Consider the following 455,121-nt stretch of genomic DNA (forward strand, 5'->3'; position numbering starts at 1 on the left):
TCGAATCCCTTGTTTGTTAAATTGCACTTTGAGTAGTCCTACCCTTTCCTCCTTTAATTTAGAGGAGGAGCAGATAAGGTGTTCCAAGTCCTCAGTACCGTTCCCACATAGTATGCATGTGTTGGCACATTTCTCCCTCAGCCAGGGTGGGAGATACAAAATGGCTGGCAGCATTCCTAGCCAGTATTTAAAGAATTGTTCTTTAGTCTTCCTGGAATACCTCAAATTGAAGAATGCCTGAGACCCAAATGATTTGTATGCATGGATCCTGCGGGCAAAGGCAGCTTTGTCTTTGACAAGGGAGATTTTCTTGATTAAAACGGCGGTTGGAAACGTTTGGGAGACGGCACGGTATAGGCGGCAGTAGCGGTGGTCCTGGAAGCAACTCCCCCTGTGCGGCTCGACTCCCAATCCTATCTTTGGCTAGACTGCTCGGACTGCTCTGAATCGCCTGTCTCTGCTCTGAATACTCGCCAGTGACTGTCCTTAGTCCAGACGCTGGCCCATCAGGAGAGTCTGCCAAAGTTGGTTAGGGTTATGGGACTGATCCTCATATGTCACTGGAAGAGTACGCAACATAAGGAATACTGTTCTTTCTTCATATTTACGTGAATATGTTGTATACTAATCAATCTATATGAGAGCTAATGTGTTTCATCCTAAGTTAATCCTTTTATAGCTTTCTTATGCAGTTTTATTTTCAGGGTGTAGGTTCTGTGTTGCACCACACTGTACGTACTGTGTATCTTTTGGGTGATCAAATTTATGTAATTTACCATTATTGAGTTAATGTATTCTAGTTTTATATTTCCTTAGGGTTTGATAAGGGGAAGATGTGTTATGGGGATGTAATGGAATGTGGAACTTATGTTAGAATGTCGCCACGGACATTGGGACAGGGCATTCTGGTGAAGACGGTTAGTCGCCACTGGACGAGCTGCTGGAGCGGACATGTGCTGTCCACTGGATTAAACAACTTCACTCTTTAAAACACCCATTTTTGTGTTGTTCTACTCAACAAGGGCCTAAACCTGGATTAAAGAGAACAGTACCAGTAGGATTCTAGGAGGACAACGAGGAGCAAGAGAAGCAGGAAGAGAACCAGGCTCGGAAGCAGCAGGAACAGGAGGAAGCCGCCAGGACTAGGACCTAGACAAGGAGATTCGGGGCCACGTGGACCAGAGGCACTAGTTACAAGTTGAATGGTCTAGGATGAAAAGGAAAATGAGGACCAGGCAGACGATGTCAAGGGGAACGAAGTCAGGAAGGCTATGAGCACAAGGACTAGAAGCAGAAGGACAGTGACCTAAAGACAGATACAGAACAGAAGAACCAAAACCAAGAAGACCAGGACCTGGGGGACTAAGAGGTTAAGAAGTGGGACAGGGAGGAGGGTGGCAGGTAAGGCCAGGGGACCAGGACAAGAAGGAACAGGAAGACCAGAACTAGGAAAAGGATTGGGACTAAAAGGCACAAGAAGGGATACCAACACAGGGAGAATTAGGTCACGGTAAGCAGATTCATGACCTGAAGAGGTACCAGGATGAAACAGAAGAGGATGATGATCCGGATGGAGTCGGAGAGGACCAGAAACATAGGAAGAATGTTGTGATCTTGTTTACACAACACAACAAAGAACATGGGAAGGAGACTGATCAAAAGGAGCAGAAGGACCAGCAGAAAGAAGGAGGATGCCCGGATAGGGGACATGTAATTCCAGGCCCCACCTATAGCGACATGCTCTTATTTACTGAGGCCACACCTCTTCTAAAACGATTCTTAAACTAGTGTTCTTAAACAAAGTACCTTTTAGCGTCCCACGACATTTTCTGCCCAGAGGTATTCTAAAATAGTCTGTGATCAATTAAATGAACCACGACAGCTTTATTAAATGTTATTTTTTGCCACCTTTGTTTCAGTTTGTCAAAATGAATGCCAACAAAAATTGCATGCCATACGTATCGCAAAAATATGCATGAAAAAGCATAACTACGCCCTCTTTCTGATGTACCTAATTTATGACCTTAGAGATGTAGTGGGATAATATACAAATATAATCCAATAAATCCAAGGAGACTGGAATAACGTTGGAACCTGGGTTTATTCCATAAAGAAAGCCCACGACTGAGCACATCAAATCCAAGGCAGCATCTGACATCTCCTGTATACATTCTAGAATATGGTGATGTGAAGCAGATTGAACCAAAACAACCATTCATTAAAGGAAGGAACATAACATAGCTAATAATAACATGTATAAATTACCTTACTACAGGAGCGTAAACTTTTTTTCCATTTTCACCTCCGCACTGATTATACTACAGTGAAAATATATTCATTGAAATGTGGGGAACTGTTTGACTGCCTGTCAAAGCAGGATTTGGGGAACATTTCTGACAACAAAAAATTACGCTGTCATGCGGCTGTGACTTCTACTCTACAATCACATCTGCGTCTCTTGTCTCAATCCCTCTCTACGGCTTCCGTGTCGCAAGACTTGCAACTGGTTTTCACGTAGGGACGGCTCCAGTATCAGCGTAGCCACCGCCCCTCAACCCCACTTCTACACGTGTGCGCCGCCTGGCGTGTGGGTCCTTGCCCGGGCTGTCCCGAGCTATGCCGCGCTGTACTCCTATACCAGTTTTATCTTCCGTTCGCAAGTCCGAGCCCTTCCTTTATGTTTCAAGCCTTCGACAATCGTGCCAACGAACCATAACAAAAGAAACGCACATTTGTCTCCCCCACGGACCTTCTAACAGAAAGCTAATCTTCGGCTCAGGCACCGCGGCCGACAGCCCGTGTCGGAGGTCGCGTGCGTGGACCGGCTGACATGCCAACCCGGCAGCTGTGAGGCTGAAAGACTGAACGTTCATCTGTTAGTCTCTGAACACGCGTGCGCCACCGCAAAGGGAGACAGGCGAGGTGTATGTTCGCAACAAATCTGCCGCCTTCGCTGCCTTAACGAAGCCGACTTTGTCCCCCCCCCAGCCTCCTCCCAAGCCATCCCATTCAGCCTCTTGACAGTGACTGAGTCCCTGTACCCTTTTACTACTAAATAGTTCGCCACTCCCCCTGACGCTGGACTCCCTGCAGCAACAACGCACCAGCCAGTGCGATAGACTTACCATGGAGCATGATAGTATGATGGAGAACGATGTGCTGGAAGCACTCGAGGATCTTGGGTAAGTGTCACGCTCACCCCTGTAGCCAGAATGAGGTACTCTGCAGGCCTGTCATTCATAATATTCGAGTCTTGAAATGACACATTTTCACATAATTTCATGTGGTTGACTTACAGCTGTCAGATAATTTCCCTCTGTAAAAGAGTGAACGTTTTTGGGAAGTCGTACACCGCAAGCTACTACCGAGATGTGCTATGTTGACATACTAATGGCAGGTTGAAAGTGCGGTATACAACTGATGATTACAAGTATTGTTCACCACGGAGCTGCATAGTCTTAATAATCTAGTTGACAAACTGGTTGAATCACTTGCAAAATGAAAAGTAACCTGTTAACGACCTTTGCCAGCGTTGTGATTTCCTTCTTATCATGTTAAAGCAACCAGTGGTTATGCCAATAATTTTGACTTTTGTATAGCAGTAATATTTATACTGAGCTTCACTAATCCACAGCTTCTAAATAGTAACATTACCTAGCACAAATAATAGGTGCAGGGAGCAGGGTTTAGGCATAGGTTTAAAGACTTTGCAAATCAGACTTAAAAATATTCACAGCCATAAATCAGCAGCCATCAAGGAAATAAGCTAATCAACCTCTCATTTAGAGAAGTATAAATCTTAGAGATGAGTCCCCAGCTAGAGAGTTAGGAAAGGAAATCCTACACTACTCTAGGAACATGCATTAATATAAACACACAATATTCTATTTGCAACATTATTTACTTTTGTCTACTATGTCATCCAATAGAATTTTAGCAAACTCCTTGGAATAGGCAAACTTTCCTTTTTCTCAGACTGGTACAATAGTCTTTAGATATAAGACCTTGAAAAGTTATTTAAAATTTGCATTCTGTGGTCCAGATTGTTCTTCTCATGACTCATTCTTCCTGTTGCCCCGTCTCCTCCTGGTGAGAACCTCGCTATAACATGTCTAATACAAAACAAGTGCCTATTCACTAGCTAACTGAAGGCTTCTGGTAAATGACAGCCTCTGCAATAAAGAGATAACATCGTGCACAAGCTACTATTCAAAGTGGGAAATAGGCTTTCAACTGTTTATGCAGTATTTTTCTAACATGGCAAACAGTTAAGCTAACTTAAATCAGCACTGTTTATTTCACGTTTAGGCCTTTAATATTTAAGTGTGAGTACTTGCTGCAAAGTTTGCGTTTAGTGTATGTACTATTTAAAAGTAGGCGTTGCACGTTATTAATAAAATAAGTTTGCAAATAAAACTCGCGTCTTCAGTTCCCCCCCTCGGATGGTTGAGAAAACATCAAAATTCCTTTAAAAAAATGAATCTTTAGAGTGCACTCTCATTCTTATTATTTTTCACGGTTTGAGTTACCTTCAACTCCTTATGTTTTCTGTTCTTTTTCACTTGCAGTGTATTTCTTCTCTAATTTACCTTTCACTTTCTTTATTCTTCTTCCTTGTTATATAGCATCTAAATCCTTTATACAAACCAAATATGCATATTAAGCAAATACTAGTGATTAATATACGTCTCAATATAGCTCTAAAATGTTCTCCTCCCACCATTGTAAACCAATTGCCAACAACAGATGTTCCTTTGACTGAACCCTAATACACTATTGGCTAGTGGTTCCAATTCAGGTTTCAGGTCAGAAATGTTCTTTGCAAATTCTTTTATCTTTTTACTTTTGCCAGGAATGTAGTTAATGAAAACAACAAAGGGTGTTTACAATTAGTTATCCCAGTGTGTCTTTTTAGGTTTCGCCTCGCCGAAAGCTGCGCAGCAGATTTTCGCGCAGAGCGAAAACTTTTGAGAAGAGTATGGTGCCTTTGTCACGCCTCTCACTTCCATTGGCTAGCTCCATAAATGGAGGCTAGCCATTGGAAGTGAGATCTGTCCGTCATGGTCCGAGGCGATTCGTGGACGTTCCTGCGATGTTTTTCTCATCCTGCCCCTTTTATCACGTCATGCGGCGGTGGGCGGTGTTTAAGCTTCGCCGTGCCGTCTTGAACGAGCGTGTGCCAGTTCCTGCCCCCTTCCGCTGTCCGTGTGGCCCTTCCTGCCCCCCTCCCGCTATTCTTGTGCCCGTTCCCGCCCCCCCCTCCCGCTGTCCGTGTGCACGTTCCCGCCCCCCTCCCGCTGTCACGGCATTTCTGCTTGTTTTATCATGGTTGTGCAAATTACTGCTGTTTAAAGCTCTTCCTGCTTGCTGCTGCTTTTTCAGGTTACACTACTGCCCACCCCGGCCTGGCAGCGAGAAAGCAACGGTGTGTTTGAGCAGGTGATGGGGCAGAGTTACCGGACAGTTGTGCCGCCGTGTTTCGCAGTAACAACACGCCTTTTTTACCATTACCCAACTCAACCTCATGTATACTGCCCACCCCGGCCTGGCAGCGAGAAAGCAACGGTGTGTTTGAGCAGGTGATGGGGCAGAGTTACCGGACAGTTGTGCCGCCGTGTTTCGCAGTAACAGCACGCCTTTTTTACCATTACCCAACTCAACCTCATGTATTTCCCGAGCGTGCCAGTTCCCGCCCTCCTCCCGCTGTCCGTGTGGCCTTTCCTGCCCCCTCCCGCTGTTCTTGTGCACGTTCCCGCCCCCCCCTCCCGCTGTCCGTGTGCACGTTCCCGCCCCCCTCCCGCTGTCACGGCACCTCGGCTTGTTTTATCATGGTTGTGCAAATTACTGCTGTTTAAAGCTGTTTGTGCTTGCTGCTGCTTTTTCAGGTTACACTACTGCCCACCCCGGCCTGGCAGCGAGAAAGCATCGGTGTGTTTGAGCAGGTGATGGGGCAGAGTTACCGGAACAGTTGTGCCGCCGTGTTTCGCAGTAACAACACGCCTTTTTTTACCATTACCCAACTCAACCTCATGTATTTCCCGAGCGCAGCAGACGAGTCTGTCACTCCAGATGTTGTACCAGTGACTCACTGGTCGTCGTCATATCCGCAGCCGACGCATTGACCCAGTGAGCTACATTACTGGCACAGAATAATTTGTTTACGAAAGATTTCCAGGAAGTTGGGCGGCGAGGCACGCGGAGTGAAGGCAGACGTGCCGTGTGCTACTGTGAAGCGCTCTGACACCTTCGGGTAAAGTCCGCGCTATATAATAACGCACAAATAAATAAATAAATGTGTCAGCCTCCGCCGCCCACCCCTGCCAGGACAGACGCGCCCCCCTCCCGCGGTTTGCCTGACACTTCCGCCTCAGGTCAGGTGACGGGCCGGGGAGGCGGGCTAGGCAGTATTTGTCCTTCCTCGTGCAGTGACTGGGTATGCCGACGGAGAGCATGCCGAGGAGCACAAGGAGCGCTCGCTCTGTCAGCCGCAGCCCCCCCCCTCCTTTCTTAGGTGGCTTTGCTGACGTCTCTGCACATCTGGCTCCTCTTAGCAGCGGTTCGAGTCCAGAGAGAGTTTTCAGCTGAGCGTTGCACATACCTCCAGGCGGGGGGCACGCAGCGGTATTTTAAGGACAGCCTAGCCAAGGCCCACTGTCCTTGGGACAGGAGAGCCCCCCTCAGACATGCACTTGCTGTCCCGGAGAGCAGTCTGCGCCAATCCACCCGGGGTTTCCAAAAGGTATTTTTATCTTTGTGTTTTTCCGAATATATAGATTGTGACAGGGCCATGTGTGCCTTTTGGCATTGTAATTTTGTCATTTACAATGCCAATAGCTCTAACTTTTGAAAAGGTGAAACCGTTGCATTGTAAATGCTTGTTTCTAAACTGACTCCTCCTTTTGTAAAGTCATATTTTCCCCATTTGTTGTCTATCTAATTTTAATTTTGGACACACCATTTTCTTTTTGCATTCATCTTCTTTCTTTCAAACATTCCTTAAAAAATGTTCCTCTTTATTTGCATTCTGAAAAATGTGAGCTCTTGTTTCCTTCCTCTGACCTTCACATGCATTTCTTTTCTAAAGGCCTCATTCTATTGGTTAGATTCTTATTGTATGCTTTAACAGAGTATATAACTGTGGGAGATCTAAAGAAATACCAGACAATTTCCATATCTTTTGCTTGTGAATGAGAATTTATTCTTTTCTGAAGAGGAACGCTTGAAAAAAATCATGTCATATTAGGTAAAATAATATTCAAAATGCTCCTTCGTTTATGAAATAAACTAAGGCAAATGTTACAAGGAAATGCATATTAAAGTGGGATGTGAAAAGTCGCTGCTGCTGCTGCTGAAGAAGGTAAGTTTGCATAGACATAATGATCCTCAGTGTCAAAAGCTTGAGTATATTCCTTAACTAATCTAGAGTAAACACTAGTCGCCTACATATTCCTTCAGATGTGACTTGCAACGCTGGGTGCCGGAGCAGAGGCATTTTAGGGGAATACATCATTGGAGCCTCGAGTTTAGCAGCTATCTTTCTCCAAGCTATGACGGTGCAGTCCACTGTGGATGGGTCTCGTATCCGGTTCCCACTTGGCATAAACAAGTATGCTGAGGGTGCGGCGTTGTTCATGTATCCATCTTCTATTGCTAAATGTGGCATGCAGGGGGTGGTAGAACCAAAACACAGCAAAGTGCGCTTGCACGCAGTAATAGTAGTTTTCAAAATTAGGTACCTCAAACCCCCCCCCCCTCCCCGGGAGTAAGGTAGCATCAGCGTGGCAAGGCTGAGTCTCGCTTGCCTCACCCCCCCCCCGATCAGGTTAGTCACCTGTGTCGCTAATGTTTAAAAAAAAAAAAAACGCCCTGGGTGATATGGTATATTAACAAATAGGTAAAGAAATTTAGGCAAAAGCACCATTTTAACCAGTGATATGTTCCCAGCATGGAAAGAGGTAATGTGAGCCATAGAGTAATAGTATCAGTCACTTTGTCTATTGTGGTTCCATAGTTCTTACGCAACAACTCACCTTTGTCTCTAGTAACGTTTATTCCCAGGTATTTAACGCTGTCACACTTCCAGGCTAAAGGATAATCTAACTGATGCGGTTTAGTGAAGTCCGTCAAGGGAAATACTGCTGATTTGGCCCAGTTGATCTGTATGCCAGAGATGGCCCCGAAACTGGTCATTTCCCTAAGCACTGGATTTAGATTGTCACAGGTTTTTTTTTTATATATAATGTCATATCGTCCGCATAGAGCAATACCCAGACAAGATGGCCGCCTGGTAGGAGCTCCAGTGAAGAGCTCCCAGTGCTTGGGATCCCGTTTCGGGCTTTATCCCTGTTAGCACCCACCAGCACGACGGAACGGAAGCAGAAAAAGTAACTGGAATAGCTCCACAAGTAACTGGATTACCACAAGTAACTGTATCGCTGACCTGAATAGTACCACAAGTAACTGGATTACCACAAGTAACTGTATCGCTGACCTGATTGACGGAGGTTGGAGCCTGTGGAGCCCCGCGACCTGCCACTGGACACTCGCCTTCGGGCGCCCACATCGCGTCGCCGGGACTGGGCAGCTGGGGCTCCGGGAGCCTGCGCTGGTTGACGGAGGTTGGAGCCTGCAAAGCCCCGCGACCTGCCACTGGACATTCATCTTCGGACGCCCCCGTCGCTTCGCCGGGGCTGGGCGGCTGAGGCTCCGGGAGCCTGCTGAGCCTGCACCGCGGATTGGCCTGCGATCGGCCCGCACCACAGCAGAGGATTCGCAGCGGCATTGGGGGGGCTGAGGGAGGCCCCCCTCCCGCTCCACGGCAGAGACGCGGGCTGTTGCGCCGGTTGCTGCGACCGGCGGGATTGGCAGGGCAGAGCCGCCCGCACCACAGCAGAGAAGTCGCGGCGGCCCCGGAGGACTGGGAGGGCCCCCCCCGCCCGCTCCGCGGCGGAGACGCGGGCTGTTGCGCCGGTTGCTGCGACCAGCAAGGATCAGCAGTGAAGCAGAGCCGCCGGCCCCACAGCGGTGGAGTCGCGGCGACATCGGAGGGCTGAGAGAGGCCCCCCCCACGCCTGCTCCACTGCAGAGACGGGGGCTGTTGTACCGGCTGCTGCGACTAGCCCACACCTAAGACGTGGCCACGACAACGGAGCCCCCCCCTCCCCGTACGCTCCGCAGCACGGCTGTGTGGCACCGCTGCCCGGAGGTGCTGATGGAATGAGAGCTGAAAATAACGGGATCAGGCTCAACATGCACACGGTGCAGCTTGTACATAAGGTATTTATTTCACCCCACCCGCCTGTTCACATTTTAAACTATCTCCTTTGTTCAAAATGGCTGGGGCCATAAAACTGTAGCAATAAATCCCACCGATGCCTCCGATGTCCACGAGGCTCTTCTGCTTAACTCCTCCACACAAGACCACCAGAAGTAGAGATAAGCCTCCCTCCCAGCATGCTACGAGCTGTGCTTGCTCTAATTGAAAGTGAAATTGCCCTTCCCTGTGCTCAAAGTAATAGCAGCAGACAGAGGACTAATTTCTCTATCTCCCCTATCGGTTCGGCCATCTTAGACTGTCTATCCCTGGCGACCATCATGGACTAGTCATTCCTCACGATAAAATGTCTGCCTTTCTACAGTGGTATTATATGTATATCCTAGTTGTATCCTGCACATCTTACTTTTTCTGCACCTGTAATGCACCGATGCTACCTCATATATTTACAACATATGTTTACACGCAAGATTATGATAGGGTGTCTGCCTGTTACAGTGGTATTATATTTCTATACTCCTAATGATATCCGGCACACCCCACTTTTTCTTCACCTCTATGCACCAATTGCTACCTCATATATTTTGGCTGCTCACTAGTGTCACTTTTGGTCTCATATAATTTTTGGCTGCAATTGTATATTGCTACTGATTCACGTACCTCATTTATTTTTTGACTACTCACTATTGCTACATAACATATAACTCTTGTTGCAACTCTATTTTGTTACTGATTCAGGTACCTCATTTATTTTTACCACTCATTTTTGACTACTCACTGCTGTCACTTTTGATTCAGGTATTTTACTGTCTGCATCGGTATTTCATTTTATTATATCGTCAGCATTATACCTATATTTTATTCTGTACATATTTTATTCTGTATATGTTTGTAACCCACACAGACTTCACTTTTTATTCCTGTAATGCACCGACTAATTGCTCATATAGACCTGTTACATTTATGTAACCTGCTCCCACTTCAAGTTTTATTCCTGTATGCACCAATTACTACCTCATATACTTTGGCTGCTCATTAATGTCACTGTTGTTCCATGCAACTGGGTATTAGTGTATGAGTTTGTATTCTGCTCCCGTATATCATTATTGTGCACCCTACATCTGTGCAACCCGCACCCACTACAATTGTTATCCCTGTTTGCATTGACTACTACCGCATATGCTTTGGCTGCCCACTAGTGTCACTTCCATTCCATGCAACCGGCGATTACTGGGCACCCTCCCACACCTACCTACTCCGTCATCCAAACATGGAGCTCATAGGCAAGCACACATATAGAATCAACTACCCACCCACACGCACCAAAAAAGCCGCTAAACGCTTTAAACACAACTTACTGAGGTCCCACCCTGAAACTCCCTTTGCAGACACCTACTTCTCTCCGGTTAATGGTGCCGTAAACATTGATATCATCTTCCACACCACACGCAGAGCTCAATGGAGAAAAACGTTCCTCTCTTTATTCACCGTCTCCAACTCCAGGAAATCCGCTCATGGCCAAACACTCTCCATCACACCATCCCAACTCTTCCCGGGCAGAACCACCATCACTATCTATAACAACGGGATTATCCTAATCCAATCCACAGACAGGAACCTAGAACTACTAGACAATCTGTTCCCCACTTTCTTACAGCACATCTCCAATCCGCGGACCCCCACTCATAGCACTCTCAGCCCGATCACCCTTGACCTCACAGCCCCCAACCATAACCATTCTAACCTAGCTCAGTCCCTAAACGACACGCACCTCTCCTCTACCCCCGGCACCTCCGTCATCCACCCACCTACTGAAGCCACCTCACACTCCTCAATCACAGACTTAGATCTCTCGCCCACATTGACCAGCCGCACCCCCTCCACCCCCACCAACACCTTGACCTCCATTCATACCACTCCCATTCCTTTCACCCCTGACACCACAGCCCCCAACCACAACGCCTCTAACCTATCTCAGCCCCAAAACGACACGCACCTCTCCACTACCACCGGCACCTTAGTCATGCACCCATCTACTGTCGCTACCCCACACCCCTCAATCACAGACATAGATCTTTCCCCCACATACACCAACCGTACCCCCTCCCCCCTCCCACCAGCCCACATTCCCATTCTTTTCACCCATGACACCACAGCTCCCACCCACAATCCGCTAACCGAGTTCAGCACCAGACCGACACGCACACAGACAAACCCCACCCTTTATGCCCCCCCATTCTCAGCCCCCACTTCCACCCATTAACTAACCACACAGAACACGCCTCTATCAACTCAACTCCGCCTCCTCAAAAAAGAACCACATACAATCACACTCCCCCCCATTCTCACCCCCCATTACCCTACATGCGCCCCCATCACCACTAACATACGCCCATCCTCCACCATGCACTCTCCGCCTACCACCAATACCCTCTTCCATACCTCCAACCCCCCCCTATGTCATCCACCCCTAATCCTCCAATCCCCACCACCAACACACATCCCAGACTAGACTACGTTATGGCCTCCCTCCTCCAGCTCAAAGAAGACATTCACATCATCAAACAACTACTCTGCACGCATTCCAGTCACTCCTCACCCACTACCCTCCTCAAGCTCAAAGAAGACATTCACATCATCAAACAATTACTCTGCACACACTCCAGACACCCGCCTTCACCAGCACCACCCTTCCCAACAGGACCTCCACCCGGTCGGCTGACTCTCGCTATTTCATTCGCACTCAACGCCCCCCCGCACTGGACCTCAATCCCTTTTCGCAATCGTGAAAACAGTCCCCATCGCTCCTGCAACCCACTATCGGACCTCGACACAGTCCCCCTCCTCCGCTCCTACGACCCATCTCCCCTTAACAACATACCCACCACCCTCCGCGCCATTCCAACGATTCATCCAAACCCCCTTAGACCCCCCACACTAAACAACAGAATTTCTATCCTTAGTAACCTGAGAAAAGTCCCCCTCTCTCTAGAACCCCCTTCCACCCTCGACACACCCCGTCTCAAATGCACCCTCCTCAACTGCAGATCGGCCTCTAGGCACTCCTCTGCAATCGCTGATCTCATCTTATCACTGGACCTTGACCTAATCATCATGACTGAAACGTGGCTAACTGAATCTTCTACACCTATAATGGACATACTGGTTCCCCCCAACTACCACATCACTAGACTAGACAGGGTTGGTCAAAAAGGTGGTGGAATCGCATGTATACACAGGAGTAACCTCTCTGTCTTGAAAGTAACCTCTCCCTCCCTACCCTCCCCAACCTCCTGTGAATACATCTGCCTCGATATTATCAGTGAGGGCAAACCGATATGCACTCTTCACGGCATTTACCACTCACCAGGGGACAACCTTACCTTCTCGCAACAAATCATGGATTTGATCACAACCAATTCAGGGCGACAACTCACACAAATATACCTTGGTGACTTCAACCTCCACTGGAACGATCATAATGACGCGGTGGTAAATAGTCTTAAAAACTTCCTCGACGCCCTTGACCTCACCCAAATATGCAACAGCCCGACCCACGAGAAAGGCTCTATCATTGACCTTATCATCTCCAAAGAGGACTCTATCCAACTCGAATCTATCCAACCCTGTGACTGGTCAGATCATCATATTGTCACATTTTTCATCAATGAAAAAGTCAAATTTAACCCGGTTCAATCCGGCAAGCCCAAAGTCTGGAAAAGAGACCTAAAAAAACTCAACCCAAACTCTCTACCCCCCAACAGCTGCAACCTCTTACTTCCTCCTACTGGCGTTACGGATGTCCAATCCTTGACGGATCACTATCTCAACGTTATGACCTCTATAGTTAATGAAGCTGCACCTATGCAGCTGAAAAGAGCCTCCACAAAAATGTCCAATCCTTGGTACGATGGGAGTCTCAATGACGATAGACGGGCCATGCGAATGGCAGAGCGCACCTGGAGATCATCTCCCTCCGCACTGCACTTAAAAACGCTGAAGAAAAAGAGAAATGCCTACTTTAGGAAAATAAAACACTCAAAATCAGATTTCTTCAGCCGTCAGCTGGACCAAGCCAAAAATCGTCCGAGAAAGCTGTTTGAGCTAATCAGAACACAATCCAAGGAACAACACCAACCACTCAGCACTTTGGGCGAAGCACCCTCCTGTGAAGACTTCGCCTCTTTCTTTATCCAAAAAACCGACAACATAAAGAACGATCTCCTCATTGATGTAAGTCTCTACCCCAAACCACACTGCACAGCACCCACTGAACCAAAAAACAATGCCACATGGTCATCCTTTGTCACCTATTCGGAAGAAGAAATTGGTAGACTTCTCAGCACTGTGAAACCAGCCAATCACCTCACTGACCCCCTGCCTGCCAACGCTGTCAAAGACCTTACCCCGTCGCTCCTCCCACTCTGGACTAAAATTATCAACAGTTCACTTCAACAAGGGACCATCCCCGACTCCCTCAAAGTTGGACAAGTCACACCTCTACTAAAGAAACCCACAGCCGACCCCTCTGATCTAAATAATTATCGTCCCATTACCAATATTCCGACTCTTGCCAAATTGTTGGAAAAATGCGCACAAATACAATTGACTAAACACATTAATCAGTTTGATCTACTCAACCCTCATCAATCAGGTTTCAGAGCAAATCACAGTACAGAAACTGCTATGACTCACATAATTGATGACGCCCTTCAAATCCTAGATCAAAACGATACCTGCCTCCTCATCCTTCTTGATCTCTCTTCTGCATTCGACACGTCAAACATGAGAACTTACTCGATCTACTAAACACAAGAATGGGTATATCTGGAACTGTGCTCAAGTGGTTCACGTCCTTTCTACACAACAGATCGCAGAAATTCAAGAGTAACAACTTGATGTCTTCGCCAATACCTGTATCGCTAGGCGTCCCACAAGGATCCTCCCTATCCCTAACTTTGTTTAACCTAGTTATGGAACCTCTCACCACCTTGCTACAAGCATCCAATGTTCACTTCCACATGTACGCCGATGACACCCAACTTTATCTCAAATTACAATCACCCAAAGACATTATGCTCTTGAATTCAACGATCAGAAGCACCCAATCATGGCTGGCCGCTAATCATCTCAAACTCAATGCTCTCAAAACAGAGTTCCTCTTGACCTCACCTCCCGCGAAGATCACTACCGCTCAAATCTGGCTTAAAGACCTAACCGCACTCAATGTTCATCCCACCATCGTGGACTCAGCAAAATCTCTAGGCATAACACTTGACACCAACCTCAACATGCAGGAACACATCAACAAAGCAACTAAGGGTGCAAACTACCAGATCAATACCTTAAGGAAACTCAAACCCTTCCTTCCAGCCAAAGATTTCCAAACTGCGGTACAAGCACTAGTCATCCCTCGAATAGATTACGGCAGCATCGCCCTCTGCGGTCTCCCCCTAACTACTACGGCACCCATAAAAACTTCTCTAAACGCCGCAGCGAGACTCATCACTGGATCTAAAAAACACTCACACATTTCCCCTGACCTGAAAGCCCTGAACTGGCTGCCTTTTGAAGCCAGAATACGTCTGAAAATCGCCTGCATGACGCACAAGGCTGTCCACCTGAGCTCACCCGGATACATCGCCCAGAAGCTGACGATTTCTGGAGGCTCCAGAAACACTAGAGGCACAAACAATCTCTTGCTAAAGCCCCAAAGATTCCGTAAGGAAAAAACCTATAAACGCTCCTTCTCAGGAATGGTACCCAGGATCTGGAACTCACTCCCCCCTGAAACCAGGCTCATCTCCTCTACCATACTTTTAAAGAAAGAAGTAAAAGCTATCCTCATGGCTAAATACACTTGAATTATTACTGGGGATGATATTTACAGACACTGTACCATTCAGTTCTACTGATCTTTTTGCATTTTTGTATGACTCGTGTTATTGACCTACCTGAGTGTTTACGCTACCATGTATTTGTACTTGTATCTTTATTGATGTATCTGTCTGACTATGCTCCCGCATGTACCTTCCCCACCCCAATTGCTATTTACTCACAGGTTGTTCCTTTCGTCTGTAAAGCGCTCTGATATCTGCAAAGATCTTGTTCGCGCTATAAAAAACTTTCAAAACAAAATAAATAAATAAATGAGTTGTCTAGAAGGGTATACCAATGCTCTCCCCTTATGATGCTGTCTTATTTTTGAAGCTAGTAGTTCTATCGCCAAAGCCAGTGGTTCCCAAACTTTTTGTACTCACGGCTCCCTTGACCATTTGACTGCTGGCCGCTGCTCCCCATTACATTACTTTTCTTGGCGCAGGTGTGGGGCATGGGGGATGGAAGCCCGGCATAGGCAGTACTTCAATTTTAGTCCCTGAAAATAACTGGATTTATGGTATGGAGAATGGTGCGCGCAATGCAAGGATACGTCTACTGTCTATTTTTACAATATTTGTGTACCCTTGTGCCATCCAGTGATTGCATCTCTTTGTTGTTTGTACGTGCTAAGTCTGGAGCTGGACACATCCAGTCAAAACCAGCCTTGGTGCACCGTTTGGGAACCAGCTCATACCACACATTACCCATGTGAACAAATGGGCTATCAGTTCATGTGCAATGATCAACACTGCAGGTCAAAAATGGATTTCATGACTGTTTTGCAAAATGGAATCCGGTCCCATGTAAGGGACAAAGTGATAATAAACGTATAGACAAAAAAAAATACAGGACTTTACTCCCTTGCCTGCAAACTAAATGACCATGGTTCAATTAATATTGTTAAGTTGACATGTAAAAAGCATCCACAGTATTCCAAATAGAAGTCCGATAGCAAATATGGACACCGATTCCAGTATTACTGCTAGATCCATACTAATATTATAAAGAGAGAGCCCAAACCTTTGAGGCGGGTAATCTCAGTAACCACAGCACCAATCACAACACCCAATACAGCGTTGGAAAGGGCAGTTGCAGCAGAAGGACATAGGCTATGCAGACGCCCACCATATACATTTAAAAGGTAAAAGAACCGTGCCAGCAAAGTAGTCCCTTGAGGGCGTGTCTACGTTGTGCTGTGGGCGAGAGCTGGGGGCGTGACAAATGCTGGGGGCGTGTGGTATGTTCCGCCCTTCATGCCATGTCTCATATCCTGTGCTGGGGGCGTGGGCGTGTGCGGGGACCGAAATCACGAAAAAAAAAGCAAGCCTACATTCCAGCTACGGGTGTGCTTGCCCCGCGCTCCCAGTGCCTTGTACCTGTTTCACTATATGTAGGTCAGGCATGGCGCTATTCCCAAGGGCCGGAAGGAGCGCAAACGGGGGCCATTGTGCAGGAAATCTAATCTTGCCTTATCGTCCGGTGACGCCTGATGCGCACACTGGAGATTTACCACTTCTGTTGCTCACAGGCCTTGCGCGACGCACATCCGGAAACAAGGCCCGCCTCCACGGAAATAGCAAGAAAGGGTCTATCCCTCCCCGGTAAGTACATTGCTGGCACGGCGGGCCACATCTCCAGCAACATACTCATATTGTTTCACCACCCATTTGAAAAATGCACAGGTCTCTCTCATTGATGGCCAGCACCGACATACACTTTCAGACACACCTCCCGCCAGAAGTTCTATGGAGGGTGCTCACATATTAGGATTTAGGCATTTGTTATGGTCATTTTTATTGGGCAATTTTTCGTGTTCTGGGGGCGTGGCCAATGGGCGTGACAATCGGCCGGCAGCAATTCATACCCGGACAACGTCGGGATGGGCTGCTAGTATGACCTAACAACCTGCTAAGAACTCTACAACTCCTATGTAGGCTTTTGCATTGCTACTTAGAAAAGTGGAAGCAAGGATATATGTAGTATCACTGATGGAATTTCAAAATTCCAGTTTACAGGTATATATATATATATATATATATGGTGCAGAACAAATAACCCCATGCAATATGAAAACCATGGCGCCATAAAATATACCCAAGTAGAAAACACAAGCAACTGCAAAGTCAACAGACCTGGAGTTAAGGTGATAAAAGTTTTCATAAATTCTGTACGCATTAGCTGCGTGCTTCCATATTCTTTACTATTGAAATGGCAGGAGAACAGCAAAATTGATTTTCTTCTGCATATAATGCACATGGGATTTAAACTGAATATGACAAATTGTGCGATGATTCAAGGTACATTCCTGATGTAAACGAGCCCATCATGCACTCCGATATAAATACTTCACAGAAAGCAGAATGAATTCCCGTAGCCTCTGAGGAGCGGGTAAAACTCTGGGTGGCGTTAAAGTCCACTCTATTCAAATTCTTCAAAATAAAGCGAACATCAATAATTAAGTAGACAACTATCCCTTTTCCCCCATCTACAGACCCTGGAACTCTGCACAGCTGATTGAAAACGCTTCCTCGCCTCTATGTAATTGTTGTGGATTGCACGTGGCTTTGTACAGTGTAGTAAGAGACTTACCTGAGCAGGTTGAACAATGGCTACTTGATCTCCTAATGCTGTGGAATGGACTCTGCTCAGCAACTGTGGCGCGTGTATAAGAGTTCCACCCAGCCCAGGAATGCAGGGGGAACACCTATATATTTCAGGGTACCTATTAGATAGTCCCACTCCACCGAATCAAATGACCGCTAGGTTGTAGAGTTCACGCCCATAACCTGTGGATCCCACGTTTTTTCCCCCTGCACTCGCCATTCAGGCAGTGTAAATTCAGGCTTGTCAAAACTCTCGTCCTAATGATGATCTATGTATCTAGTTATAGATCGAAATGTCCTCGACTCTGTGTTAAAGCAAAGTGCAGTACTGTTTATTTCTAAAAAAGCTTGCCCCCACTATTTTGTATTGGCGATAAGCTCTTTTGTTTTGCCTTAAAAAAATGTTTGTATATTTGTGATTTTCTTTGTTTTTATCTAGATGGATACAGGTCTCTTTCCCACTCAATTACGCCTTGATTGATCACAAGTAATCACTTTTGACATTAAAAATTAAATGTCCGGCTGGACATCGTAACTCAATATAGCGCTGATTCTGGTCTATATTCATTGTTTTCTTACTTATATGTGTTTGAAGGTCCAATTGTTATCCATGCTCTCCTATGACACCTTTCTCATTCTCAATGAGACGTCCCAAATACTGGAGTTCTTTTTGACAGTATTGTATTTTACTCAAGGACAACCTGTGCCCGTTCTCCGTGAAATGATTTTATAGAGCAATTGTGTCCTATTTACAAGCTTCTTGCCTGCTTATGCGACAAACAGGTCATCCGTGTACTGCCCAATAACTGAATTGCAAGGCCCCTGCAGAGTCTCAAGATTCTTTTTCAAGATCTGATTAAAGATTTAAGGCTTCTCTGTATACCCTTGTGGAACTCGGCACCATGACAAAACTCTATCCCTAAATACGAATGAGAACAAGAATTGACTGTCCTCGTGCAGCTAACTAGAGAAAAAGGCCTGACAGAGATCCACAGCACAAACCATTCTGTAGTGCAGGGAACTTGAAATAGTATTGTTGCTGGATTCAGTATTTGCTTCTGAAGACCCATAATAGGCGAATTGCCAGGATTTCCAACAGTTCCCCTCAAAATAACTTGTTTTAGCATGTTTTCAATCACTGGAGTTTTTTCAACTGCTGTCTCTGGTATCAAATTATAAGGTTGTGTGGGAAAGATGTCAGTCATGTTCTCCAACATGCGGAACTATTGAAGTAGGTTCTGATTTTGGAATGGATTTGAATTTGCTCTTGATATTTGATTTGTTTTGAATCATATTTTATGGGGCCACTGGAGCTTGTGTGACGTGTAACATAGGGACTTATGATTGCTCTGGCATCTGCATTCATTGGATTGGAACTTGAACTGGAACATTTTGTATTTTCATTTGATTTACCCCTTTCATTTGCCCATCACCACGCATTCAATTTGGATTCTGTCTGCACTCTCTCTTCCAGTATCTGAGCCTGTTACAGGAGTGACAAGGAATTGATTTCTTGAGTGTTTTAATGTCTACTTCTAAATTTTGAATCAACCGGAACACCTTGATTTCTATCCTATGAGATATTTATTTCACCTTAAGTCATCTATCCTTCATTCTGAAAACAAACACCTTCCATTCTGCCAACATTTTCTACATGTGACTGATCCTGAAATCCTTCTGAGCTAGTTTAGTTTGCGCCAGCATAAACTTATCTTTAAGTCTCTTCTGCTTCATTTCTTTCTCATTACTACAGTTTTTTGCATACCTCAGAATCTCATCCAAAGGTTTTGTCTGCCAACGAATCTCATTCTGTTGTATGTGCATACTGATCTCTGTTTTTAACCCAAGAACCAACTTTGGCGCAACTCCCCATATCTCCACTTTTGGGGTTTTCTGGTCCGATATGCTGTTTAAACACCTGCAGTTTCCGTTCATAGTAAGCATGCACGCATTCTTCTGCTTCTTGAGCACTTCTATTGACTTTTAGCCAATCGATGTCCCACAAAAAGATAATCACCTCATCAAACGTTGTCCAGGGATGTGGAATTCCTATAAGCCGACGCCCAGGACATATTGTTTGGGGTCAAGGGCAACAAGTTTTCATGTGTATTTTGTCCTTGGGAAAAGTAGGTTGAACCCCCCTACAGCACAAGCCCTGCCAGTTTACAGTACCACATTATGGATCAGGGAAAGGCATTGCCTGCAGTTAAGGTAATATTTGGGTCCATGTGTTAATGCTGTTCAAACTTGTATTTATGGTACATTAATGCAAAGCCTTTATTATTAGGGTGAGCGCTCCAAGTAAATGTTGTTAGCTCAGACTACACTACTGACAGTGGTTTCAGTATAAAAATGTGTATATGTGTACACACGTTTTCAATGTTTAGCAATATGAGACCATGTATAATGCTCCCAGAATGCTCTCGGATTAGATGCAAATATTTGCAGAAGCTTGAAAGCAAGATTGATGATTCTTTGCTTTCAAAATAAAATGTTCACAAAAAAAGGCAAAACATTTCGCTAAACTACTGTGAAATTTTAGGTATCATTTCTTTGCACCATCATTTAGTAAAATGTGTTGTTGCTTGCTAGTATTTCAAAAAAATATTCATAATGGAAATTCAGTGCAACCAGTTTTAATAAGATTATAGGAAACAAAAATAAACAAGCACTGGTAAAGCCAGAAGGTCTGAAATTACTGGTAAGCCTTTTGGTTTTGTCAATACGTGACTTGTTTTGGCATGGTTTTTGTAAAACCTTATTGGTGTGGGAGATGCCAGGCCCTCACCATTATAACTAACATTGGCGAAAGCAAAAATTGTTTTGGTCCCAAAAAGCACACATTGCCACATTAGTTCCTCGCACTGAACAAAACTACTGTGTCGATATGCTCCTTATGAAAGAACAGAATGCTGTCACTCACAGTGAAGCTAGCCGATAGACAGAGAGAGTGAGAAATAATTCTAATAATTATAAAAGGTTATGGTTAACACCAGACCTAATTAGGGGCCCAATTATTAAATAAAAGTGTGCCCATGCCATTGCATTAAGTGCAGATATATGGATTTCGAGAATTCACATGAATTTTACAGAAGTAGGCCAAGACATAGTACTCCTAGAAAATATTTGTGAACTGTTTTTAGGCATGAGCAAATATGTAGGTATAGATGTGCTCATGCGAAAATCTGAGTGTTTGCAAGTTTATTTTCCCTCCAACCACTTGTTTCCCCCACCTTGGAAAAAGTTTCATGTTTGCCATTGTCAGGAGTGAATTCCCAACCTTTCTTGGTATGAACAAATATTAGACACGAGTTGGTGAAAACCCTTAAAACATGCAAGTTATTAGGTTTACACAGACTCAAAAGGGCATTCCAACCCTTGAACTGTTGCTTACCATTACCTTCAGCCCCAGTATGCAGAACTGCAGAAAAATGGCAACATGAGGGAATCACTAATATTCAAACCGTACAATGGAAAGAGCCCATGCCTAATCAGAGCTCTTATATAAGGAGATTGCTGCCATAATTTGTCGCCGTATTACAGGGCACAAAAGGGACAAGTAGATTTTGCTACTGGACAAGTAGATTAATGAAGCAACCTGCCCCATGGACAAGTAGATATTTTATTACATTCCCCATCCCTGGTTGTCATTACCACAGGTGAAGTTGCAAGAGTCTATATAACAGTAGACCTGAGAAGGAGAAAGTGGGAGCCAGTTTAAAACTAAAGATGAGCCCCTCCAGATTTCCAATTTCCTCAGTGGTGTGGAGGATGCCTCAAAATATTCACTAATAATAATGCATCAAAACCTCCCATTTTATTTCCTTCTCGGTTAGCGCATACGATGTGATCCAGGTGGGATGGCAAGCGCTAAGTTCAGTGCTAATGTTTCGTTTAGCCAGGTTTCAGTTAAAAATTGTAAGTCACAGGTATTGTCAGATAGTAGAAGCAAAATGTCTGGATGTGACCTACAATTAATAAGGCAAGCCATATAGACTGGCTGGGCCACAGAGTCAGATGGAGCAGAGGCTACTGGCAACTCCTGCAGAGTTCCGTGAGTATCCGGTTCGACTAAAATACAGGTCTCCAACCTTTTCTGTAAAGAGAGCTACTTGTGTTCGAAAATCCTCCTGAGCTACTTATTTTAGAGAAGGAGTTGGAACCACTTCAGTCAAGATTACATTAGTGGCGACCATATATATATGATTACTAGCAGTCCTCTTCTCTGTGCATCATGCATGGTTGCCAGCGGTAATGCGAAAAAAATGCTTTGTCAAAGTGGGATGTCTCCGCATGGGTAATAAATAACCACCATAAATGCAGTGCCCCTAGCACCAAGTTAATAATATTAGTAATAGACTCCACAACACTGTGATAATTTTATTTCTCAAATATCAGCATTAAATATACTTTGGAAATTCAAAAACAGATTCTCCAAACATCAGCTTATTAATTCTAAAAATACAGACATGTTAGTTTAATATACACACTTTTCAATGTTGGTGTGTGTATATTAATTTAACCAAGCAAAAGCGTAAAATTTAGTTCACTGAGCTGCATACAGGAGTGCTATTTAAAGATAGCTGGAGAGCTCCCAGTAGTTCATGAGCTACTCATTGTAGAAGCTTGAACTAAAGGATCCCCCGGTATGCCATTCAATATCAGGCCACAGGCGTCGCCGTCTCAACACTTGGAGATGACACATCCAGAATTTAAAGCTTTGGAGGGAGGAAGGTGCCACTTCTAAAGGACAATAGTACCTTTTTCGAATAAGACCTCACCTGATTGGGTGTGTGCGGGCACAGACAAGTTCTGGCACTGGGCGTGGACGGGCACAGATGGGCATGCCTTTAGCTTTCCTCCACGTGAAAAGTGAGCGAAATTGTCCCAACCGCTAGATCACTTACTGGCCAAAGATGCAATCACTGCGGTGGCGCATGGAGCAAGAGAAAAGGTGGCGCTTCTCTCTGGTTGAAAGATAGAAATATTACTCCCTCAAAAATGTGCTTCATGCAAGTTTTTACCCCCTGATAGTAAACACATTAAAAAGCATCCTTTCCCATATGACACAATTAAAAACAAGAAACCAGCAGATAACAGTCTCCGTAAAGGAAAGGGAAGATCACCACTTGGTTGGAATCTAGCAGAACTGTTTGTGACCGTTCTAGGACAAAGCATGAGGAGACCACACCGTCAGGCATGTAGGAGTGGAACCACTTAGAAAATAACTGTTCCAGGTGGGTCGCTTCCAATCTCTCAGTTGTAAGTGGTTTCGCTGGGATCCACCACCAGCATCCTCCAATTGTTTCTCTGGCTGAATCGCAACATTTCTGAGTTGAGCACAATCAGACTTCAGCGAACTTATTCCTCCACGGCCTCACTCTCTGTCATGCCGTCTGTCACTTTTTGTCGGTTGTGGCGCAGGAGAAAGCCATCTGCCCCCATCCCATCCATGCGCCCTTCTAGGACTTCCTGAGACTCACGTATGACCTGCAATGTGACCGAAGAGGACTGATCCACCCTATGGTGAGGTGGATCCTATGTCATTCTCTCGGCTGAGTTTGCACCCCCTGATGAGACTTGTATGGCAAATCTGTCTGTGGTCCCCTGTGAAGTCTTTGATGCCCCCCTTACCATCTTGCAGTGTGTGAAATGATATGTAGGTCTGTGAAAGGAGTTCAAAGGAGTCTCGACATGGCCTTCAGCTGCTTTGTCACGCCCCAGAGATTACTACTTTTGTTCAGCCATCCCTGCATGTAGATTTTGCCATTGGTCAGTTTTTTTCTCATTGTAATAATGAACCCACATTGTTGGAGAGAGGCTTGCCTTTGGGAGCCTTCTTATAATGTAATATAATATTTAATGTGATTTAGGAAGAAATGGGGTTGCTAGTTTTGGATGACTGACAAGATCTTTCTATGTTTGGAATCATAACGGTTCCAGCTTATTATCAAAGTTCCTATGCTGATTCCGTCACTAGACGTACCAGCCTGAAGTTTGTTTGTACGATCTTTTTTTTTAATACAAAGGAATTCATAAATGTATACTTTTGTTTCTTCGAGAAAGAAGGGGTTGTCTCCTAGGCTGCAATCATAGGTAGTAATTGATAAAGGAAGTGAGTTATTTTGTTTGCACAGATCTGTCCCACCATGGTAAAATCGTATATTACCATTTCTGGGTATTATCATTTATAAGTTGCCTTTACTGCAGCTCTTACAAACAATGTTTCTAGATATTTGAGTGGGCCAGTGTGCTATGAAAGGCCAGCGCCTCTGATCGTCCCCTTTAAAAAGGACACGTTAGGTTGTTTGCATTCTGACCTGGCTTTATGTAGTTAGGAACTATGATGAACTCGGCTAAGGATGAAAAGATGACCTGTATAGAGTTTTTTGTGTGATGGGATAAAAAAACAAGATCATGTTATCTCCAGAAACCTTATATTTGTTATTTATTATTAGGATGCCAGAAACCCCTTGGTTCAGACTCTACCAGCAGTGGTTAATTTCTAACAGAAAGATGGGAGGTAGAGAGCACAGGGAGATGAAAAGGCTATTTGCTTTAGTTGTTGCTGGTGCTTTGTAGAGCAAATATACTTCAATGACATATATTAATCATTGCCTCAAGAAAAGGTACAAACACCATTTTGATCTCTTTTATGATCAATGCTTTTTGTGTCAAAACTCTATTGGGAACAAGCATATTGAGGAAAGGCATTACATCGTATAATAAATCTCAACAGCCCCTTCGATATCTAAAGAAGACGCTGAAATGAATCTGAGTATATGGAGAGGAAAATGTTGTCCAGCCCGACCGTTTAGTGACTTAGTCCCATACCTTACGGGTGGTCTGGGTGGGAGCACTTCGGTAGGCATTCCAAGGTCTATCTTTCCTTGGCTTCCATAGTACATCCCACATCATACTTCCCACTATTGCCCTGTCCATTTGGAGCCATTGTTTGTCCAATTTCCTTATGGACAATTCTGCAATTACCAGACGTTGCACTGCTTTATAGTAAAGGCCAAAGCCATAAAAATGTCGTCGGCGAAAAGCAACATCTTGTGTTCCTCGCCCACAAATCTAATCCCCTGGATCTCTGGAGTTGCTCGGATGCGTGCTGCCAACAGGTCTATACTTAGAGCAAACAGCAGGGGGGGGCAATGGGCAACCTTGCCTCGTCCCCCTGTCAAAGGAAAATGGCGGGGAACTTACTCCATTAATCTGTACTCTTGATTGGGGCTGTGCATAGTTAGCTTTGATCATATTAATAAAGGGTCCCCTAAACGCAGAACTCTATAGTTTGCCAAAAAGAAAGGGCCAGTCAACCCATTAGAAAGCTTTTTCTGCGTCTAAACCCACCAGGATTGCCGGTATTTTGTGTTTTGAGACCTTTTCAATCAGATGTAGTGTCCTATGAACGTTGTCATGAGTTTGTCTGCCCATTTTAAAGCCTGATTGATCAAGTGAATTACGGCTGGTATCAAGCTCTTCAATCTGAATACCAAAATTGCAGTGTATAATTTGGCGTCCAAATTTAAAAGTGCAATCGGCCTTTAATAACCACTTGGATGCTAAGGGTATTTGCTCTTCTTCATGTAATTTCCATTGAAATCAATGGAAACTCCATGACGAGTTACCCTTGTCATTAGCACTGAAGGGGTTAAGAAGGGCAGCTATGTGGGTTCTTCCCCGCCTTCTGGATTTCCGTTGTCATGGCTTCCGCCATTGAAGCGGTCATCATTTGGCCCTTCGCTAGTGCATTAAAAAGGGTGGTCAGATTAGGAATGATCTCTGATCCAAATGTTCTGTTGAAGTGTGCCGGCGACCCATCCGGCCCTGGGGGTTTATGCAGCTTTAACGCAGCGATTACTTGTGTTACCTCTTCGTCAGTAATTGGGGCATTCAGCTGCTCGTTCCAGGCAGGTGAGACCTGGGGTAGAGCAATTGAGTCCAGATACTTTAGCTGGGCATTCAGCTCTGTGATTGGTGCCTGATATAGCTCCTTATAGAAGGTTCCAAATATGTTGGCTTTGCCCGCGCCTGTATAATCCATATGCCCTTCACCTTCGCAGACCCCTCCAATGTTTCCTTTTCCCTTTTTTCTCGGAGCTGCCTTGCCAAGTGGGACCCCACTTTATTTCCTTGAGCGTAAGAGATGCGATGCAAACACAGAAGAGTGTATTCCGCTCTATTGGTATAGATCGCATTGATTTTCCCCTTTAGTGCTCTTAACACCTTCAGCGCGGTGCGAATTTTCGCGCTGTGCTGAAGGTTCTAAGAAACTGGCGTGGCCGTGCCGAAACAGTTCCGTCTTAAGCACAGCCCAACCGGCGCGCATGACGGAACCGTTCCGTCACAAGCATCGAAGGGGTTAACTTGCGCTGAAGGGCCCATGTAGGTGTCTTTTTATGTTCCTTTTTTACTTCCCCCCCAGTTCTGCTGCCAGGGCTGCACGCTCCCTTGCCCTTTGCTTGTTCAATGCAACGTTGTTCAAGGGTGTAGTGGCTTGCAGCAAGTTCAGTTGAAAAAACGTCTTTAATTGCAGCACGCAGCTCATCACGAAGCATCCTATCCCTTGTTAAGGAGACGGGGAAAAAACACCTCGGCAGGCCCTGCGCCATGATCCCCCAGTTCAGACATACTGAGATAGGGCTGTTATCTGAGATAGTGATGGGATGAATCTTTGCAGCTTGTAGGAACCTTAAGACTCCTTGGCTAAGGACTACATAGTTTAGACAGGATTATGTTTAATGCACACTTGAGAGGAAAATATAGTCTCTTGCGTTGGGGTTTAGGGTCCCACATGCATCCCTGAGGACCCATATTCTTAAAGGCCTGTATTGCACCTTTGTAGAAGCTTCCCGTGGAGGATCTTTGGGGGTGTGTACTATCTACTTCAGAATGCCAGGTGAGATTGAAGCCCCCCCATGAGAACTATCTGGCCTTCAGCGAATCCGCCCATCATATTTAGCAGAGTGGTTATGAAGGCCAATTTGCCTGTATATATGCTGAAACAAATTTACAAACTCTCCCCCTCAATCTCCCCTTCACCATAATCACTCTTCCCTCTCTGTACATCTTTATGCGTTCCGGTTGGAATTTTGTGGCATTGTGGAACAATAACGCTACCCCTTTCTGTTTTGTTACAGCGGACAAACTATATATTAGGGGATAGCTTTTGTGTCATAGCCTGAGCTGCTTGGACCGCTTAAGATGTGTTTCTTGGAGTGCCACAGTATCAAATTTGTGGTCAACCATATACTTCCAGACTTTATGATGCTTGAGAGGGGAGTTAAGGCCTTTCACGTTCCACAATGCTATTGTAATTATCCTATCGCATGATCCCCTCCCTCCCCTCCCCCCCATCCCCCATTTAGGACGACCCCCCCAGCTTTATCGCCGCTTATGTCTTCCTTGGCATTTCAGATCCTCCGCCCATTTACCCATTTTCCTATGACCTGCCCCCACCTATTGCGCAAGTGTTGTCATGCCGGCCTCCTCCCTATGTAATTCCACCACCCTCCCATATCCATTAACCTCCCCCCTCAAAACCTTTGGAACATGCAGAAGAACTAAAACGTAGCTGTTGTGCCTGCGGACCCCCAGAAATGATTTCACTCAAGGATAAGGGCATGTTGGCCGGCATCTTTGCCTAGGCCCACCGCCCTGGCTGTCTCTTAATAATAATAATAAGTGTAGCATCTCCTTTCTTTTTCCTTTTTAAATTTGTGAGCAGTCGGGACTGTTGGATTCCATGGAGCCAAAGTCATTCCCCCCTGGTTTCACCGATCCATATCCCAGACCCCACAGTTTTCTGCCGACTTCGTATGCCAGCGAGGTCTCAGTCCTCTCCCTCCAAACAGTGACTATTGATGGTTGGTCGTCTCCTTCCTGCTTTAGGACTTTGACTGTCGTCCTTTGGGTAGTGTACGCCATTGAAAAGATTTATTGCGCTCTGCATCTTTCCTTTTCGAGAAAGTATGAGTGGGCGCCTCCTCCGGGTTTGGTAATCCCAGGACCTCCAGGCCTTCTTCCAGAACTGTGATATGTTGTGCCTTGTTATTGAGTTCAAAGGCCAGCCCGAATGGATAAGGCCAGCGATATTTGATGTTGTCTGATTGCAACTTTTCCGTTATTGGTCTGAATTGTTGTCTTCTTTGTAGAGTGGACTGTGCCAGATCTTTCAACAACGTGCAAGTGAAGCCCTGAAAGGATATTGAGTTTTTCTTCCTAGCCGCTTGTAGGTTGGCCTCCTTGACCTTGAATGAGTGCAGCTTGACCAGAATGTTGTGGGTACGTCTCCATTCTCCAGGGGATTAACGGCCCACTCGGTCGACCCTCTCTATTTTGATTTTCGGCTGGCGTGTCCCCAGGACCTCCGCAAATAGAACCTCGATGAAGGCCTCCAGGTCAGCTCCTTCCGCTCCTTCCTCCAGGTCTCTGATTCAAATATTGTCTCTCCATGACCTGTTATCCAGGTCCTTGTTTTTCAATATGGCCTGTTGCAGTTGTGTGTGGAGGTCTTGCACTTTGTCATGGGTGTCCGTTACTCACTTACCGTTATCCTGTGTTTGAACCTCCACCTCCAGTACTCTTGTGCCTACATCTTGTTGGATTGAGGTCATGTGCTCCGTTAGGTCGGCTTTGAGTTGCTCTGTTGAGGCCTTCATGTCCATCTTAAGTTCTGTGCGTAATTCGGCCTTTAATTCCCTCCGGGAGGCCATCAAATCTTCTTTAGTGAGCGCCTTGTTCGTATCAGAGTCTCTTTGGTCTGGAGATTGCTCCTTCTCCGCAGGGGCATAAAAACTAGAGACCTTGCTTGATGATTTTTTTAGTGGTATAGGTGCGGTCAGACCTCTCCCCGCATTCATTGGCAAGGTTCATCCCCTGGCCGTCGCGTGTCTCCGTCCTTCCACTACAGTACCGGGAACTCACCAGGGAAAGTGTGACTGTAGTTGCCCCTCGGGGTCAGTTGGCATCTGCTGGAGAAATTGCTCACAACCTCTCTGTCATAGGGGCTTTAGCTGATGTCGGCCATCTTAAGGCAAATCTCAAAGGTTGAGCCTGTGTTCATTTTAAATGGTCTGGACCCATGGGCCTGCACCTCCTTACTTTCAAAGTCTCGTCTGCTGGGTTGGGAATCAAAACCGACTCTTATTTTGGCCTTGTCACTGTTTCCGGTGATCGCGTGCAACGGTCGCCATTTTGAGGGCGGACGCGGACTGCGTTAGCTTCCTTGCTTTGAGTGTTTTCCTTCAGTTTGCTTTTGGTTCGTCCCTGCACCTCCGTGTAATCGGCAGGGTTTTCGAACGGCCCACTCACTTACCACTTCTGTTCTCGACTCCCTCAGTGCACTATGACGTATCACTGATGCATCTCTCGCCGCCTCCGTCAATTCGTGGATCTCCCGTGGTTGGTGCTAGCCGTTGCTTGCTCCGGCTTGCCCCCTCTCCCACCAATGGCACAGTAAGCCCCTAGTCGCCGCAGGTTTCCTGCGGGCTCTACTGGAGGCGAGGCGCGATCTGAGTCTATCTTCCTGTGGACTCGAGAGCCGGCGGTGCCATCTTGGAAATCTCCACCGCTCCCTGTCCTCATCGACCCACGCTGTAATCCCCCTCTATCGGACACCGATCTCGACCTTAGCCGGCTGTCCGTAGGGTAGGGACCGGGTCTTGGCTAGTGACTGCTACATCCACCCTCTGATTCGGTTCAAGACAGCAAAGTGGCTACGGAGCCGGTGTGGATCACATCCACCCGGCCATCTTTCCTGCTTTTAAGTTTGTTTTTTTTTTGTTTAAATTTCCTTGTTTGCATTTTTCCTTTAACAGTTACATTTTACATATGGATAGAATATAATACACGTGTAAATGAATGATTGCTCGTAGTAATTTCAGTGTGCTTTCATATTTTATTAGTGCTGGCATTTTAAGTCATTGGTAACTGAGCCAACATTTCAACCTTTGTTACTAAAATAGTTCAGTTAGCCAAATAGAAGTACACTAGTGTATTCTATCCTTACACTTCCGACGCACGCTAAGCCTTTCAGGCTTCACATGTTTTTGGTTTAGATTTCTTTTATTGAGTTTCAATACATAGAAATCAACATCAGATCTACATGCTCTATAGTCATCAGAGAACAACCCGGCCATGGAAGAATTGCAATTGACAAGAGATACAGTAATAACAAAGAAGAACCACCCTCTCCTCCCCCTGGGTGTCTAACGTGTATCTATGAGCCGGGAATGTCGGGTATAGATGAGTGCTCTAAGTAGTAGAAGTGCTCTGGGCCACGTGGTTAGGAGGGTCCGCGAGTCGTAAGAGCCTTGGGTACTTAGGACAGGTAAGCTTTGTGAGCTCTGATGTCAGCAGGGCGAGGAAAGGCTCCCACAGGTCATTGAAGAAGCACCAGGGTGTGTCAGTGAGAGAGATATCTTCTCCATCCCCAATATGGACCACAGTCGGTAGAGCCATCCCAGGTGGGTAAGAACTGTCTTAGTACTCCAGTGTGCCAGTATGTTTTGTACTGCTGCCCCCAGGGCTAACTCCATCTGCTTGCCCCTGCGAGATTTAAGGGGGAACGTGATAGCGTTGGGAAGGCCTAAGAGAACGTATGCCGGAAAGCGGGGAATTTGTGTGTCGAAGTGAGCGTCCACGTCGTCCAGGATCTGCCAGTATGCCCCTAGAGAGGGGCAGTCCCAAAGTAAAGGAGTGAGGGTACCTGGCGAGCCGCCGGCTCTCTAGCATTGGGAGCTGCGAGAGGGATTGCCCCTATGTAGGCGAACAGGGGTCAGGTACCAATAGGTGGCCACTTTTGTCGCTGTCTCAGTGGAGCTCACATTGCGAGGTGTGTGTCGGGCCCTATCGAAGATATCATGCCATTCTTTCTGTGTCAGGGCTCTGCCTAGCTCCCCCTCCCATCGTAGCTGGCCTGGGGTCTTCCCAGCATCTGGAGAGTGTTTAACAAATTTATATAGATCTGAGGTTAAGCGAGCATCGCTGTGGCGCGTGTGCAACCATTTCTGAAACGCAGTGAGGCGTCTCTTCGCGACCTCCCGCACGTCCCTACCCAGTACCCAATGTTGGACCTGAAGGTAACGATGCCGCTCTGTTTCGGCTATTCCCTGCTCTCTACGAAGATCAGGAAAAGATTGAGGTCCAGAGAGGCCTGGATGTCATGGACCCACAAGCCCCCTTTGTCAGGATCCCTATATGTAAGCCCCCTTCGGAGCTGAGCTCGCTGGTCTCACCAGATGAAGCATTCTATGTCCCTCTGCAGTGAACTTATGGTGCCTTTCGAGGGTACCAATGGGAGTGAATGGAACAAATAAAGAGCTGGGGAAGGATCACCATTTTTACCGCTGTAATGCGGCCTAGCCAGGATAGCGAATGTGGTCTCCATTTCCGGAGGGAATCTCGGACCTGCCGTAGGGTTGCCGCGTAATTCAACTCGTTGATGGCCTGTATTGTGGCTGAGACCTGCAGACCTAGGTAGAGGATCGAAGCCCGAGCCACTGGACCGGGTAGGATCGCTATAGGAGCCCCAGGGTTTCAGGCTGCAAGGAAAGATCTAAGGCTTGTGACTTGTGCACGTTAATTTTAAAGCCCGATGCAAGTGCGAACCTGTCTAGTTCAGCTAGAAATGCGGGCAGGGACTCCCGGGGATGTCCTAGCGTGGCCACCACGTCGTCGGCATATAGACAGAGTTTGTCCTCTGTCGCCCCGAAGCATATCCCTCGGATGCTAGGGTAATCTCGGATTCTTTGGGCCATGGGCTCCATGTACAGGGCGAACAGGAGCAGAGACAGGGGGCAGCCCTGCCTCGTCCCCCTGCATATAGGTAAGGTCGACAAGGCCATCTATCCGCACCGTGGCTATAGGATACTCGTAGCTGCCGAAAACCCAGCTGATAAAACGGCTAGGGAGACTGAAGTGTAGTAGGGCCCATGAACCCTTTCAAACGCCTTTTCGGCGAAGACCGAGAAGATCATGTGCTCTGCCGGGAAACGCTCAGATCTGTGTACCAGGTGCCGGAGCCCCTTGGTATTGTCGAAGCATTGACGTCCAGGAACAAACCCAGACTGATCCGGGTCGATTAGGTCAGGGAGGTGACGAGAAAGTCTTCGGGACAAAATGCCAGTGAAATTCTTTAAATCTACATTAAGTAGGGAGATAGGGCGAAAGGAACCACAGAGACTCCTGCCCTTTCCCGGCTTAGGTAGTACCGAAATCCACGCTTCCAACATAGATGAGGAGAGGGAAGCGCCCGGAGCGGCCCCAGTCGAGTTGTAGACCTGCACCAGCAGTGGGGCCAGGACCGCGCTGAACTTCTTATAGAAAACGGAGGGGAACCCATCTGGATCCAGAGATTTATGAGGTTTTAAGCGAGAAATAGCGGAAATAACCTCATCCAGCTGAATAGGAGCTTCCAGCTCCTCTGCCTGGTTTGGGAAAAGTTTAGCCATGGGCACTCCCTGCAGGTATTGCGCTGGGCTGTTTTTGGGCAGCACTTGTGCCGCATATAGGGTTTCGTAGAATTGCCGAAACGTATCCGCAATCTCATGGTCCAATTCATGTTCCCCCCGATGTTGGTCCAGGATCTTAGTGATACGGGGACGCCTGTTGTTGTGCCCTCAGCCTATTAGAAAGGAGCTTCCCGCACCTATCCCCCCCACATAGAATGTATGCTTGAGGCGCAGGGCAGAGTATTCAGCCCGATCGATATCCATCCCTGCTAATTGTGCCCTGGCTGCCTTTAGTTGCTTCCAAACCCTGGATGCCCGGTCCGCTGGTAAATGCGCTCTAGCTCACTAACTTCCCTAGATAGTCGCTCTCTTTTCTCCCTCCAATCCTTATTTTCGGCCGTCGCAATGCCCAGGAGTAAACGCCCCCCCACCCCCCTACCACCGCTTTCAGGGCTCCCCAAAGAGTCGTCGTGGAGATGGCGGGGGAATCTTTAAGGTCTAAGTAATCGGTAAAGCAAGTGTGAATTTGTTGTACTACAGAGGGGCGCTGCAACATCGTTTCGCGGAGGTGCCAAAACCTGCGAGAAAACAGGCACAAGGAGATTCTTACTGCTGACTGGTCATATAAAGGGCAGGGAAGGATTTCCACCTCTCGTTGGACCATTGGGTCAGAGGTGAGCAGGTAGTCAATCCTGGCATAGGTCTTATGGGGGTGTGAGTAAAAGGTATATTCCCGGGACCCCCGATGTTGCAGCCTCCAGACGTCAGTGAGTCCAGCTTCTGCAAGCAGTCGCCTCCCCTCCTCAGAAAGGGCCCCTGCCTGCCCCCATCTCTGTCCCGATCAGTCCACTGTGCCGTCAAAGGCCAAGTTAAAATCCCCCCCAGCAGTAAGGCCCTGTCCGGAAGATCAGTCAGCTCATGCACCACTGCCAGAATGAACCCTTCTTGGCTCTCGTTTGGGAACATATACTATGGCCACTGTAAGGGTATGTGTTCCCAAGGTGAAAGTATGTGCCAGAAGTCTGCCTTTGATCTCTGCCCGCTTGCTGCCCACCTGCCCAGGAAAGCTAGCATAGACCAGTATCGCTACTCCCGCAGTTTTGGTGGTGTGAGATGAAAAGAGCTGATGCGGGAAGGCCCTGGACCTCAATCTATTTATTTATTTATTTATTTTATTTTGAAAGTTTTTTATAGCGCGAACAAGATCTTTGCAGATATCAGAGCGCTTTACAGACGAAAGGAACAACCTGTGAGTAAATAGCAATTGGGGTGGGGAAGGTACATGCGGGAGCATAGTCAGACAGATACATCAATAAAGATACAAGTACAAATACATGGTAGCGTAAACACTCAGGTAGGTCAATAACACGAGTCATACAAAAATGCAAAAAGATCAGTAGAACTGAATGGTACAGTGTCTGTAAATATCATCCCCAGTAATAATTCAAGTGTATTTAGCCATGAGGATAGCTTTTACTTCTTTCTTTAAAAGTATGGTAGAGGAGATGAGCCTGGTTTCAGGGGGGAGTGAGTTCCAGATCCTGGGTACCATTCCTGAGAAGGAGCGTTTATAGGTTTTTTCCTTACGGAATCTTTGGGGCTTTAGCAAGAGATTGTTTGTGCCTCTAGTGTTTCTGGAGCCTCCAGAAATCGTCAGCTTCTGGGCGATGTATCCGGGTGAGCTCAGGTGGACAGCCTTGTGCGTCATGCAGGCGATTTTCAGATGTATTCTGGCTTCAAAAGGCAGCCAGTTCAGGGCTTTCAGGTCAGGGGAAATGTGTGAGTGTTTTTTAGATCCAGTGATGAGTCTCGCTGCGGCGTTTAGAGAAGCTCTTATGGGTGCCGTAGTAGTTAGGGGGAGACCGCAGAGGGCGATGCTGCCGTAATCTATTCGAGGGATGACTAGTGCTTGTACCGCAGTTTGGAAATCTTTGGCTGGAAGGAAGGGTTTGAGTTTCCTTAAGGTATTGAGCTGGTAGTTTGCACCCTTAGTTGCTTTGTTGATGTGTTCCTGCATGTTGAGGTTGGTGTCAAGTGTTATGCCTAGAGATTTTGCTGAGTCCACGATGGTGGGATGAACATTGAGTGCGGTTAGGTCTTTAAGCCAGATTTGAGCGGTAGTGATCTTCGCGGGAGGTGAGGTCAAGAGGAACTCTGTTTTGAGAGCATTGAGTTTGAGATGATTAGCGGCCAGCCATGATTGGGTGCTTCTGATCGTTGAATTCAAGAGCATAATGTCTTTGGGTGATTGTAATTTGAGATAAAGTTGTGTGTCATCGGCGTACATGTGGAAGTGAACATTGGATGCTTGTAGCAAGGTGGTGAGAGGTTCCATAACTAGGTTAAACAAAGTTAGGGATAGGGAGGATCCTTGTGGGACGCCTAGCGATACAGGTATTGGCGAAGACATCAAGTTGTTACTTTTGAATTTCTGCGATCTGTTGTGTAGAAAGGACGTGAACCACTTGAGCACAGTTCCAGATATACCCATTCTTGTGTTTAATAGATCGAGTAAGTTCTCATGTTTGACGGTGTCGAATGCAGAAGAGAGATCAAGAAGGATGAGGAGGCAGGTATCGTTTTGATCTAGGATTTGAAGGGCGTCATCAATTATGTGAGTCATAGCAGTTTCTGTACTGTGATTTGCTCTGAAACCTGATTGATGAGGGTTGAGTAGATCAAACTGATTAATGTGTTTAGTCAATTGTATTTGTGCGCATTTTTCCAACAATTTGGCAAGAGTCGGAATATTGGTAATGGGACGATAATTATTTAGATCAGAGGGGTCAGCTGTAGGTTTCTTTAGTAGAGGTGTGACTTGTCCAACTTTGAGGGTGTGTGTCAGTTAGAAGAAGGTACGTTTCTTGGAGCAGGCAGAGGTGAGCCCCCGAGTGCTCAAGGAAGGACAAGACTGCCCGTCGTTTAGTGAGATAACTAAGCCCCCTAACATTAAGGGACAGGATCTTAATGTCGGCCGTCATGAGAGGGGACCCCAAAGTGTGCTACCAGTGATTCCAAAGCCTGTAAATTGAACACTAGAGCACAAGGTACAACTACTATCAGCTCTTCATGCCTGGAGGTAGGAGAATAGAACCCAGGAACCCCTAACGAAGAACATACAAATAAAATCATTAGCAAGCAAAGTCTGCAGAAGTCCTGGGCGGTGCGCCCCATGGAGAGTCATGAGATGGATAGCAGGAGGACCTGCTGCCCCCACCCTGCACAGGGTTCGCCAGTTAAATCAATACAGATCCCAGATGAAGTACAGCTATATTACCAGAGTCGATCTAGGTCAGTCTGTGGCCACTGAGTCGCCCAATAAAGAGTTCAGCATCGCCGTGCGTTCTTTAGCTATTACCTCCGGGTCTGGGCGATGGTGCAGCGGGGACTTCCCAACATGTTGCAATCTTGTAGCGCTCTCATGGTGGTCGCTGGAGGCCTCTGTCTCCGGAGTGTCCCGGTCCCTGTCCGGTAGGCGGGGAAGCGCAGAGGCCTCTCGAAGAGACCACATCTGCCGGAGCCTACCCTCCCATTTGAAGATGAGCCAGAACGGTTGGCCCCAGGAATAAGAGCTGTCTTTGGAGCGCAGGAAAGCAATGACAGGTTGAAACTCCCTGCGCTTCTGCAAGGTTGAGGCTGCCAGATCTTGGTAGAGGAGAGGCCGACAAGAGCAGAAGTCTATGGGATGCTTGCCCTGCGCCTCCCTCAAGATGCGTTCTTTGAGTTGGAAATCGTGCACGCATGTCAGGATATCAGGAGGAGGGGCAGTCGCTGATCTTTTAGGGCCCACACGATGCGTCCGGTCCAGCTTGATCCATTGCTCCGGGGAGTCTCCCAAGATATGGTTAAACAGTTCCACAACGAAGGCTTCGATGTCCTGCCCCTCTAATCCCTGTGGCACCGTCCGGATCCGAATATTGTTTCGGATGGAACGGTTCTCGAGGTCCTCCGTGTGGGCCTTAATGTCCAACTGCTGGTCCTGGAGCCGCAGACCTTTCTGCTGGAGCAGCGCAACTTCCTCGTCTCTTGCCGGTGTTTGAGTCTCCAGGTCATCTTCTTTCTCACCCACTGAGTCAATGTTCCTGCGAATCTCCCAGGGCTCCGTGGTCAGATCTTTTTTCATGGCATGAAACTCGTTTGTGAGGGTGGCAAAGAGTGATTTGAGGACGCTACGGTTGACCGGCCCATCTTGATCGACTTGCCCATGTCTCATCGAGGGACCCTCCTGCGGCGGCAATGCTTCGGCCCCTCCGGCTCCAGGTTTAAGGCGATGATCCTTGACAGAGTGGTCCTTTCTGGATTTATTAGTGGCCATCTTAAGCAGAGGGGTTTTCCTCTCTGGCGATATACCAGGGGCAGGAGAGAAGGCAAAGAGCTCGGGGTCAGGGGTGACCGCCCTCCCAACCACCCAGGCCGATGCTGTCTCTAGCTGGGTCTCAAATGACTATAAAGGGTGGTGCGCTACGTAGGTCTTCACGCGTGGAGTCTAGGCTTAGCTCGGCCCCAGGGCCAGTCCACAGCATCGCCGCAGCTCTTTTCTTCCAGTCGTGCACTGAGGGTGCTATGGACGCCACCCTAGGGATCTCTGCCAGATCGCCGTGAGGTCGAGTGGTCCCTCTTCTCGGTGGTTACACCAGTGCTGACCTCCAGCGGGGTAACAAAAAAGCAATGTTCCTTCGGCAAATTATTTAGACTTGACTTCACAGTTAAAGAGTTGTCACTATAGTGAGCATGAATTTTGTATTGTTCAAGAGAAATACAAACAGTATATCAATTGCTTTTATTCGATCATATTCATCTCAAATCATAAGAATATGTATATACATCATATATCAATCCACTTTCGGCAACAAAACGGTATACTGTTTACTCCGTTTTTCAAAATATACAGTACCATATGACACTTTTGTAATGAATATGGACAGTATTCACATATCTTCCATATATACAATAATTTTGCACCAACTATATACAAAATTACAATTCAGTCAATGCTGATACTATTTACAATGAAGTGTCGTTGCGTCGACGTTTCGGTCTCATACAGTACAATATAGCGAGACCATCATCAGGACATGTGTTGCACCATGGACCTATAATAAAACAATGTACAGAGAATCATAACTGTCTGTAAATACTCTTGAAAACAAAGTCTAGATTGCCTGCCCACACCAAACCAAATGGTGAACATAGGAATAAATACATAAAAAGTGCAAACAAACTGTGCCAAGGGACTAAAATGTCCTATTTACAATTATATATATATAGATGGTGGCCATGTCCCAAAACGACATGCACCCACACCTGTAGTGCCACCGTGAAAAAGAACACACATCAGGAAAAATACTCACAAAAACCTGCACGCTTTCCCCCGTGATGTTGCGCAGGGAGGGCTCCACAGGGCAGTTAGCAGAGGCACCCCCGCCTATCGGGGGAGGAAGGCTCCGGGCAGGCCAGGCTCATGGTTGGGTCTCTGCCACTCCCAGACTACCTCGGTGCGCGCTGGGGACCAAGTCCATCCTGCTCCTACACCCCCCAAGGGCGGAGGAGGGTGGGAGGTCAGTGACGCTGCCGTCCGTTGAAGGCCGGGACCCCCAGCTGCTCAGGCGGGCTCACCGTCTCTGCCGCCAACCACGCAGGCTCGCCCACAGTCCACAGGCAATCGGCCACGCCGCCTCCGCCGTCTGCTTACTCGCGGGGACACATCTGCGTCTTCGACAGCCAGCAGGGTCCCCGCGTCTCTCCAGCGGGCAATCAGTGCTACTCTGGTCCGCTCGGCGGCAGGGGCAACACAGGCAAGCCCCTTCTGCAGCGTGGCCATGCTCACGCTCCGCCCACCTCAGCCGCCAGGAGGGCCACGGTCCGTGCGGCTCCGTCCGAGGCGCCGATCGTCTGCATGAGACAACAAAGCTGCTCCGCTTCCGGGAATCAGGCACAGCGCCGCTGTATCTGGCGTGGGCAGGATTTGAAGCGCTGCTCCGGGAACTGTGTTAGCTGCTGTATGGCTAGGGCCCAGGCCTGAGGTCGGAGCGACGGGTAGGATCGTCCTACATGGTCACCATCTTGGCCATGCCCCCTCAGCTGTTACGTTTTTTAAGGTTTTGGAGGGTTATTGACGTTGGCAGAAAATCTGGCGTTCCTTGTGGACAAATGATACAGTTCACATTCAAGCAGCAGCAGCTCCTCTGGTATGGGGAAGGAGTGCCCCCCCTGCCAGCATCAATTAAAAAAAAAATAAAAACGATAATAAACGCTTGTTTATTATAGTTTTATTTTGGCTGTTGGAGCCGAGGCTTGTTGTTGTGGCCAGAGATGACGGAGATGGTTTGGCTGGCCGTCTCAGGAGCTCTCTCCAACCCCTGCTGTGTTGCTCGGTTGGAGAGACCAGGCACAGGTTCTCCGTCTACCCGAGAGCGTAAATTCACGGCGTTCAGGCCAGCGTCCGGATTGGCCACAGGGGATTCTGGGAGTCTGTGCCTGCAGTGCATGGAGCCAGATTGGAGCATCGGAGCCAGATCGGAGCATGGATGCAGGTAAGTTATTATTATTTTTATTTTGTTGGCCATCCCCGGTTTTCCTCTCCCACTGCCCACCCACTTTGACCAAATAACGGGCAGTACTGCATTGAAGGAAGACATTAATGTGTAGTTCCTCCTCCTCAGGGTATCTTTGTTTTGTTTTGGAGCAGTATTATAGTGGCCTTTGTAGATTTACCTGTTATTTTGCCATTGTTTGTGGATTTTTTGAAAGAGCTTAGTAAGGGCCATTCTTAGCATACTATTTATATATTTTGTAAAGTCAATTTGCTAGAATATTGACCACGGACCTTATAGGGAGGCTATGTATTGATAGCATGGGTGATTGTTCTTTCAGAGATTAGCACAGTTATGGCATTTGCAAGATTCTTAGCAGTTTAATTCTGGTAATTGCCAATTTTTAACTAGGTAGAGGGATTACCTGAATTTAGGATAAAAGTATCTTAACAAGTTTAGCATATGTTAATGTCGCGCTATTTTTTTTCTGCACAACAGATTTTATTAGGTACATATACACACAGACCATCACATAATGCAGGGCTCGAAAAATCATTTAATTTTTACTAGACAGGCAGGTCTAGTAACCTACAAAATCTGCTCGACCTAATTGAAATGCACTTGACCTCTGTCTGTAAAAACCGATCAAATGTGAGAAGTTAACAAGATTTAAAGGCATTTTTTATTGCTCCTTTACTTTGTGAGTAATAAAGATGCCTTTAAATCTTGCTATCTTGTCGCATTTCCTCTGCTTTCAGATACAGAAGTCAAAATTCAGTTTATTTTCCTACTGCCAGAAAGGGCGAGTAGGACCTAAAAATAGCTTGCTCTAATTAAATCTGGCTCGCAAATGTGAGCAGGTAAGTGGATTTTTCGAGCCCTGTATGACTTCATTATCAACCTTTGCGGATAGAAAGAGAGAAATACAAAAAACAACGGAGTGCACATTATTACAGCTGTGCTCCCCACGTCCAGTCTGCCAAGGCCTTGAAGTCCCCCACGTACATGAATTATAAAGCAGTTCATAAGACCAGTTCATCTTATCGGAAGTCATTGTCTAGTTGTTTTTCCACTGAGGTTGGAGGCTCCAGGATCACACCTCGATAATCGGCCCAGCATTGCCAGATTTGAAGCTGTTTCTGAGGGCACACCTGTGCCTTGAATATCGGTATCTCTAAGCCCATACAAAAGTCCAAACCCCGGTTCCATATGCCCAGTAGTGGGGGAGATTCGGCCCTCCAAAGTCTACCTATGTCCTGCTTAGCCAGAGTAAGACCAAGAAACATGTAGCGTTTATATCTGTTACCCCAAGCCCTGCTAGTGGTGTGCAGAAGGATTAATTTCGGGGACATGGGAAGGATCCAGGCCAAGACCTTTTTCAAACATGCCACAACCCTCCTCCAGAACCCGGCGAGAACACTGCAAGCCCATACTCTGTGGAGAAAGGTACCTTCGCCGTTGCCACATTGTAGGCAAATGGGTGTGGCCTCGAGTCCCATTCACCCAATCCCGTGACTGGTATGGTAAGCAAAATTAAGGTATTTGATTTGGATAGGATAAGATGCCGGCGAGAGATAAACGCAGCCCCACGTGGGGCTCGGAAAGCATCTAAGGTGGTAGTGCTATTGGTGAATAGGGATTGATATATCTCAGTTATTTTATGATCTCCAAGATCTCCCATGAGAAGTTTACTCTCTAACCGCAAGATCCTTCATATAGGAGGTCAGGGCCTGGCCAAATTGTAAATACTTGCAGATTTGACTACTGGGCATGGAGAATTCATCCTGCAGCTCCTGGAACTATTTAAGGATAAGGCCGCTCAGGCCTACCCCTAATGAGTAAATGCTGATATTGTCTCATCCCTTAAACCCGGAGAGATTCGCCACTAGGGGAAGGTGTCTATTCTGCCACAACAGAGTCTCTCGTGTGAAGCGGCCCCACCACCCCATCCGACACAGCGATTGTCTCCATACCAAAATCCCCAACCTTGCTGCGGGCAGCAACGCCCGATACTCTGATCGGCTTAGGATGAAGGGAGGTATCTCCCATCATCCAGCACTTAACCGCGTAGGCTGGGTCATCCCTCCGGCAGTACCATCAATTGTTGAGCACCTGCAGATGTGAGGCCCTGTGGTAGGACTGGATGTCTGCAGGTGCTATGCTTCTACAGTAGGTGGACTTGGAAGAAGGTGCTTAGGGTCACCCGGGAAGCACAGCATCCTCCTAGAAACTGACCCAAGAGCGCAATAACCTGCCAGGACCGAGCTGTGGTGGTTCTGTAGTTGATGGAGAAGGAGGAGGGCAGACCATCTTGAAAATGGTGGATCAGCCATAAAGCGACGGGGGCAGATGCGACCATGATCTCACCTCCGTTTTCACTTGTTCCGTCAGTGGGGCCAAGTTGCAAACCCAAGAGAGGAGCTGAGTGCTGGACAAGAAGACACCCAATTCTTGCAGCCCATCAACTGCGATGGTCAAGTCAACCACCCACAAACCAGACCCGGAGGGCCGCTGCAACGGGATTGAATAGACTTACCGACATTCATTTATAATCCCGTTGTTTCCCCGAAGACTTGCATAATTCAAAGGATCCTGGGCCCGAATCAATGTGGGTCTGTGAGGAAGAACAAGATGCCATTGGTGTATAGCACAATGCGATCGGAGACCTCCCATGACCACTCAAAGCCCCGGACCAGAGCATCAATTCTAACCGAGGCAGCCAAATGCTCCATAGCCAGAGCGAATAGAAGTGGGGACAGCCCTGCTTAGTACCACATCTAACAGGGAACGGCGGAGAAACCGAACCCGCCACGCTGTAAGGTCTGTATATAACAGATGGATGTAAGAGAGGAAGCGAGGGCCCATATTAAGGCGTTGCAGGAGATCAAACCGATAAGTCCAACTGACTTAATTGAAGGCCTTGTCTATATCTGCTAACAATAGGCCGACCTGGCAATCTATGGCTGCTACTGCATTATGAGCCCGACCGATATGATGGAGCGTTGCATGGCGGGGCATGAAGCCTGCTTGGTCCTGGTGTACGAGGTCTGTCATATGTGGCATTAGCCTGTTGGCCAGAGCCTTGGCCTGCAACTTGGCCTCTATATTTAATAAGGAGATTGGGGGGTAAGAGGAGTGAAGTTCCGGAGGATATCCGGCTTGAGAAATACCACGATCTCAGCGTGTCTAATTCAGATTTTCTGAAGCATTGAAAAATCCTACAGGTGTGGCTTTGATAAGCGATTGCAATGTTTTTTTTTTACTTCTTGCAAGCATATTTGACGAAAGGTGAAAGACGAAAGAATAATGCCGCTACCTAAATGTGCCAGCCATAAACAGAGTGAGTTAAGCCGCTGCTGCTTTATGCTTAAGGGGTAACATATCTCATTCTGCAAATGTCTGTGACGTCATATGTTAGCAGAAAATGTGTCTTAAAGTAACGTGCCAGCCGCTGCTTTTTGCACAGCATTAAATGTATATGCAGTACACTGTTCTAGCAACGTTTTGAAGCTTTACGCTGTGCGCTGTTCAAGCACAGCACTGATGAGCTATGCAGTACTTTGTACCAGTTAATTGTGGATCCAAAATTGGCTTGTAGGAGACGCACACCTTGTTAATGTTTGTAGTCAATGTCTATATAGGTGAGTGGTGCCCTGGGAGTAACACCCCCTGTACCTGGGGTGAAGAATACTGTGAACTACACTGTTTCCCTTGAGACCAGCGTCCCTCCCGGGCACTCAGGACTGTTTCCTTGATTTGTTCAAATAAATTCAATAAGATTATCTTTCGTAGTTAATATCATTCCTTTTATTTTTTAAATAAGTTCATCACATTATTGTTGTCATAATGTTTTTAGGCAAATGGCCCTGTGGCCCAATGCATTTCGGGCATCGCCCTTCCTCAGGGGCCGTGTAAATTCCTGAAAGTAACCAAGTACAATTTTCAAAATCAAAATTCATCTCAAGTACATGTAGCACATACATTAAACTTGTAACATGCTTCTGTGACCATGCGTAAAGGTGAGTGCGGGAGATTCAGAGGTGTTCTATCAAGTATGTAGCATGTGAATTGGTGAAAAAATCGTGAGAAAATAACATTATGTGCTGTGGCACGCATCATAAAAAATGAATAAAACTGCACTGATTGTGTCATGCGGTGAAAACATTCTGAAAGGAACCGTTATGATGTAAATCGTGTGTTCGTGAAACCCATATTTAAAACGAAAGATCCATGCTTCGTTTGTTATATACCAATTCTAACCTGATTCGAGGAAATATCAACTTTCCTTCTACGGGTTGTAACGAGGCTGAAAGAAACAGTTAAAACTATATTCAATACTTGTGTTCGTCAAGTTGCTATGTTATTTGAACAAATCAAGGAAACAGTTCTGAGTTCCCGGGAGGGACGCTGGTCTCAAGGGAAGGGGCAGTTCACAGTACTTTGTACCAGCCCAGCAATTAACATCAATTCAGTGCACTTCACTACCAGAGCATTTGTCTATGCAATGTACTCGCAGTGTTAAAGATCTACACTGTACACAGTAGAAAAGACAAAAATACTGCTTTATGCAGTGACTGTTCTACAGAAGTACTTAAATGATATGCAGCACACTTTACTAGGGGTGCAGTGGCACACTATGCAGTGCAACGCAGATTTCTGCAGTAGACTGGACTAATGGGGAGCACTGCCTTTGCAGTGTATTGTAATAACTGTGCTAGCTTTGAGGGACCATACAATGCATTGTAGTATGACATTATCGGATATCCATAGTGCAGTGTAGTAGGACATTTAAGATGTATGCAACACACTATCCTAGTGGAGTCACTCGTCCACTAGGTTATTAAAAAAGAAGTAAACTCAACTTTAGGACATTTGGCCTGATGACCGATGCACCTGGATTTTTTTTAAAACATATTTTATTGAGTTTTCCAATTATGACACACATCAATAAGGTATACAGTCTTCATACATTTCCTGTCTCGTAATCATTAGTGTATGACATTATCTTTACACATCTATTACAGTATCGCCATTTCTAACAATTGTCATCATTTGTATCACTGTTTGCCTCCATAGATCTTGCATGGATTTGGGCCGTGCATGTAACAATAATATTTATTATTTATAACCATCACTCAACTCACCCCCCCACCCAATAATCCCCGGTCTCAGTCTGCCTGCGAAAATGTTTGTGAACCATCTTTGTTATAACATATTCTTAAGTAATGTATGCATAGTCCTACAACTTCTTCTTGATACACATTTGTTCGAGGTATGGGCGCCCCACATTACAACTTTTCATAGAACATTTAACCTTCTTGATCTATATCCGTTAATTTCAATTCCTCCAACATAGCCTCCCATTCCAGCGCTATTGGTGTTTTCCGTAGCCCTCTTATCTCCTCCTTGCGCAACGCTGCACCCTCCGCACAACTCCATCTTATCATTTCCATATGCCAGCTTGATGCAGCTGGGGGTTTACGTAACTTCAATCTCATGGTGAAGGTTCTGATAGCCAGTATTAGTGCACGGTCTATGAATCGGTATTGTACCTTATGTTTGGACAAATGTTTGTGTAAACCTAAGATACATTCCTCTATTGTATTATGGATTACGTGATGCGCAGCTGTCCCAGTTATTCTTCTAACCGTGTCACAGTATCCCCTTACTGTCGGGCACTCCCGTAGCATGTGAATTAGATCCGCCCCTTCTGTCAACACCTCGGGCATGAGTGTTGCGTCTGAGGAAACATTCTATCCAATCTATGCAGGGTCAGATAAGAGCAGTGTAATACCATAGTCTGAATAAATTTAAATTTTACATTTCTCGAGGCTTTCCTGGGATGTTCAATTACTGCAGACCATTCCTTGTCCGTCAGGTCTCTCTACCTGTGTCCTCCGCCCACACAGTCTTCAGAGTATCTAAGGAGACCCTGTATGGGAGCTAATACCAGTGTATAGCCAACGGATTAAGTGTCTACCCCTACCCATATAATGTACCATCTTGATCAGCTCATTACTGGGAGGTTCCCTCCTCTGTGGTGCCCAATGCGTTTTTATGTATTGAAGCAGTGCAGCATGTGTTAAATACAGGTGCGCTGGGGCTCCCGTTTCATTAATAAAGGTGTCATGATCAAGCAGTGGCTCGTTTCCGAATAGATCCGCCACCGTGTTAATACCTGCATCTAACCAGGGGGCTAATTTGCGGTTGGTAACCCTGCCGACCGCTAATGGGATACCTAACAATGGGATGTTGCCCACGTATGCAGGGGGTGCATTCATATACTGCAGTGCTACTTTCCATCACTTGAGCGCAGTGTTTAACAAAGGGGGAAGTTCCCTCTGGGGTTTATTACCAGGCAACAGCAGGGCCTGTAGCGCTCCATTATCAATGTCCGTGTAACCTATTTCCTGTAGAGTACGCCCCACCATCCAATATGACAACCATTGTAATTGACAGGCATAGTAATAGGCGCGGAAGTCCGGCACTCCCAGCCCCCCCCCTCCCATACGAGTACCCACTTGAAGTTTTTTTTCAAGCGTATACGTCTTCTACCCTTTCCCCATATAAGGTCTATAATCAAAGTATTCAATACTTTAAATGTGGCCTGTGACACTATCAATGGTAAATTTGTAAAATAATATAATAATTGTGGCAGAACAACCATTTTAGCTAGTGCTCCTCTTCCCAAAACGGACAATGGCAGCCCAGTCCAAAAGGTGACACTGGATCGTAAGGCTCTGATTGCTCTGTTTAGGTTGCCATCTAGCATATCCGCATGTGTTCTGTATATCTGGATGCCCAAATACTGCGGTCGGCGTTACCTGAAGCCTGGTATCCCCAAATTCTGCGTCTGACATCTGCATGTTCCGTGAAGAAGAATGCATGTGATTTTGTAGTGTTTAAGGCCAGGCCCGACAAGACTTCAAATTGTCGGCATATCTCAAACATTGGGGTCAAGGGCAAGCGGAGGTCGCGTATGTACATGATAATGCCGTTGGGGTAAGCCGAGAAGAGATGCATCGTGTTCCCTATCGGTATTCCCCAGTCCAGGAAATCCTGTCTCAGTTTGATTGCTAAGGGTTCCAGTGCCAGAATAAAGAGGAGAGGCGACAAAGGACATCCCTGCCCTGTCCCTTTATGTATGGTGTATTCTTCCGATATATGTCCCCCCGTTCTGGCGCGTGCCGTTCGGGCCTTGTATAGTAGGCGCAGCCAAGTTATGTATCCCTCCGGTATTCCAAATTTCGATAGTGCCTGAAACATATATTCCCAATTGATGGAGTCTAACGCTTGTCTGAGATCTAACGAGATACAGCCCGCATGAGGGTATTGTTTCGGTGCCTCTGTCATCAAATAATGTAGTTTCCTAATATTTAGCGATGTGCTACGCGCTGGTAAAAACCCAGTTTGATCTATGTGAACCAGTTTCGGCAGGCATGGCAGTAATCTGTTGGCCAGCACTTTACTCAATATTTTATATTCGGTGGACAATAACGATAGCGGCGATAGTTAGCCATGTCTCTGTGGTCTCTCCCTGGCTTTGGTAGTGATATGACAAGTGCTTGCGCTGTGGTGAGAGGTAGGGAACCTTTGTCCCATACTGTTTTCAACAGTTCCACTAATTGGGGTACTAGGGCCTCTGCATATGTGGCATAGAATTCGATGGGGAGTCCATCCATTCCAGGGGTTTTATTGCACAGAAGACCCTTCATAGCGACTTTGATCTCATGTTGCGTATTGAGTCCCGTTAGGTCTTTCTGAGCCGATGTCGGGAGTACTGGAAATGTTAAAGTGGATAGGAAAGCCTCTGTCTGTTCTCTTGTAGTGTAATCTGACGCACCGTACAGTGCTGCATAATATTTCCGGAAGGCAGCATTGATATCTTCCTGACTAGTTATCGTGGTTACACCTTCTGTGCTAATTTCGTGTATAACCACTGCAGGGGGGGTGGTGTCACAAATCAGTCTAGAAAGTAAAGCCCCTGCCTTATCTGCTTCAGCATGAACACGTCGTGTATATGCCCAATAGTCTATGACCCTCAGTGATTCTAAAAGCTCAGAGTGCCTAATTTGCGCCTCTTGTAATGGGCTCTTTGGCTCTTCATTAGTCACTGCCTCTTGCTGTAATCTGCCCATTCTCTCCTCTACCTTCATTAGGGACCTATGTAGTTCCTGTCTTGCGCCTACTGTCACACTAATCGCTTTCCCCCTTATGACTGCCTTAAAGGCATCGCACTCCATCAGTCTGCTTGTTGCCGTATTGCTATTTTCTGCAAAGTAACATTCTATAGTGCTTGAGAGATCATTGCGGAACACTGGGTCTTCCAACAACTGTGGCCATAAACGCCATGTATGGACCGGGGTAGGCACTCTGCCCCGTGTGACAACTATCTCCAGTGGGTTATGATCCCAGAATGTCTTGGGCAGATATGTGGATTGAAGCACTTGCATGGCTATTCTATCAGAACAAAATATCCTGTTGATTCTAGTGTGGAGATCCTGTATTGTGGAATAGAATGAGTATTCCCTTTGTGCAGGGTGTCGCATCCTCCTTACCTCACATAGCCCCCACCCTCCTGCCCACCTACCCAATGCCTCGACCTGTTTAAATACACAAGCTCCATGTAAGGGCAGGTGTGATTTGTCCAAGGACAGTTCCATTATTGCATTGCAGTCTCCTCCCACTATCCACGGGTACTTGTCCCATCCCGCCAGTGCCCCGCTCACTATGTCCCAATACTTATCTTGGTCAAAGTTAGGGGTGTATATTGTACCCAGCACCACCAGTTGTCCATCTAGCGTTCCCTTCACAAACACATATCTGCCCAATTTATCAATCCTCTGTTCTTGCGCTATGAACGGCACTCCATGCCGTATCCAAATTGTGGTCCCCCTCGATTAGTTAGAATCAGAGGTTGAGAAAATTTGACCCGGCCATTTCTTTCTGAGTTTCACCACCTCGCTTTCCACCATATGAGACTCCTGCAGGTATACTATCTGTGCCTTACGGCATTGTAGGTGCGTGTGGATCCTGTGACGTTTTTGTATTGTGCCCATACCTCTTATGTTCCATGTTATAATGGTGTATTTGCCCAGCGTATACATCGTATCATGTTCTGTGTCAAATAACATGGCAACATGGTTCCCAAGTAAGTTAGCGTATCTACAACTATATGCATGCTGAGGCCGTCCCACCCCCCAACATTCCCAATACTCGGTCTGGTCTCCAAACTATACCAGACCATAAAACATAACTTAACCAATAATAACATAATGGTCATGAAGAGAGCCCTCGCCATGTGGGGGACAACGCCAGCGCTCAGCATGCGGTTTATATGTTTTCACAGTAGTACTTTTAAGCTTCTACGGTACCCTGGGCCCTAATAATATTATGCCATCTACAACAAATCTGCCAGCATCGTAAATGAGGCAATCAGGGTTACATAAAGCAGTTCCAAAGGAAAAATGATACTTGCACGAGTCCAGTCAACCAAATAGGTCGGTAATCAGCTGCGGGGTGGCTGAACGAAACAGGGCCACACTGCCCTCCGAGTCTGAGTCATGTGTCACTTCTTCTTCTGATGAGGACTTAGTGTCCGGTCGTGGAGCATTCATGAAAGTGGACGCAGCAATAATCGCCTGTGACTTGTTCTGCTGTATCTGTTGCGAGGTAACATATGTACGCGCAGGGGTTCGGCGCGATCGTCCGCCTCTACGACCCGCTGAGACGCCAGCAGAGGACCGGCTCCTGTCCGTGGGTTGTGTGGTGATCTCTGCAGCGTTGGTTAGTTCCATCACTTCTAGCCAGTCTTCAACATCCCCAGGGCTTTAAAAAAAGTAAGATTTCTGCTTGTGTATTATTTTTAGTCGTACCGGGAAAAGTAGTGCATATTTCAGATTTAGATCCCTGAGTCTCAGTTTTACCGCCATAAATGAAGACCGCTGCCTCTGCACCAGCATCGTGTAATCAGGATACAATGAGATTCTCGCATTTTCAAAGTTTATCGGAGCTGATTCTCTAGCTTTTTGCAGAAGGGTGTCTCTATCTCGAAAGTTCAGTAGCTTGACTATGAGGGGCCACGGCGGGGCTCCCGGCTTCGGCCTTCCCGTAGGTATTCTATGCGCGCGCTCTATACAGTATTGCATGGAGAGGCCCTCCGTTGTGACGTGATCCCTAAACCACTGCTCCATATACAGTCATGCGTCGGACCCTGCACTTTTCTCTGGCATTCCAATCACTCGGATGTTGTTCCTTCGTGCCCTGCCCTCCGCATCCTCCACACGGTCAAGTAAGGTGGCAACCTGTGTCTGCAGTTGCTTCCCGTTGGTTTCAATCTGTTTCTGTCTCGGTACCACCTCAGCCAGCGTCGCCGCATTTTCCTTTACTTTATCCGCCATCTTGGCATGATCTGCCCGGAGCAAATTAAGGCCAGTGGTCAAGGTCCCAATCTGGAGCCTGATTGCTTTCCTGGAGTCTCGTACTTCCTGTAGTATAAGGTCCAATTTATCTGCCGGAGCAGTCACAGCAGTAGGCGGGATACAACCAGCAACAAGGGTGCTGTCCGCACGGTTCCTTACGTCTTGTACAGAATCTGCACAGCTTTGATCCTGTTGTTTCGTCCTGTCCTGCCCCATAGTCCTGTGTTAGTAGGGTGTTCGTTAGCGTCGTCAGTATCCCCCAAAGCAGACGTCCTTTATCTCACCAAGTTATGATGCTTCAAGCACTCCAGTCCCTTTCTCAGTCGGACACGCACACTCCTTGCGCAGTTTACAGTGCGTTATCCCTTGCGGAAGGTCTCAGGAGGGTCGCGGGAACATCGCCATCACCGTATCCTAGCTAGTTGTTCACACAAAACACCCCACCAGGTGCCATCGCCCTCAGTGGTATGGCTGTGTACAGGGCAGGTTCACCGCGTGTCAGCAGCTAGGGGCCCGAGCACGGAGAAGCACGTGGTCCAGTCTTTGTTGTCTATCCTGTGCTAAGTCTCTCGCCCCAGTGGTTCCAGAGTCATCGAATTGAACTGCCGTGCCAGTCCCGGTTCTGCTTGTGGGAACCCAGCGTCACACAGTGTAATTTCGGACTTCGGAGACTCAGGCAGTCCTCTCAGTCCCAGGTTTCGCACTAAGCCTCACGCCGCTCCCCTCCGCGATCTCCTTGCCACCTCTGCCCTATCTCCATGTTATCTCTACAATTGGCGCCCACGCTCTTCAGCGCCTCCTCTGATTGCCTTCACGTGAGTATTACTTGCAGTTCAAGGCCGCTACACGTCACTGTGCCCCTCGAGTGCCACTTCCTCCGTTGTAACACCTGGGGGGATCAAGACATGGATGCCGGGGACGCCCCCACTGAGAACTCTTCAGAGATAGTCAGGGTCCGAGTGCGTTGCTGGAGTCCATCGCAGCCGCCATCCTTGTCTGAGGGGCGGCCGCAGGCATTAAGGGGTGTTCCGCCGTTACAGTCGGGGGTCTAACTCCGCCGCCGGAGTCCGAGGTCTCCGCGGCTGCTGTCTGAGGTGCAATTGCGGGTGCAGGTGGGACACCGATGTTGGCACTGTCAGCGTGGTCTGGGGCTTGATTGTGTCATGGGAGCCAGAGTCACGCCGCAGCTGCTGTTCTAGTCATGCCGTTTAGAGGGTGGGAAGTGGTCGGTGGGTGCCTTAGTCTTCCATCGTCTCGGCCCGTTATTCCACTGTGTATGAGAGGGGGGTGGGGGAGGAAGGCCGCCCTACTGCCCTAGCCTTGCTTGCATTCAGTGCCCGCCACACAGGCCTGCCCTCCACTCTCCGTGCCGTTCGCGGGTTCGATGTTCGTGCCCCCACTGTTTTCCAGCGCTGGCTGTAGACAAACCTCCACACCGCAGCAGCCTGTATCTGCCTCAGGTCTCCAGTGGCCAGCGGCGATTCTCCAGACCTCTCTTTGCGGGTCCAAGATGGCGCCTCCCGATATCCGCAGTGTCAGGCTCGCACGTCGGATTCCCTGTTCTCGGCAGTTTACAGGTTCGCTAGTGGCATAGCGAGGTCTCATTACCTCTCCGGCGTTATCCTTTTGTACGGTCCTCTATATGTGGATATGGCGGATTTATGCCAGGATGTTAGTGGCCCAGGTCCGGAGCTCGTCTAAAAGACGACTGCCATGTTCGGCGGGTAGCGACCGATGCACCTGGATTACAATCAGATTGAATTTAAACACTTAAAGTTTGCTTCCTTGTACGTCTGATTTACGTGTGTGTATCTGTGGTAGTTTATCCAACGTGTAAATACCTACATGCAGCAAAATAAAGCTTTCACTCTGTCGATATTTCACCACCTCTTTGCCCATATCTCCTTGTGGAAGTGCATTTAATCTGCTTGGCATTCATGGGTGGATGACCCTTACATAATTGCACCGTAAATCTCCGATGCACTGCATGAATACTCGCACAATATTGCAAAATGAAACCCCAACGATCCGCCAGTCCTTGAAAACCAAATGTGTTTTAGGTTGAAATCTTTTTATTATGGAGCAAGAAAAGTGCAATAAGATCGGGCCACGCAAGACCCGGCAGGTCCAATGATAAAGGCATAAATATAAAAGCTCCATTTTACAAATATGTTCCCACCACCCACCCAAACAGAGAAAAAGAAAGGAGGATAAAGGAAGGAAATACAGAAAAAGAAAGCCACCCTCCACCCTCCCTAGGTTCATTGCTTCTGAATGGCGCAACATAGAACGGCTCGTCCTAAATAAGGTTGAGGTGACCCATGTATGGGGGTCCGGAGTAGTAAGGTGCAGAAGGCGTAGATACTTGGGGCAGTACAACTCGCTAAATTCTGGAGCTAGCAGGGCTAAAAAGGGTTGCCAAGGTCACTGAAGGAAGAACCCTTGCCAGCCAAAGTGAGAGCGATCTTTTCCATGCCCAGCATGTGCCACAAACGCTGGTACCATCCTGTGAGTGTGGGAACCCACTGAGTCTTCCAATGTATGAGTAGGTTCTGGGTGGCTGTGCCTAGGTCAATGGCTATCTGTTTCCCCCTTTTGGATTTCAGGTGGTAGGTGAGCGGATTTGACATTCCCAGCAGTATGTTTGCAGGGATCCTGCAGAGTGCTGTGTCCAAATGTTTATCAATCTCATCAAGAACATGCTACCAGTAGGTCTAGATGGGTGTGCAATCCCATAGGAGGTGAACCAATGTGCCCCTTTGTCTGCACCCCCTCCAACAGTCGGATCTATGTGTGGGGTCGGCCTGGTGAAGCCTCTCTGGGGTGTAGTACCAGTCGTATACAAGTTCGGTGAAATTTTCAGTCAGGCCTACATGTGTAGCTGTGTGATGTGCCCTATAACATGCACCTTCCCATTCCTGGGAGCTGAGGTCACGTCCCACGTCTCTCTCCCAACGTGCCCGCCCTGCGTGATGTGTGTGGGTGTATCTGGATTTCTTTTCGCTCGTAATGGGTGAGGAGCCGTGACACCTGCGCCCGGTTGTCTGGGTGCATGGCCCAGTGTCGGACCTGGAGATAGCGCATGCATTCCTATTAAGGGAGGCCATGGTCGGCTCGGAGTTGTGAAAAGGGAACTATCTCTTCTTTTTGGAATAATTGACCTAGAGCACGGCAACCCGCTTCTCTCCACAGCGGGAAGGCCTGTGAACCCACGCCGGGTTTAAAATCTGCGTTATCAAAAAGGGAGGTGAGCGGGAAGGGGAAAGTGGTGAGGGCATGCTGTATGTTAGTCCGATCCCAGACATTAAGGATGGAGTGCGTCACCTGAGAGGCATACAAGTTGGGTGGGCGATGGGGTTTCCGCAGGAAGGGAATCTTCATAAGAGATGTACCATCAACTGCCCGATCTTGAAAGAACCAGTGCTTCTCAGATTCTGCTCTGCTCCATTCGACCAGGTACCGGAGCTGGGACTCCGAAGCCTCCTTCGTGAGGCGGAAGGAAACTCACAAACCGCTTCATTCTCAGTTTACGTCCCTGCCAGATGAAGGTAGAGAGGTCAGACTGGACCTTTTGTAGCCATCCGGTAGGGGGTGGAAGGGGAAGGGTCTGGAAGAGGTACAGAATCTTGGAGAGGATTGTCATTTTAATGGCTGCAACTTGCCCCAACCATGATATTGGGTAGTGTTTCCATTTCTGCAACGCAGAGCGGATGTGTGCCTGCAAGAGGGAGTAATTAACTTTTCTCATAGCCTGCAGGGTCGGGGCCAACTGTACGCCCAGATAGGGGACAGTCTCATCGGACCATTATAGGGGGTGGTGGGCCCGAAGGTCCTCCTGCAATGCCGGCGGCAGAGACCGGTTTAGTGCCATGGATTTTGCCAGGTTGACTTTGAAAGCGGAGGCTCTCCCAAAAGCCTCTAGCTCCTCCCAAAAACTCCCTAAAGCGGTCGTGGGGTTCGTGAGGGTGGCCGGCACGTCATCTGCATAGAGGCATATTGTATGCGTGTCCCTTCCGAGGCGGATACCGGTAATTAGGGGATGGTCCCGGACCCTCTGAGCCAAGGGCTCCATGTAGAGTGCAAAGAGCAGGGGCGACAGAGGGCACCCCTGTCTAGTGTCTCTGCGGATACGGAATGGCGCAGATGTGTGGCCGTTAACGCAGACAGTGGCGGTGGGAGAGCGGTAACAAGCGGTGGAGAAGTGTGGCTCAATGGTTAGAGCGGCAGACCCTGATGCAGAGGTCTAGCCCGGGACCAGGGTTCAATTCCCCGCCTCGGCGGGTCTTGGGCTAAAAAATTCCACGGACCTGATAATTCTCGCCTCGGTGCCTATTCCAATCATTGAGTCCCACTCTGCAATTCTGGGCAATAGCTTGCTTAATCTCCACAACGGCCCCCACAACGCTAAGGATGCCTGGCCTCCACCTTGGGGGTGCCCAGGAGTGGACACCTCACAGGGAAAGCCAGGATGGGTTCCACAGCGGTATTCGTACAAGCGCCTTGAGACCCTTGCGGGTGAGTAGTGCGCTATACAAGTATCAATTTACATTTACAATTAAAGATGTGCATCCGCATTTTGTCCCCGATATCAGCGTGTATCAGTGCCTGTTCAAGATATGGCCAATGGACGCGGTCGAAGGCTTTCTCTGCATCTACCGTTAAGGGCATGTATTCTCCAGTAATAGGGAAGCCTTTTCTATCAGATGCGTGACTCGTTTGGTGTTATCGCTCGTTTGCCGCTGCGGTATGAATCCTGTCTGGTCAGGCTCTACCAGCCCCTGCATGTAAGGGCACAGCCGAGCTGCCAGGATCCCGGTATATAACTTAAGGTCAATATTTAGAAGCGAGATAGGCCGGTAGGATCCACAGGATGTTTTATCTTTCCCAGGCTTTGGGATAACTGCCACTGCTGCCTCCAGCATGGGCGCAGGGATCGCCCTGGACCTGTCAAAGGAGTTAAAATGTCAGGTGAGTAGGGGGGCAGCGTTGCGTAGAATTGCTTATAAAAGGCTGCGGTGTAACCACTGGGGTCAGGCGATTTACCCAGTTTCAAGCAGGCTGTGGCAGCTATGACTTCTTCCACCCTGATCTCTCTCTCTCTCTCTCTCTCTCTTCCCCCTCCCCCTCCCTCTATGTGGTCCACCTGGTCTGGCGTTAAGCTGGGAAGGCAAGCTTGAGCCAGGTACATATCAATGTCTGCCGTCTCTAAGGGCTGTTCATCATATAGCTGCTCGTAAAACTCGTGGAATGTCTCAGCAATGGCTGCGTCGTCCATACGTAGTATTCCTGAGTGATCTCTGATCTCCTGTACCCCTCTCGCTGACTAACTTCACTCAGCTTGTGCGCAAGCAGCTGCCCACACTAATCCCATCCCACATAAAATGAATGTCGCAAGCACATCGTAGCGTATTCTGCCCTGTCACGATCCAGGGCGACCAACTGCGCCCTGGCACGGGTAATTGTCTCCAAGCCCGTGGGGCACCGGTGCGTTGGTACATCTGCTTCAGTTTTCGCACTTTAAGGGTCAGCTCCTCCCTCTTCCGTTTACACTCTATATTGTCAGCAGTGGATATAGCTATTACTTCACCCCTAAGTACCGCCTTGAGGGCCTCCCACCTGGTAGAGAGGACTGTATCTTAGTTATCATTGTGTAGCAAGTAATCGTCTAACGCTCGCTATAGCCGTGTGACTGTGTCAGGCCGGTGTAAAAGGGCATTTCTGAATCGCCAGTGTCTGGTCGAGGACTGCGCCTGCAGGAAGTCTAAGGTGATCACCACTGGGGAGTGGTCGGACAGGGTCGCCACCAGTATATCAGCTGAGAGCGTGGTGTCTAGGATAGGCTTGGTACCCAGGAGGTAATCTAATCTAGCGTAAATTTCATGTGCGTTGGAGTAAAATGAAAATTCTCTTGTGCCAGGGTGGTAGTGTCACACAGGTCCGTGAGGCCTAGGTCATGTAATTTGGCGCGTTCAGTCGGGGAAAGGGCACCAACCTGACTAGTGTGCTGTGCAAAGCGGTCCATGTCATTATCGAACACCAAGTTAAGGTCACCCCCAATCAAAATATGGCGGTCCTGAGTGGCCGTTGCCTCTACCAGTGCCTCCTCTAAAAAATGTTCCTGGCCTTCATTGAGTGCGTACATAGACCCTACCGTGAAAGTGCGCCCCTCTGCGGTGAATTGGTATGTGAGGAGCATGCCACGTATTTCAGCCCTTTTTTGTGCCACCCTCCCTTGGAATCTCTTCGAAACTAATATGGCCACGCTGGCTTTCTTCGTGGGTCCGGAGGAGTAGAATGGGATTGGGAAAGAGCGAGACCGGAGCCTATGACAGTCCTTAGGGAGTACATGTGATTCCTGGAGGAGGCAGATATCCGCCACTGTGCTCTCTAGATAAGAGAGGAGTGCCCTCCGCTTGACAGGGTTATTAAGGCCCCTCACATTAAGAGTGAGGATTTTAACTGAGGAATGCGGCATTCAGACCAGGGAATGGAAAGGGCGCCACTCAGGAGTCCCTGCTTTGCCAGGACCCCGGGCGAGCCAAGAATTAGTTACACACATTAGCGGCCTTGCGACTAAGAGGCAGCAGCACCCTGTAAGCCAGAGGCAACTCCGTGATGGAAAGAGAGGAGAGAGTGTGAAGAGTGCAAAGAATAGAATGAGACCCCAAACATAAAAAATTAAAAATAAAAAGGAACCCCATAAGGTGCAACACGTGCCAGAAACTGTTCAGTGTTTAAACATTGTCATCCAAGGATGAACAGAGGAGAAGTCTGGTGGCCGATCGCGTGGCCATCATCAGCTCTTCTTCCTCCCCCCTTCACACCAGAGTGGCTTGTTGCTCCATCTTGATCACTGTAGGGTCCGGTCGTGATTCCCAGGAGTTTCCTGGCTTCATACAAAGAGCGGAGTTGGAACAGTTTGCCATCGTGTCGGAACACTAGCCGGAACGGGTGTCCCCAGGAGTAGGGGATGTTGCGTTGGCGGAGGACCTCTGTGATAGGCTGGAAGGTTCTGCGTTTCTCGAGTGCGATTGCTGCAAGATCTTGATAAAGGGTAGGCGTCTGGTTGCGAAAGGTGATTAGTTGTAGGGAGCGAGCTTTGCGCGAAATCTCTTCCTTAGTGTGGAAGTCCTGGACACAAAGCAATATGTCCGCGGTGGTGCTGTCGCCGCTCTGGGTGGACCCACCCTGTGCGCGCGGTCTAACTTCAACGGGGTGTCCAAGGCGTTGCCCAGGATGTGGTTGAAGAGTTCTCACATGTAGGCAAAAATATCCCCCGCTTCCTCGTTAGTGCCCACTCCTCGGATCCTGGCAGTGGGAGCGGTTCTCTAGATCCTCTAGGTGAGATTGCACATCCACCTGTTGTTCGTGAATACGGAGTACCTCCTGTTTTAGCGCCACCATTTCAGTGTCTCGGGAGTCACTCTTGTCTTCCAGGATCGCCGCTCTTTCCCCTATGTCGTCCGCGTCCTTGCGAACATGTCTTTCAGCAATTTCTTTTCTCTAGTAGCAGACTTATCCTTCCTACCCCTGCCCGATGACTTTGCCCAAATCTCTGCTGCTCTGCTGTGACGGCCGCAAGTGTGGTGGAACAGGGCCCCTTCGGCGTCGTATCTAGCGGGCCGGTAGATCAGACCTGCTCCCCAGATGCGCGGACCGTGAGGACTGGCAGGGGTCTTTGCCAGATGTTGTTGGAAGTGGCTACAGGCAACCAGAAGAGCTATTGAGGGCCGCCTAAGTGCGTGTGCTGTTATGGCCGGGAGGAGATTCACAATACAGGGGCATGAGTGGCAAAGCCATAGTCTCGTTGTGAGAGCGAGGCCTAGGTCGCACAAGGAGGTGGGCAGTGTCCGATCTGTATCAGGCAGCTAGCGGTCTTGCACCAAAGGGCTTTAAAGCTGTGCCGCTATGGCCTGGCAAGCAGGTACCTCCGAGGGAGCCCACCATGAAGAAGTCCCACCTTCAGTGGCCCCGGGGGCCGGCCTCAGCTGTGTCCCTCGGAGGTGCCCGGCCAGTTTCCAGCTGGGGTCACAGAGACGTGTGTTGATCGGCCTCGTGGCCTAGTCTAACCTGGGAGCTGCAAGGAGGCAGCACAGCTCACCAAGGTAGGCCGCTGACAAGGACTACAGGGCTGGAGGCCGAAGTGCCTCCTGATCGGTCATCCCACGCTGCACAGTCTCCACCTCGTTGCGGGGAATGCCTTGTGTCGCAGTCGTACAAGTGGGACGAGGTGTTGTCTAAGATGGCGCCCAGTGCGCAATCAAATCCGCTTTCACTTGCCACGTTGTGGTGAGGGCCAGCCGGTAGCAGGGGCTGGGCCCGGTTATTGACGCCAGTTGAGGGCCGAAAACCCAGGGATCAGCAAGGCTCTCTATGCTGTTTAGTGCGTCAGGCCCCGGGGGGTAGGGTACGGCAGGATGGGGGGGATATCGCCGAGACTCACCGCCCAGGCTCCGAAGGGTCTTCCCACAGGGCCGAAGCCCCGAGCGCCTCCCAATGCGCCGTTCCGCACGCCAGCAGCCCTGGAGCTCCCGTGGGGGTTAGCGATATCTCCGAGGCTCGCTGAAGGGCCCCCGTATATCTCTGGGCGTCACCTGGAGTCCCGCCGTCTAGTGCACGCTCTCCAAGGTCACGAACTGGCGTGGCGGGAGAGCTGCTGCTTCCTACAGGCGGCCTGGGCAAAGTGGAGTGCTCCTCCAGCTGAAGCTCAGGGCAGCGGTTTCGTCACCTGAGGCGTGCCGCCCGCTGTATACGCCACTCCCGGGGCCTAGGACAGGCCCGGGCCGGCAGACACGATCGTGGGAACCCGAGAATCACACGGTAGGTCGTCGGTTGTTCCTGGGTGCGGCAGGAGGCACGAAAGCGGTTTCCTGTGCTGATCAAGGCCTATGGCCAGTCCTAAAAGTCGGCAGGTGGAGAAGTGAAGACAAAACACGTCTCAGCTCTTCGCCATCTTGGCCACGCCCCCCAACCAAATGTGTTTTAACGCTCAAATTGCTGTCGCGCGTTTTTAATACAGAATGACAACTTCGATTTTATGAATGAAACCTGATACTTTAAAGAACAACCACAGAGCAGGATTAAAAATTCTGAAATACGCTGATTTATATTCTCCCTGCTTTTTAGGAAGAGGAGGGTCTGCTACCCCAAGTGAATAAAGGGTAATCCCCACAGAATGAATACTAAGGACACCCTGATGGAAGTCGACAACATCCTGCTGGACCCGCAGTTGGGGGATGGAGGCAGAGAGATAATTTTATATAAATGGTGTCACACCCTGAAGTACACTTTATACTTTGATTATAAAGTGTTTACACTTGAATATAGTACCTATCTGATCCTAATGCTCAGCTTCCCCCTCAGTAGAAGTGCCACCAAAGGATGTATATAGTTTATCAGTAGTTAAAGGTGCATCTTTTTTTAGCGTCTGGCTACACACAGTTGCAATGTCTTTTGCCCTGCTAATGAGTCCAGAACAGGGCTCAGCATGTCACAGGAAGATATACTGCTGTTTACTTTCCATTATGTCTGCAGTGAAAGGGCTAGTAATTGTCAAGCTTCTTAACATAACATACATGGCATTGTGCTGCCACCATGTGTCCACATTTTATATTACAGGAATTCAAACCAGAGGCATTGGCATGCTAATGGTGGTTAGGATGTACTTCGCGCATTCTCAGACAAAACCTAAAAACAATTCTGTCAGGAAAATCTTTTCTTAGCACAAAATAAGAAGCTTATAGCCGGCTTACCGCCCACCCATTGCTCACCATTACTTGGCTTTGAAATTAATCTGGTTTCCTTGCTTCTTATTCTGCGCTGCCTCTTGCTCGCCTCCTACTTTCTGCAGGGAATTCATTGTTTGCCCCTTGCATGGCCCAAGTGCAGCTTCCTGTCTGCTGCCAGTGTCCTTCCACTGACTGCAGACTCCTACAGGTACTTTTTCTTGTAAAACTTTTTTTTACATGCACTCTTATAAAGTGCATAGGTATCCAGTTGCTCTTTCATCCCACGGCCCATGCTCTTGCCCCACGCTCCTCCCCTCCCTCATGTTGCTTGCTCCCCCGCTTTCCTCACGATTTCCCTTGTATTGATGCCCTCCTACAGTTCCATCCCCCCTCATCTCTCCTATCCAACAAAAAAACAGTAAACAAAGCCTAATAGCTCTTGCAAACATAAGCGCTATTTGACTTCGCTGAATGTTTTTAGACATATTGCACTGGAGCACGGGCTGCAGTGCAACATGGCTTAAAGAAAACAAGCATTTACTACACAATAGGTCTTGCATTTCGGAGAGTTGGCGCAATTGGCGTTGTAAATGACAATGTCTTATACCCATGTGTTTTGGTTTGGAGTGGAGTGGACCTATGAACATGCATTTGAAATGCAATAGGTTTCGCATTTATGAAAGTTAGAGCTCTTGGTGTTGAAAATGACAGTGTTTTATACTTTTGTTTTTTTTGTATGCAGTGGAGTGATGATATTTGCATAGCGCTACGACCATTTGTATGACCTGGTGGTGGAGGAGAACCAGAAAATGGGAAATAAGTTATGAGGGTGGGGCGACCAGAGTAATATGCTGGCGGGAAAAAAAGTTACATCCTGGAAATAGCAAATACTCATAGGGAATGCAAGATTAATTAAAGCTTGTGAAATGTAAGCAGGAAAAACATAGTCACCTGAAAGCTTTCACACTTATTATTCAGAAATCGTTGAGTGTTTTTTCCTGAAAGGTAAAGACCATGACTACTGGGCCGGATGGGACTTGTTTCAATGTTCATTGCTTCTATCCTCACAAAACATAAGCAGTATGGTTTAAAAATACCACATCCTTGAATAGATAGCAGCAGTACACATTTTATAATCTAAAATAAGGAAAACTGCTGATAAGGATCACAATAAATGTTTTCCTCTTCACACATCAATCGGGTATTGCGGTGTATTCAGGAATGGTGCACTTCTGAACCTGAAGAAAATAATGTTGTTCAAAGAAAGAGGAGAAAACTAAAGTAGCGCTTCACTGACTAACTTTGAAGCATGCCACAAATTGTGGATAAGGGCTATTCGTTGGAAAACAATACTTCCTTCCTTGGAGTATCTAAAACAAATGCTATCTCAAAGTAATCACGGTTTAATACACTGTTTGGCTGAAGTTAATTGTCTGTCTTGGTCAATACCAGATTTTCATAAAATCCACATGTGATCCACATACTATAAATGTATGGGTAATCCACATTGGATAGATTTCTGCGGAATCTTAAATAGGAATCCTTTACCAATTCATCCTACAAATTTGCCATGGTTCCGTCCTGCGTGGATCAATATGGGGCTCCGCTCGAGTAAGGGCTCCGTAAGTGTATTTATGGAAATCCATCCATGCCTAAGCAGTCTGTGCACACTATTGACTTTTTTTATTAAATAATTGAAATCCAAGTTTCTATGGGACATTGAGTTATAAAAGTAACTGTCAGTAATAACAAGCATTTGCAATGCAATGGGTCTCCCATTTGCAAGAGTTTGAGCGCTTGGCACTGTAAATAACAATGCCTTTTTTTATGTTTTGTGAAAATCTGTAAGCATGTGTAAACAAGCACTTTGTACTTATAGTCTTTGCTTACGAGGAGCAAGGTGGGCAGTAAAAGAGGCGCAGTTAGTGCCAGCCTTGCTTCTTGTAAGCACCTACTATAAGTACAAAGTGCGTCTTTACACACAGCTTGTAGATTTTTAAAACACATAAATAAAAGGCATTGTCATTTACAATGTAAATAGCTCAGACTCTCAGAAATGCAAGACCAACTGCCAGGGCCGGACTGGCCATAGCAGGCACCGGGCAATCCCCCGGTGCGCCGCACGGGTGGGGGCCGGTATTGGGCCCCTGGGGGCCGTTTTTGTCACAGGGCCTGTACCAAAATTGGCTGAAAACCGGCCACGACAAAGAGCTCGGCGGCACCTCCAACCCTCCCCCCGGAGTGGGGAGGGGGTCCGGCTGAGCACTTTGCCAGGGCCGGTTGTGGTTCCCAGTCCGGCCCTGCCTACTGCCTTGCAAATGCTTGTTTGCTTAGGTATGTATCTGTTCATGTAGATGTCAAAAAGAACCACTTGAAATAAATATCCTGCTATTATGGAGAGGAATGCTGCAAAAAGGATCTACAGAAGGCCTTCTGGTACGTTGCTCCCCACGCTGCAACAGCACCACCTGATTGCCCGTGCCTCCCTGCTGTTGCCTCTGACGAGTGTTCGAGGCCCTCCTCCACCCGCAGGCTTCCACCTGCGCCTCATCCCTAGGTTTGCTCACTGGATTGTACTGTATTTTTTTTTTGGTTTTACTGTGATTTGTTCTTTCATTTTTATTCCTCTATTCCCTTTGTGCTTCTCTTATTTGCCTTCTGTATCCTTTGCCGTCCTCCCCCGTGATTTCATTTTCATTCCTTTTTAGGTCTTGCGCCTAGCGTTGCAGTGCGTAGCACTGATCGTGCAGCGAGAGCCTTCTTGTAGGGGGTTTAAAAACTAACCTATGAATCGCACACTCTTGTGCGTGTGCTTTTCCTTTTAGCCCATGCTATTGGCCTTTGAGTGCGTCTTTTTAACAAACACAGCACGCAATTGGCCAAAGGCGGGCGCATTGCTCCACTCATGGCCTATTGGTGTCAGTTACCGGCACCGCCGCCATGTGGTTTCAATTATTGTGCCCAGACAAGGGTGCGATAATTGAAACCACATGTCTCACTGTGGCGCGCGCGTGTGCACCACTCGCAGCCTTGTTTTCGATGTCATTGCCCTCCTACAAATTAATTAGCAAGGAGACATCACGTATACTAATTGGTTTTTGGCTGGTTTTGAGGAGGGTCTCTTCGGACAGACAGCAGGTGGCCACCTGACATCAATGTAACAAAAGCAGGGCATCATTAATACAGTTAGTTGTATAGTACACACCAGCCTAAAAGTATCCAAGAAAAGTGATACCTAATATCACTGTGCATTTAAGCAATGACTTCGGGATTGTGTTGTAAAACTCACCCCAATAGGCATCACAACGCCATCCTAACACAGTCTGTTTTCTCTTTTTACTAAAATCTTAACAGATCAGATTTTGTTTGGTTTAGATTTGCTAATTGTACAACCCAACCCCTGACCGTCTTTAAAGAGTCCGAGGCAGGGATGTTATTAGAGACAGTGTGCCCTGTGAAAAGACGGGCTGATGGAGAGATAAGGGACAGCTGCCCAGCCAAGTCTCTCTGGGGCCGCACACCTTTGATGTCTCCCCTCCCCTGCCAGATAAAGCAGGGCAGACCCAACTGTAAACTGCTTAGTAATGTCATCACTGCAAATCACTCCTGGCTCGAGGTGTCATGAGAAGCCAGCTCCACAAACGGTGAACCTGAGCAGGGTCACACACCTACACGCTGAGGGCTTAAAAGGTTAAAAACACTCCGCTCGTTTTGTCGTGTAAAGAAACTGCCGTGAATGCACCCAGGGCCGCTGATGTGAGGATGACGGACACCGGGCTGGAAACTCACACTAAACTTTTGATGGTTGAAGCAAACGCTGCACCCCACTAACGAACATTTTGCTAAAAGAGCATGCCATGTATGCCAGTTTTAGGAACATACGTGCTGCTACTTGAAATCTCGTGGAAGGAAACATCTGTGCTGCGTCACCGGCAAGTCTTTCACCACACAAATAAGTGGCATTGTTAGGTTTGGAGGGCCTGCAGAAAGGCGCATAATACACTGGCAAAAAATGCTTATAATTTATTTCCCTGTCAGTGCTTCGCTGATATCTGCGTGTTTTTAGGGCGGAATTAAAAACAAATAGTTTAAGAGACTGTGCTGGCAATACAAACCAAGGAAGCCAAGCTGCACTCTGCAAGGCAGGGTGGGGCACTTTTGTGTGCAGATAACAGCCCGGATCTCCCATGCCAACCCTTTCCCGTCATCAGCCTGCCCTTTCCAGCTGGACCCAAACAATGCTAAAAGAGAAACAAAGATGCCATGATTGCAGTACCTAAAAGGGCAATTAAGGATTCCTATTGCTATAAAATACAGGTTCAAGGAGTGTGGTTAGCTTCGGGAAATACAGAAGTAAGACACATAGTGAAATTCACTTTTAACTATGGTCATGTGAAAAGCAATTGTATTTATTAATTGCTCTCGCATTTTAGCAAAAGTGAGTTTCCTGTAATCAATGTGGTCTGAAACACTCACTATGACTATCGTTGCTTACTAAGGGTCATATTGCACATATGATCAAAGGTGCAACAGGTGTTTGCGCCCACTTTTATCACTGTCTGGGCACTTAGGTATTTCAACACTTGCTACAGTTCTGTAACATGGTTTGCAAGAGCACAAAATGTGTGCCAGAGTGGTCACAAGGGGGTATTTCCTTAATAGCAAGGTAGTGAGCCCCATACACATTATGGTATGCCTTTGCAACTATTTTTTCTGGGTGGAGTTAAAAACGTGCTGCAGATCACAAGAGATGTCCGCAGCAAGGATTTCACTTGCCGAGCCATCTTGTAAGCTATAGCATCTTACAACAAGCCCCCCTTCTCTCACAGTTCTGTGCACAAACCATGAAAATACCATCTCTCCACATGGTACAGATAGATACCACAAATATACACAACATATTACATAACAGTAATTTCTTTATCGCCACACTACATCCTTCTGTTACAGTGCTCTATGCCATCCACATCACTATAAACCCCTTTGTTCTAATTGTGTAACTGTGTCTCACCACATCCCTATCCTATGCTACACAACTCATGACCACTTCCCACTACATATCATACCACACCAACTCACCACATTGTGTCATGGGGAACAGGAGTTGGCCTTACGGCTAGGGCAGTCGACCTCGAATGTGGGGAACTGGTTTTGAGTCTCAGCAACGACGCTGAACATCCTTTGATTCTGGGCAAATCATTTAATCTCCCCGTGCCTAACTAAAACAAGCATTTGCAATGCAAAAGGTCTTGCATTTACACAAGTTTGAGCTATTGACATTGCAAATAACAATGCCTTTTATTTTTGTTTTCGTTTTTTTTAAAATAAATAAAAGGCATTGTCATTTATAATGTCAATAGCTTAAACTTGCGTAAATGCAAGACCTATTGCATTGCAAATGCTTGTTTCCCTTTGTGCTTTTCTCTGCGCCCTGTGCCCTCGATTTGCCTTGTGCACCCTTTGCCATCCTCCCCTGTTTTTTCCTGCCGCTGTGTCCCCTGCGGCCCCACCCCCCCTGCTTTGTACTGTACTACCTCTGTACCTTCTTTTACTTTCTGTTCCCCTGCGGCCCTGCCCCACTGCTCGCCCATTCGTCCACACCCTCCTCCCAGCTGCTGCTCCCTCCCACCTTCCCTTCTTATGGCGGGCGCGCGCAGTGGGCACGCCGTTGGCACGCCAAAGGCGCGACTAAGGCAAGCTCACCTGTGCCCGTCTGCGCCTGGACCACGCCCAGCGCCAGGACCCTTGGCCCCCGCGAACCACACAACACCCGTATCTGCTACGATGCCAGCACCTTCCAAGCACTCCACACCGGACGATCACACACCTGCTTCCTGGCCGCCCGAAGCTCACCCAAGGACCCTTCTCCTGCCAGAACTGCAGCTTCACCAGCATCCGAACCACCAAGCCATCCACCGTGAAGGAACGCAACCACCTCAGATGCATCCTTTTCAACACCCGCTCCGCCCGCAAACACGCTGTTGAACTCTGGGACCTGCACGACTCAACGTCCCCAGACTTCGCCTTCCTGACGGAAACCTGACAGAACCCCTCCTCGGCACCCAACCTCGCCATAGCCATTCTGGACGGATACAAGATCACCCGCAGGAACCGCTGCAACGGATTTGAAGGAGGAATCGCCATCGTCCACAGGAACACCCTCAGAGCCTCGACCAACACCGACGACACGCTCAGCACCGCCGAACACCTGCACTTCCAGCTCAACACCGATTCCAACACCACCCTCAGAGGAACCCTCATGTACAAACCCCCCGGACCCCGACCACAGTTCAGCGACTCCATCGTCGACTTCGTCAGTACTCACACCCTCGCCTCCACAGACTACATACTTCTTGGGGACCTGAACTTCCAACTCGAGAAACAACAACGACCACAGCTCCACCACCCTGATTGACAACCTCGGACTCAGACAACTCTTCATGCATAGGTCCAGTCAAGACTTGTTTTTTTTCCCAGGCAGTGAAAAATGAGAGAGACGGAGGACAGGTTCAAAGATGTGAAATGGTACAGTAGAGTCAGACCAATAGTAGGATGAAAAGGAATATGGCAGTGAAACACCACACAAAGACATATAGTTTTTATTACTGTATTGAGGTAGAAAGCTTGAAATTGAGAAAAGTGCAAAAATCAAAGTCCTAACCCTTAAATCCGCCTTAATAAACTTTGTCATGTTCCATATGTGATCAAATGTGGCATATCCCCTTTTATTACCAGTTCAATACTGACGTTTTATATGGAATTGTACCCTTGGCAGTGTTATTGTAGGATCATATTTTGGTCCCAGAAAAAAGATTGTGTGTCCTCTTCACACAACAACGCTGAATATTCTACCAAATGCAATGAAAGACTTTGTTGTCATGCTGCTGGATATCAATTAAGGAGATAAGAGAAGGAATTCGGTACGGCTGACCAAGCACAATGTGAGAGAACCTAAATGCCTACTGCATTTGTGAAATTACAACTTGGCACAGGTAACAAAACACCATAAAAATGTGCCGTTTGACAGGTGTTTTGCTGTTAGAATAAAAATAACAAATGGCAACATTTTGTAGTGAATGTCAGGCCGAGTAGCTGCTGACCGGGTGAGGCAGACAGATGACAGAGCATGGAACAAAGTTCAACGCTCGTAACGCGATGGGGAGCAAAGTTCAAGGAAGCCTGCGCAGAGCATGGTCAGACTACCGGAGGATGAAAGGATGAATATGACTCATTACAAAGCGTACTAATACCACCCGTGCCATTACAACGTGGGTAATACTACGCGTTGTAAATTACAACATGCCATTACATTGCATACTTAACCACGCATATACCTTTACCACGCATGCCATTACAACGCAAAGGCATGCGGTGTGGTAAAGGTATATGTGTGGTAAAAGTATGAAATGTAAGTGACACTACCCTGCCCTACCCTAATCCCTAATATCGTACCCCTGCACGATCCTCCCCCGACCCTGTGCTCTCCCTACATTAACACTACCCAGCACGACCCCTGACACTACCCTAAACACTAAAACACTACCCTGTACTACACACACACACACCCCGACACTACCCTAAACCCTAAAACACTACCCTGCTCTACACACACACACACACACCACGACACTACCCTAAAACCTAAAAAAGTAACCCCCACCCCAGGGCCAATCCGCCTTACCTCTCTCTCCTCGTGGTTCCTCTCGCCTGCTGAGGGGCGCTGCATGGTGTAAGTTGTTGTGAGGAAACGGAAGAGCCTCAGTTTCCTCACAACAAGGCGGATCGCCATTACATCGCATGCGTTCTAAAAGCGCATGCGATGTAAAATAAAATGCGTAGTAATGGCTACACGTTGTTACATCGTATGCGTTGTAATGCTTAAAATGTAATGGCTTGCGGGGAAACAGCCGCGTTGTAATGACTGTTTCCCCTACAGGACTGTTCCTGCTGCATTTTTGCTTCGCTGGCCACAAAAGAACAAACCTGAATCACACTATGATTACTATAGAAACACTTGGAAGTCATAGTGTGCACTAAAAAATGGCACTGCAATGCTGCATTAATAGCAGTGTGAGCGCTTTACTGGTGCTAATTAATAGCTGCTACTCTTCACTGTGGAAGAACAATGGTTTGTTTTAATGTGCGTCCCATAATTAGGATGTGGTCTGTCTCTTTTTCATTTGAAGGATGTGCCTCTCCTCCATAGTAGTTTTTATAGTGTTTGTAAGCACCGCAGGGGCATGGGCTAACGCTCATCCACGTCCGACATTGAAGAGTAGCATAAAAGAAAAGAATTGTATACCGGGTAAAGGGGGCAAAAAAAAACCCACACATGCACACAGGGAAAGATCACTGTGACGCACACGGCGGCTACCCGGCAGTACAGTGCAATAAACACTACAAAAACTACGACGGGCCTCCTGCAGCTGGTCGGGAGTAGAGAGTGGAAAGTGGTGAATTTAAAACAAGTAGTCCCCAAAGAACGTCATAAACAACTACAGCGTAAGGTAACTGTCGTTGGCCGGTGCTCCTGAACCAAAAAAAGGGAAGGGAAGTTTAGGAGCACCACCAATAAGGAGCCAGGAAAGGCGAGTGATGCAGGATTGACCCAATTGAAGCAGAAGGCGTGTTTACACTCTGTAAAGAGAGATTACAGAAGGTCTTGCAAACAGCCCATGCGCGCTGATGTTTGACCTAAAAACCAGATAAAAAGGGGCAAGTCTCAAAACGTCATATGTAAGCTCCGGGGTAATGAAATTCCTAGGTTAGATGCCAAACTGATGCAATGACGTGGCCAAGTGGTATCGCTCTACAAAGCATACAAATGACAAAGAAATACAGTGTTGACGGTGGTGCTCTGTTGATGGGTAGTTAAGGTCGCATTAATGAACTCATTTATTAACATTTGTGTTTTGCATTTTGTGTCCTTTCATATAAGTTAAGCAAACACAAGGAGATGGACGGTGCGCTGAAACTTTTCAGACACTCGCCCCCAGTCACAGATCTGGGTTGAATCCAACATCATTCTTTAGCTCACTTCGCCACCTCAGTTCAAACTCAGCTATATGCAAATCACTCTTGACCCTGTGATTCATGGGATCAGTCCAGCCTGAACTGCCAAGCCAGGTCTTCCCTGAACAGGAAACAAGCATCCTGGGACCGGTTTCTGGGTAACACCCTTCATCAGCCAGGCTAGCTTGAATCCAGTGGTAAAGTGAGCAAGGGACCCACGTCTGGGCATACCCTGGCAACTTAGGGCGAACAAAGCAAACACAAGGAGATGATGGACAGAGCTCTGAAACTTTTCAGACACTATCCCCCAGTCACAGTTCGGGCTGGACTGTTCCCATGAGGCACAGGGTCCAGACTGATTTGCATATAGCTGTTTCTGAACTGATGTGGCGAAGTGAGCTAAAGAACGATAATGGATTCAACCCAGATCTGTGACTGGGGGAGAGTGTCTGAAAAGTTTCAGCGCTCCGTCCATCATCTCCTTGTGTTTGCTTTGTTCGCCCTAAGTTGGCAGGGTATGCCTAGACGTGGGTCCCTTGCTCACTTTGCTGGAATCAAGTTAGCCTGGCCGATTAGGGCTGTTAGGCCGAAACCGGTCCCAGGATGCTTGTTTTTGGTCCATCAAAGACATAGCTTGGCAGCTCAGGCAGGACTGTTCCCATGAGGCATAGGGTCAAGACTGATTTGCATATAGCTGTGTCTGAACTGCGGTGGCGAAGTGAGATAAAGAACGCAGCCGTCTCCTACCCAGCTGGACATCGGATAAAGACATTCCACGTCCTGCTGCTGCTGCTGTTCTCTCCCGCTGCTTACTGCCTCGGTTCGAGTTGCCACTGATGAATCATAATGGGGCCAGCCTTGGCGCAGCTTTGTCTCCATCGGCTGCCTGCCAGTCCTCACTGCCGCCTCGCTGCCTCCCCATACTGGCTATCTACCTGGATGTGCTCTGCCTTGTCCCCGACACCTGAGACCCGAGAGAACTTTTTCCAGCTATGGGGGCGTGGGAGCCACGACTGGCAGATTGTCTACACCGATGCCCCAGTGCATCCAAGCCTGCACACCTCCTCTCCCTTCCTCCCTGCCTTTGTCTTTGGAACTATGTACCCCACCTTGACTTTTTTTTTTGCACTTTTATTCTCGCTCCCTGGGTCTCTTACATGGACTTTATGACTTTGTAACTTTTGCCCTGCCCGCCATTTTGCTGCTGTTCTCCGCTGATTCCTCCGGACCCAGACCCACCATCTTGTTGAAACTTTGTCCTTTACCCTTTTCCCTCGTTCCCCCCTGTGAGAAGTTGGCCTGATGTGCAGTGCTCACTATTCTAGTGATCACTATATATCAGTCCAAACAACCCTTATTGATGATTGGTTGTAAGTCAACCTTATAGACCAGCTATCCTAGTAGCATGGATACGAGCAGTCTAAGGCTAAGACTCTAGAGGGCGTGTTAAGCCAGCTGTTTTACCATCACATTACCCCTTGAACACCCAGTGAAAGGACACCACACAAGTGTTATGAAAATAAACAGTGTATTTATTAGAATCACAACAACCCTGTACTCTTTATGAGGACAGGGTGCTAGGCACACAACAAAACTCTTACGAAAATACTTAAGTTAGCACGTTATACACAAATGCCCGAGGGGCACGAAAAACCATATACTTTAAAAGTGGAATGCGAATTACTAGCAGGTAAGTAACAGTTCTAATAGGCTTTGGAATCGCTAGGACTGGACTAGGGAATCGTTAGATTACTACTAGGAGACCCAGGGGACTCGGGTGCAGAGTGTGCACTCTCACGCGGGATGCGGGACAAAGTCTATGGAGGCTAGTAAAGGCAAAGTTAGTGTTCACGGGCGAACCCGACCTGGTGGGAAGAAAACGACAGTGGATCCTGACCCTAGGATAGTGAGGCTATGCTGGGACACCGAAGTGCCGAAGTTACCTAGCCCAGGGGCTGCAGCTGCATAGGTCTGAAAAGACGTCGGGGATCTCGTTGCCGGACCAGGAGCCTGGAAGGAAGAAGTTGCTGGCAGGCGACCAGTGAAGAAAAGTTCGATGGATCCAAGCCTGGATCAAGGAAGAAGAAAACCTGAAAGCAGAGGGGACCAAGTTCTTGAATCACTAGCCAGTGATTAAGTGGGCACCAGGATGGCACCGGGCGAAGTCACCGCAGTCAGGTGAGTGGGCGCTGCTGGGCTCTGCAGTCTCTCGGACCAGGAGGCGTTGTCGGCGACCAGGATGGAGGTGCGAGCTGTCCCACGAAGGTTCTTGCTGTCGACGTCGCTGGACCCAGGATGGGGCAACAAGTCTTGGCAAATGCAAGGCCCACGCGGTGGACCTAAAATGGCGTCTTGAGTGGACCAGGAGGGTCCAGGGTACTTCTCCGATGGAGGGAAGCAAGGGCCAGTCTGGAGCAACCAGACCAGCAGCAGAAATGTCGTCGGGCGTCGTCAGGAAGGCCACAAGCCAGCGGGCTAGTAGCCAAACAACGCGGTGAGCAGCAAAAAGCAGAAGGGCCCCACGCAGATCGTGGAGATGCTGGGGGGCTGCTCTTCGGTGCTGGAGCTGCTCAGGGTGGGGGCTTCTCGGACCCCAAAGCACTCACCAGGAATTCACTCGGTGGGCTTGCTGGAAAGAAGTCGTGCAGTCTTGCAGATGGCCGGTCCCTTGAGGTCTCGTCGCACCCACGGTTCTCAGCTGGGCTGTAGAGGTGGGTAGAGGTCAGAGGTGCCAGGGAAGCCGGTTCTCGTCGAGCTGGGCAGTCGGATTCCGGAGGAAGGACTTGCAGCAGACCGCAGTGTTCTTAGATGGTGCCTGCGGATGCAGGGTGACTACTCCTTAGTCACAAGGGAGAAATCTTAGGAAGAAGTCTTGAGTTCCTTTCGCAGAAAGTAGTTTCAGGATTCAAAGATGATCTGATTTGGAAGGGGGCCAGTTCCTACCTTTATCCTGTAAAAGGGGGCTGGCACGCGACTAAGTCCTGCCCTATGGGTGGGACTAGGAGGGGGGTGGTTACACCCACTTCCTTGGCGGGCTTTTCCCCAGCATAGGGTCTGGAGTGACCCTGGAACTGGTTCCAGCCAGCCTATGCACAGTGAGCACCGGGGTGCCACGTGCAGTCACCTTCCTCTAAAGCCCTGCCTACCTACAATACACAAAACCCTGTCTGGGACGGTGCTGGCACCGCCCCTGGCAGGAAACCCTTTGTCCTTATCTCCTGCTCTGGGAGGACTCCCAGCAGCAGGAGGGCAGACTTGTGTCTCGGTGGCAGCATCCATTTTGTGGATGCTAAGGCTCTGTCTGACTTTTAACCGGGTTATAGGTTACATGCATGTCGTGTCCCTCTAGAAGGGTGGAATGCTAACCCCGTCGCCAGAATTGGCGAGGGGTTAGTATTCCAATTCGTATGACACCTTACTCGACATGTTTTGATAAAGCGATACCAGAGTTGGCACATAACCGCGAGGATTATAATGCACTTAAGAGTATATGGTATGCGATATCATGGAAACGGCTAAGGGATGGATCCCGAAAGCCGCAGACAGGCTCAGCTCATGCCAGAGCACCATCTCACACGATTCCAAGCACTCTGCCTTCAGGATTGTTAAGGCCTGCCATAGGAGTGACTGATAGGAGATCTGTGTGTCCATTTTAGGGTTAGATATAGGTATACTATATCTAAAGCAAAGGGTGAGTACACCACCTTGCCCCAGCTGTCGTGCAGCCAGTTGTGTCAGTTTTAGTTAGTCAATCCAGGGGTGGCACAATACATGCTTCAGCCCCTGGGAGACTTCTGGGTGCACCTCAGCCCTGGGTACAGGGACTTGGAGAGGGCCCAGTGCCAATTCAGTACCTAAGTACAATTTGGATAGAGAGAACAGCTAGGCTGTGGGTCTGATTAGCAGGCCCACAGCCAGGGAAAGTCGTAAACCAGTGCAGCAAAAAGCAAAAATCTGGGTGATCATAGGATTGCAGACCCTACTCTCCTACACCCCCCTTGACCATCCTCAAACGTTTCTCCTTCTTTCTGGTTTGCCTTTTCTCCATCCCCTCATATCCCAGCAACCACTCTCATAACACAACTTTTGTCCCCTCTACCTTCTCTCCCCTCTACCTTCTCTCCCCCCTTTTGATTTTCCCCCTTCCCCTGTTAATTTCTGTGCGACTGTCTTTTTGACTGTTCCTTGACTGTACTCTTGTCATTTCCATGTAATCATTATGTAACTTATTTAAACTCGTAATTTGCAACTCGCTGTGGTGTAACCTAATGTGAAGCGCCTACGGGTCTAGCCAGCGCTATATAAAACTCATTAAATAAATAAAACGATGATGGATTCAACCCAGATCTGTGACTGGGGGTGAGTGTCTGAAAAGTTTCAGAGCTCCATCCATCATCTCCTTGTGTTTGCTTTCATATAAATAAGCAACAAATGCACAGAGAAACGCATTTTGCCACAAAGATTTTGCACCCATATACAGCACGTGGCGCATGCAGCATGTTTACAATATGCCTGTGCATTCAGGAATAACAGAAGCTTTGCTTGACGGGCAGGGATGCGGGCTGTGGGCTTTATTAATTAAACTGCTCTGTAACCGCCGGCAGTTCTATCTGCTGTGCCTGGCTGTCACTGACCTATCAAATGTGCAATGTTTCAATTGTATGTAATACAATGGGCGTGGCCTTCCGGTTCTGGGAGGCGGCAGGCAGTCCAGGCGAGGTTAAGCTACATTTTTGTCCAACAGACTATTTTGGCTGCAGTCCTATCCTCTAACTGCTGATGCCTTGATCTTGCGGAAGACATTTGATCTCCTGCCGCATACTACATACACTCTTGAAGAAGTTAAGGAATGCAGAGCTCAGGCCCTCCACAGCTGAAGCGGGCAGGTCGATGTGGTTTCCAGACTCCCGACAACCACACAGCAGTGGTACACGGACTTTGTTAAACATCATTCTTGTGGTGCATACTTCTCTTATTCATGTGACTTTTATCAAGGGATAATTTTCTCAGAGTCAAGCTTTACATGACGTTAAGCATATTTTTATTGTTCCAGTTACAAATTCGAATTTTGTTTTCAAAGATTGCTTCAAAAGTTAAGAAATAGATAAAAACATATAGCTTAAGATGTTTAAAGCTAATGCGCAGTTACTGTGATTGTAACAAAAGTAACCAATTCGAAAAACAAATGGCGGTCAGATGCTTTTTTCTATTTATTTACTTTTGTTACAATGGCAGCACTCGTGCTTTAGCTTTAAACATCTTAAGCTAAAGCGCAGGTGCTGCAATTGCTTCAAAAGTAAAGAAATAGGTAAAAACATGTTGTCTATTTCTTTACTTTTGAAGCAATCGCGACACCCGCACTTTAGCTTAAGATGTTTCAAGCTAATGCGTGGGTGCTGCCATTTTAAAAAAAGTAAACACACTGGAAAAAAAGGCATGCGGCCGTGTTTGGCACTGCAAATAACAAAAAAAGTCCGTCCTCCATTATGCCACCCAAGACGTGTTGCGCTGGGTACATAAAAAAAAAAAAGTGGAGAGGGTGTCCTGCCCTGCAGCAGCAGGCAGGAGAAAGCCATGTAAGAAAATAGAGCTCCGAGGCCTTAATGAAAACGGACGGAGTACCAACACGTAACGGGGTGTGTCCTAAGGAGGGACTACTAAGCCTATCGACGAATGAAAAGTCACAACTTTTCACAAGGACAGTGACAGGAGCCAATTAAACAGATGGGCGGAGTTTCATGCCCGTATCCTGAATTCAGCATGTCTTAAGAGATAGCGCAAGTGCTGCCTAGGTGGGAACATAACACTATGACCTGGTTAACGGCGGGCACGCATGGCGTTTTTTTTCCTTTACTTTAACACATATTTCACAGCAGCCCGCGCTGCTTGCTCTGGCATTTACTCTCCCAGCCCATCAGTAGTACCTCTGGAAACAATGGTTTAAGAGACGAGCCTAGGTCAAGGAGAGTGACTCTAATCAAAGGGGTGTAAGGGGCTTACACTCAGAGATTAGATTTTAGATTAGATTTATTAGAACAATTCTACAATTACTAAAAATCATTGCAATCAAATCAAAGGACTGTTAAAAGACTAGTGGAAATGCACACATTTTAAAAACGAGCATTTGCTATGCAGTCGGTCTCACCTTTGGGACCTGATGTGAATTAACCTATGTAGCACATTATTGTGGGTACAGCAACATTTACTGTTGAAAAACCCACTTTCTGGGGTGTAGGGGATATACTATAAGGTGCAGCCAAATCACAGCCTTAATGCACAGAGCAGATGGCAGCAATGTGTAAGTAAAAACAGCGACAAGCACGTCCTAATGTTTAACTCTGTTTCACACAGGTCTTGAAGTGGAATGAAAGAAGTCAGATGTTTTTAAAAAGGGCAGTTAAAATGCCGAGCATGCACACATTGCTACCGGTGTCTCTCATGGTATCACGGAGCTGACAAAACAACTGCTTTAAAGACTAGCCTTGCGGAAAAACAATATTACAGACAGGAGGGATTCACCCACTGCGGAGTGTTTTATGTACTGGAGTACCGCCCACCAGCAGGTTAGCCCGGCCTGGCACTATAACTGGAAGGTGGATAACCGACCGCTGATTAAAGGAAGTAACAACGAGTGCAGTGTATGTTGGCACTGTGTATGCAGAGGGGGTAGATGCAGATATTCGCTAAAATAAACAGCATTGCCAATTCCTTACAATTCACAAGTGGATAAGCCTGCCACACTTAAGCAGCACGGGCAGTTCATCTCAATTTATATTCAGATTTGAGTCATGTGATCCAGACCCCACCAAAACATATGTGAATTCAGATCCTATGATCCATCACTGACCTATGACAGCTTCTCTCTACCTCGACTTGTGCTTTTATCTTCAGGTAGTTCTGGTCTTTCACTCAACAGCGCTTTGCATGCTTACATTTTTTGGCATCTACTTACAATATTACAATAGAAACTCCAAGTCCCAGAATGCAGGCTGCTGTTGGCTAAAACACCAGCGCTGATTGAACGCATCACATTTATTATGAAAGTCAACAGCAGCTGCGCAGTCACCCTGGAATCAAGGCACGTACAAGAGCTAGGTATTGCACTGTGGCTTGAACACTGCAGGGTGAGGCTGTGGCGTATGTGTGCTATAGTGTTTGCATAGACAAAGAAGAAGAAGAAGAAGTTGTAAAAAAACTCTTGACGTCACCATTATTGAGTGCAGAGATACATATAACTGTTTGAATTAGTGCTTAATTTGTCAGGTGCCCAAAGTTCACCACAGATGCCCGCAGCCAATTCAAGTAAACGTTGGCGCGCCAAATGCCAACGCTGATAGTCGCAAACCTACATAATGTCTCTAAACCATTATCCGACGATAGTCTTAGGCCACTTAATGTCTGTTTGATCCATTACCTAACGCTCATTTACCCTTTATCAAACTTTTGCAGGTTCCAGCATTCTCACTCTGTGGCGGGTTGTCCATGTTTGCCTTCCTCTGTCTTTCAGATCTGTTTGTTTTTTCCCCCCTCTCTTGCGCTCAGGAGGTACCTGATGAGGAAATTAGGTGCCAGTGCCACCTACCGGCTGAAATTAAGCACGGGTTAGAAGACTGCTCGCCTGTCTGTGCTTCCCTGCATTAGAAGCAGCACTGCAGCTTTGTATTTTACTTGTCTGCTCTAAACCATCGATCAGTATCATGGGCGTAGGAGACACTACATTTCTGGGGGGGGGACAGGGACAACCTTGTGGACTTTCCTGTGACCCTATACAAATCGCCCATTGTGCGAGACCGTACGCACGTTAAACGTATACAATCGCATAGTTATGAAGAGAAATATTGAGAAGTACAGGCAGGTAGTCACAGTCTGCAAGTATGCTTTATTTTTATTTACGTTCACAATAAAGACCAAGGGCCAGATGTAGGTAATTTAATTTTACCACTTCTTAAATACCGAATCATACCGATTTGGTATTTAAGAAGTGGTAAAATAGAAGCAGGGAGATGTAGGTACATCCAGATGTTTTTTTACCGATTCGGTAAAAATCGGTATTTACCGATTCGGTAAATACCGACCGGTAATGCCCATGAATTCCTATGGGCTTTGAAGCCCATAGGAATGAATGGGCATTACCGAATCGGTATTTACCGATTCGGTAAATACCGAATGTCACAAGGGTGCAGGGGGTGTCACTTTGACACCCTCTGGCACCCCCAAAAGAGGCTCGGGTGCCATGTGGCAGGCATACCTGCCCTAAGGGCAGGTCTGCCTGTCATATGGCATAGGTGTGCATGCACACATGTGCATGCACACCGGAATCGGTATTTTACCATCAACTTGAAGTTGATGGTAAAATACCGATTCTGTAAGGCTTGTGGGACTCAGAAGAGTCCCACCTACATCTCAAATTTGCCGATTCGGTAAAAATACCGATCGGTAAATTGACAGAATCGGTAAATTTACCGACCGGTAAATTTACCGATTCTGTGTACATATGCCCCCTACATCTCAAAATCCATTTACCGGTCGGTAACGGCCGAATTCGGCCGTTACCGACCGGTAAATGCCTACCTACATCTGGCCCTATATGTGAAAAAAAATGTGTATAAATCTTGCATCTTCATGCACCAAGAAAACAAAGGCGGGACAAAAAAAGGAATAATAAACTAAACGCTCTTAGCGACATTCCTACATCTCAAAATGCAATCGGACAAATTAGAAATTGTTTTTCTTGCTGCAGGAATCTGTTTTAAAATTATGAACTTTATTTTGAAAAGCCAAATAATTTCTTGCGCCGTTCATTGCAGAGAACAAATTCTTTAGCTATTCTATGCAGGTCAACTGAGTCCATCATCTCTTTATGTATGTTGTATTGTTTTAAAAAAAAAAAACCTTTTCTTCTGGGGAATTTTTTTTTTAGTGCAACTTGCTTCAAACAAATAATAGAAAGCCGCCTATTGGATAACTTGTGCTATTCTCCAATGAAGCGGCCTTGGGGTTCCGGTGATATTTACACCCCTCCACCTGGCCTCGATGCAACTGTAATGTTGTAACCTATGGGATTGGAGGGAGGGGGGGAGAGGTTATGCTTGTGCATGTCAGTGTGTGGATAGAGTCTATTAATCTCTTAAATCAATAGACCAAATTATATGTAAATGGCACCAGAAACTATGAATCGAATTTTATTGCACAACATCCAGCGACTGGTGTTCAGTATAGCGACTTCAGAAGGATGAAATGCTGAGTACATCAGCACATATATAACTTAGATGGCAGCAGTAAGTCTTTTGCCGTTTATTTTAAGCCCATAATACATGAGTGCGCACCCAGTTAAACAGCACTGAGATTGTGACATGATGAGAACATCTAAGCCGACACAGCTCCTCCTTTTAGCAGCGCACGGGTTGCATTGCATCATTGTGTTATGTTGTGTAATGTCATTGCTGGACAGCTCACTGGAGCCCCCATACACCCGCGAAAACCCCATTTCCACCTCTCCCCCCCACCCGCCTGCGCCCGTAATGCCGGCCGTGACTGCATATTTTTCTAAACTGCATCCCAAGGTCTGATTTAACAAGGCTAAAGATATCCTGAACTCTGAAGGTATTGTCTGCACCGAATATTTTGAAAGCAGGAATACTTAAACGGGCCCGGATTGATTATTGTGAAAATAATGGTGCTGCTGAACCGGAGGAGAGAGTTGAAGCGGCCGGTGTGCGCCTACAATATTTCACCAACCCAGGCATGTGACCACAAAGCCTGCACCAGCCTCAGTGCCCCAATGAGAGGTTGCACGCGGACGGTACTGCAATGTATGGAATTACCATCCTTTATTATGGTTGTCATTATTACTAGTGATAACTGGTAATTCCCCAAAGCCCACCCTTCCCTGCTACCCCTCGTCCCACCCACCCCCATCCCTTGCTAAACGTGTGTTGGAGAGGTGCTTGTAATGTGTGGAATTAATTATTGGCCAGGGATGATTACGGGACATTTTACGATTATCACAACTTTGTGTTAACTAATAATTTACACTTGTCGGACCACTGATTAATAAAATGCAATCGGGCCTAGAATGAATAATACATATGCAAACAAATGCTATTGACGTTCGTTTCTGCGTGTATATGCACGCATCTATGTGTGCATTTATATTTTTCGAAAGGGCTGTCATGGCTGCCCTGAAATTTGACCGATGGCAAAGGTTTTCGTGAGGCCTATTTGGAATGGGGGGGTCTGATGCAAACAGAGCACTTGCCCCTTTTCTGCTGTTAGCAAAATGATTGTAAGGATATTTACAATCATTGACCCTCTGAAATCCAAGGTCACAGCTTTTGACCCGTAGGTTGGGCACAGATGTGTGCAGACGGATAGGTACTTTTGGGCTACAGAAGGGCCCGAGGGATCCGCATCACCGAGAGAAGCGAGGCAGAGCTGAATAGAGAGACGTAGAGGACCAAGAGAAGGATCTTTGTAGATCAAAGGGCAAGCTGAGTTTGGAGACAGAATTCAAGAGGATGGAAAGGAGTGTGGGGTAGCTGCGTTCAGATAGAGAAATCACAAGGAGGTGTGAAGAGAACACAACTGGGCTCTGAGGAGGTGAAAAAAAAGGACTAGCGTGCTGGTGAGGGATCAGGCTTGTGGTACTTTGAAGAGAGTGCCATAAATCAATAGTGCGCTTTCCCTGCCAAATCTCTGTTTCGCCTACTCTATATGTAAAGGCAGGCCTCATGAATGCGTACTGAAAAGTATTTCTGTGCATCCTACCAAATTATTGCACTCCGGTTATTACATGAAGATGATTGTGTTTTGACTCTATCCAGCATTAAGCAGCCCGTGGGGAAAATGAGCAGTTATTTTTGCATGGTAATGTCATATGCACATTTTGTTATTCCCTTCAGCATTAGCAGGGCAAGTAGGTTTTGCTTGCTGTGCTCGCTTGCCATAGTGCACTCAGTCACAAATTGTACACCCCACACCACTTTTATATGTCACCAGGCGCCCCTGGCAATGCAGTGTAACAGCCCTTGCCCCTACTTACAAGTTAACCGAACGTCAGTCACTTCAATGAGATAGGTACTCATGCAGGAGGGACCTCACACTTCGTGGGAGCGTGCTGCTGCCTGCAGCCCTTCCGTCTTCAAGCCGTCAACAGACACGGGGCGAGGAGTCCGAGGACGAGGTCAGGTCAGCCAGCAAATCAACCAGAGCACTGGCTACTACAGGCAGCTGAGGTGAGAACTAAATAATTCCCGGCGCCTCAGGGGTGCTGCGCCACACAGAGTTCAAAAGGGCAGAGGCAGGGGGGCGAGTGGCCTCTGCCGTCACCTTATGCTGTGACTATCGGATCATTGGCGGCTCACAGACAGGTGACTGGAGAGGCGCCAGGTCAAGTGCAGGGCCATTAGGTCTCGCAGCACCTCTCGCACTTTTTTTCGCGCGCTAATGGCCTGCCAATCTCCCTCTCAGGAGGTAGGTGGGAAATTTGTTTGACCCCTCGTCCCCCCCACCCTTGTCCCCTGTGTCCCTCCCCACTCCAAAATCTGGGGGGGATATGTCCCCCGCGTCCCCCACAGTTCCTACGCCCATGATCAGTATTATTGAATGTAACGATGCATAAAAACAGTCCAAGCTTTTCAGTGATATTATTTTGCGCAATGGAACTTGCCGGGCTGCCTGCTGACACAATGGAAAAATTGAGACTGCACATAATGCAAAGAGCTGAATCGACTGTGGGTTGCAGTCAAAGGTTTACGACTTTACTTTGTGCACGATTAAAACTCATCCAAGCCTAAACACAAACGTGGAGTGCTGTGTGCCGCGCCACCACTAGGACAGAGTGCACCACGACAGTCGGATGCCGAGGTTAACTAGAAAAAGATAAATAAATAAACCAGATGGGAGAAGAGCGCTCCGCTGATGGTGAGCGCGGAGTGCGGTGCTTGCTCCTTGAGAGTGGCGTGTGCTGCCCATCAAATTTGGTTCCGTGGGGAGGGTTGCAACAGATTAGTGCACAACACAGCAGAAGTTATTCTCTAAATCATCCCTGTTTTGCTGCAGCTAGCTTAGAGACTCAAATACAACGAGGAATGAAAACAAGGAGGAGGGGCCATCACATGCAGTACAGTGTGATGGCCAAAGAAAACGTTCTCTACGTAAAATCACCAGGGATGGAACTAAACAGGCAAAGGAGGGGCATTTACACAAATGCACCAGTGACAAGCCTGCTTTTCTGAATGCCACAGAAAGGAACCAGTGGCAATCGGTGGGTTTGCCAGCCCCCACAGAAGAGATATAACATGATCAGAGCCTGACCTAAACAAGCATTGGCATTGCCAATAGGTCTCGCTTGTGGGACCTTATAAGTATTTCGTTTTGCAGCACAATATCCTTGTTGCACCAAGGATATTGTGCTGCAAAACTAAATACTTATAAGGTCCCACAAGCGAGACCTATTTGCAATGCCAATGCTTGTTTGGTGTTCCCGCTGTCTGAGGTGTAATTGAATCAACCCCAGTGATACCACGCCGCGTAATTTTACACAATTCTGTGTAAAAAGCGTAATGCAAAACGCCAGCTAGCAAGTGAATTACGTCGGCCTTTTTACATATTTCACCAGCGCCTTCTTTCGAAGTGTTGTTTTCCTATGCACTGTGCAGACTGCAGAGCACTTAATTTCTCCAAAGTGCCCTGAAGCCAGAGGTCACCCGCACCAGGCGCTGTCTGTCTGGGGCTCTGCTGGGCGGGCTCACCGAGACTCGTCAATTAGAGAAAAGCTCGCGCTGAGTTGAGTAACGTAAACATTTCTAGGCTTTCACGACAGCGTGTTGACAATCTTGTCATTTTAACTTAAACTGTGAAGATTTAGATCACAGAATTAAAGTAACAAAGTGAGGAAAATATGTGCCGATGTTTAATTTGTGTAGCACGAGTTAGTGCTCCGAAGTTTTGTAAAGTTGGAGACATCCGGCGGTATCTCGTGAGATCTCAAACTGGCACGGAGGTCGTGAGTCTGATAACACAAGCAAAAGCAAATGGTGGGGGCCTGAAGGAGGAGGGGGTGCGAGGGATGAGTGAGGATGGGGTAGCAGGGGAGGGAACACGGCCTGGGGGAAGCTGGCTGGGGAGGGGGAGGAGAAATCCAAGGAAGGCTGTGTGCGGGGAGAGAGGGGAGGAGAGAGGTTAGGTGCTGGAGCTGAAAGTATGGCCGATAGGAGGGAGGGAGGCTGATGCGCGTTCGTGTTTGATCACGTGATTCACGTGAACGTAAACAAAACGCCAGCGGAAAGCCCTTAGTTTGACGCTCACTTGCCCTGCTTACCTGGAAGGAGGATTCTAGCTCCACACGGAGGGTGCATAATCACCTGGGAAGGTCCGTTTGGGAACCAGCGCCGCTGGTGGGAGCTGTACCGCATTCGGCGGTCTGCCTGCATGCTCCCAGCGTGCGCTTGAACTTTAAATCACCACCTGCCTTCACCGGGGGACTGCGAGGACCAGCAGCCTCCACAACTACCAGCTGGTGCCTCTTCCCCCGGCGGCCGCGCCCCCTACCACTCAGCATTTACTGTTCGCGACACCCGCTCCGCGGGTGCCGCTCACTTGCCCTGCTTACCTGGAAGGAGGATTCTAGCTCCACACGGAGGGTGCATAATCACCTGGGAAGGTCCGTTTGGGAACCAGCGCCGCTCGTGGGAGCTGTACCGCATTCGGCGGTCTGCCTGCATGCTCCCAGCGTGCGCTTGAACTTTAAATCACCACCTGCCTTCACCGGGGGACTGCGAGGACCAGCAGCCTCCACAACTACCAGCTGGTGCCTCTTCCCCCGGCGGCCACGCCCCCCTGCCGGTTCCCTATTAAGTCTGTAAGCCAACCCGCAACGCGGGATGCGCGCGGGTCGAAGCGCGAGGCGAAGCCTGGGCCAAGGGCGGGCCCGTTTAAGCCCGTTCAAGACCGGCCAAGACTGGACTGGGCCACCCCATTTAAGTTTTCTTTCTATTTCATTTTCTCGTTGATATTGAGTTTACTGCCAACCAGATCCCTGTAGTTTGTTTTTAATACACATTAGATTTTCTGTACCTTTGCATTGCAACGATTTAGATTGCATTGCATTATGTCTCCGAGAACTACCAGGAATACTGTCAAGAAGCAGGCCCAAACTGCTGCTGAGGTCATTGGACCAATAGACCAATTCATCACTAAAGCCAATGAGGCTATAAACCAGGGTATCACCTTACTGGAACGGAGGGTCTCACAGGACCTGGCTATCGCCAGACGCTCTTCACTGGGCTTACTAGCTATTGCAAAAACTCCCCAGCGTCCTGTTGAGCTACCCCCTCTCTTGGCAGTTCACGCAGAGACGCACACTGTTCCCCGCACAGTGGACCTATCTGCGTTTCTAGATCTTTCCGAATACCCTCTTTCACTTGAAAAATCCCCAGCCATCTTTGCTACCTAAACAGACGCTGTACCTTCCCCAACTACAGCTAGGGGCGTACGCGAAGGAGCAGTCCCCAAAAAATCGAAGAAGCAGCAAATTAATAAATCTCACCATATTACTACTTCTCCCCCATAACTATCTCTGCAACTCCTTCTGTTTCTCACCCCCCCCCCCCACAAACTCCTCATTCTCCCACAACTCCTTACCAACTTCCTTCCCTGTCTTTCGTACATGCAGCGGATCCTAATACGGATAATTTGAACGGTAGTTGTGCCAGCTCTAGTAGCTATGACAGTGAAGGAGGTATGGAAAATGGCAATCTTACAACTAACATTTGTAGTAATGACAGTTTACTGCTTAGCAGAATTGGTGATCTACTTAAGTCCTATTTAGAACCTATAGAAAAGGCTCTGCTCTCGGTCCAGGCCCAACTAACCCAACTGTCCTTAGCCCTAAATTCAAACAAGAGTAACACGAAAGAGCCCAACTTGGCCCAAGGCAGGCCTACTATTCATACTACAAACGCGTTAAAGCCCGGTACCACTGTACCGAATACCAATATTAATAACCAAAAGGCCCCAGAGAAACCCAACCACAAACAACCATCAGCACTCACAACTAAGCCACAAGCACTTCCCAAACCTTCTAATCCCATATCGTCCCAGCCTTTAACCAATCCTAAGCCTCTATCATCTACCAAACTCATCCCACTTTCTGTCCCCCCCACCCCTGCCCTTCCTACCCCCGCCCCTACCCATCCCAAAACCTCTGTTGGTTTTAATACCATCCCGAATAATCGGAAGAGAAGGGGCCACCCTATCCATCTCCCACCCGAGGCAACCCCCTACGTAGTAATAATGACAGGCGTCCCGGAACTCCCCCCAAATCAGGACGAACCAGTTTGGTCTCTAAAAAACAAAGTAATTTACTGGTTGTCCAAAAATAGACCCCTACCAAACTTCTTGGACAACAGACTCACCACCGTACGCAGAGTGCCCTGGCTAGGTAATGAACCCCAAAATATCCAGGGTGACTGCGTCATAGTAAATTTCGCCGATCCTAACACAGTGGAGCATATTTGCTCCTGGGGAGATCATATCTCCACTGAAGGGATAGCCACTCATAATTTGTCATATTTCTACCCCCCAACCTCTCGACGCAATGTCGGTCCCCCGTGGTCTTGGACTAGGGTGGGGAATTGGGGTGGAAACAGAGATCGAGATCACTGGTCAGGTTATGGTTCTACTAATCCACTACCTGGGCACTCTACAAACTGGAGAGGTCCACCGCTATCCAACAGGTATGATTGCCTGGACATGGTAGACTGACCACCAACCCCATCCTCTAAAGAACATGGCACCAACGACGTACCTACTAACCCCAAATCTATCCCCAAGAAAATGCTGACGGTTAGTTTTACACTGCCATCCTTGTCTGGTACTCTCATTGAGCCCTGCACTCCTTCACGAACTTTGATTTCACACTCATCACCTTCCACTTATCAAGATCCCTGTCATATTCAGGCAATTCCTCTCGAGGATTTATCCCCGAGTCAACATCACATCATTCCACAACTCTGTGACCCAAACCGTTATTCCCCCCTTCCTGTCCCACCAGTTCAGTCCCAACCCTTACGTCCTTCTGACGATTCTCAGATCTCAAGTCCCACTCTTCCATCAACCTGGGATCTTCCAGTCCTATACTGGAATGTAGCAGGTCTTAGATCCAAGACCCACCTTCAGTCTTGGCTCGACTTGATCAATGAGCATAAGCTAATCTGCCTTCAGGAAACCTGGACATTAGACCCTATCCACATCCTGGGGTTTAAAACCTTCCATTTTTCTGCCATCCCGTCTGCTCATGGAAGACCCAAGGGTGGTTTAGCTATCTACATTTCTAACCAAATTCCTTATACGACCATGGAAGTCCCGTCAATATCTTCAATTTTCCAAATTCTTAAATTAGTTCCTGACAAAAGTTCTTGTTTCTATTTTATTAACATGTATAATAATTCCTCACCCGCTGACTGTGTAAAATCTCTGTTAGAAATTTCATCATATTTGCATGGCCAAAAAGTTAATAATCCGCAGATACAATGTCATGTTGTGTGGGGTGGGGATTTTAATGTTTACCTATGTAACAAATACAAAAAAGGTATCTGTGGGCTTCAAGACGAGCATGATGTCCCCCTGGCCCACTTTGCACATTGTACTACCGGGGCTGCTCTAAATAACTGTTTTTTTGCTCTTGAACTTGAATTTGCGAACGAATTAGTGAGTCCTCATGCTGAGTTTAAGCCGACCTTTCACGGTAGAGGTTTTTCTACTATTATTGATTTTTATATTGTGTTCCCAATCTTTAAATAATCGCTTAAGAAACTTTATAACTGGTACCGATCCCTCTAGTGATCACTACTCCAATAGCATCACCATAACATTAAATATTCCCTCCCCAGTTTGTTCAAAAACAAGTCTTTTAATGCAGCATTCCCTGGAGATGGGTAAAATCAATGGCTACACTGTAAAATGGTCAAAGATTAACCCCACAGAGGTCATTAGCGATATTATTCAAAAAACCCTTCCCTTAATTTACCACTGTTTGGAGGAGACATCATCTCCCCAGCTGATCCTCTCTAGCTTTGCCAAGATCTTAGAAACTATACGACAAGAGCTTACACGCCAACACAAGATCCACGACAAGGACTCCAGGGGGTGGTTCGATTCCCATTGCCGAAAAGCCCTTTGTGCACTAAAAAGTGCTCTACATAATCAAGTTAGGGACATGCCCCTAATAGCCTCTCTAAGAAGAAACTATAAGTTGGCTCAAAAAATCCGCAAACGGGAAATAAAAAACAACCTTTGGGCCCAATTGCACCGGAGCACATTAAACAAGGACACCACCTTGTTTTGGCGAACAGTTAGGGCCCCTTTTCTAGCTGATCCGACTGCCACTCGCCATCTAGATGTGGCAGTACCCGCCGAAAAATGGGTAGCCCATTACTCTCAGATTTTTGGGGACCCTACTCTAACAACCGAGAGTTCCAGATCTGGGGAGGCAGCCCCTATAAGCGATAATAATATCTATCCCATTGACCTCCACTTCGACCTTGTGGAGGTGACCGCTGCGTTGACTTCCTCTAAGACTGGTAAAGCCCCCGGCCCGATGGTGTGCCACTTGACATGTTTGTGAGTAATTTGGACTTATGGTCCCCAATCGTTACGCAGGTTATGTCCGCAGTCTCCCAGATTGGCCTTATTGATTCCTGGTCCTCTTCTGTCCTTCTACCCATATTCAAAAAGGGAGACCGCGATAACCCAGCCTGCTACAGACCCATTTCCCTCCTGGATTCTCTGGGCAAGGTCGCCGGAAGACTAATCTTGGAACGTCTTCGGGACTGGGCCTCGGAGAATAAGATCATAACCGACTTACAGTTCGGTTTCCAGGAGGGATTTGGTACTGTCGAACAGGCCTTAAATCTGACCCTGCTTATGGGCAAATACGCCTGGGCCAAAGGCGGGAATCTCTATCTGGTCTATGTGGACTTGAGTTCCGCATTTGACTGCGTAATTCATTCCAAGTTGTGGGAGATTTTGAGCAACCTGGGCGTAGATCCTGCACTCCTGAAATTTCTCCGAGAGCTATACACGGATGCAAAAGCATGTGTGAGATATGGCATCAATGGAGAGCTTTCGGAATCATTTGGTATAGCAAAAGGCGTTAGACAGGGGTGCGTCCTTGCTCCATTCTTATTTAACATCTATACAAACGGGTTGGAGCAAGCGATGCTGGTAGATAACAAAGACCTCCCCTGTATAAACACCCGGCCGATCCCTGCATTATTATATGCAGATGACTCTGTCATTCTGGCAAGGACGCCGAATCAGCTCCAGGTTCAACTGGACAAGTACTGCCAATACATGCTTTCTCTTGGACTTAAAGTAAATAAGTCCAAGACTTTTGTCATGTATACTGGCAAGAAAGCCCAGAAATGCAAACCTCTGTTTATAGATAAGACTAGGTTAGAAACTGCTAAAACATATCCATACCTAGGGATTCTTATTGATAATCATTTGTCCTGGAAACCTGCCACTTCCAGTAAGAAGCTGCAGTTCCAGCGTACAACATCGGCTCTGACTTCGTTTTCAAGGAAGTTGGGCAAGCCTGCCCCTGCCGTAATTTTGAAAATTTACCAAGCTAAATGTATGAGTGTGGCCACTTACGGTGCGGGGATATGGTGCCACACCCCCGTTAATGAGCTCCAAATAATCGAAAATGATTTTTTGAAATACATACTAGCCCTTCCCCGAAGCGCTTCTACCTACGGTATCCATATGGAGCTTGGTTGGGAGTATCTTACTGACATCATTAGATACCAACCGATTCTCCTTTGGCATCGTATTTGGACTCAGGAGCAATGTCTCCTTACTAGGTCATTAATAACTGATTGTCTTACGTTGACCTATTGGAAAAAGATTCCCTGGCTATTATATGTTTCTAGATTCTTGAGTGATCTGAATTGTTCAATATTTTTTACTGACCCGGTCTCACTAATGGCTATATCAAGAAAAACTTTGAAGAATATGTGTGTTGCCCATTTAAGAGACTTACGCATGTGTTCCGAAATTGGCAAACAATCAAATGTTCATTTAACGACGATACAATCCTCCTATGGCATCCAACCTTATCTGTCATTTTACCTGTCAAATTATGATAGATATGTTTTAACTAGGTTCCGATTTGATTTATTCTATCGTCTTGTTTCACTTCCTGAGCCTTCTGATTGGTCACGCGAATTAGCAAGCTGCCCCTGTGATGGATGTACCCGCCAGTCTACCTTGCATGTAACCTTTTTTTGCAACTTTTATGAGACTCCGCGTAAACGCTGGTTGGTCCCTCTTCTCCGACAATTAGGTCTGAGAAGATGCAGACCTGCTCTTTTGGCTCTTCAGTATCTAGATACCCCGTCTGCTGCAAAATCTGTAGCTTGCTTCCTTAAAGCATGCTTGAAAATTCATTCCCAACTATTGCTTACTGTGTCATAAGACTCTAATCAGTTCTATATGAACAACCTGTTATCTCATCTCTTTACATAGTGACACTGTATAGACGATTTTTTAATGATTTCCTAATGCATCGATTCATTGTGTCATGTATTCTCCTGCTAAAAATGTTTAAATTGAAACTTTTATAAATTGTTGTAACTATCTGTTTTTAATGCACTTTTATGATTGTAAATTCAATCGAAATAAAGTTTCTTTTGACTTTGACTGTGACGAGGATTTTGGCTACTTGAATTCTCGCTCCGCTCGATGCGCTTGCGCGCATCGATAGGTCGCGAGACCTAAAAATACTATTCCATAAATCATTTGTTGTTGGAGTAGTCGCAGTAGGTATAAATCTGATAAATCGTGATGTTAACCATGATGTGCAGAATCACATACAAATTGCATGGCTGTAATAGTTCGATATACCTGAAGGACATGGCACCAGTGCAGCCACAGGATAAACATCTAGTTGTATTGTGATAATAAATACTAAAAACCATCTTGACTACTGTGGAAGCATCTCCTGAGCAGTCATAACAGTGCGCCAGCTGATTAAGAAGTTATTAAAAAGGCAGTGAATACTGTAACTGGAATTAGCTACACATTTTTACTATTGATAAACGTTAAAATGAATACTTTTATTAACCACTTGGATGCTAAGCATCTGGTACCACTTCAATGTAATTTCCATTGAAATCAATGGAAACTCCATGACGAGTTACCCTTGTCATTAGCACTGAAGGGGTTAAGAAGTAGGCACACAGGCCATGTTGGTTTTGGAAAAGAGATCCCTGTTGGAGGTCGCTACCTTAAGTGCCTTAAGCCAGTGTGGTTAGAGATGCACACTTTGAGTATAGATTTAAAGAGCTTCTTAAGTGCATATCATATGGGCTTGTCGAATGATCCCCCGTGAGATAGGAGTGGCTTGACTAACTATGGGGTAAGTGCAGGGAGGCTTACCCCAGATTAAAGTACTGTAGATTCTCCCCCAGTGCCAATTTGTAGGATAGTTGAAATACCGGGCAACATGCATGATGAGTGAACTTGGACCCTCTTGCCACCTTACCCGTGGGATAATGGGGGACAAAGCTGCACAGTGCATATAGGAAAATAAAGTACTTCATGTTATTATTTGAGGTGCTACATCGCATGTCCAGTGCCCTCTTTCGGACTAAGCAGTGTGCCGGCCAACTAAGTTGATGAATGAGATCCCCTAAGTTCACGTGGGGTCAGAGTTACACAGTGACATGGTGGGGGGGGGTGAAGAACCCATAGCCCACGGAGCTGCCTGGAGGACTGAGAAAGCAATAAAAACAAGCATTGGCATAGCCAATAGGTCTTGCCTTTGGGACCTTATAAGTGTTTAGCCATGCAACACTTGATGTTGTTGCACAAAGGATATTGTGCTGGATAACTAAACACTTATAAGGTCCCAAAGGCGAGACCTATTGGCTATTCCAGTGCTTGTTAGGACTAGGGAGGGTGAAGAGTAGCAGATTAGGTAGTGTTGTCTATATCGGGAACACTGAAAGAGCATTCAGACTTATAACTATTTCACTGTCAGTTACAGATTAAAACGAAAGTATGGATTCTGGGTATTGGAAGTACATATTAGGTAGCTAAACGCTGGTTTTGAAGCCTGGTGCTTTTTATAGACTCACAAACATTGCAGAACTCTTTCTCTTAGTATCTGTTTCAGCCACCTACTTCAAAGATTTAAAACAACACGAAGAGTGTCATTTGAGCCATACATCTGCAAACACCATGATACGGGTTCATAAAGCTTGCCAAGAATCCATAAAAGGATACCTTGAAAGCATAAGTGGCTTTAGCACTGCGTAATAATATGCCACTACTGGGTACAATTAGGCATAGTAAATCATCACGAAAAGGCTGGCTCTTGGTCATTTGAGAACGTCAAACTTGCCAGGTTTTTTAGACATTAGTAAACTCCTCTTTAACCCTTGCCCACACCAAACGTTCCCAAGCTGTAACAGGTAGTGGTGAGCCATGCAATCCCCAAGATCTCCCACACAATTTCGATATCACTTGGAGGTGTTGAAATTACTAACAGGCTGATATTGAACTCTACATTAAAGCTCCAAATAACCACAGAGATCTAAATTAAGGGGAATGGGGCACTCGAAGGACATTCCACGGAGAGCACCCAATAACTAAGGTGCAAAGCACATAAAAGAGTGGGCGAAGGAGGACAGCGCCAACATGAGTGGCGTACAGAGCAGTGCATTATAGAAAGCAAACTTTATGGGAAACTAACTATATATACACAAAAACCTGGGTGTCTAATAAGAGACAACTATGTCTCTAAAAAACATATACTGTGTTGAGTTTACCAAATGCATAACTCAATTACAGAAAGTGTTTGAATAAGGTTTTGACAATCCGACGCATGTAACCACCTGCAAAAGTAGGTGAGATCCAAAATCCAGAGTTGGATTACCATCAAAATCTTGTTGGTGGTCTGATTTTTTCTCATCTGGTCATCCACAGGACTGAGCTGGTGTGTCTCCAGTTTAGCGAGACTACTTCCAGAACAGCCTGGTAGGACATGGGTCAAGCCCACAATCGCTCATGTGACCATGCGTAGGATCACCAAATAGAACAATAAGCAGTGCAAAGGTGAAAGTGTAAAAAGGTGAAATTAAAAGAGAATAGAAAAATCACAGTAAGAAAACTTTAATAGCTGTGAGTTCCTTTCCATTTAAAAACCAGAACAGCGCAAAATCACAGTATCAACAAATAACTGTTTAGGGGCCAACATGTTTCAGCCATACAGGGGAACACTCCCTAGGCTTTCGTCAGGGCCTCTGTTCTTATAAACTCTTGCTACTGCTTGTGCAATTCACAATCATAGTGAAAACAAAAACACAGTGACAACTATAAAGGATATGTTTTCTCATTCCTCCTTGTCAGCAGGTATGTAATTTACCTAGAAAGTGCAAGATGGTGTAAGTGCATCGGATATAAAACCATATAATGTAATTAGAAAAATTGAAAAGAGGACCAAATGGTTCCTTACTCACCCATCTCGACAGGGGAGAATACCTCACCTCACCTGGACCAAACTCAGAATAAGGGAGGCCACGCACTAAGAACAAGAAAAGGGAGTTCAAAAATAAAAAACCAGCTAAGAACCTGGGTTTTATTACTTATGTTGTCATCCCTATAGAGACTATGTTCTGTGCTCAATACTCTAGCAGCCAAAAAAGAGCCAGGCTCACCCACATGTAGTAGGACTGCCTAGACTGAATATGTAGTTAACTGTAATAATATGTACAAGGGCTTAACATTTATATATACAACAGAGGTTACACTTACCTCTCCGTCGTTGCCCCAGGCAAAGTCTGAGGTTGGGGGAGGCAACGAGTGGGAGGGGTGAGGTCATTCTTATAGGCACGTTCGACTTAGTGTACACCCATTAGTCTCCACCCATAGGCTCCCGTTAACTGAACGTGTGTCTACTCCATTCAAAAGTACTTAATGTCAGCGCGCCTGGGCATGGCAATATAAATAAACACTGGCATAACAATATAAATAAACACTTACAATCGCCAGGAAAGGTTTCTTCATTTAGCTCGCGTTCAGTGTTTTTGTATATATTCCGGTATACGCGGCGTTTCAGGAAGTGAGTCGCGTGTTCTCGCGAGATTTAGTTGGAACTACAAGGGGAGGAGATTGTAGTTCAAAGGAGAGGCTCCCGCGACCCTAGGACTTTGGACTTGAAAACCGATGGACAGTGTAGTTCCAAAGTAGGGTCAGAATTACGCGCTGATTAAACGAATATAACTTGCCTCAATAAAAAGAAATATTTTAGATATTGTAAAGCCCATGGGGCCCAATAATTGTACTGTTATAATTATTGAATTTAGTGTTTATAAAATTCATAGTTTACCAAACAATATTAGAAGCGCCACTTATGTGCTTTGTATGTACATGCAAGGGTGTATATTTTAACTGAATGTCTTATAATTCAAAATTATGAATACTAACCACTGTGTATGGTGGGGTCTGATGGAAGACAAATGTAAATTGGAAAGCTTGCCTCCATAGTACTCGGGAGATGTGCTTAGTGGAAAATCGTAGTTGTTTATCCGCATTTGTGTACAACCAGATACCTTGTGTGTGGAAAAAGGTTGTCTAATGTACTAACTTGTCAACCGACATTATAGCTGAAACAGATCTACTTGTAGGAGCCAGAACATGGATATATTGTAGAAATCATGTTGTTATCCACGGAATATGTTATCATAATGTAGTCCACGGAATTTCATCGTTCAAACCCCGGGAATCCGTGGATAATCGAAAAATCCATTTCTGTTCTCTTGTGAACAAGTATCTAGTAGAGTCTCCAATGTGTGACGGTATAAATGGCTTCTCCAACACTGTCCAAGAGAAATCAATTTCACTATGATTTAACTCTATCCAATGTTTGGTCAGTCTGGAAATGCTCTTTTTACAGCGAAAAGCGCTTTTGTGTTCCAACATTCTCGTCCGTACTTTCCTCGTGGTCATGCCCACGTATTGTTCCTGACATGGGCATGTGAGTAAGTAGATGAGATGGGAACTATTGCAATTGGTAAAGTTCTTGAGAATCCAGGGACGATCTGTGCCTATCTCAATTTGGGAAACTTTCTGAGTTTGGGGGCACACTGAGCAGTTGCCACAGGGATGGTGTCCAGCAACTGCTGCAGTGTTTCAGAGTGTGCCTACTGTTCTTCCAGGAGGGTCTCTGGGACGGGTATGTATCAAACGGTCCCTCAAATTAGTGGACCTTTTGAAGGCAAAAAGAGGAAATTGCATTTCCTCATTGCCAAAATTGAGAATTTTCCAATATTTTCTCACAATGCGTTGGAATTGGTTTGACTTTGTGTTGTAAGTGGTCACTAAAGTCAAACGGTCCAAGGGTGGTTTTCTAACAGGGACCTCCAACAAAGCATCGCGATGGTTGTTTGCTGCTCTTTTCCATGATTGTGCAATCAGTTTTTTTGGATAATGTCGTGCTTGAAGTTGTTTGGACAAGCCCTCAGCATGTTTCTGAAAACTGGTAGACGTTGAGCAGTTTCGCCGAACTCGTAGAAATTGCCCGTAGGGCAGGTTATCCCTAAGTGATTTGGGATGTTGGCTCTCGTAAAGGAGCAACGAGTTTCTGGCTAGAGGTTTCTTGTAAAGTTCGGTTTCGAGACCAGTAGGTGTAACATAGATTGACAGATCAAGGAAGGAAATCCTTTCTTTGCTTTTCTCCAAAGTAAATCTCAAAAAACGATTTTGAGTATTCAGCCACTGGTGGAACGATATGATCGACTCATCATCCCCTCGCCAGATGATGAGTATGTCATCAATATAACGCTTCCACCAGTGGATGTGTGGTCTGTAAGGGTTGTTTGGAGTCAGAACGCTTTCCTGCTCGAACACGTGGACGTACAGGTTCGCCAGGCTGGGAGCAAAAATGCTCCCCATGCTTGTACCGGACACCTGTAAATATGTAGTTCTTTCAAATTGGAAGAAATTGTCTTTCATGGCGATTTTGGCTAAAGCCATGATAAATGGAACTGGGGTTATTGAGTCCAGGTCCGCATCTTCCAGAATACGTCTAATGGTATCCAGAGTCTCATCTTGAGGGATGGAAGTGTAGAGAGACTCTACATCTAACGAGACCAAAAGATCACTCTGTACATTGAATTCAATATCCGGGATCACTCGTAGAATGTCCTTTGTATCTTTTAGGTAAGTTGGCATAGTCTGTACCAATGGTCTTAGAAAAAAGTCTACAAAAGCAGAGAGGGGCTCTAAAAGGGAACCTTGACCTGATATTATCGGCCTCCCTGGTGGTGGCCTCTGAGTCTTGTGTACTTTCGGCAAAGTGTAGAAATAAGGCATAGTTGGACTTTTCGTTTGTAAAAACTCTGCCTCATGTGCCGTAATCCAACCCTCACTTAGTGCTTCTTCAACTAGGATCTTGATCTCGTTTCTGAGTCTTTCAGTGGGATCAGAGCTCAAGGGGACATATGAGTTAGTGTTATTCAGTTGGCGAAGGGATAACCTGCCCTACGGGCAATTTCTACGAGTTCGGCGAAACTGCTCAACGTCTACCAGTTTTCAGAAACATGCTGAGGGCTTGTCCAAACAACTTCAAGCACGACATTATCCAAAAAAACTGATTGCACAATCATGGAAAAGAGCAGCAAACAACCATCGCGATGCTTTGTTGGAGGTCCCTGTTAGAAAACCACCCTTGGACCGTTTGACTTTAGTGACCACTTACAACACAAAGTCAAACCAATTCCAACGCATTGTGAGAAAAAATTGGAAAATTCTCAATTTTGGCAATGAGGAAATGCAATTTCCTCTTTTTGCCTTCAAAAGGTCCACTAATTTGAGGGACCGTTTGATACATACCCGTCCCAGAGACCCTCCTGGAAGAACAGTAGGCACACTCTGGAACACTGCAGCAGTTGCTGGACACCATCCCTGTGGCAACTGCTCAGTGTGCCCCCAAACTCAGAAAGTTTCCCAAATTGAGAAAGGCACAGATCGTCCCTGGATTCTCAAGAACTTTACCAATTGCAATAGTTCCCATCTCATCTACTTACTCACATGCCCATGTCAGGAACAATACGTGGGCATGACCACGAGGAAAGTACGGACGAGAATGTTGGAACACAAAAGCGCTTTTCGCTGTAAAAAGAGCATTTCCAGACTGACCAAACATTGGATAGAGTTAAATCATAGTGAAATTGATTTCTCTTGGACAGTGTTGGAGAAGCCATTTATACCGTCACACATTGGAGACTCTACTAGATACTTGTTCACAAGAGAACAGAAATGGATTTTTCGATTATCCACGGATTCCCGGGGTTTGAACGATGAAATTCCGTGGACTACATTATGATAACATATTCCGTGGATAACAACATGATTTCTACAATATATCCATGTTCTGGCTCCTACAAGTAGATCTGTTTCAGCTATAATGTCGGTTGACAAGTTAGTACATTAGACAACCTTTTTCCACACACAAGGTATCTGGTTGTACACAAATGCGGATAAACAACTACGATTTTCCACTAAGCACATCTCCCGAGTACTATGGAGGCAAGCTTTCCAATTTACATTTGTCTTCCATCAGACCCCACCATACACAGTGGTTAGTATTCATAATTTTGAATTATAAGGCATTCAGTTAAAATATACACCCTTGCATGTACATACAAAGCACATAAGTGGCGCTTCTAATATTGTTTGGTAAACTATGAATTTTATAAACACTAAATTCAATAATTATAACAGTACAATTATTGGGCCCCATGGGCTTTACAATATCTAAAATATTTCTTTTTATTGAGGCAAGTTATATTCGTTTAATCAGCGCGTAATTCTGACCCTACTTTGGAACTACACTGTCCATCGGTTTTCGAGTCCAAAGTCCTAGGGTCGCGGGAGCCTCTCCTTTGAACTACAATCTCCTCCCCTTGTAGTTCCAACTAAATCTCGCGAGAACACGCGACTCACTTCCTGAAACGCCGCGTATACCGGAATATATACAAAAACACTGAACGCGAGCTAAATGAAGAAACCTTTCCTGGCGATTGTAAGTGTTTATTTATATTGCTATGCCAGTGTTTATTTATATTGCCATGCCCAGGCGCGCTGACATTAAGTACTTTTGAATGGAGTAGACACACGTTCAGTTAACGGGAGCCTATGGGTGGAGACTAATGGGTGTACACTAAGTCGAACGTGCCTATAAGAATGACCTCACCCCTCCCACTCGTTGCCTCCCCCAACCTCAGACTTTGCCTGGGGCAACGACGGAGAGGTAAGTGTAACCTCTGTTGTATATATAAATGTTAAGCCCTTGTACATATTATTACAGTTAACTACATATTCAGTCTAGGCAGTCCTACTACATGTGGGTGAGCCTGGCTCTTTTTTGGCTGCTAGAGTATTGAGCACAGAACATAGTCTCTATAGGGATGACAACATAAGTAATAAAACCCAGGTTCTTAGCTGGTTTTTTATTTTTGAACTCCCTTTTCTTGTTCTTAGTGCGTGGCCTCCCTTATTCTGAGTTTGGTCCAGGTGAGGTGAGGTATTCTCCCCTGTCGAGATGGGTGAGTAAGGAACCATTTGGTCCTCTTTTCAATTTTTCTAATTACATTATATGGTTTTATATCCGATGCACTTACACCATCTTGCACTTTCTAGGTAAATTACATACCTGCTGACAAGGAGGAATGAGAAAACATATCCTTTATAGTTGTCACTGTGTTTTTGTTTTCACTATGATTGTGAATTGCACAAGCAGTAGCAAGAGTTTATAAGAACAGAGGCCCTGACGAAAGCCTAGGGAGTGTTCCCCTGTATGGCTGAAACATGTTGGCCCCTAAACAGTTATTTGTTGATACTGTGATTTTGCGCTGTTCTGGTTTTTAAATGGAAAGGAACTCACAGCTATTAAAGTTCTCTTACTGTGATTTTTCTATTCTCTTTTAATTTCACCTTTTTACACTTTCACCTTTGCACTGCTTATTGTTCTATTTGGTGATCCTACGCATGGTCACATGAGCGATTGTGGGCTTGACCCATGTCCTACCAGGCTGTTCTGGAAGTAGTCTCGCTAAACTGGAGACACACCAGCTCAGTCCTGTGGATGACCAGATGAGAAAAAATCAGACCACCAACAAGATTTTGATGGTAATCCAACTCTGGATTTTGGATCTCACCTACTTTTGCAGGTGGTTACATGCGTCGGATTGTCAAAACCTTATTCAAACACTTTCTGTAATTGAGTTATGCATTTGGTAAACTCAACACAGTATATGTTTTTTAGAGACATAGTTGTCTCTTATTAGACACCCAGGTTTTTGTGTATTTACAGACTGTATACTAGGGGAGAATAACCTGGGCAGGTCTATAATTTCCCCTGGACCCTCCAAACCCCGTTCTAGTTTTCAAACTAACTATATAGGAAGCATTTGAAGTGGCGGGCACAACCCTCCCCCTGCCCCCATCACACTGCACGCAGCGAACCTCACTATAGAGGTCGGATGGAAGTATTGTCTCCCCAGTACAGAAGTAGAAGTCGAGTGCACTGAAGGAGTCCCAGACAAAGCGGACAATGAAGGATTATACCAATCCACACAATTGTCACTCAATTTACGATGGAAACCATTGCTGGACACTCGGTGTACTGAGGGGCTAGTAATGTGGAGACGTGAAGGTAAGGTTCAGAGCCGGGGAAGGTGGTATTTGGATCAGGAATAGGAATGCTGATATCAGAGGCACATCTGCATATATGCCACCCATTCAGTCTGCCAATGGACAATACTCCCATACTACCAGCCCTTAGGATCCTGTGCCTTCTCCCAGATTAGCCCACCAGGCCACTGACTACCATATGCCCTTTTCATTTGCCTCTTCTATGTGTCGATCATCAGCCCTATGGTGCCCGCCCTCAGATCGCTGTGTTGGCCCCAGAGCCTTCCCACATCTATAGAAGATCTCAACTGCCCCACTGCAGACTTTTTTGAGTCCCCATGCAGATTTAAGTTATACTACCAATTCCTATACTGACTCTTGAAAGTCCCTTTGGAAAACAAAAAGGGTTGTATGTGAAAAGCTTGCAAAAGTCTCACCTACTGGCAATTCCTCTGACCAAATTGTAGGCTATCATCTTGACCCCAGTATACAATTACAGGAAGAGGCCAGTCACATGCGAATCAGCGTTGGCCCTTCAGTAAGAACAGTCCAGCCCTAACTGCGAAAGCCCCTCAGCCTGACATCAGAGCCTTTCAAGCATTCTATCAACCCTCTGACACCTCCTCCCCCATTTAAAGGTCAAGATCCTCTATCTGGCCCCTCTCTGCTGGGCTTTTGACTCCAGCAATAGCCCTCAGTGCTCTTCTGCTGAGTCTCGAGCACCTTTACCAGCCTTTGGTTTTATATGATGGGTTGATTACAGCATCCGCAAAGGGTTCATTCGTCAAAATGCAAAATGAGCATCTTTCTGCTAAGGTACCAGCATGTCTAGTAAAGAGCAGAAAAACTCCTAGCAAAGGGAATTGTTTTTAAGAGCTTTCCTAAAAGATTGGTAAGAAAATATAGTTTTTACATGGATAGGCCAATTCCAAAAAAGCATTTTTTGTTTTGGCTATAACTGTGGTGTAGTTTGACCAATCATGAAATTTTCCTGATAAAGTGTCAAGGTAGGTTTTGAGAGTCATGGAAAGTTTGGGGGTGATCCGTGCTGTGGGACCCGGCACAAAATAAGAATGCATTTGTAATCATTCCCAAAGGAACCTTATGCCACAGCTAGAGTCCGAACCGCTGTACGAACTTACACCAAATGTGGCAGTGATTTCGATGTAGATGTTGGTTCACTGAAGTGCCATTTGCTTATTTGGTGTAAATCCATTCAGTAGTTGTTGAGGAATTTTTTTATTTGAAAATTATAGTGATATATCTGGTCGCAAAGCCTTTGATAAATCTGCTTGTCCTGTAACAAAATCCACTTGTCCCTTTTATGCCATGTAATGCGGCAACAAATTATGGGAGCAATGTCCATATATAAGAGATCTGAAATAGCCTCTCTCTATATGCCAAGGCTCCTTCCATAGTAGGGTTTGTATAGTAGCAATTCCCTTATTGTTGGCACATTTCCGCAGATCTACGTGCATGGGCTGAAGGTAATGTAAAGCAACAGTTCCAGGGTTGGAATGCCTTTTGAGTCTGTGCAAACCTACTAACTTGCATGTTTTAAGGGTTTTCACCAAAATCTTTTCCCATACTGAGGAAGGTTGGATATTTACTGCTGACAATGGCAGACATAAAACATCTTCCAGGATTGGGAAAAAAGTGGTTGGAGGGAAAGTAAACTTGCAAACACGCAAATTTTCGCATTAGCAAATCTACACCTGCAGATTTGCTCATGCTAAAATGCAGTTCAGAAATATTTTCTAGGAGTACTATTACTTCTGTAAAGTTGTAAATTCGCGAAAGTCGTACATCCGCACTTAATCCAAGGACATGCAAAAACTAACAATCCATCCATTATGCTCTGAAAGTGGCAAAACAAGTCATGCATTGACAAAACTAAAAGACTGACCAACAATTTCAGACTTATTTGCTTTACCAATGCTTGTTTATTTTTATGTTTCCCATAATCTTATTAAAACTGGTTACACTGATTTTCCATTCTGAATATTTTTGGGAAATACTAGTGTACATCAACACATTTTACTAAATGATGCTGCAAAGAAATGGTACCTACATTTTTTTCAGTAGTTAAGCTAAATGTTTTTGCATTTTTTGTGAATATTTCAATTTGAAAGCAAAGAATCCTCAATCTTGCTTTCAAGCTTCTGCAAATATTTGCATCTAATCAGAGAGCATTCTAAGAGCATTATACATAGCCTCATATTGCTGAACATTGAAAACGTGTGTACACATTTTTATACTCTTAACCTCTGTCAGTTGTACAGCCTAAGCTTACAACATTTACTTAGGGCGCTCACCCTATTAATAAAGCCTTTGCATTAATGAACCATGAATACAAGTTTGAACACATGGACACAAATATTACCTTAACTGCAGGCAATGCCTTTCCCTGATCTATACTGTGGTACTGTAAACTGGCAGTCAAAGGGTTTGTACTGTACGGGGCTGGGCCTACTTGTCCCAAGGACAAAATACACAGGAAAACTTGTTGCCCTTGACCCCAAACAATATGTCCCGGGCGTCGGGCTATAGGAATTCCACATCCCTGGAGCTCATGCAGAGAAATGTGCAGCTCTGATGGGCTGCCAACACTTCACCCAGGAAGTGTTGGCAGCCATATTGGGATTCGGCTTCACCGAGTCCCACATAATGAAACTGGGGCAGGTTAGGAATAACCTTACTCCCAAGCCATGGTTTTGGGGTCCCCTGGGGCCCAGCCACGGCATTAAAGCATTTTTAAAAAAAAATAATTTTGCTGCGGAATCACGATATGCTGGTCAAAAGAAAGACGGAAAACTAATCGGCCCCTGAGCATTTTATACTTATCTGGCCGTATGATGTATAAGAATAGACTGTTTGACCATATGAACGGCTGCATAAATAGCCAGCAAAATAAGCACGTCCGTGTCACACTGGTCAGAGATTATCCTTAATATTTTGAGTAGCAGGGCAACAATAGTTTCTTTTTATATGAAGGACTAACCTGCATGCAAACCATGATGTAGGTTAAATGTGTAAGAATTTACTTTGATTTAGACGTAGTAATGTACTATATTCATCTAGGTGCAAACACATTTAATTCTGTGTCCTCTGCACTTATGTGATCACCACTTGCAGAGCCACAACATATCGTTGATAAAACGTCCACAGTAAGTTTCTGCTCCACACATTTGGATGTGTATATCAGTGCCACCAACTTGTGTGTATTCTTGGGATTACAATTGTAAACACGCTTTACAACACTGCCTTTCACACCTAATTTTTACTACATAGATAAGTACATATAGGTTTTTACCTTTTACCACACAGGTGTTTTTTTATTTTATTTTATTTTTAAATGTATGTATAATTGTTAATTATAGAAGGGTGGAAGCCACACTATATTTAGGATTCCGAGAGATAGGAATTCCTCAGATTTGTGATTGGTAATAACTTTGCCACTGTTTGACGAAGCTCCATGAAACTTTACAGACCTATTTCCTTTTCTACATTGGCTGATGATGCAAAATTTTAGTTAAGGGGGTGCAAAGAAAAAAAGGGAGGTGGGTGGTTCCAAAAATACGTTTTTGCACCAATGCAATTTCTATTTTCCGTAGACTTTTTAGACGGACGTAGAGGCAAAATGGCTGATTAGATTGTCATGAAATTTGGCTAGAATATGGATTATGGTGTGGAAAGGTCCTTTCTATTATTTGTTCAAATTTGATTCAGTAGATTATTTGATGATAAGTATCAAAAACCAATTGATATATTGGGCTGCGGTATACCATGGTAATTTTGCAGTATATCGTGGTACATGGTGATGACAAAACACAATATTATTGACTTATGACGGCCCTTACAAAATAAAAAGGCTCCCATATTTTATAGACCACATTTTGGCTATATTGTGGGATACTATTTGAGATATATCTTATTACTAATTTGTTAAGCTATTTGAAGAAATGGGGTTCCTTAACAAAGTCTTAGTAGTTTGGGAAAAATATGTTTATTGTGTATGTTAGAAAGAAACTCTCTAGGAAAAAAAAAGATATATATATAAGCACATACACACGCTCACCACGCACACACACAAAGCGCTCCTTCTCAGACCTGAGGAAGGTTGTGCGTGCGTCGGTGAAGCCACATTGGATATCCTGTGTGGCGTGTTGTGTCCTGAGAGTGTGTTATCCCCTGTGGGGGCGGACCGTTTGAGATATATATATATATATCTCAAAAATCTCCTAGAGTTACTTTCTTTTAAAATATACACAATAAAAATATTTTTCCCAAACTACTGAGACTTTAAGGTACCGCATTTCTTCAAATATATATATATTAGGATCGCAAAAATCTGGATTCCAAAAGATGCGTGTCACAAAGAAATAAAATATCGAAGAAAGAAGTGACACCACTCCACTGTATTTCCACTACAACGTTTCAGCTTCCGCCTTCCTCAGGTAGTACAGGAGGGTTTCCTCAGTGCTGCACAGATGACACTTCTGAATTTTCAACAAGCATCGGGAGTGAAGATTCCATTTGGAATGTGGAATCAATGCAGTCCTGAGATCACTTGAGATATGCAGTAATCAGGTGGTATTGTCAGTGATGTTCAGTCCGTCTGGATGCAGTGATTTTAACGGTACTTCCAGAAGTTTTCTGTGGAGTCCAGATGTTCTTCCTGTAAGACATGTTCTACAGGGAAAATCTTCAAATCTGATAGTAAATGATCCACAAGGTTAAAAGGATTGGCTACAGGCTTGTCAAGTTTCGTATTAATTATTGACGATTTGTGCTTTCTGAATAATGTACGGAACTCATTTACTGTTTGTCCTACATATTGATTTTTACAGCTTTGGCACTGAATCACATAAATAATCCATGGTGATACACGTGTAAGATGATGTCTTATTCCATAGGTCCTTCTCGTAACAGAACTAGTTACTAATGATGTTTGTAAAAGGCATTCACAAGTGAGTCATCTCTAACAAAAGGCTGCATTTTCCCAAAAGTCCAGTTGTTATCCCACAACAGGACTTGTTATAGGCCTGAAGTTTATCTTTGATGTCAGTGTCAATAGACTAACTGAAACTTTACCCTTCAAGTTACATGGAACTTGAATTGTGTAAGATCGGTGTAACTTGAGGGGTAAGGTTTCAGTTAGTTAGATGATCCTAATGTGCCCCTTGTAGCATCCTGCTTCTACACTTAAAAGAAAGCTGCCTTCTGTGTATCCTCTCTCACTGTTGTCCTGAAAGACTTCTGTACACTTTTTGCACCAAGCTCAGTAACTTTTACAGGAAGCTGTGTTGTGTTGTGTGTTTCCAAAACTGCCTCACTGATTTATGACCCTCGATCACTAAGCCTCTTGCTTTTTAAGAAATGTATGGCTTGTGGGCATGAAATACTATCTGGATTTATTTTCCCAAAGAGGACCACACAAACTGTACAAGCCACGTGAAAATCTAGAAATATCCCTGTTTCTCCATTTGCCTGAATTTTTTTCTTTTAATAATGCCTAGTGTCACTCTTTAGCACTACTGTACTTGTCCCCCTTTCATTCAATTCAATTCAATTCAATTCAATACAATATTGCTTTATTTCGATTTTGGTTGCAAATCATAAAAGCATACATTACAAAACATACATATATTCCTAAATAAATACAATCATATAACTGTTTACAATACACTTTAAAAAGACAATATTTACAAGATAAAATATTATTCGATTAGCAACCTGCAAGTTGAATTTTTTTTAAAATGTCTGAGCATTACTTATTATATCATTAAAAATTCAAGTTTCAGTATTTTGTGGTGAGCACTCTAGGGTCAAACGATGGCGGACAACACATTTAAGGAAGTTCGCCACTAGGAAAACCAACCGCTCATCCTGTAACAATTGTAGAAAAAGTAATGCTGGACGATATTGTTTAAGACCAGTACTCCTTAGTATGGGTATAAGCCATTTTTTCCTAAGGTTGTGATAAAATGTACAAAAAAATAAGATGTGAAGAGTGGATTGTGGCGAGAGACCGTCACAGGGACAAGGGGGAAGTGCTTTTGCCCAGTTGTTTCTAGTAGGAAATGTGACCAATCTATAAAAAGAGTTCATTCTGAACCTTACCAGCAGATGTCGTTCATAACTTGTGGTGTTATAAGTGAGGTATGGCTGTATTAAAGGTTCCGTTTGTATTAGCAGGGCATGAGCGACAGAGGGTTTTGTTATCTCACTCGTTAGTCTCAAAGCCTCTAGATGAGCCAAACATTTCTTTTTTAGAGCCTTTCTTGGTACCTCACGAATTATGGAGGGATTAGAGTAATATTGATCCCAACCCAAGTCATGAAAAAATCTCGCTACATATTGCAGCCACCTTGAGTTATTTGCGTCATCCATTTTTAAGCAATCGGAAAGAATAAGCTGGGTAAAGGTTGCCTTTTCTGAGGTCCAAATCCTATGCCACAATAACAGTGGTTCAAATTTTGCTAGGTCCGTAATATATGAAAGACCCAGCTCAATGTGACAGGCAAGACTACCTGAGCTACCAGGTACTCCTAATAGATATCTTAGAAAGGAGTTTTCTACCTGCTGAATACTATCAAGTGCGACGAAACCCCCTAAGACCCGCCCCATACAGAGCCACAGAAAGGCATTTGGCTTTGTAGATTTTTATCATTTCCAAAGGCGCTCTTTTTCCCAGCTTTCTGGCAAAATTAGTTAAGGCAGCTGTGGTTCTTAAAAAAAGCAATTTGCGTGTCTCCACAGCGGGTCTCCATGAAAGTTGATGGTCTATTGTTATGCCTAGATAAGAATATTTGTCAGTGGTCGCTATTTTTTCCTTGTTGAGGTAAATCCCCCTCATTTTGCTTTTGCGACTTGAACCCACCCTCATGACGAAGGTTTTACTGATATTTATTTTCAAATCCAGGCCCGCCATAAACCTTGAGTACCTGTCCAGATTCTTTTGTAGTTCAATGGGGGTGCGGGCTAATATTACTGTGTCATCCGCGTAAAGTAACGCAGGAATTGGGCGGTTTTCCACCATTGGGAGGTCTTGGGAATCCTTCAACATCTCACTTTCCAGCCTGTTCGTATACAAGGTGAAGAGGAAGGGGGCCAGGACGCATCCCTGCCTCACCCCTCTTTCTATAGGGAAGTCCTCCGTCAACTCACCTCCCATTCCATAGTGGACCTTGGCTGTGGCATTGGAATAGAGTTCTCTCAGGAACTTCACTTCGTTTGATGGTGCCCCCATATCGATCAGCAAGGACCAAAGTTTGGAATGGGAGACACAATCAAACGCAGATGATAAATCCACGTAGACCATATACAAATCTCCGCCTTTAATGGAAACATATTTATCAATAAGGAGGGAGAGATTTAGGGCCTGCTCTATAGTCCCTAGACCTTGACGAAACCCATATTGTAGGTCTGAAATAATTCTTCCTTCCTCCGCCCAATCTTGTAACAGTTCTAAAATGACTCGACCTGCCACTTTGCCAAGGGAGTCTAAGAGAGAGATTGGGCGGTAGCAGGAAACAGACCCCCTATCCCCTTTTTTGAATATGGGAACTAATACGGACCGTGACCAGGATTCCAATAAGCCAACTTTACAAGTTGCATTCAAGACTCTTGTGAGAAGGGGGGTCCATAGATCCATTTGGACTTTAAACAGATCAATTGGGACGCCATCAGGACCAGGCGCCTTCCCATTCTTACTAGCTTTCAGAGCCTGTGCGACTTCTAGCATTGTAAACTGCAGATCAATAGGATAAGGACTGGGTAGATCATTGGGTCTAGGATTCCCTATATTTTGGGAGTCCGATCTATATGAAAAGATCTTAGTAAAATGTTGAACCCAGTCTTTCTTTTCTATTGCTATCTCAATATTCGGGAGCCTGATGTTATCATTTAGAAAAGGGGATTTGACCACTTGCCAGAAAGCAGCTGAGTTCTTAAGACTGCAGCTTTTGTGCAGTTGGTCCCAAAGTTGGTTTTTAATTCCCTCTTCCTCGCTTTGAGTGCTAGATTGTATATATTCCGTAATGTTTTTACCTCTTGGGGAATCCTAACCGACTTCCTAAGGGCACTTTTTAAATTGGAGTAAGCTACCGTACATGCATGATTGAACCACCCTTTTTTCTGGCTGGGTTTTTGTTTAATTTCGACCCAAAGCGCCTCTTTTATTATTTTAAGAATTGCCTCAAAATTAATAATAATTTCTTGGTCAGATACGTCCATACTAAGACATTTTGTAAAATTTGGGAGAGCCCTTACTACCACTTGCTTTGTTATTTCTGCAGGGTCTATTTTTCCCCACTTCAAAGCATAGCCATTTATTCTACTTAAGGCCAAGTTGTTTTGCGTTAAAATGGAGCTATAACCGCTCCTTGAGTTTTGGGACAATGGCATGGAGACGCTAATTGGAGTGTGATCGCTCAATGGTATTTTATGCAGAGTGAACACTGCTTCTTCAGCCAGCATAGCACCATTTGAGACAAGAATATAATCTATAACTGAATAATGTCCCCTCCCATGAAATGTTGGAGCAAGTAGCAAATCCTCCTTATTGGCGTTATTTGCTATTACTAGATCTAGATCAAACAATATTTTGTTAAGGAGGTTGCCTAAGGTACAATGCCTAAAGTGTGTAATTGAATTACTAGCTTCATCTATTATACCACAAGTACCATTACCCTCAGAGATACATGGACCCAAGTTAAAATCCCCCCCCCCCCAAATAATTGTCACATCCTTCTCAGTCTTTCTCAAACAAGTTGATAGAGTGGATCGAATCAGTGTTCCCACATTTACTGCATCTAGAACTGTGAGGTTATTGTAAAAATTAACCACAAGGAAAATTTCCTTGTTAAGGCATATCCATAGAATCTGGAAATGTGGGTCTAATTTAATGGCTACAACTTTAGTCATATTAAGAAGGTTTGAGACGTAGATTGTTAAGCCCCCTTTCGCTCTGCCCGAAATAGATTGTTTGGCAGGCGAGAAATAGGTCTTATATCCCTCTATATGTATGACATCGCATGCCCACGTCTCCTGAAGTGCTAGAATGTCGAAATTTGGGATAAAATCTATCCACTTGTCATTAGTCACTTTTGCCCGCTGCCCTGCCACATTCCAGAAAAAGACAGAAATACGATGCTTGGTCTCTACCCCTTTATGTCCCCAATAACTGGATTTAGTGTATTGTCAATTCCTGAGTGGCAATTCTGTTTGGATTTGGAAGCTAGGGAAGGGAAATTTTGACCTGCAATCGTAATTGCAGGGACAATCGTTGTGTCTTTCATGCAGGCTGGCTTAGGGCACTGAATAGAAAAGATGTCATTTACGAATTGTTGGTTAATGATCATGGGGGGAACCTTTTGTGGACTAACAGAACTATTTTCAGAGCTAATTTCTACTGTCATCCTTTGATCAAGTCAATCAATTCCCTCCATATCTGATAGTGCAACATAACGGTTGTAAAGTGGAATTAGGTATTTGGAATATTGATAGAACGGATACCTAGGATGTTCTTCCAGATTCAGGGACGGTTGCCTTGGCCAGTCTGTCTGCCTTTGGATCGACAGGTCTTTATAATTTCCAATAGACTGGAAGAATGGTCGAGCTTTATATGCTAAGGGCCTAGGGTGACCTTCTAGGTCTAGAAGTGAATGTCCTAGCCAATCATTCTGATTTCGGAATGGAGGTTCTATGTGATTTACAGTAGACTGAAACAGTGATAGGACATTGGATACTGGTGCTGTTGGAATTCTAGGGTAGAAGTATGTAAGGTCACATGGATTTATGGTGTTACTAACATTGTGCGGAATCCAGTTAATAATGTGACCAACTGCTCTTTTATCTTTGAAATTTATTATTATTATGTCTCCCTTTATATCTTTTTTCCTATGTCCTATCCATGGAAGGCGTCTGACATACAAAATTTTCCCATTTAGATTTGGAGGGAGGGGACGGTTCTGTTTTAGCCAGTATATTACTTTATTCCGTAGTTGATATTCGGCTTCATTAATCCCTTCGTCCAAAGATGGTACTCCAGTTAGTACCACCACGAATGGGACTGCTTCCGGCGGCAACTCCACAATGAGCCTTTTCGATGGAATGTACCTCGAGAGCTCATTTACTTTTGGAGCGCCACGGGGAGGATTTGATTTCAAAGTTCCAAGCCCTCCTTGTCTTTCTGCTTCGTAGTTGTATTGGTTACTACTGGTTTGGGGGAAACTAATTTGGCAACTTTAGTTTTGGGTGGGTTCATGATTTTACTTGCATCTTTATTTGTATCTTTATTTGTATTCTTTGGGACTGGGACAGATTTCATGTGGAGCAGGTATAGGCTTTTTTAAATCTTTTGTGGCCTCTTTAATTTCCCCCATGACTTGCTCCAAAATTCCCAATTGTGAGTCTATTCTTTTCAGCCTCTCTACTATTGGTAGAATGAGGGATTTAATTAAATGTTCCATATTACTCATTAGGTCAGTGGAAGACGCATCTTTTGGTGGTATATGCGATGGTGTGGCTACTACAGAGGCTAGTAGTGGGTCATCCACTGTAGCTTTATTATTCCCAGAGCTAGTATTAGTAATTTTATTTTTAATTTTATTCTGGGCACTGCCTCTTTTTCGTCTTTTTTTCGGGGGGGGGCCCACAATCGAGGTTAATTTACTTATCTTTTTTTCCTTTTGATTAGATTTATTTTTCGGTGGTGTAATGTCTGACAATATTTCTACCTCAGGGATTAAATTAACAGAGAGTGATGAAACATTTAATATTGGAGAACTGATTACTGGGAGAGTAGAGGATCTCTCCTGAAAGATTAATGGAATGCTATCTATGGGGGATGCACCAAAACCCTCCTTTTTGCAAATAGGATTAGGAGTTGGGGAGACAGCCTGCGTCATCGCACCCATCGACGAACGTTTGTTCTTGATGAGCTCCACAGAGCGGCGTCTATCGGCCCGACGCTCAGCGAGCATTGCCTCCCTATCAGCATTATTACCAATCCTAAAAATATAATTATCTAGCGGACCTCGATTAGTTCCTCCTGGGGGAAATGATGTTTCTTCTTGAGTGACTGACATTGTACAAACAGAAAATTAACACAAAATTCAAAGTTATTGAGTAAGAGGACCAACTAGGCTACCGATAGAAATCTAACAATAACAATGAACAGAATAAAACAAGAGCAAGGTCAAACCGGACATTTATAACAAAAGATACAGAGTGATAGTTATACTAGAGGCATCTTACTTCAAGTTGTATGAAAGAAATCTCTATGCATCCTATGCGTCAAATCGCCAGCTGGGAAATGAAAGAGGGTGAGCCCAGCCCAGCCTCCCTCGTCCTCCGAGGGCCTAACAGGGCCCGCCCTTTGCCCGGCTTTCGCCCGGCGCTCCCGCGCAGCGGTAGACTGTAGTATATTTATATGGTGATCAGGCGGTAGTGGGCGGGTCTCGGTGTTGACGCTGGAGCAGGTGTTGTAATTCCAGCAGGGACTCCTGGAAGTTTGAGTCCCTGCTCTGCTGCTCAACCCGCCTTGCCACGCACACAAACCAGTGCACAAAGTCCCCAGACGGCGCAGCGGGCTAGGTATAGCGCTAGGGGAGTCCTTTCGGTGGCGCTAGGAAACGTGAAGCAGTTCTCACACAACAATGTCCCAAAGTCCGTGAAGCGATATAGGGCTTTTAACCTGTTTCGCGGTGGGGGGCGGGTCTCGGTGTTGACGCTGGGGCAGGTGTTGTAATTCCAGCAGGGACTCCTGGAAGTTTGAGTCCCTGCTCCGCTGCTCAACCCGCCTTGCCACGCACACAAACCAGTGCACAAAGTCCCCAGACGGCCCAGCGGCACCCGCGAAGCGGGTGCGGCTAGGTATAGCGCTAGGGCAGTCCTTTCGGTGGCGCTAGGAAACGTGAAGCAGTTCTCGCACAACAATGTACCCAAATTTGTCATTCAAATAGTATTGCATCTTATATTAACATTTTAAATTGCTTCGTGATAATTTACCTACACGTACATTAGAGTGTACTTGTCTGATCTATCTGCCTACATGAAAAGTTCACAATCGGGTGTCCCTCATCAGTATTACTGTAATGATGTTCTACCAGGTGCATAGCAGGTGTTTGTCACAAAACACTCCTTCACCAATAGGGAATTTAAATGCAGTTAAGTAACTTACCTTCTATTAAGCCTATGCATATAGCAGCCATTGAAAGTGCTGATTTTAGTGCCTAGGGGCCAGAAATACAGCAGTTTTAGTGATCTTAAAGGGAGAATCGGGCTGTTTGTGACCGCTAAAACGCCTTTTAGCATGTTCTAGCCCTATTGTGTGAGTTGGTAACCTGTTACCGACTCGCAAAATAGGGTTTGTGAGTCCGTATTAGGAAGGGGCATGCCAAGGGCATCCTTTCCTAATTGCGAATGGCAGGGGCATGTATTAATGTTTTGCTACCGAAATGCAGTCGCTGAATATTCATATTTTACTGGCTTCATGAAGGAGGTGGTTACCCATTCGCAAACAGGAAGGGGTCACCAAGGGACCCCTTCCCCTTAGTGAATGTGGGCACCAACATTTTCTAGGATCAGGCAGTGATCCCACGGGCCACTGCCTACTCTTAAATAATGAAAATGTAGCTTTTCATTTTCATTTTTTAAATGTATCTTTTTTTCCTTTAAGGAAAACGGCTGCCTTTCCATACAAAAAATAGCTTTATTTAAAAAGCAATCACAGGTATGGTGGTCTGCTGATCCAGCAGGCCACCATCCCTGTGATTACAGGCCATTCCCAATGGGTCGCAAAATGCGACCTGCTTCGTGACCATTAATGAGGCAGAACCTTGCGTCACATTTGGGAATTGCAAACAGTGTCTGAGACACTGTTATACATCACATTTTAAGACTTCCTAATTGCGAGTCGCAAAAAGTTGCAGTTAGGAAGTTGCAAAATGCTTATGACTTAAATCTGGCCCTAGAAGTTCACTTTACTGTGTAATCAAATAGAAGCTCTGGGTCGTAACCTGGGTGAGGGGTGCTCTTCAGAGTGCGATATGGGGGATCCCCAAGAACCAAGGTCATGTGCTAAACTGGACAGCAGTAGAATAGCATCATTCATCAGAAGGCCCCCACAAGCGCTCATTTTGTGGGATGTTAAGATGAGAATCAAATGGCACATAGCCATAATGATAAACACTCTTGCATGAATGGGAGGCATTTGGTACAAAGGAGAGATACAAAAATAGAAGAAAGCCGACATTCCCTGTGAACCCCTCTGCCTCACCCACTCCCCCAGAGCAAGGTTTTTGAAGTATGAATTGCTTAATCATTGACCTCAAGTGTTCCATTTAATGGTGTTTATGTATTCATACTAACGCACAGAAACCATCAACACACGTTTAGAGAAACCAACTCAACTGTATTTTATGTTATGCACTTTAATGTTAATTGTATGTACTGAGTAATTTGTGTTTCCCTCCAAAAGTTACAAAGGGCCCTTGCTGGAAGAAGGTGCCCTCTGTCAAGCCTCCTCGAGTGGTGCCACTTCACCAGAATACACAAAGGTCTGCGCCTGGCTGGTTTCCGAGCTCAAATTGTATTGCAAAATAGAGGAAAGTGTTCAAGCAACAAACAGTAAGTAATTATACACGCTTATTCATAAAGTAAGGAACAAATGCATGTTTGTAACTGACAAGGTTCACAGCATCATCATACAATGTACACTAAGTTCAGTCCAAGACAAAAAGATTATTTCTGGTTCTGGGGCTGAATGGAGATTATTGGTGTGCATGCTGGTTGTCATATCGCCTGACTACACATTACTTCTGTGAGCCAGAATCATGGCTGGAAGGGAAGTCGCTATTTCTTTTTCCTACTATGGATTTCATGAATAGTCTAAAAATACAGTTTAAAGAATGCTCATTAACAATGCATGTCACTCTAGGTTTCATATTTACGCAGTTTTATGCTTTGTTCCACTCTTTTTATATAATCGTAATACAGAAAATAAAATAAAAGAGATAATACGACAAGAAAATAGACAACATGACCGAATCAGCACTCCGAAACCTACACTATCAATAGTCATACAAGATGGTAGTCGTGACAGGTTTAGACCTATAGAGAGGGATGGGGCAGACGCCAGGAGTAAATATTCTTTTATTTAAGTACGTTTTTTTTTTTTAAATAATTTTTTATTTTAGTAAGTATGCTTTAATTGTGACCGCTGTGCATACATTTTGATTGGCCATATCTGGTTTGCCAAAGAATTTATCTTTAGGAATTTGTGGTATATATTTTTGAACATAGCTCCTTTTGAAGGAGGTAGAATTGTGAGTTGAGCTGTGAGCTGAATACCTCTCAGAAAGAAAAGAGAGAAAAAAACACTTGCGTGGTTGGAAGGAGACAGAAAAATAGAGAGGTCAGAAAACAACTCCTATTGCCAATATCAGGACTGGATTGCTAACAGATGTTGGTGCATGCCGTGTACTAGGTAGGTAGTGTTTTCTGTTTGTAGGTATTTCTGTAGTATTGTTACATCAAAGACCGTTTACCTGTAAATATATAGTTCTTGTCTCCGAATTTCTTGTACGAAACGTTCTGGAAATGAGACCGGCTTAGTGAGTTGGCTTCTTATCTTTACGTGTGGTATACTTATGCTCACCAGGAGTAGTGAGATAAGCTTTCAGTAATTTTCCAGTTGCATAGAAATGCACTTGAAGCAAAACCGAATCTTTGATGTTGGAGGATCAGAAAAGACGCTAAAGCAAGCCTATGCTGATAGTCGAATTCTAATAGTAAGCCCAAATATTTCCGGCTTAGTCGCCTACCACAGGGGCTTTACTTTGTCACATTAGAATACCATGCTTAAGAGGGTCCTGCCATAGCACTTGGCAGCTTTGTAGGTCGCGAGCTGTTCATGCGATCGGGCTGCCGGCAGTGCACAGGGGTTGGATTATGTGTGTGCAAGTCTCTGCCTTTATTTTTTGTTGGCTGAGACTGCGTACTTGAGATTGAGAGAGATCGCTCTACTACGTTCTCCCTGAGGTTGTTATATTTCAATAAAGCTGGTACTCCATACTTACCTGTTTCATGCAGAAGTATTTAAACAGCATATTTTGCGACAAGCTGCACAACCTCAGAACTTGTTTCCACGCTGCATTGATCCTGCTTGAGACTCTTTCCATCTTCTGCTGCTTGAGGAGTGCTTCATGTTTCCTCCTGCTATTGTAATCATCCCGAACGTCACAACAGTGATGTGCATGCCTGTATAAAATAGATTTATTACTACCATTACAAACTCAATATTTTAGTTTAAATAATCATCATGCTTATGAGCTGTTTTGTGAATTTACTTATTGGTTGTGGAACCAAATATATAGTTGTGGAATCATACAATCGCGCCTATTTGGAAAATCTTACAAGTGCATTTCTTACTGTGCAACACATTATTATTATTTTGTCATCATATCATGTCATCTTTGACACTATTTATTGGTAATTTTACAATTCGCTTTTGGAATACTTTATTTATTAAAAATGCAAGCTGTGGTTCTCCTCTTCCTTTTTTGGATTTACCTGGTGAACCAATTATCAAGTAGAAGGATTGGGACAGGTCATTTACTGTCTATCTTGGTGCTATTAGTGCACAACGCTATAGAACAGAAAGGAAAGAAATTGTTTAAGAGCACTTCCTACGAAAAGAAAGCCATTGTATTTTTTTAACATTTACCTGTGTGTACTCCTCTTGAAAGGAGAAGAGCTGGATGAATTTCAAGAAGCTGAAAAAAGATTAGAGAAGAGGTTTGATACACAAAAAAGCATTGTCATACACTGTTTACGGTTTTTTTTCTGAAGAAAAAAAACAGGAAGAGTCCGCGGAATTTTATGCCACAGCTTTAATAATTTTAACAGCAAACTGTGAGTTAGAAAACTTTTCTGAACAGCTCAAAAAAGACCTGTTGGTTGTCAGATGTCATAACAAGCCCATCCAAGAGAAACTACTTTCTTTTAAAATATTATCTCTTTCTGATGGGGTTGATGGTGCTTTTATGATTGATCATTCGCAGTCAGAAATGACAATCTTAAGGAAAAATGCTGATGAATCAGTACTAAATATAAAAAGCAAGCTGCCAAACGACGTCTTTATCTTTCAAATCTTAGTCAAAAGATAATATTTTACACAACAGATTTTGTGCATGTTTTTATTGCGTATCTCCACGTCATGCAGCTAATTTCAAACAGTGGCCTCCATTTAAGAGAAATTGTAATCCGTGTGGTGTTTAGGGCCATTTTGCTAAAGTGTGTATAAAAAAGAAAGGTCAAGTGAATGAAATAGAAGAATCTTCAGACAAAAATGAAATACTGACTAGTTTAAAAGATGTAGCGCTGAATGTTAATTCTATGGATCTTACATTTTGGGAGAATCCCACTGCTTATATAGTTGTGGGAGGGGGAAAAAAGTCAAGTTGGTAATGGATTCAAGAGCCAGGGTAACTAACCTCACTCATTATACATTTGATCAATTTCGGAAAGGTGAACTACTTGAAGATCCTGATATCAGGTGAACAATGTTCACCACAAAACTTTTTTCCCCGCAGGGAATTACAACGCGGTCATTACAACGTCCGCGTTTTAATTCCGCATACCATTACTCCGCAAGTCGGAACGACGAATTGTGGAGGGGGGAGAAGATGTTGGATTAAAAATCCAACACCTTCCCTAATGTCCGCCCAGACTGTTGTTGGAATAGTAAATTAGACTATTCCAAACATCCACCACTTCCTCTCCGCGTTGTTACGACTTGCGGGGTAATGGTATGCAGAATTACAACGCGGTCGTTGTAACAACCGCGTTGTAATTCCCTGCGGGGAAAAAGACTGCGGGATAACGAGGCATATTCCTGATCTCATGAATGAATCTTTTCAAGCTAAAACATCGACCTCATTGGTTGTTTTGTATCTACAATTAGTTACCAGAATATATGCTTCACTGTCTAAGTCTATGTTACAGGTTGTTAGAGGTTGTTCTTTTACCTGGCAAAAGCAAAAAGGTCATGTATTTTTCTGAGCTTGTGCATGAAATTCTGGGATGGCACAAAATAGGTTGTACATCAGACACTATAGCTTGTGTTCATCGTATCACTAATGAGGATGATTTTCATTTGCAGGTTCATTAAGGAGTATGATGTGTTATTTGAGGATAGTTCGGGATTATTAAGAGATTTTGAATTGCAGATTAAATTTAAAGAAGATGCTATACCTATTCAGCACAAATTGAGACGTGTCCCCTTAAGCATTAGGGATTATTTATCCAATGCCTTAAAGTAATTCTAAGTACAGCGTGTTATTGAACCCTTTGATAGCTCTACTTTGCTTCACCTTTTGTAATAGCTATTGAAATGTGCATGTGTTTTGACCTACGGCCATTAAACAAAAATATTTGGATTGCTGCCCACTCGCTGCCTACAATCGAAGATTTGATGGTAAATTTGAATGGTGCAAAAATATTTTACAAATTGGATTTAAGATCTACTTGCTATCAAAATGCTCTTCCGGAGTTATCCAAGTATCTCACAGCTTTTGTTACATAGAAGGGTGTTTTCCAGTTGAAAAGGATGTCTTTTAAATTGGCATCTGCCACTTTCAGAGCATAATGGATGGATTGTTAGTTTTTCAATCAAATGTATTAGTAGTACGTGAGAATCCCCATGAACATATTCACAGTTTGAGTGCAGGGTTTGAAAACTTAGTGGTGAAATTTGAAACATGACAAATGTAGTTTTGATCAAACCCAGCTAGAGTACTTGGGCCACATAGGTAGTGCAAATGAAATTATTTATAAACCTGGTTTGAACAAAGCCATTGAAGAGGCTCCAGAACCAAGCAAATAGAGAGCAGGTAATGTATTTCATTGGCTTATGTGCTAAAATTCTTCTAAATTTTGGATCTATTACTGAGCTACTTTAGAAAACAGTGCACTTTGCCTGCGATCCTCAACAAAAGGAGGCTTTTATTCACCTTAAATCGGTTTTGTTACAAGCACCTTTATTACAGCCATATGTTCCAGGTCTTACAGTATGTGTCACAGTAGATGCCAGCAACAGAGATTTGAAGTTCTAGTTACCCACAAATTTCTATACAGTTGCTTTTGTTACTAGAGTTTTGAAAGATTCTGAAAAACCGTGTTTGGTTATTGAATAAGAAATGTTAGCCTGCACGAGCTGTGCAAAAATGTAGGAAATTATAATGGAGAATACATTTCCAGCTTAGAACTGATCACAAGCCTTTGGCATACATTTTGAGCAGACCATCTCATAAATATGAGAAACTAACTGCAAGACTTACCATGACATTATTGGGATACAACTTTCTTGTGGTTCATGTGCCAGGCTGCACTAACAAAAGGACTGATTTCCTATCTTGTTTTTCAATTATAGAGGAAGATACAGAAACTGAAAATGATTTGGAAGAGTGTGTAATTGCTTCAGTCACTTTTGAAAATCAGTCTTGTATTTCCAAAACAGACTGGATTGCGGCACTCTATCTGATATCAATTGTTTAAAGCTACGAAATTTTACACTGACAGTTGACCTAAAGAAAGATATCTTTCAGGTGATTTGCAGATTTTTTCTGAAATGTCGTCTGTACTGTCTCTAATTTATGGTACTGTTCACAGGGGAGAGTGGTTAGTACCCCCTTGTTATTTAAGAAACAGTGTATTAGATGTAACTCATATAGAGCATTTGAACACAAAATATTATGTTAAACTTATTGGTGGCCAAAAATAGATTTTGATGTTAAGCAGAAAGCGAAAATGTGTGATTTCTCTCTCCCCTCTCTCCCTCACCCCACCACCCCCACATGAAGGTATTGCAAATGTTTTAATTCTAGATAATGGGCTAAAATTTACATCGGATGCCATAGTTACATTTCTTAAAGAAAATTGTATTGACCATAGACGTCCTAGTCTTTGTCACCGTAAAGGAAATAAACCTATTATTAGCACCATAAGGCTAACTTTATCCAAAAATCTACACCCTGTATTTTATATTTAAGACATGTTAAATTCCTATTATGCGAAACCCCTTTGCAAGCATTTAAAGGGCAAACTCCTTTCACTTTAGTAGAACCACATTGGGTTGAGAGAAATAAGTTATCTTACAATTGTCAATCCTGCAAAACAAAAGTTGAGGAGTTTGTAAATAAGACAGCAGACTAAATGTATTCCTGGTACAACTCAATGAAAAAGGAACATTTTACGAACTTTCAAATAGGTTACTTTGTAAGAATTAAGATTTCGAGTTTAGTCAGGAAAGATCATGTGAAATTCATCAATCCTAAAAGAATTATTGCAATTTGTGTAGAAGGAGGAAGGCAGTGGAATAAATCTTCACTTGCTCCGGTTAACTTTAACGATTTTGGTTAAATGTGAGAAAGAAAGTTTGATCAAAATAGCTCAGAATGTTTCTAGAACATGTTTCAGAACAAAACAAAAGTTAACTCCGATAAAACATAGGTATAGATCAAGTGAACGAACACAAACCACACCCTACTGGATGAAAGCTTATATTTAGATGTTTATTTTTTTCAATTTATTATCTGGGACAGTATCGGTTCTGAAATATTTTTAAATGTCTTTCTGCTTGCAATTTGTTAATTTATACAATTTCAACTTAGATACTGTTTTGTTGATATATCAGTGTTTCCATATTGTATAGCTACAAATTTATATTGTTAATTTTATAAATGCATTATGGTTATACAAAAGGGAGATGTGTTGTCGGGTGTGACAGCTCTGTGAGCTTTTAAGGTCCCAAGATGCTCTCAGGAGCGAGCCTGGCTGTGCGTGAGCTGGGGGTTTGAATTGTGTGCACGAGTCTCTGCCATTATTTTCTGTTGGCAGAGACTATGCACTTGCAATTGAGAGCAGTCGCTCCACTTCTCTCTCCCTGAGGTTATTGTTTCTAAATAAAGCTGGTTCTCCGCACTAACATGTTTCATGTGGAGGTAATTATACAGCAGGTCCATTTACAGCATAGCAATACCAATACGACCTGGAGATGGCAAGGTCTAACTGGAAATTTTTATGTGCTATCCAATGTGTTCAGTAACTCAACCTATACCCTCATAGAAGTTATAATTGTCAAGGATTCCCGGTCTCCGGCGGCGCAACGCGGTACTACCGTGCAGAACGGCAGAGAAGCCCGGAAGCAGCAGGCGGATCAGGAACTACCAGTACCAGCATGCCTAGCGCGATCAGCGCGTGTACCAGAAACGCCTATTTAAAGCGCACAGGAGCAAGGGACGGCGTGGGATATTGAGCCATTCGTGCCAGCCTGACCGCCACCGAAAAAGAAGCACGCCGCAAACAAGGCCTCTGTTTCTACTGCGGCAAGAAGGGCCACTACGTGCGAGAATGCCCACCTCCGGACATCCGCTCTTAAGGACGGCCACCAGAAATGCCTCCCCAGGCTGGCCACAGTAAATAGCGAACTACTGTCTTGCTGTGTGCGGAATTCCCCCACAACCTCTAGTCAACCTAGAAATAAACAATAAGTATAACGATACCCATTAGCCGCCCAGGTCCTTCAGCAGGGCTTAGGTCCAACCGTCCTCCGCATGAATACCGGTCCCGGTATTCCTCAGCGGAGGGCACTGTGCAGAGCAACGGCCGACAATGCCGTTCAAATTAGGCTAATGGGGTTGGCTCGGTCCACTGCGTGGGAGCGCCAGTTGCTACGGCCTTTTGCGCTGTTTGAACGCCCCTGGGAATGCCCAGCCGGGCACTCTACCGTAATGTCCTGTGAGCAAGGAAGGGAGCTTGAACGCCCCCGGAAATGCCCAGCCGGGCACTCTACCGTAAGGTCCTGTGAGCAAGGAAGGGAGCAGCCGCTCCACCTTCAGCTCTTGCAGACGGTTGGTTAGTATCCACTTGTCTTTCCGGTGTGGTGCACTGGTGTTGTTACGGCACCTACACCCTCCGGTTCCTCCCTGATACACCGGAATCAATAATCCCCAGCAGAGACGCGGCAACCACCTCCATGGTGTGCGTCTCTGCCCTATCCTGTCCCGGGTGCGTAGAAATCAACACTCTACCAAGACTCCTCAAGAGTGACAGTAAAACGAGCAGCCGCTCTGTCTTACCTCCGTCGCGGAACTGTAGCCTCCGAAACTCAGGTCCGGTGTCTTCCGCGAACAACGCTGGTCCGGCGCCTGGAAACAGCAAGGTCTCTACAGGAAACAAGGAGGCCGGCAAGGATCTCAATATCCCACGCCGTCCCTTGCTCCTGTGCGCTTTAAATAGGCGTTTCTGGTACGCGCGCTGATCGCGCTAGGCATGCTGGTACTGGTAGTTCCTGATCCACCTGATCCACCTGCTGCTTCCGGGCTTCTCTGCCGTTCTGCGCGGTAGTACCACGTTGCGCCGCCGGAGACCGGGAATCCTTGACAATAATAGAGGTTTTAGAAATGTGACGCGAGTATGTTAAACTAACTGATGTCTTCTCTGTTTGTTTTAAGGTTTAGATACTTAAGCCAGCCATTTTTACTTTGAGTAAAGTAGGTCCAGGTTGTTTAATGCTTTTTTATACTGCTGAGGCTATATTTTATCTTTCGGAGATCTATTTGTGAAAACTCAAACCCTATCCGTCACCCAGTTTAGAGCGAAATACAATTTGTCAGTGTTTAATTGTATAGCTCACTGAAACTGATGTGCAATTTTCATACTGAGTCTGTTCTACTCTGATCATGATTGGTTAAAAATACTAATCCGATCCCCAGCTGCTTTGTGCATTAAAACCAGACCTGGTTTGTGAGTATTTCATATGCCATGCTTCTGTGATTATGCATAAATGATTTTAGCCTGGAATATCAAGTGGTAAATCATGGTTTACCACTATACTGAGACCTAAATATTGAATTCAAAAATACGAGGGTGGTAAGTGCAAAAAGTTAAATATAGATTTACTATTTTTAACTCCATCCTGTTGTATCTGAATGATCTATATATACATATATATATATGTATATATATGTAAATATATATATATATATATATATATATATATATATATATATATATATATATATATATATATATATATATATATATATATATATATAATCAAGGTCGGTCCATCCGACTGAAACGCGTAATGACTTTGTAAGTGAGCAGCAATAAAAGATTCTCACGCCAAATCCAAGTGGAGTTCGCGCCTTCTTCATCGCCGTTGGGAGGTTGAGGAAGGAAATCCAGTTTGAATATATATATATATATATATATATATCTATCTAGAGAGATACAGAAGGGCACAGACTTCAAATTGCTGGTGCGAAACCAAAGGTTACAGGGCTGTTATAGCTAGGGAAAAAAAGTAAAAAAACTTTAGATATTCACTGAAAAAACCTAAGCTTACAGGGATGTTATAGTCCGGACATAGTCAGGACAGGACAAGATGGCTGATGGGAGAGGAGCTGACTAGGAGAGCTCTGCAAGCTAAGGGATCTCTTTATCTAAATAACCCTGAATTTGGCCCATCGAAACCCCCCCAACAAACTGAAACAAAGAAAACTACCCTAAGAGTAACAGGAACATTTTCTTACCGCTAAATCAACAGGGCAGACTGCAGGTGCCGGAGTTCAAAGGACAGCTCCATCCGGCGCGACGACAGAGCCTGGCGCCTAAGGACAAGGATATCGTTGCAACAACGAACGATCCCCACCGGCTTGCCATTGCAGGCTGTTGGTAGCTGAGGGTGATCCTCTCTCGGTTGCTGGCCCCTCCGATGGGCTCGAGTTAGTCAGTCAAAAGTACTTTATTTGGTTAATTAAAACCATAAAAGCATTCTATACACAAAATTTACATTTATAAAAAACTAATTAGCAGCAAAGATATTCCATTAATTGTAAACATTGGATAATCAAGGACAAAATCTAAAATGTAACATTATAAAAAAAAACTCAATTTGTTAAAATTAATTTTTGTAAGCTAGATCATAAAAATCACTAATTTTTTCCTCCTTATTCTAACTGCCGCAGTAAGAAAACTTGCTATACTCAAAATCTCCCAGACATTGGATAGCAGCTGTAAATATAAGTGTTGGTTTTACTTGTAAAAAGCCTTTGTCTTTTAAAATTGGGAGGATAAATCGCTTCAGAATATGCAAAAAGTGCTCACAACAGAAAATAAAGTGCAATGTGTCCTGGGCGGAAAAGTTATCGCATGAACATACACCCAGGTCCTCCAACCTTCTCCATCCCGGAGCTCGGGTCACCGGCTGACTCTGAAGCGCTCAAAGAGTACGGGATGCCTCCCCCCACACCAACGACTGGGGAGACTCACTAACAGAGCTGTATGCGGAACACTCAGGAGGTCGGGACACCCTCTTGGCTAGAGCAGAAGAGTCTTAAACGTCTTGAAATTCAATGCAGTCTCCCGAGCTTCCAGCGATTTGCAGGCACTGGAGCGGAGCACAAGAGACTTAAACGGAGCTGTCCTCGGAGCACTCAGGAGGTCAGGTCACCTTCTGAGAAAGAGCGGAGTAGTTTTAAACACTTTTGTAGTCATCGAGATCTCCAGAACGGCTCACGAATTACAGGCACCGGAGCGAAGCACAATGAAGCTCAGGAAGCTTCCCTGGCTGTAGAGGAGGAGCGCAGCAAGCGAGAACGAGCGCCGCGGAAGCAAGAACTCATGAAGGTGGCTCTAAGGTAATCGGAGAACGCCCAATGTAGTCCTGACCGCAACCCCCCCCTCCCTTATTTTCTTCAGCGCCAGCAATGTAAACAGAACAGCCCCTACCCCCCTCCCGCATATTCCTCAGCATAAGAGTACTATCCAGTACTGGCCAGTACTATCAAACTGCCCCTGGTCCTCCTTTTAACATCGGAGGTGATTGCCGGATCTGAGCAAGGAACAAAAGACAATAAGCCTCATATATTGCGATGATGTCAATGAGCTCAACTGAAACAATCTGAGCTTTCCTCCACCCATAGGTCTCTGCAGAAACGAGACTGGCACATATGTTGCCACTTTGCCTAGCCATCTCTAGGACTCACTTGCTCTACTCCTGACCGAAGGCAAGTAGATGCACTTCATCCTGATGGATATAATTCTAAGATAACCTCCCACGATTTAGAATTCCAGGTTAGGGAAAGATCTTAGTTTTACCTCTACAGAGCACACAAAATGGCTGCAACAGGTTAACAAAGACAAGCATTTGCAATGCAATAGGCCTCGCATTATGTTAAGTTTGAGCTATTGGCGTTTCAAATGATAATATTTGTTAGATTTATTTTTTGTTCAACCAGCAGAAGCATATGTAAGAAATTCCACAAAGCGAGGAAAGGGTGTAGTACCACAGGCTGTTACTAGGTGACCCTGTGGAGTTGTAAAGGGACCTTTATTAGCACATAAGGTAATGCACCCTTGCCTTGCTTGGTGGAATTTATTTTATTACCTATGCTACTGCTGGAGTATTTAAAAAAGTAAATAAATCTAACAAACATTTTGATTTGCAACATCAATAGCTCAAACTGTCACTAATATGTAAGACCTATTGAATTGCAAATGCTTGTTATTTCCTTCCTGTGAGCACGGCTTCCAGGGAGAAGAGGTAGATAAATAGAGGAGAGTGGCCAGTCCCAGTGGAAGATAAAAGATAGGAATGTGTGGGGAGTGAACAGGGGCGGCCGGGAAGGAGGGAGAGGAAGCGGAGCTGGCACTGTGGGGCTGGGATAGGGAGCAGCACAAAGCAGTGGACGTTAATCATTTATAGTGAGAGAAGGAGGGCTGATGGGGAGCTAGGGGGCTGATTTAATTTTGTAAGACAGACAGGGCGCCTGTCAGTGGCTTGATGATCAAGGCGCACTGTTGATTTTTCGAGTAAAGCCTGTTTGGGATAATTAGGTTAAGGGCTAGATTGGAGATAGATTAAGGCATGGTTTGGCTGTGGGGGCTGTTAGGTCCGTGGATTAGACTGGAAATGGGGTTGCATGGTTGGCGAGATTAGGACACAATTAGGTTGTAAAGGGAGTGTTGTTTCAAAATGGGGCTAAATACTGTTTACAAATACTCATACTTCCTTAAAATGGTGACATGGGGGAGTAATATTTATTTTTGGAAATAGCAGCAAGGGAAGAATGCTTGGGAAATGGGGTTATGGATGGATAGTCAGCTGACCCTTGGTCTGGTGGCAAACCATTGTTTTTAGAAGAATCTGCATTTTGCCATTAACTCGACCGACCGTGCAGAGGAATTAAATGGGTGTAGGAAGAAGATCAAAGTGCTGCTTTGGGTAAATGTGCAGTAGTGGTTAGGCGCTAGACAGGAGTGTTTATATAAAGGCCTGTGGGTGCATTGCTTACGTTTTGAAGACAGGCAGCGACTGACCTTGTGATCTCTGCGGTCGCTGGCTGACAGAACAGGGGTCAGTTCTAGGCTAAGGGAGCTGTGTCTATATTTTTTCAACAAGAGCCAAAATGAAGCTGGATTTTCAGCTGCTGGCTGTGCAGACCTCTTGTGACTAGTTAACTGGAATTTTTACAAATGTAGCTGCAAAGTTGAAGGCTAGATACCCCGTGCAAATTTGGTGAAACTCTAATCGTGAAGTGAAAGATGAAGTAACACCCCGTGTTGTCCTCACAGGCTTTGCGTGTGAAGGTAACCAGTGTTATAGTGGCATGCCCAGTACAGCAGCGAGAGTAAAGTCCAAGCGCCCACGTCCCACTTAATTTACACTACTAGCAGGGGAACATGCCTGTAGCAAACAGCGGCACTAATTCTGCTAGATCTAAGTGCCTCGTTTGACACTGTCGCCCAGCATACCCTGTTGCAGGCTTTAAAGAGAGGTGGTGTTATTGATAGGGCTCTGAAATGGATGGAATCTTTTCTGACCGAGCGGAGCTTTCAAGTTATGCAAGGGGCCCATTACTCCAGGAACATCAAGCTGATGCAGGGGGTGCCTCAGGGCTCAACCCTGAGTCCGACCTTGTACAATCTTTGTCGCCCCCCCTGGCAATAATTGAGGATACGTTTGGGATTAATGCCCTGTCCTACGATGATGACACTCAGCTTGTGGTCTCCCTGACTCGGGCTCGGTCCGATGCTGCCTTTAACTTCTTGTCGTGCCTGCAAGAACTGGCTGAGTGGATGGCAAGTAATTGTCTGAAGCTAAATGGTACCAAGACCGATGTACTGGTAATAGGGAAGGCTCCGTCAGTTTGGTCATCGGCATGGTGACCTCAGACGTTGGGCTCTACCCCGACACCGTGTGAACAAGCAAAGAACCTCGGCGTATGGCTGGACAATAAGCTGTCTTTTGATTACCACACCAGGCGGGTGACAGGGGCCTGTTTTGGCATCCTACGAGGTCTATCGAAGACCCTGGACACCCTTCCCATTGCATCTAGAAAGATCATGGTGCATGCCCTGGTGACTTCGCGCTTGGACTACTGCAATCTCCTGTATTTGGGTGCCACTGACAAGTGCATATGGAAATTGCAGGGTATCCAGAATGCAGCTGCAAGACTTGTTCTTATGTTACCTAGGAGAGCGTCTGCAAAGAAAGCGCTTGCCTCCTTGCACTGGCCTCCCATTAGGGAGAGAGTGAAGTTCAAGGCCATGTGTGTAAGCCACCGGATTTTACAGAAGAAGGGCCCTGTGTATTTGCACGACCTTCTTACGCCCTATGTACCTACTAGACTGCTTAGATCAAGTGGGAGAGGAATGGTGCATATCCCTAAGATTAGGAGATCTAGGATGGGTGGCCGCTCATTTCGATATGTAGCGGCCCAGTTGTGGAATACCCTTCCTCAGAATCTCCGGCTGGAGGAATCTGAATCCACCTTTCGGAAAGGTCTGAAGACCTATCTGTTTCCTGTAATTTAATCTAATGTCATCTGGCTATGTTAGATGTGGCTTTTGGGCTCTATGGCTGTTACCTTAGCGCGGGGACACAATGGGGCAGTGTAACCAGGCACTGTATAAATACAAATAACATAGCGAGTGTATCATATACCCTCCTGCAACGAAAGAACTGCCCTCGGCTGATGTTTGAATTATAAATTACAGCAATACTCAGAGTTCAGTGGGCACTGAAAGCCTGTGGGCCCCGGTGCCACTCTACCTGCTTCACTAGTGGCAGATATGCCTCTGGAAATACCTGGATATCAGCCGACCCTAGTTGCAACTTGGCCACCAGCAGAGCACCAGAGCGCAGCAGGGAGCAACGGACACAGCAGACTAAATTAATAACAAGCAATGGGAAGTGGCCTAAAATAAAAATAACAATTTTATGTTTAAAGTATTTTATTAGAAAGGTACAGTCGCATAGTAGAACAAACATACAGATATGCCCAATACGTAGCAGGAACAGTCCCATGAGTAGAGTGCAAATGTCCCAGCCCCGGGGGCTGCCTCAATATCCTGCCACTGGCATGGGAACGTGCAAAAAAGGGGAAAAAGAAGGAGCGTCGCCCCCACATCCTATACCTCTCTTTAAGTAAACAACACCCCCCAACAAACTTCCCCCCTCCCACCACCCTCCCTGTCCAGTGCTGCGTATCGTGGAAGTAAATTGCCATCCGCATCATCCATCCCGAATCCCTTAGCTCCTGAATGGCCCTGCTCCCCCCCCCCCCCCTCAATGGAACAGTGCTTCAAAACGGGGGCGTAAGCCTCAGCAGTCTCAGATACCTAGGGCATGTAATTTCCTTAAATTCAGTGGCCAATAGCGAGTGAAAGGGCTGCCACAGTTCCTCAAAACAGGTCACGTCTCCCGCCAGTGTGAGAGACAGCTTTTCCATCCCCAGAACATGCCACAATCTGTGCAGCCAACCTGTGTGTGATGGAATGGTAGGCGTGCGCCAGTGTATCAGTATGTTTTGGACTGCCGAACCCAGCATGATAGCAATCTGCCGTCCCCTCCTAGATTTCAGTGGGTACATCAAGCTATTCGGGAGACCCAGCAAGGCATACGCTGGAAATCGGGGCAATTCAATCTCAAAGCATGCATCAATCTCATCAATCACCGCCGACCAGTAGGCGTGCAGTACGGGGCAGTTCCAGAGGATGTGTGTCAATGTACCAACCCTCCCACATTCCCGCCAGCATTTGTCACTAAGGAGCCCGTTCATTTCATGCAATCGCTCAGGGGTGTGATACCAATATGTGGAAATCTTGGTAAAGGTTTCCGTGAGGCCCACGTGATAAGCTGAGTGTCGCGCCCTATACGAAATATGGTCCCACTCCGTAGGGCTAAGCGTCCTCCCCAGCTCCCTGTTCCAGCGCTCCCGACCAGGAATGTGGAAGTGGGAAGATGGGAGCTGGAGCATCCTGTACAGGTCAGTTATGAGTTTGGCGTCCGAGGTGCGGGTTATTAGCCACTTTTCATACGGCAGCAACTTCCTATCTGCGGACTCTCTAACGCTCGACTGCAGGGCCCAGTGTCTTACCTGCCAATAACGCATGCGCTCTGACTCGGCCATCTGATATTCATCTCTAAAGCTCTGGAAGGGAATGACCCCCTCCGTAGTGTACATGTGGAAAAGTGCCCTACATCCCCGGTCCCTCCAGTGTGAGAAGGCCCCCTGCTCTGTCCCCGGCGCGAAATCAGGATTGTCCACAATAGGTGTGAATGGCGAGGGAAAGGTGGTGAGATCGAAAGTGCGACAGGTAGAGTCCCACACTTTCAGCGGAACACGCGTGATATAAGACGCATAGAGATTCGGGGGGCGGTGTGGCCTGCCTAGGAACAGTATTTCCTGTAAAGGGCGCCCAGCCACAGCCTGGTCCTGGAAGAGCCAGTGTTTGTCGGACTCCCACCTACTCCACTCCACCAAGTAACGCAATTGGGACGCTTGGAAGTATTTGCGGAGGTCGGGGACTCCCAGCCCCCCAGCCTCCGGCGCCAGAGTCGTGAGGGCGCGGCGCATTCGGAGCTTACGGCCCTGCCACACAAAGCGGGACACTTCAGTTTGCATCCGTTGAATCCAACCCTTGGGGGGCTGTAGTGGTAGTGCTCGGAATAGGTACAAAATTTGGGGTAAAACGGTCATTTTGACCGCCGCAACCCTGCCCAGCCAAGAGATCGTCCCTTTGCTCCATCTACCAAGTTCCTCCCTCACCTTCACACCCATGGCCTCATAGTTAATGGAGACCATTGCCTGCAGTGTCGGGGCCAGTGCAATCCCCAGGTATTGCACCTGATCCCGTGACCAACGCAGGGGAAAGAGCCTCTGCAGGTCTTTTCTCGTCGCCGGAGACAGGGAAATGTCCAAGGCTGTGGATTTCTCCACATTCATCCGAAAGCCAGCTACGCTCTCAAAGGCCTTAAGTTCAGCCATACAAGCGGGCAGGGCGCGCCCCGGATTCTCCAACGTAAAAAGTACATCGTCCGCGTACAGGCTTACAGCATGGGAGAAGCCACCCATTCGTACCCCAGTGACGGCTACATTCTGCCGAACCCGCTGGGCGAAGGGCTCCATGTAGAGCGCGAAGAGGAGGGGGGAGAGCGGGCATCCCTGTCTTGTACCGCGTTCGATAGCAAACCTTCGGGATCCACAGCCATTCACCCGTACAGTTGCAGAAGGGAAGTTATAGCAGTTAAACACCATGTTCCGGAATTTCTCTCCCAATCCCAACCGCGCCATCACCCTTTCGAGGTAGGGCCAATGCACCCGGTCAAACGCCTTCTCGGCGTCAACCGAGAGCAGCATCCTCTCCCCGGGAATACGGGAGGCCTTTTCCAAGATGTGAGCTATTCTCTTAGTGTTATCCACAGTCTGCCTTCCGGGCACGAAGCCAGCCTGATCAGGGTCAATCAGGCCGGGAAGGTACTGTGCCAATCTCGTCGCCAGGATCCCCGTGTAGAGTTTCAGGTCCACGTTCAGTAGGGAGATTGGTCTATAGGAGCCGCACTGTGTCCTATCTTTCCCCGGTTTGGGAATTACCGATACCGTCGCCTGTAGGAGATCTGGAGGAATAGCCCCTGGGTCAGAGAAAGAGTTAAACAGCCTGGTCAAGATTGGGGCTAGCGTCGTGCAGAACGTCCTGTAGAAGAGGGCGGTATAACCATCCGGACCCGGGGCCTTCCCTAATTTAAGCCTAGAAATCGCTGCTATAACCTCCTCTACCCTAATCTCTCTCTCTAGGTAGTCTGCTTGCTCGGGGGTTAGGGAGGACAGTGATACAGAGTCAAGGTAATCTTCCGGGTTCCCCATTTGTGCGGCCTCAGCTGCATATAGGTCGGCATAGAATCGACGGAAGGCCTCGGCAATTTCAGCATCACCCGTAATCCCCTGTCCCGCGCTCCCCGCCAACTCCTTCACTTGGCGACTCTGGTGTGCTACTCTCAGTTTGGCCGCAAGGAGGCGGCCACAGCGGTCCCCTCCTGTGTAGTAAGCGTGTTTTAAGCGCAGCGCCGCGTATTCAGCCCTATCTAAGTCTAGTGAGGACAAGAGTTTCCTGGCCACCTTCAGCTGTTTCCAGACTCTCGGAGCCCCTGTGCGACGGTGTACGTGCTCAAGCTCCCTAACCCTCTGAGTGAGCTCGTCCCGCTTCATTTTCCTATCGCGGTTGTCTGCGGTCGAGATCGCAATGAATTCTCCCCGAATTACCGCCTTAAGAGGCCCCCATTGAGTCGATAGCGAGGTGTCAGGGTTAGAATTGTGTAGCTGAAAATCCCTAATAGAATCCACTATACTCTGCACTACCGCTTTTTTATGCAGAAGCGTGTCTCGGAGCCTCCAGATCCCCTTCCGGGGCGAGCCCGGCGGGAGAAGGAAGGTCCCCGAGACCGGTGCGTGGTCCGAAAGGGATAGGACTCCCATATCCGAGGCGGTAGCTAAGGCACGAGCCGGTCCAGAGACCAGTAGGTAATCTAGCCTGGCATACGTCTTGTGTGCGTGCGAGTAGTAGGAAAAGTCCCTGTCGGTTGGGTGGAGCTCGCGCCAGAGGTCGTGCAGGTCTGATTCAACTAGCTGCGCCTTCACCGCTTGCGAGAGTTCCCCAGTCTGCGGGTATCGCTGCGCTGATCTGTCTTTCGAGGAATCAGACTAAATTAATGTCCCCTCCCAGTATTATATACATGTCCGGTGACGCTGTGACATCCTCCAAAGCCTTGCGTAAAAATCTATCTTGCTGTTCGTTCGGGCCATAAACTGTGCCCACCGTGAATACCAGGGTGCCCAATTTAAATCTGTAGGCTAGAAGTCTCCCCTTTTGTTCCACTAGTTTGTGCAGCACCTCCCCCTTGAATGATTTGGACAAAAGAATGGCCACCCCCGCCGTTTTGGCCGTGTTGGAGGAGAAGAACTGTGTAGGGAAGTGGCGGGACCTCAACCTGTGACAGTCCCCGGCTAACAGGTGGGTTTCCTGGAGCAGACAGATGTCAGCCTGGGAGTTTTTCAATAACGAGAGGACAGCCCTCCTCTTCGTGGGATTATTCAGGCCCTTAACATTCAGGGTGACTATCTTTAACTCAGCCATGGACAGTCGGGACTACTGTTTCTATATGTGTGGACCATAGTGTGTGGCACCATGATGACTCCCAAGTGAGCATACGTTCCTAGTGGGATATTCGCAGACACCGAAGAAGCACTGGACAAGGCAAACCCCAACTCACCCCCATCAACTATCCCCTTCCCCAACCCCCAACACCCATTCCCCTCCCTCCCTCTCAAGCCACCCCCCAACTCCCCCCCCCTCTCCCGCACAACCCCTAGCATCAGAACCCCAGCCCTCCACCCCAAACTACCCAAAACTTCCTGAAATAGTCCCAGACAGGCCCTAACGGACCAGTTACCTTAGTGGACGTCCAGCCACACGTGTCCAACCTTCGCCCCCCCCCCCCTTCAGCCAGCTGTTGGAACAGTGCTGTAACGAACTCCCCCCGGAGCACGATTAAGCGGTCGATGCGACAACCACCGGATCTCCAAGTTCCTCGGACGCTGTCCGAACAGCAGCCTCACGTTCCGCTCTAATAGTCGGAGACCCTGGCCTCCGGGACCTCTCCGTCGTCCTTCTCCTGCGTGCAACCTGTTGCCAATCTCCCTCCGCTGTGCGCCGTCTTCTCGGTGTGCTGGGCTCTTCCCCTTCCGTGGTGATGCCCAGGATCTCGCAGGGGTCCTGTAGGTTCCGCAATTGGTGAGTCTTTCCCTGCCACTGAAAGATGATACGGAAGGGGTGCCCCCAGGAGTAAGGCGTGTCGTGTTGCTTGAGAAAATCCGTCACAATCTTAAATGATTTACGCTTCTGAAGCGTGAGGGTAGACAAGTCCTGATATAGCGCCACAGGGTGATCTCGGAAGGTGAGCGAGTGCGCTTTTCGTGCTTCTGCCATGATCCTTTCCTTCAGCGGGTAGTCCGGGAGGAACGCCAGGATGTCCGGGGGGGGGCCATTAGCCCTTCTGCGGGGTCCTACTCTGTGTGCTCTGTCAATTCTAATGAGGAAATCGTCCCCTTCTCCCAAGACCATGCGAAAGAGTTCCTGCAGGTACCTAACTATATCAGGGTTCTCTTCCGATGACGGCACACCCCGGACCCTAATGTTGTTTCTTCGTGACCTATTCTCCAAGTCTTCATTGTGCGATTGGAGATCCAAGTGCTGTTCCCTGAGAGTCAGTACTTCCTGCTGCAAAAGAGCGATCTCCTCATCCTGTCTGTGCGTGGAGTTCTCCACAGTGTCCACTCTCTCGCCCAAACCTTCCACTTCCCTGCGGACTTCTCTCACCTCACCTGCCACTTCCTGCTTCAAGGTTTGGAAGTCGTCCCTCAATGTGCTGAATAGAGACTCCAAAAAGGATCTGGTGACCGGGGGTTCCATCGCCGCACCCAAGTGCGAGCTCCCAGCTGCTCCAGGCGAAGAGGAGGTCTTGTCACCCTTGGACCGCTGTCTGTTGAGCATCTCTGGAAGCGTGCGGTCATTGCGTTTACCCCCTCGCTGACCAGTCATGATGTAAGCTCCTCCACCCGGCCTATCGCCCGTCTCAGCTCCTTAGCACGTCCACTCCCGTGCCCCTAGGGGTCCACCTCCAGGCCAGGGCGGGCGGCGGTCCACTGCAGCACCAGAAACCACGGGGAGATTCGCGCTCGCTATTCACAGGGGGTCACAGGCGCTGCGTTTCCGGGGCGAACAGCGGCTCAGGGGTTCCGGTGTCTTCACCGACGTCCAGCCGGTACTCGTGGCCAAAGGGCTCACCACGTCAGCCCGGTCGTGTTCCTGCGTCACCCCGTGGACGACTGTAGACGTGGCAAACGTCGAGAGGGGAGGCCAGAACCCCCACGTCACCCCCCTGTATCTGGGGGACGTGAGCTCCGTCCAGGGTGTGACCGCTGTTCCCCCACTCGCCTCAAATCTCTGCAGGCCTCGCTGGTGGCCTCATGCACAAGTGAGTCAGTGCCAGGGGCGTGGGGGCGCCACAAGTAGGCGAGGCGCTTGTGCCCATGCAGTCTCAATCTGGGCTCGATATGGCCGATCTTGCCGGAAGTAGCGCCCGGCTCCTCGCAAAGGTCGGGGAGGCCTCCAAGACGGGCGCTCGCGTAGGTCCTACCCCGGTCACGTCTGTACCTTGAGTAGGGAGATCACCCAGCACCGGCCGGAGGGACCGCTGTGTCCGGCGCCTCGTCCGCCTCGTTGCCAGGGAGGCCCCGCCTAGCAGCGGGGAGCAACCGCTCCTGCCAGCGCACTCACTTGTCAGTCCCAGGGCTGTCGTCCAGTCCGGGCGGGGATCTCCGGTCCCGGCGCGCCGCCATCTTGGGGCATAGAGGGGATAGCAGGGACGCCCCGGACACCGCGCCGCACCACACCGCTATAGGGGCCCCGAAGTCCGTTGCCCTCCAGGTGCTCCGTACTCTCCAGCTGGGAAGATCAGCGCCCCCTCGCCGTCCCGATGCTACTGATCCGGCGGGACCCAGGCGCGGCGCCGTCACCGGTCCGCAGCTCGTCACCGCGAACTCGGTGAGTTTTGCTCTGCGGGGCACCGGCGGCGGCGACCAGGCGGCGACCAGCCCCTGGACAGCACAGCTGCTCTGTATGGCTCTGGGGGGGAGTTCTAGCAGCAATCAGGGCTTAGGGCCTCGGATGGGGTCAGGAGCTCCGGCAAACACGTCTTCCTACCCCGCCATCTTGGCCACGCCCCAAAATAACAATTTTAAACGGGAGAATTATGTGAAGATTTTCCAAGAATACCCTGGAGTCACTTCGTTTGGATTGAAAAAGGGCAACAATTGGAGGACACTTTTGGAGCTGGGCTAAAAAAAAAAAAAAAGTCCAGTATCTATGGAGGAGAGCTATGTCTCCAGCTCTGGCTTACGTTTGAGGAAATATAAATTGTCGTTTTCGGCTAAGAGGTGTGAAGAGAAAAAAAAAAGAAAACAGAACGTACAAAGAGGTATTTCTACTTTTACACTAATGCTGCAGTTTAGTGTTAGCAGTACAGAACATGAAACCTAGCCTGGATTGTGGCTGCCTTGGGTTAGAATGTGGGCCACTGAAGAAAAAGGTATCAATACGGTCATTGTTATATACTGGGGACAGCAGGCAACACACAGAGGATGGCAAATGGTGATCACTTTCGCGGCCGCTTTGATGTTCTCAGTGGCCGCGCGGCTCACTGAGAACATCAAAGCGGCTGCGAAAGTGATCACGCAGGCTGACAAATGGTGCGTGCGCCCGGCGAACAAAGAAAAACCAAAGGTGGTGATGGACGGAGCGTTGACAATACAAACACTCACCCCCAGTCAACTGATCTGGGTTTAATCCATCACCGTTCTTTAGCTCACTCCGCCACCCCAGTTCAGACATGGCTATATGCAAATCAGTCTGACTCTGTGCCTCATGGGAACAGTCCAGCCCGAACTGCCAAGCCATGTCTTCCCTGGACCGGAATCAAGCTTCCCAGGACCGGTTTCTGGTATTACAGCCGTCTTCAGCCGGGCTTGCTTGACTCCAGTGGCAAAGTGAGCAAGGGACTCACGTCTGAGCATACCCTGCCAACTTAGGGCGAACAAAGAAAAACCAAAGGTGGTGATGGACGGAGCGTTGACAATACAAACACTCACCCCCAGTCAACTGATCTGGGTTTAATCCATCACCGTTCTTTAGCTCACTCCGCCACCCCAGTTCAGACATGGCTATATGCAAATCAGTCTGACCCTGTGCCTCATGGGAACAGTCCAGCCCGAACTGCCAAGCCATGTCTTCCCTGGACCGGAATCAAGCTTCCCAGGACCGGTTTCTGGCATTACAGCCGTCTTCAGCCGGGCTTGCTTGACTCCAGTGGCAAAGTGAGCAAGGGACTCACGTCTGAGCATACCCTGCCAACTTAGGGCGAACAAAGAAAAACCAAAGGTGGTGATGGACGGAGCGTTGACAATACAAACACTCACCCCCAGTCAACTGATCTGGGTTTAATCCATCACCGTTCTTTAGCTCACTCCGCCACCCCAGTTCAGACATGGCTATATGCAAATCAGTCTGACCCTGTGCCTCATGGGAACAGTCCAGCCCGAACTGCCAAGCCATGTCTTCCCTGGACCGGTATCAAGCTTCCCAGGACCGGTTTCTGGCATTACAGCCGTCTTCAGCCGGGCTTGCTTGACTCCAGTGGCAAAGTGAGCAAGGGACTCACGTCTGAGCATACCCTGCCAACTTAGGGCGAACAAAGAAAAACCAAAGGTGGTGATGGACGGAGCGTTGACAATACAAACACTCGCCCCCAGTCAACTGATCTGGGTTTAATCCATCACCGTTCTTTAGCTCACTCCGCCACCCCAGTTCAGACATGGCTATATGCAAATCAGTCTGACCCTGTGCCTCATGGGAACAGTCCAGCCCGAACTGCCAAGCCATGTCTTCCCTGGACCGGTATCAAGCTTCCCAGGACCGGTTTCTGGCATTACAGCCGTCTTCAGCCGGGCTTGCTTGACTCCAGTGGCAAAGTGAGCAAGGGACTCACGTCTGAGCATACCCTGCCAACTTAGGGCGAACAAAGAAAAACCAAAGGTGGTGATGGACGGAGCGTTGACAATACAAACACTCACCCCCAGTCAACTGATCTGGGTTTAATCCATCACCGTTCTTTAGCTCACTCCGCCACCCCAGTTCAGACATGGCTATATGCAAATGAGTCTGACCCTGTGCCTCATGGGAACAGTCCAGCCCGAACTGCCAAGCCATGTCTTCCCTGGACTAGAATCATGCTTCCCAGGACCGGTTTCTGGCATTACAGCAGTCTTCAGCCGGGCTTGCTTGACTCCAGTGGCAAAGTTAGCAAGGGACTCACGTCTGAGCATACCCTGCCAACTTAGGGCAAACAAAGAAAAACCAAAGGTGGTGATGGACGGAGCGTTGACAATACAAACACTCACCCCCACATGCACTGTACCCTATCCGCCTGCAGACTTTGGGAGCACTTTCAAAAGCCCCTTACTTAATATCTTGCCAGAGCATTGCTTACGCGATAGCTTAGGCGAGACCTAAAAAAGGACTACCTCCCATAAGATTATTTAACTAAAATAGAAAGAGGACTTCCTTACTAGATCTATAGATCACACAAAATGGCCGCAACAGGTTAACAAAGAAAAAGGACTGCCTCCCATAAGATTCTTTATCTGAAACAGAAAGAGGACTTCCTTGCTAGCTCTAAGCTAGTCAGTTAACGAAGCAAATACTAGAACATGGAGGGCCAGACGGAAAATGTTTAAAGACCAGCCAGATCTCAATCCCCCTACTCAATAGTATGTCAAAAATAAGAAAAAATCAGCGGTCTACTAGTCTATTGCTTTAAGCAGTACAGTCTAAGAGTGTGTACTACTAATATCAACAAAGCAGCCATCTTAGACAGACTTCTCTTTTTCACAACCTTGTCTCTTTTTCCCCCTAAAGGGCAGCATCCCTCACAACCTTGTTACACATCCCCCTAAAGAGCAGCATATTGCTTAGACATCTCCCCTTCTATTTATCCCAGATAATCAAGTTCCACCTACGCTTTAGAGCGCACCGGTAACTTCACCTACTCCATCACTTACCCCCCAAACCTATAAAAAAAAGCAGCTAAAGGCTTCAAACAGAACTTATTATAATCTCATCCTGAAACCCCAATCTCTGACCCATACTTCTCAATGAACAAAGGGCTCATTAAGAACGACATTATCTTCTACACTAAAAGAAGAGCTCAATGGAGAAAAGCCTTTCTCGGTCTCTTTACGGTCTCTCTTGTGAAGAAAACAGCGCACGGATTCACACTACCTATCCTACCCTCCCTATTCTTCAATGCAGCAGCCACCGTCAATAATGGTATCATCCTCATCCAATCAAACGACCGCAACCTCAACTTGATTGATCACGTTTTTCCACTCATCAAGGAGAGAGTCACTCTAACACACCCCTCCTCTCCATTCAATTGTTCCGATAACTTCAACTCCCATCCGGATCCCGAAGCTAGTCAGAATTCCCAGCAGTCCCCATCTGGACCGACATTAACTCTAGACCTCAAAGACACCCCACCTAATAACGCACTCCACCTTATAACCGCCTCACTCCATAACTCTACCAATACACTCACTATCCCTCTTCACCCTGCAATGCCTCCCTCATCACCATTACTCCCAACTCCTCCCAACAGCCCGTCAGCCCCAACTATACCCCCACAGATCCCAGCATAGCTGTCTCATAAACCCCTCACCCTGCTCTACCTCTCCCACCCTCCCCCTCTCCTGTACTCCCAGCACCTCCCTTCTGCCCGTCAGCCCCACCTATTCCCCCACTGACTCTGGCATAGCCGCCTCTCAGTCCCCTCCTCGTCCGTCCTCCTCACTCCCCCACCCCATTGACATTCACTCAGAAAGAGCTCTTTGCATTGCCCCCAACCTCGACTTCCCCTCAAATGACACTGAAGAGCCTACTACTCCGCCTACTCCCTCTGTCCACCCCTCCAATTAAGGGAAACTCTCATGCATGACCCCAGACTTGACCAAATATTATCAGCCCTTCAACAAGTCAAATCGGACATCTGAACCCTACACAACCTTATTTTACAACAAACCAAGCACACTCGCTATTTACAGGAATACAGTTCTTCCACACACTCTAAGACCTATAGTTGCACCCATCATCGTCTTGCAAGTTCCCAGACTCATAGGTCTCCACGTTGGAGGACTATTCCGCACCCTAATGCCATTTCCCGCCCAATCAGATTGTTAAACCCTGTATCGGATTTAGTATTAGGGGCCCTACTTTGCTCTTACGAGCTACCGCACCCTCCACATAGCACTGGACTTAGTTATCGCACATATAGACTCCCGAATACAATCTATTCCGATCAACACATACAGAGCCACCAGACACAACGCCAGAGCCATTGTGGAAAACGACCTCACTAGAATCCCCCTTACAACTGAACCCACCACAGTATCCATCAAGCTGAGTCTAAGCTGTATCCTCCTAAATTGCAGATCCGCTTCTAGACATGCAGCTGATATAGCTGACCTACTTATCACTAACGAACCTGACATTTTGATCCTGATGGAAACCTGGTTACATGAAACATCTACTCCCCATCATGGACATCCTGTTACCCCCTAACTATGACATCACCAGACGAGACAGAACGGACAGGCCAGGCGCTGGGATAACCTGCATACACCAGATCAGCCTAACAGTGACCAACTCCAATGCCCCCGCTTTATCCTCTTGCGAATACCTATGCTTAAACATCGCCAACATCAACAAGCTAATATGCTCTCAACACACTTTCTACCACCCTCTTGGAGATAACCTCACATTCATAGAACACTTCATGGACATTCTAGCGTCAAATGACAGCTAACAAAATAAGCACATTTTCTTGGGGGACTTCAACCTGCACTGGGTTGACCGGAACAACTCTGAGGTAAACAGCCTCAAAGCTATCCTCGCTGACCTTAATCTTGACCAAATATGTAACAGCCCTACACGCGACAAAGGCGCAACTCCCGACCTAATAATTGCTAAAGTTGACGCCACTCAGCTCGACTCGATCCTCCCCTGTGACTGGTCTGACCACCATGTCATTACATTCCAAGTCTTGGAAACTGTTAAACGACTCCCAACACAACCCCTAGAACTAAGATATTGAAGAGAAACCTGAATAACATAGCCTCTGACCTTGTAGCATCAGCTAATTCAAACCATCTTTGTCCCCCGGAAGACCTTGACGATGTACAGGAGCTGACCAATCACTACTTTCCCCCAATGAACAACCTACTAGACAAATTAGCCCCGCTTCAACTGAAAAGCACTTCTACAAAAGACTCAAAACCGTGGTATAATGGGAGACTAAATGAAGACAGACGCTCTCTTAGAGTTATTGAACGACGATGGCGAGCCGCCCCCTCAGCTGACCACCACAAGCTTCTTAGAATTTCCAGAAACGCTTGTTTTAGAAAGATCAGAAAATCTAAAACCATCTTCTTCAGGTCTCAACTAGACCTAGCCAAGAACCGTCCCAAAAAGCTATTCGATCTTATCAAAGCCCAGACCAAGAGACTACCAAGTCTCCCTAATGCTTTACCACTTTCTCTACCCAATTATGATGAATTTGCCTCCTTCTTCGCCTCTAAGACTGAATTTATTAAATCAGATCTACTCAAAGACTTCCTATCCGTCTCAGACTTGAAAAAGAACCCATCTCTGCCCCTGGCTGGTGTCCAAGCTAATGACCTCCTAAAATTTAAACTAAAAAACAACGCTACTTGGCCCCACTTCAACACTTACAGTGAACATACCATATTAATGACGCTAACCGCTCTGAAACCCTCCAATCATTTCATAGACCCGCTCCCAGCTAATTACCTAAAAGACTTCATTCCTCTGTTACTACCCCTCTGAACCAAGATCATAAATATGTCCCTCCTTCAAGGATCCATCCCAGGCATCCTGAAATCAGGCCAGGGTTCGCCTATCCTAAAGAAACCAACAGCTGACCCCTCGGGCCCAAATAACTATCGTCCGATTTCTAACATTCCTATGCTACCCAAACTCCTGGAAAAATGCGTTAACATACAACTGAACAGCCACATTGATCAATTCAACCTAATTAACCAATTCCAATCAGGCTTCAGAGCAGGTCACAGCACTGAATCAGCCATGACACATGTATTAGACGACGCTCTAAAAATCCTAGACCAAAACTAAGCCTGTCCACTAATCCTACTCGACCTGTCATCAGCCTTTGTAGTGTAGTTCCTATTATCCCAATAGGCTCTGCGCATTGGAATAATACCTTCAATAGTATAGGCCTAGACCAGACGTTAACTAGGTCTACTACTGTCGATATTAGACTTAAAGTTTTGGGTTTGCCAGCTAGCTCAGAGTTCACTAGAAACTTTCTCGAATAGGCAAGGAGGAGTTGAACCTCCCTGGATAGACAAGAAGGGATTTAGTTTCTGACAACCATAGAACATGACAACTTTGCTCTCCCCTAATCAAGAGTGTATCTCGAGAGTCGTGTGAACAAAAGGCAATTTATTTTACTCAGTCAGTACGTGCATTCTTAGTCTCATCAGATTGTAGAGAAAAGGAAGAGACGGGCGTGTTCAATAAAAGATGTTATTTATTGATCAGTCTCTTTTCTCATACAAGAGAAATGGATCGATATTATTGCAATACTTATGGTTAAGTAAAGTGCATACATTAAAAGCAGAAGTATAAAATAATACTGTAAAAACATTGATATGGTTTCTAAGCCATATGAAGGTTTAAAATGAATAAGATATATTACATACACATATACATTTGACTACTCGTACTCAACTGGTGTTTCTAACTACGCCTACCCCGTGTACCTGACCTAAGTCTAATGCGTGGGCGGGAATAGAAAGTTACAGTTTAAGTTAAGTTTGTTTTGCCAAGTGACTGACTAAAGAATTCTCTGTGAGGGGTTATTCAGTTCTGTACCTGGAATCTAGGATGGATGAGGGATGGTATCTCTCGTCTCTGGCCTCGATATTCCAGGCTGCCTGCGAGGGCTACCCGGAAGCGCGGAGCTGGATTTCTCGGCAGGAGAATAGACAGCTTCTCGTTCTCAGCGCGTCAGGAAGGCGGGGCTGCGCCAGCGGGGTCTGCTCTGCTCTGGGCTTCGGCAAGTCTGGCTGCTCCGATCTCGTCACCACCGCGTGTGTTTGCATAGGGCAATATCGGTAATATTTATACCTTTAAAGTGCCGAGATTGACGTAAGGATGGACATAGATACGTCAATAAGGATGTCATACGACCAGGTCGTTAGCACATTCTTTTGCTGAAGTTCTCGGTGAAATCAAAACAATGGCCGCAGGGTTTTTCCCAGGTTGTCATAGGTTTGATTTGTTTTGAGAACTCCGTATGCCTTATCAGGGGCTGGAGGAATATCGCTTGTCTAATTAGATGGCAAGCGTTATGACCTAATCAGATAACACGTTCCTGTGCCGTAGTGTGGCTTTATCAGATAACGGTTCCTGCATCATGGGGGTTTTCTGCCTCATGGGATGGCTGCTAGTTAACTTGTTAGTTTGTTAACCAGAATAGGGTCAGGAATAGGGGGGATCGATACAGAACCTATAGGAATACATCACACCCACTCCACGCTAACTATGGACATATTTACTAATCTATGCATAGTAAAACATACGGTAGAGTATCGTGTATACCTTACCACCCCAAAATACATAAATGCATTTTGATATTATCAAATATACGGAAAAAAAAGCATTTACATGTATTGTATGCACTCAAGCTGTGAAATAATGCTAAAGTAATCACGCATTTGTATACATTATTGCTAAATGGTACATGAGAATTTACACATGAAATGGCTCTTAATACAGAAAAAAGTTCGAGACCATTCCATCACAGAATAAAATAATTATGAACATACCAGCGGGCAGCTAATGTCTATAAGCTATCTAAAAAGTAGAAATCTTAGTTCTCTAAGAACAGTTCTTACTTTAAGCAGAAGATAGTGTCCCGAAAAATATGCAAAAATATTTTGGGGCTGCTGAAAAAATTGCTGTCCGTGAACTGGAGGGAAAAATGTTCATGGTATTTTGCTTTTCTAGTTGAAGGCCAAATTCAGGGAACGCCGTGTACGAGCTTGCTCAAAAGTCTCTATTTCTGCTCTGGTGAGAACATCATAACATTTAGACTCTCGAAAAAGTTGTCAACAGCTTCCTGGGAGAGTTCAACTAACTCGGAAATAGGTGTAACCATGCATTCGTGCGCATGATTGTCTCCATTGACATTCTGATTTGGATTGCTGACAGAAGGTCGTACCTGATCGATGCTGCTTTCATTTTGAACTTCACTACCCCTTAATCGTAGTGGTGAAGCTTCCACGAATGCCGTCATCAGGATTGGTAGCCGTTGAGGGCAGCACAAAGCATGAGCCTTTGTTGGACTCAACAATGTTTCTGCATCCATTGGCGCATCCGATTGTAGCGTCAGACAGGTGTCTAACACGCATTCTTCTCCGCATAGCAGGCACCTTAATACAGGTAAAACACATCGATGCCACATTGGTCGAAATGAAAGAAACCAAGTCATGTTCAGGTCTCTAAGCCGGGATAGTCCCAGGATTTTTGATATCCGGTCCCGGTATCCAATGGCTAGGATTGTTTCTTCCCTTGTCGCAGGTGTTTTGTCTGTGACATGGTTTGCCATAACGAAATATAAGGACCAAGAATAGGATTCCTGCAATTAGTCCTAAAATGAGGGGAAGTCCGCCAAAAATCGAATGGACGAAATCTGGAAAAATACCCAGTATGGCTTTGAATGGTGTTAATGCCATCGAAAATACTGTCTTAAATACTTTTGAGACTCCACTGGTATCAGAAATATTTAAGATTTCATTCAGGATTTCTGCGAAATGTATGGGGGAATTAGTCGATAACAATGAATGTATCTCTGCAGTCGTCCTTGCGACTAGGAGATCATACGTTTCTTTTGATGACGTGAGCCTTGTCGGCGTCTGAAGAAGCACTGTTTTCATTCTGCTTAAAGTATCTATTCGAATAGAAGTAATTTTCAAGTTGGGCCATGCCCTTGCCTCCCTGTCTGGAAAGGAGCTGGGGAACAATAAGCGTCCACAGCACTTGACCTTCGCAGTCGTAGTTAAGAGATAAGGAGTCCCGGGCATAAGACTACAGCATCTGCGGTCCACAATTAGAATGTAACTCCCATTATAGAGTCTTTGAAAGAATGGTTCTATCTCTGTAGCAGGTGTGCCTAGCTGGTGACATGAAAGGTTATTTGAGTTCCCTTCACAGGCTCCATGCAAACTAATTCCGTTACACAGAAGTGTACCGCTTAGTGACATCGCACAATTATTGCCACTAAGAAACACTTTCTGTCCTTTATTACTGACACATGCATGTGAATAGGGCAGGTTCCATGTTGTTTTAATGTACCCTTTTCCCAATTTTTCGTACATGCCAGCCTGTATATATTTTTGGCAGTATTGAAACCTGAAGGTTGATATTGGAATATTAATTATCCCATGTATTATCCATTCACTGACAGGTCGTTCTGACATTGTCACTGGTAATCTTTCGAGTTTCTCAATGCTCAGGATTGTATAATCAGCACCCTTCTGGGCCATACTGATTTGTTTATCAGTAAGGTTAAAGATATTGAAAAGTGACGTTGTGTTGATTAAACGCCAAGGCACATAGCCTGAACGCAGATTTTGTAACGTCCAGCCAAGCTGTACAATAGAACGCAATTGAGACTGACCGTGTTGTAACAACAGTAAGTCTTGCGATATTATGTCGATTGCTGAAGACACAATGCTGTCCAGAGAAAAAATTCTGGAGGACAGAGTCATTAACCCATTGTCCACTACAGAAAGTGATTTTTCCAAATTAATACGGTCAATTTCCCGTATCCTTTCTGCTGTCTCAATTTGAGTAACCTTCCAGGCCTCATTGTATGCTGCATATACAGAGGCTGCTATGAAACGCTTTTGACGCTGTTTGCGTGGTCCCATAGTGAAATCTGCCAGTGTGGAAGTTTGTAGCCATTGAAGGCATAATTTGCCCACACTGTAGGTGGTTATTATCCCTGGGTGATGTCTTTGGGGATATCTAGGGTCTGGCCTGGTCATTTTGAACCCCTGTGTTTTGTTCAGGAATCTGTCTTGACAGTTATTAGTATCTGTGGGCCAGATCAACCACTGTTTCCAATCTGGATGTGTTCTGTTTTGGTTTAATACATAGTTTATGTCTATCTCCTCATCTGTAGAGCTATTGCTGTTCATTGTTGGTTTTGGAATAGACGGTTTATTTAAGTCTTTGATTTTGGCTAAGCCAAGACAGGTAGTTTGTTGAACAGTGTCATTTAAAAATATAATTTGTTCTGGGATCATGCAGGCTCTAAACAAAGATTCTATACCCTGTACTTGCCATTCTTTTGTGCCCCAAACACTTTTCAATTCAACATTTTTGTCCCAATAATCAAAACCAAAAGTATTCATTTGTTCAAAGAATGAGTCTGAATATATCAATTTTGTGTTGGTTATCATGGTCTTTGTCCCTGTCTTATTTGACAATTTGAAATAAAATGTTTCAGCATTACTTATGTTAAAACCTGAAAAGTATGAATATTGGTCATAAACGGTTCTTGAGCTTCCTTTTGGAGGGGTTGCACAATGTTCCCATTGATTATAATTTAAAACATTTCTAGGTTGTGCAGATCTATGTAAAAAATGGTTACCATAGTGGTTGTAGCAATACATACTATCATAATTTGTAGAACCCTGCAAATAATCATGTTTGGTAAATTTAGCAGACATCACTAAGTCAGACATCATATTGTTTATACTTTCAAAGTCCCAATCATCAGCAAATGTGCTTGGTTTTACGAAGTCACTCAATGAGATTTTAATTTGGTGTGGATATTTCAGGATTTCAACCGGACCATAGATTTCGTAGTCAGTGTTGTCCCATGCTACCCCACCCGGTATAGGATTGGCTGTGAAGTTGACTGAAGAAAGTTCTCTTTTCTCGACGTGTGAAGATGTGTGTGGTTTGAGGATCAAGTTGATTTTCTGACTTGCTGTGTCCATTTTAGCATATTTTCCCTCAATGAAGCGTCCCAAAGTTAGTATCATGATGAGCCAAAGTATGAGGATAAATGCACCAAAACCCACCCAAAATTCAATCCATGGAGAAATCAGATATGTTTCTTTCAGTTGTTTCAAAAGTTCTTTAGCTTTATCTTTAAAGGTTTTTGATGATGGCTGTGTTTTTGATTCAGTGAAACCTTCGGAGGAATCATCGAAGTTTATGAAGTAGCCGGATGCAGTTCTGTCAATTGTTCCAATTGCTTCAGGATTACTGTTTCTTGCATAGTCGTTTGTTACTTCATTATAGGTTGGTGTGTCTCTGCTAAATGTTTTTATTTGGGTGTTCAGAGGTCTAAGTTCCATTGCATTGTTGCATAGTCCTTGTCGTTCTTCTGTAGGCGTTTCGAATGTGATTAGCCTCTTTGTTAGGACCTCGGTACTGGTAGCGAACCTTGGTGTTCTGCTACTTATGGGGAGTCCACTTGGCCTACTATTTGTTATCGGCCACATGATTGTGGTTTTACCAGTTCGATGGATACAACTCGGTTCTCCTTTTTACCAGCAAGCAGCGGTAGTACTACAGATCTTGTCCCGTTGACAGACAAGACAGGAACTGCTTTTCTGTAAGAAGGCCCAAATTCCTTCTTTACCGCGATCTTTTCTCTGACTAGATCCCCGACTTTTGGAATCCAGACAGGTCTTGCTGGGACAGGTGGTGGTTCTTCAGTGGTTGTTGGCTGCTGTTTCAAATTTATGTTGCTCAGGTCTTTTCTTGTTTCGTTTAAGTCCTGTAAAATAGCCAAACGATCTTTGATATCAAAGCTTTTTTCCTTTACCACTGAAGTCTGACTGTCAAGGTCAGAGATTAACATCCTAGTTCCAAATAATAATTCGTACGGACTGAATCCCTTCAGAGAATTTCTTGGCAGGTTATTTAGACTACGTTGGACACTTATTAGATGTTTGACCCACCCAGCTCCCGAACCTAATATCCTTTCCGTTATAGATTGCTTTATGCCTTGGTTTTTTCTTTACACCATCCCGTATCCCTCAGGAAGGAAGTGAGAAGATTCCCGCTGTGCTATGCTCATTTGGCCATGTTTCCCCTCAGGCTGGAGGGCTAGAGTGAAAACAATGGTCAAACGTAGCATGCTCTTAGCGTATATGCCATTTAGACTTGCAAATCTTTGTATAACAGTCCAGACGTCAGCCGAGGGCTGGTGATCTACATTATAAGTGGAAACTAGCCTGTATATGTTAATCGCAAGCCTTGCTTTTTACTGTTGATTTTTTCTGGAGTGAAACGACACGGTATTACACCGTTTCTCTCACCACTGCGATTCCTGTTGCAGTTGGGGCACTTTTTTACAAACATGGTGTGATGCAGGCTCCTGCCTGGCCACCAGTACCTTGATTGTAATTCTTCCAGAGAATCTTTTAGTTTGAGGTGTCTGAGACCCTCGCCCATATGTGCGTCTGCGATTAACAAGTTTCTCCTGTCCATGTTTGGAATCACTCTATCCCCCACTCCAGGGATTCGAGCAAAAGGGACGGAGTTTGCATCGATTATGTATGTATAATTGAGTGGATAGTTGATCGGTAGCGCTGAGCAGTCACCTTTTGATGACGTTTTTACTGCCAGCACTGTTTCACCGTCAATATACTTCACTGTACGCTTTTTTCGAACTACGGAAGCCAATTTAGTTGCTACCGCTATGGCTGTCTCAGCCAATGAATTCCCTGCAACGTGAACGCCATCACGCTGATGACTCAGTGAGTGTGTCACGTGAGTCTTTGGTAGTTCTTTTTGTAAAAGAGCTACTTGTTCCCAGAGCATTTTATGCTTGATTGTGCCACCTTTCGCATCCTTGAAACCATTCTGAAGCCAGATATGCAAGTATTCATTGTAAGATTGAACGCAATAATACGAATCGCACACTATGAGTGTGAGGAATTCTCGATCGGTATTTTCAAGCGCCATCTTGAACGCCAGTAGTTCAGCTCGCTGAGCTGTACAATCTCCTAGAGATTGTGTTTTAGTGATAGCTGGTTTAAATTTCCCTTCGTGCCAGCGACCTTTAACGATCGCGCACGCAGCACTGTAGGCTTGTTTACCCTCTACTGCGGGTTGTGCTGATCCGTCTGTGTATATTATACAGTCGTAATGTTCTAGAGGCAGAATTTCGGTCGGCGGAGGACATTCAAATTCATATTGGAGAAATTCTTGTGTTTTTAAGTTAGGATCAAATTCGTATGCCACGTCTGTTGCAGCAAGAGAAGTAGCCCATTGTATCCATCTCGGATGGAGCGCTTTAGCATTTGGAATGCTTGCCTTTGTTACCGCCTCTAGGGCTGGTATCGGTGTCACGATTATTATTCGTTTACCTTGTGCCAGGGCTCGTTCTTTTGCTATAGCTGTCTGTGTTGCAGTTAGAATTTTTTCCGTTGGGCTGAATTTCATTTCAGCCCTAGTGTACAAGTGTGACTTGAATGCAATTGGTACCTTTTCTCCCTCATTAGAGGTCAGGTATGTGAATCCGCATCTTCCTGGGATGACTCGAATCACAAGATTGCGTGTGTTATCACGTGTTTCTAATTTTGTTTTAATTAGCATGTCTGTTTGTAAGGATCTCAGAATTTCTGTGTGTATTTGAGTCCAATTGGTTCTTTTAAAATCTGGTTTTATTAGATCATAAAGGGGTTTGACCCTTTCTGCGTAATTTGCAATGTATGTTCTTCCGAAATTTAGGAAGCCTAGAATTGACTGTAGGTTTTTTAGTGTTCTAGGTGCTTGGAGTACGGCACATTTCTCTAGGAAATTGTCAGCCAGGCTTTTGCCTTCACTTGATAATTCATATCCTAAGAACAGGACTGTCAGATGGGCAATTCTGGATTTTTTAAAGTTGAATTTGTAACCCTCTGCTGCGAACCCAAGTATTATGGTGTTCACTCGCTTCAAGTGAGTCTCCAAGTCATCATCTGTTAAGTATATGTCGTCGACATACGATAATGCTTCGTCGTCATATGTTTGTAGTAATTCTGTTACTCTCGCTGAGAATACTCCCGGGCTGTTCTTGTACCCCTGGGCTAACCAACAGAATTGTTTTTGAGTGCCATTTATTGAGAATGCAGACAAATATCTGCTCTCTGGTGCTATGTTTTGACAAAAGAATCCATTAGAGATGTCTAATGTTGTTTTGTATTTTTTGCGCACTATGTTATTCATTAGTGCAGCACTATGCGAGTTTTGCACTGCAAAAGTTTTGCAACATGAGTTAAGGTGTCGGTAATCCAAAACTAGACGATATGAATTGTCTGGTTTGGAGACCGGAAACAAAGGGTTGTTCATTTGTGAGGTGCAAGTTTCAATCACCCCCTGGTATTCTAGCTGATCTAGGATTTCTTTTACCTGTTTTTTAGCTTCTTGCTTAATTGGGTACTGCCTCTGTGCAGTAGGTTGTGATTTTAACTGGATTTTGTGAGGAGGAGAGTCCTCATCCCATCCTACGTGATTTTTATATAAAGCAGGAGCTAGGGCTACTGCCCACTTTCTAGCAAGTGTGTATTTTTTATGAATTGGGATGTGATTTGAGAAGGCAGGCATAATTATTTCTTCGCCATGAGGGCAATCCCTGACAAACTCTGGTGGCCAGTCTTTTTCAGCTAGAAGGATGTCATAGCCCTTGGAGAGATTATCCCAAAATAGTCCCCTTATTTTTCTAGTCTTATCCCCCTCTATACGTAAAGTTATTTCATATATTTTGGGAGGTTTGCTAACTCTGGTGTCTGCAATTTCCACTTGAAGATATTCATTCGTGTCCACTGTCTCCAGATGATTCATAAGGACTTTGCGAGCTATGCTCACTTCTGCTGCGCTGTCTAGCATTGTCTGAGCCCATTCTCCGTTTTTCAGTTGTGTCCTCAGTATTCTCGGCATTGTTAACTACCTTGATACTGGCTACCTTCTTTTTTGGAAATTGTAATTTCTTTTTTAGCTGAGCAGGTTCCTTGTCTTTGGACTTGGCGTGCTCTTCTCTTTGTTCTGATCGTCCTCTTCTTTCCGATTTCTGCGAGGAAGTCTGAAAAGATTGAGAGGGACGTGTATCAATGTCTTGATATCTATCAGGCTTCTTTATATTATCCCTATTTCTAAGGTTATATCTTTTCCCAGAGGGGTCACTCTGGGGTGACCTGTGTCTTTGGTTCGGAGATTTTTCTCTTCGCCTAGGAGACCTTCCTCTGGACTGGAATTTCTTTTCTTTAGGATTGGATTGTTAGTTTCCATCCCAGCTCTTTTTTTGTGATGTTGAGTTATTATTAAAAAATATTTTTTCAGGACTTTCAATCAGTTGTGGTTTTACTGGTATTCCACCTAAACTATCTCTACCTAGTTCCTCATAGGATTTTTCTATGATTCTGGCAATTTCAGCTGGTTGGTCTGCTATATCTGTCTCTTTTAGCCTCTGGCGGATCGCCACGTTTGCTGGTTCTCCCTTTATGTTGGCTAATAATATAGCCGAGACCTGCTTGAAGTCTTTTAGTAATTTCATACCAAGAGTTAAAGCGGGTTCTGGACCATATTCGTCTTGAATTTGTTTTAGCACATCTGGTATTACCGAAATGGATGGAACACCGTGCGTTTTTGTGTAGATGGAAGCAAAGACTGTACCCCAAGTGTCACAGTCCTCAATGTGTGGTGCGATTCCCATTGGAAGACAGATAGTCAGAATCCTGTGTTTTTCTAACGGGGTCGTGTCTGGAAACACAGCCTCTATTTGGGTGATTTTTTGTGCTAACCAGAATGGTATTTGTTCCCGTTTAGCTGGTACTTTACCTAGGCAGGATTGTATGTTCTGTGGTGTAATTTTATTTGTGTTCCCCTGGTGAGGGGTCAGCTGTGGAATTTTAATTGCTGGCTGAATTGTTGAAGTCCGCATCACATATTGGACTAATTGTCTATGTATCTTTATTAATTGTTTTAGTTGTACTAAAAGATCTGCTGCAGGCATTCTTTCGAACTCTGGATGTGGTGTGTATCCGGCTAGGACCGGCCACGTTGCTCCTGGTCTACCTAAAGGACCGAGCCTGGTGATGTGATTATTGTGTTTTAGGGCGCCATTAAATAAGAGCAGGTGCTCTTGAAATTTAAGTGGTACTTCCACCTCCTCGAAAGGAGTATACTCTTCAGGAGGTTCCTCTGTTTTGTAATAGTGGAAGTACTTTGTTACAGCATTTGCTGCTGGAAAATGTATCCATGAATAGTATACCTCTGTTTGCCGATATTCGTGTGCCTCAATTACGAATATGACTGTACCACCTCTAAGTGTCAGTCCATTTTCTATAAGTTTTAAGGTTATAGATTTCCTTTTGATGACCGGGATGAGTATTATATCCTAGTCTGCTTCTTGCAGTGCAGTATCAGCTGCTGCGAGTTCAGTTGCTAATCTAACTGCCTCTATTTCATCATCACTGTCTACCATTTTACCGACAGGATGGTTACTTTGTTTGTTTGCAGATCAGGTTTCTTATCGAAACAAAGATTAGATGCACAATATTTTGGAACGGTTTATCCTTCAACGTTGACTAAACCAAGTACCATACATAGGAGTTTCCTCCTGCGAGGTTTGGCGGATATTACCTTTCACCCACTCCAGACGTCTTTGGAGTATTATGGGAAAAGGGGTCTGAGTGAGAAAGCACGACTGAGTTTCTCTAAATGTCTTACGTTAGTTTTATCGCCCTTCCAAACGCGTTGGGCGCCATGTAGTGTAGTTCCTATTATCCCAATAGGCTCTGCGCATTGGAATAATACCTTCAATAGTATAGGCCTAGACCAGACGTTAACTAGGTCTACTACTGTCGATATTAGACTTAAAGTTTTGGGTTTGCCAGCTAGCTCAGAGTTCACTAGAAACTTTCTCGAATAGGCAAGGAGGAGTTGAACCTCCCTGGATAGACAAGAAGGGATTTAGTTTCTGACAACCATAGAACATGACAACTTTGCTCTCCCCTAATCAAGAGTGTATCTCGAGAGTCGTGTGAACAAAAGGCAATTTATTTTACTCAGTCAGTACGTGCATTCTTAGTCTCATCAGATTGTAGAGAAAAGGAAGAGACGGGCGTGTTCAATAAAAGATGTTATTTATTGATCAGTCTCTTTTCTCATACAAGAGAAATGGATCGATATTATTGCAATACTTATGGTTAAGTAAAGTGCATACATTAAAAGCAGAAGTATAAAATAATACTGTAAAAACATTGATATGGTTTCTAAGCCATATGAAGGTTTAAAATGAATAAGATATATTACATACACATATACATTTGATTACTCGTACTCAACTGGTGTTTCTAACTACGCCTACCCCGTGTACCTGACCTAAGTCTAATGCGTGGGCGGGAATAGAAAGTTACAGTTTAAGTTAAGTTTGTTTTGCCAAGTGACTGACTAAAGAATTCTCTGTGAGGGGTTATTCAGTTCTGTACCTGGAATCTAGGATGGATGAGGGATGGTATCTCTCGTCTCTGGCCTCGATATTCCAGGCTGCCTGCGAGGGCTACCCGGAAGCGCCGGAGCTGGATTTCTCGGCAGGAGAATAGACAGCTTCTCGTTCTCAGCGCGTCAGGAAGGCGGGGCTGCGCCAGCGGGGTCTGCTCTGCTCTGGGCTTCGGCAAGTCTGGCTGCTCCGATCTCGTCACCACCGCGTGTGTTTGCATAGGGCAATATCGGTAATATTTATACCTTTAAGGTGCCGAGATTGACGTAAGGATGGACATAGATACGTCAATAAGGATGTCATACGACCAGGTCGTTAGCACATTCTTTTGCTGAAGTTCTCGGTGAAATCAAAACAATGGCCGCAGGGTTTTTCCCAGGTTGTCATAGGTTTGTTTTGTTTTGAGAACTCCGTATGCCTTATCAGGGGCTGGAGGAATATCGCTTGTCTAATTAGATGGCAAGCGTTATGACCTAATCAGATAACATGTTCCTGTGCCGTAGTGTGGCTTTATCAGATAACGGTTCCTGCATCATGGGGGTTTTCTGCCTCATGGGATGGCTGCTAGTTAACTTGTTAGTTTGTTAACCAGAATAGGGTCAGGAATAGGGGGATCGATACAGAACCTATAGGAATACATCACACCTTTGACACCGTCAAACACGGCAATCTGCTCCATCTCCTGAAACACAGAATGGGAATGTCTGGAACTGTATTTAACTGGTTCGCCTCTTTCCTCCAAAATAGATCCCAAAGATTCAAGGTCAACCAATCCCTGTCCAACCCCATACCACTCACTTTATTAGTTCCGCAAGGCTCCTCCCTCTCGCCCACCCTTTTCAATCTTTTTATGGAACCACTTGCCGATCTTCTCAGCCTCGCCAAGATTCACTTCCACATGTATGCAGACGACACCCAAATCTACAGCAAGATCCACTCACTTGATGACATCAAATCGCTCAACTCCACACTACTAAAAACCCAAATTTGGCTGGCCGAAAACCATTTGAAACTAAACTCCCTCAAAACTGAATTCCTCTTAATCTCTCCCCTAACAAAACTCCCACTGTCCTTGATTGGATGAAGCACTTACAGCCCTTAATGGCCAACCTCTCGTCGTTGACTCAGCGAAATCGCTAGGGGTAACGCTTTACAGTAACCTAACGATGCAGAAACATATCAGCACCTCCACAAAAGGAGCTAACTTCCACCTGAAGACCCTGCGAAAACTGAAACCCTTTCTGCCCGCCTACAATTTCAAACAAGCAGTTCAAGCCCTGGTAATCCCTCACATGGAATATGGGGCGGTAACCTTATGCGGCCTCCCAAGGTCATCGACAGCCCTGCTAAGAGCCACGATCAACTCAGCTGCGAGACTCATCACGGGTTCAAAGAGAAACTCTCACATATCCTCAGACTTGAGAGCCCTTAACTGGCTACCGTTTGAAGCCCGAATCCATCTGAAAATCGCTTGTATGACGTACAAGGCCCTCTACCACAACGCCCCACACTACCTAGCTCAGAAACTGGTGCTCTCTGTGGGCATCAGAGCCTCCAGGAGTGCCAAGACTCTTCCTCTAAAACCACAACGATTTGCCAAGAAAAAAACCTATATCCGATCCTTTTCTGGCATGGCTCCTTGCATCTGGAATGCTTTGCCCAGTGAAACAAGAATGAACCCCACCTCTGCCTCATTCAAAAAAGAAGTGAAAGCGATCCTCATGGCTAAATTCACGTGACATTTATAACTGTTTACTGTATTGTATTACGTGTGCTGTTTATACGCTCCATAGTCGACCTTCTGTTATCTTAGTCTTTACGATTATGAGCTTTGTATAACTTTTTCACATAGATCGTGGTATGTTACTTCTTGCTTTCCACATATGACTTGTAAAGCGCTCTGTTACTCGCAAGAGTCTTGTTCGCACTATATTAAACCTTCAAAATAAAATAAATAAAATATAGTTTAGGCTGACATATCTGAAAGAAACAGTTAGTTATAGATTTCTTACCTTTAGAATTGTCCACAGGTGTCTGACTGGATCCGGAAAGTTTTTCATCAGCAGTACCCCTGCGCGTCGGAAGGTGGCGTCGGTCGACTACATGTCCATCTTCGACGTCATGGTCGCGGGGATGACATCACGGTAGCTACGTAGATGCCGCCCTCGCGCGCTGACGTCGGTTCTTTCTTTTTCCGAGCCAACAAGTGCAGATCCGTAGAGAGCGGTACCCCAGTCACTTTTTGACTGACTTTTTTGCGACGTTTGTCGACTTTGTTTTTGAGTTTCAACCGACTCCTGGTGCACGAGGGATGCCCGGTTACAAGGCATGCGGTTCCTGTACCCGACTGATTTCGCTCTTCCAGTTCCCCTTGTCTACCAGCCGACGCAACGAAGGGTGCTGGTGCTGCCCCCTCCCTGCGGCTCCGCGTGCGGAGCTTTCAGGGTCGACGAGGCCTTCCCTCTCTTCCCAGGACCGGGAGCGACCCCTGTCCAGCTTCGTCAATTTTACGAAGCGATGCATGCCATCTTTGGGCAGCCCGACTCTGCTTGCGCACCTTGGGGCCCTGCGGACTTGGCTGGGGGCCCTAGGCCATCGACACCAGCGGCTTCGGCCTCAGCATTTTCAGGCCCCCCTTGGATCTAGGCCTGGATTCATATCGGCACCGGTCGACCTCGTTACACCTCCACCGGCGCTGATTCCACCGGCACCACGTCTGTAGCCTACGCCGGCTGGACACCCAGCCGGCATCGACCCCGGCTTCTGCCCCGAAGTGAACAGGGAGCCGGGCCGGCGTCGGCCGACACAGGATCCAGCGCCGATGGGTACTTTTGTCCCTGTGTTCCACCCTTTTTCAGCCAGATTGGCCGCCAGAGGAGTGTGAGGAAGACTGGGAGGGGTCTGGTGACCCTTTGACAGACCAGTTGGAGTACGATCCGGACAGGAGAGAGGAACTGGGGGATGCCAGTGTTCTGGATACCTCCACAGACCTAGGCATGTTTTCTCCTCCTACTGTGGCTAGAGAGGAGGGAGCGTCATACACAGTGGTGTTGCGTAGGGCGGCTGAGGCTCTCCACCTCGAGCTACCTAAGGTGGCAGTCAGGACTAACCTCCTGACGGAGGTTCTTCAATCGGCAGCGAGCTCTTCGGAGCCCCTGCTGCTGTTTAATGAAGCCCTCCCGGACATCCTTTTGGGCACCTGGTCCAGGCCAAACACAGGGGTTCCTGTGGACAGGATGATTACCGACACCACCGCCTGGCCCCAGGCGACCTCACTTTCCTCTTCCAACACTCCACCCCTGACAGCTTGGTGGTTCAAGCCTCCATTTCTAAAGGCGCCTTCCCTACCGCACCACCGGAAAGGGAATTAAAAAAGCTGGACCACCTTGGGAAGAAAATGTTTTCTTTTGCCAGCTTGGGACTGCGGTCCGTAAACACCGCATGTCTGTTGGGCCGTTACTCCCACTCTGTGTGACATACAGTGGCGCAATTGCTGCCTCAGTGCCCGGAGGAGGCCCGGGCCATACTCTCTTGTGCAGTTGCAGAGGGGAGAGACGCAGCGAAGTTTACAATCCACTGTGGGCTGGATACCGCAACGCACTTGGCAGGACGATTTCAACGTCGGTAACCCTTCAACACTACGCCTGGCTGCGTTCGACTGGTTTACACTACACCTGGCTACGTTCAACTGTTTTTTCCAGGGATGACCAACCCACCTTTATGGACATGCCCTTTGATGGCGACAAGGCAGACAACGCGCTAGAGTGCATTAAGGACTTTCGGGCTACAGCCAGGTCCTTGGGCATCTCCACCACCCGCCCTGCGCAGTCTGCCTTCGCCCCTTTCATGGCTTGGTAATGGGTGCCCCACTATGTCCTGCTCAGAGCCACAGGCCGGCCTAAGCTGTTCAGCCCCAGCGCTGCCGGGGATGTGGGAACCACTGGCGTGGTTCTGGGTGCCAGCGGGCGGGCCAGTCCACCACAGCCCTCTCTGCAGCAGCCTCCAAACTTTCCTAGTCCGACCTTTCAGGGCCACCAAACGCCAGTGGGCGGCAGGATCCGCCTTCACTTCCCTCACTGGTGCACCATCACGTTGGACAGGTGGGTCTTGCAAATTGTCCGAAGGGGCTACTCTCTCCCATTCGAGACTTCCCCTCCCTCCCCTCCATGCCACCTCAATACCATCGCATGTTGGAGGATCACCTGGCCCTTCTCCAACAGGAGGTTTTGGCCCTCATGGCCAAGGGTGCCATCCAGCGCGTTCCTGCCCCAGAAGTAGGTTGTGGTTGCTATTCTCACTACTTTCTGGTACCGAAGAAGGACAAAGGCCTGCTGTAGTATAGTTCCTATACCACTTCTAGGATCTGCGCATTGGAATAATATACGCTATAGTTTTTGCATAGGACTACGGTCAGTATGCTCCTATCGAGTATATTAAACTTAATTACTTTGTGTGCCAGCTAACTCAGAGGTCACTAGAAACTTCTCGAATGAACAAGAAGGGATTCGTTTCTGACAACCGCATAAACATGACAACTTTGTTTCCCTTAGAATCGGAACAGTCTCAGAATCGTGGAAACAATAGATGACAGTTTCTCTCAGTCAATCGTGCATGCTTAGTTTCTCCAGAGTTGCACAGAAATATATAGACGGGCATTTCAATAAAAAGGGTTTATTGAACAGTCTTATTTCTCGTGCAAGAGAGATGAGCTGTTGCGATCGCAAAACAGTATGCAAAATATAATAAGTATAGCGTAAGCAGTAAGAAGAAATAATACTGCAATAGCATGGTCTTTTAGCTATGACATATATTCATATAAACATACATAAATAACACAGGCTAAAATGTGAATAATCACCTGATGCTTCTAAATAGTACTACCTCAGTGTACCTAATCTAAGTGTAGTACGAGGTAAGAAGTAGGTGCTGTTTTCTATACTATAGTTTAGCTATAGTTTGTATTTGCCAGAAGTCCCTCTAGGTTCTAGTCTGCTCCGTACCTTAGAATGAGAGAGGTTGGAATCTCTTTCCGGGTCTCAATCCCTAACATCCCGCAAAGGGAATCAGAAACACTGGAGCTGGATTCTCTGCGAGGAGGATGACAGCTTCTGGTCAATGCGTCAGGCGGGGACTCGAATTCCTTCCGAACTTGCCGTATCGAGCTGTGTAGCTGAGCCGTGGTTTGCCATGGTAAGTGAAGGTATATTTATATCTGCAAGGTGCTTAGGAATGCTAGCATTGACGTAAAAGTCAGGCAGAGGAACTTCATGAATGAACCCATAAGGAAGGTTCATGCATAATAAATGAGTTCTTGAAGAAATCAATAATCCAAGCAGGGAATGTCCCATGGCTTAAGGGTCTGGTTTCTAAGAACTCGTTGTGACGTGGGATGGACGGATGTACTTGACCAAGCCTGTATTTGGATAGCATGGCTGATGCCTAAATAAGGACTGGGATTCTATGCCTAAATAAGGGCAATGTGAGTTGTGCCCATAAAAGGGCATGATTCGGAAAACCTATGTCCGGGTATCTAAATCGAAACACAACACTGTTTCCTATCTTGGATCTCAGCAATGTCAACCATTTCCTCTGGAAGGAGAAGTTCAAGATGTTGACTCTCACTCAGGTCTTGTCTGCCCTTGACCCAGGAGACTGGATGGTAGAGTTGGACTTGCAGGACGCTTATTCTCACATCCCAGTCCTGCCGACCATACAACGTTACCTGCGGTTCACGGTTGGCCACAAGCACTTTCAGTTTACCGTGCTCCCTTTTGGCCATACCAGCGCCCCGCGTGTGTTCACGAAAGTGATGGCGGTGGGTGCAGCTCATCAGCGCAGATTAGGGGTTCCAGTCTTCCCCTATCTCGACGACTGGCTGTTGAAGGCACGCTCGCCCCAGACTTTTGTTTTCTCCCTCCACACTATGGCCGACCTCCTGCCGCTGGGGTCCTCCATCAACGTGCCGAAGTCACACCTGACCCCCTCTCAGCAGCTCCTCTTCATCAGAGCGGTTTTGGACACAATGCAGTTTTGGGTTTATCCTCCTGAACAGCGAGTCCGGGATATTCGGGCTATGATTCCGATCTTTCAGCCCCTATCCTGGGTTTTGGTCAGGATGACCCTGAGGCTGCTGGACCTCATGGCCTCCTGTATCCTGATGGTCGATCATGCCAAGTTGCATATGCAGGCTCTGCAATGGGACCTGAAGTTCCAGTGGTTGCAGCATCAGGGGAATCTGTCCAATTGCATTCAGATCTCGGAGGGCACTGCCCGTCAATTGCAGTGGTGGCTCACGAACCAGGATTGGGCCAACAGCAGATCCCTCTCCCTTCCCCAACCAGAACACACATTGGTGATAGACGCATCTCTTCTGGGATGGGTCGGCCACATGGGAGAGGCAGAGATCAGAGGCCTCTGGTCTCCGGCAGAGTCCGGGCTCCACATCAACTTTCTGGAGCTTTGGGCGATTCGCCTTGCATTCAAAGCCTTCATTCTCTCTGTCTGGGGAAGAGTAGTGCAGGTGTTCCCGGACAAAACCACCGCCATGTGATGCTCTAACAAACAAGGCGGGGTGGGGTCGTGAACCCTATGTCAAGAGGGCCTATGCCTCTGGACATGGCTGGACTATCAGGGCATATACCTGGTGGGTCAACACCTAGCAGGTTCACTGAATGCCAGGGCGGGCAAACTCAGCCGCAGGTACATGATGGGCCCAAGTCATTCTTGTGGCTCCGGATTGGGCACGAAGAGTCTGGTATCTGGAGCTGCTCAACATGGCCATCGACCCTCTGATCAGACTTCCTCTTTTGGAGGATCGTCTGTCGCAGCAGCAGGGGACAGTCCTCCACCTGAACCTGTCCAGCCTCCATCTCCTTGGTTGGAGATTGAGTGGCGGCAGTTGACGTCGTTTGACCTGCCTCCAGAAGTCTGTGATGTGATCTTGGCAGCCAGGCGTCCCTCCACTAAGACGGTATACACCTGCAGATGGAATACATTTGTGGCATGGTGCACAGCAAAGGCTTTGGATCCCCTTTCTGAGGTTTTCTTGTTCCTCTTATGTTTGGCCCAGCAGGACTCTGCTCTGGGCACGCTTAAGGGCTATCTCTTGGCCATTTCAGCCTTCCCCTGGCTCCCTAATCAGCCTTCTCTTTTCAAGTCCCCTGTTGTAAATAGATTTCTTACGGGCATTACTCCTCTTTTTCCTCCTGTTCCCTTCATAATGCCCCAGTGGGACTTGAACTTGGTTCTAACATATCTTATGAGCGCTCCCTTTGAACCACTACATAACTGTCCTCAAAGACTTCTCACTTTGAAAACTGCTTGTCTGATGGCCATCACCTCTGTGCGCAGACTGAGTGAGCTGCAAGCTCTGTCTTTCATGCCTCCCTTTCTGGCTGTCCATCTGGACAAGGTCGTCCTTAGAACTAGACTTTCCTTCTTTCCTTCCACATTGGCCATACCATCACTTTGCCCCTCTTCTTTCCTCCTCCTCATCCATCGAAAGCGAGGCTCCACCGTCTGAATCCAAAACGTGCGCTTTCTTTCTACTTGGATCACACAAAACAATTCCGGGTGGACGACAAACTCTTTGTGGGTTACGTGGGCGCTAAGAAAGGTTGGGCCGTGCACAAACGGATCATCTCCAGATGGGTTGTTTTGTGCATTAAAGCCTGCTATTCTTTGGCTAAGAAGGAGCCTCCAGCGGGGCTGCGTGCCCATTCCACCAGGGCGACTGCAGCTACTACTGCTTTGGGACGAGGATTCCCCCTAAATGACATCTGTCAGGAAGCTACGTGGGCATCGCTGCACAAGTTTACGAGACACTACTGCCTGGACAGCCAAGTCCGGAGAGACTGCGTCTGTGGCCGTTCTGTTCTCCAGGACTTTCTGGTGTGAACTTGGTTCGCAGACCCAGCTCCGGGGTTGGTATTGCTGTGGTATCTATTCTAAGGTAAGGAATCTATAACTAACTGTTTCTTTCAGATGAACAAGTTACTTACCTCTGTAAATGATATATCTGTAAGAAACATAGGTTAGTTATAGATTCCTTACTGCTCCTCCCATCCTCGCCGTTCTTAGAACTAGGGTTAAGGACATCCTTTTAGTGCCCTAGTTTTGTGTACCAGTGGTCAGTGTCTTGCATGGCTCAGCTCTTCTGGCGTGGAAAGTTGTGTACAGAACTAACATCAGCGCGCGAGGCCGGCATCTATGTAGCTTACGCAACGTCATCCCGGCGATGCCGACGACGGATGCGGAGTCGACCAGCACCACCTTCTGACGTGCAGGGTACTGCTTACGTAAAACTTTCCGTATCCAGTCTGACACCTGGGGGTAGTTCTAAGGTAAGGAATCTATAACTAACCTATGTTTCTTACAGATATATCGTTACCGAAGGTAAGTAACTTGTTCTTCTCTAGTACAAAACCAGAGAAATTCAGCAGTTATAGTTAGCTGAGCTAACTACAACTCACACCCTGCAATGCAGTGCTTATGACTCACATATTACATCACTCATGACGTGGTCAGTGACATCTCAAATGACATTACTTTTGACATCATTCACAGAATCTCTGAAGCAGCCACTCAGACCCCCATGTAACCATTTATACACCCACTCCAACTTTCACACTACCATTAACACACCCATACCAGTACATACATACATACCCACACACTGATTCATAGGTCTACACACACATCCACTCACTCACCCATACAGGTACTCATACACCCAACCACTCACTAATACACACTAATACATATCCACTAGTAGTTGCAGCTAGTAGTTGCAGCGCGTACCTGCATGTTTGCCAGCTCCGGTGAAAGCACTGTTGTATTTTGTCATTTGCTGAATCGCTTTGTTTTTGACTTGGGAAATATTTTGTAATACTGGGGGTATAACGGACCGCCGAACTGACCTTCACTTTGCCTCTTTGCACAACCAGTCCCCGGTCCGCCACAGCTGATTGCTGATTGATGCGGAGGGACCTGGCTCCTCTCCCTATCTTCCCTCGCTTCCAGGGCTGACTCCTCTTAATTCAGGATGCCTGACCGTACGCGCGCTGCTGGCGCTCCTAAGGCAAGCCAGTCTGCGCCCGGCCGGGGCCAGGGGCCATAACCCCTGCCCCTCGCCCTTCTCAGCGGATTCAGTATGATACGGAAGAACTACGCAGCCTAGCAGGCCCTATAAGGAACATATGTAAACACTCCATCCCGCCCGCTAGCGACCCCCACAAATGTTCCCACTGCGGACTCTATCTGACAACAGACACTCATTCTTACACCATCAAAACTAGGAAATTCAAAATATTCCTACTCAACTGCAGATCTCTGCCTAAACATACGGCAGAAATCTCCTCCCTTCTGGAAGAAGAAATGCCTGAGGTACTGTTTCTCACTGAAACATGGCTTACTCCTAGTTCTGATCCTGACCTTGTTCAGGCTCTCCCCCTGGGCTATTCCAGACAGAGGTTAGACCGACCCACGGGGAAGGGGAGCGGGATAGCCATCATCTATAAACACGGTTTGACCTGTCGGATGACCGACAGCCCAGTGCCAGACTGTGAAAATGCTGTCTTCTCCATTGAATTTTCTCCAACCCTCACTTTCTCAGGCATATTAATCTATCGCCCCCCGGGTACTTCAGGGGTATTCTGCAATTCCTTACCCGATCTGGCAGCAAATCTGGCTAGTACATAGGCCAATTGCGCTCTACAGGGGGACTTCAACCTCCACTTTGATGACCCTCTACAGATGCCAGCAAACAAACTTACGGAGGATTTAGCAGCCTTTCAACTCGCACAAATAGTCAGCGAGCCCACTCACATAAGAGGGCATCTATTAGATCCCATCTTCTCAAATGTGGAGCACTTAAACTGAGAGAAACCCATCCCTGTCCCTTGGTCAGATCACCTTCTTATACCTTTCACCTGGGCACCGCCCCATATGGTCCCACATACAAAATCAATTTTTTCTACTAAACGTCCCTGGACCAAATTGTCAATTGAACATTGGACCACATATATAGGGGAAACCAGGCCGGTCCTCTTCAGATGTGGTCATAGCCTATAAAAACCTCAACAACTGGCTTAAAAACTCACTAGATGCGCTCATCCCCGTAAAAAGGACGCAAGCGAAGATAGGAAGTAACCGGATACCTTGGTACTCCGCCAAACTCCGGGGCCTAAGACAAACCAGCAAAAAGCTAGAGAGAGTGTGGAGAAAAAAATTCTCGATTGACTGGAAGTGGAAATTCAGAGAAAGCATTAACATATACAAAGCCGAAATCAAAATAGCCCAGGCAGCCAGCCTACTACGAAAATAAAATCCTAACCGCAATTAACCCTCCCCTGTGAGATCTTTGCTATCGCTAAAACTCTCTCTCGAGTTCCTCCTCCACCAGTCATCCCTGACTCCTCAGGTGAACGGTGCAATATTCTTGCGTAGTTCTTCTCCAATAAAATTGAAACTATCTTCACCTCTTTTCCCCCTATTAAAGACTGTACTTTGTCCCTCCGAACATGTAGTAATCAGCCCTCTCTGAACACCATTTCGATGATGGAAATGCCTGTGTTAGAAAGCCTCCTGACTCAGGTAAAAAGTGGATCGGCCAAAGATCCTGCCCCTCTAAAGACTCTGAGGCAGGTGGCAAGTGTTGTCTCCCCTGTCATCCTAGAAGTGATGAACACCTCACTCTCTTCTGGAGTGGTCCACCCCCCGTGGAAGGAAGCCATGGTAAAGGCTCTTTTATAAAAACCTAGCCTTGACCCTTCCAACCTAGGAAATTACAGCCCCTTATCCTTACTTCCAGGGGTCAGCAAAATCGCCGAAAAATATTTCAACACAATTTTAACCTCATTCCTCGAAACTCATTAACTCCTCCATCGGTCCCAGACAGGTTTCCGCCCCCTCCATGGAACAGAAACTGCCTTGATCTCCGTAGTGGAAGAGTCAAGAAAGATTGTGGACTCCGGAGGCACCTCTGTGGTCCTGCTTCTCGACATCAGTGCGGCCTTTGACACAGTAAACCATCACATTCTGGTCCACAGACTCAGAAAACTGGGTGTCAATGGAACTGCCCTATCATGGCTGCAGTCTTTCTTGAGCAATAGATCTTTCCAGGTCTTCGACAATGAGGTGATCTCTAAGCAAATGCCCCTCTGCTGCGGAGTACCCCAGGCATCCTCTCTGAGCCCCACCTTATTTAACGTTTACACATGCTCCCTGGCAGAGGCAGTCTCACCCTTCGGAATACACATATTCACCTATGCCGATGAAACGCAATTGGTGTTCGGGCTTAATAGAGCCGAAAGCTCCCCTCCCAGTCTACGTCCATGTTCGGAAGAAATCTCTAACTGGATGAATGAGTCCTTCCTGAAGTTGAACGGGGAAAAAAGTGAAATCATGATTCTAAGAAATCACTCTCCCTTCGATATAAATCCAATTTGGCCGACCTCTCTTGGCTCAGCCCCACCCCTAAGACCCAGTAAAAAAAGCCTGGGTGTTTGGATCGATCAACATCTTACATTTAAGGTACAAGCACGGAAGACGGCAGCAATGTGCTATGGCACCCTGAAAATGATTCGGAAGGTTCTCCCCATTCTTCTTTTTCAGGCTAGGAAAGTTATGGTCCAGGCCCTTGTTTTGTCTCGGCTAGACTATGCAAACGCCCTTTATTTGGGTGCCCCCGCGGCCGCCCTTTCCAAACTTCAGACAATACAAAACTGTGCAACAAGACTTCTATTAGGCATTCCCAAACATCATTTGGCCAAACCAGCCCTGAGATCTCTCCATTGGTTGCCAGTCAGGGAGAGTGTTAATTTCAAGGCCTTATGTATCATCCATAAGTCCCTAGCAGGAACAGACCCCGCCATTCTCCACAATACCATCTAGCCCTACTGGCCCCACAGAAGCCTTCGCTCGAAGAATACAAATCTGGTCACGGTCCCTAGGGTCAGGAAGACCAGAAGCGGGGGTCGCCAATTCTCATTTAACGTGGCCCGGCTCTGGAACTCCCTCCCTACGTGTAGAAACCAACCACCTAGCCTTTCGCAAACTGTTAAAAACTTCACTTTTCCCCATAACTGGTAAACTCCTCCCCACTACGGCTACTAGCGCTGGGATGCCTCCGGGTACCCATGCGCTCTATGAATGTCATTTCAATTTCAATTCAATTTCACTCATACACCCATACAAGCGCTCACTTACTGTCAGACACTCCTAGAGCTACTCACACACCTACTCTCACTCACATAGTCAATCACAATGCCACTTACTCAGAGTCCATTCAAAAGTCCAATCCCAACTTCAAGATTTGGTTCCACAGTTTTCCCCGATGGCATCATACTGCATGGATTTTGGAGTTGTAGTGAGTGCTGTAGAGCAGTCCATAACAGGCCTTCGCAATGTTGCACAGAATAATAAATGTTGATTTTTTTTTTTTTTTTCTGGACCTTCATAGTTTTTCTACATCAGCAGGCATTTTATTATTTTACAAAATTTCTTCTAATGTGTTGTAACACTACTTACAGATAACTTGCTGTGTAGACAAGTTAAACCGTCCCTCTACAAATAAATACACAGGTAACTTTTGCCAGTTATCATGATTTACTTTTTCACTTTATAGACATAAGACAACAGTCTGTGTTTAAATCTTCTAGTAAGATGACTGGAGGGACGTGTTAATGGCACCCAGAACAATCACAGCCTCGGAGAGGCTACGCTTACTTCAAATATACTACCTTCATGTCACCTACCTCACACCGCAGCGCCTACACCATGCAGGGCTCAGATCCGATTCATTGTGCCCCGAATGTGCCCTCGCTGCTCCCAACCACGAGCTGATTTCTACCATATGGTATGGCTTTGCTCTGTTGTTGCACATTTTTGGAAACTGGTGGTGGGGGAGCTCACTGAGGTCTTGGGTTGGGAGGTCCCTCTTAACCCACTACATGTTCTCTTATGAGTCACAAAGGGACTGGATGGCTCCAGGGTGGACAAACTCTTTCTAAACACAGCCCTGATGGTGGCCAAGAGAGACATTGTGGCGAAATGGCTGCAGCCGACCGCACCCACCTTGACACGATGGCGCAGGGGGGTGGACTGGTGCGCGGCGCAGGACAAACCCTTGTACGAGGTGAGAGGATGTCTGGAGAAATACCCCAAAATGTGGGGCAAATGGTTTGGGGCGCTGGTGGACTTCTCTCTCCTGGAGCAGTGGGGGACTGCTGCGGGTGTTACTCTATTCTTTATGCTCCACGCCTCTCCAGAATGTACTTGAAGCCGCCATAATGTTCTGTAACTGCAGGGCACTGATTTCTCTACTTGCTGCTGGTCTAACGTTGATCTGTGTGTATGTTTTGTAAATAAAATCAATAAAATTGTTTATCAAAAAACAAAAATCTTCTAGTAAGTGCATCAACAACATTTACAAACATAATCTGTTTTTTTTTAGACAGCACTGTTAAATTTTGTAATCTCTTCTTTAAAACTATCAACTGTAATATGTGTTTTGTTATGCAACTCCTCCCCTTAACAACTCTTCATTTTCCCTAGAGTCTTGCTTAGGACCAAAGAAACAAAACTGCACATCACTACAAACCTTTTCTACGTTTGCCACACTAGCATGCAAATGTGCTCTATTAATTTCTCCTAAACATAATGCAGGAGTTTTCACATAATACAGCCTTGTACCTAAAGTTTGCGTTGTTGAGTGGTATAACTTATTTTGAGTTTTAAACTTCGCCTTGGCAAGATGCGTAGGGCCTTTCTTAATACTTCAATGGATTGCTGTCTAATACTAGAAACACTTGCTCAAATCCATTTGTATTCAGTACCCTGACTATATCTTCCTTGTACCTCTTCTGCAATAACATCTTCTACATTTCTTGGTACCTTCACCTCTATTGCTATAGGACTACCAATCTTCATTTCATAACATTGTCCTCTTTAATCAATACCATGAACTAATTGGTTATCCTGGAGATATCTTGCTTCTCTGTACTAGAAGTATGTATTCATTCTCTACTAAAAACTGTACAACAGTTATTCCTATTCACTAATACTTTCTTCTGGTTCTGTCTCCTCGTGCATAACACTAATTTGTCAAGAGTCTTCATTCTATTTAGAATCAAAATGAAAAACTTCTTCAAAGCAAAGGCCTTATCAACTACTCTGCCGACTTGTTCTTTCAGTTTCACTGCATCTCTCCATTGTCTACACTTGCTTTAAAGCTCACTAAATTTAGAAGGCTGCAACTATGCAATCAATATAACATTTGCGCAGAACCTATGCAGCCATCTAAACACCCACTTCCAACACATGGAGTCATTGAAATACTGAGGCATACACGTGCACTAATGAGACACTCAGGCTCTTCTCATGCTCTCATGTAATTACGTAGAGAATACCATTGTAGTAAACCTATCACCTATATTGTCTAAAGACTATATATTCCTTAGTAAAACATGTAAATACATGGGTTTGTGGTTAAGTGCATCAATACTCCCTGGATGATTGAATGAGTGCATAGGTAGTGCCTAGGTGAATCCCTGAGGATACAAGAAGTGCCTAGATGATTCCATGCCTATGTCATAACTCCACAAGTCATTCCATATCAGCATACTTACTGCCTGCGTGTTTGCATGAGTATACCATTAGTATCTGTGTGTTTGGATGAGTGCATGAGTAGAGCCTGAATGATTCGATAAGTGTGGACTGGTGCTTCAATAATTCCATACATGCATAGATACTGGTTGAATGATTAAATGAGTGTAACTCTAGTACCTGGATAATTACAAGAGTGCATACTTAGTATATAGGTGCATGGATAGTGCATATGTGATTGTTTGAGCCTATGATATCATAGCAGCCAGTTTCAAACAACTTAACAAAACTACCATTCCCATTAGGCTCTGGGAATGGGAAGAAAAAGATCAACAACCAATGGGAGAACAGCAATCAGATCCAAACAGTCCGCATCAAAGTCCTTCAACAGTGTTCCCTCATCCTCTTTCTTCACTGCTCGCAGCCATCAGATAAGTGGCTCATTACTGTCAGCTCGTTTTAATTCTTTTTTTAGATTCCTGTGTATATTTTCAGGCTCTGGTGACTTTGTGTTGTTTGCTGCCCGTTTTTAGGTCTCGCCTAGACGAAAGCAAAAGCGAAGCTTTTGCTGTCTAGGGAGACTACTTATGTCGCCACTTTCCAGGGATTCCGGGGAATGTAGACAGCAGACTGTGACGAGCTTGTCCTCCTGGCGATTGTATCTCGTGAGCGCGCACGTCGCGTCACCGTCCCTGCTATTCCCATGCACAGAAAGGCTCCCGCACGCATGCGCACATACACACACTGCATACACACACACACACGCACCCCCCCTTTAACAGACACACGCGCAGACAGACACACGCACGCACAGACACACTACAACAGACACACGCGCACACCCCACCCCCACTCACCCCTCCTCCTCCGCAACACACTCACCTGTTCTGGCGGTGCTCGGCGTGCCTCTCGGGCGGCGGTTGCGCTTTGCGGGGCTCTCTCACCACATGAGAGCCCCGCCTTCTTCATGCGCCCGGCCGCTCTTCACCCGGTCCCCCATCTCGGGACCGGGCCGCGCTGCGATTGGCCGGCTGCCCAACCGCTTCCGGGTCGTCGCAGGCAGCGCGGCGGCCCGGCGGGAAGCAGGAACTTGTTTTTGTTTGCCTTGAAATCCTTCCTCTGCTCCCCGCATGACAGGCATTCCACCTGGGGCCCCAGGCGAATAGTTTCAAGCCTTTCAAAACCAACACCCATTGCTGGATCCTCGAGGCAAGTTACTCCTTGTTTCTGAGGCATTTTCACCGGACTGTCTACCGTCTAAGCAGCCCGCTGATCCCTTCCTGGGATCCCAGCTCGATATTCGGTATGTTTATTTCATTATGTTATCATTTGTAGGGCGCCAAACGGGTATAGTTAAGGGGTGCATAAATCATGCTTGCTATCTAGTCACGAAATGCTTGTGTTTAGCCCGTTTCTAAGCGCTACAAAGCAGTGGCAGATAAGGAAACCGCTGCTCCCCGAGATGAAGCGAGTTGCCCATGGTCACACAAAGCGCAGAGGAGAAAGTGAGACTATAATCATGGTGTCTTGACCTGTAGGCAGCAGCCTGACCAATAGGCCGCCTTCCCAGCTTTGTTGTGTGACTTTACATGCGTAAATGAAAGGAAATAGGTAAATTGCCATTTACTCAGCACTTTCAAACGTACCCAATGCGTAGTGTTTAAAGCACAGTATGAAGCATCCTCAGTTGTAAATATTGCTATAAAATACTTAGAATATATATTTCCGGTGCTCGGTTCGTTTTATTATAAAAAGAAGTCAAGTAGAAAAAACATCAGCAGTTCAACAGGAGATACAAAAAAACTTATCGGCCTAATTGTTGTTCTAACACTCACCGTAGACAAAGCATGTTTGTATTTCCAGTGAGAACGGGGACTGGAACAGGCGTCTGCAAGCACGGTCTTTGCAGTCGATGGGGACTTTTTATTCTGCAGTACATGAACGAAAACGTCACTTATGCATATGCCAGTGTGCGAAGCAATGGATCGAGTGGAGCCTTTTCATTACATTAATTGTGTAAAACGAGCTCCAATGTGTTGTATTGTATTGTAATTGCATTTATATAGCGCTTACTACCCCTGACGAGCCCTCTGTAAACCCCGCCATCATGCGCCGCCCACAGGCAAATAAATATATAAAAATTTAACAACTTCCAATACCGTCAACCACATCTCAAAAGACGCTCTCCCCTTTACACGCAAACAGCGACTTGTGTCCTGATTCAAGCGCCACAAAGACATGAACGCGGTGGGTCTGGTGGGAGGCGGAGGCTGTGCAGGCCACGTCAAGGGTGCACAACACATCTGAACTGTCACTGCTGCGTGTATGTGAGGGCTACACCGGCCATAACTTCATGTGTGTGAAACTCATGAGGTAGGAGTGCGTTAAGATTGTAAATGCGACATCTGGCTTCCTAGCTGGCATTTCTCAGCCTGCTCTTTATGCTTCAGTGACTGCTCGGGGTTCTTGCTTTTTCCTGCACCTATGCTCCTACAAGTTTCCACAAGCCCACTCCGAGAATAGAGAGAGACGGTAGTCGACTAATAGTGCAACAGGGTAATTCTGGATCTGCAATGCTGCGATATGGCCTTCGCGCCACTCTTTCTTTGCACTGAGTGATAGGGAAAAGTAAGGAATGCGCTGTAATTAACATTGTATTGCACATTCCTGTCTTTTACCTGCACTGGTGCACAATGTGCTGCATAGCACCAACTGCGTTGTAAGCAGGATTGTTTTTGTGCAGAGGGGGGCACCTTCCTGCTCAAAAACAACCACCTGCGGTATTTTCCTCTTTCTATGCGTGGTGCACAATGCAGCACACATAGAAAGAGGAAAAAACAAGGAGTAATAACAATATTTCTCCTGCTTACGCCTCACCTGTGCAGGCGTAGCATTTTGACGCATTCCCAGGTCTACCAGTCTTGGTAAATCTGGGAATGTGCCAAAATCATGTTCCCTCCACCCAAGGAAAGCCTCCCTTGGACAGACTTATACAACGCAGAGGTTTGTGCTGCATTGCGTCACTCCAGATTTATCACGCCACTCACGGCCACGCAAGATGGCCTTGCGTGCAGTGGTCTAAGTGGGCGTGATCAGCAGGGCACAGCGTGCCCATACTTCTTTAATTTCATAGAGTCCGTTCCCCCACTTTCTATTTTAAACATGTCTCCTGGACAGCAGAAATCGCCAGAGCCGATAGTTAAGGCTCTGCTTTTGGGCACGGGGGCGCGGGCAGAGAAGGAAAAGGACTCTGTCTTTTCCTTCGTGCCCAGAGAAGTCAAGGACAGTGTCCCGTTCTCCTGACATTAGCAGCTGCCCTCCCTCTCTTTCTTCCTGCTCTTCCATCTCTCTCTGTCTCTCTCCTCCTCATTTAGTGAAAACGAGATTTCAAGAAACAGGTATTACCTTCGCTTTCCTTCTTTCATTTATTTGCTCCCCTGAGAAATTGATCCAAAAAAAAAAACACTTTTGCTGGAAACGTCGTCTTTTTCTGACATTTTTCAATTTCCAAGTGCAGCCTGAGGGTTAAGAGAAATAAAACATGAAAAACATGAAAAATAACGAACTAAAGCTAGGCAGAGTGGTTGCAAGATGGCCAGATTGATTTATTCACACCTAAACACATTAGCACCACTTTACAGTGTTTGCCAGTGTAGCGCTACTTTTGTTTTCTCGTCTCTCTTTGAACAATATTGTTTTCCCTGGGTGGGAAAGTGCACCATTCATGGAGGTACTGAAATACCTGCTTGATGAGTGAAAATTTTGGAAAACAAAATGTGTAGAGCGGCTCCGTATTCACGAAGGTGGCCTTTTTAAACCATTCTGCTTACGTGTTGTATGGATATAAGCAATGGGCATTGAAGCTGGTCCCTTCTGGGCCCTGTAATCATGGCCTTAACTTTTCAGGCAAAAGCACTCACTGATTTCTGAATGAAGAGTGTAAAAAGAACAAGCATTGGCATAGCCAATAGGTCTCGCTTTTGAGACCTTATAAGTATTTAGCCATGCAACAGTTGATGTTGTTGCACCAAGGATATTGTGCTGCATAGCTAAGTACTTATAAGGTCCCAAAGGCGAGACCTATTGGCTATGCCAATGCTTGTTAATTAAAGTTGTTTTTCTCTTGGATAGTGGGAGTCCTTTGCTCTCCTTCATGATAGTTTACTGGGTGCGGCGGGGACTTCCCGCTGCTTAAGGGCGCTCGCACAAGCATAGCGCCTCGTCTGGCTCGGTCACCCAAGTCTGTTGTCTCTCACATCGGGAGAGTAGCCGTGCGCCAGAGCCGAGGAGCCTTACCGCCTGGAGAGTGATGCCCCTCCCCTGGGGGTCTGCACAGCCCGTGATGGCTCTAGTTATTGTTTGGCTTGACGCCCTTGCCGAGTCTGTATCTATTTCTGTGCCAGACGCCTCTCAGGTCTGTAGCGGTGTTGGGCACTGCACTGCCCTTGAGGATACGCTCCCAGGACATCAGGATCCTTGACTTCCTGTGATGTCATATTTGTGGGCAATGCAAACTGCCCTATCAACAGAGCGCCGCCGCTCTTTGCTAATTAAGGTCAACCCTAAACCGGGAGACCTGGCTGACTCTGAGGCAGAGGCAGTTGCTCAGGGGGGCCTCTTCGGAGAGCCATTCATTAAAGAACTGGGCAAGTTCGTACTTTCACTTCACTGGACAAAGTCCTGTCTACGATTAAAAGGGTCTTCCAACCCAGTGTTTTCCAAGGGTCCGGACGAGGCAGGGGCTGCCCGTCCAGCCGTGCTCAAGCACAAAATACCTCCAAAGGGCAAGGCTCCCAGCAAGGACAATATCAAGACCAGGGGTGATTCGCCAATTTCTACCCAAGAAGATATATCCAAGGCAGGGGCGGCAGAGGAGCCTCAACTACCTCTTCTTCTGGGGAGTGATCTCCCTCTTCCTCTCTCAGGGTGGGGGTCTGGCTGACATTCTTCTACCGGGCTTGAGAGTCCATTACCATTACAGAGGACGCTTGGGTTCTTCAAGCAATTGGGGGTTTCGGTATAGAGTTCCACGGCCCGCCCAGACAGGATTGCCTCCCTCGTCCCATTCAGTTCTCACTCTCCCAGGCGGGGTTGGTGAATGCAGAGGTTGGAGCTCTTCAGTCCAAAGTGGGTATCGCCCTCACAGCTACTCACCCACTGGAATTTATCAGCAAAATTATCTCGTTGACAAGTACGATGGAGGCCAGAGGCCAGTCATCAATCTTCGGGATTTCAATAAGTGGCTGGTATATCGCTATTTCAAAATGGATGGGATCCACCTTCCTCGGGACTTATTTGGCTATTCCCAATTTTCCACCTCACTGGTGTTTTCTGCAATTCCATTGGCTACATCAAACATTTGCCACTCTTCCCTCCGGTCTCTCCTCCACCTCTTGGTGCTTCATCGAGGTCCTCAGGCCTGTCTTGCCTCCGCCTCTTGGTGCTGCATCGAGGTCCTCAGGCCGGTCGTGGAGCACCTGTGGGCGCAGGGGATCCACCTTATTGTTTATCTAGACGATACTCCATTTAGCTGTGAGCAGACCGGGGCCAGGCTGGGAGGCGTGCGTAGACCCTTTGCATTCCGACTAGACAAACGAGCGCCGATAAGGCACCGCCCCAAAATTCCAGTTTTACCCCAGCAGTCATATCACTTTGTTCCGATAGAATACTTTTATCCCCTAGTTGTAACATGCAAAACACACATTTTATGCACGCGCACATCCTGGTTATGAAAATATGTCTACGCCTATATGTTAATAGGCGAAGTTTTATTTAACATTTGAATGACTAGAAAAGTTATCAGTCACTGATGTAAGTCCAGTACATCAAATATCGAATTCCAAACATTGCAAAATCTATAAAATGTCTTGCATCTCGTAGTAAAAATGCTAAATGTTTTTATGATGTGACTAGTGCTCAAATTGTCTTTTGATGTAACTTTTGTAAAGCGATCTGATACCCTCATCGTGTCTAGTCCGCGCTATATAAAACTATGAATAAATAAATATGCTATTAATGGGTCAATGCGGTCACAAAAAGTCCCTCCACTTGCAGCTGACAATCGATCTCTTACAGGGATTGGGTTTCGTCATAAACAAGAGCAAGTCTTTGCTGATTACCACCCAGAAGGCGATCTTTCTAGGCTTTACAATGGACATCGTTCTCTCCACCCTCAGTCTCCCGGCTTAGAAGATGTCGAAGATCCGCCATTAGCTGAGACGTACCTTAGCCAGATAGAGTCTATGGTAGATTGCTCGTCTAGTGGGCGTACTCTCCTCGTCTTTTCAGGCCATCTTTCCCGGGCCTCTCCACTACCGCGCTCTGCAGCGTTTAAAGATCGAACATTTGCGCAAGGGCCTCACTTATCCTCAGATGGTAGACCTGTCTCCTGAGGCATGCTCCGAGATCCAATGGTGGCTGGATCACATGGATTCGTGGAACGGCAGAGCGATTTTTAGTTCTGCACCGGACTTCTCCTAGAGTCAGACGAGAGCAGGTCAGGCTGGGGCGCTCGTTGTGGAGAGTTTTCCACTGGAGGGTTGTGGTCTCCAGCTGAACAGACCTTACATTTCAACTGCCTAGAACTGTTAGCGGGTTCTTTCGTGGTCCGTTGCTGGACCAAAGAGACTATACAGTTGTGCGTGCTCCACAAAATGGATATCGTTTCAGGTGTCTGGTATATAAATCATCTGGGAGGAACCAGATCCAGAGTTCTTTCTGACCTGGCCACCCAATTTTGGCAGTACTGTCTAGACCACCAGATTTCGGTGACAGCGGAATATCTGCCCAGCCGAGTGAATCGGTGGCAGACTTTCACTCGCGACATATCAAGGACTCCAGTCTCTGGAAGCTTCATCCGGATGTATTCTTATCCCTCAATGATCATTGGGGCCCATTCTCGATAGACCTGTTAGCCTCCAGACTGGATCACCATCTGCCAAGGTTCTTCAGCTGGCGACCGGATCCATTGGTAGCGGCCACGGATGCTTTTCTCCAGGAGTGGAGAAATGAAAGGATTTATGTCTTTCTCTCTTTTTGCGAAGATCACCTGGTTATCTGCCCAGTTAGGGCGTCAATGGGTAGAGATGGTTCTGGTCACTCCCATTTGGAAATCTCAAGTGCGGTTTCCGGTTCTACTGGAACTTTCTTGAGATTTTCCTGTCTGACTCCCTCTATCTCTAATGCTTTTTCTCAGTCCGGATCATAGTCCTCATCAAATGGTGCTGGACGGATCCCTAGCCCTCATGGCGTGGCTAGTTTCAGGAGACCATGTTCGGTCCCAGGCCTTTTGGACCAAGCTGAGAGTTGCTTATCAACGGCATGGGCCAACAGCACCAACAAACGTTTTAAGCACTTTGCATATGCATATGCATATTCTTGGATAAAAATTCTAGGTATTGGTCAGTCAGTACCTGTGGCACGACATTTAGAGATTTTAACCAGCATTAATTGGTTCAAGGAATGGAGGATTATTCCCTGATTGTTGGATAAAATTCTTTACACTAAGCAATTAAAATCTGTACACTAGATCACTTAAACATTTGATTGACCTAAAGAATAAGGACAACAAGAACCTCATTTGAATTAGGGTTTGGTTCAATTAATATAGTTAATTCTCCTATATGTTTGAATGTTGGGCAGATGTATGTTTTTAATGTTTTTATTGTCTTCCTGATTGTCCTTTTTACCTATTTCCAATATAATCAGTGATTTTTTTCTATATGTTAAATATGTTTGGATTAGAAAATTCCATATGTATTGTTTTTAACCATTAAATAATAAATCTTTTATAGAAATAAATAGCTGTTATAGATATATTTTAGGTTCTTGTTTTAGTGAAATTGGTTGGTCCTTGGAATGAATTACTGAAAGTTGACTTGTGAGATTACCCAAAGGGAAAGCTTTTTTGACTTCTCGTCGGTTTGGTGTACTCTAATTTATATCAAAGACAGAAATGGAAGTGGTCAAATCAATTTTGTCCACATATTGGCAAAGCCGGAAAACATGTTAATAAAACAATTTCTGCATTCCTCAGAGGCCATATCGTGGACTGTATCGATAACCATAATCTTCGTTTTGATATGCATGGAACTTATAGAAATGATGGAGTGGACTTTACAAATGAATGCAACAGGGTGTTTCTAAGTAACCTGAAATTGTGCATCCGGTCTTATGGATAGAAGCTAAATACACACAACCAACGCAACAGCTCTTGTCAGATCCACCCTACAACCCGAAATATTGTGACTTTTTTTTTCTAAAGGCTTTTTTTTCTTTAGATTTTGAGGATCTTCGCAACGACGATGCAGTCCCCGTGGACAGGTTGTGAAAACGGAAAACAAAATCAGACATTCAATGGCCACTAACACATCCAAAAATAATATGTAAAAAATCCATTCTGAACATTGCAATCTCATTATATAAGAGCTCTGATATAGCCTCTCTGATTATGCGAGGCTCATACCTTAGTAGGGTTTGAATATTAGCCATTCCCTAATGTTGCCATGTTTCACCAGATCTACATACAGGGGCTGAACGTAGTTGGAAGCAATAGTTCCAGGGTTGAAATGTCCTTTTGAGTCTCTGCAAACCTACTAACCTGCATGTTTTAAGGATTTTCACCAACTCTTCTCTAGTCTTTTCCCATACTGAGAAAGGTTGGAACTTTTCTCCTGACAATGGCTGATGTGAAACTTCTTCCAGGGTTGGGAAAAAAGTGTTTTGGAGGGAAAGTGAACTTGCAAACATTCAGATTTTTGCATGAGCAAATCTACACATGCATATTTGCTCATGCTAAAATGTAGTTCACAGATATTTCTTGGCCTACTTTTGTAAATGTTTGTACATTCACGAAAGTTGTACATCTGCACTTAATGCAAGGGCATATGCCAGGGGTGCACTTTTGAGACTTTATTTAATAATTGGACACCTAATTAGGTCTGGCGTTAACCATGACCTTTTATGATTATTAAAATTCTGTCTATTTCTCTCTCTAGCTCTGTCTTTTGGCTGGCTTCACTGTGAGTGACAGCATTCTGATCTTTCACAAGGAGCATTACACCACACAAAGTAGTTTTGTTCAATGCCATGAAATACTGTGGCAATGTGTGCTTTTTGAGGCCAAAAACTTGGTGTGTTATAATAGTGAGGGCCCAGTAGCTCCCACATTAATAAGGTTTTACAAAAACCATGCCAAAAATGTCACACATTGACAAAACCAAGAAGCTGACCATCAATTTTGACCTTCCGGCTTTGCCAATGCTTGTTTATTTATATGTTTCCCACAATCTTATTGAAACTGGTTTCTCTGATTTTACATTATGAATATCTTTGGGAAATGTTAGCATGCTTCATCACATTTTACTAAATGATGTTGCAAAGAAATGGTACTTTAAATTTTACAGTAGTTTAGCCAAATTATTTTTTCCTACTAGCATTTTTTTGTGAAGATTTATTTCGAAAGCAGTGACTCCTCAAGCTTGCTTTCAAGCTTCTTCAAATATTGCATCTAATCAGAGAGCATTCTCGGAGCATTACACTTAGCCTCATATTGCAAAACTTTGAAAACCTGTGTACATATTTTTATACTGGAACCACTGTCAGTAGTGCAGTCCGACGGCGGAGACATTGTCCATTTTGAGAAGGACACACAATTGCAATCTGTCCATTGTCCAGTACTGCACTGCAAACTACCCTGCCAGTAGTTCTAGGCAGTTTATGTGCAATCACTGTTCGTGTTTGGACCAGGATCCACCTGTGGAGAACTCCCCACACCTGGTACCCCAGCCGGAGCGGCTGGCATCGGACTCGATCACGATGTCTGGGGAGGAGCCGAAGATTGCTCTCCCGTTCCATCTGTGTTAGCCACCATACCATCTCCTCCTTCACTTCCGCCGTAAGCTGGACAGATTGCGAATAAGTCAATCCCCTCTTGAGGTGGTGTGCCTTAAGGCACTGCATTGCACGTTGGTGCATGGGACTGGGGAAAAATGGCCAGAATTTAGGATGAGAGGAGGCCCACCAGATGAGCAAGCTGACACAATGACGTCTGACTATGCTAAGGTTTGGTGCAGCTCGTGTTTGATCTTCGCCATTTTCCGGGCGGGAAGACTCAGGGTCAAGGAAACGGATTCTATTGCAAACCCCAAAAAAGTTGCGCACTGACCCGGGGCATGGAGGGATTTCTTCTCGTTTATGACAAATCCCAACCCTTGTAGCAGATTGACTGCCGTCTGTAAGTGACTAGCCAGCCTCCTGGGGCATTGGTCCAGGAACAGCATGTTGTGTAAGTAGACGATCATCCCAAAGCCTTGCGCCCTTAGTTATGTTATGTTATGTTAACTGAAGTTTGTATAGCGCGTAATCACCAGCAGGTCTCTTAGCGCTTTGAGAAGACCAAAGTCCACCAGCAATCGCCGATGAGCACTTGGCGGATTAATTAGACTGTGCTCAGAGCCTCCTTAAACAGAAGAGTCTTGAGTTGCTTCCTTAAAGGGAGGAGTGCAGATTCTTTATGAAGGTTCTCAGGCAGTAGATTCCAAAGTTGGGAAATTAAGACAGAGAAAGCTCTTCCACCTTTAGATGCGGTTTTGACCCGTGGTTAGGCCAAGAGGCCTGCCTTGGACAACCTTACGAGGACGTCCCAGCGCATAGTTCCCCAGGAGCTCCTTGATGTATGGCTTTGTGAGCGATGCAAAGGCCCTTGCACTTTGCTCTCTGTTTGATCGGGAGCCAGTGCAACTTACACAGCAAGTGGGTAGCATGAGCCCTTCTAGGGAGCCTGAAAATCAGCCTAGCTGCGTCATTCAAGGTCACCTGTAGCTTGCCGATGTATAAGGCATTGCCGAAGTCCAATCTCAACACGATCTTGGCAGACACGATCATCTGTAAAATGGCAGGTGAGAGAAGGGGGACAAGTTTACGCAACAGTCTCATTAAACCTGTAGAGGTGCCTACTACATAAGCTACTTGATTGGCCATAGAGCAATTGGCGTCAATGTTAATGCCCAATTTTTTTACAACAGGGGCTGGCGAAGGGGAGGTGCCAAGCTCCTGTGGCCAGAAGAGGTTGTTCCAGGGGTTATTTTAAGAGGAGATTACAGGGACCACAATTTTACCTGGGTTGACTTTTAGCGAGTTAGCTGTCATCCAGTTCACTGTGTATCTGAGGACGTTTGCACAAGAGTGTGGGCTTGAGGGGAATTCTCGATCTGGATAATAAGTTGGGTATCATGCGCATAGTTAAAGACTTGACAGTCCTTGCGGGCCAGAGCTGCCACCAGTGGCTGGAGATACATGTTAAAAAGGAGTAGGGACAGTGCTGAGCCCTGGGGGACGCCACATGTGAGGGATCCTCTGTTCGACACCCCTTACCCAGTTGGACCCTTTGGATCCGCCCTTACAGAAAGAACTCAAGCCACTGGTGTAAAAATCCATGAATGCCCAGGTCCGCAATCCAGGCAAGAAGCTGTGCGTGATTGACTGTGTTGAACGCCGCTGACAGATCTAACAGAATCAGGGCGCTCGTTTTTTTGTTATCGGCCATAACTCTAAGCTCGTCGACCACAGACAACATCTCCAGTTCAGTGCTATGGTGGGCCCTGAAGCAGGCCTGCCACACCTGAAGTAGCTGGTGTTGCTCCATTAAAAATGAAAGTACTTTGAAGACATGTTGCACCACCACTTTCGCCAGAAAAGCAAGCTGGGAAATGGGTCTATAGTTTTTAAAGTTGGCCGCATCTGCCCTTGGTTTCTTCAGCAGGGGAATAACCCTGGCCTCCTTCAGGCTGGAGGGCAAGTAACCTATCTCCAGTGAATGATAAAGTAGAGAAAGGATCTCCCTCTCTAGCCCGGGAAGAACCATTCGAAAAATCCTCGGAGGGCAGGGGTCTGTCTGCTGGGGAGCCTGAATTGACGCGATTCATCAGGTGTGACAGTGAGGCTAGGTCTAGATTAGGAAAGGAGGTGAGTTGCTGACCGGGTGTCCAGGGGGCTAGAATCCCGTCCAGGGGGGGGGGGGGGGGGCTGGTTGATTGGAGGGTTGTCAATCTCGCCTGGAATGTCCCTGACTTAAAGAAGAAAAAAGGCCTGCATTTGTTGCAGTCCGCCAGCTTGGGTGCAGGTTTCTGTTCTGACTTCTGGCTGAGTTCTTTTAAAATTGTAAACGTTTCTCTCTGTTTATATGTAGCGACTGTAATTCTTGCCTCATAGTATTCCGCCTTTCTGAATATAATGGCTTTTTTTATATAGGGCTAGCATGGTTTTATAACGTGCAAGCGTGACTGGGTGGTATGATTTGCGCCATTGCCTCTTGGATTGTCCTCATTAAACCAGGGGGCCCCCTTGCCCTGATCTCTGCCTCGTTCCTTCCGGGCAGGCGACACCTGATCTATGACCCCTCTTAAGGGCCTCACTCTCCTGGTCGAGCTTACCTTTCCTAAATTTCTTAGGGGAAGTGCGGAGCAATGTGCCTATTAGATTGTGTGACTCAATTTTGTTCCAGCTTCGCACCACTCTCCACCCTGGAGGTGGGTGCGACAGTTGTCTGGCCAGCGGAACCCAGCAACTAATTAGAGAGTGGTCTCACCAGGCGCTGGGACTGATGTCTATAAGGCTGGCCCGCGGTAGCGCTACCGAATTCTTGTTGTACCAGGGGAATTTGAACACAGCAGCTGGGGGGTACCTGTTATTTGCCAAATAGAAAAATCGTTTTTTTTAAACTGAAAGCTTTTTAAAATTGTCGTTATCACTTTGTTTCTGAACACACGTCCGAATTAAGACCCACTTCCTGACGGTCCCGCATTTCGTGGGCGAGCCGCCATCTTTGGGGAGGTCAGCACTCTAGTTGCTGAGCACTTTCCCTCCACCTCACCTTATAAAAGGAAATGCTCTCGCGACCGTGCAGCGCTATCGAATTCTTGTTGTAGCAGGAGAATTTGAACACAGCAGCTGGGGGGTACCTGTTATTTGCCAAATAGAAAATCGTTTTTTAAAACTGAAAGCTTTTTAAAATTGTTGTTATTACTTTGTTTCTGAGCACACGTCCGAATTAAGACCCACTTCCTGACGGTCCCACATTTCGTGGGTGAGCCGCCATATTTGGGGAGGTCAGCACTCTAGTTGCTGAGCACTTTCCCTTCACCTCAGCTTATAAAAGGAAATGCTCTCACGACTGCGTAGCGGACGCTCGCAGCGGGCGGGCCGGCGGCGCTACAAAGGCAAGCCCCTCTGCGCCTGTCCGCGGCCGGGTCGCGCCATGCGCCACACCCCCTGGTCCAATTTTAAGAATAACCTATGCCAAATCGATCTTGATGAATCTATATCTATATCTATACTAATATAATAAAGAGAGAGCCCAAACCTTTGAGGCGGGTAATCTCAGGAACCACAGCACCAATCACAACACCAATACAGCGTTGGAAAGGGCAGTTGCAGCAGAAGGACATAGGCTATGCAGACGCCCACCATATACATTTAAAAGGTAAAAGAACCGTGCCAGCAAAGTAGTCCCTTGTGGGCGTGTCTGCGTTGTGCTGTGGGCGTGTGCTGGGGCGTGACAAACGCTGGGGGCGTGTGGTATGTTCCGCCCTTCATGCCATGTCTCATGTCGTGTGCTAATCCCACCCTGCTCCCTTTAAATACCCCTGCACCACATAATCATAACCCACCCTTACTCCTTAAAATACCCCAACACCCTTAAACACTAACCCATCTTAACCCTATAAATACACCCTGTACCCCAAAACCCAAACATATCCCTAAACCCTAAAAATACCCCTGTACCCCAAAAGCCAAACCTAGCCCTGAACCCTAAAAATACAACTGTACCCTAAACCACTCCTGAACCCTAAAATACCCCTGTACCCCAAAACCCAAACCTAGCACTGAACCCTAAAAATACCCCTGTACCCCAAAACCCAAACCTAGCCCTGAACCCTAAAAATAACCCTGTACCCCAAAACCCAAACCTACTCCAAAACCCAAACCTAGCCCTGAACCCTAAAAATACCCCTGTACCCCAAAACCCAAACCTACCCCTGAACCCTAAAAATACCCCTATACCCCAAATCCCAAACCTAGCCCTGAACCCTAAAACTACCCCTGTACCCCATAACCCAAACCTATATCTGAACCCTTAAAATCCCCAAACACCCCAAAACATATACCTCAGTACCCCAAAACATATACCCCTATATCCATAATTACCTTATCCAAACATAAAAAAACAATGCTTTTACCATTCATGCATTTACAACGAATTTCGTTGTAAATGTATGCGTGGTAAAAGCATATAAAATGTAATGCCATGCGTTATAATGGCATTGCGGAGTCATGGTACTTTCGTAATGAAAGTATGCGGAGTGATGGTATGCGGAAAGAAAGTTGCGGAATAATGGGTGTTTACCCTCCCTGGTAAGTACATTGGTGGCACGGCGGCCCACATCTCCAGCAACATACTCCTATTTTTTCACCACCCATTTGAAAAATGCACAGGTCTCTCTCATTGATGGCCAGCACAGACATACACTTTTAGACACACCTCCAGCCACAAGTTCTAGAATTGCGAACTTTAGAGCTGGGGAGCTACGTTCGAATCTCGACATCAGCTCAACATCCTGTGATTCCAGGCAAATCGCTTTGTCTCCCCATGCCTACCACAAATTAAGTGTTCTTCTGTAATGTAAATTGTGCCCATGCCACATTGTCGAGTTCGTGCTATATAATATTGCAAGGAAAAATAAAGTAGGGAAACTCGAGTTCACACACTACTGAACGCGCACTCTTAAGTGCATCAGCAGTGCACTCTGGATCGGAGCGTTTCACAGGCCTGTCACAGATAAGAAATGCTATCAAAACGAAATCCTACAAAACAATATAATACTGGCCGGCAGCAATTTATACCCGGACAACGTCGGGACGGGCTGCTAGTCTACAATATACGACTAAGGGTTGTATGTCAGCCCATCTTTCTAGGAAATGACTCTCTAGCATTGGTTTGTCCTACCTGAAATCGTGCCTTAAAAAAAAGCCACTCTATACTTCCTTCCTCTGAAGAGGCATGCTTTACTCTGTTCGACACACGTTTCGGTAATAAGCGTACCTTAACAAGTGTCCTACTGAACACCAGATCAATTCCTAAACATAGGCATGAACTTGCTGATTTTATTGAGTTTCACTCCCCAGACATACTGTTTCTTACAGAGACTTGGACTCATCCCACCTCTGAACCAGACCTTAATGTCGCCATACCATCGGGTTATGATTTATATAGGATTGATAGGATAGGACAGAGAGGGGAGGGGTCGCTATTATCTATCGCTCACACATTAAAGCAATCTTCTCCGACATTCCCCATTTTAAAGAAGAGGCTATCTTGTTTAGTTTCAAAGCTACCAGTACTGATACCCTTAATGGACTCCTAGTATATAGACCACCGGGACCTAGAAATACGCTCATTGAATCCATCTTAACTGTTATGGAATCAATTATGGTACACTCTAATTTCACTGTGTTGGGATAAAATGGACACTAAGGAGCTAACAGGCCGATTTCGTGACCTAAGTCTAAAGCAAATAGTCAACGAGCAAACACATATAGGTAAACACACCCTGGATGGTGTTTTTACAAATCACCCACAGGCAAACTTTATTAAAACATTATCCTTAAATTGGATGGATCATAGTGCAGTCTTTTTTAAGTCCATACAATTGGTCTCCTAAATAGAAGCTTTGGCACAAACATACCAAAGACGTCACGTTTGTGGAAACAAATAAACCCTCTTGATTTTTTAGAATACTCTGCAATCACAGAACACTTTTCTGGACACTGATCCTGACCAAGCTGCAATACATCTCAATCGCTGGTTGGAACAGGCGGTGGTAAGCCTAGCACCTGAAACTAGTGCCAAAAATAAATTGTCCTCAGCCCCATGGTATAACATCAAGTTAAAAGACCTTAAAAAAATCTGCAGAGCCAAAGAAAGGCTCTGGAGAAAGGAATATTCAGAATCTGATAAAAAACATTATGGAAATGCCTTAGCAAAATACAAAGAAGCTATAAATGAGGCAAAATCTACTTATTTCACCGAGAAAATCATGGCTTCCAAAAATACCGCTCGAGAACTTTTTAAGACAGTCTCTAAACTATCCAAGCTTGGCAACACCAAACATTTTAAATCAACAAGTCAGTTTTGCAACAAACTTGCCAATTTCTTCCACGATAAAGTGGTTGGTTGAAGCTTTTATTCGATATGCAAGATATCTTGAAAGCGTACACAAATACAGCATTTTTAAGAAAACTAGAAAAGGACATTTTAAAAGCAGTATTAAATGTACAGTTAAAAAGGATAAAAAGACATGTGATGTCGAAATAAATTAATTAAAAAACCAATTAAACCACTAATGACAATCTCTTGCAGCGAATCAACCAAAAATGTTTTAAAAATTTGGCTACACCACAAACAATAGGAGTGGAAATGTCCGTCATAAGGATACGAAGAGCTACCAGATGACTACGCGTGCCCATATTGCGACACAGGGGTTTGAGCCAAAAGCCCCTGGGTTTAGCATAGTCCGGGCATTCAAACAATATGTGCGGTATAGACTCTATCCTCGTGGTGCAACGGGCGCAAAAGGGGGACTTGTGGACTCCCGATTTCCACTTAGACACCAGGGCACCAACTGGAAGGGAGCCCACTCTAAATTTAAAATAAAGTGCTCGGTCAGTTGCCAGGGTAATTAAGTCTAGATAAGGTTCGTAGACTACAACATCTTTAATTATTAAAAAGGCAGCTGTAGATTTACAGTGTCTAGAATTTATCACTAGCTGTTCCGCAACCCATTTCCAGTAAAGCCTTTTCAAAACATCTTTAGGTGGAGCCGTTCTTGATAACCAGCAGTCCCCAAGCCCAATAACCTCCAAAAGTTTTTTCGTGTCTCTCAACCACTTGATCTTTGTCCAACCGCCCAAGCTCATTATCTCTGCCAGCCCTTCAGCATATGATTTTAACTCTTCACCCCTCCAAATACGTGCCCATAGAAGGAGTGGGCGAAGCCGGGCTTGATCTTTGATATTCTTACACCCAGTGTCCAACAGCACAGGCACTGTAGGGGTGCTTGGAGGCAGGGCGATTAGAGATTTCAGGAGCTTGCTCTCTGATGTTACCAGGGTATCCAGGCAGCAATGCCCCCACAGTTCTGCTCCATATAGGGCTGATGTTACTCCCTTGGCCTTGTAGATGTCTATTGCTGGGGCAAGCGACCTCCTTGGTGAAGCCCGAAATTCCCTCAGGAGGGCCCCTCCTACTCTCTTGTGATTCAAGACCATTTTAGCAATATGGGGTGACCAATTCATGGTATCCGTAATCCGTATTCCGAGATAAAGTGGTAAAAGTATATGATGAATTCTCTACTAACATAAACGAGACTTGATTAACTGAATGCAAGTCGGACACATCAAACATACAAGTGTTCCTAAAATGTTTAGACTTCTTACACAAGAAAAAGTTGAAAAACTCATCATGTCAACTCATTCAGGCTCTCGTTTGGACCCTTGCCCAGCCATGGTCTTTCATATGGCCCCTGAAGTTATTGCTAATATCCTGACACCCCTTCTGAACAACATTCTAGATCAAGGACAGTTCCCGATGTATTGGAATAACTCTCTGATAAAACCTATTCTGAAAAAGCCAACTTTGGACCCCTCAAAAGTGGCTAACTATCGGCCTATTACTTCTTTACAATTCCCTTCAAAAGTTCTGGAAAGAGCACTAAATGGAGAACTGCTAACTTTTATAGAGTCAAACGATATACTAGACCAAGCACAGCATGGTTTCGGGCCACGACACAGGACTGACTCTGCATTGATTGCAGCCACTGAAAGCCTACGTGCGCAACTAGATCAGGGTGGGAAGGCAATATTAATATTGCTCGATTTATCCGCTGCGTTTGACATGGTGGATCATCATATACTTCTTCAGCGGTGGGCAGAAATAGGTATCACAGATAGGGTCGCAGATATTCTTCAATCCTATCTAACTGATAGACAACAAACAGTGACGTTAGATGAGGACAAATCTCCCTCTTTCTTTATACCATGTGGGGTACCTCAGGGTTCATCCACTCTCACCCACCCTCTTTAAAATATATGTAGCCCCACTGGCTAAGCTTATTCGTTCCTTTGGCTTTACAGCCATATGCTACACTGACGACACGCAAATTGTTGCCTCACTGACTGCTAAATCAGAGGACGTGGCAGTACGTTTTAATTCATGCATGAGCCATATCATCAACTGGATGCAAAGCAATTGTTTAAAATTGAACACCGGGAAGACGGAGGTAGTAACGTTTGGTAGGGACTCTTCACTCTGGAACTCAGATTGGTGGCCTGATACAGCGGGATCTTGCCTCCAACCCGTAAAAAAGGTAATAAACCTTGGAGTTCTAATTGTTGATCATCTTTCCCTATCAGACCAGGTCAACAGCATTACCTCTTCTTGTTTCTATACTTTGAAAATTCTTAGGAAAATCCTACCTTTCATTCCTCTGCCCCTCAGGATAAGTAAGGGTAGTTACAGCTCTGATTTTGTAAAAAATCGATTACTGTAACTCACTCTACCTTCGAGCCCAAAAAAATGTGACACATAAATTGCAGACTTTACAGAATGCAGCTGCACGACTACTACTGAACCTACCTAAATTCAGCTACATTTTTGGCTAGGATCCAATTTGTCTGTGTATTTTACATAAGGCATTGCACGGAAAGGGACCAGGACAGATTAGACAATATGTTGAGCGCTATACCCCACAGAGAGTTCTCCACTCGGCCTCGGCATCCTTGCTCATAGTTCCAAGAATAAAGACGCTGATGTGGGACGGTAGAAGCTTTCGTCATTTAGCCCCGAAGCTATGGAATTCTATGCCCCTGCATCATAGAACCCAAAACAATCTACTTCAGTTCAGGAGGGATCTTAAAACCTTGCTGTTTAGTTGTTCATAACTAGCTGTACTTCTCCTCACTCTGTATTCATGGTAGTAAGCGCTAAGACGCCACGGCATACACGCGCTCTATAAAAACCCTCATTTCATTTCATCGTAGTCCAAATGAGGTCCAGAATGTGACCCTTGTCATGAGTAGAAGAGTCAACCAGCTGGTGGAGCCCCATCAAGCTCATAACTACCTCAAATTGACTAGCAGGTTGCTCTCTCTGTACTTTATCCCAGTGGTAGTTAAAATCTCCTACCACTAGGAGTCGTTGGTACCAAGAGCCGAGATCGCAAACAATCTCCGATAATAACTCATTAAACGTAAGGGTTGATCACGGGGGTGGTACGCAACCACAAGTGTCAAGCAGGAGGATTTGGAAGAGATTTTTACCCCTAAAATGTCCGTGCTGTCAATGCTCTCTGCCAATAGCTTAGTGACCATTAATCGTTTATTATAGAAGGCTACACCTCCTCCTCTACTCTTCTCTTTTCTATTGTGCCATAGGACATCAAAGTCCCCAGGAAGGGCTGCTACAATATCTGGGGCTGAAGTGTCCCTAAGCCAAGTTTCTGTAACCGCCAGGATATCTATGTCTCCTGCCTGGAATAGCGAAAAAATATTCAGGCAGTGTATCTGTAGTGAGTGCGTGTTAAGAACAGCCACCTTAAGACCTAGCAGGTTATCAAGCATTGTAGATGTGTGTGGAGCTAGACGAGAGGGCATGGACCTACCACCTCCAATATTTCCCAGTAAGTTTTCAGCCCTCAACGTGGCTTCTAACCTTTTGTCCATCATATGGTTCCCAGCAGCTAAAGCCCGTAGCTCTTCCGCTGAGTTGGTAAATGAACGACCATGGGTCCTGGACGCGGATGGGCACAGACGGACTTGCCTTTAGGCGCCTTCGGCGTGCCACCAGCGCTTCCGCTGCGCATCAGCGCCATCAGCCTGCTTTGTAGCTTACGCTGACGAACTGGAGGGAGAACTAGAACGTCTCTCCTCCAATATGGTGGAGTAGTGTTGCACACCGGAAGTGAGTATTCCGGTGAGGAAGACCGTCAACTAGGAGCCTCCCCCTACTCAAACAGCAGTTAGCTGCTGCGGTGGACTGGGGAGGAAAAAAGCAGCGTGGAGCAAGCAGTAGGGGTAGGTGTTTCTATTATTAAAATGCCCCAAAGCAGTGTACCCAAAGTTTTAGCAATAAAATAAAAGTGGAATGCAGTAAAAGCAAGTAAAAGCGAAGCGCGTGCCCAACACAACTCAAAAACCTGGCTGTCCCATCGGAACTGCAGAAAGCACTGATGCGAAGGCAAGATCGGAACCGTCAGGTACGCGTCCAGGTCGAGGCAGACCATCCAATCGAGTGGCCTCAGCACACCCCTGAGGAGGTCGATACCCTTCATTTTGAAGAGACGATACACCACCCATTCGTTGAAAACTCTCAAATTTATAACTGGTCTTCGACCCCCGTCGACTTTGTCGACCGGGAAAATGTTGCTGAGAAAACCTCTGGGATGCTCTTCTGCGCAACAAATCGCCTCTTTCTGGATGAGGGCAGAGACCTCCTCACCTATGAGATCCAAGTCTCGCTGGGAAAAGGAAATGGGGCGCGGACAGGTCACCTGATGCGGACAGGTCACCTGATGCGGATCTCCAGATGGAAGCCCTGCACCATCTGTAGCACCCAGGTGTCGCTCGTGAGTGAAATCCAGGCTTGGACGAAGTGCCCTAAGCGCCCCCCCCCAACAGGGAGGTGCACTGAAGGAAGCATGCTCACCTTTTCCAGTATTGTTAGATTGGACTCGGTAGCCTCCACGGCCGCAGAACATTTGTCCTCTGGTGGGGTAGAAAGTGTTGTAACATGCTTTATTTTGATACTGCACCTCACTCCCGTGAGTATGTCCCCATGGCACAATCCTGGTCATATGACCTAAGTTCCAATTTTATGATTTTAATAAAGTTCATCCAGAATATTCAAAAGTAAACTCCATATGTTTGTTTATTGTGAACAAGTTTATTTTACTTATCCATCATTATTCACTTCTTCAGTTTGTGATTATATCTCATTTCTTAGTTCCAATGTATTTTGGGTTTTACCAACCCGTGTTCGATACATAACATGCTTAACCTTTAAAAATGCACATAACCAAATGGTTACCATTTTCTCGCTTAAAAGTTATAGATGCAACACACAAGTTTTTCTTCACCCGTAATACTAGTCCTGTGAGTGTTGAGATAATCTCCAAAACCTACCACCGATCATTTTTAAACCGCACACGGTCACTGATCTTTAACGATACCCTGTCGATATTTACGGAGCGTATTCAACCCTTATACGTTACCCCAGGAGCACATCCTTACAGGATTACCCTTCAGAAACTCTCACAAAAAACTCAGGCTGTAGCGCGTACCACTACACCTTATTATTTTGATACTGCCCACCCCCGAAGCCTTGTCCCCTGTCAGGGTTGGAGTAGGAAGACCTGCCCCCTGGAAAACTCGGGGGTTGAGACTCTTAGGATGTTGGACTGTGGCTTGTCCAGCGAGGTAAACGTTGCCACGAACTTGCCAAATTCTTTGACGAACAGGTCCCCGAATAAACCACCCTGGACCACTGCTCCAGCTTCTGAGGAAGCCAGCTCTCCTAACTTTGGGTCCACTTTTATAAAGAGGGAACAACGTCTCTTGGTCGAGAGCGCTCAATTTGTGTTCCCCAAAAATAAAATGTCGCGCTGCACCCAGCCTGAGAGCGCCACTGGGGAAATCAGTGATCCTGAGGCCTTAGCCTCCTCGGCCATATCAAGGATTTTAGTCATAGGACCCACTGCATCTAAGATATTGTCTTGGCAGGAACGCCAGGACCTATCAATACCATTCTTAGGGTCCTTCACAAACTTGGCCAGGAACGTTGCCATCTATGGGTCTATATCAGGAGTCCGGGCAACTTTCCCCTCTAAACTGGGATGGGGCACTCCGCCCGGAGGGGGTTGCAAGCTTCCTTTTCCTTGGTCTTGCCTAGACGGCTCTCGACATACTGGGCCACCTTGTCATCTGGGTTCCAATCCGCTGATCTAGGGTGGACAATGTCGTCTGGGTCTAACATGTCCGCGACACCCCCTGGGGCACAAGTGGTGGTGGCCGGGAGCTATGATCTAGAGGGACCTGCGTCCTCATCTGTGTCCCCAGTGTCCTGGGGGTCTGGGGAGGCATACGTGCTGTCAGCAGGGGCTGAGGGAACTAGCTGCAGGGGACCCTGTGGTAGGAAGGCCTGTTTTAAACGCACAAAAGCATTTGTGTCCAAGCATCTGCGTCCACCCCTGGCTTGCACTGCTTCTTTGAGGAGGGGTACCCGTCATCTTGAGGTACCTGGGGGATCTTGGGGGGAGCTGGCGCGGGAGTACCCCATTTGGCACATTACTTCGCTATCTGTGCTGAGAAGGGGCTGCTCCATGGCTTGATTTATTGCCCTGTAAATGGAGTCATCCACTGCCTGGTAAAAATCGTTGTCCCAAGGGAAGAAGGACATGGGGTCCTCCTTCTGAAACTGCTCTTGCTCAGATTGGATGACCGGTAGGTACAGAGACTGCAGGTAAACCCACTGCACGTAATAGGCAGTTCAGTGCTATGAGCAACAGGTTCAAACACACAGAGTGTGACAGGATTTGGCTGGGAGGGAGCCCAGGCATATATATGTGGCCAGAGGCGCACAATTCATGGGACAGAACACAGACACTGTTAGATCTGTCAGCCCTAGGGTTGTCTTCCCCTAAATTTTTTTCCCTTTCTGCCTCGTTATTGACCGCCATTTTTGCTGGACATAGAACTCTGGGCGCCTTACCGCTTCTAAACAGTGCTGAGGTGCAGGTGTTCTCTCTTAACAACATGGTTGCCACAGGCCCCTGCTACTGCGGCGAGACCACTGTCCTATCTGCGCACTAGTAGTTGGGATAAGGCTGGGACTTGATGCTACTTTAACCTTGACCGTCCAGCCTCTTGTCACCATAGACAGACACCTCAGAGTCTCCAGAGTCTTCTAAAACCTTCCAACCTCCCCAGGTTGCCGCCAGAACTTGCTGCCTTTTTGGAGGGTCACCTGACCTAGGGGTATAAAAGAAAAGGGTGGGAACCTGATGAGTTAGTAACACCACTGGACCTGGGGACCCTCCACTGGAGTGAAGACTGCTGAGCTAGGGGGATTGCTACACTACTGAGGCCGACTGATCCTAGGACCTGCTGCCCCAAGTTAGATGAGTTACCCTGCCTGCCTGCTGACCTTGCCCTGTGAGAGGGGAACCAGGGACACCAGCTCCAGTGTGCCTGCCCAGGACTGCCAGATACCCTTCCCCTACAACTAACACCTGAAATCCATTGCCCGCACTGTGACTGGGATGCGCTGTGTGCCTGACATCTGAACCCCCTGCATTTACACTGCAAGACTGCCCAAGGTAACTGACCTGGAGTCCGCTGCAGTGCTGTGGTTTTGTAGCGCCGTAGGGGTGAAGCGCTGTGTCCCCCAGATCCCCATCGCTGTCCCGGGCATCCAACTGCCTGGTGAGCTGCCGCGCAGTGAGAAAATCGCCTCGTGTGCCCGGGGTCCACAGGAGCTGTGGGAGCCAGTGCGGTGAGGAAGACGCCCTGTATCGCCTCGAAATCACCGCTGCGGACCCGAACTGCCACGTGAGATTACATTGCCTGGGAATACCCGCGGCGAGCCACAGCGCAGCCCGGGGAGCGCCGTGAGGAATCCCCAGCGGCGTCAGGCGAGCGCCATGCTGGGATTGGTGCTCCAGGGAAGCGTCCCCTGTCACCCGGGTCACCCGGGTCTCCCTGGTGAGGGATGAGGAAGACGCAGAGCCCGAGTTGGCCACCGGGTGGGAGCGTCCGCCTTCGCCCCGAGAGCAGAGAGTGAGAGACCGGAGGAGCTCCGGGCCCCCCACGCCCAGCGCCAGGTAACATCCCGGGTGGGAGGCGCTCCCTTGGGAGAAGTGGGGCTGCCAGGGACTGTAGAATGTGTGGAATAGCAGCCCGCGACCGTGTGCCTGCCAAGCGAGACTGAGGCCGATTAACTCTACACCTCCCGGCCCCAGGGGGTAGGAACTCGCCCTACGCAGGGACCCTTCTTAACTCCCCACGTGTAGAGGCTGTCGTTGTTTCCCCCAGGCCTGCACCGTTAAGAGGCTCAGTCATATTCACCGCAGAGACGGCCCCACGGGCTCCTGGGGCCTGCGTACCTTGTCAGCATAGCCAGACACGAGTATTATCCGTCTGGGCAAAGCCCCCCTCGGCTGAAGTGTCTTCTTTGACCCTGTACTGAATCTTTGCATAAGACCTATTACCTTTTCTGAATCTTTGCATGAGTACTGTTGCCTGCATTGAATACTCGCATAAGAAATGTTGCCTGTATTGAATATTCACATAAGAAATGTTGCCTGTGTTGAATATCTGCCTAAGAAATGTTGCCTGCATTGAATATTCTCATAAGAGTTGTTGCCTATATTGTACATCTCCATAAGAATTGTTGCCTGCATTGACCGAAGGATACCAAAAACCGTTTACCCTGCATACTGTGAGACTTGCGTTTTCAACCCTGACTAAAAGGAGGATAAAGATGCTTGTTCTCCTAAACAAAACTGGACTTGAAAAACTTGTCTGCCATAAATAGCCTACACTTGGTCGCTGATCCTGTCTAACGAGGCCACCTCACCAACATTAGTCCTTCTCTTCCTAGATATCTGGGGGAAAGTTGCTCCTGCTCTATTCAGGTCCATACAGGAGCGTATTGGTCTTTGGAAAGGGTCACCAATCTTAACAGCATCAAGTTCTACCTACTGTTGCCGATATATGTTCTATAGTGTTCTCTTATATGGGACACTTTGTTTTCCCTGAGGAAGTTCCCTTTATATGGGAATGAAACACGTTGGCTAGATTGTCTAAAACCCCAATGTTTTGTATGAGGAATATCTTGTGAATACAAAAGTTCTCTTTCTATCTACATTGGTCCAGTGGACTTATTGAAGCTGCGCACCCCCAATTTGTTACATGGTGTCTCTTTATTGTGTGTGCTTTACTGTGTCAGTGTGGGGGTGTGCTGCACAACTACTCTCACATAGCCTTGGGCGTGCCTACCTGGCGCCAAGCTACCGTGTTGGAGTCAGTGGTCTCTGGGACCTCACTTCTAACATATACTACAGCCCTCTGCTATGAATGGGCAGCCACCCGACACAGTGTCCCACACTGCACCACTAGGAGCCCTTACGACCCCTCTGGGTGTTCAGCACAAAAATACAGACCCCCAACTGGGGCTTAACAGCATGGGGAAACACAGACCCACTTCGGGTGGCAGGGGACAAGGCTGGACTCTCGGAAGGGCAGCGTTTATCAGCACTCCATCTTTAGTGTCTGATTCGAATCGCCCATAGAGAGGGCACAACGCCCCCAGGCGGCAGGAGAACCTCACCACACTTCTATCTGGGCAAAAGTTGCGTAAGGTACACTTATGCGTCAGGCGACGACAGGGAATCTGTGAAAAACAGATTACATTAGCAGCGTAGCACCAATCACCGCAAATAAGTACATTTCCAACCCCCAAACAGGAGAAAGCAGAAAAACTTTACTTGCTGCTGAGCAGTGAAGAAAGAGGAGGAATAAACAGATGAAAGGACGAACTTGGAACTGTAATGCAGACAGCGTGAAAAGACTTTATTTACCTCCTGTTCATGGGAAATGTAGTTTTGTTTGTTGTTTTTAAATGGCTGCTGTGTAAAACAAAGTGAAGGAAGAAGGCATAATCTGAGCCTCCGGTCCTGACATTGAATTTCCTTTTTGCCAGAAGATGCCCAGGAGGATCTTCAACCACAGAGAAGTTTTTAGCCTCAGATAGTACGGCGAACATCCTCTAGAAGCAGAGATACGGGGAACTGCAGTAGGCCAAATAGTGGCAAGTGAAAAGAAGCGCCTTAAAAGGGTACAGAACTCTCTGTCCGTAAAGACTCCTCCAGGGAGAGGAGGCTGACTATTTTTCTAACCATAAAATCGGGATGGCCAGTTGTCTATCTTCACAATTGTTTTCCATGAATAATTGCCCAACCTCCTGCCTCAGCGTCTATCTGGGACACTAACACGCCAAGACGGGATGAGCAAAAAAAGAGAAGCGTGAAACTTGCCTCATTCAAGACAAACAGCTGACACCGGTGAAGCACTGGAAAATGTCATGTGCTTTACACTCGCCAATTAGATTAATTCCAGGGTTCTAATGAACATATTCTCCCAGCCCGCCCATGAACCTGAGAGGCAGACAAATCAAATGTGTGTGTCTCCTTGAGAAATAAATAACTGGTGTTTGAAGAATCATGAAGACAGACCACTGACCATCCCTGACTTCTCCTTAGAAAATTGCAGTTGACTCCGAGGAAGATCTCATTGAACTGTTGTCCCACATAGAGATCAAAACACATAGGCATAGCTAAGTATTAAGTGCCACTTCTGTTGAACTTTTCAGATGTTGCTCTGCACAAAGCTACTAATGGACACTATAATCTTACCTGTGGAATTTTTTAATATACTTTACACATATTAGAGAGCCCTACAGTGCTATATTGACTGTGTAGGCTTCTTTTTCAAAAATGTGCAAAATATACTTATTTTTAGATATAGACCCCTCACCCACCTGGGTTACCCCAACCCCTTGGTGGCATGTTTCATCATTGGGTTTCTTCCCGTTCTGCTACGGAGCAGGGCGTGCTGCAACCAATGAGTTACATAGGAGCACTGAGTGATATCAAATGATATGTAAAATAAAAGGAGTAGGGGGGTTACTCAAGTTAACAGTACCTGGCTGATAGCTACTGTAAGTTTAATAACTGCTTCAGTCGGTATGATTATAATTTGGGAAAGCATAAGTGGAAAGTTCTTAGGAGTATTATAGCCCTAACTTCCTTCTAAAATCTGGTCAACATGTTTATGCCACCCTTCTGTGTGATTTTCATCAGGACCGCATTTTTTACTCCCTGGAACCACTTCTTCATATACTTATATGAACAGTGTACGGTGCATTCCAGCCACTCGCCATACATGCCAAAGATTACTTTTGTTATCAACTATTTTGTGTTATTGTTCCATTGGTAATGTAGAAACACTAAACACCTTAGCTGGGTAGCCTTTTCACCCCAGTGCTGTGCCATTTGTTTAGCTATTTCGGGTAGTTGGGCTTAGATAATAATAAGATAATTTTATTGCACAGTTAATAAAAACTCATAATTTAAGATGCACAGCTTTAAAAGAAGTATGTATCAAGGATAAAAAGTTAATTGGTGGAAATTAAAATTATGTAAAGATCATGTTACAATTTACATTTTTAATATTGTTCGTTAGAGCTGTGGACCCAAGGTTTTGTACTCCGAGGCACTGTCTGTCTGTTACTCCGTTTCCTCCTTTTGTGTCTGCTTAATTCTCTCCGACACGACGTCAAAGAATTTTGTAAATCGCCAGTTCATTTGGGTCTCCTGTGGGTTAAAACATAGTTTAACTGCCTGTCTGCAAGTTCTAATGCCCTTCTGGTTCCATATTACACGAAGTAAGGATCTCCTTTTGTCCATTAAGGTTGGGCAGATACATATTATATGGATTAGATCTTCAGGTCCTGCACTGCAGAGTCGGCAGGTTTTATCATCCCGATTCCTTTTCCATGGGGCCAAATGAGGGCGAATTGGTACTATACCGAGTCGCAGCTTTAGAAATTTTTCTTTGGTCTTCTGTTTGAATCCATGGTCCATGTACGCTTGGGTCTTTAATATTTTGTAATCGTTTAGGACTGTGCCCTTTTTGCTAGAGTTTCCTTGTCTTCTAATAGCGATGTTATTTTTGTAACCTTTGTTACTAGCTTTTTAAAACTTTTGTGATCTACTGGAGTATTCCAGAGGTTAGTCAGTTCAAGTCTTTCTAATGATTCCATCAAATACTTCCTTGCATAAGATCGTTCTCGTCGCTGCAGCTCGATCCAGAGGTGGGCACTTAAGGTGCCCTGCTCTGCGTTTCTGATCTTGTGCCAACATTTTATGAAGCTGCCCCTTCTTTCCACTGTCTGTTTTTGAACCCCGAACTCGAGACGGATTTGGGCAGGAGATAGGTAGCCGAAAGATGGTTCTATACGTTTTACTGATCACTTTGTCGAGGGTGAGTGCGTCTTTTCCGAGAGTTGACTCACTCCCGTATGTTAGCGTCGGTTGAAGGCGAGCTCTCAGTACTTGGAGAAGCGGGTCGAGCGTATAGTCTGGCAATATTTTCTTTAAGGGGATCATTGCGAGATAGGTCATGGTGCCTTTTCGATGTAATGTCTCTAATTGTGTTTTAGACGAGCCTCTGCTGTCTACTAGGACTCCCAGGTATTTGTAGCCCGCTACATGGTCCAGTTTGCGTCCGTTCAAGTACCAGCTATTTTTTCTGACCTTCTTATAATTCACAGCCATAGTTTTTGTTTTCTTTAGGTTGATTTTTAATCCATTGCGTTGGGAAAATGAGCTGGTGGTGTTGAGAAGATGCTGAAGGTACGACTTATTAGGACCAGGTCGTCGGCATAGAGGAGATTGGACAGCGTGATGTCTCCCAACCGTGGGGCATGCGATTTCGTGCTGTCCAGTTCCCCTGGAAGGTCTGCCTGAAAAAGAATAAACAAGGTAGGGGCTAGGACGCACCCTTGCTTCAATCCTTTGAAGGTGTTAATTCGCCTGGTGAGGTGCGTCCCGTCTCCCAGCTTAATCTTGACCCAGGTGTTGGTATGAAGTAAAATTAGCTGCTTCAGGAGGGGTTGCGGTATCCCCCATTTTTCAAGCTTTCGCCAAAGTTTGCCTCGGTCCACATGGTCGAAGGCTGAGCTGTAATCGATAAAACATAGAAACAGCGAGCTCTTTCCTGCTTTGGCCGCGTAGTTGGGCTTAGGGCTCAAAACCTTTTTTCAACATAAGATATCACGCCAAATTTGCGTCTTTTTTTCAAACAACCTGTGGATTTTAAAGGTACCCATGGTTTGTATATTCACGTGGAAGGCACCAAGATAATAGGCAAAATATAGTAACATTTTGAGTTTTTTTTTTTTTTAGCAAAGTAGGGAAAAAATGCTCCAGATAAAAGCGCCTGGTTTTTTCATTTTAAAAATGGCATCCACAAACAGTTTCATGTACTAAAGTCACCATCTTCCCAGCTTTCAGGAACATGCAGAGCTGAATAAAAAAATGTAGTTGTGCACCACAGTTTTGGCATTTTTCTAAGAGGTAGTCCTGTGTTTAAAATAACCGGTATCAGCGTTTGGACCTTACGAGGTCTGGGACGGGGGGGCAGTTCCTGGGTGCATGGCACCCCTGATAAATTGTACAAATCTTCCGCAGCTGGCCAAGGTGTGAGGTACTTTTTGTGAGAAACATTCTGCAGAGGTCTCATGGCAGGTGGTTACTTTTTCTCTCAGGATCCTCCTTTCAGTTTTTAAGGTCGGGCAACAGCACAGGAGGTGTAGCCATGATTCACGTTTGTAGTCACACGGTCGACATGTTTCTTCTGTATTTTGGTTTGCCCTAACCCCTGGCTGAAGTCCGTAATTGGTAGTGCCAGCAATCGCACGTACATAATAACTCTTCTGGTTTTGGGGTTAAGCTGGGCGGTAAGGTAGGGCTGAGGTTTGTTTACTAAATATGAGTCATTCAGCCGGTTGTAATGAGACCAGGTTCTGCTGGAACGAGTCTAGTTGGACTTGTTTATTGGTATGCGATTTCCAGGTGGCGTATAAAATGCAAGGGAGAGTGAGAGTTGGTTTGTTTATTTCAATGGAGGCCATGGCTCTCGCAAGCTCCTTATTCCATGGCGAGGCAGTTTTTTTTAATGTGTCTCTGAGGCAGATCTTTAAAAATTTCCTCAGAGATTTTAGGATTCGAATATATTTTAAAAAGTCGATCTCCAGGGTTAATGATTGTTTGACCAGCCCAAGCTCCAGTCTAAGTCTCGCCCTAGAAAGGTGTTTTGCGAGTTGATAATTATTTTTATGAGCCACACATTGAGCCAGCTGTAGGATTTCCGAACAAACGCCAGGAAACGCTTGATGCCTGTACGAGAGTGCGGGGAGAAGACTAGCTTGAGTGACCTTTCAGATACCTACTGCTGAGTGACTTTTTAACTTTGTGTTCAATTTTATTAAACCATATGTTATGGCAGTCAATTTGTTAGCTCTTTTTTATGGGCAGTGGGTCTTGCTGTTTCTGTGAACCAGACCCCCAAGTACTTGTATTTCTGCACTGAATTAATTATCCTGGAGCCTATGGTGCATTTAGTATGTTTTTTGTGCTTTTGCCTGCCTATTTTTATAATCTTGGTCTTATCTAAGTTGAAGATAAGATAATTAGATTGTCTGTATTCATGTAGACTGGTCAGAGCTTGCTGGAGGCCCACTTTGGTGTGATCCATGATGACTATGTCATCTGCGTACTGAAGAATGTGTAGAGATCAATTGCATGGGTGGGGGGGCGGGAAGGCAGCTGTTAATGAGAGCTTTTTCCAGGTCTGCCGTATATAGATTAAAAAGGAGGGGAGCAAGCACACAGCCTTGTTTAAGACCTCCGGTCGTACAGATTTTAGCTGAGAGAGATGTGGGGCCTGTAGTAGAGGACATTATGGCTGTTAGAAGTGAAGATGGAATGCCCCAATTTGCTAGTTTCTTCTACAGCAGTTGTCTGTCGACCTTGTCAGTGACTGCTGCTAGGTCGACAAAGCAGCAAAAGAGTGGAGGTTGGTCTGGCCGGGTGGCTTGGTGACAGAGGAAAGATAGAGCGATTATGTTGTTGGTTGTAGCAGCTCCGCCTCGGAAGCCCGTTTGAAAGAAAGGGTGCAACTCATTCTCTTCCGCCCAATTTTCCCGTTTTTCCAGGAGGATTCATGCATATGCTTTAGCTTCCAGATCTTACAGGGCTATTAAACGATAATTGCTTGGATTTAAACGGTCTCCTTTTTTTGTGAATCAGGCATAGTATTGAGCCCCTCCAATCTTCAGGTGTTTGACCTAGGGTGTATGCACTGTTGAATAGTGGGGTAAGTAGCGCTGCCCAGACCTCTGGAGCAGATCAAAAAATCTCACGCAGGGAGCCCATTTGGGCCCGGGTCCCCGCTGGACTTTATAGATTTTATTAGTTTTACAATTTCCTGCGGTTGAATCGGGGTTTGGTGGTCTTCTCCGTTCGATGAGACTGTGACCATGATAGCTGTGAGATTCTGTGCCAGGAACTGGGATCTCACGGGGTTCAACCACTCTGGTGCCAGGACCGCGTTAGATCTCAGGGGTCAGAGACATTTTAGGGTGTTCACATACTGCCAGATTTGAGCTAAGGATCATTCTTTGAACATTAAGAAGATCCTTTTTCATTCCTCCTCTTGCTGAGCATGTTTCATGGCCCAAATCGTTTTTCAGTGGGCATTCCGTGCTTCATTGACTGGAAGTAGATTTCTGTGTGTTGGGTAATGTTTGAGCATGCGGGTTTTCGTCTTCAAGTTCTTCCGCGTGAGGTTAATGCTCCGTTCTGACAAAGGTTTGTGTATATATCTTGGGAGACCCCTGTGGCCCTGAAGAAATGCTCCCAACTCTTTAGTCCTCCGTTCCCAGTTTATTAGGAGAGGATTCCCTGGATGATCATGTAGTAGAGAATTCACGTCGTCGAGCTATTTATCCACCCAGGGCAAGTGGTAAGGTTGCCACTTGATTTGCTTTACAATGTTCATTTGGTTCATCTACTATGGGGTAGCCTAGCTCCTGTCTTGTGTCAGCTATCTGGTGGTTTAAATTCAGATTTATTTCCAGCTGATTGTGATAGCTTCTGTGGGATTTAGATGTCAAAGCTCTGAAGATGATTAATTAAACCGCTGGACATGAAGTTGTAATAGATTGTAGAGATTTTCTTAAACGGAACAGGATCAGAACCATCCTACATGGCACTATACTAAAACAATACCTGAACAAAAACATGGCACCCAGGGGCTTATTGGTAACCAACGCGCCCCGCATCTTCCTGAAGGATGCCACCTTCCGCAAGGACTGGGCCTCCATAGTGTGGCACTGCACGCACGATTGGATAGTCCTCATACTAAAAACTGCCTTGAGACTATCCGAAGAAATTCAAGTGGAGATTCAATTAGGTGAGGGCCACATAAAAACTACAATCTCCGGCTATAAAAAGAAACTGGACGAGCTAAATAGGGAAATTAATGATTACAAGGATAATCTAACGCAGCAGAAAGTGCAAACATTTCAGAAGGATTTGAAAAGATTTTCCATGGTAAAAGCTTACCCCTACTCGGATTCGGAGTATGTGCCCCCGTCAAAGCCTGATGACAACTCGGACGCTTCAAGTAATGCCTCGAGCAATGCCTCCAATGCGAGCAGTAACTCAAGCACTGGAAGCACTAAACAAAGTGGAAGAGGACGTGGAAGGATGCAAGGCAACTGGCCATCCTTTAACCCAATGCCAATGCAAGGCTACCCAGGTCCTTACAACGATCCCCAGAATTCTCCAATGTATGGATGGCAGCTGCCATTTCAACAGCCCTTCTACCCACCCAATACCTACAGACCGCCTTTTTTAGTCAGAGGCCGAAGGGGAAGGGGCAGACGAAAAAACAGCAACTAGGGCAACCAGGTGCACTGGCGAACGGAAGACCCGAACACAGATCAATCACGGACCAAGACTCCACAGGCAGGGCCCAGCGGCCGGAGAACTTATTTACCAATTTATCCACAAGACCCCTTTCCAATGATGAGGAACAAGTTCTGAACAAAGGACTCGGGTTTGTACCAACTGCAAACCTGGACAAATTTAAGCTTCATTGCGAGCTTTCTTCCTTCTTTAGGAAACTCAAACTTAAAGCGTTTTTTGACAAGAGGAACGACACGGTTTCCGATGAGGATCCGAACGAAACTGGTCTACGAACTAAGTCAATCTTTATGCCACCACCACACACGATCCCAGTGGAGGTTACCACCTTCGAGCAAGCTGTTTTCAACTAGGTAGAGACACTAACCCCGAAGAAGACATTCATGAATCTGACTAGACAGGAGAGGATCGCCCTGGACCAACTCAGAGACTGTGATACCATCGTAGTCAAACCCGCGGATAAAGGCGGCGGGGTGGTGGTGCAAGACAAGTCAGCCTATCAAACTGAATGCCAAAGACTGCTGTCTGATGAGACAAACTACCGCAGACTACCGGTCGATCCTACAGAAGACCTACGTAGTGAGATAAAATCGCTTGTGGAATATGGAGAAGCAGAAGGATACATCTCTAAACAAGAGGCAGATTTTTTGTGCAACAGTGAAGGGAGAATACCATACTTTTACATGCTCCCGAAGATGCACAAGAATAAGATTCCCCCACCTGGGAGACCGATAGTCTCTGGTCTGGGTTCACTTTTGGAACCTCTCTCCCGTTTTTGCGACATCTTCTTAAAAAAACTGGTCCAGAAGACCAGTACATACCTCCAGGACACCAAAAGCCTGTTACAACTTCTGAATGATCTCACCATGGACGATGACACCATCCTGGTGAGTTTCGATATCGAGAGTCTATATACAAGCATTCCCCAAGATGCGACCTTGGAAGTACTGAAAAATGCTCTTGAGAAAGAGGAATGGACCTCCAGAACTCCGAGGAATTTCATACTAGAGTGCGCAAGGTTGGCCCTCAAAAGGAACTATTTTGAGTTCGAAGGAACAATATACCTCCAAACGGTAGGGACTTCGATGGGGAGTACATTTGCCCCCAGCGTGGCAGGGCTCTACGTCCACGATTTTGAGGAGAAGTACATACTCAATGACAGGAACCCCTACAGCTCAAACATCCTACTTTGGAAACGATACATTGACGATGTGTTGGCTATTTGGAAGGGACCAGAGGATTCGCTGGTCTCCTTCTTCAATTGGTTAAACACATGCGATGACAACCTCAAGTTCACGTATGTTAAAGACCACAGCACCATGGTGTTTCTGGATCTTGTAATCAAGAAAGAAAATGGAGTTTTCAAAACACTGACACACTACAAACCTACGGCGAAAAATAACTTGCTACGATTCGAAAGCTTCCACCCCAGACCCCCACGGGAGAACTTGCCCTACGGACAATTTTTGCGAATTCGCAGATATTGTAGTCAACTCGGTGATTACAAGAAACAGGCCAGTGACCTAACTCAAAAACTCAAAGACCGAGGTTATCCGGAAAGAATCTTGCGAAGAAGTCAGAAACGTGCTCGCAACCTGCCCAGGGATGCACTTCTGGAAAATGCAGAAAAAACGACCGAGGACGCTCCCCTTACCTGTGTCACGACATACAATACGATCTCTAATGATGTGACCAGGGTAATTAACAAACATTGGTCTATTCTGAACTCTGGTAAGATGAAATGGGAAAAACCCTTGTTCTCCTATAAGAAAGCGAGGAGCATCAAGGACACAGTAATAAACACCAGACCTATCAGAAAAGCAGCAGAAGGAGAATCAGTCCTGAACGCCTGGGGCTTACCGAAGGTGACGGGCCATTACAAATGTGGCAATTGTAGTGTGTGCCCTTTCACTACCAACACCAAGACACTACAGCCCGAACCAGGCAAGACCTGGACTATCCGAGGACACACAAACTGCAACAGCGAAAATGTGGTGTATAGGATAACCTGCCCCTGCAACCTACACTATGTAGGCATGACCAATAGAAAAGTGAAATTGCGAATCAGGGAGCACAGAAGCACCATCAGGTGCAAGAAGTCTATGACGAAGCTTACAGAACACTATCTGACGGCAGAGCACACGCCTGAAGACTTACAATGGACAATCATTGATGAGATTAGTCCTGGGAACAATCAAAACCAATTCCTTTTCGAGAGGAACAGAGATGGGTGTACAGGCTGGACACCCACAGGACTGGCCTGAACGATAACATTCCCTGGAACTCAGTCATGGGATGACAGTGGGCATCCTTGTGTATAAACATCACATGTATTAACACCTAAGAAATAGGCTAGTGGCAGCTGACAACATTGACCCTTTCGAACCTGCAGGCCATGAAGTACAGACCTTCACGGGCCACCCATCACTCAGAAGGGGAAGTAACCACCTCCTAAACCCATTTCCTGTACATCCCCTCCAGTGGCAATAGAAACATGAAACTCGAATCGAGTGCGGTCACACCCGTAAATACACGTGTTAGATACACCTATATGATGGGTGTGAATCATACAGGCATCATTAGGCCAAAAGGTTCTGCCCTCCCATTTGACTCTATCAGTCTTTTTCTCCCTACGTTCACCACTGTGCGTTTCTTAAGATTACTTTTTTTACCAGTTTACAATTAATTTGGTAGCGTATAGATAATGCATTCATATCTACCGCGTTCTGCTCCCTTCAAAAACGGGGCGGTCTGTGTCCATCAATATGCGAACATTTTAATGCTCACGGACACTCGATCGGTGTTTGGTTACCGTGGTAACCTCTCCCAAGCCTCGCTTACGCGAGACACTCCGGTGATTGGTACCTTGTCCCACGTGACAAAGGGCACGAACTCCGACGCTGACACAGGCAGCTAGGGACTTCCACGGGGCGTACCGAACAGGAACCAGGTAGGTTTCCAGTCCGATGAGCAGAAGCCACAAGTAAGTCGTACTTCAATGTTCCCACGGGACTTGACCAAAACACGGGCGATGACGCAACGACGCTCATTTCGGTATGTACCCGCTTGTGTGTTTTTCAATCCAGGTGACGTGAGCACAGCTCTTGGAACCCGGACGCCCATGAAGCGGCTTACACCGCTCTCTCAGTAAGCCTAATGTTTTACATAAATCTGGGCTTCACAGGGCTACATCTTTGGAATGGAATTCCTACCACTTGGATTCATAGATGTAGCGCCCTGGGTGTATGTGAGACATATTTAAATCCCACAGCATTTTGACTACCGCGGCCCAATTGTTTACCGCACAATCATTTTGCCCTCATTTTCCTCTAACAAAAAAAACCCCCAGGCGCCATGCCAGGCCCTTACCATGAGAGGCCCTGGGGAAACAACCACCTATGCACAGCCTGCTAAGAACCCAATTGCACCCCTCCCCCACCATATTTAGGTGTGTCCTGGTGCTATACTAGCAACTAGCATGGGTGAGCAGCTGAGCAGCTAATTCTGCTAACCACCTCTATACGCACAATATATGTTAAATGTACAACAAATGTTTGTTTGCTTGTCTGTGATCCCCCCCCCTTTTTTTCCCTCTACAGGTTTTTCTTCCAGATTGGGGAGAAGACTATATTTTGCAAAGGTCCACAAGTTTGTGGTTCCAAACAATTTTCACGTGATCGAGGGCAGGGCGCACCTTAGCGTGTGCGTACCACCCAGGTCACCCACACTGGTCCTGCCGAAAACCCACAATCGCAAGATGGTTGAAACATGTAGACCTAAATTTTAAAATCACATAGCACACGTTGCTATTTTTAAACACTACACGTCTTAGACACCGGAATCTACCTAATTAGACATAGGTGTCACATCTTTTTTATGGGGGCTCAATCACTCAGGAATAAAGTCTTGCAGTGAGAAGTATTGACCCCTTTTTAAACCACTTATCACCCTTAGAACTATTGCACATATAAAAAAGAGAATATACCCGCTCCACTGTAGTCGGGTGTCGAAGCACACCCTGTTGGCACTCGGCCTTCGGGGTAGAACCCCGATGATGAAGCATGTCACCAACCAGGTTGGTGAGTGAGGGGTCTTCTAAAAGGACATGCTTTGTCCTGCAAAAAGGTTGGGCACACTGTGCTTCACTGAGCCTTAAGCTCTAGGTACAGAGCCTTTCTCTGTTACGCCTCCAGGGGGTACTCCTCCATTTGTTGTTGAATACTTAAGAAGGGGACCGGGAGTTCCCACCTCACAGATTTGTTAAAAACCCTTACTCTCTCCTATTGTTGTGGAGTAATGCTTGGTAAACATGTGCAGCGAGGCCCACGTAGCTGCCTGACAAATGTCCTGCAAGGGAACGCCGCATCCCAAGGCAGTAGTGGCTGCCGTTGCCCTGGTAGAATGGGCACGCAGCCCCACAGGAGGCTCCTTCTTAGCCAACAAGTAACATGCTTTGATGCACAGAACGACCCACCGAGACATGGTCCGTTTGTGCGCGGCCGACCTTTTTTGATGCTTATGTAGCCAACAAAGAGCTGGTCTTCCACCTGTAACTGTTGTGTGCACTTAAGATAGAACAAGAGTGCACTTTTTGGGTCCAGACGGTGGAGCCTCTCTTCCTCTTTTGAAGGATGCGGAGGCGGAAATAAGGTGGCAAAGTGATGGTCTGCCCGATGTGGAAGGGCGTGACAACCTTTGGCAAGAAAGAAGGACGGGTCCTTAAAACCACCTTGTTCGGATGAACAGAAAGGAAAGGAGGTTTAGAAGAAAGAGCCTGGAGCTCACTCACTTTTCTGGCAGAGCTGATAGCGACCAGGAAAGCTGTCTTTAGAGTGAGAAGACATAAAGGACAGTTATGAAGGGGCTCAAAGGTAGCGCACATCAGATAGGTCAAGACAAGATTTAAGTCCCATTGAGGCATTGTGAAAGGCATGGGAGGAAACGTGTGTGTAATGCTCTGGAAGCCTTAGAAAGGCGGAGATGGCCGAAAGATAACCTTTGATAGTGCCCAGAGCAGAGCCCCGCTGGACCAAAGATAGTAGGAAAAGAAGGACCTCAGAAAGAGGGGCAGAAAAGAGATCCACAGCCTTTGTTGTGAACCATGGCACAAATTTGTTCCACCTGCAGGCGTATACAGTCTTAGTGGACGGACGCCTGGCTGCCAGAATGACATCACAGACTTCGGGAGGAAGATAGAACGCTGTCAAATGTCGACGCTCAATCTCCACGCATGGAGGTGGAGGCTGGACAGGTTCGGGTGGAGGACCGTCCCCTGCAGCTGCGACAGAAGATCCTCCCGAAGTGGCAGTCAGATCGGGAGATCCATGCTCATACTGAGTAGCTCGGGATACCAAACTCTTCGAGCCCAGTCCGGTGCCACAAGAATGACTTGGGCCCAGTCACGTCTGAATTTCTTCAGCACTCTGGGTAGAAGTGGTATAGGCGGAAAGGCGTACAATAGACCACAATTGCACTTTCGCCGAGCGAGTACCGCCTTGGAAATTCCAATACGCAGAACTGATGACCTTGCACGTTCTTTGCGGTGGCGAATAGACCTAACCAAGGCTCTCCCCACTGCAGAAAGAGACCTTGTACCACGTCCGAGTTCAGCCGCCATTCGTGATCCATCAAGCACCGATGGCTGAGTCTGTCCGCCCTGGCGTTCAGAGAACCTGCCAGGTGTTGAACCACCAGGGTAATGCCTTGATGTTCCAGCCATGTCCAGATGCACAGAGCCTCCTGACATAGGGTCCACGACCCCACCCGCCTTGTTTGTTGCAATAACATTTGGCAGTGGTGTTGTAGGTAAACACCTGCACTACACTTCCCCGGACAGAGGGAAGGAATGCATTCAGTACAAGTCGGATTGCCCCGAAGCTCCAGAAGGTTGATGTGGAGCCGGGACTCCACTGTAGAGCAGAGGCCTCTGATCTCCACCTCTTCCCATGTGGTGGCCCCATCTCAGGAGGGACGCATCCGTCACCACTGTGTGCTCCGGTTGGGGAAGGGAGAGGGATCTGCCATTGACCCAATCGCGATCATTAGACCTGAAGAGGGTTTTAATATTTTATTTGGACAGGTCTAAATCAATTAGGAAAGCTGATCAACTGTTCATCAATTACGGTTCGATCAGGACAGGTTTTCCAGCCTCTAAACGTTCCATCTCCAGATGGATAGTTTCATGCATCAAACTAGCTTATCAGCTTGCACAGAAGCCTCTTTGGTCTAGACCAAAAGCACATTCCACTAGGGGAAAAAGCAGCGATGCTGCATTCCTTAACAATGTACCGATTTCCGAGATCTGTAAAGCAGCCACTTGGAGATCTATACAAGGCACTATTGTCTTGTTTCTGATACCAGAGCAGACACCCAAGTAGGCCAGACCTCCTTGAGGAATCTGTTCCACAACTGATTTATTCTGCTTGTTGGTTTGGTCATTCGTTCTGATTTGCCCGCGGGTGGAGGATGGGTTTGCTATTCTGTTCAGTGCTTATGACTATTGATGAGGATCCCCTGGAAGAGAAGGATAAGCTACTTACCTGTGATCCTAGTTCTCTTCCAGGGGTATCCTCATCAAAGTCATAAGCAACCCACCCGCCTCCCCAGGCAAATTAGACTGTTGTGTTATTAAGATATATCTTTGTGGCCTGTCCTTTGGGTTACCGCAAAGAACAACTGACCTTACGGTCACCCCTGAGGCATGATGGGAAGCTAGGGGTCATGGCTGCCTTAAAGGCACAGTGCCAGATTTTTGTACAGTTGCTTTCATTTTCTATGCTATTGGTTTACAATGCAGCCTGTAGGCTAACAATGCTTGCTTTTTTTCAGTTTTCATGAGTTTTGCTCATTAAAGAGAGTTCAAGTGACACTTGCCCTCTTGTGGTCTATATATTCATTATGTGTTTACAAAAGCAGTGATTTATTATTGCATTGTTTAACCTCCTATATGTGGGCTGCATTGGTATGAGAAAAAATAATATATGTACATATATATTCACTGAAAAAAAACATAGGTTTCTGGGGCGTTATAGTTAGCTGGACATTTCACTCGTACAAAACCATTGAAATTCCCCCGTTATAGTTAGTTCAACTAACTATAACTTGCGCGCCCGCAATGCACTGCTGATGACGACACATATTACATCACTTACGACCTGGTCAGTGACATCACTCAAGACATCTATGATGACATCATCCAGTGAATGTGTGTCTGTCTGAAAATTAAATATTTTTTATATATGTATAGCTCAAGGTCAATTGAAGAATAAATGGGTAAATAAATGTCTAAATGGATAGTTTTTTAAATACAACTGATTGTATAACTAAGTGTATCTTAGTAAATACATGGGTTAGCGAGTAATGTTTAAATATGTAAATATCTGTATCAGTCTCTCACTTTGTGTATAATTGGCTGCATGGGTTGATGAGTAGCTACAGGAGTGTCTATATGGGTCATTAGTTGGTTTTTTGAGTATCAGTCTGAGTGTCTGTATGGTTCGGAGGGGGGTATTACTTCGCGCATAGATTCATGACTAAGTGACTCACTGTGTGTGTTTTTAAGACAGCATGTGTGCAGGACTGTATGGGTGGATGAGTGTGTGTATGTGTGTGTTAGTGAGTGAATGACTGTCTTCAGTAGTGTCTGTATGAGTAACTACATATGTTTTAAACTAGTGTATATGAGTATTGGTGTATATAAGTGAGTATATGTGAGATTGAGAGATTGGAAGAGTTCCTGTATAAATATGTGTTTCTATAAGTGATTGTTTAATAGAGTAAGTATGTGTACGTTTCTGTAGTAGTAAGTGTGGTAATGTGTATAACTGTATATATACCTAAATGGATATTTGATATTTTGTTTGCATGTGTGGCTATGTGTGTGAGTAACTATGGATGAGATTAAGTGTGTAACTGGATGTATAGGTGTATAAGTACATATCATGAGTGAGTATATGTATGAGCGACTGTATAGAACTATTGATGATTGAGTGGATGTGTGTGTAGATCTTGGAATTACTGAATAGGTTTTTTGTAACTGGTATTGGTATCTCCATTGTTTTAAAAATGTTAGTTTCTATTTTTAAGTGTGTGTATCAAGAGTTATATTAGGGTGAGAGGAGGTCTGCCACTCTATCACAAGGATGATCAGTGATGTAATCAGTGATGTCATGAGTGATGTCACTGACCATGTCATGAGTGATGTAATGTGTGACGTCATCAGCAGTGCATTGCGGGCGCGCAAGTTATAGTTACGGGGGAATTTCAATGATTTTGTACGAGTGAAATGTCCAGCTAACTATAATGCCCCTGAAACCTATGGTTTTTTCAGTGAATTTCAAAGATTTTTTAATTGCTAATTTGTAACTATAACGTACCTGAAACCTATGGTTTTTTCTGTTAATTTTAAAGTTATTTAAATGCTAGTACTAACTATGCCTACAGAGGTAGGACATGTAAAGAAAGAAGAAAAAACATACAGAAAGAAGAAAAAAAATGCTGAAAGAAGCAACAGAAGTCCTCAAAGACGAAGAAAAGTGCAGGAAGAAGGAAGGCCTGCAGAAAGAACAAACAGAGGAGCAGAAAGAGGCCTTGTTGCAAAATCATCCTGTACCCTCAACTTTTTCAGATGGGTACTGGTGGTAACTGACTCTGACTAACCAGTCCTAGAGCCAGTGCTATGCTAAAAGACACTTAGAATACAGTTAAAACACCTACATACACTCTGGAACACTATGTGTTGGGGTACCCCTGTTATTAGCATGACCTCCTAGTATATAATAGGGCAGGGGGATTAAAACTACCTCTTAAAACGTGCCACAGGGAGCGTTTGCACACTGGTGAAGGGGGGGGGGGGGGCTGAGCTGACATGTGCAAACACACCCTGTGGCCTTTTTAAGTTGGGAGATTAAGTCCTCTTGAATCCTGAGGGTTCCTAGGGTCCAACTAGCCCACTAAGTACCTCCAGTAAGCGCCAGAGAGCTGCGTTGCAGAGAGGTGTAAAAAGGGGTACGCCTGGACCACTTCTCTGCAACGCAGTGCAATGGCGCTTACTGAAAGCACCTGGGGTCTACTTAGCCCCCAGGGGCCCTCAGGATTGAAGGGGAATTATTTCCCCAACTTAAAACGCGCCACAGGGCGTGTTTTCACACGCCACCTCAGGCCCCGTCTCCTCCCTTCCCCACTGTGTAAACACGCCCTGTGTCCGTTTTAAGTTGGGAGATTAAGTCCCCTTGAATCCTGAAGGTCCCTAGGGTCAAACTAGCCCACTAGGTACCTCCAGTAAGCGCAGTTGCAGAGAGGTGTAAAAAGGGGTACGGCCTGGACCACCTCTCTGCAACGCAGCACAATGGTGCTTACTGGAAACACCTGGTAGGCTAGTTGGCCCCCTGGGGCTCTCAGAATTGCAGGGGAATTACTTCCCCAACTTAAAACAAGCCACAGGGTGTGTTTGCACACGTCACCTCAGGCCCCATCCCCTCCCTTCACCCCTGTGTTAACGCGCCCTGTGTCAGTTTTAAGTTGGGAGATTAAGTCCCCTTGAATCCTGAGGGTCCCTAGGATCAAACTAGCCCACTAAGTACCTCCAGTAAGCACCACAGAGCTGCTTTGCAGAGAGGTGTTAAAAGAGGGAACGCCTGGACCACTTATCTGCATCGCAGCGCAGTGGCGCTTTCTGGAAGCACCTGGTGGGCTAGTTAGAGAGGTGTAAGAAGGGACGTGGCCTCTAAACACCTCTCTGCAACGCAGCTCCCTGGCGCACACTGGAGGTACCTGGTGGGCTAGTTGTCCCTCAAGGACCCTCAGGATTGAAGAGGAATTAATTCCTCAACTTAAAACGTGCCACAGGGCGTTTGCACACATATCACCTCAGGCCCGCCCTCTCCCTTCTCCACTGGGCAAACACGCCCGTGGCGCATTTTAAGTTGGGGGATTAACTCCTCTTGAATACTGAGGGTTCCAGTGGTGCAAGGAGCCCACCAGCTACCGCCATTAAGTCCCACAGAGCTGCGTTGCAGAGAGGTGTAAAAAGGGGCGTGGCCTCCGAACACCTCTCTGCAACGCAGCGCCCTGGCGCATACTGGAGGTTCCTGGTGGTCTAGTTGGCCCCCAGGGATCCCCAGTATTCAAGGGGAATTCGTCCCCCATCTGCAAACGTGCCAGGGGGCGTGTTTGCATAGTGCTGCAGTGAGGGGGCGGGGTCTCCGCGATGCCGTTTTTTTGTTTTCAATTTTTTTTAAAGAAGAGGGGCTCTGTGGCCCCTCTTATTTTCCTATTTTTTTGGCCCATCCCCCAGGGCCTGACCCCCTTTTTTTAAAATAATTTGGAAGGGGGCCGCGTGGCCCCCCTCCCAAGGCCTTAATCAGCCCCGGTGCATGGCCTTTATTTATTTTTTTTATCTTTTGGAGGTGGCTGCGTTGCCCCCCTCCTCAGGCCACTTATGGACCCGGACACCCCATCCCCCGGGGCCAGCCTTTTTAAAAAACAAAATATATATATTTTTTTATTTTGGGGAGGGGGGCCGCGTGACCTCCCTCCCGGCCCACTTATGGCCCCAGGGACCCCGTCCCCCGGGGCCTGGCCTCTCGTTGGGGACGGCAGGGGGTCGCCAATCCTCCTCACGGTCCCAGCCGGCTCCCCGCCTCCTGCGGGAGCCGGCATTGCTTTTCCATATGGGGAGCTGCTAAGATGCAGCTCCCCGTGTGGAAAAGCAAATTGGTTTGCATTTTGAAAGAGAGAGCAGGTTTCCCTGCTCTCTCTTTCAAAATGCAAACCAAGCCTCGTGGCTCCCGCCTCGCCATAGCAAACTACAGTGTCCCGGGGTTGGGCACCCCGGGACACTGCAGGAGCCGACCCTGGTGGGTGGCGGTCCCCTGGGCCACGACAAGGCTCCAGGAGGGGGGCCACGCAGCCCCCCTCCCAACATTTTCAAAGCCCCCGGGGGTGGTGGTCCCCGGGGCATGGGGGTCCGTAACGGACCCTCAAATTTAAACTCTTAGTTCCCCCGGGAGGTGGCTGCGGGGGGCCATTAGCCCCACCGCCCGCATATATTCTAATGAAGCCCCGGAGGTGGCGGTCCCCTGGGCTGAGGGGGGCTGGGTGGCCCCTCTGAGACCCGTTCCCATAGCAACATTGCCCCCGGGACTTGGCTTATTATTAACGAAGCGCGGGAGCCCGCAATTCTTTTTTTTTTTTTATCGCCAGGATCTGCGCACCCCGCGCAGATTTTGCCGATATTCTTTTTTTTTTTTTTAAAAGGGAGGCGGGCCCCGGGGGTCCTTGTGGGACCCCCTAAGCAGGCCTAGGGGGTCAGGGTGTTTCTACCCTGCCCCCTTTTCGTGTTTTGGGTGTTTTGTTCTTAGGTTTTTTGTGCCTCGGTTCTACCGAGGCACAACAAGATGGCTGACAATACTTCCTGGTTTGGAGTGTTGACAGCCAATTAGCATACAGCTCGTCATGAATGATGTAACATGTGACATCATCAGCAGTGGATTGCGGGCGCGCGAGTTATAGTGAGTCCAACTAACTATAACGTGGGAATTTCAATGGTTTTGTATGAGTAAAATGTTCAGCTAACTATAACTGGGGTGAAACCTACGGTTTTTTCAGTGAATTTGAAAGGTTTTTTAAATGCTGATTCCTAACTATAACGATTGTGAAACCTATGTTTTTTTTAATGAATTTCAAAGGTTTTTTAAAAGCTAATTCCTAACTATAACGATTGTGAAACCTATGTTTTTTTCAGTGAATTTCATTGTTTTTTAAAAAGCAAATTCCTTTGTATATCGACTGGGTAACCTACGATTTTTTTTTTATTTATTAGCTGTTTTTTATAAGTATTAATTATATATTTTTTAAAATATATATTTGTTCAACGTATATTTTTTTCAAATAATTTTTTCCTGGTGTGCTCAGGGTGCGCGCACCGGTAAGCTTACCCGTATCATTTTGACTTGGGGCGCTCAGGGTGCGCGCACCGGTAAGCTCTCCCGAGAGCGCAGCGAGAGCGCTATTTCTGCTTTCGTAAAAAAAATATGTATGAAAAGTAAATAATAATGCAAGACATTCAGTACCATACTTCTAAAAGCAGTATTTTTGATTTACGAAATGAAAATGATTTTCCATTTCCGTAAAGCTACCAGAACGTCACTCAGGCGTGCCGCGTAAGCGCCCCCGGAAGCGCCTACGTTTGCGCCACGTAAGCGCCCCCGGAAGCGCTCCGGTGCGCGCATGTGACCTTAAAATAACACTTTTCATTGGTTGCTAACAGTTTTTTTTTTTACAAAGAATGAAATCCCCACCCATTTCCTTCACTTCTTTTTCACTTTTGTGACTGCAAGACCGGTCTTTTTGCTGCTTAATCATTGTTGAATTATCATGGCTGCCAGAGCATCGAGCAGCAATGATGACTCGGATGGATTCATTGATGAAGAGCCTCCTCAGCCTAGAGTTAAGGAGCATTTTATCTGGAAATTTTTTGACATTCCTGAGGGACGTAAGAAAGTAAATGCTCCAAAGGTGGAGTGTAAGATCTGCCATACTGTACTTTCCAGAGGAGACCCCACAAGGAAGTACAGTTTTGGTAATTCTACCATGATTCGCCACGTCGAGAGAAGGAATCCCCAGAACTATGCCCGGGAGAGTGTCAGGGCTCTGGCACGAGAGGCTCCAAGAGATGGTGCCTCTACTTCAACTGGAGAAGCAACTATATCGGTGAGGGGGCGACCAGAAGAGCTGAGCCCTAATATCCAGCCTGCTTTTATTGAAGCCACAATTAAATACAGACAATGTGATCAGCTACTTTGTTATGGGGAACTGGCCCCATGTGAAAGGATGCATTGCTGGAGTTGCGTCACTTTTGTGACACACTCCAGCAATGCATCACTTTTGCGCTTGCAGATACGTCAGAAATTCTGACGTATCTGTAACTCCTTGCGACATAATGCGTCATACATTAAATATGACACATGAGTAGAAGACTGAAGGCCTCATTTATGAGGCCATGCGTCACTTTTACGCCGCCGGTGCGTCACTTTTTGTGACGCACCAGTGCTGTAAAAAATGCACCTTGTTGAGTCATATTTACAAAGTGACGCATCTAGGTAGATGCGTCACTTTGTAAACCCCTGCGCCACATTATACCTGAGCCAGGTGTAATGTATGCAAAGGCGGCGTATTGACGCAAGGAGGGGTCATAGAAGTGAGGCAGTGAAATCTATGAGATTTCACTGCGTCACTTTTAGGATACCGTTGCGTCAAAATCTTGCGCCTGCCTCACAGCAGGCGTAAGACTGACGCAGGCCCTTTCACATGGGGCTGGCCCCATGTGAAAGGATGCTTTGCTGGAGTTGCGTCACTTTTGTGACACACTCCAGCAATGCATCACTTTTGCGCTTACAAATACGTCAGAAATACTGACGTATCTGCAACTCCTTGCGACATAATACGTCCTACATTAAATATGACGAATCAGGAATGTCGCAAGGAGAGCGCACTGAGAAGTGATGCATCGCTGCTTTCACGCAGCAATGCGTCATTTCTCATAAATGAGGCCCTGAGTGAGAGAGGAAAGAAACATAAGTGAGGAAGTGTGGCTGTGTTATAGGGAGTGAGTGTGATAGAAGAGGAGTGACAGACTAAGGGGTCAGAGAGAATGAGGCTAACAGAGAGAGAATGAGGTAAGAGGAGTGTAGAAGTAAGAGGACAGAGGGAGTAAGAGAAGGAATTAGTTAAGTGGAGTAAGGACAGTAAGGGAAGGGAAAACAGTGAAAGAGCAAAGGATGGGAAAAGAGAGGAAGAAAAGAATAATGGCATAGATTCTTTCTCATTTCAGACCCATATTCTCTTACCTAACCGATTAAAATTGTTCCCACATAAATTCAAAACCAAACTGCACATTTTAATTGGTTGTACATTTCAAGACTTTGAAACTCACATAACATTCACCCATCCCCCCAGTGCTCATTCACCAAGTAACCATGGTAACTCCCTCTTAAACCAGCACACAGTTCACAAGTTCATCATACTATGTTGCAAATAAATCCATCAAGGTTGTTTGACCTCTCAATCTACTAGCTAATGAAATGCAATGTTTCTTTAAATGACTTTTTCTCAACCATTTAAATGACTTCTTACAAAAAAAAAGCATGCAGCCTAATTTTCAGTGGAGATTTTTAAGAAAGCACCAATCATTTCTGGTTTATCAACTGCACTGATTCCCAAGCACTTTTTTTCATAATCAAACTGCCATTTCATTTCCACAATTCATCTGACTAGAAGCACATCTACCTTAAACATGCAAAAGGTCTGGTTTGTGGGTCATAGCTATGTCCACTGGAGTCAAAAATACGCAGCTAACAGAGGTTTTTACAACCTTGATTTACCAAATGTGGCCATTGTATGGATTGGACAGAGAGGATTGAGAAGTCACCAATTGATACCATTGGTAAAATCCTTTATGCATTTACCACACCCTGACCTTATAATTGTGCACTGTGGTGGCAATGACTTGGGCACTTTGACTGGGGTAGGTCTGGAAATGCTTTTAAAGGACATCTTTGGGCAATTGATGTCACTTTTTCCAAAATCTGCCTTGGTATTTTCTAATATATGCCAAAGGCAAAAATGGAACTGGTCCAACCAATTTTGTCCACAGATTGAAAAAGCAAGGAAACATGTAAATAAATCTGTTTCTGCTTACCTCAGAGACTATGGTATGGGTTCCATTTACCACAACAACTTGTGTTACAACATGCAAGACATCTATTGGAGAGATGGTGTGCATTTTACAGATGAGGGGAATAGAGTTTTCCTCTTGAATATAAGACTCTGCATTGGTACCTACTTGTAGGTACAAAAAACACCCACATAACACAACAGCTCTTTTCAGAGCTACCCTACCTCTAAGCACTCTAAATAATTTTTTTACTATAATTTTTTGCACTGTTTTTCCCTGTGGTACGCGTACCGGAGCGCGCACCTGGGAACGCACCCAGCGCTTACCCCGCGAAAATTTCAACAAAAAAAAAAGTTTTTTTGCCCTTCAGGGTCCTTCTAGGCCCCCCTCAGAAAACTTAGGGGGTCAGGGGGTGTCTACTCTGCCCCCTTTTAATTATTTCCCCCTTTCTTTTTCACCTCTTGTGTCTCAATTCTACCGAGACACAAGATGGCGGACTCTCCGGACTGTTTAGAATGTTGACAGACACCCGACAGCCAATCAGCTATCCGCTCGCGCACTCCCGTAGCGCGCCGGGTGTGCTCCCTGGTACGCGCACCTGTGAGCGCTCGGAGAGCGCATATAGATATATATGTGTTTTTGAAGTTAATTTTCAAAAAAACCACTGGAGCAATTTTCACCAAACATAGCAAAGGCACATCTGCGTACCAGTCCCTACAATTTTGCCAAGTTTGGCGTAATTCCGTTCAGCGGTTCGGGCTGTAGACTTGCCAGACCGTCCTATGGAAATTAACATGGGGAAAACATGTTTTGGGACCCCCTGTTTTTGTCAGCCCTCACTCCACGAATCCCCCCGAAACTTCCAGGGAAGGAGCGGAGCGGAGCTGGCCAAAATTTGGGAAAATTACACGCAAATTCCTCAACCGGCGCCAGAGTTATTCCCAATAGAATGTTGCGAATTTCCTATGGTAGCCAATCCTAACTATAACTACCTACTGGCGACCGCCAGTAGTGTGTGTGTATATATATATATATATATATATATGTGTGTGTATATATATATATATATATATATATATATATATATATATATATATATATCCTTGTCTCTTCTTACCACGGATGAAGTCACGGCACAGCAACAGGTCATTTCACAGATATTTTATTTACACACCATGTGCAAAATAACGTGCATCAAATAATGGCCTACGCGTTTCGGCTACTCCTAGCCTTCTACTGGACCATAGAGTCCTCGGGTCTAGACCTCATTTTTAAAGTGCTCAGTGTAAGTACCCTCTTCCCTTTCCTTGGTCATCTAGACCAACAACCCTGCACAGTTGTTTGCCGGCATACTAAAGCAGCCATTTTACATTTTAATATTCACGTAAAGTACTCTGTTTGTTCAAAACCAAATTATAATATATACATATTGACATTTCTACAATTTTACAATTTTTACATCCCATTTCTATTTACTATTATGGTTTTATGATAGTTAATGAATCCATTGTTATTCAACTCTATTCAGTAAAGTACTCATGTTAAATCCACAATCCCGGGCAAAATTATATTTCAACATACTTTCAAAGTCAAATTCTAGTTCCACTCGTATATATTTACACTATTTACATATTGATGATTACAGTCTGTTTAAATGTTCCATAATTATGTACATATTCCTTAGTTGCTAGTTTATATGGCTGTATTTGATTGGGTGAAGCAAATGAACATTCAAGATTTATGTAAAGTACATGGTTTTATATCCGCTTTGTTCATATCCTACACACCCATTCATTCTATGTTGTTCCATTATTGTCCGTTTCCTCTTTAACAAAGATTCATAGTAACTATATACAAACCCTGGGATGCTATAATATTTTGGTTTATGGGTTCTGGCTGATATGTTGTTTTCAATTTCAAATTTCCTCACTTCTATTTACATTATTTATACCATTCTTACACTTCTCTGCTTTGTGAAATAGATCTCTCATTTTCTCTACCATTTCCTCCTCTTGTTTTTACAGATGTACAAACAATTCGGCATCTAAATTATGTCCAAATGGGACCTCCGTTCCCATGCCTAATATCATTCTGGACTCCAGTTTTCGAAGTTGTAAAGTTCGATCTCCACCCCTCTCCGAGATTTTGGTTAATTTGATTCCTGAATATTTCAATAAGGCAGGGTTACTCTGATGGTGTTTGGCAAGATGTGTGGCCATCGGGTAGCTAGGGTCTTTGTTCTTAATTGCCCTTAGGTGTTGTAATATTCTTAATTTCAATTTGTTGATCGTGCTCCCGATATAGGATTTATCACAGGGGCATTGTAATCTGTAGACCACACATTTGGATTCACACGTGATGTGGTCCTTTATTTTCTCGATTTTGCCGTTTTGAAGTTTGTACTCCTTGATGTTCACGCCTTGCTCACAGGCTTTGCACTTGTAGCACTTCCAGAACCCAGGAGCTGTTAAACAAGTTTGTTTGTCAGGTTCTCTTAACTCAAGATGACTTTGTGTTAAGATATCTCTTAGAGATGAAGTTTTCCGGTAAGTAATGCTTGGAAAGGTTGTTAAGTTATTTTTCAAAGTTTCATCCAGGAGCAAGATTTTCCAATGTTTTTGCAATGCCCTTTTCATTTCATTACTTTAGTTGTCGAAATCAATGATTAATCTTGTCACTTCATTCTCATGATTACCTCCCATGTCTATGATGTTTTCAGACCTTTGATTTTTCGGTACAAGCAAATCCACTCTATTTTTCATTGTCATCCTTGATTTTGCAGAGGATATTACTTCTTCAGGGTATCCCCTCTCAAGAAATCGAAGACTCATTTTGTTTATTTCCTCCTCTAGATCCATTTGTTCAGAGCAATTTCTTTTTGCTCGTAGCATTTGGCCATATGGAATGCTCCATTTCAATTTCACAGGATGTCCACTATTCGCGTGGAGGATGCTGTTGCATGATGTTGCTTTCCTGTGACTCTTGGAGCAAAGTTTGTTGTTTTTTACGAATATCTCTACATCTAGAAAGATGAGACTTGTGGAACTAATGCTTGAGGTGAAGTGTAGATTAAAATCATTTACCTCCAGGGATTCAATAAATAGTTCTAGTGAGTTGTTGTCCCCTTCCCATATGATGAACAGGTCATCAATAAACGACACCAAAGTTTTATTCTGGATCCGTCTTTGTTTTCTTCACCACCTCTCTTTCCCAAGCCCCCATCAGGAGGTTCGCATAAGTGGGCGCAAATGATGTCCCCATTGCGGTCCCCTGCTTCTGGAGATACATTTTCCCCAAAAATAGGAAAGCATTGTGTGTTAAACAGTAGTGAAGCATATCCAATAGCATTGCTGTATGTTCCAAAAGGCTCACTGAGCGTGCTCCTAGCACATTCCTCACAGTTTTTACACCATCCTTGTGGCGTATTGAGGTGTAAAGACAGGCAACATCTATGGTTGCCATGAGGTAAGTTGGTTTCCATTCACTATCAGAGATCCGCTTTAGGAAATCCATTGTGTCCCTCAGAAAAGAAGGTAGTGCTGTCACATAGTTCATTAAAAATATGTCTATGAATCTTGATGTCGATTCTAGTAACAAACCTATTGAGCTCACAATTGGTCTTCCTGGAGGTCGTATGAGGGATTTATGAACTTTAGGTAAAAAGTATATCGTAGCAACAATTGGGTTCTCTGTTTTTAGATAGCAATACTCATCTAGATCGATTAGGCCCCTTTCTTTCCAACCTAATAACAAAGAGTGATATTCTTTAGTCCATTCTTCCATTTGATTTTTTGTTAGTTGTTCATAATGTTCTTGGTTGTCGAGTTGCCTATTAGCCTCCTCAATGTAAGTTGATACATCCTGTACCACTAGGTTGCCACCTTTATCAGATGATTTGATTATTATTGTTGCATCGTCTTTTAATTCGGACATGGCTATATATTCTTGTGGTGAAAGATTTAGTTTCTTCTTCAAACCTTGGCCGATTTATCCGCGATCTTGGTTATTTCTTCTACCATTAGTTCATGAAACAAATCCACCTTGTTGCCCGGTGGAAGTTGTGGACAGATTCTTGAGCTTCTTTTCAAACCACTGTCGCCTCCCAAATTTGTGGGTATTCCCAGTGTGTCACAGAACTCAATCTCCATTTGTGGTGATATTGTGTTATCTTTTTGACTTGCTGAAGGAGTTTCTTTAATTGATGTTAAAGTTATCATGGCTGGTAGGTCCTTTTGTGTGACAATGGACATTTTTTCTTTTGTCTTGAGGGCATGTGTTTTCCTAGGATCTTTTTCAGCAAAGTATTTTTTCAGTTTCACTTTGCGGCAAAATTTGTATAGGTCAATGCGTGCGTTTGGTACATTCATATTTTTCGTAGGGCAATATGAAAGGCCTCTGTTCCAAAGTTTTAGTTGTATGTCTAATAATTTGCTGCTTGATAAATTTATAACTATGATGTCAGATATCATCATTTTCTTCATTGCTACTTTAGCTTTCCTTTGCCTCTTCTTGGTTTGATTTCTTTTTCCACCCCTTCTGGTTTTTTGTTTGTCGGGGTTTTCTTTGGTGGTCTTTGTTCCCTTCCCCACGCATTGAGTCTGCCTCTCCCTCTCTGTCGCGTGACCATATGTGCCAACTGTATTTCCCCCCGAAAATCCAGTGGTGTACTGATAGATTCTCCTTCAATAGAGCTCACTTCAGAGCTATCCACCTCTTCTGTTGGTTCAGTGACTGTGTCAGTATTCTTGTCCATTGCCACATGACTCCTCATAGTGTCGTATTTACGCGCGAATGTGTATATTCGCCCATTCGTGTAATCCAACCTATCTCTAGTAAATTTGTTGGCCTTACGTTTTTCTACCTCCATTTCATGTTTGGTTACCTTTTTTTCCATATTCTCAATGATTTCCTTATTTCCTTCTGATGTGGGGATATCCGCGAGTTCAGTTTCTAATGCCGTTATTATGCTTGTGATCTTTTCAAGTTTTCTTTCGGCATGGATGATCAAGGTTCTCATCAACGTGAAGGAACATTAATTTGTATCGGTTTGCCATAGTTTAATTAGATCCCTATCTAGGTCATTCAGAGTTGGCATTATAAGGATTCTCAATCCTCGTGGAAGTCTTTTGTATTCGATATATTTTTCAAGAGTGGTCTTCTCCCACCATTTATTTATTTCTTGGATACGCTGTTGTTGCAACTCTCTTACTATGGTTAAAGCCGTTCTGTCCTTTACTGTTGCTCCCCCATTCTCTTTAGATCTCATAATTGTGATGGGTGGATTGTCATCATTTAATAACTCGCTCGCCCTCATTTGGCGATTTCTAGACTTGTCTGCCATTTTTTACTGGGCAGGGTTGGCTTTTAATGATTCTTATTGATGTTCTGTTCCTTTCGCCAGGTGTGTCCTTTATTTGGATTCTAGGATCGACAGCTCCTTTGTGTTTTTCAAGGTTCGCTGACTTCCCATGTGTCTGTTGCTCCTAGTGAACACTCTGTGTTCATTCGGCTCTTGAAATGCTGCTCTGTCCCTTTAAGGAATTTCAGATCTCTCAGAGGGTTACACTGTCGCCTCTCTCTCCAACTTCCTTTCCGGGTGATTTTGACTTGTTGGTTAAACCACACCGTACGTGCGTATGCCGGAGTATGGATTTAAAGTGCGCTGGGTTTTTCGCGGTAATTAATTATCACATTAATTGTTGTTTTCGTGAAACCGCTTTTATTCCCGCTGGCACCCCAGCTACTGTTCCCAACGGTTTGTTTACCGACGAGAGGTTGCCGTCTCACACAGCCTGAACGCCGCCTCCGCCGCGCTACAGAGCAAAGCGAAACCAAACACACCCGACCATATATAATATAATTCTTTATTATTTCCGGGGTCCCCGCACATGGACGGTAATATTCAGTGCTTATGACTTTGATGAGGATACCCCTGGAAGAGAACTAAGATTACAGGTAAGTAACTTATCCTTCCGTAAAAAAGCCCTTCAGTACACGTCGACCACACCCCCCTATGCATCCAGTATCCTGCTACTAGGGCTGCCAGTCATGGGTGGTAGAATTACAATGGCTAGGATACAGGAATGGATAGATATAGGGGTGGCGGAGGTGGGTTCATTCTTCGGAGACGGTATGCTACTAGATCATGACACATTTGTAAGGACCAAGGGTCTCCCGACCGTCTTTACCTGCTACATGCAATGCCGGCGCATTACATCATGACGACATGGGCACCCCAGCGTAGCGAACCTCCACGACATGACCTGGTCCATCTACTTTATTACATGAGGAGGTGTGGACACCTAGTGAAGTGGTTATATACCGGCATCCGGACACAGGCTTCCATAGGGCTTGCGGACCTCCGTGAGAAATGTGCAGAAACTGCAGATGTGGTAATCACAGGCAAGGCCTGGGAAAGCGTTTTAGAGCACCCTAAACGGGTCTCCCGAAATGCCAAGCTCAAGTTTATACAGTATATGGTTCTCCATATACTTTATAAACGCTTTGGCGTATTTGACCTTGAAGCGTATACATTGTATCTTCCCAGAGGTCCATAGCTACTGCTCGAGGTGCAGGGAAGAAGAAGCTGGCCTCGCACACATGTTGTGGACCTGCACTCACCTTAGGGAATATTGGGGACATATTCGTAACATCCTGGGAGAGATCACACATCTCACAATGACAGATAACATATTGGAGGGCCTCTTGGGTCTCTGCAAGCGCACCAAAGCTGAGAAGGTTCACTTGCAGTTTCTAGATCTAGCAATTATATTAGCGATCAGAGCTATTAAAATGAGGTGGAAGTCACCTAGGATCCCCTCTTTACATGTATGGAAGGAGGAGGTAATCAGGTGGGGTAGCGCGGAAAGCGCGGCGCTTCGACGAGAAGAGACGAGGGGGTTGAGGAAACGTCCCATCTCCATGTATTGGGACATTATGTTAGAAGACCTTTCACAATTGGATATCACCCGTCCCTGATTCTAATAGAAGTTTCCTACGACAACAATGATAACTGGAGAGGAGAGGAAGGAAGACCCATGGTGTACAGGCAATATAGGTTGGAATCTGTGACTCTCAAGGGAATGGTACGGAATAGATGAAGGCGCGCCGACAGATCAGGAAGGCGGAGGGATAGGGAGGGGGTAGTTTTTAATTTAGTTTGGGGAATGAAGCTATAAATACCATGCCAAGATACCTTAGAGACTTTCGTAATGTATGCATATGGTTCTGCATGTTACATTCATAGCATTATTATTTCCGTACTGTATAACTGATGGACATGAGGATAGCAATATGTATATACCATATGGAAACAGACGTGTCAACATTCCACCTAAAATGAAAAATGCCATGAACAGTTGTTCTATTGCAATGTGCTCTGAACTATGGCTCAATAAAGTTTGTTTAAAAAAAAGTAACTTATCCTTCCATGTAAAATGTTCATTCAAGATCGAGGTTAGGTTTTATTTTTACAAGAAAAACAAAGTACTTGGATTTACTCTATTGGGGAAATTGATTCATCTTATACAAATGCATTTCATGTATCTGCAATCTGTATCTGAATCTGATGTTTAAAGCATCCAGGGCTAATTTTTGAAGGCAGGGACTACTGTGCAAGTCTTACTCTAAGCAAAGTTGACCTATTTCTGTCATGAAATACGAAACTGCCATCCTTCTTGAAAACTGTATTACACTTTAGAAATACATTAGGAATACCACTTACTTAACTTTGAGTGTGCAAGTGATTAAATGTATTGGTGGAATGAACATAGATATCGCCCCATGTTTGTAGACTTCTGTTCTCACCCCAACCCACTAAAAGCCCTGCTCCTCTTGTCCAGGCCCAGAAGCAATACCTCACAGTCTTGCCTGTGGTCTAAAATTGAATTGCCAAGATGGGGCTGTTGCAGTGGAAGAGATCTCAACCAATATTATCCTCCGCCAACCACAACAGTGGTGGAGCCACCAGGCCTTGGAAATGCAAGCACATGGCAGAGAGCAACACACATCAGGTCCATCCACACGTTATCCTGTAACATCTCTCTCTACACGCAGGCGAAGCAGCCCTTCACCATCTCATGTATCCTCCCCATAGTGCCAATATCGGCCCGCACACCAACCCCCCAATAAACATGTTGCACAAAAATAAATAAACAGACAAGACAACTTGTTGTTGGGAAAAAGTAGCTGCAGGTTTATTAGCATAACTTATGCCAAAACATGGTGGGTTATCTTACAGACGATCCAAAGGCAAGCCGCCCCTCGCAGCTTGCCACCTGATAGGCCAAGTAGCCCGCGGCCTTGGCCAGACGGTGCTTAGCGGTTGTGGTGAGAGGATAGCCCCTCCCATATCCGGTGGACCATTGGTCCACCCTTTTGCTCACACCCCCCCACCCCCCTACAAGGGGGGGAGCGTTCAAGTGACCCCCGGTTGTCCAGGTTACCAACCGCCCATAGGATAACGGGGCGCCGTCGCACCCCAGGGTCCACCGCACAGATCTCCCGGGGATATTGGGCCTCAGCACCCTTTGTGCTTCTGCATAGGGTACTCCTGAGTGCCTTTCGCCTCTGGATCGTCCTGTGACTCCTCCTGCAACACAAATAACAAATATTACAAGCATAGCTCCCCCCCCGCCCCCTGAGATGTAGGGTAAGCGGCAGGGAGGGTAACATCGAGGGAAGAAGGACGACAAAGAGGCCGCCTAGAGGGAGGGGGAAGCCTAAATACCCCGACACCACCCGCCCCCCACCACCTGCCGAAAGTGACGCGCCTGCAGCTGGCTGCTAGCAGCTGGGACCTAAAAGGCTGGTGCGCTTGCCATCTTGTGGCACTACGGTGTCCGCCCTCTCGGGAGGGTCCCCTGCGGCGACGAGTCGGTCGGCCTGCATTCTCCACCGGGGCCCACACCAGCGTGGTGTTTCGCACACGTACTCGTCACGGACGGACAGAAAGCTACTGAATAGGCTGTTTATTGTGCACATGGGAGACATGTGCAGGCATAGTAATTAAGAATCTGTAAGTAACGTGCATTTAAAATGCTACAGTGGCCTGTTGTGATAAAATACAGAGCTTCACTGCAAAATTTTAGTTGCTTTTTTTTATGACCCTTTGGAGAGGGTGAAAGGAGCCGAAACCAGTATCTATGCCTGTGTTCGACAAGTAAACCTTCTGTTTTGAAAAGTCTGTTCCTGTTACTTAAATGAAAACAACAGATGGCCTATCACTTTTAGGGGGCTACACAGAAATAAAGAGGGGCCCGGCCCCTGTGCTCCCCAACCTGTGGCTTCCGCCCTGACTACATGGCCCTTTTTAATAAAAATAAGTATGCTGACATGTCATCTTCTATAATGCAATGTTAAAGATATCCTGAACAACCAACAGCCCGTATACAGGCATTCATGTTGGTGGGACCCACTTGCAAATGCTGGCCTTATCCCATGGAGGGGAAGCATTCACCTCTTACAGAAGTAGGCAGCCATGCAGGTAAGAGCGGTAGGGTAGTGAGGCCGGTGCGTAGGCATTTCGACGGACCATGACGAGGGAAAATTCAATAACATACGTTGAAATCACCTCTTTACCTGCCTTCCCCGCCTCTCTCCCCCCCCCCCCCCCCCCCCCACCCCCCACCACGGCATCACCACTCTTAGCTGCACAGGCCACGGCTGGAAGTGGGGTTGACTCATCCACTTCAAAATAATTGCCTATATGTTTAGCACAGAAGTCTGTGGTGGGCAGGGCTGCTGTTCTTTTAGGGGTCCCAAAGCCAGTCTGATATTTTGATTTCGGGACCCTTAAATAACAATCAAATCGTATGCTTTAAATAAAAAAGTATTCTTTGTTTTTCACCTTTTAATATTGTATAAAGACAGTGTTAAATCCCCATCCGTACCCCACCTGAGTAATCCATTAAAATGAAAATTTATAAAAATCATATTTTTTTCCCAAGGCCCAAATGAAGCAGACGGATTCCAACTGGAGGTGAGCGGGCTGCTATCGGAAATGAACTGTCCATATGTCTGCCTGACATCAGGTGATGTTACAAAGCGTCTTCTCATCAAAAGAAATTGTCTCTTATTGCTGAGTAAGTAATTAGCAATCTATTCAAATGTATAATTCTTTGATTTTTCTCCAATGTATTGTCATCTTTGTGAATATTGGTCGAAAGTTGCGTTTTGTTTTAAGGGATAATATTGGATAACAGAATCTATAGTTCTCTCACAAAAGAGTCGTCCCAGATTTATAGCAGTTGTCTTGCTGATACACTTTGCTGCAGTTAGTGTAGGCTTTCACATTGTCAATTCTTAGTGATTAGTATTCTTTGCTACTATAACCATGCTAGGTCCACTGGCTCTTAAATGACTGGAATTCTGATTCAAGGCCTGTTGTGTTTGACATACAAAAGTGACCATAAATGTACAGCCCTGTCTATTCTCAGTAACTTTTCCAAATACAAACGTAACACTGTGGTGTAACTAAGGCTTTCAACTTGATTCTGCCTTGTACAGAAGGAACTACTGTGGTTCGTGAACTCTGGCCACTCGAGGGATTTTTACTATTTGTCTACCTGCTTAAAACTTTAAAAGTGCCTTTCATACCGATTCGGTTACCTTCTCAAGCATTGTCTCATAGGGAGTCAGTCACCAAATAGTATTCTCTACTCTTCCCATCCTTTGAGCTGCTGTGCCTTTGTTACGCTTACCGGCAACCATTTGTCTTATTATCTGAAAATCTGTATTCTGAAGGCATCACTCAGTGCCATGTTGCTGTATTATTAATTTGAGTTGCCCATCGTAGGGCACACTTCGCACTACAGTCCCATTGGATTTGTTGTGTATGTTAGTGTAATCCTTGCTCCAAGTAATATATCTTTTTTTAATGAAATAGCAGGCATTAGTGTATTTTTATTGGTACTTAATGCCCATGTTCCACCCATCTTTACAGTTAGCTGTTCTTCCTGTCCTTTGTAAATGATGGCTTTTGATTCGCCAATAGGCTTAGTAGTTCCTCCTTAGTACCTCCCTCTCTCCTGTTGTTACCTCCCATAAGTACAGCCCCTCTTACATGAGAACTATTTACTTAATTAGTTTCTTGCTGAAGCAGGCACGACATGCTGTGCGAGTGCTTAGCAATGGCAGCGCTTCTTTTTCATCCAGTCCGACACAGCACTGCCTCTTTAAAGCAATGCTTTAGCGTGGCATCCACTTCCGGACGTTCTTTTTTTTTTTAAAGCAGCCGCTCTTAATCCTAAACAAAGGCGGCCACAGGACTCACCCAGCTCTATTTTTATATTTTTCAAATTTTTTTAAGCAGTGCGGCAGCGGCCACTAATCACCAACAAGAAAGGCCGGGCCATTTTTTCAGTGTTTACATTTGCTTTGCATTGTCTCCCTATATGATGTTTCATTTCTGTGGTACAAACATATGGGCAGCCATCTCCCTCAAAACAAGCGCTACACACCTGCCGCTTTATTTTTTTTTACTGTGGCAGCCTACCTTCAAGCTTTAAAGTCGGCTACTCTTGCTGTGCTCTCCCAGTTTGCTTTTAGCCCTCCCAGCGCAAATCTTGCATTTCTCTCCCCCCACCCTTTCTCTGCGAATCGAGTGAGGCACCATCCACTTCCTTATACGGAGGGGGAACGTTTAGAGCCTTTTCTTCAGGTCAATGGCCTGCAGTTGAAGAACACCATGGTATCCCAGAGGTAATACTGGAGGAGAGAAGGAAATACGATGGGAGAGGAGCAGTTATTTGAGGACTTTTGAAAGGTAGAATTCCAATCTTGCTTTGCTATTCGTTGCTCTTTATGGTTTTGTCACAACAAAATCCTTGCATGCAATATTTAAAACAAATATATTGATGAATGTTTTCATTAGCTATATCTTATGAATAATTGCCTAGCCATCAGAAAACCTGAAAATCCTAATGCTTTCCACCACACTAAAAAATTAACCAGACCAGTATTCACTGACTTTAAAAAGCTAAGCAGTGTACTTTATCCATACCGTTAAACTTTGGGCCGCATTAAGCCAAGCTCTCCGAATGTTACCCCATAGTAGTGCCAGTTCTTTACCTTCTCACTTTTTCTCTCTTAACTTACTCTAACTATCCTCTCTGCCTCTCCTTAACTGCTTTTCCATGGCTGGCTAGCTCGCTTCTCATCCCTCTGATGCCCTTTGCTGTCACAGCAACTGCACTGTGCTCCCATGTCACAGTGGTCGACATGCTAATGCAAACATACACCAGTTGTTTACTAATTGCATATGCAGAAGCCCCAGCGCCAATAAATATGACACCAATACATTGTATTTACATTGTATTAACCCAGTGTACACCAATGCAAGCAGTGCATTTTTAGCATCCTCCGTTTTCTGTGTGCACTGTCCAAAAATCTTTATGGCACATGTGGAACTGTGCTTTCCTATCACAGGAAACTCCCTTTTAGGTCGAGCATTCAAGACCTCTTGTATATATACTTATATGTGTAAGTACTTTGTGGGCTCTGGAGATCAGCCCTAGGACTTGTCTGCTTCCACGTAGGGACTTTTTTTTCTGTTTAACTGCCTCTATTCAACAGTCTTGTTAGAAAACGACCATCAGAGATCAGTAAAATACCAGAATTGCTTTATGCTTAGGTACTTTCTTTTTTAGGTTTCGCCCTGGCCGTAGCAACTGCGTAGCAGTTGCTCCGCCCAGGGCGAAATCTTATGTCCTACATATGGGGCTTTGGTCCCGCCTCTGTCTTCCATTGGCTAGCTCCATAAATGGAGGCTAGCCATTGGAAGAGATTGGCTGTCAATCACGCTTGCCCCGTGAAAACGCGATTAAGGGGCGTTTCCGTGTGTTTTTTTAAGTCCCGCCCTCTCCTCTTCCCATTGGAAGGGGAGAGCATGAAAAACACGCCCCCGAATCTGCCGGCCGGGACACCCCCGTGACGTCATTCCCCGGGCCGCGCTGTGATTGGCTGCCGGCCCGGGACCTGACTTGTTTCTTAAAAGCAGACACGACATCGATTGGAGCGGATTTTCTGCCCCTGTGTTTCAATGAGCCGTGGGACTCGGTTAGCATGTTTAATAACGTGTTTCTGCGGCGACACAATGCGGTGCCAGGTTCATTCTTGCCTGTTACTCGCTGGTGTTTTCATAGTATTTTTTTTTCTCGTTGCCTCATCCAGCCCGGCGGTAATCCACTTTCAAACCGGTGTGACAAGGCCACTCGTCAGCCCTGATTATGCTATCTGGAGCCGAGCCATGTTGACAGTGCCGGATGATGCACGCTGCAGCTATCTGTGAACTATTTTGCAGTTTCACGATCACAGATTGTATATGCATCTCTGGGGTATGCGTTTTTTCTCAAGCTTGTTAGGTGTATTGGTCGTACAGAGTAAAGATTGTAGGCATTATTTGAATTTATCAACTGTAAGGTGCTATTTAATTTTTTACAGCAGTAAATTAGAGTGATTTTTGTTTTACAGTTTTATACAGCGTGAACTACGCCAGAAGGGGGTCAGGGCGCTTTACATGAGCACCAGTTTCGTTACAGACGGACACGTTATTTTTAGGCACGGGAGATTATTTATTTATTAAGCTATTTGCCCAGGATCACAGAATGCTTAAGCCTCCCGCCAGACTCGAACCTGCTTCCCCAGCTTTAAGGCGGCCGCGTAGTCGTTAAGCCACACCCTCTGCTCGTGCGATCGACACCAGAACCATGTATTGCATTTGTACATTTGTAACAGATCTATTTGAGTAAATAACATTTTGCAAAACAAATGAAAATATTACAGACGGCATTGACCACTGACAGGCTGAAATACCAGTGACACAGATCACATTATATATGATAGGCCGACAAGTTAACACTAAAGGTGAGTCTACGCCATTTACGGTTAGGAAATTATCTGCGCGGGCAGCGGGCCATCACAAACGTGCAAGGAGTCGGTGAACTTGTGTTCCGTGCACGGTCAGCGGTCATGACAAATGTGCAAGGGGTCGGTGAACTTGTGTTCCGTGCACGTCAGCGGTCATGACAAACGTGCAAGGAGTCGGTGAACTTGTGTTCCGTGCGTGCACGGTCAGTGGTCATGACACACGTGCAAGGAGTCGGTGAACTTGTGTTTCCTTGGCGCGTGGATTGCTGGCCGCACCAGAGCACGTGCTGTTAGAAGATGTAAAACGTGCCGCGGGAGCTTGGAGTTGCCGCCACTCACTCACCTACTGTATATAATTATGAAAGCAAAAAAGTATTTTTTATAATCTCGTATGTGGATTTATGTACATTATTACCTTTAAAGAACTGGACTGGATTTCTTTACTAATTAATGCATTTACAATAAGGAGAGTGAGGGGTTAATTTATTTAGTAATTCATTAAGGACGGCGATTTTTAGCTGCCCTCAAGTGGGGACTGGATGATTGTTCCTTAAGGTTCGAGCACCTTAAAAATAACTGAAAAAACCTCTTTCTGTGATTTTACGGGATAAATAAGTATGGGACTGAACTTTTGCTACAGGCTAGGAGGGTGACCATGCGACCTGGACTTTCCGGGACACTCCGATTTTACACCGCAGATTTCAGCAAATGCGGCTGGTCATGGCCCGGCTAAAACAGTGGGAGGCACCTTTTATATGTTCCAAAGCTGGACTAGCAAGCAACTCTTATCAAAAAGCAATTCAATTTACAGGTAAGGTATTGGGCTTAGAAATTGCATTTCACTTCCTTAGTGCCTCCTTGTCTGTTTTTTAATCAGCGCTGCCGTTCTGTCACCCTCGACTGATGTAAAATGATAGTCATTCTAATGTTTTTGCAAAATAGCCCGGGTTTTTTTTTTTTTAAATCTGGTCACCCTACTACAGGCGCCAGTTGTAAACAGTTTTTTGCCACGCACGTGGCATCTTAGAGCTTAAAGTATGTATTAATCTGCAGAACCGCGGTGTTTAATCCCCTCTCCCTTTGTGATACACCGCGTTTACATTCGCAGAGGCTGTTCTGTTTATGTACCTCGCTTTTTCGAGTAGGTATGTAGTGCCTTCCCCGCGCGCCAGTCTGAGTTGATGCCATTTGCATTCTGGTACCTGTAGTTAAAAAAAAAAAAATACCGGTAACAAAGCGGAGAAAATCCTGACGAGACCGAGATTTATAACATAGAAAACAAATTGGCTAACTGCTCACACCTGCCTTCTGACTGCTTAAGAATTACATCACTGCTTTTGTTCTATCATTATTATTTCAATGTCTTGGCGTTTTTGCCTTTCTTTACGGGTCGAAGAGCGTTTTAGAACTCTTGACATTAGAGTAATTCAACTATTTTCCACATTTTAACTGTGCTTTGTGATACGCACACTATCAAATGCTAAAGTTTCTATTTTTGCCCCCCTCATACACCTCAAATCCAAATGTAATTTTTTTTTTGTTAGGTCTCGCATTTGCGAAAGATTAAGCTATTGACATTGTAAATGACAATGCCATTTATTTATCTGTTTTCAAAACCAACGCGTACATAAACAATTTGTCATTTGCAATGCCAATAGCTCTAACTTTGTCAAAGGCGAAACCGTTGCATTGTAAATGCTTGTTTTCTTTCTGGCATCGGCCTCTATTAAACTTTTTTGATAGAAAACAACCAGCAGAGGTCAGTAAAATACCAGAATCACTTTAGCATTCTCCAGATTCCAGTCCATAGAAATTGTCCTCCATGAGCACCAGTAGACAATAATATTTTTTTCAAATCTTGTATTTTCAGTGATATGACAACCGAAGGTCCTGATTTTATATTAAAATGTACTATACAATTTCCCTCTGAAATGCAATATTTATCTCCATGTGTTCCCATACCAGGCGTGTCGCGCAGTTTGGTGCTTACTTTCCCTCCATGTTAAAGAACAGTAGATTTTTCAGCACCCAGGCTAATGTGCCTCGTAGCCAAATACATATACGGTCCCAAAGGCGAGACTGATTGCATTACAAATACTTGTTATTGTGTGGAGTTTTCAAATATATAAAATAAACATTGCATTTACAACGCCAATAGCTTTGACTCTCACATATGCGAGACCTATTGCATTGCAAATGCTTGTCTGGAGTGTGAAGTCGTTTATACATTCCCTGAAGAACCAGAAAGATCCTATACTAAACCTGCTTCCTGTGTTTGGCGCACACTGGTCTACAAATTAGTTTATTATCTTGTCAAAACATGTGGTTTCCACCTTTTAAATTCATGCAGAAAGCCAGTTCTCAGCATCTTTCTTGAAAGATTGCTTTTCATGTAGCCATTTCTTCTGTACAGAGGCTTAGTGAGGTCCAGGTCTAATGACCCTTTGTAAAATTTCCTAAAAGGAATATAGTTTTAATAACCGCACCAACATTTATTCGTATTAGTGTATTTCCTTATAATTCAGAGTATTTCACTGTTTCACAACTCTATTATGGCTGACAGGAAGCTGTTGCAGCAAGGAATCCTCCATAGATTCTTAACTTTCTGGCCACCAAACCAAAAAGAAATAATACCTGCAACATAAATCAACTAAGAATTAAAATGTGAAACCAAAGAGGAAAAAATATGAAAGCAACATTCCTTTGTGTAGAAGAGTTGTGCTCTTCTCAAACTTTTTTATGTAGTGAGTTTAGTTCACTTTGTGACAGTCATCCACTCTCAGGCAGCTATTCGTTTGAATCGTTTTCCTTTTTGCAATTTATCAGAACATAACCTCGAAACTTCTTTGCCTTTCCACTCACTCTTTTTCTCTTTCAGTGGTGTCTTTCATTCTCTCATTTGAGGTTATTTCAAAGGCTCATTTTTACCGGTATGTTTCAGTTGTAAAACGAGCTGGTGTAAGTACTGCAGCTACTCTGATGTCAAGATGCCCATTGGGATGGGCATTCTAAGTAATTGAACTCCTTGACTCCCGATCATTACCTCTCCTCTTGCAGGTATTTCTTTAAACTGGACTAACGGCCACCCACCTAGGGCTTTTCTCCTGATCGTTTTCTGCTCTCCGCCAGCACAGAAGGGGTCTGTGAGCTTGTTTTTGGTTTCTTCAACACACACATTAGTTAAAAAAAAATCTCCAAGTTAAAGCATGTTTTGCATTTCCTGCCCAAGAGTGAAATCAGAACACCCTAATAGCAGAGTGTATTGGGAGGCATAGGCAGTCAGTCCCTTTCTGGGATCAAGCAATTGCAAGCTTATAGGGTGTCTCCTGTGATTACAGAAAGAGGTTCGGTCCATGTCGTGCATTTGGGACTCAATGTCTTTGTCAAATGGGAGGGTTTCTAAGTTCTGATCAATAGAACCCCATAGTTTATCTGTTTTTCCATGTGACCCTACTATCATGCAGCGGAACTCTGAATCCTAGGAATAGATTAGAAGATAGAGTACCACAATCTTCCCTGGCCAGGTTATTTGGTTTACTGTTTTCAACTGAACCTCGGTCGTTTGTATTCCCAGATGAAGACACTACAAAGGTCTTGTAGGAGCTTGATATCTCTGTTACGGAGAGATGGGAGGGCTAGGAATATATATACATAGAGAATGTTCAGTAGTTGCATCATTTTCAACGCTTCTGTTTGTTCCACCCAAGAAAACCTGCGTATTCCAGGATGTTAGTCTTACCTTAACTATCCTAATGAAGCCTGAATGGTGTCCGCAGAGCACAGAAGTAAATGTTTGATACCAGAAGCAGACTACTGGAAACAGTGCATGTCTGTAGCCTTCCCATCCAGCACTAGTTCCTCAGATTTCTATAGGTGAATGTGAAAGCCTTCTCTGGCCAGAAATACTTTGGGCATCAATAGCAGCTCTTTCTGAAAATGCTGTTTCCATTTATGATGTCAGCTGCAGTGGTTGTGAGCTTATGCGGATAATACTACATCGTAATTTCCGTAATTGAAGGATTATTTCTGATCTTCTGTAAGTAGAGCCCAAGTGAAAGTGCAAAACATAGAGGTGAAAGTGACAGCCATTTCCGGTGCCCCTCTGGATGTCTGTGCTCCTTGACGACCATTAACTCTTGTGCTCGATTTCTGATAACTGGCTAAACCCATTCTAGAATGTGGGTCCCAAACGTTAGGGACCTGATGGCATATACTGTGTAGCCCCAGTCTACCCAGGTAAATGCTTTCTCACTGCTTAAGTAGAGCAAGAGTACATCCCTGCTCTTTTACCTAACTTTATCAATGTTATGTAGGGCCTTTTTCAGTTCAGTTCAGTTCATGAACTTTATTTCGATTTTTGTTAAAAATCACAAAAGTTAAAACAACATAAACGTGGAGGCCATATAGAGCAATACAACATGTTTCTAAAGCAGGAAACTTATTAATTAGCTTGGTTTAGGAATTAGCAGCATAAATATTCTTGATAAAATAATAAATAAGTTAAAAAGACTCTAAAACACACCCATGGTAGGCGGCCTACATAGGGAGTCAGCCTTCGGCTTATATTTTATGGGGGGCATCATAACAGTACAATAAAATGCATAGTGCTATTTTGGGAAAACAGAGGTACAGGACAAGACATACACAATTACCTATGCCTCCTTTCAATCCATCGAATCACCCACACCCAGCCCAGGAACTTCGCTGTAGCAATCACAGTAGGGCCATCCACTGTTGTTTTGAGGATTCTAAAAGCCTCACTACTGGACCTAGTACCCAGGTTAGAACATATGGGTTTCAACCAACTACATCTGGGTTTACAGTAAGCTGGACAGGCAAAAAAGATCTGACCCAGTGTTTTAATCCTGTCCGGACAGAAGGGACAATTACTAGTGTTTGTATTGGTGTTACTCCATTTAGAGGTGAAAGCATTTATAGGTAATGTTCCCACCCTGAAATGGTGGAATAGTTTCCTATCTCGAGTCGATGTAATCAAATCCCAGTACCCCTCATATTTGGGTTCATGCTTGATGTCAAGAAAGACTTTAGACAGGGTGGGACTAGAAAAGACTGCAAAACATTTCATGTTAATCATGTTCCAATAGGCTGCCTTTAGCTCGTTTTTACTTGGAAATATACTTCCCGCTGGGGAGGTCCACAAACGGCTCATCCCCAACTCGCTGAGTATATTTTTGACACACCTAAACCACACAATTTTCCTATTTACATCTAGATCCCTGACTTCTAAAAGAGCCAGGAAATAATGTGAGAGCTCAGGAGTAACCCAAAGTCTCCTCCAGTATGCCACTGCCCTGTAGTGTGCCACATCCCTGATTGAATGACATCCCAAATACAGAAAGAGGGGTGCTAATGAGGTGGATTGGGGATGACAAATTAAGGACCTTAGGAATTTGTTCTGGGTCACCACTAGGGAATCCAGGATTGAGGCGCCAATTTTGGTGTTATAAATCAGTAATACAGGAGCTATGGGTTTGGTATATGAACGTTTGTGCTCCTTGAGCAAGCCCCTCGAAAGTTGAGCGTGTCTAACAGTAAGGCAGTCTATTTGTGGCTTCCAACTTTGTTTTCTGTCTATTGTTACCCCCAAATATGAAAAAATCTCTATTTGCTCCAGGGCCCCTTCCTTCATACTAACTTTGCTGATGACTTTTTGGGAGTTTTGTAGGACCATGTACTTTGTTTTATCAACATTGACAATGAGATCATGGTCCGCACAGAACTCCTCAAATCTTGTGAGGGCACGCTGAAGGCCCTGTCTCGTCTTGGATAGAATAAGAGTGTCATCGGTGAACATTAGTAGCGGGATCTTAGTCCCAGTTAAAGACGGAGCATCTGTGGGGAAGTCCTCAAAGTATTTCACTACCCCGTTAATGTACACTGAGAAGAGGGTGGGTGCTAAAACGCACCCCTGTCTCACCCCCTTCTCAACCGGAAACTTTTCTGTGGTGCTGCGCCCCGCGTCCCATCTAACCTGAGCATAATTGTCCGTATGTAATTTAATGACAAATGCCAAGATATCCAGCGCCATACCTAGCTTTAAGAGAGCACACCACATCTTGGGACGCGGGACCAAGTCAAATGCTGACTTGAGGTCCACGAAGGTTGCATAAATGGTGCCTCTCACCAAAGTTACAGTGAGCCAATAAATGAGAATAAACCTTAAAACCTGGTCCACCGTACTGGTACTTCGCCGAAACCCCGCCTGGAGGTCGGAGAGGATGTTACATTCCTCCATCCAAGCCTGGATTCTTCCAAGCACCACCCTTACCGACACCTTTTGAATACAGTCAATAAGGCTTACGGACCTATAATTTCCCGGTAACGAGCAATCCCCTTTTTTGAAAATAGTAAGTATTACTGCTCCTGCCCAAGTGCTTGGCATCGATGCTCCCTTAGCGATGGCGTTCACTAGGAGCTGAATATATAATGCCCAGGTGTCTAGATCTTGGAGGAACAGATCAGCAGGGATGCAGTCGGGCCAGGGAGCCCTGCCTTTGGGGACCAGGAGAAGGGCATGTTCCACTTCTTTCTTAGTTATCTGTAGGGTTGGGATGGGGGACGGCATCACGAAGGTGTCATGGGCATCTGAGTCGCGTGCAAACTGGCCTTTGTAGTGTAAGACCCACTGTTCTGGCTCAACATAATTCAAGGGAACTTTTCTTGGGTCCCCGCTCCCCCACTTCACCAAGTGCCAAAAGGCCGTCATATCTCTCCCAGTACATGCATTGAGAAGATCAGCCCAGTGATCTTCATCCCAGTCCCTTTTGGCCTGTAATTGCACTGCCTTGTACACTGACCTTTTCTCTCTTATGGATCCCCTATCTTTAGTCCTAATTGCTGCCGCTAGGGTTCAATAAATAACAAAGAGAGGGGCCTGTGCTGATAATTATTACTTAGGGCTAGGACTAGTCCTCCGCAGACAGAAAATTAATTCCAGAAAGGGTACTGCTGTTTAGTCGCAATTTTATTTTGTAAAAAATCAACAATTTATTATAAAATTTATCTTTACATTAGAGAAGAAAACATTAGAAAAAATCAAGAAGATAACGGACACATCAGGTTGTATTCAATTGGACACATCAAACATTCAAAACTTCAATCATGTCACATTCACAACACATTCGGCACATTCAGACTTAACTCTAACATACCACATATTACTAGTGCAAAAAGGGAGAAATATACAAAACTAGGTCTGCATCAATTAAACAAAAATTCAAAACAATTGTTAGAAAATGGTACAAAACCATGAATCTTTTACATTTTTAAACATTCATTACGATTTGATACAAATGGTAGTGTACAACAAATTGTACGGAGTATGCAAGTAGACGTTACTCCTATACACAAAAGCAGACCAGTGAGATATTAGGCCTACGCGTTTCAAATCCCCTTTAATTCGTCGGAGATTCTCATCAGGGCCTCAGGTAACACAAATATTGCTAAACAGAAATCCTATGTGGGTCCGGAAGGAGAAAACTTCTCTATGGTACAAAGCCGCTCTGTAAAAATAGGTGAACACAGGCGGCAAAGACGTAAATATGTCCAGATGGGCAATCTTAAAGTGAATGCCACAGTCGCGTGAACCATGAGATGGGACGTCGTCTTATACGATGAACGGAAGCATCGAAATCTTGGTATGGCAGCGTTTCGTGCTTGCTTAAATACACTCTGAGTTCTATGAGAAGCAGTCGAAAAATGAAAAGCTTCTGCCGGTTTTAAGCTGTAAGGAAGGGGTGGCAGCGTCAGCACATGCAGACTGGATCGCGTGTGCGGGAGGAGAGAATCACAAGGTTTCTTCTATGCGCTGGGGCCGGGCGTCGTCGAAAAGGGCACTGATCACTCGCGCAGGCGCATTCAGGGTTCAATAGGCAGTACGGCAGGAGGAGTTCTACCAAACGGCAGCCTTATGACATGGGGGTTTAATCAATTTTTTATTTTTGGTAATAAAAAAGCTTTTGAGTTCAGTAAAAAGATACTCATGGACCTGGACAGCTCTATGGATATGTACTTCCTGCGCAGCGTCAGCCTGGAGAGTGTCTATGGCGTTAGCTACCAACCTACTCATTTGGGTCATGTGCTCTGCTTTGTTGGCCACGTTAGCCCATTTGAGACGTTGTGTGTCGTTTGTCAATTGTGCCTCTACAAAGTCTACGCGTGGTGATGACTCTTCTCCACAATTTGGATGCAAGTGCCATAAAGAGAGTAACAAAGGGTTGTGATCACTTTCTGGTCGATCACAAACCATCATATCTAATAAATTGGGACAAAACTCCTTATTGATGATAAAATAGTTTATACGACTAGTACGTTGCCCACTGTTATATGTTAGAAAAATGTGGGGCTTTGTCCTGGACAAAACCGGGTAGGACAATATACTAATGTTTATAAACAAAGAAACCCGGTCACGATTGAATTCTACTGCTCTTTATTTAAAGCAGATTCTATACCCTAAATTTTAATTCTTGGGTATTGATAAATTATTTTATCATGCTAAGTTACATCACTTTATGCACATTTGAACATTTTGTCCGTGGTTTATACATTGCCGTACATATAAAAATTGATTTGTTTACATACAAATATATACACTCTTTTTACACAACACAATTGCACGTTTGACAAATTACAACATAATATTTACAAGACAAATTTCGAGAATTGTACTAGTACCCTAGTAATTAATTCATAACAGTCCTACATTAGTTGATTTTTCTATGCTCAAGGACTGGTCTCACAAGGGCATATTGTTTATGGGCACAACTTTATTAAGTGCATACACCATTGGAGTGTGCACCGTTATGTTCGTGACCCTTTGTGGATAGGGAGTTTGTGGAACAGCCGACGCGTTTCCAAACCCGTTTTCTTATTTATCGGGTTTTTCTTCAGGGCTTTTACTGGGTACCTTCTTGCAGCTTGTGCACATGGATTTGCTTTTTATTTCGAATTCCAGATGGGCGCCTATTTTGTTTTGTGTGTTTTTCTCTTGCTCGTAAATGTTGGAAACTGTATTTCTATTCAGTCAGTGGCACAGTTATTTACGGAGGTGGCGAGGTTTAGGGCTTCTAATGGCGTCACCTCACTTGACCTGTTTTCTGCCTGGCTGGGTGCGCTATGGGGTTATAATTTCCGGGATTTCCTCACTCGTTTGACCTGTCTCGCCCATTCCTGTTATATGTTGGCATCCCAATTTTGTCTGATCTGGGTCGCCCGTTGGCTGCTCTCACCCCGTGTTCCAGAGAAAATACTTTTAGTTGGAGTGCTGCACTAGACCACCTTTTTATTGCAGGAAGATCCAAAGGAGGGATCGACCACTGTTCGTCCTCCTCTATACTAAAATTCATGTCCTAGATGTCCAGAGGTTCGAAAGTACAATTAAAGTCGCCTGCTATTAATATATTGCTCTGCTCTCTTTGGTTTATTAAAAAAGCGTCAAGAAGTGCTACAGTATTTGAGGCCTTCCCTCCTTGCAAGCCCCTAGAATAAACATTGATGAGTAGAAGATCTGGGAAATTTCCCTGGTGTAACCTGATAATAAGAATGTCCCTAGAGTCAATATAGATCTCCTCTAACTTATGTTGGTGACACTGCCTAACCCAAGTTGTCAAGCCCCCTTTAGGTCTACCCCGCTGACCCTTTTCAGCTGATTTGAAGAAGTTTATATAGCCAGGACGAAATACCTGGTCCACGATCCATGTCTCTTGGAAAAATGAAATGTCTTGCTCCTCAATAAGTGAAGACAATTCAATTGAGGCGGTTTTGTTTACAAGCCCCGCGATATTCCAGGAAGCTAGTTTTGTGCTGGCAATGTCTTCATTGGGAACTATATTTCTTAATTGGCAACAAAGACGACACCTTGTCACAGAGGAAACAACCTCGATTATAATAGAATTGTCTATGGGTACCATACCACAATCAGATTCCCTGCTACTTCCAGACGAGCATTGATTTATGCTCAGTGTTAACCCATTTGTTGTGCGGGAAGGTAAAACATTGCTTGGGGTGAGGCCTAGTACTTGATCGCCCTCGCCTAAGTCTACCACTGGGGATAGGGTCTTTTCAGGTGATGCTAAACAACTCAGTCAATCTGTTTCTTCCAGATTTGAGAGAAACTCAAATCTGTTATAAATGGGTACATTATAATCCTATGATCCATGAGCATGAGATATAGCCCTATGATCGCCCTTTCCAGTTATTGAGGAAGGGACGTTTCGATAGAAGAACCCCAATGGTAGAATACTAATGCCTTCCCCACTCAATTGCCTTGTCCCGGCCCTATCTAGAATCGTTTTCACAATCAAAGGGGACCCAAAGTTCAACACCACACAATCACCTCTACTACTAGTTGTTGATTTCCCTATCCATGGATTTCTACGAATCATTTTAAATTCCTGGAATAAGTGGCTGCCCAGCCCTGTTTTGTTGTTTAGCAGGTGGGGGGCCTTATTCTTAAGTGATGCCCAATGTTCACCAGTGCCAGGTTGTAAAGGAGGCACGTTAGAGAGTATAATGGTGTATGGCGTAGCTTCTGGTGGTAGGTTAAGGGAATCATAGGGGCTAGCCAAACCACCCCGGGACATCCCTTTATATTTTCCCCCAGTTGGTTCCCTCATGGTGCCAGCCTTTGCTGTGGTGGCAAGCATACTGCGATTATTTACAAAGGGAGCATGCGCAACTGTATTTGTGCTGGCACCAACATCATTAGTAGATAAGTGTGTTGCAGAGACTGTTACCAAAGCGGATTCATCGGCGCCGCTATGGATTCCATTAGATGGCGTGGGTTTTAGAAAGGAAAGATGTAGCTCAATTTTAATCAATCTTGAGTTAATATCTGACAGCTTAGTTATTAAAGACTTGAGCATTGCTGCAAATCTTTCTTCAAATTTAACTAGGATGCGGTCTTTAGAGTCACAGGACACCTGTCGAGAACGGCCCTGAGCTCTATTGTCTGTTGGACTGGAAGTACTTTTATCTACGGCCACATGGGAGCAGCCTTTATTACTACGAGCCGCCCCTCTAGTTTTTGCAACTTTGCTGGCCTGGTGTGTAGTTAATGGCAGTGCACCTGCTTTCCTTTTCTTAGCTGTAACAGTAGCTGCACCCTCCCTCTCCTTTACCTGGACTGAACATTGCTGACGTGTAAGGAACTTAGCTGGAGGGGAACGAGTAGGGATGGGGATGCTAGCTATGGTGGATGGGTCATTTACTGGTGACTTAGGAGCCACTTGCGGCGTGCAATCAGCAGGTGGATCCGGGATTAACAGGGGACCAACTAGGGCAACTTCAGTGGAGGCTCGTCGGGGATCTAGAGAGAGTCCCCTCTGGGAGAGCTCAATTTCGTGAATAAGAACAGGCTCAGCTCGCATAAGAAATGCGTCAAGTGTTCCTACAACCCCTGGACCCCCGCCCCCTTGCGATTGTCCTTGCTCATGAATTAGTTGCTATCAAGGAAATACAATTGCTAAATCTAAAAAGTGTCAAGAAGACAACAGTTATAGTTAGAGTTCAAAAACCACTGACCAAGTCCTTGGAGACACTGGACGACCAATGAAAGGGAGGTGGCCGTGCCCTGCCTCCTCCTGGCTTCAACGGGCCCACCCTTGGCCCGGGCAGGCCTGTGCCGCGCTGCGCGAGGCCCAAAGCGTTTTTAAGCGCCTCCAGGTGCTTTGATATGACGCCGGTGGTGGGCGCCTACTGAGGATGCTGGGAATGGTAATCCTGGTCGGCCCGCGTCTATTGCGGCGGGAGGATCGTTACTGCAGGAGCGGCGTGGGCAACGTTGCTGTCCTCGCGGACTGATAACAGGTAGGCTCCGCAAAGAAGAGCAGCAGCAGTAATCCAAACAAAATCCCTTTTTAGGTTTCGCCCTGGGCGTTGCAACTGCGTAGCAGTTGCTCCGCCCACGGCAAAATCTCATGATCCTACATATGGGCTTTGGTTCCGCCTCTGTCTCCCATTGGCTAGCTCCATAAATGGAGGCTAGCCATTGGGAGACAGAGGCTGTCAATCACGCTTTCTCGAGAAAACGCGATTCGGGTGCGTTTCTCGGTCTTTTTTTAAGTCCCGCCCCTTTGTCCTGGGCCGCGCTGTCATTGGCTGCTGGCCCGGGACACCCCCGTGACGTCATTCCCCGGGCCGCGCTGTGATTGGCTGGCCGGGCCGGGACCTGACTTGTTTTCAGTGTCACATGTGGTCACATTGTACTAGTAATTATTATCATTTTACTATTTCTCATACCGCGTTAACTTGTTTTCGTGTTTTTCAGTACTATGGAATCGGTATTTGCAGAAAGCGAGGTTGCCACTGAAATGTAGTGACGGGCACCCTCATACATCGAAAATGAAGGGCCCCCCGGCGTTTAGCTGCCCGTGAGTGACACCGACCACGAGCTAGCTGTGGGTGTGCCTTATACTGTTCCACAAAACGGTGCCACCACCTATGTTCATCTGGAGGCGAAACCACGGCGCCAAAACTCATAAAGTCTTTCACGGGCTTCGAGTAATAAAGTTGCCACTCTTGGGCTCCGGCAGACAGACAGCAGCGCATCCAGCAGGTACCGCGCGCCGCCAGCAGCAGCCTCCGCTGCGTGTCGCGTGCAGGCGGAGCGGCTCTGCCTTAGCACTGCGGCAGCTCTCACTTGCTGCACATCTCAGCGTCGCGTCTCGCGGCGACGGCGCGCGCTGGGGATCGGGAGGTGAGCTGTGGAGCACCCAGCAGGCGTGGACCAGGGACCGCGTGCAGGCGCTGCCCGCCCCGCGCTGCTAGTCGTGGATGTAGCTGCTGCTTTCCCCGGGCTCAGGGAGACGCTTCCAGGAGCCTCCTTCTCTTTCTTAGCCCTGCCGGGCTGTGCCGAGCGGGCCCCGGGCAGCGAGAGGGCGCTGCCTCCTTCCTCCGCTCCTGCTTCGGAGCAGCGGCAGAGGGCGCCGGACCCGGCTCCTGCAGCAGGTAGGTCTGTGTGATTCTGCGACATCTCCATCCGACCCTGGGTGCAGCGGTGACGGCTGTGCCCCGCATCCTCCTTCGCAGCATCTCTGTGAGGGATCCCACCGAAGCAGCCCGCCGCGGCTTGCAGAAGCCCCCTCTGTCCATTCCACCCCGTGCACGGCCTGCCCCGTACGCAGGCAGCAGGAAAGTTTCATCCAGTGTGTCATTGAGGCAGGCTCTCATTTTGACAGCCGACCCCCCTGTTGGCACACACGTGCGTGGCAGGCTCCTGCGGTCCCAGTGCCAAGGCAAGGGGGCAGGGACTGCTGCTCACAGAAAACAAAAGCTCAGCGTGGGACACATGGCTTCCCATTTGGCGACTTGTGGGTCTTTCTGTCAGGGCTTGTGGAAGAAAGGCGCTTGTTTTAACTGACCACCTTTGGGAAGGTGTGCCAGCCTTGTGGCACTGAAATACGCGACCCACTGACTCCCCTCCCCCAACCACGTTGGTAAATATATGAGATGTAAAAGGAACACCACTATTAAAAATCAGGGGAATTGACTGACCGTTTATTCTAACGTTGTGGGAAAGGGGCGAAGAGGGTGTGAATTGCGACCCGGTAAGCACAGGAGTCTGTTTTGTACTATAATAACAATTCACAATACAAACCGAGTAATCTCCCGGTTAGTTCAGTTAATCACAATGTTTTGCAATATAATTGCCGTGAGAATTGCTTGAGAAGTTTGGTTGTACGGTAATGTGCCCGGTGAATGCCCCCCCCCCCCCTCCCACTCACCCCCATCACCCCAGACAAGCTCTTTGTTCTGAAGAAGAAAGAGAACCCAAACATGTCATCGCTCTCTGTCATCCCTCAAGGGGTACAGTGGTATTCCAGTAACCTTGAGACAGGCTGTATGTATAAAAACCTTGGTGTATTTAATCAAACTTAGGATGACAGGCTGAGACAAGAGCGGTCTCCTTAATGAATGAGTGCAACTTTGTTTTCTCCTCTACAAAGTAATGTTGCATGAAACCCGTGCATGGGGGACACTTATACAGCTTGTGATTGCAGCTAGTGTCTACTGCACGCCTGTCGTTCATCTCTCTTCCGGAGACAATCTCTGTGATTATGAGTTCTTTGGAGCGGGTGACTTTCACTATCAGGGCCAGTGATCTTTATAGTGTAAACCGGAACCATACACTTCACTCCAACGCCTCATGCTGCCTGTTTGACCCCCCACTGCGCCGCCTTCTGCTCTGTAGTAAGTCTGGGCTCCGCTTCCACCGTTCTACCTCCTCCAAGCATCTTGCACAAATCTATTCCTCACTTAACAGTGGCCACGGTTCAAGGGTGTTTATAGCCCATCTCGGACTCTTAGCAACGCTGTCAGTAACCAGACAGGAACCTGAACCAACTCCTTTTGGGAAGTCACACTGCCTTCCGTGCACCAGTGTTCCTGCTTTCAACAGAAAGTGGATGCAGACAGATGCTACAATGTAAAACACACTTGCTTTCCAAATTGTATGGAAATGTATATAAATATATACCTTGGCCATGGTCCTGATGGCTCTTCTCCTATTGTAAATCGAGATGTACTTTTTAGTTTGTCCTAAAACAGAGATTGCTACCTGTCAGGTTTCTGGGGTTGGTAAGTCACTGAAGTGGTCTATGTGGGCATTGGAAGGTGATCAACAGCAATCTTGGTGGGCAAGGACGTAAGTACGTTGGTTAATTGACAAATTGGAGCAACCTCTACTTTCTACATTCTGGTTCACCCCTAAAGACATTACTACCGTAAACCAGCTGTGGGGCAGGTGAAAGGAGGCAAAACTAGAAAAGTACTGTTTTTTTTAATCAGAGATAGTGGATGACCAGTCACTGTGCAGACAGATAACAAAAAGGCTAGCACTCTGTACTCTGAAAAGCGCAACCTTTTTTTTTTTACCAAGAAACTATCTTGGTTTTAATGTGATCGATCAGCTATTTTTGTATGCACCATTTTTTTTCTTCCTATGTTTTTTTCTGTTTTTGTTTTGGGTTTTCAATTAAATTAATTAATGGGACTAATGTAATGGGATGTATGTCATTACAACGCATCTTTCACTCTGCATGCTATTACGACGCAACTTTTACAACGCAAGTCGTTACAACGACTTCCGTTTGGGGTGCTGGATAGTGAATAGTTTAATTTATTATTCCAACTCCAGTCCCCGTAGATAGTAGGGAAGGTGTTGGATAGTAATTAAACTATTCCCTATCCTAGAGCGCCCTCCAGCGCAAGTCGTTGTAATGACTTGCATTGTAATAGTTGCGTCGTAATGGTAGTGCAGAGTAAAAGTTGCGTTGTAAAGGATGTTTCCCAATGTAATGTGGACAGCCACATATCCTATTTTCCTCTCCCCACTGATGGTGCTTTGGGTGACATATATGATTCCTCTCACTGCAAAGAAATACTTGCTGCCCTTAATTTACTCTATCATTTTAATTGCTGGGCTTGCCAATGGTATTTTAACACACATTTCCACCTAACTGTAACTTCACTTTAATCGTAGTTTTTTTCCGGCTAATTTATACAGTTTTGTTTAATGTAAAGTAAGGTATTACTATATATAAATATAAAATCACTTTCACTTTTGTTTTTTCCCAGTGAATTTTCTAGGGTTTTATTAACATAAAGTAAGATTTTATTATAATATTTATCTATCACATATCCCCTGTTGTGCACAGCCTTTGGCTGGGCACAGTGGGGAGTTGGGTCAGACCCCGCTGGTGCCAAACCCACACCACACACGGGATTCGCCCTTTGACTGTGTGCAGTGTGGTGGCAATGCCAATAGCTCTAACTTTTACAAAGGCGAAACCGTTGCATTGTAAATGCTTGTTCATATTGTTGCCCAAATGCTGCCCTCACATAAAGACAGCTTGATCTGTGCGTATTAAGGAAGGCAGCATTTCATTTAGTCTGTTAGCCCAGACTTTTGGTAAAATCTTGACATCAAGATTTAGAGCAGTATGAGGAACACAAAATTATTAAAACCTGATGTGCGCACAGTTGACGAGATTGTAAACATTTTTTGCTTTACTACCCCTTCTTAGAACCACATGTGTAATTGTATTGTATTGATATAGCGCTTACTACCCCTGACGAGGCGTCAAAGCACGCTACTCCGGGACCCATAGAGGATTAGTGTTGAATTAGTAAAGTGAAACATGTAAGTACATTTTAAGTGGTGGATAGGTTAGTCAGTTATTCGGATTTGGAATGATATCAGAAGGACAGAGGAGGAAAAAAGGTTTGTATTTATATAGCGGTTGTTACCCCTGATGGGGTGTTGAAGCACACTATTCAGGAATCCCATAAAGGATTAGTGGTGAATTAATATGGTGAAATATGAAAGTAATTTCAGTTGTGGATATTAGTCAGTTATTTGGAGTGAGAAGGATAGTGGAGGGATGAAAGGGGAAGAAAGGTTTGCATTCATATAGCACTTGTTACTCCTGATGGGTGTTGAAGCGCTTTTCTGGCGAGTAGCACGCACCACTCCGGAACCCATAAAGGATTAGTGTTGAATATTAGTATTGTAAAATATGAAGTAATTTGAGTAGTGGATATGTTATTCAGTTATTTGGGTAGAGGAGGGTAGGTGGCGGGATAGAAGAGGGAAAGAGGTTTGTATTTATATAGCGCTTGCTACCCCTGATGGGGTTTTGAAGCGCAAGTAGCACGCTACTCTGCCACCTCTAAGGATTAGTGTTGAATTAATATGATGAAACTTGAAAGTAATTTTAGTGGTGGATTGTTAGACCTGGCATCTTTGGCGTGGCTCCCCCTATCTTTTTGCCTCTACCTCCTGTATTTTTGATGCTGTGCTGGATTTCGTTTTTGCTAGTTAAGATGCTTTGGGCACTTTGCCACTGCGGTTCAGTGCCAAAGTGCAAGTGCTCCTTGTGTAAATTGTTATTGTGATTGGTATTCCATGATTGGCATATTTGTGTCACCAAGAAATCCCTAGTAGAGTGCAATGAGTGTGCCAGGGCTGGTGATAACAAATACTACTAGTGGGCCTGCAGCACTGGTTGTGCCACCCACATGAGTAGCCCTAAAACGGTGTCTCAGGCCTGCCACCGCAGTGCCTGTGTGCAGTCTGTGAACTGCCATGTCCTCCTGGTCAGTGTCCCCACTGACCAGGCCTAACCCTTCCCTTTCTGTACACATTGGTCACCCCTATGGAAGGCCCAAGGTACCCCCCTACAGGGTGCAGTGTATGTGAAAGGTAGAGCATGTACTTGTGCAGGTGACATGCTCTGGTAGTGAATTACAGCCATTTTCGTTTTTCACTATTGTAAGGCTATCTTGCCCCATAGGCTATCATGGGGAATGCTGGCTACAGTGGCTACCAGCATATCTTCCCATAGGAGCAAGATAGGACATAACAGTCTGGTATCCCTGAACTCAGAATTTGATAACACATCTTTTAGGAAAAGTTGTTTTTGAATCCTGTGTTTGAGAACAGCACTTTTAGAAAGTTGCTGTTCTCTTGTCTGACCTTTCTGTGTGCCTTGCCCTGTTTGTGAATTGCCTGTCTGGTTTGAGAGTGACAGAGTCTGGGAGCCCCCAGGAGGCTGACTGAGTCAGCCCTAGGCTGAATGACTGCATCTGCATCTTGAGTGGTGGGAGGGAATAGCACCTGGGCCTGAATAGGGCTGTGCCTGCCTTCCACAATGGTGGCTCCACCTCCTGCTGGGCGGCTGATGACCCTGTCCCTCTCCCTGAAAGGAAAGGAGAGGCCAGGAAAACAAAGTGCTCAAGGAACACCCAGAACTGGTTCAGACTGGGCTCAGAGACCTCCTGCACAAAGGGATCAAAGACCTTTAGCGGTATAAGTACAGAACCCCTGACTACAGAAAATTAGATCATCCTGGAATCAAGAAGGAACCTCTGCCAAGGACAAAGCTGAAACTGAAGAAGGAAGACTGTCCTGCTGTTGCTTTGCTGCCAAGGAGAGGGGAAGGACTTTTTCTTTTGGTGCTGTGTCCCCTTGCTTGAAGGAATCTCCAAGGGCCTGAGAAGAGCTGGCTCCCTGTTAAGAAGTCCCAGGAACAAAAGGACTTCACCCCCCAGCTTCCCTGAACTCTGCTGACGAGCTCTGTCCTTCCTAGAGTGCTTGGGCCAGTTGTGGTGCCTCTGGAAGTTGTACTTGTGTTGGGAAGCTGGAAACCAAGATTTTAAAGACTTTCTGCAAGTTTTATCGCATCGCTCGCTTACGGAGCGCATCCCCGTCAGTGCGAGGAAATTCCCGCCGCTACGAAGGCCGAGATCATCGCAGCGCCTGTTGCCGCTGCCAGAGTCGTTGCATCCTTCGTTTGCGGGACGCCCCAGACCGGTGCGGGAAGATTACCATCGCTGCGAGTGTCGTCGATGAGGCTGTCGTCGCTGGGTGAGATAGTCTCACCGCTTGCTTGCGGATCGCATCACGTCCCTGCGAGTGATGTCGCAGAGCCATCGCATTGAGAGGAAGATCACCGCTGGTCCGCGCATCGTCGCCCCGGAGATCGTCGCAGCCCCAAAGATCATCGCATTGTGCCTTTGCGAGCTTTTTCACTACGGAACCTCCGCACCGGAATCCATACAAGGTATCGCATCCCTCCCCATACAGACCGGAGTCACCGCAACACGCCCGCTACATCCAGCGGTCTCAGGAGTAACGCATCATTTGTTTTCCACCACACCAGCTTCTGTTTTGGAACTTTGTCGCATTTAAAGGTACTGTTGACTAAACGTGACGCAACTGTGAACTTTTCACGCAACTGTTGATTTTTTTATCGCAACTTTAAGAACGCTTTTGAAACCATATTCTTGAACTGTGTATGTTGGATTTTTGTCGTTTTGGTCTTGTGTAGTTTAGATTAAATACCTTTATTTTTCTAAACTGTTGTGGAGTCAGTTTGTGGTGTTTTCACTGTATTACTGTGAGTGTTGGTACAAATACTTTACACATTGCCTTTGATAAGCCTTGACTGCTCGTGCCAAGCTACCAAGGGGGTGAGCAGGGGTTATCTCAGAGGGTTTCCTCCTTACCCTGACTAGAAGCAAGGGTCCCTATTTGGACAGTGGTACCTACCTCTGCCAACTAGAGACCCCCATGTTCTAACATGGATACGTTAGTCAGTTATTTGGATTGAGAAGGGTTGGGGAGGGATAGAAAAGGGAAGAGGTTTGCATTTATATAGTGCTTGTATCCCTGACGGGGTGTTGAGACGCTCTCTTGGCGAGTAGCACACTACTCTGTAACCCATACAGGATTAGTGGTGAATTAGTATAGTTGAATATGAAATTTGAGAAGTGAACATGTTAGTCTGTTAATTTTAATTGAAAAGGATAGTGGAGGGACAAAAGAGGGAAGGATTTTTTAAAAACTTTTTTTAGGTCTTAGCAGTAGGAGGAGGCTTTTGGATGAGCAAAAATGAATTTTGGAGGGGAGGAGCCAGGGAAAAGTTTAGAAAGGTTTCTTTTAGGGGATCAGTATAGTAAAAGAGGTGTCAGATGATGTGAGGAGGGGTAGAGTAGGACAGAGTCTAGAAAGGGTTATTTTGGGGATCATAGTAGTGGTATGGGGTTTGGGATAAATGAGAGAGTGGATGTAGAGGATATATTGATAGATGTTTTTTTTTTTGTAAATATGTTTTTATTGCAGGAATCAAATAGAACCATATCATTGGCACCTGATACGCGAACAAATCAGTATTGGCAGTATTAATCAGAACGCTATACACGGCCATTCAGCCCACAACCCGGGGGTCGGGCGGCGTGTGCCAATTTTTTGCAGTGTTCATATCCACATTTTCGCCATGTAACTCAGGTGGTAAAAGGAATTATCGTCTGCTTTATTAAACACCCCCAACAAAGTCCCCACCCTCCCTTCGGTCAATTCCCTGCCCCAGAGTATTAAAGTGACATTCAGCACAGTGTATGATCCTAACTGTTGGTGGAAACGACAATCCCCCCCTCTCCCCCTAACCCCCACCCTCCACCCCTCTCGTCATCGGTAGGTAGTCTTGTGGTCGACTGACATGATATGTAAGCTGCAATTCTCTAGCTTGGGTACTTTCCAGGAATAGTCTGTCAGTGGGGACCAGGCTGTTCCTCATCCGCACTGTCTGAGTCAGTATGTGTAGTATGGTCTCGCAGAGCCTGCACTATCGCCTCCCAAGCCTGCGCCGCCTCTAGGGCCCGCTCATCCTGTCGCCGCCTCGCCTGCTGGAACCTTAATGTACTCTCACTTCCCGCCCACTTGAGAAGCTCATTACGCCATTTAGTGCCCGTTGGACCAACCCGCGCCTTCCAATGTCTAGTTAGTTCCCGTTTTGCCAAAAGTAATCCTAAATCTATAAATTTACTGGTGATTTTATTTTTAGAGGTGTGTGGAAACCAATGCAGAAGCCCCACAGCCACATCCATCTGCAACGACCTTCCCGTCACTGCGGTCAACGTGTCTTCTACCATCAACCAGTAGGAGGTCAGCACAGGGCAGGACCACAGCATGTGGAGAAGGTCCGCTCCGTCCATTCTACACCTCGGACAGGCTGCCACCTCCAGGTCGAAATATCTCTGTAGTTTCACCGGGGTTATATAAGCTCTATGTAAGATATAGAAGTGGACCAATTGGAATCGGGCGCTCCGCGTTCCCTTCCAGGTCCGCTGCAGTAGCTGGGACCACGTGGACTCAGGGATCTCCTTCCCTATATCAACCTCCCACCGGGCTTTGAGGGCCGCCAGGGGGGTCAACCGCTCATCCACCATTCTGGAGTATAAACAGGACACTGCTTTAATTGTCCCTGCAGACATCATGACATATTGGCATGTCATCGACAGCTGGGGTTCCTCGTGTCCAGTTCTCCAGTGCGCCTGGAGTGCTCTAGTAATAGCCGCATGAAGTAAAAAGTCGCCTCGGGGGACGTCGTAACGGTCCAGAAGCGCCTGAAAGGGCAGCAATGTTCCATCTTGGTAAAGGTCGCCTACAATCTGCACTCCCACTGCCTCCCAAACACCCAGTCGAGACCAGTCTCCGCCATGGGGCAACGCTGTAAGCATCCCCAGCGGGATTTCTGGGGCATAAGGACGTGGTTTGCCCGGACCTCGGTGCAGTCGGTTCCAGCATAACCGTATGGTTCGCTCCTCTTGTGTGAGGTCCTTCAACTCTAGCTTCTGTCGCAGCGCAATATACGATAGGACGTGCCTGGGTATTCCACAGCCTCTTGTTTCCTCCGGACCGCGAAACTCACGTGCCACCTCCTGTGTGTAATATTGTAGCTGGGCAGCCAAATAGTACGCCTCAAAATCAGGCGCTGCCAACCCTCCCTCTGCTCTCGGCCTCTTCAAGGTCTTAAGCGCCACTCTGCGGCGGCCCGAGCCCCATAGGAACGCCACTATTGTGGAGTCTAGGCCCCGAAAGATGGATCTGGGGATCCATACTGGTAGTGTCCGGAAGTAGTATAACAGGCGGGGTAGCGCCACCATCTTTAACAGTGCTATTCGCCCCGCTACTGAGAGAGGCAGGGTGGACCAAAAGGATATACTGCCTTTGAGCGCCCGGATGCCCCTGGATATGTTACCCTCCAATACGTCCACAGGGCGATGGTAAACATGCACCCCCAGGTATTTAAAACAAGCCGACTCCCATCTGATCTCCCTGTGTATGTCCGGCTGAGGGCTATCTCTGCAGACCGGAAACAAGCAGGTCTTAGTCCAATTCACCCGGAGTCCCGACAACTCCCCAAAGGTCGTGAGCACTGAATCCGCTCCAGTCAGGGCCGCTCCAGCGTCCTCGAGAAAAAGCAGCAGGTCATCAGCATATAGGGATATATACTGGTGACCCATCGGAGATTGCAACCCCCTGTAGTGGGCTCCCGTACGTATCGAGATAGCCAGCGGCTCCACCGCAAGGGCAAAGAGCAATGGGGATAATGAACAGCCCTGTCGTGTTCCCCGTTCCACTGGATATTGTTGGAAGATCAGCGGTCCCGATTTCACCCTAGCCACCGCCGAGGCGTACAACACCGCAGTCCATTTCAGTAATCCCTCCCCTAGTCCAAAGCGCTCAAGGACCCTATGGAGATAAACCCATTCTAGGCTGTCAAAGGCCTTCTCCAGGTCAACCGAGAGGATCATTGGATTGGGAGCGTCTGGATAATTTCCCTCCAGCAAACGAAAGAGCCGACGGATGTTCATCGTGGTGTTGCGCTTGGGGATAAAGCCCGCCTGGTCCGTATGAATTAGTGACCCCATGTGTCCCAGTAGCCGGGCGGCCAGTATGCTGCTCAAAATTTTATAATCGACCGTGAGCATTGAGGAGCGGCCTGTAAGATGCAGGTTCTGATCCCTCACGGTCTGGTTTAAGGAGAGGTATCACCAGGGCCTCTCGCATCGAACCCGGTAGGTGTCCTGTTGATTTCGCCTCATTATAAACCCGCAGGAGTTTGGGGGCTAGAAGATCGATGTATGTGGAATAAAACTCCACAGGTAGGCCGTCAAGGCCCGGCGTTTTATTACGCGCCATTTTCTTAATCGCGCATCTTATCTCAACCAGTTCCACGTCACGTCCTAGCTCTTTCGCCTGTTCCGACTCTAGGGTGGGAATCGGCAAGTCCCTCAGGAAGGAATCCGCCGGGGAAGTGTCCGGCGGTAGTCGACTGCGATACAGTTTCCTGTAATAACACCAGAAGCATGTAAGGATCTCAGGTTGAGTGTAAACCTCCTCATGCCCAGCAGTCCTCATCGCCACAATGGGCGAGGTACGTCTCGTGGGGTTAGCTAGCCAGGCCAGTAGTGCACTCGACTTGTCACCCTCCGCCAGCGATCTAGTCAAGTACAGCTTGTGGTCGTAGCTGAGCAATCGTTCAACCTCTACAGCAACCGCTTCTTTTGCCGCCAGGATCTGCTGTTGGAGTTCCGGACGGCCAGGACGGGCGATCTCCAATTCTCAGAGGTCTCGGTCAGCTCTGGCCAAGTCTTCCAGAAGCACGCGGCGTACTCCGACTTTTTGCGTTATACAATAGCCTCTAACCACTACCTTAAAGGCGTCCCATTCCGTAGCCCTCTCTGCAGTCGTACCCTCGTTAATCTCGAAGTATCCCGAGATCTTGTCCTCTAGGTCCCCGCGAAACACCTGGTCCTCCAGCAGCTCGGGTCGCAATTTCCAGGTGGGCACACAAGGGGCGCACCGAAGCCAGCATAGGGTGATCAACAATGGATTGTGGTCGGAGATTGTTCTCGCCAGATATTCCGATCGCATAGCCGAGGAAGCTACCTCCACCGATCCCAATAGACCGTCAAGTCGCACATGCAATTCGTGCATGCCAGAAAAGTGGGAGTAATCTCGAGTGTGGGGGTGGTGCGCTCGCCAAATGTCCGACAGTCCCCACTTCGCCTGCCAGTTTAACCTACCTTTAGCAACCCGATTCGCCGGGGAGTCTGGGAGGGGTGGATGAGATCTATCTAAGTCCACGTCGAGCACCGCATTAAAGTCACCCCCTATCAGGATGGGCCCCGAGAGGTACCGGGCCAAGGAGCCCGACAGCACATTTAGAAAGGCGAGCTGGTCCGTGTTCGGCGCGTAAATGCAGCAAATATTTAACTCCCTTCCCCCTAATTTCCCTGCCAATGCGACGTATCTCCCCTCTGGGTCTACGGTGTGGCTATCAACCTGCAGGGGTACCCCCGCCTTTATCCATATGAGCGCGCCTCTTGCATAAGCTGAGTATGTAGTACAGTACACCTGACCACGCCATCTACGCTGCAGCGCGAGTCCCTCAGTTTTGTTGAGATGTGTTTCCTGTAGCAGCGCGATCTGTACTCCCCTACGCACTAGGTAAGCGTGGACTTTGTGTCGTCTGGTCATAGTGTGCAAACCCCTCACATTCCAGGTGATACATTTCAGATTCGACAAGTCAGCCATAATCCCATGTCTCGTCTACCCGCCATACTGAACACATTGCAGCAATGAAGAAGCACCCATCGACCTCCACACCGATGACGAGTCCCCCCCTGAACAACAATAAAGCAACTTGCAAACATGAACCCCCTTCCATCCCCCCCAGAACAGGTACCAAAGAGTGCCCTCTAGTCCCCATCCAAACTATTCTTTCCAGAATCTCCCTCCCCGCTAACCTAACGGTGGTCACCGTAGGTGTGCCTTAAGGGCAACGTGGGGGCCGAGCGTCGACGCGGGGTCCCGCTGCTAGCCGCATCGCGGCCGAGCTCGATAGCATCAAGGCTCATAAGAAGAGTTCCTGCAACCCCTCCCTTAGTCAGCGATTAACCAATGCTCCCTCCATAAGTCCCATCAGCCACATGTGCCCGTCCTCTCCCCAAGCAACCCAACCGGAAGTGGCTCACCCTGAGGCATCATTGTTCGTCCAGCAGACCCTCTGTCGTCTCAGGCGTGACCTCCGGGACCTTCACACTGTCCGATTCAGATCCCTCAGTGTCCGAGCGATCACCGCTCTCTCCTGGCTCCGAAAGCACAGCTCCATGGTCGTCCTGGGGGCCAGACATGGAAGAGACCATCTCCAGCGCTCCCCGCCGCTCCGCTGCAGTCTCCAGTGTGGAGGGGCGAGCAGTCCTGCCCCTTCGGTGCCTGAACCTCTTGGGCTTCCTCTGTGTCATTTCCTCCATCGTGGGTTGAGAGGAAGTTCCGAAGCCATCTTTGCCCGCTCTGTATAATTCAAGCCAACTACACACCTCGTCCGGGGTTTCAAAGAACTTAGTGGAGTCGTCCACAATGATGCGGAGTCGCGCCGGGAATAGTAGGGAGTACTGGATGCCCTCGGCGCGCAGTTCCCGCTTGACGGCCAGGAAGGATGAGCGACGCCTCTGCGTCTCGTAGGTATAGTCCGGGAAAATGTTCACGCGGCTGTTGTCCACCTGATAAGGACCCTTCTGTCTGGCCGCTTGCAATATGAGGTCTCTGTCGCGAAAATGTAGCAGCCGCGCCACCACTGGGCGCGGCGGGCGGCCCTGCTGTGGCGGCTTGGTCGGCACTCTGTGTGCTCGTTCCAATGTGTAAAAGGGGGACAACCCCTCCTGCGCCACATCCGTTCGTAGCCAAGTTTCAAGGAACGTCACCATGTCCCCCCCTTCAATTTTTTCCGGAAGGCCAACTATCCGAATGTTATTTCTCCTGTTGCGCCCTTCCGCATCCTCCGCCCGCTTCTCCAGAGCTTCTATACGGGACATAGCGTCTTTCATCGTTGCGTCCAAGGTTTTTTGCGCTGGTATCAGGTGTCGCACCGACCCTTCGACCTCCTTCACTCTGTCGGAGAGCTTTCCATGATCCGCTCGGAGAAGGCCCAAGCCCGTCGCCACCTGAGCAATATCCTCCCGGAGGGCCGACCTGGTCTCCGTGATTGCCAGTAGGATTTTATCGAGTTGTTCCTGGATAAGGGGGCTCCCTTGTCCCTCCGCGTGAAGGCGCTCCTCGTTGTCCGGCGGCTCTGCGTCAGACGCAGCCTGGGTGCCTCCCTTGGGCCCTCTTGGTTTCCCCATGATGGTCAGGAGCACTGCACAGCCTCAGCGGGAGCGGGGACGGTCGACCCGGGGCCCACCGCCGTGCATCGCGGCCTTCAGGAACAGCTCACTCAGGTGCTCATTTCTCCGTGTCTCCTCGGCCCCCCTTAAGGTCAGCAGGGCCCCAAGGGACGATCAGGTCTGCCGTCCGAGCGCGGGCCAGTTCGGGGTCCAAGATGGCGGTCCGAGGGTCGTCGCATCAATAATCCTCTGTGCAAAGGGGTGCTCCCGGGTTCTGCAGCAATGGCAGCACCTCCCCAGCCGAACGTGGTGGAAGTTTTTCGAGGTCAGCGGGTCCCCCACCTCGCCTTGGGCCCCCACCCGAGAGTCACCACACCTATGCGGCAATGAAGCCAGACCGCAGGGTTCACCGGTGTTGGAGCGGCGGGCCCCTCTTCAAGGCACCCCTCCGCAGTGGTCGCGCCACTCGCCCCCCTTCCTCTGGCAATGCTCTCTATGCAATGGAGTCTCCTCAGGTCCCTCCAGGGCGCTCGTCACTCCCGCATCACTGCGCCAGTCCCCGCAGCACAATTCCGGTTGGGGGGGGGGGGGTTCGCTCCCCTCCTGCAGTACGCTCACCTCCCATCTGGGTGTCCGGGTCCCCGCCGCGGCCTCCGCCGCAGTGTCGGCTCGGCCGCGAGCAGGCTCCTCCGCCCCTCCCCCACTCCGGGCCGACAGCGTCTCCCGGTCACCGGTCGGTGGCAACTCCCTCGGTCGCCGGAAAGTCACCCCAGCAGGGGACGGGTCACCTGGGTCTCCTGGGGTCTCGGGCCGGCCGCCACTCACGGGTCTCGGTTCCTCTCAGCTCCGGGGCAGCAGAGAAGGAGCAGGCGCCATCTTGGGTTTCTCCTCGCGACCTCGCGTCCCTGTCGGCTACCTCAGTCCCGAGGTCGCCGTTGGCCTCGGCTTACAGGAGGGGGAGCCCAGGGCTCTGGGCGATGCGTTTCGGGGTGCAGGTGTCCTCAGGACCTTTCCCCAGACAGGATTAATGCGAGCTCAGCCACGGAGCAGAAACGCTAGGCGACCTCCGCCATCGGCGCTCAAGCCACGCCCCGAGGATATATTGATAGATGTATACGATGAGAGATAAGGTAGTGCATTGGAAAGAGTAGTAGAAAGAAGTTAGAGATGAGTCAGAAGGTTGGGCTAGAAGATATATTGAGAGAAGTATAGGCTCAGAAATAGGGTAGTACATTAGAAATGCTAAATTAGAAGAAGTGATAAATATATAGATTCATTAGTACATTGAAAGTATCTAGATACATAAAGGAGGTAAGTATATGTAGATTAAAGATATTGATAGAGGCACAGGATGAGAAATACTATAGTGCATTGGATATGCTTTTTCAGGAGAAAAGTAACAGACACACAGATCCAAGTACATGGAAGGTACATTTATGCACAATGGAAGTAAGTACATGTAGACCAAAGATGATTTTTATTTATTCATTTATTTTGATTTTTTTCTCTCAACAACATAATTATTCTACATGTTTATACAAAGCAATACACAAAGATAGGTACATATCTATAGTGAAAACAAATGCTTATATACAGCGGGATATGCTGTAAATTTCTGTTAGCGTATGGTGCTTATTTGGGGAAGAGCCAATTCTTGAGTAGTTTTCTGAAGATTAGTTGGTTGTCGGTGGACCTTATGTTTGGGGGTAAAGAGTTCCATAGTTTGGCTGCTTGAACAGAGAAGAAGTGCCACCCATGTTTATTTTCTTGCATCTTGGGATTTTGAGGTGAGATGCTCCTTTAGAGCGGAGGTTCGTTTGTTGAATGTGTTTGGTGATTTTATTCCTGATGAAGAGCGGTCCCATTCCATGTATTGCTTTGTGGGTGATACAAAGCAGCTTTAACTTGGATCTTCTGGCAACCGGTAACCAATGCAGGGCTTTCAAGGCAGGGGAGATGTGGTCTTGCGGTTTGATATGCAAGAGTAATGTCCTTGAAATGTAATTAGCCCAATCGCTATCTATGGCTTTAATTTGTCCCTTAACGTCATTAGTTTATACAATATCGTCCTTGAGGGAGTCGCTCCGTGCTGGTCTTCTACCTTTCAAAGTTCTTGTGTAAGTTTGGGTAACAAGGGCTCTCTCATCGCCTTTATGTGGGCTGCTACCTTGATGATGGTGCCTCGAAGCACTTTTTTCAGTGAATCTAAAAGCATCCTTTGCCCAATCTCTTAATGTGTTGTCATGGACTAAGTATTCTTTAAACTGGCTTCTGACTGTGTGGAGCGCCACTGGGTCCTCTAGCAGGAAGTCATTTAGCCCCCAGTTTCTCTTACTCTTCTTCCTTCCCCCTTAATCTGGCCAATTGAACGACCCAAATATCAGACAGTTATGGAAGAGCAGCTGAGGGCAATGATCCCCCAAATTGCGACATGCCCAATAGTCCCTGATCTACAAATAGGAACGGCTAACCTGGCATATGTCTGGTGTACTGCCAAATATTGTGAGTAGTTCATTCTGAGGCTGTATCTATGATGCCAAGCATTGTTCAGGCCGTCTTTTTCAGCCATTGCTTTCCATCCACAGACATTGATCCTTCCTGCTTCATACTGTGGGCTTGTGACTGGATTGTAATCAACCCCCGTAATTAGTAGTCTTGACCGAGAGTCTTTTATCTCCTCGATCGTCTATTACAAAACGTTTCTCGCCACTGATTGAAGGTTTACACAGTGCCCCCACTAGAGGGTGGCCATTCCACACATCAACCTTCTATTTTCAAGTCCCCTGTTGTAAATTCCTTCTTTAAGGGCATTACTCATCTTTTTCCTCCTATTCCCTTCGTAATGCTTTAGTGGGACTTGAACTTGGTTCTTATGTATCTTATGTGCTCTCCGTTTGAGCCACTACATAACTGTCCTCTCAGGCTTCTGACTTTAAAAACTGCCTTTCTGGTGGCCATCACCTCTAAGCGGAGGGTAAGTGAGCTCCAAGCTCTTTCTTCTAAACCTCCTTTTTTGGGCTGTTCATCCAGACAAGGTTCTCCTTCGAACTCGTCCTTCCTCCCTAAAGTGGTTACTTCTTTACACTTTGGACAGACCATCACTTTGCCCACCTTCTTTCCGCCTCCGCATCCTTCTAAATAGGAAGAGAGGCTCCACTGTCTGGATCCAAAACATGCGCTTTCATTTTATTTGGATCATACAATGCAATTCTGGGTGGATGACCAGCTCTTTGTTGGCTACGCGGGCTCCAAACAAGGGCGGGCCGTGCACAAACGGACCATTTCTAGATGGGTCGTTTTGTGCATCAAAGCTTGCTATTCCTTGGCGAAGAAGGAGCCTCCAGTGGGACTGCGCTCTCATTTCACCAGGGTGACGGCAGCTACCACTGCTTTGGGACGGGGAGTTCACAGAACACTACTGCCTGGACAGCCAAGTCCGGAGAGACGGCTTCTTTGGAAGGTCTGTTCTCCAGGACTTTCTGGTGAGAACTTAGTTCTCAGACCCACCTCCGGGGTTGGTATTGCTGGGGTATCTATTCTAAGGTAAGAAATCTTTAACTGTTTCTTTCAGATGAACAAGTTAATTACCTTCGGTAACGATATATCTGTAAGAGACATAGATTAGTTCTAGATTACTTACCGCCCCACCCATCCTCCCCATTCTGCAAACTGACTTCTAGGGTCAGGTAATCCCTTTCAGGACCCTAGTTTTGTGCACCAGTGGTCAGTGTCTTGAATGGTTTTGCGCTTTTGGCGTGGAATGTCGTGTAAAAGAACCGATGTCCGCGTGTGAGGGCGGCAGCTAAGTAGCTACCGTGACGTCATCCCGGCGACCATAACGCCAACGACGAATGCGTAGCCGACCGACGCTACCTTTCGACGCGCAGGGGTACTGCTGACAAAAAATTCTCTGGATCCAGTCTGACACCTGGGGGTAATTCTAAGGTAAGGAATCTATAACTAATCTATGTTTCTTACAGATATATCGTTACCTAAGGTAAGTAACTTGTTAATCTCTCTTACATTGGCAATACTGCGTACCCACGCAACAAAGAGGTTAAGTTCTATTCTCATGATAAACGTGAAGAACTTTTCTACAAATAGATGGATGGCAAACGTACAGGATGGAATTATTAGTGTGTTTGTGTAATGCATTGCTCCCTCCTAAGAATAACTTTAGTTATCAACCTAATGTTTTAGTTATAGTTTGTCTTGGGCATATTGAAAATGCTATAACGCTTAACATTATGTATATAATTTTTGAGTCTCATTTTCCTTCCTAGCATACCTCATCTCAGAACTGGAGTCTGCACGAATGTTGTGCGTAAATAACCCTCCAAAGAAATCTCAAGAATCACCAGGTAGCGAGGTTTTTCAGGAGTTAAAGGGCATTTGTATGTCTCTGGGTATGTCAAAGCCGCCTGCCAACATCACGATGTTCCAGTTCTTCACTGGGATTGAGAAAAAGGTATCAAAGTTCAATCTTTAAGTCGTCATATTCTTATTTGTCCTGGCCCTCTCAGTTATTAAACTATTGTGGTAGGCTGCTATCTGGTAGCAGGTCTAGAAATTACTTACAAGGCTGTTCAATCCACACCATCTGAACAACTCTTTATAGTATTTAGTTTGAATTTGCAGTTGTTTGTATTGTCTGTAAACGTAACAATCAAGAAGTATACAAAAGAAACTCCCAATTACTTTGACATTGACCAATCCACAACAACACAACAATAGAACAATCCAAAATAATAGACGCAGCACAATTCAGCAAACGTCCCTACATCAGAAACTTAACGCAGTTAACAGAACAAAGTACCACAACATAATACACTATACACCCCCCACCAAAATGACTGATCATATCAAACAGAACAACAATAGACCAAACTCTATCAACCATCACCACCAATTACCTGGACCGAAGGGGCGTTTAACATTCCAAACTCGATCTCTCTGTATACATTGTTGGCATTTTCACTACAAAGTATATGTTTTAACGTTACTTTGAAAGTTAGTGCACTTTGCCGGTACATGCAAGTAAGTCTTTTGCACCAACGTTTTCCAGGCTACCCTAAGCTCTGTCAATGCTGCTTCCTTAACAAATTTGCTGACTCAAACAAAGCAGGTGTAGATATTTGGGAGCAATTTCTATTACCACCAACGGAACTGCCACGTTATGTGGCTACTGCAGATATGCTGCTTCTTTCGCTGCACTGCTTTCGAAGCTAACTATCCATGGGGGTGTCCTCTGCCTTTCTTCACTGCTCTCAGATGCTTGATAAGCACTTTGAATGGACAGGATTGAAAAAAAGCATGCTCCGTGACAGAATGCTCAGAGTATCAACTTTTGCGCCTCCTGCATAGTGCGCCCTATCCCTCTCCCCCAATCCTCACCTTAGAAATCATGTCACTCTATCTGCAAAAAATAATGTGCATTTTAAGACGTTATTGTCAGACATCAGTTGAGAGGCGTTTAAGATCTTCATCACTGTTTGTCTCCAGTTTAGGACCCTAGTGGTTGTAATGGGTTGAGTAATAAAGCAGTTTTTTCTATAAATGGGGGAGAGTCGGACAGCACGTCCTTCACACCTGAAGCGCTCTCCATCTGTCTTCAACTGTCATGAACATTCTTTTATGGGATCTGCAAGCCTTCCACAGTGACATATGCACTTCATGACAACCTACTTAGAAACACCACAGTGGCCTGCCCAATTACCTTTTCATTTGTATTTTACAGATAATGGATTGATGCTTTACGAGTTTAGGGCTCAGGTATTGTCACCTTTAGGCTGCTGTCCACATAACGAAAGTCTACATTTCTAGATGACTGCACCACTGAAAAGAATATTCGAGACACGTATGTTGTACAAGCTTATTGTGTCCCTTATTCTCCTAGATAAAGGAGGCCCTATCCAAAGTGCCACCTAATCATTTGGGGAAACCTCTACTGAGCAAGCAACTGGGACCACGCCACTGGGTAAGAAACCACATCAAGTATTAAAAAATATGTTTACTGTAAATAGAAGAGGTTGAATTCCAATACATTAACTCATTAGTTCATGGTTTAGGGATGTCAAGCGTAGAACGAATGCAGATCCATAGCGTTAAGATTAAAGAAGCCTTAGAGTGGCATGCCATAAGCGCTGGTAGCTCCTTCACCTGATTGGTTATTCCAGTTTAAACTGGTGACTACAAAGTCTGAGTACACAACTCTGATTTGTTTTATCAGATTATTAGCTTATTTTTTCTGTTGATTTTGAGAACATTTCTTTCGCATTTCGTCCTTTGTTTGGCCTACTTGTGTTTTAATGAAATGGTGCTAATGCCTGTAATAGAATCTGATGTATTTCCCTGTTTCTGACAAAAGTCAACGTTGGATGTATTTTTGCAGTAAAATGTTTGCAGCATGTTTGCTGTATATTTTTATGCTTTGCAAACTCATGCATGCTTTCTAGTGTTGATTTCCAAATATTGCAATCTAGTTTTGGTTTCAGGCAAGTGCGGAATGGGTTATAATTATGTTCTCCGGCATTGGATCTTTCATTTCACATACTTGAATTATTTTTTTCTGTTGTCAGGCTGTAAAGGCCTACAAGTTAGGTTTAGCAACAAAACATTGTTAAAATTACCATAGAACTGTTTTTTCTTAGTAGAACATTTACGTCATTGAAATGCACCCAAGCTGTAACCAATCTAGTGAATGCCCCAAGCACTCTCCCTTCCAAGTCCACCATAGCGCTGACTTATCTGGAAGAAACAGTTATAGATTCCTTACCTTAGAATTACCCCTAGGAGTCCGACTAGATCCTGAAAGTTTTTCGTGAGCAGTATCCCTGCACGTCGGAACGTGGAGTCAGCGACTCTGCGTCTGTCGTTGGCGTCGTGGTTGCTGGTATGTTGTTGCCAAAGCTGCATAGACGCCCTCGCGCTGATGTCAGTTCTTTCTTTTTTTGTGCCAGCAAGCGCAGATCCGGAGAGATCTGCGCTTGCTGGCCAGAGAGAGTCACTCTTTTACTAACTTTTTTGCGACTTTTGTCGACTTCGTTTCGAGTCTAACATCGACTCCTGGTGCACGAGGGATGCCCGGTTTCAAGGCCTGGGGTTCCTGTACTCGAGTGATGTCGGTGACGGATCCGCACCCCGAGTGCCTTTACTGGCCGGAGCGTCGACTATGACCCCAAGTTGTGCTCCGGCTGCGAAACCATGGCCCGAAGTCTTTGCAGGAGCGGTCCCGAAAACCACTCGGCAGTCAGCTCTGTGGCGTTCGAGGTCCCTTGTTGCGTGGTAGGTCACAGGACCAATCGCAAAGCCATCATCACTCCTCCTCTAAGTCTTCGCACGCTGGGTCAGGTAAGTCCAAGCACAAGAAGTCGAAGAAACATCATCGCTCTTCGACTTCCCCTCGTCTGTCGGCGGACGCGATGAAGGGTGCGGGTGGTGTCCCTCACGCGGCTCTGCGTGCGGAATCTTCAGGGTCGACTCCAGCCATCCCTCCCTTCCAGAGACTTGGAGTGACCCCTGCCCAGTTTTGTCCGTTTTCTGAAGTGAGGCATGCCATCTTTGGGTAGCCCGACTCTGCCGGTGCGCTTTCAGGCCCCGCGGACTCGGCTGGGTGCCCTAGGACTTTGACGCCGACATCTCCAGCCTCGGAACCGCAGGGCCCCCTTGGATCCAGGCCTGGATCCTGATCGGTGCCGCTCGACCTAGTTACACCACCACTGGTGCCGATTCTACCGGCACCACGCCCGCAGCCCATGCCGGCTGGACCTCCAGCCGGCGTCGACCCCGGCTTCCACCCTGATGTGGATATGGAACTGGACCGGCGTAGACTGACGCCGAATCCGGAGCCAATGGGTACTTTTGTGCATGTATTCCACCCTCGCCATTTTCAGGCAGTGTGGCAGCCAGAGGAGGGTGAAGAAGACTGGGAGGGGTCTGGTGACCCTTTAACTGACCAGTTACAGTACGACCAGGACTGGTGAGAGGAACTGGGGGATGCCAGTGGTCTGGAAATCTCACCAGACCTTCTAATGTTGTCTCCTCCTACCGTGGCTATGGAGGAGGGAGCTTCTTACGCAGTGGTGCTGCGTAGGGCAGCCGAGGCCCTAAACCTCGAGCTACATACTGTGGCTGTCAGGACTAACCTCCTGACAGAGGTGCTTCAGCTGGCAGCGAGCTCTTCGGAGCCCCTGCTGCCGTTTCATGAAGCCCTCACGGACATCCCTTTGGGCACCTGGTCCGGGCCCAACACAGGGGCTCCTGTAGATAGGGTGGTTGCCCGATGCCACTGCCCGACCCCGGGGGACCCCACTTTCCTATCCCAACATCCCTCCCCCGAGAGCTTGGTGGTCCAAGCTTCTACGTCCCAAAGCGCATTCCCTAACACACCACCGGAAAGGGAATCCAAGAAGCTGGATCAGCTTGGGAAGAAGTTGTTTTCTTCCTCCAGCTTAGGGCTGCGGTCAGTGAGCACCGCATGCCTGTTGGGCTGTTATTCCCACTCCATGTGGGATTCGGTGGCACAAGTGCTGCCTCAGTGCCCGCGCTGTGGCCGAGGGGAAGAGATGCAGCAAAGTTCGCCATCCGCTGTGGGCTGGACACTGCCGACTCACTGGGTAGGATCATTTCAACCTCGGTTGCACTTCGCCGCCACACCCGGTTGTGAAAGACTAGCTTTTCTGGGGATGTCCAGAACTCTTTGATGGACATGCCCTTTGATGGTCGTCGCCTGTTCAGTGACAAGGCAGACAGTGCGCTAGAGCGCTTCAAGGACTCTGTCTATGGCCAGGTCCTTGGGCCTCTCCACCACACACCCTGCACGGTCTACCTTTCACCCCTTTAGGGTGCCCCAACACATACCTTTCAGAGCCACAGGCCAGCGGAAGCTGTTCAACCTCTGCGAGGCCAGGGAGCTCCTCTGTGTACCAACTAGCCTGTGGTAGGTCTCTTGCCGTTGGGTTGTGCTTGAGGGGAGCCAGGGTATCGGTGCATGCAGTGATCCAGATGTTGAGGTCCTTGATGGCTTTCGGCAAGTTGGTGGTGTGGCCAGGTCAGTGGGCTGATATGGAAGTCCACTCTTCTTCTGTGTGGCCAATTCATGGTTGCTGGCTTGTTGACTGTGATGATGATTGAGAATAAAATCTGAATGAGACCTATAGCCGCAGATTCCTTACCTTAGAACCTCCAAGGCGTCGGGCTGGATCCGGAAACTTTTGCTAGAGCAACACCCTTGTGCACCGGTAGGTGGCGTCTTTGACTCCGCGTGACGTCGTGTTCGCCGGAAGTGACATCCGTGTCACCTCTAAAGGTGCCACCACTGCACGCTGATGTTGGTTCTTTTCTTTCCGTGCCAGCTAGTGTAGATCCCAGAAAAGAGCTACCCTCTGTCACTTTTTGACAGGCTTTATTTTATTTTTATGTCGATTTTTGGTGTGTTGATTTTTCCGTTTATAAGATTTCTGGATACAAACCGTCCTGGACTGCCACCATTCCATGTCAGTGACTGATCCACACTTAATTGTTCTCTGGTGCCTGGAGCTTTTTGTCACTTTATTGGCCACAGAAGAGCTTTGAGCTGCGCCAGCTGAATCCCAGCCACAAGACCTCACAAGTTCAGCAACATCTGCGTGACCATGGGCACAGCTCCTTTCAACACCATAGATCAGGCAACCAGAGGTCCCAAATAGTCTTCTCCTCCCCCTGCAGCCTCTAAACCTTCCTAGTCCGGCTCTTCAGGCTCCAGGGTGGCGGTTGGTGTCAGTATTAGCCATCACCTCCACAACTGGCCAGACATCACGTCGGAAAAATGGGTTCTTCAGATAGTCCAAAAGGGCTACACCCTACCTTTTAAAACGACCTCTCCCTCCATGCCTCCGACTTACGACCGGCTGACTGAGGACCACCTGAACTTGCCTCAGGGGGAAGTCAGGGCTCTCTTGGTTGGGGGAGCCATATACAGGGTCCCGGTGCCAGAAGTAGGCTGTGGTTGCTATCCTGCTACTTTCTGGACCCGAAAAACATATTGGCCTTCGTCCTAGCCAAGATCTGTGAGCCCTCAACTACTTCCTCAAAAAGGAAAAGTTCAAGATGCTCACTCTGGCTCAGGTCTTATTTGCCCTAGACCCTGAAGACTGGATGGTGGCGTTACACGAGCAAGACACCTTTTTTCATATTTCTGTCCTGCTTGCTCATTGGTGTTACCTGCGGTTCTTGATGGACCTCGAGCACTTTCAGTTCACATTGCTCCTATTTGGCCTTACAAGCGCCCCTCGGATGTTCACTAAGGTGAAAGGCAGTGGTCGCAGCTCATTTACTCAGATCAGGGATGCCAGTCTTCCCATATCTCGACAACTGGCTGTTGAAGGCAAGCTAACCCCAGGCTGTCCTCTTTCACCTCCAGAATACAGCAAGCCTCCTGCTTTCTCTGGGGTTCATTATCTAAGTGCCGAAGTCACACCGGACTTCCTCTCACACGCTCCCTTTCATCAGAGCTGTTCAGGACACAGTGTAGTTTCGGCTCTATCCTGAATTCCGGTGAGATGACTCTGAGCCAGCTGGGCCTCATGGCCTCCTGCATCCTGCTTGTGACACATGCCACATGCCAGATGGCATATGCGGGCTCTGCAGTGGGACCTGAAGTTCCAGTGGGTGCAGTATTGGGGGAATCTCTCTGTCATGGCCCAGGATCTCAGAGAGAACTGCACAGGACCTGCAGTGGTGGCAGACCAACTGTGATTGGGTCAGAGGCAGACCCCTCTGTCTTCCCCAACCAGATCACACAGTAGTGACAGATGTGTTACTCCTGGGATGGGGCGGCCATCTGGGAGAGGTGATCAGAGGTCTCTGGTCTCTAGTGGAAACCAGAGTCCATATCAGCTTGCTGGGTGTTGAAAGCTTTTCTACCTTCCATCAAGGGGTAGCTGGTTCAGGTGTTCACAGACACCACCACTGCCATGTGGTACTGCTAAAAACAGGGCAGGGTGGACTTGTTGACCCTTTGTCAGGAGGCTCTCCGTCTCTGGACAGGGCTGGAACAGCAGGGCATATCCCTGGTGGTTCAACACCTTGCAGGTTCCCTGAATACCAGGGCGGGCGAGCTCAGCTGTCGATGCCTAGAGGATCACAAATGGCATCTCCATTCAGATGTGGCACAAGGTCTTTCAGTAGTAGGAAGAGCCTTGGTTGGATCTGTTTGCCTCCGCCGGGAATGCATAAAGTCAGCAGTTTTGTGCGCTGGCGTTTACTAATCGGCAATCGCTCAGAGACGCTTTTCATCTCGAGTGGAGCTCAGGCCTGCTAAAAGCCTTTCCGCCCATACCACTCCTGCCCAGAGTGCATGAAGGTCAGGAGCGACCTGTCCCCAGTCATTCATGTGGTATCCCGAGCTTCTGTAGATGAGCATCGATCCTCTTATCAGGCTACCCCTTCGGGAGGATCTTCTGTTTCCGCAGCAGGGAAGGGTCCTCCTCCACCTGAACCTGTCCACTATACGCCTTCTTGCGTGGAGCTTGAGCGGCGACAGTTGACAGCATTCGATCTTCCTCCCGATCGGTGATGGGATTTTGGCAGCCCGGCATCCCTCTACCTAGACTGTGTACGCCTGTCGATGGCTGAAAGTTGTGAACTGTTGAACAGAACAGTCTATTGATCTTCTTTCTGCTTCCCTCTCTCGGGTCCTTCTCTTTTTTTCTGACCCCTTACCCAGCAGGGCTCTTCTTTGGATACTCTTAAGGGTACCTTTCGGACTTGTCTGTTTTCTTGAGGCTGCCAGACCAATCCACTTTATTTAAATCTCCTATTGTAAATCCGATTCTAAAAGGGCTTGTACATTTGTTCCCATCTGCCCCATTCATCATGCCTCAGTGGGACCAAAATTTGGTTCTCACCTTCCTGATGTGTGCACCGTTTAAACCTCTGAACTACTGCCCCCTCTGGCTGATTTCCATCAATACAGCCTTTTGTAGGGGCAGTTGCTTCTGCCAGGAGGGTGAGGGATGTTCAGGCTCTGTCATCCAAGTCTCCTTACCTGACCATCTTTCCTGATGAGTTGGTGCTTCGTACTAGGTCCTCTTTCTTACTGAAAGTGGTAACACCATTCCACTTGGGACAGTCAGCCAGTCATCTTGCTCACTTTCTATGCTTCTCCGCACCCCTCTTAAAAGGTGGAGGCACTCCACCGTCTGGACCCAAAAAGAGCATTTTTGTTCTACTTTACCCGCACTAAAGAATTCCGGGTGGACAACCAATTCTTTGTGGGGTACATTGGATCGAAGAAAGGTTGTGCGGTGTAGAAGAGGACTATCTTGTGGTGGAACAGTCTGTGCATCATAATTTGCTACCCTGACTAAGAAGCAGCCTCCTGAAGGTTTAAGACCTTATTCCACTAGAGCTAAAGCTGCGGCCAATGCGTTGTAATGTAGTGTTCCAGTCCTTGACATTTGTCAGGCAGCAACGTGGGCATTACTGCACAAGTTCACCAAGCCCTACTGCCTGGGCAGTCAAGTCCGCAAGGACAGCCTTTTTGGCCGCCCTGTCTTGTCCTGGTCTAAACTTGTCTGCAGTCCCTCCCTCCCTCCGGGGAAAGTTTTGCTGGGGTATGTAGGAAAGTAGGGTCTGCTTCCTATGGTCACCCCCACTTTTTGCTGTGATTTTCTGTTTTTTCTACTTTAGTGTGGCTGTGGGCCTGCTAATCAGACCCACAGCCCAGCTGTTCTCTCTCTAAATTGATACCATGTACTTTAGGTACATACCAGATTGGGTATTGGGTCACCTTTGTGAGCCCCTGTATAGTATACCATAGGTACCCAGGGCATAGGTGCATCCAAGGCCTACCAGGGGCTGCAGCATGTATTATGCCACCCCTTGCTGGCCCTCCAAACTGACACCACAGGCTGATCACTCAGCTTGGGTGAGGTGGTGTAATCACCCCTTACTTAGATATAGTATACCTATATCTACCTTATATATAGAGTGCTTGGTTTTATGTGAGAGGGTGCCCTAGCATGAGCTGAGCCCCTCTGCATCTTTCGGAACCATCTCCTTATAGCTGTTCTATGATATAGCCATACCATACACTCTTAAGTGCATTATAATCCTCGAGGTTAATGCTAACTTTGGTTTGGCTTTATCAAAACATGTCGTGTAAGGTGTCAAACACTTTGGAATACAACCCCCCTCACCCCCCCTCCCACTCCAATTCTGGCAGCGGGGGTAGCATTCCACCCTTCTAGAGGGAAAAGACATGCATGTTTCTGCTTTACCCGGTTAAAGTTGAACAGAGCACCAGCATCACAAAATGGATGCTGCTGCCACAGACACAATTCTGACCCCCTGCTGCTGGACGAAACTCCGGCAGGGGAGGCCTGGACAATAGGTTTCTGCCTGTCTGGGGAGGTGCCAGCAGCACCTCCCCAGACAGGCAGATGTGTATCGGGACAGGGAGGGCTGCATCAGCAGATGATTTTTGAGACACTGCCTGGGACACACAAGGTGCTCCATGCATAGCCTGGTTCAAACCAGTTGCTGGGGCCCTCTAGCCCCAGCTCTGGCGCGAAACTGGACAAAGGGAAAGGGGTGTAACCACCCCCTTCCCAGGTACACCCATAGGAGGGACCTATGCAGGTAATCCAGCCCCTTAGCTTAGTATAAGTATAGGAGCTGGGTCCCCAGGACTTTAGATTATCCTTGAAAGAAACTTTGATACAGAACTCTTGGACCTTCGACATTCTATTCTGACTAGAAGACGGAAGACATCTCCCTTGTGGTCAAGGAGGGACCACCCTGTGCAAACAGGCACCACCAGTTACTTGCCGGTCTGCTTTGTCGACGCTCCCGCCAGAACCCGAAGACTCAGCGACACAGGAACTGGACTCTCAGACTTCTCTAACTCCGACCCACATCCACAGCAAAGCTGAGACCCGTGGCGGACACGAGAGACGTGGGACCGGAAACCCTGGATATCCTTCATTTTGCTAACAGCTCGACTACCAAGGTACCCTCGCAGTTGTGCATTGGAGTACGAGAAACCCCTGACCCGAGCGGCATCTGCACCGAAGCTCAGCCCTCCACACTCCACGAGTGCCGCGTGGGGCCCGCTCTTGCATTTCAGCTCGAATCGTCTTCCCGGTTCCATGCCCGTTGGCTAGTGAGCCCCCTGAAGACTTTCCTTTTGAACTAAACTGCTTTCCTGGTTGCTCCAGGCTTGCTCCAGATTCCCTTCAAGGAGAAGCGCCACAGACCTTGTTGGTCTGCAACATCGCCAATCTCGACATCCTGCATGGGTTGCGGTTGCCAAGGCTTGTTGGGTCCAATCCGGATACCGACACCGCAGTCAACTAGATCCTTCGTGGGACAGCTCGAATCCAGCGCCTGGTCATCGTCGATGCCTCCTGGACCTCGTGGCTGAAGAGACGAGCTCACCTTCTTCACCTTCAAGCACGCGACATCGCCTGGTTCCTTCATGGTTCCTTCCTGGTCACTGGCTAGTGACCCAGACTCTGTCCCCTCTGCTTTCAGGTTCTTCACCTCACCGATCCACCCTTGGATCCACCCGGACATTTTTCCTCTGGTCGCCTGCAGCACTTCTTTGCAGATCTCCATAGAAAACGACGACGAAACCCGACACCAAAAGGCACCTATGCACCTGGGTGAGGTAACACGACTACTCCGGTGCTCCCGTGGGTCTTGACTCTCGAAGTGTCCTAGTCTAAAGGAGTTTTATCGTAGTCCATCCGGAAGTGTCCTAAAACAGTAACTTTGTAACTTCTTCATTTCCCATTATAAGTCAATGGTATCTCGCGACTGTGTTTAGACACTGCACGCATCTCCCTTGGGCCTCCTACTTCCTAACCTTTGGTTGTTTAGTGTAGCCCCAGAGATTCTACAGGCCCTAGGCCTGCGGTCTAACTCTCACGTGGTTCTTATACCACTTCATCTGAAAGAGACACGTTCGTGATAGATTCCTTACCTTAGAATATCCCCAGGCGTCAGACTGGATCCGGAAAATTTTGCGTAGCAATACCCCTGCGCGCCGTCCGCGGCTCCGTGTCCGTCGTCGGCGTCGTTAGCGCCGGAATGATGTCGTCTGAGTACTTAGACGCCGCCCATGCGCGCTGACGTCAGTTCTTCTTTTTTCCACGCCAGCTAGCGCAGATCCGGAGACGCTCTACCCCTTAGTCATTTTTTGACTAAACTTTTTTGATCTTTTGATCATTTCTCTACTCGAGTCTTCGACTCCGACGGTGCCGGTAGGGATGCCCAGGTTTAAACCCTGTTCCAGGTGCGACCGACTGATGTCGGTTACCGACCCCCATCGCCGGTGCCTCAAGTGTTTAGGCCTCGACCACGACGACCGCACCTGCTCCGACTGCCGGGCCCTGACGTCTAAAGCTCGGCGGGTGCGGTCCCGGAAGCGACTTGCGCTCCGGCAGTCGGCCCGCGCCGCTCCAGGTCCCGGTCCCACAGTAGGTCGAGGGACCGGTAGCGGGGTTGGAGTCCTCGCAGCTCCGGGAGTGGACACCAGTCGTCAGGATCCAAGTCCTCGGGTAAGAGGCATGAGAGGTCGGAGAGACGTCATCGTTCCTCCGACCCACCCCGATGCTCGTGCGGTGCGGCCATGGGTTCGGGTGACACCACCCACGCGGCACCGACGGAGTCGCGGACGTCGCCGTCTGCCCCACACCTTCGGGTCCCTGGTCATGATGCGACGCCAGAGGAGGTCGAGCGGTACCTCATGGCCATGAGGTCCCTCCCTCCTCAGCCGGGTTCCGTGGCGCCTCCGGGCCCATCGGCCCCGGCTGGAGGGCCTAGCGGGTCGGGTGCTTCGGCTCCGACGCCGTCAGGTGCTTCGGCCCCGACGCCGTCGGGTGCTTCGGCCCGATGCCGCCGGCGAGTTCGGTCCCGGCGCCGCAGCCCCTCACTGGATCCGGATGCGGGTAGTCGCCGGTCGACCTCACCGGCGCCGACCCTGCGGGTGTCGCCCCTGGCGCCTACTATGGACGCCGTCCCCGATCCTACCCTCGGTCCGGTTCCGGCGCCGGGCTCTCAACGGCGTTTGGAGATTTCTATTTCCACGAACCGGCCCCGTCTGTTGACCCTGATCTGCAGGAGATGGTGACGAGGGTGATTGGGAGGGGTCTGTGGACCCTCTGGCACAGGAATGCCAGTCTCAACAGGACTGGACATATGAGCTTGGGGAGGCCAGTGGACTTGACACTTCGCCAGACACTGGATTTGTCTCCCCTCCCACCGTGGCTACGGAGGAGGGGGCTGCTTACAGTGTAGTGTTGACACGGGCGGCCAAGGCCTTACACCTTGAGCTCCCCGTCGTGGTCGTGAGGACTAACCTCCTCACTGAGGTCCTTAAACAGCAGGCAAGCTCCACTGAGCCTCAGCTGCCGTTTAATGAGGCCTTGTGTGACGTTCTTGTGGGCACTTGGTCCAAGCCCGCCACAGGTCCGCTTGTGGATAGGAAATTGGCCAGACGCTACCGTCCGGCTCCAGGCAACCCTTGCTTTTTGTCCACCCATCCCACCCCCGAGAGCCTGGTCATCCAGGCCTCCACTTCCCAGACCGCATTCCCGGCGGCACCGCCCGATCGGGAATCCAAGAGGTATGAACAATTCGGGAAGAAAGTGTTCTCGTCCCTGAGTTTGGGACTGCGGTCAGTCAATACCGCATGCCTCTTGGGCCGCTACACCCACACCCTGTGGGACACAGTCGCGGACGTGCTGCCACAATGTCCGGAGGAGGTCCGGGCAAAACTCGCCCAAGCCCTTGCGGAGGGACGAGATGCAGCGCGATATTCCATCCGGTGTGGGCTGGATACCACGGACTCACTGGGCAGGGCGATGGCAACGACGGTGGTGGTTCGACGCCACGCCTGATTGAGGTCCGCCAACTTTTCGGCCGATGTCCAGGCCACTCTTCTGGACATGCTGTTCGATGGCCGTCGCCTCTTTGGCGACAAGGCAGACCATGCGCTTGAGCGTTTTAAGGACTCCAGGCCAAGTCCTTGGGCCTCTCGGCCCCACGCCAGCAATCGGGTGCCTTTCGCTCCTTTTGTGGCCACGGAAGGGTCGCCCCCACACGTGCTGCCAGCCACACACCGCAGAATGTTCAACAGCGCGGTGGCGGCCGTGGAAACCGCCATGGCGGCGGTCGGGGACAACGGCGGGTCCAGTCCACACCTTCCCATCAGCACCTGCCTCAAAACCCTCCTAGTCTGTGCTTTCAGGCCCATGTGACGCCAGTGGGGGGTAGGGTTCGCCATCACCTCTTCCACTGGCGCACTGTCACGTCGGACAGGTGGGTGCTGCAAATCGTCCGAAGGGGCTACTACCTCCCCTTCGAGGCGACCCCTCCAGCCATGCCACCACAATTCCACCGCGTGTCGGGGGATCACTTGCAACTTCTGCAAGAGGAAGTCACGGCCCTCTTGGCCAAGGGGGCCATCGAGCCCGTTTTTGGGCCGGAAGTAGGGTGTGGTTGTTACTCCCACTACTTTCTGGTACCCAAGAAGGGCAATGGGGGCCTACGCCCTATCTTGGACCTACGGAACGTCAACGGCTTCCTCCGGAAGGAGAAGTTCAAGATGCTGACTTTGGCTCAGGTCTTAGCTGCCCTGGACCCTGGAGACTGGATGGTAGCGTTGCACTTGCAGGACGCTTATTTTCACATCCCCGTCCTGCCGGCCCACCAGCGTTACCTGCGGTTCACGGTGCTCCCCTTCGGCCTTACCAGCGCCCCACGGGTGTTCACGAAAGTGATGGCGGTGGTCGCAGCTCATCTGCGCAGGTTAGGGGTATCCGTTTTTCCCTACCTCGACGACTGGTTGTTGAAGGCGGGCTCGCCCCAGACAGTCGTCAGCCACCTCCAAACTACGGCCGACCTCCTGCACTTGCTGGGGTTCTCCATCAACGTGCTGAAGTCACACCTGTGTCCCTCTCAGAAGCTCCTCTTCATCGGGGCGGTTCTAGACTCGGCGCAGTTTCGGGTTTATCCTCCCGAACAGCGGGTTCGGGATATTCAGGCTCTGATTCCGATCTTTCAGCCTTTATCCCGAGTCTCGGTCAGGTTGACGCTGCGGCTTCTGGGGCTGATGGCCTCCTGCATCCTTCTGGTGCATCACGCCTGGTGGCGGATGCGGGCTCTGCAGTGGGACCTGAAGTTGCAGTGGGCCGAGCATCAGGGCAACTTGTCCGATCATGTCTTGCTCTCGGAGGGCACTGCAAGACAGTTGCAGTGGTGGCTCACGGACCGCGATTGGGTCAGTGGCAGATCCCTCTCCCTACCCCACCCGGAGCAAGTGGTTGTGACGGACGCGTCCCTCCTGGGCTGGGGGGGGCCACATGGGAGAGGCGGAGATCAAAGGCCTCTGGACTCCGGCGGATTCCCAGCTCCACATCAACCTTCCGGAGCTGCGGGCGATCCGACTTGCACTGAAGGCATTCCTCCCCTCTGTCCGGGGGAGTGTAGTGCAAGTGTTCACGGACAACACCACCGCCATGTGGTACTGCAACAAACAGGGCGGGGTGGGGTCGTGGACCCTGCGCCAGGAGGCTCTGCGCCTCTGGCAGTGGCTGGAACATCAGGGCGTGACCCTGGTGGATCAACACCTGGCAGGTTCTCTGAACGCCAGGGCGGACAAACTCAGCCATCGGTGCATGATCACGAATGGCGTCTGAACTCGGACGTGGCGCAAGGTCTCTTTCAGCAGTGGGGAGAGCCTTGGTTAGATCTATTCGCCACAGAAGAGAACGCGCAATGTCATCAGTTCTGCGCGTTGGAATTTCCAAGGCGGCATTCGCTCGGAGACGCTTTTCGTCGCGAGTGGAGTTGCGGTCTATTGTACGCCTTTTCGCCTATACCACTTCTGCCCAGAGTGCTGAAGATGATCAGGCGCGACCGGGCCCAGGTTATCCTTAAGGCTCCGGACTGGGCATGAAGATACTGGTATCCCGAGCTACTCAGCATGTCAGTCGATCCCCCGATTCGTCTGCCTCTTCGGGATGGCCTTCTGTCGCAGCAGCAGGGGACGGTCCTCCACCCGAACCTGTCCAGTCTCCACCTACAAGCTTGGAGATTGAGCGGCGACAGTTGAGGTCATTTGACTTGCCTCCTGAAGTCTGTAATGTCATTCTGGCAGCCAGGCGTCCCTCCACAAAGTCGGTATACGCCTGCAGGTGGAACAGATTTGTGGCATGGTGCACAGCAAAGGCTATGGATCCACTCTCTGCACCCCTTTCTGAGGTTCTCCTCTTCCTTCTTTCTCTTGCCCAGCAGGGCTCTGCTCTGGGCACTATCAAGGGGTACCTTTCTGCCCTTTCCGCCTTCTTACGGCTACCTGATCAGCCTTCCTTGTTCAAGTCCCCAATTGTAAATAGGTTTTTGAAGGGCATCACACACATGTTCCCTCCTGTTCCTTTCGTGATGCCCCAGTGGGACTTGAACCTTGTACTTACTTACCTGAGGTGCGCTCCCTTTGAGCCACTCCATAACTGTCCTCTCCGTCTTCTTACTTTGAAGACTGCTTTCCTGGTTGCCTTCACCTCTGCCAGGAGAGTGAGTGAGCTCCAGGCTCTTGCTTCTACTCCTCCTTTCCTCTATGTCCATCCGGACAAGGTTGTGTTGCGGACAAGACCCTCTTTCCTGCCCAAGGTTGTCACGGCCTTCCACATCGGGCAGTCCATTACCTTGCCCACCTTCTTTCCGCCTCCGCATCCCTCGAAAGAGGAAAAGAGGCTCCACCGTCTGGACCCAAAACGTGCGCTCTCTTCCTATCTGGATCGCACACGCCAGTTCCGGGTGGATGACCAACTCTGTTGGTTACGTGGGCACTAAGAAGGGAAAGGCGGTGCACAAGCGGACCATCTCTCGGTGGATCATCTTGTGTATCCAGGCGTGTTAATCCTTGGCTAAGAAGGAGCCCCCTGTTGGATTGAGGGCTCATTCCACTCGGGCCACGGCGACTACCACTGCCCTGGGCCGAGGAGTGCCCTTGCTGGACATTTGTCAGGCAGCTACGTGGGTCTCGCTGCACACGTTTGCAAGACACTATTGCCTGGACAGCCAAGTCCGGAGGGATGGCTTCTTTGGCCGTTCCGTCCTCCAGGACTTTCTGGTGTGATTATTGGTTCGCAGACCCACCACCGGGGTTGGTACTGCTGGGGTATCTATTCTAAGGTAAGGAATCTATCACTAACGTGTCTCTTTCAGATGCACAAGTTACTACTTGTGTAACGATATATCTGTAAGAGACATTAGTTAGTGATAGATTCCTTACCGACCCACCCATCCTCCCCGTTCTGCGAACCGATATCTAGGGTTAAGGTCATCCCCTTTCAGGGCCCTAGTTTCATGGCACCAGTGTTGGTTCTATCATGGCTCTGCGTATCTGGCGCGGAAAAGCTGTGTATCAGAACTGACGTCAGCGCGCATGGGCGGCGTCTAAGTACTCCGACGACGTCATTCCGGCGCTAACGACGCTGACGACGGACGCGGAGCCGCGGACGACGCCTGCCGGCGCCTGCCGGCGCGGGGGTATTGCTACGCAAAATTTTCCGGATCCAGTCTGATGCCTGGGGATATTCTAAGGTAAGGAATCTATCACTAACTAATGTCTCTTACAGATATATCGTTACACAAGTAGTAACTTGTGCTTTAGTATATGGTTTGTGAGGCCCCTAGGGCATAACTGTATTTGTGCAACTTATCGTATGCTAATTGAGTAACTTGTGATGTACTTTTACCTCTGACCTCATAAAGAGTGGAGAGGGTTTGTGTTTAGAATAAATACATATATATTTTGATATATACCTTGTGTGATGTCCTTTCATTTGGTATTCAAGGGATTATAATTGGTAAAACAGCTTGCTTTACATGCTCTCTGAAGTCATAGTCTAAGACTGCTGGTCCATGCTACCACTAGGATAGCTTGTCTATAAGGTTGACTTTACAACCACCATCAATAAGGGTCGATTAGACTGGTGCAAGGTGCCCACTAGAATAGTGGACATCATATGCCAGGCTAACTTCTCACAGGGTATTTATTCTAAGGTAAGGAATCTGCAGCTAAATGTCTTTATCAGATTTGTAAGTTACTTATCTTCTGTAACACCTGTTCTGGAAGAGACATAATCTAGCCGCATATTCTTCCCATCCTCCCTGCACTGCAAACCGTTTTTTTCGGTCAGGGCTGATCCCTTTCAGGGCCCTAGTTATTCTTTATGCACCACTGTCCGTGCACTTGATGGCTCCACGCTCCTGGCATGGAAGGTGGTGAAAAGTAACTGACGTCCGCGTGCTGAGGCGGTGCCTATATACGTGACGCGGTCTTCACTTCCAGCCCCAACAACGTCACTCGGAGCAAATGAGCATCACCTACCGCCGTGCAAGGGTTTTGCTCGAGCACAAGTTTCCGGATTCAGCCTGATGCCTGGGCTATTATACGGTAAGGATTCTGCGGCTAGATTGTCTCCACCAGGCAAGGAGTTATCGAAGTTAAGTAACTTGTCCAGTAAGACGAGAAGATGTCCGGCGGTGTGGTCGATCCGGTAGCGTACTGGGTGATGCAAGTTTTGCAAGGTTTTGTAGAAGGGCCTTGGAGTTTGGGTTGGTGCATTCTTTTAGGTGAAAGTTGTTTTTCAGTATTGGATCTTTCATAGATTCACATGTTTGAATCATTCCCTGACGTCGAACTGGGAGTCCCATGGTACTATAATAAAGCTGGATTTATCACTATCATAGGCTATAATGGCAATGGAAAACAAGTTTGCTTTATAGCCTATCCATGTCCTTGTTTTAAAAAAGGACCAAACTTGAACTATATCGAATCAGGCAGAAGCACCCTCTAGAACACTCCCAACAGAGGCTAAGACCCTCAGATTTTCTATTGCACGTCGTGTGAAGAAAGTCTACCTGGGCTCTGCTCAGTTTCTTTAGGTATTACCTCTTTTGGATCATCCAAGAATATATTTCTTGTTTCATTTCTCTCTGACCCGGACACTAGTCTGTCAGAGTATCAGAAAGCAAAGTAAAGGACCTACCCCTACCTTCTGGAATGCCCTCCCTCCCCCTCTAAGGCTGCCCCTTCCATACACCAGATTTAGATCCCTTCTTAAAACTTTGTTGTTTACTGATGCTTATAAATAGGCCTGTGGTCCACTTCCTTACTTCTTTCTTTGTTTCCTCAGTACCAGCGCCAAGAAACCTTCAGGTGTTAGCTGCGCTATAAAAAATCTTTTAACATAACATAACAGGACTGCAAAATATGTCTAACCTTTTTCTTAAAAACTTTCACGTTCATAAAGAACAGGTAATTGGAACTACAGAAACTTAAAACTGTCATTTCTGATGAGGACAGTGAGGATTCCTTTATCTCACAGGAGAGGTCAAAGGAAGAGGTTGCACCATGGGTCTCCAGATGGCCCACAGAAAAGCCATAAAAAAACTTACCACGAGTCTTCATAAGGCACTTTTGGAAAAAACTTCCTCAGAGGCATACCCTACTACTCCCTCTTCAGCCTTGACACTACATCAAAGAAATCCTCCTAACCTGACAATGAGACGTCGATGGCAAAACCTCAGTCAAAATTATTGTTCACAAAAATTACGATGACCACGTTGACAACCACAACCATGTCGATTATTACTGCCTCGCCTATGACGGCCTCACTTATGAATGGCCTCACTTATGAATTGCCTCACCTATCAGTTGCCTCACCTATGAATGGCCTCATCTACGATTTGTTATTGTGAGATTGACTTGTCTCTGACTGTCGTCTACGATGGCCTCACTTATCAGTCGTCTATGACTACGACGGTCGAATCTACGATAGCCTTGTCTATGACGGTTGTCTATAACGGCCTCATTTTCAACGACGGCCTTGTCTATGATACCTCGTCTATGGCAGCTTGGTCTACTGCTGCCTTGTCTACGGCAGCCTCGCACTTATGGCAGCCATCTATGGCATCCTCTGACGGCCTAGGCTACAAAGAAGGCGTCGTCAATGACAAACATTGTCGATGTCAGCCTAGTCGTCTGCGTCCTCCACGTCTACGACAATCTCAATGACCATACAAACAACCACGAAAGAACCAAAGTAGTCAACAAGAAAAAAAGACACATAATCCAGAATAACCTAATGTCAAGAACTAAGAGGACTAATATAAGCATGTCTACAAAAGACAACAATATATGGAGAGGCAATATGTGGATCAGTTTCACCACTTCGCTCCGCCTCCAACTTTAGTGCATTGGTCAGGTCTATGTAGCTCTAGTACTAGACCTACAGGGCATGTTACAGGAATTCTATCGCCTTATCGCACTCATTGACAACGAAGCAAAGTACTTTGCGGGAGTGTTGCTCAACTCACTCAGGGCATGGGCGGATGATAACTCTATAATTCCTCTGAATCAAACAGGCTTCACAACAAACACCAGTACCTCAGTCAATCTTATGACCCTTTCCTGCCTGATTGACCAAGCGAAGTTCTGTTCTTGCCCACTCTATTTGGGATTCATTGACTTCCAAGCGGCCTTCGACAATGTTATCAGAAGCAAACTCTGGCAGAAGTTGTCCAGACTCAATATTCCAGCGGACCTCCTAAGAGCAATACAACTTCTACACCAGGACACATGGGTCAGGATTAAGATCGGGGATGGCTCAAGATTGTCCCGCCCAATTCCGACGGAAAAAGGCCTCAAACAGGGGTGTGTCTTGGCTCCGACACTCTTTAATTTATTTCTAGCCGACCTTCCTGAAGTCCTTAACAAGGTCAACTCCCACGCCCCCAAACTATCTGGTCTGTCGTTGACAAACCTACTATATGCTGATGATGTGGTTTTGTTAAGCAAAACAAAGATCGGAATGCAAAGGCTCCTGGATGCTACCTCTGAATACTCAAATAACAACGAGCTTCGCATCAGCAACAGGAAGACGACAATCCTAGCAGTTCATCTAAGTAAAGCTAAGAAACTTTCTTGGACTTTGAACAATGAAAGCATCGTCGAATCAAACTGCCAGAGGTATCTTGGAGTTATTTTTAACAACAATGAAAAATACAAATCTCACCTAGAAGAACAGAAAAGGAAGGGTGTGGCACTTGCTTTTGCAATTGGATTAATTCAAAAGAAGCTACAAGGCCCAACTCTCGCACCCACACTACAGGTCGCCCAGGCTAAAATCATTCCTACCCTAACCTACGGCAGTGAAGCTTTAAAAGGATTGGACAGTGGCCAATTGGACACAATCATTACTAAGATCTACAGATCAGTGTTCAAATTACCATCCCATACATCACCGGCACAAATTAGGTTGGAACTAGGCATCTGCAAACAACAACTGGCCAGAGCCATGAATTTTCTAGTGTGCTGCCACAAACTGAGGCTATCAAAGGAGGGTAGTCTAGGGCACCATCTGTGGGCCAGTATTGACAACAACTCATGGCGAGCAGGTCATGACTACTGGTCAAAAGGTCTAACAACCCTGTGCCTAAACGACCTCTGGAATTTGCACACTAGTCAGAAGGAATTCAAAAGGCTAGCGAAAATTAGCACCAAACAACTATCAATAGTGGAAGACAAAGCCACCCTTGCAAAAAGAAGTCATGGGTGGATGACCCTTCATTCCTATGCCTCGTTAATTCCACAGCCGTACCTCACCATTTCTTTCAGTGCACGAACGAAACTAAGTTTCTTAAAATTGAGACTGGGAGTTATCAACCTGCTGATGCATTGGCCAAAATGGAAAAGAGAGCACGGACGAGATCTATGCCGACTTTGTGGGAATCACAAAGAAGACATTATACACATCATCTGTCTGTGCCCAAAACTGCTCACTGAGAGACGGGGCCTACTCAAACATCATTGGAATAGAAAAATGATCAGAAGCTGTAGAGCAGCAGTTCTGGCCTGCTTTGATCCTAGGAACACTAAATTAAACTGTGCCCTAGTAAGATTTATGGAGCGCACTGTAAAAAAACTAAGTGAGGTGCCCACAGGTTGCGACTCTCCATCGGCATAACGTCTGTTAAGCCTCACCTGTTACTGCTACCTTGACTGGTTTTTATGAACATGACATTTTAAATGAAATTCTGAAATCCCTTTTTTAAAAGTTTTGTATTTGCAATGGTTTTTTTAAATCACGCAATAAATAAATAAATAAAAAAATGTTACAGGAATTCTATATGTAAACCGAAAGGGGATAAGGGCTTTTAATACCCAAGTCCTGCATACGTGCCCTACTCAATATCTGTACACAAGAGGGTACGCAGTTCCTATTGGGGGGGTGGGAGAGACAGGGAGTGGAGGGGAGGGGGGGGAGGAAAGCCAGCGGGAGAAAGAACAATATTAATGAAGTGGAGTGCTCCAATAGGAGCAAGGGCCCTCACACACCCCGAGAGGTGTCATGCTTCATCATAGGGCAGCTCCTGGTTGGCCCGGTGCTGCAATGCCCAACGGGCCCCACTTGGGGGCTCTTTGCCGGAGATCTTTAATTATGTTAACCGTTTGGCCCCATTATGGGGAAGCAGTGGGGCAAAAAATGAGGTGAATAGAGTGGTGTAGTGATGTTTTAAAAATAGCTACAAGAGTCCAATATGTCCTTTATTCGCAGGACACTGGTGCTATTGCGAAAAATAGACTTCGAGAGTCCAGGCTGGCAAGAGAATTAAACTTGCTACAGCTCGAATTGTGAAGTGTGAAGGGATAGTGTTTGTTTAAAAGGTTGACATGTTTCACCCCTTGGTTCCCCTAATGGATGAGTGGCGTTTCTTTAGGACCGGGGTGCAGGGGGTACCTTAACTACTCTCTAATTCAGGGGGGCAGTCAGGATGTTCCTAAGTGTACTGTACCTATAATATCGGATTCCAAAGTAATTCGTGTAGGGGTATTAATGTCAAGTCAGATGGGAAACGTCCTTTTCAAGGACCTGGAAGAAGGGAAGAATGGGAAAGAAAGGCGAGGGTAAGGCAATTAAACTAAATCATACAGGGAAACCTGTAAACAGTTGCAGTGAGTTACCATGTGTTTGTCACACATGCGTAGTAGAACAATCGTGACACAAACAATTATCCACAAGTTGTCGTGGCCCACACCAGTCTGTGAACCCTATTATACATGAATGGGAAGAGGTGACATTAAAATTAAACAATAAAAATATGCTTAGTACAGTCCCAATGCTCGCTACTAGTGCTCACGACCAAGAAGCACAATGATATGGCCTGCACCGGTTGTAAACAAATCATTGTCACAGTGTAGCACCACTAATGACACCGGTACTCACCTATCGGTTCTGTAGCAGGTGTTTCTGCATGTGCTTCCACACCAACCAACGAAGGTAGAAGCCTGGAGGAAGGTAAAGGTCAGGTAATGGGTTTGGTCCTCTACTGGTAATTAAGTAAAGCCATCCCTCGTAATCTAGAGAGGCTCAAATTATAAGCTTGGTCACTATGTGGTGTATGAATAGTGGATATCTGAAGTCCAATGTTCTTATCATTAGCTTCATATTGGGTGTATTTTAGAAATGTGCGTACTGACTACTCCCTAGCATATACAGACATAATGTAAATACAGGCTGCAGGTGGGCACTTCATGTTAAGGAACTTGTTGGAATGTGCGTCCTTAATAACCCCTACAAAACAGACTGTGAATGTGGGGATAGATGGGTTGGTCGGGTATATGTGGAGGCCGAGGCATATGGTCCGGGCGCATCCCAATGGTGAAAAAACTGCCACAGGTAGAAAGCGGGAAGCGCTTTTGATATATGTCTTAGAACAAGGACTAGGTAAAGTCCTGTGGAACTGCGGGTAGCCGTCGGTCTCCCACAGAGTGTGTTGAAAATAACGCTGCACTGTAGTCTAGCAGGGCCAGATGAGTCCAGAGCGGGACCTGCGCTGGTGTCAACATGCTGGATTATTGTAAAGGGCGAGGTAGGGGCCCCAGGGCAGTGAAAGCCGGTGCCGGCTGCAACCTGGAAAGCCTAATAGTCGCAGGCTTATGGTTAGATCGACTCACCTCCAGTGCAGAGCTCCTCAGTGAGGACCTACCCACTTCTGGACGCCAGGGACGCTGATATCGTGGTGCCTGTGAAGTCGATTATAAATACCCAGTCTGTTTGTGCCGATAGGGAAACAGAGAAGAAAGACTAGTGTGCGACTGCCATTTTGGGCACCATCTTAGATGGATAAATTTGGAATGGGCCGAAAGATGAAAGAGGGACTGTCAGCCAGATACGGCGGCCATGTTGGAATGATTAAATTGTCTAAAAGGTGTTGAAATTATTTCTTATTGTTGTTGGTAATGCAGGTCCTTATGAAAATGTCAATTTGGCATTGAAGGTACTGGACCTATGCAAAGTCTATGATTTAGAGGATTATCCGGTGGCTCTATTGAGGTCCCAATTACACACTGTCCATAAGAGTATGAGAAAATGGAACGATGTTGGGCTATACGCGAAGTGGGTAGAAACTTACTGCTAACCGTCACTAGGTTACTTCTGACCACGGAATGTCATCATTTAACCCTGTGATGTCTGTTGACAAACGAAAGATCCAGAGTTGTTCTTTGTGGAACAAACCTTGTTGAGGAAGGATTCGAGAACTGTCCACTGGATTTCCTTGTGTGTATGGTTCATCTCAATATAGTGAGATAGCATCTTGGATGTGGACCTACCACACCTGATGTTGCTGCGGTGTTCAGTGATGCGGATATTAACTGCCCTAGTCGTCATCCCCAAATATCTTTTCTGACACGGGCAGGTGAAAAGATATATGCAATTGCAGGTATTGCAATTGGTGTGAACCCACTGGGTCACACGTGGTTGTGGCTCAATGTGACTTCTTTAGAAGGACAGGTGTAAGGGCAGACACTGCATGAGCAGGAATTCTACAAACACTTTCCCGAGCCTGCAAGGTCACATTGTGTCTGATCTGTCAGCACCCTTTGATGTTCCTGCCACTCCAGCAGTGATTCCAGTGTCAAATACTGTCATGCTTCTCGGGAATAACCCGTTCGCATCTGGGGATGATAGAGTGAAGGCCCACAACCTGTGGATTCACCACCAGAGGGTTTTTAGTGATTTCCATACTCTTAAGGAGTGGACAGCCAAATGCTTTCAACTTCCAATAGCAAACAAGCAATATTTTCTTTTTTTCTTTATGATTTTAAATAGAAAAGCTGTGAGACCTATTCCAATAGTTGATATATCCGGGAAGAATTACAATAATGGAAAACTCAGTCACTCTTAACCCTGCCTAACCAGCAAGGAGACGTTTTCAACTATGTTCTGTGTTACTGTACGGGCTGCCAATTCATGGCAACATGGGGCAGGTATAACCACCAGATGTACTCAAACATTGCCATATACATAGAATTTCTGCTTGGAGATAGAAAGGGCAGAAACAAAAAAGACTCTGCAGGGCAGCGAAACGTCCTCATCAGAAAACATAGTTTGTACTATAGCTATAGCTTCAATAGAATTCTCACAACTGGCAGGGTCAGTCGTCCTAAGAAGCTAAGGTTGGTTCAAGGCCACAGCATTTAGAACCTGCGTTGCAAAAATATCTAATATTTTTACCTTACCATGGCAACACTCTGTTTGTCAAGCACGTAGACGACGCCTTGCAAGCAGTCATGGCTGGCTCTCACACTGCAAGATCTTTTGGGCACATTACAATTTTGAAAGAAAAACCCTTTAGAGGGACATGCAAAAAAAACACTTATCTGTATTAAGGAGGATACCAGGGATATCAGACTTATCAACTCTCTCAGTAGCCCTTAGGCTAGCCTACCTATAGTGAAAACATTCTGGTGCTGCTTACGTCATCCTGTGGGAGAAACAATACCAAAATGTAGTAACCTATGGTGGAAAACTGCATTGAACCATTAATTCCTGGATCTCATCACATATGGTCAGACATTGGTGTTCACCCAGATGCCTCCCACCTCATCTCCATCTGCTACAATAGGGAGTGCTAGTCATGATAAACAAAGGCTCCATAGAGAAAGGCCCCCATTCTCAGCTAGGCTTCTATTCTCAGTTTTTCCTCATAGACACAGAAAGAGAGGAGTTGCGACCCATCATAGACTTCCAGAAATTAAACAAGCATTTCTGGGAATCAATCCTTTTATGTGGTCACCCTCGCTGACACCATGTGACGGCTCTGAATTTACAGGATTCATACTTCTTCATTCCCACCCATGCATCAAAGTTCTCCCATTAGGCTTTAAATCTGTTTCATGCATTTTTACCTACTGCCTAGCCCTTGGGGCAGCTTTTTTTCAGGAAAGACGGTCATAAGGCATTCCCCTACCTTGACAACTGGGTGATAAAAGAACCAGCAGCAGGCATTTCAAGCGTCCAAGGCCACAGAGGCTTGCCTAAAGTTGTTTCACCAACTAGGTGAATTAATGCAAATTATCAACTCCTCCAAGAATATACTGTTACTGGGCCGCAACAATAGATACTGTCCAAGACAAAGACTTTGTATCCCAAGACAAACAACAAAGGTTCTAGGAACTTGCTCACAAACTAAAAAAAAAAAATTTAAACAAAATTGTTCGCTCGTTCAGTTAGCTTCAAGGCATCATGGGTCAGCAATCAATATGATCCCTTTTGCACTCCTGAAAATGAGAGCCTTACAGAAACGGCTACTAAAAAAATAGATTCAAACAAAAGAATTGTTCAGAGGCCTGGTGTATTTCACACAGGTATAAGGGAAGCTCTAGTCTGGTGGTCCCAGACCTCCCACCTGTCAGAGTACCTCACGTACTTACTCAAATACGTCACTTAGTAGTGACTATGGATGCCTCCCTGGAGAGCTGGGGTGGTCATCGACAGAACCTGCAGTTTTAAGGAAAGTGGTCTCCATTCCCGAAAAGCATACATATCCATCACCTGAAGCTCCGAGCCATCTAGCTTAGTCTCCAAGCTTCCCTACCAATGATAGCAGGGTCTTCTGTGTTAGCTTGCATGGACAGTATCACCAGCAGCATGCAATACACGAACAAACAAAGTGGCACAAGATCACTGGCGCTTTCCAAGGAAGATAAGGAAATCTGGACCCAATTAACAACGCACAGAACAACTCTTCCGGCCAAACATGTACACGGGACTAGCAATCTCTTAGCTGAACTACTAAGCAGAATTGGAAACAGCCTCCAATAATGGGAGTTTGATCTGTCACCGCTAAATATGATCTTCTCGTTCTGGGGCAAACCAGCTCTAGATTTCTTTGCAAAAGACGAAAACCCAAATGGCAGTTTCATTCAAGTTGGCATCCACACCCAGGATCGTGGAGGAATGCTTTTCGACAGATGGTCTGGGATCTATGCCCACCTTTTTACCAGATACCTTTAATACCAAAGTTTCTCAGCAACAGGAAAGGGGAGCACTGTCGTCTCAGCCTGAAAGCCCCCAGGTGACCCACACAGCATTGTTTCACAGAGCTTCTCCTGATATCGAATACAACTACATTCACCTGCCAACATTCCATAAACATTTGATGATGAACTAAGGCCAGTTCCTTCATCCTGACCCGACCTCTTCTTATGCGCACAGCTCCTAAATTTCATTAATTGAAAGATCTTAGTATACCTCAGGGCTGCAGTTGTATTCTCTCCAAGGCAAGGCGAAAGCCACAATAAAGAAATGTAAACCAAAATGGGAACATTTCTGCCTATGTCACCAGTAAAACCTGCATCCTCTACTAGCATATATTGGCATATAACTACCCTATCTCCTCTCGCTATCCCAGTCACGGTTGGTACATGGTTCTGTTAGGGGGCGGCTTGCAGTAATAGCAAGATCTAGATGCTCCTCACATTTTCTGTTTCTGCACTAGCATCCTATATTTGCACTAATACTGTAAGATACACAAATACAGTAACTGCTTGCTATTCTGAATCAAGCATGTGAATCTATGAAAGATCCAATACTGGAGAAAAAAATAGGTTACTTACTTGCAACTGCAGTTCTCCACTATTGGTATATTTCATAGATTTACATGCGACCCACCCTCCTCCCTGGATAGCCTACACTTATAGCTCGGGATTCTTTATTCCCACTTGTGCTTGAAAATCTGAGGGGCTCAGCCTCCGGTGAGTCGTCTGAAGTAGCAAAAATAATCGATCGAGAGGTTCCATGCCTGCCGCCGCACTGCCTCCTGAACCTGTTTCCCCACACATCTAAATCGAGGGTCACTGACAAATTTCAGGATTTGACCTACATTCTGGCCATGCGCGAAATCACCAGCCGATAGAAAGCACTGGGGCGCCCTGTCTTCCAAGATGAAAACAGGAGACCTGGGTGAGCTGTGTGAGTAGGATCCTGCATAGAAATGCACAAAGCGGGATAGGCAAAGCCGAAAGGGCCACAGCCTGGTAAGCCCTGGTGGAGAGCATGTGACAAGCTGAAGTGGAATCATGCGAAACGACCCCTGTGGCACAATCCCGACAGGAGCCCAATACAACAAAACCTGAAACAGGACTTAGTGCAGATGCCACCAAAAACAAGTCGGTAGGACTTCGAGGGGATCAATAGTGACGGTTAGCAACAGGAGGGACGGGAATTAACACTCTAATAGAAAAGTGGCACCGCACACACTTACAACATAACCTTAATAGTGACCTGCAGTTGGGACATGGGAGGGGGGAGTGTTTGGGGGGTATTCATGGAGCAGATAAATGTTATACTGATGGGATGTAAGTCAATCTGAACACGTACATGTTAACCACTGGACAACAGCCTAGAGAAATGGCATTTGTGAGATTGTACACTTAACATAAAAAAGGTAATAAAATCTAGTTATAAAAAAAATACAGGTAAGCAACTTAGTTTAGTCTCCCAGGGGGATGAAGGTGCTGGCGGTGATGATGAGGGGTGCGATGAAGTCCGTGGTGTCACTGGCAAAATGAGTGCAGTACAAGGGTTCTGTCCAGGCAGAAGTTGGTTGTGGTGCATATATTGAACATGAAGTGTTCCTTGTAGGTGGTGCAGCTGATGGTATCTTTCAATATGATGGCGACTCCACTCCGGTCTTGTCTTGTATAGGCTTTCTTGACTGGCGATCTTGTAGCCGGTGGGGATGGCTATAGCAATGTCCGGTGCAGCGGTTTGGTTTAGTCATTTTTCCATTTGGAAGAGCAGGTCCAGAGTGGTTGTGCACTAGGTCCCATGTGGTTTGTCTGTTGAGTGAGCGTGTGTTGTGGAGCATACTTACAAGTCTGGCATGTTGTGTGGGTGGTGTTTGGTCTGTGCGAGGGTGAGCTGGTGGCTGGTTTGTGTGAGTGTGTGCAAGTGTGGTTTTGGAATCTGTTGGTGCAGGACTGGTGGATGTGAGAGAGTCCATAAGAACTTGCAGGAGGCGCATGTGAATGCTCCATCTGTGTTGCGTTTTTGTGGTGAAGTACGGCAATCAGTGGCTATGGTTGAGAGCATGAAGGAGCACAACAGGGTAGCAGTGGGTAAGAGGAGAGGGCATGTTCTAGGTGTGGGCAGGCACAGATGGGCTTTCCTCTGGCGTGTGCCGCTGCAGCCGTTAATAAGTAGGTCCTGGGAGGGAGGAGGAGTGCAAAGTGCCATGGGTTGGAAACAAGTGATTTCACTTATTGTGCAGATGTATGATGCACTGTCCAGTGTTGTCACTACCTGCATGGATGCGTGGTGGGAAATGAAGATCCCTTGCTTGGCTTCTCCTTTTAAAAACTTCCTGTTTGAATGGATCATGGGGAATCCAACGATGTTACTTCCTGTGTAGATGTGTGACGGCTCAATTTCACTGTCTTAGGGAAAGGTGGGGTGATCACCCCCAGGAAAGGAAAGTATAAAAAACAAATGGGACCCTGAGGAGGTCGCCCCCCTCCCCCTATATATACCGGATACCGAGTGGGGATTCCTGCTAGGCAGGACTCTTTTAGAGAAAGGCAACACTTGTTATTAGAGAATCTTCCCTATTCAGCAATACCTCTCCCATTATGGTGGACCCCGGGAGAAGAAATGGCCCTCTGTGTGCAGAGTAACTCACTTGCCGCTCTCCATGTACCATCCCTTAGTCTTGCGACGTCATCACGGCACACTGATCTAACTCATCTGAGTAGGAGGGGGCAGGGCTTGGCCTACCTAATAATTTAAAAGGGGGAAGTCTCCTGTGCGTCCCTTATGCTCTTACCCCTTGTAGACACATTTCTCAAGGGTTGCACTGGGGACATAGTGCTGCAGGTGGAAATGTATTAACAGGGTTAAGGTAAAGTCTGAATTCCTTCTGTCCCTGACACTAACTTTAACACTATCATGTGGGTATTTATGTATTACCTTTTATAAATTTTAATTATATATTTTTTTTAATAGGGGATTTTTTCATTTAAATGTAAGGTTAGCCTAATCTCACCCTAACCTCTGTTTATTAAGTTTGTATTTTTGTGTAAAGATGTTTGTTATGAACATGTGTGTTACTTTTACACTTATGCTAATTTTATCTCTGAGACGTATTTTTAAATAAGTATTTACATTATTGTATATATAATTTAATCAAATGGCTATCTTAGTACAATGGGGAATCCTTCCCCCTCGACCTCCTGATTTACTTAATAATTTTAATAATAAGGGAACACTTGGATTTTAATATTTCAGTAACGCGATACATTATTATTTTCTTTCATTTCAGGACATTCTTTTCTTAGGCATGGGGACTAGGTTTGAAGGTTTTATTAAATTAGCACAGTTAATTAAAACCATTGCTATAGAGTGTCATCATAGCGCAGTTACCACGTTAAAAGCAAAAACTAAAAAAAAATCAAGGTTTAAGTTCATATACATATAACTAAACAGACAATCTTGCAGTTACCATTATAATCACATAATAGGATTCCAAAGCCAAGAATAAAATAGATTAGTACAGGAATACTAGGACAGGGGGCGAAAAAAGTCTGTGATAAGTTTTTGTGGGGGAGGAACTGGAAGAGCAGGGGCCAAAGAGGGTAAAAAGAGATTGTCCAGGAGTCTCACATATTTCCCAGTCCTCACAAGCACTTGAGTGTCTAAGGAAGTAAAGCAAAGGGCCGATGCCTCCCAACATGTTCTGATGCCACATTCTAAATATAAGGGTTTTAAAAGAAGTCTTCTGGGAGCGTAAAGGACGGGACAACAGCACAGAACATGCAACCATGATTCGGACCTGTAGTTGCACAATCTGCAGGCCCCCTCCTCACTTGTTGGAGCCCATCGATTGAAGGCAGTGGAGCGCAGACCTAAGAGACGCATGAACATTATGTTCTTCCAGGCCACTGCATTCAGATTTTCCCGGAGGTAAGATTGAGGTACCCCAGGGAGGTATGAGATATTCAAAGGAAGCAGGATAGTTGATGTTTTTAGAACCTGGGTGTCCATCCGGTTGGAAATGTGTCTGACCTGCTTATTGATAACCTTTTTCCAGACTGTGTATGCAATAGCGTCTGCGGTTAGTAATGAGTTATCGATGTCCAGCCTTCTTATGGCCTTTATGATTTGACGATTCTAGGGATTCCCGGGGCTGGCAAGAGTTTCTTTTAACCGGGCTTTTAGGGTGTTGTCTGCGGCTTTTAGTGTCCTTATAAAGTATTTCAGGGTATCAGCCTCACAGAAAATAGATTGTCTTTGAAGGCCCAGCTCCAGTCGTAGTCTTGCCCTGTGGATGAAATTCAGAAGATGGAAGATTTTTTTATAAATGAAAACTTGGGCGTGGTCGAGACTGGCCGAGCATGCACCGGGGAAGGCCTGATGCCCATAGTTTAAGGCAGGGAGAAGAGTGGCTTTAATCACCTTCAGAATGGGTTCTGCAGAAGGACTACTCAGGGACTGGTTAAGTTGGATCAAAGAGTAAGTTATTGCTCCAGCTCTCTTTGTCAAGGCGGCTAGGTGAGCTGATGGTCTAGAGGACTCGCTAAACAGACCCCCAGGTAATTGTATTTTGACGTTGTTTTGATCTTTGCGGGCCCAATGTTCCACCTTAAACTTTTCTTGTACCTACAACATCCGAATATCAAAACCTTTATCTTTTCCTGGTTGATTTTTAGAGCGTTAGCAGTATTATATTTGTGGAGCGTGCTTAAAGCTCGTTGAAGGCCAGATTTTGCCTGGTCCATTATAACAATATCGTCGGCATATTGCAAAATGTGCAGGTTCTTTTTTGCGAGGCCCAGTTTTGGCGGAAGGAGATTGCTTTTCTCCAGGAATCTTCCCAGGTCAGAGGTGTAAAGGTTGAAAAAAAGGGGGGCAAGAACGCAACATTGCTTTGGGCCGTCTGAGGATGGAATTTTTGCTGAGACTGTCGTTGGGCCAGTTCTAACTCATACCCATGTGTTCTTATGCAAGGAGATAAGGGCTCCTAGCAGATTCTCAGGGATCCCCCACTTGTCTAATTTCCTCCATAAGGTGTTGCGAGACACTTTATCAAAGGCAGCGCTGTAGTCTATAAAGCAGCAATAAGGAGGGAGATGATTTTTTTGTGCTGCTTGTTGACTCAGGATCGCTAGAGTAGTGATGTTGTCTATTGTGGAGGCCGAGGATCGAAACCCACTTTAAAAGTATGGTAGAATGTTGTTTTCTACTACCCATTTTTCTAGTGACCTGAGAAGACACCAGGCATACACCTTGGCCTCAAGGTCTAATAGGGCAATGAGTCGATAATTAGCTGTAAGAGAGGGATCTCCTTTCTTAAATATTGGGCAAAAAATCGAGCCTGTCCTTGAGTCTGGTAACCGATAGGTAGTAAACGCGTTGTTTTATACGGGCACCAAAAGCTTAGCCCACTCTTCCAGCGCACATTTGAATACCACAGATGGAAGGCCATTGGGCCCGGGAGCGCTATCGTTTTTCATGGCTTTCAAATACTTGGAGACCTCGGCAGGAGTAGTTAGCTCCTGGGTTTATATCTGCGTAGTATCGACACAATCTCTAAATTCGCCCACCACAGGGTCCAGGGTGTCACAGCAGTATGTTGAATCACATGCTGGGCCCAATCTTCTTCATGGACCGCGTTCTCTCTGTTATTATTGGAGGAACGAAGCTTGTTTATGTGGTTCCAAAACTGGGTCAGGTTTTTTCCCTTTAACAGGGCAAATATTTTTAGCCACTCATTCTGTTCTTTTTGTCTCTTAGCTTCCCATGATGATTTTTTAAAGGTTCTGCGCAGTGAGGCCATATTGTTAGCAGAGCGCACAGTGTCTTTCGATTTGTGCAGGCGCACAGCCCTCCTTAGGGCTCTTCTTTGGATGGCTAACACCGGGTCAAAAGTCTGCTTCGGGCGAGGCCTGTGGGGTTCTGTGGTGAGCTTCAGGGCATGTTAGGAGGTCTCGTAATTTGACAATGGCGTTGTCCCACCAGTGATGGAAGTCTGTGGGGGCATTGTGCGTGAAATTTGGAGTTGTGCCCATGAGCCAGGGGCCCACCTTATCAGAACCCGAGGCGTCCCATTTAATTTGTCTGACTAGAGTATGGAGTTCGACCTGCATTGAATGCCCTACTTCAGTTATTTCGGCAGCGGCAGGCACTTGCAGGTCCATTGTTACAGTCAAAGGGTTATGGTCGCTCTCGGTGCGAAAGGGGATTTCCATCATGATTAATTTTTTCGCCAGAGATGGTGATAAAAAAATGTAGTCAATGGTCGAAAGATTCTTAAATGTTGGCGACAGATGGGCACCAGGATTCTGTTCCAATGTGATTTGCTTTGCAGAACGTAAGTTGTAAGTGGTTAAAAATGTGGTCAGGACTTCTTGCTCTTTAGTTTTAATGACTGAATGAGCGTTGGTAGCCAGGTCTCTGATGTTGAAATCCCTTAGTAACAGTACTTCTGCAGAGGCGAATTCCAATAAAAGTTCTTCCAGATGGTTGGCCAATAAGACTGTTGCCGTTGATTTTGATGTTTTAGCTATGTTGTGGTAACAGTTAATTAAGAGCAAGGGAAAGGCCTTGCTTGAGGTTGATATAGTTTGCCCTGCCGTTAAGTTCCGGTAGATGGGAGTAGCTGCGATCTTGCACCTATGTTTGATGAAAATGGAGAGGCCCCCAGATGGTCTCCCATAGGAATTGGGCTGGGAGGCTGATTGAAAGAGTTCATAATAGCCGTGGAGAGCCGATGGAGATAGAGACCAAGTCTCTTGAAAACAAATGATGTCACTTTTATTTAGAAATTCCACTGCTGATTTGGATGAGAAGATTGACTTTAACCCAGCCGCATTCCAAGAAAAAATGGTCAGTTTGGAGTCTGACCATTTAGCTTCCCAGTTAGGAAGAGTGCTGCTGGAAGCATGCGGTTGAAGGCTCTCGATGGGAGTACCCATAGCGGCTGTGAGTAGTGTGGGAGACAGGGCGACTGGATTTACAGCTCACCAGACGTTGATTGTTATTACATGAGATGTTTGAGGTTGTCCGCTTACGAAGCATCTGGAAGCCAGACATGGGTTGCACCCAGAGTCCCCTTCAGTACGCTGATGTACGGCCGCACTGGGTCATCCTGAAGAAGAACGTGGGGATATTTTTATTGTAGAGGAACCCACAGTTCTATGCCCCAGTCTTCAAAGAGGCTGGCTTCCCCAAAGATTGCATCCCTTAGGGATTTTCAAGACCACATTGTAACAGTTGCTTCCGAACCCCCTTTGCCTGGTATTGAAGCAAACTTGACCGATGTAAGAGCTGAAGAAGTGACCCCAGAAAGCTCCGGAACATGGTTGAATAAGCGGATGAGGTTGTTTCTATTGAGCATGTCGTGCGGGCCCTTGTGTACAAAGTTAGGAAAAAAAACAAGTTCTGCATCTTTTTCCGGGCTTTGGTATTTCTGTCCCCCAGGTATTTAAAGTAGAGGTGCGGGGGGCCTTGAGATGTTGGGGTCGAACTTCAGATGGATGATTGTTCTCCACCAGTTGGGTTTGCCGTCCCGAGACATGTATCAATTGGGACTGAGAAGGCCTCTGCATTTGTATATGGTGATCCCGAAGAGTTTTGGTTGGGTCACCTGACGAGTGACACAGAGAAGGGCCCGTCAGTACACCTTCTGTTGTAATTTGGAGGTCTACGTTGGTTTGTTTTGCATTTTTCGAGCATTTTTATGGGCTGTTCCATATGTTTGTGACGTCCCTTAGGGGCTGGGCTATGTTTTGACTGCCCAGACTTTGATCTTGAGAGGATGTCCCCTTGGTTTTTGTTGACATTATCCAGTATAGGGGTATCTTTCATAGATTCACATGCTTAGAATCATCCCAGCCGACGAGGTGGGAGTCTTGCGGTACAATAAAATATATACATCATATTAATAATAACATTACGCCATAGGCTACAGTAGATAGCAAAGTCACTACACTACCCTATCTTAGTCCTTTTGCAAAAAGAACCAAACTTGGAAACCAGCCAATCGGCCCCTCCTAGAACCTTCCCCACAGAGAGGCAAACCCTCAGATTTTCTACAGCACCTTGTGTGTTAGGGAGTCTCCCTGAGCTCTGCTCAGTTTTTTTCCTCAAGCTTTACTTCTTTGAAGAAATGTCTTATTCCAAAAAGAGTTTGTTTTTGGCCTGTTCTTCTTGTGGGAAGAAGAGGCTGCACTTTGAAGACCCTCATAAAGAGTGTCTTTATTGCCTCTACCCAGCACACTAGGCCAAGGACTGCAGGATCTGTAGAACCTTTCCTGCCAAGACCTTAAAGGATAGAGAAGGACGCCTGCTGGTTTGGTTGGAGAAGTTGAAGGCATCATCTGGAGTGGTTTCTGAAGGTGAAGGCAGTATTAGTCCTCAGGTGTCCACCCCCATTTCCAAGAAGAGGGATAGATCTGGAGATCCTCCTGAAAAGCTCCGTAAGACCTTGAAAACCTCCTCTTCTGAGGTGGGTCACTCTGCCTGAAAAAAAGAGAAATTCTCTTCTGAGGTGAAATCCAGAGATAAGGTTAAGGTTTCTCAGAAAACTACCTCAAAATCTCTTCAGGATCCTCCGTCGATGAGTAAAACGTCGTCGTCGTCGACGAGAAAATCACCACAGAAGGTGAGTGGATCTTCAGCGTCTAAGAAAAGTATACCGTCGACGAGATCCCCGTCGACTGCATCGGCGACGAGTGTCCCTGTGCCGTTGACGACCCACATCATGTCGACGCCGGCTTCGTCGTCGAAGTTACCGTCGACGATCTCACAATTTAGAGCTCAAAACATGCATAAATTTTAAAGGCGTAGGTTTTTTACGCTTCAGAGTGGCAAAAATATATGTCGATGTTGATTCATATTCTGCTGAAATGGCTGTAATAGACTGCATCGCCGACGTTGTAATCATAGTCGTCGTCGACGATGTGGTTGTTGACGTCATGGTTGAAGTTGTCGTCGACGGTGGACTCGGAGATGGAGGCAAGGAAAATTCTCACGGAGGGTGAGAGGGCCGCTTCCGAAATCATAGATATCTCTATGGATATTTCGTCTCTTGGATTCCGACAACTAGCAGGACCGGCTATACTTCGAAGACAGGGCTGGTTAAAGCCATGAATTTTCGCCCAGAGATCATGACGAAAATCCTGGACATGCCTTTTGATGGCGATCTCTTGTTCGGCAAGCATATTGACGATGCACTACAGGATATAAAAAAGGACACCGATACCGGAAGATCATTGGGTTCACTGTAATATCGGAATACGCCCTTTCGAGGAGCAAGAGGCAGAGGTTCCTATTCCTTTCGGGGAGGATACCAGAAATACCAGCAAGGGAACCAGGGTTGATATGGATACTCCTACCAGCAACAACAACAAGCCTACAGAAACCCTCCAACGGCCGCCTATAGGCAACAAGGCAAGAAGCGTCAACCCCAGGGCAGAGACTCTGCCCGAAAACAGTGACATTCCTATTGCACCTGCACCAGACATGCCTCAAACATACAAAATTCCTATTATTTCCCAACATTTCAGAAATTGGATGAAAATAACCAAAGACAAGTGGCCATTAGATGTCATAAAATTTGGACACACCTTGGAGTTCACCAAATGTCCCCCTCCTCATCCACCTCCAAAGAAAATCCACCACATCTTTCTCTACTCAGGAAGGAAGTAAAATCTATGTTGTCAAAAGGGGCGATAGAAAGAGTTCCTCACTCTCAAACAGGAAAGGGATTCTACTCTCGCTTTTTCCTGATAAAGAAAAAGTCTGGGGATTGGAGGCCGATCTTAGACTTACGAATGCTTAGCAAATACCTACAAAAGAAATCCTTTCGCATGGTGACACTTCAGGAAATTCTTCAGCTTCTGGACCATGCGGATTTCATGACAACCTTGGATCTCCAGGATGCATATTTTCATATCCCTATTCACCCCAAACATCGAAAATTTCTGAGATTCACTGTGGCAGGTGCACATTTCCAATTCAAAGTCCTTATATTTGGCTTGCGCTCCGCTCCAAGAGTCTTTACTAAATTTCTAGCTCCGGTAGCGGCTCATCTCAGGCTGCAAGGCATCCAACTATTCCCATATCTTGACGACTGGCTGATAAAGGCTCCATCCTTTCGCCAGGCTTCTCTTGCAACAAGACAAGGCATTCTTGTCCACAGACAGAATATCTCGCCTTCTCTCTCTGGCATCGGACCTCCTAAAAAGAAAGTCCGCTTCAGTGAGAATGATCAAATCTTTTCTGGGAATTTTGTCGTCAGCAATTCCGTTAGTGCCTCACGCTCGGCTAAAGATGAGGCCAATTCAAGAGGAGCTGGACAATCAGTGGCTCCAGATCTCAGGTTCTTTCGACGACATAGTTCAAGTAACTCCAGTTATGAAAGAAAAGGGATCACTTTTCAGCCTGCAGTTGCAGATTATATCATCACCACAGATGCTTCCCTGGAAGGTTGGGGTGCGAGTCTTCAAGATCTAAGCGTAAGAGGGAAGTGGCCCTCAGCAATGGCGAAAATGCACATCAACTTTCTGGAGCTTCGAGCAATTTCACTGGCCCTGCAGTCGTTTCTACCTCGTCTCCGAGGATCTACAGTTCTCATCAGAACCGACAACACCACTTGCATGCAGTACCTAAACAAGCAGGGTGGTACAAGGTCTCACATTCTGTCCCAGGAAGCTCAAGACATCTGAAAGTGGCTTCTCCGGCACAATATCACGATCAAAGTGGAACATCTTCCAGGGGTCCAAAATGCCTGGGCAGATTCCCTCAGCAGGGCAAAGAAATCGTGTCACAAATGGGAGCTGGATCAAACAATACTGGACAATGTCTTTCAAAAGTGGGGCAAGCCAAATCTGGATCTCTTTGTCACCAAACACAATCGGAAGTACCTTTTCTTCGCAAGTTGGGAACCGGAGAAGGGTTCCTGGGGGAACGCTTTTATGATGAGATGGACGGGAATTTTTGCCTATGCATTCCCTCCTGTTCCTCTGATCCAGAGGCTTCTACACAAGATGAAGAAGGAACTATGCTGCATGATTCTGATTGCACCGAAGTGGCCACGCCAGCACTAGTTCACAGAGCTTTTCCTTCTCTCCAAGTGCAGGCCATTCCGCCTTCCGATACTGCCGGATCTCCTAACAATGAGCAAAGGACAGATTCTGCATCCTTGCCCAGCTTAACTGCAACTCCATGCTTGGTTCCTGGACTCACAGATTTTAGGGATGTAGACTTACCTCAAGAATGCAGGGACATTCTGAATAAAGCAAGAGCCCCTTCTACATTGCGGACCTATGCCTTAAAATGGAAGAGATTTTGTTGCTGGTGTTATAACAACAGCTTGCATCCGCTGGAATGTCCTCCCGATAAGGTTCTGCCTTATCTGTTGTCGCTTTCAAAGTCTGGTCTAACGTTTGCATCGGTTAAGCTGCATTTAGCCGCTATTTCTACATACAGAAGATCTGGGATGGCATCACTTTGTTCCAATCGTCTCATTAAGCAGTTCCTGAAAGGACTTTTCAGAACTTTCCCACCAATTAGAGCTCCTCCTCCAGAATGGAGACTAAATCTGGTTCTACAGCAACTGATGAAACATCCTTTTCAACCCATTCATAAAGCGGCTATCAAGTATCTCTCATGGAAGACTGCTCTTCTGTTGGCACTCACCTCTTCCCGACGAGTGAGTGAAATACAGGCGTTTACTATAAGGCAACCATATTTGAAATTTGCTAATGATTATGTCCTCCTGCGGACGAATCCCACATTTATAATCAAGGTTCCTACTACCTTTCATCTCAATGAGCTGGTAATATTGCGAACATTCTTTCGTAATCCAACTTCAGCAGCGGAGAAGTCATTGCATACCTTGGATGTCAAAAGATGCTTGAAATTCTACATATCTCGGACTGTGTCCATCAGAAAATCTGATCAATTATTTCTCTCGTATGGTGGACCCAAGCCACGCTCAGCTGTATCAAAAGCTAATATCTCAAAGTGGATTGCATCCGCCATTCAATTCTGCCATTGCAAGGCAGGCCATCCATTGTTAATCAAGCCTAAAGCTCATTCTATCAGGGCTATATCCTCATCTACAGCATTATTTGCTGGTGTATCTTTGGACAAGATTTGCCGAGCTGCAACCTGGAAGAGTGTGCATACTTTCACTCGGCATTATTGCCTGGATCTGGCAACAGAAGCTGAGTCAGCAGTTGGACAAGCAGTACTACGAAACCTCTTTAGATAAGGTAAGCCTTATGGCAAAAAATGTGTTTCTGATATTAAGCAAAGTCTTTATTGTATACAATCATTCTTCTGTATGTGTTTGACTTACTCTTTCTCACAAAATAGGTTTGTTTATACATACATATATATTTTGCAATGGTTTGACATGGTATCTCTTGAACTTCTTGTTATACCCACCATCCACTATACCTATAAGTGTTATTTACTGCTAGCTACTCTGATTCTAAGCATGTGAATCTATGAAAGATACCCCAATACTGGATAAGAAAACAAGTTACTTACCTGTAACTTCAGTTATCTAGTATTGGTATCTTTCATAGATTCAGATGCGACCCTCCCTCCTCCCCGGAGAGGCTTACCTTATCGTTATGGCATACTTATTGTCACTTGTGCTTCGAAAATCTGAGGGTTTGCCTCTCTGTGGGGAAGGTTCTAGGAGGGGCTGATGCCTAATTGGCTGGTTTCCAAGTTTGGTTCTTTTTGCAAAAGGACTAAGATAGGCTAGTGTAGTGACTTTGCTATCTACTGTAGCCAATGGTGTAATGTTATTATTACTATGATGTATATATTTTATTGTACCGCGAGACTCCCACCTCGTCGGCGGGGAGGATTCTAAGCATGTGAATCTATGAAAGATCCCAATACTGGATAACTGAAGTTACAGGTAAGTAACTCGTTTTCATCCATGCATCGCTTTTGTAGAGTATAGTTCAGTGATTCCGGAGGCCAGGGGCGTTCCCTTAGGCACTTCCTGTGTTAATGGACGGAGATTATCGGTGGCATCATTATTGTCCATGAGAATCATTCTAGTCTCAGGGGTTTTCATTTTAGGTTTTGAGACCTGGTTAAAAATGGGGAAGTTGGCGAGCCCCTCGCTTCAGAAGCTGGCATACTAGATGCCCCTGACCCGTCAAGCCCCGATCTCCTTTTAGCAAGACGTTGTTTTTTGGATTGGTTTTTGTTTCTTTCTCTCCCTCCTAGACAGTGGTGGTTTCGTGGGAAGATTAGATGGCAAGTAGGCGATGTTTAAATGGGCTGTGTCAGTGAGATCAGACTGCGTAATCGCTGATGGATTAGGCGTTAGACCTATGATGTTAGTGGACTCCGAGCCAGCTTTGGGATCACTTAGGCCGGTCGCCAATGACAAGCAAGGCAAGAAAGGTGAATTTTTGAGGTCTAATTCCAAGGAAGGAGAGAGAATTCTTCTCGCTAATGATGGGGCATCCAGTGTTGTAATACACCAGGACTCTTCAGAGGAAAAAACAGTTTGAGTCTCTTGAGTGGATTTCTGATTCCCGTTTCTATTGCTGTTGAGCTTCACGCTGTCCAAAAGCGCGCCCAGAATTTCTGGAAAGGATGAGAGTTTGTTAATTAGTGGACAGCAGGAACAAGAGTTTGAAATATCGGGAGGCCCTACAGATCTTTCAAGAGAGCTTAGCCAGGTCAGACAGTGCTGAAGCCAAAGTTTGAATTAAGTCAATCTGTAGTTCCATTTTCTGAGATTGCCATAGCAGAGCTGTTGCAATTGAGTCTTGCTTTACGTGAAGGGACTTCAACGAGACCGAGAAAGGACTTATAGGTCCCGAGGGGGACGCTGGTGGGTCCTTGGCTTCTTGCACAGTGCTGAAGGAGTTGTAGTGAGGCCTGAAGCCCGGTGTGTGGGTCAGGGAATCCTCGATTCGGGCTTCTAGGGAAGCCAAAAATCGATCGGATACGTTTTTAGGTGACGGGGGACTTTCATACTTTAGGCTCTTCCTTAAAGATGAGGAGTTGCTGGGCTCAATTTGAAGTGCACCCGGGCTGCATCGTGGTGCGGGCTTCCATAATGAATAAGCTGCTGCCGGGTCTCTGCAGCTTTCTTGAAGATTTAAAGGGGCGGGTAAGTTGCTGCCATGGACTTGGGCTTGAACTTGTAGTTTAGCTACAGTAGTTGTTACAATAGATTTTGTAAAGTCTAAGCCAGGGTCTGATGCAGAAAGGTTTCCAGCGCCGGTGGGATGAACTCTTAATGGGTCAATAAGAGTGTCCTGGATCGTGATGACATCCTCCTGGAAAAGCCGGTGCGGCTGATGATTCTCATGTGAAACGTGAGCCTCAGGTGAGCATAAGTGAGGACTCTCAGAAAGTGATCTTTTGATATGACCAGGGCTGTGGGAAGAGAGCTGGTTGTGGTCCTGGGTTTCCGCATCGCACTGCTATGTCGGAGTAGGGGCAGAGCCGGTTTGAGGAGCAGGTTTACTGAAAAACTCACTAATCCGTGCTTGTGACAGTTGGCCACCTGGGTATGACCCTTTATCTTTGGGGTGACAGCGACTGTTGTAGAGCGCCCCCGGGGGAGACGTGGTACCCTTTCTGCGTGGCGTGGGAGTTTCCTAAGTGGCATAGTGACTTGCCCCTCCATGAAGCTCCCGCGGGGGATTGCTTACAAATTAGCGAGGTGGAGCTTGCGCTCTCTCTGTCAGCAACCCCTCTGCGCACTTTCCAGTGATTGCTTACGCCAGTGAGGGTGGGAAACTAGCTGTAGGTTGTAAGCAGCCCGTCTGTATAACGTGGTAGTGGTAGTGGAAGGGGCTTGACGCCACCGGAGGCGCTAGGGTCGATTATGCCGTTTTGCGAGGCTATCCTCTCTCCTCTTCGCCTCTTTGCTGATAGGTGAGCAGAGCTAGGTGAACTAGGCCACTCCTCACTCCTTGCTAGCCAGCAGTCTTCACATGGATGGGTTCAAAGGCAATGGAAGATACCCTTTTTCCCCTCGTTGCCACCCAACTTGTGCGTCTCTCGTGTGCTAAAGGCGGTGTGGAAGCGGTTATTCCCCTCTGATGGTGTCCGGTCCAGTCCAGTCCGGGTCTGCCAGGGGTCGTCCGTAGGAGCGGGGTTTTAATCCCTGCTCTGCACCACTCTACACCGCTCAACCTACACGCTGCGTGGGCGTGAGGGAGGAAGAGTAGATGGTGAGCGCGCCTGAGGGACTGAGAGCGGGGGAGCAGGAAGGACTGCCGCTCCCGCACTGATCTGCGCGGCTTGACCCTGCTCAGCCCTCCTCAGCTCGACCCCAGCAAACCCAGCAGCCCTACTGTGGTGGAGAGAGAAACTACAGGGACCACAATCCACCACAAGCAGAACCCATAACAGCCTGGAAAAGTCTATTGGGCTAGCTGACAAGAGTACACTTTAATATTCCCCGATGCAGCACTTCCTTCAGCATGTGTGGCCAGAAGATGCCTTGAAGACCAGATTGTCGCAGGTGAATACCCACTTTCAGGTACGCGCTGTTCAGTGCCTCTGAGCTCACTTTCGCATGTCTGCCCGGTTAACAGCTGAACATGAACAGCGGGAACGGACACTCCGGCATTCTGGGCGGCAGGCAGGCACTATGAGCGGCCCCAACCACGGGGCAGAACAACCAGCAACAGGCAACAGGCAGTTAAGCCGCGGGCCGCAAACAGCAGCGGCGGCGCAGCGGCGCACTCCGGAACTCTGGGTGGCAGACAGGCAATCCGGGTGGCCCCAGCCGCGGGACGAACCGCTGAGAATAGGCAGCCAAAACCGCAAACCGCAGCGGCGGCGGGAGCAACAACGGGAGCGGGAGCACAGCAGTCTGCTTGTAGGAGTAGAGAACGTGTCAAGTAGGACTGATCATGAGGACTAATCATGTAATTTCAGACTAATTTAATTCTAGATGCAATCTGTTTGTGGCAACATTTATTAAAATGCGTTTGGTACATGCCACAAAAGTGCACTAACAGAAGGTCCTTGCATTGATGCAGAATTACACCTACCAGGCATTCCCTAGACCAGGACAGCATAATCCTAGAAAACGTGTGCGAATTCCATTTTCACATGAGCAAATATTTGCTTATGGAAACATTTGATGAGTGATTACACATTCACTGTCCATACACCCCCTGTTTCCCCACCGTCGAAAAAGTTGCACTTCTGTCTTTGTCAGGAATACCTTTCCATCCTTTTCCCAGTGTGGGAAGAGATTTGAAAGGATTTAGTGGTTACCCTTAAACAGCTTATAGGTGTGTGCTGACTCAGAGGTCATTCCAACCCCAGAACTGCCTCTTTCCGCCATTGTCCAGTACCCTATAGCGTAGATTCGGGGGAATGTAGCAACATCTTGCTAAAATCGAAACCCTGATTAAAAACAACCACCATTGAGCAGTTGTGTTCACCAATCTGCGACAAGGCTGTCAAGGCTCACAGCGGTGTCATTGGTGCACAGTATCTTCCAACCACATACCTACTTAGTATAGCACACTGTCCGTGTGATGAGTGCTTCAGCACTCCATATAGACGTAGTAAGTTATATACAAATACTTCAGTACAGTACACTATCTCACATGCAAATAATGTTGTTTCATTCTGTAGTTTTACATCCTCCGATTACATACCATCTCAAAAAGCCTACTCGCACTATATTCCTAAAACCTGCATGGAAATTGACCTTGATTGAAAACTATTGATCGTTTTACTTTCCTTTCCCTTCCATCAAAGCCTCTCCTTACCTACCAACCTATGAATGCCTCTTCTCTCTGAACATAGCCTTCACTAGGTTGCATGGTTTTCTGCATGATTTTTCATTATTGTATCTCTTCATATTGACCACAGTTAATTTCATAGAGCACATCTTCTTTTACTTTGAAACCATTCCTCTTCCCAAACAATGGCTAATTTCCCCCCAGCTTATCCATCCATCTCGCCAGTCATTTTGCACAACCTCACCCTCAACTAATGATACCATCTATTACCCATTGGTTTAATCTACCATAAATAAACTGGAGCAAATGCATAGAATGGTTTCCTTGAGAGTACAAGATTAATCCCAGTAGCTAAAAATAACTACCATCCATTGGATTAATCACTAACTTTGTTTTCTTAATTAGAGTGCCACCCACCACTAAACTCTTTAATACCTCGTCCGGAGTATTCGGAGCTATATGAATGCAAATACAATAAAATGCAATATAATATGAGTCCTGACTTAATGAGAGAGGCTGTTGCGAGAGATGACAACACTTTCATAGTTTCTCACCTCACTTATTGTCACCTAAGTGGAGATGTCGATCTTTTAACTGTATATATAGATTTATGAACCATCCCGTGAACAGAACAATATTTTATAAAATTCTACACCTCTGGTTTTAAACAATTGCTTGATATAAGATACTATACTGAATGTGTGGTTGTAAGATGTAAACAAGCAGGATTGTGTAAGGCTCATTAGGCAAACCTTCATTCAGATTCTGACGTTTTCTCTCACTGCAAGGAGCGTGCCTGGCTTTCATAGAAATCCTCTTCTGTACTAGTTGGGCAGTAGTTCTGCTATGGTGATCTAAGTCAGAGTGCAGCAAAATAATATTTGTAGAAGTGTTTAATTAGTCACATAACAATTTTTGTAACTGGTTAACTTTTGTTCTTTCAGGAGAAAATTGAAGCAGTTAATCAGGCCATATCTAATGAATATGATGTGCGAAGGAAAATGTTAATAAAACGTTTGGATGTAACTGTGCAGTCATTTGGTTGGTCTGATAAAGCTAAGGTACGTCTCATTGAAAGTGAGCTTAAAATTCTTTTTGAAAGAGAGCTATTGCCTGAAAGTAATGTGTTAAACTTGATTGCATTCAACTTTTTTTTGTGCAAAGTATAAAACTTAGAATTATGTTTTGTAAGAATGTTCAACTACATTTTGTGTAAGAGAGCCATCCTTCATTAAGACATTAAGAAAGATATTGTTTTGTTTTCAAGAGAACTCTTCCTAATAACACTTTAGTGATATCGAGGACCTTGACATTTATCTGAGGCATATTTGGTGTCAAAGCTTGAGCAGCCCCAAGGATATGTTGTGTTATTCTTTTTTTTGTAAAAATAGTTAAAGGAGCTACTTACTGTGCTTAGTTTGTACATTATATTTAGAGGGATCAGCTAGTGGACACATTAGGTAGATAAAAGTTAGGTCATCAAAACACATGTAAGCAAGTTTATGCTTGCTACCAGGTGGCCTTTCATTGTTTATTTTTTTTAGAATGTGGATGGACATGTGTGCTATCTAGGATATAGAATGTGTGCCAGACTTTCTAGGAAACATGGGACTCTTTACCACCCCAATTCTCTAGAAATTGATCTAGAGGGAACCTTTATGACATGTCTAATTATTATTTGGTCCATGACTTTTGCCACGAAGAAATACAAGTTAATCATCCCTTTATTGGATTTTTTGTAACAGAAAATTACTGGCATGATCCTCTATTACTACTGTCAACCTAGGCACAGCCACAGAACTTTTCCCTTGCTGATTTTCCTCACCCATTCCTGGTCCATCATTCATACAGGAGCCCAGCAAGCTAGAGCCAGAGTGTGAATGCCATTCACAAGGATGTCTTGTTTTGCAGCACTAATGAGGCTTTCCTGAAATCTCTTAATTGAATTTTACATTAATTCTCTACTGTGATGCCCAGGTTACTGGCAGATGTCTGTGTGGTTGGGCCGCCCTGCTGTTCTTGGAAGTTGTGCCAATGAAGTGATTAAAAGAGAATTCTTTTTTACCTGTTGTTTGTTTTACTTAAGTTCTCTTGCATCCCCGCTCTTTAGAGCTAAATAAGGTTTCTATTTACCAACTATATTTTAGCCATTTTTCAAAGTAAAAGAAATCCTCTCCCATTTAACTGCAGTTCATATACACAATCGGAAGATCACCAAATGAACACCAATATGAACTTCTAACAGCAGTGTGACTTCTAACTAACTTGTTATTAGTCTGCAAAAAATGAAAGTAAACTGTTGGTGCAATGCATCTTGTTTTCCACTAAACAGATCAACAATATAGTTCATAAGCACAATCAGGTTAAGCGGCAGGCCAAAAACTGTAAGAAGTGTCTCTGTATATACTAGACCAAAGTAAGGTACAGTGTGCACAGAGTCCACAGTCCCTAGAGGTATGGCAAAGGCTAAGTTAAGATATAACCTTACTCTCTAAAGTGGTAGCTTGGTAAAGCAGTAAGGCAGTATCAGATGACAATGTAAAGCATTTGTTGTAAACACTCAGTCAGCAAATGGTCTCACACACTCGAGAACTGAACTCTAGGCCAATTGTTTTGTATATAAAAATATATAGTTACTTTATTTTCGAACCGCAGTAGGTATCATAAATACTTTCTCAGAATGAGATGTTGCAATTGAATACTTTCAAATAGCAATCGACTTTTCAATGCAAGTTACAGTTGTTGCAATATGCAACACAATTTGAAACATAAAATAACATTGAGCTCAATGGGAGTTTTTAAGTAATGCAATAAAATTACTTTACGTATGTTTTTCTAACTCCGGGCTGGATCCTGGATTCAGCCCTGGTGCATTTCCTTTAAACAGTTGCAAAAAATCGTTCTTGTTACCCAGGTGATTTTTAAGGAATATTTGTAAGTTTGGAAAATCGACACTTAGAAGAAATTCTGGCAAAACAGGCAGTGTTCCTATGGAGGAAAATTGAGTTAACAGTAAATCACTGTTATAATTACTTTTTAGGGTCAGTGCTGGGTTAAAAGATACAGCATTGGGATCTCTTCTGATAACAGGTGAGCAATTTGGAATTCGTTGATCGGCTGATTTTTAGTGAATATTTTAAAGTTGCAAAACTCGACACTTTGAAGAAATTCTGAGTGAATGCCAGCCAATGTTACCCTATGGAGAAAATCAAATCAAGTTATCAGTCTTTGGGTAAGCACTCGGCTGGCAGAGTTAAGGTTCTAGGGGTAGACTCAGGGGTCTCCCAGGGAGGGTCAGGTAAGTACAGTTGTTACACCCTCAGCAGCACAGGGGCAGCCGGGTGCAGACTGAGTAGGCCCAATGTTGTCCTATGGAGGATAGGGGGCCCTCGGTTGGTGGCTGCTAGCAGGCAGGCCACGCGGCTGTGGGAGCTGAGCTTCTGGTCTCTTACACAGGGCAAGTGGGGAAGTAGAGTAGGATAGTTGCTGCACTTCCAGGGACACTCGGACGGCTGAGTGCAGGGTGCTTTTGGGACTTTGGGCACCCAATGTTATTCAACGAGAGAACTGGAAGTTGAACAAAGGCTGCAGGCTCGAGGACGGAGATTCTTCAGGTGCGACCACCATTTCAAGAGGTAAGTTGGGATCTTGGAGGGTAGGTAGACACCCAGGAGTTGGGCACAGGGGGCCGAGGGGCACCGGGTGCAGGGGTGTCTTTTGGCGTTGGGAAATCTTACCCTCAGCTGGTCGCGGTTGGAGGGGTCCCTGGTTGGGAGGCTGCAGGCATCGTCAGGATCATCAAGGATCGCCTTGGGTGCTGGATTCTGGGTCACAGTCGCCGGGGGTAAGTCCTCTGGGTCTTTGTCCACTCAGGCACGGGCCGGGCTCGGCGGGTGCAGAATGTGCTGGTTTTGCGGTTCCTGGCTGGTTGTTGCTGTTTGAGCAGAACCACTACTCACGGAAGTACCAGTCTTTAGATGAGCAAGGCAGTCCGATCCTCTGGGGTTTTCGAGGTTACTGACCACAGGAGCAAGTTCAAGGATCAACAGGCCGGTAAGGCTGGGACCAAGTCAGTTGGTGTCGTCCTCTTGTTAGCAGCTGCACGGCAGGTCTTCTTTCTTCTTGTTGTTCTTCTTGTTTCAAAATTGGGACCTGAGTAAGGAAGGTTCAGGGTGCCCCTAATACTACATTTAGGGGCGTTACAGGTCGGGCAAGCGCAGGAACAAATGGATCCCTGTCCTAGGTGAGTATCCCAGAGTTGTGCTTCACCTCGCCTCTCCCACCTGAGGGGTGGGGTTGGCAGAGGCTGGCACACCCCCTTTCCTCATGTAGTGTTTCCCGCCTATCTTCCTGCCCGAGTGGGGGTTAGACCCGGTGGGGGCCAGTTGCTGAGTACAGAAAGTGACCTGGAGAAGCTCACAAAAGGCGGCATGCCTTTGAAGCTTCCCCTGCCCATCGTGGGGGAGGGGCTTGGCACCTCGTCTCAGGATGTGCATTGTTTCAGGCCCCAGAGAGCGACAAGCTCTCGACCCAGGGGTCCAGAAACATGTCTGGCGGTGGCAGCCTCGGTAGCCACTCAGTCAGGACACTGGGAGTTGGTTAGGTTTCAGGGGGCATCTCTACAGGGGCGCAGCTAGAGCTTGAGGCGCCCGGGGCTATCCCTCAGATTGCCGCCCCTTGGGGGGGGGGGGTGCTGGGGAAAAAGGACGGTGAGCACACTGGATACCACTCCCTCCTAGCTGTCCTGCCTGCAGATGCCTAGCACTCGCACAGTTTACCAGGGGGGGGAGGCTCTTTGTGAACTTGCCTTGCCACCTTCCACCAACCCCTGGCTAGACCTGCTCTTTATCTCTCACGGACGGAAGCACCAACATTAAATATGCCTGCTATGATCCCCCAGTGTGCAAAAGTAAGCAGTTCAAGAACACAAGCATGTTCTCTAGCAAAGCAGCAGACACTACTGCAGGTTCGGGCATAGGAGCTCCCTGGGAGTGCTCTAATGATGCCATTCTGCCCGGTAGCGCAGGTTAGTGGCCCGGGCCAGTGGCGGTTCGACATGTTTCTGGCAAATAGCTGGAATATCTTAAAATAAACAATTCTATGCCATATATGTTTTCAAATTAGACTTACAGCCTTCTGCATGACACACATTGGTACGCTCTGTCATAGCTTGGGGCAACTTACCGGACCCTGGCCAGGGTGGTTGGACGCTGAGCTTTAGAATTATCACTGCTAGTCAGTGTCTCAGAAAAGGTATTTTTTATATAATACCGCCTACATAGGTAGGCTATGTGTACCTCAGTCAGCCTCTTCTCCTGAGGCTTGTCCTAACCCCCCCCTCCCAATCATGCCTCATTGTACTGTAATGTTATGTGCTTAAAATAGCCATGCAACTTACCCTCAGCCACAGGTTAATAATAGCTGGTGGCGCCTTACTGTAATCAGCAAATTGATTTTTAGTAAATGGCTCAATGTGTCTTTTTTGATAAACATTACACTTTGCGGACAAATTGTGATCCCTAGCTATGTGTGCCATTCCATTTCTGGTGCTTTCCGGCTATTTTAACAGATCTGTTTTTGTAGTACCACATTTTCCATTTTCTTAATGCTGAATTTGTGAACGCTTTTTGTTTTTGAAAATGTGATCTTCTGACAGTTTATGAACTATATATATATTTTTTATAACTTTTTATTAGTACGTAAACAATTACTGTACATACAAAGAGCACTTATATTGTAACTTCAATCACATTTTTGGATCTAAATCTTATCCATCATATAACATATATCAATCTTAACTGACAGTGAACAAGTAGCCACATATTATCCATTCTACAAGCCTCGGTATGCTCCCCAAATCTTATCCCCTTTATTAGGGCACCCTGTGCTCTTATAAATCGTCAATTACGCTTGCGAGCACGAGTCTAAATTGCTTCACCATTCCTCCACTGTCAGGATGGCAGTCGCCCACCATTTCCAAAATTTCCATTAGAACCTAAAGGGTTTCTCCTGATAACAGTGGTAAATGATGATTGGCCAAGACATGTAAAGCAATGGTTGGCGCTGGCAGCAGCGGTGGCAAAGCCAAATGTGTCAAAGAAATGGCACCCCAGCGGAGAGGTCGCTACATTCTCTGGATGTACAAAGGTGCTTAAAATGTTACTTGAATCACACCAAACGATTCCGTAAATCCTCCCAATTGTTTATTGCTTTTGGCGGTCCTCAGAAGGGCCTCCCTCTTTCCAAACAAGGGATTGCAAGGTGGATTACGAGTGCCATTCTACATTGTCATAATTCATCTGGAAAGCCACTGACCAGCAGGGTTAGAGCACATTCCACAAGATCGGTGGCTTCTTCAACAGCACTCTTTGCGGGAGTGCACATCAAGGACATTTGCAGAGCTGCGACTTGGAGCAGCCTGCACACCTTTACAAAGCATTACTGCTTGGATTCCTTGCAACAGGAAGATACGGCTGTAGGCCAAGCGGTCCTGAGGAACCTCTTCCACGAATTGTTGAGCTTTCCTTTCTATCCCACCTTCCTTTTATTCTGCACATTTTTGTTCTCATGTGATAACGGCTATTGCAATGTTTATTTATGCCACAAAATGTGTTTATGGCTGACTGCTTGCTACTCTGATACAAAGCATGGGAATCTATGAAAGTTCCAATACTGGGGCAAGAAAACAAGTTACTTACCTGTAACTGTGGTTCCCCAGTATTGGTAACTTTCATAGATTCCCATGCGCCCACCCACCTTCCTGAGGAAAGCTCAGTCTTCTGCAGATATGGTGACTGTTACACAACGGCTACGAAAATCTGAGGCTCTGAGGTTCCTTTAGGAGGGTTCTATGTGGTGAGGCTCTTCTGATTGGCTGATGCCTAAGTTTGGTCTCTTTTACAAAAAGAGGCGGATATGCTACAAAAGGGGAATGAGACCTAGGCCTTTTTCTTTCTCTTTGTACCTACTGCTATGTTATTTTGTTACAGAGACTCCCATTCCGACGACAGGGAATGATACAAAGCATGGGAATCTATGAAAGTTACCAATACTGGGGAACCACAGTTACAGGTATGTAACTTGTTTTCATACTGCTCAACCAGGACTCAGTAATCTTAATAGCCCCAGACTGACCAAGTTGGGTGAGGTATGCAGACCTCATTTACCTCTCCATGTGCCCTCCACTCTGTTTCTGTTACAGGACAGACCTCTCACAGATGCAGGGACAGGCTCTACACCTCAAGAGCCTCCACCTACATGATTGGGGATTGAATATGGCAACCTTTCCCCTGAAGTGGTGTACATTATTTTATCTTCCAGAAAAAACTCGACCAAATCTGCTTGGCCTTACATATGGGCTATATTTGCTAGATGGTGCAAGGACAATTCCTTAGACCCTCTTTAAGCTCATCAATTCGATATTTTTTGTTAAGCTATTTCTTAAGCCTGGCAGAGCTGTGCAGTTGCCAGAGTTCAAAGTTATTTATCAGCCCTTACGGCTTTTACATGTTTGGCTCATCAACCATCTCTGTGTAAACCCCCCATTGTCTTGAGATTTATTTAGGGGCTTAAAACAAATTCCCTTCCCACTTCCTTTATTATGCCTCAATGGGATCTTAATTTAGTTCTTCATATCTCGTGTTCCCTGTTTGAACCTCTTCACAATTGTCCGTTACAACTATTAACATCTAAGACGATTTTCAAAGTGGCCTTCACGTCTGCAAGGTGGTTTAGTGAGCTTCAAGCCTTCAGCGTGGAACCTATATTAGTGTCCTCCTTTCATGACAAGTTAGTTTTGAAAACCAGGGCTGACTTCCTGGCAAACATGGTCACTCTTCCACTAAAGCCAATCCATAACTCTTTCCACGTTTTATCTTCCTCTTCATCCAACTAAATAGGAGTGAAGCCTTCATCATCTCAATCCCAAAGATCTGTTGGCTTCTACGTGAATAGAACACGTGAGCTCAGACTGATTGGCCATCTCTTTGTAGGCTACTTTGGAAAGATGTAAATGCGCAAGGCATTCCACAAGTTGGGTCTTTCCAGATGGACTATCCTGCGCATCAAGATCTGCTATGCCATGGCACGCAAGTAACCTCCAGAAGGTATTCTTCCTCATTAAACTATGCACAAATGTTTTACCCCAACCCTTGTTAGAGGATCCCCTGTGGCAGACATTTGCAGAGCAGCAGCCTGGTAGTTTCTTCTCACTTTTGTGAAAAATTACTGTTTGGATTGTGAAGTTTTTGGTACAAGCCGACATGCACCCACCTCCGGGTGTGGGATTGCTTGTTCGTTCTATTCAAAAAGTGAGGAGTCTGCAGACAGATGTATTCAACAGAAGAACAAGTTACTTACCTTCGGTAATGCTTTTCGTGGTGGATACAGTATCTAATTGCAGATTCCTCACTGACCCACCCTCCTCCCCATAGTATGCCAGGGTATACGAAAAGATCTTGATCATCAGATCATTTATATCTTTACTTCACTGAAAACTGCACCTTTACCTTTTGATTTTAGCTTAATCTGTTAGATTCGTAGGCATGTTAAAAAATAGATGGAAACTGATGTAATTTTACCACTGGGAGCGCTTTATGGCTCCAGTGACTTAACTTGGTGCCGGGTGCAAAGCCATGATTTAGCCAGCGCCCCCTACAAACCTATCTGGCTTGATTTCGACATCCTACCTCTTGACTTTGATAATATCAATAAGATATTATTTGGGAATAACTCTATATCAGAGTTCTTCAAACTAAGCCCCCGTGCCCCTTGGGGTCTGTGAATGTGTTCCTGGATGAGTCTGCAATTAAATGTAAATGTATATAACCTTGAATTGCAAAAAGTGTGTTACCAGGCTGACTTCATTTATAAGCAGCTGTTAAAGTCCATTAAAAAGTGTGAGGACAGTACTACTTAGTGGCATGTGGCAATGTCAGTGAGTGTGAAGACCGGGTCAAAGACATGGCTAAAAAGAAGAAAAAATTCAGCATTTTATTTTTTTGTTTTTATTTTTTCACCATCAGGTAACTGCATATACATAAAGGGCACACTTTAAATTAGAAACAAATGCTAGTTAAACTAATCAAAAGGAAATGTACTTTTACCTTATTAAACCTCAGTTGGGTAATGTGATCCCTGCAGATGTCTTTGTGTGTGACCAGAGTCCCAGAAATAATTCATATCTGATAGAGATGTCTAGCCACAGATTCCATACCTTGGAATTATCCCCAGACTAGATCGAGAATTTTTTTTTGAGCAGTACCCCTGTGCACCGGTAGGTGGCATCACAAATGCGGGAAGTGATGTGTGCGCTGCCTATATAGGTTTTAGGGGTGCCGCTCGAGTGTCAAACATTGTTCTAACTCTGTCCCTGGTGTCTGTAGCTCGCTACTGGAGTAGCTGGGAGCCAACGTATCATCTGGGGGCTGTTTGCTGCTGAATCCGGCCGCAGTGGAGGTGAGAGGCGCGGCGAGCGGGACTGCGAGGTCCAGCACTCCTTGCAACACCGCCAGCTGGTTCCTCTTCCCGCCGCGCCGCGCCCCCTCCCAGTGCCACGCCCCCCAGCTATACCTAGGAGCACCTGGGCACGCGCATCGCGGGACGCGCGCGGGGCGATCCCCGGGGCGAAGACCGGGCAAAGAGCGGGCCGTTCTAGGCCGTTAGAGGCCGGAAGAGACCGGACCGGCCCACCCCTCTAACGTTTCCCGCTCCTTTGCCCTCTTTTACTTACCCCACTATGGCGACTAGATCTTTACGGAGCAAGTCTGCCCAACAAGGCTTAAGTACTCTGGAATTTTTTTTCCCAAAAGCGAGTTCTCAAATTAGCATTTGTCACTCATCTACAGACTCTCACCTCCTGATGGGTCCCGAAAGCGTGTTTCTGGACCATGGGGAAACTCTCTCAACAGATGTTAGTACACCCATTCCCCCGGACGTTACCCATATGTTACTACTGGACAGTATTGATCAGACTATTGAGTCGGTCCTCCAGCAGCTAAGAACTCCCCTTACACAGAGGGATAGGAATTCCCCCCGCCCACCTGGGATTTCCGACCATTCTCCCATGTCGGATAATATGGGAATAGACATGCTCGAAGCGGGTCAGGCCGTGCTGCCTCTAGAGCCTGCAGACAGTGGGGTGGAACAACCTACAAAAAGGAAAAGGTCCAGGGAATTAAAGGGGGCAAAAAGGGCAAAAGTTGACATAGTTGAATCAACCCATGATGATAGCACAGACATTTCGCTTTCCCCTGACCTTATCGTAGCAGGGTCTAGGTCAGATCTCGGGGGCTCTTCAGCTCCTGTGTCACTACCATTGCCGTCGGGCCCATTTATCTTTGGTGGGGCAATTTCTAACAGCGCAGATACAATAATTAATTCACTTACAGCCATCATTAAAAATCTGCTAACCCCCATCTCAGCTAGATTGGACGCCATAGAGAATCGACTCCAGTCCCTGGGAAACAACCACATTGGGAAAAGTCCTGGGTCAGTTACAAATGTTTCTATAGCCACCGGGGATCCACCTGGGAATAGACCACTGTCTCCTGTAATGCCCAAGGCCCCTAATAGGGTATCGCTGAGCACAATCGGTGCGTCTGCTTCTCAGACGCGCCCTTTGTCATCTTCAGCGCCTAGGCCCCCTGTCCCGGCTCCTAGGAGATCCAAGCCGCCTCCTGCGCCGCAATCGGGGGGGGGGGGTAGCGGGTGCCACCAATGGCCCGACTGGTGGTATTGCTCCCCCGCCTGATAGGCGCAGGGTGGTTAACCTGCCCCCTGAAGCGGTTCCTTATACGGCAATTATGGTAGGAGTTCCTGAGTTAACTGGTGGTATAAGGGAGACCCAAGATTCTCTACGTAACAAGGTTATCAGTTGGCTTAGTATCAATAGGCCGCTGCCCCTGAACCTGAAAGGTGAGGTCTTGATGGTAAGGAGGATTCCATGGATTGGCCCCACTCTAAAGAATAGGGTAGGGGACTGTATCATTCTAAGCTTCAAAAGCCCACACGTCGCAAACTACATCTGCAACTGGCTTGTAAGGCCTGACAAGTCCAATATTGAGTTAGTACCCCTTTCATATTTCTACCCTAGTGACAGTAATACGGTGGTAGGGAGTAAGAAGGGGTGGACTAGAGTGGGCTTTGCTGTAGATGGCTCGCGCTATAGACCTAGGCATTATTTACCACCTGCCCAGACCAATTTTATACACCCTAATAGATTTTCCTGCTTGGATCAGGTCGATTGACCACAAGCCAGGGAAACTCCTTCTGGTCCTGAGAAGATGGTGTATGAGGTGGTGCAAAGTCTCGTGGGTCCGGGTACAGCCCCTGTGACTGATCTCACCCGGCATGATATCGCCAAAGAGCGAATGGCTGACACGGCTGATACGGCTGATAGTCTGGGACAACTGGGACCCTCACCTAATACCAGGTCTGCCCACATTCTGCAACCTGGGGTGGCGGATCTGGTCGGGCCTTCCGCCATCGCGGTTTGTAGCACTGGCCCCCTAGACACTAATTCACCCATGGCCTCCGTGCAACCATCTTCTGGAGGCCAAGGTAGCCTGCCACTTGACCAGGGGTTGAGAATTCTCTCCTGGAATGTGGCAGGAATTGCAAATAAGGTGGGTACACCGGAGTGGGATCAGCTAGTAGCTGACAGTGATATCCTCCTCTTTCAGGAAACATGGGCGAGGGATACCCAGTCTAGGAGAGGGTTCGAAATATTTGAAATCCCTGCCAAATGGAGTGGGAGGGGGAGGCCATCGGGTGGCTTGGCAATCTGGATTGCGAGTCACACTGGGTGCCAGGCGGAGCAGGTTCATACGTTTTCGCAGGACATTCAGTGTGTTCGGCTCACATGGCCCGGCAAACCATCGTGGGCCATTGTTAACGTCTACTCGCGACCAGTAGCCACGCCAAATGAATCACCAACCATAAACGATCTGTCCTCCTTTCTGGGCCAACTTCCGGGAGACCTCAAGGTGGTGCTTGGAGGAGACTTCAATTGCCACTTTGAACCTCTGGAGGGGCTACTGGATGGTGCCCTTACGGCCGAGGATGATTACTGGGGGGTGCCACCCTCGTCTTCTCCCCACCCCAAAGCCTGGTCCCCCCTAGCACTACAACTCATGTCTCTTACCCTGAATTGCGCACTGAGGGCCTGTAATGGTCGTACCTCTTCCGATACCCCCTCAGTGTGCACTTTCAACAGAAGGGGCCATGAGTCGAGGCTAGATTACATCATGGTGGACATTACACTCTGGCCAAAAGTCCTCGACTTTAGGGTGATAAATAGGGCAGATAGTGATCATAATGCCCTTTGTTTAAACATCCAGTGCCCTCTGCCCTCGGCGGCCGTATCCCCAGTAGATCGAGGGGAAGACATGGGGGAATTGCTCCTCACAACAAATAGGCGCCGGGTCAAGTGGGGGAAGCTGGTGAGCTCAGAAGAGGCCATTAACAAGCTGTATGAGCTGGCACTCCCAAGGTTCATGGAGGTGGACGCACTTCTGGATGAGCCAAGGATCCCAGAATATAATGAGAAACTGGGTAATATACACCAGGATCTAGTGAGGGATTTGGCTGAGGTATTTTACCCAGTGGTGCCAACTCGAAAGAAAAAGACCCATGTTCCCACCTGGTATACCTCCTCTTGCAGGGCAGCGAAATCTGAGCTTATTGCTGCAATAAAAGAGGGGTCCAATAAGGCCAAGGTACGTGACCTCAGGAAATGCTATAAATCAGTGATGGTGACTGCCAGGTCCGAGTGGGACTGGAACCACTGGCAGGATCTCCATGATGCCCTAAAAGCTAGGGATTCCCGGAAATTTTGGGCCCTTGTAAACAATGGGACAGGGGAGCTCAATAAAGCAATCGAACCTAATATTGCCCCCGCGGTCTGGGAGGCCTATTTTGGGGTACTGTACCAAGACACTGACTCCTGCCCTGACATAGTTCTGCAACCGCCCCTGGGCTCCCAGGTTTCTGGCATGAAATTTTCCTTGGGGGAAGTGGAAGTTGCCCTGGATCATTTACCATTGGGGAAGGCGCCAGGCCTGGATAGGTTACCCGGGGATCTTTTTAGGCATCACCCGGACATCTGGGGTCCATACCTTCTCATTCTTTTTAATGCCATCCTAGGAGGTATGGCGATCCCCGGGTCATGGCTGGGGGCAGAGATTGTACCAATCCACAAGAAGGGATCTACTCTCCTCCCCGCCAACTACAGGCCCATTAGCCTAATTGATGTGCCCCAAAAGCTTTTTGCGCGCCTCATTCTAAACCATCTCATAGACTGGGTGGAGGACAATGACATCATGAGCCCCCTTCAGGCTGGCTTCAGGAAGAACACGTCGACCATGGACCAAATTTTCCGCCTCCTTCTCCTATATTGGAAGACGGTTACGCTAGAGGGAGGACGGTTGTACATGGTCTTCGTGGACCTGAGGTCAGCCTTTGACCTCGTCCCCAGAGGCAAGCTATGGGAGGTTTTGCACAAGCTAGGAGTACCCCCCCACCTTCTTAGTATCATCATCAGGTTGCACGAGAACAACTTTGCACAAGTAAGGTGTGGGAGGGATGGAAAGCTCTCGGGCAAATTCCCGGTCCGCCGAGGCGTCAGACAGGGCTGTGTCCTGGCCCCGACCCTGTTCTGTCTGTACATCAACAGCGTCATTCAACATCTTGACGCTGTTAAAGACAATGACGCCCCGCTTCTGGCAGGCAGGAGGGTCCCGGCAATAATGTTTGCCGACGATACCCTCCTGCTTTCCAAATCCCCCATGGGGATCCAGAGGATTCTGGACGGTTTTGGCATTTTCTGTCGCCAGCATGGGTTGGAGGTGAACACGGGAAAAACTAAGTTCATGATCTTCAACCCCCCCACCAAAACTAGACCCAATCCTACACTGGGGGATACCACTCTTGAGAGGGTCTCGACCTTTATATATCTGGGGGTATCACTGCAAGAAAATTTATCATGGGACTCCCAGGTGGCAAGATCTAGGTTGAAACTTTCTCAGCTATCGGGCGCACTCTTGAAGGTGGCCAATAAGTCCACCTTTAAGCCTGTAAGCCCGGCCCTGGAAACTTACAGGTCCCAAGCGAAGGCAGCAGCCTCCTATGGCAGTGAGCTGTGGGGACACAAAGCAGGGAAGGTCATGGCAGGGGTGGAAAATTGTTTTCTGAGACACTTACTTGCTCTTCCGCAAGGCACGCCCCTCCTCCCCTTAAGATTCGACCTGGGCCTTCCCTCTATTGCTGAGGATCTTCTGTCGAAGCCTGTGAAGTTCTGGCATCGGATTTGGACCACCGAGGAACTGCATCACTATAGACAGGACCTTATTCATGTCATGAGGTTGAATGCCAACTACAAAATTCCCTGGCTGGCATTTATCAAGTCGGAACTGTTTAGCTTGAATCTGCCAGACTTATGGGATGACCCAGCTCAGGGCTGCCAAAGGATCTCGCGAAAAACCCTTGCCCAGCTGTATAAGAATAAATACCTTGCTGACATGCTTAATGCTCATGACAGTGGCACCTTGACGGGACGTTTTTTAGAATCCAAAAATTCCTACGTGTTTGAACCTTTTATGGATTTTATTTTTCCTCTCTTGGCGAGGAAATTGTTCCTGCAATGGAGGTTTGGTACACTCCCTACTAAAGTATTCACTTACAAATGGTCTGCAGGGGCCGACAAACTCTGTCCATGCTGTAAAGCCCACGACGAAGATGATCTGCACATGTTTTGCTGTCATGCTTACCGGAGCCCGAGGAGGCGCTGGATAGCACCCCTGTGTCGGAACTTGGGCTTTAGGAAGTACCCACAGGCTTACAGGGTCATGAAGACCAACACTCTGGGCCATATTGTGTTTGCGGTTTCCAAATTTTTAATGGCAGCATGGACAATAAGGAAGAAATTGTCCCCCTGACTTACATTACCTCGCATCGCGTACCCTATGCAGGCCCAGCAGGACCTTTTATTGTAAATACTGTGTTTTAAATTCATGTACTGCTTTTTACTGCATTTTTTATGGCCCTTGTGGCCGAAATAAAGAATTTTTGGAATATAGGTACCACTACAGCATGCTGGCATCCGTTATTTTCTCTCCGCACCAAGCAGTGCAGATCTGGAGAGGGTTAACCCCAGTCAATTTCTGACAGACTTTTTAAAGATGTTTCTGCTGTTGTGGCAAGATGTCAAATAGGAAGGCAGACTTCAAGCCCTGTGTCTGTCCCCAGCAGATGTCGGTGATGAACCTGCACCTTGTTTGCCCTGCTGCCTCGAGCATGACCACGACTCAAAGACCTGCATTGACTGCTGCGCCATGCACTCCAAACTCCTTCCTGCCTGACGTGTGCTGTTGCGATGTCCCGGGATGGGTCACAGAGCCCAAGATACTCATCACACTCCAAGTCGTCTTTAAAAAAGTCCCACAAGCGCAAGAAGAGTAAGAAGTCTAACCAGTCTTCGACTATGCCCCATCCATCTCAGTTGTCTGATGAGACGAGGGAGGGAGCGTCGTCATTTAAAGCCTAGGTCCACGGTTGAGCCTGGGCCAGCTCTGCACCTCCTCGAGTTTCGGGGAGCGGAGTGACCCCTGCCCAACTTTGCGAGTTCTATTATGCCTTGCACCTCATATTTAGGAATCCGGTTCCCGCCAGTGCACCTTCAGGCCCTGCAGGTTCGGGAAAGGACCCCACTGTTTCTAAACCAGTGGTTCTGCTCCCAGCTCGAGTTAGGGGCCCTGTTTCTCAATCCAGCGCCCCTACAAGTGGCTCCAACATGGACTCTTATGGAATATACGCTCCAGACCAGGACCCGTTATTAAGGAAGGACTGACCCACCGCCAGACTCGGTCAATATAGCCGCTGCCCGGAAGACACACACTGCCGCTGCCTCCTCATTGGTTCCCCCAGATAAAGACAGCAAGCAGATGGTCTCATTGCAAAGAAAGATGTGTGGCGCATCTGCTTCTTTTATGAAGGTTGCTAGCGCATCTATCGTGCTAGGGAGATATGACGGGTCTCTTAGGGGCTCTCTGTCCTGGTTTACAAAAAATCACCTAGGGATGACAGGCAGGACTTCCAAGAGATCCTACAGGAAGGGGGTCTTGTCTCCAACCAGGTAATTAGTGCAGCTGTGGAAGCATCCGACGGCTGCACATAGGTATTCTCCTGGAATCTGCACCAGAAGATCTTCATTGCTTCACGTTACAGGACGTTACTCACAGGCACAGCAGCGGACTCTTAACCTTACATTCACTGGAAATTCTCTCTTTGGGCTCACACAGAGGAAGAAATGTCCAAAATGAAGACAGAGCTAGATACACTCAAAGCCATGGGTCTTGATAAGCGGAAGAACTTCTGTTGAAGGTACTGGCCCCATGTTAGACCACCCTATCAACAGAGGGTTCTAGCCCCCTCATTGGGACCCGCAACACCACCAGCAACCTCGGTCTCATCCCCGCAGACCAGCTCGGGGAACAGGAGCTAATCCAGCATCCTCTTCCAAAACAGCAGCCAAACAGTGAGCTATCGTTCTTCCAATATCTTTTACCCACTCTCATGGGGGGTGGGTGGGGGTGTATCACGAGACACCTGGACGAGTGGCTATCCGTCACAAGCAGCAAATGGGTCTTGAATATTGAGCAAAATGGTTACTCACTACGGTTCAAGCCTTCTTCTCCTGCTGTCCCACCTTCAAAAACCTCATGTCACCAGCGAGCCCTCTTACCGAGCGAAGGCTCCAGTCTGCTTTGAAAGGAGGCCACAGAGGAGGTGTCAATATCCCAAAAGGGGCTAGGAATATACTCTTGATATTTCCTAATAAGGAAAAAAGGCCCAAACAGAGAATTCAGACCTATTCTGGACATATGACTCCCAAACAAGTTCATACACCTAGATGATTTCAGAATGCTTGCCCTTCACCAGATCTACTTCCAACTCCATCAGGGGGACTGGATGTGTTCCATCGATCTTCAGGATGCCTACTTTCACATCCCAATTGCCACAAAACACCGGACGTTTCTGCAATTCCAAGTGGCATCCTAACACTACCAGTACAAGGTGCTACTGCTCGGCTTGAAATCAGCGCCGGCACATTCTCGAAATGCATGGCCATCGTAGCAGCATCCTTAGAGGAGGAGAATATTTGTCTAACCATATTTAAACGACTGAGTTGTAAAAAGCTCCTCCCCAGATCAAACGAAAGGCATTATCAGATCTGCATAGAAAGCCTCCATTATCTAGGTCTCCAGATCAGTTTGAAGAAATCGACACTACCTGGGTGCAACTCTGGACACAAAAGTTATCTAAGCAAGCAAGGGGGTACTCATACTCACCCCCTGTTTCTGGAAGCGCAGGCCATCTGGAAGTAGCTAAAAGCCAAGAATATGACAATTTCATCTATTCAACTGCCAGGAGTACAGAACATTCAGGCGGACTCTCCCAGTTGCAATTCCGCCAAAACACTGGACTGGATTTTTCACGACGATGTCATGCATGACATTTTCCAAGAGTGGGGGCATCCGCAAATTGACATGTTTGTAGACAGAGCCTTCAAAAAATGTATGACTTCGCTTCCAGATTGTACTGACCAGGAACATAGGGGAATGCCCTTTTGATAAACTGGTCTGGGACATTTCTTTACTCATTTGCCCCCATTCCGCTGATTCCTGCAGTCATTAACGAACTGTACCGAGCCAGGACCAGAATAATCCTCACACCACCAGAATCGCCTCGCCAGTGTTGGTTCTCCTCCACTTATCAGAAAGACCACACAAAGTTTTGCCATGCAGACAGGATCTCCTCTACAACCTCGAAGATCTAATTTTCCACCCAAACCTTCCCTCGCTGAGCTTGACAGCATGGCCCCTGAATTCCTCCATTATGGACACTTAGACCTCTCGCAGGAATGCATGGACATTCGTAAGGAGTCCAAAAGACCATCAACCAGGCCCTCCAATGCGTTCAATTGGAAGAGGTTTTATATGTTGTGTGTTCAAAATTATCGTCATTCAGTTCTGGTGCAGTAGGATGTAACCTTACCTTATGTCCGCCACTAAGCTAAATCTGGGCTGCAATTCTCCTGTATTTAGGTACATCTTGCAGCTATTACTGCTTACATAGTCTTCTATACAGACTTCTTTCTTTCAAATGCCTGTGGTAAAGTTTTTTTTTAGAATGGTTGAAGAACATTTTCCCACCTGTATGTTCTCCTTCTCCTCCTTTGGAACTTAGGGGCCTATTATGATGGCGGACGAACTTGAGTCCGTCCGCCACCATAGAGCAGGAGGGAACCTCCGCATTGCCTGCGGAGTTCCCTCCTGTGCAATTAGGATGTGACCGCCACCCTGGCGGTCACATCCTCTATTTTTACCATTGCGGCGGGTGCGGCTTCAAGCTGCATCCGCCGCAATGGTAAAAATGCATACATTGCATTTGTATGCAGAAAGCGGCAGGCACCACGCGGTGCCTGCCGATTTCTGCATACAAATGCAGGGGGGTACCATAGGTACCCCCCATGTGCACCCCCCACCCCCCCTTCACCTAGGGGACCCGCAACGGGCCCCCGCAGTGAAGTTACACATGCTTTTCCACGGCGGAAAACCCGCCGCGGAAAAGCATTTTTTAAACCCCATCCTAATATGGCGGACGGTGTCTGAGAGACACCGCCACCATATTAGGGCTTTTCCGCCGCGGTTGTAAGCCAACCGCGGCGGAAAAGCTGCGGACGGAAACCAGGACCCACCAGCCATCCTAATGTGGCGGTGGGTCTTTGGTGGGTCCGCTGCGGTTTTTCCGCATCCTCCGGGCCGGCGGTGGCTTCCGCCGGCCCGGAGGATGCGGAAAAACCGCAATCATAATAGGCCCCTTAATGTGGTCCTTTCGAAACTCATGGGGCACGTTTTTTAACTTTATACATAAGGCATCTTTACAACACCTTACCTGGAAAGCTCCTTTTCTGTTCGCTATTACGTCAGCATGTACAGTCAGTGAAATTCAGTCTCTATGTGCTAAAGAGCCTCACACAGTTTTTCGTGCTAACTAGGTGGTCATGTGAACACATCCGTTTCCTTCCCAAGGTGATCTCTGATTTTACATTAACCAGACTATTTCACTCCCAACTTTCTTTCCTAATCCTTCTGCGCCAGCAGAAAGAGCTTTACATTTGTTAGATCTCAAAGGTGTCCTGAACGTTTACTTCGAAAAGACCAACGACATCAGGCAATCAGACCATCTATTTGTCAACTACGATCCAATGAGGACAGGCATAGCTTCTTCTAAACAGATCATCTTGAGCTGGATAGTCTCATGTGTAGTATTCTCCTACAAGTTGGCAAATAAACACTTACTTGACAGACCTAAGCCCCATTCTACAAGGGACAAGGTGGCAACAGCTGCTCTACTAAGAAATGTCCCCATCTCCGAAATATGCAAAGCTGCTACTTTGAGATTAGCGCATACTTTCACTAGGCATTACTGTCTAGACTCAGACACTGAGGAGGACACTCAAGTAGGACAGGCCTCTGTAAGGAATCTCTTTCAATAATTGTTACAGCTGCTTTAGTATATTCTCAATTTGTCCGCAGGTGTGTTGGATGAGCTTGCTATTCTGTTAATTGCTTATGACTATTGATGAGAGTCCCCTGGAAGTGAAAGATAAATTGCTTATCTGTAAATCTAGTTCTCTCTCTTTAGGGAAATCCTCATCAAAGTCATAAGCAACTGTCCTGCCGCCCCGGACGAAACTTACACGCAGCTCATACATCATTGGTTCTGGTCTTCATGTTACCATAGAAAAGACCTGACCTAACTGTCACCTTTGGGCATGATGGGATACAGGAGGCCCTGGAGGCCTTAAAGGCACAGTGCCAGTATTTACTGGTTATGCTTTTAAATGCAGCTTATTGTCTAACAATGCCTTTTTATTCCCTTGCAATTTCTTTTCAATAAATGCTGTGTTTACACTTAATGCTTTCTTTTTCCGATTTACAGAAATGCTTGAGAAGGGTGAGAGGTTTACTAAATAAAAACTCAATGTAAGTGGGGCATTTTTAGCCCTTACTATAGACTACATGCATACATATGTGTGTGCGTGTGTGTGTGTGTATATATGTGTATATATATATATATATATATATACAAAAACAGTTACACCTTGCATATATATATATATATATATATATATATCCATATCCAAATATGTTGGCCCCGGGGAGGGCTCTCGAGCGCTCTTAGGCGGTGCGTTTCAGGTGCAGCAGAGCCAAGCTGCTTCAAACATTGCTTCGTTCTCTGCGCGTACGCAGAGTCTTTTTCCAGCGCACTCCCAGCTTTGTAATCCTTCAAATAAGTGATAATCCAATTGCGGTTTTCAAAAGAATTTAATTTATTCGATTTATATGATTTTAAGGACCAAAACAGAACATCTGTCCATGCAATTCATATCATAGATCATATCTGGGAAGAAGGCGTAAAAATCATGAAGAATCCCTATTCAGTGCCGATAATCCTTCCTAGAATTGACAAAAAATACAAAGCCCCTGTCGATGCACCTGCATGCCTGGTAAGACAACCTGGACCGGATTTGGTAATTTCCCATGCTGCGCAGCGAAGATCACAGAATCCTTCAGTACCCATTACTGCGCCACTCGATAAGGAAGGAAGGCGCTTGGACAATTTCGGGAAAAGAGTCACCACTATGGCTGGCACATCAGTGTGTGCCACATATTCCCCAGCAATTCTAGGGAGATACCACCACCAAATGTGGTCTGATGTTGCGCCAAAACCCCAATTTGTTTTCCCGACAACAAAAAGCAAGAAGCAAGAAAGATTCTGCTTGAAGGGTAAAAGTCAGCATTGGAAATTATAGACATACCTATGGATTTGGCCTCTCTAGGTTTTAGGCAACTAGCTCAAGCAGCAGTTCTCCATCACCAAGGATGGCTCAAGTCTACCACCTTTCGTCCTGAGGTACAAAGTAAGATCTTAGAAATGCCGTTTGATGGGGACGCACTGTTTGGCAAACACATTGACAATGCCTTATAGGAAATAAAGAAAGACACGGATACAGCTCAAGCTTTAGGAATACGCTAGTATATGAAGACACCCTTTTGGGGGGCCCGTGGCAGATGATCTTATTTTCAAGGGAACTATCAGAAATTCCAGCCACAGACGTACCAATATAGATATGGCTATCAACACCAGCAGTCGTATAAAGCCCATCCAGCTGCCGCTAACTCCAGACAGCAAAACAGAAGAAAACAACCCCTCTGGCTAGGGACCATGCTAGAAAACAGTGACACCTCCCCAGCATCTGCAACAATTAGCTATGAACCAACCCCAATGCTGGAAATATTTCCTTACGTTTCGACCAATAGAGAAAAATCACTTCGGACAAGTGGGTCCTGTACATAGTAAAGTATGGTCATACCCTAGAATTCATGAAGATCCCACAGCCTCATCCACCTCTGAAGACGCTTCCACCTCATCTCAAACTTCTCAGAAAAGAAACCATGGTTATGCTCCAGAAAGGCGCTATAGAAGAATGTGCTTCACTCTCAGGTTAGAAAAGGTTTCTATTTCCGTTTCTTTCTGTTAAAAAAGAAGTTGGGAGAGTGGAGGCCAATTCTAGACATCGGAAAATTAAACATTAAAGCTTTTATTTTTGTTAAGATTCTCTCTCTCTTCTCCTTCTTCTCCGTCTCCTCCTCCTCCTTCTCCTTATCCTTCTCCTCTTTCTCTCCCTCTCTCCCAGTTTGCTTCACTGTGAGTGACAGCATTCTGCTCTTTCACAAGGGGCATATTGGCACACAGAATTGTTTTGTTCAATGCCAGGAACTACTGTGGCAATGTGTGGTTTTTGAGACCAGAAATATGTTTTGCTTTTGCAAATGTTTGATATAACAATGAGGGCCTGGCAGCTTCCACAACTATAACGTTTTACAAAAACCATGCCAAAACAACACACAAATTGACCAAACCAAAAGGCTGACCAACAATGTCACACCTATTGGCTTTGCCTATGTCTGTTTATTTTCATGTCTCCTATAATTTTGTTGAAACTGGTTACACTGATTTTCCATTATGAATATTTTGGGGGAAATACGGGCATGCATCAACTAATTTTACTGAATGATGCTTCACAGTAATGGTACCTACAATTTCACAGTAAGTTAGAAAAATGTTTTTGTCTTAGTTGCTTTATTTTAAAATAAACTTTGTATTTTGAAAGCAAAGAATCATCAATCTTGCTTTCAAGCTTTTGCATATATTTGCATATAATCAGAGAGGATTCTGGAAGCATTTTACATAGCCTCTTATTGTAAACTTTGCTAATGCTTGTACACATTTATATCCTGGAACCAAAGTCAGTAGTGCAGTCTAAACTTACATTTCCTTAGAGCGCTCACACTAATAATAAAGGCTTTGTATCCATACATCATAAGTACAAATTTGTAAAGCATTTACATAAGGACACAAATATTACCTTAACTGCGGAGAATGCTGTTCTCTGATCCTTAATGTGGTACTGTAATCTGGCAGCCAAAGGATTGTGCTGCAGTAGGTTGGACCTACTTTTCCTAAGGACAAAAAAACATGAACTTGTCATTTACCCCAAACAATATGTCCTGGCTGTCGGGCTATAGGAATTCCACACCCCCTACTGGTGTCTGTATTTTCTAACACTACAAGCATCTCTACTCTTCAAAGTCTCATGCATCATTTAAATTCCTACGTGGGCCCTGAAAAAATTCAATCCAGCTTACGATCCACAATAAATTATTATGTTCTGTTTTGTTCATGGTGATATGTTAATCCTTTTCTTCTGTCAAGTTGTAGGTTGTGTGTTCTGTTAGGCCTGTCGGTGCTTTCAGCACAGCTTGTTATGAATAGGATGCCTATTCTCAACACTATTCTGTAACATGTTATGGACATTGATTTGGAAAGGTAAATGTTAGAAATAGGGGTTTCTATTTGGCCGAGGTAGGTACCTTTGTCCAAATAGGGACCCTCTAGTCAGGGTAAGGGGGATACACTCCTACAATAACCCCTGCTCACCCCCTTGGTAGCTTGGCATGAGCAGACAGGCTTATCTCAGAGGCAGTGTCTAAAGCTTTTGTGAACACATATAGTAATACAGTGAAAACACTATAAACAGACACCACACCAGTATAGAAAAATAAGTAATCTTTATCTAAACCAAAACAAGACCAAACGACAAAAATCCACAACACAGTAATAAAAATGTGACTTTTAGATGGTAGAAATAGTTCAGTTCAAAGCACATTGCATATGCAGCACTTTTCTCACAAAGTACCTTGGAAGCGTCAAGCAAACAAACAAAACGGGCCGCAGGGAAGGTGATGCGTTGGTTCCTTACACTCAGGGAAGGTGATGTGTCGGTTCCTTGCTCCGGGGAAGGTAATGCGTCGGTTCCTTACTGCAGCGCAGGGGAGGTGATGCGTCGGTTCCTTACCGAAGAGGAGGTGATGCTTCAGTTTCTTACAGCATGGGGAGGTGATGCGTTGGTTTCTTACTGCGTCCCCCAACGATGCCACAAACTTGGCGCCTCGGTGCGATGATCCGGAACTATGCGTGAGCTCTTGCAGGTGCACCGCAGGCCATGCATCGAAATCGGTGCGATGGTGTCAAACTTCAAGATCATGCACTCAATGTGGCGTGCATCGATTCGTCAAGCCACAGGCAGGCGCGGCAACTATTTCTTCGGCAATGCGTCGAAAACAGGTGCAGATGCGTCTATCTTCTCAAAGTTACATTACTTATCCCAGTGGCAAACAGCCTCCAGAGGTCCAAAACAACAGCAGGCTCCTCTGAGCAGGTCAGAACTCCCAGCAAGGAAGCTCAGGGGAGCTGATGGTGAAGTCTTTGTATCCCTGAGACTTCAGAACAGTAGGTAAGCTAAATTCAAGCCCTTGGAGATCTTCTTCAAGCAGGGGACACAGCAAATAGCAAAGTCCTTTTCTCCTTTCCTTGGCAGCAAGTAGCCACTGCAGGCCAACCCCACACAGAAACAGCACAGGGTCAGTATTCCTCCTCAGCTTCTCTAGCTCTTCTCCTTGGCAGAGGTTCCTCTTGATTCCCAGTTCGGGGTTCTGGGCCCCAATATTTATACTACAAAATCTTTTGTTGTCAGATGGCAGAGAAGCCCGGCGGTTGGTAAAAAACAGTTATGTCCTCTCTGGTGCAGCTTCCTGGCAGGAGGTGGAGACAGCATTGGGAAAGGCAGATGAGGCCAATTCAGGTGAAACACAATCTCCTCCCCCTACTCAAAATGCAGCCCAGGTCTATTCAGCCCAACCCTGACTCATCAGGCTCTCTGGAACCACTGCTCCTCCCCAGCCCCTGTCATCCAACAACCAGACATGCAATACACAAACCTAGCAGAGGCACACTGGATGGCTCAGCAAGAAAATACCTACTTTCTAAAAGTAGTATTTTCAACAACAGAATTCTGAGTTCAGGCATATTAAACTATATTTGCCCACCTTGTTCCCAGGGGTAGTTATGTTTATAAGATGTTATAAACAAACTCTCCATAATATCCTATTGGAACAGGTAGCCTTGCAATAGTGAAAACAGAAATTTGCAGTAATTCACTATCAGGGCACGCTACAATCATCAGGGCATGTCCTACCTTTCACATACACTGCACCCTGTCCACAGGGGTACCTTGTGCCTACCTTAGAGGTGACTAACATGTAAGTAGCAGGGCGACATGGCAGTACCAGACTGCACACAGGCTCTTCAATGGCATTTACAGGCTGCTTATGTGGGTGGCACAATCAATGCGGCAGCCCACTAGCAGCATTTGAGTTACAGGCCCTGGTCACACACAGTGCACTGTACTAGGGACTGACTAGTAAATCAGAATAAGCCAATCATAGAAACACCAATCCACAACAACACTTTATAAAGGCAGCACTTGCACTTTGGCATTGAACAGCAGTGGCAAAGTGTCCAAAGCATGTAGACCAGCAGAATACAGTCCAAAACAGCAACAACACAGGAGGCAAAGGCAAAAAATGCAGTGGATGCCCATGCCAATGGCGCCAGGTCTAACAGTAAGTAGCTGCTGCTTTTCCTCTCCCATTTGTCTACGCACTGCTGCTGCTCTGTGGCTTGCAGAGAGATGATGGTGATGTATGGAAGGAGGGATAGTCTGTTCATCCCCATTCTGGCCAAGAGACATGAATCATTTGCGTACGATCAGACGCGGTTGGGCTTTCACTTGTGTAGCTACATGAAAAAGGGTTGAAGAAAAGTTAGAACTATAAGAAGGAATGAAGAATCTTGTGATGCATTACAAATCTGTATTATACCTGAAATGAGTTTGGTTGCATATATTATTTGCTCTCTTGTCATGCATGTGTTTTCATAAGAACCAAAATAGAAGTTTATGTGAGAACACAATTACATACATTTTCCTTTCTCAACAGAGCCAATCGGAAAAACTGGCGAAGGTGTATCAGCCAAAGAGGTCAGCCTTGTTTAACAAGTGTTCTATTTCTGTTGCCCACCTACTGGCAGCAAGGCACGATTTATCAAAAATTTTGAGAACCAGTAGTGGGTCTATCCGAGAAAAGTCTGCTTGTGCAATTAATAAGGTATGCATTCTTTGACCTTAGAGCCATGGTTTGTTTGCATTTAATGTTTTTGGAATACAGTTAGAGATAGATGTAGCTGACTTCAGAGAGATTTTACTGTCCATTGAGAAGAAAGGATAAGTAGTCTGGTCTCCACGTCTAGCAGTTGGGTGTTGTCATTCATGTATTAATAACCCCACATTACTCAGCCATTGGTGGATTGGCTCCATCTTTCATAGTGTGTTTATTTTTCTTCACAAACATTTTATGGAAACAGTATTTTATTATTCTTGCATAGGGACGAATGTCCTGTTTCTCTCATTACACCAGTCGCACCTCTCCACTCAGGCTGGAGGGACACGGAAGTGGGAACACGGCAGGTTTCGGGAATGCATTATTAGCCTTCAAGCCTTTACTGCACATAAGTTCATTTGATTTATTTGACTGATACAGAAAACAGTACCTTGGATAGTCGTTCATCAAGATTTATAGTTGCTTTTCCTACATATACCTGCTTAAAGTGCTATAAATCTTAACCTTAGCCTGTTTTCTAATCTTGGTTCAAACTATCTTCTCTGTGATCCTGTTCTTGTTAGGCTTTTAGTTGATGGTTGTCATAAGAACTATTGTGGACCTTCTCAACCTTACAGTCGACTGCTCATTGCGTACTATTGTTTATTTTTCTTGTCTTTCTAATTTCTTGCTTATTCATTGGCTATTCTTTTCCTCTTCTTGTGTTTGTCTCCTCCCTGAAGCATAGCTTCTGTACCATCCTTTTGATTTCCTTTTGACACATTCTGGGTACTACATTTTAATTTTGCTTTCACACTGAATGAGAGTGCATGCCTTTTCCTGCCCTCTCCCCTGTTGTACAGCATCGGCAAAGAACTTTGGGAAAGCCAGCAAGTGGAAAAGGCAAGATCAATTGGCTTTCCCAGTGCTGTGCATATTATTACTCTGTCTTATGTTGTATGTATTTGTATAGTGCACTACTCTCCCCAGAAGGTATTCTGGCACAGAAGCAAGAGCTATATGGACCAAGTCATAGTCTGAGCTAGGTGAAGGAGCCAGGTTTTCAGTTTCTTGCGGATTTCAAGAACTGAGGTGTATGCTCTGATGTGCAGATGAAGGTCTTTCCAGGCTTCAAGAGCGAGGTAGGAGAAGGCATAGCTGCCATACCTGGTTTAGCACACGGGGGTGGGGGGAGGGTGAAAGTATGGGTCCGGCTGAGATGGGGCTTCTGGTAGGTTTGTCGGAGCACAGTTGTTGAGGTTCACGTAGCCAATGTTGTGGAATGCTCTTTAGGCTTGCATAAAGAGTTTAAAGAGTGGTAATTGTGCTACCCAGGGTGAACAATAATGTACAGGCGTGGCTTGGCAGTCAAGATGACGACCACCTAACTCAAGAGCTCTGACCTGAGCCCAGCTATATCTCACACAATCCTACTGTTGCTGCCTCCATCTCAAGCTGGATGGCGGATCCTGATGTTCTGTGACACCGGGGGTACAGTCCAATGGTCCCCAAGACACACTACTTTCACCGTAAACTGACCAATTCCCTGATGCAGTGTGGGATTTGGGAGATGGCTGTACAGCCCTTAATTGAGCAAAGAGCCCGTGACCCACATCCTTAAGGAGCCTTACCTTGGACTGCGGGGTTCGAGAGAGGACCCGATGGTGTCCCAGGGCACAGGGTCCCAGGGACTCCAGCTTGGAGCATGGCAGCCTGTGGCGCTCACCAGCGCTGACAGTAAAGAGCTTGGCCCCAGTCATGGATGAACGAGAGACTTGCCGCTTACTGATGTGCCACGTCTGAGGGGAGGACTGGTCTAGTAATTCTCGCTACCTCCCAGCCTAGCTTGACCTAGTCATTGAGGCCTGAGGTGGAGAGGCAGGGGGATGCTGGGGAGTCAGTTGGGGCTGTCTCTTGCAGTGTTTCATTGTAGGAGGATCCTGGGGTCCGTGGCTGTGGGGCTGGCGCCTGCGGGGCCGTGCACAGTGGCAGATGCAGGCTGCTTGAATCCTCCTGCCTCACTCACAACATGTCTGAAGCGAGTGAAGAAACTCTGACACCTTCTGATGCCCCCTGTGGTTTCTCCAAGCTGGACAAAAAAGGAGCGGGTTATGGCTGGCGCTGCACGGGAAATGGGCTGCTCCTGTAGCCTGTGATCCCATGTTATAGTTGCTGGAACCTATACTCCCGGTGACCTGCTTGTAGTCCCATGGATCTGTGTGATCTCTCCTTGTGACCCCTGTGCCATGGGGAGAAACCCCATTTTGGCTGGAAGACCAGTGTTTTTAGGAGAGTTCAATTGTTAGCCCTCGGAGTGGAAACAGTAAAATGCTGGTTGCCTCTTCCCCACCTGACACCACTATTCAGGCAGGTGGCTCACCCCTTTGAGGGCACTGGTTTCACTGGGATTACCTGACAAGTGACTGTGTCGACTCCTACCAGACAAAGCCATGGTGAAAGACAAAGCACCGCCTGCATATCACCAGCCTAAAATTGGCAAAACTTATCAGGCCAGAACCCACATAGAGATAAGGTGAAGAAATGGGGCGACCCGTAACTGGGGTGAGGGTGCAGCTGCCATTAGTCCCAATTGATAATGCTAGGTGTGCTCTCGAGACCCGCATAGGCAAGGTGGAAGCAGGTGTATTATTTCTGCAATAGGACCTGCGTAATGCCGTAGTCCAAATTACTTAACCAGATGGCAGGATTGGAGAGCTTGAGGGTACGGTGAGATACCTGAAAAAAGAGGAGAACAGATCTCGCCATTACAATATCCACTTGGTGGGCTTTCAGGAGGGGTTAGAGGGCACTCAACTGGAACAAATCACTCCTCATTGTTTGTGCTCCTTCAGGGGGCGCAGCTTAAGAATTATCGCCATGCTTCATCATACAAAAGGCACACTGGACCGTGGCTCTATGCCAGAGGCTAGGATGGACCTTTAATTTTAGGGACCAAGATGTCATACTTTAGATGGCTAGAAAGAAGGGGCAACTCATCCATGACTCTATAGTAAATTAATAATCTTCCGTGACTGTACAAGGTGCTGAAGAGACTTGCCCAATTTTCAGGGTGTCAAAAGCTGAAGGCAATGCAGATGGACCTTCGCCTGATGTACCGGGCTAAACTCAGATGGCAGGCAATCTAAGGCCTTCTTTTTTAAAACACCAAAGGCGGCCTTGGATTGAGCAACTGAACAAAGAACAATCCACATGAATGGTTCACTTGGTCCTCGGGCAGCCACAACAGAGAACCCATCACAGTCAAGACCCAAGAAGCAATGGAGAAGATACCACTGGCAAATCCTGGATCTGTTACAGAGACTGATTCAGTTGAAGACACAATGGTAGCCAGCAGAGACTCTCTTGTAACTGTATGAATGACCCTCCGGGGTCTAGTGTTGGGTGATATGTGCTCACTCCATAGACTTTTATGACTCTAACCTGGCCCAGGCCTCAACTCTTTTGCCAGGGCAGTACTACATATACTTTTCATGGATGAGGTCTGTGCATGTTGACTGAGACGGGGTGAGGGCCTCACAGTAAGCAGTGAGGGCCTTTGCTTCATTACGATTGGACTCTGCACCATGGTGCCACGCCTTCCTTGGTGTTTCTCTTCTTAGTGTATTTTTATTATTTGAGTTCTAGTTCTCAAGGTATATTTTAGGGCATTAATACTATATGAATACACAGTCGATCTTGGCCTTTCTGGCAGGCACCTCATGTGAGCTACAGACCTGTAGCTTCTGTTTTCAGAGGTACGGGTGGGATGATTGGAATGCTATATTGATTACTATCGTTGGTTAATTATTAGTTTACGTTTTCTCCCTGGACAATGCCTAATTATGTCAGTATCTGCTCATCACCAAATTCCCACAGACGACAAGCTCAGATATATAATAGTTGAAGACTGATCGGTTTAGAACTCCAGTTCCCACTTGTCTCAATATTGTCACATGGAATGTTAAAAGCCTGTTAGATAAGCCTATATGGAGTGCTGTTCTTGAATATGCTAATCACTATGAAGCAGATGTTCCCCTTTTGCCGGAGACACCTTCTAAGGAACAATTGCCCCTTCTTAAGCATATTATAGCTTTTTCTAAAGGTTCTCGAGGAATGGCAGTCTTCCCTCAGACTAAACTCCTATTCATGTACACACATGTATGGCATGAATCCCACTGCAAATATGTGGTCATTACTGGGAAACTGTGGGTTTCTCCCTCCTCTATTGTTAATGTATATGCCACCCAATATCTTTCTACTTGAACACTTCACTGTCTGACCTCCTGACTGCCAGAGGGCCGACTAGGGATAGGTGAAGACTTTAATGGCGTCGTCGACTGAGAACTAGACCGATCTCAATCTCTTAGGGTAACTTCAACTGGCCCTACACTATTGGCACGCTTCATGGGGTCAGTGGGGTGTGGGATGTTGGCGCAGGGTCAATCCTGTGTGATATGTTATACCTTTTACTCTGGTTTGAAAAGCTCCTGCTCTAGGCAGGACTATGTCATGGTCCCTGAGGATGACACCAAACATCTGCTAGATATACAAACACTGGCATTGGGCCTTTCAGGGCACTCTCCTGTTAAACTGACGATGACGGGCATGAAATGATGCTGGATGAGTGGTTAGATGTTGGCCTAGTTGCTGACTGATCCAGATTTTAAGATGCGCCCATACTCGCGGCAATATTTTGAACAAAATACTTTATCATATGATTGAGGACTACTCTCTGGGAGGCTTATAAGGAATAAATGAGAGGCCGAAGCCTCCGCTTTTTGATGGGTAGACGTAAACCGTGAATACTAGAGATTCCCAGATTAGTGATAACACTATTGCGGCTGGAGGGTCAATGCCAGTCCACTCCTAAACTCTCATACGCAGTATTGCTTAGTGCAAAACTAGAATTGGACGACTGCTAATGGGAAATCATAGGTCGGCATGGCTATCTACTCAGAGCCAGGCTTATTGATGGAACAATGAATCATCAAAACTATTCCAATGACTATGTAAACCTAAAGAGTCCCCCAGACGCATTATCATGATTTGTCGTGCTGATGGCCAAATGTCAGTGGGCCTGCAAGTCATGGCAGAATTCCCCTTGCATTACTCCTCCTTCTGCCAGGCGCGACTCACCTGACCCCTCTACACTGACTCAATACAAGACTTTACAATCTACCCTCTCACCCGATCAGAGAGCCCAGCTGGACACGAAGATTACTGAGAAGCTGGCGGAAACCCTATACCAGCTTCAAGGAGCAAAGTCACCTGGTCCAAATAGATGTCCCGGTAAATTTTTCACATTCCATCCCCACAATCAAGGCAATGCTTGATGAAGTGTTGGAAATTGAGGTTCTGCCACATGATCTCTGAATGGCTGACAAGGTCATAATTCCTAAACCTGGGCCCCCCACGGTCCTGTGTGCATCTTATTGCCCTTTTAGGTCGAGCTGGAAAAGCATGCGAAGCATGCGTCCAAGCTCAACAACTTATGTTGCCGCCTTCTGGGAATGTGAGACACGAGTCAGCCACGTGCTTTTTGTGTCTCAGATTTGTCCATGTGAGCGCGCTTTTGCTGCTGGCTGCTTGCTGTGTGGGCGCGCTTTCGCTTTCGGTTAACGCGCTCAATTAGAAATGAAATGCTTACACTTTAGAGTCACCCAAGGGGGAAAGTTTGCGAGATGCTTTTTTAGTTATTTACAGCAAGTGAAGTGATCTTAATTTGTCTTTAAGCAGCCAGGTCTTGTGAAAGGCTTTCTCATTATTATTAAGTGAAAAGGCTTTCCGATTATTATTACACCCGCACACACACACACACGCATACACAGACACACTCGCACACACACAGACACGTTTGCACACACACACACACACACACACACACACACAGACACGCGTGCACACACGCACACACACAGACACGCGTGCACACACACACACACGCACACATCTTCCCCCCCACTCACCGGGCTCTTTCGACGTGTCCCTCTCTCTCCCTCGGCAGTACAAAAGGGGGTGGTGATGGACAGAGCATCTGAATCAATCAAACACTCACACCCAGTCAAAAGATCTGGGTTTAATCCATCACCATTCTTTAGCCCACTCTGCCACCCCAGTTCAGACATGGCTACATGCAAATCAGTTTGACCCTGTGCCTCATGGGAACAGTCCAGCCCGAACTGCCGAGCCATGCCTTCCCTGGACCGGAAACAAGCTTCCGAGGACCGGTTTCTGGCATTCCAGCCGTCTTCAGCCCGGCTTGCTTGAATCCAGTGGCAAAGTGAGCAAGGGACTCACGTCTGAGCATACCCTGCCACACTTATGGAGGCCAAAAGCAGTACAAAAGGGGGTGGTGATGGACGGAGCATCTGAAGCAATCAAACACTCACACCTAGTCAAAAGATCTGGGTTTAATCCATCACCGTTCTTTAGCCCACTCTGCCACCCCAGTTCAGACATGGCTATATGCAAATCAGTCTGACCCTGTGCCTCATGGGAACAGTCCAGCCCGAACTGCCAAGCCATGCCTTCCCTGGACCGGAAACAAGCTTCCGAGGACCGGTTTCTGGCATTCCAGCCGTCTTCAGCCCGGCTTGCTTGAATCCAGTGGCAAAGTGAGCAAGGGACTCACGTCTGAGCATACCCTGCCACACTTATGGCGGCCAAAAGCAGTACAAAAGGGGGTGGTGATGGACAGAGCATCTGAATCAATCAAACACTCACACCCAGTCAAAAGATCTGGGTTTAATCCATCACCGTTCTTTAGCCCACTCTGCCACCCCAGTTCAGACATGGCTATATGCAAATCAGTCTGACCCTGTGCCTCATGGGAACAGTCCAGCCCGAACTGCCAAGCCATGCCTTCCCTGGACCGGAAACAAGCTTCCGAGGACCAGTTTCTGGCATTCAAGCCGTCTTCAGCCCGGCTTGCTTGAATCCAGTGGCAAAGTGAGCAAGGGACTCACGTCTGAGCATACCCTGCCACACTTATGGCGGCCAAAAGAAGTACAAAAGGGGGTGGTGATGGACGGAGCATCTGAATCAATCAAACACTCACACCCAGTCAAAAGATCTGGGTTTAATCCATCACCGTTTTTTAGCCCACTCTGCCACCCGAGTTCAGACATGGCTATATGCAAATCAGTCTGACCCTGTGCCTCATGGGAACAGTCCAGCCCGAACTGCCAAGCCATGCCTTCCCTGGACCGGAAACAAGCTTCCGAGGACCGGTTTCTGGCATTCCAGCCGTCTTCAGCCCGGCTTGCTTGAATCCAGTGGCAAAGTGAGCAAGGGACTCACGTCTGAGCATACCCTGCCACGTTTATGGCGGCCAAAAGCAGTACAAAAGGGGGTGGTGATGGACGGAGCATCTGAATCAATCAAACACTCACACCCAGTCAAAAGATCTGGGTTTAATCCATCACCGTTCTTTAGCCCACTCTGCCACCCCAGTTCAGACATGGCTATATGCAAATCAGTCTGACCCTGTGCCTCATGGGAACAGTCCAGCCCGAACTGCCAAGCCATGCCTTCCCTGGACCGGAAACAAGCTTCCGAGGACCGGTTTCTGGCATTCCAGCCATCTTCAGCCCGGCTTGCTTGAATCCAGTGGCAAAGTGAGCAAGGGACTCACGTCTGAGCATACCCTGCCACACTTATGGCGGCCAAAAGCAGTACAAAAGGGGGTGGTGATAGACGGAGCATCTGAATCAATCAAACACTCACACCCAGTCAAAAGATCTGGGTTTAATCCATCACCGTTCTTTAGCCCACTCTGCCACCCCAGTTCAGACATGGCTATATGCAAATCAGTCTGACCCTGTGCCTCATGGGAACAGTCCAGCCCGAACTGCCAAGCCATGCCTTCCCTGGACCGGAAACAAGCTTCCGAGGACCGGTTTCTGGCATTCCAGCCGTCTTCAGCCCGGCTTGCTTGAATCCAGTGGCAAAGTGAGCAAGGGACTCATGTCTGAGCATACCCTGCCACACTTATGGCGGCCAAAAGCAGTACAAAAGGGGGTGGTGATGGACGGAGCATCTGAATCAATCAAACACTCACACCCAGTCAAAAGATCTGGGTTTAATCCATCACCGTTCTTTAGCCCACTCTGCCACCCCAGTTCAGACATGGCTATATGCAAATCAGTCTGACCCTGTGCCTCATGGGAACAGTCCAGCCCGAACTGCCAAGCCATGCCTTCCCTGGACCGGAAACAAGCTTCCGAGGACCGGTTTCTGGCATTCCAGCCGTCTTCAGCCCGGCTTGCTTGAATCCAGTGGCAAAGTGAGCAAGGGACTCACGTCTGAGCATACCCTGCCACACTTATCGCGGCCAAAAGCAGTACAAAAGGGGGTGGTGATGGACAGAGCATCTGAATCAATCAAACACTCACACCCAGTCAAAAGATCTGGGTTTAATCCATCACCGTTCTTTAGCCCACTCTGCCACCCCAGTTCAGACATGGCTATATGCAAATCAGTCTGACCCTGTGCCTCATGGGAACAGTCCAGCCCGAACTGCCAAGCCAAGCCTTCGCTGGACCGGAAACAAGCATCCGAGGACCGGTTTATGGCATTCCAGCCGTCTTCAGCCCGGCTTGCTTGAATCCAGTGGCAAAGTGAGCAAGGGACTCACGTCTGAGCATACCCTGCGACACTTATGGCGGCCAAAAGCAGTACAAAAGGGGGTGGTGATGGACGGAGCATCTGAATTGATCAAACACTCACACCGAGTCAAAAAATCTGGGTTTAATCCATCACCGTTCTTTAGCCCACTCTGCCACCCCAGTTCAGACATGGCTATATGCAAATCAGTCTGACCCTGTGCCTCATGGGAACAGTCCAGCCCGAACTGCCAAGCCATGCCTTCCCTGGACCGGAAACAAGCTTCCGAGGACCGGTTTCTGGCATTCCAGCCGTCTTCAGCCCGGCTTGCTTGAATCCAGTGGCAAAGTTAGCAAGGGACTCACGTCTGAGCATACCCTCCCACACTTATGGCGGCCAAAAGCAGTACAAAAGGGGGTGGTGATGGACGGAGCATCTGAATCGATCAAACACTCACACCCAGTCAAAAGATCTGGGTTTAATCCATCACCGTTCTTTAGCCCACTCTGCCACCCCAGTTCAGACATGGCTATATGCAAATCAGTCTGACCCTGTGCCTCATGGGAACAGTCCAGCCCGAACTGCCAAGCCAAGCCTTCCCTGGACCGGAAACAAGCTTCCGAGGACCGGTTTATGGCATTCCAGCCGTCTTCAGCCCGGCTTGCTTGAATCCAGTGGCAAAGTGAGCAAGGGACTCACGTCTGAGCATACCCTGCCACACTTATGGCGGCCAAAAGCAGTACAAAAGGGGGTGGTGATGGACGGAGCATCTGAATCGATCAAACACTCACACCGAGTCAAAAGATTTGGGTTTAATCCATCACCGTTCTTTAGCCCACTCTGCCACCCCAGTTCAGACATGGCTATATGCAAATCAGTCTGACCCTGTGCCTCATGGGAACAGTCCAGCCCGAACTGCCAAGCCATGCCTTCCGAGGACCGGTTTCTGGCATTCCAGCCGTCTTCAGCCCGGCTTGCTTGGATCCAGTGGCAACGTGAGCAAGGGACTCACGTCTGAGCATACCCTGCCACACTTATGGCGGCCAAAAGCGGTACAAAAGGGGGTAGTGATGGACGGAGCATCTGAACCAATCAAACACACACGCACACATCTTCCCCCCCACTCACCGGGCTCTTTCGACGTGTCCCTCTCTCCCTCGGCAGCAGGCGGGGCTCTCCACGAGCACGGGAACCCCGCTAGCTCACAGGCAAATCTTCCGGCTGGCTTCACAAACAGGAGCGCAGGGGCAGGCTCCAGTCTGCTTCCTGTTTGCGGCCCCGCCCCCGTCCCAACACAGGTTGCCTGGCTTCCTGTCTGCCATGGAAAACATTCGGATGCTATTCGACATAAAAGAGCAGTGAGTGATATTGTACTGAACACTTAGTTTATTCTCTAAATGGAATATGCAATCGTTCTTGTCTCCGTTTTCTTTCAACTCTGCGTTACCTTCTATCTCATTTTGGTTCGAGCTTTAATGCACATCCGGTCGGAAGCGTGCAAAGTGGATACTTTTATCGCTTCCTTTATTTTTTTAAAGGGATTCACTCTTTAAAATTCAGATCGTTTTTCATTTAAGATGTTTATTTACGCAAGCTTTCTAAAATGACGACTCAGCCCTTGATTCTAACGTGCTGCATTTAGTGGGGACATTGCATGTGACATAATCCATTCTACCAAACATTTAAATATCAGAATACATATTGTGTGTGGGATCGTGTACAACGGGCCTCTGCAGAGTATTGGAAGGTATTGGGACTGAATGAACTACCTTGCCGTTTTTTTCAGGTACACATTTTCAATGTGAGCTGACCTTCCCTCCACCAAACTCTAAGTCCACAACTTCAAAGCGAGCGCTGCATTAAAACCATCAAGTAATATTTTAGCTAGTGTGTGTCTGCAGCTGGATGAAATGCTAAGTTGGAGGTACTTAGTTTCTCTTATGCAAATAACACCACCCTTCCCACTATGCATCCGGAATTACTGGCTTGTAGCCAGGCGTTATTGTTAAACTCGTGCTGGGACAAAGCCATTCGCCGTCCATGCATTTTCAGTTTCAGGTTTTTATAAATGTATGCTAAGATCACTTTTCTAGTTGAAAGAGTGTAAAGTGATCTCCAGCTAACTGCGCTATTTATAGCCTTAGCATAGGAAAAAAAAATGCTGACATAGCCTTACACTGTTCACGGAAATGTGGTACCAAAGGAGAACCTGTCGTTTGCAATTGAGTATTTTAATACTAATACATGTTAGTCACGAAAATACAACACATATTGCATTACAAATGCTATAGGTGTCACATTTGCAAAAGTTATAACTATTGGTATTGTAAACGACGAAACTATTAATTTAGCTATTTTCAAAAACAAAACATAAATTAAAAAAGTGTCAATTACAATACCAATAGCTCAATCCTTTCTAATGCGAGACCTATTGCATTGCAAATGCTTGTTTACTTTGAGCATTCAAAACATTGTGTATTACATTTAGTGTATACTTCTATGTGTATGTACTTTGTGGGCTCTGAAGATCAGCCCTAGGACTTGTCTGCTTCCGCTTAGGGACTTTTTTTCTGTTCAACTGCCTCTCTTTAACTGTCTTGATAGAAAACAACCAGTAGAGTTCAGGAAAATACCAGAATGGCTTTCTACTGAGGGACTTTTTTTATTTTTCTTGCAACTGCCTCTATTTAACTTCCTTGATAGAAAACGACTAGCGAAGGTCAGTAAAATACCAGAATCACTTTAGAATTCTCTAGATTTCCAGTCCATAAAAATTGTCTTCCACGATCACCTGTCGACAATAATATTTTTTTCAAATCTTGTTTTTTCAGTGATATGACCACCGAAGGCCCTGATTTTATATTAAAAACAGAGCTTTGGACTAAACCATTTTGTGCTGAAAGGCAATATTTCTCTCCGTATGTTCCCATACCTGTCATGTCACGCAGTTTGGTGCTTACTTTCCTTCCACTTTAAAGACCAGTAGATGTTTCAGCACCCAGGCTAATGTGCAGCATAGCTAAATACATATAAGGTCCCAAAGGCGATACCGGTTGCAATGCAAATGCTTGTTAACGTAGAGGTGAAGCTGATCACCGAGGTCCTGGTAAATTGCTTGGTAATGATAGTTGACTCACTGATTCATAGGAATCAATGTGGATTTATGCTGAGACGATCCACCTGCCACAACATCTGCAGGTTTCCTATGCATTGAGTGATAGAATACATGGCCCCTTAGAACTCCTCATAGGGGACCTCAAATAGGCCTTTGTTTCAGTGGCCTGGGATTACCAATTCTCAAAACTTCAGAAGGCCAACTTTGGAAACCTATTTATACACTATTTCCACCTCCTATACACTGATCTGATTGGCAGCGCACCCAAACCAACGGACCATGCTCGCAACCTGGGCTTCATCCTAGACTCCTCCCTCTCGATGACCAGACAAGTCAACGCCGTCTCATTATCATGTTTAACATCCTACGCATGCTCCGAAAGATCTTCAGATGGATCCCCATCGAAAAAAGGAAGACGGTCACCCAAGCATTTGTCAACAGCCGACTGGACTACGGTAACACCCTCTACACCAGAACCACAGCCAAACTGCAGAAAAGACTTCAACGCATCCAGAACGCCTCCGCTCGACTCATCCTGGACATACCTCAACAAAGCCACATATCCGAACACATAAGAGACCTTCACTGGCTCCCCGTCAGCAAGAGAATCACGTTCCGTCTCCTCACCCACGCACACAAGGCCCTCCACGACCTAGGACCCAAATACCTCAACAATCGCCTAACCTTTTACACTCCCACCCGCCAACTGCGATCATCCAATCAAGGCCTCGCCACGATTCCACGCATCCGAAGAGCCACCATGGGAGGAAGATCCTTCTCCTACCTGGCGGCGAAGACCTCGAACTCCCTCCCCACCCACCTCCGTCTTACCCAGGACCACCTCTCCTTTAGAAAACAACTCAAAACCTGGCTGTTCGATCAATAGCAAACCCCTCCCCCTTAAGCGCCTTGAGACCCTCTGGGTGAGTAGCGCGCTATATAAATTTCTGATTGAATTGGATTGATCTGAAAGCCAGAGTTTTGCTCTGTTCACAGCTGTCTTCTGAGTTTTCCACAGGATGCGGGACTAGACAAGTGCTCCCTCTCACTTTACTGTGTGCAGTGGCCATCGTGGCCCTTGCAGGGTGGCTCTACGTAGATGCTCTGGGGAGGGGGTTCGAGTGGACGGAAGAAATGTCAGATAGTCTCACTAAATGCGGACGACCTTTTAATATTGTTAAGCAATCCACACAAATACTTCAAATTTTACGTAGCTTTGGTGAGTTCACCCATCTCGCTACCAGGGTAGCCAAATTAACAGCCTATCCAAAATGATCAGGATCAGATCTGTGCTGGGGCTCATCGCGGACATTGTCATGGAACAGATTTAAGTAGCCTGGAGTGTATATAATGGATGATGGAGGTGTGTCATTAGAACGTAACATTTTGAATCAGATCTCTAAACTGCAGAATGACATCTCATTTTAGTGTCCTCTTTCCTTATCTCCTATGGGTAGGGCTGCTGCTTTACCAATTGCAATACTATCTGTTAAAATTCCCCATTCTTTATTTAATCGAGTAGTGTTGCTGACTCAGGGATCCTAGTGAGGCAGCAGAACACCAAGAATAGCTATGAATAAGTGCATGTTAGTTATAGATTCCTTACCTTAGAATTACCCCAGGCGTCAGACTGGAGCCAGAAATTGTTTTAGTCAGCAGTACCTCTGCGCATCGGAAGGTGGCGTCGGTCGGCTCTGCGTCCATCGTTTGGGTCGTGGTCACCAGGATGACGTTGCAGCAGCTACTTAGATGCCACCCTGGCGCGCTGATGTCAGTTCTTTCTTTTTCGTGCCAGCAGCGCAGATCTGGGAAGAGCGGTACCTCCAGTCACTTTTTGACTGACTTTTTCTCGACTTCTTTTTCGAGTCTTCGACTCCTGGTGCACAAGGGATGCCCAGCTTCAAGCCATGCGGTTCCTGTGATCGGTGACTGATCCACACTGCGTGTGCCTCTTTTGCCTGGAGCTCGACCACGACCCCAAGTCGTGCTCCGACTGCCGGTCGATGGTGCCGAAGCCTTTGTGGGAGCGGTCCCGAAAGCTGCATTTGCAAGGGTAGGCTGCGCCGCACCGTTCGAGGTCCTGGTTGTATGGGAGGTCGAGGGACCAGTCGCAGAGCCACCACCGTTCCTCCCAGTCTTCAAAGTCTTCGCACTCGGAGTCGGGTAAGTCTGAGCATAAGAAGTAGTCGAAGAAGCATCGTCTCTCTTTGACATCACCTCGTCGGTCAGCCGACCCGACGAGGGAAGCGGGTGATGCCCCTCCCACGGCTCTGCGCGCAGAGCCTGAAGTGTCAACTGTGCGTTTCCCTACCTTTCCGGAACCCGGAGCAACACCCGCCCAGCTTCCTATGTTCTATGAGGCGATGCATGCCATCTTTGGGCAGCCTGATCCCGCCGGCATACCTTCGGGCCCGTGGATTCATTTGGGGGGCCTAGGCCTTCTCCGCCAACGGCGTCGGCGCCGCAGGCCTCCCTTGGATCCATATCTGGATCGGATTACGCCTCCACCGGTGCTGCTTCCTCTGGCACCACTACAGTGTTCGTTGCCATTCGGTCCACCGGCTGGCGTCGACCCTAGCCTCCATCCCGACGTGGACCTGGAGCCAGACAGGCGCAGAGAGGGATTTTTGTACCCTTGTTCACTTCTGGGTTCCCTTTTCGACCAGAATGGCACCCAGAGGAGGAGGACTGGGAGGGGTCAGGTGACCCTCTGAATGACCAGTTGAACAGTGAACTGGACTGGAGAGAGGAACTGGGGGATGCCAGTGGTTTGGACCCCTCGCCTGACCGTGGCATGTTGTCTCCTCCTACCATTGCTACGGAGGAGGGAGCATCGTACGCAGTGGTGTTGCATAGGGCGGCCAAGGCTCTCAACCTCGAGCTTCCTACGGTGGCGGTCATGACTAACCTCCTGACAGAGGTGCCTCAACCGGCTGCGACGTCTTCGGAGCCCTTGCTGCCATTTAATGAGGCACTCAAGGACTTCCGTTTGGGCACGTGGTCCAGGCCCAACACGGGTGCTCCCCTGGACAAGATCATTGCCCGACACCAGGCGACCCCACTTTCCTCTCCCAACACCTCATCCCGGAGAGCTTGGTAGTCCAAGCCTCCACTTCCAAGAGCGCATTCCCTCCCGCTCCACCGGAAAGGGAATCCAAGAAGCTGGACCATCTTGGAAAGAAAACATTATCTTCAGACTGTGGTCGGTAAACACTGCATGTCTCTTGGGCCGTATTCCCACTCGGTGCGGGATACGGTTGTGCAGGTGCTGCCTCAGTGTCCGGAGGAGGCCTGGGCAGTGCTCTCCCAGGCTGTCGCCGTCGGGAGAGATGCGGCGAAGTTTACCATCCGTTGTGGGTTGGACACCGTCGACTCTCTGGGCAGGACCATTTCAACGTCAGTAGCGCTTTGTCGCTATGCTTTGATGATATCGACTGGCTTTTCAGGGGATGTCCAGAACACCTTGATGAACAGACCCTTTGATGGCCGTCGCCTTTTTGGCGACATCAAACAAAGCTCTAGAGCGTTTCAAGGACTCACGGGCTACGGCATTATCCTTGGGCCTCTCCTCTCGCCCTGCGTAGTCTGCTTTTCGCCCCTTTCGTGGCTACGGAAGGGGTGCCCTGCTACCTCTCGCCCAGAGCCATAGGCCGCAGCAAGTTACCCAACCTTTGCACGGCCGGGACGTTGGAATAACCGTCATGGTTACGGGGGCCAGTCCACCAACCGCCCTCTTCAGCAGCCTCCAAACCTTCCTAGTCCGACCTTTCAGGCCCAGCAAACGCCAGTGAGCAGCAGGATTCCCCATTACCTCCCCCACTGGCGCACCATCACGTCGGACAGGTGGGTTTTGCTAATAGTCCGAAGAGGCTACTCCCTCCCCTTCGAGAGTACTCCTCCAGCCATCCCACGAGATACCACCACATGTCGGAGTATTACCTGGCTCTTCTCCAGCACGAAGTTTCGGCTCTCTTGGCCAAGGGAGCCATTGAGCGCATTCTTTTCCCAGAAGTAGGTCATGGTTGTTATTCCCACTACTTTATGGTCCCCAAGAAGGACAAGGGCCTGCGTCCCATCTTGGATCTCAGGGACGTCAACCGCTTCCTCCGGAAGGGGAAGTTCAAGATGTTTACACTTGCTCAGGTCTTGTCTGCCCTCGACCCGGAAGCCTGGATAGTAGCGTTGGACTTGCAGGACGCTTATTTTCACATCCCTGTCCTGCCGGCCAAACGGCGTTACCTACCGTTCACGGTGCTCGGGTGTTCATGAAAGTGATGGCATGGTCGCTACTCATCTGCGCAATCAGCGGTTTCAGTCTTCGCCTATCTCGACGATTGGCTGTTGAAGGCGGGCTCATCCCAGGCAGTCCTCTCCCACCTCCAGACTACGGCCTACCTCCTGCATTCGCTGGGGTTTTCCATCAATGTGCCGAAGTCACACCTGACTCGCTCTCAGAAGCTCCTCTTCATCGGAGTGGTTCTGAACACAACGCGGTTTCGGGTCTATCCTCGCGAACAGCGACTCTGGGATATTCGGGCTATTATTCCGGTTTTTCAGCCGAGTTTTGGTCAGTATGACCCTGAGGCTGCTGGGCCTCATGGCCTCCTGCATCCTGCTTGTCGATCATGGCAGGAGGCATATGCAGGTTCTGCAGTGGGACTGAAGTTCCAGTGGGTGCAGCATCAGGGGGATCTGTCCGATTGCGTCCAGATCTCGGAGGACACTGTACGTCAATTGCAGTGGTGGCTCACAAACCAGGATTGGGTCAAAAGCAGATCCCTCCTTCTCCAACCAGACCACACAGTGGTGACAGATGCTTCCCTTCTGGGATGGGGCAGCCACATGGGAGAGGCGGAGATCAGAGGCCTTTGGTCTCCGGCGGAGTCTGGGCTCCACATTAACCTTCTGGAGCTCCAGGCGATTCGTCTTGCACTGAAAGCATTCGTTCCCTCTGTCCGGGGAAGAGTAGTGCAGGTGTTCACTGACAACACCACAACCATGCGATACTGCAACAAACCGGGTGGGGTGGGGGTCGTGGACCCTATTTCAAGAGGTCCTCCGCCTCTGGACATGGCTGGAACATCAGGGCATAACCCTGGTGGTTCAACACCGGGCAAGTTCCCTGAACGCTAGGGCGGACAAACTCAGCCGCAGGTGCATGATGGATCACGAATGGCATCTTCACTCGGAGGTGGCGCAAGGTCTCTTTCTGTTGCAGCAACAAGGGACGGTCCTCTCCCTGAACCTGTCCAGCCTCCACCTCGTAGAGATTGAGCGGCGGCAGTTGATGTCATTAGACCTGCCTCCCGAAGTCTGCGATATAATTCTGGCAGCCAGGCGTCTCTCCACTAAGTCGTTATAAGCCTGCCGGTGGAACAAATTTGTGGCATGGTGCACAGCAAAGGCTGTGGATGCCCCCTTTCTGAGGTTCTTCTGTTTCTTTTTTCCTTGGCCCAGCAGGGCTCTGCTCTGGTCACTATCAAGGGCTCAATCAATCAATATAAACTTTATTCGGTTTTTGAAGTATAAAACCATAAAATGTGACAAAACATAAAAATAATTCTATGTTCAGGATAGCAGCACAATTTATCATCAATAGTCCCATGGTCGCCTGCAACATAATAACCATGAAACAGCGTAACACGACCATAAGGTATTATAAAATTGTAAAAGGTCAGCACCATTAAACAATTTAAAACGACAGTATACCATATATCCGATTGTTTGGTGACATCAATTTACAGTTCATAAATCAACATTTTCTTCTTTAAATCAATCAAAAAGTCCTGTTTAATAAGAATGAATAAAACGTAAAAATGGTCACCATAAGCTCAAAACCGTCAACACTTTTTAATCAAGACAAGCCCTGGACTTCACCACAGATTTCAGATAACCAACAACGAAGAAGATACAATCTCCCTTAAGCAGTTGTAGATACAGGAGAGTTGGGCGTGCCTGAGCAAAATTCAGCTTCTTTAAAATGGGGACTAAAAAAGACTTCCTTGGAACCTCATAAAATTTACAGAAAAACATCAAATGTAGCAGGTTCTGTGGAGACTAACCGTCACAGCCACAGGATACCAGCTGCTGGCCTCTACTGCACCTCCTGGGGAAGGTAAGCAGGAGGTGAAAGAAGTCCAATCGAAACCTTGTCAATAAAAAACGTTCATACACAGATAAAAGCCCCAGGAAATATGGCTCAGCTAATGGGGTCGTCTTAAGCATTACAAATTTACGAATGCTTGGTTTCTGCAGCTCCCGCTCTTCCCTTTCCAATTTTCTTAAACTGATAAAGGACTCCCTTATTATCCTCACATTCTTATTGGTTATTAAATCAGGATTAGTAAAAAGTTCAGCTCGTCACAGTTTTTCAAAGCTACTCTAAATGTATCTAAACCGAGGTATATTAATTGCATGGTCCAGGGACATACAATCCTTTAAAATCAAATGACAAAGTGTTATGCCCTCTTTTAACCATGTTTTTATCCAAAAAATCAAGGGTCTGAGTGCCAAAGTGTTGTTTAGATAAGATACCCCAAATTCCTTGTGTACTACCAGGTTGGGCGAGCCCTGGGGTACACCTAACATGCGCTTTAGAAAGGAACTCTGGGCTACCTGAAAAATATTTATAGCAAAATAGACCCACACTTCACTCCCATAGGCGGCTGTGACTACACTTCTTGGTTGGTAGATCTTCAACAGAGCAGATATAAGTCTACTGCCCAGTTTAGAGGCAAAATTAAAAACAGCTGTGTTCACCCGCGCCAGGTCCCCCTTCTTCCTTTAAGTAGACCCCATTTAAGTTGGTCGTCCAGGATAACCCTGAGATAGGAGAAAGCATTAGTTTGGGGTACCTTTACTGAACCTACCCAGAATTGAAAACTTTTTCGGGCGTATCCCTACTTCCATAATAAAAGATTTTGAGTTATTAATGGTTAGATCGCGTTCGACATAAAATCAGAAAAAGCGACGAGCAGAGATTGAAGTCCCCTAGCGGTCCTGGAAATAAGGACCACGTCGTCCACAAAAAGTAAAACAAGGAGGCCTCGACGGCCTGCGCGGGGGTACTCTACCCCGGTTGATAAAAGAGATTTATCTAGCTCATTAATGTAAAGATTAAACAAAAAAGCCGCCAAAATAAACCACTGGCGTACACCTCTTTTAATGTCAAAGTTCCGGGACGGAGCCCATTTGAAAATCTAACGTTAGCCTTAGTAGCCCGGAGAAGGTCAGCCAAAAAATAGACGACCAAAGCATCACCTCCAATGTCCTTCATGGACTGCCACGGTTGTGTCCTATTCACACGATCAAACGTGGAGGACAAGTCTATGAAGGCTATATAAATAGTGCCTAATCGTGCCACTGTGTACTTATTAAGTATCACATTAAGGTTGAGACATTGGGTGATGGTTGACCGGCCCGGGTGGAACTGATATTGAACCTGAGTATCTCATGTTCCTCTGTTCAGGCGGTCAATCTATCAAGTAGCACACAACCCAGTACCTTGACTACTGAGTTCAACAGCGAGATGGGCCTGTAACAGTGTGTACTACCTCCGTCACCCTTTTTAAAACCCGGCACAATTGCACTATCAAGTGCTATCTTTCGGCCTTCTCTGCCTTCCTTCAGCTTCCAGATCAGCCTTCCCTTTTCAAGTCCCCGGTTGTAAATAGTTTCTTGAAAGGCATAACTCATCTCTTTCCTCCTATTCCTTTCGTTATGCCTCAGTGGGACTTGAATCTAGTTTTAACTTGCTTAATGTGTGCTCCCTTTGAGCTGCTTCACAACTGTCCTTTGAGGCGCTTGACTCTCAAAACTGCGTTCCTGGTGGCCATCACCTCTGCCAGACGAGTGAGTCCGCTCCAGGTGCTTTCTTCTAAACCTCCTTTTCTCTTTGTACATCCGTACAAAGTTGTCCTCTGGGCTCGTCCATCCTTCCTGCCCAAGGTTGTCACTGCCTTCCACATCGGGAAGACCATTTCTTTGCCCACCTTCTTTCCGCCTCCTTCGAAAGAGGAAGAGCGGTTCTACCGTCAGGACCAAAAACGTGCGGTTTCCTTTTATTTGGATCGCACCAAACAGTTCCAGGTGGACGACAAGCTCTTTGTTGGGTACGCGGGCTCCAAGAAAGGTCGGGCCGTGCACAAGAGGACTATCTCCCAATGGGAGAAGGAGGCAAAGAAGGAGCCTCCAGTGGGGCTGCGCGCCAATTCTACCAGGGCAACAGCAGCGACTACTGCTTTGGGAAGTGGAGTTCCTCTGAATGACATTTGTCAGGCAGCTATGTGGGCTTCGTTGCACACCTTCACCAAACACTACTGTTTTGACAGTCAGGCCCGGAGAGACTGCTTCTTTGGCCGTTCTGTTCTCTAGGTCTTTCTGGTGTGATCTTGCTGTCACTCTCACTCTGCTGTCACTCTCACTCTGATGTCAATCTAACTCTGCTATCACTCTCACTCTGCTGTCACTCATGCAGTCACTCTCACTCTGCAGTCACTCTCACTCTGCAGTCACTCTCACTCTGCAGTCACTCTCACTCTGCAGTCACTCTCACTCTGCAGTCACTCTCACTCTGCAGTCACTCTCACTCTTCAGTCACTCTCACTATGCTGTCACTCTCACTCTGCTGTCACTCTCACTCTACTGTCACTCTCACTCTGCTGTGTGTGTAGGGTGAGCAGTGTGTGAGTGTGCAGGGTGAGCAGTGTGTGAGTGTGCAGGGTGAGCAGTGTGTGAGTGTGCGCAGTGTGTAGGGTGAACATTGTGTGAGTGTGAGCAGTGTGTGTGTGTGTGTGCAGGGTGAACATTGTGTAAGTGTGTAGGGTGAGCAGTGTGTGTGTGTGTGTGTGTGTGTGTGTGTGTAGGGGCAGTGTGTGAGTGTGCAAGGTACGAAAACTCGAACTAAGTCCACCACACACACATAACACCACACACATAACACCCTCTCACCACCACACTCTCACCACCACACTCTCACCACCACACTCTCACCACCACACTCTCACCACCACACACTCACCACCACACACTCACCACCACACACTCACCACCACACACTCACCACCACACACACAACCACACACAACTGCACACACACCACCAGCCGTCAGTGCACGCTTTCACCGGGCACAAACACCACCCGCCGTCAGTGAACGCTTTCACCGGCCACAAACACCCCAGCCGTCAGTGCACGCTTTCACCCGGCACAAACACCACCAGCCGTCAGTGCACGCTTTCACCCGGCACAAACACCACCAGCCGTCAGTGCACGCTTTCACCGGGCACAAACACCACCAGCTGTCAGTGTAGGCTTCCACCAGGCACACACCACCAGACGTCAGTGCACGCTTTCACCAAACACACACACACCACCAGCCATCAGTGCATGCTTTCACCATGCACACACACCACCAGCCGACAGTGCACGCTTTCACCAGGCACACACACCACCAGCCGTCAGTGCACGCTTTCACCAGGCACACACACCACCAGCCGTCTGTGCACGCTTTTACCAGGCACACACACCACCAGCCGTCAGTGCACGCTTCCACCAGGCACACACACCTCCAGCCGACACTGCACGCTTCCACCAGACACACACCACCAGCCATCAGTGCAAAATTTCTACAGGCACACACCACCAGCCGTCAGTGCAGGCTTCCACCAGGCACACACCACCAGACGTCAGTGCACGCTTTCACCAGGCACACACACCACCAGCCGTCAGTGCACGTTTTCACCAGGCACACACACCACCAGCCGTCAGTGCACGCTTTCACCAGGCACACACACCACCAGCCATCAGTGCACGCTTTCACCAGGCACACACACCACCAGCCGTCCCTGCACGCTTTCACCAGGCGCACACACCACCAGCCGTCAGTGCACGCTTTCACAAGGCACACACACCACCAGCCGTCAGTGCACGCTTTCACCAGGCACACACACCACCAGCCGTCTGTGCACGCTTTTACCAGGCACACACACCACCAGCTGCCAGTGCACGCTTCCACCAGGCACACACACACCTCCAGCCGGCAGTGCACGCTTCCACCAGGCACACACACCACCAGCCATCAGTGCAAAATGTATACAGGCACACACACCACCAGCCATCAGTGCACACATCAATTGTTAACGCATCCACAATTAACTATTGTAGCAATCGTAGTATGGTGCACTTTACTTTTAAACATATTCATCTAAAGCACAGCAGGCCACCATTGCTACAATTCCAATCCAACCCACATAATTCCACTACGCACCACATGCATACACTTCATAACACATGGCTAAAAGACATTGCCATTTACAATGCCATTAGCTCTAACTCAAATAAATCCGAGACCTATTGCATTTCTAATGCTTGTTTGTATTTTCATGTATGAGCCCTGGAAATGATCTGTATGTGCTGCCTTGTCTTTGCACACTTTTTAAATAGACTGATAAAGGGCACGGCTCATTGCCACTTTAATTTATCACCTAATGTAGCTATCCTGCTTATTTCCTTAGCAGTCTACCGTTGCTTTGTAGGTAGAAAGGGCTTTCAATATCTGTGTTTATCCTCAACAAAACCCCAGGGTTCCCTTTGTTGTTCTAACATTAAATTATGCAGGGAGATATTGTATACTAACAGATAACTAGCTTTCAACTGGGACACTCCGTATAGAGTAGCTGTGCGCTTTATAAGACTTCAATTCAAATTCAACTGTTGAGAATCATCTTACAACCCGGGATTTTGTACAGTGTCTTTGTTGTATATATGTTCACTACTTGAGCACAAAGTCGTCTGCACTATCTGTAAACTGTATATATTGTCCAAGATCCTATAAAGTATTTCAATGATCCACAAAATAAAAAAGTGTCATATGCTTATTTGATATTATTCAGTAAGAAATTAAATTACATTACATACCTTGAAGTCTCATGAGGGTTATTGTGATAAATGATGACCATTGTTGCATTCTAATTTGTTCATCCTGGATGTCGTGGGTAGATATAGTTTTCTTTGTAGTATTTACACACCCTGTGTATAGTGCTTGGGGCTGTGCTGTGTTGTAGGTGGAGGACCGAGTTTTCTGTCGCTGGATGCAGACAGACTTGCTTTTGTTATACTTTTCCTCACGGAAACATGGCTGACTCCGAACTCTGAGGCAGACATTGTCAACATGTTACCCCACGGCTATTTTATCCAGTTCCACAATAGAACCCAGGGTAAAGGAGGCGGTTTAGCGATAGTTTATAGGGACAATCTTACATGCCGGACACAAGAGGGAGGAATCGCGGATTGCGAAAGCATCCACTTTTTCCTTCAAATTACACCAAACAAATCCCTCTCTGGTATTTTTATATACCGCCCGCCCGGAAGCCTAGGAGATTTCATAGGCTCATTGCTAGAGACTACAATCACTTCTTGTACCGAGACATCCAACTTTATGCTACTAGGAGATCTCAATCTCCATTTTGATGATCGGACTAACAAAACTGCTAACAACCTAATATCAGAACTGAAGGCATTTGACCTCGATTTAAAAAACTCCGAGGCGACGCATGATAAAGGACATCTTTTAGATCCAATTTTTACCAATATCCCTAGAATAGAAATCTCACCCTCACTTCCATGGTCCGATCACTCTCTCATTCCGTTCACATGGCAAACCAACTCAGATACCCCTCAAGCTCAAGTATTTAGATCCCAGGAGAGAATATGGTCCAAACTCTCATTCGAGAACTGGACTCGGGAATTAATACAATCTGCCCCTCTCGCGGACCCTGACCCTGTAAAAGCAGACGCTAACTTTACCAGGTGGTTAACCACCACTCTTGACTCAGTAGCACCCAAGAAAAACTTAAAGAAAAAAAGCAAAATCTTAAAATCCCAATGGTACTCTCAAGAATTGAGGAACTTGAGAAAAATCTGCAAAACCCTGGAGCGGAAATGGAGGAAGGATTGGGACCCCCTCAACAAAGAGAAATACAAAATAGCCATGAGAACCTATAAATCCGCCCGGAAAATTTCCCAAGCCTCTTTCTTTGAAGAGAAAATTAAATCTGCCTCCAACTCGTCCCGGTAGACTTATAAAATAGTAAAGGAGTTACTTAAAATACCTGACCCCCCTTCAACACAAGAATTTACGGTCACCAGATGCAATCAAGTGGCAGCTTTCTTTGAGAGCAAAATAACAAATATTTTACAATGCCTCCCGCCTAAATCTGACAGCAATGCCCCTACGGCTTATACAACTATAGGCCCCACCCTGGACAGTTTCAACAAGATATCTAATGAAGACTTCCAGAAGGCCCTAACAGGCCTGAAAAGTGGATCCCCGAACGATCCAGCCCCTATTCACATCATTCAACAGGTGGGACCGACCATCTCCTATTTGGCCACTGACCTTATCAATGCCTCATTTAGCCAAGGAGTGGTTCCCCCCAATTGGAAACACGCAATAGTTTAAGCTTTGCAGAAAAAAACAGGATTGGACCCCCAAGATTTGTCTAACCTTCGACCAATCTCGCTTCTGCCAGGCTTGAGTAAGATTGCTGAGAAGGCCGTCAATCAACAACTTTTGGCCTTCCTAGAAACCAACAATCTTCTTCGCCCCTCACAAACAGGTTTCCGTCCGGGTCAGGGGACCGAAACCGCTCTTTTGACAGTAGTCGAAGAAGCTAGATGCATCTTGGATTCGGGAGGATCGGTTTTACTGATCCTCCTCGATCTAAGCGCTGCATTTGACACTGTTGATCACAGGACCCTGATCCAGCGACTCCTTAATTTAGGGGTGAGAGACACGGCATTATGCTGGCTCACATCCTTCCTAAAGGATAGAACCTTTCAGGTTTGTGAAGGAAGCGTGCGATCCAAGCCTCCCCCCTCCAGTGCGGGGTTCCTCAGGGCTCTTCATTGAGCCCTACACTATTTAACATTTATATGGCCCCCCTGGAGGATGTGGTCACCCCCTTTGGGATTAAAGCCGTCACATATGCTGACGACACCCAGATGGTCGTCTCATTCTCATTAGAAAGAGACAAACTTAGAAATCTGCATGACTGTCTTGCAGGAATCCACAACTGGATGTGTGACTCAAGACTTAAATTAAATGGCTCAAAAACAGAGCTCATGCCTCTGGGTCATCAATTAACATCTTTTCCCATCGCGATGTGGCCATCATGTCTAGGAGCCCTTCCACAACCCAAGACAGAACTCAAAAGCCTGGGGTTCTGGCTGGAGCAAGACCTCTCCCTGAAAACGCAGGCCAAAAAAACGGCTGGTACCTGTGTGGGCCTACTCTGCTCAGTTAGGAAGATTCTCCCCCTTCTCCCCTCTCAGTCCCAAAAATTGCTCATTCAAGGGCTCATCTTATCTAGATTAGATTACAGCAACGCTCTCTTTATGGCCGCCCCAGACTGACCAGCCACTGTCAACATCCTCCAGCGAACTCAAAACGCAGCAGCGAGGCTACTCACAGGCACCGCCCGAAGAGCATCAGCAAAACCAGCGCTCAGAGCACTCCATTGGTTGCCGATCCGTGAAAGGATCAAATTTAAGGCCCTGTGTATCACGCACAGATCACTGCAGGGTAAAGGGCCCCCTATGCTGAGGACTATGCTCTACCCCTACAAACCCACCAGGTCCCTGCGCTCATCTCAAGGCAACTTGGCCACTGTGCACAGAGTCAAGAAGGCCCGTACGGGAGGGCCACCTTTTTCCACAATAACTCATTATCCACCTCCCTCACCTTCCGCTTCTCCTCAGTTCTCCATTGCACTCTCAGCGCTGGGACGCTCCCGGGCAGCCATGCGCTTTATAAATCCTTTTACTTACTTACTTACTTACTTTTATTGTCTGCGTTTTAGCCACTGTTAAGTAGGTCCATCTGGTGGGAGGGAAGCCGAGGAGGTGAGTGGGGCTGGGGCGATTTGACAGCAAGCAGAAGAGCTCGGGAAGAAAAGGCAGGAAGGTCACGGTGGGGATTGTGTGGGGGAGGTCTGGGGGGTACGCAAATAGAGTTGAAACAATAGGAAAGAAGAGAGGGAGGTGGAGGAAAAAAAGAGGAAAGGGACAAAAGGAGGAGAAAACGAGACAAAAGGAGGAGAAATGGGGCAAAAACTACAGAGAGTGGAAGAGAAGTCAAGAGGGGCAAGCAAAGGTTGACAGAGTGAAAAGCAGTGGAAAAAGACAAGAGTGGCTAAAGGATACAAAAGAGAGGGTGAAAGCTTGAGTTTCGGAACACGTTGCAAAGACGCACTTAGAGGGTGAGGGAAAGAAAGTGGAGAAAAGCAGATGATCAAGGACTGCAGCCTCAGCAGCACAAGAGTGGGGTCCCGGCTTGGCCAGAGAACAGGTCATGCGGGGGTGGTGGGGGCATGCAGGGCCAACCTTAATATTTTATCCAGCATGCATATAAAATGATAACCTGGTGAGCCAGTTTGATTACCTATCCTGAAAATTGGCCTAATTATTGCTTCTTGTCATGTTTACTCTCCCTAAAAATGAATGCAATTGAGCTGCTCACTACATGGAATTCTGATTCTGTACCAAGTCAGGTAAAAAATTTCCCACGCTCAACCTGCTGCTCAATTTCATAGTCACTCACTGTTTCTTTTTTTTTTTTTTGTCCTCATTACGCAACTGATTTTAAAGTAGGAGAATCTCAGAGTCGCTTTTTCTTACTCCGCCCAGAATGTGTCCTTTCGGATACCCAGACCATGTCTTTCTGGTGTTTCAGAAAAAGTGCACCCCTTACTTCCATACATTTAAGAAAAAGAGGTCTTCGTTCCCCGGATCTGAGATAAGCTAGCCATGATGGCTACTTCGAAGCACCATCAGTTCCATTTTGTTGCGGCGGCGTAATCATTGGACATATGTTAGGATGAAAAAACACAAAGTCTCACGATCCCACTTCATCACCTACCCCTAGTCACCCCTTATTAAAGTCTTCCCATATATCCCAAAATGTAAACTTTTTCGAACTCACACTCTTTCTTCTGTCTAATTTGTACACCCTTAAAACTGACGCTAGCCATTCATTTCGAGAGGGGGCTACCGGGCTTACCCATTTAATACAAAGCTCCCTCCTAGCCAACAGGATTAGAATAAAAACTAGATTTTCCTCAGCTTTCGATAGAGCATTCATAACCGGCTTACAAGAGACCCCAAAAACAACCAAATCCATACTCACAATTAGTTGCTTTCCTAGGGCTCGTTCTAATGTCATACCAACGTCTTTCCAGAAACCTTCGAGGCTGGGGCACTGCCAGAACATGTGCAAGTCATCAGCTTTAATCATACCACATTTCGGACAGCTTCTCAGTGCATCTCCACTCAGTTTAGAAAGCCTCTTCGGGGTCCAATATGCTCTGTGTGTGGTGAATAAATGATTTCTTTTGAGAGCAGCAGAAGATACAATAGACCAGCATTTGCTCATAGATACTTGCCATGTAATATTTAGATCCAGCGTCGGCAGATCTTTACCCCAGATGCTCTCCGGAATCCGAAAGTCGTTTTCTCCTGCTATTATTAAGGCCCAGTACCAGTAGGATATTTCTTTCTTGAATTGGTTTGTCTCCAGGAATTTGACTTCCAGTTCGAGGTTTCCTTTTCTAGTTTCTTTTAAAGAGTTCGACCAGCTCAACATCTGATAGTACTTAAATTTAGAGAGTGTGTAATTTGTCCGTCGTGACAGAATTTCCCATTCGAGAAGTTTATTTTGAAAAAGAAGTTGGCCCCATTCTATTATGCCTGCCTGTTTAAGTGGACCAGCAAGTCTATCCTTAAGACAATCTGGTGTAGTTGGCGAGTCCCAGATTGGGGCCTTCTCACTATATAGGGGGATGCCCAGGGTACACCTAACACCATACCATAATTTAGATGCTGATTTTAAAGTCTTCAGTTTTATCTTTTTGAAACATTTTGGGTGACCAAATTTATAAAGGAAGTGACTTGTATTGTTTGTTATGCTTTGGAAGTACTGTGGGTAAGTTTCAAAGTGGCCCAACAGTATCCTAACATATTTGAATTGAAATGCCCAACAGTATTCTAATAGGTCCGGGCTAGCTATACCTCCCTGCTCTTCTTTCCTTCTTAGCTTATGCCAGGCTATCCTCGGTCTTTTTGCTGACCAAATAAACGTGGATATTTTCCCCTGAATTTTTTTTATTGCCTCTTTTTTAAATTCTAAAGGAATTGCGCTAAAAATAAAAGTGAATTTTGGCAAAATTGTCATTTTTATTATATTAGATCTTCCTAGGAATGTAAGCGGGAGACTACTCCAGACCTTCAGGAGTTTACTAACTTCTGTTTCTACTCTCTGTAGATTAGTTTGTGGAATCTTGTCAATATCTTTTACTAAGTCTATTCCTAGATAGTCACTCACTGTTTCACATTTATAGGAGACAAGGAATTTAGTAGCACTTCATCCAGTACATGAATGAAAACATTTTCTATCTCATAACATTTTTTAGCAAAACTATTGTTTTTTCTGTAGTTGTTTGCGTAGCAGTGCCTAGAAAGACTAGTAGAACGTTAGAATTTAATTATGTCGTCCAATTGGATGAGGAGTGGGTGTTATATTCCATAGAGGTACCCCAATATAGGCTCAGGTAACATCCTAACTCTTCACCTATATTCTCCCATACATTACGCACATAACGGATCTTGGGGACTGACCTTTTACCTAGACACGACACTGCACACAGAACGCAGGATTTTTCCTAGTAAAAGCCTCATACATTATGCATGAGGATTCTTGGAAACTCAGCAGGACTACCTTCTCCTGCATAATAATTATGTATAAAGCTAATTCCGGACGTTATCCTAAGTCCAACAATGGCACAGCAAGGTAGAACCTCTGGGTAGATCTTTGGGTATATAAACATCACATCTTGCTGAGATAGGCAGAGGATAACTAGGACTTCCATGCCTACGCACTGACGCGAGACGCTGAGGCTCCTGCATGCAGATACTCCAGCTCGCAGTGGCCTAACATCCCTTGCAGGGTGTCCAATTCAAAACCAAGACGGGGTTCCACAGTCTCTCACTTCAGGTAATGGGATTGACTTTATCCTAGAGGGATTCTTGGCTTAACACCTACACACATGCCAGGTACACTTAGGTACATCTAGTTAGATTGCATCGTAGGAGTACACATTTTACTGTCATGTATTTTATATACCTGCCTGTATTCATGGTTTTAGCGTAGTGGTAGAAATCTACCATCATTTTACTTTCCTAGTGCTTCTAATCATTTATATCTGTTTCTGTCTAGTGGTTGTTTCATCACAACTATTTTACACTAGAATGGCGACTGTTCCATAAATGTTCATTTAAAAATGTCCATATTGTTTATTTTGTGTATCTCTCTGAAACGAGGTAAAAACGAGTGACTGAGCGAACAGTATTGCTCTGTTTCCATGGCCCTGAGAGATCAGGGCTGTCATGTTCGAGAGTTGCGAAGAACTATTCTTTCCTTGGTAAGAGGTGTTTCTAGTGGCTCTGTGAGCTAAGCTGTTATACAGGTTAACCTATCCGGTAGGGTTGTCTAGAATCATTCCAGCCCCAATCCTACAGTGTATGTTGTCTAAACGTGCAGATCCTCTATAGGTTTTTATAGGAACTACACGACATGGAACCCTATGGATAGTGGCCCACCAGGAATTTGGGATCATACATTCTTACAATAGTTCCAAATTTGCTTTAGGCACAGTAGTATTTCTTTTTCTAGCGTTGCTTGAAGATGCATATCTCTGTTGTGTAAACACTCAGATCGTTCTCATTCTTGCTTTATTGATAAACCCACAATTTTGCGTGCAGCGTCTTTATTTCTTAACAGAACGGAATCTGCGCACCTGTTTTCCCTATTGAACACGCTTGAAACAAAGCCGTTTTTCCTCTTGACCATGGGGGAAGTTAACCATTTTTGTTAACCTTTTGAACAGTTACACATTCAGAAGTGCAAATCAAGGCTAATTGGAATATCATGACACCACGGTTGGTGTTAGAGTAATTGCTGCAAATAAGTGTGTACAGTGACGTTTTATATGAAAGCGCTAGCTGACTTTGCCAAGATTGCCTATTAGGACAGCTTCTATGATGCATACCAATATAGCTGACCAACCTGTCAAAAAAAGTGTGAATAACTTAGAGAAAGTCTAAAACAGCATAATCAGTCAGAACAGTAATTGGGGGGCGGGCGTGGTCTGGCCACGAAGAAAAATGGCCACCTGAAGACAGAGCTCCGCCACGGGACGGACCTTGAACGGAGGTGGCGCTCTCTTCAGTGTGACCAGGAATACAACATTGATGTTTTTCAAGACATCATACGTTATAGGTGCAGTCGGCTCGAGTTTCGATTAAAAATTAGCTACTTTTGTGCTATTTCTGAAGAAATGAAGTTGTGAGGCAATCCGCACTTCACAGGCCCCGAGAGATACTGGAAGCCTCGGACCTCGCGCATAACTGCCGCCCAGTGAGAGCTCATCAAAGATAGTGTACGGCGGACTCCTTATACGTGCTCCGCAACAGGGAGGAATCCATTTATAACACCGACATAAAGTAAGGCAAGCTTTCCTCACTTCTTCATACTTCCGGTATATTTTGAGTCTGTAAAAATTTAAACTTAGGTAACCAGTGTATGCAGGGCTGGTCACACAACAGAGACCACAGTTTTTATTAAACCGCCTGCCTCTGTGCCTATGTTGTGTATCTATTTACCGCATCCCTACTGATAAATATTCATCCTCATAATGAGTTATGAGTTTGTGAGCATCTTGTTATGGAGTGCACTTTTACGTGTTTAATTTACTCTTGAAGAGCCGAGGTTAACCTATGATGTTTTTATGTACCACAGCTCCCAAGAAAAAGAAAAAACACTTCTTATAACCAGCACTTTAAAGAAATACTGATTTATGTGCATATTGTTCTGGAGGTGCACCTTCACATGTATCATTTCCTCTTGGAGAGCTGAGGCTGACAGATATCTTGCGCTTTTCTTCAGTCACATTTCTTCCATTCCTTGTAAAGAAATTAACCTTTCACGACGCTGCATTACCAATAATATTCATGTTATCACCGGGTGTTCTCATCTTTCATGAGCTTAATTGACAACACACCGGCTACAATCCTTTAAAGACAGTGTTTTGTTTGCCTATTACAACCGCCTTGACTGACTGCCTCAGTACACAATCTACAAATAGAGCAACTGCCAACACATTTTTCCAAGCAAAATAAATATTTCAAAACAGCGGATGTACAGAATAACTGAATATGTTTCATCGCTAAAATAACGGTCAAAATACAAGTTTATTTTTACATAACGGCATAGCCAAAAAACAGCAAAACTATAATACCATTCTAAATTGAGACTTACTCTACAACTGTTAATACAATATCAGCGCGCCTTACCTAACGCGTCTCCCAAGGCCGTCTCACGCTCCTCAGGAAGCCGCGCCTCCTCTGCTGACGGAGAACATGTACGTGTTCTTGTTTTAGCTGCGCCTTCTTTACTCGCCTGGAGCCGCACCCTCTACAGGCATCTTGCTTGAGGGAAATTATGTTTAAGGTTTCAAATCGCGCAGACTGACTAGCATTGATGGGAGTGCGCCTTTATTTCTGACAGGGCCAGTTCTCCCTGTAATGTTGTCATAGCGCCTTTGCCACCTTTTTGTCAGTCAGGAAATGTGTCTTATGCCCTCGCATGCACAGTAAATCTCTTGCATGCTGAAGTCACTATTGCATAAGCTGAACTATAATTCAGGTTCTGTTTTCGTCGGTATATGCGCGCCCAGTCAGCTGATTCTCCTCACCAATGTCGAAGCTGTTCCTACGTACTCTTTGATCATTCTACACATTTGTGCCTTATTCTTACATGAATAACGTCTCCTCAATGTCACAGCCTTTTGTACCACCAAATTAATGCAACAAGAAAGGTTAACCCTTTTTAACATTTTGCATAAATGACTCTTTTTACTGTATTTACATATGACAAGCTTAGTTTGCGCTGCTAATCTACATGCTGTTTTGCTAATCTCTGCTTTAATTGTCAACTGTGCGACTATTTTACAATTGCTTCACATCACGCTACAACATCTATTCGTTACTGCTAAACGTCTATGAAGTGCAACATACAAATGTCTAATAATAAGAACGGCAGTAAAATCCCTAAACAACCACTCTCCACGGAAGTTTGAAAACAACCTACTGCTATGCCAACGAAAGGGAATACGTCCTCCTCAATGAATTTGCCTCCAGCTTCGCCTTCTCATAGTGAACAGGCATTAACGGACACCATGTAACGTATATTGCACATTTCTGGGGTCAAACGTCGTCTGAAAGGTATGGATATCACAATTACATCTTTGGCGGAAGAGACTAAGTCAATTAGAGCAGACATCACAAACTTTCATACCAGAATTGAAATCCTGGACTCTAAAATAGTGGTAATGGAACATCGCCTTGACTCAGTTCAAAACACAGACCAAGATCTTCTCTTTCTGCACAGCAAAATCATTGACTTAGAAAATCGCAGTAGATGAGATAACGTCCGCTTCTTTGGATTTCCGGAAAATATTGAAGGCCAAACAACCAAAATATTTCTTTGTGATATCCTCCCAAAAATGACTGGCATCTCCTTCACTCCACCTCTTGAAATCCAACAGGCTTCCAGAATTGGCCCTCCATGCAATGATCCTGCAGCGCGTCCGAGGCCGATTGTTGCCTGTTTTCTTCATCATGAGCAAACTCGACAATTACTGACTGCAGCTCGCTCACAAGGCTCCTTTTTCTTTAAGGGTCATACCATTCACATAGCAGCTGATTTTTCTAAGGAAACGAATGAACGATGAAAGGCATTTCTCTCAATGCGACCTCAGCTACGTCAGTTAGACATCAAGTATGTTTTTTTTAACCTGCACGCTTCCGTATTACTTGAAATGGAGAATTCAAGGACTTCTATGATCCAGAACTTCTATAGAAATTTCTAGATGGTATCAAACCTCAGGTCATGGAAACTCAGCCCTCACATCATGACCAGTCCCAACCATCTTCTTCCTTTTCCTTGCAACTGCCGGTGCACAGTCAATGAGCCTCTAGTGACTCTAGGCAACGGGGTAGAGATTTGAATAGAGCCAATCGATCTGTCTCTACACTTACAAAAGAACCGCAGAGAGACGAATCTAGATCACCTCTTAAAACTCCTTCAGATGCAGACTGAACAATTCATTGTTATTGAATTACCTATTTATATGCTTAGATATAGCTATTACTATGGGCTAGATGTAGGTAAATCTAATTTACCGATTCTAAAATACCGAATTTTACCGATTCGGTAAATTAGATGTAGGTAATAATTCGGTATTTTTTACCGATTCGGTAAGATTCGGTAATTACCGACTCGGTATTTACCGATTTGGTATTTGCCATTGATTCCTAAGGGATCCTAAAAACCCGATTGTATCAGCTATGCATAGTTCTTGGCAGAGGGGTCATCGCATATTAAGTTCAAATCCGCAAATTCATATTAAAGCTCCCATGTGGAATAACTCAGCCATTCGTATCAATGGTCATACTTTATCATGGCCTTTATTGCAAGAAGCTGGTATTTATTGCCCAGATCAACTTCTCCATGATGGAGATTTTAAAACTTTCTCCCAACTTTGTGAGGGGTTCAATCTTCCCATACAACATTCCTCTAAATACATTCAACTTCAACAATGTCTGAAGAAACACTTGGGATCCCCCTTTGGTTGCTTCTGGTTTCTCCAATATTATCTTATCTGCAAATATGGGGGAAGTTTAAGGGTGTGACCTCTGGTGTTTATAAAACCTTTTTGCTACCTCTTTTTTGGCAACCTCTTTCTCATACTCTTCGGACTAAATGGCAATCCCGCTTATCTATTTTATATACGATAACTGAATGGGATCACATTCTGGAGAGGTTGCACAAAGGTGTTCATGAAGCGTGACTTAAATTCTACCACTTTAAATTTCTTCATGATTGGCACTGGTCATCGTTTAAACTACATAAAGCGGGTTTACTATCGCATACCAATTGCTGGAGATGCTTCAATCCTGGTTGTGATATAGTCCATATCATTTGCGAATGTCCACACACCAGGTCCTTTTGGACCTTCGTTGGCAAAACTCCAAAATCTACAATGGCATTAATGTTACCACTTACACCTGCTACCATTACTTTACATGACTTCAGTGGTTTTCCAAAATGTTCTAAGCCACAGATTTGTCTTCTCCACACTGCATTGGCTACAGCCAAAATGTGCATTTTGCGCCATTGGAAGTCTCCATCTGTTCCTTCTCAGGAAGAATGGTTGGTGGCAATGAAGCAGACTGCCTTACATGATCGCACAATCTACAATCTTCAGGATCAAATTGAAATTTTTCTTAAAACGTAGTCTCCCTTTTTGGAAACAAATGGATGACGATCCTAACCCAATTCTCTCTTCTAATGTAAATAACTTACCTACTTAATTTACTATCCCATATTTTTCTCCTATACTATTTCATTTTCCTCACCCTGTATCTTTCCATTCCCCTGTTACTCTGGCGCTGTTTTGCTTTTTTTTTTTTTTTAGCAGAGTTTTATATAGCTCGAACTAGAACCGAACCGAATCAGTTATCAGAGCGCTTTATTTACCCTCTCTTCTTTTCTATGCTTTTTACTTTTCATATCCTCTTTTCACCCTCCTCTGAGCTTGTGTAGCTTCATTCTTTCAATTTTGTTATATCTGTTAAGCCATTCTTTTTACCTACTTATAAGATATATTCATACGTTTTTATATTGTCATTTACTATAACAGATTATAGAATATGTACTATTAATCTCTTTTCTTGTCTCTATTAATATGTAAACATTTAATACTTTATCTATTTATTTATTCATTTTTCACTATTTTACAAATAATGATTTCTTAATTATCTAATTTACATTATTTTTTCCGTTTTCATTTCTCATCATATTCTTAGTTTCTATTTGTCACGGTTCTAATATTTTATGAAATCGATATATACTATGTATTTTATTGTATAATTCAATAAAAATTTTCAACACAAAAAAAAGAACAGTAATTGGTTCACAGCATTTACTGTTACTCCCAAATAACCTTGTTCTAGTTGCTCCTTGGCACAAGTGATAGTTTGTGCGTATTCTAAATATTTCGAGGTCTTGGTGCAGTATTTTGTCACCGCAGAATATGACTTGATGACAAAGCTACACAAGACCATGATCACTTTCTATACTGAGATGGAGAGGCTGGACTGTGAGGGAGTATGCCCTAGCTAGAGCTATCTTTCTTCTCCATCATGGATTTTTCTCTTGCCTCACAAGTTGGCATAATTAAATACCAAGTATTAAAAATACACTGTGGGGAGAACGCTGTGGTGTAAATTGCTTGCTAACAAAATGGTAAAGCGTAGGTTCTCCAAAGAAAGCCATCATACAAAGAAAATTACCATCAAAACTGAATTAATTAGACCCCTTTAGGAAACTTTACTATTTGTTGGTCTATATGCTGTTCTTGAATTCGTCTTTCCTCTGGATTCTTTTGTCAGAAACAGGTCAAGAGTTTTGGTGCTTTGTGTATTTTTTGAGTAAAGCCTTTTTGTGTGATTCACTCCGGCATTACACAGAGAGCTCTTAATGGATTTTAAGTTTTTTCTACCGGGACCTTAAATTTGAGGTACTATGAGGGCCAACCTGGGTATAAAATGAGCCCTTGAGGCGACGTATCAGTGTGCCATTAAAGGCTTAAAACTGGACTTCACCTGCATGTATGAGCCTTTTCACCAGATTTCATCTGACTTCTCCTGCAGAGCTAACATGGGGCTTCCTTCCCGGAGATGCCATACATGGCCTTACACCAGGTTTTGCCCAAGTTGCACATGGGAGTTCACCACTGGACTAGCTGTAGGACCACTGCTGTGCCTAATACTGAAGCATAGTCTGTGGAATTGTTTATTCCTTCCCTCACGTGCATCCTACAATGGTCCTGCCTCTGGGCTTGCCTGGGGTACTCTCACCATCTACTCTGATCCATACATGCAGTTCTACCAATTTAAGTGCTAGGCTATTGCATTTGCTGCACTTCTAACACAGATCTATTTAATCCTGCAATCCTATAGATTTTTATAAAGCTGGCAAGGAAGCAGGTTACCCACGAGCAGGAAAAACAAGCAAATTGTGGTGTTTACTTTCCTTCCCATCTGTAGTTGGCTCGTGGCTATTAGCCCGGTGCGAGCCTTCTAGGGGAATGGGGGAATGTGGCAGCATTCTTCACTGTGAGCCTGAGGAAGAGGAGCTGGAAGAGAGAGTTGAAATAACTTACTCTGCTTGTTGTCTCATCTTTAAGCAAGCCTGCCCCGTCCCAGGGGCTGTCAACCACTGGACATTCCCAGCAACCGATTAGCTGCTGTTAAAGTGCACCCAGCCAATGGAAATCTGTGGGTTAGCAATGTTTTCCTCCTTCTCCATGGTCCTGTGATTATTTACTTTGTGGTCCTAATTAATCTGACTGCTCGTGCTCCTGCGTAGGACTTGGTTACCCATGTGATCTGTAACGACCAGGTCTCCGTGCACTTGTCAGAGGGCTGTTGTGTATTTAGTGGCATTTAAAATGTAGACAGTCCTCAGATAAGTAGTGCTAAGTAATAAAGTTTTTCACTCTTGCGAGTTTCCTTTTTCACTTTAGGGCCAGAGGATCTGACAATGGCAGAGGTGAGTGAAGTATATGGGTCTTCTGGAGATTTTATTGCGGCAAGAAAAGGACGGAAGGGCAAGGTGAAAAGGATGGGTGTGGCGGCAAGAGGCTTGTAATGAAAAGAGAGGCAGATGGGGAGAGAAGGATCACAAAGGGAGGCAAATTATTTAAAGTGGACCATGGTAACTGTTGACAGAAATTTGTCTTTTGCCAAGTACTGTCATGTGAATTAAGTTCCAATGAAGACGTCACAAGTGCAGAGTTTTGATTGCCATTTTTTTAGTAACATGATCATTATGATCGTTCTAAAACCTGAAAAATTAAATATGTTCGGTGATTAACTTATCAAGTTCTGCGGCGGGGATTCCAATGTAGAATCTGGGGCCCCCACTACTGGCTGGTCCTCAAGGTTCCTCTGTTTGGGAACTGTTTTAATGCATTTCACCTCAGGGGCGGATTCTAGTGAGGGTTGTTTAGCAAGTGCTGTATCTTCTGAGTCGCCTATATCAAAATTTGTTGATAGAGATACACCAGTCTTTCTATGTAAGCAATGGCTTTGCACCTCCAAGTAAGGGTTTCCTTACAGGTGTCTGTGATATTTCCAATATGTCCATATTGAGAGAGAATAGTCTTTTGGCTAGTTTGATTTCCTTATCGATGACCCTTACTGCCTGCTTAATGAAACCATCAAAATGGAATTTTGGGAAGTATTCAGCTTAGTTGCTCCCAACCTTCGCTTTTTCATTATATTAAAATAGAACAGCTATGGTGGTGCAAAGAAAAATAATGGGAGGCTCAAGGTCACTGATCCAGAGCTTCAAAAGACCAAGATAATAAAAGTCAAACAAAAGTCAAAGACCAAATCAAAGGCACAGTCAAAGCAATTTGCAAACCTATTTCAGCTTGGAATTTACTGCACCTTATGTATGATAAACAAGCTGAAACCCATCTTGTCCCATATATAACTACTTGGCTACAAGCTTACAGCTCAACTTAGTGCATCCACTCGTGCCACCACCTTTAACAATTCCCCCGCAGAGCCACACTTGCCCTGCCACACGTCCCTACTCCCTTACTCCAGAGGAGTCAGACTCAGTGGAGGTGCATCAATGGTCCAGGCTGGCAGCACTCGTGGTGCTCGATAGGGTGCTCATGGGGGTGGGGGAGCAACAAGCCCACTGAGAGTAAGTGGAAATACTAGGCAATCTGAGAGGCAACTTATGTACAGGCAGATGTGGCAGCGTTGAACAGTACGGAGGAGAGGGGTGGTCAGCAATCCGTGAGGGAAGAAATCCGTTTTGACCCCAATAACCATGTAGCTCTGCTGTCTAAGAGCCTCTATTTCCTATTCTATAACCCCGTGAACAAATGAAGTATTAATTCTTCTCTAACCGCCCATACTTCTACTCCACTGCCCATACTTTGTTTTACAATCAACATATATAACTATAAAAACCTTCTGGAATAGAGTTTGACAAGTCCGAATTCATATTCTAAGCCCGTTAGGTTCCGGGAGAAGTTTTGGAATAAAAAAATAATGGATATCTTCCACTCCAGCCACCGTCTCTGGGTAGTAGTGTGATAAAAGTGCTTCTGCTATTTTGTATCCTCATTGCACACTCCATAACCAACAACAACTGGCCCATAATCATATTTTTCTGTTTTCAAAACACTGTTCGTTGAAATGTATCTTCTTCACCGTGGTGGGCTTTTAGTCTTATGCTTTAGGCATCATCCTTGGGGGACCGCCACTCTTTTCAGCTGCTTTCGGAGTACAGTGATGAAATATTATACTGCTTTTTACAATGATGCACTTATCCAGTTTGTGTGAGGGAATCTACTGGGTCTTCCCTTCACGTCTGTGGTAGATATTTGCACTATTGCTTCCTACGCAGTACCTAGTCTGTTCTTCTTGACAGACTTCCAGAAATCGTTTTCCCTACACAAAATATACATGTATTACATTGGCCAATGGTTGTTTTCTAATGTTCTCACTGTCACAAATGTACAGCTGTTCCTTGTTCTGGTTGCATTTGTTAATTTGCTCTGCAGTCGTGGTTATTGTTGGGCTAGCAAGTTTAGGCAATTCAGTTTTACATTTGTCATTCCATTGACATGAGGGCATACTGCTGTGCTATTTAAATGTGCAAAAAGTAGGAAATAAACTAAACTATCACCCCAGGAATGGAAGATGCATTCAGTGTAAGTTCAAAATAAAATACATAATAATGTGGATACATACTCTTGTTTAGAACATCCTCACAACTAACTAGCTGATATTCTACATTTGACGATCTGTAAGGAATTCTGTTCTTACGTTTAATTTGTTTTTGGCACACGTCTTAACGGTAGGGTTATAACACCCCGATACTTTCTAATAATATTTAGAAATGGGTTTGTTAATTTTCTGTGATTTTTGATGTGACAAATTAGCAAAATGTTGTCTGCTTTCAAACCAATATTTATTTTGAAATGTTTACAACCTTATGAATAAAATGTTTTTTCCATTTGTTTTTCTTTAAAACGTTTAACATTGAAATACTCTAGTGTTAAGGTCTTCCATTTCGTTTTTTGCAGGTATTAATGGGTAGAGTGCCTGATAGAGGTGGAAGACCAAATGAGATTGAAGCTCCACCTCCTGAGATGCCACCCTGGCAAAAGAGGCCAGAAGGATCACAACAGCAAGGCGGTGGAAGAGGAGGAGGAGGTGGTGGAAGAGGCAGCTATGATCAGTCCTATGGTGGACGTGGAAGTTATGATCATGGAGGTGGACGTGGTAGCAGTGGAGGAAGCAACCGTGGCAACTATGATCATGGAGGTCGAGGTGGAGGGAGAGGAAGTAAAGTACAAGGAGGTTGGACTGATGGTGGTGGAAGTGGTTATCAAGACGCTAGCCACCAAACTGGGGGCTATCATGGTGGTGGGGGTGGTGGTGGAGGAGGCTATCAAGGAGGAGGTTACCAAGGAGCAGGCTATCAAGGAGGAGGTTATCAAGGAGGTGGCTATGGTGGATATCAGCCCACCTCTTACTCTGGAAGTGGATACCAAGGTGGAGGATACCAGCAAGACAACCGATATCAAGACAACAGTCACCAAAATGACAGAGGAGGTGGCCGTGGAGGAAACCGTGGTGACCGTGGTGACCGTGGTGACCGCGGTGGTCGTGGTGGCCGTGGTGCACGTGGAGGCCAAGGAGGTAGCTGGGGAAGAGGTAGCCAAAACTATAATCAAGGTGGTCAGTTTGAGCAACATTTTCAACATGGAGGCTATCAGTATAATCAATCTGGCTTTGGACAAGGAAGAAATTATACTAGCTGAGGCTACTATAACCTAAATGTCAGCAGAGCTCAGTTAATAGAGACCCAAGGTTCAGCAATTGCCCAAAAGTGCTTTAAAATATGTATGTGTGTAACAGGCTAGCACCCATTGTGGTGACACCATTGTTCAAGAATGCAGAATGAATGTCTTTCTAAAAAAAGAAGCAATTTAACTTATAACGTTATTTAGAAATGTGGATTACGTGGAATATTTTTCACCATAATGCTGTTCGAATGAACCCTCAATAATTTTTATACTTTGGATTTATATAAAAAGTCAACAAAATATGATTTGTTTCTGGGTTGCTCACTCAGATTACTTCTTTAAGATTTCATTTGCTTTCCTAAACATTTAGGAACGATTAGTAATAAAGACTCCCATTTTGAGAAAATGATTAAAAAAAGGCAGCATTGGCAACCAATTTATTAAAGTGGTTACCATTATCTAATTTAATGTTTATGTTCCTTGTGGTATCTTTTTTGCAGATATTTCTGACACTTGCTGAAGCACAATTGTGTCGCTCCTTCATAGAGGTTTTCTGTGTTTTTAGTTATTGGTAACTGGAGTGTGTGCACATTTAAAATAAATTTCACAGTTGCAAACTGAAAATTCAGTCTGTCTCTATTAGTTGAGCTCTTCTGCAAATCTTACATTATATAGCCCTGCCTTTCACTTACTGAGATGTACCGCCAAGTTATTCCCGGAAAGTCCAAGGATGATAAACTCTGAAAATGGTGAATGAGAAAAAGAGGTAAGAAAAAGCTAAGTGAAAAGCATCTAGCATATAGATTTTCAGATAAGCATAGCTATTCAAACCTTGCCCCTGTTATGAAATTAATTTTTTACTTGAAGTCAGCTAAGGAGAAGCGGTCAAATCTATGAACAGTATGTTATTTTGTGCAGGAATTATTACCACTATTTCAACAAATAAAGAGCCGTTTAGTGTTTTAATATTTTTGCGAGGATGTTTGTTTTTTTCTGAGAAATGCACTACTTTCCAGGTGTACCCTGGAGGCCCTACATTATTGCTGCAGATAACAAAGCCTGGCTGGGTATTCTTTCCTGAATGTTACATGATACCTTTTTAGGGAATAAGCGCAAGATGAAGATTTATTTGATGTACATAAGCATTGTGAAGCTGTGAACGAAATTGGCTGAAGGTGCGCAGTTGTATGAACGCTGAGCAATAAAATATCTGTTCTCCAGGTAGTTTGCTTTGGTTTTTTTTCCTTTTATCTTTACTTTGCCTATACTGTAATGACTAGTCTCATTTCAGTAAAGATAAAATAATGTCATTGGAGTGTTAAATGAAAAAGATTATTTATACCATTGTTCTAAAAAAGTATTTTGTTTATTCCAGTGCATAGCCCCTAAGTATCACAGATGATTTTGTAATCATATAACTGATACTTTGAATGAAATTGTCTTGACGTATATTTTGCTGAGGTTCACACAGTATAGATAAAACTGGTAGCAAGGCTACCCAAAAGACTTCGTCAGGGGTCCACAAACTACCATGGCCTCGATGGTTGCATGGAGAATGTGTCCCTGTCTGGTTGTGTGATGTTGGTCCTCAACAGGCCAAACGATGATGTAACAAAGACAACTTTCATTACATCAATACAAGGCTCTTGCAAATCTCTGTGTAATTCTGACCCGTAGAGAAAGTCAGCTCTGGTATCGCAAACTCATTGTCCAAACAGAATGCTACAAAGACATTAAGGCACCATGAAAAGGTAGAAGGAAATCACCTGGTGTATAGATGCAGTTAATGCAATTGAATGTAAGTTTGATTAGCTGCGTGTCCCAGAAAAGAGCGCAGCTATGAGTTCTGCATAGTTGGGAGAGGAGCAGGTAATTTGTCGTGTAAGTATCAGGAAAGGTCTGCAAAGATGGAGCTTTTCCCTTACCCCTACGTTTATAGACCAATCATTATGTAAAAACCCAATAAAAGAAGGGAGGTGAGAGAAAGACGGTTGATGAACTCAGCAACATTTACAGGGGTAAGCTTGATAGCTCTTAAGACAATGGAGACAAGCTGGGCTTCTTCAGCCGCAACTTTTTATAGAATGCTTTGATTGTCCCCCACTCACTTTGGAAATCTTCAGTACATTTAGCATAGCATCGACATGCACTTAGTACAGCAATAAGTATACCCATCCATCTCATTGTGTCTGCCATGCATCTAGTGATGTGGAGAGGCTAAACTGCAGTGTTCGACCATGGATAGTTTTCTTTGTCATGTATTTTCTCACTCCGAGTTGCAGCCCATCAGACCTTCTCTCAAAGGGCATACAGAGAAAGCAGTATTCCCCTTAACAACCACTCCTTTTTATTTCTGTCTGCCACCAAACCTGAATACCCTGCTAAAAGGTTTAAAAGATGTCATTAGACCATTTAAAAACAGTTACCTGAAGAAAGTATTTTGGATGGTCCTCATGAATAATGTATTGATTGCTTCTATCCCAAGTGCATTACAGTCGATTGGGGCATTTTTCATTCCTTTTCCAGCAAACTCTTAATTTGCTAAAAAAAGCCTGGTATATTCTCTTGAAGAGTAATTGTCTCATTTCTGTGGAGAAGAGTTTGCTATAACTGCCCCTCTGGCAGTCTATAAAGACACAGAAGAGAAAATATGTGGGATTATGTTATCGACGAATACTAGTGTGAAGTGTTCTTGCCTTGACCTGGTTCTCCTGGAAATCATGCCTTCCCTTTGATTAAAGCCACCTTTCGCAAAGAAGGCCTATATTTGCAACAAATGTGCCTAAACCCTGCTTCCCTAATTAAACCACCTGCTATCTCATTGACAACCTGGGGCCTTATCCTCCATACTTTACAGATTGCATGGGTTCAGTGTCAAACGCTACTTCCTTGTCAGCAATCCTCTATCAGCAAACTCCAGACAAATGGTGTCCTCTTCAACAAGACCCTCCACCACCAATGTTGCGTTGATTGTCAAGAAATCTATAATGCCCACCACCTTGTCAACAAGACCTGTGTCGAAAGCAGTAGCATCATCATATTATCATATTAATCTTTATTCGATGATGCAATATAATCATACAAGAAAAACAAATTAAAAACTGGTAAGGCCACAATACAAAAATATATATCTGATAAAAACCAGTATAATAACAATATTATTAAATACTAGAAATGCTCCAACATACTACTCCCATACAGCGCAAAGATTTTCATTACATTATTAAGAGTTTCTAGTCTTATTGCAATATAAGGTGCCTTTCAAAAAAAGAGGAGACAGCCAGCATTACTATATGAGCAGTAATAGCTTTAAATATAAAAAAACAGGATGAAACTGTCAAAATCCCGCCAATTTTAAGGCAGGAATTAAATACTTGTGTCGTAAAAACTCAAAAAACAGCACTAGATGCTCCTAAGTCTGGTGTGAGCAACCTTCACAGTGGCACACCTTGATCGTGTTTGGGTCAAACTGTCGGGGGGGGGGGGACACAAATAGATGACTAAATGGACCCCACCCGAACTTTAGTCAGAAGTGATCTTTCCCACGGGTGGGTAACTGTGAGGAGTTAAGGTTCAGGGCCCGTCCCAGTTTGGAGGGACTGAAGCAATCTAGCGGTCAGTCTTTTGAGCACTCCAAATCCCTAAGTTCCTTTAGATACTGTAAAAACTAATTCCCAATTACTCTTCTATCCCTCTTACTGAGGAGATATGGTTTATAAAACTGATCAGGGCAGCCCAAGGTGCGAGCAACTGACTCCGCATAACTCAGCCATGGAATTCTGAGACCGTCGTCACACCTTCCCTGTTAAATCCTGTGTGATCTCCAGACCACACAGAGATCCACAATAGTACAGGAGCCAGCTAATCCTCCACATAGTCAAGGCCCAATTCTTCATGTACAAATAAGGACAAGCTATTGGGAGGCAAACCTAGCAGCCCCTCACAGAAACGATTCTCCTCTTGCTATAAAGCCTTACCATTGCGAAATCCCCACATAGCTGCACCTTACAAAAGTACAGGTAGGCATTTCATTTTATATATGTGCAAGAGTGGTGGCATGGGTTTGTTACCAATCTGTTTGGAAAATTTAACAAGGGCACTTCCGGCTAAAGAAAAGCAGGAACACATTTTTGATAAACATGTGGGCCAGGTCAAGTAATCAAAATTAACCCCCAAATAAGGGTAATCAGGCACTCTAGTGACTCGATTACCTTTAATAACAATAGATCTAGTGTTTTTCCTCCCACATAGCATATAGTGTGTTTTACTGCTGTTCACCTCCAGCTCCAAAACCCCTCCATAAAGTTGACAAAAAGGTCAACAAGGATTTTTAGCCGATTTGCCGTTTGGGCCATCAGCACTGCGTCATCCACGTAGAGAAAGGAAGGTACTGGAATTTATTTTACCTTACGATACAAAAGGGGATGATGGACGGAGCATTTGAGCAAATCAAACACTCACCCCCAGTCAACTGATCTGGGTTTAATCCATCACCATTCTTTAGCCCACTCAGCCACCCCATTTCAGACATGGCCATATGCAAATCAGTCTGACCCTGTGCCTCATGGGAACAGTCCAGCCCGAACTGCCAAGCCATGTGTTCCATGGACCGGAAACAAGCATCCTGGGACCGGTTTCGGATTCATAATCCTCATCAGCCAGGCTATCTTGAATCCAGTGGGCAAGTGAGCAAGGGACTCACGTCTGAGCATACCCTGCCACTCTTAGGGCGAACAAAGCAATACAAAAGGGGATGATGGACGGAGCGTTTGAGCAAATCAAACACTCACCCCCAGCCAACTGATCTGGGTTTAATCCATCACCATTCTTTAGCCCACTCAGCCACCCCATTTCAGACATGGCCATATGCAAATCAGTCTGACCCTGTGCCTCATGGGAACAGTCCAGCCCGAACTGCCAAGCCATGTGTTCCATGGACCGGAAACCAGCATCCTGGGACCGGTTTTGGATTCATAATCCTGATCAGCCAGGCTATCTTGAATCCAGTGGCCAAGTGAGCAAGGGACTCACGTCTGAGCATACCCTGCCACTCTTAGGGCGAGCAAAGCAATACAAAAGGGGATGATGGACGGAGCGTTTGAGCAAATCAAACACTCACCCCCAGCCAACTGATCTGGGTTTAATCCATCACCATTCTTTAGCCCACTCAGCCACCCCATTTCAGACATGGCCATATGCAAATCAGTCTGACCCTGTGCCTCATGGGAACAGTCCAGCCCGAACTGCCAAGCCATGTCTTCCATGGACCGGAAACAAGCATCCTGGGACCGGTTTCGGATTCCTAATCCTCATCAGCCAGGCTATCTTGAATCCAGTGGCCAAGTGAGCAAGGGACTCACGTCTGAGCATACCCTGCCACACTTAGGGCGAACAAAGCGATACAAAAGGGGATGATGGACGGAGCGTTTGAGCAAATCAAACACTCACCCCCAGTCAACTGATCTGGGTTTTTGCATTTGTCTCCCTGAGTGGGACGGGTCTGCTCAGACGTGAGTCCCGTGCTCTCCACACCACTGGAGTCAAGCTATCCTGGCTGAGGACGGCTGATAGCCAGAAACCGGTCCTAGGATGCTTGATTCCGGTCCAGGGAAGACATGGCTTGGCAGTTCGGGCTGGACTGTTCCCATGAGGCACAGGGTCAAGACTGATTTGCATATGGCCATGTCTGAACTGGGGTGGTGTGGAGTGCAAAAAAACGATGGATTTAGGCCCAGATCCTTGTACTGGGGTGAATGTATGACATTGTTCTGCATTCTGTCCATCAATTGTTGTTTTTGCATTTATTTTACCTTGGCCATATCTTTTCATGTGCGACTAAATTAGTGTTCAGACCATTGATGTAAAGGAGAAAAAGCAGTGGTGGTAGTACACATCGCTATCTAACCCCATGCGAAAGCGAAAAAGATTCAGAACATTTCCCACCCATGCCCTATCTTACTGACAAATTTGCATCTGAGTGCAGTGCCCTTAGAAATTGATCAATTGGGTAGGTAACCCTAACAACAGAAAATTTGACCACACCTTTGACCTAATCACCCAGTGAAATGCGCAACTCTGGTCCAAAAACGCAAGGTAAATAGCCCCTTACTTAGCAAATACATATTTCCCTATTATGAGATTGAGGTTCAAGCACTGTTCCATAGCTCCTTTTCCTTCTTGAGACCCCTACTGGACTGAACAAAGAATATTTATGTGATTGCGCCCACAATTCTACACACTGTAATATAATGTGGCCCACCATTTTCACTACAGAATTAAGCAAAGAGATGGGTCTATAACATGTAGGATCTTGTCTGTTTCCCTTTTTAAAAACGGTTACTAGAACTGCCGCTTTCCAAGACAAAGGGAGAACAATCTAAACAACAGCATTCAGAACATTTGTTAGAATGGGGACCAAAAATGGGACTCGACTTTATAAAGATCCACCAGTATTCTACCTGGGCCAGGAGCTTTATTAGACGGGCTAGCCTGTATTGCCTCATAGTTCTCATCCAGGTCAAACCTGATCTCCAACGGATAGAGATCAATACCAATGCCAAAAGGGCATCGAAACCGAGAGCATAAATCTTTTTAAAATGGGATTCCCTTTGCTTTGGTCTTATAGTGGAGCCAGTATCATCTGGAGTGGTTAAGGTTGGTTGCCTGCTATTAAAAATGGCCCAAAAACCACTTGAATCCTGAGAATCACAAGTAAACATCAATCGCTCCCAAGAAGCCTCTTTGAGCTCCACTTTTTGCTTCTTAATTACCTGTTTATAACCCTTCCTTGCCACTATTATGGCCTTGTGGTTACAAGGCCTTGCGTTAAGAGCCTCCTGGAGTTGGCTGTTGGTCACTCTACTGGTTTTATCAAAGCAGCCATGTTGTACGGCTTGGCCCCGGTCCGCCAGTTCCCTCATAATAGTATTAGTAGAAACATTCCGTTGAAAAAAGGCCTCCAGGATTGCTACAGGTGGAAAGTCGATGACTTACAAATGTTCATCAATAAGTTTTAGTTTGGATCGGACAACAATCTCAAATAGGGTTGGGATGGGATGGTTACGCCATCGAATCCTTTTCCCCTCATCTTTGGTCGTTATACCTGTCAAACCTGGGGCAGTATCTGGGCTGAAACCTGAGGTAGCTGTCACCCTAATTTCAATTGAGTTATCGTCACTAAATACAGTATTGTGTACAGCTCCTGGGCTCACAAAACTCAAAAGACCTGGATATAAAGACATAATCAATTATTATTCCTTTCCCCCACCCAACAAATGTAGGTAAATCCTTTTTCAAACTGCCTCCCCAGACATCACGTTACACAGGCCCTCATGGCCAAGGGCTTAATTTAACACCACAACCCATCCCCCCCCCCCCCCCCCCACAGTCTGAAATAGATGTGGTAAGAGGGAAATATCCAACTCTAAAAGGATTGCTTCCATTTTGGTATGAACCTAACTTGGCATTAAAGTCCCTGTCCAAAATAAAATTAAAAACTTTTAGATATGCAAAGGACCTGGCTTCTAAAATTGATAATACTTGAAATAATACCTTGATCTGACAACCAAGCTCCCTAACTGAGTTATAAAATTGTACCAAAAAATGCGAGTCCTGTGAGATCACCCATAAGATCTGACTCCCGGCATGACTGAAGAGAATGGGGCTTTAGCTGTTTAGAAATAGGGATCAAAATGGACAGACCTCCTGGCACACTGTGGCCAGGAGAAGGGATTGCTGCTACATTAGAACTCTCATACCCATCCTATACAACTGGCTCCCGGGCCTAAGTGTCCTCCAGCACATGAACATCAAACTGAGTAGCGAAATTAAGCCATTCCGGGTCATGTATTTTATCCCTTATCCATGCAACATTCAACTAAGGATATTAAGTGTCGCTCCCATATCGTTTGAAACTAGAGGCTCATTTGACCCTGCCGGTGATAGCCTGAGAACTGTCCCTAAAGCTTCTCAGGTGAGGATCAGGGGGACACAGTCAATCATTCTGATCTAAACCGGCTAGGGCAGAAAACCCTATTTGCAGTATGAACCGCAAACTGATGCAAACCATGGTACCCCTTGGTATCCATAGGTAAGGAGTTCAATTGCAAATGGCACTTAAAAAAAACAAAGAGGAATGCTAATTTCTGTAAGTCTTTGTGAAAACAGCCACATCAGTATGCAGCCACTAGCCCTTATCTTTTACGGGGTCCCTAGTAATACGAGTTTGCCTGATAGGTGTACCCTCAGACGTCTCAGTCTAAATATTTTAAGAGAAAGAGATATGTGATGGGGTGCAGGCAGTAGTAACATTAGAAACGTATTGACCTGCCAAATGATTTATCAAAGTTTCACTTATTAATGCATAAGGATCTTTTTTTTTTAGACCTGTTGATCAAGGTCTTTGAAATAATTGTTTCTTTCAAGACTTCAGAAGTAAGCTACATAAAAATGCTTCAAAGTATATCCATTCAGGAACATGCCTGGAAAAATGTTTCTCTGGTTATGAAAATACACTTCTTTAACTGCTGATATTGTTGCAAGTATTGGGTTGGGACATGTACATATACCTCCCTGTTTTACATAATGGGCAGAATTACCGTCAACTTGGTTCTATGAGTGTTGATCAGAGGTTTTCCAAAACACTTCAACACCATGCTTTATTCTTAATATAGAGAAGGAATGCATGTATACACTTGGAAACGTAATCCCTATGAAACCTACTGCAGTTTAAGCATTGAGTGCTTTTACCATTTTATGGCACTAGATCGCTCTATTTCTTGATGGGAGTCCTCAGAACCAAACCAATATTTTGCATAATGGTAAACTGACATCTCTTTATATGATCAATGCAGCTTCGGAACTAAAGTGTAGTGATCTTGAGGTGAGAGGGCTGACTGCGGTACTTCATTGAGTCCTAAAATCAAAGTGAAACTTTATATATGCGATTTGGCGTTGAAGCCCACTGTGGAAAGCACACTGATGGTACTTCCCATATCATCTAGTTGGGCACCAAAACATTGAGTCCCTAAGCCCTCTTGCTGTGAAGTGAGAGCAAGAAACTTGTTTCAGCTGTACATACATTTGTGTCATTGCTCCTATTGGATAATAAAAAAAACAAGGGTGATTACCACTAGTACTTGCTGATAAAGAAATAATGTGGAGATTGAAGATATATTGTGGGTCCAGGTGCTCTCAACATATTTTTAAAACACAGTCCTTCACAGTTGTGATGATAAAAGGCATAATTCTTAGAGCAACTGCAGACAGGGGTGTCCCCCAGGCTTTGGTGCTCCTGGATCTGTCGGCCGCGTTCGACACGGTCGACCATAACATCTTGATGAACTGTGTTGAACAGACAGGCTTACGTGATCCTGCACTCAACTGGATTAAATCATTTCTTGCAGGCAGAACTCGCGCAGTAAGACTTGGAGCTTTCACTGCCTTCAAGCTTACCACCACATGAGGGGTCCCACAGGGCTCATCCCTGACCCCACTGTTGTTCAATCTTTACCTCAGGCCCCTGATTCATTCGTTAAAAAATAGAAAGATAACTATTTTCAATTACTCCGACGACCTTCAGCTCGTCTTTCCATTGGACTCCCCTAACTCTGCCGTTGAATTTCAAACTATTATGCTTCACATTCAGCGCTGGATGTATCTTAACCACTTGAAACTCAACCCGGGCAAGACGGAATTAGTGTTGCCTTGGAAGAGTGAGATCTTCTTGGGCCCACACTGCTGGCCGACCGAACTCGGATCCCCCCTCGGTGAAAAGTCTACGGGTCACCATCAATGCAGATCTCTCCCTTAGAGGACAAGTGGGAGCAGTAGTCTCCACTAGCCTTTTCCAACTGCGTAAAATTACGAAGATCGCTCATTTGCTGACCCACTCAGCCCTCATACAGGTGGGGATAGCTCAGGTTCTCTCACGTCTGGATTTCTCAAACTCTACCTCGGTCTGCCTTTGTTTTTACTCAAACTCCTACAAATAGTACAGAACCAGGCTGCAAGATGAATCTACAAACAGCCTAAATGGCAATCTGCCAGACCCGGGCTGTTAAAATTCCACTGGCTACCAGACAGGGTGCTTAGGCTTAAGGCCTTGCACTGTAAGAGCTCTAAATTCATCAGCAGCATGATCGTAAAGCATGTTCCTCGTCGGCTCTCCTACCTTGTCCCTAAATTCTGGAGCTCCCTTCCTCTGGCAATCAGGAGCAGCGACAACCTCTTGGGGTTCAGAAAGGCTCTTAAAACCTGGTTGTTTGAGCAAGCCTATGCATAGTTCGAACTGCGGTGACACTACACAAGATCAGCGCCATGAAACCTCCTGGTGACCGTGCGCTCTAGAAGTTTCTGTTAACATAACATAACATAATTCGTCGGAATTAGTGAAGAAGGTCTCAAAAGACCCCCCTCTACTAAGAGCATCATCATTTTCTATGGCACATGATCATAAAACTTTCTAAATAAATAAATGACCACCCTCATGAATTATGGCTGCTACTGTTTGTCTTCAATTCAGAGATTATATTTTTCAGCACATAGGGTCTCTGTGTTATCTCGATTATAAGCTGTTCATATTTTTTCTAGCAAGGGAAGTCACATTTATTATCGTAGCGCAAGAATTCACATTATGCGCTTGCATGAACGCACTGCAGATCGATAGGTCCATACGTGGGCTAGAGATGTGGGTGTTGACCCCTCCTGAACATTTGAGTTGAGTATTGCTATTTTATTTTTAGGTCTTGCGTGCGAATGCAGTGCATGCGCTGCTTCGCCTGGGAGCTTTATTGTCGTCGCTTTCCTTCCCGAAAGGAGACAAACAATGTGTGCGCGCGCTGCCGGACAGGCGATGTGCACGTGCATGGCGTCTCCCACCACCGCGCCTAGATTTATTACGGCTCTGCCCCTCGCTCCCTCTCTGCGCTCACGCTGTTTGCCTGCTCGCAGTTCATCTAGTGACCAGTGCTTGCTCTGAACTGCATGATGCTTTGTTTATAGCCTGTGGGGTGGGGGGTCGAGTCAGCATTCCCAGTTAAGTTAGTATGTTGTGGCATTCCTTATGAGCATTGCAGATAACTAACTGGCAAAATGAATGCTCAAAGCCTTCGTTTGTTATGGCAGCGCGTGGAGCGCGATGACGTCATTGCGGGGAGGGTGGTCTCTGAGCTTCCGAAAGTGTGTCACCATTACTGGGCATTTAAAGGGAGAGGTGAGTGAGGGTCTGTGGTTGAGCTTTAGTGGTAAGGTTAGTGCTGGAGTTGGTCTGCGAAGCGGGTCGGCCTGTGCAGGGCTGCGCCGGTGCCTAAGGCTGGGTTGCGTCGGTTGTTTCCTAGAATAGTGATTGGGCTGGTTTGCATGGCAACGCTGGGCTGGGTTAACAGTGCTAGTTGGCCCAGTTTCATTGCAGCATTTGAATGGCCCTTCTGCAGCGCTGCCTGCTCAGCTGCTGGGCTGGGTGCCAGTTCTGAACGATGACGCAGCTGGCAGGACACACCTGTGAGGCTGTAGGGAGTAAATAGTATGGACGTGGGGGGTGAAGGGATTGAGAATGTCTAGTAAGACTTGTTTTAGGGCATGGTCTGAAAAGTAAACCTTTTTTTTTGTAGCCTTAGTATATACAAGCAGAAGCCATGCAGAACTTGTCAATTATGCATTTGCAAAGTCTACTATAACCAGTATTACGTTTTGTTTTCTTGTGTAATCTATATCGTGTAATATTAATTATATATAATACGTTCAATCGTACTGTGCCAACTGTCCAGCCTTTGCATCTGTGCCCCACTTTCCCTTGCACCGACATGCCTGTATTGGGAGATTCACAGGACTGTCCCCACTAGTGCGACATCCACAAACTTCCAAATTGTTGTGCAACTTTTTCGATCTCAACCAAATCAGTAGTGGGGTCTGGGGTTACTACAGCCACATCATCTACATTTGCAAATACTCTGTTCCATCTGCATATGCAAATACTTTATGTTCTACCTGGTTCTGAGATCTAGATTCCATACATAAACTCCCCTCCGACTGGTTAATAAGGGTCAATATTCAGTGTAAATAATAAAGGGGAGCAGTGACATACCTGCCTTGTTCCCCATGAAATATGTATAATCTCAGATTCCAAACCTATTGCTCAAACTCTGGCGGTCGGAGATTTATATAGAGCTTTAATAGTCCCTATGAATCCCTTCCCATTCCAGAACTGACCACAGATACCTCCAGGCAACTTGATTGAATGCCTTTTCGGCATCTAATAAAATCAGACCCAGAGGGATTTTATGGATTTCAGCCAAGTCAAATAACGTAATCACTCTCCTAATATGGTCTTCTGTACCTCTACCCAGAATAAATGCAAGTTGCTTGATTGAGACTAAAGGTGATATAACTCTCCCTAGTCTGTTTGCCAGCACCTTAGCGTAGATCTTCCAGTCACAGTTTAACAATAATAATGGTCTAAATGACCCAGGGAGCAAGGGAGGCTTGTCTTTCTTCAGAAAGATCACTAGGTTTGCTGCCTCCCATAAAGGGGGTTGGGGGGTTGTCCCTGCAGTGCTTCTAGAAATGTTACCAGCATATCCTGCTGTGGATCAAGAAAGAATGTTTTATAAAATTCCAATGGAAAAGCATCCAGGCCAGCAGCTTTCCCTACAGCTAAAGATGTTCTGGCTTGAGAGATCTCCAGAGAGATCGGAGAGTACAGGGCTGCTTGATCATCTTTACCTAGAACAGATCTTTTTAGGCCCTGAAAGAAGGTACTGTATCCTCCTGGTGTTTCAAAGTCCTCCAGATACAAAGATTCCGTTGTTTTTTTACAACTTTAATAATTTATACCAAGGTTTCTGCCGGCCTCCCCCCAACCCATTTATAGCCATTATTCCTCTTCTTGCTTCATTCTGCCTGAGCTTTTTAGCTAATAATCTACATGTAGTCCCTCAATATTCATAATATTCCGTCCTGAATGTGGTATACTTTGCTGCCAGCTCATTACTAAAATACTGGTTAATTTTAGCTTTCCACATGGATATTTCCCGTTGTTGTTTTTCAATATCATGTCCCTTGATTATTTCCAAGGTCATTTTCTCTTCTACCAATGGCATTTGTCTAAGAAGCTCCTGGATCTCCCTCTGCTTTAATTTCTGTTAATGTAACCCAAAGCTAAGTGTCTCCTCTCTAACTCCTGCCTTCAGGTCCCCCAATTGGTTTCCATGAATTGTCCTAGCCAGACTTTTGTAAATTACAGATATAGTGTATTCAGTAGCAGTTTCCTGTTGTATGTGAGGACCCTCCAAAGTTTAGCAAATCCTTCTATAGGGTCTCTAGGCTCAATGGATTATGATCTGATAATATCCTGGGAAGTTTATCTATCATATCCGCTGCGGCCACGTCCTTAGAAACTAAAAAGTAATCAAGCCATACCAGTTTGTAATGAGTGATCAACCACGTGAAACCTGGATCAGGGGCCATCTTTTTTTATTCCAGAGATCTATTAGACCATGATCTATCATTTACTGGTTGAGGGCTTTAAAAACCTTTTGTTTTCTACCCACATAATTCTGCTCCCAGGTTTGCTTATTATTCTCCTGTAAATGGATATTTAAATCCCCACAGAGAACTAAGGAACGAGGCCTTAGGGCAAGTTCCATGTTTAATAGATCAAAAATATTCACTTTGTGGATGTTGGATCATTAGATTGTACACAAAGTGAATCGGGCTAAACCCATATTGCATTCAACAATTATCCAATGGCCTAGCTTATCAACTGATCTATGCCCGACGGAGCAATAGCTTTTTGCCAACACCGCAACCCTCCGTGACGTGATTCCCCTACTGTGTGCAGGCCAAAAGAGTTAGTCCTAGATCTTTTAAAAGCTCCTGCGTTTCCCAGGGAATGAGTTTCCTGTAGGCACACTACATCTGGCCGCTGTGCTCTCGTACCTAGGGCCACTCTTCTTTTTTTTCTATTGTTAAGACCACAGATATTATTTGTACAAATTAATGTATTATGCTCCATTCGTGTATATGCCCCAACCTTTGCTTACTAACCACGTCATATTATATTTTTTCTTCTTAGTCTCCTCTCCCATCCAACAAGTTGCCGCTAAGGCTCTTTTTCCTAAGCCCATTTGAATCATCTTCAATTAATTTTTGGGTTTGCAAACCCCACCCAATCCTTTTACCATTACACAATTCATTACAAATCATCCTCACTGTTTTATATTCACGTTTTTATAGATTTCTCTGTGGTCATACTACATTAGACTTAATTAAAACTTAATGGTGACAAAACGGAGCTTATGCTCCTGGGCCCTGCCGACCCCACATTCTTCAACTCATTGTGGCCCCCCTGTCTAGGTCCCCCTCCGGCCCGAAGGATAACATCAAAAGCCTAGGGGTTTGGCTGGACAGGAGTCTCTCACTCAACACCCAGGTCACAAAGCTCTCAGCCACCTTCTTTGGAATACTCAGGACACTGAAGAAAGTTCTTCCTTTGCTCCCAATGGAGGCAAAGCAGATAGCCATACAGGGCCTGATACAATCACGACTGGACTCCAACAACGTCCTATATCTGGGTGCTCCAGAGTACACCTTAAAGAGATTACAGCTGGTACAAAACTGTGCTGCTCGTACTCTGCTGCAGATTCCTCGTAGACTGTCAGTAAAGGCGGCTCTGACCAATCTTCACTGGCTCCCAGTGCGTAAGAGAGTCATTTTTAAAGCAATGTGTATTGCTCACCAGGCTTTCTGGGATTCGGGTCCCCTAATCACCCGTAATCTAGTAAGCCAGTATCACCCAGGTAGAAATCTGCGCTCTAGTCAGGCCTTCATGGCAGCAGTCCCCAGAGTTAAAAGGACTAGATCGGGCGGGAGGACGTTTGCCTTCAAAGCCGCCAAGATCTGGAACTCCCTCCCGTCTCACTTGAGATCCAATCCTGACCTCGTTTCCTTCCGTAAACAATTAAAAACTCACCTATTCAATTCCGTCTAATTTAACTCAGTTCTCCCTCCTTTCTGGTTCTCTTCCAGGGGATCCTCATCAATAGTCATAAGCATTAGAATATTCCCGCCCATGTGCGGGACCCCGGAAACACTATATTATATGTGCCCCACATATAGATATACTCATATATATATATAAATACATATATATATATAACATGCAATAGCAGCCAATAGAAACAGAGCTGAAATATGCTGTGTAGAATTTCCACCATACATGTAATAATAATAAGCATTAGAAACATGAGAAACAACAAAAAAGTTTGTTTAGAAACTGTTTTAATGCTCAGAAAGCAGTAGAAATTCTTATAACTCACTGGAAGCATAGAAAGCTCCCAGGCTGCATTGCAAACACACAGTCTAAAAAGACTGAAAAGCTAACCTGTAGCTGCATAGCAATAAACTGACACCGTGCCTTTAAGGTACTCATGACCCCCAGTATCCCATCATGCCTCAGGGGTGACAGTTAGGTCAGTTGTTCTTTCCGGCTCCTTCAGAGAAGGACCCTGGTTACACAGCTCCACTAATTTTCCTGTTTTTTGACAGAAAAACTCTTCACTTTTGACAACTTTTGGTTCTTACTCGACATTTAACATCTTGTCAAGTAAGATACTGTCTTTTTCAGTCATTTTGGTGAGCATTTTCCCCTGAAAATACCTTCACTCTTTGACAAATGCCCTTCTTGTGGCAACAAGAAGGCCAAATCAGACAACCACGACGTCTGTATCCTGTGTCTGCCTGAGGAACATGATCCAGGCACCTGTCCTCATTGTGAACACCTGTCAGGAAGAACTTTAAAAGACAGGGAGAGGATTCGCATTTATGGCCTAGCTCATAGGTCATCAAGAGGAAGATCTCCGATGAGGAAGGGCTCCAAGAAGACTCACTCATCTTCCAGAAAGAAGTCTTCACACCCCTCACCCTCAGCGTCGGGCTCGGCGCTGAGAAAAGAACCACCGGTGGATCATTCATCGTCTAAACTACCGTCGACGGCGGGCTCGCCGTCGAAGAGAAGACCAGGTACGTCGACGACGTCGAAGGATCCAGTTCCATCGTCGAAATCCCCTCCGTCGGCGTCAACCAGGCGACGTCCGACGTCGAGGAAGGGAACTCCGCCGCCGTCAACCGGGCGACGGTCGGCGTCGAGGTCCAAGACCCCTCCGCCGTCGTCCACCAGGCGACGACCGGCGTCGAGGGAGGTCACCCCTCCGCCGTCGTCATCCAGACGTCGACCGGCGTCGAGAAGTGTGACTCCGCCGTCGTCGAAGAAGCGACGTTCGGCGTCGAGGACCAAGACCCCTCCGCCGTCGACAGGGAAGAGTCGATCGGCGTCGAGGATGCAGTCTCCGTCGGTGTCTCGTCAGCTCTCGACGTCGAGGGTGTCCAATACCCCTCCACCGTCGTCGCACAGACATTCGACGTCGAGGCAGAAATCTCCGTCGACGGCTGATCATCCCCGTTCGACGTCGAGAGAAGGACCTCCGTCGACGACTGGGCATCGTCACTCGACGTCGAGGCAGGGTACTTCGTCGACGACAGGACATCGTCGTTCGACGTCGAGACTTCCGTCGACGACTGGGCATCGTCGGTCGACGTCGAGAGAGAGGACTCCGTCGACCGCCGGTACTCGCCGTTCGACGTCGAGACGTGGAACTCCGTCGGCGGCTGCTCATCGCCGCTCGACGTCGAGAGACCATACATCCTCGCATAGACATTCTAAAACAAGATTGTTTGATCCGCCGACTCCCCGAAAGCACTCGACCACGAGGGAAGATCGCTCGGCGTCGAGAGGTTCAGATGTGGTGATGGTAACGGAATCAGCTTCCCGTCATTCCACCTCAAGGTCCTCTGGCTCCTCAACTGCATCTTCAAAGTCCAGAAGTCCGGTACGCAACTCACCTGTGCGTCGGACGGACCCTTGGGCGGATAAAGTCAGACTGTCACCCAGGTGGTACAGGTCTTTGGACCATTGGAGAGATTCTGGGGCTGCAAAGCGTATGCAAGACTATGCCAGCTCTCACCACAGGTCTCCTCTTCAGAATCTGGTGGAGGAGATGGACAAGCATAGCCCTCCCAGGCGCAAATCTCCTGTAAGAACACCACCCAGATCTCCCAGAAGGACCCGATCTCCCAGAAAAGACCCAGAGGTGCGGGTCAGGTCTCGCTCTCCTAGGCGATAAGAGCCTTCGAAACGATCAAAAGAGAGGAGGCACAGTGTCCACCATAGACGTCGACGGACTCCGTCTACTTCCTCTACCGCTTCTTCCAGGTCTTCCAAGAGGGACTACTCCCCTACTTTGACGGACAGTCCTACGTCCCGATCTTCCCCAGTGGATGACATTGGCACGTATCTGGACGTCTTACAGAGAGGAGCTCAGAAGCTGAACATTGAAATGTCTGTCCCTCAGGTTACAACGACAGTCATTTTTGAGACTTTACACAAAAAGGCGATCACCCGTCCTCTACTGCCATTAGTTCCGGGGATTATAGATCCTGTCAAGGAGGTATTTCTAACTCCGGCGGCTATCAGAGCGGTGCCAGCCCGCATCCAAAAGAAATACAAACCGGCCTCTTCTGACCCGGTTTTTGTAAGATAGGACCCGCCTGCAGACTCTGTTATTGTGGCGGCGGCGAGGAAGACACACGCAGTGGCAGGTTCTTCTTCCGTCCCCCCAGACAAGGACAGCAAGACGCAAGACTCCTGGGGTCGCAAAGTCTGCAACTCAGCTGCGTCGACTCTTAAAGTTTCTAGTGCGGCTGCACTTCTGGGTCGGTACGACAGAGCCTTATGGGACTCTATGGAAAGGTTCAAAGCCAAGCTGCCAAAAGAAGACCAGCAGGACTTTGAGGAGACCGTGACTGAAGGATGTCTGGTGGCGAATCAGATGATAAGCACGGCTGCGGATGGCGCTGTCCTGTCGGCGCATTCCTACTCTCATGGGGTTTGTGCCAGGAGATCGGCATGGTTGCGCTTGACAGGCCTGAAGCCGGATGCATTGTTGTGTTTGTAATTATCGCTCTAAGTGTACTGGGGATGCTCAGACGTGAGTCCCAGGCACTCCACACCACTGGAATCAAGCTAGCCGGGCTGATGAGAGGTGTTACCTCGAAACCGGTCCGGTCCTCGGATGCTTGTTTCCGTTCTGGGAAGGACATGGCTTTTGTAGTTCGGACTGGACTGTTCCCATGGGGCACAGGGTCAGCGCTGATTTGCATATCGCCATTGTCTAACCCAGGGTGGTGTGGAGTGGAAAAACGATGGATTTGGGCCCAGATCTTTGGACTGGGGTGAATGTGTGACATTGATCCACATTCTGTCCATCATTGTTGTGTTTGCAATTATCGCTCAAAGTGTACTGGGGATGCTCAGACGTGAGTCACAGGCACTCCACACCACTGGAATCAAGCTAGCCGGGCTGATGAGAGGTGTTACCTCAAAACCGGTCCGGTCCGCGGATGCTTGTTTCCGTTCTGGGAAGGACATGGCTTTTGTAGTTCGGACTGGACTGTTCCCATGGGGCACAGGGTCAGCGCTGATTTGCATATCGCCATTGTCTAACCCAGGGTGGTGTGAAGTGGAAAAACGATGGATTTGGGCCCAGATCTTTGGACTGGGGTGAATGTGTGACATTGATCCACATTCTGTCCATCATTGTTGTGTTTGCAATTATCGCTCTAAGTGTACTGGGGATGCTCAGACGTGAGTCCCAGGCACTCCACACCACTGGAATCAAGCTAGCCGGGCTGATGAGAGGTGTTACCTCGAAACCGGTCCGGTCCTCGGATGCTTGTTTCCGTTCTGGGAAGGACATGGCTTTTGTAGTTCGGACTGGACTGTTCCCATGGGGCACAGGGTCAGCGCTGATTTGCATATCGCCATTGTCTAACCCAGGGTGGTGTGGAGTGGAAAAACGATGGATTTGGGCCCAGATCTTTGGACTGAGGTGAATGTGTGACATTGATCCACATTCTGTCCATCATTGTTGTGTTTGCAATTATCGCTCTAAGTGTACTGGGGATGCTCAGACGTGAGTCCCAGGCACTCCACACCACTGGAATCAAGCTAGCCGGGCTGATGAGAGGTGTTACCTCGAAACCGGTCCGGTCCTCGGATGCTTGTTTCCGTTCTGGGAAGGACATGGCTTTTGTAGTTCGGACTGGACTGTTCCCATGGGGCACAGGGTCAGCGCTGATTTGCATATCGCCATTGTCTAACCCAGGGTGGTGTGGAGTGGAAAAACGATGGATTTGGGCCCAGATCTTTGGACTGGGGTGAATGTGTGACATTGATCCACATTCTGTCCATCATTGTTGTGTTTGCAATTATCGCTCTAAGTGTACTGGGGATGCTCAGACGTGAGTCCCAGGCACTCCACACCACTGGAATCAAGCTAGCCGGGCTGATGAGAGGTGTTACCTCGAAACCGGTCCGGTCCTCGGATGCTTGTTTCCGTTCTGGGAAGGACATGGCTTTCGTAGTTCGGACTGGACTGTTCCCATGGGGCACAGGGTCAGCGCTGATTTGCATATCGACATTGTCTAACCCAGGGTGGTGTGGAGTGGAAAAACGATGGATTTGGGCCCAGATCTTTGGACTGGGGTGAATGTGTGACATTGATCCACATTCTGTCCATCATTGTTGTGTTTGCAATTATCGCTCTAAGTGTACTGGGGATGCTCAGACGTGAGTCCCAGGCACTCCACACCACTGGAATCAAGCTAGCCGGGCTGATGAGAGGTGTTACCTCGAAACCGGTCCGGTCCTCGGATGCTTGTTTCCGTTCTGGGAAGGACATGGCTTTTGTAGTTCGGACTGGACTGTTCCCATGGGGCACAGGGTCAGCGCTGATTTGCATATCGCCATTGTCTAACCCAGGGTGGTGTGGAGTGGAAAAACGATGGATTTGGGCCCAGATCTTTGGACTGGTGTGAATGTGTGACATTGATCCACATTCTGTCCATCATTGTTGTGTTTGCAACATCGCATCCTTAATCTCCCCTTTTCGGGTTCCGCTCTTTTCGGTGAGCATGCTGACGAAGAAATGACCCGAATGAAGACGGAACTGGACACAGTGAAAGCGGTGGGCTTGGAAAAGAAGAAAGAGTTCAAGCGTTGTTTCAAGCCCAACAGGGGGAGAGGGGCTCAACAGAGGGTTCAAACCCCTCAATGGTCCCAAAGTAAAGCCCAAGGAAAACCCCAGTTTCGGGGTAAACCTGGCAGAGGTAGAGGAGGTCATCAACAATCCTCTACCACTACAAGAGGAGGAAAAGCCTGATCAGTGGCTTCCTCTGGCGCCGTTGCCCACTCCAGTGGGAGGAAGTGCTTCACAACACCTGGCAGAGTGGGTCAGCATCACCAAGGATCAGTGGGTGCTGAATATACTGCGCAATGGATACAAACTACGTTTCCTTGCTCCTCCAAAGAACATACCTCCAAAGAGCGCTTCCCCTCACCAACTAAGCTTGCTCCGAAGAGAGGTAACAGTCCTACTGCAAAAGCGAGCGATAGAGGAGGTTCCTCTCGCTCAAAGAGGAAAGGGAGTCTACTCCAGGTACTTTCTTGTCCCCAAAAAAGATCAGGAGGACAAGTTCAGACCAATACTCGATCTACGAATTCTAAACAAGATCATCATCAGAGAAAAGTTCCGCATGCTGGCTCTTCACCAAATATGCCCACATCTTCAAGTCGGAGGTTGGATGTGTTCGGTGGACCTGCAAGATGCGTACTTTCACATCCCAATTGCTCAACAACATCGCAAGTACTTGAGGTTTGTCGTAGGGAATAAGCACTATCAGTACACAGTGCTACCCTTCGGTCTCAAGTCCGCACCACGAGTCTTCACCAAATGCATGGCAGTGGTGGCGGCTTTTTTGCACAAGAAAGGACTCTTCCTATACCCATACTTGGACGACTGGCTCCTAAAAGGTCCGTCTCCAGTGCGGGTAAAACACGATCTACATCTGTGTCTTCTCCAATTGCACAGGCTCGGTCTCCATGTGAATCTGGAGAAGTCAGTCCAGCGGCCTACACAGTCAATTCACTATCTAGGCTCCGTTCTGGACACAAAAGTGGGAAAAGCGTTTCCTTCGGAGGAGAGATTTTTTTCCCTGAACCAGAAATGTGGAATTCTGCTAGAATCTCGGCTTCCAACAGCCCGACAAGTAGCATCCCTGCTGGGTTCCATGGCATCCTGCATCTTTCTCATCCCAAACGCCAGGCTGAGAATGCGGCCTCTACAGCAGGCCCTGGAGGATCAATGGGACCAGGCGACAGGACTTTGGGAGGATCGCATCAAGCTCTCCCAAGTGACGAAAGACGCCATCAAATGGTGGACACGGAGAAAGAATCTGCTGGTGGGGGTTCGGTTTCAAATAATCAAGAGGGAGGGATCACTTGTCCTGCGTGAACCAGGGTATGCAGGAGATCGAACAACGGTGTCTCCAAAATTAAACCCTCATGCACGTGTAGGGTAGCGTGGTAAGCGGTATATCTTGATTCTCCGCTCTTCTGACACGTGTGTGCATAATCATCGGGTTTTTCGGTATGCAGCCTCCACCAGGAGGATCTTACCCTCGGTAAAAACAGTAGTGACCCAGTGATGTGGAGGGGGTGTAGGACAATAAAAATCCCCCGGATACCCAGTAAACGGACTTTTATTAAATCTGGGTTCGGGTGGATCCCATTAGGGGAATGCTCCAGTCATGTGCGCTCTGTTGAAAAAGTTAGGTTTTCAGGACGCACTAGCATTCAAAATGATTTAAAATGGCCAACATGTTTCAGCCCTCTATGCCGTGAATCGGACTTTAGGGCTTTCTTCAGGACCCGTGGTGAAAGGTGATAGTGATGCTAAACTATTAAATTTATAGCAAGCAGGTGTGTAGAAAAAGGGAAATTTTCAACCTGTTTCTTGGTTCTCGAGGTCACGATGTACCTATAGTTCAGACATAATGATAAAGGACATACACAGACATACACAAATACACAAAGAAGGGTAAGGGAGACACATAATGTAGTGAATTCACTACTAGTCAATGCAGATTGTTGCAACTTAAAATAGCAATACTTCGTAACCCCCAGTAATTGGCAGTGTCAACTCTCTCTTTCTCCAACAGGCTAATGCATGCAAAAAGTGGTTCATAGACAATAAATGATAGTCATATGCCAATCGTTAGGGTCTAGGGAACCCCACCACTTAGAAGACTATCGTGGTAAGTCACAAGTGGTAATTGTTTGTCATGTGGCATGCAGTCAATACTCATTCGTAAGTGCAATATCTAGTATCTTTAGCATAAAATGGATTGCCCCACGTAGTGAATATCTTTCATACCGCCGTGCTCTGTGCGTCAAATTTATACCTGGAATAGACAATAGTTACACCTCCTTTCGTTGTAACCGGGGCATATATATTTATATGCAAACGTTATGCCAGTCAAATAATACCTGTCCACTAGGACGACTATGGCGAAGAATCGAGATATGTTGCCATTGTAGTTCAAAACATCACATGCAGAATACCTCATTCGTGAAAGAAGTCTCTAATACATTACTATGTTGGGACTAATAATGGTTGCTTAACGTGGTGAGGAAAACAATCATGCCGATGTGCTCTGTGCGCCCTACGCGCCAAAATCATACCTGAGATATATATTAGTTACACCTCCTTCGGGTGTGGCAAGGGCTTCGAGGGGGCTAAACAGAAGGAATAACGCACTGTTAGCGTGAGGCCTGGCTCAGTATACTTGCGGTTTTGGTTGCTGAAGGGTCTCGTGGAAATACCTAACGCTCCTGTCCTCGCGCTTCGCGTTGCGCTTCTGCTGCCTCTTGCGACCCGGAAGTAACAGTGATGAGCTTCCGGGTCGGTATTTCTAGTATTTTCATGAAAATAGAAAGGGGACTTCGTCGTCCTGCGTGTTTTCAATGCTATGGCTCTAAGAATCTTGTTCTTCATGCCGCTTTGTTTTGATGCAAAATTACTGGTCCAAAAAAGGGATATTGTGAAAAATCTTTGAATTATCAATACAAAACAAGGAATTTTTGAAAGGGCTAAGTAATTTAGAATTTGCAAAACTACTGGTCCGAAAAGTAGATATTGTGAAAAAATCTTTGAAATATCAATACAAAAAAAGGAATTTTTGAAAAGGCTAAGTAATTAGAATTTGTATCTTTCAAATCGGGGTACTCAGTTTATGGTGAAGTAGGTAGTGAAAGGGTACAGAATTCATCTTAGATGTTCCTCAGAAAACAGTCTACGTTAATCGTATTAGAGATATGGTTAATAGTGTTCTGAGTGGCGCTCGTCTTGGGGTCACGTTTCTTATTTCAAAACTTGGGAAATTAAAAAATGTGGTGAATGAAAACTGCAAAATGAACCAAATCTTGGTGATCAGTTGTACAGTATTCGACAGATTAGTGAATTTTAATGGCAAGCAATTTGTTAGCATAAGGTGCACAGATCATTTCTGGTATTTTTTCGCAGAGCAGGTTTTGGGATGTCTCTCATTCCGAATGTGCTCACATTTGGTACATAGTTCATCTCTGATGTTTTTTCTCAGTTCGGCCTGGTGGTATCTTACATTAAGGAATATGCCTCATGGTAGGCAGTCTTATTTCAACACACTCAGCCACGGGATATTATCATTGAGCCCCCTGATATCTGTCCCCAGACGATGGACCCAACGTTGCTCTTTTTCAAAGAGGATTCTTTCTGCGTTGCTGTCCTTAGTATCCAGTGTTTCTAGGATGACCCAACTGAGGTCGTCCACTGTATGGTTTTTTTCTAAAAAATGACTAGCCATTTTGGTTGTGGTTTTTTTACATTTGACATTGCTTTTGTGCTCAACGATCCTTTGTTTGGCTTTTCTGCAAGTCATGCCAATATAGTGCAGTTGGCAAGGGCAGGTGATCATGTAAATTACATGGCTCGTATTGCAGTTTGTGTGTCTGAGCATTCTCCATTTAAGGTTTGGAAGTAGTTGTAACTCCTTTGTTGGTTGGGTCAATTTACACACTGAACAAGAACCGCAGGGATAATGTCCAATAATGGGGGGGTTTCCCCACAAGTTGGATTGTTGTCCTCGTTTTGTTACAGGTGGTCTCGTGTGCACCAGGATGTCTTTTAGGTTCCTACAACGCCTGTTGGCGAATCTCGGTTTTGGCCAAGAGAGAGCGCCAGAGGTGAGGATCCTCCAATTCTTATTTACAATTTTCTTGACTTTGTCAGTTACTGGACTGTAGGTCGTGACACAGGTAGTGAGATCTTCAGGTTCTGTTTTTGGGAAGGTCTCTAGGAGGCCATCTCTGTTCTGGTGCTGGGCTCTTTTTTTGCATTTATTTACCACTCGTTTTGGGTAGTCTCGATGTTGGAGTTTGGTGCAAAGATCTTGTGCTTGCGCCCGATATTCAGTGTTCTTGCTGCAGTTCCTCCGCAATCTAAGGAACTGGCTGTAGGGAAGATTTTCCCTCAGAGGGCGTGGATGAAAGCTCTTGAAGGAGAGGAGACTATTCTTTGCTGTTTGTTTGAAAAAGGTGCGTGTTTGTAGGTGCCCGTCTTCTGCATATATTGTAATGTCCAGGAAGTCAAGGCTTTTTTTATCTGCACTGTAAGTGAACTTCAGACAGTTGTCTTTTGTGTTCAACCATTCGTGGAAGTCTTTTAGGTCCTCCTCACTGCCTGCCCAGATTAGCAGGATGTCGTCAATATACCGCTTCCACAGCAGTATATGACGGATATAGGGGTTTGTTTCTGTGTGTATATGAATGCCCTCAAAGGTGCTTACATATAACCCGGCCACGCTCGGGGCAAAGGTACTGCCCATCGATGTCCCATGGCGTTGTAGGTATAGTGTCTCTTTGTATAGAAAGTGATTCTCTGTCAACGCCATGCGGCAACATTCCAAGACGAAGTGTCTAGGGGTTTTGTATATCCAGTCCTTCTCAAAGAGAATTTGTTCAAGCATATCTAAGGTCTCTCGTTGTGGTAGACTTGTGTAGAGACTTTCCACATCAAGTCCTACAAGCATCATGGTGTCTGGTGAATATTCTACATCTTTGAGTAGGTTCAGAAGGTGTCGCGTATCTTTTAAGTAGGTGGGTGTACTCTGGACCAATGGTTTGAGATAATGATCAGCAAACTGTGAGAGAGGCTCTAAAACTGACCCAATGCCTGACACTATAGGTCGTCCCGGGGGTGGCAATCGGGCCTTGTGAATTTTTGGCAATGAATAGAAGTAAGGAATTTTAGGGTTTTTTGCTACTAAAAATTCAGCTTCTTTTTTGGAAAGCCAGTCATGAGCTTCTGCTTCTTCGATCATCATTTGTATTTCTCTCTGTAGTCTCGGGGTGGGATCGATGGATAGTTTTTTGTAGAATTTCTCATCTGAGAGGAGATCAAGACACTGCTTGTCATAACCTTCTGCAGACAAGAGGACTACCCCTCCTCCTTTATCGGCTAGTTTTATAATGATTTGGCCGTCGTTCTTTAATTCGTCCAACGCTGTCTGTTCAGCTCTCGTTATATTGTGAAACGGTTTCCGTTGGTCGGATGATAAATCATCTACTTCTCTCATAATGGCCTGCTCAAAGGTTGCGATTTCAATCGGAACTTGAGAGGGTAAAGGGCAGAAAGTGGACTTGTTCCTCAATGAAGTATCTCCCTCAGGGACGTACTTAGGTTGATCCTTAAAAAAGGCTTTTAGTTTTAAGGTTCGGCAGAATTCTGCCAGTTCACATTTTATTTTGAAGACGTCTGTTTTTGGGGTAGGGACGAATCCCAGACCTTTATTAAGGACATCCTCCTGTTCTTTGGTTAAGACCTTGTCGGTCAGATTTACGATGAGGGAACAGTGTTGGCTTTTGTCACACTCCTTGTTTGGACCTGTCGGGTCTGGTCCGACCAGGTTACACCTCGGTTCTTTCCTCGTTGTTGTGGTTGGCCCCTCCCTAAAAAAGGAACCCTGGGTGGGAAATTTTGTCCTTGTTGTTGGGGTCCTTGATGATTCATGGGCGGGGGTCCCGCGAAGAATGGGTTCATCCAGCCTTGAAAATGTGGGTTGAAGGGTTGGAAAGGAATTCCTTGGTGATCTACTTGGAAGAATGGAGGACGCCATGTGCTCCTGCCTCGTCGATTGTTCCTCCTGTTTTGTGGTCTTCCTCTGTTATAATTGGAAGAATCATCTCCACTCTGGTCTGATCCAACGACCGAGGACCCACTGGTTGACCCATAGTTTGATGCATTGTCATTAAATTTGTGGTCCTTATTACTATAAGGATGGATGCGTTCAAGTGAAAACCTCTTCAGTTCTTTCGCTAATTTTTGTAGCTTGGTCTGCGTGAGATATTCTTGAGTGTCGTCCATTTCTTTATTAATCTCTTCAAGCCTTTTCTTATAGATGGTTACATTCACCGTATTGTTCAGTTTTGTTTCGAGGATTTGAATTTTGACAGTAAGTTCATCTGTCAGTCTTGATGCTGTCTTGATTATTAGGACTAGGTAGTCCCTTGTACACTTCCAGGATATGGCCGACCAGTCTTTTCTAAAGGCCAGGTCTTTCAGAAAAATACGTGGGGCATTAGTAACCCAGAGGCCTCTGGGAGCTGCGTTTACCCTTAGGTATTCCGTCATGATAATGCCGTGGACGGCAGTTCTTACTTGTTCCTTTTTTATTTCGGTTAATTCATCCCAGTCTGTGGTGCTAGCTAGAGTCTGAGTGAGGTCACTGTCCAAAAAACGTGGAGGTTTTGCTAGTATCGCGTCGATCTCTTCGGTTGTGTAGCTTAATCCGAAGTTTTCAGCCATGGTTGGTTCGTGCCACGGCAGTAGGCTCAATCTGGTAAGGTTTACCGGAGAGTCTAGATCTTAGAATTCTCCCACAGCTGTGCGCTGCTCAGAATATGCTAATCAATTGGGGGGGGGGAGAAGGAAAGTACTGATCCCTCAGTTTCCTTGGGTAATTACAAATAATCAAGAGGGAGGGATCACTTGTCCTGCGTGAACCAGGGTATGCAGGAGATCGAACAACGGTGTCTCCAAAATTAAACCCTCATGCACGTGTAGGGTAGCGTGGTAAGCGGTATATCTTGATTCTCCGCTCTTCTGACACGTGTGTGCATAATCATCGGGTTTTTCGGTATGCAGCCTCCACCAGGAGGATCTTACCCTCGGTAAAAACAGTAGTGACCCAGTGATGTGGAGGGGGTGTAGGACAATAAAAATCCCCCGGATACCCAGTAAACGGACTTTTATTAAATCTGGGTTCGGGTGGATCCCATTAGGGGAATGCTCCAGTCATGTGCGCTCTGTTGAAAAAGTTAGGTTTTCAGGACGCACTAGCATTCAAAATGATTTAAAATGGCCAACATGTTTCAGCCCTCTATGCCGTGAATCGGACTTTAGGGCTTTCTTCAGGACCCGTGGTGAAAGGTGATAGTGATGCTAAACTATTAAATTTATAGCAAGCATGTGTGTAGAAAAAGGGAAATTTTCAACCTGTTTCTTGGTTCTCGAGGTCACGATGTACCTATAGTTCAGACATAATGATAAAGGACATACACAGACATACACAAATACACAAAGAAGGGTAAGGGAGACACATAATGTAGTGAATTCACTACTAGTCAATGCAGATTGTTGCAACTTAAAATAGCAATACTTCGTAACCCCCAGTAATTGGCAGTGTCAACTCTCTCTTTCTCCAACAGGCTAATGCATGCAAAAAGTGGTTCATAGACAATAAATGATAGTCATATGCCAATCGTTAGGGTCTAGGGAACCCCACCACTTAGAAGACTATCGTGGTAAGTCACAAGTGGTAATTGTTTGTCATGTGGCATGCAGTCAATACTCATTCGTAAGTGCAATATCTAGTATCTTTAGCATAAAATGGATTGCCCCACGTAGTGAATATCTTTCATACCGCCGTGCTCTGTGCGTCAAATTTATACCTGGAATAGACAATAGTTACACCTCCTTTCGTTGTAACCGGGGCATATATATTTATATGCAAACGTTATGCCAGTCAAATAATACCTGTCCACTAGGACGACTATGGTGAAGAATCGAGATATGTTGCCATTGTAGTTCAAAACATCACATGCAGAATACCTCATTCGTGAAAGAAGTCTCTAATACATTACTATGTTGGGACTAATAATGGTTGCTTAACGTGGTGAGGAAAACAATCATGCCGATGTGCTCTGTGCGCCCTACGCGCCAAAATCATACCTGAGATATATATTAGTTACACCTCCTTCGGGTGTGGCAAGGGCTTCGAGGGGGCTAAACAGAAGGAATAACGCACTGTTAGCGTGAGGCCTGGCTCAGTATACTTGCGGTTTTGGTTGCTGAAGGGTCTCGTGGAAATACCTAACGCTCCTGTCCTCGCGCTTCGCGTTGCGCTTCTGCTGCCTCTTGCGACCCGGAAGTAACAGTGATGAGCTTCCGGGTCGGTATTTCTAGTATTTTCATGAAAATAGAAAGGGGACTTCGTCGTCCTGCGTGTTTTCAATGCTATGGCTCTAAGAATCTTGTTCTTCATGCCGCTTTGTTTTGATGCAAAATTACTGGTCCAAAAAAGGGATATTGTGAAAAATCTTTGAATTATCAATACAAAACAAGGAATTTTTGAAAGGGCTAAGTAATTTAGAATTTGCAAAACTACTGGTCCGAAAAGTAGATATTGTGAAAAAATCTTTGAAATATCAATACAAAAAAAGGAATTTTTGAAAAGGCTAAGTAATTAGAATTTGTATCTTTCAAATCGGGGTACTCAGTTTATGGTGAAGTAGGTAGTGAAAGGGTACAGAATTCATCTTAGATGTTCCTCAGAAAACAGTCTACGTTAATCGTATTAGAGATATGGTTAATAGTGTTCTGAGTGGCGCTCGTCTTGGGGTCACGTTTCTTATTTCAAAACTTGGGAAATTAAAAAATGTGGTGAATGAAAACTGCAAAATGAACCAAATCTTGGTGATCAGTTGTACAGTATTCGACAGATTAGTGAATTTTAATGGCAAGCAATTTGTTAGCATAAGGTGCACAGATCATTTCTGGTATTTTTTCGCAGAGCAGGTTTTGGGATGTCTCTCATTCCGAATGTGCTCACATTTGGTACATAGTTCATCTCTGATGTTTTTTCTCAGTTCGGCCTGGTGGTATCTTACATTAAGGAATATGCCTCATGGTAGGCAGTCTTATTTCAACACACTCAGCCACGGGATATTATCATTGAGCCCCCTGATATCTGTCCCCAGACGATGGACCCAACGTTGCTCTTTTTCAAAGAGGATTCTTTCTGCGTTGCTGTCCTTAGTATCCAGTGTTTCTAGGATGACCCAACTGAGGTCGTCCACTGTATGGTTTTTTTCTAAAAAATGACTAGCCATTTTGGTTGTGGTTTTTTTACATTTGACATTGCTTTTGTGCTCAACGATCCTTTGTTTGGCTTTTCTGCAAGTCATGCCAATATAGTGCAGTTGGCAAGGGCAGGTGATCATGTAAATTACATGGCTCGTATTGCAGTTTGTGTGTCTGAGCATTCTCCATTTAAGGTTTGGAAGTAGTTGTAACTCCTTTGTTGGTTGGGTCAATTTACACACTGAACAAGAACCGCAGGGATAATGTCCAATAATGGGGGGGTTTCCCCACAAGTTGGATTGTTGTCCTCGTTTTGTTACAGGTGGTCTCGTGTGCACCAGGATGTCTTTTAGGTTCCTACAACGCCTGTTGGCGAATCTCGGTTTTGGCCAAGAGAGAGCGCCAGAGGTGAGGATCCTCCAATTCTTATTTACAATTTTCTTGACTTTGTCAGTTACTGGACTGTAGGTCGTGACACAGGTAGTGAGATCTTCAGGTTCTGTTTTTGGGAAGGTCTCTAGGAGGCCATCTCTGTTCTGGTGCTGGGCTCTTTTTTTGCATTTATTTACCACTCGTTTTGGGTAGTCTCGATGTTGGAGTTTGGTGCAAAGATCTTGTGCTTGCGCCCGATATTCAGTGTTCTTGCTGCAGTTCCTCCGCAATCTAAGGAACTGGCTGTAGGGAAGATTTTCCCTCAGAGGGCGTGGATGAAAGCTCTTGAAGGAGAGGAGACTATTCTTTGCTGTTTGTTTGAAAAAGGTGCGTGTTTGTAGGTGCCCGTCTTCTGCATATATTGTAATGTCCAGGAAGTCAAGGCTTTTTTTATCTGCACTGTAAGTGAACTTCAGACAGTTGTCTTTTGTGTTCAACCATTCGTGGAAGTCTTTTAGGTCCTCCTCACTGCCTGCCCAGATTAGCAGGATGTCGTCAATATACCGCTTCCACAGCAGTATATGACGGATATAGGGGTTTGTTTCTGTGTGTATATGAATGCCCTCAAAGGTGCTTACATATAACCCGGCCACGCTCGGGGCAAAGGTACTGCCCATCGATGTCCCATGGCGTTGTAGGTATAGTGTCTCTTTGTATAGAAAGTGATTCTCTGTCAACGCCATGCGGCAACATTCCAAGACGAAGTGTCTAGGGGTTTTGTATATCCAGTCCTTCTCAAAGAGAATTTGTTCAAGCATATCTAAGGTCTCTCGTTGTGGTAGACTTGTGTAGAGACTTTCCACATCAAGTCCTACAAGCATCATGGTGTCTGGTGAATATTCTACATCTTTGAGTAGGTTCAGAAGGTGTCGCGTATCTTTTAAGTAGGTGGGTGTACTCTGGACCAATGGTTTGAGATAATGATCAGCAAACTGTGAGAGAGGCTCTAAAACTGACCCAATGCCTGACACTATAGGTCGTCCCGGGGGTGGCAATCGGGCCTTGTGAATTTTTGGCAATGAATAGAAGTAAGGAATTTTAGGGTTTTTTGCTACTAAAAATTCAGCTTCTTTTTTGGAAAGCCAGTCATGAGCTTCTGCTTCTTCGATCATCATTTGTATTTCTCTCTGTAGTCTCGGGGTGGGATCGATGGATAGTTTTTTGTAGAATTTCTCATCTGAGAGGAGATCAAGACACTGCTTGTCATAACCTTCTGCAGACAAGAGGACTACCCCTCCTCCTTTATCGGCTAGTTTTATAATGATTTGGCCGTCGTTCTTTAATTCGTCCAACGCTGTCTGTTCAGCTCTCGTTATATTGTGAAACGGTTTCCGTTGGTCGGATGATAAATCATCTACTTCTCTCATAATGGCCTGCTCAAAGGTTGCGATTTCAATCGGAACTTGAGAGGGTAAAGGGCAGAAAGTGGACTTGTTCCTCAATGAAGTATCTCCCTCAGGGACGTACTTAGGTTGATCCTTAAAAAAGGCTTTTAGTTTTAAGGTTCGGCAGAATTCTGCCAGTTCACATTTTATTTTGAAGACGTCTGTTTTTGGGGTAGGGACGAATCCCAGACCTTTATTAAGGACATCCTCCTGTTCTTTGGTTAAGACCTTGTCGGTCAGATTTACGATGAGGGAACAGTGTTGGCTTTTGTCACACTCCTTGTTTGGACCTGTCGGGTCTGGTCCGACCAGGTTACACCTCGGTTCTTTCCTCGTTGTTGTGGTTGGCCCCTCCCTAAAAAAGGAACCCTGGGTGGGAAATTTTGTCCTTGTTGTTGGGGTCCTTGATGATTCATGGGCGGGGGTCCCGCGAAGAATGGGTTCATCCAGCCTTGAAAATGTGGGTTGAAGGGTTGGAAAGGAATTCCTTGGTGATCTACTTGGAAGAATGGAGGACGCCATGTGCTCCTGCCTCGTCGATTGTTCCTCCTGTTTTGTGGTCTTCCTCTGTTATAATTGGAAGAATCATCTCCACTCTGGTCTGATCCAACGACCGAGGACCCACTGGTTGACCCATAGTTTGATGCATTGTCATTAAATTTGTGGTCCTTATTACTATAAGGATGGATGCGTTCAAGTGAAAACCTCTTCAGTTCTTTCGCTAATTTTTGTAGCTTGGTCTGCGTGAGATATTCTTGAGTGTCGTCCATTTCTTTATTAATCTCTTCAAGCCTTTTCTTATAGATGGTTACATTCACCGTATTGTTCAGTTTTGTTTCGAGGATTTGAATTTTGACAGTAAGTTCATCTGTCAGTCTTGATGCTGTCTTGATTATTAGGACTAGGTAGTCCCTTGTACACTTCCAGGATATGGCCGACCAGTCTTTTCTAAAGGCCAGGTCTTTCAGAAAAATACGTGGGGCATTAGTAACCCAGAGGCCTCTGGGAGCTGCGTTTACCCTTAGGTATTCCGTCATGATAATGCCGTGGACGGCAGTTCTTACTTGTTCCTTTTTTATTTCGGTTAATTCATCCCAGTCTGTGGTGCTAGCTAGAGTCTGAGTGAGGTCACTGTCCAAAAAACGTGGAGGTTTTGCTAGTATCGCGTCGATCTCTTCGGTTGTGTAGCTTAATCCGAAGTTTTCAGCCATGGTTGGTTCGTGCCACGGCAGTAGGCTCAATCTGGTAAGGTTTACCGGAGAGTCTAGATCTTAGAATTCTCCCACAGCTGTGCGCTGCTCAGAATATGCTAATCAATTGGGGGGGGGGAGAAGGAAAGTACTGATCCCTCAGTTTCCTTGGGTAATTACAAATAATCAAGAGGGAGGGATCACTTGTCCTGCGTGAACCAGGGTATGCAGGAGATCGAACAACGGTGTCTCCAAAATTAAACCCTCATGCACGTGTAGGGTAGCGTGGTAAGCGGTATATCTTGATTCTCCGCTCTTCTGACACGTGTGTGCATAATCATCGGGTTTTTCGGTATGCAGCCTCCACCAGGAGGATCTTACCCTCGGTAAAAACAGTAGTGACCCAGTGATGTGGAGGGGGTGTAGGACAATAAAAATCCCCCGGATACCCAGTAAACGGACTTTTATTAAATCTGGGTTCGGGTGGATCCCATTAGGGGAATGCTCCAGTCATGTGCGCTCTGTTGAAAAAGTTAGGTTTTCAGGACGCACTAGCATTCAAAATGATTTAAAATGGCCAACATGTTTCAGCCCTCTATGCCGTGAATCGGACTTTAGGGCTTTCTTCAGGACCCGTGGTGAAAGGTGATAGTGATGCTAAACTATTAAATTTATAGCAAGCATGTGTGTAGAAAAAGGGAAATTTTCAACCTGTTTCTTGGTTCTCGAGGTCACGATGTACCTATAGTTCAGACATAATGATAAAGGACATACACAGACATACACAAATACACAAAGAAGGGTAAGGGAGACACATAATGTAGTGAATTCACTACTAGTCAATGCAGATTGTTGCAACTTAAAATAGCAATACTTCGTAACCCCCAGTAATTGGCAGTGTCAACTCTCTCTTTCTCCAACAGGCTAATGCATGCAAAAAGTGGTTCATAGACAATAAATGATAGTCATATGCCAATCGTTAGGGTCTAGGGAACCCCACCACTTAGAAGACTATCGTGGTAAGTCACAAGTGGTAATTGTTTGTCATGTGGCATGCAGTCAATACTCATTCGTAAGTGCAATATCTAGTATCTTTAGCATAAAATGGATTGCCCCACGTAGTGAATATCTTTCATACCGCCGTGCTCTGTGCGTCAAATTTATACCTGGAATAGACAATAGTTACACCTCCTTTCGTTGTAACCGGGGCATATATATTTATATGCAAACGTTATGCCAGTCAAATAATACCTGTCCACTAGGACGACTATGGTGAAGAATCGAGATATGTTGCCATTGTAGTTCAAAACATCACATGCAGAATACCTCATTCGTGAAAGAAGTCTCTAATACATTACTATGTTGGGACTAATAATGGTTGCTTAACGTGGTGAGGAAAACAATCATGCCGATGTGCTCTGTGCGCCCTACGCGCCAAAATCATACCTGAGATATATATTAGTTACACCTCCTTCGGGTGTGGCAAGGGCTTCGAGGGGGCTAAACAGAAGGAATAACGCACTGTTAGCGTGAGGCCTGGCTCAGTATACTTGCGGTTTTGGTTGCTGAAGGGTCTCGTGGAAATACCTAACGCTCCTGTCCTCGCGCTTCGCGTTGCGCTTCTGCTGCCTCTTGCGACCCGGAAGTAACAGTGATGAGCTTCCGGGTCGGTATTTCTAGTATTTTCATGAAAATAGAAAGGGGACTTCGTCGTCCTGCGTGTTTTCAATGCTATGGCTCTAAGAATCTTGTTCTTCATGCCGCTTTGTTTTGATGCAAAATTACTGGTCCAAAAAAGGGATATTGTGAAAAATCTTTGAATTATCAATACAAAACAAGGAATTTTTGAAAGGGCTAAGTAATTTAGAATTTGCAAAACTACTGGTCCGAAAAGTAGATATTGTGAAAAAATCTTTGAAATATCAATACAAAAAAAGGAATTTTTGAAAAGGCTAAGTAATTAGAATTTGTATCTTTCAAATCGGGGTACTCAGTTTATGGTGAAGTAGGTAGTGAAAGGGTACAGAATTCATCTTAGATGTTCCTCAGAAAACAGTCTACGTTAATCGTATTAGAGATATGGTTAATAGTGTTCTGAGTGGCGCTCGTCTTGGGGTCACGTTTCTTATTTCAAAACTTGGGAAATTAAAAAATGTGGTGAATGAAAACTGCAAAATGAACCAAATCTTGGTGATCAGTTGTACAGTATTCGACAGATTAGTGAATTTTAATGGCAAGCAATTTGTTAGCATAAGGTGCACAGATCATTTCTGGTATTTTTTCGCAGAGCAGGTTTTGGGATGTCTCTCATTCCGAATGTGCTCACATTTGGTACATAGTTCATCTCTGATGTTTTTTCTCAGTTCGGCCTGGTGGTATCTTACATTAAGGAATATGCCTCATGGTAGGCAGTCTTATTTCAACACACTCAGCCACGGGATATTATCATTGAGCCCCCTGATATCTGTCCCCAGACGATGGACCCAACGTTGCTCTTTTTCAAAGAGGATTCTTTCTGCGTTGCTGTCCTTAGTATCCAGTGTTTCTAGGATGACCCAACTGAGGTCGTCCACTGTATGGTTTTTTTCTAAAAAATGACTAGCCATTTTGGTTGTGGTTTTTTTACATTTGACATTGCTTTTGTGCTCAACGATCCTTTGTTTGGCTTTTCTGCAAGTCATGCCAATATAGTGCAGTTGGCAAGGGCAGGTGATCATGTAAATTACATGGCTCGTATTGCAGTTTGTGTGTCTGAGCATTCTCCATTTAAGGTTTGGAAGTAGTTGTAACTCCTTTGTTGGTTGGGTCAATTTACACACTGAACAAGAACCGCAGGGATAATGTCCAATAATGGGGGGGTTTCCCCACAAGTTGGATTGTTGTCCTCGTTTTGTTACAGGTGGTCTCGTGTGCACCAGGATGTCTTTTAGGTTCCTACAACGCCTGTTGGCGAATCTCGGTTTTGGCCAAGAGAGAGCGCCAGAGGTGAGGATCCTCCAATTCTTATTTACAATTTTCTTGACTTTGTCAGTTACTGGACTGTAGGTCGTGACACAGGTAGTGAGATCTTCAGGTTCTGTTTTTGGGAAGGTCTCTAGGAGGCCATCTCTGTTCTGGTGCTGGGCTCTTTTTTTGCATTTATTTACCACTCGTTTTGGGTAGTCTCGATGTTGGAGTTTGGTGCAAAGATCTTGTGCTTGCGCCCGATATTCAGTGTTCTTGCTGCAGTTCCTCCGCAATCTAAGGAACTGGCTGTAGGGAAGATTTTCCCTCAGAGGGCGTGGATGAAAGCTCTTGAAGGAGAGGAGACTATTCTTTGCTGTTTGTTTGAAAAAGGTGCGTGTTTGTAGGTGCCCGTCTTCTGCATATATTGTAATGTCCAGGAAGTCAAGGCTTTTTTTATCTGCACTGTAAGTGAACTTCAGACAGTTGTCTTTTGTGTTCAACCATTCGTGGAAGTCTTTTAGGTCCTCCTCACTGCCTGCCCAGATTAGCAGGATGTCGTCAATATACCGCTTCCACAGCAGTATATGACGGATATAGGGGTTTGTTTCTGTGTGTATATGAATGCCCTCAAAGGTGCTTACATATAACCCGGCCACGCTCGGGGCAAAGGTACTGCCCATCGATGTCCCATGGCGTTGTAGGTATAGTGTCTCTTTGTATAGAAAGTGATTCTCTGTCAACGCCATGCGGCAACATTCCAAGACGAAGTGTCTAGGGGTTTTGTATATCCAGTCCTTCTCAAAGAGAATTTGTTCAAGCATATCTAAGGTCTCTCGTTGTGGTAGACTTGTGTAGAGACTTTCCACATCAAGTCCTACAAGCATCATGGTGTCTGGTGAATATTCTACATCTTTGAGTAGGTTCAGAAGGTGTCGCGTATCTTTTAAGTAGGTGGGTGTACTCTGGACCAATGGTTTGAGATAATGATCAGCAAACTGTGAGAGAGGCTCTAAAACTGACCCAATGCCTGACACTATAGGTCGTCCCGGGGGTGGCAATCGGGCCTTGTGAATTTTTGGCAATGAATAGAAGTAAGGAATTTTAGGGTTTTTTGCTACTAAAAATTCAGCTTCTTTTTTGGAAAGCCAGTCATGAGCTTCTGCTTCTTCGATCATCATTTGTATTTCTCTCTGTAGTCTCGGGGTGGGATCGATGGATAGTTTTTTGTAGAATTTCTCATCTGAGAGGAGATCAAGACACTGCTTGTCATAACCTTCTGCAGACAAGAGGACTACCCCTCCTCCTTTATCGGCTAGTTTTATAATGATTTGGCCGTCGTTCTTTAATTCGTCCAACGCTGTCTGTTCAGCTCTCGTTATATTGTGAAACGGTTTCCGTTGGTCGGATGATAAATCATCTACTTCTCTCATAATGGCCTGCTCAAAGGTTGCGATTTCAATCGGAACTTGAGAGGGTAAAGGGCAGAAAGTGGACTTGTTCCTCAATGAAGTATCTCCCTCAGGGACGTACTTAGGTTGATCCTTAAAAAAGGCTTTTAGTTTTAAGGTTCGGCAGAATTCTGCCAGTTCACATTTTATTTTGAAGATGTCTGTTTTTGGGGTAGGGACGAATCCCAGACCTTTATTAAGGACATCCTCCTGTTCTTTGGTTAAGACCTTGTCGGTCAGATTTACGATGAGGGAACAGTGTTGGCTTTTGTCACACTCCTTGTTTGGACCTGTCGGGTCTGGTCCGACCAGGTTACACCTCGGTTCTTTCCTCGTTGTTGTGGTTGGCCCCTCCCTAAAAAAGGAACCCTGGGTGGGAAATTTTGTCCTTGTTGTTGGGGTCCTTGATGATTCATGGGCGGGGGTCCCGCGAAGAATGGGTTCATCCAGCCTTGAAAATGTGGGTTGAAGGGTTGGAAAGGAATTCCTTGGTGATCTACTTGGAAGAATGGAGGACGCCATGTGCTCCTGCCTCGTCGATTGTTCCTCCTGTTTTGTGGTCTTCCTCTGTTATAATTGGAAGAATCATCTCCACTCTGGTCTGATCCATCGACCGAGGACCCACTGGTTGACCCATAGTTTGATGCATTGTCATTAAATTTGTGGTCCTTATTACTATAAGGATGGATGCGTTCAAGTGAAAACCTCTTCAGTTCTTTCGCTAATTTTTGTAGCTTGGTCTGCGTGAGATATTCTTGAGTGTCGTCCATTTCTTTATTAATCTCTTCAAGCCTTTTCTTATAGATGGTTACATTCACCGTATTGTTCAGTTTTGTTTCGAGGATTTGAATTTTGACAGTAAGTTCATCTGTCAGTCTTGATGCTGTCTTGATTATTAGGACTAGGTAGTCCCTTGTACACTTCCAGGATATGGCCGACCAGTCTTTTCTAAAGGCCAGGTCTTTCAGAAAAATACGTGGGGCATTAGTAACCCAGAGGCCTCTGGGAGCTGCGTTTACCCTTAGGTATTCCGTCATGATAATGCCGTGGACGGCAGTTCTTACTTGTTCCTTTTTTATTTCGGTTAATTCATCCCAGTCTGTGGTGCTAGCTAGAGTCTGAGTGAGGTCACTGTCCAAAAAACGTGGAGGTTTTGCTAGTATCGCGTCGATCTCTTCGGTTGTGTAGCTTAATCCGAAGTTTTCAGCCATGGTTGGTTCATGCCACGGCAGTAGGCTCAATCTGGTAAGGTTTACCGGAGAGTCTAGATCTTAGAATTCTCCCACAGCTGTGCGCTGCTCAGAATATGCTAATCAATTGGGGGGGGGGGAGAAGGAAAGTACTGATCCCTCAGTTTCCTTGGGTAATTACAAATAATCAAGAGGGAGGGATCACTTGTCCTGCGTGAACCAGGGTATGCAGGAGATCGAACAACGGTGTCTCCAAAATTAAACCCTCATGCACGTGTAGGGTAGCGTGGTAAGCGGTATATCTTGATTCTCCGCTCTTCTGACACGTGTGTGCATAATCATCGGGTTTTTCGGTATGCAGCCTCCACCAGGAGGATCTTACCCTCGGTAAAAACAGTAGTGACCCAGTGATGTGGAGGGGGTGTAGGACAATAAAAATCCCCCGGATACCCAGTAAACGGACTTTTATTAAATCTGGGTTCGGGTGGATCCCATTAGGGGAATGCTCCAGTCATGTGCGCTCTGTTGAAAAAGTTAGGTTTTCAGGACGCACTAGCATTCAAAATGATTTAAAATGGCCAACATGTTTCAGCCCTCTATGCCGTGAATCGGACTTTAGGGCTTTCTTCAGGACCCGTGGTGAAAGGTGATAGTGATGCTAAACTATTAAATTTATAGCAAGCATGTGTGTAGAAAAAGGGAAATTTTCAACCTGTTTCTTGGTTCTCGAGGTCACGATGTACCTATAGTTCAGACATAATGATAAAGGACATACACAGACATACACAAATACACAAAGAAGGGTAAGGGAGACACATAATGTAGTGAATTCACTACTAGTCAATGCAGATTGTTGCAACTTAAAATAGCAATACTTCGTAACCCCCAGTAATTGGCAGTGTCAACTCTCTCTTTCTCCAACAGGCTAATGCATGCAAAAAGTGGTTCATAGACAATAAATGATATTCATATGCCAATCGTTAGGGTCTAGGGAACCCCACCACTTAGAAGACTATCGTGGTAAGTCACAAGTGGTAATTGTTTGTCATGTGGCATGCAGTCAATACTCATTCGTAAGTGCAATATCTAGTATCTTTAGCATAAAATGGATTGCCCCACGTAGTGAATATCTTTCATACCGCCGTGCTCTGTGCGTCAAATTTATACCTGGAATAGACAATAGTTACACCTCCTTTCGTTGTAACCGGGGCATATATATTTATATGCAAACGTTATGCCAGTCAAATAATACCTGTCCACTAGGACGACTATGGTGAAGAATCGAGATATGTTGCCATTGTAGTTCAAAACATCACATGCAGAATACCTCATTCGTGAAAGAAGTCTCTAATACATTACTATGTTGGGACTAATAATGGTTGCTTAACGTGGTGAGGAAAACAATCATGCCGATGTGCTCTGTGCGCCCTACGCGCCAAAATCATACCTGAGATATATATTAGTTACACCTCCTTCGGGTGTGGCAAGGGCTTCGAGGGGGCTAAACAGAAGGAATAACGCACTGTTAGCGTGAGGCCTGGCTCAGTATACTTGCGGTTTTGGTTGCTGAAGGGTCTCGTGGAAATACCTAACGCTCCTGTCCTCGCGCTTCGCGTTGCGCTTCTGCTGCCTCTTGCGACCCGGAAGTAACAGTGATGAGCTTCCGGGTCGGTATTTCTAGTATTTTCATGAAAATAGAAAGGGGACTTCGTCGTCCTGCGTGTTTTCAATGCTATGGCTCTAAGAATCTTGTTCTTCATGCCGCTTTGTTTTGATGCAAAATTACTGGTCCAAAAAAGGGATATTGTGAAAAATCTTTGAATTATCAATACAAAACAAGGAATTTTTGAAAGGGCTAAGTAATTTAGAATTTGCAAAACTACTGGTCCGAAAAGTAGATATTGTGAAAAAATCTTTGAAATATCAATACAAAAAAAGGAATTTTTGAAAAGGCTAAGTAATTAGAATTTGTATCTTTCAAATCGGGGTACTCAGTTTATGGTGAAGTAGGTAGTGAAAGGGTACAGAATTCATCTTAGATGTTCCTCAGAAAACAGTCTACGTTAATCGTATTAGAGATATGGTTAATAGTGTTCTGAGTGGCGCTCGTCTTGGGGTCACGTTTCTTATTTCAAAACTTGGGAAATTAAAAAATGTGGTGAATGAAAACTGCAAAATGAACCAAATCTTGGTGATCAGTTGTACAGTATTCGACAGATTAGTGAATTTTAATGGCAAGCAATTTGTTAGCATAAGGTGCACAGATCATTTCTGGTATTTTTTCGCAGAGCAGGTTTTGGGATGTCTCTCATTCCGAATGTGCTCACATTTGGTACATAGTTCATCTCTGATGTTTTTTCTCAGTTCGGCCTGGTGGTATCTTACATTAAGGAATATGCCTCATGGTAGGCAGTCTTATTTCAACACACTCAGCCACGGGATATTATCATTGAGCCCCCTGATATCTGTCCCCAGACGATGGACCCAACGTTGCTCTTTTTCAAAGAGGATTCTTTCTGCGTTGCTGTCCTTAGTATCCAGTGTTTCTAGGATGACCCAACTGAGGTCGTCCACTGTATGGTTTTTTTCTAAAAAATGACTAGCCATTTTGGTTGTGGTTTTTTTACATTTGACATTGCTTTTGTGCTCAACGATCCTTTGTTTGGCTTTTCTGCAAGTCATGCCAATATAGTGCAGTTGGCAAGGGCAGGTGATCATGTAAATTACATGGCTCGTATTGCAGTTTGTGTGTCTGAGCATTCTCCATTTAAGGTTTGGAAGTAGTTGTAACTCCTTTGTTGGTTGGGTCAATGCGGTTCTTGTTCAGTGTGTAAATTGACCCAACCAACAAAGGAGTTACAACTACTTCCAAACCTTAAATGGAGAATGCTCAGACACACAAACTGCAATACGAGCCATGTAATTTACATGATCACCTGCCCTTGCCAACTGCACTATATTGGCATGACTTGCAGAAAAGCCAAACAAAGGATCGTTGAGCACAAAAGCAATGTCAAATGTAAAAAAACCACAACCAAAATGGCTAGTCATTTTTTAGAAAAAAAACCATACAGTGGACGACCTCAGTTGGGTCATCCTAGAAACACTGGATACTAAGGACAGCAACGCAGAAAGAATCCTCTTTGAAAAAGAGCAACGTTGGGTCCATCGTCTGGGGACAGATATCAGGGGGCTCAATGATAATATCCCGTGGCTGAGTGTGTTGAAATAAGACTGCCTACCATGAGGCATATTCCTTAATGTAAGATACCACCAGGCCGAACTGAGAAAAAACATCAGAGATGAACTATGTACCAAATGTGAGCACATTCGGAATGAGAGACATCCCAAAACCTGCTCTGCGAAAAAATACCAGAAATGATCTGTGCACCTTATGCTAACAAATTGCTTGCCATTAAAATTCACTAATCTGTCGAATACTGTACAACTGATCACCAAGATTTGGTTCATTTTGCAGTTTTCATTCACCACATTTTTTAATTTCCCAAGTTTTGAAATAAGAAACGTGACCCCAAGACGAGCGCCACTCAGAACACTATTAACCATATCTCTAATACGATTAACGTAGACTGTTTTCTGAGGAACATCTAAGATGAATTCTGTACCCTTTCACTACCTACTTCACCATAAACTGAGTACCCCGATTTGAAAGATACAAATTCTAATTACTTAGCCTTTTCAAAAATTCCTTTTTTTGTATTGATATTTCAAAGATTTTTTCACAATATCTACTTTTCGGACCAGTAGTTTTGCAAATTCTAAATTACTTAGCCCTTTCAAAAATTCCTTGTTTTGTATTGATAATTCAAAGATTTTTCACAATATCCCTTTTTTGGACCAGTAATTTTGCATCAAAACAAAGCGGCATGAAGAACAAGATTCTTAGAGCCATAGCATTGAAAACACGCAGGACGACGAAGTCCCCTTTCTATTTTCATGAAAATACTAGAAATACCGACCCGGAAGCTCATCACTGTTACTTCCGGGTCGCAAGAGGCAGCAGAAGCGCAACGCGAAGCGCGAGGACAGGAGCGTTAGGTATTTCCACGAGACCCTTCAGCAACCAAAACCGCAAGTATACTGAGCCAGGCCTCACGCTAACAGTGCGTTATTCCTTCTGTTTAGCCCCCTCGAAGCCCTTGCCACACCCGAAGGAGGTGTAACTAATATATATCTCAGGTATGATTTTGGCGCGTAGGGCGCACAGAGCACATCGGCATGATTGTTTTCCTCACCACGTTAAGCAACCATTATTAGTCCCAACATAGTAATGTATTAGAGACTTCTTTCACGAATGAGGTATTCTGCATGTGATGTTTTGAACTACAATGCCAACATATCTCGATTCTTCACCATAGTCGTCCTAGTGGACAGGTATTATTTGACTGGCATAACGTTTGCATATAAATATATATGCCCCGGTTACAACGAAAGGAGGTGTAACTATTGTCTATTCCAGGTATAAATTTGACGCACAGAGCACGGCGGTATGAAAGATATTCACTACGTGGGGCAATCCATTTTATGCTAAAGATACTAGATATTGCACTTACGAATGAGTATTGACTGCATGCCACATGACAAACAATTACCACTTGTGACTTACCACGATAGCCTTCTAAGTGGTGGGGTTCCCTAGACCCTAACGATTGGCATATGACTATCATTTATTGTCTATGAACCACTTTTTGCATGCATTAGCCTGTTGGAGAAAGAGAGAGTTGACACTGCCAATTACTGGGGGTTACGAAGTATTGCTATTTTAAGTTGCAACAATCTGCATTGACTAGTAGTGAATTCACTACATTATGTGTCTCCCTTACCCTTCTTTGTGTATTTGTGTATGTCTGTGTATGTCCTTTATCATTATGTCTGAACTATAGGTACATCGTGACCTCGAGAACCAAGAAACAGGTTGAAAATTTCCCTTTTTCTACACACATGCTTGCTATAAATTTAATAGTTTAGCATCACTATCACCTTTCACCACGGGTCCTGAAGAAAGCCCTAAAGTCCGATTCACGGCATAGAGGGCTGAAACATGTTGGCCATTTTAAATCATTTTGAATGCTAGTGCGTCCTGAAAACCTAACTTTTTCAACAGAGCGCACATGACTGGAGCATTCCCCTAATGGGATCCACCCGAACCCAGATTTAATAAAAGTCCGTTTACTGGGTATCCGGGGGATTTTTATTGTCCTACACCCCCTCCACATCACTGGGTCACTACTGTTTTTACCGAGGGTAAGATCCTCCTGGTGGAGGCTGCATACCGAAAAACCCGATGATTATGCACACACGTGTCAGAAGAGCGGAGAATCAAGATATACCGCTTACCACGCTACCCTACACGTGCATGAGGGTTTAATTTTGGAGACACCGTTGTTCGATCTCCTGCATACCCTGGTTCACGCAGGACAAGTGATCCCTCCCTCTTGATTATTTGTAATTACCCAAGGAAACTGAGGGATCAGTACTTTCCTTCTCCCCCCCCCAATTGATTAGCATATTCTGAGCAGCGCACAGCTGTGGGAGAATTCTAAGATCTAGACCTTACCAGATTGAGCCTACTGCCGTGGCACGAACCAACCATGGCTGAAAACTTCGGATTAAGCTACACAACCGAAGAGATCGACGCGATACTAGCAAAACCTCCACGTTTTTTGGACAGTGACCTCACTCAGACTCTAGCTAGCACCACAGACTGGGATGAATTAACCGAAATAAAAAAGGAACAAGTAAGAACTGCCGTCCACGGCATTATCATGACGGAATACCTAAGGGTAAATGCAGCTCCCAGAGGCCTCTGGGTTACTAATGCCCCACGTATTTTTCTGAAAGACCTGGCCTTTAGAAAAGACTGGTCGGCCATATCCTGGAAGTGTACAAGGGACTACCTAGTCCTAATAATCAAGACAGCATCAAGACTGACAGATGAACTTACTGTCAAAATTCAAATCCTCGAAACAAAACTGAACAATACGGTGAATGTAACCATCTATAAGAAAAGGCTTGAAGAGATTAATAAAGAAATGGACGACACTCAAGAATATCTCACGCAGACCAAGCTACAAAAATTAGCGAAAGAACTGAAGAGGTTTTCACTTGAACGCATCCATCCTTATAGTAATAAGGACCACAAATTTAATGACAATGCATCAAACTATGGGTCAACCAGTGGGTCCTCGGTCGATGGATCAGACCAGAGTGGAGATGATTCTTCCAATTATAACAGAGGAAGACCACAAAACAGGAGGAACAATCGACGAGGCAGGAGCACATGGCGTCCTCCATTCTTCCAAGTAGATCACCAAGGAATTCCTTTCCAACCCTTCAACCCACATTTTCAAGGCTGGATGAACCCATTCTTCGCGGGACCCCCGCCCATGAATCATCAAGGACCCCAACAACAAGGACAAAATTTCCCACCCAGGGTTCCTTTTTTAGGGAGGGGCCAACCACAACAACGAGGAAAGAACCGAGGTGTAACCTGGTCGGACCAGACCCGACAGGTCCAAACAAGGAGTGTGACAAAAGCCAACACTGTTCCCTCATCGTAAATCTGACCGACAAGGTCTTAACCAAAGAACAGGAGGATGTCCTTAATAAAGGTCTGGGATTCGTCCCTACCCCAAAAACAGACGTCTTCAAAATAAAATGTGAACTGGCAGAATTCTGCCGAACCTTAAAACTAAAAGCCTTTTTTAAGGATCAACCTAAGTACGTCCCTGAGGGAGATACTTCATTGAGGAACAAGTCCACTTTCTGCCCTTTACCCTCTCAAGTTCCGATTGAAATCGCAACCTTTGAGCAGGCCATTATGAGAGAAGTAGATGATTTATCATCCGACCAACGGAAACCGTTTCACAATATAACGAGAGCTGAACAGACAGCGTTGGACGAATTAAAGAACGACGGCCAAATCATTATAAAACCAGCCGATAAAGGAGGAGGGGTAGTCCTCTTGTCTGCAGAAGGTTATGACAAGCAGTGTCTTGATCTCCTCTCAGATGAGAAATTCTACAAAAAACTATCCATCGATCCCACCCCGAGACTACAGAGAGAAATACAAATGATGATCGAAGAAGCAGAAGCTCATGACTGGCTTTCCAAAAAAGAAGCTGAATTTTTAGTAGCAAAAAACCCTAAAATTCCTTACTTCTATTCATTGCCAAAAATTCACAAGGCCCGATTGCCACCCCCGGGACGACCTATAGTGTCAGGCATTGGGTCAGTTTTAGAGCCTCTCTCACAGTTTGCTGATCATTATCTCAAACCATTGGTCCAGAGTACACCCACCTACTTAAAAGATACGCGACACCTTCTGAACCTACTCAAAGATGTAGAATATTCACCAGACACCATGATGCTTGTAGGACTTGATGTGGAAAGTCTCTACACAAGTCTACCACAACGAGAGACCTTAGATATGCTTGAACAAATTCTCTTTGAGAAGGACTGGATATACAAAACCCCTAGACACTTCGTCTTGGAATGTTGCCGCATGGCGTTGACAGAGAATCACTTTCTATACAAAGAGACACTATACCTACAACGCCATGGGACATCGATGGGCAGTACCTTTGCCCCGAGCGTGGCCGGGTTATATGTAAGCACCTTTGAGGGCATTCATATACACACAGAAACAAACCCCTATATCCGTCATATACTGCTGTGGAAGCGGTATATTGACGACATCCTGCTAATCTGGGCAGGCAGTGAGGAGGACCTAAAAGACTTCCACGAATGGTTGAACACAAAAGACAACTGTCTGAAGTTCACTTACAGTGCAGATAAAAAAAGCCTTGACTTCCTGGACATTACAATATATGCAGAAGACGGGCACCTACAAACACGCACCTTTTTCAAACAAACAGCAAAGAATAGTCTCCTCTCCTTCAAGAGCTTTCATCCACGCCCTCTGAGGGAAAATCTTCCCTACAGCCAGTTCCTTAGATTGCGGAGGAACTGCAGCAAGAACACTGAATATCGGGCGCAAGCACAAGATCTTTGCACCAAACTCCAACATCGAGACTACCCAAAACGAGTGGTAAATAAATGCAAAAAAAGAGCCCAGCACCAGAACAGAGATGGCCTCCTAGAGACCTTCCCAAAAACAGAACCTGAAGATCTCACTACCTGTGTCACGACCTACAGTCCAGTAACTGACAAAGTCAAGAAAATTGTAAATAAGAATTGGAGGATCCTCACCTCTGGCGCTCTCTCTTGGCCAAAACCGAGATTCGCCAACAGGCGTTGTAGGAACCTAAAAGACATCCTGGTGCACACGAGACCACCTGTAACAAAACGAGGACAACAATCCAACTTGTGGGGAAACCCCCCCATTATTGGACATTATCCCTGCGGTTCTTGTTCAGTGTGTAAATTGATCCAACCAACAAAGGAGTTACAACTACTTCCAAACCTTAAATGGAGAATGCTCAGACACACAAACTGCAATACGAGCCATGTAATTTACATGATCACCTGCCCTTGCCAACTGCACTATATTGGCATGACTTGCAGAAAAGCCAAACAAAGGATCGTTGAGCACAAAAGCAATGTCAAATGTAAAAAAACCACAACCAAAATGGCTAGTCATTTTTTAGAAAAAAAACATACAGTGGACGACCTCAGTTGGGTCATCCTAGAAACACTGGATACTAAGGACAGCAACGCAGAAAGAATCCTCTTTGAAAAAGAGCAACGTTGGGTCCATCGTCTGGGGACAGATATCAGGGGGCTCAATGATAATATCCCGTGGCTGAGTGTGTTGAAATAAGACTGCCTACCATGAGGCATATTCCTTAATGTAAGATACCACCAGGCCGAACTGAGAAAAAACATCAGAGATGAACTATGTACCAAATGTGAGCACATTCGGAATGAGAGACATCCCAAAACCTGCTCTGCGAAAAAATACCAGAAATGATCTGTGCACCTTATGCTAACAAATTGCTTGCCATTAAAATTCACTAATCTGTTGAATACTGTACAACTGATCACCAAGATTTGGTTCATTTTGCAGTTTTCATTCACCACATTTTTTAATTTCCCAAGTTTTGAAATAAGAAACGTGACCCCAAGACGAGCGCCACTCAGAACACTATTAACCATATCTCTAATACGATTAACGTAGACTGTTTTCTGAGGAACATCTAAGATGAATTCTGTACCCTTTCACTACCTACTTCACCATAAACTAAGTACCCCGATTTGAAAGATACAAATTCTAATTACTTAGCCTTTTCAAAAATTCCTTTTTTTGTATTGATATTTCAAAGATTTTTTCACAATATCTACTTTTCGGACCAGTAGTTTTGCAAATTCTAAATTACTTAGCCCTTTCAAAAATTCCTTGTTTTGTATTGATAATTCAAAGATTTTTCACAATATCCCTTTTTTGGATCAGTAATTTTGCATCAAAACAAAGCGGCATGAAGAACAAGATTCTTAGAGCCATAGCATTGAAAACACGCAGGACGACGAAGTCCCCTTTCTATTTTCATGAAAATACTAGAAATACCGACCCGGAAGCTCATCACTGTTACTTCCGGGTCGCAAGAGGCAGCAGAAGCGCAACGCGAAGCGCGAGGACAGGAGCGTTAGGTATTTCCACGAGACCCTTCAGCAACCAAAACCGCAAGTATACTGAGCCAGGCCTCACGCTAACAGTGCGTTATTCCTTCTGTTTAGCCCCCTCGAAGCCCTTGCCACACCCGAAGGAGGTGTAACTAATATATATCTCAGGTATGATTTTGGCGCGTAGGGCGCACAGAGCACATCGGCATGATTGTTTTCCTCACCACGTTAAGCAACCATTATTAGTCCCAACATAGTAATGTATTAGAGACTTCTTTCACGAATGAGGTATTCTGCATGTGATGTTTTGAACTACAATGCCAACATATCTCGATTCTTCACCATAGTCGTCCTAGTGGACAGGTATTATTTGACTGGCATAACGTTTGCATATAAATATATATGCCCCGGTTACAACGAAAGGAGGTGTAACTATTGTCTATTCCAGGTATAAATTTGACGCACAGAGCACGGCGGTATGAAAGATATTCACTACGTGGGGCAATCCATTTTATGCTAAAGATACTAGATATTGCACTTACGAATGAGTATTGACTGCATGCCACATGACAAACAATTACCACTTGTGACTTACCACGATAGTCTTCTAAGTGGTGGGGTTCCCTAGACCCTAACGATTGGCATATGACTATCATTTATTGTCTATGAACCACTTTTTGCATGCATTAGCCTGTTGGAGAAAGAGAGAGTTGACACTGCCAATTACTGGGGGTTACGAAGTATTGCTATTTTAAGTTGCAACAATCTGCATTGACTAGTAGTGAATTCACTACATTATGTGTCTCCCTTACCCTTCTTTGTGTATTTGTGTATGTCTGTGTATGTCCTTTATCATTATGTCTGAACTATAGGTACATCGTGACCTCGAGAACCAAGAAACAGGTTGAAAATTTCCCTTTTTCTACACACCTGCTTGCTATAAATTTAATAGTTTAGCATCACTATCACCTTTCACCACGGGTCCTGAAGAAAGCCCTAAAGTCCGATTCACGGCATAGAGGGCTGAAACATGTTGGCCATTTTAAATCATTTTGAATGCTAGTGCGTCCTGAAAACCTAACTTTTTCAACAGAGCGCACATGACTGGAGCATTCCCCTAATGGGATCCACCCGAACCCAGATTTAATAAAAGTCCGTTTACTGGGTATCCGGGGGATTTTTATTGTCCTACACCCCCTCCACATCACTGGGTCACTACTGTTTTTACCGAGGGTAAGATCCTCCTGGTGGAGGCTGCATACCGAAAAACCCGATGATTATGCACACACGTGTCAGAAGAGCGGAGAATCAAGATATACCGCTTACCACGCTACCCTACACGTGCATGAGGGTTTAATTTTGGAGACACCGTTGTTCGATCTCCTGCATACCCTGGTTCACGCAGGACAAGTGATCCCTCCCTCTTGATTATTTGTAATTACCCAAGGAAACTGAGGGATCAGTACTTTCCTTCTCCCCCCCCCAATTGATTAGCATATGGGGGTTCGGTTTCACCAGCCTCTTCCAATCCAGTCGATAGTGACGGATGCCTCTCTGCAAGGTTGGGGAGCACATATGGGCCCTCTTCAGATTCAAGGCCTGTGGTCTGCGCAGGAGCAGACATACCACATCAATATGCTGGAACTCAGAGCGGTATTCCTGGCTCTCAAAGCTTTTTTACCAGCGATAGAGTCCAACTCAGTCCTAGTTCAGACGGACAACACGACCACCATGTTCTATCTGAACAAACAAGGAGGCACAAGATCTCGCCCTCTGTCTCGAGAGGCTCAGGCAATCTGGCATTGGCTCCTCTCTCAAGGCCTCACGATAGTGGCGGTGCACCTTCCAGGCGAGTTGAACGTAAAAGCAGACGCACTCAGCAGGCACTTCGAAGATCAGCCAGACTGGGTGCTCTAAACGACGAAGTGGTGGAAGAGCTTTTTCGTTGCTGGGGTCGTCCAACCATAGATTTGTTTGCAGACGACGAAAACTCCAAATGCCACGCCTTCGCGTCCAGGTTCCACCGGCCAGGGACTCAGGGGAATGCTCTACTGATGGATTGGTCAGGGACATTCGCTTACGCGTTTCCTCCCCTGGCTCTGATTCCGAGAGTAGTTTCCAAGCTCTGCAGGTCGGACATGGACATGATCCTGATAGCTCCGGATTGGCCACGGCAGTGGTGGTACCCGGACCTTCTACATCTGTCTGTGTGTCCACACAGACGACTTCCTTGCAGGCCGGACCTGTTGAGCAAGATGAACGGGAGGATAATGCATCCCAACCTCCCATCATTGAACCTAACAGCATGGCTCCTGAGGTCCTGCAATATGGGCATTTGAACTTGCCTCCTGAGTGCATGAACATTTTAAAGGAGGCCAAGAGACCCTCCACGAGAGCATCTTATGCGTTTAAGTGGAAGCGGTTTTTCTTATGGTGTAAAGATCACCACCTTGACCCGATCAAAGGACAGGAGGACGTCATCTTGCCATACCTCCTTTCCCTAGCTACTGCTGGTTTGAAATACGCTTCTATTAGGGTGCATTTGTCAGCCATAGTTGCATACAGAAAATCACCAGATCAGGTTTCTTTCTTTCAGGTTCCAGTGGTTAAGGACTTCCTCCAGGGGTTGAAGAAAGTCTATCCCCCTGTGCGAAATCCTTCTCCCCCATGGGAATTAAACCTGGTGCTATCCAGGTTAATGTCACCACCTTTTGAGCCCATCCACAAGGCCTCTTTGCAACATCTCTCTTGGAAGGCGGCCTTTTTGGTGGCGATTACCTCGGCTCGCAGAGTCAGCGAAATTCAAGCTCTCTGTGCGAAAGAACCATACACTATCTTTCATCACACTAGGGTAGTCCTAAGGGCTCATCCGGCTTTCTTACCTAAAGTCATCTCTGATTTTCATATAAATCAATCCATTTCCCTACCGTCATTTTTTCCAAATCCTACGACCCCAGCCGAGCGGTCACTGCACTCCTTAGATCTTAAAAGAGTGCTCAAGTTCTATTTGGAAATGACCAAAGGGATTAGAAAAACGGATCAACTGTTTGTGAACTATGGTTCAATGCGAACAGGTTTTCCGGCGGCCAAGAGGTCCATCGCGAGATGGATTGTCTCTTGCATAAAATTGGCTTATCAGCTTGCAGGCAAGCCTTTGTTGCAGTCACCCAAAGCACATTCCACTAGAGGGAAGGCCGCTACAGTAGCCTTCTTGCACGACATTCCAATGTCGGAGATTTGCAAGGCTGCGACTTGGAAATCAGTTCATACCTTTACGAGACATTACTGTCTCGAGTCTGATTCCAGGGCCGATACTCAAGTAGGACAAGCCTCTTTGAGGAATCTATTTGGGTAGCCTACGGCCTGTACAAGCTTAGTAGTTACTAGGCTTCATATGGTTATTACTGTATTGTTACTCCTTTGCCCGCAGGGAGATGAGGTGAGGCTCGCTATTCTTTTCTAATGCTTATGACTATTGATGAGGATCCCCTGGAAGAGAAGGATTAGTTACTTACCTGTAATCCTAGTTCTCTTCCAGGGGTATCCTCATCAAAGTCATAAGCAACCCTCCTGCCTCCCCGGGCAAAGGACATTCTTTAATAAGGAGATATTGTTAACCTATTTGTTATTGGGTTTATTTTCAGTCTCCGAAAAGAACAACTGACCTAACTGTCACCCCTGAGGCATGATGGGATACTGGGGGTCATGAGTGCCTTAAAGGCACGGTGTCAGTTTATTGCTATGCAGCTACAGGTTAGCTTTTCAGTCTTTTTAGACTGTGTGTTTCCAATGCAGCCTGGGAGCTTTCTATGCTTCCAGTGAGTTATAAGAATTTCTACTGCTTTCTGAGCATTAAAACAGTTTCTAAACAAACTTTTTTGTTGTTTCTCATGTTTCTAATGCTTATTATTATTACATGTATGGTGGAAATTCTACACAGCATATTTCAGCTCTGTTTCTATTGGCTGCTATTGCATGTTATATATATATGTATTTATATATATATATGAGTATATCTATATGTGGGGCACATATAATATAGTGTTTCCGGGGTCCCGCACATGGGCGGGAATATTCTAATGCTTATGACTTTGATGAGGATACCCCTGGAAGAGAACTAGGATTACAGGTAAGTAACTAATCCTTCTCTACCATCTCTCACCCTCTCATCTGGTTCCTTTTTTTAGCGCTTGGACGCCTCAGGGCAGCAATCGCGCTGTTATAAATCCACTTAAAAAAAAAAAAAAAAAAAATTAGATCTGTTCTAATCCGCCACCCATTTACTGTGCTCCCCCTTCCCTTGTCCCTCTCTCGAGAACGTCTTCCATTCCCTCCTATACAACTCTCCCCCACCTTTCCTGCTCCCAGAGGCTATAGGACCAATGAATCCGGAAATTGTGAAGCGCAGCTACTCACCTGCGAGGGTCTCAAGGTGCTGGGAGTCGGGGTTCTTTTGAGTGCTGGGGTCATCCAAAGAGCTGGGTCTTGAGGTCCTTCCTGAACTGGAGCAATGTAGGCCCTTGCTGGAGGTGGAAGGGGAGGTTGTCCCAGGCCTTGGCTGCATGGTAGGAGGACTTTCCTCTGGTTCTGGTCGTGTAGATGCGTGGGATGGTGGCCACAGAGAGATCAGCTGATCGGAGGCTTCTCTTGGGTGCGCGAAAGGAGAGGTGGCTGTTTAGGTATGCTGATCTGATGTTGTGGAGGGCCTTGTATGCATGGGTGAGGAGCTTGAAGGTTATTCTTTCAATGGGAAGCCATCACAGAGGTGTTGGGTGTTTTGTTTGTGACAGGGGATGTCTAGGATCAGTCTGACTGCAGCCTTCCGGACGGTCTGGAGTTTGCGGAGGAGATTCTTGTTGATTCCAGAGTAGAGGCCGTTGCCGTAGTCGAATCTGCTACTGATGAGGGTGTGTGTGACCGTTTTTCTGGATTTGGGTGGGATCCATCTTAACGTTTTTTGGAGTATGCAGAGGGTGTTGAAGCAGGCCGAGGATACGGCATTGATCTGGTGGTTCATCATAAGCGACGAGTCCAGTATGATGCTGAGGTTCCGTGCGTGGTCTTTCATCCCTTCTGGGAAGTTGTGCTGGTGATGTTGGGTTCTTTAATGAGGGAGCGGGACCTCTGTATCGTTTTCGTAGGAGAAGATGTTGAGCCCCTGGTTTCTGATGATGGTTGTGAGGGGGGAGATGTAGATGTTGAAGAGGGTGGGGCTGACGGAGGATCCCTGGGGTCCTCCACATCTGTTCTCTGTAGGTTCTGAGAGGTAGGGCTGGAGTCTTATGCGCTGAGTTCTGCCTGTGAAAATGAGCATACCCAGTGCAGGGCTTTTCCACGGATACCAGCATTGTGGAGTCTGGTGGCTAGTGTGTGAGACGGTGTTAAAGGCAACTGAGAGGTCCAGGTGGATGAGGGCTGCCGTTTGGACCTGGTTTAGGAGGGTACGGATGTCATTGGTGGCAGCGAGTAGGGTGGTCTTAGTGCTGTGGTTGCTGCAGAATCTGGTTTGGGAGATGTCCAGGACGTTGTTTGCTTTGGTGAAATTTGCTAGCTGGGTGTTGACGGCCTTTCCGATGACCTTGGCTGCGAATGGAAGCAGGGAAATGGGCCTGAAGTTCTTGAGGCCCTTCAGTATGTGGAGAGCTTCTTCAGCAGGGGGTTGACTTCAGCGTGTTTCCAGTCGCATGGGAATGTGGCAGTTTTGAGAGAGCAGTTGATCATCCGACCTAGTTCGGGTGCAATGGCCGTGGCGGCTCTGTGAAAGATGTGGGTTGGGCAGGGGTCCAAGGGTGCTCCAGAGTGGATGGTCTTTAGGGTATCTTTTTTAGTTGGCGGGGTCAAGGTGAGCAGGGTCTGTTGGGTGGCGTTGCTGAGGGTGGGATCTGGAGCATTGTGGGGCTCTAAGTTGTCATAGATCATCTTAATTGTGAGGTGAAAAAAGGTGCTGAGTCTGTTGCAGAGGTCTTGGGAGGGTGAGACGTCTGGTGTTTCGCTGTTGGGTTTGGAAAATTCAATGATGGAGAAGAGTTCTTTGGTGTTGCAGGCGTTGGTGACTATTTTGTCTTGGGGGAACGTCTTTGTGGATTTGATGAGTTGGTGGTGTGCTGTGGTGGCTGCTTTGTAGGCGGTGCGTGTCTATGTGATTCAGGTTTTCCTTCATGTTTTTTCAAGTTGTCGGCAGGATCGCTTGGATTCTTGGAGGGCAGGGGTGAACCAGCTTGCTTTATTGATGTGCCGTCCTGTGGCTTTCTGGAGAGGGGAGAGAGTGTTGGTGCAGTTCATGTTCCAGGAGTGGAGGTTGCGTGCTGCAGTGTTAGTGTCTGACGTTGTTGGTGCTGGGGTGTTACTTTACTTTATTTGAGTTTTATATAGCGCTGGCTAGACCCAGAGGTATCAGAGCGTTTTACAAAGGGTTCCACAAAGTTACACAATTACATCAGTTACCAGTTACATAATATTCTATAAAAACATTTCAAGAGTGTAAAGACGAGATAAATGGAGCTTAGAAGAGAGGGGTTAGGGTAAAGGGGTAGGAGGGAAATGGGTGGAGAGACGAGGAAGAGTCTTCCCAAAATCCGGCTTTGTAGGTGACGGCAGAGGGGGAAGTCCACAGCCCATCTCCTCTTTAGCTATCAGGTAGCTCCACCAGGCATCGGCCAAATAGCTCTGTCTCAACAGAAAAACATTTTAAAAATAGGGGACGAAAAAATGGAGCATAGCAGGGGAAAGGGGATAGGGTACAGGGGTGGGAGGGAGAAAGCAAAGGGTAGATGAAGGAAGGTCTGCCCAAAGTCCGGCTGGGTAGGTGACGGCCAAGGGGGCCATCTCCTCTATACCTATCAGGTAGCTCCACCGGGCATCGGTCAAAAAACTAGGTCTAGCGCTTAACATAAGGAAACATTGTGTTACAAATTACTAAAATGATCACATTAATTACAAAGAGGTTACAAATTCAATACAGAAAAGAGGGGGAAAAAAGAAAAGGGCCTGGGAGAGCAGGGAGTCCACGGGAGGGAGTCAGCAGTGGGGAAAGATACGAGACATACGTCCGAGGTCCGTCTTAGTAGGTGATGGTCATAGCGGTGTGCCAGAGCCTGTCTCCCCTATAGCTGAATGGGCAGCTCCACCGGTAATGGGTCATACATTTCGGACTCCACCGTATAAAGGTGAGAATCCGGAAGGGACCAAAAGTCTAGAGTCCAGAGATGGGCTGGTGGAGCTGGTGAGGGTGGTAGGATAGGAAGGGGAGTGTAGCTTGGCAGCCATCTTAAGGTCAGGCAAATCGAGTCTGTTGATCTCTAAGGCTCTGTAGGTGGTGTTGTCTCTAGATCTTAGGATTGTTTCCTCAGCTAAACTCATCCATTTACAATCTGGCAATACTTCCAGTAACAGTCAGATTATAGTGTGGTGCGCTGGGAAATCCCACTGCTTAATAAATCTGCCCCTGGGAAGGTCTGAAGCTTGACACTGGTTAAATGTTCAGGAACTCATTTCGGTTTTGGTCTCTCCCAAATGACCGGGACGAATGAAGTCGATAAAATGTTATCCAACTACTGGCTGACAGCATCTGCAGACAAGCTGGCTCCGGGCTTACAGAAAATTAAGGACTGTGACGAGAAAGGTGGACGAGGTGGTCACAACATTTTAGGATAAACTAGGTTAAGGCTGCTAAGAGAAGGGTCTCTCAAATTCTCAATATTCCTTAGGTGCCAACAAGATACAGGCAATCAAGTATAATACATACATTACTGTTACAAAACTACTTTTTAGCTTGTCACAAAATATCTTGCCTATGTTCCATCATAAATAGCCGTTTGTTATTTTTTTAAATTAAAGAGGAAACCAAAACTAAATGTACCTTGGCGCCCGAAAAAACACAGATTGCTGTTTCACAGATGAAAAGGAACATAGATGCTAGCTCCTAATCAACAAGAATCCAATCTTGATCAGCTTGCTAAATTTAAGTAATGGCCTTTTGGTTTTAATTTAGATTGAAAGGGGGGGGGGGTTACACAGTTTTGCTGCAACCACAGAGAAAAAACTGCCAACCAGTGTTGATCTGTGAAATCACAGTGCATTTAACAGTAGCAACTTTTCCGATCTCACATAGTTTATCAGAGTAAAAAAAGGAAAGGCTTTGTTAGGGGACTAGATTTTCCCCTGTGCAGGGCTTTATGAACTAGGCACAATGCTTTGAAATTGATCCTGTGCTGAACTGGTAGCCAACAGAGCTTAGGTAGGGCTCCCAAGATGTAACTGAATTTGCTGATGTTCAATATCTGCTTCGTTTCTACTTTTTCAACCAGTTCTAACTTTACAATGGATCTGCTCAGAAGTCCAAAATCCATCAATTTACAATAGTGCAATCTAGAAGACATAAATACATTGAAGGCTTTGCTGAACTGAAATATGAATGATTCTCATTAAAGGAAAAAGCACATTTTAATAACTGAGTCCGAATATTCAATCAATGTTACTGCAGCATCCATTTTGATCCCTAGATTTTTTTTACACAATTAACAGGATTTGGATTTTGGCTTAAAAAAAAGATGGCCCGATTCCAAAAAGTAGAATGGCAAAAGGAAGCATTCAGCTCTAAATTATCAGAGACCATTCATTGATGGAGCTTGGCCATAGAGTTTTGAAGATCGGCGGCTTTCTGCTTTGGCTCACAGTCTACCACAAAAAGCCTCTAGGTGTCATATACTTACAGGAGCGCCCGGAGTCTGATCATTTGAATCACCAGGGACATGGGAGCCATATTTTACATTGCAATATAAAACAAACCATTATTCTCTCATTAAACTTACCACCAGAATTATTCATTGCCTGGAAGCAGTGGCGTCACTAGGGGGATGCGGGGGTGCGGACCGCACTGGGTGACACCATCACCTGGGGTGACACCAATCACACACCAGGTGATTGGTGTCACCCCAGGTGATCGTGGTTAGTGGGGCAGCTGCGGCAGCAATCTAGAGTTGACTGACAGCCTGCAGGCAGGCCCAGGGGCCCCAGGGTTCTTTCGTGAACGGAGTCTGAAGAGGGTGCGTAAAAGATAGAGGTTGTGATTGTAGCAACGTGACATGATTGTGTCCGCAGATTGTGGAGACACGTGCCATGAGTCTGACCTCGGTGCTGATGGGACAGGAGGCTCACTGGTGGCTGAAGGGAGTCTGCCCACAGTTCTGAAAAGACAGAAGTCTTCCCGGGGTATACAAGGGTTAGGATTCTGTTCTGGGCGCTACAGGATCGGGAGTGCGCCTGGGCTCAATGCTGGCTACGTCTGTACAGATGCAGAGGTGACAAGAGTCTGCCCATAAGGGATATGGGCACTCCATGGTGCTGAAGAGACAGAAGTCTGTCATGACAGTTGAAATAAATGGAGTCTGACCTGGACGATGAAGGAACAGAACTCTGAGGGGCGCACGCATGTTCTGTTTTTGCAGCAACCCCCCGGTCTCCTATGGGCAGGAAGGAAGTAATTTCCCTGCTCTAGCCAATCACAACACCGGGGAGGGAGGGAGGCTGCTTGAAGCCTACTTCATTTCCTGTTGGAAAAAAACGCAGCAGCCCGGTCAGGAGCGTTGAAGCGGCGCAGAGCGGGACCAGGCTGTAAGGTACGTTTTTTAAAATTATAACATGGGGTGACACCTTTACCCGCACTGGGTGACACCAACCCTAGTAACGCCACTGCCTGGAAGTTGTGTACTGCTTGATGCGAGTAGTAGCCGTCCTAATAATTGATTTGATTTTGCGCCAACTCAAATCCACTGTCTTGTTGCATAACATGGTGTTCACTGGGATTCGGTGGATACTTTAGGTGCACTTGACTGTGATCATCTCTGGGGCTATGCCGAAGAAAGCCTTTACTACTTGGCATATTGTAAGCTACCGCAAAACTGGGTTGTGTTGGAGGGCCGCCTTTATTGGGGCCTCCAGTATGATGAATTGGAGATGTAAAACCAGGTGAAACAGTTTGTAAATGTGGGCTTTGAGGCATTGAAAACCCTGCATGTCCTGCATGATGATGACTTGGGGAAGAAGGGTGCACTGCTGATCCATTTGGGTCGAGTGAAAAGTTTGAATTTGAAGTGTTTCTTTCAACCAGACTACACATTTGTTGAGTGGGTGTGTTTGTATACTGTGGGTTTCCTGAAGGAGAAGTGGATGCAGTGGTGGTCTATCTAGAGGAGTTCCGCGTAGTGGCTGTAGGAGACGCTGTTTCCTTCTGCGAAAATAAGGTTGAGTGTGTGTCCTGCTGTGTGCTTGGGGGCGGTGAACCGTGGCAATGTTCTCTAGGAGGGTGGTAGTGCTGGGGTCATCATGTTTGGCCAGGTGCAAGTTTAGGTCTCCGAGGAGGATGTAGTCAGTGGAAGCGAGGGCGTGATGTGCGATGAGTTCAGCGATGGTGTCGGTGAAAGGAGCTCGGGGTCTGGGCGGCCTGTAGATGAGGGATGCACAGAGGGTCGTTTTTCGGTTGGTCTAGATCTAGAAGTGAAGGCGCTCCATGAGGGTCGTAGTGTCGTCCATGCCGGTGGTTGTCATGTGGATGGTGCTTTTGTGGACGATTGCGATGCCTTCTCATGGGTGGGTGGGCCAGCCTTTCCGCAGGAGCTTGTATCTGTCGGGAATGGCGATGGCCATGTCAGGCGTGGGGTAGGCCCTGGTCCAGACTTCTGTGAGGAAGGCGACGTTGGGAGCGTGGGAGATTTCTATGGCGTGCTTGTGTAGGGAGTGCACACTGAGGAGGATGCAGTTGAGCTGTTTGTGAGGGGTAATGAATGTTAGGCTGGGGACTGCTTCTGGGGTCCGGCAGTGGGTAAAGGTTCAGCAGTAGTGTCAACAGGAAATTGGGCTTTGGGTGTTGCTCTGCGCCGAAAGCTGGCAGTTGTGGCATCCGGTGTTGAGAGTGTGGAGGGTGCTGGCGTCTAAGTGGAGGCTGGTCGGAGGACCAGGGTTCCAGCCGCTGGTTGTGGATGGGTGCTGACAGGCTTGCCTTTGGCACGCCACCAGAGCGCCTGCTTCACGCGGCCACCATTAAGTAGGGGTCAGGTAGGGCGGTCAGCTGGGAGGCGAGTGTGGAAAGGACATGCTGGAGGAGTTGCGGGGACAGCAACGGCAGGGAGCATGAGAGAGTAAAAAGAGAGTAGAGGGAAAGAGAAAAGACAGCAAGAGAAAAGTGATCAGAGAGTAAAAAGAAAAGAGGGCATAGCAAAAAGCCAAGAAAGGCAGAACAGCAAAAGAGCAGAGTGATCTCCCACTGGACCACCAGGGATGAGGCGCAGGCAAGAGCCTGCGGGTGAAGGATAGCCTTGAACACTCACAAAAATGGAGAGCTGCGGGGCTCGGATGGCTGCACTTACTGGTGGAGATACATTTATCAATAGGGTCCCTTCATGATGGTGTGCCCTCTACCCCAGGCCCTCATTTATTTATCAAACAAATTCCTATTTTTGCCTCTTATTCTTTCGCTTTTGTGCCATAATTCTAACACCATCCATACTATAGCGTAGTTGACAACAGAGCTTAGGTAGGGCTCCCAAGATGTAACTGAATTTGCTGATGTTCAATATCAGCTTTGTTTCTACAATTTCAACCATTTCTAACTTTACAATGGATCTGCTCAGAAGTCCAAAATCCATCAATTTACAATAGTGCAATCTAGAAGACATAAATACATTGAAGGCTTTGCTGAACTGAAATCATATGAATGATTCTCCTTAAAGCAAAAAGCAAATTTTATTAACTGAGTCCGAATATTCAATCAATGTTACTGCGGTACAATGAAGATACTTGATCCAGTACTCAGCATATCTAAGAATTCCCTTGCTTTAAGTTCTGACATAAGAAGTGGGCCTTATCCTTCACAATCACATTCAATGAATCCACATTCAATAAATATGCTTGCGCCCTTTAGATTGAAATGGAGAAATCCTCACATAACCGCTTTTTTTTTTTTACTGTGACATGACAATAATCCGGCCTGAAAAAAAAACGTATGCACCTTGGTGGCCCATTTCCAATCCAGGCAAGCCAAATCGTAGAGGGCTACGCAGGGCAGGAAGTTGCCTAAATAAATCAGGACTGCTCTTGGTTTTGAAGCTCCTTGATCCCCCACGTAATTGCTTAAACAGGAACCGATGAGCCCTCTGTACTTAAGCCCCCCAATCCCAGCTGGAGAGCCCAGGGAAGACTTCTTTCATGAGTTCAATCATGAATTTATGGACATCTCCCCCTTCTACCCCTTCCAGGATGCCTAGAACTCTTAAGTAATTCCTACAAAGTCTATTTTCAAATTCCTTGAGTTTCAATTGCATGTCAGTGGATTGAGTTTTCAACATTCTAGTTGCCTCCTTCTTTACCAGCAAATCGCTTTCTATTGTTGAGATTCTGTTTTCAGCTTCGCCAATTCTCTCCACAATTTCTGTGCATGACTTGGTGACTCTGCGAATGGCACCCTGCATTCTCGTGTAGGGGTTTTCCGTGTATAGTCATAATCATGTGAATAGTCCCGCCCATGTGCGTGGACCCCGGAACACTTCATTAGATAGATCTTCTTAAGTTGTCATCTGCCTTTCTTCAGGAAGGCCTGTATAGACACTTAAGAGATAAAAAGACAATAATGCAGCCTAACCAACTAGGCTACACTGGCCATTACTTCATCTTGAAATGAAAAAAGATAGCCAATTTAAGTTTTTAAATTTAGCAATTTGCTGAGGTTTTTTTCACGATAGAGATGAAAAGGAATGGATAGAGAAGCCCCCATAGGCTGCTTTTTTGTGTATGCAAATGGATACCGTGCCTTTAAGAGTCTCCAGAGACCCCCCGGTATGCTGTGATGCACAGCCAGAGGCAGGTACTTTCAGTTCTTTTTTCCGGCTCCTGCTAGCAGGACCCTGGAGCATTGAGCTCTACATTTTGTGGTATTACATTCAATATTAGTTATATAGTTGGATTTTTGCAGTTTCACTCAATGTCTTTGGCCCCTATGTACCTTCTGCTGTAGTTTTTTTGCAGAATTTCTGCGGTTTTCTTGTCAAAATGCCATCTCTGTTTGACAAGTGTCCTGACTGTGGTAGGAAGAAGGCAAATCTGATGCTCACAGAGTCTGTATTCTGTGTTTGCCTGTGTCTCTTGTGCCTGACACCTGCTCTATTTATAAGACCTTTTCCAGGCGCACCCTCTCTTGACCGGGAGAAGATTCTGCTCCAAGAGTTGAAGCAGAAAAGACAGAAGGCAGCTTCTTCAGGCCCTGGGCTAAGAGATGTTAAGTCCCCTACCAAGACCCATGCTTCGACCTCTGGGGGGGGCTCCACAGTAGAAAATCGGCAGTAAACGATGCCGGTCCCGATCGACGTCGAAGACGGCGACGACGACATCGAGAGCTGGTATGACGACTCTATGCTCGGTCGACTCAGGGCTCTGGGTCAAAGCGACGTCGCCGTTCAACGTCGAGGAGAAGAACGGCGAGGTCTCGGACAAGAACGCCGTCGTGGGTTTCCCCACGTTCGACTCAACGAAGATCGCCGTCGAGACATCATCGTTGTCGAGTGGAGTCTCACAGGCAATGGCGGGCGCCGTCGATCACCATCGAGGGCAACGAGAAGATCGACGTCTATGAGAAGGTCGCAGTCGAGGAGAAGATCGAAGACGATGAGAAAGTAGACGTTGAGGGGTCTATACCAATGTTCGACCTCGAGGTCCCGTTCTGGGCCTCACTCCATTGTGAGCCTATCGTCGTCGACAGGAAGTTCGCGGGGAAGGTCTGATGATTCCAGGGCCCCTTCTTCACCCGTAAAAGGAGGAGGTTGGGCTCTTCTCCAGGTTTGGAGTACTCGCATACCTACTCAACATCCAGGATGCCTCCTGTTCCTCGACAACCAGTGGTCCTCCCAATGATGCCACCGCTAAGTCCGCCGCCGACTCCTCATCCTCCTCCTCCTCCTCTGCCGCCCCCTCCTCAGCCGCCCCCTCCTCAGCCTCAGACTGGGCCCACGGCTCCTCAGCCCACGTGTCCAGTGGAGCCTCAAAGACCAAGAACACGGTCTTGATCGAGACATCGTTTCCCATAGACGCCACACGTCTTCCACACAATCCCGTTGTCATCGATATGAGAGATCTCGCTCCCGGCATACCAGGTGTGCGTCTTCCACGAGTACGAGGAGGCACTCACCTAATATAATGGATTCCCGTCCTCAGAGGGTGCCTCCTATTGACGATATCTCCACCTTCCAGGAGGTTCTGGTCAGAGGGGCTTCAAAGCGGAACATTCCCCTGTCTACTCCTGTGCCGTCGACATTGGTGATATTTGAAATTCTCCAGCAGAGACAATCATCACACCCATTGCTCCCGTTGGTGCCAGGTTTGGAGGAACCGGCTATGGAGCTGTTCTTGATGCCATCTTCTATAAAATCTGCACCTTCCGGGTTACAGAAGAAGTATTGCCCACCGGAGTTGGATCCTGCCTTCCTCCGACTTGACCCCACCCTGGACTCTGTCATAGTGGTGGCACCACGGAGTAGGAGTGTATATGTATATATATATATATATATATATATATATATCACCTTTCCACCCTCCTTGGGTTTACCGGGACACTTCCATGCGTCGGTGCACACCAGGGCCCAAGGTCGCCCTGCCTACATCAAATCCACAACGTCCATCCAAGTACGTGGTACACTCGTTTCCAAAAAATCCGCAAGTCAGAGTAGCTTGAAAGACTTTAATATTACATCAAGCCAACGAAAATAACCCAACGCGTTTCAGCGAACCATTCGCCTGGATCACGGGTATTTCATTGTTCTCAAAAAAACACACACAGTGCGCAATGATAGAAATGGAAAGTGGACTCCCTTTCCATTTCTATCATTGCGCACTGTGTGTTTTTTGAGCACGTAATCTTTATTTAAAAATGTCTGCTTGAGAACAATGAAATACCCGTGACCAAGGCGAGTGGTTCGCTGAAACGCGTTGGGTTATTTTCGTTGGCTTGATGTAATAATAAAGTCTTTCAAGCTACTCTGACTTGCGGATGTATTGGAAACAAGTGCACCACGTACTGGGATGGACGCTGTGGATTTTATATATATATGTATATATATATATATGTATATATATATATATATATATATATATGTATATGTATATATATATATATATATATATATATATATATATATATATATATATATATAAATCTTTATTGTCCGATTAATGAAAATCATTACAATAAAACAACAGTTCGTAAAGCAGGGCAATTTCTTACATTCCTTAAAGATAATAAGGAAGTATTAACATATCTTTATAACTGTTAGAAGTACATAAAATATCATAAAAAGGTATTTTGTTCATAACCAAATATAAACATTACATTTCATTATTATTCACCATACATATTAATAAACCAATTTGTACAAATAATCTTTGAGTCCCCCCTCTGTTTTTCTTTTTGTATTTTATCAGGCCCTAAAAAGAAGCAGAGCATACAGTACAAAAAAATGTTTACTCCAGTTGTGATCTTAGTACATAAAATATTAAGTGCATCCACGCTTCTTAAAATTACGTCGATTCTCGGATACTTTATAAAATTGATCAAGTTATACTGCCAGTATAGGAGAAAACAATATAATTGGAATCATATTCAGTTTTAATTCTTATTAAATGACCACAACATCGTCCTGAGTCAGTTTTTTCTCAGCTATAAGAATAAATTTGACAAAGTTAACTGTTATATTGATGATATGCCCTGTAAGGCACCGTAAAATCGCTTGGCGACACGTTCTCACCCCTTGTTTGTTGAATATTGGTTTTAAAAGTGTTAATCTTTCTTGACACAATTTGGGGCAAATGCATACAATGTGCAATAATGTTTCATTAATATAACCGCATAATCTACACTTTTGTGATTGCCAAACTTGTACCCTTCTAGTTGTACCATCTTTTGTTGGGTAGTGTCCAAACCTAAGCTTGAGCAATATATCCCTTACCGCCGGTTTCAAGCAAGAAGTTAGATAGAATTGGGGTTCACTTTTATTATATGAATTGATAACCGACCAGGCATGCTTTTTTTATAGTCTGCTCCTGATCCAATATTAATGATACCAATTTAGTTGATTGATTTAAAAATCTGTTTTAGAATGGTTTTATTTCTAATCATATTATCAAAAGGTTGGAGCTTAAAAGTATTCAAACTTTCTGTTAAGTATGTTCTCCATGGTCTTGTATACTCCTTCGTATTCATTTCTTGCCAACACATATATGCAAGGGACTCCGGGTCCGATAAATAAAGTGAGAATAAACATTCTAAAAATGCAGCTCGTCTTACCAATGTTTGATTTTGCAAACCAAATTCCAGTCTAACTGTAGCATGTCCAACATTTTTTGAAATCCTAAAAATTGACTTAAAAACTTTTATTTGTAATTTATCCAGCAGTTGGCTATCTTTTCCTCTAAAAGTTATTGACCCATATGTGGTGGCGGCACGGAAACAGCCTGCTACGGCTCCGACTTTCACTGTGCCACCGGAAAAGGAAAGCTGTAAGCTGGATTCGGTGGGTAGAAAAGCATGCAACACCGCGGCTACATCCATGAAGGCAGCCAGCTCTACTGTCTTGCTCGGCCGTTATGACTGATCCCTAAGGGAGTCCCTTCAACAATTTGTGGATCTCCTACCCAGAGACAAGCGGTAAGATTTTCAGGTGATAAAAAACGAGGGCCTTGAATCAAGTCATCAGCGCTGCAGCGGATACTTCGCTCCTGGCAGCCCACGGGTATTGATACGGAATTGCTCTATGTAGATATGCTTGGCTTCGTCTTACTTCTCTGAAGCCTGAGGCACAACAGCGCATTTCCAATCTTCTGTTTTCTGGCATGACTCTCTTTGGCTCCCATGCGGACGGCAAGATGGCCCGCATGAAGACTGAGATGGAGACTTTGAAGGCTGTAGGTTTAGAAAAACTTAAAGAACAGCGAAAAACCTCCTGCCCTTTCCAGCGGTGTTATTCTTCTCAGAGGTTTCAGCGGTCTCCGGCCGTCAGTACAACGAACAGCAGTTTTCGAGGTCTTTTCAGCCGTTTCAGAGACGCCAACAGCGAAGGCGATCGAACCAGCAGTCTGGACAAGGGAAGAAGGCCCTGCTGGTTCCAAGCCCTGAAGGGTTTCTTCCCCCTCCTCCGTTACCCACTCGGGTGGGGGAAAGCATTCAAAACCATCTGGCAAAGTGACAGAAAATAACTCGGGACAATTGGGTACTTAATATTGTTCGCAGTGGATACTTGCTACGTTTTACAAGTCCTCCTCCGTCGATTCTTCCAACTCAGTCACGCTACATGCTACGCGAGATGCAGAAGGAGGCCAACACCCCCTTACAGAAAAGGGCGATCGAACCGGTTCCTCTGGCACAGAAAGGAACAGGACTGTATTCTCGGTTCTTTCTAGTCCACAAGAAAGACAAGAACGCGTTTTGGATGTTGTCATTGCATCAAACCTACCCTCAACTTCATCAGGGAGACTGGTTCTGCACAATAGATCTGCAAGACGCATATTTTCTTGCGCCCATAGCGAAGAAACATCGCAAGTTCCTGTGTTTCACAGTGTGCAACAACCATTATCAATACTCCGTGCTGCCTTTCGGCCTGAAGTCAGCGCCTTGGACTTTTTCCAAATGCATGGCTGTGCATCTAAGGAGGAACAAGGTGTTCGGCTACACGTATCTGGACGACTGGTTGATCACGGCAGCTATGTTTCAGGAAGCGCAACTGCATTTCAATCGGACTTCCAATCTCCTACTTCGTTTGGGGCTCCACATCAACCTCACAAAGTCTGTCTCGAGTCTTGTACAATGTTTACAGTACCTGGGAGCCACTATCGATCCACGCACAGCAAACGTGTGTCCTTAGGAGGAGAGTCGCTTATCGATCCTTGGGAAGGTTCAAGCTCTCATGATCATGCCATCCCCGACGGTAAGGAACGTATCGTCTCTTCTGAGTTCTATGGCCTCGTGTATCTTCCTCACTCCGAATGCACGCCTCCATATGAGACCCCTGCAAGAATGTCTGGAGGATCAGTGGGACCAGAAACTGGGGAATTGGGACGATGGTGGTGGTCTCAACACAATCTCCTCTGGAGGATTCCCTTCCACAAGGAGGTACTGACGCAAACCATAGTGACGGATGCTTCTCTCCATGGCTGGGGTGCACATTCCGACCACCTTCAGATACACATTGCATGTGGTCCCCAAAAGAGACCAAGTACCACATCAACTTCCTGGAGCTTCGAGCAGTCCATTTAGCTCTGAAAGCCTTCCAGCCGTCGTTTCACACCAGTTCCCTGCTTGTTCAGACAGACAATACGACCACAATGTTCTACCTCAACAAGCAGGGGGGCTTGAGATCTCGAGCATTATCTCGGGAAACCCAGGCCTTCTGGAACTGGCTGTTAACCAGGAACCTGACCATCACAGCAACGAAGTGGTGCGAGACATCTTCGAAAGATGGGGTACTCCAGAAGTCGATTGTTTCGCTACCGCAGAAAACTGCAAATGCCGCAACTTCGCCTCCAGGTTTTACCAACCAGGGCCTCTGGGGAATGACCTATGGATCAACTGGTCAGGCGGCTTTCTCTACGCTTTTCCGTCAATTCCCCTGATTCCGACAGTACTGATCAAGCTTTCGCAATCATGGCCCAAGATGATCCTCATTGCTCTGGAGTGGCCCCGTCAGTGGTGGTTCAGAGACCTACTCCACCGGTCTATCCTGCCACATCTCCGTCTTCCATGTAGGCCGGACCTTCTGACGAAGTTCAGCGGGCAGAACCCCCACCTCTTGTCGTTGAATTTGGCGGCATGGCTCCTGAGTTAGTACAGTACGGACATTTGAATATCCCTCAGGACTGTATTGAGATATTGCAGGAGGCCAAATGACCATCTACTCGCATGTCCTATGCATATAAATGGAAGAGATTTTGCATCCTGGTGTGCATCTAAGAATGTGGATCCTACCTCCTGCAAGGAAGATGTCATCCTTACTTGCTACACTTGGCTCAATCTAGCCTTCAGTATCATTCGATTAAAGTTCACCTGGCAGCTTTAACTGCTTATAGGAAATGTCCTTCACAAACTTCCTTCCTTTTTTAAAATCCCAGTCATCAGAAATTTTCTTGAAGAATTGAAGAAAGAGCGACCCTTGACCCTGCCACCAGGTAGACCGCCCCCCCTCAGCCGCCACTGCTGCCCCGCTGCTGCTTCCCGCTACCTCCATCTCCGCGGTCTGTTTTTGCTTAGTTTTGCTTGGGTTTGATTGGCTTGTTCTGTTTGTATTTTTATCTGCCTGCCTGTATCTTTATCTGCATTTCTGTACTCCGTATTGTTATTGTGCCCACTTGTGACCCTTCTCTCCCCCTACCCCCTTCTTGCCTTCTGTGTCACCCTCCCACCTGCTCCCCCCTCGCGCTTCCCACCGCTGCGTCCCGCCCCTGGTTCCCCATCCGCCACCCCGCTCCTGCCTCCCAGCTGCTCCTCCCTCCCAAAGCCCCTCATATGGAGGCCGCACAGCGGCCGCGCAGTGGCCATGCTGCTGGCGCGCCGATGGCACACCAAAGGCAAGCCCGTCTGCGCCCGCCCGCGCCTGGACCGCGCCCAGCGTCAGAACCCCTGGCCCCCACCGAAGCCAAGATACCCGAGTGAGATACGACACCGCCGCCCTCCACACACTCAACACCGGCCGACCGCTCACCTGCTACCGAGCCACCCCGAAGCACAACACGGACCCTTCACCTGCCAAGCCTGCAAATTCACCTGCCTCCGAACCTGCACCCGACCCTCCGGATCAGGCAACAACACCAACCACCTCGAGTGTATCCTACTCCACACCCGCTCCGTCCACAAGCAGCTGTCGAACTCTGGGACCTCCTCCATACAACAGCACCGGACGTTGCCTTCCTCACGGAAACCTGGATGAACGCCTCCTCAGCCCCCGACATCGCCATAGCTATCCCGGACGGCTACAAAATCACTCGGAAGGACCGTGTCAACCAAACCGGAGGAGGAATCGCCATAATCTACAGGAACACCATCTGCGTCACGACCAACTCCGAAGACACCCTCACTACCGCTGAACACCTACATTTCCAGATCCACACTGACCCCAAGACCACCCTCAGAGGAACCCTCATCTACAGAACCCCGGGCTCGCGCACACAATTCAGTGAAGACATCGCCAATTTCATCAGCCCGCATGCCCTCGCCTCATCAGATTACATCCTCCTCCTGGAGAACAACGACAACACCACCACCACCCTGCTCGACAACCTCGCCAACCTCGGACTCAAGCAACTGGTGAACACCCCCACCCACTATGCCGGCCACACGCTCAACCTCATCTTCTCTTCCAGCGGCCACGTTCCGTTCAGCCACTCCACCAGACTACACTGGACCAACCACAGCTGCATCCATTTCACCTTTACGAAGACCACATCCAACCACCGCCCGCAACAGATCCCCCGCAGATGCTGGAGCAAAGTCACCACAGACTAGCTAACCACATCACTGAGCCAGAACCCACCAATCGACACTGCTGACACCAATGACGCGGCCCGCAAACTCACACAGAGGATCACCAACTGCGCTGACGCCCTTGCACCACTGAAAAACCCTCCAGGCAAGCCCGGCAACAGGAAAGCCACTTGGTTCACCGACGACCTCAAAGAAACAAAGAAATCCTGCCGAACCCTCGAGAAAACCTGCCGCCACGAACAGACGACAGAAAACCTGACAGCCCTCAAGAACGCCACTCGCAAACACCATCAGCTGATCCGCACCACCAAAAAGACATTGTTCAAAGAGTGGCTGGACAACAACATATACACGAACGCTTCGGCGCCCAGACTCCGCCTCCAGTCACCGAACCAACACCCACTACCACCACCCTCAGCGCTTGGACTCCCATCAGCACGGAAGACACCACCCACGTCATTAACACCATCCGCTCCGGCTCTCCCTCCGACCCATGCCCGCACCACATCTTCAACAAAGCTGACACCATCATCGCACCCCACCTCCGGAACATCATAAACAACTCCTTCACAACCGCCACCTTCCCGGAGAGCTGGAAGCACGCAGAGATCAACGCCCTACTGAAGAACCCACAGCGGACCCTAAAGACCTCAAGAACTTCCGCCCCATATCCCTTCTTCCCTTCCCTGCTAAAGTCATCAAGAAAATAGTCAATAAACAGCTGACCGCATTCCTCGAGGCAAATGACTCCTTCGACCCATCCCAGTCCGGATTTTGAGCCAACCACAGCACCAAGAGTGCCCTCATCGCAGCCACAACGACATCAGGACCCTGCTTGACAACTGGGGAAACAACCGCCCTCATCCTGCGAGATCTCTCCACCGCCTCTGATACCTTCTGCCATCGCACCCTAATAACACGCCTCCACAACGCTGGGATCCAAGGAAAAGCCCTGGACTGGATCATCTCTTTCCTCTCCGATAGAACCCAGAGAGCCCGCCTCCCTCCCTTCCGCGGCCACAGAGATCATCTGCGGCGTACCGCAAGGCTTGTCGCTCAGCCCAACCCTCTTCAATATCTACATGAGTCCCCTCAACACCATCGCACGCAAACACAACCTCAACATCATCTCCTACGCCGACGACACCCAGCTGATAATCTCCCTCACCAAAGACCGAGCCACCGCCAAAATCAACCTCCAGGAAGGAATGAAAGACGTCGCAGGAATGAATGAAGCTCAGCCGTCTGAAACTGAACTCAGACAAAACGGATGTCCTCATCCTCGGACCATCCCCATCCGCCTGGGACGACTCCTGGTGCCCACAGTGTTGGGCACCGACACCCACGGACCACGTACGCAACCTGGGATTCATCCTGGACTCCTCTCACGATGACCAAGGAAGTCAACGCCATCTCATCCTCATGCTTCAACACCCTGCGCATGCTCCGAAGGATCTTCAGGTGGATCCCCACAGAGACCAGAAAGAGGGTCACCCAGGCCCTCGTCACCAGCGGACTGGACTACGGGAACGCCCTATACGCAGGAACCACAGCCAAACTTCAGAAAAGACTCCAGCGCATACAGAACGCATCCGCATGACTCATCCTCGACATCTCTCGCCACAGCCACATATCTGCCCACCTGAGAGACCTGCACTGGCTCCCGGTCAGCAAAAGGGTCACAGTCAGACTCCTCACCCATGCACACAAAGCGATCCACGACATGGGCCCCGAATACCTCAACAACCGCCTCACGTTCTACACTCCAACCCTCCAGCTCCGCTCCGCTAGCCTCGCCCTCGCCACCGTCCCACGGATTCACAGAACCACCACCGGAGGAAGATCGTTCTCCTACGTAGCTGCCAAGACGTGGAACTCCCTCCCCGTCCAACTACGACTGACCCAGGACCATCTCACCTTCAGGAAACACCTCAAGACCTGGCTATTCGAGGAGTAGCAGCACCAGCCCTCCCTTCAGTGCCTTGAGACCCTCACGGATGAGTAGCGTGCTCTATAAATGTTCTGATTGATTGATTGAAGAAAGTGTTTCCTCCCATTAGGCGTCCTTCGCCTCCTTGGGAGCTCAATGTGGTGCTTTCTTGACTGATGAGGGAACCATTTGAACCCATTCATAAGGCTTCTCTTCAGCATCTGTTTTGGAAGACTGCTTTCCTTGTGGCCATAACTTCTGCCCGCAGGGTTAGCGAACTTCAAGCATTATGTTGTAAAGGGCCTTATACAGTCTTTCATTCCTCCTAAGGTAGTTATGAGGACGCATTCCTCCCTAAAGTTGTTTCAGAGTTTCATGTGAACCAAACTATTACACTGCCTACATTTTTTCAGAATCCCTCTTCTCCTGCTGAGAGGTCGCTTCATTCCCTTGAGGCTAGGAGGGTCTTGAAGTTCTATTTGGACAAGTCGAAGGATCTATGTAGATCAGACCAGTTATTTGTAAACTATGGCTCGGTCCGAACTGGTCTAGCTACCTCCAAACAATCCATTTCTAGGTGGATTGTTTCCTGTATTCAGCTGTGTTATCTGAAAGCCAACAAGACTTTGGTTAGTAAGCCTAGGGCTCACTCTACCAGAGGTAAAGGATCTACTACGGCTTTACTTCGTAACATACCTATTTAGGAAATCTGTAAGGCTGCCACTTGGAAGTCAGTCCATACCTTTACTAAGCACTACTGCCTAGACACTGATGCTAGGGCAGATGCTCAGGTTGAGCAGGCTTCACTTAAAAATCTATTTGCAGAATAGTGCGGTTGTTCTCTGTTTCTTCCACCGCTGGAGAGTTGTTTTGGGATGGGCTTGCTAGTCTATTCACATGATTATGACTATACACGGAAATCCACTACAAGAGAAGGAGTAGTTTCTTACCTGTAACTCCAGTTCTCTTGTAGGGGTATTTCCATGATAGTCATAAGCAACACGCCCGCCTCCCCGGTGGCAGACCCAGATGTCCCCAAGACTCAGCAGGCTCTGCTTCTTTACGCCTTCAAAATGAACTGAAAGTAACTGCCTCTGGCTGTGCATCATGGGATATCGGGGGTCTCTGGAGACTCTTAAAGGTACGGTATGAATTTGTAGACACAATGGCAGCCTCTGGGGGCTTCTCTATCCATTCCTTTTCATCTCTATCATGAAAAAATGAGTTTTGTGAAGGAGAGTTCTCTATGTGTAAAACTCAGCAAATTGCTAAATTAAAAAAGTTAAACTGACTATCTTTTTTCACTTCAAGATGAAGTAATGGCCAGTGTAGCCTAGTTAGTTAGGCTTCATTATTGTCTTTTATATCTCCTAAGTGTCTATACAGGCCTTCCTGAATAAAGGCAGAAGATGACAACTCAAGAAGATCTATCTAATGAAGTGCTCCGGGGTCCACGCACATGGGCGGGACTATTCACATGATTATGACTATCACGGAAATACCCCTACAAGAGACCTGGAGTTACAGGTAAGAAACTACTCCTTTTCCGGCATGCCAATTGTGTTTTCGGACTCTGCACTCGTCTCGTCGAGCTGTAACACAATGCTTTGATAAATTAAATCTAGTGAGATTGTTTCTGAAGACTCATGCATGAAATCCCTCCCTTCCAGCTTACCTTCCTCCAAACTAGGAGTTCCAGAGTAGTCCCAAAGCAATTCCTTTGATTTGACTTCATCTGGGTGCACTCTAATTTTTTTTATTTTCTTAACCGTGCTCGCAGTATCCAAGCCTGTTGCATCTATTTGAGGAGTCTGACTCTCATCCAGACTGCTCACATCCCTTAATATACTGCAGAGTTCTCCCTCGTGTGGTACCCAGATGTGTCTGGATCTTCTGCCCCCGAAAGGCTCAAGTGGTCCGACAATGAGAAAAATGTATTGCCTGAGTCCACTTCTGCCTGCTCGGCTATTGCCTGACATTATTCTGCATTCTGTGTCTTCTTGACAGAAGTTCCATTTTTTTTTATTCTGTTGAGTATCCTTAGTGTCTCTGGGTCCTGCAGATCACTCCCTCAAATCATCCTCAATCCCTTTCTGCACAGTACCCTCACCGACCATAGAATTCTGAAAACCTGTATTTATCATTGATGTCCCAGTCTCTAGAAGCTTATCAAACATACCCTCAGTGCATCCCACTGTTGTTGCTGCAATCTTTAAAACACACTTAGTACTCAAGTCCTGTGCATCACTTGTTTGAGTCTCCAGGATCTGCTTTTTGGCATCTCTTCAGAGGTTCTAGTGAAGGGAGTAGCTGTACCATCCACGCTAGGGAGGGATTTCTTTAGGAATGTCGCCATCAATCCTGACTTTGTTGCTGTAGCTTTTTTTAATGGTACCTGCGTTTCCAAGTGACTCAGTGGCATCAACCCCAGGTTTTTTCAATGGTCTTGTGGTCCTTGTTGGCATCTCTGATGTTCGACAAAATAGAGGGCAACCAGCCGGCAGGGATGCCCATCGTCCAACACTGAGGACTAACAGCCAGCACATTTGGGAGGCGTTACACACCTCACCGCTTGCTGGATTGAGGATTGCGGAAAGCACAGCGGCGAGCCTCCCAGCAGGCTCTAGCTATGGCTAGAGTCAGGGCAGTCTACAGAGAGGAGTCCATATAGGGAGGAACGTGGAACAGCCATGCTTACACAGCCGCCATCATCACTTCCTACACGCTCACAGATGCTCCCTGATGCACCCAAAGGCTATCAGGGAGCATTAGTCGAAACTGTAAATCACCAAGTACAATAAAAGAAGGAGAGCACAATCTAAGTCTCATGCCTTGACTCCGAGTAGTGTGCCAGTTCCGGCTATAGGTCCCACTCCGACCCCCACATGCATCATTGTGACATTTTGCACTTCTTAATTTGCGTAAAATAAGGAATCGCAAATTAAGAAGTGCAAAATGCTATGCATCATTATTTTCGGTATTCATTTGTGATTCGGTAAAAATCGCAATTTTTACCGAATCCCAAATAAATACCGAATTCTTAAGTACATTTTCGCAATTCCCATTGATTCCTATGGGCCAAAAGGCCCTTAGGAGTCAATGGGAAGGCTGTAGCAAATTGCGAGTGGCACTTTGAAAATTTCATGGGTGCAGGGGGGGGTCCAAAGGACCCCCCCATGCACCCCTGAAATGTATTTTTCGCATCATGTTTCACACACACATGTCCTAAGGACATGTGTGTGTGAAACATGAATGTTGAAAAGAAAACATTTTCAGCATTTAAAACACTTTTTCCAAATTTACCGAGTGGTTCAACCACTCGGTAAATTTGACACCCTAATTGAGAGTTTGCACTTTTAAAATTAATGATGCATTGCTTTTAAGAAATCGCACATCTGCGACTTCTTAAAAGCAACCGCAATTTCAGAACTCGCAAAAATGCTACGAATTCTAAAATTGCTTCATGCATCCCAAAAAGCACTTTTGGAATCGCAAACGGCCGATTTTAAGGAATCGCACCGTTTGCAACTCCAAAAATGCTTGATGCATGTGGGGGTAAGTCACTATCCTTAGGAAGTTGATGACAAAAGTCAAGCCTTGCCATAAACCTAAAAAGTTCAAATTGTATTTGTTTCCTTCCTGCAACACTCTGGGTAGAAGTCACACAGAAGGCAATCAAAGGATGTATCTTCATCCCAGTCATCCAACTATGAGCCCATTCCTTTTCTATTTTAAGGTGCCCTGGGTTTCCCAGGCCATTCTTGACTCCCCCAGCAACTGAAGGCCTACAAAGAGTCCATGCTGGAGTTATCTTGGATGTTGTGGGTCCCCGTGGAGGCCTTTGGGCCCTATGAATCTATTGAGTCGCTAGTCTGACTTCTGCTGGTGAGACCTACATTGGCTCAGTGACCCTGTTAGGACCCCTCCACATCCCAAACCTAAACGTCTGTGTCGAAGACCATCTTGGCTCAAAACACTTCAGCACTGGTCTCTGTTCCATTAGCGTCAATTTCAGATCCGACCCTGATGCCAGTTTCGGATTCAGAACAGTGTTTGGCCCAGTCCTACCCAATGTCATGTTAGGAGATAAAAACATAACCTCTGGTCTGGGAGGATTTATACAGTCTCCTTGTAGCACGGCGTCAAAAGCCTCCTCTCTGGGATCCACCCTTACTGACACAGCTGGTGTTTCAGGCTTCCACCACAAAATTCAACTCTAATGTTTTTCCCCCATTGTCAGGGTCCTTTGTGGCTGGTAGAGGGAGGGATTTTCATGTTTTATCCTGCTAGCTTGCTATTACCTCAGACCGATGGATTCTACATGTTGTTCAGTATACTGAAGGATCAAGGCATTATTTGGCCTCTGATTCAGACGCTGTCCAGGAACTTCAAAACATTCCAAAAGATAACAAGGAGACTGACAGCTTACTCCCCATCATTACATTTTGATTTACATAATTGCTAGTGGGCTAGTTGCTTAACCTGAGACAGAATTCGAATATCCTGTGGCACCCCCTATAGAGAAATGGCAGTAGTCTGCAGAGTTGCAAAAGTGGTAGATCTTCTGTTGCCCACTAAGGCAAATCTACTCACTTAGATCTTGTAGTCTGGTCCTACAACTTCAGAGCCCTTGTTGCTTTTAATGAAATTCTGAGAGAAACATTGATGGTGACCTAGTGTAAACCATGCTCAGACCTGCCGGTGAGTCGCCCTGTATCAAGGCGTGCTCTTGGGGATCCACCCTTGCTGTCAGAGCTGGTTGTTCAGGCTCCCACCAGAAACATCAAATCTAATGCCCCTACCATGGCCCTTCAGAATAAGGAATTGAAGCACTTTGATATATTTGATAAGAGAGTTTTTTTTCCTCTGACTGTGTGGCCTCAAGGCCACTGAATATGCTGCAGGATATATACAGCGACATCTTGACAGCTGTTCCTGAAGACTTCAGAAACTCATGTGCACAGACAATCCATGATGGCCAGAATGCAGCGAAGTCATGGATACTAGCATAGTAATCGGACACCATACATGGATACATCCAACAGGATTTTCTCTGGATGTGAATGCATCTTTTATGTAGATATTGTGAGAAATTGAGTTGTTGGTTGAGGGGCGTGAAATCCTACTCGAGCAACAACCACAATCCTCATCAGGGTGAACCACAAAAAGTCACAAAATTAACCTGCGCTTGAATCTCTGCTAGCTTGGCACAAAAGCAGTGAGGCTTAACTTAAAGGCAATGGGTAAAGTATTTAGGCAGCACTAAAGTGAAAACTTTACACAAAAAAAGTTCACATCAATTTAGAACAATAGAGTACATTATAATACATTTGACACCAAAATGACAAGCGTTCAGTTAGTAGAACCGGAGATATGCAATTTTAAAGGTTTAGGTAAAAATAGTTTTTAAAAGCACTAACTGTGGTTATCTGGTCGAGCTGGGCTGGGACTAAATCAGAAGTTGATGCTGACCATGATATAGCATGGGGTGGATACAGGAACCAAGCTTGGCTTGCTGTGAATTGTACATTATGTCCTTCATGTGGGGGCGGGCTTAGCGCTGGTTCCAAGGAGCAATACTGAGTGCTGCGTCGGTTCCAATGAGCTGTAATGTGGGGTCCATGTCAAGTTGTAACGGGCTGCATCGGTTCTGATGAGTGACTGCGAGTTCTGCATCAGTTCAGATGAGGAGCTGCAAAGTCTGCATCAGGTTATGTCGCGCTGCATCCATTCTAATTTGGATCCCACTTCCAAGGTTCCAGGCTGGGGAGACACCACTTGGGTGGTTAGGGCACACAGCAGGCAGCTCCTCCTCCCCCCCTCCACACAACTAAGTCAGGATGGCCCACCCTGCAAACGCTGAGACCGGTTTGTTATGCTGCCTGGACTGAATACACAAAGACCAACTACACCTAGTCATGTGAGCCAGGAACAGGTTGTAATAAAGTGAAAACACAACACAGAAAAAAATCCCACATCAATTTAGAAAAACAGAGCAACATTTAATCAATAATTTGAGACCAAAATGACTAAAATCCCAGCAAAACAGTAGATATGCAGTTTCAAAGATTTAAGGTAAGGATAGCGCTTAAAAGTACAAGGCACAACTTGCAGTTATCTGGTCGTGCGGGACCGGGTGAAAGTCAGAAGTTCAAGCCGAGACAGAGGGTGGGCATGATACAGGGACCAGGTTAGTGTCGCTGAAAGGTTACCTTCTAGAGTCTAGTGCAAATAGTTCAGTTCATGGCGGAGGCATCCCCAAGGAGAGCATCAAAAATGGTCATTGCTCTAGCATGAAGAGCAGGCCAGGTGCCGGGGTCGGTTGTTATTATAGTGCAACGTTCCGGATGGTTGTTGCTGAAGATTTGCTCTGACGGCCACCACGGGCAGTTGATGCTGTAGCACAAAGTGTAGATCTCACGCTGCTGGGGGGCACTGTAGCGTGAAGAGTCTTGTTCACTGGAGCTTTGCGTTGGCGAGTGGCAAGATCTTTGCATGTTCAAGCCGATTCACAGTCGCGAAGAGCCTTAAACTTTAAGATTGCTCCTTTTTTTTGATGAGGAGTCAACTGATGTAACACTAAGGGTCCAGGACCTCAGGGGCACCTCTTGGGGATCAGGAACCCAATCCAGCAGAGGGCTCAGCGGGGCAGTTTGAAGGGAGACCTCTGGAGCTTGTTGTGTCACTGTAGCTCTGAACAGGAGGTCAGTCAGCCGACCCTTGGAGTCACTTCAGTCTGAGATGTAGGGTGCAAGTTCAGTCCTCCTTCTCAGCAAGTAGGGCAAATCTCAAACAGTTGCACAGGAGGGAATCCTTCTTCTGTATAATCCACAGGTCAAAGATGAACAGCAAAGTTGGGTCTGAGGGTTCAATATTTATACTTGACTGCTCTGTGACCCCCCCCCCCCCTTATCACATCGGAGATGGCCCATCCTGACAGCACCTGTTCCTCCTTTGTCTCACTGTCTAGGAGTAATACACAAAGATCAACTGCCAGCTACACCTAGTCATGTGATCCAGGATACAGATTGCTCGCACCAAATGATTGGGACAAGAAAATAACATTCTAAAAGTGTAATTTTCAGAATTTTGATTTAAAATCCAACTTTACAATTAAGGGTTTTAAATTACAATTCTTTAGAGATCAAAATTGACATTCCTACCTGCTCACTTGAAAGTTATCACTATTAAACGAAATAAGGTACCGGATGTTATCCTATGGAAGAAGTAGGCCTTGTAGTAGTGTAAAACAAACTTAGGCATTTTTCACTACCAAGACAAAATGTAAAAGTACATGCCCAGCCCTTTTTTATTTGTTTATTTAAATACACTGCACCCCACCCTATGGGCAGTGAAGGGCCTAACTTAGGGGTGACCTATACGTATTAAAAAATATTAAAAAGGAGTGTAATCCAGGAGTGAAGCGGTAAGGGGTTGACCAGCTTTTCTGGTCAGAGCCTGCCTTGTACCTGTTGCACCGTCCTCGTACTCCGGAAGCATTAGCTGCAAAATCTAAGCGCATATATGAGAAGGGAGTCCCCCCTCTCACACTTAGAGAAACACCTTAGTGAGTGTAACACATAGCCTGGATTACACTCCTTTTTTACCTGCACTACACTCTATTTTAAAAAGGTCCTGAGGAAATCCAGATTTAGTTTAAGGCACTGGCTGAAACATGTCGACCAACTGATGGATGTAGGAGGTAGTTACTCGCCTCCCTTAAACATCCCCAAGCCTTATTTTAACTGCTGACGGGGGCCCAGTTATTAAAATGTAATTTACCCTCGGGTACTGGGACCCTCGCCAAGCCGTTTTAACTCACACTTCATTTTACACCTCACACTGCACTCTCAGTAAAATACCAGCTCCGCTGTAATCAGGCGTCGCAGCACACCCGGGACACATTAGGTGTCACTGGGTGGGCCCGATGATGAAGCATGCCACCAACCAGGTTGGTGGGTGAGGGCTTCATGAACTCACCAACGAGGTGCCCATGACAAATCTAATCAGAGTCCTAACAATATTGGTCATATTTAAGCTAGTCTCTTTTGATAACACATATAAACTACGGGGACTCGGACTAGCTTTCTAGTCCTCTCTCTCTCTCTTGATACGCGCATAATTCTGCCATAGCCATAATATTTTCGTCCTTGACTATTTTGGACATACAAGTCTAGTAATTACATACGTGCTGCCATCACTGACATATTAAGAGCACGATTGGCCTGCTTTCAGCCATTCCTGACAGAGTGGCAACCGCTTATCCCATAACAATGGCCATAACTGATGTATGTTGGGCATCCAGCTGTGGCACAGTGGTAGCCCTGGTTTAATGGTGGGCTTTATTGGCATAACAGAGGCATTCTTAGTGTTATGGTGAGGAAGCATGGCCTATGATTCCAATACCTGGGTATTTGAAGCATAACTTGTCCATGAGAGGCATTTTTACATGGCGGTACTCAATGAAAACAAAAAGCTGATGTTTAGGGACTGTGTAATTTCTAACAATGAAAACTGATTTGATTTTTAAAGGAAAAAATTATGCTTTTTCAGAAAAGGTTATATTTTGGAAAATTGAGTTTGATTGCTCAAAGTGAAAAGGGATTTTGATAGAAAAATATGTGTATTTTCAAAAACGAATATGCTAATGACAAAATATTGCAATTCTAAAACACGTTTAAAGTTGTTAGCTGAATGATAATTCAATTTGAGTTGGGGAGACTTACTGCTGTGGTAATACCCTTTGTGGCACAAAGCATGTGATGATTTGAATTTTACTTGATTACAAGCATTTAATATTGATAAACGTTTTCCTAGCATTCTGCTGATAACTTCACCTGGAATTTTTGAATGGTTGCTACTGATAATTGTGCTTAGGGTGGTCATAGTGTAATGTTAATACATATCATCAGCATTTGACAGTGATAAAATATGCTAGTAGTTCAGCAGGACTTTCCTTGAGCAGAATTAGCTCTCACTACAGAAAAGGTCGGCGACCCCTGGTCTAAATCAAATTTGAAGAAATATTTCTTCGTGGCCACGGATATCAACGTCTTGCCTTGTGTGACTGTTCATAAAGTAGGTCCTCTTTATGGACGTTAATGTTAGACAGCTTGATTTAAGACTGCAGATGTTTTAAGTATTTACATGAGGTTGTATCATTGGCTGCGCATGTTGTGAAGCTGTTAGACGAAAGGGCTACACACAACTGGGATCCTTCATTTTGGCTGTTCTTTGTATTTGGGAAGCATGGTCAAAGGAGAGTGAGTGGCTGTTGGGTGTTTCACATTCAGTGGGTTCGGTGGGTGTGTTAAGGTGGGGCTAAAGTTTGCACTTAGGTTTGTTTTACAGGCATTTGTAGAGATTTGATCAGGCAACTTAACTGGTCATGCAAACAACGCCATATAATAAATTGGTTATGCCACGGGTGACATCACTTGATCTGAGTGGGGTCACGCAGATTTGTTTATTGAGCAAGCATATGCAAGTGTTTAATAATCCCAAGAAAGCTAGAAATATGAGAGCATACTTGAATGGTTTCTCCTTTGCTATGCTTCTATTAACACACTTGTCCAGCACTGGAAGTAAATTCTTTGTGACTAAATGGAGATGATCTCCATACTTTACATCCAACTGTTCATGTGTGAGAGGCATGTGAGCTTTTTATATAAATATTGTGCATCTGGGTTTGTCATTCTACGCTGATAAGGATTGGAGAGGTCTCCTAGTTTGTGGTGAACTTCATAATAGCATCACTATGTTAGTCAAGACATATGGCTCTAATTCAGACCTGCATTCTTTGACGTTATTTGCAGATAACATAAGTTCAGTGCAAAAAATCTTGTTTAGTGAGATGATTGGAATACCGTTTTAAATTATGCCCTGTATAAATCCTAAGTATCGAATCCTGGTTTCAAATATAACAAAGGTGCTTCCTCGAACATTAGAAATGTGTGATTTAGTGGAAGCCGGGGTGCACTCAACATCCACAAACAAAATCATTCACCCATTACTTGTCTTCGGAGGACTCAGTGTCACAAATAGCCTGCTGATTGTTACAGCGTGAAGTAGTGAATTTGGCACAGTTTTAGGCAGTCACCATAGCACCATATTAAACCATTCACAAAATGTAGCAGATAATGAAACTTTTTTATTTATAATGTTTTTTAATTTTTCTTTGCAACTGTTACACAGATAACCACAATGCAATGTAGGTCTTCCTCCGTACGGTCAACCCTGATCAGTAGACCAACTTTGGCATCTTCAAAGCACTGCTAGTTCTTAATTCTACTATTCCTTTTATATCTTAAACATTTTCTGCTGTAGCATTCTTATTCTAACATGTATCTGCCTACTCCCAGTCAAGATAATCACCCAATCATTCTCGATAGCATCCTTGCTGCTCCTACTTTAATCCTCCACTACTGAATTACAGCATTTGGTTAGTCTTCCTATCACACAGCCAAAGCAGATGATTTCTTTCTCATCCACACCATAGCTTAAGGTCCTTTAAGTAGGAGAAAAGAAAGTAATACACATTTCCATACGCTTCTCTCCATTTTTTGTCAAATTTGGTACCATACCAAAATTGCATACTTCATTACACTGCAATAAGTGATCTTCAGCAAGCCTGCCTCAACCTGGGACTCCAACGGCTGGCCGGCTGAACTTAGACCCACACTCCGCACCCCACCAGGAGCCTTAGAATAATCATTGTAAGCAAACTGGTAATGCCTGCCAAGTCAGTATCATCATTGCATCGTGCTTGTAATGCTGAGGAAGATCTTCAAATGACTCCCAAGCAACACTAGAAAAACTGTTACTCACAGATTAGTCATCACCAAGTTTGACTACGACAATACCCTCATTGCCGGGATCACGAACCAACTCACCGGAATGCTACAAACATCCAGAACTCTTCAGCCAGTCAACCTCAATCTCCCACACACAATTCCCATCACACCATTCCTAAGCGAGCTCCTAGTTAACAAAAATGCCCATTTTAAACTCCTTACACACATTAGGGAACTACACAACTTAAGACCCACCTATCGGAGTTGTTGCATCTCCTACCAACCACCAGTACATCTCCACTCCGTAGCGCTCTTATTCGTACACCTCCCACTCATAAACATAACTAGATCAGTACAGTCATTCTATTGCAGATATCCTTTCTTACAGTGTGATGGCACCTTTTCCTCTCTCTAGATCCTTACAAACATGGGGTAGAGCATGTCTACTGATGATTCAATGCATGCCTTCAATGGCTCTGCAGGAATACTGTCAGGCCCTGCTGCCTTCCCATTTCTCAGATGTTTGATGGCTTGCTGTATTTCTTCCTTGGTTGGTCTGCTGCTATCTATTGGCAAGTCATTGTCAGCTGGCTATATGTTTGGAGACGGTGGCATGGGCTGATTCAGCAGTTCTTCAAAGTTCTCCACCCATCTTTTCTGTTGTCCTTTGTTCCCAATGAATATCTTCCTAGCATTGCCGTTAACAGGTCTTTCTGGCTTGCTGCATCTGCGAGAGAGTTCTTTCAAGTTTCGATGGCTTACTGCTTCCTGGGCATCTGTGGCAAGACCATCGAACAATACTTGCTTGTCTGCGCTAAAGCTTCTCTTTACTTCCTTGTTGGTTTTGATGTGTTTGCCTTTAGCTTTTTCTGCTCTTGTTCAGCTGGTGTTGAAAGGGAAAGAGACACAAAGCTCCAAATCACCACAGGGATTGAACTGCTCAGAATTTATACTGCAGTCAAGCTGACAACAAGCAAACTCTCAGAGCTCTACTCTTCATTTTATGAGGTAAGCACTTTTATTCTACCATTGGTTGGCTGATTGAACCCTTGGAACATTACCAATAGCTGTCACCCATTTAAAGACTAAAGCACTCTTTAAACATTTCAAATCCTTTGGGCTAGTAAGGTTTATCATGACTCCCCACACAAGAAATGCCTAGTGTGTTTTCATTGTTCAAGTCATTTGGCAAAGAAATGAAAACTTTTTGAGAATTTCAGCAACACAACCCGTTAATTTTAGAGAAGCAAGGTCTTTGCGCATTCTTAAAGAAATGTCACTTGGGACAGATTCATCTAAAAGTGCACCTTCTGCCAAGGCCAACAAGAGCAATTTTGATTTGGTCAAAGCCTTGTTACCTGAGAACCTTTCATCTCTACACAAACTACTGCCATGCCTTTCTCTAGGGCACAGGTGTCTGGCACAGTCAGGCAGACATCAGAAAAATGGAAAAATCCAAGATCTTGAGCACTTCGTCAGCATCTCCTCAGCTTTGTACATCAAACATGCCCAATTGACAAAAATCTAATTGACAGAAGGAGGTGGGCCCTCTTTAATGAAGAAACCCTTCAAGAATGCTGACACTCTAACAATGACTAAAGTGCCTACACCAGCTTCCAAACATACAAAGTTGTCAGAGAAGTTGATTTCATCAGCATGACCATCATCGATATAGACGACTTAACCTCCTTATTGACTTACACACCGACAGCCTTTTAGATAACTACCACAACATTGACGGTGACAACATCTTTGACTCTGTCAAAGATCTATTCAACGACAATCTTGTAGACTGCCATGTCTTCCACCACACCACTCTCTATAACATTACTGAAAACAGCACCACCATCAACAGTTGTTTCCTTAACAACTGGACTTCGGATGATGCTTTATATTGCTTTAGATTCCCATCATTTCCCCCATGCAAACCATTTCACCCATAAGGATTACTCTGGAGTTGCGGCGGCAGACCTTCAAGGAGCTTCCATCTTACAATTAGGCCAAATACGTTAGTGATGGGAATAGTTACCAAATTGATCCTTGTTTTAACATTTAATACTAGTGACACTGAGGGCGATCATCTTCATCGAAGAAGATTGCTCTACAACAATCAACCCAGATATCCGCCACTTCTGTAGGTCCAAGTTCCAGTAGACTTCTTGGACTTCATCAGTTTACAATACCTAAATGACAGCTATGCGTCCTTTTTAACCTCAAACGATATTGCGACCTTCCTGCCAAGCATTTCAAAACTGCAGCAGCCTTTGCTGTTGCGGTCACAATCACTTTCCTCAAACATACAGCACCCACCTCTTGATTTGCTATCGCCCAATCCTCTAGAAAAATGCATATGCCATGCTCCTGAGGAACAGGAAACAAAACCAGCACATCAAAACAAGATTCACACGGTTCAAATCAGTCATGATGGGGACAATGATTAGGCCCTTGTCCATAATTGTGATACAGCCCTAAGCATGGTGACTATGTTGATGGGTGATGATAGAGAGCTACAACCAAGGACTGTCCTCTTGACAAAATTCACCATTTTCATTGTCTCTTTTTGATAGACCTTTTTAACAAATTCAAACAAGTCAACAAAATATAATTCCTGTGTAAAGAATCCAGCAACATGGAGAATTTTGGTTGCCAAACCTGAGAATAAGTGCAAGGCTACAGATTCCACACTAGTTTCTTTGCTCAATCACAGCAAAATGTAATCAGTAATGTTGGTTGCTTCATAGTGGTCATCTTGCAGTGCATCCTCCGGTCTTGTCCAACTTGACAGGGAAGTCTGTTCTCCTGACTTTGTGGGCAAAACAGGAGGACCTTTCACATAATTGGTTGACCAAGAACCTTGCACAACATACCTGACTTCTCAGGCCTTCCATCCCCATTCTCGATCCCTGCTAGGTGGGGGTAAATTATGGGCATTATTTTCAGCCTGGTACCAAATAACTTCAGACTGCTGGATTTTGGACATCATGCAAAATGGTCATATAAGGAAATTTTTTCCAAGCCACCTCTGATACCACTGGGAAATGGTCACCATCTATATCTAATGGCCTTGCAGCCAGAGATCTTAAAACTTCTTCAGAAAACTGCATCAAGCCAGTACCCAAGTCCCAACGCCTTAAGGGATTCTACTCAAGGTTCTTACTTGTTCATATAAAGTGAGAAGAATAGTTCTCAACTCCAGATCTTAAAGCATTCAACAAGTTTATCTAAGTACAGTCATTCTTGATGGTTTTCCTTCTCAGTGTCCTGTAATCCATCAACAGGAATGATTTCCTAGCATTTTGTGACCTGGAAGACACTTATTTTCATATGTCATGCACCCCAAACACAGGCAGTACCTTTGTTTCATGGTCAATTCACAGAACCCAAAGATAAGTGGGAGTTCGCACAGCGTGATGAAATTTGTAGGTTGTAAAGAATTGTAGCGTGCCACTGGATAGAACACTGTCTGACCAAGCAGTGTGAGCACAAAGCTGAAAATGAGAATGCCGCGAGGAGCACTCCCCGTTCTTACCAACACAACTTGGCTGTTATGCCGCTAGGCACCCCGTAGAATCCCAGCATAGCATTCCCTTGAGAAAGGGCTTTTGCCCGAAATGCATCGGGACTTGTTTATTTAATCACAATGGTTGGATTATATGGCGTGTAACGACACGCGTCTGGCTGAACTTGAATATGCAAGAATATTCCTCACGAATGGATTAAAAATCTTGAAACCTTTCACACAGACTGCTGTGATTATGATGTCTATGGAATAAGACTACGGTCCTTTTGCTGTGCACTGGTTAGTTCCCCTCCCAGTAGGGGGACCTTCTCATTTTCAATTCACAGAACCTTCAGTTCAGGGCACTTTCCTTTAGTCTTCGTTCATCATTGGACATCGTTCTCATAAAGGGCCCCTCTTCCGAACACGTGCATCAACTGGGAAAAAGAACTAAACATCTGCTCAAGAAGACGAATCTTACCCTGTACAAGGCAAAATCAATGTTCTCATAAAGTCAACAAATTGTATTCCTTAATCCTTGCAGCTGTACGACCTCACCAAAGGCCTACTCATCACAAGAATGAGGTGACAAATGAGGCTATCCTCGGGCGCAATACTGCAGGAGTTGGGAGAGACTGCTCCCATTCCATACTCGGACAGTGATCTGGGCATGGCACGAGGTGACCTAATACCTGGGTTGGTAGGAAAAGTTGACTGAGAGAACCCCACTATGCAACAGTGATCTGTTAAAGGAGGTGGGGAACTGAAAGGGATTTAAACAGTCTGGACCGCTGGGCATTGAATACCTGGGGGGACATCTGGAGGGGACAGGCACGGATATCCTTTGATGAAATGAAAAGCGAATACATGATGTCAGACACCGAACGGTTCAGACACTTACAAGTGGGACACGCTCTTCGCAGATATCTGCTTGAAGGGGACTGTCTGAGTACTCACCCTTAGAGGACAGGCTATTGATGGACCCAACGGTAGCTGGGGCCACCTCCCTCACATACAAGAAGCTCCTGAATAACTCACCGAACCCCATGAGGAAGGCAAGGGAGACTGACCTGGGGCTGCTGGATGATGACAATTGAGCGGAGGTATTTCAGGGTCCCAGGGAGGTGGCGATTCATGCCCGCTTTCTACTCATCCAGTCGCGGATCCTACTCCGGAACACTTCTACATAGAAGGCCGCTGCAACTCCAGGTACTGTGCCTGGGGCTGTGGAGAGGGTGGCTCCTTCTTCCACATTCTTTTGGTCTTTCCCTACATACAACACTTCTGGAGAGAAGTCACACAGGTTATGGCCGAGGTCACTGGGTTGGAAGTCCCAGTAGAACCACAGTGGCGTATCCTTTGTGTGGCGGGGGAGGCAAAATGGCCTAAATATTACATAATATGGCACAAGGTGGTGGCAATTGTAGCAAAACAGAATATTGCCAAGGCGGGGGCAAGTCACCCACCAGAATCACTATACTGGGAAAACGACTTGGACAGGTGCTATTGTGCCAGAAATGTGGTGTGCAAGGGTAGAGGCTGTCCACGCGAGTAGGACAAGAGTTGGGGTATGTGGAGGTCATACAGAGGTTATTGAATGTGTACCATGGGGTAGCTCCTAAAGCTTGAACATTATCTGTAAATAGCTGCTGGTGTGACTTAGGGGGCTGCCACCCCAGCGGTAATGGGCCCTATGCACGAATGTATATAGATGGGTAAGTGTTGAATCCTGGCATCCAAGTCATTTGGAATAAATGTAATTGCTTACCGCTCGACTACATGGAAGGGGGACTGACTAGCAAAATATCACTACAAAGCTGGGGGTGGGTGTCTGGGTACACACAGGAAAGGGTCTGGCATCATCGAGGGACAACTCCGATCTGTTTTCAGGGGATGTTGGAGGGAAGGAGAGGGAGACACTGTCGGGATTTCCTGTAACTGATGTATGCACTGTGCAATTGCCTTGCATGCTACATTGGCTGTATGCTGAGCAGACTTTAATAAAAAAAGAAGTAAAAAAATCAAACAAGATTGAGGTGATAAACTAACGTTTTTTTATAGGTATTTGGTAAAAAACAGGGTAACCAAAGTAACATTTGTATCACTGTGACATGTAAAACATTTCAATACCATACCCACATTTTATCACCCCATCAGTTGGCTTAGAAAAATAACAAAAAAAGGGAAAGGGCCCGCCCTTAGTGCTAAGAGTAAAAACTAACATTGTTAGAGCAAGTGATCCGCAAAGAAACACAAATGTTGGTACGGAGATACAAGGCAATGCAGGGTATGTCATCCTGCATTCCTATACTTCCTCAATGCGGCCTATGTATGTTGCCCTCTCCAAGAGAAGGTGGATATTCAATAGAGGAAGATCTTTCTTTAGGAGGAGGACATGGTGTTTGTAACCCTAAGTCAATATATATTGTATCTGGAATGGGCCACTGCAAAATCTTTTTACATCAAAATATATATACACATGGAATCCACAGTTGTATTTCATCATGGAGGTATTTTTTTTGTGAAAATATTTTTATTGGCATTTTGAAAACAGTGCGATACTTGGTTACATGAGAATACAAAATACGTTAGGCATTGCATTGTGGGACCAGACAATCGTGTAATTACATCATTAACACTAGAGCTTACTATTATACATGTTAAAACAAGGGTTGCTGGGTTCATCCTGGGTGGAGCTGCATTAATCAGAATCAGAGCTAGTGCTGTCTGTATCAGACGGTGGGTCGCAAATGTCCCCTCGGTATTTGTTCCACGCCCCCCAGACCCTTTTCCATTTCTTGGGGCACCTTCTGTTCCGATACACAGCCCGTTCTGCCATCATTGCAGCATCCATGTCTCATCTCCAGGTCGATATGGAAGGTGGCAGCCCCACCTCTGTGCTATATTCCTCTTCGCTATCATTATACCTATCGTCATCCAGGTCTGCCCATAGCACGTGAGGTCGTTGGGCTCCCATATGTTCAGGAGGCAGCGCCTGGGGTCAGGGAGTATGGAGAGTTCCTCTGATTGTGACATGGTGCGCATCACTTGAACCCAATAGTGCACAATTTGGGGGAATTCCCATATCGTGTGGTAGAAGCTGCCTATCTCCCCGCATCCCCTCAGGCAGTATGGGTGTGCAATCCTTTTCATCTTGTGCAGCGCATCCCTTGTGTAATATGACCTGTGCAATATGCGGAGCTGTACCAGGCGCAAGCGGGCAGGGACCCCTATTTCTTTTGGAGATGAAGTCGCCTCCTGCCACTCCGTATCGTCCATGTCGCCACAGTCAAGCACCCATTTCTTCCGCAAGGTCTCTAGGGGATCGGGCAAGTTGTTTACAAGTTTTCTCTATGTTAGGGATGTCGCTTTTGAAGGCATAAAGTCAGTAAGCAGCCTGTCCTCTAATGGGGACGCCTCTGGGACATCTTTACCAGGTTCGAACACTGCTGTCAGGGCATGACGTATCTGCGTATATCTGAAGCGTTCAGTCAGCGCCAGCTCGTATTGGCGTTGCAGTGTTTCAAAAGGTAGCACTTGCCCTTTCTGCCATAGATCTCCAATGGTTGATATGCCAATTGCATCCCAACGGTCGAAGCCCTTAGATTGCCTCAATTGTCCAAGTTGTTTCATGTCCCACAACGGGGTGAGCTGTGTTAGCACTCCCTGCCATTTCAGCCTGCGAAGCGCCGCATGCCACACGATAAGCGTGTGCCGTAGTGGGCCGAACTTAGATGAGATCAGCGATTTATCGTATAGGGGGGCCAGCATTCCAGAGAGCCCCAACTGTGCTCTGTCCGCCTTTAGTGCCGGCTCAGACTGGGGAAGATGCAACCATTGATTAACAATCTTCAACTGCGACGCCCAGTAGTAAAGACCAACTTCTGGGAGCACTATGCCTCCGTCGTACCAGCCACGCGTGAGCTTGGCCTGCGCTATTCGAGCAGGCTTAGAACCCCACAGTAGCACCGAGACCTGCGCCGCGATGGTCTTGAAGTACGTGGGAGGGACAGGGTAGGGAGCGTTTTCTAGGACATAGAGGAAGCGGGGCAGGGCCATCATTTTGAACAGGGCCGCTTTACCTAGCAGCGTCAGTGGTAGCGACTCCCAGTGTCGAATGTCACGAATGAGGCGGTCAAGAGGGGGCTGCAGGTTCTGTGTGTGGAAGGAAGCAGGGTCCGCTGTGACGTATATCCCTAAATATTTAAACCCGTCGACCGAGATCCGCAACGGGCAGGTGCCCGGCAAGTGTGGCGCGGGACCGTGCAGTACATGCATGGTGGATTTGGACCAGTTAATCGAATAGCCGGAGGCTCGACCGTAGGCCGTGCAAACATACAACAAAGTGTTAATCGAGCGTTTGGGGGCGGTTAGATAGAGCAGCAAATCGTCGGCGTATAGGGATATTTTATCTTCCCAATCATCCGTCCAGCGGATACCACTGATCGTGGGTTCCCACCTTATCCTTTCGGCCAATGGTTCCAGGACCATGGCGAACAGTAACGGGGAGAGGGGACAGCCCTGGCGCGTGCCCCTGTACAATGGAAAGTCCGCCGAGATGTGGCCATTAGCAGCTACATGAGCCATCGGTCTTGCATAAAGCAGACGGATCTAGGAGCAGAATTTCGGGCCGAAACCGAAGTGACGTAGTACTGCAAAGAGAAAGGGCCAGTGGACTGTGTCAAACGCCATATGGGCGTCGAGGGATAATATCACCGCGGGCTCTAACAGATACTTCGCTCGCGCAAGCGCGCCGTGGACTCTGCGCAAGTTAAGCGCCGTGTTTCTGCCCGGCATGAATCCGGATTGATCACTATGTATGAGTTTGGTCAGATGCGGCATGAGGCGATGTGCCAACAGTTTCGCAAGTATTTTGGCCTCTGCGTTAATAAGGGAAATCGGGCGGTAAGATGTACATTGGTCCGCAGGTTTCCCTGGTTTTAGAATCGCCACAATAGTGGCCGTTCGCTGATCCAACGGGAGTTCACCTGTCTCCAGGCTATCCTTGAACATATGTAGTAAGTGCGGCGCAAGCGTTCCCGCCTGTTGCTTGTATAAGTCCACTGGTATCCCGTTGGGTCCCAGCGCTTTACCCGTCTGTAGGGCCTGAATCGCCAGTTGTATCTCCTCTGTTGTCAAGTCTACATCTAAGGCCCTTGTCTCCTCCTCAGTCAACACTGGCATTTTGAGATCTTTGATGTAAGTGTATGCCTCGTCTTCCGAGACCGTGGACGCGGATGCGTACACCGTTTCGTAGTGGGTTGCCAGTGCTTGCACTATTGCACTGGGATCTCTAATGGGGACATCTCCCTCCATCGTCAGTTGTGCTATCCACCTGTCTCGTCTGTCCCGTCTGTCCAGCCAGGCCAGCAGTTTGCCTGCTTTGTCCCCCATTTCGTAAACCCTATGTCGTGTGGCAGACAGTTGTAATTTGACTTCCTCTGTCAGGTGTATTTTGTGACGCTGTAGCGCTGTCTGTAAAGTGTGTGCTGTAGTGGGGTTTGGGTCCGCCGCATGCTGCGCCTCAGCTCCCGCCACCGCTGTCTCCAGGGCCAACAGTTCCGCCCGCCCCTCCCGCTTAAGCGCTGTGATGGAGACCATCGCACATCCCCGAAGCACTGTTTTATAGGCTTCCCATAAATTGGCAGCCGAGGACACCGAACCCGTGTTGTCCTGGATGTACTTTGGTTCCCACCCTCAATTCCTTTCTGACCTTAGAATTGTGAAGGTATGTCGCGCGGATAGGATAAATCCGACGCCGTGTGGGTTGGTGATGCGTATAGGTAAGTAACAGTGGGAAGTGGTCTGAGACCTCGCGGCCTTATCTCTACCCTGGATACGGTACCAGGACCTCCCCGGGAACTAAGGAAGTAGTCGAGCCTGGTTCGTGTATTATGGACGCCTGAGTGGTATGTGTATTGTCGGCCCTGGGGGTTGTATTTTCTCCACTGGTCCTCCAGTCCCATCGCAGTCATGAAGCCGGCCAGCCGTGTTGCGCCAGCTGGAGCCAGCCCTGGGGGGGCCCTATCCTGTTGGCTATCAGCTATCAGATTGAAATCTCCCCCCAGAAGCAAACCTCCCTCGGGGAGCCCAAGTATAAAAGTGCTAAGGTCCGCTAGGGCTGTTGCCTGTAGTGCAGGCGGAATGTATACGGAGACAATGTTAATGGGTTTACCCTCCCATTGTGCGTGGATAGCGGCAAATCTACCCGCTGCATCCAACCTGACAGATTGTACAAGTAGGGGGAATTGTTTCTTCACTAAAACTCCGACTCCCCGTGACCCAGAGGTGAACTTAGAATGCGCCATCATCTGAAAACCCCAGCGATCCATAGCTTTGGTAGTCGTGCCAGTGAGGTGCGTTTCCTGTAGGAGGACTACTGCCGCCCCCTCCCTCTTAATATTTTTCAGGACCAGACCTCGCTTAACCTTGTCCCCTAGGCCCCTGACGTTCCAGGATAGTATCGACAAGGACGGTGTCGCTGTAGCCCCATCTCTCCGTTGACCCAAGAGTGTGTCAGCCCCCATCATCATGCATCAGTGTGCTCAATGGACAAAGACTCGTTTCCGTGGTTCCCAACATCATGCCACACAGTGTAGTCAAGTGTATCGCAGTAACCAGAACCATAACTAACAACATAAAACATTCCCCCCTTCCCTCCCCCCTCCCTGCTACGCGGACTCCAAACTGCCCGCCACCCCAACTCAGCAGAGTGCTTACTACCCCAGTCAAAAGACAACGTTGCTTACAAGAGCTTAAGGGGGGGGTGAAAGTACAAGGGGGACCAGTAGCCCCCGACTGTTGCAGAGTCCCAGTACGTTTGCAAAGTCTTAGTAGTACACCAATGAAGGTGAGTGTCCATAAGGACGTGTTCGAAGCATCTGTTACAGTTCTTAGCAAAGGAAGAAAGAAAAAGAAAAAGGTTTAGACACTTCCCTTAATGCAGCAGGAGTCAGTCACCAGAGTCCTCGGTCGGGTCGGTCTCGGCCTTCTCCTCCGGTCCTGTCGATTCACGCTCGCCGGGTTGTTCATGTCTCCTGTGCCTGCCATTCTGTCTGCCGGAGCCCTCCGCCGGTCTCCATCCTTCGAGCCAGTCGTGCGCCTCTTCCGGCGTGTCAAAAAAACAGGTTTTCTTCTCGGCCACCACCCTGAGGCGCGCCGGGAAGAGCATGGAGTATGGCAACTCACGAGATCGCAATGTTTTTTTCACCTCGATGAAACTTCTCCGTTTCGCCGCCACCGCCGTCGTGTAGTCAGGGAAAATCAGGACTTCAGAGTTCTGTATACGTATGGGCGGCGCGACCCTTGCCGTTTGAAGAATGACATCACGATCCCTAAAATTAAATATGCGCGCTATAACAGGCCTTGGTCGTGCTCCGGAGCGCGGACGCCCCCCCGGGACCCTGTGCGCTCGTTCCACCGAGAAGAACTTGGAGAGGCCTTTTGGCTGCAGCACATTCCTGACCAGGTCTTCCACATATAGGTCCATGGCGGGCCCCCCCTCCGATTCCGGCAGGCCAATAAGGCGGATGTTATTGCGCCTGGAGCGCCCTTCCTGGTCCTCCATCTTGTCCGCCAGGTATTTATTGTCCTCCTCCAGCCGTGCCACCCTTTTCAAAAGAGACGCCGTGTCCGAGGTAAGTGTCGAAGTGGCCTGTTCCACTGCTGAGACTCTCGTTGACATCTTTTGTAGATCAGCCCGCAGAAGGGTGACATCCGTTGAGATGGAGCCAACCGTGGTCTGCACTTGCGTCAGGGCCGCCATAATGTCTTCCAGGGTTATAGCTGAAACCGCGCCACCCTCTGCACCCTTTACGCTGGTTCTTTTTTGTTCCTGCAGCGGGGGAAAGTCCTTGGCGTAAGCAAATTTGTCCAATTTGCTTTTCTGGGTCCCGCGATTGCCCCTGCCGCCCATTGTGGTTCAAGGGGGGGGGCGGGGGGGGGAAGAGGGGGTGGGTGCTGGTCCGGGACACTCTGGGGCAGGCGAAGGGATGTGCAGCAGTCCGGATTCAGGCGGGCAGGCCAGGAGGGCAGAGCCTGTTCCCCAACGCATCGTCAGGTGCCTCCTGTGAGCTCCAGTCCCTGGCTTCTAAGGCAGACGGTATGGCACTAGTAAGCAGTGGGGGGAAGGCGGGGGCCTTCCGCTACGTGTGTGCGCCGGCCGCCGCTGCGGGGGCCGGAGCGAAGTTCGCTGCTGCTGGCTGTGAAGGGCCGCTGGGATCGTGAGGCAGGCCGCGGCCCGGTCTGGAGCCGACAGCCGTCACCGGCGTCTTGGGCACTGTCCCTCCGGCGGGGAGGGGGGGGAGCAGCGGTCCCGCACGCTCGTCGCTGGAGGAGATGCGGGGCAGGGGGGTGTCCGCCGTGTCACCACTCACCCGCCGCCAGACTTGTAACGCCGCCCCGCTCCTCCACACGACGGCAGCGAACGGCGCCCCCTCGGTCCTTTCCTCAACGCAAGTCCGGTGCTTTTGGCGCCGATGCAGGCCGCAGTCCCTCACACGACGTAGCTCTGGGCTCCGGTGTCGTGGCGAGCTCGGAGAGGGGTCGCTGCACGCCGGATCACCTCCGCTATCAGGTCGTTGCTTCTGGGTCACCGCAGGACAGAATAAGTGGCCGGATTAATAATGGGCTAAGGTCTCACCCTCGGAGCCTCACCAGAACGCGGCCATCTTGGTCGATCGCCGGCCACGCCCCCTGGAGGTATTTTTTTTTAAAGGTTGGGGAACTAGTCTCCAGGATTTTTCCAATAGCAGGCTGTAGCCCCTTGAGGAAAAACATCTTCATGTCAATCTCCTGGAACTGAAGACGGTATGGTTAGCATCAAAAGCCTTCCCACCACGCACAGCAATTACACGTCAGAATGGACACTATAACAACCCTGCATTAAATAAGAAAATAAGGAGGAACAAGATTGCACATGCTGTTGCAAGAACTCAAAA

General features: G+C 46.3%; 1 protein-coding gene across 1 annotated transcript; it reads left to right on the top strand.

The window, feature by feature from the left end:
- The first annotated feature begins 2,549 nt into the window (after positions 1-2,549).
- FAM98A (family with sequence similarity 98 member A) lies at positions 2,550-363,133 on the top strand. Its single transcript, XM_078649277.1, has 8 exons — positions 2,550-3,182; positions 110,098-110,246; positions 220,068-220,202; positions 253,743-253,927; positions 255,356-255,436; positions 297,502-297,618; positions 322,021-322,188; positions 361,184-363,133. Exons 1-8 carry the CDS (start codon positions 3,127-3,129, stop codon positions 361,922-361,924), a joined length of 1,632 nt encoding a protein of 543 aa, XP_078505403.1. The 5' UTR covers positions 2,550-3,126; the 3' UTR covers positions 361,925-363,133.
- The last annotated feature ends 91,988 nt before the right edge of the window (positions 363,134-455,121 follow it).

This window comes from Lissotriton helveticus, chromosome 6 (genome assembly GCF_964261635.1).
Source record: "Lissotriton helveticus chromosome 6, aLisHel1.1, whole genome shotgun sequence".
NCBI lineage: Eukaryota > Metazoa > Chordata > Amphibia > Caudata > Salamandridae > Lissotriton > Lissotriton helveticus.

Coding starts and splice junctions, on each gene's coding strand:
- FAM98A (XM_078649277.1), top strand. CDS start 3,127: ATGGAGCATGATAGTATGATGGAGAACGATGTGCTGGAAGCACTCGAG. Junction 253,928..255,355: donor TCACTGGGATTGAGAAAAAG/GTATCAAAGTTC, acceptor TTATTCTCCTAG/ATAAAGGAGGCCCTATCCAA. Junction 322,189..361,183: donor CTGCTTGTGCAATTAATAAG/GTATGCATTCTT, acceptor CGTTTTTTGCAG/GTATTAATGGGTAGAGTGCC.